This window comes from Kogia breviceps, chromosome 6 (genome assembly GCF_026419965.1).
Source record: "Kogia breviceps isolate mKogBre1 chromosome 6, mKogBre1 haplotype 1, whole genome shotgun sequence".
NCBI classification, from domain to species: domain Eukaryota; kingdom Metazoa; phylum Chordata; class Mammalia; order Artiodactyla; family Physeteridae; genus Kogia; species Kogia breviceps.
In genome coordinates, this window is record NC_081315.1 from 112,171,651 (window position 1) to 112,748,366 (window position 576,716).

The window sequence follows — 576,716 nt, forward strand, 5'->3', positions numbered from 1 at the left end:
AGGCCGCTCCAAGGGAGCTTGGTTTTAAAATAAGATGTATTTCTGTCTTATTTAAAACACAGTAAATTTTAAACGTTTACTGTATAAAAATATAATAATTATAATAATTTTTTAAAATACCATTAGATTCTGCCATGCTAATCAAAAATGAATTGTTTATGTTTTTCCTTGTTTCTCTCTCATCTTCATTCTGTACCTGGCCAGGTGTTTATAAACTGAAGTCAGAGGTATCCGGTTCTTCCTCTTGGTGTATAGTAAGGGATTTTCGGACCTCTATTGAAATTGAGCAGCTGAAGTCAAGCACTGATCCTCCAGCGGGCAGCATGGAGACCTCTTAGGATAAATCTCTTCAGCCTCAGAAGGCGCTTCTGACCCTTGAGTTGATGCTTCTGCAATAAGGCTGAGGCCTTTTCTGAGAGAGATGCTTTGTAAAATGATGCTGTTTTTTTCTCCATCAGGAACAGGTACACTAGGACGTGAATTTGAGCGCGAGGGCCTTGACTTCTCAGCAATGGACGTAAGTATTCGCTGGGGAGGCAGGGGGATGTGGTGTGAAAATAATCACCCTCATTTGGTGTGGGCGGCTGAGAAATGGTCCCTCCCAAAGGATATCTGGGTCCTAATCCTTGGGGCCTGTGAATGCTACGTTATATGGCAAAAAACGGGTCGGTCTTTGAAGTTGTGATCTAAGTTAAGATCTTGAGGGAGGGGAATTATGCAGTCACAAGTGTCCCTACAGGAGGGAGGGAGAGGGACACTTGACACAGAAGAGGAGGAAGCCATGTGACCACTGGCAGAGATTGGAGTGATGCGGCCACAAGCTAAGGAAGCCATCAGCCACCAGAAGAGGCTGGAAAAGGCAAGAACAGATTCTCCCCAGAACCTCCAGATGTAACTAAGCCCTGCCCACACCTTAATGTGGGTCTAGTAAGGCTGATTTCAGACTTCTGGCCTCTGGAACTATGAGAGAATAAACTTCTGTTGTTTTAAGCCGTCTAGTTAGTGGTAGTTGGTTATGGCAGCCCCGGGAAACCACAGCATCCGGGCACAGGATTTCATGCATTGCTGGAGTGTGGCTCACACATCAGTCCCTTATGGAGGCCTTCCTTTGTGTGTTCCTTGGACAAGTATGTACTGAGCCCAGCTCGGTGGGAGGTGAGAGACCAGGCTGAGGATGCAGAGGTTGATGAAGCACAGCCTCACGGCTCCTGTTCAGGGGAAACTGGCAAGTGTGCAACACTCCGCACCAGGATCTGCTGCGATGGAGACACGTGCACGGTGAGAGCGGCCCCTGACTCTGCGCGAGTCAGTCTCAGGGCCGGTGATTCCGAGATGATGCTCGTGGAGAAGAAATGGGAAATTCCTAGAGGAAATGCTGGCCGGGTGGAAATGAAGCACAGAAACAAGAATTGCAAAGGCCTGGGGACGGGAAGCAGCCCAGTGTTGGGGGGGCTCTGAGCAGTTCAGGATGCCTGGAGCAGACAGTATGCATATGGGGACGAGGACAGGGCAGTGGGGGCCCGGGTGGTCAGGTGGGCTGAGCAAAGGTGTAATTTGTAGGTGTTTCCCCTTTGAATTTAATTGATGATGAAATGTATATATTTAACAAATGAAGAACAATTGAAAGTGGCTCTTAAGGGGCAGATATGTTTACATTGAAACGTTCTGGAAGGCTACACAAGAAGCTCTTGTAGTACAGTGAGTAGGAATGGGAGTTGGGTACCTTTTACTTTTCACTCTACATCCCTCCCTTTTCTGTTACTTTCAACATGCATTTATAATAGCTTTAAATATTGTTTGAAGTACACCACCTTTTTTTTTTTTTTTTTTTTTTCCCGGTATGCGGGCCTCTCACTGTTGTGGCCTCTCCCGTTGCAGAGCACAGGCTCCGGATGCGCAGGCTCAGCGGCCATGGCTCACGGGCCCAGCCGCTCCGCGGCATGTGGGATCCTCCCGGACCGGGGCACGAACCCGTGTCCCCTGCATCGGCAGGCGGACTCTAAACCACTGTGCCACCAGGGAAGCCCCACCACCTTTTATCATTAGAAAATGATTTGAGACAGAGGGCAACGGACTTCCTGAGTCCATTGTCCACATGAAAGGTCAGCCCTCTGTGGCCCAGGCTGGAGGTGCTATGGAAGGAGCCGCATGAGTGAGGTTCCTGCCGGCAGCCCTTCCCCCTGAAGGGGTCTGCTCTGCGCAGCCAGCGACTCTCCCACCAACCCAGCCATCCTCTCCCTGGAGCCTGCGCTGGCTCCCCATTGCCGTCCATGACTTGGCGTCCATCTCCCTACCCACCGTGTCCCCCACCCACCATGGAGGGGTGCCAGCAGGCACCATGCTTTTTTAGATCCTTGACTTTCTTCCTCACCCATTCTGTGACCTTAGCCAAGCACCTTTAAGTCTGAGGCTGGCCTTCGTCATAACAAAATATAGCTCAGAACGTGACTGTGAACAATGTAAGAGCCGACAGTCATGCAGGTCCATGCCTGGCTTGAAAATATCAGTCACTGTTACTGTTTCATGTCTCATATCTCTGTCCACCAGTGTAGGTGGGACCGTGTGTCACACTCTTTATGGGGCTGCCCTGTTAATACCTGGTAATGCAGGGGCACGAAGTCAAGAGGCCACGGGCCAGTAGCTCAGTGCCTGGTACCCAATGAAAGTGCAGCGGCTCTAGTTGAATTTGAAGGGAAACATGCACTGATTCTCATAGATGAAGACCTCACACATTTATGGAGAAATAGTCAGGATAAATGGTTCCTGGCTATTGTTTTTCTTGGACACTTTTTCTTGGGTGCCTTGTGATTCATTTTCTCTTGACAGTGGTTCCTAGTCTTGGCTTCAGGTTGTGAAAGGATTCGTACTAGGGATTACCTGAATGAGTTTTGGGTCCCTCCCATAATTGTTCCAAAGGTCACCAGACCTAAAAGGCTCAGCCCCACCACCCTGGGCTGTGTGCGATTAATTTTACAATAATGACATATTTCTATAAGCAAAAGTGAGAGGATGGAATTTTTTGTTGAGGTGTACGTGCAGCTTGGATGTTCGCTCTGATGTCTTGGCACCGGCCTTGATGAGCATTTGGGGCCCTTTCTCGGCAGTGGCCTCTCTCTCCTCCGTGAAGTTCCCTCCTGACGGGTCCCCCTCCCTCTGGCAGCCCTCCTCGTCTTCCTGCTGTGGGGCTCCCTGGGGCCCCCTTGCTCCCGGCCTCTCTTAGCTGGCCGGCTCATTTAGTGAGAGGCGGAGGCCAGCCTCACAGAGGGTGTGGAAGAGACCTACAGACACTCTTCCAGTTGGGGGGAACACCTCTGGGCTGGAGGAGCGCCCCTCTGGTGCGGGAGAGGATTCCTGAGAAGCAGGGTGAGTGGCAGGGTGTCCTGAGCATACGGTCAGTTCCCCGCCAGCTCTCGGGCCGGCAGGGGACACTGCAAGTCTGTGACGGGAACCATCTCTGTCAGCGCTTGGGGAGTTTTTACGTCTCTGAATGAAATGTAAGCAAATACGTACAGCTCTGTGTTTTTTTTTTTTTTTTTTTTAATTAACTGTTTTTCTTTTAAAAATAATATAAGTGCATGGTAAAAAAAAAAAAAAAAATGCAAGCAGTGCACAAAGGTTTACAATGAGAGGTGGGTTCTGTGCCCAGAGCCCCGGTCCCTCACTCCCCCACCCCATCCCTGCATCCCAAGGCATCCACTATGACCAGTTTCTAGTGCATCTTCCAGACTAGTCCATGGATATATGAGCACCTACAGGTTAGTACATATGTATTTTGATAAAAGGACACATCTTTGTCATTTAGTCACAGAGTTCATTTTGTTCATGTTCTCAGAGCAAACTCTTTGAAAATATGAAAAACTCAGAATTGGTTGTGGACTCAGACAACACCACCAGTTGTCAAAACCTCCCTGTTGTACCCTCTTTGCCACATTCCTAACACCCTCTCTCACTCGGTGACAGAGGCCTTGGGATGAGTTGAAATTCTCAGCTGTGCTCAGAAAAGCCTCAACCCAGCAAGTGATCTCACAGGTGAAAAAAGGACTATAGCAAGACCCAGCCTGGCCCACCTGAAGCCCATCTGCCATTTTAAGCTCATGTTATGTTCAGAGAAGGCGGGATCCTGCCTCCTCCCTGCTCACCAGAAACTGTCTCGGTCCCCAGGGGGATGAGAATGATGGCCTGCACTGTCGGACCTGCAGGCAGTTCTTCAGTTCCCTACATAACAAGCTCCTGCTGGAGACGCGGCGCCTGCAGAGCCTCACAGGTAACCGGCCTCTGGTCAGCGCAGCCCCTTCTCAGCACCTTGCTTGCTGAGTGGTCTGGGGCCAGTTACTTAACCTCTCTGTGCTTCCACTACCTCATCTGTAAAGTAAGGTTGAAATCGCCCGCCTCCCAGGGCTCCTCTGAAGATGGATATCAGAGCCGTGTGCAGGCCGGGTTCAGCTGAGATGTCACCTCCCCCAGGAAGTCTTTCTTGGTTTCAGACATGGGGTGGGGGGCTCCTGAGGGTGTGACATGTACCCTTTGCTTAGTAACTATCATCCCCTGCTACTGTCACCATCACCCTGCAACGTGTGTGTGCACATACATGCAGAGACACAAGACACACACACACACACACACACACACACACACACACACACACACACACACACACACACACACACACACACACACACACACACACACACACACACACACACACACACACACACACACACACACCCTCTGCCCTCCTGGAAGGAAGGAGCCATGTGGTTGCCCGTGGTAGAGTCTCAATAAACATTTGATGAGGGAATGCACAAATGTACAGGAGGCTCACCTTTGTCTGGGGTTTGTAAGGAAATAAACTGTCTTCATTAATGTCTTGTTGAAGGTGAATAATGGCAATGAAAGCAAAAATGAATCTCATTACCTGAAATTGAGTATAATTGTGCTCTCCATGTGCCTAGCGTTATACCGTGTAAATTACCCGCTGGAGAAGATTACGGCTCGTTTCAAAATCTATAAAATCATGTACTAGGGGACCATGAGGCTGTAGATACATGTGGCTCTGATTCCATGTAACTCTGTGAGGGCCTTTGCAGTTATTTAAAGGGAAACAGACAGGGGCACACCTTGCTTCATCGTCTGCCTAAACCGCCTACCAGTTTTATGTTAACAGGCTCTCAAGAGCGTTTCCATGTCTGCTTTAATTGCTGTGATATTGTTGGAAAGCAGGGCTTTGAGCAGCTGCGGTATCTGAGTCTCTGGGTCTCTGAGTCTCGGTCCTGATGGGAGGGGGCGTTAGCCACTCATCCTTTCAGAGCAGGATCTCATGTGGCTTTCGTTGCCTGGGATCCCCCCCAACCCCTCGAGATGACAGTGAGCCCAGGGACCGCCTGCTTCTGCTGTCACCGCCCCAGAAGAACCTGGGCGGTCCCCTCCCCAGCTCCGCACTCCCTCTCAGCAAAACCAGGGTGGGGAGCAGGTATGGGGCAAGGTCCCAGAGCTCTTTGTTTTTACGGTGTTATTGGGATCTAATTCACACACCATAAAACTCGCCCATGGAAAGTAGTTTTCAGTATATCCACAGATACGTGCAACCACCACTGCAATTAAGTTTAGAACATTTTCATCACCGCAACAGAACCCAGCCCCGTGAGCAGTCGCTCCCCATTCCTGGGCAGCCACTAGGGTGCTTTCTGCCTCCATAGGAGGCTCTGGCAGTTTAATACTTGATGTCCCCTTTCTGTGGTGACAGCAGTCATCCCCGCCTTGGTGACATCTTAGGTGGGCAGCACCCTGTCACCACTAAGGACCTGAGTTTGAATCCCTGATCTGCCACTTACTGCCTTTATCACCTTGGCTGAACTCTCTGCCCACTGCCTTCATTTTTTCAAGTGCAAAATTGGGAATAATGATAATAAAACTGACCTCACAGGGCTGTCGTAAGGAAATGAGTTATTCCTGTGATGCCTGGCACACTCTGGGTATCCACTGTGTTATTATTATGAGCTTGGGGGGGCTGTAGTGGATAAGCAACTCCCTACCTCCCCCCTTACTTTCCAGGAATCTCAAACTGATAATGGTTCCCTGTAGCTCCCTGCTCTGCAATTTCTTTTCATCTCTCCTCAAGCTGCCCTTCTCCAGGAATGGCCTTCCCACCACTGTGTACTGGGTCTCACTCCTATTCATCCTTCAAAACCCTATTAAAAAGGTGAATAATAGCAAGTGCTGGGGAGGATGTGGAAGAATCACATCCTGATTCACTGCTGGTGGGAATGTCAAATGGGGCAGCCACTTTGGAAAACAGTCTGGCAGTTCCTCAAAAATTTAAAGTTACTATATGACCCAGCAATTCCACTCCTAGGTATGTACCCAAGAGAACGAAATATATATGTTCACACAATATTATGAATGTACATGACAACGTTATTCATAGTAGCCCCAAAGTGGAAACAACCCAAACATCTATCAACTGATAAATAGATAAACAAAATATGGTCCATTCGTGCAGTGGAATATTATTCAGCCTGAAGAGGAGTGAGGTACTGACATGTACTATAATGTAGATGAACCTTGAAAACAAACATGTTAAGTTAAAAGTCCAGTCACAAAGGACCACAGATTGTATGATTTCCTGTATATGAAATGTCCAGAATAGGGAAATCTGTAGAGACAGAAAGCAGGTTAGTGGTTGCCTAAGGCTGAGGGAGGGTGGGGGACGGGGGGTGATGGCTAAACGGAACCAGGGTTTTCTTGGGGAGGTGATGAATATGTTCTAAAAATGATTGTGGTAGTGACTGCACATATCTGAATATACTAAAAACCATTTAATTATATACTTTTTATGGGTAAATTGTATGATATGTGATTTAGATCTCAGTGAAGTGGTTTGGAAAAAAGATACCCATCTCAGTCAAGGACCCCCTCTTCCAGGAAGCCTCCCTTGCTGCCCTCCATCTGGCACTGGTCCAAGTACATTCTTCTTGTACATCTGGGGACCTGGCGCAGGGACTGGGGTTCGGAAGGGACGGGCTTGCCCATATCTGGACAGAGGGCCAGACCCAGAGGAGCCGCTCATCTTATGCTCAAGGGGCTGAACTTTGACACGGGATTTCTTTGCTTTTTAGGGGAATTTGAAAAAGATTCTGCTGAGTGCTTGAAGCATCTGGAGCCTCTGGAGGGAGAGGTAGGTCAGAATGTGAACAAAGGGGACTCAGAGGAGGAAGCTGAGTGCCCTGATCCACTTCCACTCAGAGGCCTGATTCCAGAGATGAGTTTTGCTTCACTTATGTTTCTTGCAAGAGTTCATCTTTAAACTTCTGAAAAGTGAGTAGACAAGTTCTACAACTCCCTAGTAACTTTGGTGACCGAGGGTTTTATAATCCTAGTAAGAGCAACCTACATAACAGGTTATAATATTAAGTGGAACAACAACAACAAAAAAGGTTGCAACTATGAGAATAACAATAAGTAAAGATAATAATCAGATGGGAAATAACCGAGGGCTTCCGGTAAGCCAGGCACAGGTCTAAGAAGTTTATACAAATTACCTTTTAATTGTGAGGTCGGTTGTAGTATCACCTCCTTTTAAAGGTGAGAAAAGTGCAGCATGGAGAGGTTAAGTAACTTGCCCATGGTTGTATAGATAGTGAGCTGAGATGGGATGGGTTCCAAGACCCATGTTCTTCATAACTTCCCTACGATCTCAACTATATTTATAAAATTATGCATATGTGAATCTGTGCAAATGTTAACAGTGGTTACCTCGGGCAGGCAAGAGGAAGGTGCTGTTTTTCTTTATTCCTTTCTTATTTCCCCCAATGGATAGGTGTCCTTTGTATTATCAGAGAATGAAATAGGCAATATTAAAAAGGGTTTTGAGGACGCCCTGTACATGTCAGGGTCCCAGCTGTTGCCTATGTGAGGTGCAGTTCAAAGAGAAGGGGAGGTTTTTGATGGGAAGAACAGATAAAGACAGCCTTCTCTCCCCTTTCCTCCCAGTCAAAGAATTTGAGCTCAGAGAGCTGAGGAAGACTTTAGAAAGAGCTCAAGTAGAGCAGGAGGCCCTGCAGGGGCAGCTGCTGGAGTTCCAGGTGAGGCTCTCTGGAGGGAAGCGCCCAGTCCCATCTCTGTAGCCCGATTGCTCAGCTCAGGGCCCTACCTGGTGGGGTCAGGAAGCAGGGGCAGAAGACCGTGTGGTCCGATTGAAATAACGCATCACAAACCAAGGTGCCACTCGCCTCCCCACCATTCCTGCTAGAGCATACTTGTTATATAGTCTTGTAAAATACAGAGTGTTTGTGTTTTCGACGTAGAGAAATTGTGCTGCGAGCCTTCTTGTGCTGCGTGCTTGCTTCACTCAAGGCTCTGTGTTCATCCACGCTGCCCCGTGGCATTTGGCCTGTTACTTCTGCACCCACTTCACGTCCGTGGCCCACTTCCCCCGTCGGGGGCCCCGGTTTGCACAAGCTTCTGTGACCACAGCTTAGGGTGTGCCGAGCGTCCTTGCTCGCATCCTGTTCCATGAGAGGTGGTCTGGACCACATACCACAAGGAGGGTTGCCTGGTGTGGATTGTGAACAATTTTCAGTTGGCAAGTGTGTGCCCATTTATGCATTGATGGGTGATACCTGTTTTGATGAAAGCAAAGAGAAGATGAGGTGAAACCGTGCAAAAAGTCACAATTTTTAAATGTGTTATTTTATTCTGATTACAAAATTAAGTTATATTCCTTGAAGAAAATTTTGAAATTTCAGAAGAAATTTTGAAATTTTTCAGAAAAACGAAATCCAATCATTAGAGAATCATCACTAACATTTGTGTAGCATCTTCTAGTCTTGTTTTCCACAAATATCTAAATCTGTTTACAAGATAAATGTATATTATCTATATATTTATGTATCTCTGTATTTATCTAAATAGGTAGAGATAGGTAGGTAGGTCGGAGGAGAGACAGAGACAAAGGAAAAATTGGAATAAAAACCACACAGTTTGATTCCTACCGTTGCCATTTCATTCCATGGTAAGTAAGCATTTTCACATCTCCTCTGATGTCCTTGTATGAATTGCCTCTCATGGCTGCAAAATATGTCATTATGTGGATGAACCATAATGGATTCCGGTTTCCCAGTTGGTGGGCATTTTGGCTACATCCAGTCATTATATTATAATCACACTGTGAACACTCTTGTCAGTCTTTACACTCATCCTTGAGCTCCCTTGGGAGGGATTCCTAGAAGTCTGATGCTTACTTAACAAACACAAGCCTTGAAGAGGTCCAGAAAGGACGTGACATCTGCTGTGGCTCCGAGCACAGGCTCTCGGGGTTGGAATCCAGACTCTGCCCCCAGCTGTGTGCTTTGGGCTCCCCTCTTCATTTCTTCACCTCCCCGGTTGTCAGTCTCTCCATGCACCACTGAGGGGAACAGTAGGTCTGCCCCGTGGGGTGGTTGTGAGCGATTAAATGAGCTGATCCACCTGGCAGGGTACCAGTGGGCATCACGGCACTGCCCTCGGGGGCTGTGCCCTCCAATGCCTGCAGCAGACTTCATCCCACACTTCTGTGCACCCCAAAGTTCCACTGCAATTCCTGTTTCCTTTGAGTGTAGTTTTGTTAAAGAACTTTGAAGAACAGTGAAAGTTAAAAAAAAAAAAAAAAAAAAAAGGCAATACCCCAGTTATCTGAAGCCATCGTGCAATGACCCCCCCACCCCGACATAGGTCCCTGGAAATCAGCCCTGCCAGGGCTCCTCGCTTAGCAGCCTGGGCGGCAGGGAGAGTGTGTGCCGGGGTGGGGAGGGGTGTCCCTTACTGTCCGGGACCTTCTTAGCAAGGCATCTCACTGAACTCCCAGCCCACATCTTGGAGGAGGACAACCATGCCTGCCTCCCAGGGATGCTGGGAGGGGCCGAGGGCGAGGCACACAGTCAAGCCTTCTCCAGGGTGGGAGCCCACCCACTGCACACACAGCCCTTGCCCTGGGGCTGCCCCATGTCATCCTGGCCCCCAGGGCCCTGCAGATGGCAGCATGAGAAGGTCTGGCTCAGAAATCAGGCCCAGCTATGGGTCTGGGCTCCCCTCCGTGGTCATGGGACTGGGGCAGGCCACTGACACCCCGGAACCTCGCTTCCCAGGGGGGGACACATCCTCAGCAGGAAGGTGAGTGAGATACTGAGCGACATAAAGGGTCCAGCATGAAGTAATAGGATTTTTAACAAGTCGGGGCTGTCAGCGGGGTCGCTGTTTTACTTATTGGAGGTGGGGAGGGGAGATTGACTATGTTCATGGATTCTGTGTGTGCCCTACAAGAACAGCCGCAAGACCCTCTTCGTTTAGTTGTTTATTTATTTGATTACTTATCTACTTGGGGCCTATTTACTTATATACTTATTTACTTTAAATTATTTATTTACTTGTTCATTTACTTATTTACTTATATACATATTTATATACTGATTTATTCACTTGTCTGTTTGTTCATTCATTCACTCATTCCGTTGGAAAGTCTTGGAGCTAGCTGCCTGAACACTTTGGTGTTCTTTTAGAACCGGCAGCAGAGGCTGGAGGTGGAGCTGGCCGGCCTGAAGACCTACAGGATCGTCCTGGAGAAGGAGTTTGAGAACCTGAACATGGTCCTGATGCTGTCCCACCTCGGCCTGTGAGTAATAGACACGAGTGAGCCTGCCGTCCGGGGCGGTCCCTTTCCCCCTCTCCCCAGGCCACACGCATGCTCCCTCCAGGTCCTCGCTGGTCTATAAAACCGAGGCCCAGAGGTTCCTGTCCATTCACTTATTCATGCCTGTGTCCCTCACTTCTTTACTCAGCATGCTTCCCGCATGGCCAGTGTGTCCAGGTTTGGTGCTGGGGAATGTACGGAGATGAACGATGATACTGTGATCCTAAATCCAGCACCCACTGGGTGCCAGGCCCTGAGCTGGGCACTGCCAGGGGATGAAGAGGTGGAGAAGCCCCTGGCCTCAAGCTCTAATCAGGTGGACAGATCCTCAGTCACTAGACTGTCGGGGTGCAGTGTCTCAGCGGAGAGCTGCCTTCCATGGACAAGATGCTGTGGGCACTCAGGTGGGAGGCAGTCCTCTTTCTATGGGAGGTGGGCTTCTAGAAGGACTTGACAGAGGAAGGACCCAAGAGGACAGTCCCAAACTCCTGAGGCAAAGAAGGGGCCAGGGGCACAGCAGGCAGGGAGCCCCGCATGTGCCAAGGAGGTGAGAGAGGGCATAGAGCACATACGTGGCTGTGTCCTGTGCAGGCCTGGTGCAAACACTCTTCTCTTTGAAGAAAAAGCCATGAATACCATTTCGTTGTAAAATATTTAAACGTGACCTTTTGGAGAAACATAAAATGTGAACATTCCCCTTCACTCCCCACTCCCCTGCCGGATCCCTTCCCTGCCTTCCCTAGAAGCTTTTACTGTTCTCATCTTCCTGCATCTCCTTCCTTCCAGCCGTTTTCTATCTGTTTATGAATGGGGTAGTGTCAAAACTCACTAACAACAGGAATTTCTTGAGACATGGCTGGCCATGAGCTGAGAGCAGGGTCCCTGGGGCCCCTGCTGGACCAGGCCTTAACCCCCTTGGTTGCTGGATTGGGCAGCTCCTGGGCAATTAGGGGCCCTTGGGCAGTGGCTGTTTACCAATCAGTCTGGCAGATGTCAGTACTTTCAGACCTGGTATAGCCTCAGTGGTGCATTACTGGCTGGCCACCAGCACTGTGCAGGCGAGAATCAGACGGATTTGTTCACTGACAGCTCGTCTGTTTGCCACGAATGGGACAGCACCCCAGTCCCCTGCTGATTCACGCCGGGTGGGACACCTGGGGTTTCACATCACGGTGAAGCAGTGACTCCAGAACACATCACATCTGGGCACAGGGTGGAGCATCCCTGCTCTATAAATAGCGAAGCCTCAAGGCCAAGGGCCCTGGCAGTGAGACGGATGGAGCAGGTCCTGCTGCTTTGGGAATTTGGAGGCTTGTCCTCTTTCCTTCCCATGCCCTCTCCTCACCATGAGAGCATTTGCCCTGACCAGGTTCCATGTGAATTTTTATCCCTACCTAGTGTAAGTGAGGCTAGGGAGAGGTGGCCAGGCTTGAGCGCTCCTAAGAAAGGAGGATTACACAGGCTCAGCTTGCTACTGGGTGTGGGAAGCAGGTAGGAGGTGTGTTGCGCAGTGTTGATAAGCCCATGGGCCCCAGCTCTCTCTCCCTCCCTGCGGCCTTTTTCTTTTCTTGTGAATTGGATCCATTTACTGCAGTCATGACACCGGCAGCTCTGGGGAGGAGACGAAGGATGCTATGGCAGTTGGTTAATGTCCACGTGTTTTCACGTGGGTGTCCTTCCCAGGGAAGGCGTGATGGAAGGCATTGGATGTGGTGCCTGGGCAGTATAATGTGCAGGAAACCCGGCTTTTAGGAAACATTTACTGATCACTGGCTCCAAATTTATCAGTGCATCTGGTGTCAAGTAATGTCTAGAAAGTGGTTTTGCGGGTTCAGCTCCTTCTCTGCTCCCACCACCCTCTATTTCCTGTGGTTCCCCTCAGCCCACTCACTTGGTTCACTCCATCCAGAGACATCCTCTGAGCCCTGGGCTCGGTGCTGGGAAGTCAGAAATCCCAGGAGGCATTTTATGCCCTCGCAGAGCTCCAAGTCTCAGACGGCGGCACTGGGGAATAAATTGGGGCTGATGATGTGACCCAGCCGTCCTGCCTAAGCCTGAGTTGTGTGCAGTGGAGCACCAGGTGGGCCCTCCTCTCAGACCCCCTGCTCCAGGACCCTGGCCGAGTTCTCTGTCCGGGATCAGCGCACAGTTGTCTCTGCAGGAGTGTCTGAGATGAGCAGAGCAAGCATGGATCATGCTTCATCTGAAGGAGCCCTTGGGCTCCATAGCTCTTTCCTGGCAATAAACTGTCTGCTCTCCCTTTCCAACTCTGCAGCATAAAGCAGTGCCCACCCCTGCACCGACGGAACCCCAGGACGCGTTCTGGACACACGGGGGTCAGCTTCCAAAGATGCATTTCCCTCAGTGGAGGAAGAGAGGAAGATCCTGGGGTCCTGCGGATGGGACAGCCAGGACGGCTCTACTGACCCAGGAAAAAGTAAATTGTGAGTGTGTGTTTGCACAACACACTCCATCTGTCTTTTGTCTGGGGCTTGGCAGTGTCTCCCCTGTAAGTATTCCTTCTACGGACTCAAAGTTGGGCGGCCTTAATCTGGGAAAATTTTGGTGGAGTGTGTCTGCCTCTGCAAGCACAGAGAGCGAGCGCAGCGCATACCTGCTCGCAGAGCAGAGCGGCACAGCAGAGCTGAAACATAATGATCTGAGCTGGACTTGCATTCAAGGAGGCACAGAAAGAAATAGAATTGATGTGTGACCCAGCACACACAAATAGAGTTAAAACCGAACCCATGCAAAACAGTAGTCACGCTACTTCAGGGGTACACTCTGACCCTTTGTCTTCTCTTTTCTATTTCATATTTTTAAACTGTTGGGGCACAGCCCACCACATTGATTTCAGGACTTGCTAATAGGTCATGGCTACAGTTAAATAAATCTTTCTTGGGCATCCTCACTGCAGGCCCCTTAGGTATGATTACTGGAATCTATGACTGACTGGGTTGGAGTTCTGGCCTGAACTCTGCTCTGTTCACTCTGGGAGGCAAGAAACCTGGGCTGGGCATCTTAGCTCTGCCTGCCTGCAGGGATGGGCAGTGGTGGGTGAGACACTGAGGACTCTGAGAGTAGAGGTGGTTGATAATCCTCCTGCTGCAGAATGAAGTAGAATGTACAGCTGAGCTGTTAGGAGCACTGGCTCTGGAGCCAGACTGGGTGTGCAGACACTGCCACTTGCTAGCTCTGTGACCCTGGGTAAGTCACTTTCCCTTCAGGATGCTCGGTTTTCCCATCTGTAAAATGGGGATGATAGCAGGACCTCATCGGATCGTTGTGAGGATTACATGGGTTCCTACACCAGGTCTGGCACGTGGGGAGTTCAGTAAATATTAGCCAGGATGGTCGTCATGGCTGGCTTCACAGACGTGCAACCGCTCAAGTCTCAGAGTCCCACTCTCAGAAGGACTTTGTTTAATGCTTTGCTGTCGCCATCTTGAAAGTCAGTAATTTTTTCTCTGAACTTGTGCTTTGTAATTGACGTCTGACAGGACAACAGAGTGTGCACATGGGATGTGCCAGGTTGCAGTCCACACAGGTGCAGTGGGCAGCGCTCCAAGCACTTAGCTTGGTTGCTGGGCTACACACATACACATATGCCTGGGGTGGCCTGGGGCATTGTGGAGTCCTGGATAGGGGGTGGCCGGGGCTGGGACCTAGGCCTGGGTTGCTGGTGGTGATGGTGGCAGCAGTGAGAGACACTGGGAGAGATGGGGAACTCTATCCCTGGAGCCTGTCCTGCGGGGACCTACATAAGACTGTGGGCTGCCGGGCACAGCGCGCTCCACGGCACAGCGCGCTCCGCGAGCAGGTATGCGCTGCGCTCGCTCTCTGTGCTTGCAGAGGCAGACACACTCCACCAACATCTTCCCAGATTAAGGCTGCTCAACTTTTAGTCTGTAGAAGGCATACTTACAGGGCAGACACTGCCAAGCCCCAGACAAAAGACAGATTGAGTCTGTTGTGCAGCGTACATTGTCCTTATGATACTGTGTGCATAATAAAATAGTCTAAAGGGAAACGCTTTATATTTAATTGTTTTAACTGCACTTTTTCCATGTTTTTGAAACAAGGGGCCCCACATTTTTATTGTCCATTGGGCCCCACAAATTATGTAGCCAAGTGATGGGAATGCAGGTGAAAAGCACTGTATAAACTGTAGTAAAACCAGAATTTAAAATGCATTTAGTTGACCCACTTAAATTTGGTGTTTTATTCTTGTCATTTTTTTTTTCTTTCTTCTGGTAATCTTTTTAACTGAATTACTAACCTGATGGAGAGTTCTGCTCCTATTTAGAGACTTATACTATCTTATCTTTCTGTCATTAGGTTCCTTTAATTTTTTATTATGCTTAGTTTGTATTATGACAGTAAATCCAACCTGATGGAGTTCTCTGGACTTTCCTAGGGTATTTATAAATTTACTTTGTCCTTGAAATACATAAATACTAACAAGGCATTCTGTTTTATATTATTTTTATTAAATTAACTTTGGAATAAAAAGTCATAGGAAACATCTGTAGTGAAATCATATATTTATTAACTCCTTGGTTCTGTGTAGTCTCCACATATTTGTACCTTTTAATTTTTCTCTCATGTAAGAGAAGTCATTAAGAGAAGCAGGCAGGTGATGGCAAATCAACTTTTTAATGAAGTTCTAATCCTTTTGTTTGGATCATGGCGAGTAAGTACTTTAGGTCCCAGAATGCCAATAATTAGAGCTCCATTTGGAGCTGTGATCAAGATGGCTAGAAAAGCTATTGTCATCACATCCTTCGAATATGGTTCCAAATGGGGTGCACTGATTCTTGCTCTTTCTAGAGCCAGAGGACCTAAAACAGCCTACATTTAGAGGAGAAAAAGATGAGGCATAAAGAAAAATGTTAAATGGAGTTAACATATAATAAAAGTAAATAGCCCTGTTAAAACAAATAACACCTAGCACTAGACTACTAGAAAAGAGACAAGACAAAGTGTTGAAGAATTTTTATAAATTACTCATCAATCCTATGTTCTTCCTATCAAATATATCTGGAAGGAGAGTGAAAAAGTGACAAACCAGTGTGCAGACATTTGGGGGCTGTGTTTGTTTTCTTGTCATCTCAGCTTTCCCCTGTTTAAATATATTTTTGGAGTGCTCACATTATTTTCAGAACCTTAGGAGTTCACCTAAAATCAGAGCTTTGCATATTTGCCTTTACCATGTACCACTAGGTTCCTGGCTACAACGAGACAACACAAAATGCTAAGGTTTCTTATGGTTCTTTAGGATTTTGTTGTCTGTCTTCTTGTTCTTACTACTGGGAGGCAGTGTGATACAGTAAAACTGACAAGAGGTTCGGAATCTATACATTGGGCACTGAGAGGTTACAAAGTAACTTGCCTAAGGTTATAGGCAAGTAACATGGTATTCAAAATAGGCAGCCTGGTCCCAAGGAGCTGCTTTTCTAACCATATGACATATAGAGAGTTTTGTTGCATGGAAACTCACAAGCTTCTGCTTTGGAATAACAATGGAGAAAATCTCAGGAAATCAAGACGTTATGTTGCCAGGTTAAACAGTCTGACAATAAGTAGCGATACCTTATCACTGAATCAGAGAGCAAAGCTACAAGGTCTCACTTTTCTCTCTTTCATTCATTCATCATTCATTCTTGTAGGCATGCAATGCTTATTTATTGTGTACCTCCTGCATGTTAGGCACTGTGTTAAGTGCTAGGGAAAAAGAATAACAGAAAAAACAAGCACTGTTCCTATCCTTCCTATATAATCTAGTGGGGAGATTCAGTCATCAATCAAATAATCATACGAATTAAATATATAATTAAAAATAATATATGTGCATTCATGTATGGTAGAGTGGGTGGCAGGCATAGGAAAGATATATTTTAAAAAGAATCAACGTGTCTCTAGTTTAAAATCATAACACTTAGTTCTACAATATTCAGCAAAATGTAAAAATTCCAATATTCAGATATACTCTTTTTCTTATAATCAAAAAAAGGTGGTTTCTTTTTTTAAGATTTAAAAGATTTTTAAGATTTTAAGATTTTTTAAAATATAATGCAAATCTGCCACCTCACACTCTGATACCTAAAGGAAAAGCGCTCCTCAGAGCATCCTGCAGCCCCACAACCAGCCCCTCCCTCCCCATGCACAAAGTTGCTGCTCCCTCTCCCCCACCCCCAAGTTCATTCACTTTCAGGGGCTTCTCATGTGATTTTGGACTCACAAATAAGTTGTAATACAAAGTAATACAAAGACTTTCTATATACCCTTCATCCAGATTTCCCAAATGTTAACTCTTGTATGACCACAGTACAATAACCAAAAATCAGAAAATTAACACTGATATATATTACATGTATATATACACACACACACACACACACACACACACACACACACACACACACATACACTAATCTAGAGACTTCATTCAAATTTCAACAACTGTCCAACTAATGTCCTTATTTTGGACCAGGAGCCAATGCCTGAACTAAATCCACTGCATTTAGTAAGTGTTTCCTTGGTCTCCTTTTATGGGAGACAGATCCTTAGTCTGTCTTTGTCTTACATGACCTTGACACTTTTGAAGAGTACTGGTCAATTATTTTGCACACTGTCTCTCACTTTGCTTTTGTCTAATGTTTTCTCATGGTAAGACTGACGTTATGTGTATTTGGCAGGAACACCCAGAAGTAATGATGTGCCCTTTTCAGTGCATTCAGATATACTCTTATTTTATATATTGGGAAAACAGAAAAATGTTTTTGTAAGTTTAGGAAGTATTTGTCATTAAAAGTACAGTTTTCAATTTCAGAAAAATTGCTCTTAAAGCTGAGTTTCTTAAAGATTACATTAATTTTAATGAGTAGTTACGATCAATCAAACATTTTAAAAGTAAGATTAATGGCCCATATTTTGTGACTGGATGTTTTTTTCATTTAGAATTTTTTTAAAAAATCAACATTAAAATAATTAGAATGACTTAATATGTTCTTACTTGGACTGTAGCTTTGGGCATCCACGATAAAGCAATAAATATTTTCTCCTTAAAATTAAAACCAGCAAAAGACATCAATACAAATGTAAAAGAAATTCGAACCAATAATGCCAAACTCAGTGTAGCAACACAAATGCCTACAACAGATAAAAACAAACATAAATAACACAATATTTGGGAGGTAGTGGTTCTTTATGCCTAGAGATATGATTTGTAAATGGGTTGAAAGCATTTTAGGGCTAGTGTCTCTGTATATCTTTATTTTTTTAAGTGAAAACAATAATCATAAAAATACAAATATGATGGAGGCGTCTATGTAAAGTGCAAGAGATAATATGATGGTGGAGGTATGATGAAAAATAAGATAAATTACATTTATTTAATTCTGAGCTAACAGACGTTGAACTTTTACTATAAATGAAAGTATTCAAAAGGTGCTAATGGTATCCAATATTTCCCCTCAGGAAAATTTCTAATCTCCATTTCCTCAGATCACTCAGGGAAGATATTCAGGGTTGTCTTTGGTTACAGAGAGCGTACAGGATAAAGGAAGAACAAATGTATGTTACAACATGTGCTTCTGAAGAAGGTCCTTGTAGCATTCAAAGACATGTTGTAAATAAAAATAAAAATTATTCAAAGTTTTCTTAAATATTTTCAAATCTTATATTTTTGTGCCTCTAATCATTCTTACCAATAGCATCTGATTTAAGAGATGTGACAGATACTTCTGCTCCAACCAAACCAAAAAGAAGAGGTTGAAAAATATTCCATGCAGTTCCAATAATTTTTTGGACTCTAATCTGTAGAAAAGGGTAATAAATTTTCAGTTACTCCGACACATATAAGTATTTGCATTTCAGAAGTTTAAAGTCCCTCTTAACATTTAATAAACTTAAGATATTTTATTTGTAGAAGAAATGTTAAAACAATAAAAATTAAATGAGTAGGTTAATTCTTTTATACAAACGCTTAGGTAGAATTTGATTAAAAGAAATCTACAAAGCAATAAAATAAAAATATTTGGTAATTCTGTCATGGAACTAGTAAGGTCTTTGAAGTTCCACACATGTTCTGATGGTACAGTAAGAGTTCTACCTTTTGTTTGTAAGGCAACTGAACTGAGATAGAACTACATCATGCCTGATGAGAACATACTCAAGGATCATTCAGACATTTCAGCTCTCAAAAATGAGTTGTGAAGAACTCCACTAAAAATTATCCTGGGACCAAATCCCATGAAAGTGAATCCTGATAGGTCCTAAACAACTAGGAAAGAAATTCTGGTAATCTGTTAGGCCTGTTTCCAAAAGAGCCATATTGAAAACATCAAAGTTATTTTCTCCTTAAAACCAAACCAAAACATTTAATAGATTCTAACTTGATTGCCTGCCTGGCTTCCCTTTCTGGGAATGAAGCCCCCACAGTGCTGCGTCCACAATTACATGGTTATAGGAAATGCCCCTAGTGACATCACAGTACTCTGGCTCTTTTCCAGGAATTTGGATGAATAGATTTTAGTCTCAGTCTGGGTTTATCTTTTTTTTTACAGGTGGAGATACATAAAACTATAATATCCTTTGTTTGAGGCATAGACTATCTTCATAACTACTCCCCTTATGACTAGGTTTTCTGGTTGCTGTTTATAAAAGTAAGTTTAATAAAGGAAGTAACAAAGGAAAACCAATATTACTCTTTCTTCTTTGTAGCACATTATCCTAGTTGTTACTTTTAATCTTTAAAATCTATTTATTTGCTTTTTGATTTCCTTTATAATGTAAAAAAAACTAGTTTTCATTTATTTGTAATTTATTATTAGTGATTTAATTTCTCTTATAATTATGAATTTATCAGAATACTAAACAAAATGCCCACATGATTTTTGGATAGGGAAGTTCTCAAGCTGATTCTAAAATTTATCTAAGAAAGAATATGGGCAGGAACAGCCAAGAAATAATTTTAAAATAGGTATAATAAGAGGGAATCTTCTGTACAGATTTTGAGACATAAAACTACCGTGATTTAAAATAGAGTGGTACCGGCATAGAAATAGATAAGTTTAAATAGATTCCAGAAGTAAATTTATATATATATATATATATATATATATATAAGTTTAGCACATGTTAAAAGAGACACTTTAAAAGTCATTGAATAATTAATGGATTAATCAATACTTTGGCAAAAACAGACTATACAATTCATATGCATATATATATTATATGTATGTATATATATGTATGTCTATGAATACATATATATAAACACACACATGTACATCCTTACCTCACATCATTCACAAAAATAGATTCCAGATGGATTAAAGAACTAAATGCAAAACAAAACAAACTACCAAATATTAGATGATAATATGTAAGATGTTATAATGTTTATAATCTCATAATCTTGGGTGAAAAAAATCTTTCTTAAACAAGATGCACAACCCAAAACCAAAAAGGAAAAACTGACAGATTTGACTATACGAAATTTTACTGCCATACAAAAGACATCATAAAAAAAGTTGAAGATAAGCAAAAATTACATGCAACATGTAGATAACAAAGAATTAGTAGCCCTAACATATAAATAAACTATAAATTAGGAACAAAAAGGCTAATAAACCAATTAAAAAATGGGCAAAGAATATGAATTAGTAGTTATAAAAGAATATATGAATAGAAGCTTACTCCACTACTAATCAGAGAAATATAAATAAAGAATAACAATGTAATATAGTTTCTTACCCATCAGATTGTTAAAAAAAAAAAGAACAATTGATAATACCCAAGATGGTTGATGGGTTTAGGTATTAGAGACTCTCCTACACCGCTGGTAGTAAACAGTGTAAATAAAATCCTTTTAAGGGATAACTTGGCAGTACCCATCAAAATAGAAATGTACAATTTCTAAATCCAGCCATTCCACTTCCAGAAATCTATTCCTTCAGAAGTACTCATACATTTGCAAAACCGCACATGAATAGGATTGTTCATGGAAGTACTGTTTGTAATAACAAAACATGGAAGTGATCTAAATGTCTACAGATAGAGGAGTGATTAGAGGAAATGATCTGGGAAGGGGATTTGATATTTGGCAACGGCGGGGGAAAGGGAGTCTTTTACATTGTATTCCATATGTGGGCCTTCTTACTGTTTTATTTATTATTATTATTTTTAAAATAAATTTATTTATATTTGGCTGCATTGGGTCTTCCTGGCTGTGCGTGGGCTTTCTTTTAGTTGAGGTGAGCGGGGGCTACTCTTCGTTGCGGTGTGCGGGCTTCTCATTGCGGTGGCTTCTGTTGCAGAGCACAGGCTCTAGGTGCGTGGGCTTCAGTAGTTGTGGCGCATGGGCTTTGTTGCTCTGCAGCATGTGGGATCTTCCCAGACCAGGGCTCGAATCCATGTCCCCTGCATTAGCAGATGGATTCTTAACCACTGTGCCACCAGGGAAGTCCCCTTCTTACTGTTTTAATATTTTATGAGCATATTTGCATGTATTAATTGTGTAACTAAAATTTTAATAAATAAAATAATTAAATCAATAAGAGTTATATAATCATATTGCATTAAACTTGGGAAAAAGAGAGAGGCCTGATGTGATAACTCAACTTCTGATTGCGTTTTAGTCCTTCTTCTAAATATTTTATTTCCTTGACTGATTCATTCACTTCCTTGAAGATACAAACTTATGGAACATCTTCCAACTAGAGTGCGATTTCCTAAAATGTCCATTATAGATGTAAAAACAATGCAGTTATTTTATCTTTTAAAAAATGGTGTATTAAAAATATTCACCTTTTCTTTGGACCAACTTGTCCCTGCAATGAAACTCAAAACTAGTGTGCATAATCCTCCGGCTGCATGCAAACCAATGCGATGGCTGCCTAAGTCCGCAGAAACACACATACTCAAAATAAGAAATGCTCTCTTCACTGCAAGTTTTCCCTAGAATTTGATAGATATTTGGAAATTAATTTATGTTAAATATATAATACAATTATCATATTATCTATCATTTATTATTGACCCTTTGATACCATGTCTTCATATGTTGTATCAAATAATGTCTAAAATTTTGACTTTCTCACCACATATTTTAGCAAACTTGGTATCAAGTGACAAAATTTGCAATTACTGAGTTTCATCTTCTGCCATATCTCTGATACTAACGTCAGTAAAATGGTTATAATACTTTAACTGTAAGAGAATAAGGAAAGAAAAGAGACCCATATAACCTGTAGTTCCATATAACATATCCAAAGAATTCTTAAAAATAAATGTCTGAATATCTTTTTAGCTAAGACAATAATTGCAGGGAAATTAAGATGGAAGTTACAGACATCTATGAGTAATGGCATATCCTTTAGGGCAGGAAAGGGTTGAGTTTGATAGTGTTTCCTGGGTCAAAGGGAGAGGGAATGAATTTAAGTCAGAAAATATGCAGAGATAAATGGGAATATATTTCTCCAAAAATGTTCAATGTAAAGTTTGAGGGAAAAAGATTTTTTTTTAAATGTCAGGAGTCAACAGGCAATTTAATGAAGAAAGGAGTGGGATGGAATGGAGAAGGTACTCTGAATTAAGTACATTTTTCTGATATTCCTTATTTGCCTAATCAGGAAGCAGGGACTTCAGTTAGGGCCACTGACCTGGATCAATCACAACTGTGCTCAGTTTTAAGCAGAGTAGGCACTGGAGGCCTCTTTTGGAGAAAGACAACTAAATATTAAATTTATTATTTTATGGATCTTCTAAAAGTTCAAATTTTTGAAAGAAATATCTTTTGAAAGAAATACTGTACTTCCAAACAATAGATTATTTTTTATTTACCTGATCTCTACTTGGGAAATATCGAGTAAACATTCCCAAAACAATTCCTACCAGCACACCAACAAGTACATCCCGAAAAGCAGACAGGAAGTTGCTAAGTACACCACCTGTAAGGGCACACAATAAGAAAAACATTTCATAGAGAAGTATTTTCACATACCCAACACATTGGAAAATCAAATGTAGGTGATTCATAAAGAAAGGTATGTATCATAGAATAAATATACAAAAATGGACCTTTAATGTTCAAACACATGAAAACATGCACATCTACCTGATAAATTTAATATGTACTCTCCAATGATTTAATATATATACACAACCCAGAAATGTTCATTGAATAAATAGGCCAGAAAACAAAGCAGTAATAAGCCACAATGTGCTCCCCTCCCCTTACACACCCAACCTAAAAGACCAGGTGAGGTAGAAGAATGCACAGAGACTGGCAAAGGAGAACCTCTGGCACCTAGCACATGGTCGGTAATGTTTTCCTCTGATATTCCATTATGATAAACAAATGATTTAAACATAAAAAGGACAATTTAATAACAACAACAACATAAAAAAAAAGATTTAACCAGGGTCAATCCTAGGAATATTCAAGGATCAACTGATTTTTCAATATAAGGTCTCATGAACACATGTAGTTTATTGTAATATGTTTTAAAAAATATCCAGAGTCACACAAAAATGTTCAGCTATGCTCTGTGTATTCAACTCAATAAGGTATGTAAATATACATATTTTAGAACTATTTTCCCATTAAAAATAATAGAAGTGGAGGGTGACAACAGTAAGAAGGTAGAATGGGAACCCCAGAACCTTGATCCCCTACAAAGACACACATTTAACAATAATATACAGTCCAAAAGGCTTCTCTGCTCATGTAAAAAAGTACAGCAAGAGAAAAGCAACACATCATATATAAGAGAGCACCCATAAAATTATCAGAGGCTGACACAGCAGGAACCTTCTAAGAAGGTAGGATGATATATTCAAAATGTTGAAAGAAAAAAAATGGCACCCAAGAAGACGATCCCACAAAACTGTCCTTCAAAGTGAAGGCAAAATTAAGACTTCCTCAGATATACAAAGGCTGATGGAGTTCATCACCACTAGACCTGCCTAACAAGAAATGTTAAAGGGAATTCTTAAAGTGGAAATAAAAGGATGTTAGACAGCAACACAAAAGCATTAAATATAAACCTCCAGTAAAGGTAAATAGATGAATTCAGAATCCTGTAATACCTTAATGGTGGTAAGGAAATCACTTTAAATTGTTTTGGAATTTAAGATAAAAGCACAAAAGGTAACTATAAAACTATGTTAATCGATACATAACATAAAAAATGTAATTTGTGACACTGATAACATAAAGTGAGGAGGCTGAGAGGTAAAGGAATAGAGGAGTAGAGCTTTTGTATGCAACTGAAGTTGTTATCATTTCAAAACAGACTGCTGTAAACTTTAAGGACGGAAAAAGATATTCCATCCAAATGGTACCCCAAAGAGAGCAGGGGTGGTCATACTTATATGACCTAAATAGACTTTAGGTCAAATACTGTCACAAGAGGTAAAGAAGGACATTACATAATGGTAAAAGGGCTAATTGACCTGGAAGGTAAGGTTAGATCTCAATATCTACTATATTCCAAAATATAGATGCTTTGAACATCTAATGTGTAAAATAAAACTTTAAAAGTCCTTAAAATTTTAAGAGACAGTTTACATAGTTATGTGGTGGAAGAGGACTTTTAAGCATGTACCTGCTTGGTTTCCACTTTTTTGGTCCTTCTCAAATTAGGTTTGGTCTCCCGTAGCATGTTCCCCTAGCATCTTATGCTATGTAATATTTATTACATCTGTAATTATTTGTTTAATATAAACCCCTTGAGACCATTGGCCACATGGTCTTCTCTGTCTGCTGTGTCGGGAGGCAGGATAGAATAGTTGTTAAAAGTGTGGGTCTGGGGTCAGACTGCTAGGTTTGCATCTTGGTTCCCCTACTTATTAGGATTTGTGACTTTGAGCACATTACTTAACCTCTGTTCCTTAGTTTCCTTATCTGCAAAATAAGCATAGCACTATTGTGACTATTGAGTCAAAATATCTACAGAACTTACAGCAAGTACAAAGCAATTACTCAATAAAAACTAATATTGTTGTTCACTGTTGATCTTCAGTGTTTGATACAGTAGCTGGTACAATGGAAGAGGAGCACAAAAAATATTTTTTGAACGAATGACTGATACCAGTCATGACGGAAAAGATGGCCAGATCTGACAATAAAAAATTTAGGACTTCTGAATGGCAGAAAAGAGATAAATTTAAAAGTCAAATTACAAAAAGCATAGGATATAAAACAAATGATTATCATTCTTAATTTTGTGCAGAATCTTAACAAATCAAAAGAATAAATGATGAACACACCTATAGGATATAGGCAAAATATTTCAAGAAAAGCAATCTATTAAACATTACAAAACGCTAATGGCCAATAAACACGAACATTTGCTTAACATCACTAGTATTCAAGGTACTTCATTTAAAGAGACCTCCCTCTTCACCTGTCAAATTAGCTAAGCTAAAAAGGACTAGTAAATACCTAATTTTGAAGAAGGTGAAGAGAAAGTGGCACACTTGTGCACCCTGGTAGAACAAGATATTGTGGCAATATATTTCAAAAATCTTAGAATGTTATATACTTTTTAACTCAATAATTTCTCTTTTAAGATTAAGAAAATATTGGGACTTCCCTGGTGGCACAGTGGTTAAGAATCTGCCTGCCAATGCAGGGGACACGCGTTCAGTCCCTGGTCCGGGAAGATCCCACATGCCGTGGAGCAACTAAGCCCGTGTGCCACAACTACTGAGCCTGAGAGCCACAACTACTGAAGCCCGGGTGCCTAGAGCCCATGCTCTGCAACAAGAGAAGGCACCTCAATGAGAAGCCCATGCACCGTAATGAAGAGTAGCCCCTGCTCACCACAACTAGAGAAAAGCTTGCGTGCAAAGATGACCCAATGCAACAAAAAATAAAAAAATTTTTCAAGTATTTAAAAAGATTAAGAAAATATTAAGATTACATACAACTATTTAGCTGTAAGACATTCAACTAAGCATTATTTTAATAGTAAATATTGGTGTCAACTTCAATTTTCAACATGTTAAGTAATCATCATGCAGCCAATAGAATACTATGCAACCATTACAAATGTCATAGAAATATTTACTGAAAAGGACCATGTTTGCAATACACAGGTAAATGAAAAACAGCTCAGGTTATAAGAAAGTATGGTTAATATTCAATAATTTTATAAGAATAATGGGAGGGAGAGAAAGAGCTAGAGATAGATGGGGATGGGGGAGAAAAGGAGAAGTCTGGGTGAATTTACATCAAAAGATTCACAATTATTACTCCTGGGGGTATAACTATTACAGACTTTATTTTTATCTTTTCCCCTTTTTTCCTTCTTATTCATTTATATCTTATGATTTTAAGAGAAACTATATATACAACTTTTCAACTTTAAAATGTTTTGGTGCTTTAATAATACAGAATATTGAACTTTGAACACTGGCAGATAATTAATGCATTATTAAATGTGGAATGTTTACTTTCACAAAATCTGCCAAGTGACATTCAAGACCAAATATCACCTTGGGATTTAGAATTGTTGCAGGATCTTGTCCCATCGCTACCAAAAAGACACACACTTGTCCACACTTTATATATTTAAGTTGGCTTAGTAACAGAGCAATCAGTTATTTATAATGATGGCCAGAAGTACATCTCCAAAATATCTATTTGATATATTAGTAGTACTAATAATATTGCTGCCTAAAGTTTTGTATTGAAAACTGTGATAAAATTCCAAAGCAACAAGAGTAGATAAATGGTAATAATATGGGTTATCAAATTAATTGGAATATTTAGTTATTAAAAGGAAATCATTTATGTTAAGTAGTGGTATCTTAACCCATTGAAATTCCTTCTCTGGTCTAGAATGAGCTATGAAGAATAAAAAGATGTTACATAGAAAAGTCTACATTAATAAATGCAGAGGCAAAGCCACAAACCTTGTTTAAAGAACAAAAAAAGCAATGAATTATATGTTAGCTGTTGTATTTTTTTGTTTACCTGAGAAGATTATGCTCAAGCATGTATTGAATCCAGTGATAGCCACGATGTCATCCAAACTGCTGGAAGCTATTAATAAGGTTGGAATGCCTTTCTCAAAACCATATCCCTTTTCTTGCAAACGTAGCATAGAAGGGACAACAACAGCAGGAGAGACTGCACCGACTACAAAACTGAGAGAAAAATCTTTGAAAACCAACTTAAAAACATCCTTTTAACAAAAGTGTTTTATAGTAAATTGTACAACAAATATATTAACCTTTACAATGACTTTTTTATTGGAGTATAATTGCTTTACAATGTTGTGTTAGTTTCTGCTGTACAGAGAAGTGAATCAGCTATATGTATACGTATATCCCCTCCCTCTCTGACCTCCCTCACCCCCCTTCCCACCCATCTAGGTCATCACAGAGCACCGAGCTGAGCTCCCTGTGCTACACAGCAGGTTCCCACTAGCTAGCTATTTTATACACAGTTGTGTATATATGTCATTCCTAATCTCCCAATTTGTCTCACCCTCCCTTTCCCCCTCTGTGTCCACATGTCTGTTCTCTAACATCTGTGTCTCTATTCCTATCCTGGAAATAGGTTCATCTGTACCATTTTTCTAGATCCCACATATATGTGTTAATATACGATATTTGTTTTTCTCTTTGTGACTTACTTCACTCTGTATGACAGACTCTAGGTCCAACCACATCTCTACAAATGATCCAATTTCATTCCTTTTTATGGCTGAGTAATATTCCATTATATATATGTACCACATCTTCTCTTTACAATGACTTTGAATGTAAAAATTCTGCTTTCGAGTGAATGTCATTTAATGGTGGTAAACATGTTCACAAATTCTTTAGTGCTGTTAAAACTCTATAGAAATTTCATTCAAGGTGTTGGCTCAAGCACAAATTGCAGCCTTTACCTCCATCTCAAAACCATTTGAAATGAAGACATGAAAACAATAGGAGAGGGTGGAACCAAGATGGCGGAGTAGAAGGACATGCTCTCACTCCCTCTTGTGAGAACATCAAAATCACAACTAGCTGCTAGACAATCATCGACAGGAAGACACTGGAACTCACCAAAAAAGGTACCCCACATCCAAAGACAAAGGAGAAGCCACAATGAGACAGTAGGAGGGGCAGGGGCGCAATCACAGTAAAATCAAATCCCATAACTGTTGGGTGGGTGACTCACAGACTGGAGAACACTTACACCACAGAAGTCCACCCACTGGAGTGAAGGTTCTGAGCCCCATGTCAGGCTTCCCAACCTGGGGGTCTGGCAACGGGAGGAGGAATTCCTAGAGAATCAGACTTTGAAGCCTAGTGGGATTTGACTGTAGGACTTTGACAGGACTGGGGGAAACAGAAACTCCTCTCTTGGAGGGCACACACAAAGTAGTGTATGCATCGGGACCCAGGGGAAGGAACAGTGACCCCAGGGGAGACTGAACCAGACCTATCTGCTAGTGTTGGAGGGTCTCCTGCAGAGGTGGGCAGTGGCTGTGGCTCACCATGGGGACAAGGACACTGGCAGCAGAGGTTCTGGGAAGTACTCCTTGGTGTGAGCCCTCCCAGAGTCTGTCATTTGCCCCACCAAAGAGCCCAGGTAGGCTCCAGTGTTGGGTTGCCTCAGGCCAAAAAACCAACAGGGAGGGAACCCAGCCCCACCCATCAGCAGTCAAGTGGATTAAAGTTTTACTGAGCTCTGCCCACCAGAGTAACAGTCAGCTCTACCTACCACCAGTCCCTCCCATCAGGAAACTTGCACAGGCCTCTTAGATAGCCTCATCCGCCAGAGGGCAGACAGTAGAAGCAAGAAGAACTACAATTCTGCAGCCTGTGGAACAAAAACCACATTCACAGAAAGATAGACAAGATGAAAAGGCAGAGGGCTATGTACCAGATGAAGGAATAAGATAAAACCCCAGAAAAACAACTAAATGAAGTGGAGATAGGCAAATTTCCAGAAAAAGAATTCAGAATAATGATAGTGAAGATGATCCAGGACCTCGGAAAAAGAATGGAGGCACAGATCGAGAAGACGCAAGAAATGTTTAACAAAGACCTAGAAGAATTAAAGAACAAACAGAGATGAACAATACAATAACTGAAATGAAAACTACATTAGAAGGAATCAATAGCAGAATAACTGAGGCAGAAGAACGGATAAGTGACCTGGAAGACAGAATGGTGGAATTCACTGCTGTGGAACAGAATAAAGAAAAAAGAATGAAAAGAAATGAGGACAGCCTAAGAGACCTCTGAGACAACATTAAACGCAACAACATTCGCATTATAGGGGTCCCAGAAGGAGAAGAGAGAGAGAAAGGACCCGAGAAAATATTTGAAGAGATTATAGTAGAAAACTTCCCTAACATGGGAAAGGAAATAGCCACCCAAGTCCAGGAAGCACAGTGAGTCCCATACAGAATAAACCCAAGGAAAAACACACCGAGACACATAGTAATCAAATTGGCAAAAATTAAAGACAAAGAAAAAATACTGAAAGCAGCAGGGAAAAATGACAAATAATATAGAAGGGAACTCCCATAAGGTTAACAGCTGATTTCTCAGCAGAAACTCTACAAGCCAGAAGGGAGTGGCATGATATACTTAAAGTGATGAAAGGGAAGAACCTACAACCAAGATTATTCTACCTGGCAAGGATCTCATTCAGATTCGATGGAGAAATCAAAAGCTTTACAGACAAGCAAAAGCTTAGAGAATTCAGCACGACCAAACCAGCTCTACAACAAATGATAGGAACTTCTCTAAGTGGGAAACACAAGAAAAGAAAAGGACCTACAAAAACAATCCCAAAACAATTAAGCAAATGGTCAAAGGAACATACATATCAATAATTACCTTAAACGTGAATGGATTAAATGCTCCAACCAAAAGACACAGGCTTTCTGAATGGATACAAAAACAAAACTCATATATATGCTGTCTACAAGACACCCACTTCAGACCTAGGGACACATATAGACTGAAAGTGAGGGGATGGAAAAAGATATTCCATGCAAATGGCAATCAAAAGAAAGCTGGAGTAGCAATACTCATATCAGATAAAATAGACTTTAAAATAAAGAATGTTACAAGAGACAAGGAAGGACACTACATAGTGATCAAGGGATCAATCCAAGAAGAAGGCATAACAATTATAAATATATATGCACCCAACATAGGAGCACCTCAATACATAAGGCAACTGCTAACAGCTATAAAAGAGGAAATCGACAGTAACACAATAATAGTGGGGGACATTAACACTTCACTTACACCAATGGACAGATGATCCAAAATGAAAATAAATAAGGAAACTGAAGCTTTAAATGACACAATAGACCAGATAGATTTAGTTGATATTTATAGGACATTCCATCCAAAACCAGCAGATTACACTTTCTTCTCAAGTGCGCATGAAACAGTCTCCAGGAGAGATCACATCTTGGGTCACAAATCAAACCTCAGTAAATTTAAGAAAACTGAAATCATATCAAGCATCTTTTCTGACCACAACACTATGAGATTATAAATGAATTACAGGGAAAAAAATGTAAAAAAACACAAACACATGGAGGCTAAACAATATGTTACTAAATAATCAAGAGATCACTGAAGAAATCAAAGGGGAAAGCAAAAAATACCTAGAGACAAATGACAATGAAAACATGACGATCCAAAACCTATGGGATGCAGCAAAGGCAGTTCTAAGAGGGAAGTTTAGAGCTATACAAGCCTACCCAAGAAACAAGAACTATCTCAAATAAACAATCTAACCTTACACCTAAAGGAACTAGAGAAAGAAGAACAAACAAAACCCAAAGTTAGCAGAAGGAAAGAAATCATAAAGATCAGAGCAGAAATAAATGAAATAGAAACAAAGAAAACAATAGTAAAGATCAATAAAACTAAAAGCTGGTTCTTTGAGAAGATAAACATAATTGATAAATCATTAGCCAGACTCATCAAGAAAAAGAGGGAGAGGACCCATATCAGTAAAATTAGAAATGAAAAAGGAGAAGTTACAACAGACACCGCAGAAATACAAAGCATCCTAAGAGACTACTACAAGCAACTCTATGCCAATAAAATGGACAACCTGGAAGAAATGGACAATTTCTTAGAAAGGTATAACCTTCTAAGACTGAACCAGGAAGAAATAGAAAATGTGAACAGACCAATCACAAATAATGAAATTGATACTGTGATTAAAAATCTTCCAACAAACAGAAGTCCAGGACCAGATGGCTTCAAAGGTGAATTCTATCAAACATATAGAGAAGAGCTAACACCCATCCTTCTCAAACTCTTCCAAAAAATTGCAGAGGAAGGAACACTCCCAAACTCATTCTATGAGGCCACCATCACCCTGATACCAAAACCAGACAAAGATACTACAAAAAAAGAAAATTACAGACCTACATCACTGATGAATATAGATTCAGAAATCCTCAACAGAATACTAGCAAACAGAATCCAACAACATATTAAAAGGATCATACATCATGAACAAGTGGGATTTATCCCAGGGATGCAAGGATTCTTCAATATACACAAATCAATCAGTGTGATACACCATATTAACAAATTGAAGAATAAAAACCATATGATCACCTCAATAGATGCAGAAAAAGCTTTTGAAAAAATTCAACACCCATTTATGATAAAACCTCTCCAGAAAGTGGGCATAGAGGGAACCTACCTCAACATAATAAAGGCCATATACGACAAACCCACAGCAAACAACATTCTCAATGGTGAAAAACTGAAAGCATTTCCTCTAAGATCAGGAACAAGACAAGGATGTCCACTCTCACCACTATTATTCAGCATAGTTTTGGAAGTCCTAGCCATGGCAATCAGAGAAGAAAAAGAAATAAAAGGAATACAAATTGGAAAAGAAGAAGTAAAACTGTCACTGTTTGCAGATGACACGATACTATACATAGAGAATCCTAAAGATGCCACCAGAAAACTACTAGAGCTAACCAATGAATTTGATAAAGTTGCAGGATACAAATAAATGCACAGAAATCTCTTGCATTCCTAAACACTAATGATGAAAAATCTGAAAGAGAAATTATGGAAACACTTCCATTTACCATTGCAACAGAAAGAATAAAATACCTAGGAATAAACCTACCTAGGCAGACAAAAAACCTGTATGCAGAAAACTATAAGACACCGATGAAAGAAATTAAAGATGATACCAACAGATGGAGAGATATACCATGTTCTTGGATTGGAAGAATCAATATTGTGAAAATGACTATACTACCCAAAGCAATCTACAGATTCAGTGCAATCCCTATCAAATTACCAATGGCAGTTTTTATGGAACTAGAACAAAAAATCTTAAAATTTTTATGGAGACACAAAAGACCCTGAATAGCCAAAGCAGTCTTGAGGGAAAAAAACGGAGCTGGAGGAATCAGATTCCCTGACTTCAGACTATACTACAAAGCTACAGTAATCAAGACAATATGGTACTGGCACAAAAACAGAAACAGAGATCAATGGAACAAGATAGAAAGCCCAGAGATAAAACCACACACCTGTGGTCAACTAATCTATGACAAAGGAGGCAAGGATATACAATGGAGAAAAGACAGTCTCTTCAATAAGTGGTGCTGGGAAAACTGGACAGCTACATGTAAAAGGCTGAAATTAGAACACTCCCTAACACCATACACAAAAATAAAGTCAAAATGGATTAGAGACCTAAATGTAAGACCAGACACTATAAAACTCTCAGAGGAAAACATAGGAAGAAAACTCTTTGACATAAATCACAGCAAGATCTTTTTTGATCCACCTCTTAGAGTAATGGAAATAAAAACAAAAATAAACAAATGGGACCTAATGAAACTTAAAAGCTTTTGAACAGCTAAGGAAACTACAAACAAGATGAAAAGACAACCCTCAGAATGGGAGAAAATATTTGCAAATGAATCAGTGGACAAAGGATTAATCTCCAAAATATATAAACAGCTCATGTAGCTCAATGTTAAAGAAACAAACAACCCAATCCAAAAATGGGCAGAAGACCTAAATAGACATTTCTCCAAAGAAGACATACAGATAGTCAAGAAGCACATGAAAAGCTGCTCAACATCACTAATTATTAGAGAAATGCAAATCAAAACTACAATGAGGTATCACCTCACACCAGTCAGAATGGGCATCATCAGAAAATCTACAAACAATAAATGCTGGAGAGGGTGTGGAGAAAAGGGAACCCTCTTGCTCTGTTGGTGGGAATGTAAATTGATACAGCCACTATGGAAAACAGTACAGAGGTTCCTTAAAAAACTAAAAATAGAATTACCATATGATCCAGCAATCCCACTACTGGGCATATACCCAGAGAAAACCATAATTCAAAAAGACACATGCAGGGCTTCCCTGGTGGCGCAGTGGTTGAGAATCCGCCTGCCAATGCAGGAGACACGGGTTCGTGCCCTGGTCCGGGAAGATCCCACATGCCACGGAGCAACTAAGCCCGTGAGCCATGGCCGCTGAGCCTGTGCGTCCGGAGCCTGTGCTCCGCGACGGGAGAGGCCACAACAGTGAGAGGCCCGCATACTGCAAAAAAAAAAAAAAAAAAGACACACGCACCCCAATGTTCACTGCAGCACTATTTACAATAGCCAGGTCATGGAAGCAACCTAAATGTCCATCGACAGATGAATGGATAAAGAAGATGTGGTACATACATATAATGGAATATTACTCAGCCATAAAAAGGAACGAAATTGGGTCATTTGTTGAGACGTGGATGGATCTAGAGACTGTCATACAGAGTGAAGTAAGTCACAAAGAGAAAAACAAATATTGTATACTAACGTATGTATGTGGAACCTAGAACAATGGTATAGATGAACTGGTTTGCAGGGCAGAAGTTGAGACACAGATGTAGAAAACAAACATATGGACACCAAGGGGGGAAAGCCACAGGGGGGGTGGGAAAAAAAATTCAAACTACCTCCTCATCCTCCTCTAAGTAAACGTGGACTACTATTTAAGATTCAAAATTATTTCCTGTTTAATTTTGTCATTTTTAATCTTTAATTATTAGAACTGTGATGATATTTAATACAATTTTGAAATTCAAAGAAACCCAGCATGTATGATATGACCCTAATTTTATTAAATATACATGATAAAAAAAGAAAAGAAAAGAATGGGAAAATCCATAACCTAGCTAGAAGACAAAAGGGGAATCCTCAATGGACAAGAAACTAAGTATATATAGGAAGATTAGAAACAGTTTAGGATTGAGAAAGGAGACCAAAAGCGGAAAAGCATATAAGATTGCTACAGAAGATATGGTGTACTTCTAAAAATGTCCCAAGCCCAGAAATGGCAGATGCTGGGAGTAGGAGGCACCTCTGAGGAAATCAAATGGTAATTACTTAGGGTACCGCCATAAGAATGGCCAGTCAGATGTAGTCTCCACACCATTCCTACCTCTTGAACAAGTCAGTAAGGAAGACACCTGCCCAAAAGGAACAATGAGTGTGGGCACCTAAGTCACAAAGGCAAATGAGAAAATTTCTGGGGTGGTTGATAACACCCCTGAGGAATGGGGAAATTCCTGCTCAGAATACCTTCTGTTTGTATATCCCATCCAGAACCTTGCCTTGTCTCTTCCACATTCACCTTCTAAATGCTGCAGTAGTGCTGCGCGTGGTCCCCACCAGAGCCCATTTGCCAGGCCAGTGTACATGTGCCCCAGCTGCTTCTTGTTGCCTGCTAACCACTGACAACTGCAGCTTTCTGGGAGCCTTTCCCTGATAACAAGAGCTTACCTGTGGATGCTAAGGAGGTTCACCACTTCCCCCTTCCAGACAGCTCCTGCCAATGACTGACTGATGTGAGGTCTAACAGTTTAGCTTCTTTGCCTCTGGCTGTACAACCTCTCTGGTGCAGTTTATAATCAAGATTTCCCTAGGGACTCAAGAAGAACCTAGAACTCTCTGAAAACACGTATTTGCCCAGTTCAGTGGTTCCTGAACTTTACTGCACATTGGAACCACCTATTTATCTGTTGCTGCTTAACAAATCATGCCCAAACTTAGAAGCTTGTCAGGAGTCTGGGTATGGCTTAGTTGTATGCCTCTTCCTACCCAACGTCTCTCATGAGGTGGATGGGAGAAGAACTGCTTTCAAGTTTACTCACATGGCCGTTGATAGGTTCAGTCTCTTGCCATGAGGGCTTCTCTGCAAGGCTGCTTGCAACATGGCAGCTGTCTTCCCCCAAGACAAGCAATTAAAGAGAGTGTAAGGGAGAACAAGGAAGACAGAAGCCATTGTCTTCTTATGACCTAATCTTCTTAGAAGAAATATCCTATCACTTCTGCGGTATTGTGTCCATTAGAAGCAAGTCAGTAAGTCCAGCCAACATTTAAACAAAAGTTTAAATATCAAAAAGCAGGGATCACTGACAGTGATCTTACCATGTACTTGGGATTTTTAAAAAATACTGATGCCTGGATTCACATTCCAAGACATTCTGATCTGATCTAGGATGAAGTTTGACCTGAATACTGGGATATTGTAAAGTTTTTTAATTGTTGTAAAAATGCATAATATAAAATTAACTTTATTTTTAAGCGTACAGTTCAGTAGTGCTAATGATATTCACATTGTTGTATAACATATACTTAGAACTTTTTCATCTTGCAAAACCGAAACTCTATACTCATTGAACAACATACTTTTCCCCCTCACCCAAGCCCCTGACAACCACCATTCTACTTTCTGTTAACATGATTTTGACTACTCTAGATATATCAGTGGAATCATACAGTATTTGTCCTGGCTTATTTCACTCAACATAATGTCCTCATGGTTTATCCATGCTGTAGAATGAGACAGGATTTCCTTCTTTTTTACAGATGAATAATAATCCTCTGTGTGTGTGTGTGTGTGTGTGTGTGTGTGTGTGTGTGTGTGTATCCATCCAACATTTTCTTTATCCATTCATCTGCCCATGGATATTTGGGCTGCCTCTACCTCTTGGCTATTGTGAATTATATTGCAATGAACATGGGTGTGCAAATATCTCTTTGAGATCCTACTTTCAGTTGTTTTGGATATATACCCAGAAGTGGCATTATTGGATTAAATGGTAATTTTACTTTCAGTTTTTTGAGGAAACTCCAAACTATTTTCCATAGCAGTTGCCCATTTTACATTCCCAAAAGCAGTGTATGAATGTTCCAATTTCTTCATGTCTGTGTCAACAGTTGTTATTTTCTAGCTTTTTTAAAAATAGTAACCATCCTAATGGGTATGAGGTATTATCTCATTGTGGTTTTGATTTGCATTTTTCTAATGATTATAAATGTTGAGTACTTTCAGATGCTTGTTGGCCATTTGTATATGTCCTTTATAGAAATGTCTATTCAAATTTTTTGTCCATTATTTTTAAAAAATTGTTGAGTTGTAGGAGTTCTTTATATACTCTGAATATTGATCTCTTTTCATATATATGGTTTGCAATTATTTTCTCCCATTCTGTGTGTTGCCTTTTCACTTTGTTAATTGTTTCCTCTGCTGTGCAGAAGTTTTTAAGTTTTATGCAGTCCCACCTATTTTTGCTTTTGTTGCCTGTGCTTTTAGTGTCATATCCAAGAAATCATTGTCAAATTCAATGTCATGAAGTTTTTACATGTGGTTTGCTAGATATAGTATTCTTGGTTGGCCATTTTGTTTCTTTTCAGCATTTTGGATGTATCATCCCATTCCCTTCTGGCCTACAAGGTTTCCACTGAGAAATCCAACTATTATCTTATGGGAGCTCTTGCTTTTCTCTTGTTGATTTTAAGATTCTCACTTTCTGTGACTTTTGACAGCTTGAGTACAATGTGTTTCAGTGTAGGTTTCTTTGGTTTTATCTTAATGGGAGTTTTTTGATCATCTTGAATTTGTATGTCCATTTCCTTCCTCAAATTTGGAGGTTTTGGCCCATTATTTCTTCAAATAGTCTTTCTGACCATTTATTTCTCTCTTCTCTTTCTGAAACTCCCATAATGCATAGATTGGCCCATTAAATGGCATCCCACAAATCCCTTAGGATCTCTTCACTTTCCTTGTTTTTCTTTTTGCTCCACTGATTCTATAATTTCAAATAACCTGTCTTCAAGTTCACTGATTCTTTTTTCATCTGATCCAGTCTGCTACTGATCCCCTCTAGTCAATTTTTCAATTTATCATATTCTACAGCTCCAGAATTTATTTTTGGTTCTTTTTTTCATAGTTTCCATATCCTTGTTGGTATTCTCACTTTGTTCATGCATCATTTTCCTGGTTTCTTTTAGATGTCTGCAACATCTTTGAGCTCACTGAGCATTTTTATGATGCTTATTTCGAATTCTTTGTTGAGTAATACATTTCCATTTGTTTAGGGTTGGTTTCTGGAATTGTATTTTGTTCCTCTGATTGAGCCCTGAGTCCTTGTTTCTTTGTATGCCTTGTTATCTTTTGTTGGGAATTGGATATTTGAAAAAACAGCCACCTCTCCTGGTCTTTATGAAATTCTTCACTAGGGAAAGACCTTCACCAATCATCCCAGCTAAAGATTCTGGGAGTCTCTCAAACCTTTCTGGAATGTGCCTTCTCCAGGCTTTGGTGCATTATCTCCAGCTGGACTATGACTTTTTCCTACTCCAGAGTAACCCCAAGTATCTATCAGCAGTACTGTAATCAATATCTCTGGAGTATAGCAATGCACAAGACTCACCTTTGTTCTCAGTGGACCTTGGGCAACGAAAATGTGTCACTTTCTTAAAATGTGCCACTCTCTTTTCAGTCAATGTTCCAAGTCAGATGAGACAGAAACCGGTGCCTTGGGCAGCCTCTTTAAAAGCCAGAATATAAGACACATGTTCCAGCTTTTTCTTTTCCTCCTGAGGGAGAACTCAAAAGTTGGGAGTTTCCTCCTGAGTGCCCTTGTTCTGTAGGAGGGACGTGGGGTATGGTGGGTAAGTGCAATGGAATGTTCTAATTGCTCCATTGTGCCTCTTCTTGGCATTGTGCTTGCATGGAATGCTATAACCTCTCAAGTGCTTTCTGGAGTTACCATACAGGTAAGCTGGTCCTCATATTGTTAGGAGAGTGTCTCCATGTGGGAAAGTGAGCCTGGAGTTTCCTATTCTGCCATCCTGCTGACATCACTCCTCTAATTTCTGGAATTTTCAAAAACTCCCCAGGTGATTTTAATGGGTAGCAAAGTTTTGGAACCACTGACTTTTCCCACACTCCTATCTGGCTTTCTTCACTCAGAGGTTTCTACTGAGAGCTCCCTTAATAAATCATTTGCATAAGAATCTTAGGGAATTCCCTGGGAGTCCAGTGGTTAGGACTTGGCACTTTCACTGCTGTGGCCCAGGTTCAATCTCTGGGTGGAAAACTAAGATCCCACAAGCCACAAGGTGTGGCCAAAGAAAAATCTTAATCTCAGCCTGAGCTTCTAAGGAAACTTGCTTGGTAGCATGATTGGCCTATTTCCTACAAGAAGGCAATAGCAAACAGGTAAAACAAAACATAGGTTAATAGGAAGTTTCAATTTAAAAAAATGAGTACCCATTAAAGTATCACCAAATATTTAGGGAAAGCCAACACTTTGAATTGAGGCACCATGTTCATTAAATGGAATAATTTACACCCAAGGAAAGAGATATACTAAAAAGAGAACAACAAGAACATGACTTCAGAATAACTAAATATCCTCAGACTCATGAAAGTATACTGTATCTGTTCATAACATTTAACTATTGTTCTTAGAAATTAACAATTAATTGCCAGAGTTAAATAACTAAATAGGTGATATGGACATAACTGTAGAGTGAGTTAATAAGCTAGAGAACTGACCAGAGAAAATTTTCCAGTGTGTACTGCAAAGGCAAGCAGATGAGAACTATAAAGAAAAACTTATTATGGAGGAGGGGGTTACAAAAGGACATAATAAAAGAGAACTGAGGAGAGATAAAAGATATATTCAAGACCTGGACAAAAAATGTATACACAATCCTTTGATTCAAAGATTCCACCAAATATTGAGTAGATCAAAATTTTTTTTTTAATCACCTAAGGATAATAAGAAATTGTTGTTAATTTAGTTAGAAAATGCCCTTATCTTTTAGAAATGCACATAGCATCCACTGGAATGGATAAGTGGAGGCAAAAGTTAAATGGATTGAAAAATGAAAAGAAGCTCAGTATATAGAGATAATGATTATAGACTATTATTCTGAGGAATTTGGACATGAAGGGAACTGGATGGTGGATAATAATAGATGGGACATTGGATCTAGGAAAATAGTGTTTGCTGTTTTTTGTTATAATATCTATATCTATACAAAATATCTTTCATATATAATACATATATTACATATAATAGATACAGATTTTATATCTATGTACATACAGTATATAAGGAAGAAGTCATTAGATAGGTTAAAAATAGAGATAGATTACAGTATAGGAGGAAAAAATAAATTGATGATGTGAATTATCTTGGCATTAAGCATTTAGAGACTATGAATATTTGTTAAGGATATAGTAGATTTAGGACATGGCTGTTTCTGACCAACTGATTTCCAAGATTTTCTACCATTGTGAAAATAATTTTAATGATAAGCTTGTCTATACAATATTCTGAATATTTCAACAATTTAAAACCAAGAATTTTAACTGAATATTTTCATAGAGAAAAATAAGAAAAAGTTACCCTAATAGAAATCCCCAGTGCCAGGGAAAATTCATAAGGAAGTGGGAAACAACAGCAGTTGAACATGCCTCTATGAGGCATGGACCCATAGACAATCTTAAACAAACTCCTTTCAAATGCTTCAAAGCCTGAAATATAAACATAGTCACATTTAGACAAACCTATACTAGCCAATAAGAAAATTATTTTAAGCAAATATTGAAATACATTCCAGATGTCCCATTGGGCTTCAAATGCTAATGCAGCTCATTTTATATGTCATCATATATTGGATTATAAACTATTACATAGTTTATAAAACACTTGTATTTTAATTATTAAAAAAGACCCATTTCTCTGTGATTAAATAACTATTTCTACCTCCCTTAATCTTCCTAGTAAATAGTATAATGAAAGTATCCTGTAGGTTTATCTCCATCAGTTAACTTGTAGGGATGAACTGTTTGATTAGCGGTAATAATTATGCCAAAAGAGAAAATCACTTAAAAACTGTGTAATTAACTGAAAGGGAAAACTTTTTAAATTTTCTTATTGGTTCAAGTTTTCTACTGGATAATACAATAAATTATCACTGTCTATAATTATTTATGCTCTTAAGATACTTCCACCAGTCTTATATATTTGCCACATTTGTTATATCCTGAATAGCTGGTATATTCATGAATATCCATCTTTAAAAACCCAAATAGATTTATGATCCCTAGACAGTAATATTTTAAGAAATATTTGAAAAGATTAGCTTTTACAAAAATGTAAAGATAATCAAGAACAAGTTCTGTGGGAAAAATTCATGAAACAATAATATTATTGAAATTCTTAATCATTCTGAGAAAACAAAACAAAAGCAATAATCTTTTACAGGATGACCTTATCCTTTGTTAACAGAAAAGTAAATAGTTCTCCACAGAAGAGCCACAACTCTCAAATGATACAAATGTTGCATAAGGGACATTTATCTCTATGTAAATAATTAAAGATTATCTCCAATAGAGATCTTATATCACAGAGATTTCTTTTCATATCAGTAATATAACCAGAAGTAGAAATAAAGGTGTCAATGTTTCTGCAAAATCTTTGTTCTTTGTCTTAGTTTTGCTCTACCTGGAACAGCTGTAAGAAAAATTCTGCCTCTTTTTCTTTTCCACCAGCCTCTAATTTTGAAAATAACTATACTCAAGGTATAACTGGAAATCTACCTGTGGATCGAGTCCAAGCCCAGCTTGCACTAGAATAATGGTAAGAGCAGTGTTTCTTAAAGTTGAAGACATTGTGTTACTAATATAGACGTGATCACTGAGGAATGGAACATTCCTAATGGTAAAACCAGCCAGTAACATCCCTTAGAAGAAAGAAAATAAACCATGTCTGATTCAGTCCATTTTCCCAAGAGAGAAAACATAAATGTTTAATTTCCCTTCTTCAAACACACTATGTCTCTCACTACTTTGGTGAAGGGCAGGTTACATGCAAGTAGAGGAAACAGCATAAATGAAGGAATATTTATAAGAAATGATATATGTCAATGGGGTGCAACAAGCAATTCAGTATTGCTGGAACATAAAGGGCTAGGATGAGAGTGGAGAATGGGTTGGAGGGGCCAGATCACGGAAAGCTACCCCTACCCCCTACCCTCCCCTGTTCTGGCAGAGTAAGGCACCATGGGAAAGTTTTAGGTGGGAAGTGAGATAATGAGTCTTGTATTTTCTATGTGATGGTCTTGGCAAATTAGATAGACAGAAAACTGAAGGAGAGACCAGACAGAAGGCTCTGCCATAGTCCTCAGAATGGTTAGAAACAAAGAGGCTGAGCTAAGACAAAAGCAGAAGTTTTGGAGAGGAGGAAAAAAGATTCAGTAAATACTTGGGAGGTGCTGAATGGGTGTTATGAACACAGAAAGTGTGTTAGAGATAAGTGAGAGTGATTATCTCTATTGACAGTAACTAAATATTTGAATGTATTGAATACTTAGAAGATATAATACACCTCTGATAGAAGTTCTTCCACTAATTTTCCTCTACCTGGAGAATTATAATAATGGTGATGAAGAAATAGGGGGTACCATTGTTTAGGCAGATGATGCATCGATGAATATACATAGTGGAGATGCTCAAACAGCTCACCCCAAAACTATAAAACCTTTTGGTGCCCTAGCCACTATAACATTTGAATCTTGTAATTGTATTTGAATTAGGTTATCTACAGAAAAATTGAATTTATTTCAAATTTTTCCTTTTCTACAATATATGTAAAGTTAAGTAAAAAATGTCCTATTAAATGATAAAGCAACAAGAATCATATACTGAGTATATTTAAAGTATTTAAAAATATATTTCAGGAAAAATCTGTGTGTGTATAGAGAAAAAATACTTCTATAAACAAGCTATATATACACATATATAATAGGTACACATATAAAAAAGCTATAGAGATCATATTACATTGAAATAGTTCTAAATTATATCTACTCTGACTAGAATATAGTCATAGTTTACATGTGGTCAATGACAAAAAAATGAGAGCTAATTATTCACTTACCAAGAAGAGGGGGAAGTTGAGGCACTGAAGGTATTCTAATGATTTCCAAAAGTTTCCCACCAATAACAGCACCATAAAAGATAATTAACAGTCCAAATAAACTTCCATCAGGAAGAACTTCAGGGCCTGAGAATGACCAGGCTACACACCATATCATAAAAAGTATAGCTCCTGAAATATAAAAAAGTGCACGTCTATATATCTACCTAGACATAGATATATACATGAGAGGAATTTGATTTCATCAAATATATTAATAGCCAATCCTATATAATGATACATAATGTACACTTATGTTGCTTGCTAGTGTGGTTAAAGAAATGTCTGTTTAACATATATTCCAAAGTCCCTGTCAGTCTAAAAAAAAGTATTTTTATTAAAAAATAGTTTTAAACTATATGTGAATCCTTTAAAGTGCTAAGCTTTCGCATAATATATGGCATTTTTTAAATGTCATGGCAATATGAAGAGATTTACTTCATTTTATATTTTAAAGTAGATTTTTCACCAGGAATAAGATGATTTGTTGTGATAAGAGTTCTCAAACTTATTGAAGATCAGAGTGGCAGTGTGCCACATTTTTTTTTAACATCTTTATTGGAGTATAATTGCCTTACAATGGTGTGTTAGTTTCTGCTTTAGAACAAAGTGAATCAGTTATACATATACATATGTCCCCATATCTCTTCCCTCTTGCATCTGCCTCCCTCCCACCCTCCCTATCCCACACCTCTAGGTGGTCACAAACAGAGTGCCACATTTTTTAATGGCAGCAGACTAAGTATTTGTATTGAAAGGAAAACTCAGTTGATGTTTGGGTATAAATTATTAAAGGGGACAAAGGCTGAGAAAAAAGTAAACCTGGTCTTTGGGAGAATGTAAAGTATCTTAGATTATGTATAGGAAGTAGAGGTGGACAGGATGAGTAATGATAAGGTAGTAGACATATTATTTCTGTCAACTAGGTACTAAGGAAAGTCCCTACTCACAGAGGGAATTCATAGATTTCTGTAAAGGACAGAAGGTGATACTGCAAACTGCCATCTGCAAGTTAAATAGCTACCTTCATTTATTATGAATCATAATTTCTAATGTTTTTTTTTCAGGTCCTTAAAACAGCTTAAGTGTATTCTTTAGTTGTGACTCCTTTTTGGTGGCACCAATCTGCCAAGCGTAAAAGAGGAGAATTTTGACAAACTTAAGGCAGGAAGTTAGAAATAAGATTCTTGTCCCCTCCTCTCTGACTATAACCACTCCACAAAATTGGAATACTTAAAGGACTGAACACTTACTAAAAGAATGAACCAGCAATTATCATTCTACTGACAAAGGGAGAAGACAAGGTTGATTGTTTGTCTTAGCTGGTCTCTGGGTGGCAAAACCACTTCTGAGAATTCATACAGCCCTCAACTAACTTACGTTTTGGGCTCAAATTTACATGATTTGTATGGTTTAGGAACCCCCAAACCCTGAATTTGGCATAAAATGTATCTTCCCATGGAAGTATCCCTAGGGCACTTGGTAGATGTTAGTTCAAAATATCCCTAATAGACACTCCTGATTCCAGACTGCATAAAGTCTCAAAGACAAAACCCCACTGAATCTGAATTTATAATAAAAACTTACAAAATAAGAAGTAATCCCCATGAACAAAAGTTGATAGATACAACAAAGAATGGGCTTAGATATCCAAAAACTTCAGCTAACAGAACCAGTAGATAGACAATATAAAATATGTATTTTCAAAGAAACTCAATACAATTAAAAAAATATTTAAGACATAAGAAAAGAAGTACCTGAAAGCATTGTAAAAGACTCAGATACAACATTTAGAAAGAAACCATAAATAATTACTGAAATTTAAAAAATCACTAAATACATTAAACAGCAGGCTAGATACAGCTGAAAATAGAAATATGGTAAACTGGTAGATATGAGGAAATTACCTAGAGGGTAGCATAACAAGAAAAATGAGATGGAAAATATGAGATATTTAGATTTTGGAAAAGATGTAAAATATATCTAATAGTAATTTCAGAAACAGAATAGAAAAAGTGAAAAGAGACAATATTTGAGAAGAAAATTGGCTTAACAAATTTATAGAATTGATTAAAACCATAATCAATTCTGTATTGATTTGGACACAGGAAGTAAAATAAATTCTCACCAGGATTAAATAAAAATAAATAGATACTTAGACACAATGTTGAGAAACTACAGATCACCAAAACCAAAAATAATGTCTTAAAGAATCTAGAGGGAAAAACAGATTAGTCATAAAGAAATAAACATTAGAGTAGATTCTCAATTCTCAACAGTAACAACAGAAGCTGGAAGATAATGAAATAAGGTCTTCAAAGTACAGAGATAAAATATCCAATGTTGAATTCTGCAGCAAGTTAAACTATCATTCAAGAAAAGGACAAATGAAAAGATATTGTCAAGCAAATATATCTAAGAATATATTCCATTTTTACTGGCAGAAAAACTATTAGGAGATATGCTTTAGGAATAAGGACATAGGACTATAAAGGAAGGAAAAATGAACAAAAAATATTGTAAACATGTAGGTTGGTCTAAACAAGTGTTTGATTGTATAACAAATACCCGATCAAAATTGCTAAATCAGGGGATATAAAAATAAGTTGGATATGGGATTTCCAACAATGATAACATGAAGAAGTTGACAGTTTACTTCAATAAAAATATCTACATATAAAACTGTATAAAATAATAAAAGCAACCATTTCAGGACCTTGAAAACTGACCAAAGGCAGTTATCAAATTGAGAAGCATTTATTCTTGAAAAAAATGCTAGAGTTTTGGGTAGGATCACTGAGAGACTGAGGCCTTCCTGCCTGGGATTGCTAACATTCCTCTCATCCTTCTCCCCCACTTCAGCTCAGTTGGGAAAAACTAGTTATACCAGCATGGAGTTGGAAGTAAAAACCAGCAGCTTTCCTGCCAGAGTAGGTGGAGTGTATTTGATACGGAGTGGAGGAAGAAAACCCATGACCTTGCTGGCTAAAAGTGGTAGAATGGTTTGGGAATGGAGAGAGAAAACATGCAGTTTTGCTAGTTTGAGGTTGCAGTCCAAGTTAAGGCAAGTGGCAGACCAGCCAAAAATGTGACTGGGAGATACTGGATATGAAAGAGGTATGGAATGGTTGAAATAAGTTCTCTACATATCCATGGCTAGTTGGGCAAGTATGCAAATGCAGGGAAGACTCAAGGAGTATGGCAAAAAGTGAAAAAACGATGTGAGATCTGAGTACTAGCAGCAACTATAAATGCATTCTTCAACCCACCTACAGATCACCTGGCAGAGGGTGGAAGACTTACTGGCCTGAACACAATGTCTCTCCCAAATCATTAGGTGACTACTAAGCTATGCAGACAAAAGGGAAACCACTAGGAAGATAGGCTAACAACAACAACAAAAAACAAACAAAAAACTGATAAGAACCATTGGCTGCTGAAAACCATGGGGCAGGTTAAAATCCACAGTTTAAGTACATGTGAATTACCAAAACAACAATAATAATAATAACAAAAACCCTAAAAAAAAACTGAATTCAAAGTTGCAATAATGTGTAATTAAAATGTTTAATTTTTAACCAAATTTACTAGATATGCAAAGAAACATGAAAGTATGATACATACTCAGGAAAAAAGCAATCAAGAGACACTGAGTGAGTCCAGGTGTTGGATTTACAAAGTGTTCAACACAACTATTATAAATATGTATAAACAATTAAAATATGATAAAAATGTGCCATTTAATAGAGAAAATAAATAAAGAGATGAAATTTACTTTAAAATGAAAATGGGCATGGGAGTAATGGGTGAACTGTTTTTGTTTTTAGTTTAAATAAATTGAATTTTAAAAATTATAAGAGAGGGCTTCCCTGGTGGCGCAGTGGTTGAGAATCCGCCTGCCGATGCAGGAGACACGGGTTCGTGCCCTGGTCCGGGAAGATCCCACATGCCGCGGAGCAACTAAGCCCGTGAGCCATGGCCGCTAGGCCTGCGCGTCCGGAGCCTGTGCTCCGCAACGGGAGAGGCCACACAGTGAGAGGCCCGCATACCGAAAAAAAAAAAAAAAAAAAAAAAAAAAAAAAAAAAAATTATAAGAGATTATCTAATGCAGATCCATAACTTTAGGCAGGCCAACTTCTATTTTTTTAATAAAAGAAAAACTAAAATTGAAACATACAACAACTGAAATGAAAAATTCACTGGAGAGGTTCAACAGCATATTTGAGCTTGTGAAAAAAAATATCAACAAACTTGAAAATAGATCAATAGAGATTAATCAATCTGAAGAACAACAAGAAAAAAGGAATGAAGAAAAACATAAACAGAGCCTCAGACAGCAATGGAATACAGTCAAGAGTATTAACATATGCATAAGGGGAGTCCCAGGAGGAGAAGAGAGAGAGATAAAGGGGGAGAAAATATTTGAAAATATAATGTCCAAATTTCCAAATTTAATGAAATCAAAGACAGCCAAAGACAAAGCAAAAATCTCGGGAGTGACAAGAGAAATGACTCATTACATATGGGGACAATGATACAATTAATAGCAACATTTTCATCAGAAAAAACGGAGGCCAGAAGGCAGTGAAGTGACATTTCAGAAGTACAGAAGAAAAAAAAAACTGTCAGTCAAGAATCCTATACCCAGTAAAACCATCCTTCAAAATGAAGCTTAAATAAAGACATTCTCAGACAAATAAATAAATAAATACATAAGAGAATTCATCTTTGCTGAAGAAATACTAAAGAAAATCTTTAAGTTGAAAGGAAATGACACAAGGTAATTTGAACCAATAAGAAAGAATAAAGAGCACTGAAAATGATAAATAAATGTCTAAGTATAAAAGATTGTGTATATATGTTTTTCTCATTTCATCTCAATTTTTTTAAAAAAAGCTTAAGATTTTTAAAAGCAATAAGAATAACAAAATATTGTTGAATTTATAGTATATAGAGGTATATTGGCTCAAAGCTATATAATACCAAATTATGTCAATATTAAACTGAAGTAGACTGTAAAAAGTTGAAGGTGATTATGGTAATTCCTAAAGCCTCTAAAAAAGCCTCACTAAAGCCTCTAAAATACAGCTAAAATATTAACAAAGAAATTGAAATAATACAATAAAAATACTTGGTTAAAACAAAAGAAGCAGTAGAGTAAGAACAGAAAATAAAAAGATATGACAAATAAGAAATAATGCAATGGTAGACATAAGTCTAACCATATCAGTAATTATGTTATATGTGAATGGACTAAAATCAAAAGGCAGAGATTGTCACAGTGGATTAAAAAAATATCCAACTATATGGTGTCTATAAGAAACACACTTCAGGTGAAATGAACAGGTTAAAAATAAAAGGATAAAAAATATATATCATGAAAATGGTAATCATGAATCAAAGAGGTAAACACAAGGGGATTACAACATGTCTTAAAGTGAATAAAAATGAAAACAATATATCAATGTTAAAGGAATGCGATGTGTGTAGAGGGAAATTTATAGGTTTAAAAATATATTAGAAGGAAATAAATAATCTAAAATTGACAATCACAACATCTATCTTAAAAAGTTAGAAAAAGGGCTTCCCTGGTGGCACAGTGGTTGAGAATCTGCCTGCCAATGCAGGGGACACGGGTTTGAGCCCTGGTCTGGGAAGATCCCACATGCTGTGGAGCAATTAGGCCCCTGAGCCACAACTACTGAGCCTGTGCGTCTGGAGCCTGTGCTCCACAACAAGAGAGGCCGCGATAGTGAGAGGCCCGTGCACCATGATGAAGAGTGGCCCCCGCTTGCCACAACTAGAGAAAGCCCTCGCACAGAAACGAAGACCCAACACAGCAAAAATAAATTAATTAATTAATAAACTCCTACCCCCAATATCTAAAAAAAAAAAAAAAGTTAGAAAAAGATAAGTAAGCCAAATCAAAAGTAAGTAGGATGTATGAAATTAAAAAGATTGGAGTAGAAAATAGTAAAACACTAAAGAAAATCAATGAAACAATAAAAAGGTCAGCAAAATGGATAAATTTTTAGCTAGAGTGACCAAGAAAAATGAGAGAAGACACAAACCACCAAAATCAGAAATGAAAGAGGAAACATCACTATAGATCCTACAGAAATTAAAAGAACATTAAGGAAATATTATAAACAACTTCAAGCTAAAAAATTAGACAATTTAGATTAAATAAACAAACTCCTAGAAAGACATAAATTACTAAAACTGATTCAAGAAGAAAGGAAAAATCCAAATAGACCAATATCAAATGTTTGCTATTTAAAAAGTAAGAGTACTGTATACAGAACAAGTTTAGTTACTGTGTTACTGGGAAGAGGGAGTAAAATAAGATGGAATTCAGTTGATTTAAGATCCAAAGATTCTTTGATTTTATGGTGTCCACCCAGATTATATCTGAGGTGATAGAGAAATTTGGGCTCTAAGGTTACTCATGAAATTGCAGCTCAATTCCTGAAAGAGGAAATAAAGGGGGTATAGTACAGGAATGATCTTCTAGGAGATGGATCAAAATTTTTTTTCAGTAAAGGACCAGACAGTAAATATTTTTGGCATTGTGAGTCATATGGTCTCTGTCACAAATACCCAACTTTGTCATTTTAGCACAATAGAACTTTATAAAACAAATAGGGGACTGGATTTGGTCTATGGGCTTTAGTTTCCCAGCTCCCATTTTAACAACTGAAATTAAAAATTATACCTGGATGTAAGTGAAGAGGAGACTGCTTCAGGCAGAAAGTTACTGTAATGGACCTATGATGATTTCTTGGGTTCTATTCTTCCTAACATCTTTCTTCCAGCAAGGCTACAAAATTTTTCTCTGCCTCATATATTTTTTCCTAAAGTTAGTAATATTTCATGAAATTTTACTAACCAGATATTTACTAGCATAAATAAGCACATTGTTTGAAATTAAACTTTTTGCTGTCTTGCCCAACACCAACCTGAGAGCTGATAAACTAAATGAATGAGAGTTTTGATTAAGTGAAGGAAGAAAAGGACATAAGAACAAAACCAAGCTAGTTCAAGATGGCAGACAGGGCACATAAAGCTTAACTGAAATAAAAGTATAGAAATATAAAAAGGAAAAAACATATCACCATGAAGAGAATTGGGGGAGAAGAGATAGTTGTTGTCACACACTTCTGGGAGGTGAAAGCAGATAGGACCAGGTTGAAGGATGGAAACAGGTAGAGAAAGCTGCAGCCTTAAATATGTGAGGTGCCTACAAAAGAAATCCATTTGACAGTAGAAACTGGAGGAAAATCTGAGCTTAGAAATAGTATACAGCTAAAGGAAGGAGTGAGGAAAGGGGCCTAAAAAAGGGAAATTAATGAAGCATTTGTACATGGTACAACAGCATCAGTCAGCAGCTCTACTCCTCTCTCCATTCCTGTGCTTAGAAACTGCTAACATTTATCATACTTTTAGTCATTGAATGGATTACCTAAGGGAGAGCTAAAGCTTTAAGAGTGATTGTTGGAGTTCCAGAGTGAAAACAACTCATTCTGGTATGTGGAAAGCCCACAACTTCATAGTCAGCTCTATGTCCATTCACCACAAACTAAAGCCCATCAGTCAATAAAGCTTTGTCCTGCCCTGTCCCAAGCAGAAGATGGTCTCAGAGCAGGGACCTGACAAGAAAACAGTCCTACCTTCACAACAGCATAGTATATCTGTATAAGCTATTGAGACCTTCCTTCTTTAAGTATCAGACAACTGAGGATCATTAACATAAAAGAAAACCCAGCGGCAAGAAAAGGAAAAGTCAAGCAAAACAAACTGAAAAACTGTCCTCAGAAGAAACCGATAATTCAGGGACCAGAATGAAATAAAACAAAAATTTTAAATTATATTCTCAGAGATTTGAGAATGTACATAAAATAAGAATAGAATACCATATGAAAGGAACAATTAGAGAACAAAAAGGGTTCTTGGAGATAAAATAAATATGATTGCTGAAATGAAAACTGGAAAAATGGAAGACTGAAAATGAAGTAAAGGAAATCTCCTAGAACAGAAAGCAACATAAAGTGGTGGTAAATATGAGATAAAAACCAATCCAGGTTGTCCAATATCTGACCAGACAAGAGAATAAAGAAAAAAAAAAGGAGGGGAGGGGGGAAATTATCAAGGAAATAATATGCAACTTTCTTAGTGTTCAGGTTGAAAAGGTCAACTAAATGCTCAATACGAAGCATGAAAAAAGATTCATACCTACACTTATCACTGTAAAATGTTGCGAAAGCAAAGATATAGAGAAGATGCTAAAATCTTCTAGATACCTTGAAAGAAGCCATTTCCAAATGAATCATAAACAGATTTATATACTATTTCTTAGCAGCAACTCTAGATACTAGAATACAGCAGATAAACCCTTCCAAAATTCTATGAAAAATTACTTCTAATCTAGAATTATATACCCAACTAATCAGATGTGAGAGCAGAATAAAAATGTTTTCATATATGTGAGGTCTCTGAAAGTTTAGCTGTCATGTATCCTTTTTTTTTGGCACCTACTTGAGGATGTATGCTAGCAAAACCAGGAGGAAACCAGGAAAGATGAAGGATTTTAATCTTGGAAACAGTGGATCCAAACCAAGAGGGCATTGAAAGGAAGCTCTAGGATGACAGTCTTCCACAGACCTAGAAAATAGCCACATAGGTGGAAGCAGAAAAGGAGGTCTCTGGGAGGAAAGTCTCCAGGAATAAAGAGGACTTCTTAAAGTTTATAAAACTATGAAGACAATAAAAAAAAAAAATCAGTGATTGCCAGGGGATTCTAGGAAGAGGGAGGAATGAACAGCTAGAGCACAGGATGTTTTTAGGGCACTGAAACTATTCTGTATGATACTGTAATGGTGGATGCATATCATTATAAATATGTCAAAACCCACAGAACACAAAGAGTGAGCCCTAATGTAATTTATGGACTTTAATAATAATGTATAATATTGGTTTATCAATTGTAACAAATATACCACACTAATGTAAGGTGTTAATGATAGGGGAGACTGTGTGTGTGTATGAGGGGGTAAAGTGTTAAACGGAAACTCTCTGTACTTACCACTCATATTTTAGGTAAATCTTAAAAAATTGCTTTAAAATGCTATTAATTTAAAAAGAAAAAACCTAGGAAACAATATGAAATGGTGTCACATATGTATAACTGAAGTCCCAGAAGGAGAGGAGAAAGAGAATGGAGTAGAATAAATATTTGAAGAGAAGATGACTTTCCAAAATTGATGAACAACAATACACAGGTCCAAAAAGTCTAGTGAAGCCCAAGCAGGATAAATACAAGGAATAGTATGCCTAGTCACACTATAATTAAACTGTAGAAATCAAAGATGAAAAGAAAAAGTTTAAATCATCCAGAAAATATAGTCAAATTACATTTAGAGGGACAACAATAAGAATTATGCTGGCTTGTCATTAGAAATAAAGGAAGCCAAAAGACAATAAAAGAACAGCTTTAAAGGGCTTAAAGGAAACAGGGCCTGTGAACTTGAAGTCTATACCCAACAAAAATATACTTCAAAAATAAAGGTCAGGGGCTTCCCTGGTGGCGCAGTGGTTGGGGGCCCGCCTGCCGATGCAGGGGACGCGGGTTCGTGCCCCGGTCCGGGAGGATCCCATGTGCCGCGGAGCGGCTGGGCCCGTGAGCCGTGGCCGCTGGGCCTGTGCGTCCGGAGCCTGTGCTCCGCAGCGGGAGAGGCCGCGGCAGTGAGAGGCCCGCGTACCGCAAAAAAAAAAAAAAAAAAAAAAAAAAAAAAAAAAATAAAGGTCAGAAAGAAGAACAAAGGAGGTATCACGCTCACTGATTTCAAACTATATTACAAAGTTATTGTAATCAAATAGTATAGTATTAGCATAAAAACAGACACATAGATCACTGGGTCATTTGTTATTCTGGAGCCCAGAAATAAACTGATATATGGTCAACTAATTTATGACAAAGGAGCCAAGAATATACAATGGGGAAAGGACAATCTTTTCAATAAATGGTATTTGGAAAATTGAACAGTCACATGCAAAAGAAGGAAGCTGGACCTCTATCTACACTATACACAAAAATTAACTCAAAATGGATTAAAGACTTGAACATAAGACCTGAAATCATAAAACTTTTAGAAGAAAACATAGGTATTAAGTGTTGGTATTGGTGAATTTTTGGATTTGACACCAAAAGCAAAGGCAGTGAAAATAAAAAAAAATAAAAAGGGCGGGGGGAGTGGACTACATCAAACTAAAAAGCTTCTGCACACCAAAGGAAACCATCAACAAAGTGAAAAGGCAACCTACCAAATGGAAAATATTTGCATATCATATATATGATAAGTGGTTAGTGTTCATAATATACAATGAACTCATACAACTCAACAGCAAAAAAACACAAACAATTTGATTAAAAATTGGGCAGAGGATCCGAACAGGCATTTTTCCAAAGAAGACATACAGATGGCAAACAGGTACAGGGAAAGATGCTCAGCATCACTAATCATCAGGCAAATGCAAATCAAAACCCCAATGAGATAACACCTCACACCTGTTAGAAAGGCTATAGTCAAAAAGACCACAAGTAATAAATGTTGGCAAGGATGTGGAGAAAAAGGAACCCTCATGCACTGTCAGTGGGAATGTATACTGATGTAGACACTATGGAAAACAGAATGGAGGTTCCTTAAAAAATTAAAACTAGAACTACCATATGATCCAGTAATTCTACTTCTGGGTATTTTTCCAAAGAAAACACTAATTCAAAAAGATGTAAGCATCCCCATGTTCACAGCAACATTATTTACAACAGCCAAGATATGGAAACACCTTAAATGTTCATCAATGAATAAATGGATTAAAAATGGTAGATACGTATATATAGTACTATATATAGTATATATATTTATATATAATGAAATATTATTCAGCCACTAAAAAGGAGGAAAATCTTGACATTTGCTACAACATAGATGGACTGACCTTGAGGGCACTATGCTAAGAGAAATAAGTCAGACAGAGAAAGACAAATACCATATAATCTCTCTTATATGTGGAATTAAAAAAAAAAAATCAAGTTCATGGATGTAGAGAACAGATTGACGGCTGCCAGAGGCAGAGGGTAGGAGGGTGTGTAAATAGGTGAAGGGGGTCAAAAGGTTCAAACTTCCAGTTACAAAATAAGTCATGAGGAGGTAATGTACAGCATGGTGACTATAGTTAGGAACACTGTATTGCATATTTGAAAGTTGCTAAGAGTAGATCTTAAAAGCTCTCATCACAAGCAAAATATTTTTAACCATGAATGATAGACTTATTGTGGCGATCATTTTGCATTATTTACAAATATCAAATCATTATGTTATACACCTGAAACTGTTATATGTCAAATGTACTTCAATTTTTTAAAAGGCCAAATTAGACATTTTCAGACAAATAAAAGCTGAGAGAATTAATTACTAGCACAATTACACAACAAGAAACATAAAAGGAAGTTTTTTAGGCTGAAGGGAAAGAATCCCACATGGAAGCCCAGATTGCCAGAAAGAAATGTAGAGAACTAGAGAATGTAAACATGTGACCAAATATAAGGGAATTTTTTTAAAACTTAAAACAAAGACTTTTGGTTTTTTAAAGCAAAAATAATAAGAATGTAGAAGTAAAATATATGATAAATCTAGCACAAGGGCAGAAGAGGGATAAATAAAGTCATACAGTTGCAAGACTTTTCTATGTTATCTTGATGTGAGCAATGGTTTTCGACAAATGTATACATTTGTCTACATTCATTGAGCTGTGTACATTTAAGATCTGTGCACTTTGTGGTATGTTGACTATAATTCAATAAAGTACCATTAACAACAAAAATTTTAGGAGATGATGGAGAGTTTGGAAAAAAAACAGGAGTATGATACAACAAACAGTGTAAGCACCCCCCGCCCCCAAATTTTGGCAGTTACGGACAAAGCTGATATAAACACTTGTGTGCAGGTTTTTGTGGGCATAAGTTTTTAGCCCATTTGTGTAAATAATACCAAAGAGAGTGACTACTGAATCATATGGTTAGAGTACATTTAGTTTTGTAAGAAACTGCCAAACTGTCTTCCAAATTGGCTGTACTATTTTGTATTCTTAGCAGCAATGAATGAGAGTTTCTGTTGCTCCATATCCTCACCAGCATCTGGTGTCAGTGTTCGGGACTTCTGGCCATTCTAATGGATATATGCAGTGGTACTTTGTTGTTTTAATTTGCAATTCCCTAATGACATATGATGTTGAGAACATTTTTATATGCTTATTTGTCATCTGTATATTTTCTTCAGTGAGGTTCCTTTTAAGGTCTTTTACCCATTTTTAATCAGGTTGTCTGTTTTCTAATTGTTGAGTTTTAAAAGTTCTTGGTATATTTTGGATAGTCCTTTATCAGTTGTGTGTTTTGTAAATAGTTTCTCCCAGTTTGTGGCTTGTGTGCTCATTCTCTTGACATTGTCTTTCATAGAGTGGAAGTTTTTAATGTTAAATAAGTTCAGCTAATCAATTATCTTTCATGGATTGTGCCTTTCCTGTTTTGTTTTGTTTTGAAGTAATCACCATAACTAAGGTCATCTAGATTTTCTCCTGTGTTAACTTCTATGAGTTTCACAGTTTTGCATTTTACACTTAGGTCTATGTCCCACTTTGAGTTAATTTTTATGAAGGGCATGAGGTCTGATCTAGATTAATTTGTTTTGCATGTGTATATCCAGTAGATCTAGCACCAGACTACCTTTCTTCCATTGGGTTGCCTTTGCTCCTTTGTCAAAGGTCAGCTGACTATGTTTATGTGTATCTATTTCTGAGCTCTATTCTGTTCCATTAATATATTTGCATCCTGTTCATCAAATTATACTCTCTTGATTATTGCAGGTTTATAGTAAGTCTTGTAGGGGAGTAGTGTCAGTTCTTCAATTTTGAATTTTTCTCCTTCAATATTGTGTTAGTTTTTCTTGGTCTTTTGCAATATCTATATAAACTTTAGAATGAATTTGTCAACACCATGAAACAACATGTGGGGATTTTAATTGGAGTTGCATTGAATCCATAGATCGAGTTGAGATGAACTAATTTCTTGACAATATTGAGTCTTCCATGAACGTGTAAAATCTATACATTTATTTAGTTTTTAAATTTCTTTCTTCAGAATTTTGCAGTTTTCCTCATGTAGATATTGCACATATTTTGTTAGATTTATATGAAGGTATTTCATTTTGGGAGTACTAGTGTAAATGGTGATACATTTTTCATTTCAAATTCCATTTGTTCATTGTTGGTAAATAGGAAAAAAAACCTGACTTTTGTATACTAACCTTGTATCCTGCAACCTTATTATACTCACTTTTTAGTTGTTGCAGGAGATTTTTTTCCCCTAGACTCTTTGGATTTTCTACATAAACAATCATGTCATCTGTGAACAAAGGCAGTTTTATTTCTTCTTTCCCAGTCTGTATGCCTTTTATACCCTTTTCTTGTCTTACTGTATTAGCTAGGACTTCCAGTACAATATTGAAAAGGAGTGGTGAGAGAGGGTATCATTTTCTTGTTCCTGATCTTACTGGGAAAGCTATTTCCTCACAATTAAGTATGATGGCGGCTATAGATTTTTAATTGAAGTTCTTTGTCAAGCTGACAAAGAACTTGTAATTTGCTGAAGTTTTTATCATGAATGAGTATTGGATTTTGTCAAATGCTTTTCCTGCATCTATTGATATAATCATGTGATTTTTCTTCTTTAGCTTGTTGATGTGATGGATTACATTAATTCATTTTCAAATGTGAACCAACCTTGCATACCAAGGATAAATCCCACAAAGTTGTAAAGTATACTTCTTTTTATATGTTGTTGAGTTCTATTTGCTAATATAGAGAATTACAACAAATTGAGAATTTCTGCATCTATGTTCATCAGAGATATTGGTTTTTATTCCCCTTCTAATGTCTTTAGTTTTGGTATGAAAGTAATACTATACTCATAAAATGAGTTGGCAAGCTTCCCTCTGCTTCTATCTTCTGGAAGAGATTGTAGAAAATTGGTATAATTTCTTTCTTAAATAGTTAGTAGAATTCACAAGTGAAATCATCTGAGTCTGATACTTTCTGTTTTGAGAGGTTATTAGTGGTTGATTCAATTTCTTTTACTGGTATAGACTTATTCAGGTTATCTATTTCTTCTTGTGTGCATTTTGGTAGATTGGGTCTTTCAAGGAATTGGTCCACTTCTTCTAAATTATCAGATTTGTGGACATAGAGTTGTTTATGATGTTCCTTAATTATCATTTTAATGCCCATGGAATCTGTAGTGATGTTCCCTCTCTCATTTCTGATATTAGTGATTTATGTTTTCTTTTTTTCTTAGTTAGCCTAGCTGAGGCAATCAATTTTACTGATCTTTTCAAAGAACAAGCTTTTGGTTTCATTGATTTTCTCTATTTCTTGTTTTCAATTTTATTGATATCTGCTCTAATTTTTATTATTTCTTTTCCTTTGCTTACTTTGAATTTATTTTGCTTCTTTTTCTAGTTTCCTAAGGTGGAAGCTTAGAAAACTGATTTTATACCTTTCTTCTTTTCTAATATATGCATTCAATGCTATAATTTTCCCTCTAAGTGCTGCTTTCAGTGCATCTCACAAAATTTGATAGCTTGTATTTTCATTTTCATTTGATCCAAAATGTTTAAAAATGTCTCTTAAGGTTTCTTTTTTGACCCATGTGTTATTTACAAGTATATTGTTTAATCTCCAAGTATTTTGGGATTTTCTAGCTGCCTTTCTGTTAATAAATTATACTTTTAAGTCCATTGTGGTCTGAAAGTTTATGTTGACAAATCCCCAGCTCAGATTCTTTCCTCAGCTATGCATAGTCTCCTAATGAACCCATTGAAGGCATTCATTTGTTACAGTGTTTTTGATTTCTAGCATTTCCATCTCTCTGTTTACATTACCCATCTGTTCTTACATGTTGTCTACCTTTCCATTGGAGTCTTTAGTATATTAGTCAGAGCTGTTTTAAATTCATGGTCTGATAATTCCAACTCCCTTGCCATATCTGGGTCTGGTTCTGATGCTTTCTCTGTCTCTTCAAAATGTGTTTTGTGCTTTTTAATATATTTTATATATTTTTGTTTAAAGGGGAACATGATGTTCTGGTAAAAGAACCTTTGGTAATGTGACGGTAAGTTGTAGGGGGAGAAGAAGAGTTCTATAGTCCTATGATTAGGCCTCAGTCTTTTAGTGAGCCTGTGTGCCCTGGGCTGTAAATTTCACAAGTTCTTTCCAGGATTTTTTTTTTCTTTTTTCTTTTTTCACCCCCTTAGGTTGTATGGGATGGCTAAAGAGGACTGGAGTTGGGTATTTCTCTTCTCCTTAGTTGGTTAGGCTAATAAAGTCCCCACAGGTTATACTCTGATAAAACAGTTTCTCTTGAGGGCAGGTTTTATTAAGAACAGGATGCTCTGGTGTATTTCACAGTGGTTACCGTTTCTCTCCCCCTGACAGATGGCTGTTGGAGGTACAACTCACAAAAGGATATCCCCCAGCACCATGACTGGGCTCCTCCTATAGTTTTTAACTCTCAGACTTGCCCACGCTGAGCTTCCAGCTAATTGACAAATTTCCTACCCTCGCTACTGGTTCCCGCAGAGGTTTCTGCTCTAACTTATGATTCTCAGTATCAACCTGTCACTAATTTGGGGGCAGTAATTTGCCCTGTGACCTCACTTCTTTGATGGAACTAAGAAGAGCTGGTGATTTTTCAGTTTGTTCAGCTCTTTATTTGTTGTAAGCATGGAGTGATGATGCTGGACCAGAAACTGGAATTGTCTGGGATATTATTTTTGAGCTCTAAACTTCCAAGACTGCTTACTTTATGAAACTAGTGGTAAAATTTTAATGGAGAAATTTGGTTCCAAGATTATTTGAAAATCATAGTTGGATGTATAATAAAGCTTCCCTTTCATTTATTTAAAGGAAAAATAAACTAATTGCCCTAGAGTATCCATTTCTTTGCGATTAGGGAAGCCAACCTCCAAGTAAGATATAAACAGTGTGATTAAAAGTGATGAGACTGGATTTCCCTGGTGGCGCAGTGGTTGAGAGTCCGCCTGCCGATGCAGGGGACACGGGTTCGTGCCCCGGTCCGGGAGGATCCCACATGCCGCGGAGTGGCTGGGCCCGTGAGCCGTGGCCGCTGAGCCTGCGCGTCCGGAGCCTGTGCTCCGCAACCGGAGAGGCCACAGCAGTGAGAGGCCCGCGTACCGCAAAAAAAAAAAGTGATGAGACTGATTTCTACATGTGGTTGAAAGTTTAGTTTTCTTATTTAATTTAAGCTGTGTACACTGCAGGATTGCTGAATTAAACATGACTTGTTGACAAACCACAACTCTCTTTCTATTATCCAGAGTATACACTCTTTTAAGAGTTTGTTTAGTTTGAAAATAGGGTGAGAGGGAGAGAAACAGATTGAAAAAGAGAGTACAAGAATCCAGACCCCCAAGATGGAAACATGAAGCTCCTTTTCCTATGAATTTCTCTAAATTTGCAAAATCAAAAATGAAGGAAAACACAGGGGGAAACCAGTTATAAATATCAAAGTTTGTTGTTATAAAACTCCTCAACTAGTTCCTGAGCAAACCACAGTCCTCAATTTCAATGGATAATCTTTGGTGATCAATACATTTCCCTCTCTTCCACATGCACCGGCCCTACTTCTAACAACTGCTGTATAGAAACTGCCCCCTAAATAAGGTCATGGGGATGTGTATGTGAGACCTATGTGCAGAAGTTATATTTACAAAGGAGTCCAGTCACTGACATTGGGAGATGTTCAAGTTTACTTTAGATTCAGGGCCTTAAAAATACTGATTTTAATTAAAAAGCAACTTTTGCTAAATGAAGTTACTACATCAATTAATAAAATTTTCAGTTTAAAGTTATCAAGCAGCAAAGAAAAACAATGTAAACTTCAAATACTAATCCTTCATCATAGTTTAATCTAATTTTTGTTCTCTGTGAGATCTGTACTTCTAGGGGTCAAACACTCTCTCTCGTTTAATCATATAGAAATCTAGGGGAAAAAAAAACCTATAAATATTTGGTGACGATGAGATGCTTTAAAATTTTAGTGGGAAAGCAAGTTCAACACAACTCTTTAAGACAGCATAAAATTTGGGGCTTGATTTAAATAAGAACCTTCATACTGGCAGAAGTATAATGTTCCTTCTAGCTACATGTCAAAAGTAGGTTTTTTTTTTTTTTTTTTTTTTTTTTTTTTTTTGCGTTATGCGGGCCTCTCACTGTCGTGGCCTCTCACGTTGCGGAGCACAAGCTCCGGACGCGCAGGCTCAGCGGCCACGGCTCACGGGCACAGCCGCTCCGCGGCACGCGGGATCTTCCTGGATCGGGGCACGAACCCACGTCCCCTGCGTCGGCAGGCGGACCCTCAACCACTGCGCCACCAGGGAAGCCCAAAAGTAGGTTTTAAATAAAAATCTTTCTATCACTTCTGTTTCTAATTTCCAAAATTTAACATAAAAAGTCATTAAAAACATTAAAATGTAGATCTGTTAAGCAATTATTATTTTTGACAGATTTAAGGAACTATTTCCTCTTTGTCCACATATTGCTTGTAAATACGGCTGCTCATCTGATCTGGAGTGTATAGATTAAGCAGTGTCTTTGTTGGCTTGTATTTTAATATTTATCAAATATATTTCTCATGTTCTATTCATTTACATATCTTATTTCACATACCATTTGTAATAGTTTTATTCAGCGTTCCTTGTGGAGGACAAAAACGCTTCTTTTCCATTTGTGGTTTTGTTTCCTCTGTTTTTGACAAGACAGTTTCCTTAGTTTCTTCATGTTCATTAGTATCACTAGCTTTGACGATCTGAAGTAAAAACAAGAAGGTCTTTTAAGAAATATACTTGTACAATTTTATGAATGTAAGAGACAACCAAATCTCATAATTAAATTCATATTATTACTGTGAACATGGAGAATTATACATACAAAATAATATTCATGCTCTATATCATCTGGGGAGGTAACAACAGTGTATTTTGTAGGGCACCTTGATTTAGCCTTTTGTAGACCTGCCTCCCTGCCATATTCATCTGTGATTTATGTATACTGAATAAGTGTGCCTATAGTGCAGGCAGAATAATTAAAACTGTCCCTACTTAGTCTAACTCCCAAAGATCATTCAACAAAACTTTTGTAGAATTAAAATGCAACTAAATTGGAAAGGAGGTGAAATATAATTTAACTTGGATTCATTTCATTTGAAAAATTATATAACAAAGAAAAATAAGAAAAAACAGATCAAGCTTTCAGAAATTCAAGGTTCATGCTTTTTCCACTACTACTTATAGATAACATATTTAGATGGTTTATGGGTATACCTCAATCTTCCAGTATTTAATGGTAGTTAGTCTAATAATGAAACTGCTGATTTAGGGGGAAAAAAGACACCTTTAGTTTGTGAGAATATTGAAAGGCTTCTCCCAAGGTAAAAACCAAACCAAAACAAAAGATTAAAAAGAAACAGAACAGAATAGTTAACCATGGAACAGTGATATTCAAACATCCTTGCTGTTATCATGATGCATGTGTGTGTGCGTATGCATGTACGTGTGTGGACATGCAGGCCAATGCTTTGAGTGTATTGATAATATTTTTGAGTGCAGTGGAGAGACAACATCACATTGTCACAAGAAATAGTAACAAAGGTTAGAGAGCTTGGACAGATAAAGGAAAGGAAGAGGAAGCATTTAATGACTAGGGAGACAGAGGCACCACAGCAGCTGGTGTAAATGAATTATGTAGCTCTTTAAAATCAAAGTTCTTTAAACTGGATCATGATTAATCTGTTGGATTTCTGATAGAGAGACCATTTCTGGAAAGTCTGTCACTATACAAAAGGTCCAGGGTAAAGACACAAAGGTGAGTAGGGTGCGTGAATGGTCATATACAATAAAACCATATTATTTTAAGTTTTATTATTTCAGAATTTACAATAAATTTACATAGAGTAAGATGAAGTCTTTACAGATAAAGTAATTAGAATCAATGGTGAATATTTTAAACATTTTTTAAAAAGGACTTTTTTGGCCCTTAAGAACTGTAGAAACCTCTATTTAAAAAATAAACAATTTATAATTCTAATTAGGAGCAATTAATATTTAGTAAAACTAGGTCAACAAAAAGTCTAATGACTTACTCTACATACTTGCAAAAATTAAAAAATGGGGCTTCCCTGGTGGCGCAGTGGTTGAGAGTCCGCCTGCCGATGCAGGGGACATGGGTTCGTGCCCCGGTCCGGGAAGATCCCACATGCCGCGGAGCGGCTGGGCCCGTGAGCCACGGCCGCTGAGCCTGCACGTCCGGAGCCTGTGCTCCGCAACGGGAGAGGCCCGCATACCGCAAAAAAAATAAAATAAAATAATAAAATAAAATAAAATAAAATAAAATAAAAACCTGGGTCTCCGTCGAATGTACAGCACAACATTTAAATTAATTTCGATTTTTCTTTACCTCTTGTACTCTAAACTATTAACTTTATTCTGGACATGGCAAGAAATAGTAAGCCAAATTTTCATTATTCCTAAAATCTGCCTTTTCAGTTCCAAAATGATCTATAGTCACCCCTTCCATGTTTTCATTCCTTTTGCCCATTTCTTGGGACATATTAAAACTAGCTATTTTTAAATGACCACTTCCTTTTTTTTTTAGCATGAATCATTTATTTTTTAAATACCCAGATAACACATGATCATGTTAGAAAAACAAAAACTATAGATAAGCAGAAAAAAATAAAGTCATTCCAAATCCCACTATTCAGAGTTAACCATTGTTAACATATTGATATATATTTATCTAGAAATGTGTGCATGTATATAAAAGAGAGAGGGAGACTGAGAAAGAGAATGTGTGTTATTTATTAATAAGAATGTAAATATGCTAGTGTTCCATAACCTGCTATTTTACTTAACAATATGTCATGGATATCTTTCACATTCAGTAAGTATAGGGCTATGAATTCATTTTCTATGTTTTCATAGTATAAAATGACCACTTCTCACTTTTAAAGCAAACATATAAAAAAACCTATTAAGTAAACTTTAAAATAAATTTTAGCATCAGATTGTTTTCATGTCATGTTACAATATAGTTTTAATTTTTTACCTGAAGAGTTGTAGATGATTGGATGTTTTTATCCTCCAAATGTTCATTTTTTGGATCTGTGGTATACATGCTAATGTTTAAAAGTAATTTGAGAGAAAGAAAAAAAAAGGACTATAAGTCCATCTGAAAACAAAGACGGTTAAGTGGGATTAATTTTTAAATAATTTTTTAGCATAAAGTTTCACCACAGTCAAGTCGGATATCTTTATAGTAAAAACAGTCCAAATATTCATTTTAAAGTTATTAACCAAAGTCATGTGCATAAATTTAAAAAATCATTATCACAAAACAATTTAATACTTCTCAGTAGTTCATAATCCTGGGCCATATCTTAAAAGCATATATCAGAAAACTTAGTTCTTTATTTCGTGCACTGAAATAATATGTTTGAGCTAATTTCCATCATTGATTTACTCTACTCAGTCAACTCCTGCATAAGAGACTCAAAAAAAATTTTAAATGAAATGTCATCAACTACGTTAAAACCTACATCTATAAGCATGCTGTCTTTATACATGGTCCATTAGAAAGGTCTGTGGGTTCAACACTTAAGTAAAATAAAATAGGTTTTATTTTGATTAACAATAAACTAGGAAAAAACAGTGAACTAGAAACGTATCAAGAGGAGAATTAGTTCTGGAAACATTTACTTTAAAATATCTGTTGTTTCTACCTTCTCTGTGATCTTTGCTGCCTTTGAGTAGAGGGAGAGTATCTTTGCCTTAAAAATATCTTTCAACTCTTGAGTTACTGTTGAGGACAAAATTAAAGATTTCAAGTTTTAATTTTTAAGTACTTGATAATAATGTGTTTCAAGTATCTATATTTTTTAAAAGGCAAGCGATTTTAATAATGAAAGTTTTTAATGAAAAGGAACATTAACATCTGAGTACCTACCATATGCTGGGTGCTTACATATATTGTCTCACTTTATGAAGTAAAATATTAGTGTGTAAAATCCTATAAGGAATCATAACTGAATTTATGTATTGAAACAGAAAGTAACATTTATTTTCTTTAATTTGATGAAAAAATTAGATCTCTAAGTCCTTTTAAAGTAAAACTCCATTTTAGTTAAACGGAATATCAGAATTATTAGAATGACTACCTGTTAGCTGTTAGACCAGAAGCTAAGGGTTAGTAAGCCCTATGAACAAGGAATGTGGGTGAATCACATAAGCTGTGTCAGGTTCTGAAGGGACAGGCTGAGGGTTAGCACCATTAAAAAAATCTGAACTCCAGTACACAAGAGTCAGGGCACAAAGTTCACCCACTCAGTAAGTTCTGAATGCCTACTCTTCTGGACTCTGAAGATAAAAGCAGCAAAACAAAATGGGAATATAGGTTTCTACTCTCATGGAGCTTATATTCTTGTAGGGGGGAAGGGAAAGACAATAAACAATATTTTCAGACTGCAATTAAACACTGAAGAAAATAAACCAGCATGATGTCACAGTGGTCAAGGGGACATTTCAACTGCGACTTGAATGAGGACAAATTGTGAGTCATAACTAGGCAGATGTACTAGGAACATGCAAACATAATACCAAGAATCATACAAGGAGAGATATCAGGAAACCAGGCAGCATATTTTAAGATCTGCAACTATGTCATGATTAGGATGGCAGGACTTGGGATCCAGGGGAGCAAACAGTGCATTAGAGCTTGAAAACCTAGATAAGGGGTCTGAATAATAAATTTAATAGGTTAGGAGCTATAAGAGAAGCTTGATACTGTGTCAAGCAATATTTGTGCCTGGCAATTACTCAAAACTCTCTTTACATATTTGCCAAAAGTGGAATTGGTAGGTGGTATGCATAGTAACTAAAAGCAAGAACTTTGAAGCTGAGATAGAAGTGATTTATTTCCCTTGGCCTCAATTTCCTTATCTGTAAAATAACGATATAATATTGCTTAATTTATTGGTTATTCTGAGGATTAAATGATATAATAACAGCTGATACAACTTCGACTGCTAAACACTTAACATGAATTATCTCATTCGATTCTCACAACTCTATGAATTATTTACTATTATTATCCTTATTTTACAGATGTTGAAACTGAGACCCAGGAATTTTAAGTAATTTTCCCAAAGTCACACAGCTGGCAAGTAGCATAGCTGGAATTTGAACCAAATACTCTTTAGTATTATTCAAATCCTTATTAACCTTGGTATCATCTGTCTTTTTCCTTTTCGTTATTCTGGTGATACTGAATTATGGATTTAAGTTGCATTTTCTTGATGACTAATATATTTCATATATTTATTGGCCATTTAAATATCTTTTTTAGTAAAGTATGTGTTTAACTCTTTTGCCCATTAGAAAACTGTATTGGCTGAATTTTTCTAATTGATTTGTTGGGAGTTCTTTATCTATTCTAGAATGGATCTTTCTTGAATATATAAATAGCCAATATCATTTCCTACTCTGTGGCTTGCATTTTTACTCTCATGATGGCTTTGAATGAACAGAAGATTTTATTTTAATTTAGTCCAATTTGTTCTCTTCTTCCTTTATGGCTGGAGTTTTTATTGTTTTAGAAATCTTTGCCAACCCTGAGATCATAAAGATATCTCTTTACATATTCTTCTGGAAGCATTAGTGTTTTGCCTTTTACATTTAAGTCTATGATCCTTCTGGAATTGACTATTATATATAGTGTGAGAAAAAGATAAAAATTGATTTTTTTCCCATACGATATCTAATTGACTCAGCACCATTAATTTTAAAAGACCATCCTTTACCCATTGCACTTCAGGGTCACCTTTGTTGTAAATAAGGTGACCACATATATGTGAATTTATTTTTGGATTCTGTTCTGGTCCACTGGCCTACTTTTCCATCCTTATGCCAACACTACATTAGTGCTTACATAGTAGGTGTTGATAGAGTTGGACTGACTCTTTGGCTTTTTGTATTTCCATATGAATTTTAGAATCAAGTTGTCAATTCACAAATACACACACACACACACACACACACACACACACCAAAACCTGCTGGAATTTTGTCTGAAATTGTACTGAATCCACAGATCAATTTGGGGAGAACTTGATATCTTAATAGTATGTCAATCCTTGAACATTGTATATCCTTCCACTTATTTAGACTTTCTTTATTTTAATAACGTTTTGTAGGCCTTTAAACTGAATTTAGAGGTCTTGCACATCTTTCATTAGGCTTATTTCTAGGTAGGCTTATTTCTAGGCATTGATGCTTTCTTGGATGTTACCAAAATAGTATCATTTTAAAAATTCATTATTTGTTTTTGCTGATACACAGAAATACAAGTAATTTTTGTTTATTTATGTTATATGCAGGCCTTAATAAGTTCACTTTATTCTAATAGTCTGTAGATTATATTGGATTTTCTAAGTATACAAGTAAGTATACAAGTTTTATTTATGCATTTAATCTCCTTTTCTTTCTTTACTGCACTGGTTGTAACCTGTCTTTATAGTTGCTCAATATCCTTGATGACCTTTGTATTATCTGTTTTCAGTATTTCTTTTACTATAGATCTGTTGACAATAAACCCTTTCTTTCTTTATTTGTCTGAAATGTGCTAATTTCACCTTCACTTTTGAAGGGTATTCTCACTGGATACAGAATTCTAGGCTAGAAGTTATTTTCTGTAAGCATTTAAAAATGTTCCATTGCATTCTGGGTCTCATAATTTCTGTTAAGAATTTAATTATCAATCTTACCATGACTCCTTTGAAGATAATATATTTTCCCTCTCTTTGACTGATATTATTATAGTTACTTAAAAAATTTTTATTTTGATAAAATATACATGACATAAAATTCACCACTTTAAAGTGTGCATTTCAGTGGTATTAATAAGTGCATTCACATTGTTAAGCTACCATCACCACTGTCCATCTCCAGAACTTCTTCATCATCCCAAACTGAAACTCTGTATCCATTAAACAATAACTCCCTATTCTCTCCTCCTGAAACCCCCTGGTAACCACCATTCTACCTTCTGTCTCTATGATTTGACTACCCCAGGTACCTCATATAAATGGAATCATACAATATTTGTCCTTTTGCATCTGGCTTATTTCACTTAGTATAACGTCTGCAAAATTCATCCATGTTGTAACATGTATCAGAATTTCCTTCCTTTTTAAGGCTGAATACTATTCCATTGTATGTATATACCATATTTTGTTTACCCCTTGTCTTTTTTTTTAGTGGTTCACTATTAATAATTTAATGATTGAGATAATCCAAATAAAATATTCAGCATAGTCCCAAGCATATGGTAAGTACTCCATAATGGTAACATACTCAGAAAGGAAAGCAGAGTTGCTTAGCTTGTTAAAGGTAGAGAAGTCAGGAGGTCTAACCCCTGAATGAGTGGCTTCCTTATGATTTAGATTCCCATTCAATATGTGGCATGGAGAATTCAAATGGAGAAAAACGGTCAGTTGCAGGAAAGAATGCTGATTCTTTAATTTTTTATTTTGCTTAGAACAAGTTAGAGATTGTAAGATTATAAGCTGGTAACATACTATAGTGTTCATTTACAACTTACTTTATATTCATAACACATCTTGTTATTTATGTTTTTCAGATAGTTGTTGAAATCCAACAATGCTATGGAGTAATCTGCATGGTAAACATTTCTTTTAGGATTATCGCCTTTTTCTGCGCGCCCTTTTCCTCTTTTGCTTGTAACTTGTGCATTGTCCACTAGATGGCAATACACAACAACATAAAATGCAAAGGAAACAGCCATACTGTAGCAGCTTGTTTACTCGATTTAGTGGGAGATGATCATTTTCCTGGAAAATTAGCCTGCAAGTAGTACGTTAGGACTACATCCATGCTTCCTATTGTGGAATTAATTAAAACCAGTGCTGATGAATGAACAGATGCTGAATGAATAAGTACGATCATATATTTAGTGCTTACCATGTACCAGACCCCGAGATAGGTACTACACACATGATATGTGTCTGCTTTTCTCATATCATCCTCCTCCTCCCCCCATTGAACAGATGAGGACTCTGAGGACTGGAGAGTCAGTAGCTTTCCCAGGGTCATACAACTAGAGAGAGATGAAGGCAGGACTGCTCAGTGGCAGGGGAAGATGATGAGTTTGAAGCAAGTGGTCACATCCAAGTACCAGAATGCAATGGAAACATGGAATTCTACCTTAGGACCGGGCAAAAGCTATGAATTTAATCCCTTCATTTGTTGATGGACATTTGGGTTGTTTTCACCTTTTGGGCTATTGTGAATAATGCTGCTATAAACATGGATGTACAAATAACTGTTCAAAGTCTGCTTTCAATTCTCATGCCTATGTACAAAGGAGAACTGCTAGATCATATGGTAATTCTACGTTTAATTTTTTGAGGAACTGCCATACTGTTTTCCACAGTGACTATACCATTTTATATTCACACCAGCGATGCGCAAGGGTTCCAATTTCCCCACACACTTGTTGACACCTCTTATTTTGTTGTTTTGTTAATAGCCATCGTAATGGGTATGAAATGGTATCTCAATGTGGTTTTGATTTGCATTTCCCTAATGATTAGTGATGCTGAGAATCTTTTCATGTGTTTATTGGCCATTCATGTATCTCCTTTGGAGAGATGCCTATTCAAGTCCTTTGCCCATTTTAAAACTAGATTGTTTTTTGTTGGTGAGTTGTAGGGGTTCTTTAAATACTATGGCTATTAATCACTTATCTGGTATCTGGCTTGCAAATACTTTCTTTCATTCTGTGGGTTGCCTTTCCACTCTGTTGAAAGTGTCCTTCAATGTGCAAAAGTTTTTAATTTTGATGTTGTCCAATTCATTTATTTCTTCTTTTTGCCTGTACTTTGGGTGTAACATTCAAGAAATCATTGCCAAATCCAAAGTCATGAAGCTTTCCCCCTATTTTTTCTTCAAAGACTTTTATAATTTTAGTTCTTAAAATCATAGTCATCTTAACATCTTTGTTAAGATGTTAACATCTAACTCAAAAATCTGGGTCATCTTTGAACATATTTCTATTTTCAATTTTCTGTCTTCGTTTGTGGTCATAAAGTATTGTCTAAAAGCTAGATGGCTAATAATTTTAATTGAAAACTTCACATATATAAGAAATGATACAGTCTCCAAATGTTTTCTTCTTCCAGAAGAAATGTGTGGTGGGGGGGAGTGCTAATCACTTTAAGGAAATCAGAGACTGAGCTCAGATGAGATAGATTTGTAACACTCAGTTTTACCTCAATTTGTTCCTAGGGAATAGTTCTCTAGGAATTTTGCTTTAGATGATGCCCCTGTCAAATTACGATAACTTCACTTGTTTTTCCCAGGTCAGAGATACATTATTTCCCCTTGGTTCACTCCTACTGTCTATGCTTTCCTGTCCTGTAAAAACTGGGTAACTTTTCCAAGGTCACAAAGGTACAAATAAAGGGGCTGGGGCCAAAATCAGGCAGTTTGGCTCCAGAGCCCACACTCTTAAAACTAAAGGGCTTATAATATGTCAGACACTGTGTCAGACATAGACAAAGCTCTCACAGGGTTTAGATGCTAACGTTTAGAAAATGGCCATTATAACTTAAATCTGTTTTAAAAAAAGAAAAGAAAATCTATCAAGTATCTATCTAACTTTTTGGTTTGTCCATTTTAGAAAAGAAAGTATTAAAAATAAGGGCCTTAGGAAAAATTTGAAAATAGGCATGTAAATAATGAATAAGTCAGAGAAGGCTAAGATTATTTAAAAATAGCTCAAAAACTAAAAAAATAAAAAAGAAACCTAGGGGCTTCCCTGGTGGCGCAGTGGTTGAGAGTTCGCCTGCCGATGCAGGGGACATGGGTTCGTGCCCCGGTCCGGGAAGATCCCACATGCCGCAGAGCGGCTGGGCCCGTGAGCCATGGCCGCTGAGCCTGCAAAGGGAGAGGCCACAACAGTGAGAGGCCCACGTACAGCAAAAACAACAACAACAACAACAAAAAACCAAAGAAACAGCTCATTGGAAATCAAGTATAAAGGTGTTAAGATCCCTCTACATGCCTCTTACCCTCCAAACCCTTTCACTGAGCACTCTGGAACTTCTGCTAGAATCATCAAACTCTCAACCTCTTATATTCTCAACCTCTTCAGAGCATTCTCTCAAATTCTGTGTCCTATCTGAAACCAAGCCCTTCCCTTAAGCATACTACTTCCCCTATAGTCCTCTTTCATAATAGCTGTTTATTTGCTTACTTCCTTCTGACAACTGCTATTTATATACATTACTTTTAGAAAACCTTGTGCCTCTTTGAAGCTTGTAGAGTCTGACAATACTGCTGTCTCTCTTCCAGTCACTGTTATTTACCGACCTTATCTTGGACCCTTTCCATTTCTCACCACAGACATAACAGCTGATTCCCAAATCTGTAATCCTTCTGAGTCCTAAACATACACCCAGGTAATTCATATACTACCGTGGCTCCACATTTAACCCCTCATTCTCAGTAGATAACCTTACCTCCAACTTCCATTACAAATCTTTCTCTCCTTCTTACATGAAAGGAAGCGTCCTTCCTCCTAAGGCAATCAGAGCGCTTGTATTTCGGCTTATATTCCTTCTTGTATTCTCAAGAATTTTATATCCTCAATGATCCTTCTCTGCCTGTATCAACTCTTCCTCCTCTCCCACTTCCTTTCAGCTACATCCTTCCCAATGACATTTGAATGGGCTCATCTTAATAAAAGTTCCCTAGAAACCCACATCCCCATTCAGCTGCTCCTTCCTTTTACCAGTCAACTTTTTGCAGAGTGGGTGGTTCTCACCAGTCTTCTTTTCCTCACAAACCACTCACTCACCAATGTTTGCCACTTGAGGTTCTACTCCTTTCACGCCACCAAATAATTCTACTTAAGGTCATAAATAATCCACAAGTGAACATATGACATGAGGAAACATTCTTCTTTTCACTCTTATTAAACCACTCTCTTACCCCACCCCCCATCTTTCTTCTTATTCCTTTCCTGTCTTCTTTGCAGACTCATTTTCTCTCATCAACTGCCAAAAGCTGGGGGTCATGAAGGTTCTGCCCTCAATCCTCACGTCAGTTCACTGGTTGAGTGCCCCAATACTCCTTACTGGCTTTAGGATAAAGACAAAAATATTTACCATGGCTGTGTTCAAACTACTACAACAAAGTACCAAATACTGGGTGGCTTATAAACAACAGAAATTTATTCCTCACAGTTCTGGAAACTGGATGTCCAAGATCAGCATCCCAGCACGGTTGGTGAAGGCCCTCTTTTGGGTTGCAGACTGCTGACTTCTCGTTGTATCCTCATATGACAAAGAGATAGCTAGAGAGCTCTCTGGAGTCCCTTTTATAAGGGTACTAATCCCTTTTATAAGGACTCTACCATCATGACCTAATTTTCTTCCAAAGGTCCCACCTCCTACTACCATCATTTGGGGGATTAAGATATCAACATATCCAGTTAATTGCAATGATAATCCTACAGGATTCTGCACAGTGTAGTCCATGGGTCCCTCTCAAGTCTAATTTCATACAATTCCCCATTCATTTTTTTCATTCCTAGCCGCTCTGGGGTTCTTACAGTTCCTTGAAATTGCTGCATTCCTTCTGCAGAGCCTTAATACTTGCTTTTCCCTCCAACTGAAGTACTCTCTACCAACCTCCCCTTCATTTGGCTAACTCTTTTTTAATCCCTCAGCTCAAGGACCTCAGAGAAATATTTATGACATCACCGCTGCCCATAGACTAAGTAAGGTCCAGCTTTTTATGTTCTTATAGAATGTTGATCATTTTTTTCAGAGCAGTTATCTCAGTTTGTAGTCATGTATTGATTAGAGTGACGGTGTACTGTGTTTGTCTCATTAGGCTGTAGACTCCATAAAAGTGCCCCACAGGTCCTTGAGGCTCTGTGCATTTTAGGTTTCAGTCTTTTTTTCACTCTGTTTTTCAGTGAGAATGATTTCTATTTATCTATCATCTAGTTCATTGATTCTTTCCTAGTTCATTTCCATTCTGCTATTGAGTCCATCCAGTGAATGTTTTATTTCAGATACTGTATTTTTTAGTTCAAAAATTTTATTTTTTTTTCACTGTTTCTATTTTTCTGCTGTGAATGAGTATCTTTCCATTTATTATGACTATGCTTATCTTTACCACATGAAACACAGCTGCTTCAACATCTTTGTCTGATAATTCCAGCACCTGTGTCATTTTTGACTGGCATCTGTTGATTTTATTTTCCCTTAAGACAATCATTTCCTGGTTTTTTATATGTCAAGTACTTCCAGAGTATATCATGGATATTTTGTTGCATAGACTCTGAGTCCTACTAAAATCCTCTGAGGAATATTTATTTTTTGTTTGTTTTAGCAGGCAATCAACTTGAGTTGGTGTAGATCATAAGCTCTCACTTTATGTGGCCATTGATTCCAATCTCAGTTGTTTCCAAAGCCTTTGCTATGCTGCCTTTGGTTTGTCCCATGAAGCCACTCAGGGGTTAGTGACTTGGGCAGTGTTTTGTTTTGTTTTGTTTCTTAAGATTACTTCAGTTTTTAAAGCCATTGTGATGCTGCTTTGGACCTGTCTCATGCATGCATAGCTGGAGGTGACCCAAGACACTTGGTTGGGTTCATGCACAGAAATAAGGAAACCCATTCTTCAGCTTTCTCCTTTCCTGAATCCACACCTCCTCCCAACTCTATTTCTCTCAAGGTTTCTTTCTGTGGTTTCTCTAGTCAGAAGATGGGGCTTTTCTCTGAGCTTTAGCTGTCCATAATTCCATAAACAGTGCCAGCCCTTGGGGAAAAGCCGCAAAAGGAAAACAACAGCAATAACAATGATTCCTCACATTCACTTTGGACTATAGGGTCCATTTCCCCAGATCTTCAGGCCAGAAAAATAGGTTTTCTATTGTAGTTTTTGGCCTCCTGTGTGGGCCTTGCATGGCTGAATGACTGGGGCCTACCTTCAGGTTAAAGCCACAAGAGCAAGAAAAACTCACCCTCATAGTTTTGAATCTCCTTCACAATCTACCTGCTTTTGTTTACTTTTCTGAGTCCTCAGGTAGTTGCTGTTTGCAACTATCCAGAGTTTTGGGTTGTGAGCAGTGAAAAAGATGTTGTAGTGGGTTTATTCTAACTTGGATGGAACTGGAAGCCTGTGTACTTCAGGATAGCAGGGACTATATGTGGTTTTTTTGTTTTTTGTTTTTTTACCCTTGATCTACACAGTACCTCATAAATGGCAGGCACTCAATAAATATTTGTGGAATAAACTGAGAATAAAAAAATGCCAGATACTCAAAATGACAACAAAAACAAAAACATTCTGCATGGTTAACAAGAAGGGCATCTTTGATAGAAAAGTAAGAGATTCTAACATCTAGCATAAGCATTTCAACTATGTTAAGAAAAAGGAAACAAATTATAAAATGAGTAAGATCCTTAATGATTATGCTGTAAAGACAGATAAAAAATTAACAGGATAACTTAGGAAACAGTTCTGCTCCTATAGAACAAAAACTTAAAGAGTGGAAGTTTTGAAGAACTAGGACTCTGACTAGGATAGATTTGGGGCATAACTTTAATGGGGGAAGTTGAAGAGGAAAAACCAAATACTTGAGTAACGTAGGGATTAGAAGCAGACTAGGCAGAATACATGGGCCTTAGCTCTCTCCTTACTGCCCCTTTCCCCCCTTTTTAATATTGTGCCTGTCTGCTTTCTTCTTTGCTCTAGATATCTCCTTATCTTTATTTTCCTTTGGACTTCTCGCTCTCCCTGGACACCTCTTTCTCTCCTATCTGACTAATTTTTAAAATGCCTATTTCCTTAACATAATATAAATTTTGTAATTTAAAATGTAGATTAAATAAAACTAACAAATTTTATCTTTCTCTTAAGAATTGGTTTTTTGGGGATTCAATTTCTTGATAGAAAAACATCTTGTTAACAGCTGTATACAATTACTTGAAATATACTTGATATAAGCAAAAGCCTTCCTGTGTAATTCAGGAGTAACTGTGGTAATCCAAGTGTCTAATTAGGAGTGAAACCAAGCAGGACCCTGCAGGGCCTTCCCAGGGGCAGACCACCCCCTACTTCTTGTTTGTAGAAAAGCTTTAGCCTCCTAGGCCTTTCCAAATTCCAAAGAGCATATTTAATCAGAGAAGTGAGAAAATGCAGAAACAGAGGAAAACAGACAAGCAAGACAAAATAATCATAGTTTAACCATAAAACAAAGTCTAGGACCCTTAGTTCCTCATCAAATGCTATAGATAATATTCTAGCCATATCCTTGAGTTGTTTTGCAGATACTAAAGGCCCCACCAGGTGGAAGAAGTTAATGGCATGCTGCCCACAAGCTCATAGACCCCAGACTGGTTGGAACCAGAAGGTTGATGATGCTGACTCCCAAAATACCACCCTGTTACCTCACCACCAACCGATCAGAAGGACGTACATGAGCTGACTATGCACCCATTGACCCTTCCCTCACCTTGCCTTTAAAAACCCTTCTCTGAAAGCCATCAAGGAATTTGAGTCTCTTGAGCATTAGCTGCCTGTTCTCCTTGCTTGGTGCCTTGCAGTAAACTTTGTACTTTCTTTCACCACAGCACTGTGTCAACAGATTGGCTTTACTACATGTCAGGTGAGAAGACCCAAGTTTGGTTTCATAACAGGAGTCCTCTCATTATATGTCTAGATAGCTGGCATAATGGAAGGAATGAGGGCTTTGAAATCAGAAATATACTACTTGTATGATCTTGGGTAAATTACAGTCTCCTCTCATCTTTTAATGGGTATAGTTCTATCTACTTTTCTTACTTTGTGCTCACAGCTGGAGAAAGCAGAATAGTTATCCAAATTTGAGTTTACTGGACATCACACTTTCTGTATACTAACAAAAAGAAGGCTTCATTGTGATTTTTATTCCAGTATCTTACATTTATGATCACCTTAGTATTTAAATAAAATTTTATGCTCTATTTATTGAAATAAGCTTCTTAAAATCCTTTTTGGAATGAGGCAGAGTATAAATACATATATACTACATATCTTGCTATTAGGGGGATCAAGTGAGATGTTTGTGCAGTTCATAGCAAAAGCTGTAGTATTCAATTGATAATTTTTATTACAAGTATGTACTATCACCATATTGCTAAGCTTTGCTTTTAAAGTCGTGGAAAATTTTGATTGATTTAGAGGTTCTGTTTTCACCTGTTTTTATTAGAATGTCTCTTTGATTGTACATATAAATAATGGACACAGTCTGTATTATAGAAGAGCTGGGCAATCTAAGATCTATGCTTTTAATCTGCTACACAATATTGAGTAAATTTCTCGTCACTTCACCTGCCAGTACCTCAATTCCAAACCTATAAAACAGGGTAGGGAGGAAGGATGTTAGATGATCTAATGCCTTTATCAGTTTTAAGGCTCTGCTTCTATTCCCTTACGGACCCACTGTAAAACAAACAGGGTGACAGAATACCAATACACACTGCTTGGGAATTTCACATTTTTCATAAATATTATGTATGTATATATCACTTAATAGAAACAACTTCTTGTCTTTCCCCAGGTGTGTGTTCTTGTAGTGTATACTGTACTTTGGATTTACTCTTTTGCAGCAATGTTCAACAATAGTGACATCTAGTGACTACATGCTACAAATCATTCAGCAAAAGTTTATGACCAATTCTTAGTCTTCTAAATGTGGACAATTCACTTTGTGACTTAGCTAATACCTGAAATCCTTCCTCATCTCGCCTCCCTATAGATTTAAGAAATAAGAATAAATTTGACAGTTGCATTAACAATTGGACACATAATAGCTGAAAATGTCTCCAAAAAATCATAATGCATATAAGATTTAAATATGAACTATTCTAAGGGAGATTGCAACTCTTTTCCTTCCATTGAAAGTGGCAGAACTTGCAGTTGAGTTCGGGTGTGTTTCAATATGTATTCCATGCCCTTAGCCACTATACATCACTGACACATAATAGCCATTTAACATATATTTGTTAAATGAGAGTTAGGTAAAGCGTGTGTGTCAATGTCTGGGTTTGTGAGTATGAATTCCTTTAGAATCATTGGAACTATTGCTGCCTTTCAGACAGAAGTCTTTCTGAGTTTACATCAAAGATCATCAAGTAACAACAACAGTATAATTCTTTCTGAACAAATGAATTTGAGAGTTACATCCACTGAGAATACTCTTTATAAAGAGCATTGAATCTAGATCATTTTTTTTTTTAAGACAATGACTAGCCGACATTACTATTTAATTAGGACAATACAAATCTGGACACTACTACTCCAATTCAAATGGACTCTGCCGCTATTAAAATTACTATAGTATTTAGTGTTTGTTCTCATTAATCAGATATTATCTTGAATTTTTATTCTTTTCAGGTGCCTAGATTTTGTTTCCACAATAAAATGGTAAGGTATTCCATGATTCGGAGCATGTTTTACATTCTTGTCTTTTTCTTAGTACCAAACACAATGGCTTTTCTCACCCATAGAATAAAGTTACTGACAACTTGTCCAGAACCCAAGGTTTTCTACCACATGGCATCAGACCATCTTGTCAGCTTCCTCTGTAGCTCTCTTGACCCTGTATTTCAGTCAAATTAAACTGTTAACTGCTCTCCTATGCATTATCTGTTTTCTCTTTAACATAGTTACCATATGACCCAGCAATTCTACTCGTAGGTATATTCTCAAGAAAACGTATGTCCACACAGAAATTTGTACACAAATATTTATAGTAGCATTATTCATAATAGCCAAAACGTGGAAACAACCCAAATATTCATCAACGGATGAATGGATAAGCAAAATGTGGTATATCCATACAATGGAACATTATTCAGCCATAAAAAGAATGAAGTACTGATACATGCTATGATAAACCTTGAAAACATAATGCTAAGTGAAAAAAGTCAATCACAAAAGATCACACACTATATACTTCCATTTATGTGAAAGTACAGTATAGGGAAATCTGTAGAGACAGAAAGTAGATTAGTGGTTGCTTAGGGTAAGGGGTGGGAAGGGCATAAGGGTGTTAAGCTCCAAGGTATGGGGTTTCTTTTTGAGGTGATGAAAGTATTCTAAAACTGTAATGATGGTTATATATCTCTGTGAATACGCCGAAAGCACTGAACTGTATACTTTAAAGAGGTGAATTTGGTATGTATGGTATGGTATGTGAATTATATCTCAAAAAATCTGAGTTAAAACAAACAAACACACACACACACACACACACACACAGAGAAACAGCCAAAATATTTAACAACTGAATATTAAAGGGACAAGAGAGTTAGAAACACCAGCCTATGAAAGTCTAGAATTTAGATGTATTGGCCAAAAACCATCAGGCCACAATTTTCAAAAAACTGTTAACTGGAAGGGTAGGTGGCACAAAAGAGTAATAATCTGAATGATTTCTCAGTAAATAGTAACCTGTTGAGCTGGAAAGTCAGGGTATCTGGGTTCAAGGACTAGTTTAGCTACTAACTTAACCACTAATACCCAGGTAGTCTACCCACCCACCACTTTGGTTTTTCAGTTCCTTGATCTCCTTCGCTCGTATGATCTTTTTTCCACCCTATCTCAGCCACTCACTCACAAGGCCACAAATATGAAATGGCCACTCAACTCTGCCCAGCTATGCTACTATGTTTCTCTGGTGTTGCTACAGACTAAATATTTGTATCTCCTCAAATTCCATATGTGGAAATCTTAACCCCCAATGTAATATTAGAAGGTGGGCCTTTGGTAGGTGATTAGTTCATGAGAACAGAGCACTCACGAATGGGATTAGTGCCCTTCTATGAGACCCAGAGAGCTCTCTTGCCTCTTTTGGGTATCTATAAACCAAAAACTGGGCCCTCACCAGAAACTGAATCTGCTGGCACCTTGATATTGGACTTCCCAGCCTCTAGAACTGTGAGAAAAAAATCTGTTTATAAGACACCCAGACTATGTTTTTTTATTGGTTATAGCAGCCTGAACAGACTAAGACAAGTATGACTGCCTTCTATCTTCGAAATGACTATTTTATGTCTTTCTTCACCCCTTAAACCTCTTACCCAAACATTCTACCTCTCTTCTACTGATCCTGCCTCATACTTTCTTTATGCTCATTGAGAAAAAGAGAATTAACTTCAGGCAGAAACTCTCTCATCTTCTGATCACTGAATCTACTCATGTATCTGCATCTCTACCTATACTCTCTTTCTTCCCATTACCATAAATTTTATGTTCATGTTCCTAAGCCAACATTTCTACATATCCCCTGGATCCCATCCCCTCTCAGTTTCTCAAAGACTCCACTCCTAAGATATACATTTTCTCTCTTATACTATATTTTTCCCCCTCTATACTGGGTCATTCCCATTAGGCTAAAAACATACTTAAGTATCCCCATCTTTAAGAATCCTACTTCGACCCCATATATTCTTCTATAACCTCCATTTCTCAGTTCTTCTTCATAGTAAAATATCTTGAGATGTCTAGTGTTATGTCCATTTCTTCACATCATAGTTACTCTTCATTATGCTTGTCAAAATTCAAGTCAGATTTCTTTATTTCACCTCACCTCTCATCACATTTCAGTACCATTGGCCATACTTTGTAGTCTTGGCTTTTTAAGTCACCACACACTTCAGACTTCTTCCTACTTCACTGGCTCCTCTTTCTCCATCTCCTCTGCTTGCTTCTTTTCCTCTGCTTTACTTCTAATCATTGGAATGCTCTCTATGAACACACTATCCCTAGGTAGTTTTATCTACATCCTGATGTCTCTCAACTTTATATCTTTGGTCCCATACACAGAACTCAAGACTCAGAACTTACTTTAGATTTTTAATAAGCAGACCAAACATAAGGTGAGCAAAATAAAAACAGTCCCCCCTCTACACATTTTCTTCTCTAGTCTTTTCCATTTAGTAAATGGCAAAACCATCCACTAGGAGCTTCTTTCTTTTTCTCACCCCTATATTTAAAACATCACCAAGTCTGTAGGCTCTGCCACCAAATATATCTCACATCCATCCATGTTTATACCACTTTAGCCCAAACTATGGTCATTCCTTCCTGGATTACCACAAGGGTCTTCTGCTCCTAATATTGCTTCCCATCCCCTATGACCCACTCACCATGTAACCTGTGGAACAAACCTTTATACAATAAATCAGATTATATTACTCCCTTCCAAAAAAATCCCCTACTGGTTTCTTATCATACTTTAAATAAATTCCTAACTTGTCCCATGGGTAGAGCCCCATGGCTGATTCAAAGCCCTTTGGCCCCTACCTATGCTTTGGCTCCTACCTATCTCTCCAAGCTCATCTTGTCCCACTTTCTCTACATCCCAGCTACTTATGATGTTCTCTGAAAGAGTCAAGTTCTTTCCTACCTTGGGCTTCTGCGGTTGAAGTTTCCTTTACCTGCATTGCTCTGGTCCCCAATATTTCCATGGCTGGCTATTTTATTTCACTGAGGTCTCAGCACAAATGTCAGCTCTTCAGGGAGGCCTTCCCTAACCAATCAATCTCAAGTAACCCCTCCCTAAGGTCCTCTCACCTCACACTGTTTTACTTCTTCACTGCACTCACCATTATCCAAAATTTCTATGTTCACATACTGTTTACCTGTTCATTTTCTATCTTCATTACAATTTAAGCTCCATGAGAAGAGGAATCTTGCCAGTCTTTTTAACCATTGTATTCACAATGTCTGGCAAAATAGTAGATTCCCTAAAAATATGTGATGAATTCCTGTCCCTGAGAGAGTCACTCGACCTCTCTAACTCACATTTGTGGGCTTACTGTTGCTAGACTTACCTCTGGGTCTGGAGAATACAAAAGTGAATAAGACATGGCTTCTTGAAAATCTCATCCGTTTATCCCTTTTTTAATATTTACTGAATGTATATACTGTACTATGTTCCACGTACTGCTCAATCTCAGTGTTTAGTTCCTTCTTCAGTAAAATGGAGTTTTGTTAACCAACTCCATCTCATAGGCTATATAAACAGGATGAGTATGAAAATAATATACAAAATGAGAAGGCTGTAAAAATATTACTTTATATATTGCTATTGTTGCACCTACCTCTTTCCTTTTGTCTGGTACTGGCCAGGAGTTTATGACAACAGAGAGTCAACTGACAAAACCAGTAGTATAAATTATAGTACTCACAGAAGGTAATAAATATGAATATCCATTTCATAGGCAGATAGTGCCTAAAATGTCTGGTGCATGAATTCTTAAATGTGATAGTAATCACACTGATAGTGTCAATTTCTCACACTTCTGTTGCAGTAACAGAATAACAATAACAAATAACAATACTATTTACCCCTATGAAAAATTAGAGAGTGAGGTGTGACCTCTCTCGGTGCCACCCAAGCCAATCTTCCCTCTCCATCACCCCATCTGATCTTTCATAGACTACAGGACACACACAGGGGGGCATCAGTGACCAGTTATGGGCCTGCAGAGCTCTTATAAGGACTCCTACATGATATGCCTGACACATGGTACCTGTGCAACAACTGTCCTCAATCCTTCAAAAGCACCGATCTAAAGGGGTTGTCCACTGTGATAGAACAGGCGGAGGGAGGGGCGTGGGAGGAGGGAGGTGAGCCTTCCCAGGATCAGCAACCAATCCTGGAACACATCTCCAATCACAGGTGATTACGAACGTTCATTTGCAGATATGCACCATTTGTACAGTAGTCTGCGCTTAATAAAATTAATTTTTGTCAGTTCTGACTGCCCGACATTTTCTTACTTGCGAGTACCTGTAAAATGAAAGAAACGCAGGAGGAAGGGGGAGAATAAAGAAGAGAGATGTGGGGTGAGGGAGTTAAGAAACGAATCAGGGAGAGGAGAGAAAGAGGTCTGTGACTGTTTCCCCAGCGCCGGGCAAAGAAGCCCCCTAGAACTACGCTCCCTAGAACTGAAGGGGACGGAAGGGCGTTCCTGGGGGCTACCAGAGAGGAAAGACCGCGGGAGACAGGGGACTAGTGCCAAAGGGGAGAGTAAAGACAAATAGGCCGTACATACAATTCCTTTAGCATCCCCCGCTGCCCCGGGAGCGGCCCTGGCGCCCAGCAACCGCCGCAAAGCCCACGCGCAGGTCTGGGGTACACGTGGCGGAACCTCGGAGACCGCAGGGAGCTGCGGGCAGCGGCATCTGGGCGGGTCTGACGGCGGCGGGGCGGGGCTAATGGCAACCAGTGGGGGCTGGCGGCGGCGGGGCGGGCCTGGCGGCGGCGGGGCGGGCCTGGCGGCGGCGGGGCGGGCCTGGCGGCGGCGGGGTGGGTCTGGCGGCGGCCGGGCGGGGTTGATGCGTTTAAGTGGCGTCCTGGTCTCCCCAGGCCCCGGAGCCGGAGGGTTCTGGGGTTCTCCGCGACCGCCCGGTATGTTTTCAGTCTATTCAACCCTTTCCTTTCCATGTCACAGAACACTGACCTATTGTGTTGTAAAAGTCAAGGGACGGAGTTGACTTCGGAGGGGCATTAGCCAAAAAGCAGCGCCAGGGGCTGCGCGTGCCAGAAGTAACTTGTCAAAACTCAGATCATATTTCCTCTTACGTCAACTTAAATATAGTGCAGTCTTAAAAGAACATAGTCTCTGGGGTCAGGACTGCGCTCAGATTTCAGCTTTGTAGCTTTGGGACCACAGGCAAATACATAATCTCCCTGAGTTTTGGGTTTTCTTATCTGTAAAGGATGTGGTGGTGGTGTGCGACTAAATGAATTGATGCACGGTAAGTGTCTGCAACAGGGCTTGATACAAAGTAAACAGACGATATTCTGTTATCAGTGTAAAACCTTTGTTTTGTTTTGTCCTCGGCACCATGAAATCTTATGTGGAAATCTTCATATGAAACGAATGAAAGCAGAACTGCTCTGGTTTAAGGTGGGCCCAGAAGCTTTGGGTTCTCAGTGCCAAAGGTGGACTTCAAGTTTCCTCTATGGAATCCCCAAGCTTCCTACAATATACACGAAAACAACTGTTATTGGAGAAAGTCTAAACTTCTTAGAAGGACAAACAGACCTTTCCTATTTTTTTTCTCCTGATACTCCAAACAACTTTTTCTCCTGCACATGCTGTATTCCTTTTTGACCCCATGTTTTTTCTAAAGTCATTCCGTCTATGCGGAGTGTTCCCTCTCTCCTTTTCTTATGTATCATTTAAGATCTCATTCAAATTACAACTCTTCCTGGGGCGACTGAGTAAAAATTCTCTTTTTATTGTAACCCCTTCCCACTTTCAGCATGGTGTAGACAGCTCAGCAAGGATTTAAAGTCATTTTCTTCCTTGTTTTAGGAGAGTAGATGAGGTCTTTGGTGATTATAGGTTAAGGAAATGCTTTGTTCTCATGGTAGGGAAGGAAAAAGCAAGGAGATCCCCAAGGTTACCGGAATGAAGAACAAATGGTAGAGCTGGGAAGAGGACCTTTGAGAGGAATCTGCTGGCCTCCAGGACACTGCTCTGTGCCCCAGATGCAATGGACTGCTGGAGGTCAAATGCTTTAGGGTCTATTTAAGGAAGACGGAGGGCACATCAACAAACAGAGTTTCGGAATTCTCACCAGGTCAGAGGGCTCAGGCCATATTTAATTTGAGTTAGTCAACTAAAGCATGTGATATCACTTGCTCCCAAAATGGCATGAAGCAATTCCCATCTGTTACAGAGAACTAAATTATTCATATAGAAATATAATGTTCTGAAATATTTCAAAAATAATGTCCTTCATTTATTTAAAGACAATATAATACAAATTTAATAATAATCACTTAAGCAGCTAAAGAAACATCTGAAGCTTTTTTGGTAAAAAAAATCAGTTAAGTTAATAGTAATTAAATTGGTTATATTTGCAACAATGCCATTAAAAGCAAAAAAAAAAACCTTTGAGGAACAAAGAGAACCTTGTTCATTACAGCAGTTTTTACTAAATTTGATATGAAAGTAGTTTCAAAAATATCTTCTGTATAAATGGTTCTGTACTTCTGAAAGCACTTCAATAAAAATAGAAATTTGGCCAATGATCTATTTGCTAAGATTTAAGTGCCAATTTTCTTTTCCAGTCTTACCTCTCACTAATTCCCTTTATCAACCTTAAGTGTCGGCCATTTACCCCAGGCTTTACTGTTTTCACACTTGGCTGATATGCCAGCCCTGTACCTAGCTGTTCCCTTCTTCGCTTTACTCCCTAATATCAACTCATCAATCCAAATCATATCCTTTCTTCAAGGTCCGGTTCAAGTATCACCTCCTTTAAGAAGTTCTCCTCACTGAGAACAGTTTTGAATCATTCATTTGGATTACAGCTATTTGTACACATCTTGCTTCCTTGTGTAAGTTTCTTTTTTTTTTTTTTCCTTGTAAGGTTCTTGAAGGCAAGTATCTTATTCATATTTGTATTCCCCTCAGAGTCAATCTCCCACTAGAGTTCAAGTTCCATTAAACAGAACCCTTGAATATCTTCTTCATCACTGTACTCCCCAGAACCTAGCAAAACTGGCACATAGTAGCCAAGTTAAAAGTGTATTCTGCGTGAGTGAATGGATTTTAGAACATAACTCCATAAAGGCAGGGATTTATCTGTTTTATTCATTGCAAAGTGAATATTTGAATATTACCAGGTGAATAAATTATTTTTTGGAAGGCTTAGGATTCATTATATACAACAAAAATTCTTCAATCTATATGCCTTCACCGAGGTCAAATGTATTTAATGTTGCCTTTCACCCAACTAATTTGGTGGATGATATATTGTTCTGAAAACAAGACATCCCCCAGAACTGCAAGAGTAAAATTTAAAAGAATCAAAATAAAATAGGTGTTTACATAAGAGTAAAAATTAAAAGAATCAAAATAAAATGTGTTTACATTAGTTTCAGTTTTCTTTATTGTGCTTTTCTGTGTTCTAAATTTTCTGCAATGAAAATGTATTATTTTGTAATCAGACAAAAATAATCAGTGCCATTTTTAAAGAATGTAATGGATGAGGTCACTTGCAAACATAAGACTGAGGACATTTTGAGAACATTGAAGTCCAATCAGTGTTATGGAATTATTTACAGAGAGAAAAACACTGGACTGTGAAAATAACTTGAAAAGCTGAAGCCTAATCAGTCTGCCTAAAGACAAACAGACAATAAACAAACACTTCTCAAAGGGGAGATTGACGGCACCAACCCTAGGAAAAACAGGCGTCTTGAAGAACATGAATTTATAGTGTTTGTTTAGCACTGTGCTTGGAAGTATGACACCCTTGCTGTGCACTGAATTGTGTCCCCCTGCCAGATTCATAAGTTGAAGCCATAACCCCCCAATGTGATGGCATTTGGAGATGGGGACTTTGAGAGGTAATTAGGTTGGATAAGATCATGAGGGTAGAGCCCTCATGGTGGGATTAGTGACTTTATAAGGAGACACCAGAGAGCCTGCACAATCTCTTCCATCCTCATCTTTTCACCCCACCAAGTGAGGACCCAGCGAGAAGGAGGTTATTAGCATGCTACGAAGAGAGCCCTCATTAGAGCCTGATCATGCTGGCAACTTTCACGTTTGACGTCCAGCCTCCAGAACTGTGAGCAAATAAATATCTGTTGTTTAAGCCACTCAGTCTATGGCATTTTGTTGTAGTAGCCCAAGCAGACTAAGATAGACTAAGCAGACCCACCCCTCAGGGGTTAATTTAATAGGAGACAAACACATAAACAAACGGAAAAAAAGACTATAAGTACTATGACAGAAGTATGTATAGGGTACATACACCATTCTTTCAGGCACCCAGAGGTTAGAGTAATAATGGTTTCTATCTGTGGTTGGGTGGGTGGAGTAAGTTTGGTTGGCTTGAGTCAACATTCTATATCAAATTAACTCTGAGTTCACCAGCCAAGTCAAGAGCTGTGACTTACAATATGGTGACAAACCTGAGACTTCATGGTGAGCCCTGCAGAGACCAACACTGGACAGAGAGCCATAGAGATTTGGGTGTAGAGTAGAGGTAGGAAGTAGCTGCATGCTCTGAAAATGGCATAGGCTACGGCAGCGGCTTACTGTGCTCTTCAACTATTTCTACATTCTGTAAATTTCCACTTCTAATTCTTCTTTGGGGCCTTGAATATTTATAACAACATTCTCATTTACTTATACTAACTGTATTTTGTATTAGTTAAAAAGTATTGGGCTTCCCTGGTGGCGCAGTGGTTGAGAGTCCGCCTGCCGATGCAGGAGACACGGGTTCGTGCCCCGGTCTGGGAGGATCCCACATGCCGCGGAGCAACTAAGCCCATGAGCCATGGCCGCTGAGCCTGCGCGTCCGGAGCCTGTGCTCCGCAACGGGAGAGGCCACAACAGTGAGAGGCCCGCGTACCGCAAAAAAAAAAAAAAAAAAAAAAAAAAAAGTATTCAAAGCCTGTTACATGGAAAAGAGCTACTGGTGAACATGGGAACCAGCACTAACTGCAGCACCCTTGGGCCTCACGTGCCTTTTGCTAAGTCCTAATCATCCCCCATGTCCTAACCCTAGTCCTACTTTCTCTGGAGGCTGTGTCTAAACTGCACCTCCCCCTGGATTGATAAGGTGCTCCTGCTATGAGCTCCCTGGTGCCCCTCTACTTCCTGCATCATGGCACGTATCATACTGTTTTGCGATCTCTTGTTTAATGGTTGCTCTCCTCTATCAGACTGTCAGATCCTTAAAGATGGAAACAATATTAGTCTTCATGATGTGCCTGGGTCACCAAAGGCTTTCAGTAAGTATCTGTTGGACGAATCTAGTTTCAGAGCTTGTGAAAGTAGAGGACCAGGTGAGCATTAAGTTTATGGTGGTACCACCAAGGTGCACCTGGCCAAGGAAGTTCATCCATCAGAACTTCGGTATACATTAATCCAGTCCAAATTGAGAACATAAACACTAAGGGAATACAGTCCCAGAAAGTGACCAGAGTCAGGCTGACATAAAAATGAAGATTCTATGGCTTCGTAGTACGTTAGCGTAATAAAAATTAAACTAGTTTTGAACAGAGGTGAACGTCATGGTGGAAGGGGCTGGAACAGTAGTCTAATGATAAGATTATTTCAATATGAGATGTTAGTCTAACAACTAAATGAAGGGTGTATGTACCCTATTCGCACTTCTGTCAGAGCACTTATATCCCTTGTTACAGTTTGTTCACATGTTTGTCTGCTATTAAATCAGACCCTTAGGTAGTCTAATGACATGTTTATTTAAACATGATTATTCTAACAACTAGGCAGGAGTTGACCTAGAGTAGAAACTTAATGGGTGACACACAAAAGCAGAGACGTTCTGTTGATGAACTGGGATAAAATGTGACTTTTGCAGATAAGCCTTTCTTCTTATCTTCTCTACCAGCATGTTGCAATCCCTGAAATTCCTGCCACAGAAGTCACTCTTCTGGTTAAAGTTACTAACTTTAGATAGTCCTTGTTAACCTGCAAGAATGTGCTATTAGGTTATGGCAACACCCAACACAGTGGTACTTCTGGCTCTCCAATCTGATCTTTCCATCTCCCAGGAATGTGAATGCTTAGTGAGAGACACTTTCTCAGCCTCCTCACAGAGGGGTGTGGTCTTCACTGACATTATGTAAGAGGAGACATGTGTACAACTCCACATCACTTCCTTAAAAATAAATTGCTTGCCTTGCACTTTCTTTTTTCCTTCTTCCTGAGGATTAGTAAGGGTACAGACATCTTTAACCTTTGTCCTAAGCTAGGGCATGGCAGAGCCTTAAGACAGAAGGACATGGGTCTCTGAGTAGACCGCATGAGCACAGTAAACCTGTCAGCTGGCTTCATAAGAGGGAAATACATTTCTCTATTTAAGTATTTCATTTTTCGTTTCTTCATTATAGCAGCTTACCTCACCCTGATTAACTGGATATTCATGAGGCTGGTGTAGAGATTGATAGAAATTGATGAGGGGTTGTATTATGGTATTTTAAAAAAAGAAAAGAGGAGCCCAAAACAATTCAAGGCATGAGAGGCTAGGTGACCATGAATCGTGAAACTGTGATGGTAATAGTAAGTCAGAGCAAGCTGTTGGCTAGCAGAACAGGACACTGAAATTAAATTGTGGTAGTACATTCAAGTGTATATGTCCCCATAAAAATTAAGATAGAATGATGAGTAAGTGTGTGAAAAAAAAAGAAGGTAGAGATCAGGTTGGAGATGTAGAACATTATCCCCATCCCCCCCATATGGAAAGGGTAATGGCTAAAAATGCTGTTTAAAGAAATAGCCACACTTGGTTCTAGTACATTTTAAGCTGGAACATTACATATGTCAATATCGATATGGAAAAAGTAGCCTCTGCTAGTTGATAAAAGTAGCCTCCAAGAGCAGTTTTCTGATGACTATATTCAGCATTCTCTCTTTTCACCTCTAAACCTGTATAGAAGTCTCTCCTTGATCTTCTTCATCTTTATTTTGATGTTCAGCTTTCTGGAGAAGTCTGGGGCCTAGCAAACCAATAAGTAGACTTCCAATTGGGGCTGTGATGAGGATGGCCAAAAATGCCACTGTCAACACATCCATTCCATAGCCTTCTAACTGTTTCTCTCCATGTGATCTTGCTGTGTCCAAAGCCACAGATCCTATTGCAGCCTATAAAAGTTTAAAGGTAAAGTTGGAAGCATGATAAGACAAGCACACAGAAAAAAAGGTTATTTTATCATTTGCAAAAACAAATTTCTTGTTCTTTTGCTCAACTGACAAAGTTCTATTAGTCTTCTTTCAAAGTGTACTACAGTTGATTTTAATGATCTAAAAGCTCTCCCTGCCCTTGCATAGGGAAAGAATGATGATTCATATATACCTATTTGCATAAGGTAAACTTACAAAAATATCAGGCAAACATATTTCAGAACACAAGGCAAGGTCTTCCTTGGTGGCGCAGTGGTTGAGAGTCCGCCTGCCGATGCAGAGGACGCGGGTTCGTGCCCCGGTCCGGGAAGATCCCACATGCCGCGGAGCGGCTGGGCCCCTGAGCCATGGCCACTGAGCCTGCGCGTCTGCAGCCTGTGCTCCGCAACGGGAGAGGCCAGAGCAGTGAGAGGCCCGCGTACCGCAAAAAACAAAAAACAAAAACAAAAAAAAGAACACAAGGCAAATACAGACTTAGGATATTAATTAACTATAACAAGATTCTATATACTAAATTCCTCCTGAGTAAAGTTGAAAGTTACTGAATGGTCATCTCATTCTTTTGTCTTTAGGAATTTGGAATTAAGAAAGGACAAGATGAAAAAATGCAGTGATACTTACTGGAAGATGGTGAAATTTTACATGAAAAAACATAAGAATATTGCTGTAGAGCCTAAGCTAATTGTTAAACATCAAGAAACTTGAAAGTGGTAGGTACCTTTGAAACTTGAAGTTAACCTTATTAGGAATTTGATTCACTCTTTGCCTTAGGAGTTGGTGAAATGTTTTGTTTAAAATTTATCTACTGGGAAGTATTATGAAAACTCTTAGAGACAAAATGCAATATTATCAGTGCACATGGGGAAAATACATTAATCAATCCGGTTATCCTCTTATTGGCACAGAACGCAGCAATGAAACAGAAGAAAAACTATCAGTGTGGATGGGACACAATGGCAGAGATTACTAATTGCCCACAAATATCTGAATGCCTCTTTCCCCTTCTATAATAGAACTCCTGAGTTTAGCTGGTCACATTGCTGTCCAAATACAGACTTTTTTCCCAGTCTTCTTTGCAACTAGTTGAAGCTATGTATCTAAGTTCTGGCCATTAAGAGGTGAGCAGAAGGGATAAATCTTCTTGTAACTGTTCCCTGAAAAGAAATGGACACTTGTACCTTATTCTTTCCCCCTTCCCACTGGATGACAAACAGTGAAAGCTGGACTCATGGATGAAAGGCATACGCTGAGGACAGCGGTTACCCTGCCAGCTCTGGAATTCCCATGCTGCACTGCTGGTCAGAGAGAAATAAAAATCTACCTCATTTAGTCCTCGTGTTTGAGGGCTCTTTGCTATTTCAGATCACCTTATGCCATAACTAATTCAACATTTCATGAATTCTCAGTAAGAACTGCACACACTATGATGTATATTTCTCTTTCAGCTCTCTGTCATTGTGTATATGTGTGTACGTTTGGCAGTTTGTATGTTTGCTAAGTTGTCATTTAAAATATATTTCTGGGACTTCCCTGGTGGTCTAGTGGTTAAGAATCCGTCTTGCAACTCAGGGGATGCCAGTTTGATCTCTGGTCGGGGAACTAAGATCCTACATGCCACGGGGCAACTAAACCCGCGACCACAACTAGAGAGAAGCCTGCGAGCCACAACTAGAGAGAAGCCTGCACACGGCAACAAGGAGCCCGCATGCCTCAATGAAAGATCTCATGTGCCACAACTAAGACCTGACACAGCCAAAAAAAATAAAAAATAAATATTTAAAAAAATATATATATATATTTCTTATAGTAGGTCATAGACAAAAAAGTTTAAAGAACACTAATATGGAAAAAATATATAAGAAAGTCTTGTCTCTTGTGCAGTGGCAAAAGAAGAAAAAAAATTGTATACAATACTTGCTTTGAGAACATGCATCATTCAAGACATCCTAGATAATTTCTCCTTATTTTAAAATTTGTTTTCATAGCAGGTAAGTGCCGTCTTTCAAATTTTGATGTTAGAAACAAATCTTTCATACTAAAGCTACTAGAGCGATTATTTTTTGTTTGTTTGTTTTGTTTTGTTTTGCGGTACGCGGGCCTCTCACCGTTGTGGCCCCTCCCGTTGTGGAGCACAGACTCCGGACACACAGGCTCAGCGGCCATGGCTCACGGGCCCAGCCGCTCCGTGGCACGTGGGATCCCCCCGGACCGGGGCACAAACCCGCGTCCCCTGCATCGGCAGACAGACTGTCAACCACTGCGCCACCAGGGAAGCCCTAGAGCGATTATTTTGATATTTACCTACTAAAGTTACTGAAAAGTAGTGTGGAGGCTGGAGATACTGTGAGGGAGAAACTGTTCTACTTACTGTGCTCTATTAACCTCACAGCATTCTCAGCCACTATGTCTCAGATACCTTTGAAAGTCCGATGGGAAGAAAAACTTCTCTGGAATAATGCCCCAATCCCATAGCCAAACAAAATCTGGCATATAGTTACAGAGCAGGACACTGCACGCCTCAAAGCTTCCTAAATTAAGAACACCTAATTTTCATTTCATGAAACAGAAATTTACCCATTTAAATAATTGCAAAATAATCAAGGATGAAACAGTTCAATCTCATTTGTTGTAATTAGTTGGGGAATACACAATACAATCAGGGATATATTACATTTGCAACAAATGATGATCGATACAGTTCTAATTTAGTGGGCAATTATAGGTATGCTACCAAATACCTGGTCAACCCTTTCGAGTACCTATTGGTTACTGCTTTGTTTATTAGAGTGCACAAATTTTGGGTCATGTGATTGAGACATTTGTCAGGAGGTTCAGGTGGTGTGAAAATTTAATATCAACTAATAGTCTAGGAAATAAAGCATTTTCTGAGTTATTTCTCAATAAATCTTTCTCTATTAAAGACTGGTCAAGCATAACTGATCATCAATCATATAGATGTTGAAGTATCTCCAAATACTAAGACGGGCTATGCTATTTCTGTTTCACTCTCTTCTTAGAAGATATTGAAATAAATAGAGTTAATAACTGTCTCTTTGGGTTATTTTAGAGAGCTCTGACTGACAAAAATTCCAACTCTTCCCTCCTGCTACTTACTACTGCTTTCTAGTAGTGTAGGGATTTATTGGATTTTGAGTTGCACCCTGGTGATCTAAGGAAATTTAATGAGCTGTCATGTTTAATGAATCAATATACCCAAAATAAAACTTTTAAAGAGTAAATTAGTATAAAATCTTATCATAAATCAAACTTCAATTACTTATTCTCACCAAATTTGAACAAGCCCTCTTATTAAAAATTTCAAGGTATCATATAGAAATAGGAATTAAAATCCATCATTACCTGGACTGTGGCCTTTGGAAGCCATGCAAAAGAAATAAATATCTTTTCCTTAAAGTTAAAACCAGCAAAACACACCATCAGATATGTAGCCAAAATTCGTATCAATACTGCAGTGCCCAGGGTGGCAACACAAAGGCCTGTAAGAAATACTCAGTTTTTAGACATAATGAAATACTGGGGGAAAAACTGAATCACATGGTTACTGATTCAGAACTCTTTCAACAGAAGTCTAAAAACATTCACAAAATTAAAAAGACAAAAATGGCTAGGCATAATTTATCAAAACATCAATATTAAGGATCAATCAGATCTCTTGTTTAAAAGAAGGTATTTCTCCTTGATTTTTTTTTAGTAAAATGCGAAAGATTTATTTGCTCTGAAGAGAAACCAGAATATTCCCTTAAACTGAAAACAGAAATTAAACATTTAAATTTCTACAAAGGAGATTTTAATGTTCTTTTAAGCTTTATACAAGAAACACACTTTCTTCCATGCATTTATTCAATAACTATGCATGGCAGGATCTGGACTAGGTACTCGTATCCAAAAATGTATAATGTTCAGACTCTGCTTCTATGAACTTCAAAGAGGAAGACAGAAACATAAAAAACTAATTAATATACTACTAGGTAAGTACAGTATAAACATACTGGTAAGAGGGCATAGAAGAGGAAAAAATTATTATTTTCATCAACGTGGTTGAGAATTCTTTACAGAGAGTATAAGGCCAGAGGCAATATTCAAAATATTTATGAGCCATTATGGAGGCAATCAGCCAATCAGAACAGAGCTCACTGGGCAGTGACCAATCAGAACAGACAGTGGCAGTCTACAGCTGTTTCATCATACTGGTGTGTACACTGACAGCCCATTAGCCCTGGTTTTCATATACAGCTACTGCATTCAGTCAGCATTTAGAATCCTTTGCTGGTAAAGGTAAGTTCATCCTGAAGTGCAAAATAAAGGATTGTGACTTGGCCTCTGCAGGCTACTGGAATCTGAGAAAGGCACAGCTAAAGTGACTGCTAAGTTATAGGGTGATTTTTTTAAAGTAACATTTGTTGAGTATTTACTCTGTGCCAGGTTCTGTACTAAGCTTTAAGTGCATTACTTTACTTAGCCCTTACAACCTGTGGGGTAATTCCTGTCATTTTACAGTTGAAAAAAGTGAAGTTCAAAAAGGATAAACAACTTTGTCAAGTTCAAAAGGCTGGGTAAAAGGGATAGACACTGCAGGAGGCTCTACTGTAAATCTGCAATTTTTTTTTTTTTTTACCGAAAAGTTTTGTGGCTTTTTGTTGGAGGATATTTCTCCCAGGTTGGTAGATTTTTAAAAATATTTGTTGCTGAAGTACAAGATACAAAAGAGATGATCCCATTCCCAGGAGGGAACATTGAAGGTTTGGGGAGAAGATGAAGAGGAAGTTTTAGACACACTGAGTTTTAAGTTTTGTGGGGTTTACAAGTGGTGATGTCTAATCAGCCACTGGATTTACAGATTTAGAGATAAGGATTTTGGAATTACATAGTTTATAATCAAAGTCACTGAGTGTAGATGAGCTCAAGGAAGTGATAAAAAAGTGAGAAGCATAGAAGGTTTTGGAAAGAACTTTGAGGAGAAGCAGCACTTAAGCCCTACAGACTGTAAAGATTCAAAAGGCACTGGAAAATATGAAATTTCCGACTTCAATGTGAAAGTGTTTTAAAGAGGTCAGTAGTATCAAATGCTGCTGAGAGATCAAGTACAATAAAGACTGGTAAGGGGCTTCCCTGGTGGCGCAGTGGTTGAGAGTCCGCCTGCCGATGCAGGGGACATGGGTTCGTGTCCCAGTTCGGGAGGATCCCACATGCCGCGGAGCGGCTGGGCCCGTGAGCCATGGCCACTGAGCCTGTGCGTCCGGAGCCTGTGCTCCGCAACGGGAGAGGCCACGGCAGTTGAGAGGCCCGCGTACCGCAAAAAAAAAAAAAAAAGACTGGTAAGTATTCAGTGGATTTAATAATATAACCTTGGTAAGAGCAGGGTTGGTTGTGTGATGGGGCAGAAGCTAAACTGCAATGTACTGAGGAAGGGAATGAGAACTGAAATGGAGAAGGGGAATATAGACACCCTTTTGGAAAAGTTTGAAAAGAGCAATAGAGAGAGAGAGTGGTAGGTGAGGGGGGAAGTGAAATGGGGGAAGGATATATATGTATATTTTTCATAAATATATGTGTGTGTATTTATTTAAATTTTGATTGTGATAAAATACACATAACAAAAATTACCATCTTAAACATTTTAAAATGTGCAGTTCAGTAAGCATTAAGTTAAACATTTACATTTTTGTGCAAAAAATATCCAGAACGTTTTCATCTTGTAAAATCGAAACTCTGTACCTATTAGACAACAAATCCCTATCTCCCGTTTCCCAAAACCACTGGCAACCATCATTCTACTCTCTATTTCTATTAATTTGACTCATATAAGTAGCATCATACAGTAGCTGTCTTTTTTCTTTTGGACCTTGTTAATTTTCTCTGTTGTTTTCTACTTTGTTGATTTCTTTTTTTTTTTTTTTTTTTGAAGTAGAGCTGATTTACAATGCTGTGCTTGGCTATACAGCAAAGTGACTCAGTTATACACATACAGACATTCTTTTTTTAATATTCTTTTCCATTATGGTTTATCACAGGATAATGAACATAGTTCCCTGTGCTATACAGTAGGACCTTGCTGTTTATCTATTCTATTTGCAATAGTTTGCATCTGCCAACCCCAAAGTCCCAGTCCCTCTGTCCCCCTTGGCAACCCCAAGTCTGTTCTCTATGTATATGAGTCTATTTTTGTTCTGTAGATAGGTTCATTTGCGCCATATTTTAGATTCCACCTAGTAGCTGTCTTTCTATGATTGGCTTATTTCACTTAGTGTAATGTCTTCCAGGTTCATCCATGTTATAGCATGTATCAGAATGGAAGGATATTATTTTAAGATAGAGATTAAAGTCTGTTTAACTTATGAAGAGAAAAACACTGTGACAGGATATTTGAGGATGTATAAGAAAAAGGGAAGAATCTATGTGTAAGATCCAGAAAGAGGTGGCAGGGGATGGGATCCTTAGTATGGACGGAAGAATATTGTGATGCAAGGAAAGGAGGAAATAATGAGTATATGTGTGTAAATTAATTTTTAAGTGAAGTGCTATGAATTAAGAGAGTTTTAACACAATGGCTTTCAAATGTGTGAATGAATAAAAGAATGAATGAACAAACATTTTTATTCTATGGGTACATATTATAGAACTCACTAGTTATCTTTAAAATTCTGGCCCTTGATCAGGGTAAGGCTAGATGAACATTTTTATCCTTGGAAAAACACTTTAAGGCCTGCATTTTATTTTATTTATTTTTTTTAAATTTTTTAATTTTTAAAATTAAAAAAAATTTTTTTAAGGCCTGCATTTTATTGATGGCAGTCAGCAGTGTCACTTTTCTTTACAAGGAACAATATTTAAAGGTATAAAATTTACTGTCTTAGATTGACAAACATTATTTTCTAACGAACTACTCTAAAATACTTAGCTCGTTACATTTTTATATAATTGTGACAATGGGAACCACTGAACACATACCTACTAAAGATATTTCAACTGAATATAAAAAGAGTTGATGTTAGCAAAATTCTTACCTACAGTTTCTGGTCTGAGAGCTGTAATGGATACCTCTGCTCCAATCAGTCCAAAGAGAAGGGGCTGAAAGATGAACCAGGCAACTGCTATAACCTTTTCAACATCTGCCTAAAAGGAACACACACACACCCAAACACAGACTTTCATTATATGAATTTAGAAGTTCTAAGAATTTTACTAATTTGAAATTTGAGTCAGTTTGACCTGAGATAGCCTTTACCTCTGTAGCGTCTATAAATAAGAAGTTAGTCAGAAGAGAGCAAAAAATTCCGCAAATATATTTCTATCACAATTAAGATATATGAAGTACTTTAGTGTTGATTTACAAGTAAATGTTAATTATAAAGAGTCTTACAAAGTAATCTTAGGACTTCTGCTTCTGAATACACAATCTGTGTGTGTGTATTATAATGAATATTATATTAATTATATTATTATTACATTATTGCACAGTTTAAAATTTTGTTAATTTTCATTCAACAATATGATTTAAAGACCTTATATCAGTGCATATATCTAGATATTCACCTCTTAATTGCTGCATAGTAATCTGTGGTATGGAAGTACCATAGTTTATTCAATCATTTCTTTATCGATAGGCCTTTAAGTTGCTTCCAATTTTTTCTTTATAAAAATATACTGTTTGTGGATATCTCAAATCATGCACAAAGATAAAATCCAGGTATAACAAAGTTCTGTGCCAGTTATTAATTTATTGCCCTTTGGCTCCAAATCTGCCTTTCCTTGTTTCTCTGCAGGAAATGGAGCTGGGCCCTTTAAACATTTCACCTTTGCCAGCTGGTCCCATATTAAATATTGTCAGTAGAAGGTGCTGAAATATACTGCAAGAGAAGGAACTCTTCCTGGTTTCTGTGGCTCTTCCCAGCAAGATCTTCCAGCACAAGGCTCCTGCAGTCCAGGTGGCTTCTCCAGTGCCAGGCTCTTGCAGTGCATGGTGCCAGCAGCTTTCCCCAGCCTACACCTGGGGTGGTTTCATAGCCACCTCCCTTGGGCCATATACCTCCCCATGCACCCTAGAGGGTGGATTTCCCATAAGTCTGGAGAGTAGATTTCTAGTAAATTTTGTAGGTAGGGCACCATGGTGATTTCTGTGTCACCCAGTGAACCACAGCTCTAACAAGGTCTGGATTCTCAGCGCTGGGGGAGAGAGTAGTGAGGTGAGGAGGAGAGGTGGAAGGGTGTGCTTTATCTCAGCCCTAGGAGTTTATAGCTGCTACTCCTATATTATTTAGGGGTCTCTTTACCTCTTACAAGCCAATCCTTTGTTAACTGATCCCCAGGATGGTTAATAATAAACTTCCCTATTCCAGTTACTACGTGATTTCTCTTTCCTTAGAAGACCCTATTTGATATAAGCATAACTTTAAAACACATAATGCAAACATCCTAGGAAAAGACTGACACAATTGACCACGCAAAACTAAAATGTCTTTGGCAAAATAAACCATAAAAAAGACAGTGACAAACCAGGAGATATTAACTGTACTATGTGTAACAGAATAAGGAACAATGTCCAATCAATAAGAAAAAGATAGAGACCCTAGTAGAATAATGGGCAATGCATATGCACAGTAATTGTACAAGAAGAAACACAAATGGCCAAAAACCCTGAGACACTAAAACTCAGTAATCAGAGAAACACAAATTAAAATGATATACCATATTTTTTGGGGAGGGGGTAATCACATTGAAAAACACACTAAAAAAGTTTTAACAATGTAAAGTATTTGTAAGATTGTAAGCAAACTGAATAATTGGTAGGAGAGCAAACTGACAATGTTTTTTTGGAGGGCAATTTAGCAGTACCCAGTACAGTACCTAAGAATTTACATTTAACAGATTTTTTCAATCAACATTAAGAATCTTTATTTTGGGGGACTTCCCTGCTGGCACAGTGGTTATGAATCCACCTGCCAATGCAGGGGACATGGGTTCGAGCTCTGGTCCGGGAAGATCCCACATGCCGCAGAGCAACTAAGCCCGTGTGCCACTACTGAGCCCGTGAGCCACAACTACTGAGCCCGTGTGCCACAACTACTGAAGCCTGCATGGCTAGAGCCCATGCTCCACGACAAAGAGTAGCCACCACAGTGAGAAGCCTGCACACTGCAACGAAGAGTAGCCCCAGCTCGCTGCAACTAGAGAATAGCCCGCGCACAGAGACAAAGACCCAACGCAGCCAATAAATAAATTTTTAAAAATCTATATTTTTGGACCACATTTTTACCCTTACTATTACATGTTCTTAAGGATATGCACTTCCGTATATGTATGGAATTGTGACAAAGGAGGATTACATTGTTTCTCTATTTTCTTCAGTTATTATTTCTGATATGTTTATTAGGGTGAAGATTCTATTTCCTCTTAGCTTATAAAGACAGCATCTGTGACGGGATTCGTTGATTTTATTTATATAATTCTATTCCTCTATCATGAAAAAAGTTTTGTTTCTACATCATAAGGAATCAGATGATGAATGAGGTTCAAATTCTGCCACCCACTAACTGCAAGCCACTTGCCCTTAGCACCTCATTTTTCTCATCTGTAAAATGAGTGGTTTATATTAGAAAACATCCAAGATCCTTTATCATTTAATGACAATGACTAGTTCTGCCCCAACAGGTCCAGTTGCCACCCTTCCACATATCTTTAAATTTTACTTTTGAATTTAATTTTTAGAGTATATCATAGCTAAAACTAGGACTTTAATTGATAACCCACAGTTGTAAAGAACAAAATTCAACTAAATTAACTTTAGGTTATTTAGCCTTTTGTTGCCAGGACTAATTGTTTAAGGAAGGTCCTCCAAAATATTTCACGTATTCAGAACTCCAATGAGAGCATAAGTCCTAAAGAGTTTTCTCTATCAAATTATTTTTACTTCTAAACTGTAGACTAAAGCCATGACTTGTATTTTGATTATAACATTTTAGACTAATTGAACATCAGATATAGGCTTACATATTATATAATTTAAGAAAGGGAGAAGAGTCACAATGTATCTTCTTGTGGCATTTTCATAACTTCAAAAACAAAATGAATGTTTTTAAAGAAAATGGAGCCATAGAATAAGCTAAGTATAAAAGAAGATGAGCCAAGGGGAACGAAGACTGTGTCGTCCATTGAAAAGTTAAGGCCACTTTATACATCTCTATACATCAATGGTAAGAATCTTCAAAAATATAAATCACTTTCAAGGATGGACAAAAGGAGAAAGTTAAGAGAAATGAAGGTTTCATCATGGGTTAAATATCTATGTAAGTGGACACTTCTCTTCTGAGATAGAAGAACAATTCAAGATTCAGAAGATCCAAAATATAACAGAAAACAAAATCCCATAAGTATAAAGGTCATCTAGAATCACTGAATTTGAAAATAGATGAAAAAATAGATGACAGGCTTAAAAAAGGTGAGTGCATTTGAATAAAATAAAACAAATGGCAAGATTAATGATTATATGGAAAACCAAGCAGAAAAGTAAGAAATAACATCAGAAACGACTGGCACAAATGAATTTTATAAAATATTTTAGCTTTTCAAAGTATAACTCAACAACAGTATTATTATAGTACTATTGATTTTACAAGTGCTTCATTTCCATTTCCCAAATAGCCACAATTCTTTAGATGTTATTATTAGTCTCTTCATATTACAGTTGGGAAAACTGAGTATTAGAGAAGGTAGGTGACTTTTTTGGGATTATACAGCTTGAAGCAGGACTGGAATCCCAGTCCCCATAACTTAAATTTTACGTTCTTTTTATAACGTTGTGCTGCTCTGGAGAGTACCTGCCACATAATTGATTCAATGAAGATTCTTTTGCTTTCCTTTCTTTAGGGAACCAGTTTGATGTATTCAAATTGTGTGTTCTCATCCTGACTCTGCCACTTACTGGCTTTGCGACTTCAGGCAGTCTATCTAGTATCTCTAAGCCTTGGTGTCCTCATTTGTAAAACGGTCTGATATCTACCTTTCAAGGTTCTTGTAGAGAATACATGAGATGACTTATGTAAAACTTTATGAAAAAGACATCTTTAAGGAAAAAAAAAAACTATTGAGGAAAGGTCTTAATAAGAGATTCATAGATCTGATCACATGAAAGTATATTATATTTGAGTGTAAAAAATGAACAATATAAAAAGGCACAAAAATCTAACTTCATATGTACAGATGTGTGTACATGTGTATGTATGTATCTTATAGATCAGTAATCAATGCATTAAACTTTAGAAAATAATGCACAAAAGACCTATCAAAGAAAAATAAAAAATACAAGTGGCTAAGTATATGAAAAAATGTTCAATTAATTATTAATCAAAGCATGAAAGTAAACAAGATACCACTTATTACCTATCAGTATGGCTAAAGGTTAAAAACAATAATCTTCTAAGCCAGTGGTTCACAAAGTGTGGTCCCAGATTAGCACCATGAGTATCACCTGGGAACTTGTTAGAAGTGCAAATTCTAAAGCCCCACTGTAGTCTAAGTAAGTCAGAAATTTGGGGGCAGGGCCCAGAAATCTAATTTAATAAGAGTTCCAGGTGGTTCTGATGCATTCTCAAGTTTGAGAAACACTATTCTAAGCTGATGAGGGTGTAATGAGATAGGTACTTCATATATTACAGTGGAAAAGTAAATGGATACAACTCTAGAAAGCTGTTTGGTAATGCGTGTCAAAAACCTCAAAATGTTCATATTATTTGAAGCCCAAAATTTCACTGTTAGAAATTTGGCCTAAGGAACTGATCAGAAATTGAATTTCAGCATAATTAAAAATAGCAGAGACTGGAAATCACCTAAATATTTAACTATAAGGAAATGGTTTAAGAAAATTATGGGGCATCCCTATGTGTGTGTGTATGTGTGAGTATGTATGTTGTGTTTTGTGTATGTGTAGATAAAGAGATATACACAGGAGAGTATCCAGAGGTAAATATGAAAACAAGGTACCTAGTTCTTTCTCTGGGTTGTGGATTACATTGACTTTCTACGTAATCAACCAGGCTGCAGGTAATTCAGGCAAAGTTATGACAAATGCATTCAAACAGATGCTTTGTTTTGGCTTTAACAATATTTTCTATATAACCCACACTATATTCTGCAGAATAGCATAACTGAAACTCATCAAAGTTTCCCTTTCCCTCTTTGTCTTTCTATGCCCACAGCTAGTGACCACTTGTAGTAGGGATCAGTCTCCCCTTTGATTTCCCTGTTGCTAAAACTATTGCCCTATTCCAAATGACATGACTCTTTTTTGTTGTTTTTTAAAATTCTATCATTTATGAACTTAATTTAAAATTGCAAAGTGTAGAAGTATAACGTTTTTAATATATGTAATATGTGTTATTCAAATAGATGTCAAAATATAAAAATGTGCCCTGTGTAATAATGCTACAGTTGTATTATAAAGGTAGTACCAGTTGCTTTGGAGTCAAACCAGAGCTTAAATCCAAGTGCCACTTTTTAATTTTGTGACCTAATTTTGTGACATGTTTTTTTAAGTTCTTCTGATTTACAGTCTCTAAAATGGAAATGGTAATACTTTTTCAAAGTTTCTTTTGTGAAAATAAGTGAGAATACTCACTTAGTGCCTAGTATAAGGCCTTACAGAGTAGCAATAACATTTATTAGTTCCTTTCCCTCCTTTTACCCATGACAGGATATGAGTTCGTTGTTAATTTTTGAAAATTTGTAAGAGGTGACAACAGATAGCATTTTCCAGTAAAATTCAATTTGAAGAAACTTACTATAAGTGTATTTGAAATTTTTCCTGTTGAATAAATGAATGGAAATAAGCCAAAATATTTAAATAGTTTACAGAGCAGTTGGCTTTAGGTTGAGGAATTGTAAATGATTTTTTCTTTCCTTTGCTTTCTGACTATTTTTATTTCCCAGTATTTTAAGATGAGCGTATAGTACTTTCATACTCAGAAACAAAACTAATTTTATTTTAAAATTATTCTCTTTAGTAATTTATTTCTTTTAATACTGACAAAAGTTTACAATTAAGAAGTTAAGGGACAGATTCCAGTCTCAGTCACTGTTTGGCTCCAACCTAATGAGCAACTCCAAGTAAGAATCACCCAGCTGAGCCAAGTCTATCCACAGAAATGCAAGACAAATTAAAACGAAACAAAATTGTTGTTTTAAGTCATTAAATGTTGAGATAATTTGTAACCCAGCAACTGACAACTGAAATAAAAAATATTTACAACAGCAAAAAAGAAACCAAACAATATACAAAAAAAAGAAGTTAAGGGACAGTTTGTAGAATGCTGATGGCTGGCAAACTTCCCAGGTGTTGGATAAGGGGTCACAATGCAACTTTAGCTGCATCCCTTTACTGAGTGAAAACTGTGTTCTTGGTCCTGGGGCAAAGGAGTAGATCAGAGTGCTTCAGGGAGCAGGTGTATTAGTCCGCAGCCCAGACTGGGGCAGAAGACAGACAGTGGTGAGTCCTCAGAGAGAAGCAAGGGAGGCAGCACAGCCCTTTGTCCCGAGCTGAGACTGGACAGGAGACTGCCCACGATACGGGACAACCTTGCCTCAGCCCTCAAGAAAAGGGAAGCCATGGAAAAACAAATGTTTGATAAGAGCAAATGCTTATGAGAGATGAGGGATGACAGGAGTACCCGATTTATACGAGGAATTTTGTTTACTTTTTAGCTTTGTTCTTGTTCGATGTTACATGCAATCAGAAAGTAGAACTGAATAATACAGGTGCTGCTGCAAAGAAAAAAAGTAGACCACCTGAAAGCCTTACAGCCAAGCCTCCTGACAGGGCAACAAACCTAGATGCCCATCTAAGGTCTAGAGCAGGGTTTCAAAGGGACTCTCTCCTTTCTCTCAAAGTCCAATCCATCTCAGCACACTTTTCTGTGGCCTCAGTACCCTTGTTCACACAAGGCTCCAGGAGCCCCTTCCAATCCTTCCTTCCTCTAAAGCAAGATGATTCACACTTACACTTGTCCTAACTTTATAATCACACTGTTAGAGAATGGAAGCCTCCTATCTGAATGCTATTTACCCACAAGGAAATTCTATCTCTAGTATATCTCTGCAGAGATTCCCAGAATTGAATATGATTATTTATCTAATCTCAAGCTATAATTATAACCTTCACATGTTTCCATATGGCATTATATTAAGCTTAATTATTTTGAGCAGTTGTCTTTAGGTTTTCCAAAAGGATATATCTGCATTTAGTTTAGGTCACATACGTCTAATTTCTTTATGAAACAGAATAGCACAGGATCCTGTCAAGTTCAGATCTACAAAAGTATATTTTAAAATTAAAATAAATAAATGGCAATCAGCTAATTTCCATAATACATATTAAGAAAACAGATAATCTTAATGATCTTGAAACTTGGTAAGAAAAACCAAAACAACCTTATAAAAAAATAGGCACAAGCTTTTGAATACACTGGCAAGTAAACATATGAAAAGATGATGAGTTTCACTCAGAAAGAAATGCCAACAGATCAGCAATGAGATACATTTTTCACCCATCAGATTAGCAAAATATCTGAAGACAGAAAATAGATGAGAGAAGCAGATTCTCGCACATACTGTTGGTGAGAATGTACATTGGTACAGTCTTTTAAAAGGGCAAATTGATATTATCAAAAGTATCAGTGTGCACAGTCTTTCAAAGAGAAATCCTATTTCTAGAAATGTATCCTATAGATAAATTCAATAATATGCTATAATTTATTAAATTTTTTCTCATTTTAATATTTCTGAAATTAGGATATAAGTTTAATTGGCAGCATTCTTTTTCTTTTTTGATAGCATGTAAAATAATAATAAGACTGGATAGTGCCTTAGAGTTTACTGAATATAGTATATGTAAAGGCATTTTATTGAAGCGCTTTTTGTCTTAGCAAACTAGAAACAATCTAATGTCTGTTAGTAGGAGACTGATTAAATAGAGTATAGCACAGCTATACAATGCAGTACTCTGCAGCCCTTACAAAGGATAAGGAAGGCAGCATGGAAAATAGAACCATGGTATGTTTTAAGTAAGTAAACATGTTTTAAGTAAAGACCTTAAGTTCTAGATTCATTTGTAAGGGGAAAAGCATGTGCGTGTGTGAACTTGGACATACATTTACAAATGTATAGAAAATAGCTTTTATGATTAAATAATTTCATTAATTTGATGTTAAGAAAGTATCTGGAAAGAAAAAATTAATCCGATCAGAAAGTGATCATGATCAGAAGAACTTAAAATGAATTCACCTTTGCGCTGGCCCATCCCTTGCCTGCAAGGAAAGCCAGGACCAGCGTGCACAGTCCTCCTGACCCAGGGAAACCAAAATACATGCTGCTGAACACAGCCAGCACAGACAGCCCCAAGACCAGGAATGCTCTCTTCCACACGAGCTTGTCCTAGAGGAGGAAAGAGGGTGGTTAGCTCAATTATTTCATATAACTGATGTCTAACTATTGGTTTTTCCATATTCAGGACTTAGTAGAAAATAAAAACGTCTGTGTCTGAGAATATAAATGCATGACATAACATTTACTTTCTTTTCCTTAGTAAAAGTAGAGTTAGCACATGTACAAATGTTAGGTTCCTCTCCCAGGAATACCAGTTATCCTTCTCTGCAGTTATCAAAGCAGAATTTCACAGGGCTAAATGCAACAGCAGAAAAAAGCACATAGGCTTTGGGGACAGAGAGACTGGGGATAAAATTTCAGCTTTTACACCACTGACATACGTAGTTGGCCATATTACTTAAACTCTTCAAGTCTCCTTTCCTCGTTCCCAAAAGCAGTTACATCACAGGGATTCTGTGAAGCCCAAAGATATGATATCCCTATTATTTTTAGGTTCTCTGTTCACTCTTTAATTTGATACTCTCCTGGTTTTTCATTCTAAATCCTTGAATACCAAGAAGCTTAAAGAGGCTGTAGACAGAGTAGTTTTTCGTTGTTGATTTTGTTTCAACGTTTTATTTTATACTGGAGTATAGCTGATTAACAACGTTGTGATAGTTTCAGGTGCACAGCAAAGCGACTCAGCCATACATAGACATGTATCCATTCTCCCCCAGACTCCCTTCCCATCCAGGCTGCCACGTAACACTGAGCAGAGTTCCCTGTGCTACACAGTTGGTCCTTGTTGTTGATTTTTAAAGTCTCAGAAACGTGCACCTCTTTCCTTTCACTTTTCCCTGTGTGGCCTTTTAAGCTTCCTGATTGCTTTAGAAGGCAGGCAGGCTTTTTAGAAGTGCTTGGCTTGGAGGCGTGCAGGCTCTGGCGGTGGGTTACCTGAGTTCATTTCCAGCTCCACTGCTTTCTAGCTATGTGACTTTGTTTAAATCATTTCTCCCTAAGCCTCAATTTCCTCATCAGTAAAAAGCTCATATTAACAGTACTCTTTCCATGAGTTATTGTGTGGAGTGCACTAGATCAGCACTTTCCAACAGAACGTTCAGTGACGACAGAAATTTCTGTATCTGCATTGTCTACGGTAGTGTTCTATATCTGTGATGGCCACATGTAGCTAGTGGCTGCTATATTGAACTAGTGGCACTTTATTGTACATACCACATCATTTTATACACGGTAAACAACAAAATGTAAGCTATCATTTTTCTCTTTACTTTGCTGTTTAATTAGAAAATCCTATAACTTTCTATTATGTATTCATAAAATCTACAATTGAAGCTTTTTGCGCACAGTAAAAATTCAAACCAACATACATTCAAGTAATGTTAATATTAATGTTCTTACGTACAGTTCTACTTTAGTTAAGTTTCTAATTCCATTCAAAATGCTCTGAAATCTCAAAATAATGCCAGTTCTTCTAGGAAAAAAAAAGACTTTCATATGTTTATCTAAGAGACAAGGGGGGTAAAGGAAAACAAACAAAACCTTTGTTTATTAAGAAATCACTGTGTGGGCTTCCCTGGTGGCGCAGTGATTGAGAATCCGCCTGCTGATGCAGGGGACACGGGTTCGTGCCCCGGTCTGGGAAGATCCCACATGCCGCGGAGCGGCTGGGCCCGTGAGCCATGGCCGCTGAGCCTGCGCGTCCGGAGCCTACGCTCCGCAACGGGAGAGGCCACAACAGTGAGAGGCCCGCGTACCACAAAAAAAAAAAGAAATCACTGTGTACAGTAAAGGACTTTGATATCTTTGGTGAGAAATGTTGAACTATATGATATGAGATGATAAGGTCCGGTCTATTTGATAGTATTAGAATCTAAGGTGTTTTGGACTTCCCCGGAGGTCCAGTGGTTAAGACTTCGCCTACCAATGTAGGGGAAGTCGGTTCAATCCCTGGTCGGGCAGCTAAGATCCCACATGCCTCGTGGCCAAAAAACATAAAACAGAAGCAATATTGTAACAAATTCAATAAAGACTTAAAAAAAATGGTCCACATCAAAAAAAAAAAATCTTAAAAGAAAAGGAAAAAAGAATCTAAGGTATTTTGATACTAAAAAAAGAGGGGGGCTACCCTGGTAGTGCAGTGGTTGAGAGTCCGCCTGCCGATGCAGGGGACACGGGTTCGTGCCCCAATCCGGGAAGTTCCCACGTGCCATGGAGCGGCTGGGCCCGTGAGCCATGGCCGCTGAGCCTGCGCGTCTGCAGCCTGTGCTCCGCAACAGGAGAGGCCACAACAGTGAGGACTGCGTACCGCTTTAAAAAAAAAAAAAAAGAGGCCCCCCAAAGCCATTTTATATCTTGATTTAGTTGAGTATTATGAGTAAGAATAAAATTAAAATAAAAATATTAAAATTAAGATAAATAAGAAGACATATTGTATTATTTTAGAATTGATGTTATTTGTTTTACAGTGAAATTTGAAGTATACAGAATATAAATTAGAGAAAAAAATTCCAGGACTACATTAAAAATCTTATACATCCAGCCCTCTTCATAAATCTCATGGACAACACTAATATTGCAATGAGCAGTTTTAAAATGAGGGGCCATTTTCTAAATCACATAATTCACATCAGCTTTCAAGGGAGTGTTCTAGAATGCTCCTCCAATGACATGTTATAGCATGACTTACCCACAGATTATTTCTTTTACCTGGTCACTGCTTGGAAAATACTGAATAAAAAATCCAAGAAGCAATCCAGTTGCCATACCAATTACCACCTCCAAAACTCCTTTGAGGACATTAAAAACTGTGGAGCCTTAAAAAAAACAAAAAAAAGAAAAACTTGAGACAGCATTCTAAATCCATAAATGCACAGACGTTAATCAGTAACATAAAGAGTCTAATTATATAGAAGCAAAAATGTACAGATCTTTCCTGCTTTCCATATTCTTAAAATGTCTAATAAAATGGGCCTACATTAAGAAAGGTATGCATATTATTGGAGATAAATTTTAAAATAGGCATAAGCTATGATTTGTGTACTTTTTTCTATGTTTACTTCAGTATAAATTTACATAATTTATTATTTACTAAAAAAATATGAAAGATAAAATTCATAAATCAGGTCTAATTTCTTCTACTGTATTATGCATAGGCTGGGTGAGCAGACAGATCTAGTATTCAAACTGCCATTTAAGAGCCTGATTTTTATTTTTATTTTTATTTTTATTTTTTGCGGTATGCGGGCCTCTCACTGTTGTGGCCTCTCCCGTTGCGGAGCACAGGCTCCGGACGCGCAGGCTCAGCGGCCATGGCTCACGGGCTTAGTTGCTCCGCGGCATGTGGGATCTTCCCGGACCAGGGCACGAACCCGTGTCTCCTGCATCGGCAGGCGGATTCTCAACCACTGCGCCACCAGGGAAGCCCGAGCCTGATTTTTTAATAATAAATGCATATTGATTTTAGTAGCTCTAATATATACAGAATACAGTAACTTAAGAATTTGGCAATAAAAGTAAAATCTTTTCTTACTACAATGAATGTAGGGGACTTACTCCTTCTCAAATGTTATTTCTAAGATGAAATCTGAAAATAAATTATTTTTGAAATTGCTCTTGGAAGAGTCTTTATTTGTTGCTTAGCTTCTTTGAAATATCACAAGATAGAGGTAAGTAAACTATATTTTCCCCCATAGCAAACAGAATTTAGGAAACTTTAATTTAAAAACATCTTTGCTAGCACATTGTGCAGAAAATTATATTAAAATTGCTCAATATATAAAGCCTTCCTCACAAACTGTTCTAAGAAAATATGTACTAACCAGTTATGTGGTTTCTTGTTATTATAATTTCGGGTACAGCATATGCCACCCCCAAGGTATTGCCACTGTGGCATAAGGATTATTTTGAGCTGAAGGCAATTGAGAAGAAACATATACAATATAAGCTCTCTGCCATCTCCCTATTTGCTTTTAAAATTAGGACATAAATTTGTAAAGCTGTCCCTCTCCCCTCTCCATCAGGAATGACAGAAGTTAACCACTGAGGCAACATGGAACCCTAATCAGCCCAGGAACAGCACCAGAGGAATCTACATAACAAAGTGCTGAAACCAGCCCTTATCTAACAACGGTTTGCTCATATATTTGCCTTTCCACAATTTGTTGCCTCTAAAAGCTCAAAGTCCTTTTCCTTTGTCTTGCACTTCTCTACAAAATTGTTCCTGCTCAGATGCTTTATAAGCCCCAATTCTAACCACCCCTTGAGTTACTCACCACTGTGTACTCCAGTGTGTAAGCACAACGCACGCACATGCTAATAAACCTTTTCTCCTGTCAAGCTGTCTTTGGTCAGTCTGATTTACAGGGTCCCAGCCAATGAACCTAAGGTGGGTAGAGGGGAAATAGCTTTTCCTCCCCTACGGTTTCCATCATCTCTCTTATTTAAAAGAATAATTACCTCTGTAGTAATTTTACTTAGCTAGGATAGCTCTCTGTTAGGTAATGGTGTGACTGTCAAAAGCATCTAGTTGTGGTAGTAGCCTATGTCTTGAGCTAATATGGTAAATAATTTACTATAGATGTGTAGAAAGGAGCCAATTAGTTTCAGTCTCTGATATAGTAAGGTTGCTTTAAAAAAAAAGAAAAAAAAGACTTCTTGGGCCCTACCTCTGAAAATTCTGATTCAGTAAATCTGGCAGGGCTTGGGATCCACATTTCTCTCACTGTTGTGGCCTCTCCCGTCGCGGAGCACAGGCTCCGGACACGCAGGCTCAGCAACCATGTTTCACGGGCCCGGCTGCTCCACGGCATGTGGGATCTTCCTGGACCGGGGCACGAACCTGTGTCCCCTGCATCGGCAGGCGGACTCTCAACCACTGTGCCACCAGGGAACCAAGATTAAACTTTCCCAGAGGCTCCATGTAGAAGCTGTTTTAGTCCTTCTCTAAATCTTCTTTAAGTCCTTCTTTGAATCTCCCCTACTGCACTTACCAAACTGCTTGAGCAGTCTATGTCTAGAGGGTGAAGCTACTGGTCCCTTCCTAGTATGGAACTAAATCTTGGGAGGTGACTTTTTCTATTTTAATTCGCCTTAATTAATTATCAAGCAACTATGCCATGCTTGTAACGCCATAATCTATGTTTCTAGAGTGCAAGAGAACAGCACATTGTGAACGGATCCCTGTACCTGTGGAAAAGGCCATGCCCAGGCAGGTGTTGAAGCCAGTGATGGCCAGAATATCATCGAAGCTGCCAGCAGCCATGAGTAAGGTCGGGACGCCTTTTTCAACACCATAGCCTCCTTCCTGCAAAAGGAGCATCGAAGGCACCACGACAGCTGGAGATACAGCACCTAAAACAAAACTAAGCAGGCAGTGCTTTAGGCATTTATGACAGTATCTTACTCATTATTATTATTATTGTTGTTGAAAGTACAATAACCTCTACTCTTTTAAAGGTTACACTTTGGACAACTAAAGTCTTTCAGATGGGAGCAAAGCACCAACCCAGAAACACATACATATATGCAAGTTCTATAGAATACTTTTTTCAAAGTATGGCCACGGATAATCTGTGGTAGAACTACTTAGGCTGCCTAAAAAGTTATATTTATGGGTGGTATAGAAGACCTAACGGGGTTAGGCCCCAGGAATCTGCCTTTTTTTAAAAAACAAAACATTCATGGTATGAGGTTTGAAAAACATGGCCATAGACTTTTGGGATTGGAACCCAGTGACGTTAGGCCTTTTACCAGGATTGAGTATGTAAAATAAGACAACAGATTAGAAGGAAAAGGCCACAATGACATTGACAGTGACACTCATAATGGCAGCAGTAGTAACACCAGAAAGCATTTTATAGTGCTTACTACGTGCCAAACACCATTTTAAGCACTTTACATATATTTAATCCTCACAATAACGCCATGAAAAAGTTACAATCATTATCTTTGTTTTGCAAATGAGTAAACTGAGGCACAGAGAGATTAAATAACTGGCCAAAGATTGCATAACGCAAAGTCAGAGACCTGGGATTTGAATCCAAGCAGTATAGCTCCAGGGTCCTAACCCTGAGAAATAAGAACTTCTTACTTGTTGCATACTCACTAGTACTAAATTCTAAGTACTTTCATATTTATTTAATTCTCATGGCTTTTAACCATTAGAAATAAGAACTGACAGTGGAAGGAAGAGACAGCAGAGCCATCTAATCAAACAGTCTGGTGACAAAAGAAGGAGGAAAACCCATCTGGGTATTGATGACTGTTGATATATTTATTATCCTTTATACCAGATTCTGAGGTGAGATCTGACATCTCTCTCACCAGTCTGGAATCACGTATAGGTAAAAGATCATTACTTCTTCAACAGTTTACATTATTATAATTACTGCAAAAGCTAGACATGCACTATACACATATACTATAATTTGAAGTTATAATATTTAGATTATGCTGATATCGATGTTGCATTTTTTGATGTCCTTAAGAAAATGCTATTACGTGTTCTCTTGTAAGGAATCAGTGAAAGCCCTAAATGTCTGTGCATATTTTCATACAATAAAGAAAAACCATTACCCCAGCATAAATCCCCATTGCCATGGTAAACCCATGAGGAAGTGGGCAAGAAGAGCAGATGTACACGCCTCCACAAGACAAGGACCCAAGGATAATCTTACACAAACACCCTTCAACTTCTTCAGGGCCTGCAATAGAAAACTAGACATACTAAAATAATTCTCTAAAGCCATGCAGAGATTATGACATTAAATGCTCTTCCTTCAATATTCAGCCCACATCTGGATCATCCCAAATCTTCCAGGAAGGTTCCACTTAGAACATCTAGTGTTCTAAGTGTTCAGAGCTAGCTTATTTATTCCTCATAGCAGCCCTATGATATAGGTAATATCATGCCCATTTGGTAGATGTCCTCATCTAAAAAGGCTCAAGTTAAAGTGATTTGTCTATGATCATGACACTGGTGAGTTGTGGAGCTAGGTTTGCACCCAGGCAGGCTGTTCCCAGAGTCTGTGCTTATAATCCCCACGCTAGCTGATTTAACCCTCTCAGTGTTAGCTTTATTTATAATTTATGGTCCCCAAATGAGGCTTGGGTGAAAACCTCCATCCCCCCCAAACATGCATTTCTAAATCAAAACATTCCAAAAATTCATTCCTAATGAAAAAAAGCATTGAAAAAAACTCATACTTGAGACTCATTCTATATAGGAGGCAGTTTCCTGAGCCAGTAGTTAGCCCTAAACTCTTAAATAGGCCTTCACATGCCAAAAATATGATGTCTTCTCTCTCATGACCATAATTTATAACTATGGCCCATATCTCTGTCAGAGAAAAGGGGGTGCCTTTATTCTTGGTGCTGTCCCCACATAGTAACTCCACCTTTCGCCAAGAAAGAGTATGGGAACATCTTCTGGGGAGAGTTCTGCATTGAAACAGATTCTCTTCTCTTCTTGAGAATGTCATGCACAATGCCACTTCCATTCCCAAAGCTCAGTGATTCTAAACACTGGCAGTGGTGAAGGAACAAAATTCCTAGTCAATAATTAGAAATTTGTACTTCATACGTTTGAATCAAGCCCAAGGCCAGCGCGAACCAATATGACAGCCAGGGCTATGCTTCTCAAAGCAGAAGACCACTTGTGCTTGATCTGTACGTTATCACTGATGACAGGGATATTTCTGATGAGAAACCCAGCAAGCAGCATGCCTAGAATGGAAAAGTCAAACAACTCTTTAGTCAGTTTTCAAATACGGGCAATAGGTTTTGGCACTTTAGCTGTGAAACAAGACTACCCTATAATCCTAGGAAATACTTCCTTTTTTGCTTATTCATTAGGTGAAATTAGGTTAAGCTTTTAATTAAAATAATATAATACATTAGAGGAGCTAAGACAAGGCTTTAATATGAAGATAAAAACAACAGATTAGAATAATTAATAAATTCCTAAATAACTGAACCTGAAAGGGAGAAACAGGATGCAGTATTTGGATAGAAAATGTGATCAAATTCTAAATGTAAAATGTTTTAATACAATGTCCAGTTTCCTCCAAGGTATGAAAAAGAAGTGTGACATTCTAGGAACTGCAAGTAGCTGAGTGTGACTGAGGAAACTGAGTAGTTTGTGAGGGAATCCTGCCCTCAATGATAATACCACATGTCCATGCAAAGGGAAAAACTTCTCCGGTAGATACTGTGAGGCTTCTACCCTCTGTTCTCCAGCACCACCCTCTTCTCACCACGTCCTTATAGGCACCACCCGTTATATGAGTGGACAAATTTACTACTGTTGGGATGTTCTGAATGTAAGCTATGAGAATAGAAAAGAATTACCAGTGTGGCTTTTTGTGACTTGCTCCAGACACCGTTAGGTAAAGGAGCATCACTCCCAGGTTATCTTTCATCACTGCCATTTAATCTGGAAGAAGGTCTCTACGTTCTGAATTCTGCAGTCATGGTCTTTCTAGAATTTGTGAAAATATCAACTAGCCTACAATAACTATTTTTAAAAGACTAATGAGAATAATAATATATGCTTATGGTAAAATTAGAAATTACTGACAAGTATAAAGTGACAAGTATATGCCCAACCCCAAAGGCAACTTGACCTTCATTCCCCAAAGGTTTTCATTGTTAAGGATTATTTGTGCCCTTCCAAAAAGTTTCTATACCTATTTAAGCATGCCTGTGTGTGTGTGTGCTTTTGTGTTTGTGTGTGTGTGTGTGTGTGTGTGTGTGTGTGTGTGCTGGACACAAATGAAAGCATGTTTATATACCATTGTATAATATTTCCCCATTTAACAATATATCCTGGATATATTCCCATTGATATCTATATCTGCCTTATTTTATAATAGTTGCAATAGTATCTCATTGTTTGGAAGTACCATAACTTTGGAACCAATTAATGGACTTTAAGATTTTTCATTACAAACAGTGCTGAAATGAGCACAGTTCATACATCAAGTATTTATTTAGTGCCTACTACATGCCAGACCCTTATGATACCCTGCTAATACATATATCAGCTAGGCCAACATGGTCCTTTTCCATATGGGGCTTACATGTTTGTAGGTTTGTGTAAGTATATCCATAGGATAATCCCTAGCAGTGGAAATGTTAAGCCCTAGGGTACAGGCATATTTCATTTTTATAGATATTGACAAATTACCAAGCCCAAAATGCTGCACTAACCTTATAGTTCATTAATACATCAACAGTTCCTTACTGAAACTTAAAATGTGGATCTAAACCAGTCCTAAATTAATTATAGTATATAATTACCTGGAATCAAAAAGAATAAAAATCTAACAAGAATTCAAAAATATGTTAAGAGGGCTTTTTTTGGAGTTTTATGGGGGAAGGGAACATTTTTTTGTTCCCCAAATGAATGTGAAAATTTCCCCGGGAACCAGTTTCCTTTGCCAGTGGTCTGGGTTGCTCTGGCCACCTGATATGGACTTGGCGGGCATCTTCTTGCCTCTGAGCCCACGTTGGCCTCTCCCTCTCACGTAGGTTGTGGAGGAAAGAACACCTCCTTTGATAGAGGACTATTCTTTTTTTCTTAATTTGTATTATGGAAATTTTTTTCAATTATAATTGGCTTCAAAAAAACTTGGGAGTAGATGAAATAAGATTGGCCATGTATTTATAACTTTTGCATATTTAAAAAGATTTCCATAATACAGATTTAAGAGAAAAAAGAATAATACCCCTCTATTAGGAAAGGCGTTCTTCTCCCCACAACGAAAGGAGAAGCCCATGTGGGCTCGGGGGCAAGAAGAGAACATCCAAATCAAAATCAGGAGGCCACATCAGCCCAGACCATGGACAAAGGAAAGTGTTCCAGGGCAAGTGTTTTCACGTTCATTTTGGGAATAAAAAAATTCTCCTTCATCCTCTATCTCTAGCAATTATTTCAATGAGCTTATGAAAATATAGAACAGGCAATCATCACACATATTCTGTCTTAACAAGTCTTTATGGATTCAGATAATGGTTCAGCTTTAGTTACTGGCCCTACTACAATAAAAAGTGGTAAACTTTTTTCTATCACAAGTGTAACACTTCAAAAAGGGATGCTAAGATATATAACGTATGTGATCTTTCAGAATAATTTCAGTTACCCCAGGAGATTTCATGAGATCTCAAAGCCCAAGTCTGTAATACTTGGCAATGTGGTATACTTAGTTTGTTTAATAATAGGCATAGAATGGAAAAAAAAGGATGAGGTATAAAGGGTATTTTCATGGAGTCTAGGACAGCAGTCTCAACTTAGGTTGCATATTAGAATCACTTGGGGAACTTTAAAAAATTCTGATGGGCATATGCCACATCAATTAATTCAGAATCTCTGGGCATCAGCTGTTAAAAGACTTCATGAGGTGATTCCTATGCACAACCATGTTTGAAAACTTATGATTAGCTTATTAAAAATGCAGAATCTCAGGCCCTACCCCAGATCTGTTTAATTAGAATCTGCATTTTAACAAGGTCCCAAGGTCATTTTTCTGCATGATAAAGTTTGAGAAGCACTGATTTAGATGCATGAGTCAGCAAACATTTTCTGTCAAGGGTCAGATAAGAGATATTTTAGGCTTTGTGGGCCACAAGGTCTCTTTCACAACTTATCAACTCTGCCATTGTAGTGTGGAAGCAGCCACAGGCAATATGTGAATGAATGAGCATGGGTGTGTTCCAATAATATCTTATTTACAAAAGAGGTGGATTGCCAACCCTTTATCACAGCATACAGGCATATTTAGAAACAACTCATTTTAACAATAATTCAATTAATAACTTTAGAGAACAAAAAGCACTCATGATAAATAATATGAATTAGGCAAAATAACTTTATTTTTACCTAAAATTGAAAAGTATATTGAGAAATAGTGCATGGTCAAATGTAAATAACTCTACTTCTTTTTATATTTAGCTTCAACTGCTGACCACAAATTCAAAAGCAGGTAATTTTGATCTTTGTTAGCCAATATTGATTATCCTCACTAACATAAAATAACAGGAAAAATTTTTACTCAGGAAATGTGTGCAAATATATATGTGTAAAAGATATGTGATTTTAAAATAAAACTTAGTGATTTATAAATCTGTTAGAAATGGACACAAAATGCCTTTTGCGGTATAATGAAAGTGGTAAATTAAAATTTTGTAATATGGAATTCTTTGAAGAAACATTAAAGATATAATGTCCAGTGTTAAGATTAATTTTCATGTGTTTCATGTTTGGACAGTTCTCATGGCCTCTGGAAGAATATTTTTGGCTAAATTATTTTAATAAGCATGATAATACAATACACCCAATGGTGTGCTGGTAAATGCTTAATGAGTAGCTGTCCAAAAAAGTGTGTATTTATATTTATAGATTTACATATTTATTATAAATTTTACTGATATAAAGGATATGCAGAATAGTTTATAAATATGCAACAATCATCTCTGTAAATTCCATATAGCCAATGGATTCTCATAGAATGCTTTCATTGTTTTTCATTGTTGAACTCCATATCCATAACCAACTATGGTTGCAGTTCAACAATGAATTGACAAAATCAGATTACAATAAATGCTTGACTACTATGTGGCTTAGCAAAGAAGTCATTCACATTATGACGAGCGAGTATAGTGTCACCATGAATATGGGCTGATAATTTTGTTTATGTTAATGAGTAAGATGAAAATGAACCAATGAAAATGCATGTTGGAACTTCACTTGTTTGTCAGTGATGTGAATGACTAACAACATAGTAAGCCCTGATTTGTAGCACTTGCTGATTTTTGTCTTAAAGATACTTCCACCATGGCTGATGTTAAGCTACCAACATGGTGTCAAAGAATGCGGATTTAGGAAGACAGCATGAGAGGCATACCATTATATATTATTTCCATAATATGACTTAAATATGACTTACTCTGAAGAAAACAGGATGTGTTTAGCACTTACCCAGAAGGGGAGGCAGTGGAGGTAATGTAGGTAACTTAATGAGCCCCAAAAGTTTACCTCCAATGATGGCACAATAGAATAGGATTATAATTCCAAACAGGTTTCCTCCAGGAAGACATTCAGGGCCGGTAATTGACCAAATTACAGCCCACAGAAGAACCACCATGGTAACTGAAATAAACGAGGAAAACTAGTTTCTACCAACGAGTGGTCATCTGCAAGTTTTAATATAATCTAAACATTAAAAAAAATGAATACAGATACAAATATTTATAATCATGTGTAAGTTTTAAAGAACATCAGTAATATAAAAAACTGGGTAATTTCCAACCACCTTAAAAAGTAGGATATTACCAGTGCCTTTGAATCCTCCTGTGTGTTCTTCCTAACCCTATCGCCCATCTCCTTTCACACTGCCAGAAGAAACTACTATCTTGGATCTGTTTTTTTAACTATTCCTTTATTTTTCCTTATAATTTTACCATACATATTCATTAGTTAATAAAAAGAGAAAGAGTCACTATCTATGTCCTCTTTGCAGAAACATGAGAACACTTTAACAATCACACTCCAGTATTTTAGTTCTGCCTTGAATTAAGCATTACTGTTTAATTTATTGTTTAACTATTGCTTCTTTTCTATTGTTGATGTTTGTTTAGAATTACCCACATACTTACCTTTTTTTTGGATCATCATTCATTATGGTATCTCAAACCTTTCATCTCGACAATTATTTTGTTGCCTGAAGTATTTCCTTTAGGAGAGGCATGTCTGTTAGAATGTGAAATATGTTTCCCTGTTTGAAAACCTTGTGTTCTACAAAATTGTACATTGACAATAGAAAGGCACATGGAAAAAAGAGAGCTGGGCAGACAACTCACAACTCAAAACTTGTGACCAAAGCACTAACAGAAACAACAACCATCCTAATAAAAGTACCAGCACAGTTAAATCTCCACTAATATTTGTATCTCCCATAGTCAACCTCTTCTTTGCAGACTTCAACACTGGAACCACACTTACTATTTCAAGATGCAGAATCTTGAGAGCATTTGCTCTAAACAGAGAGTAGTTCCATCAAATCCTATCCGGACTGTAGCCTTCTCCATCAATCAAATGGTTTGTTGTTGTTAATGTTTTGTTTTGTTTTTTAACTGAGGTAGTGTTGACAGCTTCTTCATCACATGTGGCTTCATTAGACAGCTTAATGTCGTGGAAAGTTTAAGTCTTTGACGTCCCTAAGAGAACAACTAACCGCCTCAAAAGAAGGTACTTACACAGGATGCTCAGCTTTTTAAAAGGCTTTATCTTTAAAGTTAGTGAGTCTTTATCTTTAGCTGTAATAAAGTATATACCTGATCTTTTTTGGGGGGAGGGTTCAATTCACTTTGTACTTATCTGCTATTGCTCGATGATGTTAAATATTAATATGCCAGGAAAAATTATGTACAAAAATGCAAACTCCATATTTCACTGACACAGTTCCTTATTTACCATCGCATATAAACTAATTCATGGTACGGAAACACTCTGTAGCAGAGCATGCTATATTTCTCATGAAGATCTGCTGGTAGCAAAGTTTTAGTTTTATTTATCTGGAATCATCTTTATTCTCATTCTTAAAAGATAGCTTATCTATGTATACAATTCTAAGTTGAGAGTTACTTTCAGTTCCTTGAAAATATTATTCCTTGGTTTTCTGTCTTTTGTTACTGTTTTGTAAGTCTAATTTCAGCTCTTTTAGGGAATTCTTTTTCTTTGGTTGGTTTTAAGATCTTTCTTTTCCTTTGGCTTTCTGCAAATTCAGTATATGTTTAGGAATGGCTTCCTTTTGGTTTGCTTAGGATTTATGCTTTTAAAAATTCTGTATTTCTTCAAATATTTTACCTCCCCAATTCTTCCTATTCTTTCTTTTCTGGAACTATGATTAAACACTCACACTCTCCTCTCCGTGTTGCTAACCCTAGTTTCATATTTCCCATCTTTGTGTATTGCATTGTACATTATCTCTTCAGATCTATTTGCTAGTTTACCAATTTTCTTTCCACTTACTCTGTTGTCTATCCACTCTTTTAAATTTCAATTACTGTACTTTATTTTTCATCTCTAGAACTTCAGTTTGGTTCTTATTAAAATCTGTTCATTTTTATAGACTTGTTTTGTACTCATACTTGCTATTTCCTCTTTAGGTTCTTTACAGATATCAAAAATATTTTATATTCTATTTTCTGATAATGGAAATGTTGAAATGTTTCCTTGTGCATTTATTTGTGATTTTTTGTTTGTTTTCTTGCAACAGTGAGCTCTTCCTTGCAACTGTATCTCTGAGAATTGCTGGAGCCTTAGGTTGAGTCTGAGTTTTTCCAGATAGGATCTGAATTTGCTTCTACCATGTGTTTAGATGCTTACAAACTAGGACCACTTTTAGATATATTTTCAGTTTGAGTTATTTTTCTGTGAATTTGGAGCACAAATCAGAATGAAGTTACCCATTTTTAGTGGAGACTCTCCCCTCCTCCAGCCAGCACCACCGTTTAGACAGACAGGTTTAGTTACTGGGCCCCTCTGCAGGGCAGGTTTACCTCAAATCCACCATCACACTGGGTTCCAACTTTGTGCGGGTGAGGGAGAATTATTTCTCCTATGATACTTCTCCCAACCTGGGCAGCTCTAGCAAAGCCTCCTATACTCTCATGGTTCTCAGAATAAATCTCAAGTTCATTGGTGTTTTGTAGAAGCCTCTGGAGAGAAGGCCAGCTTGAGTGTTTATTTATCTCTCCTACTTATACTTTGTTTTTGGTGTCCTATGACTTCCTGTTTTCTTGACAGATAAAAGGTATATTTAAAAAGCATTAAACTATTTTCACTGGCATAAGTGAAAGGATTATTCATTGAGTCTCCTCTACATATTGCTAGAGATCACGTCCAACGTTCCATTTTTTAAACCCTTACAGAATTGTTCCAGATTTTCTAGACTTATGATGCTATTACAACAAAATAACAAAGGGGCTTTCAGTATTTCCCAGTTGGCTATAGGGGCTGAAAGTTCTAACATGGGCTGAAATATAATGGGAAATTGGGAATTGCCAGCTACTAACTTGTATCTTATCACAGCATAAACCTAGTATTATACTAATTCAGAAAGGTAGAATTAAGGGTTTTCTACTTCAACATTACTTTTTTTTTTGAATTTTATTTAATTTATTTTTTTTTATACAGCAGGTGTCCATTTTATACGTATTAGTGTATATATGTCAATCCCAATCTCCCAGTTCATCCCACCACCACCCCACCCCTGCCACTTTCCCCCTCTTGGTGCCCATACATTTATACTACTTTTTTAAAAAAACCTCTAACTTTCCTTTTCCCTCCTCATACTCAAAATGAAATTCTGAATACATAGTGCGTGTACATATATAAGGTTTCTCTAAATCATGTTTAATTCAGTTAATAATATATTTCTTATCTACAATTTTTGAAAAATAATATTTTCACATGTAAGATTTACTTCTTAAGAAGAATACTTTGCATGATGAATGGTCACAGGAAGGAGTACAGGGAAAAAAAGCAGTCTTGTAAGCCTCGGAAACGGAAGTATAAGAAAACAAGTGAGAGGTGTTTATGTATCGTGAGCCCATTTCTCAGGTAGCGTTAAGGACAATGATTATAGAATTTTATAAAACTAGTCTCCAAATCACATCATTCTTTTATACCTCTTTCCTTAATGCAATCCATATCCATTGTAGTGTACATGTTTTAACTAGAAGTGTGCCATAACTTGAACAGTGAAAGTTTAAAAAAAATAAAAAGAACAGAAAAGATATTAAATTATTTGTTGCCTTCTCAACTAGTGTATATACTGGAACTTGGTTTTCTCTACATGTTTTAAGTAAAGTTTGAGATTTTTTTCCTCATGCTAGTTTAGAAACTTACCTAATTTCATTAAAAACATATCTAGAGGGCTTTCCTGGTGGTGCAGTGGTTGAGGGTCCACCTGTCGATGCAGGGGACGTGGGTTTGTGCCCCGGTCCGGGAGGATCCCACATGCCGTGGAGCGGCTGGGCTTGTGAGCCATGGCCGTTGAGCCTGCGCGTCCGGAGCCTGTGCTCCGCAACGGGAGAGGCCGCAGCGGTGAGAGGCCCGCGTACCGCAAAAAAAACCCCACAAAAAACCAAAAAAACATATCTAGAGCCTGAAGTATAATATAATGTATCATACTTGGCTTCCATTGTCCCAGTGGCGAATGATAAAAATGTTTTTCAGAGCTCACAAATGAAGTATATGTATAAAGAAGTGAGCCTGATTTTTCAGTAAATATAACTTCTAGATCAAACATGTTACATTCTTCAACATATTTACTGGGGGAGGCCATATATTTAATGATGCTGTCATTCCTCTACACAAGTTTTGAAACTGTCTTTAAATTTGCCTTTATAGAGAAGTTTCAACCCCATTCTCCTTTTTCTTACTATATTACACATCCTCCAATATACATGCAGTATACATGCACACACACACTTCCTTTTTGAACAAAAACATTACTGAAATTGAACGTCCATTTATTCATCAAATTGACATCAGAATAATGTTGGAATGCCTCCAAAGACCAAATCTATTCCTAAAAGACAAATATATCCCAACCCTAACACATCAAAATAGTGCAGAGATAAATTCCCCCTCCTTAACCCCCCAATTTTAAGTAATAGCAGCAAAAAGTTGAACTGGAAACCAGGATCTTTACATACAAAATGATGGATTTGTTTGGAAGTATAAATTGAGCTGTGTTTGCTCAAACATTAGTGGCATGACTTAACAGTAATAATAACCAACATTTATTTGGTGCTTTTCTGTTTATAAGTAATTTCTCAGTCATTTTTCTCACTGGAGGCCTAACATAATCCTGTGAAATTACTCAGATACAGAAAAGGAAAATGCCCTTGACCTCTGCTCTCTCCCTCTTCCTGCTAGTGGGAATGGTGGTGACCACACTGCTCTTGGTAGCCCTGTGTTGAAAATGGTGGAGCCCTGTCAGCCTGGGACCCTGAATGACTATGGAGCAGAGCTACATACCATTACGAATTGTTCACCTTGTAGTTTTTATGTGGGAGAGAAGTAAATGTCTTTTGGTCCTTTTAGCCATATTACTTTGGAATCTCTCATTATAACAACTTCATCTTTTACCCTCTTGTTCTGAATTCATCCTTATCATTTACATACCATTTGTTATTACTCTATCCAGTAAACCGCGTGGAGGGCAAGCAAATGTTTGTCTTAGTCTTTGCAAATGTTTTGGTTCAGCTGGTGTTTCTTGCATTTTTTCATTGCTATTCAGTAGGTTACTTCCTTCTGTTGGTTCACTTCCATCTATACCTCTGGGGTTCATAACTGTTTCCTCCTGTGTTTAAAGCAATTAAAAAATCCTTAAAACTATATATTTGCTGTACATTTTTATAGTTACTGAGCCATCACATCACAAACCAAATTTCTGTTGCTAGAATCAAGGCTAACACTTTACAGAGGAAAAGCACAGCTTTATTACTAGCTAATTGGAGAATGTTCAGAATAAGAACGAACTATGTGAGGAGTATTTACCATTGAGTCACTATTTGTAGCATTATACATGCTTGAGTCACATAAAATTTCATTATGATTTTCAATACTGGGTTTAAAAATTAGCCTATTTAGGGCTTCCCTGGTGGCGCAGTGGTTGAGAGTCTGCCTGCCGATGCAGGGGACACGGGTTCGTGGCACGGTCCGGGAAGATCCCACATGCCGCGAAGCGGCTGGGCCCGTGAGCCATGGCCGCTGAGCCTGCGCGTCCGGAGCCTGTGCTCCTCAACGGGAGAGGCCACAACAGTGAGAGGCCTGCGTATCTCAAAAAAAAAAAAAAACAAAAAAACAAAAAAATTAGCCTATTTAAAATATGATTCAAGGCCATAGTTGGTAAATAAGTCAGAGTGATTCAGAAAGAGATAATCATCTGTGGTGAAAACAAATTCACATTCATTCATTTACTTTAATTTAAGCAATAAAGAAGGAAGAAACCAGAATAATTCTAGGGCTTAGGCTGGGAACACAAAGCACTTCACAGGCTCTCCATGTAGGGCCAGCTGCTAATGACTATCTAGGAAAACTGGCAGTCACACTTACTATACCAGTTTGGGGATTTAAGAATGGGGAGAATTGTTAATTGAGTGATAGAGAATGAAGAGAACACAATTCTGTCATAGATTTGGAAATGTAGTCCCCTCCTTAAGGAAATGGTTGGGATGTTCTACATTTGATCATACCTGTTTTTCTTGACACCTGGAGGCTGTGTGATTGACCTCTGTGGATGGTTCTGAAGCTTCATGCTTAATTGTTTTATCTTGATTCTCCATGATTTATAATTAAGAATATGATAGAGGGAAGAAGAACAGGATCTGTTTTAAAGGAGAAAGAGTATAGATATAGAACAGCAATTTGAGATTTAAATGAATGAATTGTACTTATTTTTCCCCTTAGTGGCTAAAATATTTTAAATTAGACTGTTCTTAACTTTCAATTGCTAATCTTTTCTTTGATTACAGTATATAATCCTAATTCTTACCTGCCTTTTTTACCTTTCTTGAAAAAGCCCTTGTTTACCATATTTTATATGATTTCCTTCCCACTCTGTTTTCTGAGTTATACTGCAAATAATCCCAGCAATATTACTGTTAAATTGTCCTCTCTAATGGGCCAACTTAAAGCAGGAAAGTCCCAGGTAATTTTCCAATGTTGATATGAGGAAATGAGTCACCAAAGAGAAATCTACAGATTCCATCATATTCAGAGAAACCAGAGTCACTAATTCCTGCCTAGTTCTTATTTCAAAATTGAAGTTAAAAAATACAACAATGATGGAGCAGCCACAATGTCTTAGAGACTGTGATAAGTGCTGTGACAGACTCTTGGTAGTCACTGTGGGTAATTCAAAGATGACCAAAGCACATCCTTTGTTCTCTACAGACTTACAGTACACCAAGAAAAATAAATCTGTATGAAGTAACTAAAAAACCTGTAGGGCAGACCTGTAGGTTGCCTTCATAAATACCCACTTCAATCTCTTCTCCCTTGGCTTCCCATGCTATATGGGTTGAAAAGCCAAATATTCCAATTCCTAGCTACTTCTGCAGCTAGAGGTGGCCATGTGTCATAGTTCTATGTAATGAGATATAAGTGGGAGTCACTGGGGAGGGCATTCATTCCCAGACAATAAGGCAAGACCGCTCAAGGATCATACTGTTTACTCTTTGCCCTCTTACATTTCTTTCTCCTTCCTAGACTGTAGATATACCTCCTGGAGGGCCAACAGTCATCTTTGGCCCTCTAACCATGAAAATAAAAATCCCTATACAAGGACAGTACACAAGCAAGAAGGAGGAGCTGGTTCCTTGATGACATCATGAGTTGCTGCATCAGTCTTGGACTGTCAAGCTTTGGAGTAACTGTATAAACCACTATTAGCTAAGTTTTCTTTTTATTAGTAACCAAACTTATTCCTCATGCAAGAAGTACGATGAGTATTATAATAGAGGTACAAACTATAAGTGTTGGCAGAACCAAAGAGAAAATTATGTGGGAGAAGGGAAATTCAATACACATTTGAGTGTCTCATATGCACCAGGCACTATGCTAGACCATAAAGACAGGGATACATTAGATAGGACCCCGGCCTCAAGGCATCATTTTCTGTTTAACAAAATGCCAAGATATTTGCATTTAAAATTTCAATGAAAATAATATCCTTTCCATCACCACCATCATCATTTTTCTTCCTTGCCAGAATACAATCTTGGCCAGAGTGGCATCTCAAAAAGCCTTCAGTTTGATTTTTATTATATATTACATAAAATAAATACAAGTATATAGAATGATACATTACATATGTTTATGTATATGTATATATAGTTTTAAAAATTTAAATACTTCAAACTTTAGACTCATGAGCAAGAACGGCATTTTGACAGGAAAATGCTGGGTTCAGAGAACCCTCGTCTTAAAGGCATCGAGGCATGAAAGCCAGTGTGGTGCAAGGCAAAACTCTGTTAGAGCCTGTGGTGGGAGGCTATGGATAATGAGAGACAAGGCTGGAGAGTTAGGACATTGTATCCCAAACCATGGCACTTGGCTTTCACCCTCTGTAGAGACTGACCCCCTAATATAGTAGGTGACAAAGTCTATTGGCTCTGGATTTGGACAAACCTGGGTCTAAAGTCCAGCTCCATCATATACCAAATTTCTTAGGCTGTTTGTAAGTAATTCTCCATCTGTACAATGGCAACAAGAGTAGGTCCAACCATGGGGCTTCCCTGGTGGCGCAGTGGTTGAGAGTCTGCCTGCCGATGCAGGGGACACGGGTTCATGCCCTGGTCTGGGAAGATCCCACATGCCGTGGAGCGGCTGGGCCTGTGAGCCATGACCGCTGAGGCTGCGCGTTCGGAGCCTGTGCCCCGCAACTGATAGGCCCGTGTACCGCAAAAAAAAAAAAAGAGTAGGTCCAACCATGGATATGGTAGGCATTCACTAGTGTTGGTTATTAGCCACTCATACTCCTCCTCCTTAATTATCATAAATCTCTGAGATTCTTTTTGCTTTTCCTCTTAAAGCAGGATAAGGTCTCCCCAGTTTTGAAGAATTTACTACAGAATTCCATTCATTTTCTTTGATCATGATTTTAACCTCCTTCTTTCAAGGCAAACTTCTTGATTAGGGGATGTAACACTACTGGTTAAAATGAATTTGAGAATTCATTTTATTAATGTTATTCTAGTCCTTTTAAACATAAAAAATCAAAATTGGGCATGTTGCACAATATATGCTATTTTCGAGAATTCATATAGTTTTGTGTTTAAAAAAATGTCCCTATTCTCCCATAGTCTCCACCATGGATACCAAAGTACTGTTTGAGATCAGAAAGGTATTGCAGAGAGAAAAGGTAAAATAAAATATCAGTATTTTTTTTTTTTTTTTTTTTTTTGTGATATGCGGGCCTCTCACTGCTGTGGCCTCTCCCGTTGCAGAGCGCAGGCTCCGGACGCGCAGGCTCAGCGGCCATGGCTCACGGGCCCAGCCGCTCTGCGGCACGTGGGATCTTCCCGGACCGGGGCATGAACCTGTGTTCCCTGCATCGGCAGGCGGATTCTCAACCACTGCGCCACCAGGGAAGCCCTAAATATCAGTATTTTAATAAGTCCAGTAAAACAACTTACAACTGGTCAGCTCTATTTGTTTATACTCTGCTATGTTTCCATTTCCAAAAGAATACTTAAACCACCGGTCTCATTTTAAAACCCAACTTAAATTTAGAAAAATCACAAAAATGTAACTTAAAGCAACCATGTTCATGGCATTTATTGTTCATAGTTGCTGGGTCTTGAAATTTACAATATTTACAAATTTACAATAGTATATCCCCCATTAAGAAGGCAGAAGAAGGTAAAGAAATCAGAAAATATGGAAAAATGAGCTTTTTAAGGACCGTAAGAAATATCATGAAGTCCATTAAAAAGTAGAAAGTTTATACTCCTTACTCATAGAGAGGCTCTCAAGTTCTCAGAGTGCATTAACTTTTATTTTGAAAACAATTCTATGATTTTGCTCACCTGACTTCCAAACCCTCTTATGATGTTATACATTAAAATGTAGGAAGAGGTTGTGATAGAGACAAATTGAGAGCAGCGTGAGTGACAGCTGACAATGAAAGAGATGGAAAAGATTGCAATCTAATGCTACAAAATGTGGGAATAAATGTCTTTTTCATAGGGGATATTTATAGTTTTGGCCAGCCAAGCATCATTCTCCTCCTTTTTTTTTGGTTGATAGAACACTAATTTTCTTTTGTGGAATCCATGCCTCCTCTATTCCCCATACATATGGTTCATGTGAGACTCTTATCCTTCCCTCTCTAATCCCCATGCTCCACCAATGCTCCAGAGATGAGGACACGCTTGGCCAGCGAGAGAACTCCTTCCCTGGTCACCTGACCAGCTCAGGCATGAGCATGTGACCCACAGCTGGCCAATGAGAGTCAGGTTTAGGGTGTTTACTGGAACCATTAAGAAAGAGTTTTCTTTCTGTCCGGGTTGCTAAGCCCAGACTTGCTGTTGACAGTTGTAACATACAAGAAAACCCTTCTAAAGAATGAAGTAACTAACCACAGAACAAAGCAGAGTCTTAATATGGAAAGACAGAAAGAGAAGGCTCTAAATTAATAATCACATTGCTGGTACCCCTGAAAGCAGCTCCTTTTCAGTTAGGTGAGCCAATAAATTTCCTACCAGTTTGGCTGGGTTTCTGTCACTTGCCACCAAATAAATCTTTAGTAAGAATTTTCATACCTGAATTGGCCCTGAAGGAGCCCCTGTATAATAACAGATGTTTAGAAAGGTGATTCTACATCTTTAAGAAAATGAAAAGAAAAGAATTAGGTAGAAATATTTTGTTTTAAAAGGCATCAAAATATACAGTACAGTTTAGAGCTTTTCTTTTTTTTTCTCTAGAATTTATTTATATATGCATCAAAATGTGAACTCAAAGACTATACTCCTTAACAAGATCACTTTAATTCTTTTCAAGTTGCCTGGATGGTTCATAAATATTCAAACCTAGCATTCTGTGTTGGCAAATTTGTAGAGCTTTTCTTTAAAGCGAATGTTAAACAAAAATGTTGCATTCAGTAAAATAGGTGTCAGTTACCAATAAAATTAATTTAAATGAAATGCTTTGTTTTTCAACAATGCTAGTTAAATGATATACTGTAGTTAACGGACCCTAATTAATTCTTTTATTGTGTTCATGGAAGTCTTTAAAAGTCTTTGGGTCCAGTAAAGGTTCAACAGAGTTAAGAATCTATGTGAGATGCTAGGTGTCTGAGATGGAAAAGTTAAAAAGTGAGGAAATATGGAGAAACTAGATGGCTTCTAAGCAGCTAAAAATCACTCATAGTTTAATGGAATAATAAAAGTTGGAAAGGCCTTTAGAAATTACCTTGTCCAATCTCTTTCATATTTAAATAAGAAAACTAAAACTCAGAGAAGCTAAATAACTTTTCTCAGTGAACACAGCCAATATCAGCCAAGCCCCATAGTAAAACTAGAAAAATTTGTGAAATGAGGTAGTTCTTTAATCTATCTTTGACTTCATGTCCTTTCTAGCAAATCACTGCATTATAATTTTACATTTTTGTTATATTTTCTTTAAAATTCTACTTGTATATACCCATAGTTAATTATAAGTTTGAAAACACATTCCACAAGCAAATATAAATATTAAATTTTTCTATCTTTTGTTCAGCTCTACTTTTTTCCATTGTTATCAATGTTATAGAGTTTATTACAAACAAAAAATTTTTACTAATCCATTTAAGTTGTGCAACATTGGTAGCAAAATGAATGAAATAAGAACTTTTATTCTATTCTCTTGACAAATATTGTTTACATATTCTGAATTATCAGTTAACTGGCTAGGTGACAACTTGCCACTTAAACATGACTTAAGATTCTAAGAATTAAGAAGCTTTTCATTTAAAAAAATCCAGTTAAACTTAGATGGTTTGAGAGATTTTTGTATATCAGAAAATTATACTGAGAACTAGGAAGGCAAGGTACATTGTAAATAAACAGTAAAAGGGCCTATACACAGAACCAAGTTTTTTTTCCTGCCTCTCAATCAGGATATTGCTTTATTCAGACTGATACACAATCTGTAAACCATATTAGAAAAAAATGTATGTTTTTCAAATGGTGAAATTTTATAGACTTCATAAATTCAGTAAATAATGTGAGCTTAATAAAAGTTCTCTGACTCAAATACAGATTTCAAGAGAAGAATGAGGCTTGACATAAGCCCAGGGACATGACTGTTGTGACTGCCCACTTGCTTAGTTTGTAGGTCGAGCATTTTCTAAAAACAAATGGAAAGGCTATTGGCCAATCATGCCTCTCTTTAGCATTCCCAGTATACGGAATTTCCTACAGTACTGATAAACATACTTAGAAACTATCTTGATTTAATTTGAGCTTTATTTTCCAGTGTTAGGCACATATGCCACCAAAATCATAGAGCTGTGGACTTCAAAGGAACAGTCTCCTTTGTCTTTCCTCCAAACTTGAGAGAAAACTGCAGATCAAGAATAATAGATCAAAAACATGAGCAGTTCTGGTATGTATACATACGTAAATAAATAGGAGAAAGTCTGTTAACATTAGTTGCCTTTGGGGAGGGAAATGGAGTTGTTGGAATTTCATTTTTATTCTCTATGTTTCTTTATTGCTAGTATTTTTACAATAAGAAGATTTTTCAGGGGCTTCCCTGGTGGCGCAGTGGTTAAGAATCCGCCTGCCAATGCAGGGGACACGGGTTCGAGCCCTGGTCCGGGAAGATCCCACATGCCGCGGACCAACTAAGCTCATTCGCCACAACTACTGAGCCTGTGTTCTAGAGCCCGCGAGTCACTGCTACTGAGCCTGCATGCCACAACTACTGAAGCCCGCGTGCCTAGAGCCCGTGCTCTGCAACAAGAGAAGCCACTGCAATGAGAAGCCCTCACACCGCAAAAAAGAGTAACTCACCGCCAACTACAGAAAGCCTGTGTGCAACAAAGAAGACCCAACGCAGCCAAAAATACATAAATTAAAAAAGAAGATTTTTAAATGCAATTTAAAATACGTTTAAAAAGAATTTACGCAATTCTTAGAGCTTTAGAGAAAAGAAAATGACACAGCTTTCCTTGATAATAATATTTTTCATAGATAGACTCTGGTAATTTGATTTTAGGCAACTTAATTCTACCTGCCACAATTTAAGTCATTTTTTTGTTTTTGTGGTTTTCAAAGAAGATGGGGGAACTGGCTAGAAGTTTCTACAGCAATTTTCAAATATTTTTTTAGGCCAGAGATCTTGTGTTAAATGAAACCTTATCCTGAAATCCAACAAATGGGACAGATAAAGGTGGAGCTGCAGAAGCCCTGTCCACTCACCCCTGTTCCTCCTGGCAAGTGAAGCACACTTTGAAAACCACTTCCATAAATATGCTTTCATATACAGAAAAAGGTTTGTTAAATCAGCCTTCTATTTTTCAGGTTATCTTATTAATCTAAGTGTTTAGTGCTTTCTGGGGCTTCCCTGGTGGCGCAGTGGTTGAGAGTCCGCCTGCCAATGCAGGGGATGCAGGTTCGTGCCCCGGTCTGGGAAGATCCCACATGCCGCGCGGAGCGGCTGGGCCCGCGAGCCATGGCCGCTGAGTGCGCGTCCGGAGCCTGTGCTCCGCAACGGGAGAAGCCACAAAAGTGCTTTCTGTAATATTCCAGAGGAAATGAAAGAATTATCAACTTGCAGATGTCCACAGGCTCTTGGGCAAGTAAAATACACTGATTGCTATCAACTGAATTACTGCTGAAAGATCATTACATGGATAAAGACAGGTTGTTCTTGTTATTTTCTGTCTTTGGTAGGACAGGCTGACATTTAATGGGGTGACTGTACTGAGAATTTACATATATTGCTGGAGTACTCTATGCACTGTATTCATGCATTTGAAAAAGCATCTCCATGATTGTTCATTAAGTACTCTATAACAATTATAATAAAAAATCTCCTATCTTTGGTGTTCATCCATTTATGTGTTAAAAGTGTAGGGTTTCCATACCATACAGTATTTCTATGTAGAACATATTGAAACTTTCCAATTTCTGGATTCTGCTAATCAACTCTGATCTAATGCTCATTTCCCAAAAGAAGCCCTATTCCATCAGTGAGGAATTCAGATTAAGTGAAGAGTAGGGCTTAAAATTTCCTTCACAATTCATTACTGAAATGACTAAGCATGTCTCCTTGAATGAGCTACCTTATCGGAAAGTATTAAGTGTTCCAGCTGCATGCAATCAAGTTATCAAAAGAAAACAACCACTATTCTATTTGGTTAATTAATATAGTGATTTGATTGAATCATCATGAAGTAAAACACTATGCAATGAGATAGGAATAAAAGGAAATTATCCCCAGGTAAGAAGGGACCCAATACTTGCTTCTCTTTTTAAAAAATCTCTCCCCCCACCCAAAGGCAAATATGTTTAATTGAAAGTTTAAAATACTACTTGTAGGCTTACTAAAATCAGAATCTCCAGAGACTGAATCTCCCCAAGTGTGGCAATGTGACTTATTACCTACCTAAGAGCCACTGCTCAGGTATGCCAGTGGGTCCCTTCACCAGCCCTAGGCATAAATCATGACTGGTCTAAGTCAATCTCTGTAACATCAATCCTCTGCCAGCTGTTGGTTTAAGGATGAGCATGATTCATTTCTTGCCAATGAAATTTGCGGGCAAAGCTATTGCGGACCACTGGGTAAGATTTTCCTTCCTAATATAAAGACAGAGAGGCAAGAGGAGAACCCTCTTCTGTGTGTGTGTGTGTGTGTGTGTGTGTGTGTGTGTGTGTGTGTGTTAGCAGGGGAGGATGAAGCTGTGGATGGGGACTGTGTTTCTTGGAATTCTAGCAGCCATCATTTATCCATGAAGAAAAAGTCAAGATTAGCTAATGGAAAGCAACCTGGACCTTGATATCAACGTGCCACTGAGCAAACCTTGGATCTACTTACCTTAGATATTTTGTCTTATGAAAAAAGAAGCTTGTATTTTTGAAGGCAATTTTGGCTGAATATCCTGTTACTTATAGCCCAAAGCATCCTAACCAATACAACAGGTGACTCTGATGCAGAGCCGTCTCTGAGAACTCTGATAAGGAGCAGTGATGAGGAACCTTTGGTTTACACGTCTCACTAGCTTCTTGACATGGTGCAAAACCTTCACAGAGGATGAACAAATACTGATAGAACACTGCCTTCGTATCGAAATGTCTCAAAAATGTCCAGAAAATAACATTTCAGTAGCTAAAAATCAGTGCCAAGGTTTTTAGCACCATCCTTTTCGTCTTTAGAGATTGCATAGCTTGTAAGGTTATATATTTTTTCTGCCCTATCCCTGAAGTTTAGTTATAATATTTGAATATTGAATTTTTAAAAGTTGGGCTTATAAACATACGATTGTTTTGTTACTTTCTACTCATGAAACAAAACAACAAGAACAACAAAACACAACTACCATCACTGCCTGGGGTTTCATGTTTTACTTCTCTACTTGGTAAAGTTCTACGAGTCTTTCAAGATCTAACCCAAATGTCACCATCTCAGTATTTCCTAACTCCATGTAGACTAACTCTGTCCCTCTTTTTTCTCTCTAAGGACTCATTCATTCAACAAACCTCTGTTAAGTTCTTACCATGTTCTAGCCCTTGTGTTAGGGATTTGAATGTGAACAGTCTGACACAGTTCCTATGGTCAAAGGTTGCAACCTAGTCAGAGTATGACAGATCATTCCCTAGGTAGCCATAATGGAGTGTGGTTAAGTTTCAATTTAAGGCACATGAGATAAGCAACCCCATCTTTTCACAATCATTGAAGTTCATCAGCCTTTTACTGGGCTTCTATGGTGTGTAAACACAAGAGACAGAAAGATGAATGAGATGCAGTCTCTGCTCTTTAAGAAAGGGACAGAGATTGCTATGTGTTAACCAACCCAGTCTCCTCTGCTGCCTAGACACACAGATAGTTGACATTTCCCAGCCTCCCTTGCAGGTCAGTGTGGCAAGTCCCTGAGTCTGGCAAAGGGATGTCGGCATAAATGATGTGTTGTACTTCCACTGCTGTAAGAAAGAGCCCATGTTTTTTTAATTTTTTGCGGTACGCGGGCCTCTCACTGCTGTGGCCTCTCCCGTTGCGGAGCGCAGGCTACGGACGCGCAGGCTCAGCGGCCATGGCTCACGGGCCCAGCCGCTCCGCGGCATGTGGGATCCTCCCGGACCGGGGCACGAACCCGCGTTCCCTGCATCGGCAGGCGGACTCTCAACCACTGCGCCACCAGGGAAGCCCGAGCCCATGTTTTACATTATGCTTTCTCTTTTCCTGTCCATTGCCTGGAAACTAAGGACTCCAAGGTCTTAGGGGATGGCAAAGCCATAATATAAAAAGAGTTAGCGTTCCTGAATCACTGAGGAGAAGGCCACCAGCTGAACACCTGGTTGGACTTTATATGAATGAGAAATAAGCTTCTATTGTGTTAAGTTACTGAGGTTTTGGAGATTATCTGTTACAGCAGCTAGTGCCACTTTAAGGTAATTTAATTATAATGTGAGAAGTGCAGGCATAGAGTTAAACAGGAGAGAGGAGATAATGCCCTTTGTGGCTGATACTCGAATCAAGCCTTGAAAGGTGACTCAGTCTCGAAAAGAAAATAAAGACCATTACAGGCAGAGGAACCACATGATTAAAGGGTAAGGGGTAAAAAGGAAAGTGCAGGTAGGGAATTTTGTGCACATCCATGTCCATGAGATCGTAATGAGCATCATATGCAAGCTACGTCGAGCGGTCAGAGGAAAAAGGACATGAAAACCCTGAGTGTAAATCCTTCTTCTGTCATTGCCTCCTAATTGGGCTGTTTGGGGCAAGTTACTTAGCCAGTCTGGACAATTTTCTTCAACCGCAAAATGGTGATAATGCCTATGTCACAGAAAACCTTAAACTAGTACTAAGTACATAAAGGAGTCCCCAAAAAGTCCCCCCAGTGCTTTATCTTCCTTTCACGAGATTCTCCTTGAGAAAGAAGCATACATGTACTGTACTGAAGAGCACAGATAAGGGACACTGGTAAACTCAAACCTTTCATTCCTCCTTATGAACCACAGAAACATAAATAATAGATTCCTTGAAAAAAACACATAAAGAGCTTTTACTGTATTGGCAAGGTATACTTAATAACTTTATAAGGCTGTTCAAAACTCTTTCAAACTTAGCATCATTGCACTTTCCTTAACATGGATGACCCAAGACTACACAGAATGCTTCCCTCATTACACAAGTGCATATACAGGGAGCTCCATCTCCCCACATACTAGTTTCCTAGGCTTTGAGTGAAAAAGATGTAAATTCCTTTTCCCCAGAGGAAACATCTGTTCTATCATTAGGGTCTGTGTGCCAACCAAGAGTCAGTGGCCTCCCAATTATCCACAGGACTCGTGAACAGTTAGTCATGAACCAGATTGTCAACAATCTCTTATGATATACTCTGAAAATGTTTTAAATGAAGAAATGTTTTACATTATACTTGTAGAGCAAGAGACTTCAGAGATAATCTAGTGTATGGGTAACAAACTCAAATACCTTCAGGGGCCAACTCAAATGTAGGAGTCTGTAGCAACTAGAGAGGGCAGAGCCCAAATGAAGGCATTCAAATCACTGCCAGGCCCTGGATCTAATCTCATGGTTTCATTTCCCATCTAAAGAAACTGAAGAGATTAGCTTTAGGTGACTTTTAGAGGCTATACAGCAAACATATAACTCAGAGTCAATGCAGAAAACAGACACCATTCCAAATATTTTAAGCAGAAAGAGATTTTATACAGAGAATTAAGTGAATTGTTGAAAGGCTAGAGATTGTTGAAAGGGCTTCAGGTGCAGGGTCTTGGCTGGGCCTCTGGGAATGACTTCCAGAACACTACTAGATGAGCCACCAGGGAATATACTATATTTGCCACAATCAGGAGGCCTACAGGAACCAAGGAGTTCAAGAACATACTGTACCTGTGATCCTGAGAAGCTGGGATCTGGAAGCTGTCTGGACAGGGAACTCAGAGTACATTCACTACCTCCCTCAGCTGCCACTTGACAGCCAGAGAGCTGGTGATTCAACATGGCATGCTGAGTCTAGTTGCTGTAAGTCCCTCCCAACACCCACAGTTCTAGAGCCTGGACACAGGCACCTTGTGTGCCTTCCGTGCTAACAGAAAACAGCCAAAAACATCAGGGAGGAGCAGGGAGGCTTCTGCCTTATCTCTGCCTTTGAAATCTCAGGCAAGTCATCCAGAACTCTAATTTACACCCAGAACTCTAACTGGAAGGGAGTCTGGGAAATGTTTTTAGCTTTCCTGTTTCTCCTGTACAAGAAGGCACACTAGCCACAGGTAGGAATGAGTGTGAGTGCCAAACTTCCATATCCAGCACAGCAACTTTCTGTGTAGGCCCCAGGATTCAGACTTACATCACTGATTTTCCCTACTTATTCTATCATGCCTTCTGTGGAAACTCTAAAAAGTAAAAATCTAGTCAATAGGACTGTAATTCTAAAGACCTTAATATGCTAGAAGATATGTGAACCGGTCATTTTGCTCACATCATTAGTATAGGGTAAATCACACTACCTAATTAATCGTTAGGTATATTCTGATGCATTGGATTTTGAGCTCCTGAACTGTATTCCATTCTTATTTGTATCTCCTGTCCCCAGGCCTGCTTGGCCCACAGAAGATGCACAGGTATTTGCTGAATTGAAATGTTTCATTCTTGACTTAGAGAGAAACAAACAGTAAACCAGAATTTCACGAGATACTGTATAGCAGCAATAATATCAGGTGGAGGGCCCATTATAGACGAATGGGGAAAGGGGGTTTTAGCCTTTCAGAGAAAACAGAGGTAGATCTGGCAAAGTAAAGCACCTGCTCTGTCTCCAGCCACTGGTGTACTGGATTTCTCGATGCAAGGCTAAAGTTTAGTGGTGTCTCCCTGCTATTGATCTTTTGGGCAACAAAACACACCAGAATTCAGGGTGAGATAACAAGCCTGACATAACAAGCTGATGCCTGGTAAGTAAAATAAAGCCACAGACTCAGCGTGCGCTTTGAGCAGGGGCTTATTTATATTCCCCAATCAGAAGGAATTGATGAGTCTTTGCACATGAGGGGTGCTCATCCAGGCCACAGTAGCAGCAACGTATAGTGGATTTGAGAACTAAAACAAAACGAACAAGAAAAACCTACTCCAATAACAACTAACGACAGGAGACACACACACACCCACACCCACACCCACCCACCACTCTGCGTACAACCAGAAGGCGCTGGGCGCTAGCTCCAGCCTCTGGCCCGGCACTAGAGGATTGCCGCCACGGCCGCCGGTTTAATTTACGCTCAGTGCTCTCCAGGGGCTACTCACCTAACGCTCTCCGGCGCAGGCAGCCGGCTCAGCCCCATGGATGCGAAAAGGGGCTCAAAGGCCTGCGGTGGAGCCCGGCAGAGCCGGTTTCCGGGTGGCGCATCGCCCCAGGCGGCGGCGGAGGCTGCAATTATTGCAGATAGCGGGGCGCTGGGCGCGCCGCCGGGTGTCCGCGGCCCCGCCTTCCCCTCGGCGTGGGCGGTTCCGGGAAGGCGGCCGGGCGCGGGCTGTGTGGACCGTTCAGGGAGCCCGAGCGGGTAGGGACCCTGTAGCTGCCACCCCACGCGCTCTCCGCGGGTTTGGGGCCTCAGGGGGCGGGCGCGCGGCTTTACTGGGGGCCCGGAGAACCGCAGGTCCACTTCCTGGGACCTCCGGGCGGCGCCGCGTAGTGGGTGGCCTCGCCGGCCCCTGAGGACCGGACGAGCGTGTCTCCCCGGGAAGCTACAGGGATGGTTGCCCAGCGCGCGCCGACCCTGGCGCCGTCTCGGCCGGCGATGACGAGCTCCTGGGCGAGGACGCGCAGCACTGCCTCTTGCGGAGCCAGGAGTGCGGCCCGGGCAGCGAATTGCTGGCTTTTTCGTTCCCTTCTACATTCTGGATTTTCACTCCACCTTTTTAGTTGTGCTTTTTAGAAGTGTCTTCTCAGGTGGGGCGGGAAGACCTCTCTTCAGGTGACCAGTTAAGGGGGATACATAACTTGTTCTCCCTTTTATCGCTTAACACTTGCCCCTCTTGCGCTTCTGACTTTAACTTCTCCATCAGCATTCATTTAATTCTGCCTTCCATTTCCGTGTCTTCCTTTCCTCTATATTTCCCTCCCCCTCCCCTTTCAACTAAGTGTGTGTATATGTGCGTGTGCCCCTTTCGGGGTAATTTTCATTTCCTACAGAAATAAAAATTTTCTTACCTGTTTTTCACTCCTTTAAACAAGTGCCAATTTTAATCGCTGTTTTTTGCAGGCAAGAGGTACAATGTCACGTAAATGTCTCCACCAGGCAGAAACCACTCATTCTTCTCTCTTAGGTCCTCCCTTATGGAGAGAATGGATGAACCTAGGTTCCGTCTATTAAGCTTCTTCAGAGCATCTAAAATGATTATTTTCCTAAACGGAACTCTTCCTCTCCTAAAGTTCGCAAAAAGTTTCTAGTGACATCCAGCTTCCTCTTATAACAGGAATCAAATATATTTTTCCATTTATTTCAGTCATATGATTGATACATCACATGATTTGATCAACACGACTTTGGAGAACATTGAACTTTTTGGCTAGTTTTTACTTTTTTATTGTTTATAATGTTTTATAGTTATCTCTGAGAGAACTAACTCTGAGGGAGCATTTGTTAATATTTAGAGTCCATTTTGCAGTATTCATCATGTGTTTATTTATTTACTTGGCTGCACCAGGTGTTGGGTGCTGCATGAGAGATCTTCCATCATACTTGTGACATGTGGGATCTTTAGTTGCGGCACGCAGGATCTAGTTCCCTGACCAGGAATCAAACCCGGGCCCACTGCATTGGGAACACCCAGTCTCAGCCACTGGACCACCAGGGAAGTCCCATCATGGGTTTATTTACAATTCATTTTTTCATAGCTTACATATACATGTATAATGGGCTCAGAGCATGAAGTACTTCATAAAAGCTTAAAAGCTTCAGTGTTCCATTACTTCACTTGATAAGAAGTTACAGCATTTTGATAATGATACATCAAAAGAAACCCAAGTCATTTGGCCCAACTCCCTAATTTTACAAAGCAAAAAACTAAAATGGAAGAGAAATTGGATGACTTAGGTTCTAGGTAACCAAGCTACATGTGGTCCAGTAGTGGAATACCTGGTCCAGAACCCTAAAGCAAATCTTAAAATCAATGGACTCTTCAGGAATGTTAGTCAAAATATCCTTTGCTGTCAGATTTTATTTTTTGCTGTCGGTTTTAACTTACCTTCATCAACTGCATGTTCTTCCTCATACATAAAATTTTAAACTTTCATTGTCCATTTCAAAATTTTCCTTTTTAATATTACAATTCTGAGATGAAAGATTAACTGCTCATTTACTGAGTATCTATATGTGCATCCTACCATTTGGTCTTTTGAGGTAACAACAAATAAAACACAAACATAAAACCCTGAAACTAAAAGAACAGGAAAAAACTTCTCCCTAGTAATCTGTTATGGAATTATTCTCCATGAATTTAAATTTCTTATTGAAACTTTTATTTTCTTTAATTTTATTTGTTTCCTGTTACATGATTTATTTCTGTGTCTTCATCCAGAGACTATTTCTAAGTTTCATGTTCTCTTGTCTGTTATCTCAGAGTTTGTGAGGAAGTCTATACTTAATCTAAAACATATTCTTCAAACTGACAATACTGTAAGGTAGTTAACTGTATGTTTCTTATGTCCATGTCAAATACTGCTTATTTTAATAAAGACTTTCTAGTTAGACTAAAAAAAAGTATTTACTTATAAGTGATGACATCCATTAAGTATAAACATCTGATGATTATTTTTCTTTTCCATAACAGATCAACAATATATAGTCCTGAACCTAAACTCCTTTAAGTGTTAGTTACTGAAGCCAAACTCCTTTATACCTTTGGTGTTCATTTATAACTGTGTAAAATTTTTAAATTAGTACCCACATACAGACCAATGCAGAATCGTACAAAAATATTTGAATACTGCAAAACAGAAGTAAAATAGAAATGAATAGCTTTTTTCTTAAAAAAAACACTTCCTTTTTTCTTCATATTCACATTTTAATTTTATATACTTAGAAACTGAGGTTTATTCTTAAAATGTTCTTTTTGCAGTGAGTTCATTATCTCACCTATCTACAATGATTTCAGAAGAGATTAGAAAGAGATAAATATATTTAAAGAATCAGACTCTTGTGAACAATGACATCATCAAAAAGGTCTTGTTTTCATTAATATGCCATTAATAGGAAAGAGTGGATGGGTGAGTTTTCTTCATAAGCAGGTTCACTGTAGACAGGAACGGCCTGCCTTCCCAGCAAAGAGATCCTGAAATCACAAGCTCCAGCCTCCATCAATGATAATAGGATTACCTGTTACATAGGCAGACTGCAGTGATAAACACAAGGAGATAGAACAATTAACCAGGTTGTGTTTCTTCAATTTTCCTGACTGAGACAGCTAAACAGTTTATCCTCATAGTACCAGGAAACCACACTTTTAACAAATAGAATTTAGGAAAATCTGAATTAAATTTCAGATGATTTAAAACTGCTGAGTGTTCTTGTGATCTGGATCTGACTGGCCCCTGGCTGGTGTCTGAGCACATGTCACATCATTCTAAGAGTGTATAGACTCAGAATCAGAAAATTAAGAAATTTTGTGATATAGAGCCATTACCCGAATTAGGATATAGTATAGGCTAAAACAGTACATTTTCGTTTTGAAACTCAGAAGTATTCTAACTAGCTGAGTTTTATGCCACTAATAAACCTTTGAACATAATCAAGTGTGTCAGTAACAAAGTAGTAATGTCAATTACCAAACAGAATTTTTTTTAAAAGATGTATATTTAGTTAATCAATATACATGGGTAATTCCAGGAACTGAAGCACACTAAATGTCTTTTTAAAATTTATATGAGTAATAATTATTGTAATCTATTAACCAAAAAAAAAATTCTATACTAGTTTCAGACATCCAAATCTGTATAAAACTAAAGGAATTTAAAAATTACTGATTTTTTTCCCTATAGAATTTTCCACTTTCCAAAGAATTAAAGCTGAAGTGATTCTTGTGGTAGAGGTTTAAAAATGTTTTAACTTAAACATGGATAATAGACTCAAATTTGTGTTCCTAGTTTTAAATTCGCCTAAAGCCTGAGACAATGGAAGAGGCTGGAAGGAAAGACATCATAACAGGAGTACAGAGTGTTTCAAAGTTCTATATATATTGCATAGCACAGGGAACTCTACTCAATACTCTGTAATGGCCTATATGGGAAAAGAATCTAAAAAAGAGTGGATATATGTATACGTATAACTGATTCACTTTGCTGTACACCTGAAACTAACACAACATTGTAAATCAACTATACTCCAATAAAAATTAAAAAAAAATAAAATTCAATATATGAAGACTGATCATATAAAGTAGATAAACTAGGGGGTTATTAGACACTCTACCAAGAAACAAGCCCAATTTCTCCAAGTTTTTTTTAAAAGGCAAGCTTTCTGTTTTACGTATGGACTCTTCTGGATCTTTCTAAAAGGACAAAGGTCCTTTTGTTGCACATTTCAAGCCAGAACATTCCCAAATATTTGGTAACCTAAGCTCTGGCTAAACCAGGGTAATTTAGCTTATCAACAGTACCCACAAATCAAATGAGCTCTTGTGAAGATACAGATTCAAAGAAATCAGAAAGGTTAATGTACTCAGTCATTCATAATCTGCCTAGTCATTTCCTCTGCTATGAACAACTGTTGTTAATAGTTCTGAGAAGTAGTAACTGCTCTGTCAATAGTTCTGAGAAGTAGTAACTGCTCTGTCACTGAAACATTTCAACCTCTGTATCTGTCACATTCACCACCACCTGGTGTGCACCAAGTTACATTGAAGAGGGGCTAACTGATCAGTAACACACCTCCTCACTCCTGCCTACTCCCCTTTCCTTCTCTCTTAGAGTTAGTTCCCTGGTCATGTACTATTCACAGGCATAAAACAGAGGGGATATCCTTGTGCTTTATGCCTTATAAGAAATATTTCTTTTGAAAGAGTTTCTGCTTTCACAGCTGTTTGCCATTAAAAAATATACAGTAGCCATTAAGGAAAAAACTGATTACTAAATAGGTGCAAAGTGGAAAGAGACAGAATTAGGAATTTCCATACGTGATGATAAATAGGTAAAAATTCATAGGGAAAAAAAAGAGGTACTGGTATTGTTCTAAACAAGTCACCAGTAAAACTGAAAACACCAGATGCTAATTCTGTGTCTCCTGGACGCAAATCTGGTTAACCCTTTCCCCATTTCACCTGAAGCTCTCATAATTTTGGAGGGTCACTGGTTTCATTTACAAATCAAATTTACAAATGGTTTCCCAAATTGTAATTTTTGAAAGTAATTATAAAATTGAGCAATTTAATTTTTTTCAATCCTCCACCACTTCATTTGCTATCAGATTCAGTGACATGTAAAGTTGAATGAGGAAGAGTTGGTGGCTCAGATCAAAGTGGCCTTTCTATGAGCAAATTAAATCAGAACTTATTCCTATCTTATAAAAGCAGCATCTTAGCACCTACATGCCATCACTCCTTAAATAATACTATTTTGATGAGCAAATTGTGGCCAAATGTGATTGAGGATAATGAACCCCCTGGGAAGAACAGTGCTTACTTCATCAGAGGCCAAGTACACGCAGAGCAGGGCTATTTCTTCTGCAGTTGCAAATCTTCCTGTTTTTTGTCTCTTTAGGAAATCGCACAGTGCCTGTAACCAGAAACCATACCGGACATCAGTGATGTGAGCTGAAGTAACTCACCTGCAACACCTTCAGGTCAAAGGCAAGAGGAATCTACAAAGGTACCACTGGCTTGTTGCCTTGATTAATTATACATAATATAAGATACAGGAGAATATCATTAATATCATTAATTGTGGACCAAACAGGATTATGGTGACTCCCAATCTACTCAAACTATTTGTTTTATACTAAAACCTACAGAGGCTGTGACAGATCAGGAAGATAATATTAAAGAAGAGGGCATTTTCATATTTTTTGAAAACATGGTAAAATGCACATAATACAAAATTTACCATCTTAACCAATTTGAAGTGTACAGTTCAGTAGTGTTAAGTCCATTCATATTATTGTGCAACAAATCTCCACAATTCTTTTCATCTTGAAAAACTGAAACTCTGTACCCATTAAACAATTACTCCTCACTCCCTCTCCCCCAGCCCCTGGCAACCCACCCTTCTACTTTCTGTCTCTATGGATCTGTCTAGTCTAGGTAAGGAAGGGGCATTTTTTTTTTTTTTCAACCAGAGGATTTAAACACATCTAAAATAGCAGATATACCTCTTCAGGCTTTCGTCTGGCTTGTATTCTTTCCTGCAGAGATGGGGTATCAACCGTTCCTAAATCAAAGGAGGACATTCAGCTTGGTTACTTACTTACACTGAAAAAGAAATTGATGATTAAATTTTAAACTTCCTTTCCATATGATACAACGATCAGTGAAAGCCTTCTCCATGACTTGGAGTGACAATTGCACCTCTACCTGCCTGCTTTTTATTTAATAGACTTAAAAATTCTTTAATAAATTTCTATGATTTTTAAAAACACAGACTATACTTCTTTGTGAAGTATATTAGGCAAAAAATGACACCCAACATTCCCAGGACATACTTTAGTCACATCACATTGATATGATACTTTATGGATTTTAAGCACTGTTATAGGTATTATCTCAGTTAATCCTTGCAATGACCCTGAGATGTATCATAGATAAAATCATACAAGCACTATATCAGTATAAGGACCCAGACTACCTAACGATCTCAAAAACATTCTCTGCTGTCAGGTTCACTCTGGGGGGATTCTCAGGGACAACTCCACGCCCATCACAGTCCTCGATAACTTAGGTGCCTCTTAATTTTCCTCATTATCTTGCCTATTTTCATGGGTTTTAAATTCCTGTTTTAACCACTGTTTCATATTTCTCATTGAAAAAATATAACTTTATTTTACTTAGAAACAAGAAAAATAATAATGACACTAAAAATTTTTAAATCCCACTTAGTTCACATTCCTTACAGAGCAAGTTCCCATACATTTCTGTTAACTTCTGTGATCTGCAAATTCTCTGCAGAGGGCTTTCTTCTGCTGACCATACTCCCGGAGATCACATGATCTTTCTAGGGTCATAGCAAGTGATTTCACAGTCATACGCTCAGCTCCATCCCTAGGCCATGATCCTGGGTGTGCCATAGATTTGATGTTTGCTTGGAAATCATTTCTTTCTTTTTAAAAAAAAAATTTTTATTGGGGTAAAGTTGATTTACAGTGTTGTGTTAGTTTCAGGTGTACAGCAAAGTAAGTCGTTATACATATACATATGTCCACTCTTTTTTAGATTCTTTTCCCATATACGCCATTACACAGTATTGAGTAGAGTTCCCTGTGCTATACAGTAGGTCCTTATTAGTTATCTATTTTATATATAGTAGTGTGTATATGTCAGTCCCAATCTCCCAATTTATTATCCTCCCCGCCGCGGAAACCATTTCTTAATTTTATTATCATTTGCCATTTCTCTGGAGAGACTGGGAATCTTCGAAATCTGCAAATCCTGGCTCCTTTTTGTTTAACAGCCCTGTCCTTAGCTTGTCTCTGTGCTCTCACATTTCACTGTAAGCAGGCGGCACTTTCAATAGGCTGGGTGGGAGTCGCCTTGGCTACATCACTTGGTTCATCAGGAACATTTTCTACCCTCCACAGTTACCGCAGGCAATAGTGTTGATGAAATTTCTTAAACTGCAAAGCAAAAATCTCTTTGTATCCAATTTCTGGTGATATTTTCCTCACCTGCCTCATCAATAAATAGCCTCCTTAAGTCCACAGTTCTACCAACAGTGTGTTCAAGGCACCTGAAGCATTCACTTAACGCCCTCCTCAAACTCCTTAAATAACAGCTTCCTCCCGCTGAGGCAAATGCTCACCGAATCTTACATATGGCCGGTGTTAATGACTATTACATGAAAACTCTGTAGCAAGCCTATGCCTCGCACTTAATTCCACCGTCACCTGACTCTGCTGTGTCCTTGCCACAGACTGACACACCGTGCCACTGTCCACACCAGTCTGGTGTTGAAGTGTTGTGACTGTATCATCAGCACCAACCCAGACACACTCATTCCTTGTCACATTTCCTTTGTGACTGGCTCAGTGAGTCACAGCTAGTTCCTCGTTCCAGACAGTGGGAGAATATATTTTCCAATCTTCTGAAAAGTCCAGCTTCAAAACAACCACGTTTTCCAAATCATTTTGCCATTTATTCCACTGGGAAAATGGCACCACGAATAGCTAGACTCAAGTATCACCAATGTGTATGTTAAAACCCAGTGAAACTCTCTCTCCTGTAACCTCCTCTTTCTTGGTGTTAACCTATGTTTACCGTTCTAGTCTAAGAAAAATCAAACAGAACACCTCAATCATGGAAGTTCTGTCCCTTGAAGGTTATTTAGTAGTTTCCCCCTTTAATAAGTCAGTGGTTTTCAACCTGAGGGGAGACCATGATGAATTACATCAGAATTTCCAGTGGCATTTTCCAAACTACACAGTGTTCCCCATCAACTCCTTCTCCAAATGCTGGCATGCCCCTCAGGTTTTTTTTTTTTTTTTTTTTAAATTAATTAATTAATTAATTAATTAATTAATTTTTGGCTGTGCTGGGTCTTCTTTTCTGTGCAAGGGCTTTCTCTAGTTGTGGCAAGTGGGGGCCACTCTTCGTCGCGGTGCGTGGGCCTCTCACTGTCGCGGCCTCTCTTATTGCGGAGCACAGGCTCCAGATGCGCAGGTTCAGTAGTTGTGGCTCATGGGCCTAGCTGCTCCACGGCATGTGGGATCTTCCCAGACCAGGGCTCGAACCCGTGTCCCCCGCATTGGCAGGCAGACTCTCAACCACTGTGCCACCAGGGAAGCCCACCCCCTCAGGTTTTGAAAGGTCCCACAGGTAACTGTGAATTGCTTCTCCTCCCCAAACCCACAATACCAGTTGTGAACTACTAAGAGAAACCTTGATTCTGGACATGCAGTATTGAATTTCTTTTCAGAGAGGAAGTTGATAATTCTTCTTAGGCAGACCTCATTTTACTCTACTTTGCCTTGCTGAGCTTCACAGATACTACATTTTTTTACAAATTTCAGGGTTGTGCAATGCTTCTTTGAGCAAGTCTATAGGCACCATTTTTCCAACAGCATTTATTTGCTCACTTCATGTCTCTGTGTCACATTTGGTAATTCTTGCAATATTTCAAACTTTTTCATTATTATTATATTTGTTATGGGGATCTGTGATCAGTGATCTTTGATGGTACTACTGCAAAAGGATTATGACTCACTGAAGGCTCAGATGATGGTTAGCGTATTTTAGCAATAAAATGTTTTTGAATTAAGGTATGTACATTGTTTTTTTAGACACAATGCTATTGCACACTTGATAGACTACAGTATAGTGTAAACATAAATGTCCTTTCTACTCATAATAAGTTCTGCTTTTCTCCTTTCCTTTATATGAGGGGCCAGCATATTTTTTGGTCAAAAGCCAGACAGGAAATATTTTTAGCTTTGAGAACCATTTGGTCTGTTATAACTACTCAACTCTGACTGCAGCATGAAAGCAAACTTAACCAATATAAAAGCAAACTGGGTGTGGATGTACTCCAATAAAACTGTGTTTACAAAACAGGTGGTAGGCGGATCTGGCCTGCAGGCCATAGTTTGCTGACCGGCTCTTTACAGCATAAAGGAAGGTATTAATCCCTCCTTTTTGTTTATGGGCCACCCCAGGTGACGGACATGACTCAGTGGCTCTCTGTGTCTGGGAGGCTCCTCTTTCTTCCTGTTGTCCTGTGAGCATGGTCTACGTTTCAACTTTCCCCTGACGAGGCCATCCTGCGCTTGCTTCCAAAACACCAAGCCCTGGTCAGTTATGTCTCTCAACCACAGGGTTTGGAATTGTCCCCATCCACACAAGTAGCATTGAAACCTTTTGCATCTGTTAAATCAAAATGGCATCACTTGTGCTAAAGCCCATGATACAAAACCTACATTTAATGCCTAACCTAATTGCAGTTTCAACCTTTACCAGAAATGTAATCTTAATCAACCAGTCTGGAATTTTCTGGTTAGCACCAATGAGGTAATTGGGCCCCCGGGGGCCCTCTCTATCCCCCTAGAGGAAGAAGAGGCAACCTGTAGTATAAAACCTGTGCCATCCCCTCCCCCTTAAAAAAGAAGTCCCAGCCCAGAATAACCTTTTCTTTTCTTTTGCCAATGACCTCCTTGCCCCACCCTTCTTTCTATGAAAACCTTCCATTTTTGTATATGACTCCCTGGTGCATCCTTCTGGTTGCTAGATGGGATGCCACTTGATTCATGAATCGTTGATTAAAGCCAATAGGATCTTCAAATTACTTGGCTGAATTTTTTCTTTTTTTTTTTTCTTTTTTTTTTAACACCCCCCCGCACCCTCCCCACCTAGTGGGCCCAGGGGGGCTGAATTTTGTCTTTTAACACATCTGTGGGTTATTCCTAATGACTTAGGATCTCGTTCCCAACTTACCATTGATTGGACTGTTATCTTAATAAGCCTGGACTCTTTACTTTGGAGCTTTTCCCAATGACAATACAACATGTGGTAAACAAGCTTCCATAGATACTTTTCACAGTGGCAGCCGGGAGGTCAGAAAGGACAAGTTCATAGTTCCAAAGTGCCCAACTCACCTGGACACACACAGTTGCACCGGATACCCTGCTGGATGAAATCCGCAGCAACAGACTTTGTGAGACCAATCACAGCCGCCTTGGTTGTGCTGTACACACACCTGTTCACAACTCCTGAGAAGGAAGGGAAGTTCAACCATTGAAGGAATAAAAAAAAAACACAGTCAACTTTAGGAAGCAGGAGACCATTGTCACGCTCCTCACACTCCACCATTTTTAAGATTTTTTTTTTTGATGTGGACCATTTTTAAAAGTCTTTATTGAATTTGTTACAATAATGCTTCTGTTTTGTGTTTTGGCTGTTTGGCCTCGAGGCATGTGGGATCTGAGCTCCCCCACCAGGGATTGAACCCACACCCCCTGCACTGGAAGGCGAAGTCTTAACCATTGGACCACCAGGGAAGTCCCTGCACCCTTTCTAAAAATCGATATCAGATTTTCTCCTTGCATAGAGCTAGTTTCTGAATCTGGGAAAATAATATCACTACTGGCACAATTCAGTTGAGACTCTGGTGTTGAGATGCCGCACCTAAGTGACAGCAGTGGCTTTAGTTTTTCATCATCAGTTGGTAGAACAAAGAAATTTAGGGTAAAGCAAAGCAAAACAAAACAAAACACAACTCAAACAAACCCAGAGGCTTAGGCATTTCTTTGCATTCCTCTCCTGTGCAGGCTTACTGTGTACATCCTTGCTAAGAGAAGGAATGTTATCTCAGCAGTAACTACGTCATTTTCGACTCGAAATCCATGTGTGCCAGACTGTGACACTGTCCATCATCTCCATTTTTGCACTGCAATCTGGCCCTTCAACTTGACTTCTCATTTAGGGCTGGATCAAATGTCTTTGTGAAGCACTCCCCTGATCCACAGGCAGAGTTATGTCCCTGCTATTGTAACAGCACTTTGTACAAAGCTCTGTTCTAATCCTATCACGTTGTGGAAGACGTGCATTTGCCTGACTCTCTCTCCCACTTTTAGACTGTGAATTCTTTGGGGTCAGGGACATCTAGTGGGTGTTTAATACATCTTTTTTGATTAATTAAATGTATAAATGTTTCCTTCTCCCAGTTTGATCTTCATTTCCATATCCATTAGAAGGAATAAAAGGTAGAGCAAAGCAAACCAACTTATATTTAACTTTATGACTGGTTCACATCTAAGGCAAAAGGACTGGTACTTAAGAGACTTTAGAGCAATTTTTAAAAAAGCAGTTATGAAGTTATATGTGGGTTCTATGATCTCTGCTATGCTTGTTCCCCAAACCCTTAGCTCTTGAAGGTGTGTGAGTACGTGTGCCATGATGCCCAGAGGAAGACACACCTACCTTTGATGCTCGATGCCACAGAGGACATGTTGATAATGTTGCCAGATTTCTGAGCAAGCATCTGGCAAAACAAAACAAAGACCAAAAAAAGATGCTATTCTGCAGGCTAAAAATACTACCTCTTTAAAAGATGTGCATTTACTTATGGTTTGCAGGACCATCTTATTAGCTATTAACATTAAGCATGTTAAGCGGTCTTTTTTTTTTTTTCTTTAACGGATTTTATTTTATTTTTTATATTTTTGGCCATGCTACGCAGCTTGTGAGATCTTAGTTCCTTGACCAGGGATCGAACCCGGGCCCTTGGCAGTAAAATCACGGAGTCCCAACCACTGGACCACCAGGGAATTCCCTGTTAAGCAGTCTTAATGGTCTCACTCAGTCATGGCTGGGAATTGATGGCTTGTGTACACATTGGCAGGAACATTTCCCAGAGGTTTACTGCCTTCCGGTGGCACAAAAGTATCAGCAAGACCAAGAAGGAACTCAGAGCTAAATGAAAGGCTAAAGAACGTTAATGTTACTGTATGTTCCTGATGGAAAACTCTTTCTCCATTCATCACATATTCAACATATAGTTGACTACCTACTGTGGTCAGGTACAGTAAGTGGTAGGTCGAGGAGATTCAAAGAGAAATGACTCAGTCCCTGCCTGCCTATAGAGCTGTCAGTCTGATTGAAGTGGCTGATATAACCTGCATCCAGCAAGAGGAAAGACTGTCACTGGGGAGGGGGCGGACGTGGAAAGAAGGGACCAGGCTGCAGGGCATTCAGAGGAGGGCTGATTTTTTGAAAGCTGGAGCGTTAATCAGAAAAATAAAAGAGAAGGGTATTTTCTTCCCACGGAAGTGGGAAGAAGGGATGGGTCTGGCTGGAAGACGGAATGTGGGAGGAATAAAGCTGCAGAGGCCAGGGGGGGCTAAATTTAGGAATTTTGGCTTTACCCTGAAGGCAATGAGGTGGAGACAATGAGGGGTTTAATGCAGAGGGAGAGTGGCACGTTCTGATTTGAAGATTACAAAGATTACTCTGGCATCTTGTAGAGGAGAGCACTGGAAGCTGATGCAGGGATTTAGGAAAGGAGTAATGAAAGTAGAGAGCAGAAATGTCTGTGGGTAACAGAGGTGGAGACAGCTGAGGTACATGACATGGTACATGGTTACATGCAGTGAGGACTGCTCCCCATCTAGGGCAGTGTTTCCTAAGAATACGTCCTTCAGAATCCCACAAGGAAAGTGTGGAAGTCTTAAGAGGAGGGTCTGTGGCTGTTCTGTCCTCCTAGACAGGGTACACAGCAGCCAGTCAATACATTTCAGTGAATCAAAATCTCTTGAGGTGCTAGGTTAAAGTGCAGCTTGCTGAGCTCTGCCCCAGACCTAAACAAATATATCACCGAAAAAAGCTGCTATGAATTAAAAAATGTTTTCAGATGAACTTATATTTAATTAAAAGATGTATGTATGTTTTCAAGATGATATAGGTATATGCAAGGGCATGGGTATCCACCCATCAATGTTTTGGGGGAAGAAGCAAGAGTTGGAGAGAATTCCTGCCTCGTGGGCACTAATTTACTGAAATCAGAGGCTGCAGGGAGGACCCTACAGAACAAGGAGGAGGTGGTGAAGAGTTAAAATAAGTGCTGGGGGAGATGGAGAACAGAGGAAGGAGAACCAGGATATGCTCTGTCATGAAAATCAGGTAAAGAAAGAGCTTCTAAGAGGGAGGAGTCTCAGCAAGCAGTGTAAAGGGTCAAAAAAAAAGTCACTTCTGCTGGGGTGAGTTTATCCAGCAGCTTTCAAGGAGGTGTAGGAATGGAGAAGGTAAATAACTGGATGATCCAGGGGTGAGTTTGCCAGGATTCTATTTTTCCTTAATGTATTCTTACTTTCTGTTTTGATACTTAGCTACTAATCCTACCTAAGAGCAGAAAGTCTAAAACAACCTTAAGGTATTACGTTGAATGGATTAAAAGGATAAAAGGAGAGGCTGAGGTGACCCAGTGAAATCCAGAAGATGGCAGGGAAAGAAAATATTGAACCCAAGTTGTTTGTCTATATAATAAAGAGGATCATAATGAAATGGGGTCCTTATAAAAAAAGACCAGGAAAATTAGTAAAATATAACAGTGTTGAAAACTAAGCCTTAACATTATTCTTTCTTATCCAGTTTAGCAAATAACATAACCCATTGAAATTAATTTCTTTTCCCAGTTTCACTGAGGTATAATTGATAATATGTACAATTCATTTTAAATACATATGGAATACATGTAGCCCAATTTAATATATAAGGATGGGCTATTAAATAAGTTCAGTCGCCGATCTTCTAAAATGCAACAAAATCCTCAGGCAGAATTTTAGAAAACAGTCACCTGGGAGATGCTAGTGCTGGCCCCTAACACTTGGACTGTCCATTCAGCCCAGGTCTAGCCGCTGATTCTAGAGCCCACAGTCCTTGCGTCCTTCTGTGCTGCCTTCTCAACACCAGGTCAGCACCTGCTGTCCTGGTGTGAATGCTCTTCTTGGCTCTGCATGCAACAGCCCTCTCTGGCAGGTACAACAATAAAGAGAACTGCCTGGATGTAGTAATGCTGTCTAGGATTGATCTCCCAGAAGCTCAGGCGGATGCTACAAAGAGCTCCGAAGGGGCTTCCCTGGTGGTGCAGTGGTTGAGAGTCCGCCTGCCGATGCAGGGGACACGGGTTTGTGCCCGGGTCCGGGAGGATCCCACATGCCGCAGAGCGGCTGGGCCCGTGAGCCGTGGCCGCTGAGCCTGCGCGTCCGGAGCCTGTGCTCCGCAATGGGAGAGGCCACAGCAGTGAGAGGCCTGCATACCACAAAAAATAAAATTTAAAAAAAAAAAAAAAAGAGCTCTGAAGGTTCCCTCTAGCTGCATCTAGGTGGTCCCACTGTGACGCGGTTCTCCTGCCCCCACGGACGAGAGCCCAGCTCCTAAACTTGGCAGACCTTGGCTTCTTGGGTCTTCGGTGATTCCATGCCTGACCTCCACCTGGACTGACAACCTAGATTCATTTCTTCATCCAGCAAATGTTTGCTAAGCAGCTCTATGTGCGGGAGACTATTCTAAGATACGGCAAAGGAGGAGAACACCCAAACATCCAAGACCTCCCCGAACCCTTGTTGTAATGGATCCTCTCTTCTGGTGAACCTTGGATTCTACACTGACCTCTTTTCACAGTATTTTCAATTTGTTCTCTGCCTTCTGACTGCTCTTCCAGTCTTGGAATGGTTTTCTGTATGCTTATCCATGAACAAAAATTTCCTACAAGTGTTCCTATGTTTTGACCATCTGACCTTTCAAACCTGCCTAGACTCTAAATCCTGGCTTCCCCTGGAAAGTTCTATCTGGTATATGTGCGTCATGGTTAATGAACATAATTAGGGCTGGAAAGGACTGTGTAATCTATCACCCTCATTTTAAATAGAAGAAATAGACACCGAGAGAGCACAGGTGCCATCTCCCAGGTCCTGTGGCGAACTTAGGGGAGAGCTCAGGCTGTTTCTAAGGTCTTCCAATGCCAGATTCCAAAGTCCCAGGTGAGGTCGGTTAGGGTCACTTTGACAAATGGCACCAACTCATTCTGCCTCCCCATCCCGGTCATTAATAACTCTTAGGATTTCTTAAAGATGGGTTTCATTGGCTCATATGGATAATTGTTAAGATGCTTTAAATCATAGACAAACTCACTAATTTGCAAGTTAATGTTTGATATTTAAAAAGTGAACACTTAACAAGTTTAAATTTCAGCTCCACTGTGTCTCACACCTATGTCCTTCTCTGATATTTGTTAAGCATTCAGTACTACAAATGAGTCTCATATATGTGTAAGTCTTATTCATTTGACCTGAGCTTTCCTCTTTTACCACAGCCTCTGCTTTTCCTCATATCCTATGCTAAGGATTAGTCTTCAAAAAATACATTTAAGTTCCAAATAACAGATTCTCATGAACTCCAAATAAGCAAAAAAAAGGCAATTTATATTTAAAAAAAATTTTCTAGTTCAACATTCCACGAGCCAACCCGAAGATTCCTTCTAGGGGCTAAACAAGTAGATTAAAAAAAATTTAGTTTTTTTTAGTTACTAAGTCAATTTCTCTAATTTTCCTTTTAGTATTCATCTGTATCCTTCTTGACATTAGGCTGAATGTCCAGAGCAAAGTATCTGCCCTGCCTTGCCATCAGAAAACTCTTCTCCTGCCCTGGGTTGGGCAGCATTCAGTATGTCAGTCATCTAATCCAGCTGGAATGGAAGAGAAGCATGGCTCTTCTGCATTTCACTAGGGTTCAACTTACAACCTTGAACTGAGCTGGTTCTGTACAAAGTCAACCTCGTTCATTGTCTGAGCCTGTGTTGTCTGCTACTACTGGCTTATAAGCTCATTTGAAGTCAATGTTTTTCATATTTATACCCCCCCCTTCCCCAGAGAACCTAGTGTGGTGCTTTCCATCAAAAGGCACTTAATGCTTGTTTGTAAAATAAAATGAAAAACAGTCAGGAGTTGTGTGAAGGCTGGCAAATTTGAGGTTAGCAGACCCAGGAGGAATACTGTCTCCTCAGCACACGCTGTCTCTCACCTCTCTGGTACCTCTGTGGCTCAGCTAAAAGCGGGAGTGCAAGGAGAATACTCGGGGTACAGAAAAGCAATGGGGTACATCCACCTTGAGATGGGGGGGCCTAGATGCTGACATTCAAGAAGGGGCCCAACTTCAAGGGTTCAAGTCCTGGCTCTAACCACTTGCTAGTTATATGACCCTGGGCGAGTTATCTAACCTCCCAGTTTCATCCTTCTGCACAGTGGCTGTGATTGTACCTACCTCATCAGACTGCTTTGGTCCCACATGCCCCCTTGCTGTTCCAATCCCTGGAACCCTCTTCCCAGATACCTGAACGGTCAGCTTGCTCACTTCATCAGGACCTCTATGAAAATTTTACTTTATTAATGAGGCCCTCCCACTAGACCTCACTGATAGCCTAGCTTCTTTTTTTTTTTTTTGGCCATGCTGCGTGGCTTGTGAGATCTTAGTTTCCCAACCAGGGATTGAACCTGGGCCACTGCAGTGAAAGCGCTAAGTCCTAACCACTGGACTGCCAGGGAATTCCCTAACCTAGCTTCTTTTAAGTTCACTGTACTTATAACCACCACACACGTTAGAGTTTGATTACACATGATCGTATCTCGTCCCTCCCTTATAGAAAGGACTTTGTTTAGTTCTCTGATGTGCCTTCCGCACCTGGAAAGCAGCCTGGCACACGGTGCTTAATATTCCTTGAATGAATGAAGTGGAAAGTTAAGTGAGTTAATTTCTAGCAAATGCTTTGATATAAATGTTCAATACAGGTTAGTTGTTATGTTAGCTACTATCACCCTTCAGAGTGGGGACCCTCTCTGGATGTCCAGTACGGAGACCTACTTATCCCGTGGTACTTATCCTAGCGGTAGTGGTCACCTTACTTTAGGAAGAAATGCCTTGATCATCAGGTACATGCTGCGGATGTTGAGATTCACTGAGAAGTCCCAGTCTTTCTCCTCGCAGTCCAGGATGGTTCCATGATGGACGAAACTGGAAGTGTGATTAAACAATGGGGAAAAAGGTGATCATTAAAAAAAAACTGCTATTCAATTTCCTTATCCTTTTTATTGTCATTTATTGGCTGAGACCATTGTCCTTTCCCTTAGCAAGATTAACAGTTCAAACATAGTATCAGTACATTAGGCCAGGAAGTATCCCAACAACATAAGCTAAAAAAATTTATTTGAAGACAAAATCCTTCTTTTAAAAGAAGGCAGGAGTTAGAAGCCACCAAACATAAGAAACACTACACCTACCGCGCGCAGGAAACATCACTGCCGTTAAAAAAAAAACAAATGAGAACAGGGCGCTTGTCTTAACTCCTATTACAAGAGCAAGAGTGCCCTCAGGTGGCACAGATTTAACATGCTTGAGGGAAATCAAAACTGCAAGGAAAACAAGTGTCTCAACATCTCAGGGCAGCAAAGTAATACCCCTACTGTACAGTTCTAACATACTGAGTAAACAACGTAGAACAAGACAAAACCTTTAAAATAACCTTCATTCTTTTTGAAGTCACACTTCCTCAAGGAAGCTTTCTAAACACTGGAGTCCTAACTGATTTCACTGTCCCCTATACCAAAATTATGTAATTAATTATAAAATATCGTCGGTTGTGATCCTTATGCACCACTGTATTTCTAGTTCAGCTGAATGACAGCAAGAACCACATCCTCTATTTCTGTATCCCTTACATTGCTGAAAATTTAACAGATGCTCAGAAACTAACTTTGCTAGTTGTTTTTTTTTTCATGGCTCTGGGTATATTCTCATAGGAGGAATGAGCAGGTCATTTACAAACTAGATCATCACAATCATTACTTTAATTTCCAAACATTGGAACATATGATAAAACTATGGATAAACTGAGATTTTGCTTTTTTACTCTGAATCATGATTGGGAAGAACCACAGAAATATTTTAGAAGGCTCTAGAATTTTTCTACCAATGCAGCAGTACAAATGTAACACTACACAAGAAAAGTGGGATATCAGAGGTATCTACTGAGTTCCTGGCTCCTCACATCTACTGTCATGCCTGAGAAGGGACAGTGGGTACCAGCACTCGCTGTATCTACATGTAGCTGCTCCAGGTCCAGCTTTTTGTAATTCATGCATGGTTCAGCAAGCTTGGTACCACCCTAATAAGTTTAATTAAGCCATTCTCTTTGTGCCGTGTATAAAGGTACAGCATGAACCTTCTTTTGCTGGGATTGATTCTCCCAGTAAGAAACACCGAGCTTGGGAGGTATAAAAGACTTACTAGAATATGCCAAAACATTGGCAACATCTTCATTTCAATAAACTGAGTACTTGGCTTCTGGTGTATATATACTTCCTTTTAAAGGCACTCTACTGGAAAACAGTTTTTCTTCTTATTTTATAAGTCCTGGTAGAGCATCAGCAACAAGTCCATTGGCATGAGCCTGTTACCAGCCCCGAGGAGAGCAACAGCGTTGGTACTGGTTGCCTTGCGTGACGGCCCCAAGCCCATGTCAATGTCTATGGCTGTCTTACTTGTGATAAAAATTCTGTCCAAAATCTAGCCATATTCCCCAAGGAATATATTACGGTTCACAGTGAATAATTTTGCCATATTATCAAAATTCTTTTAGTGACAGTTGCAGAAAGCTTTCTGTCAGGAGAGTGAAATTTAAAAGTTATGAATTACCCAGCAACATTAAAGAGAACATCAAGTCTCTCGACGTCGTTGGCGAACTGATCAATCTGTTTCTTCTTTGTGACATCAAGGACCCGAGTCTGAATACCTGAAAAATAAAACAAAGGACACTATTTGCCTATACTCGTAAAGAATGGTTAGCCTTGGAGAGTTAGCTGTTTCGAAGTGTGAAGACGGCAACATCTGTCCAGTTGGGCTTTGCAGGATTGCTGATCATTTATAGGGTCTTCACAGTCTGAATACTCTCAGTAAAGATCTTGAAGTCCTCCCCACTTTGCCTACCCAGTAACATGTCTCTTTCTCCCTCTCTCTCTCTATTCTCTGAAACGAACGATACAGGTCTTTTCTGAGTAAAGGCTTCACAGTGAAGTATGAATGATCTACAGCAGATGCTTCTCAGTAAGCCAGCAGCAATAGCTGAGAGTTGGCTCATTTTAGCCCATTCTTTCCCCCAGAGGTCGAGTCAGCGCTACAGTAGTGCTGAATTCTGTCTGTGTGAAGGGGAAGGGCAGGGGCGGTGGATAAGGGATTGTTTCTGCTTGCGTACTTTACCTTTATGTTAATTCAATTATTTTTTAGAAATGACTCTGTTGGCCAAGGGTACCATCACTTACTTCTGGACAAAATTATAAGTAGAAGAAATGAGAGGCCAGAAGAGGGGATGAAATACTTGAAAGCCAGACATGAGAGATCCGGCATGGGGTCTGAGAGATACATACTGCACTACCTACAGAAAACCCCTGAACAGTCTCTAATGAAAGCAGCAGTCATTATTTTTATGCTTTAAAAAATATATACATATATAGTTTATTATTCTCTTTCGGGTATAGAAAGAAAAGGTTATAAACAAAGAAAGACAAGACTGAAATTGAGTTTCAGAAGGACTTCTTTTCTTCTGTGCTTTTCTATTCCAACAGTTTGACTTTGACTTATAGGAATTATGATTCAGTGTAAGTCTAATGCAGTTAACTAGGTCAGTGAACTGATTCGTGTTCGATCATGGAACCTGTTCTATTTTGTTGGAATAGTCGACTTCCAGGTAAGTTCTCTGTTCTGCTTTCTTGCAGAGTAACTCAAACTGAAGCCCTCTGGTGTTGGAGTTAGGTTCAGTGTGGTGCTGTAAGGGGTAATATACACCTAAATAATCTGGGTAATGTCTTAGGGTTTCTGGTCATGATATTGAAACCAATATTCTTTTTTTTTTTTTTTTTTCGGTATGCGGGCCTCTCACTGTTGTGGCCTCTCCCGTTGCGGAGCACAGGCTCCGGACGCACAGGCCCAGCGGCCATGGCTCACGGGCTTAGTCGCTCCGCGGCATGTGGGATCCTCCCGGACCAGGGCACGAACCCGTGTCTCCTGCATCGGCAGGCGGACTCCCAACCACTGCGCCACCAGGGAAGCCCGAAACCAATATTCTTAAACTTAATTTTCGCCTGTTTTTTCTTTTAACATTTTATTTATTTATTTATGGCTGTGTTGGGTCTTCGTTTATGAAGAGGGCTTTCTCCAGTTGCGGCAAGTGGGGGCCACTCACTATCGCGGCCTCTCTTGTTGCGGAGCACAGGCTCCAGATGTGCAGGCTCAGTAATTGTGGCTCACGGGCCCAGTTGCTCCGCGGCATGTGGGATCTTCCCGGACCAGGGGTCGAACCTGTGTCCCCTGCATCGGCAGGTAGACTCTCAACCACTGCGCCACCAGGGAAGCCCCTTCTTTGAACATTTTAAATGTCAAGTTTAAATGTAAATTTGACTAGATAATTTAAAATTATGCATATGGCTCACGTCATGTTTCTCTTGGACAGCGCAGCCCTCACACGAGGGGGCACAGTTCTCATCAAAAGTTAACATAACGACTGTTAAATGTTCACGTATGATTTTGTAATTAGCTACTGAATCCTTCGACATGTTGGATAAATTAAAAATTTTAAGTATACAGCTTAAATACTTTGTTTACATTTAAGTGTACAGATTTTTGGCTCTAGGCTCACAGAATACAAATTTGATATCACAGAATCAGTTTCTAAAAAGAAGGCCAGTGGAGCTGAACAGCTAAGGAATTTTCTTTCAACATGTAAGTAATAATGCTTTATAATCCCTTGTAGACTGAATCCCAGATTCAAGCTGCGGAGTTGCTTACCTGGGTACTTTTCCAGTTCCTGAAGTTTGGACTCATTGATATCTGTGGCTATGACTTTGGCACCTTCTCTTGCAAAAGCCTGGTAGACACAATGCACAAATACATCCTTTGTTTACATGGCTAAACTGCTCTCATGAACTGAAAGTCATTTAGCCTTTCTCTTTTCTCTTATTTTCACTGTTGTTTTCCCTATAAAATGGGTGGAATTTCAAACTATCTAGTCTCACCTCATCCTTTCCATTGTTACTATTTTTATCATTAATTAGAACAACGTGACATACATAGTGCTTGTCAGCTGACTTTGTCCCTTTAATACCAAATAAAACGTTTTTTTAAAAAAAACTAGGATTCTGTTATTAAACACCTCTCAAAATACTATTATTTTTTGATTTGATAGCATGCATTCTATTTCTGAGCAGGTGAGTAAACTCCAAATAGTAAGAGAAAAATGGGTTATATCAACACTTTTCCTCCTAATAACAGTGCATTATTAGCTCTGGTGGGGGGTTTCATGTGTCAGAAGTTGATATAAATTAGAAGGCAAAGGTAACTTGATAGTCTTATAACTCTGGAGTCCTATATCTGGACTGACATAATTTCAGAAAGCCATGCACTTCTGTAGGGTCCCTGCAGTAAATTTATTATGGTGCAGAGGAACTGAGGCAGAGAGAGAAGTTTCTCAGGTCAAAGGTTATCAGTGATGTCACATAATAAACATGTGAGGTATTCATTCCTTTATCTGCCTGGAGTTAGGAGTAGCCACTTTTCTTTTTGTAACTTAAGACAACAGAAGCACTAAAGAAAAAAATAAAAACGAGCAGAATTAAATACCCATGGAACCCATCCACATAATTCAATACCTCAAAAGTTAGTAAGCAAACAACAAAAGATAATAACTTACTAAGGTAGCTGCCCGGCCAATCCCTTGAGCAGCTGCTGTCAGGACGATGACCTTCCCATCAAGTCGACCCATGATGGAACCTGTGGTTTAATCTAAAGACATGTGTATTTAATGGCTTACACTGTAGCACATGGCCTTGTGCAGTAATGTCTAGAAGGAACGGTTCAATGCACTCCTTTAAGAACCTGACAACAGCACCTCTGTACAAAAACTCCTACCACTTGAGAATATTCCCATCATTCTCCAAGAATGATTACTCTAAATACCTAGCTTTGCATATGAAAAGCATTTAGCAAAAACCACTGAAGTGATAACTGGTGACAGACAGACATCGGACTTTAACCCATCTTCAGGTTTTTTCAGTACCTGGAGAAGTCAGCCTCTGATGCTGATACAGCAGCATTCCCTCACTACCACCCACCCTCCCCGCTGGCCCTCCCTGCACACACTGCTAAGGCACTGGGTGGGTCCTTAATACTTGGGGCTGCTTCTTGCTTCCTGTCTTGTAAACTTTTCTTGGGGTCTGCACTATTAATCATCTGTGTTTTTTCCATGTCCCTTGGGAAGATTTCACAGTTGGCCTCAGAGAGTCACTGAAAAAAAAGTGTTGGAAAATCAGATCATGTCCAATACCCCCATTGTACAGATGAGGGAACTGATTTGACCTGCTCAAGGTCATAGAACTGGTCAATGGCGGAGCCAGAACCAAACTCAGGTCTCCTGACTCTTTTGCTATGTGAACATTCTACCCCACAATGCTGCTGATCCTGTTTTAAAGTTTAAGCATTCAGCAGTAACACTTTAACAGACACAATCAGTAATTTTTAAAAGGGAGGACTGAGAAATTCTGACATTGGGGAAATATCATGTGCAGAACATATTTGGTCAGTGCTTGGATTGTAGATCTCAGGGTGAGAGGAATGGCTAGTGATGAGGTTGGGGGTAGTGAAGAGTCAAAGGATGATTAAATGAGGCTGTCTGCAAGGAACCCAGTCCCTTCTCTTACCCTGCTGTTCTTACTGTGTACCTCTGACCAGACACCAACCACAAAATGGCTGCTTTCTCCCAAGACATCGTATCTGCATTCCAGGCAGAAAGAAGGAAAGGAGCAAAAGCCTAAAGTCTTTCAGAGGCCTCACCTTTCTATTCAACAAGTAAGCCTTCCTCAGAAATTCCAGCCTGTGTTTTATTGGCCAGCTCTAGCAGTGGAGGCTAAGAATCTGAGTTTGTTTTCCAGGCTTTACAAAGTAAAAAGGTGGGGGTGAGGGCATGAGTTGGGTGGACGTTGAGTGAACTAACTGAAACAGCACATGCACAAAATAGCATCCACAATCAGTCTGCTCAATTACCTGCCTGATAAAGACTACAGGTAGCTAGCTAGTCTTGCCTGGAAGGCTCACATGATCCAGTCATTGCTTTTTGAACTTATCTCCGTTCTCTTCAGCCAAACTTGGGTTTCTGCTGTACCCAATGTGCACTCACCTGATTTCAAGCCTCCACCCTTTGTGCAAGCTGTCCTTTCTAAGGGCTAGTTACTCCTGTGGGCAATGGGCAATGAAGTTTTTAAGAGCATGACATGATTAGATGTGTATTCTAGAAAGCTCACAGTGAACAGACCTGGGGAGGCAGTGAGCAGGCGAGAGCAGGGGGTTTCCTTCGGAGGTGGCGGCAGTGGTGCAGAGACGGTGGAAAAACAGCAGAGACGGAGAACAGGGGTGGATGAGGGAAGTGTTTAAGAGTTGACATAGGGCCTGGTCACCAGTGCACAGACTTCAAAGAGATTACGTGGCTTGCCCAGTGTTTCACGGCTATGAATTCAAACCCAGGCCTCCTGATTGCGGGTCCAGGAGAAGACCTTGTGGTTCTAAATCCCCACGCGGCGCCAGGGGCCTGCGGCTCTGCAGAACAGGTGCCCGGTAACTGACCACGAGGCCGGCGCTGTGCTCTGAAACCCATCGGTGAGTTTGTGCAGAGGCCACCTCCCCTTGCCCTTTCCCAGCCGGTGCCTGAGAGCGGCACGAACGCTAAGGCAGGCCCATTTCTGGGACACATCGAGCTCCTCCCGCGCCGCGAAGGATGCGCCCACACCGCCCAGCCCAGCGTCCCTCGCTCCCTCCCTTGCAGGCAGACTTCCGTCGTGGTCAGCTGGCTCTCCCAGCCTTACCTAGTTCCCTACTCATTTTCTCTCGCACCAGCATTTCCCCTAATAAATCCCGTGCGTGTTTAACTCTCGGAGTCAGCTTCTCGGAGGGCCAGACTAACAGCGCGTTTTTACAAGAGCTGACTCCAGGGACTGGCTTACGACTTCACTGATGGTCTCTGACTGACGGAGAGCTGGGCTTTTACAATGCCTGACCTACTCTGATGCAATGAATTTTCGGCTTTTTTTTTCTTCTTACATGAGTGATATGTTTTTACTTAAAACATGGTTAAGAGTCGAAACTCCAATCATCTTTACCCTCCCCCAATCTTGAGCATGATGTATTAAAAAGCTGCTATTTTACACTATTGCCATTAGTGACTTTTGGCTCATGGCACTGTGAAGGCACAAATGTTTCCCTAGGAGGCTTTGACACCCAGAGAAGCACTTACTAAACAACTGCTGAAGCACAGGGCAGCCGTTTTGCTCACTATGAAAATCTCCCCCAAGCTGTCCTCCCTATTTTCTGGGACCAGATTTTCGAACCAAAGCCTTACTACTAGATATAACTGCACTATTATATTAAAACGGAGTTGTTTGCAAAAATGAGTGCAAACATGGGCTGAAATGCTGAAATGAAGCAACTTTCAATAAATCCAACGTGAAAACCAGACATGATGGATTTCTTACTCTAAATATTGGAATCAAAGTGTTAATTTTTTTTTGCCACGCCGTAGGCCTTATGTGCTCTTATTTCCCCCGCCAGGGATTGAACTCCGGGTCCCAGCAGTGAAAGCACCAAGTCCTAACCACTGGACCACCAGGGAATTCCCTCAAAGTGTTAATTTTTGATTAGCAGAGACACAGAGCATTTTCAGGAACTCTTTCTTCATGAGCCAGGAAAACAATGTCCACATTGACACTGTAAAATCCTCTCCTTTGGCTATTCTGAAAAACCTACCGGAGTTTCAAACTTGTTAAAAACCCATCCTTATCCTGAACTAACTCCTAAGTTTAATCCTGAAAAAAGGTAATGTGCAAAACTAACATCTGAAAAGAAAACCTCTCCTTCTCCCTGGACAAAGTTTCATTTAAAATACACTGGGAGGGCTTCCCTGGTGGCGTAGTGGTTAAGAATCCGCCTGCCAATGCAGGGGACACGGGTTCGAGCCCTGGTTCAGGAAGATCTCACATGCCGCAGAGCAACTAAGCCCGTGCGCCACAGCTACCGACCCTGCGCTCTAGAGCCCACGCGCCACCGCTATTGAAAGCCCGCGCGCCTAGAGTCCGTGCTCCGCAACGAGAGGCCACCGCAATGAGAAGCCCGCGCACCGCAACGAAGAGCAGCCCCCGCTGGTTGCAACTAGAGAAAGCCCGCGGGCAGCAACGAAGACCCCACGCAGCCAAAAATAAATAAATACATATATTAAAAAAAATAAAATATATTGGGAAATCTTACTTTACAGCAGCAAGTTGATGGCGTCCTCCAGATAACTGCGCGGGCAACAAACTTAAGACTTTTGTGCAAAAGCAGGTCAGGTGCCTAATGCATGTTGGGATTTGTAGTTCAGGTTCCCCCAGTTTTTAGAAAATGATTCGCGCATTCACATACTTTATATGTAATGTGCTGCCATCTAGTGGAGCTCAGGTAGAACTGTTAACTCCAATTACGTAGAAGGTGAAAAGTAGAAAAGCATCTTACTTAGAATGTTGAAATCATTTCCTTCATTAATTTAACCTAAGTCCTTTCTTTTATTAGCACCTACTATGTGCTGCTCTGGGAGCACTCAAAGATTGAATGAGCCAGGAATTGCATGTGGAAGTTAGCAACAAAATAGAAGGAACCCAGGTCATTGAAGATACTGGAGCCTTCCTTCCTGGACCCTGACCTAGATAGTTCAGAGGGAGGGAAATACAAATTCTCTTGTGCTTTTTAAGGTATAGGTACAGTTATTTTGGCACACGCAGTCTATTCTAACACTAATATATACTTAGTGGCAGAATGTAGGCATCCTGAGTACACTGAGGGGGTTGAGTCTGGGGAACTTCAAAGTGCATTGTTGGGTAAGAGCAAAAAAATCAGGTTTGGCTGAAGAAAACAGAAATATCAGATCAAAAAGAATGAACTAGATCCCGTGAGCCCTCTCTAGAGGCTTAGTAACTCATCACGTTATCAGGTGTGTAACTGAGCCGAGACTGTTTAGGCTATTTTGTGCATGTGCTATTTAAGTAGGGCTCACTCAACACCCACCCAACTGACTTCCCCTGCCTTTTACTTTGTAAAGGCTGGAAAACAACTATCAAATTCCTAGCCTTCTTTGCTACTAGAGCTGGCCAATGAAACATAGGCTGCAATCTCTGAGGGCTTCCTTCTTGGATAAAAAGACGATGCCTCTCTGAAAGGCTTTTGACTTTTGCTCCTTCCCTTCTTTTCTCCTGGAATGCATCTATGATGCATAGGGACGTGGCAGCCATGTTGTGACTTGGTGTGAGGTCAGACGCATAAAGACAGCAGGGTGAGAGAAGGGACCTGGTTCCTTGAAGACAGCCTCAAGACAACAGCCCTAGACTAACTCCTCTGGATTTCTTATGTGAGAAAAATAAACTTCTTTAGATCACTTTTTTGCTCTTGGAGCTAAGTGTATTTATAATAGTCACAGTGGCTCAGAACAAAGACTGTGAAGTCAGAAGGAAAAAGGTAAGTCCCACATCGTTCCCTCACTAGCTAAGTCACTTAACTATAAATCTGTTTTCTCATCTTTAAAATAGTCATAGCACTTACCTCAGGGATGTTGTGAGGAAGAACTTGGCATGTAAAACCATCATCAGTACAGTATGTTACATTTGTACTTAATGATTATTACAAATTCAATTATAGTGGATAGCAAATATTGCCCTTTAAAAATTACAAAAACACCCCAAAACCCTGACCTAGTTTCTGCATGTCTTTGGTAACTGAACCTCATTGCCCTACTCTAGCTTCTAAGGTTGGGTCTAATGATCTGTAACCACATCCAGCTGTGCTCCTTGCTTTAATAACAATCCCTTTCCTTTGACTTTTGAGGATTTTGGAGTACACATTTTATGAACATGAAAGTTCTCTAATCAAGGCCAACTCTGATACTTTCAGAGTTGCATCTTTCTTGGTGCAACTTTCTTCAGCCTCCCTTCTTCACCCACTGATGTTCTACAGTAATGGTTACTTTCCGACAGCCTGTCACATGGTAATGCAAATATTTGCTTAACCATCTGTATTGTCAGTGGACTAAATTCCTTCAAGGCTAGGGACTGTATCCTTTTCACCCTTACATTGTGATCAGCTCATATTAAAAGTATATGAGGGCTTTCCTGGTGGCGCAGTGGTTGAGAGTCCGCTTGCCGATGCAGGGGACATGGGTTCGTGCCCCGGTCCGGGAAGATCTCACGTGCCGCGGAGCGGCTGGGCCCGTGAGCCATGGCCGCTGAGCCTGCGCGTCCGGAGCCTGTGCTCCGCAGCGGAAGAGGCCACAACAGTGAGAGGCCCACGTAACGGGAAAAAAAAAAAAAAAACAAGTATATGAGTTATTTGTTTGCCAAATACAATATGAGTTCCACAAAGGCAGTACCTTTTGGTGCCTAGACCAATGATAAGTTCATAGTAGATGGTCTTTTAATATTTGCTGAATATGAATGGTAGGCTCTCAGTAATAATTCTGCCAGGCTCAAGAACATGTTTCTTATGAACAATAAATATATTTTGTCTTCTCTGGTCCTAATTTTGCTTTTCAGATCCTTTTAGTATTGTCTGACCATATTACTGCTTTTTAACCTTCTTGCAAGTTTCCATTGCTGATTTTCACTACCATTCCTTCACAAACACTCATCACAATATTGAAACTCAGATCATTAGAGGTTAGCAACGTTCCAACATTGATGGAGGAACAGAAGTGCCAGCTCTTTCCCCGACAGACACCGACTTAACAATATATGGACCGAAATACTTTTGTGAGAACTTCAGAAGCCCGTTAAGAAATTGCAGTACCCTGGGTGAGGGTAAAGCTGAGGACAGCCACACTGAAGCGGGTGAGAGGAGCTGTTTTTTACCTGCTACTACCCCTCTCCCAGGCTAGCACAGCTTAGCCCCTGGCTCAGTCCCCATCATGGGGACTAGGGGGAAAGAGGAGAGTGGAAGATTCATCCGAAGCTCCAGCTTTCTGAGGGCTGCTTGAGGGACTGGTCACGCTCCCCTACTTGGAGTGCTGATGGAACTGGCATGGTTTGGCACCAGAGAGCCTGCCGTGCCATCAGAGGCTGGTTTGGCTCTGCACAATCAGGACAAGGTGCCCAGCTCGAAGCTTCATCCTTGAGAGGGAGGAAGAAGATTAGAGTGTGTGTCTGGTGTTCCAGCTTTTTGGATGGCTGCACAAGTGACTGGTCTGTGTTTCGCCTGACTTGGGGTGCTGATGTACTTTGGCTGCCTGGGGGCCAATGAGAAAAATGGGCAATGGGGTGGCTTCCTGCTGTAGCAACAAAGAACCTGCAGTATTGTACACAGACACCAGAAGGAGGAAGAGGCTATGAGCTCCTGAAAAAGGAACCGGCAACCCTTTCGAGTCAGCAAATCACACACACAAGCCCAGAGAAGTTGCAAATCAATCCCACCAAAAGGTTTCAGAGGACCCCAGCATCTATAAATGAGCTCATTGATGGTGCTCCCCTGTACGAAGCTAGAAGAGGTGGCTGTTTTTTCAAATGCATAAAAACCAGCAAAAAGTCAGAAGGCACACAAAGAAATATGGCCCATTCAAAGGAACAAAATAAATCTCCAGAAACCAACTCCAAAGAAATGGCAATCTAAGAATTACCTATCAAGGTATTAAAAATCATAGTTTTAAACAAGCTTAATGATCTACAAGAGAATGCAGACAACTAAATGAAATCAGGAAAATGATGCACGAGCAAAATGAAAATATTAACAAATAAATATAAACTATAAAAAAGAACCAAACAAATTCTGGCACCGAGGAATATAATAACCAAATTGAAAAATTCACTAGAGGGGTTCAACAGCAGACTTGATCAAGCAGAAGAATCAACAAAGTGGAAGACAGGTCATTTGAAATTATCCAGTCAGAGAAGCAAAAAGAAAGAAAAAAGTGAAGAGAGCCTAAGGTACTTATGGGACACTAGCAAGTAGACCAGAAGAAGAGAGATGGGGACAAAGAGCTGATTTGAAGAAATCAATAATGGCCGCAAATTTCCCAAATCCAAGGAAGGAAAATGGACATCCAAATTCAGAGAGTTAAGCAACATTCTGCTAGACTGGAAACCTGATGACTGATTATAAATGGACTTTAAACTCATTTTATCATTCAGGTAAACGTACCTACTAGACGTCGTAAAGAATCAAACCTGCAGTGCTGTTATAGTGTTCTGTTTGGGTAAGGGTGAAGAGGAGAAACAGGCCCAGGGGAGAAGATTATAGGAGGGGACACTTTCCCCTCACCCCTGGTGAATCCCTGTGACAGTATGTTAAGATAAGGGAAAATATCCAATCCAGACTTTAGAATGATGGCTATGATGCAATTCATAATCTCTTCCTTTGAATAAATATTCTTACCAAAGAGCCAAGAATGCCTTGAAATCACTAACTCTGTTCTGAACCTTAAGCATCTTGCTGTTCTATGTTGTTTTTCAAAGTTATATGCTATAAAATATCAAATACTCTCTAAAACGTAGTTCATAACCTCTTGTAGCGTCAGAGACCCCTCTGGGAGTATGAGAAAAGCAAGTATGGACCTTAGTACCCTAGAAAAATGAATCCACACACAAAAGTTAACATTAAATTTCAGAGGTTTTACAGCCTACATGAAGTCCACCTTAGAACGCCTTACGTATCTGTGGGGACCCCAGGTTTAGAAAACTTTGATGGAAACTCTGGTTGCTGTTTCCCCATGTCTAAAGTGAAAGGGTAGAATAAATCTATGTGGTTCTTCCAGTTGGGAATAAATGTGCAATTGAGTACTAAGTCTAATAACAAACCAACCAGTGTAGAGTGCTTGCATAGGGAGTGGGGTGGTTGGTAAAACACTGAAAAGTGAGAAACAACTTTTGTAGCTTATCACAGCAAAAGGAAGATTAAAACTAGAAAATGAAGAGGTCGTATCACTTGCTATTCCTTAACAACCTAAGTGTGGAATGCATGTGTGTATTTTTACGGCAAAATTCTGAAAGTCAACAAACAAGAAGAGCCCCCTGAGTACCCCACCGAGAAACCATCAGTTAATATTACATGGTGCTGTCATTCAGAACTAAGCAAACGTTTATTGAATGTTCAAGGTACTAAAGAGGGAGTCTGTAATTCTGTTAATTAAATGAAGTTTCATATTAATTTATGAATCATGCTTTGGAATTCTCTAAGTCACATGTAGATAACTTTACATTAATGAAAAAGTATACATTTTATGTATACATGGAAAGATTGGAAATTTCCTTCAATAACTTTATTCTTTACAAAACATATAAATAAATAAAACTATTCAACTTCTAAAGGATTACCGCATTCAAGAAGAAGGTATTGCTATCACCATTCTTAATAACGGGAATGAATCCTGTTCCTTCACCTTCCAATTCTACCAGCAAAGTGAAGACTGAACTGAAATTAAGTTGGACCGTGACATCATTGCCAGGGATAAACACAGGCATTTCCAAACATGGAACGCTGGGCCCCCAGAAAAGTGACAGAGAGGAATCTACTGAGTCTTGCACTCGGGCACATCTTTTCCAGAGGAGGCACGCCAAGGACCTGGCTGGGGATCCATAGTCTCTGCTCCAGCAATTTGCTCTTCTGAGAGGAAAAAAAAAAAGAAAAAAAGAAAAAAAAAAATCAACAACAAAAGTAATCTTAGTTAAAAACATACACAAATCCCAAATACAACTAAAGTAAAAAGGATGTTTGGAGTAGAGATACAAGAAGAGATGTAAGAAGAATGAAACACAGCACTTAAACATGGTTCATTATTTTGCTTGTTAAAAAACTATATTTCACTTCAGCAGAGGTGAAGAAGTTTTTTTTTTAATAGATCTTTATTCGAGTATGATTGCTTCACAATAGTGTTAGTTTCACAGTTGAAGAAGTTTATTCCCCATTTTCTCATAAGATGAATTGTTAGAAAAACCATATTGTACATAAAACCAAGAAGTAATAAAGTCTTATTTGGAATTCATCAGTTTGAGATTCAAAGTGAACCAAACACAGATTAACTCAGATTTTCTTTTGTCCTATTTTTAGGGGAAAAAAAAAATGGTGAGCTGTACAAATACTATGTATTTTAGAGACTATTTAGCCATCTTTAAAAAGTTTTCTTTGAGCCTTTAAAAAGCACTTCAACTGCATCTATTTGTTTATAAACAATATTTATTTTCAAATTATTATATTCATGAAAGTAAAGCTAGAATAACTGGTCTTGGAAATAATCTTAGGTGTTGAGATAATATACATTTCCTTCTTTTTTTTTCTTTGCGTTACGCGGGCCTCTCACTGCTGGGGCCCCTCCCGCAGTGGAGCACAGGCTTTGGACGCACAGGCCCAGTGGCCATGGCTCACGGGCCCAGGCACCCCGCAGCACGTGGAATCCTCCCGGACCGGGGCACGAACCTGTGTCCCCTGCATCGGCAGGTGTACTCCCAACCACTGCGCCACCAGGGAAGCCCTAAATTTCCTTTTATAATTAAAAATTTTTTTAGACTGATATTTTACTAATTCAAGCTGAGACTATGTCTTTTAATTCTGAATTGGTCAGTTTTTGATTTATATATCCCTCCAGACTACTCTTGTATTTTACTTAAAAGTTGTACCAGAGAGATCCATGTATTGATAAAAACACAAGCATTTTTATTTGAGGTTGGATTACTTCATATTTTGCATGTGCCTTTGGCACTGTCAGATAAAAATCAAAAGGTGATTATAAAACTTTATCAGTGTTTGAATAGACCCTTCTAAAATGGTGTGTGTGTGTGTGTGTGTGTGTGTGTGTGTGTGTGTATACAGCAAAAGTTCCGCAGAAGTGTTAGCTAATGGAAGGTCCTCAAATGTTTGTTACACACTGTTGAATGAAGTGAATAGTTCAAAATTTTTTCCAAATTGTGTTGTTCCTTCCTATGTCTCTAACAGCACTGTCAGAGTGCTGACGTGATCCAATTTTGACGTGTAGTTGATGAGAACGGACTGATTCCTTCTTTGTCACAAAGTAGAGTTCTCATGAACCCTGGTAACCTTTGTTCAGAGCTTTAAATGATCTCTGGCAGCTGCCTCTCTTAATGTACAGTTTTGTTGCTTTAGGTTTCTACAAGTGCATAAAAGGGTGTTTCTGAGAGGCAGATACACTGTCACAAAGGGCTGTGGCCATACACACGTGGGCACATGATAAATGCTATGTGGTGAGAAAGACTGAGAAACTCCATGTTACAGAGCTTCTCCTGACATGTTCCCCACCTCTGTGTATAGCACCTCTGCAGAGCTGGCGGCGATCCCCGTCTCCACCCCAGTCCATCCGATCAGGCACCTAGCACTGCTCATTTTGCCCCCAAATCTCTCCCATCTGTCCACATCTCTCCATCTCCATTGCACCTGCCCAGGTTCATGCTGTCACCCTTGCCCAGGCAACTGTCAAACTCTTGCTCCTATGCTTTGTTGGTTACCTAACAGCTGAGGTAATGTTTTCAAAATTTACAAGTCATCACGTTCCCCTGCTATTGTTTAAAGTCTTCCAAGGGCTTCCTCTATATGCCTACAGGATCAAGTTTAAATTCCTTTACACTATCTGCAAAGTCCTGCATGTCTGGCTCTGAGCTCTCTCTTTGACTTTGCTGACTACATCCACAGAAGCCTGTGTCCCTTGTGCTCTGGCCACAGCATATTTCTTTCAATCCTTCCCCTGACTGTGGTCCCTCCTACCCCGACGGCGGCTGTTACTGTTCCATTTGCCCGAAACGCTTTTCCCTCCCCTCTTTGTTAAGCTAACTCACATTAACCTCTTAGATCTCAGTTCCCTTTTTCAAGGAAGACTTCTGTAATATTTATAAAACAACAACCTATTGGGGCTTCCCTGGTGGTGCAGTGGTTGCGAGTCCGCCTGCCGATGCAGGGGACGCGGGTTCGTGCCCCGGTCTGGGAAGATCCCACATGCCGCGGCGCGGCTGGGCCCGTGAGCCGTGGCCGCTGACCCTGAGCGTCTGGAGCCTGTGCTCCGCAACCGGAGAGGCCACAACAGTGAGAGGCCCGCGTACCGCAAGTACAAAACAAAACAAAACAACAACAACGTTTTATAAGTCTCATAGCCTTTTGTACTCTAGAATTTTACTTTTTTTGGTCACTTGATTACTGTCTATACCTGTTAGACTGTAAGCTCTAAGAGGGCAGGGATCATATCTGGTTTTGCTTATTAATGTACCATCAGGGTCTAATATGTGACACAGAGTTGAAATACAAACATTCTGTTGATTAAATGAATAAGTAAATGATACAAGTCTATGATCTGGCTTGTGTAAAATGAATATAATCTTATTGGAAATACTGGCCCATTGAATTGATAAGAAAGTCTTTTTCAGTAAAACTGGTTTTGTTTATAAGGTAGTATCCTTATGGCCTTGGGAGAGTTGCTTGTCCATTCCAGGGAAAAGGTGAGGGTTTAAGAGGCAAACTCCACTTGGGGTTGTTTTCTTGCATTTCTAAAGAAATAATATCTTATTTGCAGATTTGATTTGCTAAGCAATGACTCACAAGTAGAATTTTTACATACCAAAGGAAAGAAAAAAAAAAGGCTTCACTTGGGGTAAAAAGTGACTACTGCACTTCAGAGCTGTGCTTTGGAGAAACTTTCTCCCACAGAAACAGCAATGAAGTCTGTGCACTGTGAGCCTGATCAACGCCATCCTCTCTTGTCTACACTTGCCCTGTGGGGACCACATATTAAAGAGAGGTTCCAACCGTTATCGGCACCCCATCCCCGCCCCATTTCCAAGCAACCAGTATATTCACCTACCTGGGCAAAGGCCTAAACTTGAGTTATCAAAATAGTGAACTGGAGGAGGTACTGGCAAAGACTTTGATCGGCTATCAAAAAACCAAGATTTTGGCGATTCCTTTGGCACAGGATCTTGTAAATTCCGTTCCTTGCATGGAGATGACATATGTTGTCTCTTTTTAGAGGCTGTTCCAGTCACTTTAGGAGACTTTGGAGAATTCTCACAAGTTACTTCTTTGTAAGCCTCTCTTTGAAGGGTTCTCTCCTTCCACGTTTTGACCTCATTGCAAAGATGATGATTATTGCTTAAATGTGAGGGGTCAGGGCAGGGCGGGGGGTGGGGGGTGGAGGTGGAGAAAAAAGGAGACCATAAGACTGCAATTCCTGCAACATACTCACGTTTAAGTTAAAAAAAAATTGCTTTAAATTGTGGTAAAATATACATAACCTATAATTTACCATTTTATCATATTTATAGTTAAGTTTCAACCTAATGCTTCCTGTTTGGACTGTTTCCACAGTTCAGAAAATGAAATGAGGTCAGGATAATTTAAGTAATTGTAATAAACCTCTGTAATCATGGAGTTTTGAAAAGAAAGCTCAGAGCATGACACATCAGGTTTTTAAACAAATCAGTGATATCGTCCAGAGGTTTATCTGTTGATAATTTGTGGCCATAATTTGGTAAATCAGTCTGGGTAGATGATTCTAACGTACCTTTGTTATTTTAAAAGAAATAATTCACGGTGCTCTTCTGGGTTAGTTACGCTCTTGCTTCTCACAGGAAATGCCACCAGCATTTATCCAGTTTCTCCAGAGAGAACCCTGGGCAGCCATCCTGGGGGCCCTTCTCTCCTGTACGTGAGCCAAGTCTGCTGATACAACCTCATACTCGCTTCTCAAATTCGTTTCCTTATTTTCATCTGCATGGGCACCATTCTAGTCCATGACAAAATTATCTTTTGCTTGGACAACAATACACAGATTCCTAAATTGGGGCCTCCTATACTGTGATGCTACCTGATCTCAGCAGGCCTTGGCTTAAAATCCTCCAGTGGAGTTAATCCTTCCATTACACTTAGGATACAACCCAAATGCCCTCCCAATGACCTTTGGGGCCTGTGTAACCTGGACCAGTTACCTCTGGCATCTCATCTTTTTTTTTTTTTTTTTGCGGTATGCGGGCCTCTCACTGTTGTGGCCTCTCCCGTTGCAGAGCACAGGCTCCGGACGCACAGGCTCAGCGGCCATGGCTCATGGGCTCAGTTGCTCCGCGGCATGTGGGATCTTCCCGGACCAGGGCACGAACCCGTGTCTCCTGCATCGGCAGGCGGATTCTCAACCACTGCGCCACCAGGGAAGCCCTGGCATCTCATCTTGCACCTCACTGTCTCAGTCTCTATGCCCTGGCCACAGTGGATGTCTTTCAGTTCCACCAGCTGGTCACTCTTCCTGACTCAAAGCCTGTGCACATGCTGTTCCCTCAGCCTAGAAGGCTTACCCACCTCTCCTTTCACCTGGCCTAATTTCTACTCATTTTTCACATCCAGTCTTAAAGACAAGTCTCTTGATCACCACCCCTCCCCATACCTAGATAAGGTTTGGTCCCCTCTGTGATATACCCTTTCATGATGTCCTATTTTTTGTTGTTGCTGTTTGCTTGACAGCACTCATTACAAAGGATTAGTTATTTGTGGAATTATTTGTTTAATGCCTATTTTTTCCCTCGTCTCATTGGTAGAGGTTAGTACAAGATTCTAGTCTTTGGTAGAAGCCAAATAATTAAATTTGTCAGAACTGTTTTTTTTTTTTTTTTAAAATATGGAACGCTTCACGAATTTGCGTGTCATCCTTGCACAGGGGCCATGCTAATCTTCTCTGTATCGTTCCAATTTTAGTATATGTGCTGCCGAAGCGAGCACAGAACTGTTTTTTAAAGTAAAACTAAGTAGGCTACGATAATGGACCTAAGGGGTTCCTCCTTGAGTAAGAGCCTCATTGACTTGGGTATATGGACTTGTGGTATATTTAAGCTGTTCCCTCAAACATCTTTCTTTACTTCCTAGTTCTTGGCTTAGTTAACAATAGGTCAATTGACAGATAGCCAACATCTGGAATGGTGCTACCATATTCTTATGCCTTTTAAAAAAGACATATTTTATGAAACTTAAAAATTACTTTCTCCGTATGTGTGCAGGATTGCCAACTGCAAAAACTATTTATGTATGTGTCTATATCAGCCTCCCCGACGTGTAAGACGTAAGTATAATTTCTATATCGTGTGAGCAGATCTTACCTTAACAGCTCATTTTTTTGCTTTATTAGCTGTTCATTTTGCTGCTTTAACTTGGAAACTTCCTTTTCCAGCCGTATATACTCACTCTTCAGGATAAGAGCTTTCGTGCTTTGTACAATGCCACTGCCACCTCCACAGGTGAAGGGTTTATTTGAAGGCTGAGTATCAGCATGTTCTGATACCACTGTGTGAGGACAAAATACAGACAGGTGATAATTTTAGTAGTTCCAAATAAAGAGATAAAGAAAACACTATGAAAGGTAGTAAGTCACTATAAAAACCAATACACCACCATCTCCCTGGAAGTCATCCTTGCCCACCTCCTTCTCCCTTAACCTCACACGGCTATTTGGTCATAAATTCTAAACAGCTCTCGAATCCTCCTGCTTCTCTCCACCCACCAATGCCACTCTCATAATCCCGCTGAGATCGTTCACCATCACTGTAGTAGTAACAATCCTCCCCAGAGCTGTCCTCCATTGATCTATCTTCTATAGCAGTAGAATCACCTGGCGGGCTTCTTCCTACAGTGTATGTGGGGTCCACCCCCGTCATTCAGTGCATCACAAGTATTCAACACTTACCTGTTCACTAGATAAACCTCAGAATGATATTAGAGCATATATTATTAAGTATTCTACACTGTGTGTGTAAAAGTAATGTAAGGAACTGTTCTGTAAATTTTAGATAAAACTGCATACAAATGTGAGGTGCTTATGAAATAGAATGATCCACTGGGTCACTGACGATTTATAAAAGGGGGGTAGGTGTGTGGGGGGAATATACTCAATGTCTATTTCCTTTTGAATTATTCTGAATTCAGGGACAATACGTACCTGAATGTCACTTACAAATCAACAGTAATTATCCTGACCCTCTATAACAACAAGGAATCCTCAGTTCTATTTTTATCCCTTGAAGTTTTCCAGATAGGAGCTGTGATCATCTGTAACACCATCTCTAATTCTTTTTTTTTAAATGAGTGGACAATAACACACACAAATATCATCTTACATTTGCTCGACCTTTAGAATTTTCAGTGTGCTTATTGCACACACAACTTTCAGTTTGATCCTTATTATACACATTGTCTTCAGGACTTCACACAGCCCTTAAGTGAGGGCAATCAGTTCAGAGACCTGCCCCTGACTGCTAGTTCAATGCTTGTCTTTCTATACAAAGCTGCCCCAAGTACTGTTCAGCATTTTCTCTTTTCAAATGAAATATAAGAGATAGAAATACAGAAAAAGGTATAGTTTGAGAGATATATATGCAGAAATTTGAGCATTAAACTTGAAGACTGTTCCTAAGATAAATGTCAAAAAGTTTGCAAGTATGCATCAACTCTATATTTTCAGTATTAAGAACAAGTAGGATAATATTTAGTTATTTTTACTGTGAACTGATAATATTTTTACTGTGCACATGGTTACAATCTATTAAGACATGTGCTTGTATTTTTATTGGGAAGTGTACTTCTACCCTGATAGTTAAGTCATGCTTTTACAGTGCTGAAGATATCTTCACTAATAGGTGAAGATCTGATTATGCAAAAGTAAAATTTGTATTTTCTAAAAATCTATAATGGATAGACAGTTAAGATTACAGTAAACTAAGGAGATGTCACAGGATAAATATGAGCCCAATGAATTCATTTCAAAACTAGTTTATTCTTGGGGCTTCCCTGGTGGCACAGTGGTTAAGAAGCCACCTGCCAATGCAGGGGACACGGGTTCGAGACCTGGTCTGGGAAGATCGCACATGCTACGGAGCAACTAAGCCTGTGCACCACAACTACTGAGCCTGCGCTCTAGAGCCCACGAGCCACAACTACTGAGCCCACGTGCCACAACTAGAAGCCTGCGCACCTAGAGTCTGTGCTCCACAACAAGAGAAACCAATGCAATGAGTAGCCCACACACTGCAACCAGAGAAAAACCTGCATGCAGCAACAAAGACCAAACGCAGCCAAAAAAATAAAAAGTTCTTTCTAAATCAGTGGTTAACTTAGCTTTATTTTTGACTATCATACCTGTAATAGCAGTCTTCAAAATATGTAAGTGTATTGAAGTAAAATGGAAAGATCGGGAAATATCAGCATTTTCTACTTACTTGAGGTATCTTGGGCCTGTTGATTTCTTCTAAGATTTTCTCTCAATAGCCTTATGACTTCTTTTTGATATTCCACAGTTGCTTTTGTTGAAGTGATTCTATTAAGAACAATAGAAATATGTAAAAGCCCAGAAACTAATTTTTAATGAAGGAATAAACACAAATGCTGTCAAGAACTTTCTAATAAGACACATCATATAAACACAATGTCCTGGTAGCAGTAGATGAGCCCTCATGATACCCTCCTGGTATCATGCACCTCACAGTTATTAACACCACCAAATTGGAAGTATTCTGTTTAGTTGCATAAGCAATTTTTTTTAACATTGAGAAATCAATTCTTTTTAAATTTCTGGAAGCCCAATAGCTATTAATCAGATATTGTGTAAAATTATATCTGGGGGCACCATAAAATAAATAATGGGTCTGTTACCATGAGGTCCTAGAAAAACCTTGAAGGTACAACAATTACCAGAGCATGAAAGCAAAAAGCAGCTTCCTTTCTACATTGTCAGGAAAGCAAACCCTGGCTGCAGCTCTGGTCTAAGGTGATACAGTCAAAGGTCAAATTCTACTCATTGTTCCCTGGTAGAGACATTTTGTGAACTGTTTGCTTAAGCATTAACCAGCAATGATAAATCAGCAATGATATTCTGCTTTTCTTTAGAGGCTGACAGTATCTGCTGATTCGATTCTATAAGTAAAATTGCTTTTTATAATGAAGATCTTAATAGACCTAAGTTTCACTTCTTATCACCGGAAGCCTAGTTAGAATGAATGAAGATTCAGAGTGTTACATTTTAGGCAAAATTAGATATCATAATTAAATATTTATTAGAGATTTATAGGAATAGGAAGAATTAAAAGTGTTAGGAGCCAGAAGGGATCTTAAGAAATCCTTTAATATAAACCTATCCTTTTATTGATTATGAATGTGAAGCCCAGAGAGATTAAACAGCTTGTGTACGGTGATATATTCATTAGAGGCAACATATTTCTAATTTAGTTTCCCTGACACTGGCTAATGTTCCTTTCATTATGCTATACCACAAAGAACTTGAGGCATGCTTTTACATATATAGTACTATATATAAATAAATCAATAAAAAGAGGATATGCTCTTGGGCATTAGGTATTATAATTTAAAAGGAAATACAGCTTCTTCATAAAAACACAATGGGAAGAACAAATAAAATTAAGAGAACCAACAGAGACCTTAGTCAAACTGCTAAATACACCACAGGTTCTTAATATTTACTTTCAAGCATAAAAAGGATATTTTAAAGCTATTTAAATATGATTGAGCAAGAAGCATCCAAAGACATAATGTGTTAGTAGTCAGACTTGTGCTTATTTTAAAAACTTTCCATATGTAATGAGAATTTAATAGATTTAAAATCTGTGAATGTTTGTATTTATTTTTTAAAAAAGAAATAACAATATTTTCATATATTTCAAAAAGTTAACTAATGCAAAGAAATTTATATAGTTTTGAAAGGAAATTTAAGCTTTTAAAGTCATGTTCAATTAAGGCAAAGACATACTCCTTTTCAAAATCTTTGGCATTTTTCATCTTCTCTAGGTCCATTTTCACCAGCTTCATTTTGAGCTCTTCAATTTCTTCTTTATAGGGCTTAGCTCCTAAAGCAATTTTGTTCTAAATTTTTTAGAGAAAAGAAAAATAAAATAATTTTAGAGCAGTTCTGAAGAGTTGTCAACTGCCTTGATCTAGTAGAAACATTTTAAAACAGCAATCTTCAAATATATAAAAAGCAGGGAAGGCACAAATTTTAACACTGAAATGAATAACAAATAGATATATGATGTGAAGTATAATTTGAAGCACTTGGAAGCTAATCCGTACTTAGAGAACATATGACTTTTGTTTCTTAGAACAATTTTTTTCCCAATTTAAAAACAATCTACCTAAACAAATGAAACAAAGGTTGAAAACAATGAAATGGGCAGATGAAGGTTAATCAGGAAAATGAAAGAAAAAGATGTCAGAACAGCAATATAAATATCAAACTAGAACTGAATTTAAGGCACAAAGTATTATGTAGCATTGTTAAGGATATTTTGTAGTCAAAGATGGTTTAATGCAGTGATATATCTACTTTCTACTCAGAGGAAAAAAAATCCATATATAAATCTTTTTTTTTTAATGAATAGATTTCATTTTCAAAGTAATTTTAGGCTTATGGAAAAATTGAGCAGAGAGTACAGAGTTCCCATAAACTGTGCCCTCCCCCTGCCCCAACTCTCCTGTTATAACATAACATATTAATGTGGTATATTTGTTACAAATGATGAGCCAATATTGATACATTTCTATTAACTAAAGTTCATAGTTTACATTAGGGTTTATTGTTTGTATTATATATTCTATGGGTTTTAACACTTGTATAATGACATGGGTTCATCATTACTCTACCATACAGAATAGTTTCACTGCCCTAAAAACCCCCTGCACTCCACCTATCCATCCTTCCCTCCCTCCCCTTAAACTGTTGGCAATTACTGATCTTTTTACTATTTCCCTAGTTTTGCCTTTTCCAGAATGTCATATGGCTGGAATCATCCAGTACGTAGCCTTTTCGGATTGGTTTATTTTAATTAATGATACACATTTAAGATTCCTCCATGTCTTTCTGTGGCTTGAGAGCTCACTTCTTATTACAGCTGAATAAATTGCTCTTTTTATTGCTGTACCACAGCCACACAGTGGAATACTATTAGATATTGAATCCAAAAATAAACCCATCTAAATAGGAACCCAGAGAGCTCTGTATTCCTCTAGGCTTTCCCACCCCAACCCCCATAAAAACATCTGTATACAACACAATGACTAGCAAAGACTAAAAAGATGCAAAGCTTCTAAAAATGACAGACTCTCAGCTTAAGGAGGTTGAGGACTGGGTCAGATGGACCCACTGTCTGCTCAGTCAGAGCACCAGTTCAATACCCAGGACTTCTGGCCCGGACACTGATGGGACTCCCTGGGCGTGTCTGGCTGGAGTGGTGTCAGTTTCCTAAGAAACTGCCAAACTTTCCCCCAAAGTAGCTGTACTGTTTGCATTCTGCCATGATGACTGAGCGTTCCTGTTGCTCCACATCCTCCCCAGCATTAAGTGTTGTCAGTGTTTTGAATTTGGGCTGTTACGGTATTTTGAGATACCATAGGTGTGGAGTGTTATTCGTGTCATTTTGATTTTCAATCCTGTAATGACATGATGTTGAGCATCTTTTCTTATGTTTATTTGCCATGTGTCTGTCTTCTTTGGTGGGGTGTCTATTCAGATTTGTGGCCTGTTTTTTAATCGGGTTGTTTGTTCTCTTATTATATTTAGTTTTAAGAGTTCTTTGTATATTCTGGATAACAGTCCTTTATCAGATATGTTTTGCAAACATTTTTCTCCCAATCTATGGTTTGCCTTTCACAGGGAAAATGTTTTTAATTTAAATGAAGTCCAACTTATCAATTTTTTCTTTCACGGATCGTGTTCTTGGTGTGTCTAAAAAAGTCATCGTGGGGCTTCCTTGGTGGCGCAGTGGTTGAGAGTCCGCCTGCCGATGCAGGGGACACGGGTTTGTGCCCCGGTCAGGGAAGATCCCACATGCCGCGGAGCGGCTGGGCCCGTGAGCCATGGCCGCTGAGCCTGCGCGTCTGGAGCCTGTGCTCAGCAACGGGAGAGGCCACAACAGTGAGAGCCCCGCGTACCGCAAAAAAAAAAAAAAAAAAAGTCATTGCCAAACCCAAGGTCAGCTATTTTTTTCTCCTATCTCATCTTCTAGGAGTTTCCTAGTTCTGTATTTTATATTTAGGTTTATGATCAGTTGAGTTAATTTTTGTGAAAAGTGTAAAGTCTGTGTCAAGCCTTGTTTTTTTGCTTGTGAATGTACAACTGGTCCAGCACCATTAGTTGATAAGATTATCCTTTTCCACTGAACCACTGAATTGCCTTTGCTCTTTTGTCAAAGATCAGTTGACTACATTTGTGTGGGTCTATTTCTGTGCCCTCTATTCTACTGCATTGATCTATTTGTCTACATACTGTTTTAAAAATTCAAAGAACTCCAAAACCAATTATCCATTTATGATATCAAAAAATTTTAAAATATATTCTATAAGTACAGAAGTTACAGTAACTTTTTACCACAATATAATGAAATAAATTAGTCATATATAACATTGTTTAAAATAATTCTTACTTAAATAAAAATCAAAATTGGAAATACTGCCTTAGAAATGAAAGACAATAAGAATTCCATATTTCAAACATTTGGCATGTGATGAAAGCTGAACTCAAGACATACAGATCACCTTAAATAGTTTTTCTAATAAACTGAAAATACAATTTTTAGTTAACATGATCTATTTCTCAACTATATTTTAGATGGATTCTGTTAAGAAACTTTCCTTGTTCTACCAGAAAAAGAATTCCTTTGAGAGTATGAATTAAATTACACCAAATTTAGAAATTAATTTGGGAAAAACTGATGGATGTACAGTATTTAGGTTCCAAAACAGGAAATGGCAAGTTTCAAATCTTAAACCACACGTTCTCCTATATTACTCTTTGAAGTTCTGTTGTTTCTTTCATATATGTTTTCCTCATCTTTTGTTTAGTCTTCAAACATTTTATTTTAGATTCTGTGGCCATCATAAGATTTTTTTTCTCTATTGTGTAGGATGTCCATAAAGTTCTAGTGCAGTTTAAATTTTTAACAAATTCACTGCTATTTGACATAAACAATTTGTAAAGATACAACAGAGGAAAAATATAAAGATTTAAATGAAATTGTTAATGATTCATTGGTTCAAACTACTTTCTTCCATATTCCATTAATTAAACCCTACATTATATTGGATAGGTATTTTCAAATAGTGATAAATAGCTTTTTATTTTTTTATTATGCCAACTCTTGAGTTACATGCAAAAGACTGCATTTTATAGAATATTTATATAATACACAGAAACAAATTTTTCAAAAATTCAAACTGTACAAAGATTTTTATGGATACCCTGTATTTTGCTTTCTTTTCCCAAGGGTGCTGCTGTACAAGACCCCCCAGACCCTGCTATATTATCTAAATGGTTGCTTCTGGTATGCAGGAAAGATACTTGTCTCTCCATAATATAGGTATCAATCTATACTGAATGTGAAGTTTGCTGCTCACTCCCTCTTTTTTTTTTTTTTTTTTTTGCGTTACTCGGGCCTCTCACCGCTGTGGCCTCTCCCGTTGTGGAGCACAGGCTCCGGACGCGCAGGCTCAGCGGCCATGGCTCACGGATCCAGCCGCTCCACGGCATGTGGTCCGTGTTCCCGGACCGGGACACGAACCCACGTCCCCCGCATCGGCAGGCGGACTCTCAACCACCGCGCCACCAGGGAAGCCCCACTCCCTCTTTCTTTACGCCCTTTCTTCACTTATATGAGGAAATTAGAACCACTCTCTCTTGCCCCCACCTGCCCCTCTTTCTCTTTTACTCACGCCTGCTCCATCTCAGTATCTTTTAGTTACTCCACATCTCTTCTCCATATGTTCATGCTCCCATCTAGTCTCATGACTTTTATATGCTGACAATTGCCCAAACTTACACCTCAAGTTTAGATCTCTCTCTCTCTCTCTCTCTCTTTCTCTCTCTCAGACTCAGATATCCAACTGCCTAAGACACATCTCAGCTTGGGTGTCCCCAATAGGCATTTCAAATTCAACATGCTCAAAACTGAACCCTGAGTCTGCTCCCATGTTTTCAAACTTGCTCTTCTGGCAGTCTTTTCTATCTCCATAAATGGCAAGTCCTTTTTCCAGTTGCTCAGGCCAAAAACTAGGGAAATCATCTCTGACTCCAAGAAATATGAGAGGAAGAAGATGTGTGTCACTTCTGGGCCAGAGCCTTTGAGAGCAGAGATTTTAAGATATTTTAGCTTCTCCATCTTGTCCCTTTCCTGTGAGCCCAAGCATGCACAGCTTACAACCTGGCTTTAACCACTCAGATGAAAACAGCACCCAAGGGTGTGGCAGAGAAACCAGACGGGAGAAATGTGGGCTTCAGATTGATCATGTGGAATGAAGCCATCCCCCAACCTGGAATTCAGGCTTTTATATGAGTTAGAGAAATAACCTTCCATCTTATTTGAGCCATTGCATTTTTGGCTCCCTTTGCTGTAGCAGCTAGCATGTCATACTAATGCACCCTTCTGTATTCTATCTTCAAAGGGCAATTTTAAAATAATGAAGTAAGACCATAATATCCTTTAGCCAAAAATCCTCTGATGATTTCCCATCTCACCCAGAATAAAAAGGAAAGTAGTCTGCAAGACGCTTTAGGAGTTGATTCTCTGCTACTTCTCACTTTATTTCCCACCTCTCTTCTCTTACTCACTCTGCTCAGGAGATGACGGCTTTCTTGTGGTTTCTTAAACATGTCTAGACTGATTCTGTGTTGAAGCCTTTGTGTTTGCTATTTCCTTTGCCTAGAAGGCCCTTTCCCTACCACATCACTCACCCCATCACTTCATGTCACCTTAAAGGTGTGGCTCTCCTCAACGCCCTTTTATAAAGTCACATCTCTTTCCCTTATACCCCAACTCTCACTCAGTATCCATGTACCCTTGTCTGGCTTAATTTTCTTCCATTGCCCTTTTCACCATTTGACACACATATATACTTCATTATTTTCTGTCTTCCTGAACGAGAACATAAACTCCTTGAAGGAAGGGAGAAACTTCTATTTTTTTTTTTTTTCCCATTGCTGTATACATGGCATCTAGAACAATGACCAACACACAGCGGGTACCCAAAAATATCTGTTGAAAGAATAAAAATGTGCTCACTTAATTATTTGAAATATTAAAAAATTACTATCAAAAATTCTAAAGCCTCACAGTTGATTTCCTTGGTTTTTAGCTATACCAACAATTGTTGAGAAACAAAACTGAGATTATTTCCTCTTGCCTCTCTGTTTCATGTCTCACTGAATGAATCAGAATTTTTAGAACAATGTTAAATAATGGAAAGAACAGACATCCTTGACTTATTCCTAACTTTAACTGCAATGAAGAGACACTGGAGCAGGAATAGCACAAATACTTATTAGGGCTGAACTCAAGTAGCAGAAGTGGGAGAGTGGCTGGGCTAAAACCAAAGGGAGTGGCAAGGGTATGATGAATGAGGGTGCAAACTGTGTAATGGCATTCATGGTCAAAAAGATTTATACTGCTGCTCTTCATAAAGAAAATAGGTCAGAGTCAGCCGAAAGGCTGGGACTCAATAACAAGGGATTTAGCAGAAGAAAAGAGAATTTTTAAATGTACTTATCTAATAAAGAATGTTAAATATTTAGACAGGAAGCCTTTTTTTGAAAAATAAAACAATATACATTTTAAACTATAAAGAATAATATTTATATCTCTTAAAAAGAATTTTTCTAGGAAGATAAAAATCATTATCTTGAATGAAAATATACTCCTGCATTTCATTTCTAAGCTGTCACTTGCTTTTTAAAAGTTTGAGTACTGAACTTCAGATATTCATAGATAATAGGAAGTTGAAGTAAAAGTTGAGTCCTAGATTATCTGCCAAATTCAACAGTAAAAGAAAAAAAAAAAAACCAAACAAACCCTTTTATTTATAAAATGAGTTTGTTAAATTACCTGAAGCACTTGGATCATTTCTTTTGTTTTTTCAAGGCAATCATTTGATTCATTAACTTGCCCTTGAAGTTTTACTATTATGTCATTAGTCATCTCAAGTTCTTTCTGCATCTTTATAATCTTGCCTTCCTTATGCATTGCACTTTCTTTAGCTTCATGGAGTGACATTTCCAGCTCTTGAGTTTTCTATTAGAAAAAGTACACATGTTTAAGGTCTGCCATATAGACAGAGTCATAGTATATAAGTTTAAGACAAAAATAATGATACATAGGAATTAATTTTCACAGATTCACTAACAAAGGATAGAAAAGAAGAGAAGCCAATGTCACTCAATTTACATATGTATTCTTTTAATTTATAAGCTGATGTCTTTTGGATTAAAAAATGCCCACATTTTACATTATAAGGTTTAGCGTTTATTTACTAGTTAGCATAGTGCCAAACATATTAAATAGGTACTCACATTTTAAATTAACACCATTTAGAGAAAGTACATTTGACAATTAGCTCTTTAAAGTAATACATGTCTTTTCCTTTATTTTTATTACCTACTTTTTAACTTGAAAAATACAAGCAGATGGAAAAATTCAGAGGCATTTGATGAAGAGTAAGTTTCCCCACCTCAGAACCCTAGCTGACCCTGAATGAAGCAATGACTAAACTCTTTCAGGTGTATCCTTCCAGAAGTTTTCTATGTGTATCTAAGCGTAAGTGAATATTCAGTTCATAAAAACAGTCATACACACAGTAGGAAATAAATATATAGTTACTAAATATATAGTATACTAAATATATAGTTCTGCATTTAAAAAAGAATCTAATAATATATTTTGCAGATCTTTCCATTATCGATGCACATAGATCTCTCATATTTGTTTTCATGGATACATACATCCTGTTTCATGGAGATCATCCACTAATGAACACTTAGGTTATTTCCAGTTTTTTCCAAGTACAAAAATACTGGAATTTAAATACCTGAATTTGTTCCTATTTATAAGATTATTCACATACATATACATGCAGGTTTTCCTCGAAAATGTGTTTTTTGGCCTACTCAGAATTTATTTTTGTTTCATGAGTGGGATAGAGATCCAGACTTTTTTTCTAGAAAGCTAGGTGGTTGCTCTGAATCAAACATTAAGTAAATCGTCTTTTCCCCACCGACCTGACTGTTACCATTATCATATACTAAATTCTCATACTTATCTGAGTATGCTGCTGAACTCTGTTCTGTTCCAATGCTCTGTTTACCTATTTCTGCATCATTACCAAACTACTCTAGTTATCTATTCCTGTAGCATTACCAAACTACTCTAATTTGGCATAATTGCCAAACTAATGGCATATTATTTCTTATCTGATAAGGCACTTCCTGGGTCACTAAAGACGTAATCTCCCTCTGCTTCTTTATCTTATTGCTTTGGTAGATGAGTTTCAAATTTCTGCTATTTTATCTCTGCCAGCTGACTGAGGTAGTGTAGCGCAGCAAATCAATCAATTGTATACTAGTGACCTTCTAGTTTCCACTAGTAATGATTAAACTAGTGGTTGATGTTTTATTATAAGTATTTATTTTGGTAAAAATGATAAGTTATAAGTTATATAGGTGCATAAGTTATATACATTCTTGGGTGCCCTACTAAGTCACTTTGTGTGCTAACAAAATAAAATAGCATGTTCGCTTTACAGAGTCCCACGTAAGGGTAGTTAATAAAGTAATTGAATTATTCAAATAACATACTGATTCTTGGATACAGGTTAATCTGCTTAAGAAATCTGTTATATTTTTGGCCTGTTCCATTTTGATCCTGATTATAACATTAACCAGTATGAAGGACACTGATGATAATTAGAGAAAAACTAAATTGCTCTTTCCCCCTCAACTAGTTCTGTATACAGACACAGATTATATTTTAATAGAAAGTCACATGATTTAGGAAACTTACACTGTATGGTAATAATACTTTAAGTGTCTGTATCTAGTAATCAAATTAGGCTATGAGTTACTTCTGTTTTATAATCCAAAGGGAAGTTCTTATATAATGTCTAGCTTCATAATTAGTTGAGTGATAGCCACGATAGAACTATATTTAAAAAACAAGCCCATCACACGGACACAAAGATGGTCCACGTTCCTTAACACATTCAATACTATAATTTTGCTCTGAAATGTTATATAAGACATGTTATATATAAATGTTATGTAAGCTGTTAAATTCATTTTTAAGTCTTTGATGAAGCTGCAAATTGAAAAACATAAGAAAGTACATACCTCTGTGGCTTGTTGTGTAGTTCTTGATGTAACATGAAGATTCTTATTGTCTTGTGTAGTAGGATTAACAAGGGCACCAGAGGTCAGGGAGAGCTTCAAAGTTTGGTAGTTTTTAAACAGTTTTTCATTGTTCTCTTTAATTGATTTCAGATCATGTTCCCATTCTTTGGCTATGGTGGCATTTCTTTCTTCGAATTCTGTTGATTCATTCATTATAGCCTATTGGATAGTAAAAATACCATTATAGTTCTAAGATGAATTACATTAAAAAAAAACCCACTATGAAAATAATAGATTTCTAGGACAAGGCATATGGTGAAATTATTCAGAATATTCCAGAATAGCACTTTAGAAGAATGTGAACATTCTTTGTGGTTTGCATCAGTTCCTGAAATTTCTAACAATGTTGGATGTTGGTGATGAGAATAAAAGAATAAAGGCTGGAGAGCATTCGTATTGATTTGCAAGATGATAATCTTACCTTATTAGATCAGTACTAATGTATGAAGAAGAATCTGAAGAATTGTGCAGGTTAAAGTTATTATGTATGTTATGACACATATCATGTCATATATAAACATTAACTGACATCTAATAGCAGAGCATAACCAATAAACTTCACAACAAGCGATTTTCATTCCAAACCTCAGTGGTTCCAGGGAAAATCATTCACTGACTTTTGGTAATTAATCTGAAAACCTTGTATTTCTGTGCAGGGAATAATGATCAACCAAAGTCTTCTTTTACATCAAAGCCTAACTAACTCTGAAATTACTCATATTATCTTTTTACTTCCTAATTCCTAAGGGATGTACTTTTTTGCTCTCATCATGGATGCCTTATTGGTCTTACCTATAAATTTCTTTGTGGTTTTATGGCAATTCTGTCAGACTTGGATCCTAAATTAGTTGTGTTCTTGCTGGCATCCTGGACCCTCCACAGCTCTAGACTGTGGACCTCCCACCATACAGAATTACCAGTTCCTTATTTCAGGGTGCTGGAAGAAGCCACATATCCATGCTGATCCATGCTCAGCCCCACAGCAGGAATCCCTACTTTCTTTTCTTTTCCTTTTTATTGAAGTATAATTGATTTACAATGTTGTGTTAGTTTCAGGTGTACAGCAAAGTGATTCACTTATACATACATATGTATCTTTTTTTTCATATTCTTTTCCCTTATAGGTTATTACAAAATATTGAGTATAGTTCCCTGTGCTAAACAGTAGGACCTTGTTGAAGGAATCTCTACTTCCTAATCACAATTGGGCCCTCAACATTACAGAACAACACGGAATTATATGGAAATTAACTTATCCAAACATCAGTTGTGCTTTTCTCCATTGACTGTGGACTTTCTTTTTTTCTTTTTTTTAAACAGCTCATTTACTATTTTGCTTGGGGTATTCAACAAATGGATGAACAATCCAGCCACAGGAAAACATTTTTTAAAAAACATTATATTTCAATGTGATTTTAGTTTCCAGATGAAGTTAAAATTTTTGTCTGGAAATAACTACCCAAACATAGGAATATAAAACCAATATTAAGAGCTGTAGGGCTTCCCTGGTGGCGCAGTGGTTGAGAATCCGCCTGCCAATGCAGAGAACACGGGTTTGTGCCCCGGTCCGGGAGGAACCCACGTGCCGCGGAGCGGCTGGGCCCGTAAGCCGTGGCCGCTGGGCCTGCGCGTCCGGAGCCCGTGCTCCGCAACGGGAGAGGACACAGCAGTGAGAGGCCCATGTAACACCAAAAAAAAAAAAAAAAAAAAAAATCTGTAATATTAATCCAGGTCCCTTTGTTCCAATTACATATAATAACAAGCAACTTTCTGATTACTGCGTATTTTACTAGGTATATGAGATAGGGATTACTTCAGAAAGTAGAATGAATATTCTGAGCAGTGGAAAGTAAAACAAATTAATAAACTGGTCATAAGCAATGTTGGTTCTTATGAATCTGTCTGGCTGATCCCCTTGGGAACAATGATGACAAACCACATTTCTGAACATCAAAGTTAAAGGATCAGGGCACGTGACAGTGACACCGCTGAGACAAAAAGCATGTGAGGCCTGATTAATGAAGCGGCTGGCTAGGCTCGTCCAGGGCTTTCCTACAGTCGCTGCCTGTAGCCCTGAAACAGGCTCACGTCTCACCTTGTCTGAGACTACCTGGGGAAAAGGCTCAATTCCTACAGAAGCAGTGAGAGGTGAGAAAAGAGGAGAATCGCAAGAGGATTCCAGATTCCACAGGTTCCAAATCTGCGTGTAACAAACTGATTACTACACACCAAGATTTTGTTATGTTCTTTACACGTATAAATATATATTTAATTATCCTAAGGAAGCATAATACATTAGAGGCAGAAGATGTTTTACACAGTCAATTTTTTTCCACCAAGCATATACAAATACATTTTAAGAAAATACTTAAAATTAAGTTGCTCTAAGTCTTTTTACAAATGAGGTATAAAAATTAAAGCAGAGAATGACAAAAAGAATGACGTAGCACAAGAAAATTACTACTTACAATTATTTTGTTATTATAGAAGTTATTCACTTGAAAAATACTATCAGTTTCTTTCTGGATGCCATTTTTAAGCTTTTCTATATCAAAATGAGCATTCAACCACTCTTCCAAAAACTGGGTCATTTCTTTTCTGTTACTTAGTACTTGCTGAAATTCAGTCTCTATGCTATGGCAATCACTTTCTGAAAAATCCTTGAGAATTTCCTGAGAAAAATAAGCATTGAATCACATGAACATTAGAAAAGTTTTAATCTAAGTATCATAAAAAGGGGAAAACACCTTATTGAACTCTTATTCTTAATATTTTAAAGTACTGTAAATATAATTCTAATTTAAAACTTTAGTTATTTGATAATAAAATTTTGGTGTATAGGCTATAATGGAGGCACATCTACAAATCTGCATGTTAGAATTAAAATCCCTCCAAACTATAAAACTGTGACTAATAATCACAAAATATGAATTGTTTCTGGTTGTAGTTTTCTGTGCATAAAACAGGCTGTACATGGTTTTGGGAATTGACTGCCAGCCTCATACTGCTGAGAGGGAGCAGGACACTTCATGCAGAGTTGTTGTAATAAAAATGTTTCTGACTCCCAGTCACAGATCTAGGAAGTTTTAGAAGGCATTCGGAAACTTATTCTGGGGTTCCATGAATTCCCACTTGATGATATTACATCTATTTTCTGTATCTTTGGGGTTCTGAAAGGAGGCTAGACTATTATTTGGCACTCTTTACATCTGGCCAGCTGTCATTCTGCAACTGATTTTTAATTTTTGGTAAATAAAAATGACTGTAAACATATGAAAAGGTACTCTTCTACTTGATAAAAAGGCTTGAAATCTAATTAAACCCCTTTTAAACAAATTGTACCTCAATATGCAGATCCATACTCTGGCTCAATTTGAGGTCCCTTAATTCTTTGGGTGGTACATCATAATCTCGTTGAAGGTGCTGTATTTTAATTAGCAGTTCATTTTGCTTTTCCACTTCATCAATAAAAGCCACTTCAAGTTTATTGATAGATTCATGTTGTTCTTCCTTTATCTTTGTAACATGGCTTAACACATACTTGCAGAAAAACATTAAACAAATTGGGAAATGAAACTTGTACCACATTTAGATGAAGTTTTAAACCCCTGAGACTATGAGGCAGGATGGCATCTCTTATTATCTATATCCTTTGGTAAGTGAGGGAGAAGGAAAGAGCCTCTCTCTATCCCCAATTTTCTCTTGGCTTTAAGGTGACAATAATTTGAATGCCATTTGCTTCACGGATCTCCTCAATACGTTCTGGATATCTGATTGCCAGGGTTTGTGGAAGAATATCAGGGCGTAAGGGGCAATTTAACCTAGGAAGGGCAGATACCAGCTCCCTACTTCCTTAACATCCACCATTCCTTAACTCTTATAATTTGGCGTTTTCCTTAACTACTCAACTAAAACTGCTCTGAGTGAGCTCTATTATCAACAAATTGAGGAGATCTCTTCAGTCCACATTCTAGGTGACCGAAGCATCTGCCACTCTTGACTACTTCATCTTTGATGTACTCTCCTCCACTGACTTAAGTAATAGCACTGTTGCTTGGTTCTTTTCTGTCACTTTGACTTTTCTAACCTTGAACCCATGAGTTGCTCTTTTCTGCTACTGTCTCTTGGAGAACTATCTTTTCTGGAGTTTGGATCTTATCTGAACTTATCTCCAAACTCTTATCCCTCTATTACGTTTCCTGGGCTACCTTACACATGTTGTGTAATCTACCACCTATATGAATCCCAAATCTTTATCTTTAGTCCTGACTTTTCTCCTGACAAGCCTCAGACTCTCGACTAAATGCCTGCTTGGTCTCCCTTCTTAGACGTTCTGTCTTGGGTATCTGTCTCTACCTCAAAACATCTCAAACTAAACACCTAATCTCTTTTTCCTCTCTATCTCAGTTAATGGTACCACTCTCCCCAAACCTGGCTAAGCCCAAATCCTGGGACTCAAATCTAAACGTCTCTCCCATACCTCCACCACCAATCACACGAACTACTATGTTAAGCTGCCAGATGTTTCTTTAATCTCGTCTGTCCTCTCCATTCCTATGAATCCTTCCCTAGCAGTAGAGTCGCTCACAATAGCTCATCTGGACCACTGTAACTGTCTCTTATCTCTTCTCTCTGCCACTAGACTTATCCTCCACAAACTCATTTCTTCTTTGTCTGCAGTGAAGTATCGAAAATGATAATCTGATCATGCTATAGCCACCACCTTAAAATAACTGTCCAATGGCTCTGCCTCATTTACAAAATGAACTCTAAGCTTTATCGTTTGAGTCTGTCTTCTACTACAGTCTTATCTTCTTTAACTTTTTATCTGGTATGTCATATAATCTAAACGTACTTCTATCACTACACTTATTACCTGTTTATATGTCTGCCTAACTCCCTATGAGATCCTTGAGATGTTATTCATACTTGTCTCCTGAACACCTGGACAGTGTCTAGGCCCATAGGCAAAGCTCAGGTTTTGTTGAATAAACAGGTCCTAGGTGCATTGAGGATCTTGCACGCACTGTTCTTAGACCCACATGATCTTTAATTCAGTAGTAAATACACTAAATAACAAATATGTCAACTCTCAAAGCAGGACTTAAACACTAAAGTTTGTAATGGAAATTTATAGTGATATTTACAGAGATATTACTAAAAAAGATGGTACCTGAAGTTTCTTCATGACTCTATGAAATTCCATGGAACACCTTTGGTTTGCAGTGAGAAGTTTTTGAATTTGCTTGCTTTGTGGACATGGAAGTGAGAGGTTTGCTTTTACTCTAATTGAAAGCTCTTTTTGTGTTTCGATTTCCTTCTTCAAGTCATGAGACAATCTATTTAAGCACTCATAATGATTATCCATCTCTGAGTATCTCTTAAGAAGCTCCTAAAGAACATTAGAATTTATTCAATTTACCAATTCATTCTAATTTAACAAGAAATAGTCTCAGCCCTAGAATTGCAACAAAACTTAATCCTTTAATACGTTTTGTAGGAGAAAAATAAATTACGACCTTTGTGTTTATAAACAAAAGTGAACTCTTATTGTTGATTTTGGATTATAGAGATTATTGTGGAAATGTAAAAGAATTTAAACAAATATAACAAAGAAAACCAGAAGCAACCATTGTTATCATTTTGCTGCATTTTCTTTTGGTCTTTTGAAAATCCATGATTTGAAGGAGCATTTATTTACAAAGTCTGAAGAGAAATGTGAGTGAGTTCAATCTAGTATGTATTGTAGCTCAAGGCTGAATGCTGGCTTCTATCTACAGAAGGCAGTGTAAGTGAGCAGATAGGTGACTAAGAATCAAACTAGTTATATGTCAACTTGGTGGAGCCTCTTCACACGTTTCAATTATCTGCCTAGAATCCAAGTTTTCTAACCTTTTATCAGAGTTTGAGTTCAGATTCTAGCTCTGCCACTTGCTGATTGGGGAAACATTGAGTCGTTTTCACCACTACAAAATAAGACCACAGTAATTGCCACAAAGTTTTCTAGGGGATCAGATATTAAATAATATCTATATCTATGCAATCTACAAAATATATAGACATTATAGTTTAAAGGAAATAAAATTATATTTGTAAAAATGTTTCTATGCCCAAGTTTTACTTTGTCAGACCTGGTTTCAAACCCTGATTCTACTAATTTACTACCTATGTGACCTTGGGTAACCACTAAACTTCCTACCTGAGCCTCAGTTTGTTTGTTTATAAATGGAACAATAAAACCCATCTTATGAGGTAAAGCACCCAGTACAGTGCCTGCATGTGCAAGACACTCAATGAGCCTAGGCCCATCAACACAAATGATGAGAGGCTAGGCAAGTTACCCCTTGGTCAGAGTACAGGTGGAAGAACACATTAAGTGCAAGTTGCTACAGTCATGTAATAAATAACATGTTTACTTCAGGGTGTTAAATTATAGAAGGGGCTTCTGACAACAACGAGCTCTCTTTTTTATAATTTAAGGAAAAGCTAGACAGATGTTCATTAATGTGGGATGTTGGAGCGGGGATTCTTCTCTTAGTCTTAGAATGAATCACATTATGGTATGGAGCAGCACTGTATAGTCATTCACTTGTACTTTTAAGAAATACATACTGAATGCTGATTTCTGTCAGGAATTTTTCTAAGTCATATAGCCATAACCAACACAAAAAAGTTTTTAGGGACTTTGCGTTCTAATAGGGGTGAGAGTAAATCCTGTTTGCTTTACCCTCAGTATGTATTCAGAATCCGAACACTTCTCACCAGTTCCGCTGCTACCTCTTTGGGCTGAGCCACCATCACCTTTGGCTGGATTTCTGAAGTTAGTCTTTCAAATGGTCCTCCTGCTTCCACTCATGTTCAATAACATTTCTTTAAAATGTAACTCAGATCATGTCTCTCTGTACTCAAAATTGTCCAAGGGATTCTCCATCTTACAGTAAAACCCAAGGTCCGCTTAGGGCCCCACAGCCTGCCTCTTCCCCATTAACTCCTGACCTCACTTCTCACTGGCTATCCTCCTTCTTGACGTTCCTGGGACCCACCAGGCAGGCTTCTGTCTCAGAAGCTTTCTACTTGCTGTTCCCTCTGCTTATACTGCTGTTTCCCTGTATATGTGTGTGGCTTGATCCTTTACCTTTTTCAGGTATTTGCTCAAACATCACCTTTCCAGTGAGGCCTTAAAATCACAAACTCCTCTGTTTTCTGTGTGTGGTGTATGCACGTATATATGTACACATATACATACTTGTACTAGATGATAAAGTTTAGAAAACTATTGAGCATTATCTATTCATTCCACATTAGGTCTTTGGAAGGGTATTACAAATCATCATTTGTAATATTAACAGGATAGCACTCACTTTTATCCTGAAGCACTTTTCTCTCAGGCTTTCTATAAGGTGTTGGTTTCCATCACACAGTAATTTTTTTTCATATTTTACTACCTCTTCGTGGTTCTGTTGATTCTGCTTTGATACAAAGAAATAAGCAAGGCTTCAGCTGTAACTATATTAACATATAATGTCTAATCATATACTTCGATTACATTTTTATATCTTTTCAATAATGGAATTAAATATCACACACGTAACTCAAAAGCAATGTTAAAAATGCTCAGAAAATGAATAACAGTAACACTAAGTCTTATGCTGAGTGACCTCAACTCATTGGAAAAGGTGGGAAAACCACATATTTTTTGAAGATAGGATTTGTTGCTTTACTGTCTATAGTTGCAAATTGGATTTTAGATATATCTCTGGTTCCTACTCTTCCAAATCTCTGTCTTAGAATCACTGCTGCCAACTCATATATGCTAGCAAAACCAAGTATACTACCTATGGTGTTCCAAGCCCTGTTCATATATTCTTTCCAGCACCTTGGAACAGAAAACTCATATCCTGTTTATATTTTATATTTCTGATTAAAAGTACAAAATAAAACATTGTTCAATAAATATTTGTTGAATGAATTAAGTCTATAAATTTAGTTAGAGCCCATATAAAGATGATTTCCAACTGTCTGAAATTTCTACTGAGATTACAAATGGTATTGTTTTCCATTTTATTATTTCTTTACTATGAGATAATGATGAACATGAGAATGAAATATGAAAATAAGATTTTTATAGATTTCATACAATTTCTTATTTGTCTGAATTCTATAGAGGGATTCAGTTCAGTTAAGATATGTGATTCTGAATATCTATAAATAGACATATTAGTAGAACTTCCTTTTTTATACTCATCTTGCTTTTCTTCCTTCTAACTTCACTAACAAGAGCCTATGTTTAAAACTCTATCGTGTAGAGGTCGAGAAATGGAATATTTAATCTTTTACAAATACTTCTCCACTGAGAATAAGGTTATTTCCTGGTTTAAAAACGCTTTTAAAAATTACACTGAAGGGGCTTCCCTGGTGGCACAGTGGTTGAGAATCCGCCTGCCAATACAGGGGACACGGGTTCAATCCCTGGTCCGGGAGGATCCCACATGCCGCAGAGCAACTAAGCCCGCTGCGCCACAGCTACTGAGCCTGCGCTCTAGAGCCCGTGAGCCACAACTGCTGAGGCCCGCGCACCTAGAGCCTGTGCTCTGGAATGAGAAGCCACCGCGATGAGAAGACCACGCATGCAACAAAGAGTAGTCTCCACTCGCCACAACTAGAGAGGGCCCGTGTGCAGCAATGAAGACCCAATGCAGCCAAAAATAAATAAACTAAAAAAAAAAATTACACTGAAGAAAATAGTCTGCTTTATTTAACAATTTTTTTCTTAAAACTAAAGAACTGGGAGGGGAGTTTGGGGGAGAATGGATACATGCACACGTATGGCTGAGTCCCTTTGCTGTGCACCTGAAAGCATCACAACATTGTTAATCGGCTATACTCCAATAGAAAATAAAAAGTTAAAAAAAAAAAGGTATTTTCTGAAGAACAAAAACATTAATTCGAAAAGATACATGCACCCTAATGTTTATAGCAGCATTATTTACAATTGCCCAGATATTGAAGCAACCCGTGTCCATCAACAGAAGAACAGATAAAGATATGGTATATATACATATATATATATATATATATATATATATATATATATATATATATATATATACACACACACATACACATACACAATGGAATACTACTCAGCCATAGAAAAGAATGAAAATTTATCATTTGCAACAACATGGATGGACTTCTAGGGTAATATGCTAAGTGAAATAAGTCAGACAGAGAAAGACAAATACTGTATGATATCACTTACATGTGGAATCTAAAATATATAACAAAGTAATGAATATAACAAAAAAGAAGCAGACTCACAGATATAGAGGACAAGCCAGTGGTTACCAGTGGGGAGAGGGAAGGGGGAAGGGACAATATAGGGGTAGGGGATTAAGAAGTACAAACTATTATGTATGAAATAAGCTACCGGATATATTACACAACATGGAGAATAGACAATATTTTATAATAACTATAAATGGAGTATAACCTTTAAAAATTGTGGATCACTATATTGTATACCTGTAACATATAATATTGTACATCAACTAAACTTCAATTAAAAAAATTGTTCTTACCAAAAAAAAAAAATAACATCATTTTGGCTTCTTTTAAAACTGTATTTTCTATCTGTGTGAAAAATTATAATTAATAGTTTCTCTCATTAACCTTTACTGTTTGTAGACGTTTCCAGGAAATTTAAAACAAAACACTGTTACCCTTTCCAAGAAAGCTTGATTCTTATAAGTAGTTACTAGATAGGGGAAGATTCTGAACTCACTCTAGCTATCATTTCTCTCTATGTTTCTCTGAATTGGTCTCTTTCCATTTTGAGAGACTCTTTTATTCTCTTTAGCTCATCTCTTTCCTTAGCTACAATTCTTATTTCTTCAAGGCTTTCATACAGTTTCTTGGTCAAGTGTAAGTTATCCACTGCCACATTTTGCACAGATACATTTTGGGCCTCAAATTGCTTCTTCAATTGTTCCATTTCATTCACTTTTTTATGAGTTTTATTGACATCTTCTTCCATTCTAAGAAGTTGAAGCTCTTTTCTCTGAAGTTCTGGTATCTTGACATAATTATAAGACAAGTTAGAATGCAAACAGAATTCCTTAAAGAAAGGAAAATAGTGTCTATGTATATGTACATATAGTATAGTACATGTACATATATATCTATATTGACATATCTGTATCTATGTTCTTTCTCATTCCGTAAGTAATTTTGGGCACAGTTATTCCCCCAAAGAACAGAACAACACATACCTTTCTTGGTAATTCGTCTTTTGATTTATTTAAATCCGTCTGAATATATGAAATCTGAGATCTCTTTTCTGAAACTCTCTCTCTGAATTTATCAATAGTTTCTTGGTGTTCTTTCAAATGCATATGGGCAATTTTTAGTTGCTCTTGTGTTTCCAGATCCTTTGTTATTAGAAGAAATTGAGAAATATGATATAAAGGCACATTACCTTTTCTTAACAATGAACTAGTTAGACAAAATCTTAAAAAACACATGTTCATAGTTAAAAACAACCTCCATGCCACCCCCAAATTAGAACAGTACAGAAGGATATAAAGTCCAAATCCCTGTCCCTAGCCTCACCCATCACAGTCCTGTCACATGCTGAACTCTGCCACTTATTTTTCAAATTTCATACCATTTGGACATCTTTCTAAATCAGTATCACACAAAGAGTGTCCCATTCTTATGCTTAGTTTTCCACTATACAGATGAACACCACTTAGCCAGTGCCTTACTGGTAAACACTTGGATTGTTTCTGATTTTGTTCATCACAAACAATGTTGTAGTGAATGCTGCTGTATTTCTGTCCAGATATGTGAATATATTGGTAGGATGAATTTCTACAAAACTGCTGTAGCGGGCTTCCCTGGTGGCGCAGTGGTTGAGAATCCGCCTGCCGATGCAGGAGACACGGGTTCGTGCCCTGGTCCGGGAAGATCCCACATGCCGCGGAGCAACTAAGCCCGTGAGCCATGGCCGCTGGGCCTGCGCGTCCGGAGCCTGTGCTCCGCAACGGGAGAGGCCACAACAGCGAGAGGCCCGCATTCCGCAAAAAAAAAAAAAAAAAAAAACAAAAAAAAAAAAAAACAAAAAAAAAAAAAACAAAAAAAAAAAAAAAAAAACTGCTGTAGCAAATGTATATGTTGATTTTTAAAATGCTATTGTCAAACTGCTTCCCTAAAAGGTTTCAAATTTTCACCAACAGTATCACTTACTTTCAAACTTCTTGCAGTAAAAACATGTTTACTTGACAGGAAGAAAGAGCACAACTCACTCTAGCTATGGCTTCTTGCAGGTCTGCCTTGAGTAGGTCTCTCTCCAGTTTCAGAGTCTCTTCTACTCTCCTTAGGTTATCTCTTTCTTTCATTACAGATTTCGTTTCTTCAAGGTTTTCATGAAGTTTCTGAGCCAAATTTAAGTTCTCCATTTCTATTTTATCCAGAGTTAAACTTTGGGCCTTGAATTCTTTCTTCAGTCGCTCTATGCCACACATTTTTTTCTGTGTCTCACTAACCTCTTCTTTTAACTTAAAAAGTTGACGTTCATTTGCTTTAAGTTCTTGGACCTTAAGATAATCGTAACGTTAGGATTAGATGGTTTCTTAGGGAAGGATAAAGAATAGTTTCTAAGCTGACTAAGACAGTTTTCCCATGTCACTCATTAATATTCTGTGTAATTCCATACAGGATTTTTTTGGGGGGTATAATTTATATAACTACACACTAATCTTATGTGTATATGGCTCAACTATTCTTGACATATGTATACAGTTATGTAACTAAAACTCAGATTAAAATATGACTCAGAATTAATACAGAACATTTACTTACCTTACCATAAGGTTCCTATGTGCCCCTTCCTAGAACAAACCACTATTCTGACCTCTTTCATCCCAGATCAGTTTGCCTGCTTTTAAACTTATAAATCACAATGTATTTATCCAGTCTCCTGTTGATAGGCATTTGGGTTGTTTTCAGTTTTTTGCAATTATGACTGAAGTTGCTGTGAACACTCTTGCATGTCTTTAAGTGGAAGTGTGAACCTTCTTCTCTTAGGTACATAGCCAAGGAGTGGAAATGCTGGGCCACAGGCAGGTATATAGTTCAGTGCTAGTAAAAGCTACCAAGCTGTTTTCTAATGTGGCTAAAGCATTTTACATCCCTCAGGGATTTTAGGCATTACTGGTTTTTTTTTTTTTTGAGGTATGCGGGCCTCTCACTGCTGTGGCCTCTCCCATTGTGGAGCACAGGCTCCGGACGCGCAGGCTCAGCGGCCATGGCTCACGGGCCTAGCTGCTCCATGGCATGTGGGATCTTCCCAGACCGGGGCACGAACCCGTGTCCCCTGCATCAGCAGGCGTACTCTCAACCACTGCGCCACCAGGGAAGCCCAGGCATTACTTTTTATTCTAGGAATAAATCAGGTATCCAAACATATATGCGCCATGACCCCCTCAATACCTTTTCTTGTAATTTAGCATTTGAATTTCCTAAATCCATTTGCATATTTGATATTTCTTCTGTCTTCTCACAAACAATCCTTCTGAGTTTATCAATAATTTCCTGGTGCTCTTTCAGATGCACGTGAGCAATTCTTAGTTCTTCTTGTTTTCCAAGGTCCTTTATTATTAGAAAAAATTAAAAAACAATGACACAGCTTAATGTTAACCAGTATTTTCTTTTTAATGAAAGTGATACATTTTCTTAGTAAAAATAATACATTTCTTATTTCTTACTCTACACCTTTGATGTTGTTAGAAAGTTATCGGCTTCCCTTTCCCCTGTCCTCACCTCCCCACAATGTACTCATATTTTTCAGAGGTAAACATGCTATACACATACTGTTCTACAACTTGCTTTTCCCCCAAGAGTTATTTTGAGCTTCCAAATTAGAACATTCAAATCTATTTCTTTTTTTTCTTTTCTTTTTTTTTGTGGTACGCTGGCCTCTCACTGCTGTGGCCTCTCCCGTTGCAGAGCACAGGCTCCGGACGCACAGGCTCAGTGGCCATGGCTCACGGGCCCAGCCGCTCCGCGGCATGTGGGATCTTCCTGGACCGGGGCACGAACCCGTGTCCCCTGCATTGGCAGGCGGACTCTCAACCTCTGCGCCACCAGGGAAGCCCTATTTCATTTTTTTAAGGGTTGCACGTATCCTGACATATTGCTTATATCTACCCAGTTTCCTTGTGATAGACATTTAGGTTATTTCCTATTTTTTATCACAAATTGCTATAATGAACAACCTTATGGTATGTGTGTGTGTGTGTGTGTGTGTGTTATGAATATATACACACATATATATTTTTCTTTACCTTAAAAATTCAGTAAGTGTACATGTAGGGTAAAGTCCATGAAGAAAATGCTGGTTACAGAATTTAAAATTTTCAAAAATAATACCAAATTACCTGCCTAAAAGGTTGTATCCTGTTACTTCTCACCAAAAGTACCACTCATTTCAAAGAAGGGTTCATTGATGTAGGGAAAACATCACATTAACTCACTGGGAAGAGGAACGAGTGTAACTTACTTTAGCTTTTGTTTCTCTGAGGATTTCACTGAGCTGGTCTTGCTCCATTTTGAGGGTTCCCTCCATTCTTCTTAGGTCATCTCTTTCCTTAGTAACAGATTTTATTTCTTCAAGGTTTTCTTGAAGTTTCTGAGTCAACCTTAACTTCTCTGCTTCTATGCTTTCCAGGGTTGATTTCTGGGCCTCTAATTGCTTCTTCAACTGCTCTGTTTGATATGTATTTTCCCTGAGATCATTTTTTACCTTAAGAAGTTGATGTTCCTTCTCCTGAAGTTCTTGGATCTTGAGATAATCATACAATAAGTTAGGATATAGATAGATATAGAGAAAAAGCTAATAGTTTCTAAATTGAATAGGTAAGTCTTTATGTATATTAGGCTAACTGATATCCTGTTTCATAACACAAAAGACTTGATTCAAACTCTCAGTTACTTAGATATCAGTAGAAATACCTGTGCTTTTAAGGCAGTATTTGTGTTTTCTAAAGCCTTTTGAATATTTGATATTTCATCTGTCTTCTCTGAAACAATTCCTCTGAGTTTATCGATAGTTTCTTGGTGCTCTTTCAGATTCACTTGGGCAATTCTTAGTTCCTCTTGTTTTTCCAAGTCCTTTATTATCGGAGAAAGAAAAATAATACGTTCAGAATAATACAATTCAACCGTGTGTAGAAAGGTACAGGGTAAGAAGTAAAAATTCCCCTCTCTCCTTAGGCCTCCCAGTTTTCATTCTCTAAATGACTTTTAGATGTCAATATATTCTAGATACACTACTCTGTAACGTAAACCTTTTCTCTATTAGGATAATTCCAAATCAGCTTTATCTTGTTCTTTACCTGTGGGTTGGTATTCCATGGCCTGAATGTGCTGTATTGATTCAACCAGTCTCTACTAATGGACAGTTAGAATTTTTCCTGTTTTGGGGTTTGCTTTATTTTGTTATTGCAACTTGTACAAATATCTTTGCACAGTTGTGCTAACGTGTGCAGGATAAACAGCAATAACTGGACTTTTTGGGTCAATGCATACACTTATTGAAAACGTTGGAAGATATTATCATATATCCATCCCTCCAGCCTTCCCCAAGATTGGACCAATTTTACAACCTCACCAACTCTATCAACCATGGCTCTTTTAGGACATGATGTCATATTTACTAGTTGGGGGAAAGATGGTAACTCACTCTAATTGTGGTTTCTCTTAGGTTTTCCTGGAGTTGATCTATCTCTACTTTGAGAGTCTCCTCCACACTCCTAAGGTAATCTCTTTCTTTTGTAACAGATCTTATTTCTTCAAGATTTTCATGGAGTCTCTGAGTTAACCTTATGTTCTCCAATTCTGTATTTTCCAGGGTTGACTTTTGGGCCTCAAGTTGCTTCTTCAAGTTTCCCATTTCATATATTTTTTCCTGCATCTCACTGACATCTTTCATCTTAAGAAGTTGATGTTCTTCTTCTTGAAGTTCTTGAATCTGAGAAAATCATAAAACAAGTTATGACATAGACAGAAAATTTTAGGAAAAAGAACTGTCTGTAAAATTAAGGTAATCATCTTTACGTTTTAGTCTAATGTATGTATTATTTTCTTCCTTAAGGGATATGATGAACACAATAATCAGATGTCATTTTCCAACTTAACAAGACCTACCTTTGCCTGTAATTCAGCATCTGAAATTTCTAAGTCTCTCTGAATATTTGCTCCTTGATCTGTCTTCTCTGAACTATTCCTTGTATTAATGGTTCCTTGGCACCCCTTCAGAAGAATGTAAGTAGCTTTTAGTTCCTCTTTGATTTTCTGTCCCTTTATGATTGGAGGAAAATTAATCAAACTTAGTAGTGAACATCATCATTATCACTTTAACACTATTTTTAAATCCAAAAACATTATAAGAGGGAAACTTACTTCAGCTACAATTTCTTTAATGTTTTCTTTGAGCTGGTCTCTTTCCTTTTGAAGGACTTCCTGCACCCTTTCCAGATCATCTCTTTCTTTAATTATGGTTTTAATTTCTTCTTGGCTTGCCTGAAGTTTCTCAGTCAACTGGAGCCTCTCATTTTCTATTCTTTGTAGTGATGAATCTTTGGCTTTGAGATGTTCCTTTAACTGTTCCAGTTCACTCATTTTTTCCCGAGTTTCACTGATTTCTTTTATGGTAATAAATTGTTTCTGTTTCTCATGAAACTCTTGGGTCTTAAAAATAATAATAAAATAAGATAATAGCCAAAAATATACTTATGTGTGCACACATATGTATATATATATGTATATATATATATATATATATATATATATACATATATATATATGTGTATGTATATTTTTTAAGGAAAAAAATCCAGTATGATTTCTAAAACAATTTAGGAGGTAAACAGTAGTCTTTGTAATCCAGTTAGCTACCTCCCTTAAGTTTTCTCCCACTGTTTCTTTACTCCCAATTTACCTTTTTCTGTAATTCATCATTTGTTGTTTCCAATTCCTGTTGAATGCTTGATATTTCAGTTTCCCTCTCTGAAAGATCCACTCTCAATTTACCAATAGTTTCCTCCTGTTCTTTTAGGTGACAATGAGCAACTTCAAGTTCCTCTTTGGTTTCTAGGTGCTTCATTATTAAAGGAAATTGCAAGAAATTTATGAAAACGTTATAACCATTACACTGTAACTAATTCCTTTCCCCAAAGGTTTAGTTTTTACCAAGATATTTGCTCACAGAATACTAAGCACACACACACGAAAAAGGATGAAACCTACTTTAGCTACCATTTCTCTTATGTTTTCTTGGAGTTGGTTCCTTTCAGACTTAAGAACTTCTTGTAGCCTCTGTAGGTCATCTCTCTCCTTAGCTATAGATTTCACTTCATCATGGCTTTCTTGAAGTCGCTCAGACCACTCAAGCTTTTCCATTTCTAGTCTTAGCAGTGCTGAATCTTTGATTTTGAATTGCTCCTTCAATTGCTCCATCTCACTCATTATTTTCTTAGTCTCATCGTCTTTTTCTTTCCTATTGAAGGACTGTTCCTGTTTGTCTTGAGATGCTTGAATCTTAAGAGGATCATAAAACAATACAGTTGGTATCCAGAAATACTTAATTTTATTTTTAGGGGAAAAGAAACAAGGATACTTTCTAAAACAATTAAGTCAGGGATTCAACAGCTCATTTACAGAACACTATTTCCACTCACTCACTCTTCCATTATTCAGATATTTAACACATTTATTGAGTACTCATTGTGTTGTCAGTACCCTATTAGAGATTGGAGATGAAATGGGAAATGACACTTTACATGATCTGCCTTTTTGAGACTCACACACTTTAGAAGGAAAGATACATATTATACCAGATCTTACCAAACAGAGGTGCTGGGTTCTTTCAGGCTACCAGTGGCAAACCTAACCTATTGTGAGTGCTTAGGAAGGGCTTCCTAGGGGATGGAAAGCTTCAGTGGAGATCTAAAAGATGAGAGCACCTGTTAGGCAAAGAGGACTATGGAAATACTACAGGAAGGGAGACCAGAACATCTGAAAGCCATGAGATGCAGAAGAGCAACAGGCTAGAGTTGCTGGAGCACAATGAGCAGGAGGAAGAGTGAGATGAAACAGGGCTAGAAACCAGCAAGGTCTGGGATCGCGGGTCTCAAAGGTCATGGGAAGAAGCACGCTGGTATGTCTTTCAAGAGCCATGAGAAGTTATTAAAAGGTTTTAAGAAGAAAAGATCACTTGGGCTCAGAAAGGGGAATGAATTAGAGAAGTATGATATGAATGGGGAGACCAGGTAGGCCGCTATTGCACAAGGCCAGAGAGAAATAATTGTGATCTTGGATGAGGGTAGCAGCAATGTGGAGAGAAGAGTGGGAGGATTTCACACACAGGCACACACCTTAAAATCAACAAGGTTTGGTTCTTGGATTATAGAGTGAGTGGGGAGGAAGGAACAGTAGTAGGAATGATTCCCAGATTTCTGACTGGATCAGTGAGGAAGATGGTAACGCGTTATGGGATGCTGCGGAAATAGGTTTAAACAAGGGAAGAAAACAGTGTTTTTGACTTTATCCTTTCCTGTAATTTAACACTGCTTTTTCTAAATCATTTTGAATATTTAAGAAAACAACTCATTTTCCATAGTTTCTTAGTATGTATGAGCAATTTTTAGTTGTTCTGTTTCCAATCACTTCATAATTAAGAGATATTTAAAGAAAACTGGTAGGAACATTATAAATGCCCCCTTTCCCAAAGACTTATTTATAAAACACTTATTAAAATTGGAGGAAAGGATGAAACTTACTTTAGTCAAAGTTTCTCTGATTTCTTCTTTCAGTTGGTCACATTCAACCTGAAGTGCTTCTTTCGTCATTTTAAGATCGTCTCTTTCCTTAGTGAGAGATTTTATTTCTTCGTGACTTTCTTGAAGTTTTTCAGTCAACCTGAGACTTTCCATTTCTACACTTGCCAGTGTTTTTGAATCCTTGGTTTTGGATTGTTCTTTCAATAGCTCTGGTTCATCCACTGTTTCCTGAATATCACTGACTTCTTTCACATTAGGAAGTAGATCCTGTTCCTCATGAAGCACTGGGATCTTGTGATATTCATAAAATACCAAGGTTACTATCTAGAGAGTGTTATCATAATTTCTTAAAGGGAAAAGATGAGGCTACTTTCCATAGCAATGAAAGTGATTTTGAACCTTCATGGCCTACCACAGACCACAAACTCCTACTTATTCATTTTCTCTTGATTCCTACTCAAGCTATTGTTCATGACTTTTCTGCTAGTAATAGTCTGTCATAATTATTTTTTTCTCCAGATTACATCCAAAGTACACTTTACCAACAAATTATCAATCCAGTCAGTTGCATGCTTCATTTCTATACCAGTTCCCAAATGCAACAGGAGAAAAATCAGAATTGAGCAGATTATATCTCAATAAATGAATGGCCCCCATTCTCAGATGAATTCTAATGCTACTTCACAAATTTGTTATGTGTACAGATTGATTCCCCCTTTCTATGATCACTAGTGGTACCATGTAGCTTTGCATAGTGTATTTCTGCATTTATCATACTGGAACTGAGAGATTTTTTTTTATATGCCTATATTGGGGAAAAAGAACAATGTCTTATTCATATCCACAGTCTTAATGCTTGGCACATAGTAGGCTTTTAACATAGGTTGGTCCAGTTACCCCAATGTTTCATTTTCTCCATAGCATTTGCTATTATCTAAAATTATCCTGTCCATTGGATTGCTTATTTATTGAGAACCTCTTTCCACTACAAAGTAAGTTCTATGATCACAGAGATTTTGTCCACCTTGTTCCCATTTTATTTCTATAATCCAGGACTGTACCTGCTACATTAGACACTCAACAAATACTACCCAATAAATGAATGAACCATTAACTCAGTCACTACCTATTGCTTATTTTTCTTTCAGAGAAACAAAGGAAGAGGGGACAAGGAGCAAAGGAAGAAAAGACAAACCTTTTCTTGCAATTCAGTATTGGCTTTTTCTAAGTTCTTCTGAATATTTATTATTTGAGCTGTCTTCTCACAAATGTTTCTTCTTAGTTCTTCAACAGTTTCTTGGTGCTCTTTTAGAAGCATGTGGGCCACTTTTAGTTCTTCTTTTGTTTCTAGACCCTTTATTAGCAAGTTAAATTTAAAGAATAATTGTAATAACATCATCCCAACATTGCCTCCCCCTTTCTAACTGACTCAGTTTTTAAAGAAACATTTAATAGATGAAAGAAAAGGGTATGACTTACCGTGGCTTCAATTTCTCTTATGTGTCCTTTAAGCTTATTTCTTTCTATTTCAAATGACTCCTGTAATTCCTTTAGATCATTTCTTTCTTTGCTTATGAATTTCATTTCCTCATAATTTTCATGAAGTTTCTGAACCAACTCTAGTCTCTCAATTTTTATACGTTCCAATGTTAATTCTTGGTTCTTTAGTTCATTCTTTAAATTTTCCATTTCATTCATCTTTTTCTGAATCTCGGTCATCTCTTCTTGTACACTAAGAAGTTGTTGCTGTTTTTCTTGGAGTTGTTGGCTCTTAAGAAATATAGTTTTTATAATTACCATTTTGTCTATATCCTCTTAAAATTCTTATGTAAAATGTACTTTGCCAAACTGAAATAATCATTATCATAGCCCTGCCTACTACTCCAGTATAAACAGACAAGTAACACTAAAAGTAAAGTAACCTTTTAGATAGTGCCTACAGTGGGTCAAATAGTGTCACACCCCAAATTCAAGTCTGCCCATACTCTGAGAATGTGATCTTCTTTGAAAATAGGGTTTTTGCAGATGTAACTACTTAAGGACCGAGAAGAAATATTCCTGGGTTAAGGTGGGCCCTAAATCCAAGGAGAGGGTCCTTATAAGAGACCTTATAAGAAAAGGACACACAGAGACACAGAGAAGGTCATAGGTAGATGGAGGCAGAGACTGGAGATGCAGCTATAAGCCAAGGGGAAAGGACAGCTGGGAGTCAAGGACAGGAAGAGGCAAGAAAGGATTCTTCCTTAGAGCCTTCAGAGGGAGCTTGGTCACCAGCATCTTGATTTTGAACTTCTAAGAGCCAGAATTGTGAAAAAATAAATTTCTGTTGTTTAAAGCCATCAAGTTTATGGTAATTTGATACAGAAGCCCTAGGAAACTAATAGAGTGCCACTAGGTTAATCAAAGAAGTAAAGTGAAAATGAGAAAAATTTAAAAAGAGACTAAATATGGAGATGTAACTGCCAAATAACTATAATTCCACTTCTCTTAAAAACTTGGATAATTTACTTTCATTCCCAAAAAGGTTCATATGGGGTGGCCCAAACAATGAAGCATTAACTTTTACATAAACTTACTGATTTCTCTTATTTAGGAGGAATATGAAATAGATGTAAGGTTTTAATATATTCAGTTAAGTTATAGTAAAAAGGATGAGAATTAAGAGAACCCATATTAGGAAAAAAAATACAGAAGCACAATGGAAATCACAATATATTATCCATAATGCATGTGGCACTACTCCTAGAATATACAGAAAGATCTTGGTGGGTGCATTTTAGAATTACTTGGGGAGTACAATTGTTACAAGGGTCTTAGCTCTTCTATAAATTTTAAATAGCACCTTATTGTAAATATCTAAGAGATGGTAATACAGTCATCCCCTGGTATCCATGGATCCCTGTGGATACCAAAATCGGTGGATGTTCAAGTCCCTTATATAAAATGACATAGTATTTGCATTTAACCTAAGCACACCCTCCAGTATACTTTAACTCATCTCTAGATTACTTATAATACTGAATACAATATAAATGCTACATAAATAGTTGTAAATACTATGTAAATAGTTGCCTGTGTGACAAAATTCAAGTTTCACTTTTTGGAATTTTCTGGAATTTTTTTCTCCTGAATATTTTTGATCAGTGGTTGGTTGAATCCATGGATGCAGAATGTGCAGATATGGAGGGCCGACTGCAGAGATAAATTTTACATTTTAGAGAATAACTAATACATCTCTATAAGGGCAGAATCTTTGTTTTGTTGACTAATGTATCTCAAGAGCCCAGAACAGTGCTTGGCCCATGGTGGTACTCTATGAATGTACAGTACTTGATGAATGAATATATCAAATGATTTGTTTAGATGAATGAAGGCCCCCTCTCTCATTTAAAGACTAAAAAAATATAATCCTCACAAAGGATGTTAGTTAACATCTCAGTAGGAGTTGAAATTGTCCAAAATTTAGCATTAAGATCTGTTCATTGGCAAGGTATGTATTATTTCTGGAATTTAGGTCTGCTGGAATCAAATTTATTACAAAAAAAAAAAAAAAAAAGAAAAAAGAAAAAGTTTAGTCAGAAAAAATGACCAGGAAGATAACTTTAAAAAGTCACCTTTTCCTTCAGCTTTTCTTCAACTTCTGCCAGTTTTTCACAGGTCCTAGAAAGCTCTTCTTCTTTCTTTATGGTATGGCTCTTTTCTTGTGCAACTATCTCTTGTTGCTTTTTAAGTTCATTTCCAAGCATTCTTAATTCTTCCTGGTTTTCAATGGTCTAGAATTTTTTAAAAAGCTGAGATTAAAATACTAGCTTACATTTATGAAATCAGGTAAAAATCAGCATTTACCTTAGCCTGAAAATGAAGAAATCATGGCAAACTACATTGGAAAAGACTAATTAAAAAAAGAGAGTCTTAATCATATAAAGGTCAAGAATCTGCTTTTTTATTACTATTTCTTTATTGCTCATCTTACATTCTTATCATGAGAATTAGAACTGGATTTTGTATTCTGTCATGAGAGGTTTGCTCATTTTCTACCCCTAAGCCAAAAGAGACTTTCTAAGCTTTTGTTGATATGTGAGACACACACACACACACACACATATATATATATGTGTATATATATATATATATATATATATATATATATATATATAGTTATAGGCTTTTCATATGCTGGAATGACTTTGGTTTTATACATTGCTTAATAGCAAGCTCAAAATGGCAGCATCCTTTGCTAGCATAAAGTGGGTTAATCCTAGTTATTAAGCTTAAACAGTGACTTTCTCAAGTATCAATATCATAAAAACATCACAAGCCAGAGACTGAGAAACAAATATGACTTTTGTCTGTATTCTTATTTACATTCAGCAACTTCAACCAAACAGACAATCCCAAGAAACATGGAAAACTACACAAAAGGTCAGGTTCTACTGTGATCTATAGCAAACTTCTCAAAATGTTAATTTCAATCTAGACACACTATATTGCCCCTAAATTTAGAAACAAAAAACAAAGTAGGTTTGAAAATATTTGTAAACATTAACAACAAATAATTAAAAGTGAAATAAAAAAATTACAACAGCGTAAATAGAAGAGAAACATTTAGGAACAACTTTTACAAGATATGGAAAAGATCTGTACCCTGAAATCTACAACACATCACTGAGACAACAGATAATTTATAGAAAGATACACAATGGCCAATAATCCATTTCATGCTAATAAGCATGAAAAGATGCTCAGTATTTTTAGTCATTAAGGAAAGGCAAGTGAAAACAATGACGTACACACCCAATAGAATGGCCAAAATTAAAAACACCGATACTATGAAGTGTTGGTGAGGATATGGAGCCCTCAGTATTCTCTTAATTTGCTGATGGGAATATAAAATGGTACCAACTACTTTGGAAATCAGTCTAGGAAATTTTCATCAAGTTATATATATATCTACCTATGAGCCAGCTATTCCATTTAGATAGTTACCCTAGAGTAATAAAAAAAAATATGTTCATAAAAAGATCTGTATATGAATGTTTATAGCATCTTTATTCAAAATAGCCAAATAGCGGAGATAACTTAAATTTCTACCAATAGGATAGAGTCTAAACAAATTGTGGCCTGTTCATACAATGGAACACTACCCAGCAATAAGCAGGAGAGTAGAAAGAAGACACAGAAGAGTGTATGCTGTGTGATTCTATTTGTATAACGTTCTAGAAGGGAAAGGCAAGTGAAAACAATGTGATTAAGGTAAAAAAAAAAATAAGGACAGTGACTATATGGGGCAGAGGGTAAGATTAGGATCAAACAGATCAGAACTCAAGGGAACGTTTTGGGGTGATGGAAATATTCCACATCTTGACTGAGGTGGAGGGTATACAAGTAGAGACATCTGTCAAAAGTCATCAGACTGTACTCTTGCATCAGATACATTTATTGCATGTAAATTATACCTCAATAAAGTTGGAAAAATCTAAAATGTACAAAGACAAAACTGTATTGCTAAGTATACAGTGCTAAATCCTACCATTTCAATGCTTTCCCTTAGGTCAGTCTTCAGTTGTTCCTTTTCTGCTGTAATACTCTCTAACATTTGTTGCAGTTCATTTTTCTCCTGTATTAAAGAAAATATCTTTCTCTGTTGCTCAATTAGCTCATTATCCTCAACATCTGCAATCAGTGCTTGGGTTTTTTTGGCTTCCAAATTTTGTTTTCTATCTATGCCAACCATCTAAAATATAAACACATTAAAGAAGAATTTCTTAGTTAATAATAATTTTAATAATAATAAAAATAGCCAACATATATTACTTATTATGTACTAGGCACTATTTTCATATATTGACACGTTTAATCATCACTATAACCTTATGAGGTAGGTACTAGTATTATCTCCGTTTGACAGATGAGGAAACAATACCAGGGAGGATAGGTCACTTGCCCAAGGTCACCCAGGGAAGAATAACTAGGTTTTGAATCCAATGGTCTGGCTCCAGAGTGTGTGCTCTTATGCCTGTTCACTGGTAAGAACTACCTGGACAGCTATAGATAATTAACAATTATCTTCATGTATGATGGGTTAACCTGACTTTATGAAAAGGTAAGCCGCCTTGAACTCTATCACTTTATTTTTTTCCTTAAAAGCTGGAAATCATTCCCTACCCCCATTCCCAACTAATCTTTATTTTCAGAGGTAGTCATAGTCACCAAAGCTGGAGTTTTATTACATGAAGAGGGCAAAATAATTTTGGTAGAAATATATCTCACATTATAATAGCATAATTCATCTTTTCTTAATATACAATTTTCATTTACTGCTTAAGAAAAGCATGTTATATAAATTCATTTATCCATAAATAAGTCTTAACCAAAGGTAACTTAAAATGTGAACTCCTTGGTAAAAGGAGATAAAGACTGACATTACAATTGTTGGCATGAAATTAGAGTGTCACTATATAACCTTATAGTAGCCCAATAAATACATTCAGTTCCATACTGGCCACATATGTTTTAAAAAGTTTTTATAGTAATCTATAAGTAACATTAGAAAAAAATTTGAAAAATAAAGAGAAAAATGTCATCCAGTGTCACCAACACAACCATTATTAGTGTTCTAAAATATTTCATTGCAGTTTTTTCCATTAACTTTTTAAAAAACATAGCCATCATAATTAATTTACATATATAGGATTCATTTTAGCTTTTCTTTTTCACTTAGATCATATGCATTTTCCCATACTGCTACGTAATCTTCAAATTAGTATTTTAGGTAGTTGCTCTATTCTCTAAAGTGGATATGGACAAACCATACTTTGTTTAGTTAACCTCTTAGTGTTGGCAATATTCACGAGCTTCTGACAATGGTGCGCAGAGAGCTAACTACTGGGGTGGCCAAAAAGTTCATTTGGTAAATGAATATGTTGTTCAAGACATTTCTTGGTGAAAATGAAAAATGTGTCTTTTATTTTTACTTAAAATCAAACAAACTTTTTGGCCAATCCAATACACGAGGTGGGGAACATATATATAGTCTTTGACAGCAGTTTGTCAGATATTATAATTCAGAAGCCTGCATCTTTACTCCTAAACAAAGGAATATACACAAAGACAAAGCAGACGGAGAGGAAGTATTCTATAATGATACCCAAGGTACATTTCAGAACTGAACTCAGCCTAGGAAGTATTTCAGCTATCATGGTCATGAGTAAAATCTAATTTCTGTTGAGACACACTAGAGAAATTGCATTTCCAAAGAGACACATCAAGCAGGACAAAATGAACCATTTTACCTAGAATGAATTATTAAGGCAAGATTTAAGCACCTAATAGTAAAATTACGGTCCAAACCCTAAAAATAGACACAAATATGATACATACATTGATTCTATAGCAAACTCTAAACAAATATAGTATACAAAATTCAACATAAAACAAATATTTTAGCCATAATTAATGATAAGCACTGAATTTTTCTTACATTCTTAGAATTTAGAGGGGCTTTTAAAGATGTGTAAATTACAAAAGGCCTTAGAAAAATATCAGCTCAAAGTCCAAACTAGTATTTTTTTGTCTTTTCCTTTTCAAATTGATTGTAAGCAGTTATATTTGAAGTTATTTCAAAGACATTAGACTTAAGTGTGTAAATTATTCTGAGTTATTACCACTGTGAATAATAAATAAGATTGAGATTACTGTTCTGCACTTAAGTGTTGGAGGTTAAGGAGAAAGCTCATATACAAGCATATAAAAACTTTGAACAGAAACACCCCTTACCTTCTCCTGAAGTTCATCCTTAATTTCTCCTAAGTTTTCCTCTATATGCAAATTCTTGGAAGTTTCCTCAGAAATTTTCAATTTTAGTGTGTTAATCGTTTCTTGGTGTTGTTTCAAAGACTCAAGAGCATTTCGTAGTTGTTCCTGGGTGTCTATATTCTTTGTCAGAGAAATAGAAAATAATTTCCTTTAGAATGTGAAACAATGAAAATAATTTTATAGCTATTGCTTGATCATAAATAATAAATGATGGCTCTTATAATGTTTTTAAAGAGGCTCTGAGATTTCAAAGTTTAATCAGTCAAAACCTAACCATGTTTATCGTATCCTGAATGTCATTTTTGAGTTGGTCCCTCTCAATTTGCAGGCTCTCTTGGAGTTGTTTTTGATCATCCTTTTCTTGGGTTAAGGTTTTTACTTCTACTAAGGTTTGTTGAAGTTTCTCGGTAAGCAGTGTTTTCTCCTTTTCTACAGTGTGCAGCCTACTTTCTAATTGTTCCTTCAGCTCTTCCACTTCTTTTAACCTTTTTTGATTCTCAGTTGTCTTCTGCTGAAGTTCCTGGGTTTTGTGAGAGAGCTTTGAGATAAGAAAAAGTAAATGTGAAAAGCAGAGCATTCTGTGACGTACACATGGAAGCCAAACCCCATTAAGACTAAATGGATTAAAGACCTAAATGTAAGGCCAGACACTATCAAACTTTTAGAGGAAAACATAGGCAGAACACTCTATGACATGTCACAGCAAGATCCTTTTTGACCCACCTCCTAAAGAAATGGAAATAAAAACAAAAATAAACAAATGGGACCTAATGAAACTTAAAAGCTTTTGCACAGCAAAGGAAACCATAAACAAGACCAAAAGACAGCCCTCAGAATGGGAGAAAATATTTGCAAATGCAGCAACTGACAAAGGATTAATCTCCAAAATTTACAAGCAGCTCATGCAGCTCAATATCAAAAAACAAACAACCCAATCCTAAAATGGGCAGAAGACCTAAATAGACATTTCTCCAAAGAAGATATACAGATTGCCAACACACACATGAAAACATGCTCAACATCATTAATCATTAGAGAAATGCAAATCAAAACTACAATGAGATATCATGTCACACCGGTCAGAATGGCCATCATCAAAAAATTTAGAAACAATAAATTCTGGAGAGGGTGTGGAGAAAAGGGAAAACTCTTGCACTGCTGGTGTGAATGTAAATTGATACAGCCACTATGGAGAACGGTATGGAGGTTCCTTAAAAAACTACAAATAGAACTACCATATGACCCAGCAATCCCACTAACTGGGCATATACCCTGAGAAAACCATAATTCAAAAAGAGACATGTACCAAAATGTTCATTGAAGCTCTATTTACAGTAGCCAGGACATGGAAGCAACCTATGTGTCCATCATCAGATGAATGGATAAAGAAGATGTGGCACATATATACAATGGAATATTACTCAGCCATAAAAAGAAACGAAACTGAGTTATTTGTAGTGAGATGGATGGACCTAGAGTCTGTCATACAGAGTGAAGTAAGTCAGAAAGAGAAAAACAAATACCGTATGCTAACACATATATATGGAATCTAAGGAAAAAAAAAAAAGGTCATGAAGAACCTAGGGGTAAGATGGGAATGGAGACGCAGACCTACTAGAGAATGGACTTCAGGATGTGGGGAGGGGGAAGGGTGGGCTGTGACGGGGTTGGGGGGTGGCATGGACATGTATACACTACCAGGTGTGGAGTGGATAGCTGGTGGGAGGCAGCTGTGTGGCACGGGGGGATCGGCTCAGTGCTTTGTGACCACCTAGAGGGGTGGGATGGGGAGGGTGGGAGGGAGGAGATGTGGGAGCATGTGTACGTGTATGGCTGATTCACTTTGTTGTAGAGCGGAAACTGACACACCATTGTGGAGCAATTGTACTCCAATAAAGATGTTGTTAAAAAAAAAAAATACACAATATGGGATATTTGCTGTACAGTGGGATGAAACTACTGTGGTTTTATACATGTATCAGTTCATGGTGTTTGCTAAATTTTGTTTTAATGTTGAAAAGATAAGGAATTGAGTTATTTGGAAACTATTAAAGGAAAGGTGTAGCAGAGAAGAAAGAAAAAAAAAAAGACTAAAGATCATTTCCCTAGAGGGTGTCTTGTACCAACCTCTGTCTTCAAAGCATCCAGATTTAAACCAAGTTCTTGAGCTTCTTTAGAGAGATTTCCTATTTCCTGTTTCAATTTTGCATTCTCTTCAAGGACCATCTTATACTTTTGCTCAAATTCAATATGATGAATTTTAACATCTTGGAATTCTTGATCAGTGCTTTCAAAATTCAGCTGGGAAGTTGCTAGGTCATTTTTAGTTTTCCCAATTTCTTCAAGTAAATCTTGAATTCTACTTTCCTTATGAGCTACTTCAGAAAACAATTTATCTTTTTCTGATGTTATTATACAGAGAGCTTCAGATTTATCATGTATCTATGTAAAAGAAAGCAAACTTAGCTATGTTAGCAATATATGATCTACTTAAGCAATTTTCAGGAAAAAAGCTTTCTCTGCCTCACCTCAATTTCAAGACAGTGAAATTAAGCAAAGGTTTGACTGAGGAAAGGCAATATTTTTATTGTGAAATCTCTAACAATACATTATCCTGTTTAACTTTACCTTCAAAGTTTTGATTTCTAATCTCTGGTTCTAGTAAGGATTGCATGGAGAAGGACACTCAGTAGAAACACAATCAGCATGTGCCTTTAATTCCTCATCTATCATTTTTAAGTGTTTTCTAACTTTCTGGTGTAGCAGGCATTTCATGGTTTTTCTTAGAATTTGACTTATATTTCTATTGCTAACAAACTGAGTCAGGCATTTACAGTCTCTTGGCTGGTACTTTAAAATAAAATATGGCAAAATATTTAAGGCACTATCACAAAGGTTTTTATTCCAAGGTAAGAGTTGTTTGCTTAAAAAAGTGTTTACCTCCTTCCTTAGCGTTTCTACTTCTGAAGGTAAAGATTTCAATTCTGAGAGCAAATTAACTTCTTTGCGCAAAGCTTCATTTTCTTTGACTTCCTTATTCAGTTCTTTCTGAAGATGGGTAATTTTCCTTTCCAATTCCATATTAGAGAGCAAATCTAGGAAATTTTTAGTAAGTTAAATAAAACAGCTTGCAGTTGTTGGGTGAATCTAAATTACAGACATAGTTAGATTATTTAACCAGATAATATAAAACTCATTAAAGAAAGAGCCAGTGTTGGTAAACAACTCATCCAATTGTTAATCACCTTGTCCAAGATTGGGTTCAATTTATTTGAAAAATAACTTTTCAACCCTTATGGTTTGAGGGCCAAGGAAACATTTATAAATACGGATACCAAATGACATTAAAACTTCACATTAAGCTATTAAAAACACCAGAGAATAATGGATTTTTAATTACCACAATATAGTTGCAAACTCTTTTAGGTACTTTTCTGTGTAAAGTCAGATTTGAAAAGAGATAAGTCTGAAATGATAAAATACCTTTTGGAACTTTGCCATCTATAAGGGAGGTGAGTTTTGTTATTTCATTAAAAGAAGATTGTAATTCTTTCTCCAGATCAACTTGCATTTTCTTTTTCGCCTCCAACTGGCCTTGATATAACTCAGTATCATTTTCCATTTGCTTGCATGTACTTGCAAGTTCTTTCTATTGAGAGAAACACTGCAGATTCACAGAAATGTACTGATCATTGCAACTGTTTTACAAATATTACAAAAATAACTTACCAGTTTTTCTTTCAGCTTTAGATTTTCACTTCTAAGAAAGGCTGATTCTCTCTTGGCATCAAGAGCTACAGTTTCAGCATCAAGCAGAGTCTGTTTCATTTGTTTTAAGTCTTCAGTGTTTTCCTATACACATGACAAAAAGGACTGTGAAATCTAACTTTGTTAAGAGTTGGAAAAGACTTAACAGGTACATGTATGTTATTTCTAACAAATCAAAAATGGTTAAAATATGTGAATTGCCAAATGTATTTTTAGAATAGATTTAAAAAATTAACATTTCAAATAGTAAAAATATTTTAGGGAATTCCCTGCATTCTAGTGGTTAGGACTCGGTGCTTTCACTGCTGGGGCCTGTGTTCAATCCCTGGTCAGGGAACTAAGATCCTGCAAGTGGCACAGCGTGGCCAAAAAAAAATATTTTAAAAATTCTGGCTATATTTTTCAAAAGGATGAAAGCATTGTATAGAAGTACTATAATAGTTCTGTTATTGTTTAAAAAGGTTAACACAATTGTTGCTCAGCTAGCCTGTTAAAGTTTCCTATGAATTTTTATTTTAAGTTACTCTGCAAAACATGACAGGTTACTAGCTAATAGTTAAAATTAAGGATGTTAAATCACAAATTAAAAAGAAAAAGATAAATAATCCAATAGAAAAATAGAGAAAAGATAGGAACAGGCAACTCACAGAGGAGAAAATGCAAATGACTGATAAATACATGAAAAAAAATCCAGTCTCATTTTTATTTTTATATTTTTTTTGCAGTTTGCGGGCCTCTCACTGTTGTGGCCTCTCCCATTGTGGAGCATAGGCTCCGGATGCATAGGCTCAGAGGCCATGGCTCACGGGCCTAGCTGCTCCGCGGCATGTGGGGTCTTCCCAGACCGGGGCATGAACCCGTGTCCCCTGCATCGGCAGGCGGACTCTCAACCACTGCGCCACCAGGGAAGCCCCAGTCTCATTTTTAGAAAGAAGTGGCATTTCAGTATGACTTGCACTTATATGAATTCAACCATATGTACTTGGCAAAATATTAATGCAAACATGCATGTGTGAATGAATAAATAAATTAGATGAATAAAGAGAAAGAAATAAAAAACAATTTTAAAAAATGGGCAATTCTATTTGCCATTCTATCAACAGATACTCCAGGATGATATGGAAGTGCCTTTCTTCCCAGGGCCTCAGAACAATGAGAACACTTCTAAAAAGAATCACTTGTCATTAATAGAAGGTAGCAAAAGAGTACTAATAGAAGGTAACAAAAAGTACTCTGAAAAACTCAAATGAAAACAAAAGAAGAACAATAGAAACTAATATCCTAAACTTTCCAGCTAGTAACTGTTGCCTTTTTAAAAAAGTGTTAAAAACTAGATCCAATTGATAGTTTCTTGAAGTAATCAGGTGGATTGAAAGCAAACAGAAAAAAAAAAAAGTTAATTTCACCATGAGATTCAATACTATTTAATGCCATGATCTTATACCAACTAAAATCACCTACAGCTATACTCTGAAAAATATCAAACTGTTAAAATAGTTACATAATTATAATGAGAATGCATTAATATCTATTAATGAAATTTATGAAATCATGCTCCATTACATGTTTTACAGTTCTAGTTACTAATCAATGTTAAGTGCTTACCTGAAGATATTGACTATACACTTCTGCACTTGTATAAAACAATTGAAAAGCATTAAAATTTTTTGAATTACTGATTTTTAATGGAAACTCATCTCTAACTTACTTACAGTCAATCAAAGTATAATATCCTTAACTCTCTATGATTCTTTATCCATAAAATGGCAATGATACTAATAGTGCCTCTCTCATAGGGTTACTGACAGGATTAAATAAAATACTATATTTAGAACAATTAGAACAATGCTTGGCACACAGTAGGCTCAATATAAACATTTGCAATGATGATGATGACAGTATACTAGAAATGCCAAAATGACGACACAATAAAATAAACCTGATTTTTACCGATGAGTATGACAAGTCCATTTCCATACTTTCTGACTTCTGAGAGTCTATGTATTTCCGTAGCTTCTTAATCTGGTCTTCCTTTTCTCTAAGCAGCTCTACTTTTGAACTTAGTTCATCCTAAAACAATTAAAGGAGAATGAAACAATTTAATTGGGTTTGAATTCTAAGGAATTAAAAAGAAATTACATTTAATAGTTTAAATTGGTAGATAGTAAAATTCAAAAAGTTGATATTTAAAGAATATAATTCCTTCTATTTTCTGAAATCATTCTCAATTACATATGATGCATGTTTTATAGTTTTTGTTCCTTATCAATAGAAATACCAACATAAATGCTCACCTCAAGATCTTGATTATACACTTCTGCATGCTTAACTAAACTCTTTAAGTTGGAAATTTCATGAATTAGTTGCATCTGTAAGAGCATGTGAACAGGCAACAGAGCAAACCAATAGTTAATAAAGCAAAAAAAAAAAAATAGATAGCATTCATTCACCGCTTTAGAATCACCCAACACAATAAGAAAGACTGGGAGATCAGTCTAGTTCAACTACCAGAGATCAACTGTTCAAGCTACTGCAATGAAGCACCTCGTTATTTAAAAATAAATAAATAAATAAATAAAACCCAAACTCAACCAACCAAACAAAAAAAATCCCCAAACCCCACAAAACAAGCAAATAAGAAAAAGCCTAAGCATGACCCCCAAAACAGTTATGTCATGTTAATAAAGCTACAATAACGTCAAAAGCAAATAAGTACCCACCACTGTATAAGATAGAGTAGTAATCAAATGTTTATAAAAAACATACTTTAAATAGATTTTTGTTTTGGGTAAGTTAAGTGCAGAAATGTATTTATTCTATACGATTTTTTTCTCTTCCCATAAATTATCCACCTACCTTTATACTGGTATACTTTTTAATGAGTTGTGACTGGAATTTAGGTTTGGATTATGACAGTTTCATGTGGTACCTTTATAATATTATTACTGTTCACCAAAGCTAAAGAGATATGTATGGCATTATCAAATATTACCTTGCTGGTTTATCCTACAGGAAATATTGGAAAGATGATGCTATTGCTTTATATTGTTCAACTGTCTAAAAGCAGAAAGAATACTTAAAGATACAAGTATTTCTACTGAAGTTTCCTTTTTATTGAAATATCTGTAGCATTAAATATTTGAGTACCAGAAACTTCTGTGTTCAAACGAAGTAAACTACAGTTTAACAAAGATAAACATAATTTCCCTGAGAATTACTTAATCATAATCAGATGAGTCCTTAAAGAGTAAAAGCAAATTCTAGTCAAATGTAAGGAACCTACAAAAATAGCACCTTGTTTAAATAATATTTTCTGGATGTCTAATTCAGTCCTGACTAGTTTTAGATTTTAGACTAGTGCTGGTTTGACATTCGTATTTTAGGTCAGCATGAGTCAACAGAAATATAATGTGAGCCAAAGTTATAATTAAAATTTTTCTAGTAGCCACCTTTAAAAAAGTAAAAAGAAGCAGGCAGAATTAATTTTAATATAATTTATCTAACCTAATATATGCAAAATATTATTTCTTCATCAGTATGAAAAAATTAATGTAATATTATATATTCTTTTTTTCATACTTAAAAGTCATTTGAGACTGGCCCCATTCCAAGTGCTCAACTGCCATATGTGATGAGTGGTTACCATTGTTCAGCAGTTTTAGACATCTGTATTGATTATAATTTAAGTTGGCTCTATCTTTTTTACCTTTTCTTCTGTCTCTAACTTTTGTGCAAGAAAACCACATTTGTCAGAAATGAAGCACTATATAATCAACCTTAATCTTTGAAAACATCTAGAAAGGAAAGTTCTCCCACTTCTCATTTGCAATCACTCTTCAAGTACTGGTTCACATAAACAGAAAAAGATTAAGTAACTTTTGAAAAGAGCTGAGTACACTCTCCCAATGATGTATTGTTTAAGATGCAGAGCATAGAGAAAGTACACGATATGATTAAGTTAATCCCTGTTACAAAGAAAATATTGCATATTTCAACTGTAATTTTCAGCAGGTGAAATGAAATAATTAAGTTCGTAAACATCTCCAAGTTGTGAAAATTATAAAATTAAATCAAGTTAAAATAGGTAGAGAGATGAAATTTCTCTTGTTCCCTGATCATGATAATACTTGACCTTGTTTATTCCTTTCTCTAAAATTACTATTTAAACATCTTGTATTACTGTATCCCCACTTGAAAATTATCCACAGCTTTAGTGATTTTTGACAAAACCCTTAGGAAACTAGGGCAATGGCCACATGTCCTAAGGCTGTAACTTGACCTTTACTCCATTTTGGTTAAACTTTTCCCAAAATGTAGGTTTCAGAACATATTTTGTTGTATACACCTACACTTGTATTTGTAGTTTAACATGAAATGGATATTGTAAAACTGTCTTTGAACAGAGTAAGTTTATATTACTTAAACTTTTAGGTTACCTCACAGAACCTAGAATTTCAATGTGTGTCCAAGTGAAAGTAAAGAGAGTAGGATTATTTTCCCCCTTAACTGTAAAAAGGAAAAAAAAATCGAGATGTGAGATTCAAGGCATATATTCTGTGTCATTTTGTAATCTTTTCATGTGTGAGTCAATTCAGTGAGCTTTGCTTTTAATAATTAATTGAATGTATAAGTGATGTAAGAAAAATTAGAGAAATCACTGTTACACATATGCCCAAAGGTAATTTTATACCGTATTATTTATAAGATACACACAAAAAATTAGGTGAGATTTTGGAGTTAGAAGGGGACTTGGCAAGCTCCCGATCTAACTTCAAGGAGGAAGATACACAAAAAAGTAAGCCCTGAGAGATGTGATGACTTGCTCAAAGCCTTGCCAATAACTCGTGACAGGCTCAAATCTGTGGTGAGCTAATAAACAGCAGAACTAGGGCTTCATTCCTGGTAGTTTGCTCCAGAGACCGTGCTCTTAACCACAACACTAGACCACCCCCTTCTCAATAAAACCGTTTATGAAGTCTACTGTTCTTTTCATGAAGTTTTACATTCTGTGAATTCACAAATTTTAAAACAAATTAAATGAAAGTCTGTAGAGAAGTTACAGACTTTTGCCTCTCAGGATATAATACCTATGAAATGTAGGAGTAAATGTAATTTGTAGGCAGAACAGAAATAATAGCTTTGGCACAGCATTTTTTTTTTCTTTTTAAAAAAGAAAAGTAGGTGAGAAACTATGATACTGAGGAAAAGGAACTGTGTCCCTTTGGGCTCTCCATACAGAAATAAGTAGCTGCAAATTAACTCATGTTTTACCTACATCAAAATACCAGCTCTTATTTATGAGGGGATTCGTGGATCACGTCACAAGTCTGATAACAGCTATGGATTTTCATTCCACAAAACTCAATATGCACTCCAAAATTCTATAGAATAATTTCATAGGGTCTATGAACTCTAGGTTAAAGACTCTCCACACTAAGAAATTGCTTGAATCTTCTGGACAGTTACCAAGTCCCCAAAGCCTGATGGTTTATGGATTATGTTCTCTTAACATGTAGCCTAATACTACACACTTGAAAAATTTGAGTCATCCATTTCATTTCTAAAAATTCCATTAAAACTATTTAGTATTAATTATACTAATTTTCACAGTAACTTTCTTACATGGAAAAATAAATGTGCAAAATTAGCTTCCCTAGCTATTCTAATGTTCTAGCTATTTAGGAAAATATTTTCTAAAGAAAACGAAATCCATTAATAGGTAGTATCCATATATAAAACATTCAGCAAGATATTAAAATTCATGTCAGTCTCAGTAGGAAATGGCTACGTTCTAGGCAGGACTTCTGATATGCTAATAAATTAAATATTTTAATATACAAATTATAAGGAAATAACTTCTTCAAGACTAATCCATCAATAGGCACATTCACCAAACCTTCCTAAAGATATTCTTAATTTCTTCTTCTTGTGCATAAGCACAAGTGAAACAAATATGATTCAACTCTTAAAAACAGAAATAAATTATTTCTCAAATTCTCTAAATTATGTATACATATGGAAAATGGTTAGATCCCCAATATCTCAACCTTAGAAATACCTTTAAGAGAATGATACTTCATTTAAACGTGTGGTTTTAGTTTAGTTTCATATTTCCGCATCCTTTACCTCTTGATCTTTCTCTGCTTTTCTTTCTAGAGCCTCAAATTCATCCAAATCATTCTTTTCTTTTAATTTCAATTCCATTTCTTCATTTTCTTTTCTTAGTTGTTCATAGTCTAACACCAGATTATCATAGTCAGCACGAAGTGAACTCAATTCACTTTCTAAGTTTTCCTATTGCAAACAAAACCAAATTTTCAAGTCAGAGAGAATTCCAATCATATATTGTTTGTTTCCTTAACAAAATTTGGATTAACCAAATAATTAATTTAACCTTGAATCATTTGGTGGTTTAGGCCATTTTCTTCTTCAATAACTTTTTAATGGTCTAGCTTGATCCAGAGTAAGATAAAGGATCTGCATTTTGGTAAACTAGCTAACTTAGAATAAAAGACGACTATTTTGAAATGGTTAAAATGAAAAAAAAAAATCATATAAACAAATGCTGTCTGTGTGTCTGACTGGAAAAGCTGAGTCAGAAGTAGCAGGTAGGGCTCATGATGGGATACAGATCCTTATGCTCCTTAGTAATAAAGCTGATAATTTAATTCTCCACCTGTCTGACTACTATCTTATTTCTCAGGTAGCTCTGAATTTAGGAAGTGAAACTGAGGGATTATTTATTGACCTTTAAAACTCTAGTGGCCTTAATTAGAACCAAAACTGTTACTGAAATTAAGTCAGAGCTAGAAATGTGTTACAACAACAACAATAAACCCCGATAACAAATGAATTTAAAAGAGTAAAAGGATAATGCTCTGTAAAGTTACCTGACTTAGTAGCTTTGTTGCTGGATTCCACTCTATCTCAGTTAATGTATCAAGAGTGTTACTGAAAATATCAGACTCTGAACAGAGAGCTATAATTAGAGGGAAAAGATATTTATCCATAAACTTGTTATTAAGTTTCTTAAAACTCAAAGATAAAAAAAAAATCTGATCAGAGGTAATAAACTCAAATTAGCTAATATGTGCTTACAGTATGATCATAGCCAAGAATACATTAACAGCAGACATGATCATTTATATTATTATGTCAACTAAGATCACTGGTTAGAATGAGTGATAACATATAGGGGTTCTTAATACAATACAGGTAAGAAGGACAAATTCTAAACTTGAGATTTGATTATTTTAAGTAGATTTAAAAATGCCTCCCCAAAATATTTATAACTATGTTGGAGACATAATTTTGAAACGGATTCCTGTGTAAACGCCATCCTTTCAAGGTTAGCAGAGTTTAAGGCTGATGTTTGTTATATGGATACTAATTTAACTGGATAATGATTAGAATAAAAACATGTGTGTTTAAACTATAATGCATTATTCTTAAGAAATCTAGAAATAGAGAACTTCATGAACGTTCACTTTCTTAAAATTACTTATTTTTATCATTATCTCCGTTGTAATTATACCTAAAGTACACACATTTTATTTAAATGTGTTAATCACATTAACTGAGTTATAAATGAAGTCTCTCTTTATAGGGATGTTTTTATAATTAAAAGTAATTGAAAAAGTACTTACATTCATCAATTTCTCCTAAAGTTACAGCAGCCTTATGTGTTTTTGTTGTTACATTCACTGGCATATTAAATTCATCTACATAGTTTGAGTCCTTCATTTTGTTAATTTTGCCAAGGCACCAAGTGACTCTTCGTTTTTTTTTAGCCTGAAGAGAACGAAATCAAAATTACCTCACATAGATCTGGGCTCAAACATCGTAAAACAAGGGAACTAGTTTCCATTTTAAAAAACGATTGGGATTTCCCTGGTGGTCCAGTGGTAAAGAAGCCATCTTCCAATGCAGGGGACGCAGGTTCGATTGCTGGTCGGGAAACTAAGATCCCACATGCCACAGGGCAACTAAGCCTGCGCCACAACTACTGAGCTCCTGCGCCTCAACTAGAGAGCTCCCACGCAAACTACAGATCCCACGTGCTCTGGAGCCCACATGCCACAACTAGACAGAGAAAACCTGTGGCCACTAGAGAGAGGCCTGCGCACCGCAACAAAGAGCCCACGCGCGGCCACAAAAGATCCTGCATGCCTCTGTGAAGGTCCTGTGTGCTGCAACTAAGACCCGATACAGCCAAAATAAATAAATAAAAACAACCCCCCCCAAAAAAAACAAACAAAAAAACCCCATTGACTTGGCAGAATTTTTACTAAGTCTACTTTAATATCTTACCAGTTTAAGGATAACCTGAGATAAAAAAACATATTCAAACTTTTCAAATCAGTATTTAACCCCATAATAAATTTGATGAAACTACTACTTAAATTACATATTTTATTAGAAGGTTTACTTATAAGCTTTTCTGGAATGTAACTGAAAGGAATCAGTTGACTCAACTCTTCAAGTAATCTGGTGTTATATGGAAGGGACAGCTGTTGCTGCTCCCTTATAGCCACCAAAAGCACTTTTGGGTACCCAGATCTCTCCCCTCAGTTATCTGTTCATCTGTCATCTTCCCTAGGCTCCTTCCTCTCAGCTGTACGAATGCTCAAGCATTCGTACAAGCCTATTTATCTGCTTTGGATTTTTTTTTTTTTTTTTTTTGCGGTATGCGGGCCTCTCACTGCTGTGGCCTCTCCCGTTGAGGAGCACAGGCTCCGGACGCGCAGGCTCAGCGGCCATGGCTCACGGGCCCAGCCGCTCCGCGGCACGTGGGATCCTCCCGGACCGGGGCACGAACACGCGTCCCCTGCATTGGCAGGCGGACCCTCAACCACTGCGCCACCAGGGAAGCCCTGCTTTGGATTTTTTAAAAAAACAATCCCTTGCCTCCTCACTTCTCTCTAGCTACCATTTTCTTTTAGTTTCTACATTGTCTTCTTCCTCATCCTCTATCTACATCTTCCTCATTCCTTCAGGGGCATTTCTGTCTCCGGATTCTTATGCCACCCAGCTAGCGGTGTTCATCTCTCACTCTGCTTTGCTGGTTTCTCTTCCCCTGCCCACTTCCTAAGTGTCTGTGTCTTTCCATATTTCACAGCTAGCATTCTTCTCTTGTGTCCCTACTAGCACAAGCATTATCTCATCTTATTTGATTCTCTCAACAATCCTCTATTACTACATCCATTTTATAGATGAGCTGGGTGTCCAAAAAGTTTGGAGAAGCTGAGTAGAGTCACACAGCCAACTGGAAGCTGAGCCCATGCCTGTTAACTTCAGAGCCTATCCACCAACCATTCTACTGTGTTGCCTGTCAAGATTATCTGCTGTCCCCAGAATATTCTGCATGCTTTCATGCCTCTACCACATACTACCCTTCCGCTTGAAATAGCCAGCCCTTTCCACAGCCTGCTCTGCAAAAACCTAGTTGTATATACATGTTTGACTCCAGTGACCTGCACCTCAACTCCACGTGCTCCCAAAGCCACTCCTGGACCTTGTCATTATCTCAAACTCATAAACCCAGACCTGTTCTTAGTACAGTAGCTATCCTCCACTTTCTTGATCCAGTTAATCTCATTATAGTTATTTAGCTTACGAGGTACCTTACTTTATTCCTGTTTTTCTCTTCCTATCATCTTAGATTCCATAGATCATCACTTCAACCATGTTTTTGGGTCAACAGCCTCAAATTATCTGACCCAATCTCTGTTCCCCAAACCTATCCCAACACAGTGTGCACTCAGATGAATTACACTGTCTTTTAAGACTTTATCAGCCTCCTGAACACTGCCAGGGCATACAGTCAGAAGACTAGCTGCCACCATCACCTGGGTCCTTAAGGCTTCCTGGTAAGACTCCTCCTTTCCTCCTTGTTGGCTTTCTTTTCTATTCCCTATAAAGGCTATACTATTTCATACTCTTAGCATTGTCTATGAACTTGTGTCTCCACCATCTCCTGCTATCACAGCAGAAAAATTAAACTTCCTACTTCAGAAAGACAATATAAGCCTAAACTTACAAAAGCATTACTTGTACTGATGCCTATCCTTTCCTCTGTCCTTGTTATAATGAACAGATGTTTCTCCTTCTATCTAAGGCCAGACCCATCTACTGTATTCAAGATCCCATCCCTTTGGGTCAGCTCAATCCACTGCAGGGTGGCTTTCACTACCAACACATAACTCAAAATTGCTTTTGCAAATGAGCTTCTTATTTCTAAATCCAAAGAATTTTTGTCTATGTGTATCGTATTTGACTTCTCAGCAGAATGTGACACTGCTGACCACTACCTCTCTGAAATACTCTGTTCCCTTGGTTACCACATTTAGCTGGTTTCCTTCTAAATTCTGAGCTAAACATGGGTTCCTTCAGGGATTCTTCTTTACTGCCTTTACCTAAAAAGTTGTTGTTTCTTGGGGTTTTGTGTTTGACCCTCTGTTTTTTCCATTTTCAACACGCTTCCAGAGCAAGCTCATCCATTCCCAGGACTCTAAATTGGATCTGCAGTAGTTAATGCCAAATTGATACCTCCATCTCAGACCCTTCACATTTTTGACTGCCTGACATCTTAAAATGGAGATGTCCTGAATCAAACACTGAGCAGCTCCACTGCTCTTCATTCAGTGTTCCTCAACTCAGTGAATATGCTACCAGCTACCCAGGAAGCCTAGTAATGCCAGCAAGTCATTTTGGATACCTCCTTCTCCCTTTCCCTACCGCTGTGTCTACATAATCACAAAATCCTGTTGAGTTTACCTCCCAAATAGCTCTCCAATTTATCCAATTTCTTCCATCTCCAGAGCCACAATCACTGCAGAGGCCCAATCAATCTGATGCACATAGCAGCCTCACCCTTCCAAAATGCAATTCCGATTATGTTCCATACAAGGCTTTTCCTTGTCCTTAGCATAATGCAACATTCAAATCCTTCACTGAGGTTTTAAAATGTCCCTGCCACCAGAAAGTCCAAGAAATATACTGTCCTTCCACAATTTTAAGCTTCTGTACATGGAAGTGTCTTCCTGAAACACTATTCCTTACACCTTCCACTGGGCTATTTCCTACTCATCACTCAGTCAACAAATTGATCTAGAGCATCTTCTATATACTTAGAATGGTGACCTGAACATAATGTCTATTAATAATTATCTTAATAGTATATATTTATTGAGGATTTGCTGAGCAGAAAGTATAGTGTTAAGCATGTACTGTATGTTACTTCACTTAATTCTCAACAATCCTATGAGGTGGGGATCAAGCTATATATCACAGATAAGGAAACTGCAGCAAAGTCTATTTGAGAAATTGCCCAAGGTCAGGTGTTAGGAATTGATAGAACAGGGATTCAAACCCAGGTAGTTCAAATCCAGAGGCTGTCCTCTTAAGAAAATATCAGTTGGATAAATAAATTCCTACTCTAGTAAAAACAAAAACCACAAAAACTGGAAGCCAGAATTTTGATCAGTATGTTGATCTATATTCCAGATCAATTTCCTGATATTAATATTTCTATTTCTTTAAACAGAAAATATTCCCACATACTCTAGACTTCTGTGGTTTCTAATCCCTAATTAATTTTATTTGAATTTCTTAAAAAGCATATTGCAAATAGATTCCTTGAATATACTCTAGACTCTAAACCATGAAAGACTCCAAATAGCCAAAACAATCTTGAGAAAGAAGAGCAAAACTGGAGGCATCATGCTTCCTGATTTCAAACTGTATTACAAAGCTATAGCAATCAAAACAATATGTATGATAGTGCCATAAAAACAGACACATAGACAAATGGAACAGAATAGAGAGCCCAGAAATAAGCCCTACACATATATGATCAATTCATTTACAACAAAGAAACCAGGAAGATACAATAGGGAAAGGACAGTCGGTTCAGTAAATGATGTTGGAAAAACTGGACAGCCATATGCAAAAGAATGAAACTGGGCCACTATCTTACACTATACACAAAAATCAACTCAAACTGATTAAAGACTTGAATGTTAACACCTGAAACCATAAAACTCCTAGAAGAAAACATAGGTGGTAAGCTTGAATCCTTGAATTAGGACCTCTACATTAGGGATCAGTATTTTTTAATGAACCTCTTCTCTTAGGTGTTTTGTTGCTATATAGGTAAATAGCAACACAAAAGTTCTGGGTTTCTTGAATACACTGTATCAACTGATAAGAAATGCATAACTATGTAATAAACACATAGGAATACCCGTTCTATTCTCTGTATACCAAGTTTAAGTTGTCATCTTTTAAATTTTACCTTTAATTCCTGTTGTGATGTGAGGGAAGAAGAGGTCACCAGCATCCGTGTTAAGTTTTGAATTTTCTCAATCTGCACTTTTTGAAGTAGATCTTTTTCTTCCAAAAGTTGTGCCATTTGGTCTTTTTCCATTGCCTGGGCCCGAGTCTCTAAAGAAACCTACAGAATGTAATATTGGGTTACGTTAATAACAAATGTAGCTAGATTTTAAAACCTCGAAAGTAGCTTAAAAGAACAGAATAGAAATTTGTATGTGAACTAAGAGAATTTTAATTTTATTGAAATAAAATATACCCTACCTGCAGAACATCAATACACAGTTACCATAATCAGTAATTTCTCAAACTAAATATAAAGTCAAATATACATTTCTTATATCACTATTCTATATGCCATTACAATGCTGTTAAAGCAATTCTATTAGTTGCCTAAAAATATGTAAATAGTAGGCAGAGAAGTCATTAAAGCAGAGATTTGAATACCTACAGCAAAGGAAGAAATGTTTTCATAAGACTACCATTTGACATTTTGGCTTATTCCCAAAAAGATCACTAAAATGCAAGATTTATATAAAACAGAGGACCATAATAGTTAAAACAAACAATGACAAGTGATTATGCTATCTTATTAGAGTGCTATCTCAGGGTTGGAAGAAAAATTCAAGTTAATGTGAAACTAGAGAAAGTAGTTTTAGGTAACTATACATGGTCTCTCTTTTTTAACCTAATTTCCTATGTATAATTTGTGACAATTTAAAAAAAAATTATCTCCACTTGACCCATTTGAAAATATCAAATTTTCCCCTTTGAAAATGAAAAACAAAATCTAAAATAACTTCAAGTAACCAAGTCTTTCAGTTTATAGTAAATTAAACTAAAATTTTTATGAGTTGATTTCTTCTTAGTTGAAAACTGTTTTAAATTTAGGTTGCAAAACTCAGATATTGATGACTTAAGAATCTCTGGGCAATTAGGTAGATCCCAATTCTAAATCTGTCCCTACTCTTTACTGAAATACATGGTTCACACATACCTCCTCTAATTGCTTTTTGAGATCCATTATTTCTTTTCTGTATCTTTTCAGGAGAGCTTCATCACTTGATACCTCGTTAACGTAAGGAGTATTCTTCATATATTTAGCAGTGCTGGCAAACTGCGAACAAATACAAGAGTGTTATGTGCTCCACACACAGAAATTAATTAAATTAATAATATTTGGTCTTCTTGTAATTAAGTTTTGTAAAGAAAAATCAGTACTCTTCCCAGGTAGTTTAATATTTTTGAGTACAGAGTGCATTTTATGTCCCTGTAACAATGCCTGTAATGCTCCAGTCAAAAGCCTCTCTCCTTCCTTTAAATGCTATCTTACTTACTAGCTACTTAAGTATTAATCCAAGGCAATCGTGTTGGAAGACATGTCTTATCTTCCCTATAAGACTATACATTCTGTGAAGCCAGGGCTCTATTTTCTATCTTTTTTCTCTGACAGTACCTTGACCCAGTGCTCAGTAGCTATTTAGAGCAATGTTTCTTAGAGTATGAGCATCAGAAGTTACTTTAAGTGGGTACATGAAGGTATCCATTATATATAACATTGAATCCTTCATTGGGACAGCTATTCTACTGACAATTCAATTCCCCCCTACTCGTCCCTCTACTTTTTTAAAACATAAAATGCAGGCCTTAGGCTCAGTGCAAAGGCAGGTAACAATTAGCTAGCAGGAATTTAGGAATTATTTTATTATAAGCACATACACATGTTTTTTGGGTCACCTTCTATTTGTTGCAAGTGATACTAGTTTTTCATTTACGGAACTAATATAACGTTTCCTTTCATAATCAATTAAGTAAAAAAGTGAGTTTGTAAAAGAAAAACATCAAGTCAATTTCAGTAAAATAGTGTTGGATGTGGCAAAAATTGTGGAGGTAGGATATGAATGATTGAATTTTGGGAAAATTAAGAAATGCTAGTTAGTAGACAACACACAATTTTATTTTAACAGGTAGTTATGCAAATTAAAAAACTCTACCTATTTTTAGTAGGTAATTTTTCCTTCTTAAAGATGATATCCCCTCCTATTAAGTTGAGATAGAAATCACACTCACCTGGAGAGTAGTAAGAGTTTCATCAAAAGACACCGGAGTAATTGTGCAGATAATACGTGTTTTTGCATTTCCTCCCAAGGAATTCTGGAGAATTCGTGTTAATTTGCTATCTCGATAATTTATGAAACCACTTAGTGAGAAATGAGATTGGGAAGAAAAAGAGTAAGAATTTTTATATAACAAAAGTGGTTGGTTCTTAATGTAGAACCTTAAAATAGCTACAGTTAAAAAAATTAATTATTTATAGGTTACATGAGGCAGATCAAAACTACTAACTAAAATATATTTAAAATACAGAAAGTAAATGTAGTAGGACACAATCATATGTATAAGAAGCCACGCATGATCACAGAGTCATGAAAGCTTTTGAATATATGAAATAAGAACACTTATTTGAGGGTCACTAAAATATTACCATTTTCGACCTAATGAAAACATAAGCATTAACAGGTAGAGTACAATGGGATAAACATACCCAACTTGTCCATCACTAAGTTTCTTGATTACTTGTCCCAAAATAAATAAGCTTCGATTTATATTACAGCCTTCTTTGAGTCGCAAACCTGCATTTATTAAACAAATATAAAAACTAAAATCAAGCCCTGTACTGGATGATGAACTTATCAGTAAATTATGAGAGAAAGTAGAAATTAAAGGGACAAATGTTGAAGTCTATGCTTTGGACTCGATCTGAGCCCACCTTTAATACCACTGGTGGAGGAGCTCTCTCCCTAATCCTCCCCCCATTAGGTGAATCAGAAAGGTAATCACCTGAGAGAAATGGCAAAATGAAAAAGATGACTAAGAAAAGAATAAGAGGGAGGGAAAGCCCATTGCCTAAAAGAGGTCCTCTAATTCCTCCATTCAAATCTATTTTTTCCAAACCTTCAAATATAGGCAACTATAGGCTCAAAACCAAAAAAAGTTCTCATTTTAATATTGTGAGTATGCTCACATGACTCTAACATTTAAAAAAAGTACCTGGAAAAAGCTCTAGTCCAGTTTTATGCCCCAACCAGTTCCTGTTCCCTCTACTAGTAAACCATGGTTATTATTTATTCTTCTAGATTTTTAGAAATACAAGTTCATATATATTCATTTCTCCCCTTTCTTTTTCAGACAAATAGTAGCATACTATACACACTATTTTGCACTTTGCTTTTTTCACTTGGCAGTATACTGTGCATCATATCAGTAAACACTGGTCTTTTTCATAGCATAGAATTCCATTGTATGGATGTATCAGAATTATTTACCTAGGACCCTGTTGAGGGATATGTAGGTTTTCAATCTACCATGTATACAAAAAATACTGCAACAAAAAAATCTGAATAGCTGTTATTTCACAGGTGCATTATTCAGCTATTGCTGTAATATTGCTGCTTAACAAGCCACCTTAAAACAACAAGCATTTATTTCCTGTTCATGGGTCTGGTTTGGCGGATATAGGCCACGCTCAGCTGGGTGTCTTTATGTCAGGCTGCAGGAAATGAACACAGAGAGAGGCCTGACATCTTTATGACTTTGCACCTTCCCATCTAAGTATGCTTTTCCATTTGTTTAAGTATTTGGTTATGTCCTTCAGGTCTGTTTTGAAGTTTTCTTTATTTTGGCCCTGTGCAATTTTTGTTGAGTTTCTTCCTAGGTATTATATCTTTTAAGCCATCATTGTAAATTGAGTCTTTTTGTACACTAAATATTCTAACTGGTTATTTGTATTATAGTATTATTAATGTCTGTATATTAATTTTGTGCCCCACTTCCCTTCTGAATTTTCTTACTGATATGGAAATTTAGATGGTTTTCATGGTACTCCCATGAGCTTTTCAGCTATACAATCCTATTAACTGTACAGTTCTAGTTTTTTAACTGATGCTATAGTAGCCCAAATTAGATAATTAGCCAGATACATAAGCTGCTTTTCACATGGACTTTTATCACAAAATTATTACTGTCATTATTAGTTTCTAAAATGCATGGTAGCACTTTTATTCTGTGAAAGAACAGGAAGACACTTAGACCAACATATATCATAAGTTTTCATTACCTTCAGCACCTGTTTGAGCAGCTCTTTCACTGCCAGCAAGATCAACCAAATTCTGTAAGATGATAATAAACCTTTAAGAAGCATGAGATAAAACCCAAACTACTGAAAGAACATTTAAAACACATAGTTTACTTGAACACCCCATCTGTAGCCTCATCTTTCACCCCACTGTTCAGGCCTTCCCTCGTCAAAGCGATCTGTAACCCTTGTTCCTTCTTTCTAATACATCCTCCATAATGCCACCAGAATAGGTTTTCTATTTCTTACACAAAGTTCAAAACCTTATCATATGAATGTGATTCTTTGCAATCTGGCACTTGTGTGGCCCCAGCATTGTATCTATTCATTACTTACTCCGAACTCTAGCTGAACTACTCACGACACCCTAAACGCCTCATGCACTTCTACTCCCCCAAGTGCTACCTTTTGCCATTCTCTTTGTTACTTCTAAAGTTCTAGACCGCCCCTAGTCTTTATTCAGGACCAAAGGCAAATGTTACCTGCTCAATGTAGCTTTGCTGATTTTATCCTTCCTCCTCCCGTACCTTGAATGAGTTGCTCTTTTAACTGTACCCAGAGGTCATTATAGATATGATTTATTCTTACAGCACTTATTGTGTGGAGCTAGCCATTTGTCTGACTCTACTGTAGCATCTTTAAAAGCACAGACCTCTTTCATTTCACAAATATTGTTGGAAAAAAGTGACTGTCATGCTTCAGGCAGTGTTAAGTGCTAGGGATACAGCAATGAATTTGACAAGTAGGGTCCCTTTCTTGATAGAGCTTATATTCTATATGGAGTGGTAAGAGGAGAGGAGGAAGTTGGTGAGAAGACAGAAGAAGACAGATAGGAAACATAACCTGGTAAATGTAATACAGATAATTTAAAGAGAGTCCTGGAAGAGGAAAGAAGGGACAGAGTAGGTTCTCTGGACTGAGTGGTAGGGGTAGGCTTCCCATGAAGCTAAGATCTGGAATGACAGAGGGAGGCAGCCATGTAAAACCAAGGGAAGCACAGTGCAGATTAAACGAGCAGCCAGTACACTCAGTCACAAAACAGAAGTGAGCTTGGTATGCTCAAAGAATAAAAAGGGCAACATGGCAGAGTTGGTGAAGTGGCGATGGGACTACATAGCATAAGAGAAGGAGTTAGGAGTCAGATTATGCAGAGCTTTGTAAGTAGGGGTAAGAATGCTGGATTTTCCAAGCTCAATGGGAAGCCAAGAGAGGGCTTTAATCAAGAGTGACGTATCTTGATTTAACTTTCTGAAAGATCAGCTGTGGCACCCTAGATGGAGAATGAACTGGAGAGGGGCAGAAGTGGCAGCAGTTAGACCAGTTAGGAGGTTAGTGCAGGAATCTAAGTGAGAGATGATGGTGGCTTGGGCTAGGGACGTTGTAGTGGAGACAGTAAGTAATGGAGGGATGTCCTCTTTATTTTTTAATCTGAGAGCCCAGTAAATATTATTAATGCATTAAAAGAAAGTCAGAGATTTAAGTTACTTCCCTCTTTGAGGAGTAGGCAGGTAATTATGTACTCCTGCTTTACAGTCCTGTCTCAGATACTGCTTTCTCTAAAATACTCAAAGAAGTCTAATCGTTGTTATATAGTATTTAGTAAAAGTGACCTAGATACATAATAAAGGGGAAAAATGGTGATGAAAGCATGAATTAAGGTAAAAAGATGAGAACAAGCATTAGTGTTCAAAGGCACTAAGAAGCTCAGTCTATCTATAAGAGAGGAGCTTATGTGGACCAGAAGGAAGCAAAGTAAGACTGGTTAAGCCAGATCTTGTCCAAGGAAATGCCACAACAAAAGTAGAGCTTAGTAACATTAGAAATCTGCATAATGGACCAAAGAAAGGAAGACCAGAGTCCTAGAGGCCAGGTTCAGGAGAATGATAGAGTAATTCAAGACAGGTGAGAACCTAAATGAGTATGACACCCAATGGAATGATGACAGGTAGAATCAGGAAGAAATGGTGATGACTGGAGAAAAGGGAAAGCAGGAAAAAATGAGCCAAAATTGACTTGGGTTTCCAGCCTAGGTGACCAGGATAATGCTAGTATTACTGGAAAAAGGAATATTCATTATAATAGGAAGAAATTAATTTGGTTTTAGATCCACTGAAGTTTGAGATAATAGTGGGACAATCTTTAGAAAGACATGAATTAGAACTCAGAGACTCAGTGGTGAAAAACTGAAAGCATTTCCTCTAAGATCAGGAACAAGACAAGGATGAACACTCTCACCACTATTATTCAACATAGTTTTGGAAGTCCTAGCCACGGCAATCAGAGAAGAAAAAGAAATAAAAGGAATACAAATTGGAAAAGAAGTAAAACGGTCACTGTTTGCAGATGACATGATACTATACACAGAGAATCCTAAAGGTGCCACCAGAAAACTACTAGAGCTAATCAGTGAATCTGGTAAAGATGAAGGATACAAAATTAATGCACAGAAATCTCTTGCATTCAAATACACTAATGATGAAAAATCTGAAGGAGAAATTAAGGAAACACTCCCATTTACCACTGCAACAAAAAGAATAAAATACCTAGGAATAAACCTACCTAGGAAGACAAAAGACCTGTATGCAGAAAACTATAAGAAACTGATGAAAGAAATTAAAGATGATACAAACAGATGGAGAGATATACCATGTTCTTGGATTGGAAGAATCAATATTGTGAAAATGACTATACTACCCAAAGCAATCTACAGATTCAATGCAATCCCTATCAAATTACCAATGGCATTTTTTTTTTCAGGACTAGAACAAAAAATCTTAAAATTTGTATGGAGACACAAAAGACCCCAAATAGCCAAAGCAGTCTGGAGGGAAAAAAACGGAGCTGGAGGAATCAGACTCCCTGACTTCACACTATACTACAAAGCTACAGTAATCAAGATAATATGGTACTGGCACAAAAAGAGAAATACAGATCAATGGAACAGGATAGAAAGCCCAGAGATAAACCCATGTACCTATGGTCAACTAATCTATGACAAAGGAGGCAAGGATATACAATGGAGAAAAGACAGTCTCTTCAATAAGTGGTGCTGGGAGAACTGGACAGCTACATGTAAAAAGAATGAAATCAGAACACTCCCTAACACCATACACGAAAATAAACTCAAAATGGATGGAAATGTAAATATAAAGCTCTTAGAGGAAAACATAGGCAGAACACTCTATGACATAAATCACAGCAAGATCTTTTTTGATCCACCTCCTAGAGTAATGGAAATAAAAACAAAAATAAACAAATGGGACTTAGTGAAACATAAAAGTTTTTGCACAGCAAAGGAAACTACAAACAAGACGAAAAGACAACCCTCAGAATGGGAGAAAATATTTGCAAATGAATCAACGAACACAGGATTAACCTCCAAAACATGTAAACAGCTCATGCAGCTCAATATCAAAAAAGCAAACAACCCAATCCAAAAATGGGCAGAAGAGCTAAATAGACATTTCTCCAAAGAAGACATACAGATGGCCAAGAAGCATAAGAAAAGCTGCTCAACATCACTAATTATTAGAGAAATGCAAATCAAAACTAGAATGAGGTATCACCTCACACCAGTCAGAATGGGCATCATCAGAAAATCTACAAACAACAAATGCTGGAGAGGGTGTGGAGAAAAGGGAACCCTCTTGCACTGTTGGTGGGAATGTAAATTGATACAGTCACTATGGAGAACAGGATGGAGGTTCCTTAAAAAACTAAAAATAGAATTACCATATGACCCAGCAATCCCACTACTGGGCATATACCCAGAGAAAACCATAATCCAAAAAGACACATGCACCCCGATGTTCATTGCAGCACTATTCACAATAGCCAGGACATGGAAGCAACCTAAATGCCCGTTGACAGATGAATGGATAAAGATGTGGTACATATATACAATGGAATATTACTCAGCCATAAAAAGGAATGAAATTGGGTCATTTGTAGAGACGTGGTTGGACCTAGAGTCTGTCATACAGAGTGAAGTAAGTCAGAAAGAGAAAAACAAATATCGTATATTAACGCATATTTGTGGAACCTAGAAAAACGGTACAGATGAACCAGTTTGCAGGGCAGAAATTGAGATACAGATATAGAGAACAAACGTATGGACACAAAGCGGGGAAAGTGGTGGTGGGGTGGTGATGGTGGGATGAGTTGGGAGATTGGGATTGACATGTATACACTAATATGTATAAAATGGATAACTAATAAGAAACTGCTGTATAAAAAAATAAATAAAATAGAACTCAGAGACTTTAGAAACAATAAACATTTGACCATCATCAACGTAGAAATGGTAACAAGGGCAAACAAGGGAAGAAAAGCCACAGAACACTCCTGTGCTTTGATTAGGAGTGTAGGAGGAAAGAAGCCACAAAAGGGAATAAAGGAGCAGAGCTAAGAGCACCTGGATGTTTTTATTCCAGAAATGCCAGGAGACACTCATAAAAAGACCACCTCCAAAGAGCCAGAAAAAGACTCTTTGGGGAAGACTTCTTTCCAAGAAGATACTTAGAGTAAGTGGGAAGTCTGGAGTGTTGGACCAGATGGTATCTATGGTCCCTAGATGATGAAGCATCAAATAATATAAGAAAAGACACCAAACATATCACTGAATATGTCAAGCTAAATTATAATTAAATTTAATTATAATTAAACTTAATTTATAATTAAAGCTAAACTATAAGAGAAAAGTGAAAATTGTAGTGATATATCACAGGCCAGGTTTGGAAAACAAAACAGAAGTTGCGTTTTATGTTTTTTGTTGTTGTTAAAGACTAGTCTACTAAGATAAATGATATACTTGTATAGTTAAATAACTGAGGTGAACTAGAAACTTAATTAAGACTCTGATTTTCAAAATCTGAAAAACAAACATATTATAGATTTATTACTTTTTCCCCTGAAGTTGTCAAATCAAATTGAGAAATCTTACATCATATCCCACATCAAAGTAAAGAATTTAGGCCTTGAAGACAGAGAATAAAGCAATAATGGTAAGGAATAGAAAGGAAGCACAAAAAAAGAGAAATGATACAGTGCAGCAAGGAGGAATGTGTGCATAATGCTTATATTCACTTATCAACAAACAGGTATTGAATATAAACTATGTACGATGCGTTGGAGTTACAAAGATGAAGGAGATATCACTCTTCCCTTCAAGGGATTTATAGTCTAAAACACTGTTTACAATACAAAGCTTATTTTCTTATTGTACTTAACTATGAACTTGAATAATCTGATTTATTTTTTAACTATCTCACCCAGGTTTTTGTTCATCTCATAAGTCTCAATACCATTGGCAAAGACCAAAAAAACCCTCAAAACCCCAAAACCACAAACACAAAAAAAATCACCAAATTCCAAGATTACTTTAACTCTTAAATGTGCATGGAATCAACCCTTCCTCAATTACTAGTTAGGGAAAGCCTCAACTCTTACAGTGCTTACATCTAAAGTTCAGGAAATGGCAGCTGTAAGATCACAGGAAGTAAGATTCTCTGAACTCTTCCTACATTTCTGCTAGTAATCTCATGTTAGTGATGAGACTAAACTACCAATTTATAGATGCTTTTGCCAATTAGTTAACAGTTCTCATGAAACCAAACATCCAGCAGCTAAATTAAATTTTGGTTCAGCTCATTTAGTACATTATCACGGTTCATCAGTACTCACCAAATGGGACACCTTGACAGATCCTTCAAAATTAGGTTCACCTTTCTCTCTACTCTCCAAAATCTAGAAAGAAAAGGCAACTTGTAGAAAACTTAGTGTATTTTTAATTGGAAAGACCAAATATAGAGAGAATTACCTACCATCCTAAAAATGGTATGAGAACGACTACTTCTTTGATTCATTTTTGTAATTCCATAATGCCTGTTCTCTGTAAAAGAATCATATTTCAACTGTGTATATTAAAATCCAAAGAAAAACACTAACTTATATTTAAGTTTAGAAGTGAAAAGTGTGATTTAAAGCCTAAACACATTCAATTAAATAGTTTTTACAAGTGTTTTGAAGAAATACAGTATAAAGTCTTACTTTCTCCTTTTGTGATCCACTTCAAAGCCATTTCTGATGTATAAACAACTTCTTCTGTGAGATCAGCCACATATACATTCCTCTGAAACAAGTTTAATTATGGGAAAAGTAGAGAAATATGAGTCACTTAAAATTCTGCATTTCAAAAGGAAAGTACAAACTATTATAGAATTCATTTGTGGAAGTTAAGAGTAGAAAATGGGCACTCTTATTCTGTACAAAAATAACAAATCTATGCTATTTACAATTTATTTCCTGTACCAAAATACACTGAATTCTAACCTGATACTTCCAGCTTGCTCTTTTTAGGCACTTATGCCACAATATTATAGCTGTCAATATTTAAAAACTATACATATTACTTAAGAGATAATCTCTATAAGTGTTTAAGAAAGAAAATAAAAAACAAACCATAGTAACGTAACAGGAGACACTTTAAAATATATAGAAATTAAAGGCAAATGTTCAAGAAAGATAATCCCAATGAGTAGCTCTATTTTTTGAGCCACTCTGTTAACTCTGTCACTTACATTGAAGTCTTCCCGAATTATTAAAGGCTTCATTTTTTCAGTGTCACAGAGTAAGTCTGTAATGGTTTCATTGTATATCTCCATGTAAGACACACGTAAAAGAAATTCCCTATCAGGAAACTAGAAGAAAAAGATATGTGAAAAAATATCAGAAAACACCAGAGATCATCCAATTATGAAAACCTAATAATGAACGTTCATGTGCTAATATTAAATATTAAAATATTCTTTGAGAAACTATCTTTTAAAATGTTTTATTTATTTTTTAGTTGATGTATAGTTGACTTATTGCACTATGTTAGTTCCTGGTGCACAACATAGTGATTCAATATTTCCATACATATCAAAATGATCACATGGTAAGTCTAGTTACCATCTGTCACTATACAAAGATGTTACAATATTATTGACAATATTCCCCATGCTGCACATTTCACCCCTGTGACTCATTTATTTTCTAACTGGACATTTGTACCCTTTAATCTCCCTCACCTATTTCTCTCATTCCTCCAATTTCCCTCCCCTCTGACAACCACCTGTTTGTTCTCGGTATCTATGAGTCTGTTTCTGTTTTGTTTGTTCATTTGTTTTGTTTTTTAGATTCCACATATAAGTGAAGTCATGTGGTATTTGTCTTTCAGGAAATTATCTTTGTAAAACAAACAAAAAACAAAACTTCCCCTGTACTTCTATATTGATAATAACAAGCAACAACAACAGCAAAGCATTGTTTCAGAAATAATGAAAAGTATAGTATCATAGAATTATAAGAGGAAAGTACCCAGTCCAATTCTCTAACCTCAAAATAAAACCTATATATATATTCAAGAAATTAAAAATAATTAAAATAATGATGAAAAAACTAATTTAAAACCAACTCAACTAATTAGCTTGCCTATTCTGACCTTTTGATTCCCTTGTCTTTTATCTAGTCTTCTTTTTACTGCTCCTTAATAATCACTGGTAGCTAAACAAAGGCAATGAGGACCTAATCATTGTGAGAAGATATTCCTGTTACTTAATGCCCACTTTTTGGTGGGAGTACTGTTTCATGATTCAAAGAATGAAAGAACTTTAAGCTTTGTAAGTTAGTAAGTTTGTGGGAAAAAAATGAATCTATGCTATGCCTTCATTCTTTCCTCATGGATAATCAAGAGATAACTATAAATACACTTCATCATTACAAGAGAACAGTAAGGTTGCTATCCTATTATTACCACTTTTACCTGCATGTACTAGAAATTTAGCTAAATTATTTACCTTCTTAATTTTTTGGAAAATGTCATGAATTGCCCTGGGTATTACTCCCAAATAATCTTGTGACCCTGACATAGTATATGTTTTTCCTGATGCAGTCTGCCCATAGGCAAATATAGTACCTGCAAAAACAAAACACAAACATGCACAGATTAAAAATGAATCTATAGTGTATAAAACTATCAATACTTGTTAAACAGACACCCAAGACTGAAATGTTTTTGCAGTGAATACACACCATTGTAGCCTTGTATGGCAGAATCTATGATTGGTACTGCTATTTCTTCATACACATTTTTAGTAGTTTCATTGCTATGAAAGACACGATCTAAAAAACAAAACATAAAAGTTAAATCAAACAAATTAACTGTTTTCATTCTGAATTAGTAGTTGCCCACAGAAATAAAATTGTCAGGATATGGTATGATAAAAGATTTAAGACACAATATTTCCGTCAACTTATTGGTCCTCTGAAAATAGTCTTTTCTTTAGGTAAAATGTGTTGGTCCTCACACAGAAAAAATACAAGTCTGTTACCCTATGTGCTTTCAAGAGGCAGTAGGGCATGGTGGCTGAATATGGGGGTCCAGAATCAGACTGCCTGCAAATCTTGGTTCTGCCATTTACAGTGTGATTTTGGCCAAAGTGGTTGATGTCTCCGTGCCTCAGTTCCCTAATGTGTAGAATGGATATATATTATCTTCCTCATAGAATTATTGTGAACATATGTTAATACTTAGGAAATATAGACTATTACTATTCTTTGAGAAATGTTAATGTTTTTAACATACCTAGCAAGAAGGTCTAGCTCAAACGAAACCAAAAAATGCAGATATTTGGAAGAAAAGTACTGACCAAAGCTGAAGTGCTGCTAAAGGCTGGGTTTAGAGTAGCATTTGCACTGATAAATTCACAAGTCCAGGATGTGGTTCTCTGCTTTTGTTAGCACATTAAAAATAGACCACTCTTTTAGCGGTGCCCTCACATTAAAAAGCTCACAAGAAATGGATTTGTAAATCAGGAGGGAAATGTACTGACTGACCCACAATGAGAAATTCAGTGATCACACTGCTTGCACCATGACCACACATCTGCCCTATCAGCAGAACAATATGGAAAACCAAAGTGTCATCTGAAGGCTGCTTAAGGGCATGATTTTAGAGCAAGGAGAAATGGCAGGATGATTCAAACTTTAATGTTATTTATTTCAGACAGCTGGATGAGTCCAAAACCTTCATGGGCGTATATGGCTACTGATAAACTGTGGTACTTAGGTTTTATAATCTCAGGCACATATTACCTTTCAAAAATTATGTTAACACCACCAAACATTCCTTTACCAGGAATCATTTTCTCTTCTACATATCTTTGTGGATTTCTAGTTAAACACTAATTTGACAACTTAATCACTTACTCCTGAGGTTGGTGACAGGCCATCACTGTTGCTCTATGGTGCCTAAGAGGCAGCATGGTAGTGTGGCTGGAACACAGATCTGGAGCCTGACTCTTTCATTTGCTGGCTGTGTGACTCCAGGCCTCTCTGCTTCCTCATTAAAATGGGAAGGTACCAGATATGTAGGCTTGTTAGGAGGATTACATGAGTTAATACATATGAAGTGCTTAGAACAGTGCCTGGCACATTGTCAGCACTATATATATGCTAAATCAATACATAAATCAACCTAGTTAACCGTTAGGTCCTCCAAGTCCCTTTGTCCTAGCTAGCTCTCACTCATCCTGCAGGTCCCAGTGTAAGTGGTACCATTTCAGACACCTAGACTAATTAGATCCCTGCTATAAACTCCCACAAAGCTTATGTCATCCTAAGTGTAAATACTTGTTTAAAGCCTTTCTTTCCACCAAATAAGATCCACAAAAGCAGAGGTAGGTCCTTGCTGTATTCTACCAAAGAAGGAATATCTTCACTATTTATTCTTTAAAAAGTTTTGAAAAACAACTGAAAAAAAAAAAAAAAAGGAAACAAACAATAACAAAAACAACAACAACAAAGAAACCAAACTGGAAGATCTTAAAGATGACTTGACATTAAATAACACATTTTGGGCTTACAGAGTTTTATGCCACAAGTACGTTGACGAATAAGAGGAAAAATGTTAATTTCAGTTAAAAGGCACGATGACTATAAATGTGTTTAATTTTTTTTTTTTTTTTTTTTTTTTTTTGCGGTACGCGGGCCTCTCACTGTTGTGGCCTCTCCCATTGCGGAGCGCAGGCTCCGGACGCGCAGGCTCAGCGGCCATGGCTCACGGGCCCAGCAGCTCCGCGGCACGTGGGATCTTCCCGGACCGGGGCACGAACCCGTGTCCCCTGCATCGGCAGGCGGATTCTCAACCACTGCGCCACCAGGGAAGCCCTTAATTTTTAAGTTACTTATTATTATTATTTTTATTATAGCTATGCTTTAAGTGTCAGTTTATTGTCTTACTTAGCATACATGAATGGATGAACAATTTTTCAAAGTTTCCACTGAAGCAGTTTACTGAAGGCTAAGCTTGATATTTAGTGACAAATCCAGTGTTATTCATAAGGCTTTTGTACTCATAATAGAAAAATGATACCAGGTTAACTTTTTTTTTTTTTTTTTCGGTAGGCGGGGCTCTCACCGCTGTGGCCTTTCCGGTTGCGGAGCACAGGCTCCAGACGCGCAGGCTCAGCAGCCATGGCTCACGGGCCCAGCCACCCCGCGGCATGTGGGATCTTCCCGGACCGGGGCACGAACCCATGTCCCCTGCATCGGCAGGCGGATTCTCAACCACTGCGCCACCAGGGAAGCCCCAGGTTAACTTTTGATGCTGTTATAAACTTACCAAAATGGAAGGATTTACTCCCATCGACTTGATAAACTGTATTATTGTCAGTTTTCCAGTAAACTTGAGTATCTTTTCCAAGCGCCTCTTCTCTAAAAGAATAAAAAAACTGCATTTTAGAATAACTGGTCACAGAAGTTGTGTTACATGAAAGATAACTGAAAAGACCTCATCTTCTGATGAATATTTTAAAAGATGGTAATGACGTATACCATAAATAGGATAAATGTGGAAAATCCACCTTTGATGGGTAAAGGTGGATTTTAAATGGGGCTTCGTGACCTGCATTTTCATGGGAGTTTCTTTGTGAAGCTCTTCACTTCCACCTTCCAACCCAGTACTGGTGGCTGAAAACATACGTTGAAAATGCAACTCTGGTTATGTCTCTCTTGCTTAAAGCCTTTAAAAACCATCTGAAATCCTTAATTTGGCACATGACACCTGGATCATTGTAATTTCTCTCTTCGACCCATATCTTCCTCTAAATTCCTATATACACCCTAACTCCATATAAATCAACTGCCTGAAGGTCACCCAAAATAAGATTCGACCCCTCTCCGCCTGGAATACCCTGACTTATGTTTCCATTAACTAACTTAATTGTTCTTTCATTCATGAAAATTATCAGGAGTTTCCTACACAGCCCTGTCCTTCCCCTAAACTATGTCACTGAAGGACTAAAGACTCTTCTAGCAAACATTCTCCACCTGTCTATCATAACACCTGTCATGATGTATTATAATGCTTTCTTTATGCAGCTTTCTTCTAATGCATTAATGAGCTTCTTAAAAATAGGAAATTCCTCATTTTGATATTCTCATTTATTAAACACCCAGTAATGGTTAACAAATGTTTCTCAGACAAAATGCGTCAGCATTCTGGGGCAAGGGCCCGAGACAGGCAAGCAAAGCAAACAGACTTCATTTTCATTTCTTCCCCTTCCTGCTTTTTCCTCTATAGCATTTATTATTCCAGTATCATCACTTAATACTCTATACTTTTCACTTTATTTTCTGTCTACCCCTTTAGAACGTAAGATCCACTGGGCAACGATGGTAGTGTGTTTAGTACAGTACACTGTACTAAAAAAAAAAATCAGTTTTGATGACTATCGGTCATTCAACCTTCTGAACGTGGAGTTCAGTCACTGACTGAAGCGTTGAGTGTCTACCGAATACAATGGAAGAAGACTGACTAGTTTTTGCGCTCAAGGAGTATACAGTAAAGGGGGAGAGAGAGGAGTGCCAGTAAGGATTTTTCCTATTCGACTTTCCTGGGGGAGGGATGGGGAGCGCAGATGGGGGGACGGCAGAGCAGCGCAGGGAGTAGGGTCTTTAATGTCGGCGAGCCTGAGTTATAGACTTAAGAGAATCCCACGGCTGGAAAGTATCCTTTAGATCCTCCGATCCTGGCCCGTCACTTTACACATAAGAAACCAAGGCACAAAGCGGGTCAATGGCCGAGTTTCTAGGCAGCGGAGCAGGAAGGAGCAGCGAGGACTCACTCCTCCGGCTCAGGCCCGGGCCGGAGGCCGCAACGGGAACCTGGGTAAGGTCTGGCCCACCTACCTGCTGTTGAGAGGCCGAACCCGTACGCAGACGGCAACGGCTCCTTCATCGGCCATCCTGCCGGGCTGGATCCCAGGAACTGTACAAAAACCTCCGCGCCCGGCGCTTCTGAGTGTTAAGAGCCACCCCGCCTTTAAATTTAAAATTTCCCAAACGGCTCGCTGATTGAACCGCGGCCTCGTGACGTCACAGGCCGTTCCATTTGCGTCGCGGCGCGGGGGACGCCAGGCCGGCGGCGCGTCCACGGATAAGGGGGAGCAGTTATAAGGGTCAGGAGGAAAAGGAAGCTTGGGGCTCGCAGAGAGAGGGTCCGGGAAGCCCGTGGCCAGAGGCTCTCAAGGTAATAGCCGAGGTAACTATTGTTTGCCAAACGCCGTTGAAGTGCTGGCTGCCCTTTACAAACGCAATCCTCCACCCCACCCTAAAAGAGTTTGCAGTCTGTGGAAAAACAAAGCCGAGAATTTTTTCTTCACTAACAAAAGAGAATTAGGACCTTTAGAGAATTACACTGTTTTTTGTTTTTGTTTTTTTGTAATTTAAAACAAAACAAAACAAAAAGACACCTCAAATGCCAAGAGGTGAAATTTACTGCCCAGCCCAGAAACAGTAGAATCTTGTGCTCCTTGGAAACTCTTGAGTTTAAGTTTTTCCTTTCCCTCTCTTTTTCTTTGAACTCCTTTTTTCCATTTTCTGTGAGTTCCTAAGAGGTTGACTTAGGAAAAGATTTTTTGAAGGCAGGAAAAACTCGTTTAGTAGTGAGGTGAAACTTTTTTTTAGCAGAAATGGGAAAGTGAATCTAAATACTTCTTTCCCAGAAATAGTGCTTGGTTTCCTTTGTTTTAAACATGTGTCATAGTAAAGTATTAACATTTTCTTTAAGAGTAATTTCAGTTTTAGTTGATTTAAGAAGGATCAAGAATTATTCCCTTTTCCCTCACTAAAAATATGACCTGCAGTTACTAATAATTGTTCATTATTTAGAGGATTAGAAAACTACTGATTTAGTAAAACTATTTTGGAAGGTAATCTGGCAATATCAATAAAAAACTGAATTGCTGTCCTTTATGCCAGCAATTCTGCTTTTAAGCATTTATTTATAGATATATGAAGAATCTTGCTATATAGCCATATAGCTATTACTGTAGTTGCAGCATCACATATAGTAGCAAATGACAGGAAACATGTTAAGTATCAATTAATAGGAAATGGATGACATTTTATCACTACAATGAAACATTATGTGGCTACTAAAAAGAATGATACAGCTCTTTATGTGTACTTTAGAAAGTCATCCAAGATGTTTCATTAGCTGGAAGAAACCCAAGATGCAGAATTGTGTGCACAGTATGGTGCTATTTGATATTTTCAAAGGATATTTATATGTCTGCATATGCATACATAATTTCTGGAAAGATGAACAGAATATACCTAGTTTCCTTAGAGAGGGAGGATTAAGTTAGATAAAATACCTATTTTTCATTGTATACTATTCTGTAATTATTAATATTTTAAGCATGCAAATATTAAGTAGCTTCATTCAACTGAAAGAAACTAGCTAGTAGAAAAAAAGGTAAATAAAAATGAGTTTGTTCATTTGTTTTGGTTAACCAAGAGTAACCTAACCAAAATACTACCCTTTTTTTGCAGCTGAACTGTGAAAATACTTGGCTGTATCTAATAAGATAATACAGAATTAAGAAAAGTGTGTTTTAAGTGATTTTTAAAAAGCGGTGGGCAAATATTGCACATTTTTAGCTAAAGGGAAGGAGCCTGTGAAGAGGAGGAAGGGACATATAATTAATGACAGGAAATCTCTAACAACAAAAGGGGAATTGATTCAAGAGCACAGAGGAGGATTAGCCTTTCATATTTGTGCTCATGATTGATGCCATGGCTCTTTTTGTTATCATCATAACAGCTGATGTTTATTGAAGATTTACTGTTGCCAGGGGCTCTGTTATATGCTCTACATGCATTTTTTTCATTTACTTTTTCAAATATGTCATTAAGAAATTTTCATTGAGCACCTACTATATGCCAGATGTGGTTCCAGGCTTATGAGACACAGAGTGAATAGACTAGAAAGGTACCTGCTTTCGTAGAGCTATTATTCTCTATGAAACGTCCTTGTGGGAAGAAGCAGACAATGCATAATAAATGTGTAAGTAACTTTTGAGGAGAGCATGGGCCCTGTAGATAGGGTACTCAAGAAAGGCCTAGGGGGGATGGGTGAGGCCTTGTACGATAAGAATTAGCCAGACTTGGGAGGGTGGAAGAGAGGGCTTACCAGATGGAGTGACAAGTAAGTCAAAGGACCCAAGGTTTGTATAAGTTTGTTATGTGTCTGAGGCACAGAAGGAAGGCCCCCATGGCCTGAGCATTTGGGGCAATGGAGAAAGGTCCTGTGGGATCTTGTCATGTTAAAATGTTATTCTAATGGTGAGGGGAAGCCAATAGAAGGTTTTATGCAAGAGAGTGAAAAGGGATTCACTAATTCCTTCAAACAAGATTTCCTTTTCTATTTCATTACGAAAATAGAAGCAGCCAGGAGAAACCTTGCACTGATTCCTGCCAACCTGTCTACCCACGTAACATCTGTGTGCATTTACCTCATCTTCCAGATTTTAAATAGATGAAGAACTGTCTGTCCTCTGCTCTGAAAATCTCTCCACGTGTGCACTAGATCCTACCCCTTCCGTCTTACTCTTGTCTGTCTCGCATAGTCATTTCCCCTGCTTTAATAAATGGGTCTCATCAGCAAACATATGCCTTTATTTCTCCCATCTTGGATATTTAATAAATACTACAAACTTTCTAATATCAAAACCTGCTAATATCAAAACTTTCTAATATCAAATTTTCCCGTCAAAACCTTCTTGATCCACAGTTTTCTGCAGGTTAGTTTGCAGCAAATCTACTCTTTCAGTTACCCAGGTCATAAACTATGGAATCATGATGCTTGACTTCTTTTCTCTCAGGGTTTACATTCAATGTGTCTGAATGTCTGTTGGGGCTACCTAGAGAACATTCCAGAATATGAGCATTTATCACAACTTCTGCTATCTGCCTGGTCTAAAATACCATCTCTTCCTGGTCTTCATGTTCTACGTTTGTGTTGCCCCCTGCTAACCCCCAACCCTGGTCTATTCTCAACCTAGCAAATTGAGTGATCTTTTAAAAATGTAAGTTAGGTCATGTTAATCCTCTCTCAAGACCCCCAGTGCCACCCCATCCGATTTTTTTCAGAATAAAGCCTATAGTCTCAGCTGTCTCCCAAGCCTTACGTGATCTTGCCCCTTGTTGCCCCTCTGGCCTTCCCTGCTACCACTCTCCCTTTTGCTCTCTCCTCTCTAGCCACAGCAGCCTCTTGGTAGTTTATTGGATACTGGACTGGCTCCCTCTTAAGGCCTTTGCGCTGGCTACTCTGCCTGGTGGGCTCTTATCCCAGATTTCCATGTTTTCTTCTTCCATTTCATTATGGCATCTGCTCAGATGTCACCTTCTCAGAACTCTGTATAAAGTAACAACTCTCTTGTCTACTACTTCTGTTTGTTTACTCTTCTTTTAAAATATTACTTATGTCTTTCTGATATATATGTATTAATTTATGTCTATGTTATCTGTCTTCTCCCACCAGAGTGTCATCTCTATGAGGTTAGCAACTTAGTTTTTTCTTTTTTTAAAAAAATAAATTTATTTTATTTATTTCTGTCTGCGTTGGGTCTTCATTGCTGTGCGTGGGCTTTCTCTAGTTGCGGTGAGGGGTGTGTGTGTGTGTGCTACTTTTCGTTGTGGCGCGCGGGCTTCTCATTGCAGTGGCTTCAAGCTCTAGAGCACAGGCTCAGTAGTTGTGGCACACGGGCTTAGTTGCTCCGTGGCATGTGGGATCTTCCCGCACCCGGGCTCGAACCCGTATCCTCGGCATTGGCAGCGGGATTCTTGACCACTGCGCCACCAGGGACGCCTAGCAACTTTGTTTTTATTTACTCCTTATACCCTGACCTAGAAAGATACTTGGAGTTTAGTAAACATTCAATTACAAAAATTGCTTATTCAATTACTCAAGAAATTGATATATTTATTACTCACTAATATTGCCTATAAATTAAAATATTCAATTGCTCAATAATATTGACATAATTTCTGAAAAGATACATGCAATACACTTAATTTCCTTTGGAGGGGAGGACTGAGTTAGAAAACAAACCTACCTTTCATTGTATACTATTTCATAATTATTAATATCTTAGTGAATATTGATTACTTTCTCCCAAATTTAAGAAATTAATTAGTAGATAAAAACTAAATAAAATAGTCTACTCTTTTGTAGGCTATTCAATATTGCTTTGGTTAAGCAAATGTGAGCTAGTATAGACTACTTTTCTCACAGCTAAATTGTGAAGATGCTGGGTATATCTAATAAGATAACACAGAGTTAAAGAAACTATGTTTTAATTTAAATTAAGTGGTTAGGGAGGGCAAAGAAATTTGTTAAAGATAAACAAGGGCATATTAAAAATTTTAAGAGTTTATTTGATCAAAAGCTGATTTGAGTCAGGCAGCATCCCCTCTAACAGAAAGGAGTGCCAAGGACCAGTATAAAATGAAAGACTTTTATAGGCACAAGGGGACAGGAAGTTGTACTGGGCAAAAAAGGGGTTGGTAATTGAAAAGTTACTTTTCTTTAGGGGATGGCCAGGTTCTATCAGTCAGATTATCTAACTGATTGGTCCATTGCTGATTGACTGGCTTACGATTCCATTTCTGGGTGAGCTAAAACTGTAATTAAGTTCAATCTCAGTTTGTGGATATGGGGCTTAGCATAAGTGACTCCATTTTGGGCATGTTGTTTTGTTTTTAACAGATTAAAGAGCTTGTCTGAAGTTAAGGAACTTCTGGAGAGAAAGGCTTAAAATTCGGATGCATACTGTTTCTTTAAAAGGTAATAAAAATTTTTATTGATTAATTTTTTCTTACCTGAAAGATTATTACGTGCATGTGATGAAAAATTGAAGTAGTACCAGAAGAGTCACAGTGAAAAGAAATCTTCTTCCCACGTATGATCACCAGGGTGCTAGTTTATCTCCCCAAAGGCAACTGTGCCATATTCTAGAGGATTATCCTCAAATTAATCTATAGATACACACATATATGTATCTTCTATATTGCATATCTTTTACACAAATAGTTACCTGCTATACATGCTGTAGTGCATTTTGCTTAAAATGTGATCTTTACATACTTATTTTAATTCAGTTTAAAAGTAAAGAGAATTTCTGAGGCATGTTAATTGCATACACTTCCATGTTGACATTTAAATTACTGGGTTTTGTTTGTTTGTTTTGTTTTGTTTTTGAATCAAATTCGTGCTTATTTTTGCTGAAGCTGCAGAGGGCACTGTAATCCTTCCGAAAGCATGACGTAGCCTTGGATAGCGCTTTGCAGTTATTGAACGTGGTGTAAATTTTAGGATTTGGAGAAGATCCTGCATCATTTCAAATTACTTACTTGTACTCAGCTCTTTTATGCATCTCATATAAAATTAATTGCAGTATATTTATATGATGCCATCACCATCAACAGGAGTAATTTTTATTTAATAGGTACTATGTTTAATTTCCAAAGCACAAGTCTTTCTTTAGTTTCGTGACAACTATTTGTGATGATCGCAGACATATCCTTTTCTTTTTAATCATGGTTACACAGGGTTTGTGTGGCATCTTGGAAACTGCCCTGACCTGGGTCAGTCTAATTCCACCATTTATAAACTATTGCCTCATTAGAAAATCATTTATCTCTGTGATTCACCATTTTCTCATCCACAAAGTGGGGAAATTGGTATTTCTAAGGTTCCTTTCAACTTCAATAAGTGTATAATGTCTTCATAAAAAAAGAAACTTGTTAAAATCGAGTATGGATGAGTGTCAGGTAGAATATGGATGTGTGAGGGCGTGGGAAAAGTGATCTAGGTTACAGACAAAATCTAAGGTAGTCGTAGCGCCACAGAGGCTGATGGCAGTCCATCAAAATCCATTCCCCTCTTCCTGTCCAGAAAGTGAGACTACCCTCCCAGCCTGTCTTACACCTTGTCTGCTACTTCTAGGACCAGATAATAAAAACTTCACAGGTGCTCTTTTCCTCCCTTGTCCATGGTGAATATCCCTCCTCTTTCCCTCATTGACTGTCCCAAACTTTGACCACTGTTCTCAACCCTGGGTCCCATCCTCAACCTTACTGAGAAATCACAGCTGTCAGGCAAACCATGTCTCATCTCCCAGCCCTCCCACCCCTACAGCCTGGACCTCAGCTGATCTGTATCCCCACCAATTCTTGCCACTTTTCATGCCCTTCCTGAGAATGAGGTGTCTGCCATTTCTGAGATGTATCCTTCCATTTATGTCCTCGATTCTTTCCTCTCAGTCCCAGGACTTTGCTTCAGCAATTATTCTTTATTTCAGAAAAATGCTGGAAAACAACAAAAATAAGAATCATCTGTAATTCCAGTACTCTAAAAAATTATCTAGGGCTGTCAAGTGAATATTCCTTACCACCCACCCATCAAATTTCATCTTCCCTAAAGTGACTTTTGTTAATTAAGTTCCTTTCTAATCTTTTTTTGACTAGATGCAAGAAATCTATATAGAGAAGCAGCCACATTTATACTTTCAAGAATGGAATCATTCTCTACTTATTGGTGTGCAATTTGCTTTTTACACTAACAAATCAGCATGTAGATCTTCCTTATTTTTGTCTGCCTAATATTCAATTGTATGGTTACATTGTAGTTTATTTAGCCAATCTTTTATGGAAATTTAGATTGTTGCCAATTTTTTCATTATAGTTTATAATACAAAATCCATCTATGTATTGATACATCTTTAAACTTTCATGATTTTATTTTCATAGAATAGGTCACTAGAAGTTGAAATATTGACCCAAATGATATGCTTGTTTTGAATTATAATAAGTACTACCAAATTGCTTCCTAAATAATTTGTATTACAGCCAAGAGTATGTGAGTGTTCATTTCTCCATTCCTTCACCATCACTTGATATTATCAGTATTTCTATTTTTTCAATTTTATGGGGAAAAAGGATATTTTATTGTTTTAATTTGTAGTTCCCTGAGTGCAGATAAGACTGAATGTTCTTTTATTGCTTATTAGTAATATTTATATCTTATTTTTTGAATTCTCTATTTGGATTAAATAGTCCTTTGCTTCTGTGCCCATTTTTAAAAAATATGGATTGTATATCTGTTCAGATATTTTGCTTACTTTTTAAAATTTGGCTGTTTTTTTTCTTACTTTTGAGTCTTAAGAGTTATTTATATATCCTAGATACAAGTCCTTTACCGGATGTTATTTACATATATATGCTCCCAGTTTATGATTTGTCTTAACAATGTCTTTCACACAACATATGTTTGTAACTTTTATGAAGCCCAATATATCATTTTTTTCTTTTATGTATTGCACTTTTGGTGTCATATCTAGGAACTGTTGGCCTAACCCGGGGTCACAAAGGTTTTCTCCTATGTTTAATTTTTTTTTTTCCTGGACCGGGGCACAAACCTGCTTCACCTGCATCGGCAGGCGGACTCTCAACCACTGCGCCACCAGGGAAGCCCCCTCCTATGTTTACTTTTAAAGTTTTATAGGTTTAGATTTTAAATTATGTCTATGGTCTATTTTGAGTTAATTTTTATATAAGATGTGAGGTATGGATTTAGGTTCATTTTTGGCATATGCATAGTCATTTGTGCCAGCACCATTCATTGAAAATATTCTCTATACTACACTGAATTGCCATTGTACCTTTCTAAAAAAGTCATTTGATCTTTTTGTTTGTGTCTATTCCTGGACGCTCTATTTCATTCCATTGATATATGTGTCTATATTTAATTGTTATTGTTTTAAGCTACTAAATTTTAGGGCCGTTTGTTATACAGCAATATATACCTGACAGAGTCACTGTCGAGAACGGTGAAATGTCTGAGATTTTACCCTTCTTGTAAGCTAACAAGTTAGCCTGCCACAGTTTTGTGGATGCTGGTAGAAAACCCAAGACTTCTGGATCAGGGATGAGGAAAAGTTTATTACTTATAAAAAACAAAAATTTTTTACTTATTATTGCAATAACAGTAGCCAGAATATCAGCATTTTTGTAGTTTTTTTAAAAAATTTTTATTCATCTTATTTATTTATTTTTGGCTGTGTTGGGTCTTCGTTGCTGCGCGTGGGCTTTCTCTAGTTGTGGGGAGCAGGGGCCACTCTCTGTTGCAGTGCGCGGGCTTCTCATTGCAGTGGCTTCTCTTGTTGTGGAGCACGGGCTCTAGGCACGAGGGCTTCAGTAGTTGTGGAGCACGGGCTCTAAGCACGCAGGCTTCAGTAGTTGTGGCACGTGGGCTCAGTAGTTGTGGCTCACGTGCTTAGTTGCTCTGCAGCATGTGGTATCTTCCATGGACCAGGGCTCGAACCCGTGTCCCCTGCATTGGTAGGCAGATTCTTAAGCACTGCGCCACCAGGGAAGACCCTGTACTGGTTTTTTAAACCCCAATTCCCACAAGATATCACAAAGAGGGTCAATTGACACTTGCACACACAGTGGATTTAATCACAAAAGAGGAACCCTGAGCTTAAGAAATCTATATTTTTATAATGGGTAGTAAGTTAGTACTTACTTTGTTCTGCAATGAGACATCTTCATTTTCCAAGGCTTTTTCTTATACAAATATCCTTGAAAAGATATGTTGGAATAAAAGGTACACAGTCCTTTACTTACAAGATCTACAGAAACATGAGATCTATGTAGAATTGTCTCCCTACATTCATGGTTACTTCCTTCCTGAAATATTGTATGTCCAATAGAAATAAAATGAAAGCCATGATACCTACTAGCCACTTTCAAAAGTTAAAAAGGAAATCAAGTGAAATTAACTTGAATAACATTATAGTTAACTGAATATGTCTAAAATATTATCGTTTCAAATGTAATCAATATACAAAAGCTTTAATGAAATATTTTTACACTTTGTTCTTCATACCAAAATCTTCAAAATGAGTGTATTTTATATTCACTGTATGTCAAAATTCTGATGCTAAATTTTGATCAGAACACTTAATCTTGTTGAGAGTTTATAAAATTTATCATTAAAAATAGATTCACATACTCAAGTTATTGTAAACATACTTAAAAGTTTTTTTTTTTTTTTTTTTGTGGTACGCGGGCCTCTCACTGTTGTGGCCTCTCCCATTGCGGAGCGCAGGCTCCGGACGCGCAGGCTCAGCGGCCACGGCTCACGGGCCCAGCCGCTCCGCGGCATGTGGGATCTTCCCGGACCGGGGCACGAACCCGTGTCCCCTGCATCGGCAGGCGGATTCTCAACCACTGCGCCACCAGGGAAGCCCACTTAAAAGTTTTTTAAAAACTGAATCAATTATCAGTTTTTAAATTAAATTAAACATTTAATTTCTCAGGTGCACTAGGAACATTTCAGGTCCTCAGTAGCCACGTGGGACTGGTGGATACTCTGTTGGACAGTACAGCTCTGATCCCTTCGAGTCTAACATATGTCCCTTCTCTGGTTCCCTTCTTTCTGGCCATTGCTCTTTGGTCTCCTTGGTAAGCTCCTTATCTTTGCCTTATGCTTAGATGTTATGGTTCCCTATGGCTTCATGCAAAGTCCTCTGCTGTTTTTATTCTCTGTCCCCATCATTGTTTTAATTACCATTTGTAGGCAGATAACTCCCAAATCTATATGTCTAAACCAAAATCTTTTCTAAGCTTTAGAAATGTACATCTGACTCTTTCCTGGACATTACACGAACATCTCAAAATTTCCCAAACTGGCCTCATACTTTTCATTAAATTAGCTCTGTCTCCTTTGTTGTAATTTTCAGTTGGTTTACAACAACCCAGTTAAGAGAAAAAAATTGAAAGTTCCTTTTTTTTTTTTTTTTTTTTGCGGTACGCGGGCCTATCACTGCTGTGGCCTCTCCCCTTGCGGAGCACAGGCTCCGGACGCGCAGGCTCAGCGGCCATGGCTCACGGGCGTAGCTGCTCCGCGGCATGTGGGATCCTCTCGGACCAGGGCAGGAACCCGTGTCCCCTGCATCGGCAGCTGGACTCTCAACCACTGTGCCACCAGGGAAGCCCAAAAGTTACTTTTAACTCCTACTCTTGCTCAGAGCCCGCAACTAACAAATCAACAAGTCCTATGGGTTTTTTTCTAAGTATTTTTTGAACCCTTGCCTTCTTGTGCATCACTAATACCACTGATATATTTCAGCATCCCCTTCCTTTTGTGACTAACTCCTATTTTTTTATCCAGAATCAGTTCAAACACCGTTTTCTAAGAAGCCTCTGGTTTCTTATCCTCTGTGTTCCTGTAGTACCATAGGTAGTACTTATAACTTGGAGCATCATATGACTTCCCAACAGGCAGTAAGCTCTTTGAGAGTAGGGCTCAGTCTCATTTTCCTTATATCCTAGTTTTTAAATTATTTAAATGCTTGATGTATATCTTTTTGAAGCATCAGTTGATGAGAGTTATTACGCCCTCAACATCTTCATGATATTATAAGAAGTGGAATACAGATACTTTAATACTTGTAAAAAATGATTGTCCCCAAAGAAGTTATTTCTGTACTGAGAGAAGCATGAAAATACCCATGAAGTCAGTTTCTTCCTAAAAATGTTAATTGATACACTACAACTAGAATGGACTATATAATACATAATTTTTTTAAAGATTGTTTTGATGTGGACCATTTTTAAAGGCTTTTATTGAATTTGTTACAATATTGCTTCTGTTTTATGTTTTGTTTGTTTGGCTGCGAGGCATGTGGGATCTTAGCTCCCCGACCAGGGATCGAACCTGCACCTGTTGCATTGGAAGGCAAAGTCTCAACCACTGGATCGCCAGGGAAGTCCCGTAATACATAATTTTTTAACGCTTAGAGCCATCTCTGAAATGCAATCTCTGAAATGAGTATATATCAGTAATATTGAGAACCACATCATTTTATTCCAGAATCTATGAAGGGCATTGCATATGTAATTAGCAGAACAAATTGACAAGCGGGGCACATACATTACATTTGCACGATGGGTAAGAGTGAGTGTTTTGATTATGATTTCCATGTATCTGTTTTTTTGCTTCTTTGACTTTTACAATCATTAATGTATACATCCTAGTACAAGAGGATACACTGAAGTTTTATAATAAAACACTAATTTAGCCGGGCGCAGTGGCGCGCGCCTGTAGTCCCAGCTACCCACGAGGCTGAGGCAGGAGGATCGCTTGAGCCCAGGAGCTCTGGGCTGTAGTGCGCTATGCCGATCGGGGGTCCTCACTAAGTTCGGCATCAATATGGTGACCTCCCGGGAGCGGGGGACCACCAGCTTGCCTAAGGAGGGGTGAACCGGCCCAGGTCGGAAACGGAGCAGGTCAAAACTCCCGTGCTGATCAGTAGTGGGATCGCGCCTGTGAATAGCCACTGCACTCCAGCCTGGGCAACATAGCGAGACCCCGTCTCTAAAAAGAAAAAAAAACAAAACAAAAAAACCCCACTTATTTAATTTGGTGAAGTGTAAGATCTGCTCAACAGTAAAATGCCTGGTTTCGCTTCATTGTTCATATGTTTCTCTAAGTATTTTGAGCAAACCTTTTTAGTTTGGTTTTTGAAAATTTATTTTTGAAGTTCTTTTGCAAATGTATGTGTGAGAACAGCCTGAATTTTCTTAGTGCACAGAATACTCATGTTTATTTGAAAACCTAATAGTAGTACTCATTACAGCAAAACACTGACCTCTTTGCTAGAGTGTACCCTTGATTGTTTATTTTTCAATTTCTTCTAAACAAGTTTGTAATTAGAATTTTCTGTTTGTGCGATAACCTGTCATCTTATGAGAAACTATTGGAGAGTTAACTGAAAGTGGAAGCAAATCCCAAGGAACCCCTAAAAAATAGCTCACCCCTTTACCTGGCTTCTTCAGACTGAAAAAACCCCCAATAAACCCACTGATAATAACCCCATCCTGTAGGAATTTATGCATCTGTTATTTGGAAACAGAGTTCAATGCCCACATTACCTAGGTAAGATATTTGAAAGCAGCTGCCTCAGAGGAGCAGGAGTGAGTAGTAGATAAGGAGTAGAAACTGCTGTTTCTGTTTTAAGCTTTTTCACATGATTTGATTTGTAAACTCGGTGCACACAGTATTTCAATAAAAATAGAACTTAACATAGAACAAGAAAACTTATAAAAAGAAATTATCAACCCCAAACCTGGGCATTAGTTCCTGTGTTTTCTTATATGCTAGATGTACCCCCATTGAAAGAAAGCTGGAGTGGTTATCCTTGAGTGGGGCTTCTCTCAAAGCCCCTCCTGGAGATCAGTGGCTGGGGCAGGAGTCAGTCATGAGCAACCAGCTGGGGGGAGTCATTACTTGTATCAAGGGAACCACAGGTGAGAGATTCCTCCAACACCCCCAAAGAGAAAAAGTTCTTCCCAATGTAATCCTTTCCACTCTGCTTCCAAAAGCCAGTATGATGGACTGATGTTTCCTGTCTAGAAGGGGAATGAAACCAGAAAACCACTATTTCTGGGTTTCTCAGACATGTGTATCCTTCATAAAACCCTGGTCTCTACTTTGAGAAACATTAGAGCAGAATCCGCTTGCATCATCCATGTCCTTGATCTCCTTTGCTTGATAATTGAAGAAATAGTAAAATAAAATGAAAACAACTCTAGCTGGGTCAAATTACCATTCTTACTAATCTTTGCCCCTTGACCAGATTTTGTCATTCAGCTTAGCGTGATTGATGCTGGGGACAAAGTTGCCAGAATGAATTCATGATTTATGACGAGAGCCGGGAAAAATGGAGACAAGGATAAAAGTCCCCCTCCTTTGCCTACCTTCTGGGCGTGGCATGCTATGAGCCCATTGCCTTTGGAGGCATTGAGCTCTGGGTTCTCATCAGTGAGATCCATTTGGGGAGCCAGACAACTCAGAGGAAGTCTCCAGGTAGAGTAAAAGGGAAAAGAAAGATAGAACTTTTGCTGGCTTCTCTGGATTAGGTGGGGAGCAAGCTGTTAAGACAGAAGGCAACTCATGGATCTAATGACCCTCTTTTAGAGCAGGTGCCTCTAGATGGGTTATATCACCTTTTCCAGATGATGACTGTATAGTATATAGTATACAGTCATCTATATAGTATAGATGATGACTGGATTGTATTCTCTGGAATTAGATTGTCTGAAACTATTTTATTTTCATTTTCATTCAGGATGACTTCAACCTACTAGTAAGGGAATATTGAGAAAGATCAGGTGCTAATGATTAGTTTACCTAATTGTACTTGTTATTCAGTTTTATTTCTTTAATGTTCCCAAAGTAACAGGAGCCTTGTCAACTGTATTTTTTTTAAGTGACATTATTCTGTTTTACTGTCAAAGAATATCAAGCTTTAAAAATAAATGTCAAGAAGGACTTCCCTGGTGGCGCAGTGGTTCAGAGTCCACCTGCCGATGCAGGGGACACGGGTTCGTGCCCCGGTCCGGGAAGATCCCACATGCCGCTGAGCGGCTGGGCCCGTGAGCCATGGCCGCTGAGCCTGGGCATCCGGAGCCTGTGCTCCACAATGGGAGAGGCCACAACAGTGAGAGGCCCGCAAAAAAAAAAAAAAAAAAAAAAAATGTCAAGAGCCTAATCAAATTTAATCAGAAAGTCTTTTTACCAAATGTATAAATATATATTGTACATTGTATACAATGCTCACAAGTGTACATTATATATAATGCTCACATTGACATAAGATTACCAGCTGTATCTCAATACACCATGTCAAAATGGACATTGACTAATTTTCCTCTTCATGAATAGGTACATACATAGTGATCATTATCTCGAAAGAAGTATCAGTGAATTCTATCTTTGGGCTTCCTTCAGCAAAGAGCTCACAAAGCAAGTATTAGAGCCAAGCTTCCCAAGTTTGCTACAAATTCAAACTGGTCAGAAACCATTGTCAGAAAACTCTTCCTTCCTTTTTGCCATTTTAAATGGTTCAGAGTACGTACCAGCTGATTCCTGATTGAGCTTTCCTGACACCATTGAATATCCTCACTTCCTCTTTTCATATACAAAATTGAGGGCAATGAAGGTGAGGTTCTTTTTCCAAAATGACTCTTCCTGCTCTAATATGCTCCTCCTTTGATTTCCATGGGAATATTTCATTCTCTTCCAAAATTTTTTAAAAAAATGTATTTTAATTTTTATTTTTTAATTAAAGTACAGTTGATTTACAGTGTGTTAATTACTGCTGTATAGCAAAAGTGATTCAGTTATACATATATATATTCTTTTTAAAATATTCTTTCCTGTTATGGTTTATCATAGGATATTGAATATTGTCCTCTCTGCTATACAGTAGTACCTTGTAGTTTATCTATTCTATATATAAAAGCTTACATCTGCTAACCCCAACCTTCCACTCCACCCTTCCCCCAACCCCCTACCCCTGGCAACCACCAGTCTGTTCTCTATGTCCGTGATTATGTTTCTGTTTCATAGATAGGTTCATTTGTCTCATATTTTAGATTCTACATATAAGTGATATCGCATGGTATTTGTCTTTTTCTGACTTCACTTAGTATGATAATTTCTAGTTGCATCCATGTTGCTGCAAATGGCATTATTTTGTTCTTTTTTATGGCTGAGTAGTATTCCATTGTATATGTACACCACATCTTCTTTATCCATTCATCTGTTGATGGACATTTAGATTGTTTCCATGTCTTAGAAATTGTGACTAGTGCTGCTATGAACATAGGTGTGCATGTATCTTTTTGAATTATAGTTTTGTCCAGGTGTATGCCCAGGATTGGGATTGCTGGATCATATGGTAATTCTGTTCTTAGTTTTCTGAGGAACCTCAGTTTTCCACAGTGGCTGTACCAACTTACATTCCCACCAACAGTGCAGGAGGGTTCCCTTTCCTCCACACTCTCTCCAGCATTTGTTATTTGTAGGTTTTTTAATGACGGCCATTCTGACTGGTGTGAGGTGGTACTGCATTGTAGCTTTGATTTGCATTTCTCTGATGATTAGTGATGTTGTGCATCTTTTCATGTGCTTTTTGGCCATCTGTAGGTCTTCTTTGGAGAAATGTCTATTTAGGTCTTCTGCCCATTTTTGGATTGGGTTTTTTTGGTTATTGTGTTGTATGAGCTGTTTGTGTATTTTGGAAATTAAGCCCTTGTCTGCTGCATTGTTTGCAAATATTTTCTCCCATTCTGTAGGCTGTCTTTTCGTTTTGTTTATGGTTTCCTTTGCTGTGCAAAAGCTTGTAAACTTGATTAGGTCCCATTTGTTTATTTTTGTTTTTATTTCTATTGCCTTGGGAGACTGCTTGTCAACTGTACTGATGAGGTCAAGAAACATATCAATCACGTATTCCAGACTGATCCTCAGTAATTGAGTATCTCTTTATGCCAGGAACTAAGAACTTAGAATACATCCTGATCAAAATAAATAAAAATAGATTTGAAATTCAAGAGATTTGAGATTCCAACTACATTTCCATTCCCTGTAGACCTATTTTTATTCTCCCTGCCCCCCACATGCACACACTATTTAAAATTTAAACTATTTCCTGGTAAATGTTGAAATACAAATATATTTTTAATTTGATTGTTTCCTATCACTCCTACTTTTTTTCTGGTAAAGGCCATCAAGTATATTCTTTTTGAATTTTTGTTAGGTTTGCTTATCATTTTTATTTGAGCTAAGATGTTATATTCTAGGAGATGTTCTTAGCCACTAGATAGCAAAAATTAAATGATCATTTATAAGATTTTGATTTTATGACTCTTAAGCAAGATGTTTTTTCTTTTGAAGCATTATGTACACTCCATTTTATTTCTTTGAGTTGTGATTAATAAAGATGGATTTTGTCTTATATAGTAACGAAGATAGTTCCCGTATTCTATAAGAAGTATTATCTAATAAATATAAATAGAGGGAGCAGGGATTATAAATTCATGCTTTTGGGCATTCCCTTACTTCACTCCATGGCATCCAAGCATATTATTCATGATGAATACACCATAAGAGAAAATTAAAATAAAATAAGAATTTCTATAAACCAGAAGTGACACAGCAGTATACATGAATGAAAAGGATGAAGCCAAGGCTCTGCTGGGAGTTCAGCTCTTACGAGGTAAAGGGAAGAGAGCAAAAAACCAAGCCAGGTTTGGTTGCAATCCAGGGACTAAAACAGCAGCAGAGGAGACTGAATATTTACTAGGATCCCTGCCTGAGGTTGTGACTTATGCGAAGCCTGAGTCTGAGGATGTTTCTGGATACATGTTTTTTTGTTGTTGTTTGTTTTTTTGTAATCTCATGCTAAATTGTTTATTGGCATTGTTATATACAGAATCCTGAAAGAGGTGTTGTTCACTTAAAGGGAATGTATTAAATTGGGAACTCTGCAATCATGGTTTCTATGAAGGAGTCGAGTAAATTTGGAGGCTCCAATATTGTATTCTTTAGGGTTCGCATGATTTGATTTAAAGGCTATTGTTTCTAAAAATCTTTTCTGATAGAAAAAACTAAGAGACTAATAAATACGAGTGAATTTAGTTTCACTCCCTCTAGTGAAACTGTTACTAAAATAACTTAATCAAATTCTGAATTGTTTTGTTATTTGCACCAGGCATATGAGTGGCACAGTTAGCTATCTTCCTTCTGTGATGTTTATTAAGGTCTGGAGCCAAGCTTCCCTCTTATGCAGCAAATTGATTTTCAGTATGCCCAATATTATTGGGTGGCAGGAGCTCTGAGCAGCCAGTATGCTCTTTGGTTCTGGACAGCCAAACTATTGGGCAAAAGAGAGGTGAGCAGAGAAAACAGAGAGTCAACAAGAACCTCCAACTAGAGAAAAATCTCCAAAATCCAAATTCCAAAACATGTGGAAAATTAATTTTAGGAAACACATCTGTCAAAGTCAATAAGTAGAAGATGAATTCATCCTAGATGCATGAAAATAAAAGAATAATCCAAAAAGTCATTCAAAATAAGTATGTTTATGATCCTCAAAGATACGAATAAAGGAATAATACAGAACAAGAAAAAAGAAAAAAAACTACAGGAAGAAATGAAGTAAGAACATGTGGATATGAAAAAAATAGAAATTTTGGAAATGGAAAACACAGTAATTGAATTTAAAAAAATTTAGTCTTGGGAAAAAGGAAAAGAACTATAGGAACTGGTGGAAGACCTATATGGTGGAAGTATAGTGGAAATGGGGGTAGGCTGGTGATGTAGAAGGAGGAAAGGATTATGTTCAATCCTATGTATGTCAAGTTATATGAGTATATGAAAAAAATCAAAATAAATGAAATAAAACCCTTATGAACACATAGGATAAAACCTAGACAGGTCAAAGTCAAAGAGAGAATCATTGAACTGCAAGATCATACTCAGGAATTTTCTCAGAATTCAGTCTAGATAGATAAAGTAATTTTAAAAATATGATTAATTAAAGGAAGTGGAGGAAATGGAGCTAAAGAGGCTCCAACATTCATACTGATTTCTAACAGGAATTCCAGAAGAAGTGAGTAGAGGAAATAAGAAATATTCAAAGAGGCAATGGCTGAGGAATTTTCAAAAATTGAGAAGGGTGGAATTCATTAGATTGAAAATATACCCCATACGGTGAGGGGTAGGGATAAATTGGAAGATTGGGATTGATATATACACACTACTATATATAAAATAACTAATTAGGACCTACTGTATAGCCAGGGAACTCTACTCAATACTCTGTAATGGCCTATATGGGAAAAGAATCTAAAAAAGAGTGGGTATATGTATATATATAACAGATTCACTTTGCTGTACACCTGAAACTAATACAACGTTGTAAATCAACTATACTCCAATAAAAATTAAAAAAACAAAAAAGAAAATATACCCCAAAGGGCAAGTAAAGTAATTACAAGTAACTCTGTACCTAGCCATAAATTGTGAAATGGGGGAATATCATGAATAAAGAGAAAAATCTTAGAATCTTCCAGAAAGGAAAAAGAGGATTAACAATTAGACCAAGAACAGACTTCTCACTAGGAATAGTATATGACAGAAGATAATAGAGTATCCTCAAAATGCTGGGGTAAAATAGCTACCATGTAGAATTTCATACCTAGTTAATCTATGACAAGATTAAGGGTAAAAATATAGATATCTGCAGATATAGAGATAATAAGAGAATTTATATACCTACAGACATTCACTGAGAAAACTACTAGAGCACGTGTTCTAGAGGGAAGAAGTGGAATGGAAGAAATGACAAGTGCGTGAAGGGGCAAATAGTAAAATATTGTTCTGTTCTTCTGAATGAGAAAATATATATCAGGCATATGCTTTACATACAGGAAGTGCTGAATTAGCATTAGCCGTTAGCACTTTATGTAAAGAAGCATGTGCTTAATATACATTTTCTCACTTAAAACAATATTTTGTATATGCGTGGTTTCTAATTCAAGGGACAAAACATTTTCTGTTATTTAGGTTATAAAGACTGTTCTATCATTGTTAATGTTTTAGCTATCAGAGGTAATGAGTGGTAGTTTTAAAAAAAACTATGTGCCTCAAAAACATACATACATTTACCAGAATGGCTGAAGTTAAAAATAATGATACCACCAAATGTTGGTGAGGATCAAAGAAATTGAATCACTCATACATGGCTGGTGGGAATGTAAAATGGTTCAAGCACTCTGGAAAATAGTTTGGCAGTTTCTTAAAAAAATTAAATTTGTACTTAACATATGCCCCAGGGTGCTAATCAAACTCTTTTTCAAGTGTTTTTCAAACACTTTTGAGCATTTATCACCGGGAGGTGAAAACAAGTTCACACAAACTCCTGTACATGAATGTTCTTAGCAGCTTTATTCGTAATAGCCAAAAGCTGGGAATAACTCAAAGGCCCTTCAACAGGTAAATGAATAAACAAATTGTGATACAGTCCTACCCTTCAGTACTACTCAGCAATAAAAAGGAACCAGTGATACATGCAATCACTTGGATGGATCTCAGAGTAATTATGCTGAGTTAAAAAAAGCCAGTCTCAAAAGGTTACATACCTTATGATTTCATTTATGTATAATTCTATTTATAGTGGAATACAATTTTAGAGACAAAAAACAGATTGGTGGTTGCCAGGTGTTAGGAATGGGAGGTGGGAGTAGAGTGGGTGTGCTATATACAGAGGTGAGGGGGAGCCTTGTGGTGATGGAACAGTTCTGCATCTTGATGGTGGTGACCACAGAAATCTACACACATGATAAAATTGCATGGAACTCCATCCATGTATGAGTACATATAAACTAGTGAAATCTGAATGAGCTCTTTAGATTGTACCAATGTAATTTTCCTGGTTTTGGTACTGTACTATAAGTTATGAAAGATGTTATCATTGGGAGAAACTGGATAAAGGGTACAGTACAAGGTAGCTCCCTTTACATTTTTTTTTTTTTTTTGCAATTTCAGGTGAATCTACAATTATTTCAAAATTAAAAGTTAAAAAAGCAACTTACTCAATGTTTAGCAGTTTCATAATGATTATCCTAACCTTTGTGCTAAAAATTTTAAAAGCATCCCTGAATCAATATTTAACAAGATAAGTTTTTATAAATGTAGACGATGAGCTCTTCGTGCTCTAGGTAACACAGTCATAAATGATTTTCTTAAAAAAAGTTTTTTTTTTTGCTTGTTTAAATAAAGCCACATTGCTGTAGGAAAAATAATTTATTTAATTTTTAAAGATTGCCAGTTATATAGAACTTCAAGGTGGGACTGTGTCGTATTCATCTTTGTTTGCTTCCACAGGCAGTAACAAACAAAACACATTAATCATTTCAGATAATCAACATATTTGCTGATTTCTTAATTTTGCTGCCCTATTCTGCACTGTATTACTCCAGATGTGTAACAACTCCCTTCTTCCTTGATGTTCATGAAAAAAACAATTTGACCAATTTACTATCAAAGGTGTTTGTGTGGGCAACTAATTTTTTAGGTGGGAATAAATGTAGATGGTTTACATGACATATGCAACTTAATATTGAATATTTAAAATTTCTCTTTTTAAAAGTTCTTTGGTGACTTCTCTCATAGGCCAGTTATTTTTATAGTCTTTAGCCTTCTGCCATGTTGTCTTATCCCTTTCTCTCCATACTCTTTACTCTTCTCTCTTTTATATTCTTTCTTGCCCATAAATTTCTGCATTAAAAAAATGCAGAGCCATTTCTTGGTTTCATTGTCTTTCTCCAACTTATACTTCCACAGTTTCACCTTTCATTTCTAACAAAGCTGATTCCTCCATCAGTGGAGCTTGAGTGCCGCCTATTACAATACTTCCAGCCTGACTACTGGAATTTTAAAAACTGCCTATAATACTTTTGGAAACAGTTTGGGGTACAAATAAATAAATAAGACAAAGTTATGTATATACCACACAGAAATGTGTACATGTGTGCATCAAAAGAGACATATAAGAATGTTCATAGCAGAATTATTTTCAGTGGCCAAAAAAGTAGAAACAACCAAATGCTTACCACTAGTAGAATGAATAAATAAATTATGGTATTTTCATATAATGAAATACCTAATGAAAATGAATGAGGTACTGCTACCTACAGTGAGCTGGGTAAAACAAATTCGATGATGAACACAAAAAGCTGGACACAAAAGAATACACACTGTTTGATCTATTTTAAATAAAATTCAGAAATAGGTAAAATAAATCATTAGTGTTAGAAATCAGGACAGTTTTTTTATTTTGGGGAAGCGGAGCATTATAATTGGAAGGGGGCTTGATGGGGACGTCCAGGGTGCTGGTAATATTCTTTTTCTTGATATTTGTGGAGATTGCAAAATCTCAATGTACATTAACTCTGTGAATGTGCACTGAGCTGACCCTTGGTAGTTTGTATATTATGTATATTACACTTCAGTTACATAGTTTATTTTTTAAAAGGTGAGTTAAATATTCTCATTTGTTTCACAGTTGACCAAGCTAAACTTAAAAGATTGTGTTATTTGCCATTGAATCAGAAGTGGAATGCAGGTCCAGTGCTTCTGTACCACTAGTACCGTTTTACACTTTTTTTTTGACACTCTTTACCCTTTACTTTTTCTCTAAAAGACCATGGCCATATAATTTAGGTTTTGTGGGCCATTTGGCCTGTGTTGCAATTACTCAACTCTGCCATCAGTGTGAAAGCAGTTATAGACAATTTGTAAATGAATAGGTGTGGTGGTATTCTAATAAAACTTTATTTATAGACAATGAAACAAATTCATTTAATTTTTATGTATCATAAAATGTTATTCCTATTTTGTTTTTTGTTTTTAACCATTCAAAATGTAAAAACAATTCTTAGTTCCTGGGCCATACAAAAATGGGTGGCAGGCTGGATTTGGCCTGTGGGCCTCAGTTTGACAGCCCCTGTTGAAGGAGGTCTGTTTGCAGTGTTGATATGAATTGCAATTTATATCCATAATTTATGTATTTCTTTAGATACATGGGCATGCTACACTGTGAGGCTCTTTAAATTGTAAAATTTCCAGTTTATTTAGCACAGTCACTAATTTCATGGCTCATAGGTTAAGCTAGAAAGGTTTCTAAAGAACAGTTTTGTCCAAGGTCTCTCTCTTGTGTTTTCTTTCATTTCTTCCTTTTGCATTTAATGTGAATAAACAAAATGTTCTAGGATAAGAACAAAAGGATTTATCAAATGTCAACAGCTGTTGAGCCATCTGTTATTGAAAAAGAGTTTGATTAGCACCCTGGGGCAATCAAGCCATTTTAGCTCTGGATGTACTGGAAGAAGGAGGAAATAGAAGGTATAGCTAACCAATGATAAGTATCACTATTGACAGCATCTTATTTGGAAAAAATATTTAGATAACAAAAGAAGTAGTAATTTGAAAACTTCTGATAAATTATCATTCTTAAGAATTTTAAAATTCATTTTGGTAAAATGAAAGGAAGTCATGGCATATGAAAAGAAAGAGCTGAGAAAATTACTTATAAATTTGTAAAAAAAAATTTGGTGGTCTATATGCCATTGATTCTCAGTTGGTTTTCTGGGGCATACATGCTATAAATCTCCTACAAACATGGTCCCAGATTTTGTTCATTGAATTTTGGTTACAACTGAGAATAGAAACTATTTTATCAAATGTCTGGCAGATGGAACCCGCAGCTGTATCATAAGATGTGGTGAGGAGTGGGGTACAACTTGCCGCAAGGAACATATGAGAGGTGGTGTATATTACCAAGTTGACACAAAGGAAATGCTCGTGTTTATTGGAACAAGTGAGGATTTGGCCTGGTGAGGTTATAGGATGGAAGTCAAGGCAGTAAATACTTCAACTCAAACAGTAAGATAGTGCTGAAGGTCATTTAAGGGCATTCTGTAGTAATAGGTGGATACAGTTGCATTCCTTTGAATATACAGTGAAATATTCTAGTATCCAAAGTGTGCTGTGAACACAGTCATTGTTTAAACATATTTCTCAACATGGGCACTATTGGGACTTTGGGCAGAATAATTTTTTGCTGTAAGAATAACCTCACATGCTTTGCAGGATGTTTATCTTCCCTGCCCCACCCAATGAATGACAGCAGGATCCCCAGTTATTGGGACAACCAAAACACCTTTGCATTCTTCCAAACGTGGTGTGGTATCACCACTCCTGGCCCTGAACCATTGGTTTGAAGACTACAGTTCCTGTGTCACCAACTTTACTCACAATGGACCTTTGCCAGACTGTTGGTTAGATGGCTTATATACCAGAGTTTGCAACAATAGACAACTTGACAATAACACATAAAGACAGGAAATGTTTTTCTCACCCTTCAGATGAACAAAGCGAAAAAAGACACATTAAATAAAAGATCTGCTATCCCTAAAATTAAAGTACATTGTTCTTTATTCTTTGTATACAAGGCTGGTACAGTAGAAGGTTATATATGGCTATTTCTAATAAGCACAGCTTTTCACTAATTTCAGAACATTGATCCTACTCTTCCTTTGTGGATGATACATTTTTTGGTCCTCTTTTGTCTTTCTTTCACATGTCAGCGCTTCAGACATGTGAAATATTTAATTATGGCTTCCACAGGTAAATCACTTTTAGTTATTTCGTTCGCATGAACTAATACCTTATGTAAAGTAGTTTCCATACATTTCATTGTCCTTGTCACTGTTATTTGTCAATATCCTTCCTAAAGTCAGAATTAAACCAATCAATGTGGCTGTTCATTGTTAGGTTACAGTGAGTATTGAGTACTGTGACCCTCTTTGATCTGGATGTTAACTTCCTGTCAACGCAAATGATGAATTGTGTTTTAGATATCATGAGTTATTATTTCCTAATGTTATAGTTTTGGTAATTTAAAACTTTTTTGGTTGTTTTTATGGGAATTACTGTTACTCTTTTTTATCTTGTACCTGAGTTATTAAGGTTTTATTCTTATGTTTCAGACTTTATGTTTTCCTTTCACATTTTTTCATGTTGATTTTTAGCTTACTTAAATTTATGAGGAATAGTTTGAATCCTCATTATGTCACCCATTATGTTAACAATCTCTCTTATAGTCATGTCAAACACAGTTTTGAGAAGCATACTTTTATGTCTTTATTCAAATTATCGATAAAAATGTTGGACAGGGTAGAGCCAATAATAGAGTTCTCCAGCAAATCAATAGACAACACTCTCCAAGTTGACACTAATCAGCAAACTAGTTATTATTCTCAATTAGCAAAGTGTTAACAGTGATTTCCTCTGAAGAGTAGGGTTTGGGAGGAGGTGGAAAATTGTAACTGTCTATAATTGTTGGTTTGATGTTTTTCAGTGGCTGTTTATTTATTTAGAATAAAAAAATAAGAAATTAGAAAAGAACCTAGATAGGGAGGGTGGGAGGGAGGGAGACGCAAGAGGGAAGAGATATGGGAACATATGTACATGTATAACTGATTCACTTTGTTGTAAAGCAGAAACTAACACACCATTGTAAAACAGTTATACTCCAATAAAGATGTTAAAAAAGAAAAGAAAAGAAAAGAACCTAGACACTCTTTTTTTAACAGGTTATGAGGTAAAATTTATATGCAGTGACATGCAAAAATATTAAGTTCCGAATTCCATGAATCTTGACAAATGTATGTCACTTGCATAAACACAAATCTACCAAGACAGAGCATTTCCATCACTTCAGAAAATTGGCTCCCCTAGGTATGCTTTTACTATCTCCTTTTCTGATAGGGCTTCAATTCTTTCTTTCTTTTTTTTTAGTGGGTTCAATTCTTTCTTTTTTTTTAAAAAAAAAATTTATTTATTTATTTATTTATTTTTGCTGTGTTGGGTCTTCGTTTCTGTGTGAGGGCTTTCTCCAGTTGCGGCGAGTGGGGGCTACTCTTCATCGGGGTGCGTGGGCCTCTCGCTGTCGCGGCCTCTCCCGTTGCGGAGCACAGGCTCCACACGTGCAGGCTCAGTAGTTGTGGCTCACGGGCTTAGTTGCTCCGCGGCATGTGAGATCTTCCCAGACCAGGGCTTGAGCCTGTGTCCCTTTCATTGGCAGGCAGATTCCCAACCACTGTGCCACCAGGGAAGCCCCAATTCTTTCTTGATGGTGTTTGTTTTACTCGTCTGATTCACAGTAATCTATGTTTCCCTAGTCTGCATCAATCTAAGCTAAAAATAGGAATTCTCAAACATAATAAAGAAGTGTTCCAACCATTATAAGGGAAAGCTACACCAACTCAAATTCATCTGATATTTAGTAAAATAGTAGGTTATATAATCAACAGGCAAAATCAATAGCATTCATATTTACACATAATAACCTATTAGAGGACAAAATAGGAAAGGAAGAAGATCCTGCTTATGATGAAAAATGGAATGAATTTAAATAGAATATCTAGGCATGAACTTAACAGGAAATATTCAGACCTGTATGAGGAAAACTATGAGACATCTCCAAAATGCACAAAATTAGATTTGAACAAATGGAAAGACACCATATTCTTGTCTAGAAAGACTGAATATCATATTTATGACACTTTTCCCTAAGTTAATTTATAAATTTAATGTGATCCAGATGAAAATTGGAGCTATACTAGTTGATTAAAATTTTTATTTGGAAGATCACTAAGCATAAATAGCCAGGAAAACCCTAAGAAAGAAGAGAAATGACTGGAAAGCTAGCCCCAGCAGATACTATTGCTGCATGAATTCAACAGACTAATGTAATAGACAAACTAATGTAATTAGACTAATAGAATAGAATAAAAAAAATCCAGAAATAGTCCCAAATGCATACAGAAATTGATACAGGATAAAGATAATATATCTAAAGCAGTGCTGAAAGGTGGATATTTTAATAAATGATATTCGCATAGCTGAATAGCTATATGGAAAATGATAAAATTTGATCCTTCCTTAAAGCATACACCAGGTTGAATTCCAAATGTATCAGAGAAATCACACTACTAATATGGGAGAATTCCTTTATAATTCATAAATGGGAAGACTTTCTTCGTTAAGATTTTAAAAATCTAGAAGAAATAGGGTAATGACAGATAAGTTTGACTGCACCAAAATAAAAAAGAATTCTTGCACGAAAAAAGCTATAAGAAAATAAAAAACAAACTGGGCAAAGTATTTATGAATTCTATTACAGATGAAGGGTTGCTATCTCTAATATAAAAAGAGCTTCTAAACATACAGTAGAAGACCAGTAACCCTAAGAAAAATTGGCAGAAGTTAACTAATAAAAATAATAATAAATGCTAATGGTCCTAAATAAAATTAAAAGATATTCAACCTCACCTATAATGAGAAATGCAAATTAAAATTACACTGACATACAATTTCTCAACCATCAGAAAAACAATAGTAAAAATTTTGGCAATATACTCTATTGGCTGGTAGAAATGCAGAAAGATACAAACTCTATGGAGGGGAATTGGCAATATGTAGCAAAGTTGTATTTGCATTTTTTCTTTGACCCAGCAACTCCAGTTCTCGGAATTCATCTCAAATATATGGACATTGCAAAAGTATAAAAGAACACACACACAGAGCTTTTCATTGTAGAATTATTTTCAATAGAAAAAGATTCAAACAAGTCAAGTATCCATGAATGAGAAATAGTTGAATAAACTATTATGCATCCACATAATAAAGTACTATGCTCCTGTAAAGAAGAATAAAGAATATATTTATACACTGCTTTGAAATGAGCTCCAGGGTAGATAATTAAGTCAAAAAATCAAGGAGAAAACTGTGTATATTATGCTTACTGTATCTGAGGAAGTAAATTTTTTTTTTTTGGCTTGTATTAGAAAAATGAAAGAGCAACCGAAAACTAAAAGGAAAAAGTGTTATATAGAGTAGGATTTCTCAATGGCAACACTATTGAAACTTTGGACTTAATAATTCTTTGTTGTAATATTGTCTGGTGCATTGTAGGATGGTCAGCAGTATCCTTGGCCTCTACCTGCTGATGCCAGCAGCTCCTACCTAGTTGTGACAGTCAGGCATTGCCAAATGTTCCCTAAGGGGCACTATTTTCTCACTTGAGAACTTCACTGATTGTGGAAGAGACAAAGTGGAAGGGTAGAAATGGAAGCTGGACTTCTCAGAATATATCCTTCTTTTTTAAAAGATTTGACTTTGGAACCATGTAAGTGTTTTATAATAACTATACAGTAAATTAGTCCAAAATAAAAAGCAGTTCCTAAAAATTGGGAGCAAAATGAAACAAATTGAGTTGCTAGGTTAACCACACAGAGAGTAGATATTTCAAGTGACTTTAAAACATACTAATTTTACTGTACAACTCTAATGAATGTACTGTAAAGAGAAAAAGAACTGCAAAGAAACATTAATTTTTCTTTTTTTTGTAATCAGTGTTAGCCATAATATTGATACTGTTGTTCAAAACTAATTAATAAATAATTATGTTAATGCTGTTAGGAACCAGATATTTTTAGCAAAAGAGAAGAGACATATAAAAGTACAAACAAAAAATTAAGTAAAAACACCTTATCCTAAATTTAGGTTGGAGATATTAAGATGAGCTCATGATATATTTTCTCTTAAAACAAGTGTTTCCTAGCCATGTCTACTGAAAAAGTCCTGAGACATTACTTTATGGTACCCAAGCTGTGGTCTTGAAATAATTCTTTCCTCATAAAAAGGAACCAGAGTTGCTTGCAGAAATGCGTATTTCCAGGTACAGGGCAGAAAAATGTACAGAGTCTGAAAGATTTTGCATACCAGAAACCGAGGAAGCACCAAATCCTACTATGAACAATGATAAAAATGACAGAAAAGCCAAATTAAAGAGGCTTCACTAGACAAGGAATAATAACTGTGTTAGATTAAAGCACAACAGATATGTTAAACTTCAAGACTTCATAATGATGCTCAAATTAAAAGCTTCATTGGTTACTTTTGGAGAATGTTACAGAGCCAACTCATTATTCTGAAACTTGGTAAATAAAGGGAAAAGGTTCAAACATGCATCTGTCTTTGCTGTATGAAGAACCTCAGAGTATTAGCCATATAGTTAATACGGGAATGTTTTTCTTTATTGAAGCATTCTAAATAATAAATTTAAAAAATCAAATAATTAGAATATTCTCATTTTCTGATCTCTAATGAGAAATAGATCTAGGCAAAGACCAACAGTAGATGCAAAAAATATTTTAATGAAAGAATCAGGCCAGCAACACCAAAACTCACAAAAAGAGGGACAAGCAAATATTATATACTTCCTAGTAGACGTGCATAACAACAACTATGATGTTTTCTTGAAAACATATCGACCTGAATGTGAACAGACTTCTATATCTGACTACCCATTTACAGGAAATATAGGAGACAGAATGGCATACTACTAACTGACACCATGGGGGTACAGTCAGCAAAATCTAGAATGTGGAAAACTCTATAGGAGTAGCAGTCTTGTTTCTTCAAAAAAAAAAAAAAAAATTGCAAGGAATAAATGAGGGAGAAAGAATGTATGAATTAAAGAGATTTAAGAAAGTCAACCAAGGGCTTCCCTGGTGGCGCAGTGGTTGAGAATCCGCCTGCCGATGCAGGAGACACGGGTTCGTGCCCTGGTCCGGGAAAATCCCACATGCCGCGGAGCAACTAAGCCCGTGAGCCATGGCCGCTGAGCCTGTGCGTCCGGAGCCTGTGCTCCGCAACGGGAGAGGCCACAACAGTGAGAGGCCCGCATACCGCAAAAAAAAAAAAAAAGAAAGTCAACCAAATGCAACATTGAACCTAGCTTGGTTCTTGAGACAAATCAACTCTAAATAAAACACTAATGAAGCAATTGGAGACATTTTAACATTGACTAGACATTTGATAATATTAAAATATTATTGTTAGTTGTTTTGGAGCGGGCACCTGGATTATTGTTGTTAATTTTAAAGAGAGTTATAATGGTATTTAAAAAAATATTTTTTAATTAATTAATTTTAAAAATTTATTTATTTTTGGCTGCATTGGGTCTTCATTGCTGCCTGCAGGCTTTCTCTAGTTATGGGGAGTGGGGGCTACTCTTCGTTGTGGTGCACAGGCTTCTCATTGCAGTGGCTTCTCCTGTTGCGGAACACAGGGTCTAGGCATGCGGGTTCAGTAGTTGTGGCTCGCGGGCTCTAGAGCACAGGCTCAGTAGTTGTGGCACATGGGCTTAGTTGCTCTGCGGCATGTGGGATCTTCTCGGACCAGGGATCAAACCCGTGTCCCCGGCATTGGCAGGCAGATTCTTAACCACTGCGCCACCAGGTAAATCCCAGTGGTATTTTTTAATAAAAAATAATCCTTTTTTTGTAGACACATATATTAAAATATTTATGGGTGAAATGAAATATCTGATATTTGCTCTCCATTAGAAAGGACTACTTAGTCCTGTCTTTTTGAGCCCCCCCCCGAATTTGTTTAGAATTTGTAGTTGGTATCTGAACAGCTCAGGCAAGTTGGGGTAACATTCATAAAGATTGTACTCCTTGGAGAAGATAAAAATGGAACCATTTAATGGATCTTTCTACCTTTCCTTTATTATCCATTAACATTCTATTATCTATCTCCAGCAGGGAAATAGACATTCCTTATTTATTGCTCCCCTGGAATTAGGTAAAAACATCCCACTTGTTTTCATGTTTCCCAAAATTTCAGGACATTTTGGGCTTAAACCTTTCTGGAGCTATTTAAAGGTTTTATGTCACTTCTGTAATGTTTGTGTGTAAAACTCTGAGATCCTTTCATTTCTCAATAGATTTTAAAACCTGCAGTTTGACTGTATTTGACTATGTCCAGTATGTCCAGGATTTCCTTCCTTTTCTATTATTTATTCCAAAATGAAGAGGTCATTTCCTACCTAAATTTCTATCTTATATATATCACAAACTAGTTTAAAATAGAATGTTAATAGCAGTTTAGCATATGTTTTCAGTTTTGTGCATGAGGATATTATCAGAAAGGCAAGAAATGGGAGAGAGAAAGAGAGAGAGAGAGAGAATTTCTGATGCAGAGTATTTTTTTTAAAGAAGGATTTGATGTTAGCAGATATCCAGATTATTGAAACACCCTATCACTGCTGTCTTTTGCCTTTGTGCTGGTTTTGTGACCTGTGTTAGGGACGTGTCACTCCCTTCTTCCATGTGAGAATCTGTAATGACATTATTTCTTTTTCTCCCTCATCTAAATGCCCTCAACTAGACTGGCATAGTAGGGCTTATGAATTAGCAAACCCTATTCTTGTACAACATCTGGGTAGCTGCTGTTCAGTTTTCATTTCCAGAATCATGATCTTCAATAGAAGCAGGAGGAGCAGCAGCACCTGTGCCCCAAACCCTCCATTTTCTAAGTAGAGTTTCAAGGTTGCTCAAGCTGAATTCCACTACCTTCTGACCATGTTGTTTTTCACAGTGAATCAGCAGAAATGAGTCTACATCCAACATGGGTTTTATATTTTGCCTTACTTTAGAACTATTTCTTCTCTATTAGATTAAAAAAATAATTATTATATCTCTATCATGAATATTATTCTGTAATAGTTTAATGATCTAACTAATGGAGGCCCTTTAATTCCTTGTGTCAAAAGTTTGAATTGATTTAAAAATTTTAATAGCCTTTATTCCATATACGATTATGGAGAGGCAGCACATTTTAATAGAAAGAACACCAAAAAGAAAAAATAAAAGGAAAGAACACCAAAATGCATGTCAAAAATAAACGCTGACATTCTGGCTTCAGAATTTACCAGCAGTGTGACTTGCTAGTACGCCATTAAGCATCTCTAACACTGTAAAGTAGGAATGATGATATTTGAGATTTTTATTATATCAAATAAAAAAATAAATGCAGAAGTAATTTGCAGACATTTTATGTACATATGCGACTATAAGTTGGTGTTATTACTATTGACATATCAGTCCTTGAGGCCATGGTTAATTTTTCGTTGTTCTTTTATTGTTTCCTTCCTGCTCACGATTAAGCACCATCTCCATCAGGACCTTTCATTATTGGTCAGACTTCTGCCTTGGAGGCAGGGTGCTGAGACAGTCTCCTAAAGTTGGGTTTTCATTTTGTTCTATAATTTACTGATTATTTCCTCATTTGTCAGGTTCTCCTGGGGTGTCATGAAGGTTAATAGAAAGGTGATAAAGCAATCTAGATTTTTTTGTATTGGAATCTCTCCTGAACCCATGTATTGACTCTCTATGTCCATGGGCTCCATGTCCACAGATTTAACCAACTGTGGATGGAAAATATTTAAAAAAATTCCAGAAAGTTCCAAAAAGCAAAACTTGAATTTGCCACACATTGACAACTATTTACATAGTATTTACATTGTATTTACAACTATTTACATGGCATTTACTTTGTATTAGGTATTATAAGTAATCTAGAGATGACTTAAAGTATATGGGAGGATGTATGTAGGTTTATGCAAATACTACACCATTTTACATAAGGGACTGGAGCATCCTCAAATTTTGGTATCCTTGAGGGACCTGGGGATGACTGTAGTCCCTCTTTGGTTTTCAGTATTTCCTCTAACTCAAGTTCTTTAAAATTGAAGGCATTTTCTTACATATATGTCCCACTGTGTTCTCTGTCTTTATGAATAACATGTGATGCACCAACTAGCCCAAGCCCCAAATCTAAGATTCATCTGTATATTTCATCAATGATTAAATCTTATTAGGTTGATTTCCTTAAATTTTTTTAAAGCTTGTGAATCTCTATTCCTCTTATCACTGCCTTGGTTCAGGCACTTTCCCTTTTATTCTTGAATTATTGCAACAGCCTTTTAGCTCTTTTTTTGTCCTATAGAATCCTTTGTCTTTTTTTTTTTTTTTTTTTTTTTTTTTTTTTTTTTTTGCGGTATGCGGGCCTCTCACTGTTGTGGCCTCTCCCGTTGCGGAGCACAGGCTCCGGACGCGCAGGCTCAGCGGCCATGGCTCACGGGCCCAGTTGCTCCGCGGCATGTGGGATCCTCCCGGACCAGGGCACGAACCCGCGTCCCCTGCATCGGCAGGCGGACTCTCAACCACTGCGCCACCAGGGAAGCCCTAGAATCCTTTGTCTTGCCACCAATTCATTCTCCTCATTGGTGCCTGTAGGTGCTTTTTGGAATGCAGATCTGATCATCTAACTCCCTTGAAATGTTAAATAGTAATGATGATGAGCAAGTGACCTTATTCCTGACTTGTGCAGAAATTCATCTAATGTTCTCCCATTAAGAATCAGGACAGATGAAAGAAGCATCCAATGAATCCTGTTTTTATTTTTCTTTGCTGTGCCATGCTGCACACGGGATCTTAGTTCCCTGACCAGGGATTGAGCCCCTGCGCCTTGCAGTGGATGCACGGGGTCCTAACCACTGGACGGCCAGGGAAGTCCCGAGTCCTGTTTTATTAACGATTTTGCTAAATGCTTTTTCAGCACCTATGGAGATATTTGTAAGATTTTTCTCTCCTCTGAGCTATTAGTGGATTTCCTAATACTGAACGATTTTTGCATTCCAGGAATAAAACTTACTTGGTCATCCTGTGTTTTCCTTTTAGTGCACTAATAGATTCCATTAACTAATACATTATTAAAAAATTTTTACATTGATAATCATAAATGGGATTAGTCTGTAGTTTTTTTTTCCTGTATAAACTTTGTAAATTTAGGTATCAATATTATCCCTAATTTTTAAATTAAACTTTAGTTTTTCTCTCTTTTATATGCTTTGAAACAGTTTAAATAGCATTGGAATTGTATGATCTTAAACTATATAGTAGAATTCTCCTCAGAAACATTTGGGTCGGGTGCTCTTTATTGGGGTAGCTCTTTTATATTTTTTTCTTATTTCTGATGGAAATTGACTTATTTAGTTTTACATTTCTTCTTTCTTTCGTCAGTTGTGTTAAATTGTAATTTGCTAGAAAATTTTGCATTTAAATTTTAAGTTTTAAAGTTTATTGTTCAAAGTAGTTTTTTAAGATTTTAAAACATATATGTATTTATTTATATATTATCATTTATTTTGGGTATTTATGCTTTTCCTTTTATATTAAGCTATTTAGTATTTTTAAAAAATACTTAAACTTTTTTTGTCCAAGTATCAGCTTTTTATTTATACAGTGCCTCTACTGCTTTTTTTTGTGTGTGTGGTATGTGGGCCTCTCACTGCTGTGGCCTCTCCCGTTGCAGAGCACAGGCTCCGGATGTGCAGGCTCAGCAGCCATGGCTCACGGGCCCAGCCGCTCCGCGGCATGGGGGATCTTCCGAGACCGGGGCACGAACCCGTGTCCCCTACATCGGCAGGCGGACTCTCAACCACTGCGCCACCAGGGAAGCCCTCTACTGCTTTTTGTTTTGGTTTGTTTTTTTGCTTCCTATCTCATCAATTTTGAATTGATACTTACAAGTGCACATGCTGGATGACTATAGATGCACAAGTTTGGCTATAATATTCATGACATAACGCATTAAAAGGTATATATTCACTAAATACTTATTGAATGGAATTTTGATCTTTGGTATATTGGAGAATATTTAAATATATTGTATCCTTAGAAAATACACTTAATTTTTCTAGTATATCATCAGGTTTGCCTTTTCTGTTGAGTGGTTAATCTGTCCTTATTTTCATTTAAATATTTCAGATATAATTTTGGGGGGTTAATATTTCTGGACTAGAAGGTGGTAGCTTCAGTGAAAAGTGTTCCAAATTTGCAGCCATACATATTTGAAAGAAAGAAACTGGTATTAAAGGCTACTTACAAAAAAATAAAGATAATAATAGGACATATTTCCAGATGATATGATTAAAGTTTAATGGTATTGGTGGTTTCTCCATAGATATTTTATTTTTATAAATTTATTTATTTATTTTGGCTGCATTGGGTCTTCGTTGCTGCACACGGGCTTCTCATTGTGGTGGCTTCTCTTGTTGAGGAGCATGGGCTCTAGGTGCCCAGGCTTCAGTAGTTGTGGCTCGCTGGCTTCAGTAGTTGTGGCTCATGGGTTCTTGAGCGCAGGCTCAGTAGTTGTGATGCACTGGGCTTAGTTGCTCTGCGGCATGTGGGATGTTCCTGGACCAGGGCTCGAACCTGTGTCCCCTGCATTGGCAGGTGGATTCTTAACCACTGTGCCACCAAGGAAGCCCTCCATAGATATTTTAAATCTTTTGGTTTAATATAGGAAGAATCACTATGAAGTAATTGATCAAGTAATGTTTTATGTGGCTTATAGCAAATGTGCTACTGTACTCAAATGATTCTAAGAATAAAGAATCCATGATGAGAGTACACCAGGAGGTATACAGAGAAGCATTGTAGCTAATAAAAAAGAGAATTGGAATAAGGGCAACAGGAGTTGCGTATAAGCACTGACTCTGCTAACTGCTGCCTGTGTGAATGTGCACTAATCACTTGGCATCTTTTACCTGTAAAATCAATTGATTGGCCTAGTTGATCCCTAAGACTCTGTTTTATGTATTATGATTTTAGGTTTTAAATAATTTTCATGACTAATAAAAATATTGAAATGATAATCATTCAAATAGCTAGCTAATCAGCTCAGAATGATTGATGTCTGAGAGATTTAGTGTAGATAAAGGTTGTGTGTGAGAGAGAGAGAGAAAGGGAGGGAGAAGGAAACTTGAAAAGGATGACTATTTCTGTAAAATGCAAAATGGAAGTAAAATTATGCCATAATCTAATTTGAATTTTATAATTGAGTTACTTTGCAAGTTTTACTGAAATTGAAAAATATTTGGATCAAATCTAAAATAATATGAGCATCTCCAAATTCTTTTTACATACATATATATATATATATATATATATATATATATATATATATATACACATTCTTTTTAATATTTTCCATTATGGTTTATCCCAGGACATTGAATATAATTCCCTGTGCTATACAGTAGGACCTTGTTGTCCATCCAGTCTATATGTGTTTGCATCTACTACTAGTAGAACTAATAGTAGTACTATCTACTACTATTTGCATCAAATACTTTTTTATTAGGTTAACTTTTATTGGGTTAAAATTCAGGTGGAATGAGATGGGAAAAGGAGAGTGTGGAAATAAACACTGAAGAAAGCTGAAGCTAGAGGACTTAGAAGCACCATTTAATTTGTTAATTCATCTCTCTTGCCCAGTATCTGTCACAATGCCTGGCTCATGACGGGTGCTCAGTAAATTTCTGTTGGATTAAATTGTGTTGATAAATGTAAGTAAAAATAAAATACAGAATATGTCAGCCACTGTTTTAATGTGATATCTATTCTCAGATATTTATGTTTCTGTAGTACATGTAGTTAAATTTTGCTTTGCAGTACTAACATTTAAAGTTTTTAAGGTTTTTCTAAAATGAAGCATGTTGTTTTAAGCTGGTGGTTGGTACTTTAGTCTAATTCATTCAGCATTTTACATAAAATGCAGATTAATTTTTCTTTTTATCTAAAAATGTAGAACACCATGGTACATAGCAAAATTAAATAGTAAGGGAAATATTTTTTACAGTGTTTTTAACAGGATAAACACAAACTTCTATAATATTTGGCACTCTCCTCCCTAATTCTTATTGTTATTCACTGATTCCAACTACAATTTCATCCACAGACTCTAATTGGCATGCATTTAGTAATACATTTGAAATACTTGGAGTGGCAAGCCCCTCTTGGATGTCTGCAGTCCTCTGGACTGTCAGTCACTCTGGGTAGATGCTTCTGTACCTCTTCCTGGCTACCACCTGCGGGTAGTAATCCAATCAGTCCTCTGACTCTATTTCTATCTTCTCTTGAAGTAATTCCTCACAGATTTCTACTTCTCTCTCTTTCAGAATTCTTTCAGCCTTTGTGCATCATAAACCAAAATTCTGTACTTTTCAAGAAGAGTGGAAGCTAGTAATCTGTTTTGTTCATTGACCTTTGCTTAGAGTCATTAACCCAATATTTACATTTAGTATAATTGCATACCCATATTGCTCACTCATTTTTTATGTTTTTAAAAATTTATCTAAAATTCAAAATTGTTGAGTAGAGAGGTTATGTGTCGCATGAAGTTTTTGTATTCTCAACAGCATTTATTGAGATTTACTCAATTTATAACTGATATTTGTTGATTTACAAGTGAGGATGGTTTCAGGTTTTCCTTACTTTTCTTTTGCGAACCTATTCAGCAGCCTGTAATGGATATTTATTAATGGCTTTCAATACTGCTGATTTGACAGATTTAGAGATAGTACATAATCCCTCATCCAGTTTCTCTTTGACTGCAGAATGGATGAACAAAGCAAATTCTTTATTGTGCTTGGGTGACTCATTAAAATATTTTATAAACATAATACCAGAAATAATAAAATCATAAAAATATAAGCCTGGCTATTCTTTTGAAGAGCTTAACATTTTTTTTTCTATGCTTGGCTATGTCAGAATGTCATTCCAGAGAGAAAACTTCTATTTCTTTCTTCATAGTTTATAGAGGATGAGTCTTGTCTACAATAAAAATGTTATTTTCTTTTCTTGTTAAAACTCTATTACTGGCAGAGAGTATCTGGTGTCAGTTATACATATAGAAAAAACTAATCTTTTAGAAAATTTATATTTTACCCAACCTGATTTCTACTTAATTTTCTGTGTACCACATAGTTTACCCAAATATAGTCACTGGTTTCTCTGAAATGTTTGAAAGGCTCAATATTGTATGTGGTTTGTGGTGTATATTCGTTAAGAAGCTTGCAAGTATAAGACAGTATATCATACTTATTAATTATATATCCTCTTTACTTGCTCCAGTTTTGCTATGGAAGACATGGAATGTTGAGAGTCATTGGAATACTAATATAACATATTTTCATAATTTTTGCATATCCATTACAACTTAAGTAATTTTCAGTTGACATTGCCCACAATTCTCCCATTATGGATTGTATTTATCCATAATCATGCATACAAATGACAACTGTTGGACACCGTTGCTCTCCGTATTAGGTGCTAGATCCTTAAAATCTCATGGCCTGCCAAATTTTGAGATATAGCTGGGAATCTAATTTGAGGATGTCTGATGAGAAAGTTATGCTGAGGATGATGATGATTATTACTATTTTTATTATTGCCGGGATAAACTATGCTGTGGCTGAACCTCAGGTGATTTTTGCTGCCTCTCAGCTTTTTTTTAAAGATGTGTTTTTTTTCCAGCTTTATTGAGATATAGTTGACAAATAACATTAAGTGTTCCATGTGATGATTTGAAACGTGTACATTGAGAAATGATTACCACAATAAGGTTAGTTAACACCTCCATCACCTCAGCAACTTTCAAGTATATAATAGTATTGTAAACTATAGTCACCATGCTGTATATGACATCCCTAGGAAGTATTCATTTGGTAACTGGAAGTTTGTACTGTTTGATCAACATCTCCCTGTTTCCCCCACTCTCCTAGCCCCTGGTAACCTCTAGATTGGGTTTAGTTTCTGCCCTGCTACTTATCAACTCTATGTGACCTTGAGCAAATTACTTAAGCCGCGCTAGTTCTTTGTGTTTTTTCACTTACGGAACTCTGGAGTGGATATTAAGAGAATTTTGGGAAAGTCCTTGCTATACAACAGACATTGACTAAATGTTATTTGTTTCCTTCCTAGTCTATACTACTTCTTGTAGTCAAACTATTTTTGTTCCTTGGATGATACTGCAAATTAATAATTCATCTCAAACACAGTGTGTATATGACACTGTGTTAGTGCTGAATGTCTGATGTGAAAATGAAGCCCTTTCTTAGAATCATGGTGGGTTGTTTTCAGGTATCTTAGGTTCTTTGTTTTACCTATTGACTACTGGACAATTAGGATCATTTACAATTCAGCCTTGAACAAGTTCAAAAGTCACTGAACTTAAGTTGAAAGACTAATGAGCTTAATGAGTCTGTTAAGGATTTGTGAAGTTAGAACATTTTATCCTGTAGAAATGTTATATCCCAATTATTGGGGTTATAATAGAGCCAACATATTAACTTGGATTGGAAAATGAATTGTTTTCAGCCATTTTGAGGACATTGAATTCTAAAGATGTATCAGATTCTTCAGAACACTTACGTTAATAATAAATTAATGATTGAGAGGGAGTTAAGGGAGGAGGTTCACCAAAGAGTAGAAATCTTTTTCAGTTCTACTCCTCCCCTTACCTAGTTCCTTCCCACCTCGCCTCTCAGCCTACTGTCTTTTATGGACATATATTCTTTTGTTCAGTGAGACATATCTCAACAGATGTTACCAGGAGCAGAGAAATCACTATAGGGGATAGTACCACTACCAAACAGATACTTACATCCAGATGATTTTCTAATTATTCAGGGTAGGTATTTTTGAGTAAAGAGCTCTTTAGTATTTTTAGTCATCTCCAGATTACAATCTCCACATTGTAATAGTCCAGTAGACCACGTAGTTTTCATTCAGTTCCCCAAAGTGAAGGCATATACCACTTGTAAAAGAGATAATTTTAGATAGTATACCTGAGGGACATGGCATTAAGAAAACATCAAAATCACAGATTTTTGAACTTTAACAATTCCTCTAATTAGTGAAGAAAGAACCTCAGTTTGATGGCAGCATATATTTAATAACTAGTACTACATAATGTAACTTTTAGGCTCCAGACGCGCAGGCTCAGGGGCCATGGCTCACGGGCCCAGCCGCTCCGCAGCATGTGGGATCCTTCCGGACCGGGGCACAAACCCATGTCGCCTGCGGTGGCAGGCGGACTCCCAACCACCGCTCCACCAGGGAAGCCCCCATAATGTAACCTTTTATAAAGGAAGAGCAGGTCTCAAACTCTGGGCTTTGGCAGCTAAAATTTAACAACACAGTTTACTTTTCATTACTTTTTTAATGGTTACTTTTTGGTTTGGCGAAGTGATGCTGTATTTCCTTTTATGGCAGTGATATAAAGTTTCTGTTTAAAATACATTTAAGTTAAATGGTGATTTAGTTGATTTAATCATAAATGTTAAAAAAATAATTGTATACATCATTTAAAGAACAAACGGTGAAGATACTGTTGACAGCACTTTAGCTTTAACCTGTATTAGTGCTTTCCTCTACAATTAATGTATCATGTCACCTGATACCCAGAAATGGACACAATGCTTCCTGAGTGAAGACTGTGATGCCACTGTTAGCAACTCGGTTCTGCGAAATATACTTCTATTAATACCATCTAAGATTGCATTAGCTCTTTTTCAAAGCTCGTTACGCTTTTGTCTCATATGAGCTTGAAGTCAACTAAAATCTTTAGGTACTCTTCATAAGAACTGCTGCCAAGCTGCGTTTTCTCCTCAAGATACCAATACAATTGATTTTTTGAAGTCTAGGATACAAAATATCTCAATTACGGTTAAATTTCTTCTTGATTGCTACATACCAATGATTCAGCCTATTCAGATCCTTTTGGATCTTATTTCCCTTTTTGATTTATCAGCTATTATCCCAGTACTGTCCTTCTGAAAATTTGTTAAGAACGCTTTCTTTGTTTTCATCCAAGTAATTGCTTTTTTTGTTGTTGTTTTCTTTTCTTTTTATTGAAGTTTAGTTGCTTTACTAAGTTGTGTTAGTTTCTACTGTACAGCAAAGTGAATCAGCTATATGTATGCATATATCCCCTCTTTTATGGATTTCCTTCCCATTTAGGTAACCGCAGAGCACTGAGTAGAGTTCCCTGTGCTATACAGTAGGTAGGTTCTCATTAGTTATCATTTTATACATATTATCAATAGTATATATATATCAATCCCCATCTCCATCTCGCAATTCATCTCACCCACCCCTTCCTCCTTGGTATCCATATGTTTGTTCTCTCCGTCTGTGTCTCTATTTCTGCTTTGCAAATAAGATCATCTACATCATTTTTTTAGATTCCACATATATGTGTTAATATATGATATATGTTTTTCTCTTTCTGACTTATTGATTTTAAAAAGTTAAGCAGGAAAGAGCCAAGGGTTGAAAACTACTGTATTTCATTAGAGACTCCCTTTAGGTTGATGCCAAACTTTTGATCATGGGAAAATTCCTTTAAATTTATAGATGAATAAACTAACAATTCAGTGCCTCTATCTTTAGTTGTATAGGTTGTGCAGTGCACAAATCTGGGTGTGTATTCACATAGATTCAAATGCACCATTGTGTACAGCAGTCCAGCTTTGGATGACAGTTTTCAATTACTGCAAATTCACCTGTGTAGTTGTTTCACTTAGGTCACATTTTGCTACTTTAGTCATAAAAATAATATTAAATATTTTGTCAAAAGTCTTGTTAAAAATCCAAAATGTAGAAAATCAGTAAGATTCTCCTCTTTCCCACTTCAGAAGGAAACTTACCAATGGAAAAAAATAGGTTAGTTTGGCAGTATTTGTTCTTGACAAAGACTGGTTATCTCTTTGTAATTACTTTTTACTTTTCAAGTCATCTATTGTGTGATAGATAATTTAGTTTTGAATTTTATTGGGAATTGACATTAAGCTTTCACACTTTTCTGAAGCAAATTATTTCAAATAAAAATAATGTCCAACAGAGTTTAAAAACGTCCACAGAGAATACAGAAATTATACACAGAATTAGTTAAAAATCTAGAATTTCTACCTTGTTTAGTAGTTTCGGTAAACTTTTTGTTTTTCCTGCCCCGAAAAAAATAAGGATTATAAGGATAATATGTAGTTGTAGTCTACCTCCTACAAATTATTTGTGTTCATTTCTGATTTTTGAGTTAGAAAGAGATATACATATGACATAAATAAATAGGTAATAAAAATTCATATGAAGTTTGAAATTGTGAAAATTTTTTCTAAGTTTATGTTTTCAGAGCATTAATAAATAACATCTGTTGAAAGTTTATTCTCTTCCAGGCACTGTTCTGGGCAGTTTGCATATATTGCTTCATTTAATCTTCTCAAGGATATTTTGTGAGTTAGCTCTATTTCACAAAGAAGAAACAAGTAGAGTCAGTGTTCACACTTAGCTATGGTGACTGTAGAATTCATTTTCTTACCTTCTGTGATATAGTGAAGTGCATTATCTAAAAACAACTTGCTACCAGCTTTTGCCAATAGTCTTTTGAGATGGAATTTTCTCCCATTTTGTTAGAAAAGGGTCAGGAAAAAAACTTTAAAATGTACCTCACTTTAGTATTACTTTATGGAGAGTGACAAATGAAAGCCAGTAATATTTAACACAATAGAAGTTTATAGCAAAAGACCACCTCTTAGAGCTTGTTTTGATGAAGTTATCACCACAGTAATAAAAGAGACCCTTCCTGAGTACCTGCTGTGTGCCAGAGAGTTCATATACATTGCTTTTAATCATTATAACACCCATGCAAATTTCATATCTTGAGTTTACAAATGAGGAAACCAAAGATTGGAGAGGTTTACTGGCTTGTCCAGTACCTCACATGTGATGAGAGCTGGGATTCAGACACAGTTGTGTCTGATTCTGAAACCTGTGCTTTTTTCAGTACATCATTCTGACTGAAAGCCCACACCAAAGTGAAGCAAAGTCTGTGATATCTATTTCTATTCCCAGAATTGTACCATGGTGAGAAGTTACAGATTTCAGGAAAAAAATCTGTCTCATTCTCTACGAGGTGTGTCTTTTCTGTTGAATAAAATAAAGGAAAAGGAGAGAAAAGGCAATGAGCTAGAAATTTTATATCATGAATTTCCTAAGTGTCTCTTTCCTGGAATATAAAATCAAGGTGGTATGTGTCTGGAACACTGGGTTAGAAATTGTAGTTGCTGCTGTTAGATTAGTTGTGTTTTGTTGTTTTATCTTTCTATCTGAAATAGTTTTTGACTTTATGGGTCTTGATAAGGCCAAGAATCCTGACATTTCTTTTTGTCATATTTTGCTTTGTCTTAAATAATTTCTAGTGACTCAGGCTGTTTGAAAATCTTTATAGAAAAACACTTTGGATTATTTAACTGTAGTAAAAATTGGGCTTTGGAATCTCAAAAATGTCTTTATTCATTCAGTAAATATTTCTTGAGTGTATAGTATGTGGTAGGCTCTATTCTAGGTGTTACGATTATAGTAATAAAAAAATTAGAGAAAAAAATTAGAAGAAAAATCCCTGCCCTCATGGAACATATATTCTAGTAGGTAGATAATGATAGCAAACAAATAAGTAAAATATATTGTATATCAGATGGAAATAAGTACTGTGATGAAGAACAGACAAGGACAATAAAGAGTGCCAGGATATCCTGGGAGTAAGTAGTATTTATAATTTTAAATTGAGTCCTCAATAAATGTCTAACTACAAGAGGATTCTTGACAAGGACTTGAAAAAGGAAAGGTAGACATATGGGTAAAAAGCTTCCCAGACAGAACAACCACACCTTTGAACTTCTTATAATGAAATTTAATTTCCATGTTAGTAAGAGCTATCTCTAGTATGTACCAGGTGGTTTATATACATTACCTTTAATTCTTACAACATCCAACAAAGGTGAATATTATTTTAATTTTATAGAACAGAAAGACATAGTTAGTGCATAGCCCCAGAGATAGAAAAATATTTGATATATTAAAGAACATCAAAGAGATCTTTATGGGTAGAGCAAAAGTGAGCAAGAAATAGAGGAGAAAGAGATTAGATTAGAAAGGTGTGAGAAAAGCAGATCCTTTTGGTCTAATAGGTGACTCTAAAGAATCAAATGTACTCTGTCATAGTTGAATTTTGAGCAGAAGCATGGCATGATGAGATTTTCATTTTAACTGGTCACCCTGGCTGCTCTGTAGAGAATCCTCTGTGGAAGCAGGGAGACCAGCAGGGGGTTCCAGCAGTAATCCAGATGAGAGATTAGGGTGGCTTGGGCCATAGCGGTGTCAGAGGAGGTAGTTAGATGTGGTTGGGTTCTTGATAAAATTCGAAGGTTGAACATAAAATTTCCTGACAGGTTGATTGTAAGGTATGAGAGAAAGAGAGGAGTCAAGGAATGGCTTTAAAGTTTTTGGTCTGAGCAACTGGAACGATGAATTTGTCCCTGACTGAACTGGAGAAGAATATGGAAGAAGCAAGTTGTGGAAGAAAGTCCAAGATATCTGTTTTGAATATGTTAAGTTTGAGATGTGATTAGGTATCAGGAGAAAGTTCTGGGCAGGAGACATACATTTGGGTATCATCAACATATATTTAATATTGAATACAATACTGAATTATATTACTAAACAATAAGTATAGATTAAAAAGGGAAGGATCCTGAGGAATAAAACCTGGAGAATTCCAATGTAGAAAGATGGAGAGATGAAGAGTAATTACCAAAGGAAATGGATTCTGAGTGTCCAGTGAAGTAGGAGAAATACCAGGAGAGTATAATGTGTTAGAAGTTGCATTAGTCTGCTTAGGCTGCCATGATAGACTACCACAAACTGGGTGGCATTAACAACGGAAACTTGTTTTCTTACAGCTCTAGAGGCTAGAAATCCATGCTGAAGGTGCTGGAAAAATTGGTTTCTGGTGAGGGTTCTCTTCCTGGCTTATAGATGGCTGCTTTCTTGCTAGTCTTCCCATGGCCTTTCCTCTGTGTATATACAGAGGAAACAAATTGAAGAATAAAAATCACATGATCATCTCAAATGATGCAGAAAAAGCTTGTGACAAAATTCAACATCCATTTATGATAAAAACTCTCCACACAGTGAGTACAGAGGAAACATACCTCAACATAAAAAAGGCCATAAATGAGAAGCCCATAGCTAACATCATACTCAATGATGAAAAGCTGAAAACATTTCCTCTAAGATCAGGAACAAGACAAGGATGCCCACTCTCCCACTTTTATTCAACATAGTATTAGAAGTCCTAGTCACAGAAAAATAAATTAACATAGTATTGGAAGTCTTAGCCACAGAAGGAGAAATAAAGAAAACTATTTTATTTATAATTGCATCAAAAAGAATAAAATACCCAGGAATACCTCTAACTAAGGAGGTAAAAGACCTGTACTTGGAAAGCTATAAGATACTAATTAAAAAAAAATTAAAGATGACACAAACAAATGGCAAGATATACTGTTTTCATGGATTGAAAGAATTACTATTGTTAAAATGACCATCCTATCCAAGGGAATCTATGGATTCAGTTCAATCCCTATCAAAATATTAAGGGCATTTTTTCACAGAACTAGAACAAGGAATTTTAAAATTTGCATGGAAACACAAAACACCCTGAATAGCCAATGCAATCTTGAGAAAGAAGAACAGAGCTGGAGTTATTATGCTCCCTGATTTCAAACTATACTACAAAGCTAGAGTAATCAAAATAATTTGGTAGTGGCGTAAAAACAGACACATAGATTAATGGAACAGAATAGAGACCCAGAAATGAATCCATACTTATATGGGAAATTAATCTATGATATAGGAGGCAAGAAAAACAATGGGGAAAAGGCAGCCTCTTCAGTAAATGTTGTTGGGAAACTGGACAGCTACATTCAAAAGAATCAAACTGGACTACTTTCTCACACCATGTACAAAAATAAACTCAAAATGGATTAAAGACTTAAATTTAAGACCTGAAACCATAAAACTTCTAGAGGAAAACATAGGGATTATGTACTTTGACATCAGTCTTAGTAGTGCTTTTTTAGGATATGTCTCCTCGGCTAAGGGAAACAGAATAGAAAATAAACAAATGGGACTACATCAAACTAAAAGCTCTTGCACAGTAAAGGAAATTATCAACAAAATGAAAAGGTTGCCTACTGAATGAGAGAAGATATTTGCAAACAATATATCCAATAAGGGGTTAATATCCAAAATATACAAAGAACTCATACAACTCAACATCAAAAACCAAAAAATCTGCTTAAAAATTGGGCAGAGGACCTGAATTGATATTTTCTACAGAAGACATACAGAGGGCAAACAGGCACATAAAAAGATGCTCGACATCACAAATCATCAGGGAAATGCAAATCAAAGCACAATTGACATATCACCTCACACCTGTTAGAATGACTATTATCAAAAATACAAAAAATAAGTGTTGGCAAAAATGTGGAGACAAGGGAACACTTGTGCATTGTTGGTGGGACTGTAAATTGGTCCAGCCACTATGGAATTACAGTATGGAGAATTCCTCAAAAAATTAAAAATAGAACTACCATATGGTTCAGCAATTCTACTCTTGGGTAGTTATTCAAAGAAAATGAAACACTCATTACAAAAGATATATGCACACCTATGTTTACATTATTTACAATAATTACAATAAGGTGTTATGTACGGTAGCCAAGATATGGAAGCAACCTAAGTATTCGTGGATAGATAAATGGAGAAAGAAGATGTGAGATACCTAGATGAAGGGAATTAAGGCATACAAACCTTCAGTTATAAACTAAATAAACCACAAGGCTGTAATATAAAGCAAATGGAATATAATCAGTAATATTGTAAAGGTTTTGTTGGGGATGATGGTTACTAGATTTATAGTGGTGATCATTTCATAATGTATATACCAATGTCAAATTACTATTCAGGACTTTTAAAACTAACATAATTTGTACATCAACTATATTTCAATTAAAAACCCCCAAACCTAGATATGCTTGGAACCACTGAGTAATAGAAAGTCTGGGCAAAAAGTTGAAATTCTCAGCAAAGAACTAGAAGATATAAAGAAGAACTAAATGGAAATTTAGAACTGAAAAGACCAATAAGCACAATAAAAAAACTCAAGAAGTAGGTTCAATAGAAGAATGGAGAAGACAAAGGAAAAAAAAGTCAGTGAACTTGAACATAGAACAATAGAAATTATCCTGTCTGAAGAACAAATAGAAGAATAGATGAAAAAATAAATAGAGCCTCAGGTACATATGGGACTACAACAATTCAAGTCACTGTAGTTCCAGAGAGAGATAGGAGAGGGTATCTGTTGTTATTATACAGAAATACAATTGATTTTTTAATGTTAATCTTGTATCCTGCCACCTTGCTTAACTTGCTTATTAGTTTTAGGAGGGTTTTTTTAAATTAATAGATTCCTTGGAATTTTCTATGTAGACCATCATGTCATCTGCAAATAAGGACAATTTTATTTTTTCTTTTCTGATCTGTTTGTCTCGTTTCCCTTTCTTGCTTGTTGCACTGGCTTATGCAAAAATTAAGCTGGAATGCGTCATAAATTTTGGTGTGGAATATAAAATATACAACTTTTAGAAGATAGCATAGGTGTAAACTCTTTGGGATCTAGGGCTTAGTGAAAAGTTCTTGGACATGACACAGAAATTACAATCCATAAAAGATAAAAATCAATAAATTAGATGTCGTCAAAATTAAAGACTCTTTCTTCTGTGAAAGATCTTGTTAAGAGGATGAAATGATTAGCTACAAACTGGGAGAAAAGATTTGCAAATCACATATCTGACAAAGGACTCATTTTTAGAATATATAAAGAACTCTGAAAACTCATATTAAAAACCAACAATGTGTATAGAAAATAGACAAAAGACCTGAAGTGATATTTCACTTAAGAGGATATATGGATGGCAGATAAGCTCATGAAAAGATGTTCAGCATCACTAGCCATTAGGGAAATGTAAATCAAAACCACAGTGAGGCATCACTACATACCTATAAGATATATACATTTGAAAATATGACAATACCAAATACTAGCAGGGATGCTGAGAAACAGGATCTCTCATACATTGCTGGTGGGCATGTAAAATGATACAGCCAATTTAGAAAATAGTTTTTCAGTTTCTTAAAACATTTAAACATACACTTACCCTATGACACAGAAATTGTACTCCAGGGCTCTGAGCCCAGAGAAATGAAGACTATGTCTACACAAGCAGCATTATTTACAATAGCAAAGATATGGAAGCAACCTAAATGTCCATCAACAGATGAATGGATAAAGAAGATGTGAAATTATATATATATATTAGCCATAAATATACAATGGAATATTAGTCATAAAAGGAATGGAATTCTGCCATTTGCAACAATGTGGATTGACCTAGAGGTTATTGTGCTTAGTGAAATAAGTCAGACAGAGAAAGACAAATACTGTATGTTATGACTTATATGTGAAATCTAAAAAATAAAACAAACTAGTGAATATAACCAAGAAGAAACAGACTCACAGATATAGAGAACAAACTAGTGGTTACCAATGGGAAGAGGGAAAGGGGGAGGGACAAGGTACAAACTACTATGTATGAAGTAAATAAGCAACAAGGATGTATTGTATAGCACAGGAAAATATAGCCATTAGTTTGTAAAAGCTTTAAATGGAATATAAAGCTGTAAAATTAGTGAATCACTATGTTGTACACCTGAAACTAATATACCATTATAAATCAACTATACTTCAATAAAAACAAACTAAAAAAAACCCCTACGTCTGCACAAAAATTTGTATGTGATCGCTTATAACCGTTTTATTTATAGTAGCCAAAACTAGAAACAATTCAAATATCCTTCAGTAGATGAGTGGTTAAGCCAACTCAGGTACATCCATATCATGGAATGTTACCCAACAAAGACCCAAAACTGAAATAACAACAACAATAACAGAAATGAATGAACTATAGATACATGTAATAATTTGGATGAGCATTACACTGAGTGATAAAAAAGTCAGTCTCAAAAGGTTACATATTGTATGGTCGCATTTATATAACATCCTTGAAATGTCAAAATTATAAAGATTAAAAAAAATTAGTGGTTGCTAGGGGATTAGAGGTGTTGGGGTGGGGGGAAAGAAGTGGGTGTGACTGAAGGAGGAGCATATGGGGGAGATCTCTGTGGGTGGAATAGTTCTGTATCTTGATTGTGTTGGTAGTTACATAGGTCTACATAGACCATAAGATGACACAGAACTACACCTCATATATTGTATCAATGCCAAATTCCTAGTTCTAATATGGGACTATAACTATGTAAGATGCAACCATTGGAGGAAGTTTAGTGAAAGGTAAAGATTTCTCTGCACTATCTTTGCAAATATGTGTTGTGAATCTATAACTATTCCAAAATAAGATGTTAAAAATTTAATTGTCAGAGGGAAGCCATATATTCATGCAGTTTCTATGCTGGTGGGAGAGATGGAAAACAAGTAAGTAAGTAAATACGTACGTATGTAAACATATAAATATATATACTCTCGTCTTTTCCTTGGAATGGATAACCAAGGTTGTATATGATTCATAAAGCAGTGCTTTTCTCCTAAAATATCTTTTTAAATTAAAGTACTTAAAAAATCTTCTTTATAATAAAGTGACATGCATTAGACATATTAGGTTTTATAGAAATACAACCACCTATGTATAAACGCAAATCTTTGTCCTTAAACTATTCCCTATCACTTTTAATCCTGTTTTTTTTAAAATAGGAATATTTTCTTTAGTAGATGTCGGATATTTCTCAGAGTATTGTATCATTCTAGCTTATTTTTCATATGGCTCCATTGGTAAGAAGGCAAATATTTTGAGTGTAAGTCTTCTGCTCTGATGACCTCTTTCTAATATGGTGGTGTTTACTCAGAGAACAAGGCAATCATCACTCAATACTAAACAAGTCATGGGTGACATATTACCGTGGCAATAATTCCCTTAATTGAAGTAATTTTTCTTTAAGTTCTGAAATCCTACTTTAAGTCCTTTGTTTCAGGTTTGTTTTTTCTTAAAAATTTTCTTTCTGAACATATAAAGGCACAACTGAACAAGATTCACAGTATAAATGTTACAAGTAGACAAATTTTGGTTCAGCATAAACAAAAATTCACTGATAATCAGACATATTCAAAGATGGAGTATACTGTTTTGGGAAGAAGCAGTTCAACTAGAGAAACTTTCAAGTCCCTTACAACTTCAAGGTGCTATAAATAAAGAAAAGCTAAAATTTATACAGTGATTTCCTCAAGAGAGGAATTTTTTAAATGGCAAGAATTCCTTTTCAAAGAGAAATTATACTGGCTGAAATCACATAGAGAAGATGCCATAAATGATTAAAATTATACCTGTTATTAATGAATCCATTTATACATTAATTCAACAGGTAGTTTTTGAGATGCTACTATGTTCTAGGCATGATTCTAGGTTCAAGTTTAGAGGATTTAGGATAAAGCAAGTATCTACTTTTATGGGGTTAATATTATAATGGAGGGAGGGAGACATATACATACAAATAATAAGGCATGTGGTAATTAGTGCATAGAGAAGCAAAAATCAGGATAAAGGGAATAAGAAATACTGGGGGGTGGGGCGACTTGCCATTATTTAAAGGATGTTTATAAAGGCAGCTCTTTGATTAGTTGATGTTTTAATTGAGACTTAAAGGAAGTGAAGATGAGTGAGTCATGACAGTATCTGGGGAAATTAAAATTGTAGTAGGGACAGCAACTGCTGCAAATGCTCTTGGGTAGCATGATGGTTAATTTTATGTGTCAACTTGTCTGGGCTAACAAATGCCCAGATAGTTGGTAAAACATTATTTCTGGGTGTGTCTGTGAGGGTATTTTTGGAAGAGATTAGTATTTGAATCAACAGACTGAGTAAAGATGTTTGCCCTCACCAATGCCAGTGGGCATCATCCAATCTACTGAGGGCCTGAATAGGACAGAAAGACAGAGGGAAGGGCAAATTTGTTCTCTTTGCTTGAGGTTGGGTGCCCATCTTCACCTGGCCTTGGACATCAGTGTTCCTGGTTAGCAGACCTTCATACTCTGATAGAGATTTACATCATTGACTCCCCTTCTCAGGCCTTTGGACTCAGACTGAATTACATCACTGACTTCCCTGGTTCTTCAGTCTGCAGACAGCAGATCATGAGACTTCATGACCTCCATAATCACATGAGCCAATTACTATAATAAATCTCTTTTATATAGCTGTATATATCCTATTGGTTCTATTATCTGGAGAATCCTGACTAATACAGGTGGAAAGCAGTTTGATATATTGGGGAAATAGCAAGGAGGCCAGTGTGGCTGGATGGCGTAGGAGAGTAGTATAAGAGGTTGGAGAAGTGTGGTAGAGCAGAGGGTAGAATTATGTAGGAGACTGTGGATCACGGTAAGTCTTGTGGCTGTTACTATGAATGGGATGGGAAGCTGTTAAAGTTATGAACAGAAACGGATATAATCTTTCCTATGCTTAAAAGGATTGTTCTGGGGCTTCCCTGGTGGCGCAGTGGTTGAGAGTCCGCCTGTCGATGCAGGGGACATGGGTTCGTGCCCCGGTCCGGGAGGATCCCGCATGCCGCGGAGAGCTGGGCCCGTGAGCCATGGCCGCTGAGCCTGGGCGTTCGGAGCCTGTGCTCCGCAACGGGAGAGGCCACAGCAGTGAGAGGCCCGCGTACCGCAAAAAAAAAAAAAAAAAAAAAAAAAAAAAAAAGAGAATTGTTCTGATTGCTGGGTTGAGAACAGATTATAGGGTATAAGAGTAGAAGCAGAGAGAGAGTATTTAGGAAAGAGGTTCTTGCAATAATCTAGGATGGTGCAGGTAAGAAGTGGATTCAGCATGTAATTTGAAAATGGAGACCGGAGGTTTTATTGGTGAATTGGATGTGGAGTCTGAGAAAAAGAGATAAATCAAAGATAGAAGTCTCAAATTTTGGGGCTGAGCAATTGGAAGATCATAACACTATTTGATGAAATACATGGCTGAAAGGTTCACAGGTGTTGAAGAGTATGTCTTTGTGTTCAGTGAGCTTCAACATATGGCTGTTGCTGCTCTTTGGCTCAGATTTGTAGACTTGATGAATATAATTACCTTTTCCTTCTTGCCAGTTGCCACCATATATGTGCCTGGGTTTCCCCGTAATTTATGGAGAGTGAATATTAGCCACAGCTTGCATAAGTCATACCAGTGACATGAATTTAAATATTATGAGTGCAATCAAAAGCACTCAGGCAGGATAATTTAGAACACCTGTCATTTTGTAATTGGGTTTTATATCATTGTGTGAAAAATCTTATATGACTGATTAACTTGGCCCATTATTCTTTTTGTTCCCCTTGTCTCTCTGACTGTCACATTCCTGCCTACCTCTACCTCCAAGGCTAGGTTATCAAAGATTTTCTTTCCTTAAAATACACCTTCCAAACCAACAGAAAAAGGCTGGGGGCTTCCTTCTAGCAAAGCTAGCATATGTCGTCTTTCAACGTGTCCAATAAAACGTTATTGTCTAGGGTAAATGACAGTATCCAGTTTTTACACAGAAGAACTTTAGCTGTTTTCTCTGAATGATGTTTCTGGGTTTCTCTAGGTCAAATTCTGAGTATTCTGGATATTTTAATTTTAATTTGCACGAGAGTTTAACAGTTTTTTGCATGCTTGTTTATATGGGTTAGTTCTACTAGAAAATCTGTGTAGGAAAAACACTTGTTCCTAATCTGATAAGAATTGGAGTATAGTATTGGACTTTAGGATACAGTGAGAAAGAATATGAGTATGGGTCCAGAGGAACAAGAGAAAAAAAGAATCCAGAAATAATTAGAAGGAATCAAGTTAAACATACAGTTATATATCAAGACCATAATAATCTATAATGCAGTGTTGAAGTAGATTTTTAGATTGGTCCTCAAGACCATTAGGAATAGGGTTGAAAGCAGAACTCCAACATAGAAACGTATGTAAAGGTTTCAATGAATGAATGAAATAAGATCAAAATATTGGGTTGGGTCCATGCTAATGACCTCATATTAATTAATTACCTCTCTAAAGACTCCATCTCCAAGTACAGTCACTTTCTGAGACATTGGGCATTAGGACTTCAACACATAAATTGTTTGGAGGAGGGAGGACGCAATTCAGCCCATAGCAGAGCACTAGTTTGAAAATTAAAAATGAATAAGTGAAAACTGCATTCAATTTGTTCTAAAACAAATTTTCCCTAGACATAATCTACTTGCACAGTTCCTATTAGCCTGCAACTGGACAAAATTTCTTTTTCAAACTGATGGCTTCTGTGTGAGCTCTCTGGACCACTGGAGCCTGAATCAGTCAGTCAGCAATATTTATTTAGTACCCACTGTGTGCAGAAAGCTGTACCAAGAGTTATAAAGTCTGCAGTATTGATTGTGCCTGCCAGCCATGGTCAGTTTATATTGTGAAATAACTCTAGCATTTGCTTTGTGCTGTGAAAGGCAGCAGAAATATGGAGGTATGAATTGGGCATTTTAAGCCCTGAAATTTAAAGGTCCTTATTGCAGGAAGGAAGTCTCCAAAGACGTCTTTCATCCATCCGTTCTTTAAACCTATGGTTTAGACACTGATGGTGTCTGTAAGCAAAAAGGGATTAGAAGTTCTTTGTGAAATATGCACATTAAAATCCATTCCATTTACAAAGCATGTTCACAGTGTAGTAAAGAGAAAACACTGTATATATTACTTTCTAAGCTAATTCAGAGTGTTTATCTCAAGGAGAGACCTGTCTTTATTTGGGGACCTACATTAGTGGATATGTTTGATTACCAAGATGAAGCCTTCTGGAGTGCAGTAAAACAGAGATTGATAAACTGCTCTGGCTAAGAAAGAAAAGAAACTTGGGGGTTCCGGAGCAGAAGGGTCCAGGGAGAAGAGAGGAGGAGAGAAAAGGTGGGAGGAAGGTGGAGAATCTGTAGAATGATTGGGAGACTGGAGCCTGGGAAGACGCAAGTATTGAAAATGCCTCTGAGGTGGAAGTGGCAGAAGGGAGGTCTAATCCTTAATTGTAAATTGTTGGCAGTGCTGTATGATGCTATGAGACTGATCTGCTCTTTCCAGATCCCTGTGGAGTCTCCTGCAGGCACAGCTTTGAGTCTTTGGTTGCCGAAAGATAAAGGGTGAGGCCAGATGGAGTGAGAAAAAGGAAAAAAATATAGCAAGCAAATAAACACATGAATCTACCTAAACTAAGGGATAGTATTACCAACAATGTTGAGGCTGCCTTTGCTACATTTTACTAAAGCAAGCAGCAAATTTCCCCAAATTGAGAAGCCTGCTTTATTTTGTTTTTATTATCTGAAGCCTAAACTGTTGTTTGGTCTTTGGAAGCATCCTGTGGGAAAGTGGGCAACAGGGAGCCAGCAGGGTATGTGGTCGGGGCAGCTGCAGTGGTTGTGGGGTTATGTTTCTTAGGCCTGGGTGAGCGAAGATTCCTAATTTGTCTTTGGCTTGGCTTAAGAGTGCAAAGTGAGGGGCTGTTTATCTTACTGAGGAAGTCATTTTCATCCGTCTTTCTGACTATGAGCGTGCGCACGCGAGGTAAATAATGATGTGGGAAAGGGCAGGTCCTTGTGCCTGCTTCTGCCGATTCTCTTTCCTAAGAGTCCTTATGCAGTGAGGCTGGGGTCTTGAATCGCTCATTTTCCATAGGCAAAGGCTTGTACTTCAAGGCTTGATAAGAGTCTTCAGCTTAGCGCTATGAATATGACACCCCAAAGGGGACTGTATGTGCCAGGGTCTTGCCAGGAAAGAGATGGCACGCTCAAACTGGGTAACTGACCAGAGTTGAATAAAAGAACAATTTATAAAGGTGTGGGAAGGGCTTAATGAAGACCGGAGAGGGTAGTGCAGCTCCTCTGGGAGCTACACCATACTACACTAGAGTATTTGCCGGGGAGCCTTTGCCCTCCTAGGCTGAGAGGGGCAAGGGAAGAGGGTGAACCCTGAACCTGGTGAGAGAGCTGTGTGGAGATGGTCCCATGACAGGAGCTGGCTGTTGCGAGACAGACACAGATAATCTGGGTGGCCAGCAGGGAGGAAGCTGGAGCACCAAAGACTCTGACCTCCTTCTCCTCCTGCCTTCAGCGGTCCTGCTGGTGCCTCAGGTTGACTGAACCCAACTGGAAGCTTGCTGCAGTCGGCACAGGCCAGTCTCCCAGGGAAGAGACCAGGGTGGAGAGGGTGGAAGAGGATCTGGAGAGAAAATCAGAAGAGATCAACCTATGGCCACATTATTTTTCTGTGTTTTGAGGGTTCAAGTAGTAGGCTGTCTCATATCCAAGGAAAGCCTGGGTGACTAACTTTAGCCCTGCTAAGTGCCATTTCCTCCAAGAAGGCTTCTTCCTAAGCCCAGGCAGAGAGAGCCTTGCTGTCTTTTGAACATCTCTAGTACTGTGTTTGTCCTAGTCGTTAAACACGGCAGATACTGCTTTGGATTCAATGTGAATGAAAACCTCTCAGTTAAATTTTTAGCTCCTAAGGCAGAGTTGGTATCTTGCTCATATTTGTTTCCTCCAAAATGCCTCGCACTATGCCTTGTTTCAACTTTTTTCATTAAAAGTTTTTTGTTTTTGTTTTTGAAGAGGCCAACCTGACAGCAGCAGGAAGAAAAATTATGCCATTTCAAATATGACCAGTGTTTGCCTCCTGTTTTCACTGTCACTGAGATGGTCCAGTCTCTACTTGGATGGAAATAACAGCATTTTTTTTTAAACATCTTTATTGTAGTCTAATTGCTTCACAATGGTGTGTTAATTTCTGCTTTACAACAAAGTGAATCAGCTATACATATACATATATCCCCATATCTCCTCCCTCTTGCATCTCCCTCCCACCCTCCCTATCCCACCCCTCTAGATGGTCACAAAGCACCGAGCTGATCTCCCTGTGCTATGTGGAATCTAAAAAAAAAAAAAAAAAAGTTATGAAGAACTTAGGGGCAGGAAGGGTATAAAGACATAAAAATGCAGACATAGAGAATGGACTTGAGGACACGGGGAGCGGGAGGGGGAAGGGTAAGCTAGGATGAAGTGAGAGAGTGGCATGGATGTACATACAACGCAATGACAGCATTTTTAACATGATTCGTGCCACCATCGTTCCATGCAGTGTCTAAAACATACAGCAGCAAGAGGAATCATAAACTTGGAACGGTATTCAGATGATTATCTCCCTAAATGGTATTGATATGATTGTTTCCCTTGTTGTGAAGTCTCTTGCTGTTTACCTGCTTCCTGCCTTAACAGTTACTCCCAGATTATTCTCATCAGTTCTTTCCTCCAGCCAAATTCCTCTTTCCTCATTTCTCATTACCTCAGGCTTTTTGCTCCAGCAAAAAAAAAAAAACTTTGCTTCAGCAAAGTTGCTTGCTGGCTCCTCAGCATGAAGAGCGTAATTTGCTCTGGTCCTTCACATGCATCTTGTTAAACGTCTAGCGCACTCTCTTTTTACCTCCCTGGGTAAAAAGGAAGTTGGTGTTGCCCTGAGGAGGTGGGCAAGAATCTCAGCAGAATTGTAAGAAACGACTTAGTTTCCCTAATTTTGCACTTATGTTTTTGAATTTTGGAATCTATAGGTAGTATTTTAGATTTTTCCTTAAAAATTTAAAAAATCTTCCTAATAGGTTTATTAGTATAGGCTGTTGCATATTTTGGATCTTGACTGTGCTCTCAAACATATTACCTCTCCAATTCTGTTTATTTGTAAATTTTATAAACAGATAGTTAAATTTTCCATCCAAATGTTGGTGAAAGCATCAAAATAGACAATTTATTATAGATTGAATTTGATCAATTAACCAACACTCAGTTATCATTATTCATCTAGCTTCTAAAGTCACTCACTTGTAATATTATTCATATCACATTTCTCCATGGAATTAGTAAGTACATAATTAAAAGTTTCAAAGGTCTAGCTGCAACTCCAGTATAACATTTTATGCTGGCCTGGTAATTAGGAAAGGATATTAGGTTAACTTGCGTGGGTTTTTCTTCCTAAGGCCCAGCTGGCTCCTAGTCATTAACACTTACAAATTTCACACACTCTATTAATGATTTGTTCAAGTCTGTTTATTTTTTGCCAGTGGTTGAAATAAACTTTCTAAGTCTGTAGCTTCCAGAAAATATATTTCGAAAACAGAACATTGGCTTGATAATCTTCAGTCTTTTGCCATTCTCTTTTATTGACTACGGTGTCTCAAATGCTGATGTTTATCTTGCATTGCACTTGCAAATTCTTTTAGTATTCAGGGATAAATAATCCTGGTTAGATCCACCTGAAGTGAAAGCAAGCAAGCTCTCCCCACCCCCCCGCCACACACACACACACACACACACACACACAAACACAACTAAATAACTAACCTGATGGAAGCTCTTCAACCCTCATGTCACCAATTTTTGATTTCAATTCTTTTTTTTTTTAATCATGTAAACATTGAACTTACTCTCTGTTAGACTCGACAGTAGTCTGTCTGTAAGTTAAGATGAAAAATTGGGTGCTATCTAACATCCACTGTGAGGGAAGAGTAGCTATCAAATTCAGGCAGTATGTTTAAGTCTAGCTCTGAATTTGAAATTTGAATTATTTAAAGACCCTTTTACAAGGATACTGAAAACACAGAAATGAATTTGTTTTTAACAGAGTCTCCTTATTAAAACCCATACTTCTATAAAATGATGTCTTAGATTTGTTGAAGAGGTAAAGGAGCTTCATGGTCTTCATGGTGATGTATTCCTACTCTCATCTTAGACCTGAGAAAACAATGAGTGAAGGGGAGTGCCAGTCTAAACCCCACCTGACGGGGCTTCCCTGGTGGCGCAGTGGTTGGGAGTCCGCCTGCCGATGCAGGGGACACGGGTTCGTGCCCCAGTCCGGGAGGATCCCACATGCCGCGGAGCGGCTGGGCCCGTGAGCCATGGCCGCTGAGCCTGTGTGTCCGGAGCCTGCGCTCCGCAATGGGAGAGGCCACAACAGTGAGAGGCCCGCGTACCACAAAAAAAATAATAATAATAAATAAATAAATAAATAAACCCCACCTGACACCAGCTCACTCTCTTTGACACCAGCTCACTCTCTTTGCTACAGTGTGCTTGTGACCTATGTGAGGAATTAATAAGTGGACAGAAATAATAGCAAGCTAGTTATCACATATCTATTATATTCCTCAAACAGATTTGAAATAAACTTTGGAACTCTTGCATTTTTTATTATTTAAAAAATTATTTACTTATTTATCTTACCTTTTGACCCCTTTCATCCATTTCTCTCACCCCATTCCCCCCACTTCAGGCACCCACCAATCTGTTCTCTCCATCTATGAGGTTTTTTTAAAAATGATTTTACATATGAGAGATTGTACCATATTTGTCTTTCTCAGTCTGACTTATTTCACTTACCATAATGCCCTTGAGGTCTCCCCATATTGTCACAAATGACAAGATTTCATTCTTTTTTTATGGCTGAATAATATTTCATATATATATATATATATATATATATATATATATATACACACACATACATACACACATACACCATATCATCTTTATTCATGTGTTGATGGACACATAGGTTACTTCCATATCTTGGCTATTGTAAATAATGCTGCAATGAACATAAAGATGTGTATATCTTTTCCAGTTAGTGTTTTCAGATAAATACCCAGAAGTGGAATTGCTGGATTGTATGGAAGCGCTATTTTTAATTTTCTGAGGACACTCCATACTGCTTTCCACAGTGGCTGTACCAATTTACATTACCAGCAAAATCAAACCAAAAGTGTTCCCTCTTCTCCATATCTCGCCAACTCTTGTTATTTCTTGTCTTTTTGATAATTCTAACAGGTGTGAAATGATATCTCATTGTGTTTTGATTTGCATTTCCCTGATGACTAATGATGTTGAGAGCCTTTTCATGTACCTGTTAGCCATCTGTATGTCTTCTTTGGAGAAATATCTGTTCAGGTCCTCTGACCATTTTTTAATTGGATTTTTTTGTTGTTGTTGTTTTGTTTTTTGCTGTTGAGTTGTGTGAGTTCTTTATGTATTTTGGATGTTAACCCCTTTTCAGATATATGATTTTCAAATGTTTCCTCCTACTCAGTAAGTTGCCTTTTCACTTTTTTGGTTGTTTCCTTTGGTGTGCAGAAGCTTTTTAGTTTGAAGTAGTCCCACTTGTTTATTTTTGCTTTTATTGTCTTTACTTTTGGTGTCAGATCCAAAAAATCATCACCAAGACCTATATCAAGGAGGTTACCACCTATATTTTCTTCTAGGGGTTTTATTGGTGTCAGGTGTTACACTGAAGTCTTTAATCCATTTTGGGTTAATTTTTGTTACTGGTGTAAGGTAGTGGTCCAGTTTCATTCTTTTGCATGTGGCTGTCCAGTTTTCCCAACACCATTTATTAAAAAGATTGTCCTTTCCCTATTGTATATTCTTGATCCTTTGTTGTAAATTAATTGATCATATTTGTGTGGGTTTATTTCTGGGCTCTCTATTCTATTCCATTGATCTATGTGTCTGTTTTTATGCCAATACCATACTGTTTTAATTACTATAGCTTTGTAATAGAGTTTAAAATCAGGGAGTATGATGCTTCCAGCTTTCTTTCTCAAAATTCCTTTTTCTATTTTGGGGCCTTTGTGGGTTTTTAAAAAGTTTATCCTATCCACTTTTGTTTAAAGATTATTCTTCTTAAAGCAAAGATGAAAGCAGAACGAGAGACCTAGTCCTCTTTATTCTGTTATTTGTTAGTAATGTATTCTAGTGTAATAAATGGTTCCAGGTAGTGAGCGTCTTGCTTTTTTGCTTTGTTGTGTCTATATTGTTTATAATTTCCTCACCCCTCAAACAATGACAACAAACCAAAAATTCCTACAGTAAACCAAGACAAAATAAAAATTAATAATAATAATTTTAAAAAGTAAAAACAATCTTCTTCAACTGGAAGGTTTGGTTCTGGGTAGTGAAGGCCCAGAGAGCAGGGCTTCTTCTAACTTGACTCTGGAGTTTACATGACATTCAGCTATTTTTGTAGTGTTTATTCTGCTTTTTAAATACACCTTTAAAATGTATTTAGATGACTTTTAAGTATACTAATAATATTCTTCTTTTCTGGGTTAAGAATAAAACTGTAGTTGTCCCAAGAGCCCAGACCTGTAGTAATAATAGCAAGCATTAGCAGAGAGGTGTTCTCTTAACTCTACCCAATATCAGTTTGATTTGATAATATCACCATAGCATCATTTACAGGTATTAGTTACTTCCTTTTTTTTTTTTTTTTTTTTTTTTTTGTGGTACGCGGGCCTCTCACTGTTGTGGCCTCTCCCGTTGCGGGGCACAGGCTCCGGATGAGCAGGCTCAGCGGCCATGGCTCACGGGCCCAGCCGCTCCGCGGCATGTGGGATCTTCCCGGACCGGGGCATGAACCCGTATCCCCTGCATCGGCAGGCGGACTCTCAACCACTGCGCCACCAGGGAAGCCCCTAGTTACTTCCTTTTTAATTTTACCTCTCAAAATTTGACTCTTTTGCTTTTCTCTCAGTTCAAGACAATACAATTCCAAGTCCTATTTTAAAAGAGTCTTTCAACTATGACATCTAAGGAATTTAGCATAAAGAAAAAAGTATGTGCACAGAAAGGTTATATTATGCTATGCTCCTTCATTTGTGTTATGTTTATTGGTGTGTGTGTTCTAAGTTTGTATCTTTGATCCAATTTGTTGATTTTTGTAAACAATGACCTTGATATGGTAAACCAGTAGAGTTGTGCATTCATTAAAGATACTAAAACATAGCTGCTGAATAGGAGTACTTGGTCTTCTCAATGATTCTACCTCCTGATACACAATTACTGGAAACTACATTTTTTCTTATCAAACTGAACACTGAGGAACAATTTAATGTTTTCAACTGTAAGAAAATCTTCTCAGCAGAGTGTGGTGTTTGTTTATTGTCCATTTACTGCTGAAGAAAGACAAAATAATTGATGCTGAATTACACTTGAAGGACTGAAATATAGTTTAAGGAATAAACCTAAACAATGAGTGTAATTCAGTATTAGAAGGATTTTAGAAGGAAATTCTATCTGCTTTTGGGGAAGTCAGGTGAGGAGAGAGAAGGTAGAAGTGGGGTCATTGAGAGATAGTTATTTGGGGTGAGAAATTATATCCTATAATTCTCAGAGGGGCTTTCCCAATAGGCTATATTGAAAGAAGTTTAAACTCTCTCTGGGAATTCAAGGAGGATATTGGAGAGAGACTGGATAACAGCATTTTAAGATCTTGGTTAATATTACAATTTTATGATTAATCCTTTTAATAATTCAGTTGCCAGTCTATTTTACAGAAATCACATTTTCTGTTAAACCAAAGCATCACTTAGATGTTGAACACTGTTATGCAGAAGCCTCTTTTGGGTTATGTAAAAGGCTCTTTGGGGTTCATATATTGCTAAATTCAGGCACTGGTGTTTAACAAGTGAAACTGGTTTGAATATGATTTTCCAAGGTTGAAGGTGATTCAACTTTTTCTTTTGTTTTTCATATTTAGTGTTTCTGTCCTGTTTGTTAATTCCATAGATGGCTAGTGGTAAAGATGACTACTTTCAATACTCAGGGTGGGTTTACTTGTGGAACTTCTTCCACTCCACCCAAACTCCCAACTTCCTGTCTTATTTTGTAGAAGTTTAAGATTACTACATGGGGGCTAGTCTCCATGTATAGTGTTTAAGGCAGTCTCACACACAGCAACTATTCTATGTTGATCATGCACTATCTGAAATCCTCCAGGCTATATAGTAATATCTAGTACCACCCTTAAACTCAGACAAGAGAGACCCCTTCTTTGGGTTTTGTTATGGGCTGAATTGTGTCTCCCCAACTCCCAAATTCATATGTTGAAGTCCTGATCCCCAGTACCTTGGAATGTGACTGTATTTGGAGATAGGGCCTTTAAAGAGGTAATTAAGGTAAAATAGGGTTAGGGCAGGCCTGAATCTAATATGACTGGTGTTCTTATAAGAAGAGATTAGGACACAGAGAACATAGATAGAGGTACAGTGAAAATGTGTTCATCTGCAAGCTAAGGAGAGAGAACTCAGAAGAAAACAACCTGTGACACCTTGATTTTGGACTTGTAGCTACTAGAATTGTGAAAAAATAGATTTTTGCTGTTTAAGCCACACAGTTTGTGACATTTTGTAATGAGAGCCCTAGCAGAATAATATCAATATTATGATTCAGAGTGCTTCCTTCTGGCTCTTCTCCTGCCATTTATCTTTGTAAGGGACTAGAGGTCTGCAGGACCGAGGGGACATGCCCACTTCAGAGATGGGACCATCTGGTACCTATGCCTGCCTTCTAAACTATGTATGTGGACCTAGACCCTGAAATTCTATAAATAAATGGCCTGGGTCCCCTTTCAGGGCTTGAGTGGGCCTCTTACCCTTGTCAGTTCTCATGAAGGCAGATCTGTCCACTAGAAGTTGTAACCTTAGACCCCGGCTATAGCCATGTAAGAGGATTCTGGGGGAGCTTGAACAAGTGGGCTGGGGTATCCACACACAGATGTGCAACATCCTTTATTCCAAATGTACAGGAATGGGCTAGGGATGGAAAAAGAAGGGGTGGGGGAAATCCCTGGATGGGATGGAGGCAGAGAAAAGGGAACAGTTCTCTTAGTGTCTATGTGTTCTGATGTGGAACTTTGAGGACTGTGAGAATTAGAAATTTGAACCTATCTTTCCAGGTTTTGGTAAAGGTATATTTTTCAAGTAGCAGGATATATTTTATTTAGAGGTTTGTAAGTTTCATGTATAATTTTAAATATTTAATTGTATGTTTTGTGGATCTCCATTTGTACTCTTGTGCAGCCTCCACAATATGTTAGGCATGGGTCTGGTATCACCAATTCTTCAATTGTAATTTTCTTCTCTCCATGTTAGAAACAATGTAAGGAAACTGGATTTGTGGTTGATATGAACAGTATAATCAAGTAATATATTTGAACTTAGTTTATGCCAAGTTTGAGGAGAGATGTGAAGACTTTAGTCACTGAAGTCAGGGATATGAGCAGAAGGAATCTGGAGTGTTAGCACTGGAGAAGGGAGGCACTGTTTATATGTACAGATTTCTGGGTTCAGATTACCTTTGATGACTTTTAACTTCAGTATTTTTGGACCGTGATTGTGTCGGCTCAGGTCCTCTAGGAAACATATGTTAAGATGAAGTTAGAAGTGTCAGAATTTTATTGGAGAAATAGCCTGGGGAAGAACAGGGGCAGAGTAAGCAGGTGCATGTGGGGAAACACTTCAGAAAATGCTATTGCTCTGAGACTGTGAAGGGAGAACGGGAGGAAAGAGAAGAGGGTAAAAAGAGCTTCAAGTTATAGAGCAGTTCTGAGAAACCTCAGCCAGCCCTTTGGGGAGCTCCAATGCACAGGACCCATAAAGGAGTTCTGATTTGGGAAGAAAGAGACAAGCCCTAGTACCCCAACCAGGCCCAGTCATTGGCTGGGAACTGCTGAGGAGGGCATTGCTTCAGCTCAGATAGTGTAACGATTCCTGAAGGTGTTATGGCTGTTATCAGCAGAATACACTCCTCACGACAGATTCTTACTTGGAACAAGACCTGAGGGGTACACTACATGGCTGTTACATTTATCATTTTTTTCTGATTGCAAGTATAATTTCATATTTATCATGAAAACTTTCTAAAACTAAAATAAAAACCAAAAAGTTTCAGAGAAAGTAAAAATGATCTATGACCCCATCCTGCATGGATAACCATGAACATTTTGGTAAATGTATTAGTCAGGGTTTGCCAGAGGAACCGAGAAAACAGGTTATATATATGTATGTGTGTGTGTGTGTGTGTGCACGTGTGTGTGTGTGTGCACGTGTGCTTTATGTATGTTTATCATAAGGAACTGGTTCATGTGGTTGTGTAGGCTGAGGAGTCCCACGGACTACCATACACAAGGGAATGAAGGAGAGCTGGCGGTACAGCTCCAGTCCAAGTTGGAATGCCTGGGAACCAGGGGAGCCAATGGTGTCATCCCAGTCTGAAATCTGAGTACAGAAGAATAATGTTGCAGCTCAAGCATTCAGGAAGAGAGAGAATTCCCTCTTTCTCCATCTTTTTGTTCTATTCGGGACCTCAACAGATTGGATGATGTCCACCCCCATTGGGGAGGGCAATCTACCTTACTCAGTCCACTGATTAAAATGCTAATCTCATCCAGAAACACCACCATTATTGTAAAGAAATAATGTTTAATCTGGGCATCTCATGTCTCACTCAAGTTGACACATAAAATTAATCATCATGGTAAGTATCTTTAATTATAAAGATGCTTAAAAATTAAATTCATATTGTATTCACATTGTATATATTATTTGGCGAACAAGAATTTTCATTTAGGCATTCTATATTTTCCATGTTTCCACATGTCATTAAATATTCTTCTCCAGCACAATTTACTGATTACATAGTAAAGCATTTTATGACTATGCCAGAATTTATTAACCAATTTATTTCTTATTTTTGAACATTTAGTTTTCTAGTTTTTCCCTATTACTATTAAAAATAACATGATGTGGGCTTCGCTGGTGGCGCAGTGGTTGAGAGTCCGCCTGCCGATGCAGGGGACACGGGTTCGTGCCCCCGTCCGGGAAGATCCAACATGCTGCGGAGCGGCTGGGCCCGTGAGCCATGGCCGCTGGGCTTGTGCGTCCAGAGCCTGTGCTCCGCAACGGGAGAGGCCACAGCAGTGAGAGGCCCGCGTACCGCAAACAAACAAACAAACAAAAAACAAACATGATGAGTATCCTAGTCTACAGTGATCTTAAAATAACTTACAAAGATGGAATTTTTTGGTCAAAGGAAATGTCATGTTTAAGGACTTTTGTTGGGTGTTGTCTGAATGCCTTCCGGAAAGGTTGCAGCCATTTATGCTTCTTTCTGAGTCATGTGAGAGCTACCTGTTGCCACTCATCCTAGCTCACCTGTGCTATTTTTTTTTTTTTTTACATTGTATTTTAACCCAGAAAAATTTAAAACTCCATTTGCATATTCAACTGAAACCTCTTTCTGTGCTTCTCGACACTCTCTATGCCCTTTATACTATTAACCCATTTGCAGTCTGAGAGGATAGTCATGTTAGTGACTGCTCAATCCCAAACAACTGAGTATTGGACTGAGAACAGAAGAGTAGACTGGGGCCCACCGCAATGAAGTGATTTGCTCAAGATCACTGAGCTTGTTGGTGACAGCTTGGGTATCAGAACCCAGGTTTCTCAACTCTTGTCAGTGTGTTTTCTCTGTACTGGAAACTAATGGATAAACTTTAAGGAAAACTTGGAACTTGAACAAGTTTTATTTATTGAACACAGTTTTTTTTTTTTTTGCGGTACGCGGGCCTCTCACTGTTGTGGGCTCTCCCGTTGCGGAGCACAGGCTCCGGATGCGCAGGCTCAGCAGGCGTGGCTCACGGGCCCAGCCGCTCCGCGGCACGTGGGATCTTCCCAGACCGGGGCACGAACCCGAGTCCCCTGTATTGGCAGGCGGATTCTCAACCACTGCGCCACCAGGGAAGCCCTGAACACAGTTTTATATAGTATTTCTTATGTGCCAGACACCACTCTAAGTGCCTTAGAAATATTTGACTCATTCAGTCCTTATAACAACCCTATGAGGTGTAGTATTAAGAATTCTACTTTGTATATGAGAAAACAGGCACAGAGAGGTTCAGTAATTGCTCAAGATCACACAAGGTAAATGGTAGAGAATTTGAACCCAGGCAGTATGGCTTCAGAGATTATTCTCTATTCTTTAAATTACAGGATATAGAAAAGAGAACTAACTTACTAGCATGTTTTATATTTTATCTGAAAATGTATGTTTTTGCTTTTTTTTTTTTGTGGTATGCGGGCCCCTCACTGCTGTGGCCTCTCCCATTGCAGAGCACAGGCTCCGGACGCGCAGGCTCAGCGGCCATGGCTCACGGGCCCAGCCGCTCCACGGCATGTGGGATCTTCCCGGACTGGGGCACGAACCCATGTCCCCTGCATCGGCAGGCGGACTCCCAACCACTGCGCCACCAGGGAAGCCCTGAAAATGTATGTTTTAAGAATGTCCCATGTGCAATGTTGTTACAGAAAGCAATTTCTATTAGTTTTGTTGAGGGGACTAATGGTGTTTATGTTCTACTCAGACATTACCTAGTATTTCTTTGTTTATTGTGGATCTGTCCCATCATTCATCAGTAAGGGAACTAGTCTGTCTTGTTCACTGCTGAACCTCAGGTACCTGGCCCTCAATACCTGGAACAGGACATAACAGGTGCCCCAAAGCATTATGTGATTTAATGTTCAGGGAAATCTCTCTGATGAAGCTTTGATTGAGACCTAAATGCACAAAGGAACCAGACATACAACTATGTCAGGATAGAGTTAGCTGGAAGAAGGAAGATCAAGTATAAATACCCTGAGCAGGAACATGCTTGGTGGACATAAAGAAGTTTCTGTGGCTGCAGCACAGGAAGTGGTGGGAGATGAGTTCAGAGCAGTGGGTGGGGTCCAGTTCTTGTTGTGCCTCATAGGCCGACACAGTTAGGAGTTTAGGTATGTGTTACAAGTGGAATGGGTAAATTTTGCGTGGTTCTGAGCAGGAGGACAGTACCATCTGAGGTGGGTTATCAAGTGATTTCACTGGCTCTGGTGCAGTGAAAGGATTTCCTTCAAGGGTAGCAGTAGGGACATTTCTAATCCAGTCTACTTCATTAATGTTAATTAAAAATCTGCCATGAAATCATGTTATGATGTTTTACTTACATAAAATCGAGTTCAGAATGATTTCTAAACTTATTTTGAAAGCACAAAATAAAGTGTCCCTAAGAAATTAACTCCCAGTCCCTCCATCTCCTTAGAAATGCAATTGTTTATCAAAGCTTTACTGAGATTAGCAAATGATCTTAAAATTCGATTTCACTGAGGAACCTAGGTGCAGGACAGGAATAAAAAGACGCAGATGTAGAGAATGGACTTGAGGACACGGAGAGGGGGAAGGGTAAGCTGGGACGAAGTGAGATAGTAGCATGGACTTATATACACTACCTAATGTAAAATAGATAGCTAGTGGGAAGCAGCTGCATCAAGCGGGGAGATCAATTTGGTGCTTTGTGACCACCTAGAGGGGTGGGATAGGGAGGATGAGAGGGAGATGCAAGAGGGAGGGGATATGGGGATATATGTATACATATAACGGATTCACTTTGTTATACAGCAGAAACTAACACAACATTGTAAAGCAATTATATTCCAATAAAGATGTTTAAAAAAATTCGATTTCAGTCTTTATTTTTCCAAGTATACTAGAATCAACAGTTTTATTTGCCCCCCAATACTCTTTTTAATGTTATTTTATTGGAAATATTAGCATTAGTTACTGTGTTTTTATTAATATATAAAGTATAGTGTGTAGCTCTCCTTTAATTTTCTCTAGGTGGTGTATCTATTTAAAATATATTGGAAAATTTATTAATACAGTTGAATAATTCTGAATTGAATATATCAAATATGAATACATTTAATAAACAGATTCATTGCCTTAAGTATAAAGATATTGTATGCTAAGGCTTTTTTCATTTTGGAAAAGATGTTTACTTAATAAAGAAATATGTGTTCATAATCATCACCTCTCAGAATTTAGTGTTCTCGGTAAAAGTAAGATAAACTTATTTAGTCTGGTTGTGCTTCTTTTTTGTCATGTTATTTTACTTTTTCTATTTTTTCTCGTTGGTTATATAGACAAGTATTATATAAATCATATTTTACTTACATTTTCCCAAGCAGCACTTTGGTATAAAGCGCCAATAATACTTCTATTTAGCAAGGTGTTTCCATGTAATTATAGTGTTAATTATGTGATCAAGAACACAATGACCTATGGTATTACACACACACACACACACACACACACACACACACACACACACACACACTTCTTATGCTTTACTTTAAATGGATAATTCTCGTTTGTGGTGTTGAACTTACTTTTGAAGGTCAGTTCAAGAAATTGTTTCTCAGACTTCTCTGAGTTAGGGGTATTTAGGGATATTTTTGACATTTTGGCAACAATACTTTTATAGAGATGGTAATATAAAAATCAAGATGAAATAATACCAGTCATAAACAAAAATATGTGGAAGTTGTGGCCTTGAGACATCTATTTGGGGACTGGAACGTGCTTTGAAAACAAAACAGGCTACCATACATTTAGATGTTATAAGGGAGAGAAATAGAAAAAACAGTCTGAATCGTTGGGTGTCAAATTGATATGCTGTGTCTAATTGTTTTCTAATTGATTATAAAAGTATTTTTTTTCAGAAAGAAATACTGTACAGATTTTTCAAAAGTAAGTCTGAGAAAGATTCTCTTTTGTTTTTATTTTTGCTGTGAGTTTAGAATAGCTGGAGGCGGCAAAGTGACCAAAGGGTGCCTTAGGATTTACACAAAATTTAATAGCTGTTTGACTCATAAGTGCATGGTGCGGTAAACCTGTGCTTAGCTCATAATATAACAGTATCTAAGCAAACTTTCTAGTGTATATTATACAGAATTTTTTCTTGTCTTTTGCTCTCCCTAGGTGGGAGAAAAAACACAGTAAGAATTATGATTTCCACTTTTCCAGTGTGGGGGAATTGAGGCTGAGAGAGGTTGATGTAATTTGCTAGGGATCACAAATACCATATGCAGTTATGCCTGGTATATTACCCACCTTCTCATGAATGTTTCTAACTGTATTGGGTATGAAAATGTCTTGTTCAAAACAAATCACCGTAAAAATATTACATGATGTAAAACGTCAACCTATATATTAATGTACAGTGTATCATTAATTTAGTTAGCAAATATTTGTTGAGTGCCTCCTATATTTCAGGCACTGTTCTGATTCTGTATATTAATCAGTGAACACAGCCAGCAAAAATTCCTATCTTTGGAAAGCTTACATTGTAATTGGAGGAGATAGATGATAAACCATAAAATAGTAAATAAATCAATTATATAAGATGTTTGGATGGATAAATGTTTTGGAAAAAAATAGAAGAAACTAAGGGGAATTGGGAATCAGATGCAGGTTGGTCCAATGTTACTCCATTGATGAAGTGTCATGTGAGCCAAGACTTAAAAGAGATATGAGGATAACTCATGTGTCTATCAGGGAGAAGAGCAGAGATAATGGCTAGGGCCAAGCGTATGAGGAGGCAGATACTGGTGGGAAGTGCAAGAGGAGCGAATGAGAAGAGAGAACGGCAGATAAAGTAGAGGAGTGGAAGTGACAGCAGGAATGAGAGAGGAAGGTGGTGGATAGCCTTGGGGGTCCTTACAGTGACCAAGACCTTTTATTCTGAGAGAAGCATGGAGCCGTTGGAGGGTTTGAGCAGGTATGTGCTGTGCTCTGACTTAAGTATTGAAAGGAGTCCTCTGGCTGCTTGCGTTGAGAGCAGAGGGTAGGGAGCATGGGCGGAGGCAGATGGGGTGGTTAGAATATTACTGCTAAAATCCAGGTGAGGGCTGCTAGTGGCCAGAACCAGTGTGGTAACAGTGAGGGCAGTGAGAAGTGTCTGGATTTGGAATAGTCCAGTGTTTTGAAGAGACGACCAATAGGATTTCTGGATAGGTTAGATGAGAGATGTGAGAGAAAGTGAGGTGTCAAACATGACTCTAACATTTTTGGCAGAAGTACAGAGCCGCCATTAACTGCAGTGGGGAAGATGCAAGTCCAACTGGTTTTAGGGGAAAGATCAGGAATTTCAGCTTGAGATGCTCATTAGCTATCCAGATGGATATAGTGAGTATTGTTTAAATCTAGGAGTCTAAGCCTGGAGATATAAAATTGGCATTGTATTCAAAGCCATGACACTGGCTAAGATGATCTAGGGAGTAAGTGTAGACTGAGAAGAGAATAGGACCAAGGACTGAGCCCTGAGCATTCCAAGCTTTGGAAAGGGATTCAAGAGGTTGATGAGGAGGAAGGAGCAAAGGAGACTGAGAAGGAGTTGGCTAGTGAGGGAGAAGGAAAATCTAGGGTGATGTCTTGAAAGTCAAGTGAAAAAAGTGTTTCTAGGAGGAGAGAATGGCCTAAGACAAATGCTGCTGACAGGTCAGGTCGCGTGAGGACTGAACATTGACCTCTGGATTTAGTAATGTGGAGGTCATTTGTAACTTAACAAAAACAGTTTTAATGGAGTGCTATGGGCAATACCCTGATTGCAGTGTATTTAATAGAGCATAGGAAGAGATTCATTGGAAACAGTAACTATGGTCAACTTCAAGGAGATTTGCTATAAAGGAACATAGGGAAATTCATAGTTGCTGAAGGAAAAAGAGGGCACACAAGAGTTTTTTTTTTTTAATGTTTGTTTTAAGATAGGAGAAATAACAGCATTTTGTATGTTGATAAGAAGGATCCAGGGCTTCCCTGGTGGCGCAGTAGTTGAGAATCCGCCTGCCGATGCAGTGGACACGGGTTCGTGCCCCGGTCTGGGAAGATCCCACATGCCACGGAGTGGCTAGGCCTGTGAGCCATGGCCACTGAGCCTGTGCATCCGGAGCCTGTGCTCCACAAAGGGAGAGGCCACAACAGTGAGAGGCCCACATACCGCAAAAAAAAAAGAAGGATCCAAAATAGACAGAAAAATTAGTGATATAGGAGAAAGAAGGGAAATTTTATGTGTTTTAACAAGTGAAAGGGGATGGTGTCTGGTGCACAAGTAGGAGGGTTGCTGATGGAAGGAGCACAGATGTTTCATCTACATTCAGGAAGAAAGGCAGACATAAGGATGCAGGTGCTTGTAGGATGCAGTGGTAAAAGGAAAAGCCCTCAGATACCAACTCTCCAAAACCCTACTCCCATAACCTATTTGGTATGTATTCTTGAAGATACTTCTGGGAGGGGATTGATATTTTCACACCAGAACTCAGCTGTGCGAAGAAATTGAAAAGCATTTATTTTATTTTACTTTTATTTTTTGGCCATGCCAGGTACCTTGCAGGATCTCAGTTCCTCGACCAGGGATTGAACCGGGCCATGGCAGTAAAAGCCCAGAATCCTAACCACTAAGCCCAACCAGGGAACTCCCGAAAAGTATTTATTTTAGAATGAATCTTCATGAGCCTCTGTCAGACTGGAAGTGGGGGACATGACTCAAGCACAGCCTCTATCTGTGGTTCCATGTTCCTGTGGTCTATACTATGTGGTCTTTTTGTGTAAATCACAAGTGGCTCTTTTGTGCCCCTACTGCTATCATGTTCTCAGTACCACTGCATCCCAACAGTGTTATATGGGAACTTCTGGTTCCCCATATGTTCTCAGTACAGACTACTGGGTTTCTTGAGCTTGGACTCAGGCAAAATCTAGTGCCCTGATAAGCTTGTGTCGTACGGTTAGAATGAGCTGCTGAACTGACCGCAGGATTTTTCCTAACAGGGTGGTTGTGAATATCGAGTAGAATTTGCATAATGTAAAGTCAATGTCAGAAGATACTGGGCAGATGCTAGGAGGTAGGCCAGGGCATCAGTATCTTAAAAATCTCTTTAGGCATTTCTAAAGTACCACCAGAATTGAGAATCACTGTCTTCAAGACCTGCAGGATTGCTAAGGCTGAGCCAGGGACGACTTCTTAACTCCTGCTGTTTATAAGGTCATCCACATCTACATATTTCTGTGCTTCCTACTCCAAGGTGTGGCCCTGAGGGTGAGTATAAACAAGGGCCCAAGCAACTGACCTTTTATTTCAACCCTTCATCTCCTGGGCTAGGAGGGATGGGATTTCCATGTACTCTTCTACGGAGGGGATCCCTTTTAGGTCATATTTGCAATCTGGGGGCACAAAGCTTCACAGTTCATCTATAATGACAGAAGGAGTAACCCTGAAACACTGAGGATCTAAGTGTCCTCTGTGTACACATGTAGACACACATATACAGGCCCAGACTTTCCAGTTTCAAATACTGACTCCATCACCACTAGTTGTGTAATCTTGGTCAAATTAACTTAACTTTTGTACTTTATTGGGATAAACTCAGGGTTGTTTTGAAGGTTAATATGAAAATACAATAAAACTCTTAAAATAATGCTTTGGAACACTAGAATTAGTCCCTGAAATATAGTAGACATTGACTAAATGTAGCAATTATTTTAATATTTGCCTATAAATATCTATGTAGATATCTAAGGAAGGTAGATTCTAAGAACAGAATCATTTTTTCGCTAAGTGGGAGTTAAGTGAATGAGGTTCTAGGAGTGAAATACAATGTTGGAGACCTGCTTAAGGAAAAGGAAATACATAGAGAGATTGGGAAAGACACAGAAAAATAGGAAAAGCTGAAACTAGACAGAAAAGAGGGCTTCTGTGGGGGGATGTTTGAAAGAATGATGAGGTGAATGGTATACAAAGAGTAGTTGTTATTAGTTAGGAATTTTATTCAACTATTGATAAAAAATTCAGGGCTTCCCTGGTGGCGCAGTGGTTGAGAGTCCGCCTGACGATGCGGGGGACACGTGTTCGTGCCCCGGTCCGGGAAGATCCCACATGCTGCGGAGCGGCTGGGCCCGTGAGCCATGGCCGCTGGGCCTGCGCGTCTGGAGCCTGTGCTCTGCAATGGGAGAGGCCACAGCAGTGAGAGGCCCGCGTACCACAAAAAAAAAAAGAAAAAAAAAAAATTCAAGAATGGGGACCTATGCAAGACAAGCATTTTATTTTTTTTATTATATAACAAAGAGTCCAGGTATAGGTAGTTGTTGGAAGTGGTCGTGGGGTTCAAAGTGTCAAGGATGAAGTCTATGACTTTCTTGGCTTTCTTTGGTTGCCCTGAGATTGCAAGATGGTTGATCAACTCAGAGCATTGCAGACTTATAGGCGTCCTCTTGGTCTGCCTGTCCTTTAAGGCGTCTGTCACAAAGACCTCTCCTACAACTTCTGCTTATATATCATCACCCAGAATAGTGCCACGTAGTCTCTAGATGCAACGGTGGTTGCATAATTTAACTTTTAAAAATCTGGGTTTGGGGCTTCCCTGGTGGTGCAGTGGTTGAGAGTCCCCCTGACGATGCAGGGGACGCGGGTTCGTGCCCCGGTCCGGGAAGATCCCACATGCCGCGGAGCGGCTGGGCCCGTGAGCCATGGCCACTGAGCCTGCGCGTCCGGAGCCTGTGCTCCGCAATGGGAGAGGCCACAACAGTGAGAGGCCCCCATACCGCAAAAAAAAAAAAAAAAAATCTGGGTTTGCTAATAATGGAAATGTTGAGAATTGACATCAGACAGTCTAGACTCCTTCAGCTGCTTAATATTCATGCATGCACACTCTTCCTGCCATCTATGGAACACTCAACCTTCTTAAGGGAAACAACTCCATGATCTTGTTCAGCCCCTGCCTCCAGCTTAAAGTTCATAGTCCTCTCCATTGGATCCCAAAGTGGCTTTAACATTTAAGGGATGTTCACTGTTCTATAAACCAAAGGGCAAGTTATCTGGCCCCAGTACCCTCATATTATATTGGTGAGAAATAACAAAACCACATAAAATCACTCGTAAAAGGGGAGAATGGGAAATACATAGTAGTCATTGCCTGTAACAGTGACCAAATGACATTGGGCAGGAATATCAAGGACTTCCTGCCTTAGCTGAGGGTTAAGATCCTTGGTTAGGTCCTCTGGCAGACCCCAGTTCAGAAAGCTGGGAGAACTTCTCCAGTCCACTATCCTTCCTTACCTTCTAATGGATTTTAACCATTTTCTTGACTCATATTATTACAAAGAATATTAAGTGAACATTCATGTTTACTAGTTCAAGTGTACATATCTGAAGAATAAGTTCCTAGAAGTGAAAAATCTGAAAGTTAATGCATTTAAAGTTTAATAGATATTTCTAAATTTTCCTATAAAATAATTTATATTCAATGTCAGAGACCTCCTGTTTTGAAGGATCTCTTCATAGTATAAAGAATTTCATGGCCCCATATATGACATGATTATACTTACAGTTTTTGTTGCTTGTCATGTAGCGATATCACTGCATTTAAAAAGTTTGAATTTTCGTTCTCAAAATAGCAGCATCCCATATTTGAAAAAAACATGTTTGTGCGTATATGTACAAGATGACTTAGTTGTCTCATTATGAGTTAGTTGATTAATTATTAGTTGGCAGATATGAGTTAGTTGACTGCTAAAGCTTGGTTTATGTACCTCAGTGGTCTGCTGCTCATAGTTTGGGAATCATGACACTAGACCATGAGCTTATCTAGCTTCAGGCTTACGCTTTGGCCTCCTGTAGTAGTTGGCACTAAATTTTGCACATGGTTGATCTGCTGGAAATATTAGTTGATTTGTGTACTTTTCATGTTCACTATTAGTTGTTTCAAATTAAGATTTTTCTCTTTTCAAACTCACCACGGGGGGAGAAAAGCAGATTCTCACAGCTTTCCTCTTACATCCCTTCCTTAAAATGAGACTTTTTGAAGTTTTCTAAGGATTATTTTTGTTCCTTTTGTTTTGGTGTCAACCATTGGGAAATAAAATAGGGAAAAATCCTCCCACTTTCTGGTTGCCTCCAGTTAATTGACATCGGGATTGGGAGTAGCAGTGAGTCTAAAAGGGCTAGGACAAGAAGTGTTGGAGACTGGAGTGAATTGCATGCCAATTGTCATGTGAAAATGTAAACCTGTTTTTTGCCATATTTTGCAGTTATTTATGAGTAGCCAGAAATCTGGATTTTATGTTCCATTATTTGAAAACTAAGTAAAAATAAAATATGTCATGAACCAAACAAAGCAAGTCTATGGGCTGTATTTGGTGTGTAGCTTACAGGTTTATAACTTCTGTGCAAGGAGATCTTTAGGCTCAGGCTTATATTTAATGCCATTTGACTTCTCTTTATTGTAAATAGCAATCCAAATCTCACTACCACTCTTTAATAATATCATGTCATACACATGAAGGCTTATTTCTGACAGCTATATTCTATATTCTATTAGGGAAGAGACTGAGACCACTTGGCTTATTACTGTGTCTGGTCCTATTATAGTCAGTACTCAATATTTGTTGACTATATTACTGTCAGACAGAAAATTGGATTTCCAAATTTATTGGGTAAATACTGAGATGGGTGGCAATCATAATGTCTAGTAGCAGGTGACATACAAAATATAAAATCTTCCCCCAAAGTTGATATTATTTCTTCATTTTGTGCATTATTTGAATTCCTTCATTTCTGTTTTTCCTTTGTATTTTATTTTGTGTGTGTTTCTTTATTTCTTTTAGTTTTTATAGGAGAGAAAAATATTGGATATAGGTTGCTTAGGGCCTATTTTATCTTCCAGGAGTTTTCATTTTGCATTTTACATTTAAGTCTGTGATCCATTTTGATTTAATTTTTGTGAAGGGTGTAATGTCTGTGTTTAGATTTATTTTTTTAATATATTATTTTTAATTGAAGTATGGTTGATTTACAATGTTGAGTTATCAAAATGATTCAGTTATATATGTATGTTTATATATGTATATATATATTTCTTTTTCAGATTCTTTTCCATCATAGTTATTACAAGATATTGAATATAGTTCTCTGTGCTATACAGTAGGTCCTTGTTGGTTATCTATTTTATGTATAATAGTGTGTATCTGTTAATCCCAAACCCCTAATTTATCCCTCCCCCCCACTTTCCCCTTTGGTAACCATAAATTTGTTTTCTACGTCTGTGAGTCTATTTCTGTTTTTTAAGTAAGTTCATTTTGTATCATTTTTTAATTTTTTATTTTATTAACTTATTTGGTTGTACCGGGTCTTAGTTGCAGTTATGGCATGCATGTGGGATATAGTTCTCAGACCAGGGATTGAACCAGGGACCCCCTGCATTGGGAGAGCAGAGTCCTATCCACTGTGCTACCAGGGAAGTCTCTCTGTATCATTTTTTTAGATTCCACATATAAGTGATATAATGTATTTGTCTTTCTCTGTCTGACTTACTTCACTTAGTATGATAATCTCTAGGTCAACCCATGTTGCTGCAAATGGCATTATTTCATTCTTTTTAATGACTAATATTCCATTGTATATATACATCACATCTTCTTTATCCATTCATCTGTCCATGGGCATTTAGGTTGCTTCCACGTGTTGGTTGTTGTAAATAGTGCTCTATGAACACTGGGATGCATGTATCTTTTTGAATTAAAGTCTTCGCCTTTTCTGGATATATGCCCGGGAGTGGGATTTCAGGATCATATGGTAACTCTATTTTTATTTTTTTAAGGAACCTCTACACTGTTCCTGCATCAATTTACATTCCCACCAACAGTGGAGGAGAGTTCACTTTTCTCCACACTTTCCCCAGCATTTATTATTTGTATAGATTTATTGTTTTGCATGTGGATGTTCAGTTGTTCCAGGACCATTTGTTGAAAAGACTATCTTTGCTCCATTGCATTGCCTTTGCTTCTTTATTGAAGATTGGTTAGCTATATTTATTTGGGTCTATTTCTGGGCTGCCTATTCTGTTCCATTGATCTTTTGGTCTGTTCTTTTGTCGATACCACGCTGTCTTGGTTACTGTAGTTTTATAGAAATTCTTGAAGTTGAGTAGCCTAAGTCCTCCAACTTTGTTCTTCTCCTTCAATAACGTATTGACTACTCTGGGACTTTTGCCTATTGATATAAACTTTAGAATCAGTTTGTCAATATCCACAAAATAATTTGCTGGGATTTTGATTGGGATTGCATTGAATCCATAGATCAAGCTGAGAAAATTGTCTGACATCTTGACAATATTGAGTCTTCCTATCCATGAATATGAAATATCTCACCATTTGTTTAGTTCTTTGATTTTGTTCATCAGAATTTTATCTTTCTTCTCATATAGATCTTATGCACATTTTGTTAGATTTGTATCTAAGATTTTGTATTTTTGAGTGCTAATGTAAATAGTATTGTGTTTTTAACTTCAAATTCCACTTGTTTATTGCTGGTATGTAGACAGGTGATTAACTTTTGCATATTAATCTTATATCCTCAAACTTTGTTATAATTGCTATTAGTTCCAGGAGTTTTTTGTCAATTACTTCAGATTTTCTACATAGACAATCATGTCTTCTCTGAACAAAGATAGTTTTATTACTTCCTTCCCAATCTGTATACCTTTTATTTCCTTTTCTTGCCTTATTGCATTAGCAAGGGCTAAGAAGTAGTGAGAGGGGACATCCTTGTCTTGTACCTGATCTTAGTGAGAAAACTTAGTGGAAATGTTTTTCACCATTAAGTATGTTGTTACCTGTAGGATTTTTGTGAATAGTTTTTATCAAGTTGAAAAAGTTCTTTATTCCTAATTTACTGAGAGTTTTTATCATAAATGCGTGCTGGATTTTGTCAGATGCTTTTTCTGCATCTACTGATATGGTCGTGTGATTTTTCTTTTTTAGTCTGTTGATGTGATAGATTACAATTAATTGATGATTAATAGATGAACCAGTCTTGCATACTTAGGATAAATTTCACTTTGTCATGGTGCATAATTCTTTTTATACCTTGTTGGATTTGATTTGGTAATTTTGTTGTTGTTGTTGATGAATTTTACATCTATGTTCACGGGAGATATTGGTCTGTCATTTTCCTCTCTTGCAGTGTTTTTCTCTGGTTTTGGTATTAGGGTAGTAGTGGCCTTATAGAATGAATTAGGAAGTACTCCCTCCACTTCTGTCTTCTGAAAGAGATTGTAGAGAATTGGTACCTCATATTTTCAACCTTCATTTTTCTTCTTTTCTTGTTTTTAATTTCCATGGTATCAAAGAAGTAAATACATGCTAGTTAATGAATGTTGATAATTAAAAGTGTGCTGTATGTCTATCCCTTCCCAGATAATTTGTACAGATTACAAAAGTCTTTTGTTTATAATGCTGACATAAAAAAGGGAATTTCATTCCAGGTTTGGGGTTAAGAGGGATCAGAGAGAGAGGAGGGAGAACTATGGCAGCCAGCAGAAGAAGTTTTGGTGCAAGATTTCTTTTGTGATACCCACATTCTGTCCCAGCATGTTACCTGACTCTTATTCTGCTGGCTTGGAGCCTGCTTTATGGACACCTCTGAAGCCTTTTGCATTTGTTATGTTCTGAATGTACTTCTTAATCTTTGTTTCAAAGATATTTACTTATATTTTTTTCTTTCTTTACAAACTTCATTAAAAACATCCTCTTTAGCTGTCTTAGCCTGTAATCAAGCCTTACAGTGGGAGAGATTGAAAAACTCTGTCAACCCAAAAGCCATAATTTCCATTTGTAGAAACAGAGCCAGTTATTTGAAGGTATGTAATTCCTATGTGGAAGGAAACAGGCTTGTTTCCTCTCTTTTTGGTATTTAAAAATATTATTTGTATATTTATTATTTTTTGCAGGATCAATTATATAACCATTCAGATAATTTAGATCTTTTCAAACTTGACTTCTGAATATGCTAGTTGATTGAGATAAAGACTTCCCCCATCAGTTTATCTAAACAACAGCTTTAGTTCTATTTTATATGATACATATTTCTCACATGGAGCAAGTATTCAATAAACATTTGCTGAATTGATGAATGACTACCTGTTCTTGCCAAATGTTTACAGGGTAGAAATGATAAGTGAACATGAATGTTGTTACTTTCATTGAATGAAATCTCTCCGCAGATCCTGTGGTTCAGTGTTTTCTTTGAGTTAGGAGAGAAATTAACGAATGACATTTTAAAAGTCACTGGATTAGAGCGCTACCAGTGCAAGATTTGGAAGGTCAGCTTCATATGTATCTTACTTCTTACAGGGCAGCTCTGTTCTGTGAGGTGGCCCAGGGATGTTAAGTACCCCTATCTTGTTGCTTCACCATCCCTTAAAGCAGTGCTTCTTAAACTTCGCGTGTATATACACCACATAAAAATCTTATTTAAATGCAAATTATGTCATTTATTAACGAACTGTAGGCCTGATATTCATTGTTTTGTCAGGTACTTTATGCTTTGTCTTAATGCAGAATGAAAGCCTGCTGAAGCTTGTTATTTCAATTTATTTTCTTAAAATATGAATAATCAATAGCATAAATAGCTACATTTATTTCTCCCAGAGGCACAGTTCAATCTTTGGGTTGATTGTGAAGCACTAAATCTTCTCATTTTGATACTGTGGGAATAACTGAATGCCATTAATGATCAGTGAATCTAGTCTGTGTGCTGTCCTTTAGGGCCTGTTAGAATAGGCTTGTATATTAGTTCAAATCTCCCTTTGTGATTTATTTATTAAACTGAACTGTATTCTTCCATAGTTCAAGGCCTTGGTATTTTGTGGATATCTTTGCCTCCATAATAATCTTCTTCCATACTCTAACTGCTGCATTCGTTATTTCATTTCCGCTGACTTTAAATTGTTGATGTCTGCCAAATTTTATAACTTCCCAGAGAAGGAAGGGAAATTAAACATGAACCATAGTGATTTGAACAAAATACATGCTACTGTTAGAGGATGAGTGAATAAATATACACTGAGAAGTCTCTAGGTATGGTCTCTTATTAAAAGTCTTTGGTTTGTTTGATTCCACATATTCTTATTTTAACATATCAGATTCTTTGGAAAGGTGGAATTTTTTACTATCACAGGCATTTTTACCCAGATGAGTATTTTATAGTAGAAAAGTGACCACTTGCACAGAGAGTTTAGCAGTTGGCCATGTAGATAATAGGATGACAATTGCTTCTAGTTAAACAATTGACTATAATACAGTAGACTTACTTGTGAAGGTAAACTTGTAATTGGCCTCAATCGTGGAGAACTCAATTACTACATTTAGGGAGGTGTTCTTTAGTCGTCTGTTACATTTCTTCCTCTGTGAAACGGACTCCATGAGAGTTTATTACTGGAATCTCCGACACTAGAACTGAAGTGAGACCATTCTGGGAATATGATGAAATCCATAGCACTTTTTCAAGAAAAGTGTGCACATATAGATACATTCAAATTTCTAAATATAATTTTAGGGAATTTGTAGAACTCAAAAGTAAGATTAAAATTAACTGAAGCTAGGAAGAGAAAGGGGTGTAAAAATCAGGTTGAGTTAAAAGAGGAAGGTATCCCTGGTGAGATAAAAGAAAACGAGGAAAGAAAAAGAAATGATAAATAAGTTTAATGTACAGACTGTGTTCTTCAGATTATTAGCTTCTAGCCGTGCATGCTCTACAGATTAACAGTTCTCTGACACTTCTAAGAAATTACTTACCTCTTAAAGATCAGTGGCAAAGATGAGAAAATGAAGGGAAATGGCTAATATATGCCAAGATAAATGTCAATATACAAATGCAGCAGTTATATGTTAAAAATTTATCTCAAAGTACTAAAAAGGGGTGGGGGAAAATATGTATGTATATGAATATTAGTTTTAGTGTTAAAACAGCAAAAATGCAAGCATCCTGTGTTCAACGATAGAGCACAGATCAATTAAATATGGAATGTTTTTGTCAGTACACTACTATGCAACCATGAAAAATAATGTTGTAGACCAAAGCCTCTCAAATTTTTATGTACATGTGAATCAGTGTTGTGCTGGTAAATGCTTAACAACTGACTTTCTGATACAAATATTGGCTTGAGGTGTTTGATGATTTCCCTGATACAAATATTCCACCAAGGCTGATTTCAAGTTACCAAAGTGATGCCACTGAATGTAGAGTTGGAAGAAATGTGCACAATTGGCTCTCTTAAGATGCAAGCCACCTCCAGCATACCACTGAATTATGAATCACTTGTGGTCTAATTTTAATGCAGATTCTGCTTCACTAGGTCTAGGATAAAGCCTGGGAATTTTCATATCTAAGAATTTCTTAGGTCATGCTGTAGCTGCTGTTCTGGGGACAGTTGGAGCAGCGAGGTTGTTGAATAATATCTGTTGACGAGGGAAAAAAATGTTCCCAATATATTCCTATATGAAATTAAAACAGGAGACAAAATTGTGTACATTGTTATACTATATTCTAAAGATATATATATATATATATAAAAACATATTGTGTCACATAATATATTCACATATGTCTATATAATATGTATATGCCCAATAAGTTGATAAAAGCATAACTTGCAGGAATGGAATCAAAATGAAATTTTATTTTTGTCTCCTTCAGCCCCTTTAAAATTAATTTAGTGGAGAAAGTTTCTCTCCCTGAATGTTAACTTAAAAATGGACTGTCTAAATTACAAAACACAGTATGGATTTAGAAAATAGGATGTGAAGTTTTAACAATCAAAACTCCAAACTTCAAGATCAAATCTTCTCTCCTCTTTCAGCCAGCACAGTGTTCAGGTGGGCTACCTGCATTTGGGAAGGGTGTATGGATAGCTTCTCCTCCTCCTCCTCCTGTCTTGATCTGAAGTTTCCACACTTGATGTCAGGCCCTTTCGTGACTGGTGCACATGGGAGAAAGGAAAGAAAGGGAGATAAGAAAGTTCTCAGTGGAACGCTTAGTGTTGTAAGCTGCATTTGGCTCTCTGGACAGGCAGATGGTTGACGTGTGACTCTTCCATGGAGCACTTTGGTGGATTCCTCAGATCCTCGTATCTGGAACTTCTTGATGCCATGCCTCAGCATGCAAATTGCTATTCTGTGTGATCTTACAAGATGTTTTCTGTAATCCCTAGTAATTCTGAGTCCACCTCCAATTTTTCATTGCTCAATTTTTCATTGAGTCTCTTCACCCTTCTAGAGACCCAAGGCAATTCTAATCCCTGCACTTTTTCACATGGGAAATTTTCACTTATCTTTAAACCTGAGCAACTCAGAAAAGTCAAGGCCAAGTCTCATGCAGCAGTGGCTCACCCGGCTCCTTCATCAGAGCAGTCAGCCTTTTCACCCTCTTGATTTTCCCAGGGGAATGTCAGACTCCAGCCCACCACACCCCCACTTTGGGGTCACGTATTAAACTCTCCCATTCATTCTATTGAAGCCGGGGTTCCCTCCTTCATCACTGAGCTTTAGGCATGGGACAGGCATTCCCAGTGCTTCCCCCTTGGGTATCAGTAGGATGCTCAGCATTTCAGTATCTCTCTCCCCAGATCTTCTCTTGAAAGTCTTCCTCTCTCCTGTTTGGGTTTCATTTTGCATCCCTGATTTGGTGAAAAATTCTAAAAGGCTTGAAAGAATCCTCTCCCTTCGACTTTTTAAAAATTAATAAACTCTACATTTGAGTCTGGCCCTTCTCTCTGGTATGCAAGATCAATCATGTTTTGGTCTTGATTGAAACTCAGCTTTAGTAAACATAACACAAAACAGAAGGATGTGCCTCAAAATACTAACATTGGCTATGAAGAGGTGGTGAGGTTATGGGTGTTTTCTTTTGAACTTGTATTTACTTTCCCATTTTTTGTGACTATATCACTTTTATAACTTAAAATATATTATTGAAAAGCAACGCATTTTTTACTTTTTGGCTTTTTAAATATAGCAGTACATTAGTTGTTTTTATAACTAGTTTGGTTCTTATTTCTTAGTTCATTCTCTAAATGCTGCCCTAATTTATGCCACTGTTAGGAATATATGTATAAATGTCATGTTTTTAAAGAGCCAGTTTAATATCCAAAAGAGACAGTGAAAAGCTTAGAATTTTATATTATGCATGTATAAAAATGACTTTTCTTGTTGAAGGCAAACATTGCCCAATTTAATGAAAGTTCTAAAAGCTCTGTGTAACCCTAGGCTTGTCTCTGTCTACCATTGCCTGGTCTTTTTGTGTACCACCTTCTCTAATTTATAAAAAATGTGAACGAAATAATACTTTTCCTCCTAGTTAGTAGCAACACACCAAATTTCCCCATGGTTAGGGGAGATGATGGAGAACAGGGCCAGAGCAGAGTATATACAGAATGAATGAATGAATGATGTTATATTAGCTGACAGGTGGAGCATAGCTTGGAAATCTGGAAGCAAGTGACACTTGGAAATACAGGCAAGGAGACATTGGTGTCAAAACTCATTTGGTACCATGTATTCTCTAACCTCTGGACTAGAGGTTAGGATCAGAACTCTAGTTCATAGGGCCTTGGAAAGAATATAGTATTCAAGGCCTGGTTTTGGAAATGTTATTGTTCTGGGCATTTTATAGAATCAAGATTCTAATTCACTTAATACATAGACCTTTGAACAAGGGGAGTCTTCTCAGTATTTAGTACCAGTGAAACGACTGGTATGAAGCAGTTACGAGGACCAAAAAGGGAGTAAGAGAATACTCTCGTTATTTGACTTCAGATACAAGATCAGAGTTGGACCAGAAGTGAGGTTAATAGATGCTGAATCCTGAGAGTTAGAATCCTTAGATTCTACCTGCAGGAGGTTAGATTTAGCTTGGAATGAGGATGGTGGTGAGAGGTTTGAGCTTACAGAAAGGAGGAAATGTGAAGATAGATGTTGGGGCTTAAAGTCAATTAGGTTTGTGTTTCTCAGAATGATCCTGAAATTACTGACATTTGAACCATTTTGAAGCCTTTCTGAATGTGGATTTTCAGACTCTCTGAACTCTCTCTCTGAGTGTATGTCTATGCTGCATGGCTGTGAAGCATCTCAAGTGTGATTCTTATGTGCTCTGGAGTCCAAGAACCATTAAAACAAGGCATGCCAGTCACCTCACGATGAGCCTTTGGCTTGGACTGTCTTTTGCTTTCAGCTCTGCTGATACTCCCCGCCTTTAATATTCAGCTCAAATATTATCTTTGGTAAAGCTATTCTTAATTTTTCTACATGAAATGAATTACATACAAAGCCTAATGATTTTATGGCACTTTCCCTTCTTGTGTTTTGGGGTAATATCTTATAGTTTAGTTTGTTGTATGTATGGTTCTACCTCTCTTCGGGAAGGGCAGTATGCATTGTGGTCAAGAGTCAATCAGCCTGGATTTAACACTCAACTCCACCTCTCACCAGCTGTGTAATTTTAATCAGTTGCTTACTATTTAAAGCTTTACTTTCCTTCTCTGTAAGATGGTTGTGAGAATTGGATGAGTGAATGTAAGTATAGCACTTAATAGTGTGTGGCATACCCTGTATGCTCCAGGAACTTTTGCCATTATTATTTTCTGGGGTCAGATAGCATGTCGTATTAATCTCTGTCAGGCACCCAGTGCAGAAGTAGGCACTCAAGAAAACTGATGAAATTTAATTGAATTCATTTCACAAAGCAGTTATAAGGTTATACAGGACAATATCCAAGTGGGAAAGACTCACTTGGTTCTCTGAAAAAAATGCCTGAAAACATGCAATGCAATATTTATGCTTTTGGATTTGAGAGCATGAAGGGATTTAATTAAAGATACCAGAAGGAAAGCAGGCCAAAAGAATTGTCAGAGTTTTCAAAACTAACTCTAAAGTGTGTTCAATATGCTTGTAGTGTATGTCTTGTAGACTGCACCTGCTACCTGCTAAATGATCTATGCCCTTCCTGATTTTTCAGAAGGAGAATACTAACTTAGAAGTATACCACATAAGTGAATTTGTAACTACTAAGCAATGCCCTATTTCCCATTTGACTTCTAGGATACTTGTGTATGAGACCTCAGTTTTCAAGTAACAGACATTCAGTGAAAAATAATGAAAATACATACAAAAATGTATAAGGTGTGTGGGCTATGCCTGATAATCAGATTTAAGAGTAAACAAATACCAAAAGTTTAAAATTTTATCTTCTATTCGTTTACTTACTTATATTCTTTATTTTTTCTACAAAGGATTTGCGGTCACTAAATAGATATTTTGATAAAAGGTAGTCTTTTTCCAAAGTCCGAAAATTCATCTTCAAAAAAACATTCTTATAAATGAATCCATTTATATTTTCCACAATCTAGTTAGTCAAAGCTTAGTATGCAAAATTCTTTGCTTTTTAGGTTTATGTTTGTTGTGACTTCTCAAAAAACTGAATATAAAATAAATCTCATGTAATTATATGCATAATTATATAAAATATATAAATATATTATTAAATAAAAGACCAAGGCTATTATTTTCAACAATAAAAACACTTATGGCTTTTTCAATCAAGAATAATTGAGTGATCAGTTTCAAGAGATCAGTGGATAATTTTGTTTGTTGATAAGTGATTCAGTTGGCAGTAACTGTTCCTTTCAAAATTTGTAAGAGATTTTATATTATTTAAAATATTCTCTTTGTGTCATGGATTATATACATTGTTTGACAAGCATTGTGAGTGAAATTCACAATGCTTGAACTCTTACAATAAAATGTTCTTTTCAGATTAAATTTTAAGATTTCAGGACACAAATCTAGTAAAGTGTACTAATGAAACTATATTAATGTTTTAGCCTGTGTTGCAGTATACAGGTCTAGGTGGTTCTGGCTTGTAGCAGAGGATTTGCCTTCTCAAGATTTTTCTTTTTCCCCATAACAATCCTGAAAGATCATTGATTCTCTCCAGAGAAATATCAAAACCATGTCTCAGTGTAAAATACCAGTATTCCCACTTCTAGCTTCCAGTCATAATTCCAGGGATTTACTCTCCTGCCTCTAACAATTTTAAACATGGACAAAACATACAGAACAATTCAAAGTGGCCAATAGTCAGCAATCTTTGAAGGAAGGAAAAAAATTAGATAAACCTTTGATTCCTCGTATTATTGCCTAGAGAGAGCTTACAGTCTATGGAGCAGTAAAGGTTAACCCACACAGAACCTGGAGACATCTCTGAGTTGAGGAAACAATGTTGAGAAATTGCAGAATATCAGCTCAGCTAGAATTCACATGATGGAATACCAGGAAAGAGAGAGTAGCTTAGTTACATATTCTAAAGATTTATTCTTTAGAGGATTTATTCTCCTTGAGTGTTCAGCTGAGTATTGAGTATTACATATGTGTGAGGAAATTACCAACCACTGGAAAGGAGCTAGTACAGCAATCCTTGGAGGTCCCAGAGAGATGGGATAGTTTGTGTTTCCACCTGCCAGAGTAGAAAAATACATAGTTAGAGTACTCAAAAGGGTAATGCATAAATAGTGGGGCACAATTAGTCTTGGACTAAAGGCTGTATTATTCTTACCTAATAAAGCCTAAAATCAAGCCTCAAAGGGATAAACTTTTCCAAATAACGTTTCTTAGAATAAAACTTAAGAATATTCAGTACTCAACAAGGTAAAATTCATAATGTCTGGCCTGCAAAAGAAGCAGAAAAATAGGACACACAATGAAGAGAAAAATAAATCAATAGAAACAGACCCAGGTTACCATATGATCCTGTAATTCTACTCCTGGGCATATATCCAGAGAAAACTCTAATTCAAAAAGATACATGTACCCCAGTGTTCATAGCAGCACTATTTACAATAGCCAAGGCCTAAATGTCCATCAAGAGATGAATGGATAAAGAAAATGTGGTGTGTGTATACACACACACACACACACACACACACACACAATGGAATATGACTCAGCCAGGAAAAAAAATTAAATAATGCCATTTGCAGCAACATGGATGAACCTAGAGATTATCATATTAAGTGAAGTAAGTCAGACAGAGAAAGACAAATATCATATGATATCACTTACATGTGGAATCTAAAATATGACACAAATGAACTTATCTGTGAAACAGAAATAGACACACAGACATAGAAAACAAACATGGTTACCAAGGGGATGGTGGGGCAGGGGTTGGGGGGAAGAGATAAATTAGGATTTGAGGATTAACAGATACACACTACTATATATAAAATAGGTAAACAACAAGGACCTACTGTATAGCACAGGGAACTATACTCAATATCTTGTAATAACCTATAGTGGAAAAGAATCTGAAAAATAATATATATATGTGTAACTGAATCACTTTGCTGTACACTTGAAACTAACACAACATTGTAAATTAACTATACTTCAATTTAAAAGATTAAATTAAAAAGACACCCAGAAATGACTCAGAGATGAAATTAATAAACAAAATCATTAAAACCATATTAAAGCTCTGTTCTATATGTTCAAGAAAGTAGGAAAGTGGGAAAAAATGAGCATGTTAAGAAAATAAACATAATATGTAAAAGAGGCCCCAATAACACTTTCTAGAGATGAAAAATACATGGTTTAAGATGTATACATTGGATGGGATTAACAGTAGATTAGACACTACAGAAGAAAAGATGAATGAACTTGAAGATGTTGCAATAGAAACTATTCAATATTAAATACAGAGAGAAATAAGTCTGAAAGAAAGTGGATAGAGTATCAGTGAGCTGCAGAACAACTTTAGGTGGCCTAATACATGGGAAATTAGAATCCCAAAAAGAAAGGAGGTTGAGAGGCCAGGACAGCAAAAAAATATTTGTAGGAATAATTGCTGAAAGGTTTATCAAATTTGATAAACACTACAGATCCAAGAATTTTAACAAGCCCCAAGCACAAGAAACAAAGAAAATTACCCTCCAGGCCATATAATCAGAATGTTTAAAAGCAGTGATAACATAAAAATCTGCAAAGCAGCCAGAGAGGGTGAGAGAAAACACACTATGTACAGAGAAATGAAGTAAAGAATGATAGTGACTTTTCATCAGAAATAATTCAAGGTAGAAGACAGTGGAGTGACATCTTCAAAGTACTGAAAAAAAAAAAATCTGTCAACCTAGATTTATATACTCAGCAAAAATATCTTTTAAAAAAAGGCAAACTAAAGACATCTTCAGGCATAAAAATTAAATGAATTTAACATTATCAGAATTTCATTATAAAGAAATGTTAAAGTGTTGTGCTTCACAGACAGAAGAAAAAGATACCAGAGGGAACTCTGAATCTACACAAAGACATGACAAGTATATTCAAAAGGGACTCTCAAATACTGTTGTTAGAAGTATAAAATGTTTTATTAACTAGTTTGTTGTATTTTTTAGATTCCACATATAAGTGACATCATACAGTATTTGTCTTTCTCTGTCCGACTTATTTCACTTACATAATGCCTTCTAAATCCATCCATGTTGCTGCGAATGGCAAAATTTCATTCTTTCTATGGCTGAGTAATATTCCATTATATATATATATACCACATCTTCTTTACCTGTTCCTCTGTCAATGGAAACTTAGGTTGTTCTCATACCTTGGCTGTTGTAAATAATGCTGCTATGAACATTGGGGTGCATGTATCTTTTTGAATTAGTGTTGTGTTTTTTTTTCGGATATAAACCCAGGAGTGAAAAAGAAACAGATTCACAGATATAGAGAACAAATTAGTGTCTAACAAATTAGGGGGAGAGGGAAGGATAGAAGGGCAATGTAAGGATAGGGGGAGAAAAGGGTTATTATGGGATTATATAAAATCATGTCTGAAACACTTGAAAATTGTAAAGCACTATAGAATTTAAAGAATCTTTCATTCAATAAGCCCCAAAATTTTTTTAAAAAGAAGTATAAAATGATACAATAACTTCGGTAAACAGTTTGACAGTTCTTTTTTTAAAATTACATATCACTTATGGTCTGAACCAGTCATTCTATTCCTCTGTGTTTATTCAAGAGAAAATAAAGTATCATAGCATTTTTATTAGAAATAAATGAAACCTGGAAACAGCCCATATATCTATCATCAGGTGAAGGAATAAACAAATAGTGATGTATCCATATGATAAATTTCAATAATAGTGAAATATAAGTATCAATAAATATCAAATAGTACTATAGTAATAAAAAGGAATTATTGATAAATGTAAAAAATGGATGGATTTCAAAATTCATTTTTGCCTATCATAGCCTAGAGTACATATTTTATGATTCTATTTATATAAAATTCTGTAAAAGGCCAATTAACCTATAATGAAATAAGATGGGTTGTTGCCTAGGGATTGGGAGTGGAGAGAAAGGACTGAATTATAATGGGACAAGAGGAACTTTTAGAATTTGTATATGTTTGTGTTTCTTGATCATGGTGATGGTTTACCAGGTGTATGAACATATCAAAATTATGTGGTAATGGAGGGTTGGTTGATTTTGTAATAGGAAGATGAGGAAATTCTCTTATGATTACTTCTGTTTTCTCAGGGAATTATAATGCATTACAATCTGCTAAAATTTGAGAGGAAGAGGAGGTTATGGAGGTTTGGTAAGAGAGGAAAAGGTGTAAAAATAGTCATTTTGAGATAGTGAGAGCTCTTTTGAAATTAGTTGTCATCAATGGTGAATAGCGTGGGGATAGTGGGAGCTGTCTTCTCTGAGTGCAGGCAATAAGGAATGAATTTTCTGTAGAAAATTTTTAAAATAATAAAAAAATTTAAGTTTAAAATTTTAACTAATAAACTTTAGTTATAAATTTAAATACAAATTTTAAAATTTAAATTAAAATTGGTTTAAAAACCAATTCAAAGTTGGTCTGCTTGTTATTATCACCTTGTGTAGGCAGTTCTAAAAAATGTCAGTGATAAAGTACTCCTCCCTGGAAAAAAATGTTCTATTGGTCTAAGTTTTAATCTAAACAATTGCTGTGATTACTCTTGAGTTTTAATACTTCAATTTCGCACATGAAAATGTGTTGGATTGCTAATGACTTTATTCTTTAATGCATATCCTATTCTACGTGGAAGTTATTTTGGAGAACTCCTATTTAAAAATTACCCCCTGAGCTCCAACACAGAGACTCTACTTCACCTCCTTTAGTAACTTAAAACAGGTTCAAAATCATTTGAGCTTGCTTCAGTCAAGTTTGCTAACATTCTATATATAACGGAGTTGGGAGAAATGAGCAAATAAAATCTAAGTTACTACTGTTAAGTTTGGTTTTGCTTGCACCCATAGGCTAGTCAAGACTGGAAAACTTGGGTTATACTTATTTGTGTTATAACATCTTTATGAGAAGTAAATAGAGGCAGACATTTATCCTATTCATCTTTGAGGCATACAAAGGGGTAGGTAAAACACTTAAATATATACAGTTAGTAAAACTGATAAATAGGATTTTAATTCAGGCTTTATTATATTTCTTTTTTAGTGGCTCATATATTAAAATAAGTCAAAGTACATGATACGTAGGAACTATAAGATAAACTTTTTTTTACTGAACTCAGTATTGAGAGGCTCAGTAAACTAATACATCTACTTCTGTTTTTTCACAGCTAGTGACATGTAGAAGTCTATTCTGGAGCCTCTAGGGGAGAATCCCTTTGCTGGACTTTTCCAGTTTCTAGAGGCTGCCTTTGGCTCATGTCTCGCAGCTAGCAATCACATCATTTTAAAATCTGCTTACACCTGAAACTAACACATTATAAATGAACTATACTCCAAAAAAAAAAAAAAAAAAGTTAAGGAAAAAAAATCTACTTCTATCCTCACATCTCTTTCTGACTCTGCCTCCTGTCTCCTGTCTTCCTCTTTTACTTATAAAGACCCTTGTGATTACATTGGGATCACCTGGACAATCCAGAATCTCCCTATCCCAAAATCCTTAATGTAATCACATCTGCAAAATCCCTTTTGCATGTAAAGTAACATGTTCACAGGTAGCAAGGATCAGGATGTGAGCATATTTGAGTGGCCATTATTCTGCATATAACACAGCTCAAGATCTCTGACTTATCTGGGGCTCAGGCTTCTGGAAGCCAAAAACCAGAAAGAATCAGGGTTTTTCTATTTTCTTGTAACTTTCCTGCTTGAATGAAAGGAAAGCAAAATACTGAGAGAAAAAACCCAACAGTCACAAGTCAGTTTGGAAAAGAAAAAATTTTTTTATCATAGAAATGTGTATTAAAAGAACTTGATTAGCTAAATGGAAATGTTTAGTGAAGTATAAATATTTATTATCAAATATCCTGTTATTATTTAAAAGGGCACATTCACTGTTCTTCTCCACTGAAGAAAATATTGAGGATATGAGCCTCATACAAATGGATTACATGTTAAGTAAGTGGAATAAGATAGATCCTATAGTTTCCTTCCCTGAATGTAGGAAAAGATCCATTTGGATATTCAAGCATGATTCTCATATGGTAGGGGATTAAACATTTTTTTTGTGACTTATATAGTATTTTGTTGTTAAAAATCATGCATGATAGGAATTTCAGTTTAAAAAAGTGGCTTTAAATATCCTTTAGCTTGTCTCCCTCATCCCCTGGAAACCTCTAATCTGCTCTTTGTCTCTGTGGATTCTGGATATTTCATATAAATGGAATCATATGATATGTGACCTTTTGTGTCTAGCTTCTCTCTTTTAATGTTTTCAAGGTTCATCCAATTGTAACATTGTGCCTTTTCATGGCTGAATAATATTGCACTTCATGGATATACCACAATTTATCTATTCATCAGTTGATGGACATTGGGTTGTTTCTACCCTTTCAGCCATTATGAATAATGCTGATATAAGCATTGTTGTATAAGTTTCTGTGTGAACATATGTTTTCATTTCTCTTGGGTATATGCCTAGGAGTGGAATTGCTTGGTTATATGATAATTGTTTTTAACTTTTGAGGGAACTGCACAATTGTTTTCTACTGCAATTGCTCCATTTTATATTCCCACCAGTGATGTACAGGGGTCCCTATCTCTCCACATCCTCTCAGTACTTGTTATCTTCCATTGTTTTGATTATTGCCATTGTAGTGGGTGTGAGGTGGTATTTCACTGTTGTTTTGATTTGCATTTTCTTAGTGATTAATGATGTTGAACATCTCTGCATGAGCTTGTCCATCATTTGTGTGTCTTTATAGCAGTTTCTCTATGGTAGTCTAAAAGTTAGTATGTCATCTATTTGTGTTTTAACATGATTTATATGGGAAAATGAACAAAATATTGTTTTGTAAAGAATGTGATATCTTTGACATGTCATTTCAGTATAAACAAATATTTAACTCTTTATTTCCTATACTGTCACGCGGGTGCCCTGGATGATACATTAGTTACAAATAAATGAAAGCAAGATTGAATTCATATAATACTGTTTTGTATGTTCGTTTATCCTTAAATTCTTGATTTTGTTAATCATTTTGTTAGGAAGGTTTTAAAAGGCTACATGATCAGTCTCTTATTTATATAGATATTGCTATGTAACAAGTGTGAATATGTAAAATTACTTTCACCAATAAATCATAAATTTAAAAAATTAAAAAAGCAGCTTTAGCTTGTCATAATAAGCTAAACCACTGAAAATATTGGCATTGTTTTGAGTCTATGTTTTCACCTCTGAGTGAATTAGAAAATTTCAACAATGTTAAGATCGTTTAGGAATCTAAACTATGTTATGATAATTTATCAACTGTACATTTACCTGAATCAGTCAAAACATTAGAAGTAAAACATTTTCCAGATCTTTTATGAATATGACATTATTTCCAACTAAAACTGCACTGTGTTTTGTGTGATTCTTGGGATATATAAGGTTCTTAAATGCCCTAGAACAGGGCTTCCCTGGTGGCGCAGTGAATGAGAGTCCGCCTGCCAATGTAGGGGACACGGGTTCGTGTCCCGGTCCGGGAAGATCCTACGTGCTGCAGAGCAGCTGGGCTCGTGAGCCATGGCCGCTGAGCCTGTGTGTCCGGAGCCTGCGCTCCGCAACGGGAGAGGCCACAACAGTGAGAGGCCCGCGTACCGCAAAAAAAAAAAAAAAAAAAAAAAATGCCCTAGAACAGTGGTCCTAATCAGTTGTTTACCAGCTAACAGTAAATGAAAGGATCTTCAAGTTTATTGCCTCTGCCATGGTTTGTTTTCTTTTCCCTAACATTTGGTTTATCTAGATTCATTAAATTTAGGCAATGACATTCTTTCACAGTTGGACATTTAAGATTTAAAGCTGTGAAAGGGAAAGTTGATTTGCTCAAAAAAAATCAGTTTGTAGCTTTACCTTATACTAATCACCAGAATAAATTTTAGATGTATTGCAGAGTTAAGTACAAAAAAATTATAAAAAATGCTAGAGAAAATATGTGTGAAAATTTATCTCAAGATAAGAAGGATTTTCTAAGATAAAATATGTGAAAGGAATAATAAAGTGATAATTCATAGACTTAATGCTGGTTACAGATTTGCACACAAGTTTTGAACATTAAAAGACTATAAATTAATTAAATGAAAATTATAGATTTGGAAAATATATTTGCAGTAAATGTGGTATTTTATGCTAGGGTTTAGTAATATTTTCAATTTTTTCAAAGAACCAACATCTGCCTTTGATAAATTTTTGATTTTTTTTTTTTTTTTTTACTGATTTCTGCTCTTATCTTTATTATTTCCTTCTACTTTGTTTCATTTGCTCACCTTTTTGTTTTGTTTTGTTTTTTTCCCCTGGTACGCGGGCCTCTCACTGTTGTGGCCTCTCCCGTTGTGGAGCACAGGCTCCGGATGCACAGGCTCAGTGGCCATGGCTCACGGGCCCAGCCGCTCCGCGGCATGTGGGATCTTCCCGGACTGGTGCACGAACCCGTGTCCCCTGCATTGGCAGGCGGATTCTCAACCACTGCGCCACCAGGGAAGCCCTGCTCACCTTTTAAAAATAATCTTCTTATGGAGGATATTTATTTTTTATTGGGGTGTTATTGACATCTAACCTTATATTAGTTGTAGGTGTACAACATAATGATTTGATATTTGTATATACAGCCATGTACTGCATGACATTTTCCAGGGAGCATTGCCTCAAATTCATAGATTCTTGATTTGTTTATCACAAGCAATCATAAACCAGGGATATCCTGCTATTCATTCTACAGATTATAGATAAACCGTAAGTCTTTTATCAACATGGTTACAAGGAGATAAGACTAGGTCATCTCCCTATTTCTTTCTTTCCTGTTAATGAGAGATAAATCTATTACAGGCCAGTTACTAAACTCATTCCTTCCCAGATATAAACTAAATTAGAAATTGTTAGTCCATCTCCTTGCAAGAAATAAACCTACCAACTAGAATAGGATGAAGTATCAAAATACGCTGTTCAAAAATTGTTTCAATTAATTTTTCCTATCCCGCAACTCTTTAGTGTGGTTATGTTAATCATTTAAAATACAGATAGATTCATTTGTTTCTGTTTATATTTGTTTCTGTTTGTAATCCATTTCCCCCTGATCCTTGGTGATGTTTTTCTACCTACCTACCTATCTATCTATCTATCTATCTATCTATCTATCTGTCTATCTCTTGATTTACTTATTGTTGGCAGATAATATCCTTTATTATTACAAAATTCTACTCTTAATCTCATTCCTCCCTCTCCCTTCACCTTTCCTTTGGATTTTTCTTGATAGGTAAATCTTTGTCCATTCTTTTCATGGACAATCTTTTCAAGTCTTTTTGCTTTAGATATTTCTTATATTTAGAACATGTAGTTTTGTTTTCTTTTTTGATCTAACTCTAAAGGGTCTTTGTATTTAATACATAAATTTATCTGATTTACATTTATTAATATGACAGCTAGGTTCAGTCCTAAATATGCCATTTTTTCCTTTTGGGAGGATGGTTACTACATTCTTTCTTGATAATTCCTTTTATTTCTGATTTTTTAAATTTCTGTGTTGAATTTGTAGATCAATTTGGGGCATATTATCATCTTAATATTAAGCCTTCCAAGCCATGAACAGCAAATTACTTTTAATTCATTTAAATCTTGATTCCAAATAACATTTTAAAAAATGTCCATTTTTTTTTCAATTGTATCCTTAAGAGAATTTCCCTAATACACACAAGAAACTGGTAATAGTTGTGGTATGAGGGAGAGACCTAGGTGGTGTGAGACAGAAAGGGAAGAGGACTTATATTTCACTTTATACCCTTTTGCATCTTTTGAATTACATATTCTATATATGTAGAAGTTAATTAATATTAAATCTACTGAAAATTTGCTCCCAGTTTCTTGAGGTGCAATAAGATGTACAAATATGGAATAAGGTATTGGAAGGGTCAGGTTTGTGTAATTAGTTTCTGTTCTGCTTTAGACTCACCTGAACATTGTCTTACCTCTGGCTATTCTATTTCTATTTCTAAACACCTTTCAATTTCATCTTCTTTATCCTGACACACATTCTATTCTATTTTGTGGCTCTTATTCTTCCTGATATTTTAGTAAGTTATTGGCTAGTTTGCTTTCTGCTGGCTTCAGTCAGGTACTTATAACAGGTATAGACATTGTTTGCTCCCTTTTCCATTCCCACCTCTACCCTGCTCCCCACTTCTCCCTAATACTCTAAGATACTTGCAATTTTATCTTACTTTTGTAGAGTGATGCCCTGTCCTAGAAAGACTGTATTTCAGGTACTTTTTTACTCCTTTTGAGTCTTTAATTTGAATTTCCTGATTCTTTCCTTCTATGACTTGAATATTGCAATTTTTTTAAAAAAACAAATGAGTGTTTTTTAGTAGGTAGTCAGACCACACATACTCTCTCTGTAAAGTGGATTTTATTTTAAAACATATGCATATTAGAATACCAAGTAAAATGACTCATTTATTTAGTTTTTCATATATTTTTATACAGTTTTAAAGGTTACTTTCCATTTGCAGTTATTAAAAATTATTGGCTATATTCCCCATGTTGTACAGCACAACCTTGAGCCTGTCTTACACCCAATAGTTTGTACCTCCCACTCCTCCACCCCTATATTGCCTCTCCCTACCTTCCCCACTGGTAACCACTAGTTTTGTTCTCTGTATCTGTGAGTCCACTTCTTTTTCGTTATATTCACTAGTTTATTGTATTTTTTAGATTCCACATATGTGATATCATACAATATTTGAAATGATTTATTAAGTAACTATTTATTGATAAGAAAAATGATTGTGAGATTAAAATACAGTACCTAATAGAGTAAAACACTTAAATGTAACGAAAATACAAACAATATTCTAAGCAATGTATGAGCTAGATTTAAACAAATATTTAAAGAAGTTCTGTGACTCTATTCTTCTTTGTAATAAAATTAGTTTTATTATAAAGTAATTTATATTTGTTATAAACAAGTCTGAACATTACAAGTATAAAGAATATCAGTCCTCCTATTATTCTAGTCTCTAAAGGTAGCTTTATTAATGGATTTTTTTCCTACATAAGTACTAAATGTATCAGTAGAGAAAGCTTTCTGCTGAAATTGAATACCAGACCTTCTGTGACTTAATCATTTGTGATGTTGAGTTATTTCATATAATCAAGGAGCCTGTAGAGAAGTGATTCTAGGGTTCGTGGGACCGCTCAGGGACGTAGGCATCTACCCTCCTTCCCCTTGCTTTTCTCTACCTGATAGCTTTTCCCCCAAAGCCTTTTTATTTCATGATTATAAGGTGACTGCCACAACCTCAAGTGTTACATCTTCATTCAAGGGCATTACTGGCAGGAGGAAAAGGCTGAGTGAAGAAAGGGGTCTTACTTTCATCAGGGAGAGAAATAATTCCATAAATCTCCCATACTCTCTTGGTCAGAACTAGATATTTGGCTCATTTGCTATAAAGAAGGCTGAGAAAATGATTATCTGGCAGAGGGTCATGGAACTGAATGGATATTTTCATCCACTTATGATTTTTCTTGTGTCTAGGAAAGTTATTTCTACAATAGAATTATAATTTTTTTTTAAAGAAACAAGAAGAGAAAGTCTACTGAATAGGTCACTAGCAGTAGCTCTATACATATTGTATCAATATGTTTATATAGGATTGGTTTGCGTGTAAGTAATACAGACCCCAGATAACTCTGGTTTAAACAAGAGGGAAATTTACTTTTCTCCTGTAAAAGTACAGAGCAGGTAGTACAAGGAATGAGATTCCTTTCAGACTTTACTTTGCCATCTGTAGAGGATGGGCCTCATTCCCATGGTTTGAAACATTAATTGTATTTCAAGCAGTTGCATGAAAAAAGGATAAAGTCAAAAGGAGCCAAAAGGGCATGCACTGGCCGTCATTAAGGTTAGGTTCCTTGAAGCTGCTCTGAAGCTTTTGACTTCTATTGCATTGTCTTATTCTTAGTCATCAGACCACACCCAGCTATTAGGGGAGGCTGAGAAATTCACCTTTTATGATGGGTGGCTATGTCCGTAGGTAAAACTTAGTGCCTATTAAAAGAGAAGACTTAAAAAAAGAGTGGAATGAGTATAAGAGATTGTTGGTAGCCTCTGCCATGTTCAGGCATAAAGGAATATTCAATATTATCATTGTTGTAAAAATGGCATCATTCTGAACATATTTATTAGTGTTTTCTGTTTATTTAAAGGAATTGTTTTAAGATAAGGCATGTGTAAGCTGTGCAAAGTCATACCTTTAATTTGTTTTATTTATGCCTAAGTTTTTTCCAATTTAGTATTATATTTTGATTGAGACTAAAGAAAACATTTCAGAAAGACACCGAGTTTTCCTAGTGCAGACATTTAAAGAAAATTTTTGGAGCTTATATTTTGGCCATGGCTTGAAATATTAATCATTTCCAAAAAGGATATGGAGAGAAGGACTGAAAGATTTCTCAAAGGTCTTAACACTCTTCAGGTCTTTTAAATTTATGAAAGCTGTGTGTGTAATCCTGTCACCACAGTGTAAACTGTTGGACAGAGAAAGTCTTCCTTTTTCATTCTTTCTTTATTCTTTCTGAATGATTACACTCCATATATTAAGATTTTATTGAACAGTTTTGTGTGTGAAAAGAAAAGCCATGGTAATCTCTTTTATATGTATTTTTTTTTGAAATTGCTTCTGCATAGATTAAATTTTATATCTAAGCTTAGAGGTTAAAAGCAAGATAGTAAAGTAATTGTCCTTTGTCTAGCCTGGTCACAGCCTACTGCAAAAAGCTCATTCAAATATGGATATTTCAACATTTCTGTCAGAAAATAAAATCGTGTTCACATAAATAATGCCATGCCAGTGAATCTTTATTAATCCTGGCTTTGTGAAATGAAGCTTTAAAATCTACTAAGTATCCTCTAATTCAAAGAATTGCTTTAGAAGAAAGAGATAACTGTTTTATTACTCAAAGACCATGTGTTTATATACAATGTCTTTTCGATCTCTCTGTCATTGCTTCCTTGGTGGAATGTTTGCTTTCAAAAATAAATGCGTTCACTTTTATAACTTGTCCACCAGACATTCCTCTGAATGATGTTGGTGACCAGCTGTCCAGCTGTCTGAGAATCTTACTGAGGGTTGGCTTCTGCATGGCACATGACGTCTTCTTCCTAGTACTGTGTGAATCTACAATATTCTTTATGGAGTCCCTTAATCACTTCATTATTCCATGTTGCTAAGCAGTCAGCACCTGCTGGGCTGCTTAAAGGAGAATTTGCTTCACATATTGGCACTACAGTTTACTAGGCTTAGATTTTTATAATATCACAGATGTTGTGGAATAAATAAGAAGGTCGCATAGACTGTGGTAAAATTTGGACTCTGCTTTCAAATGGGATTTTTGAAGCACCGCTCAGTGGCATTGTTTGATATGAATTTATTTGCTATTTTTTCCTGAAAGTCGGTTACTATATTAAAATATTAATCATTTACATTCTACTGTATGCAGTACATTGTTCTGGGCACTTTGAGAGGTACCATTGAACAATAAGATAGAATTTTGTCCCCATTCATTCATGCTAACTCATGAAATAATTGTGTGGGATATAGTAAACATTTCTCTTTTTTGCCCCAAAGCCACCTCCAGTAGTTGAAGCCTCTTCTACCTCATGAGATTGTATGTGTCTCCTACTGGAGAACCTCCCTTCCCAGCCTCCCTTACATCTGGCCCAGCTCTGACAAGCAGACACACTTCCCCAGATGTAAGATGGACCACTCATTTTGGTGAGGTGAGGCAGTGGCCGCCACTGCATCCTCTCTCCAGAAGCAACTGACAACAGTGTTGGAGGGATAGTAGGAGTACCTAATGGCTAGCACTGCTGGGGTTGGTGGAATAACCTAAGATGTCTGCATCCATGGGTAGTAGCTGTGATGTCTTTATGAAAACAGTTTTATGATATTAGTTTGGGCATTTTCTTTGTTAAGAAATCTCCATGACTAGTTGCTGGACTCTTTCAGATTCTGTGAGTTACTCAAAATATTTAATATAGTGAGAATCACTTTCTATTGCTTGTAATTCAGGACATTGATTGATATAAGAGGCTAAAAACTATCTACCTTTAATGAATAGCAAAAGAGTAAAATGCCAGATTTTGGGTTGACATATTAATTTAATATGATGGATACGGAGAGAGCTGAAAAAAATAGGAAAGATTCACAGAAAAGGTAGATGTTGAGTTTTGGGGTCTTAATCCACTCAACAAATATCAATATGGTACTAAGTGCTTGGGATAATAAAGTGAGCAAGAGTGACACAGTTCCTGCCTTCATGAAGCTTACGGTCCAATACAAAAAAATCAGTCGTCATTACAACAGCTCTGGCAACAGCTCCATTGGGAGAATAAGAGGATACAACATGAACTTTTATCAGGAACAGTCAGGTGAGGCTTCCCAAAGGAAAGATAAACAAGCTGAATGATGTGCAAATTAAAATGAACTGTTGGAGGAAGGTTTTTGGGTAATCAGTGTCCTGTTAAAGACATTAGCATTTGTAGAAAGATTTACAGTGAGACACAATATAGAACATTTGAAAAATTGAAACATTTTCTGTGTGGTTGAAATATAGAATACGGAAATGAAAGCAGCTGAGATAATCTGGAGGAGAACCAAATATTTTTCTTCTATATTTAACTGTGATCGTTAGAGTTTACTGATGTTAGTGCTTACGAAAGATAAGATCAAGCCTGAGAATAATATGCAATGTTACGGTGTTAGTATTATTCTTCATAAATAAAGATGATTGCTGATTCTTCAATACACCCTATTAAGTCCTGATATTCTACATAAACTTGAAATACAGCTTTATATGGGTTTATGCCTGGATAAAAATTGATATGATTATCTGAAGACGATGAATCATTCTAAACAACTTTGAATCAAGCTATTACAGAGTTGTGCAATCAAGAGATTCTTAACACTTGCTTTTAAAATAGATGCAGAACTGACTAGCAAAGTTTTGGAAGGTAGATTTTCTTATCTTAAAATAGCTGGGTATATGTGCAATTTGTGTGATGGTGTACTGGACCAGAATCCAGTATACTGCTTCCAGGCCAGTAGCAGTGTTCAAATGGATGAAGAGAAACAGACATATTTAAAACATATTTAGGAGGATTTGGTCGTTGATTAAAAAGATAAGCGAAGAAGGGGATGCTATCAAGATGTGGCTCCTTCAGGGAGGAATTAAGATTCTGTTATTTTAAGTGCTTATACTACCTATGAAGTGATATACTGTTGTTTAAAAGTTAATTTGGATTACTTGTAAATGTGTATTGAAAACCCTAGGGCAACCACTTAAAGAAGTAAAAAGAAAAGTATAACTAATATCCTAAGAAAGGAAAAAATGTGTCAGTGTATGTTCATCAATTGTAACAAAGGTACCACTCTGATGGGTGATGTTGATAATCGGGGAGGCTATGCATGTGTAGGTTTAGGGGGGTTTATGGGAAATGTGTGTACCTTCCTCTCAATTTTGCTGTGAACCTAAAACTGATCTAAAAAATAAAGTCTAAAAAAAAAAAAAAAAGATGTGGCTTCTTCATTTGAAAGGCACAGACTTCTGGTTCCTAAATGATCTTTCTGTTCAGCTGTGATTGATTACCCAGATAGTATTAAATAAACCTCATAATGTTTATATTTAAACATATTTCAGTTTAATTTTAAAAGTTCAACTATCTTTGAAAACATAATAGTAATATGTCTGAATCTGTTCTTCTTCTCTGTGTCTAGGAAAACTTTAGGAAAAGACCCAGGAAGTATTTATTTTACTCTAGTGTCTGTGGCAAAATTTGACATTTGCTTTAGATAATACTGGATTTGAATAACATTTAGGCATGTATTTGAAGAGTTGTATGTGATTTATTCATGGCATATAACTATGAAAAATATTCAGTAATAATTTACACTGATATAGCACTTTGTATTTCTTTTCAAAGATTTTCTTCGTTCATTATTTAACTTTATGCTCACCAAAACGCTGTGAAAGGCAAAATTATCCCCAATATGCAGATGAGAACACACTGGCTTTTAAAGATTTAATAACTAAGTTCATCCAGGCTACAGGCAGCAGACTTAGAATCTTGGCTTTTCAGGTCCTCATTCAGGGAAAAGGAGAAGTGTTAAGCATTATTTTTACATAGTGATAGCTTTCAGAAGGCCAGGGATACATGCTACATAAATGAAGATTCCAGGATTTAGAAAGGAGAGAAGACATATGAACTGCTATCTAGATATCAAATCACTTGTTGTAATTTGGTAGGTCAATTCTTTAATGTATGTACAAGCTTTATCTAGTCAAGCAAAGTGAGATAGGTGGTTGATCAATTGTCTTCCGAATGTTATTAAGTAAGGGACAATTAAGGTCATCCGGGCAATATTCCTTGTCTTATTCCTTAGGGTTATTTTTTGCTCTGTTTTTCATTTGAACCCACATTGCTCCCTTAGGCTAGGCTAGAGTTATTCTTTGTGCTTGAAGGTGAAGACATTATTTCTACTATTTTGCATTTGCCTGAAGAGCTTGTACAATACCTAGTTGACTGCACTCAAAACTATGAGGAGCCCAGGAGCTCAAAGATGTAAATGCATAACAAATGCCTTTCAAATTCCAGCTAAGCTTTAAAAGGTAACTTGCTGGGAAAATGCTTATAGCAATGGAATGACATTTTTCAACTCTGTGAGGTGCTCACTGAAAAGCTACAATGTCATTGCTTGAGAGACTGTGTTTTTTAATAGATGGACAATTACAAGGAGGGCTAAAATTTTGTGAAAATATCCACTTATGTAGGTTTCCTGGTTGGCCTACTTGTGTATGTACCAACAGGTTTGCTTGGCATACAGGCCAGAAGACTGGTGATAAAGTTGTGACAGTTAGACAAGATATATGATTACTTATGACCACAGTTGGCTTTTGTCAGGTTTAATCAGTTTGAAAAATAAATTAGAGGAGACCTTCAAGATAGTGGAGGAGTAAGATGTGCAGATAACCTTCTTCCCCACAACTACATCAGAAATAAAACTACATGTGGAACAACTCCTACAGAACACCTACTGTGTTAAGAACACCTCAGACTTCCCAAAAGCTGTGTGACTGACAGGGTCTTGGGTGTTCTGGCCGGGTGTCAGGCCTGTGCCACTGAGGTGAGAGAGCCGAGTTCAGGACATTGGACTGCCAAAGACCTCCCGGCCCCATGTAATATCAATCAGCAAAAGATCTCCCAGAGATCTCTGTTTCAATGCTTAGACCCAACTCCACTCAACAACAAGCAAGCTACAATGCTGGACACCCTATGCCAAACAACTAGCAAGACAGGAACACAACACCACCCATCAGCAGAGAGGCTGCCTAAAATCATACCAAGTTCACAGACACCCCAAAACACACCACCAGACGTAGTCCTGCCCACCACAAAGACAAGATCCAGCCTCATCCACCAGAACACAGGCATGAGTCCCCTCCACCAGGAAGCCTACACAACCCACTGAACCAACCTCACCCACTGGGGGCAGACACCAAAACAATGGGAACTATGAACGTGCAGCCTGTGAAAACGAGACCCCAAACACAGCAAATTAAGCAAAATGAGAAGACAGAGAAACACAGCAGATGAAGGAGCAGGGTAAAACCCACCAGACCAAACAAATGAAGAGGAAATAGGCAGTCCACCTGAAAAAGAATTCAAGGTAATGATAGTAAATGTGATCAAAAATCTGGGAAATAGAGTGGAGAAAATATAAGAAACATTTAACGAGGACCTAGAGGAACTAAAGAGCAATGAAACAATGATGAACAACAAAATAAATAAATTAAAAATTCTCTAGAAGGAATCAATAGCAGAATAACTGAGGCAGAAGAATGGATAAGTGACCTAGAAGATAAAAAAGTGGAAATAATTACTGCAGAGCAGAATAAAGAAAAAAGAATGAAAATAATTGAAGACAGTCTCAGAGACCTCTGGGACAACATTAAATGCACAAACATTCGAATTATAGGGGTCCCAGAAGAAGAGAAAAACAAAGGACAGAGAAAATATTTGAAGAGATTATAGTTGAAAACTTCCGTAATATGGGAAAGGAAATAGTCAATCAAGTCCAGGAAGCACACAGTCCCATACAGGATAAATCCAAGGAGAAACACGACAAGACACATATTAATCAAACTATCAAAAATTAAATGCAAATAATAAATATTAAAAGCAGCAAGGGAAAAACAACAAATAACATACAAGGGAATCCCCATAAGGTTAACAGCTGATCTTTCAGCAGAAACTCTGGAAGCCAGAAGGGAGTGGCAGGACATATTTAAAGTGATGAAAGGGAAAAACTTACAACCAAGATTACTCTACCCAGCAAGGATCTCATTCAGATTTGATGGAGAAATTAAAAACTTTACAGACAAGCAAAAGCTAAGAGAATCCAGCACCCCAATCCAGCTTTACAACAAACGCTAAAGGAACTTTTCTAGGCAGGAAATACAAGAGAAGGAAAAGACCTACAATAACAAACCCAAAATAATTAAGAAAATGGTTATAGGAATATACCTTAAATGTAAATGGATTAAATGCTCCAACCAGAAGACATAGACTGGCGGAATGGATACAAAAACAAGACCCATATATATGCTGTCTACAGGAGACCCACTTCAGACCTAGGGACACATACAGACTGAAATTGAGGGGATGGAAAAAGATATTCCATGCAAATGGAAATCAAAAGAAAACAGGAGTAGCAGTTCTCATATCAGACAAAATAGACTTTAAAATAAAGACTATTACAAGGGACAAAGAAGGACACTACATAATGATCAAGGGCTCAATCCAAGAAGAAGATACAACAATTGTAAATATTTATGCACCCAACACGGGAGCAGCTCAATACATAAGGCAAATGCTAACCGCGATAAAAGGGGAAATTGACAGTAACACAATCATAGTAGGGGACTTTAACACCCCTTTCACCAATGGACAGATCATCCAAAATGAAAATAAATAAGGAAACACGAGCTTTAAATGACACATTAAAAAAGATGGACTTAATTGATATTTATAGGGCATTCCATCCAAAAACAACAGAATACACTTTCTTCTCAAGTGCTCATGGAACATTCTCCAGGATAGAACATATCTTGGGTCACAAATCGAGCCTTGGTAAATTTAAGAAAATTGAAATTGTATCAAGTATCTTTTCAGACCACAACGCTATGAGACTAGATATCAATTACAGGAAAAAACTCTGTAAAAAATACAAACACGTGGAGGCTAAACAATACACTACTTATTAACCAAGAGATCACTGAAGAAATCTAAGAGGAAATAAAAAAAATACCTAGAAACAAATCAAAATGAAAACATGATGACCCAAAACCTATGGGATGCAGCAAAGCAGTTCTAGGAGGGAAGTTTTTAGCAATACAGTCCTACTTCAAGAAATAAGAAACATCTCAAATAAACAACCTAACCTTACATGTAAAGCAATTAGAGAAAGAAGAACAAAAAACCCCCCAAAGTTAGCAGAAGGAAAGAAGTCATAAAGATCAGATCAGAAATAAATGAAGGAAACGATAGCAAAGATCAATAAAATGAAAAGCTGGTGCTTTGAGAAGATAAACAAAATTGATAAGCCATTAGCCAGACTCATCAAGAAAAAAAGGGAGAAGATTCAAATCAATAGAATTAGAAATGAAAAAGGAGAAGTAACAGCTGGCACTGCAGAAATACAAGGATCATGAGAGATTACTACAAGCACCTATGTGCCAATAAAATGGACCACCTGGAAGAAATGGACAAATTCTTAGAAAAGCACAACCTTCCAAGACTGAACCAGGAAGAAATGGAAAATATAAACAGGCCAATCACAAACACTGACACTGAGACTGTGATTAAAAATCTTCCAACAAACAAAAGCCCAGGACCATATGGCTTCACAGGCGAATTCTATCAAACATTTAGAGAAAAGATAACACCAATCCTTCTCAAACTCTTCCAAAAGATAGCAGAGGGAGGAACACTCCCAAACTCATTCTGTGAGGCCACCATCACCCTGATACCAAAATGAGACAAAGATGTCACAATGAAAGAAAACTACAGGCCAATATCACTGATGAACATAGATGCAAAAATCCTCAACAAAATAGTAGCAAACAGAATCCAACAGCACATTAACTGGATCATAAACCATGATCAAGCGAGGTTTATCCCAGGAATGGAAGAATTCTTCAATATACACAAATCAGTCAATGTGATAAACCATATTAATAGAAGGAGAAAAACCATATGATCATCTCAATAGATACAGAAAAAGCTTTCCAAAAAATTCAACACCAATTTATGATAAAAACCCTCCAGAAAGTAGGCATAGAGGGAACTTACTTCAACATAGTAAAGACCATACTTGAGAAACCCACAGCCAACATTGTTCTCAATGGTGAAAAACTGAAACCATTTCCACTAAGATCAGGAACAAGACAAGGCTGTCCATGCTCACCACCATTATTCAACATAGTTTTGGAAGTTTTAGCCACAGCAATCAGGGAAGAAAAAGAAATAAAAGGAATCCAAATCAGAAAAGAAGATGTAAAGCTATCACTGTTTGCAGATGACATGATACTACGTAAAGAATCCTAAAGATGCTACTGGAAAACTACTAGAGCTAATCAATGATTTTGGTAAAATAGAAGGATACAGAATTAATGCCCAGAAATCTCTTGCATTTGTATACACTAATGATGAAAAATCTGAAAGAGAAATTAAGGAAGCACTCCCAGTTACCATTGCAACAAAAAGAATAAAATACCTAGGAATAAACCTACCTAAGGAGACAAAAGACCTGTATGAAGAGAACTGTAAAACACTGAAAAAGGAAACATATACCATGTTCTTGGATTGGAAGAATCATTTTCACATTGTGAAAATGACTATACTACAAAAAGCAATCTACAGATTCAGTGCAATCCCTATCAAACTACCAATGACATTTTTCATAAAAATAGAAGAAAAAATTTCACAATTTGTATGGAAACACAAAAGACCCCGAGTAGCCAAAACAATCTTTTTTTTTTTTTTTTTTTTTTTTGCGGTACGCGGGCCTCTCACTGTTGTGGCCTCTCCCGTTGCAGAGCACAGCCTCCGGATGCGCAGGCTCAGTGACCATGGCTCACAGGCCCAGCCACTCTGCGGCATGTGGGATCTTCCCGGACCGGGGCACGAACCCGTGTCCCCTGCATTGGCAGGTGGATTCTCAACCACTGCGCCACCAGGGAAGCCCCCAAAGCAATCTTGAGAAAGAAAAATGGAGCCAGAGGAATCAGGCTCCCGGACTTCAGACTACACTACAAAGCTACAGTATTCAAGACAGTATGGTACTGGCACAAAAACAGAAATATAGATCAATGGAACAAGAAAGAAAGCCCAGAGATAAACCCATGCACATATGGTCACCTTATCTTTGATAAAGGAGGCTAGGATATACAATGGAGAAAAGACAGCCTCTTCAATAAATGTTGCTGGGAAAACTGGACAGCTACATGTAAAAGAATGAAATTAGAACACTCCCTAACACCATACTCAAAAATAAACTCAAAATGGATTAAAGACCTAAATGTAAGTCCAGATACTATAAAACTCTTAGAGGAAAACATAGGCAGAACACTCTATGGCATAAATCAGAGTAAGTTCCTTTTTCACCCACCTCCTAGAGTAATGGAAATAAAAACAAAAATAAACAAATGGGACCTAGTGAAACTTAAAAGCTTTTGCACAGCAAAGGAAACCATAAACAAGATGAAAAGACAGCCCTCAGAATGGGAGAAAATATTTGCAAAGGAAGCAACTGACAAGGAATTAACCTCCAAAATTTACAAAGCTGCTCATGCAACTCAATACCAAAAAACCACAAACAACCCAATCCAAAAATGGGCAGAAGACCTAAATAGACATTTCTCCAAAGAAGATATACAGATTGCCAACAAACACATGAAAGAATGCTCAACATTACTAATCATTAGAGAAATGCAAATCAAAACTACAATGAGGTAACACCTCATACCATTCAAAATGGCCATTATCAAAAAATCTACAAACAATAATTGCTGGAGAGGGTGTGGAGAAAAGGGAACCCTCTTGCACTGCTGGTGAGAATGTAAATTGATACAGCCACTGTGGAGAACAGTATGAAGGTTCCTTAAAAAACTACAAATAGAACTACCATACGACCCAGCAATCCCACTACTGGGCATATACCCTGAGAAAACCATAATTCAAAAAGAGTCATGTACTACAATATTCTTTGCAGCTCTATTTACAATACCCAGGTAATGGAAGCAACCTAAGTGTCCATCGACAGTTGAATGGATGAAGAAGATGTGGCACATATATACAATGGAATATTACTCAGCCATAAAAAGAAATGAAACTTAGTTATTTATAGTGAGGTGGATGGACCTAGAGTCTGTCATACAGAGTTAAGTAAGTCAGAAAGAGAAAAACAAATATCATATGCTAACACATATGTATGGAATGTAAAAAAAAGAAACCGTTCTGAAGAACCTAGGGGTAGGACAGCAATAAAGACACAGATGTAGAGAATGGACTTGAGGACATGGGAAGGGGGAAGGGTAAGCCGGGACAAAGTGAGAGAGTGGCATGGACATATATACACTACCAAATGTAATATAGATAGCTAGTGGGAAGCAGCCGCATAGCACAGAGAGATCAGCTCAGTGCTTTGTGACCCCTAGAGGGGTAGGATAGGGAGAGTGGGAGGGAGACACAAGAGGGAGGAGATATGGGGATATATGTATATGTATAGCTGATTTACTTTGTTATAAAGCAGAAACTAACACACCATTGTAAAGCAATTATACTCCAATAAGTATGTTAAAAAAGAAAAAGAAATTAGAGGTGCTTTGAAAATCTTATGACATATAATTTCTTGTATAGAAGCCAATTAATTTTTATCGTTTAAAGAACAGAATTAAATGATAGCCAATCAAATACAGAATTTAAATATCATTATATGTTAAAAAACACAACCATACACATATACACAAACAGATAGCATCCATGTGTATAAGTTTATTATGTGGTATTTAAATGATCTCTAGGAAGCCAAAGGCTGTTCTACATATGTCAGCAAGATGAGAACCCTAACTTGACCAGTAGTCTATTTGTAAATTTGAAAAATGGGTTTAGAAGGATGTGATGGTGGTAAGAAAAATGAAGTGCCTGACCTTAGTGTGTAAGAACATCTTGCTATATTATTTAATTAGATTAGAGATGTTGAAGACTTTAAGACAGAATTACTTAGGAGAAGCAAGTCTTGTTTTCCTGAATAGGAAATTTTAGAGACAGCATGTGTTATGACTGTGTTAATAAAAGTGTCATATTAAGTACTGTAGGCTTTCTTGCATCACTGAGATTCAAGGAAAAATTCCATAACTAGTGAGTCAGAAAGCTTGGCTTTTACTGAAAAATGATTAAATAAGAGGGAGAAGACTGCCAGCTAATTAGTTGGCTGGACTTATATGGACATTATCTTGAAAGGCCATGATAGGAAACCTGAACTGCATGGTCAGACCTTAGAACTGTTTTGATCTAAAACTAATTTCCTAGAGTGAATAGTAAGAAATTGCTTTCTTGTAACAATTTCAAAAGGAATGAAGTAAAGAAGTGGGTTCATCAAATGAAGGGCAAATGGTCTGATTAAAAAAAAAAAAAGCCACACACACACAAGGCATTAGTTCCTCCATAGAGGTTAGGAGAGGTTAAGGGAAGAGAATAAGAAAGAAAAACATTAGTGATCTTCATTTTTGCTTTTCAATATTTATTTTTGAATTACCCCAGAAAAATTGTTATCTTTATTCATCTTTAAATGGAGTAAATTGATATGTAGTGGTATATGAGCTACTTTAAAAACATTATAGAATAATCACCAATGAAGACATAGTTTAGAGACTTTCGTTTATTCTTGAGGCATTTTCTTCCTAGTAAAAAATGTTCGTGCTTCTTTGGTCCATTCAAGAAGCTCTGACATGATTGCACCATCCAACCTAAGATTTAAAAAATGCCTTTTAACTGCGTATCTATTGAACAACATAAGGTAACCTAAAGGAGTTAGAATGTCAAGACTTATTTGCAGTGATAACCATCATTATTATTTATTAAAATTTTTTTTTTTGATGTTGGACCATTTTTAAAGTCTTTATCGAATTTGTTACAATATTGTTTCTGTTTTAAGTTTTGTTTTTTTGGCAGCCAGGCATGTGGGATCTTAGCTCCCCAACCAGGGATTGAACCCACACCCCCTGCATTGGAAGGCAAGTCTTAACCACTGGACCGCCAGGGAAGTCCCCTGTCATTACTATTTAGAGCCTTTGTTGAGAAGATGAAGCTGCCATCCTTTTTTTGAGAGAAAATGGACTTAGTTTAAGTGCCCTCTGAATATTCTGTAGAGCCTCCTGTTTCTGTCCTATTTCCTTACTCTGTTCCCTGCAGTGGTGACAGTTGTATTGAAATTCATTGCCCAGGATTTCAATTGCTGTATCCAGATTCTTGAACAGTCTCTTAATTGCCTACTCTGCTTGAGTACTTTGCCAAGATACAGGAGGGCAGCATCAGTCTGAGAGAGGATGTTTTTCTATGGATTTGGCTTTAGCTTGTCCAGGCTCATGAGCTCTTAGGCTTGTTTCTTTTGTGACTGCTTTCCCCAGGAGGCCTCCATGCAACACAGTCATGAAAGTATCAAGAAGTACCAGAGTAAAGATAAGATTTCCTCATAAGAATGACTTTTTTTCTGAAAATAGGTTAGTCTGTGTGAGATATTATTTAAGAATCTTATTAAAAGTAAGAGGTTGTAAGGTTGTATAAACCTACTTCCTTTTTTTTTTTGTGTGTGTGGTATGCGGGCCTCTCACTGTTGTGGCCTCTCCTGGGGCATGAACCCGTGTCTCCTGCATAGGCAGGCGGGCTCTCAACCACTGTGCCACCAGGGAAGCCCCCCACTTCCTTTTAATAGGTGGTACCTTTCTACTAAATCTGAAATTAAAATTTATAGCTCAAAATATTCTAAATTTGAAAGATAAATATGAAAGATACTAGGTATAGAAGATACTTTTATTATTCTTCCCTTGGACAAAATTTCTCACCTTTAAAAGACATTTTAAGGCTTCCCTTGTGGCACAGTGGTTGAGAATCCGCCTGCCGATGCAGGGGACACGGGTTCGTGCCCCGGTCCGGGAAGATCCCACATGCCGCGGAGCGGCTGGGCCCGTGAGCCATGGCTGCTGAGCCTGCACATCCGGAGCCTGTGCTCCGCAACGGGAGAGGCCACAGCAGTGAGAGGCCCGCGTACCACACACACACACACACACACACACACACACACACACACACACACAAAAATTAAATTACATAGTTTAAAATATTAATGAAGTAATGTATGAAGACATATTAAATCATCTTTCTAATATGTGAGTTTGAATGATGAGGAGGAAACAAGATGATGTCCATATGCTAAGGAGCTCTAGCTGCTAAGTATTTACTGTTAGCAAAACTGGGGTATATGGTAATTGTTACTGTGGGTGTTAGAGACTTAGTCAAAAGACCTACTATAAGAATGCTGATTCTGGTCTCAGGCTGCAAGGAAGCAGAGGGCTTGGAGAACTTGACTTTCATCTGGCCTGCATTCCATGCTGAGGTAGATGGTTCCTTCTTCAGATAGATTTGGAAATCTTTTAGCCTGAAGAAAACAGTTTCTACTTCCATTCAGGCCAGACACTCTAGTCAGCATCTAACAAAAAGATCCTCATTTTGTGAGCATCTGACAAAAGCCTCTATTAGTATAATTCATCTGGCGCTGGCTGATACTTCTAAATTTGCTTTAAACACATTTCATTCAATCTAAGACTCCAGTGGTTCTAAGATCATGCATTATTTAATGTATATAATAGAAAAAAAGATGACAATGCTAAGACCCAAGGGTCCTAAGACCCTAAAATGCATCTCTATTTCAGAGATGTGCATCTTAGAATAGAAAAAACTCAGTATTGCTGCCCTCCTCCTCTGCACCTGAATCCAAATCTTTCTGAGTTGGGGAGGCCTAAACCTCAGTGAAGCCTCCGTGAGTTAAAAACTTGTTATGAATGAAGCCATTCTGGAAAGGTAGAATTTCTAGAATGTTTAACAGAAAAAAAGTTTCAGGCAGCATAGTGGGTTCTGAGTAGCATATGTGTATGTAGATTTAAGGGAGAAATATTTCATTGCTTGAATTTTTCAAACTAAATGTATTGTCTTGTGCTTTACACTAGACATTTTAGAGATCTTAATCTCTCTCCCCATGTTAGCCGGTAGGAATTAGGTAACACAGGAGGTTGTGATGTAATGCGAAACTCAGCTTCCCATGTGGGGCAGATTGTGACAATGTTTTCCCCCTTAGATACTTTGTTTGATAATAAAACTTGTCCTTTTTGGTAAGATATAATTGATGTTACCAATTCTTTCCTTAGCCCCTCTCTAAGAGTTCTTCATGGGAGAGAGTACCTAGTTTCCTAGGTTTCTGACTTGGCATCTACACTAGGTTGCAGTCTTCCTTGATGACGTCTTTTGCATCTGAACAGTTGATATAAAGCTGCTTCCTCCCTCCTGACCAATATCATTCATTCATTTAACAATTATGTTTGGGGTGCCTTCTATGTTCTAGGCACTGTTATATTATGGAACATAACACATAGAACGTTACTACTGTGAGTAACAGGAATTGAGTGTATTTGAGCAAGGACATGAAGGAACTGTCAGAGTGAGCCATGTGGGTATCTGATGGAAGAACGTCCCTAGGAGGGAATAGCAAAGGCATAGGCCTTGCAGCAGGAACATGCATGGCATGCTTGAGGAACAAACCAGTGAGGAATAGCTGGTGTGGCTGGAGTAGAGTGAACAGGAGGAGACTGGTAGGAGATAATAGCAGAGAGCTTGAGAAGAGGGTAGGCCGGTATAAAAGACTTTGGTATTTACTCTTAGTGAGATGGAAAGGCACTGAAGGAATTTGTACAAAAGAGTAACATACTCTGACCTTATTTTAAAGGGATCTCTTAATCCTATGTGGAGAAAAATACCTGTAGCATGGAAGCGTAGAAGCAATGAGACCAGTCAGAAGTCTAGTGCAATTATCAAAGAGAGAGGACCTTGGTGGCTTGTGCTAGGGTTCTGGTGGTAGAGGTGGTAAGAGGTGGCCTGGTCCAGGACATATTTTTGTAGGGAAAGCTGCCAGGTTTAGATTGACTAAGGGACAGAGAATGGAGAAGGATGACTCAAAGATTTTTGGCCTGAGCAGCCTGAATAATGAAGTTGCCATTGACTGAGAGTGGGAAGCAGTGTAGGGAGAGCAGTTTGAGGGGGTAATTAGTTCAGTTTTGGACATGTTAAATTTGAGATGCTTATTAGATATTCAAGTGAAGCTTTCTGCTGTATAATGCTGTATGAAAATCTTGCAGAATGGCTAACATAGAAAGTGAGGTTTATTGCTTTAATTAGGCTTCCATATGTCATATTCCACATGTTTAGGAGTGAAGGAGGGTTAAATTGACACTAGATACTTCCCACTGTGTAAACAAGATATAAGAGATTAACCTCTGGTGATGGCTTTGTGAACTGGAATAGGTCATGAACACGGATTATACAAATCTTTTATTTCATTCTGTTGGCCATGGTATCAGTTTCCATGAAACACACCCAAATAATAATTATATATTACTTCCAATTAGTAGTAGTTGCTTATATGTCTAATCTTGTTAGCACTCTTTTCTAGTATTGTCACTCTTTTCTTTATCGATTATTCTAAATTATGACGAGTTGTTATTTAATCCTTTTTAGGTATTTGGTGTCTTTAAATCTTGTTCTACATTTAAATATGTGAAAGCATGTTAACGATTTGTTAATCTTTTTAAAGTTTCTTGAATTGCTCTATTAAAAAATAGATTGTTTGGATCATATGCTGTGATCTGACCCTCCATTATCCAGACCCAAAGAAAGTCTTGGACCATTCAGCTGTTTCCCCACAACGAACTTAGTGACACAATCCAACTTGTAGATATAGTACCAAGGGGACAATAGGTGACTAGTAAAGGCCTTTTAGGAAAAGCAAATATTCTGCAGCAGACATAAAAATAATGAAACATTACCTTTATAATCAGATAAAAATTTGGGCAAAAATGTTAGACCTCATTCACATTTATGACTGTTCAATACAAGGATGAGCAAGGAGAAATTTTATCAGTGACACAGAAATTTTTAAAGCCCTAATTTTGTATTCGGTAGAAGTTCCAGCTTGGGCTCAAGCTGTGTCCACCAATGAGCCTGAATATGTCTGGAAAACAGAGAGTAGATCCACCGTGCACCTGGGGAACGAAGGCTGACATGCCTGACTCAGTAACAAGCTTTGTGGTATGAGAAGTGTGATTCTAAGAATGAAAGGTGAGTTTCCTCCAGATATATTATTTTTCTCAGACCCCTTTCAGTTTATACTTGGGTTCGATGACAAAGGCCCCTTTCAGTTTATACTTGCGGGGGCAGCTGCAAGTAAAAGTCAAGAGTGCATCAGAAAAATCTTGTAAATCAATAGTGTGCAAGTTCATCTAATCCTTGCAGCAATCTTGTGAAGTAGGTACTATTACTACCCCCCATTTTACAGAGTTTTTAAAAGTTCCAAAGGTATAAAACTTCTCCTACAATGCTATTTCAATATCAGGGTAGATCCTTGAGGCTATGGCAGCCATTATCAAGATCACATTTTTTTTTACTTAGTTTTAGAGTCTTAAATTTCATAGAATAGCTATTGCCAGATATTGGGAACTGGTAGGTCTATTTGTATATATTTATTTATTTTTGAGTCTATCCTTATTTTCCACAAAGAACTGAATTAAACCTTGCTTTTGATATTTATAAACTGGGAAACTCAAGGTTATTAAGAGTCAAGGAAGAGATCACAAGAATGGTATGACAGATACAATATTTCTTCAGAATACCTCTGGAATATAGTTTGCAGAGAGAGAGTGAAATCAAACATTTCAGGCTTTGGAACTTCCATCCCATCAGGGGAAGATGGCAAATGTGGAGGAGTAATTGTGGAAGAGAATAGGTCCTAGCCTGCTCTGATGGCTTCTACTGAGTCCTGAAGTGGAATTTTTGGAGTCGGTTAGAACTCCTGAACCCAGCATAGGGGTTTGGGTATGGGAAAGAATACTCTATGGAGCTGAGTGTGTTAAATACACGTCAAAGGTTGTTTGTTTGTTTTTTTTTTTTTTAATTGCAGTTTGCTCTGTATACCTTCACCGAACATAAGAGATAATAGAAGCTACTGTGTTCATCTCTACTTTAAGTCTGATGCTCTTGTATTCATTTGTTCTGTATTGGATCTGTAGATTTACTCAGTTCTTTTACTCTCTTGCCCTTTTGCTTTTGCAGCTGCAATAGCAGCATCTGCATCTCTTGTACTAAAGCCTCACCGACTACACTGTGGAGGCTCTGGCTCCTTACACACCCAGGCTCAGATGAAGCACTGAATCAAGGGCCTGAGATCTGGCTTCTCCAGCATCTGACTGGAGGCACTGGGCAAGGATCAACATTCTGGGATGAGTTTTGACCAGTGAGATACAAGGGGTGGAAAACTGGCAGATAAATTTCTTTCCCTTCCTCTATCTGAAGGACTTTTCAAAGGCACAGTGATTCTGTGGAGGCTATCTGGACAAGTCCTTCATGATAAGAAACCGACCTTTATTTTCTTTAAAGCTATGGCCAACTCAGTAATTCATCCCTTGCATTTGTTTTGCTGTCTCACTTCCTTTTCTTCCACATATTCTGGATTGAATGACCCCATAAAATATTAGTAGATAAGCTTTAACTCACGGTTTGTTTTCTGGGAAACTCAGGTTAAGTTTCATTCATTCATTCAGCAAATATTTATTGAATGAACATTTTCTTAGGTGAATATTGTCACTAGGTGTCTACTATGTGCCAGGCGGTATTTAGCGTGCTTAGGATGCACCCGTGAAAAAAGTAGACAAAAATCCTTGCCTTTGCAGAGTTGCTTTCTACTGGAGAGAAGAAATCAATAGTAAACATAGTAAGCATATAGATTTTAGCATATGATAGAAAGTGATAAGAAAGAACTAGCTTCACTTTCCAGTTTTTCTTCTCTCAATCTTTTCCTCTTCCCTTCATTCCATCTTCTACACTGCTGCCAATAATGTTTCCAAAATATAAACTTGAAGTCTTCTCTCTCACCATTTCCTTTCTTTTCCTTTACACTCCAGCAATGTTGAATTACCTGTAGTTCCCTCTTCCACTGAGGCATCCCTCATTACTGTTTTTCATGTCTGTGCCTTTGTTTTGTCTGCAGCTTGGACTGGAATGCCCTCCACATTTTCTTTATCGACATACCTGATCTGAGCTTCAGCTTAGCATCATCTTTTCAGGAAATCTTACCTGACCTCTTCCCTCTGTTTTGTCCAAGCTATTTAGGGATCATTCTGAGCTTCCGTTATTCCTTTCTAAATACCTCGGTCATTACACACCCATATTATTTTCAAAGTGTAATTATTTCTGTGTGTCTTCCTTTACTCTGAGAGTTCATTGAGGACAGAGACTGTGCCATGCTTACTGCTGTGCTTCTGACACTTAGCACAGTGCTCAGTAATTTTGTTGTAAATTAGTAAACTAAAATACATAGAAATCAGGTTCAAGGATTGTGAGGCATAGAAATCTCACAATTAAGGTCCCACTGGAAGGGCTAGAGAAGCAGGATATTTGGAGACATGAAGTAAGTAACGTCAAAGAGAAGTAGGAGTAGGTGTGGGGTTGCTTCAGTGAATAGTTGGCTTTAATTTCTAGGCTCTGAACAAGACCTTGTGTAGATTAATTGCCAAAAAGGGCCCCAATTCTCTACCCCATTATCCTGTTACAATGCTTGCATCTCTTCCGTTCAATGAGTGGTGTCTTTTTCCTCACCTCTTGAATCAGGGCTGTACTTTTGACTTGCTTTGGCTAAAAGAATTCAGTGGAAGTGACTGTTTTGAGCCCAAACCACAAGAGGCTTTGCCTCTTTTAGACTTTTTCTTCTGTCACGAGAGCAAACCTGGGATGGCTTGTGGCAGGGGAGGTGGGGCCAGGTCATCCCAGCTCTGACCAGTCCCCCGCTGACCCACCAGCTGATTAAAGAAGCACGAGCAAGCCCAGTCCAGATCAGCTGGACCTGTTCAGACTAGCAGAAGTACCCACCTGACCCATTGACTCATGGAGGAATAATAAATGGCTCCTATTTAAAGCTACCAGACAGTATAATCAAGACAGTATGGTACTGGCACAAAAACAGAAACATAGATCAATGCGACAGGATAGAAAGTCCAGAGATACACCCACGCACCTTTGGTCACCTAATCTATGACAAAGGAGGCAAGGATATACAATGGAGAAAAGAGAGCCTCTTCAATAAGTGGTGCTGGGAAAACTGGACAGCTACATGTAAAAGAATGAAACTAGAACACTCCCCAACACCCTACACAAAAATAAACTCAAAATGGTTTAAAAACCTACATGTAAGACCAGACACTGTAAAACTCTTAGAAGAAAACATAGGAAGAACACTCTTTGACATAAATCACAGCAAGATCTTTTTTGACCCACCTCCTAGAGTAATGAAAATTAAAAAAAATAAATAAAAACAAATGGGACCTAATGAAACTTAAAAGCTTTTGCACAGCAAAGGAAACCATAAACAAGATGAAAAGACAACCCTCAGAATGAGAGAAAATATTCGCAAACAAAGCAACGGACAAAGGATTAATCTCCAAAATAGACAAACAGCTCATGCAGCTCAATATCAAAAAAGCAAACAACCGAATCCAAAAATGGACAGAAGACTTAAATAGACATTTCTCCAAAGAAGACATACAGACGGCCAAGAGGCACATGAAAAGATGCTCAACATCACTGATTATCAGAGAAATGCAAATCAAAACTAGAATGGGTATCACCTCCCACCAGTCAGAATGGCCATCATCAAAAAAATCTACAAACAGTAAGTGTTGGAGAGGGTGTGAGAAAAGTGAACCCGCTTGCACTGTTGGTGGGAACGTAAAGTGATACAGCCACTGTGGAGAACAATATGGAGGTTCCTTAAAAAACTAAAAGTAGAACTACCATATGACCCAGCAATCCCACTACTGGGCATATACCCTGAGAAAACCATAATTCAGAAAGAGTCATGTACCCCAATGTTCACTGCAGCACTATTTACAATATGACATGGAAGCAACCTAAATGTCCATTGACAGATGAATGGATAAAGAAGATGTGGTACATATATATAATGGAATATTAGCCATAAAAAGGAATGAAATTGAGTTATTTGTAATGAGGTGGATGGACCAAGAGTCTGTCATACAGAGTGAAGTAAGTCAGAAAGAGATAAACAAATATCGTATATTAACGCATATATGTGGAATCTAGAAAAATGGTACAGATGAACCTACTTGCAGGGCAGGAATAGAGACTCAGACGTAGAGAATGGACATGGCGGGAAGTGGAGGGCAGGATGAATCGGGAGATTAGGTTTGACATAAATACACTACCATGTGTAAAATAAATAGCTAGTGGGAACCTGCTGTATGCACAGGGAGCTCAGCTCGGTGCTCTGTGGTGACCTAGATGTGTGGGAAGGGGGCTGTGGGAGGGAGGTCCAAGAGGGAGGGGATAGATGTATACATATAGCTGATTCACTTCATTGTACAGTAGAAACTAACGCAATATTGTAAAGCAATTAAACTCTAATAAAAATACTATATAGCAGTAATAAACGAGTGTTTATTAAGGAAAAAAAGAGCTACCAGATTTGAGGGTAACAATAACTAAGCCATATAGAATGTGAAGTGGCAGAGTTGCTTCAGGACACTCATTGTGGTACAATGTATTTTCTGATTTTTTAGAGTGTGACTTTATGTTTTTGTAAAAATGACACATATGCTCCTTATAAAAAACATCAAACAGTACTGAACAATACAAAAACAAGTATAAAAATCATACGACCCACAGTTACATATCTGTTTATGTTTACTTTGTTGTTATACATACATATTTAAAACCATATGTTATATAAAATATGATTTGTAATGTAAACATTGCCTCTTCACACTTTAAGAATTAATTTTATTCAGAGTCTTCAGTTGTGTATTTGATATCAATAATTTGTTTTCATTGTTAGAGCCACTTTCTGGGGTGCCTAACAGTTGTCCAGAGAACAACATGTTGATTGTAAGTTTGTCTGAGACAGAACTCTGTGTAGCCCACCCAGTGCTGTCACTAGAGACTTTTTCAAAAGTCTCAGTATATATTTCCATATTATTTGGGCAGTTGTTTATTCATTTACCTTGTATATATTTGTGATCTCAAAAATGTTAGTGCTAACTATATTGATTTTAAGTTTTTTAAGGTAAATATTAATTGAATAGTAAATGATTTTTATAATATGTGTGAATATATTTTTAAAAATGATAACAAAGACTACCTAATTTAAGGCATGAACATTACCTTTGTCTTTGAACGGTATGTCTGATCTTCCTCCCCAATCTCATACCCCTTTCTTCATTCTCAGAGATAACTACCATATTGAATTTGTTTTTTTTCCCCACATTTATTCTTCAACTTGTTTGCTTATTTAGTTACTAATTTTAGTCTCAGTAATCGTACTCCTGGGATTTGCCCTTGATATAGTGTGTACCTATAATTCATTAATTCATTCATTTACACTACTGTTTCGTATTCCATTACATAAGTACAACATGATCTATTTATCCGTTTATATTAGTCAAGGAAGTAGTGCTAATTCCTGTTGCAACCTCAACATCACAGTTGCTAAATATGATACAAGGTTATTGATTTCTCATCTCACAATCTGATGTGAATCAGTTTGTGCGTGTGGTGGGAGGAGGGGCGTGAGAAAGGTCTGCTCCACGTTGTCGTTCAGAGACCTATCACGCATTATCATGAAGCCGAATGAATGGCTTCAGAGTTACAGCGGCATCACCCAGGCAGCAGAGAGAGAAAAGCAGGAGCGTAGAGAAGGGATACTTGCTTTTGACTGCTCGAAACATAGAACTCTGCTCACTCTCTTTGTTGAGAAATAAAGGTCCCATTTTGATGCAAGGAGACTTGAAAATATGTTTTACATGTGTGTGCTCAAAAGGAGAATAAAATTGTTTAATGAACACACAGCATTGTTTCTTCTGCCTTCTCTTCTAGTCACGAAATATATGTTTTATTCTTACTGTTATTCTCACCTTCTTTCTCACAGAGGCTATCTAAAGTCCTGTCAAAGCTAAAAATGCACTTCCTTATTCTGTCTTCTTCACAAGGCTGTGTCTTAAAGGGCTTTGGTCCTTCAACAACCTTCTCTATGTAATGTCTTACTATTTGGTTTCTGGAAGTGATCAGATTTTCCAATTTTTCAAGGCTCCAAATTGTTAACTCTATTTCTATGCAAGTCAGCAAATTCTCTCCTAGGCTTATCTATTTCTTGTAATAGTTAGCTGCCCTCATATAATTGTAGCCAACACACTGCTTCTTTATTCTCTCTAACTACTTTCCATTATGCATAAGGCTCATTGTTTTTAACCCCTGATACCAGTGGCCTCACCACTCAACATCTAACTGCTCAGCTAATGACGTATATTTAAGGATTTGTCAAGGCAACGTCTCATTTCAAAGTACCAATTACTGTGTTAGTCAGAGTAAGCTAATTGTTGCCAAATAAATCAATGTAAAAATCTCAGTAGTTTAACGCGCTTATTTTTAACTCACATATCAGTCTGATTGGATGTTTGGTGGTAACCTTCCTTGTGGTAATGGAAGAGCTCAGCTTCTTACTTGTGGCATGTGTAGAATGGGAAAAGAATATGGAAGATTGCATGTGGCCAATGGATCATTTTTATCCACAATGCCTCTATATTATAAAAGGTCTAAAATGATAAATATTGAGTGTTTCTCTCTGGGGGGTGGCTTTATGAGTATTTAAAATTTTCTTTCTTTTTTGCTTCTTTAATTGTTCCAAGATTCTTGGAGGAAAGATTATGTCCCTTTTGTATCAAGGAAAAATTATAATTGGGTAACTTGCTTCAGAAATAAAGGAGTTGGGCTTCCCTGGTGGTGCAGTGGTTGAGAGTACGCCTGCCGATGCGGGGGACGTGGGTTTGTGCCCGGTGCGGGAGGATCCCACATGCCACGGAGCGGCTGGGCCCGTGAGCCATGGCTGCTGAACCTGCGCGTCCGGAGCGAGAGGCCCCGCGTACAGCAAAAAAAAAAAAAAAAAAAGAGAAACTTGCCCCTTCAGTAAAAGAATTACTTAATGCCCATTGTAAGCTTATTACAGTGAGGGTTAAAGTAGAAACTTAGGATGTGTGTCTTCTCCTGAAGTCCCCCACAAAATGAATGCTGTTTGTTATATGTGGGGTGTGAAGAAGGAAAGCACCAAGTGTGAAAATTATAATGGGAAAATTAGCATTTAAATGGAAAGTTACAGGTGTGGAAGAATTCTTCTGTTTTAGGATTTTAAAACACGTGTCCTTGATTCCCCTTTTTCACTTGGCCTTACATCTTTCAAAAATTTTATTTTTGCAGTCTACGTGCAAAAATGTGTAACCACATTCAGTGACATCGTGAGTTAGTTTACACTTTGGCAGGTATCAAGCAAATTTTGTTGTTCTTGGTATTGATCAGGGTGGACATTGTCCTTTGTGACTTGTTTCTTATCACAGAGTGTAGCAGAAGCAGGAAATGATCTGAGGTATTTATTATGTTTTGTGTAGTAATGTGGGAGGATGCGAGAGACCTTGAAAGTATGATTGGAGTTGCCCCCAATTTCTTGTTTCATTTCTTCTGAGGGAGCTAGCTGTGCTTGTCCTGTTATCTGGAGGGGACCAGAGGACCCAGATCTAAACTCAGAAAAGAAAAACCAGCTACAAGAAATGGGAGGAAGTCTGAAAGGAAAAAATCTCCAGGATGGTGGACATATTATACTTAATAAATATTTTTTGTTTCAAATACTTATTAAAAGTGCTTAGTAGGGGATTTTGCATATATGGATTTCAAGTAGAGATGGATGCATACTCTTTATAATGTCAATAATATCTGAATACAAATAAGGATGAGACTATTAAGATAAAGTAACAAATATGGGAAAAAATCATGAGTAGTTCCGTAGTAAGGTATCTGGCTGTAAAATTAATTTAGCTATTTGCTGGTTGAATCAAGCCTCTTGTATTTGCAGTTACATGTAGTATAAATTTCTCACCATGAGACTGGAAACATTTGACAGGTAATTCGTCCTGACAGCAGTTTTACAGTGGGATGCCCATCTATTAAGAAAATAATGCTACAGAGTATGACTTGAACATTGTTTCAGCTAGCTGCACAGATATCTATTTCATAGCTTTATAGCTTTTTTCTTGAGCAATAAAAAAATGCTTTCAATGTATATATTATATGTTTCTCTTTGATTTGTATTACTGAAGCCTATGAATCAGTAGTTCTAAACTTGTTTTTAGATCAAGAACGCTTTTGAGAATCTAATGAAAGTTATGCAGTTCCTCTCTAGGAATATATGTAAATGTTTATAGCAAATTTCTTATAGACTATTCCCAGGAGCCCCTTTCAGACTTCAAATTAGGAAACTCTACTCTCAATCCATGATTTTTCATGCTGGTTTTGAAAGGTCTGGGGAAAACTACAGCCTTCAGTGTTGCCCCTCCTTACCCATGGCATTCCTTGTTCCTCTCTTAGTGCTGTCTACAGCAAACAATGTGGAGGTGGAAGGGAAGTATTTAATTTGAGGCTGCATTTCTCTCTGGAATAAGGATAGAAAATCATTTACTTATTTATCCATCTGTTAAACAAACATTTAGTGGATAGTTATTATACAAAAAATACTTTTGTTGGCACTGGGGGACATGTGATATATAAGATAAGCAAACCACAAGAAGAAGCCCAGAAGTATTATCCATACTATTAGTTTATTTAAAAACCAGAGATTCCTAGTGTTATAAAGGTGGAATTATATTAGGTACATTTACTTATACTGATGGCATGTTGTATGCAGAAATGCTTCGTAACTTTTAAAATGTCCTTCAGATATTTTAATTGTTATCTTGATGCTGGGAAACTGAAGCCAATGAAGATCATAGTGAGTAAAGGAGCTGAGAGAATTTCATATACAAAATAGGATTTACAAACTCACAGGGACCCCAAAACAAACCTGAGCTAAGGCAGAAAAATAAATTGATTATGGAATTGTTAACTACAAGACTTAAAAAATACCTTCTGAATGATAGTATGAATTAATATTTAGCAGACATCTTGTTCAAATATAAAGCTTAAGAAAGCCAGTTATAGAAATATAGTTGAAATGCAGTTTAGCTGCAGAATATAGGTGGGTCTATACTCTTTTATTTCATAAAAATAATCATCCAGGGAAAAATAGGTCAAAACTCCCAGAAAATTTCACACATGGCAAAATGTGTTATGGTAGATTTTCTTAGTGTTAAAACCCTAATTTGAGAGCCACCAGGAAACCAACAGAAAGAACGCTCAAATTAATTTTAGGAAATATGCATTACTATATGATGCTTCCTTGGGCTGCCATAACAAATTACCATAAACTTGTTGATTTAAAACAACAGAAATTCATTCTTTCACAGTTCTGGAAACTAGAAATCCAAAATCAAGATGTTGGCAAAGCCATGCTCCCTCCAAGGGCTCTGGGGACGAACTCTTACTTGCCTCTTCCTTGCTTTTGGTGGCTCCTAGCAATTGTTGGTGGTCCTAGTCTTCTAGCTGCATCACTTCAGTCTTTGCCTCCATCTTCACATGGACTTCTTCTTTGTGTCTCTCTGTGTCTTCTCCTTTTCTGTTCTTTTATAAGAGGCCCGCAATAATCTGGGATGATTTCATCTTAAGATCCTACTTTAACTGTACCTGCAAAGATCCTTATTCCAAATAAGGTCACATTCTGAGGTTCCATGTGGACATAACTTTTGGGGAGCACTATTCAACTCATTATACTATACCACTGATAAACAAACAAAAACATTTTTATACTGATTGTCTGACTTCTGGAAAGAGAGGACAAATATTTTATTATTTTAAAACTCAGAAGTTATTCCTACAATTGGCCCACCTGAGGCGTATGTGAAGGTGAAATGTCACACGTTTCTATCTTGCAAAAGTTTCAAAATCTTGTCATATAAATTCATGCATATAATTCATGCACAAAGGCAAGGGCTATCTGGATAGATTTGGCACTGATAAAATGTGTGCTTATGATTACTGCAATGGAACTTTCCAGTTGAACACTACTGTGCTGTAAATAAAGAGCTTATCTAAATCCATTTATGTTACTAAGAACATCATGTGGCAATAGTGATTGAATCTTCAAAGCAATATTTAAGACTTGCTTTACTATAAAATATGAATCCTTTTTTGTTTAGGTGGGCTAAATAGTATGATCAAGATATTATTATATTGCAGTGACAGAAACCCAAATAAACTAGTTTTAACATGAGATTTTATTGAATCATGCATGTAACCAAGAATTCCAAGAGGGTAATATTGTCTTTAAGAACACTGTGGATTCACAGAATGATATTTTTTCTTGGTCTGTCTCTCTGGCCCATCTCTTCTCCATTACTTGGTTCTGTTTCTCTTGGTGTGTTGGCTTCCTACAATAGACTGGCTTTCTCCGTGTGGTGAGGGAAATGATGGCATAGCCACAGAGAGCTTCAGAATTATGTCATTCCAATTTAGTGACCCATGACTGAGAAAAGAGATGGCGCCCATTTATACAATTTCACAGAATAATTCTGATTGGCCTGGGTTATGTCACCTTCTAATTTTCAGGTCAGTTATGTGGTCAAGAGAGCCTAGCCTACTTTTGTTAGACTAGGCTTACAACATCTATTACTATGGATGAGGGTCGTCTTAGTCAGTTTGGGCTGCTATAACAAAGTACCATAGACCGGTGGCTTATAAACAACAGAAACTTATTTCTCACAGTTCTGGATCCTGCAAGTCAACGATCAGGGTGCCAGCATGGACAAGTTCTGGTGAGGGCCCTCTTCTGAGTTGCAGATTGCTAACTTCTCTATTTTCACATGGTAGAGAGCAGAGAGTGGAAGCAAGCTCTCTGTTGACTCTCATAAAACCATTAATCCCATTCATGGGGGCTCCACCCTCATGGTCATATCTAATCCTAACTAGCACCCAAGGGCCCCACCTTCTAATACCATCACATTGAAGGATAGGACTTTAACATATGAGTTTTGGTGGGATACAAACATTTGCTCCATAAGAAGGGTTTAGTGAAATGTCATGGCTGGAAATATGTAGTCATAGAATAGAGTAAAACTAAGTCAGCCATATAGAGATTCAACGTATGAAAGTGTCAGCTTCTCACTAATACCATTAAACATTTTCTATGTTGAACTTTGTGAAGATTCTCAACTACTGATAATGAACTTTCCAAATGCATGTCTAAATAGCTCGGCTATTTTTTTTTTTTTTTTTTTTGAGAGACCCTGAGCTAAAGTCACTGTGCTTCCTCTAGCTTAGACATGACTTTTGGAAGTCTTTATTTGAAAACATTTAAAAATATAACTGTTAAGAGTGGATTAACTATGACATTTGGAAATGTCAGGGGTAATTTTGGCTCTGGCAGTACTGGCCAAAGCATCTCACCTGTACAAAGTATAATTTTGAGGGCCTGGGTGCTCACAACATTGCTAGACATCTTCTCTTTGTCTGTCCTGTTTCAGCAAATAGGTTTTAGCACTGAAGCAGTCACTCCTTACAAAGCAATTATCATTAGAAAATGTCACTGCATAAATTGTAGGATAGAAGAGGCAAAGAGATCTGATTAGTGGCTGACTCAGAAGAGGAGAGCTCATCCTAGTAAAGCAGAGTGCCAGGAATCAAGAACTCATATCCTGTTTTCCATTTCTGTTGAACTAACCTCGCTAGAGGGACAGATTTGAACAATGGAATGATTGGTAGGATTTTCCAAAATTCTCTTCCTACTCAATAGGAAGAGAAACACTTTTAAAATTTGTTTAAAAATAATTATAACTGGTATGTTTTGTTTTATGCAATTGATGCATTCTGAAACATAGATATGGATTGAATGAACTAGTAACTAACATTTATTGACTACTTCTAAAGACCAGGTTCTGTGCCAAGTCCTTTATAAATCTATTATTATTAAATCCTCATAAAATGATTATATGTAATGATTTATATATATATGTGTGTGTATATATATAGAATTCTCATTGTACAGATGTGGAACTCTGAGGCAAGTTTTGTAAGTTTTCCAAACTGACTCTGCTAAAGTGGAAATGAGATTCATACCCAGGTTTATTTGACTCTGTTATATATTAGGCAAGCTTGCTAAATTTTACATATCTGTGTATTGGATTCTTTTGTAAAGCAGTCATGTCATTATTCATGTGCAGGTTTGATACTCAAAATTAAATTGCATTTAAACCAATTGTTGATGTAGATCATACTTGTAAATTTTGCCTCTAAATATAATCTAAGAGATGCAGTGATAGCTGGTTGTTGGCCTCTTCCTCTTTTTTTCAAGGTCAGCAGTTCTTTGGCCCAAGCCTGCACACTTAAATAAGATGGAAAATGAGTTTTGAATGCTGCTCTAGGGAGGTATTAAAATTCCACTGGAGGTAGGGTGAGCAGATCTAGCAAATAAAAATACAATTACATTTGAACTGTTGTTTATCTGAAATTCAAATTTAGTTATATACCTTTTAGCTGGCAACACTAGTTTAAGCTCCTCCAACTTGAATATCTTTGCATGTGTTCTGCTTGAATTCCTCTTTTTTTTTTTTAAATGTACACTTGACTCTTTTATTTATTATTTATTTTTGGTTGCATTGGGTCTTCTTTGCTGTGTGCGGGCTTTCTCTAGTTTCATCGAGTGGGGGCTACTCTTCATTGCGGTGCGTGGGCTTATCATTGTGGTGGCTTCTATTGTTGCGGAGCATGGGCTCTAGAGTACAGGCTCAGTAGTTGTGGCACACAGGCTTAGTTGCTCCGCGGCATGTGGGATCTTCCCAGACCAGGGATCGAACCCACATCCCCTGCATTGTCAGGCGGATTCTTAACCACTGCACCACCAGGGGAGTCCCTTGAATTCCTCTTTGAGATTTTAATCCTCAGTAGTTTAAATTCATCATCAGTCAGCATCTACCAACCTAATTTCTTACTTCAAACTTTATTTTCTGGCTTGGACTCTGAATCAAAAATTCCCATGTAAGGCATGTAGTGTTTTATTGCACTTTGGCTATTATCCACTGAAATCTAAAGCAAAAGAAGGAAGGTAAAACAGGAAAGAATAAGGCACATTGAAAGGAGTAAAGTCAAGAGCTTCTTACTAGAGTAAGTAGCTTGTTGGAGAAAATGGGATTAGGTACTAGGACTAGCAGATGAAGATCGGGTGGTTGAGAAGCCTGGCTGCTCTTGAAAAACTGAGAGGTAGATGATACAGAAGATGAGCTGGTCATGTACAATAGCAGAGTGACTCTCCTGGGCCAGAGGTTTGGATAATCAGAAATAGTTGGTGAGAGGTCAGGACTTTCAGGAGCTGCTTTATCCAGGAATGGCCCTCTTAGTTTTAAAGGTACAACAATCCCTAGGAAGATGCAGGGTTCTGCTAGGATACTGTACCAACAATTTAGAGAAAAGCTCTTCACTCCCATCCACATTCCAATAAAAATGGCTCTTGCTAAAGAAGAGTCTGTTGACTTATTTGGAGAAATAAATATTCATTGAAGATACTTAGACCAGAATTTAGTTTGATAGATGCCCACCTGCAAGCCCATCCAAGGAAAAAAGAGGCTTCAGAGGAAACTTAGTGTAACATGATCTCACCTGTAAAAGCTAGCGTGGCACAGACCCCGTGAGCAGCAACATAGGGAGAATATAGTGCTTATCTTACCTTTATGTCTTTGTGTGAGTTACACACAGACACGGACATAAATGCACTCAGTTTTCATCCAAAAACATCAATATTAAATAGAAATGTGAATTGTTTTAGATTCTTCTCATTCACTGCTAGTCAACGTCCACATTCATCCAGTTTCCACGTTGGCACGGACTCTTGATCCTTCTCTCATTTGCATCCTCATTCTGCTTTTTTGGACAGATGTATGCATTTGGTCTCTCTGACTCTAGACTTTCATTTCTTCTCAAGAGATTTCAAACCCTCAGTAGTCATGAATTAAGTTGTGGTAGGTAACTTGGGGATATTATACGTAACTAAAAAGACCATAAAATTAGAGTTTTTAAGTCAGATTGCAGAGAGTCACCTATAATATATCACTGCATGGGAATTCTGAGAATAACAATAAAGAGTTATTTTTAGAAAATCATCAAATCATCAATATCCTACCTTCTCACCAAACACATTGCTGGTTAAATAATCTTTGTTACTAGGTCTTAATTTTTTTTACATGAGCATTCTGCAAATTGCTTTAAGAATAAGTAAACAGTGCACAATGCACTTTGAAAGTCAACCTGTAGAAAGTTAAATAGAACTTAGCATAGCTTATTCACTGTGACAGAATTTAAGACATTTCTGTGTGTGAATCATAAGGAGATTTTTATAGGGGGATGATGTTGGAGTACAAGTACTCATGGTCCTGTTATCTGCAGTTAGAGCAGGTAGAATAGCAAGTGTCAAGCCAAGATCCCCAGTGCTATGGAAAATATTGTAAATCGTGACTCCTCCATATAAAACACTAAATTGCTTTTAGGGTAAAGTCCAAAATACCTAACCTGAGTTTTTTTTTTTTTTTTTGGTGGTACGCGGGCCTCTCACTGCCGTGGCCTCTCCCGTTGCGGAGCACAGGCTCCGGACGCGCGGGCTCAGCGGCCATGGCTCACGGGCCCAACTGCTCCGCGGCATGTGGGATCTTCCCGGACCGGGGCACGAACCCGTGTCCCCTGCATCCGCAGGCGGACTCTCAACCACTGCGCCACCAGGCAAGCCCCTAACCTGAATTTTAATGTCCGTCATAATATGGTCCCTGCTTATCTCTGTATCTATATCTTTCTTCACTTCCTACTTCTACTTTGTATCGCAGTCACACCCATCTATTTCAAATCTACTTGCTGCTTCTCAAATTTGAAGTATTCTTCTTCCATCTTGGCCTTACTGTAATGTATCTTTCTGACAGAACACCATGTCCCATCCCACTCAACACCTCTTTAACTTTCAGGAGTCAGCCCGTTTTGTGCCCCCTCTGTTCTTATCCCTGCATTAATTTATTCTATATTTCTATATTAATATCTTATAATAATTATGCTATTATTATAAGAATGTCTTCTATATTAATCTTTGAGTGCTTTTTGAAAGTAAGTACCTCTTAGTCTTCATTGTGTATCTAGGGCTTATGAAGTCTCCCAGGCCACAGCAGGAACTCCAAAACATATTTGTTGAATTAATGGGGCAAGCAAAGATGGACAGACCCAGCTGCAGCTTTGTGGAGGATATACAGTTTGTAGAAAGACCATGATATTCCAAGGATACACTAATGTAATTCAGGTATAACAGTGCCAATGGACAGCCTCTGATTTTACTCTACAATCTGAAAACAAGACTAAGTACTTTGTCATATTTTATACACACACAAACAATACACCCACACCCTCCCACCAACCCTCCCACATACATCCTTTTGTCTCCTACAAGTGTTTGGGGAGGGGAGATCATATGACTGTGTGAAATAGAAGGTGTGAATGAGAAATTCAGATTTCTAACTACTCCTCTACAGTTATAGTTAAGTTCTATTTTTCCATTCTGCTAATAAAACAGTTGGCTTTCCTGTCTCTACTTCCAAGCTTCTAAAATTTGAGTTACATATATTTTTTGTGTGTGGTATCCTGTCCTCTCCCATTCTCTTTGTCCTTGTGTATTTTAATTTTTTTTATTTTTCATGGGCATTTTAGTTGGTCTTGGGGACAGATAGAAAAAACATGTGTATTAATTCCATCATGCTTAAACAGATATTTTCTGCTTTAGTATCTTACCTAATTTTTACTTGACAAACATCTTCCTAATATTTAGGTGGTTTTGAAATATGTATTGACATTAATAAACTCTGAATCTTGTTGCCAGGGATGAGGATATCATGTGTGGTGTAGGGAAGTCAGCTTACAAGAGCTGATTATTAATTAAATGGTTAATTTTCATGAATTTTGTAAACCAGTTATATGCACAGCCATTTATTAAAGTTATATAACCTTATTGTTAAATAAAATATATTAAAGCAAAGTTAATAAAAACTCAAATTTCATCACTTCTTCATAACTTTACTATATTTTCCTATTATCTGTGTTCTTGAAGTTATTTATATCCATTTTATTTGTAAGGTAGAAATGCCGCACAATGGTGTACTACTGTGTATCTCTTGCACAGTGACATCACATTGGTAGCTTGAAATGGGTTATGGTGGGAGTATCTCTGCCATAGGAATCTGCAGATGCTAAAAATAAAGCTGTTATTTCCCCTCCAGAAACCTGATTGTTAAATATTTACCAGCAAGTCACTGTTACATATCTTTCAAAGTCAAGGAGGCAAAATACTCCTCACTTGCACCTATCACCTTTTGTTTAGAACTTCCCCACTTCCTTTCCTTTTCTCTTTACTTCTTTTTTCCTGCCTTTTTTCTCAGTGCTACTTTCCTTCTATCTTGCTCTTCCTCCTTTCCTTCCTTCCTTTTTTCAGAAGCAGAACTCTTTATAATCAAGTTAACCATCCATTAGCTAAGATATGGCTAGAAATGTCCAGGTTGCCTGGAACCCGAGCATCACAAGGCCTTTCTCTACTGCTGCTTCCACGTGCTTAGAATCAAGGAAGATCACCATGACCTTTGCACACTCTCGCCTGGATATTCTGGTTTTGTTCTCAAAGGTCACGCAATATGTTTGTATTAGGTTTCATATCCTTCCTCTGCATTTCACCCCTCCTCACTGGCTTATGTTTTGGGGTCTGAACCTTCTCCCATCAGGACACAGAAAAATGAATAAGCATTTCATGCATTTTAAGACAAACCTTGCTTCAATCACAGGTCTGAAAGGAAATAATGCTATATGTCTTTGAAAAGAGCCTTTCTCTGCTAAGATGCAAATGATTAATTTGTAATTTTCATTTTATAAAATACACACCTGGATCATTGTTCTGGGTGATTTACCCCCAAACCTGATTTGTTATTGATATCATTAATAATAATTTCATTTTGTCTTGGTAAAAGAATTTTTCTTGGAAAAGGCACAATGCTATAGGTGGATTGTAGACTAGTCTTTAAATTTACATGAAGAGAAATTGAAACTAGTAAAATGAAACAAGGCAGATATTTTCAGGTTATATATGTATGTGTGTGTTCTTGTGAAATGAGTATTGAAAAAACCTTTTCTTGAAAAGATCTATTACTTTCTTTTTCTCAAGTATCAATTATGCATTAGAGTTGAGAGTAGTATAATTCTAAAGTATTTTCTTTCTCTTTAAGATGCAAAGCAATTCAGTAAAATATACAGACTCTTATTAATTCATAAGTTAAATAATATGGATATCCATGAGATTAATAGAAACATAAACCCTGGGAGTTGGAAGGAGCCATAGTTATTAACTAGTTGTAGTAGATGTTTTTGATCGTTTATCACTAGTTCTTTTCCCCACTCCCCACTTCCAAATAGGACACTGAATTTCTCGGTCAAGATTTGCTGTAAATAACCATCTGCAAGTTGTTGGGCTGTAAGCTGTCTAAACCAGACACCTTAACGCTTTCTTCCCTGCTGAGTGCTTGACTTGTTAATAACTAAGTTAATGGTTGGGAAAAGACAAGCTCACCTATCCTCTGGAAGTTGAGATATTCAGATGTGGTGCCCGGAATTCTTGAAACCATTTTCTACCGTGAAGGGTGAAGGGGCCAACCTGAATATACAGCTGACACAGAGAAGAAAGAAGTGACAAGTGGAGCCAGGGTTCTGATCAGTTATTCCTGAGGACTGCCTCACATTTGGGATTTGCAGTCATGGGAGTCAGTGCATTCCTAGGTTGTAAATTTTAATCCATTTTATTTCAGTTCTGTGTTACCTACAGGTTGAAAAAAAAATCCTAAATAATACTGGCTCCGAATGCTCTCTTTACCTAAATGAAAAATGTTTGATTCAGAACAATTTAGTATCTATTGCTAAAGGTTTGGATCCATGATTTTAACATTCTTTTGTTGTGTTCCTACTATGTGCCAGATGTTGTGGCTGGTTTCATTTTTATAAAGATGCATAAGACATGCTCTTGCTCTTGAGGAACTTAGGTCCCATTGGGAGAATATACATGCATTGATTATGTTACAAGCTAAAAAGTACTTATGGTAGAGTGATGTGGATGCCTCAAGGAAGACAACAACTGTTCTGCTTGGGGTGGTGGGAGGAGTAGGAATGTCTCAGATGAGAAGAAGGGATAGGACCTTCCAGAAAGAGAAAACTTTCTTGACAAATTGAAAAGCTATAAAAATGTACAGTGTATGTGAAGATACCTTAATATATGGCCTGAGTGTACATTGGATGTATGGTGGAGGAAGGAATAGGGAATGAGTTGAACATATTACATGCTGTATGCTAAGAAATGCAGGAGATTTTAGCAAAGTTCAAGTTGTATTTTTGTCAAAAGTCTTCAAGGTAGATGTTTATATAGATCAAAATACATCTACTCCAAGGGAGCTAGCGGTTCTCCATGTATATGAAGAATCAATGCCATATTCTCTCTTTTCAACAACAAATTAAGGGTAATTTTGAAGAAAAGAATAAAAAGAAGATGTTTCCATTTTAGCTTGGCATTTGGTACTACTGCAAATAAGTTAACAGTATCAGTAAAGTAAGTTAGTGATATAATGAAGCAAGCACTGAATGAGGAACTGTGAGTTCACTCTTTCGGTCTGCTTTAATTTAACATTCAAAAGGCATTTATCTTCTCTGGATATTGGTTCCTTCATCTATAGAAAGAAGGAGGTTGTTCTTTATTTTTGAGATACCATTTCTACTTCTGAAAATGTATCATTTTATGTATTATAACCTCATGCTTTTTTTTAACCTCAAATGTGGTTCCTGTTGGCTCTTTGAATAATTTTTCTACTTGTTTGATTATGAATTCTTATGTAAGTGTTCAGGTGGAAGATGTATAGAGTGAAAGAAGATGCCTAAAGCATTGCTAGACCCTCAGTTTATTGTTCTTATTAATATTCGCTCTTATGTCTTATATAAGAAAGATGCCACTAATCCCCCCAATGCAGAACATATACTTTGACAAATTTTAGGGATTTATTTAAGCTGAGTGCTCACTGGGCCCTATCGAGTTTCTTTTACATGGCAATCAGTGACCATGGGACAGAATGAAACCAACTTACTGCTTTGCTTAGAATTACTGTGGAAGGACTTCTCGGGTGGGGACAAACTTAATATCCATTCTTCTCTTCCTATTAACAGATCTCTAACTTTATTTGAAGCTGCAGTGAATCCAGTTAAAACTCAACATTTCCCAGGTTGTTTGCAGATAGATGTGGCCACATGATTAAGTTTTAGCTAGTGAAATATAAGTAGAAATATTATATGAGATTTCTCAGAAGTCCTAACAGGAGGTTGCAAACTTTTCTTTCCTCTCACCCTCCTGCCTGCTACTTGGAATGTGGTCAGAGCTTGAGTCACCATCTTGAGTGAAGAATAACCAGCTAAGAATATTAAAGGAGCAGTAGAAGAAACCTGGATCCCTGTATTACTTACCTGTAGATTTAATTTATATGAAATAGAAACAATTGGGAGGTTGGGATTAACATGTACTAAGGGCTATATTTAAAACAGGTAACTAACAAGGACCTACTGTATAGCACAGGGATATCTGCTCAGATCTGCTCAATATCTGCTCAGTATTCTGTAATAACCTAAATGGGAAAAGAATTTGAAAAAGAATAGATACTTGTATATGTATAACTGAATCACTTTGCTGTAACCTGAAACTAACAACAGTATTAGTCAACCATACTCCAATATAAAATTAAAATTAAAAAAATACTTTATTGCTAAAAAAAAAAATGAAATAGAAACAAATGTCTATATTGTTCAAGCCATTTTGGGTTTTCTGCCAAATGTACCTGAATCTAAATCTTAACCAATACTGTGCAAAATTCAGCACCAAACTCTATCATGTTTTCTTTTTATATTTCTTAACTCTGTTCTTTTTTCTCTCTTCTCTAATTTCATATTCCTCACCACCACCACTGCCAGCACCATCCTTAGCCTGCCACCTTTGCTGATCACCTAGATTGTTGCAGTGGTTTCCTAAATAGTCTACACGATCCAATCTACACCTCTCCCATCTGTTTTCCACATTGTGGTCTAATCAGTATTTTCGGAAAATAAATTAGGTCAGATTATTTCTCCTTTTCTAGGCTGAAATTCTTCAGAGGTACTATGGTCTAAATAGTTTGTCTTCCCACAAATTTCATATGCTGAAATTCTGATCCCCAAGGTGAAGGTATTAGGAGGTGGGGGCCTTTGGGCGATGATTAGGTTATGAGGGCAGAGCCCTGTAGGTCTGTTTTAGTTCCACATTCAAAAGACGTTTATCTTCCTTGGATAAAAATGAGGGTAGAGCTCTCAAGATTGGAATTAGTGCCCTTGTAAAAGAGACCACAGGGAGCTAGCTCCTCCCTTCTGCCATGTGAGGTTACACTGAGAAGATGGCTGTCTAGGAAATAGGCTCTCACCAGACACTGACTCTGGTGGTGCCATGATCTTGAACTTCCCAGTCTCCAGAGCTGTGAGAAATAAATGTTTGTTGTTTACAAAACACCCAGTTTGTGGTAGTTTTGTTATAGCAGCATGAATGGACTAAGGTAAGAGGTTTTCCAATTACAGTTAGGCTAGAGGCCAAAATCCTTAACATGGTTGTATTAGTTTTCTGAGGCTGCCACAACAAAGCAGCACAAACTAGGTGGCTTAAATAACAGAAATATATTTTCTCACAACTCTGGAGGCTAGAATTTTGAGATTAAAGTGTTAGTGTAGTTAATTTCTTCTAAGGCCTCTCTACTTGGCTTGTAGATGGCTGTCTTCTCCCTGTCTTCACATGGTCTTCCTAGTGTACACGTTTTTATTCTAATCTTTTCTTATAAAGACACCAATCACATTGGATTAGGGCCCACCCCAATTACATAATTTTAATTTAATTACCTCTCTAAAGACCCTGTCTCCAAATATAGTTACATCCTGAGGTACTAGGGGGTTAGGACTTCACCATATGAATTTTGGAAGATACAATTCAGCCCATAACAATGCCCTGTAATGCCTGAATCCTGTTGCTATGTGCTTGTACGCCTTTGAAGCTCCCACGCAAAGAACACCAGGAAAACTTACTTATTATACAAACTTTCTGGGCAAGGGAGCCTCAGTAGTGTCTTAAAAGGGAAAAGTTTGAAGAGTGCTTATAAAGGTGGTCTGGTAGGAGTTGGTTAATAAATTTGTAAACTAGGCAAATAGCTGGAACAACCAATATTTCTTTTTTTATAACACAGGAGTCCATTATGGGTTGGTATTAAAAGTGTTAAAGTATTTGAGCTTAAAAGTATTGTTATGTTGCAGATGGTTAGGTACAATTTAAATGTTTTCATAGTCATAATAAAGTTTTACTATGTTCGGTTTCCGTGTTTTTCTATTTTATTTCTCAGTGTCCCTCTCCACTCTGGTCATTCTTTAGCCTAAGCTGAAGAAAAAGTCATTGCTTTCTGGACATGTGATTGATACAGATCTGTATTGCTATTCAACGAGTTGTGAGTCATTTTGATATCTTCTCGTGTCAGAGTTTCTTGCCCTGTTTGGTATCATGATCATCTGGCATGACAGTGGTGGCAGTTGCTCGGTGCAACACAAACAAACACCAAGACAAAGATTCCTATTAGAGTTTGTGAGGCACTATGAAGCTATGAATATAGACTTACCGATACAGGTCATGAAAATATTCCCCATAATTTATTTGGATCTTCCTTATATAAGCCAGTAGCTTTCCCCTTTCATTTGGATGTTGATTTTTCAGCTTTGCCAGTGTCTGAAGATTTAGTCCCTAATCTGGTGTTTGTCAAGAATAAGGATCTTGGCAGTAGCATGGCTAAAGAATGGAGGTGTTTACTGGTAATTCAGAACCTTGAAATAACAGAGAGGGAAGAATGTAGCAAAGATGATAGGTCTAACTTTATCATTCACATGGGTACAAACTGGGCAAGTCACCGAGCTTCTCTTATGGAGGAATATCATCTTCTTTCCAAAAATGAGATTTGCAGGAATCTGAAAAATGTTTTCTAAAAATGCACTCCATCTCTAAAGCCACTATGATAGTTTAAGTTAACATTTCTACTCATGCCCAAAGTGAGAATAAGAAGCACATTCTGATAAAAGCCGCTCTCAAGTCACTAAAAATCGGCACCAGGTACCATCTCCCTGAGATTTATCAGGGACAAGGCCTAACTAGAGTCAATCACCCTGCACGCATCCTCCATTCAGCCCCCAAAACATTTAAGGAAAAGTCTGTGTAGGAGAAAGGGAGGATGCCAGAATACGCACTTCAGTAGGGAGTGTAGTACTTGTGGCGAGAGGTTGTTCCCTTCCATTTTGGAAGCAAAGAGCATGGGCTGAGGGTCCAAGAGAAATCACTGATTGTGCCTGGAGATGCCTGCATGAAAAAGAATTTGGTAGATCATCTTCTGGCTATGGCTCATCTGCTTAGGGAATGGCCTTGTTGATCTGTACTTGTATCTGTCTGATCAGAAAAGAAGAGTGTTGAAAAGAGAAGAGAAGGGTCAGAACTGGATTGGCAAAATGTGTGCGTTTCTTATAAATATAATGGATTGTGCAGATAATAGTCAGGCTCAAGACCTCATACCAGAAGTGCACCAAAGAGGGCAGAGGTGAATAGCTGGGTGCAGGACTGAGAGCGGATGGAGGAAGGTGATCCAGAACCAGGTCTTATTTTAGGGAATTCTGCAGTGGGGAGTCCCTGCAGAGCTCTTTTGAAGTATTCATGTGCAGCCCATGTGAAGGTCAGAGTATGGACACTTGTAATACAGGGAGGAGAAATAACAGCTGTCAGTGCCAGCCTACAGCATCAGTGACCTGTAGGCAGAGTTATATGATCTCATCCAGGTAAGTACACAACATATGTAATTTCCCAGAATTCTTCTACCTGTCCCAATAATGACTTCATTCAGACTTCAGGTTGAAGAGGAGGGTAAGGAGTGTTAAGACTAGACCACCCCCTCCTTTCCATATAGCTCATAAGGCCCAGACCTATTCTTATTGGAGGAAAGGGAAAACTTGTAATTGGATATGATTTTGGAGTTTTTAAAGTGGACTAGACTAAGTCTGGATAACCAAAAGTGCCTGGAGAAAAATGAAATACTTAAAATATTGTTAATGAACAAGAAAGAGGGATTCGTCAATGGATTTTTTTAGATCAGAAATTGGAAAAAACTTTTATTTTTATACCTCCAAGAGTTGAATCAACGTACTAGTTGCATAATGCCCTTCTTGCCTTGGTTTGTAGAAGTCAACACATCCTTCCTTATCTCAGAACCCTGTACTACAGACCCTCCTCACAGTAAAAGTTGACATGGGAGTTATGTTTCTTTTTGCACTTCATGGTCCCAAGTGGTGGTACAGTTTTTAGCTGAACAATTTCTGATTGAGTTTAGGAATAATTTTCTAGCTCTACTCTACCTGACTTCTTTTCAGAAACCCATCTCAACAGTATCTCTCCCAGAGGAGTAATGAGAAAAGGTTGCAGATGTATTTTATCTAACAACTGTGAATGATTTGTCATTATATTCTACATTCCCCTATATGCTTTGTCTTGCAGCCACAATAAATCCGTAAGCAAACGATTTCTTCTCAGTCACACATGAGGTATGTTATATGCTAAGATAAGAAGAGAAAGATTTCATGATATTGTCTCAAAGTCCTGAAATGTAATTTGCCTAACCAGAAGCCTGACACTTATTTTAGGGAGCTAAATGCTGTCTTGCATTTTTTTCCTTGGGCTTTCTTTGATTTCTGTATACTGGCAGGTTTTATATCTTCAGTTCTGTAATCTTTATTATTGACAGAGAAAATAGGATAAAGTGTTGCTTTCCCATTACCAACCATCGGGACACTATTTGTCCTCAAAGCAGATCTTTTCTCCCCCTTGTTCTTTTCCTGTTTCTGAGCATGTTAAAAAACCTTGTTTTTGCGACCTCAAGCTGTCTTCCCAATCAGCTCATTATGGCTTTAGCCTTTCTGTGACAATTTTTACAGAATGATACCATACTTTAATATTTATCCTTTGATGTGTACCTTGTTTATTTGTATTCTTTGGTATTCTGAAGATGTTGGATTGCTTCTAGTGAACTACTACCTCTAAACTACATTGTTTTTGCTTTTCTCATATGCCTAATGAGCCATTTTATAGTTAAGATTTCTCATTTAGGTGCCTAATCCCCTTAGGCTGTATTGATTTTTTCAGTCTCAGATACTGAGCAAATTTGCCTCCATCATGAACCTGAAGATGCTGCCATTACTTTCTGGCAAATTAAGATTGCTTTATTGAAACAGGCTGATTAAGAGTATGAATTTTAACAAATAAGCATACAGTTCTGCAAAAATAGTTGGAATTTGCTAGATTTGTAAAAAATGTGTCACTGCCTCCTGCTCTCAAGTCTCTGGTCTTCATCTCATACTCTGCTTCTTTTGGCTTAGAAGGCACCCATGCATACCTCTCTGGATAGCATGGTTGATACAAGCAAATCTATGCAGGAGACAAAGAAATCTGTTAAAATTCAGGGATAGAGAATGGATAACAGATACATAAGCAGGAAAATTATATTGTAAAAGTGATTTTGGAGCAAGTTTATATCAACAGTTTGGAACATAATGAACTTTGGTTGGGAACTGGAAAGGCAGTGGAGGCAGAGAAAGCAGACACTTGGGAGAGGCCGTGACATTCAGAAGTGTGTGAGGTGAAGGAGCCTCTGATGGAGAGGGGGACTGAGGAGAAGGAAAGAGAGGCCAACCCCAGGCAGCAATAGAGCAGCAGAGAGGGGGCAATTGAATGTTGGAGACGCAGAGGAAGAAAAGGAAATTAATTCCAAAGTCTGGAGAGAGAGTTCAGAGAGGTGAGGAAAATTGGGAGGGCATGTTAGTTTAAAGTAGATGAAGAGATAAATAGAAATATTTAGCTTCACAGGCCAATAAGACATGTTTCGGATATATTTGTTAGTATATATTTCACTCAAAGTCAGTAATTTTTATTCCAATCCCTCCTTTTTATTTATCCTGCTTTTGACATTCAGTAACACTGTATGTTAGAACACTTCAACCATTATCATATCACGTGGATAAAAGTTTACTTCAGCATTTTTTCTATGATGTAAAGTGCTTTGCAATCATAAATAAATAATTTACGTTAGACTCAATGATAGAGCACATCATACCACATAAAAGAAATGAAAAAGGACAAGAGAAATTGAATAAAGGAAACAAACAAACAAAAATTATTCCCCAAAATTCTACCTTTTGTAAGAGGATCAAAGAGGGTTGAAGAAGATTATGATCCACTGCTGTTATGTTAATTCTAATTTTTAGGCAAATGTGAAGTTTGAATCACAAACTTTTCTGTGAAGTAATCCATATGTCAATAAATGCTGAAGAGACATTAATAAAATTATGACTTTAATTGAATGATTACAATTAAAGATTTTGCTTTAATAATTAATGATTACAATGGAAATTTTGCTTTTAATAAAGTCAATTTAAGATAACTAACCTTACAAACAGATATCAACAAGTACCATAAATACCAATAAATATAAAAGAACATGTTGTGAAATTTCTAATTTCTGTCAGAACTTGTATTATTGTTGACATCTTTGACTCATAGCAGAGTATGATCATATAAACTCTGTGAAAACATCCTTACAGCAAAGATGAATGTAAAACCACTTTACACTTTTTATTTTATATACTTTCATTTATTCAGAACTATGTATAAAAATCCTATATCCACTTTCATCAGCAAGTCCCATATTAAGTGATTAAGAACCCTCCTGGACAAAGAGAACCGAAAAGATTTCAGGACAGTTGTTAGAGTCTGACTTCATCACAGTTTCCTGGAATGCTTATTAAATAAGCAGATGACTGGATGCTACCCAGATCCATTGAATTAAAATTTGGATTTTTAAGTCTAAGAATCTGCATCTTTAATAACTGCTTTAGATAGTTCTTATGCACCCTTATGTTTGAGAACCTTTGTTCCAGAAATCACAATATCTAATGTGAGCAATGATTAACATATTTGAACAGGACATAAAATAGTCAGTAAAATCATTTTTAGACAATAACTCTTTTAAATTACATTCATGGCTTAGCCCATGAGTGAATTCATAGTAGATGCTTAATATTTGTGCGATATCAGTTAGAGTGTTTATGTGTTAGAGTACTTAATCACCATGGCGACCTGAGTACTTGCAGTTTTTAAAGAAATATCTTGAATTATTTTTGAATACAAAGAAAGGAACTGTTCTTTACTTTTTAGTTTTGCAATGTGACATAAACAAGTTTGTTTTTCATGATTTTAAAGCAATGAAAATCTTTGAAAGGTCTTGTGGGAGAATAAATACATATAGGTCCTAAAATACGCTTAAAGACTGACTTTTAAAAAAATGAAGACAATCCATAATCTACCCCAAGTTCCTTCTGTGTTCCCTGTCATTATCTTTAATCTCACAAAGTGCTCAACCCACTGGAAGAGGGAGGGCAGCAGCCGTAATAAACATTTCACTAGTCATTTAGTTGAAACTCCTAAAATCCAACGGAGGCTGATTCTACTCTGACAAAATGAAATAAAGATTGATGCAATTTGTTAAGGTCTTAAGCCTGTTAGGAATGAATTCAGCTATATTAATCAGATAGGGTTTATTTTTCTTACATGACAAATCTCTAGGTGGGTAAGGGGTGGTGTTGGGTCAGCTGCTCCACAGTGTCCCTATCTTTTCTATCTGTCTGTTCCACCATTTCAGCATTCTCTTTTTGACTTCAGCACTTAAGGTGTCGGCTGCAATTCCTGGCTTTATGCCAATAGCCAAGGCAGAAAGAAGGGAGGAAAGGATGGTACTATTTATTGCTTAAAAAAAAAAAAAAAAGTTAGCAAATGAAATCTTTTCCAAAAACTTCCTACTAGATTTCCCTTTTTGACTGATGGCTTTTTGACCAGAACTCTGTCACATGCAACCTATTGTGAGCCTGAGGAAATGAGTATCTAGTTTTTGGATTCTCTAATAGACAGCGATGGAAAAGAGGGTTGGGAAATGACTTGAGTTGGCCAAAGAACAGCATCTGCCACAATGTCTTCTCATTCCTGGTGTCCCTGGGGCTGGACACTTTGAGAACAAGATTGCTGGCAGCTTTAATATTGAAAAAGCATCTTAACTACCATGTAGGGCTTCCTGAAGTTCTTTCAGAACCTTGCTTCTGTATCACTTGCTGTTTATTTTGGCCCTGCACATGATGTTTCCTAAACTATTTCTTATTTCGTCTCTTTTCTGACCGTATGGTTTAGTAGTGGGGAGTATAGGATCTGAGGGTGGATGGCTCAGGTTTGAATCCCAGCTGGACTACTTTCTACCTGTTGTGATGTTGAGCTGGTTATTTAACCTCTGTGGGGCTTCCGATCTTCATTTGTCAAGTGTGAATAATAATGGAACCTATCCCATAGAGTTGCTGTAAAAATTAAATGAGATAACCCCATACTCAGCATATGCTAAATGCTTGATAAATGTTAGTTGTTAATTGGTTATTATTTTGATTTCTCTCTACATCTTACCAATATATGTAATTACAATACTTGACATATAGAAGGAGCTCAGCTAAGAATTCCCTTACAGTTTCTTTGTTCATAAATGACATACTTTAATGTAACTGTGTGTGTGTATTATGTTTGTGTGATTTGTGGAGGTGGAGTGCAGCTAGAATCTTTTCAGGGAAATGTCCTGGGCCCCAGGATTTCTGCCTCTTTGAAAAAAATTACTTAAGTGAACTATATTTGAGAAGACGAATTTCTAAAAAAAACCCAAATTTGCAAAAACAAATTTCTAACATCTTTGTGTTGTCTTTCATCAAAATATCTGCTTCAGCAGAAAATGATGAAACATCTACATCAAGAGGTAGTAGGATGTAGCACAAGGAGATCAGCTCCGTGGTTTGTGACCACCTAGAGGTGTGGGATAGGGAGGGTGGGAGGGAGGGAGATGCAAGAGGGAAGAGATATGAGAACATATGTATATGTATAACTGATTCACTTTGTTATAAAGCAGAAACTAATGCACCATTGTAAACCAATTATACTCCAATAAAGATGTTTAAAAAAATCCATTAAAAAAAAAAAAAGAGGTAGTAGGAGAGGCAAATAAAGGAAGAGAAGTACACACCTCTGCCTCAGCCCCCGGGGAAGGAGGAACCTAGGCCCTAAGCAGAGCCGCTGCTGATAGCTGCAAGCTGATCTTCATGTTCTCTCTTCTCCCCTGGAAAGAGAAGAAGGTTTTACTTTGAAACCTTTTTGTGAAAGTTTCTAAAAATAAAGAATTGCTCCATCCTAAAAAAAAAAAATTACCTGGCATTATTTCTCCTGACATATAACCTTAAGGAACATTGGGATTGAGAGGAGGTAGTGGCAGATACTGTTCTCTGGCCAACTCAAAACTCATCTCCCAACTGTCCTTTCCATTGCTGTCTGTTAGAGAATCAAAAAACTGGATACTCATGTTCCCAGGCTCACATTATTTCTCCTGACATATAACATAATACTCTCCATCATTTTGTTAGTGCTTTCCCAATTGTTTATTTTTATGGAGTAGGTATTGATAGAAGATAAAATTGTACCCCCAGAATATTTTTTTTCAAGAACAAAATACACGGTTTAGGGGGAAGAATAATCCAGTGGAAGAACGGTTGGTAGGAAGGTGAATGTGCCTCAGTGGAGAGGAGGATGCTGATTAGAAATGTGGAGGCAACTCTGAGGCAAACTGTTAACTTTACAATTTTACTCCTGTTCAGCTCTGGTTTCATCTTTTGATTAAGAGGTACTCACTTTATGATTTGCAGAACACTCTTTCTGGTCTTTGGTATTTAAGTAATTGAAGTTAATCTCTTTGAAGAAGATCTTAGTTGAATTAATGTAAGATTGAAAAAAATCATTAAGAGAAAATTGATAAGAGAAAACACTTTAGGCGGAGTAACACAGATATTACAGTCTTAGCACCTGTAATCTGACCCAATAGACAGAAAATTTCTAGAAAAGTAGGGAGTAGGAGCCAAATGTTCAGCTTCTCTCATTAAAAAACAGGAATATGCAACAGTATAGATTTTGCAAGCCTTTCGTTTTAAGAAGGAATTAAGCAGAATTTGTTTATCTGCCTTATCATCATACCACAAATTCAGCCTGGAGGACTCAGCTCCTAGATGTCTCCTGAAATGTGGAAGAAATATCCATGCTCCTTATAAATGCTTAGCCAGAGATTGGAGTCTGAAAGGTGGAGAGGAGAAAAGAAAGAAAAGAGACGGAATGACTCGGGGAGGAAAGTAAAGCCATAGGGCTTTTGCATCCTGATTTCCTGTCTCTAGTTTTTGGTTTCCAAGGGGATGATACAAGGCACAGAGAAAGAGCAGGACCTTTTTACCTGCCCCCCCATTTGTAGAGTGACAATCCAATTTATCATCCAGAGTGCAACACTTTTTAGAGTGAAAGAAATCGCACTGAGACAATTGGCAAAATTGATGATTTTTTCGGACAACTAGTATATATGGTTAACCTACTCTGTAAGAAGATGTGCATAACCAACCTACTTTAGAGGATATGGTGCCTCCTGATAGAGTGAGTGCCCAGATGGCCCTCTTGTGTGTCTCTCTTCTGTGTGGTTTTATTTTTTTAACTTTTTAAAAATTGAGGTATAGTTAATGTACAATGTTGTGTTAGTTTTAAGCAATTCAGTTATATGTGTGTATATATATATATATATATATATATATATATATACACACATATATATGTCTGTTTCTGTTTCATAAATAAATTCATTTGTGTTATATTTTAGATTCCACATATTAGTGATATATTTGTCTTTCTCTTACTTCACTTAATATAATCTCTATGATAATGCCATGTTGCTGCAAATGGCATTCTTTCTTTCTTTTTTATGGCTGAATAATATTCCATTGTGTATATATACCACATCTTCTTTATCCATTCATTTATCGATGGGCATTTAGGTTGCTTCCATGTCTTGGCTATTGTAAGTAGTGCTGCTATGAACACTGGGGTGCATGTATCTTTTTGAATTATAGTTTTCACTGGATATATGCCCAGGAGTGGGGTTGCAGGATTGTATGGTAACTCTAGTTTTAGTTTTTTAAGGAACCTCCATACTGTTTTCCATAGTGGCTGCACCAATTTATATTCCCACAAACAGTATAGGAAGGTTCCTTTTTCTCCACACCCTCTCCAGCATTTGTTGTTTGTAAACTTTTAAATGAGGGCCATTCTGACTGGTGTGAGGTGATACTTCACTGTAGTTTTGGGTTGCATTTCTCTAATAATTAGCGATGTTCAGCATCTTTTCATGTGCCTATTGGCCATCTGTATGTCTTCTTTGGAAAAATGTCTAGGTCTTCTGCCCATTTTTTGATTGGGTTTTATTTTTGATATTAAGCTGTATGAACTGTTTGTATATTTTGGAAATTAATTATTTGTTGATTGCATCATTTGCAAATATTTTCTCCCATTCCATAGGTTGTCATTTTGTTTGGTCTGCAAAAGATTTTAAGTTTGATTAGGCCCCATTTGTTAATTTTTGTTTTTATTTCCATTACCCTAGATGGATCCAAAAAGATATTGCTGCAATTTATGTCAAAGAGTGTTCTGCCTGTTTTCCTCTAGGAGTTTTATAGTATCCGATCTTACATTTAGGTCTTTAATCCATTTTGAGTTTATTTTTATATATGGTGTTTGAGAATATTCTAATTTCATTCTTTTACATGTAGCTGTCCAGTTTTACCAGCGACTGTCTTTTCTCCATTGTATATTCCTGCCTCCTTTGTTATAGATTAATTGACCATAGGTGGATGGGTTTATTTCTGGGCTTTCTATCCCATTTTATTTATCTATATATGTGTTTTTTGTGCCAGAGCATACTGCTTTGATTACTGTTGCTTTGTAGTATAGTCTGAAGTCAGGGTGTGTAATTCCTGTAGCTCTGTTCTTTTCTCAAGATTGTTTTGGCTCTTGGGATCTCTCTATTCGGGGTTTCCAGACAAATATAAAATTGTTTTGTTTTAGTTCTGTGAAAAATGGCATTGGTTCTTCTGTGTGGTTTTAAACAATGATTTAAATTTGATTAATTACTCAACTTTTCACAGTCTAATAATACATTTTCTTAGCAAGATTTAGAATTATTTAGTGTTTTCTAATTGATTGTCTCATGTCTGTGTTTCTCGCCTCACTGTCATCTTTAGAATTACCCATTCATTTAATAAGTTCTTATTAAGCACCTACTATATTTCAGGAACTGTTTTAAGTTTGGGCCATCTGAATAAATAAAACTGATAATGATCCTTATCCCCTTGGGACTCTATTCTGTTGATGGAGATCAAAAATAAACAAAATGAGGGAGGAAATTGTAAGATAGGATAGAAGATGATAATTGAAATGCATAAAAATATAAACCTGGCTACATGGAGTTGACAGTGGGCATGGTTTGCTGTTTTAGGGAAGATGATAAGAATAGGTCCATTGAGAAAATTCCATCTGAGAAAAGCCTGAGGAAGTGACCTTGCACATGTCCAGAGGAAGAGTGGTTCATGTGGAAGGAAATTAGCAGTGCAGGGCCCTGCGGTTTACGTGGCCAGAGAAGAATAAGTAAGATAATGACAGAGAACAGTTGGGGTTGTTGTATGAACATATCTTATAGGAACTTGAAAAGTCATTGTAAGACATTTGACAAGATTGCAATAAGACTTCTAAATAATTTCATATTCCTTGTTAACATCCAATAGGGCTATAAGCACACACTTCTCTTTAATGCAAGATGATGACTTTACTCTTTAAAGTTCTTTACTGGCAGATGGTGACATCTAGACACATTATGTTTATATTTTTGTTGATGAACCATAATCTCCCATAGATCCCTCTATTAGGCAATTAGTAGTTTGCCCAGAAAGTGATTTTTAGGACTACTAAAAGTCACAGAGTTCCTTCCCCTTACTAACTTTGACTAATTGGTTTGCATCAACTTTTTTTTAAACCTCCATAAACCTCAAGATCAGGTAACACCATGGATGATAAGATTTCAAGGGTGTTGTTGTCGTCGTTATTTTTTTCTTTCTTTCTTCCCACTCTTAAAATTTTGCTTGGTGACTGGGAGGAAGGAATTAAAGTCAGCTTTAATCTCTTTATCAACTGGACCCCAGAGTAAAAAAGAGTAAAAATTATATTTGGTAGGAAGAAAAGCCTTATCTTGGCAATGCTGTCAGCATGATGTCCAGGCTTAGCAAATAAAACTAGGATTAGGAACTTGGAACCCTGGAAAATGTCTCCTAAACTGTGGAACCCTCTGGGGTAAAACATGAAGATGTTTTATGATTGAATGCTCCTACTGTGTGAGGACGCTGTGAACCTCTCTTAGAGACCTCATCCATTCTTGCTCAGAAGGGTAGACTGTCCTAGCAAGGAAGGACCTGGGGAGCCACTCTTGATGCCCGAGATAGTTCTCTGTTTGTCCAATCCTTTCAATTGAAATTATTTACTAGAATATAATACTGGTTGAAATCTCTGATTCATATTAGTCTGACCTAACTGTCTAATCCTGTGTTAGCTCAGTGATGTAAAATGAATATTCAAAAATTATTACTTATAAGAAAGGACCAAATTTATCACAGTTTCATAGACTGTTCTTTGTAAATCCAGAGGAGCAAGCATCTTCTCAATAAAATTATTTTGGAGAAATTGGGTTCTAAATATTTTGATTGGAATCTGAAGATGAGTGACATGTTACTAAGAGACAAGAAAACAAATATTTAGCAAACATAGAGGAAAAAACATGAATATTCTTTCAAATTTGATAGTTGGCGACTAATAGCTTATTCAAGAAATTCTACCATTTTTTTGAAACTTCTGAAATACCTTTTTTAAGAATTGTTTTGGGAAATCTATCTTTAAAAAATATCTTTGTGGTATATCTTTATTCTTTGGTCGCATGTTTCATTTTTAGAAAAAACTTAGAAGCTATTTATACACGAGTGCTCCGAATATGGTAGATATTTGAGAATTTTTTAAAAATGTATAAATATGTAGTAATGTGACTTGTTTTCTTGAATCGTTTATAAACTGAATGTTTAGATAATTCCCCAAATAAAATACAAAACTATCTGGTCAAAATAGCTTCATTGGAATAAATTATACTTTCCCAAGGTGACTGCTTTGTAGGACAGTACTCATTTGGCTGTTTTTCTCCTGATCACCTACACTGATCATCCTATTTAAGATGCTTACTTTTATCACTTTATTTAAAATAGGTATTTTTAATCAAGATCTTTGTTCAGGAGATTTTTTTCGCCTATGCTGTTGCTAACAATTACTATTTATGGAGAACAGAACTGTCTTAATATTATATATTTTAGTTTTCTCCTAATAACAGTGGGGATGGCTCAGAGCAAAAGAGTGTAATTTTCCCGGTATGCATCCATGGGAATAAATTTTTTTTTATTAGCCTAATGAAAACCTATTGCATTGTATTTATACACAAAAACACCACATTTTACAAATAACTAATGATTGCAAAAAATAACACTCCACAGACTTTCTCCTGTGTAAAGCAAGGATTTTGCTTACTATGTTCTCTTTATATCCGAACACTATGATTTAGTTTCTGTTGAAGTGACATGATTTCTTTCCTAACAAAACTAATAAATTTGGGAGTTAACTCACATAAAAGTTGAGATGAACTAAACAGTCCTAAAAACTAAAAAGTACTTGTTCTGCTTCATGCTGTGCATGAAGTTATCATATGTGCATATGTCTGTGTATCTGCATGTATACATGGATATTATGCACACATTTTTTTAACTCAAATATTATAAGATAAAATAAAAATTATTGGGTGTGTGTGGGGGTATATATGTGTACACTATTATGGTCAAATTAGAGTAGACACAAGAAAATCCTCTATCATTTAGAGTCTACTGTTTTGTAAGATATTCTGATGTTACAACTCATATAAACAGGTTTAAAAATCTTGCCTGTCTTTCCTTGGAAAAACTACATGTTGTTACCTTATTTGGGGCCAATTTAAAGATATTTACTTTACTTAAATGTCCCATCCTCCTGATGGCAACAGTTCTTACTTTCAGGACTGGGTAGACTTGAACACCATGAGAGACCCGGGAATGGGCATCCTGGAATCAAATGCCACATCACAGAGTAAGTACGGTCATGCCCACCACACTCATTTGCCTTTGCATATTTGGGGTAGAAGAAGAAGGGAAAATGAGGGAGACTTAGCAGTGGGTTCTATGGAATAGATAGTTTATCTTTGTTCAGAGGTAGGAAAATAAAAAGAAAGCCTCTGAAAGAAGAACTGGATTGTGATCTTTATTTCTCTGAGCATTGACTTACCCACAACAGGTGTATCTAACATATTAAATGTAATCAGATATCATCTCTAGAAGAAATATTGGTAGCATATATTACTAAACTTTATTTTATTAATATTTAAGGTATTTTAATTTTATTAGTGTTTTATGAAAATTTTAGTATGTTAAAGAATATAGTACAAAGTATAGTATAAAGGATGGGTCAACATAACAAAAAGGCAGATGTACAGCTGGTAGAGAGTTTCACAAGTCAAAAACTATTTTTATGCTGGAGAGGGTGTGGAGAAAAGGGAACCCTCTTGCACTGTTGGTGAGAATGTAAATTGATACAGCCACTATGGAGAACAGTATGGAGGTTTCTTAAAAAACTGAAAACAGAACTACCATATGACCCAGCAATCCCACTACTGGGCATATACCCTGAGAAAACCATAATTCAAAAAGAGTCATATACCACAATGTTCATTGCAGCTCTATTTACAATAGCCAGGACATGGAAGCACCCTAAGTGTCCATCAGCAGATGAATGGATAAAGAAGATGTGGCACATATATACAATGGAATATTACTCAGCCATAAAAAGAAATGAAATTGAGTTATTTGTAGTGAGGTAGATGGACCTAGAGACTGTCATACAGAATGAAATAAGTCAGAAAGAGAAAAACAAATACCATATGCTAACACATACATATGGAATCTAAAAAAAAAAAAAAAAAAGGTTCTGAAGAACCTAGGCGCAGGACAGGAATAAAGATGCCGACGTAGAGAATGGACTTGAGGGCACGGGGAGGGGGAAGGATAAGCTGGGACAAAGTGAGAGAATGGCATGGACATACATACACTACCAAGTGTAAAATAGATAGCTAGTGGGAAGCAGCCGCATAGCACAGGGAGTTCAGCTCGGTGCTTTGTGACCACCTAGAGGGGTGGGATAGGGAGGGGGGGAGGGAGACGCAAGAGGAAGGAGATATGGGGATATATGTATACGTATAGCTGATTCACTTTGTTATGAAGCAGAAACTAACACACCATTGTAAAGCAGTTATACTCCAATAAAGATGTTAAAAAAACCTATTTTTAATTGATTTCACACACTTCTGCTAATTTTTTTTTTGTGCCTGTGGAAAAAGTGAAAACCACATGTAACACATTTTGATATAAAACACAAGAATATTTGGATTTATAGATGTTTTTCCTTCAGAAAAATATTCATCTATACTTCTGTTTTCTCATCAAAGGGATGTTGATATCATTTTATATATCATTTTTGAAATACATAGTTAATGCACAAATAGGTATTTCACATGGTCTAAAATGGTTTATGAACCTATGATGTTCAGAACACCTTCTCAATTAATCAACAGATACTTAAGACTCAGGCTTTGGAATGGCATTGTGTAGCATACACAAGACAAATATGGTATAATCTTTAACCATTATGAACAGCTAAACTACTTGGAGGTATAAAAAAATGCACAGAATACAAAGAGATACTGACACAAGGCTGTGTACATTCAAGGGCATAACTGCATAGTTTCTAACCATAGTAGCTGCTTAGAGATGGATGACTTGGTTGCGGTTGTTATAGAAAACATACGGAGAAGGTTGGATGTCAGCTGGCCATTGGAAAATAAGTAGGTTTTGAACAGACAAAGCAGAAACAACAGAAATAGCCTAGACATAATTGGAGACAGCAGGCGGCATCATTGTTTTATACAGACATTTAGATGAATGACTGATTTGGATGAATGACTCATGCTTGGAGTGAGAGGGGAAATAATGTGCAATAATTTGACTCTGGAGCTCAGGTTATGAAAGCCTTGGGGTTAGATATGGCATAAAAGGCAATAAGGAGTTATTATAATAACAAAATGTAATCAGAGTAGGTTTCAGTACTAGCCCAGGCATAACTGTTGAGGTTTTCCCTTCTATTCCACCACTTCTCTGAGGATTCAGCTCTTTGTTTTAGGAAGCTTATGGATGTTCTAGACTGCTGAAAAAGCTGAGTTCACAAGGAAGAGTTTGGATGGGACTCAGTAAATTCCTAGCTGTTGGAAGGTGTCATTTCTTCTGGTAGTCCTGTGAGAGGCATGCAGACAGACCATTGTTGATGCAAGGCTCGCACCAAGCAGCTACGAAGTGCACACTAACAGGGCTCCTTATCACAGGGATGGACAGTAGGCTGCCTTGGCTCCCTGTACCTAACCCTTTTTGCTGGTGCCAGATGATTCCTGGCAGGCTCTAGATGCAATTTCACTCCTCTCCTGGAGTCCCCAGCTATTGTCTCTGGCATCTCATTCCGTGCTCTGTAGACATCCTACAAGTTCCTATGTCATTGAATCATCCTTCCTCCTGAGTCCAATAATTCTCTAAAATTTAGTCTTGCCTGAGTAAGATAACCAGGGTCACCCTATCTATTTTTATGGCATGAACTCTGTGCTCTGCTTCTTTCTGGGCCTTCCTTTCTGATTCTTGAAAGTCTTTTCTTTAATAATCTTGGTTCCTACAAATAAAAAAACATTGTTTGCTTTGTTTTTATTTTCGATATGAGTCAAGAGCTTATTTAAAATTAAAAAACAAAAAGAACAAAAATTGAACATTGGCACTTTCTTTTAATTTTTATTCCTGCTTCACCATTCTAATCTGTGACTGGTTAGAGAATTACACATAAGGAAATAAGAGAAAAAGAGTAATATTTCTGTTTTCTCACTATATAATAATGATAGAAACATTGATTGACCACGAGTCTGTGCCAGATCCTGGGACAATACACATGGATTATCTCATCTTGATTAAATAATTAATGACTTGATTATTCAATGTAATATTAAGTGTTATACACTGTTACATATTTTAAGAGTAAAGTTAATAGAACTCTGAGGAGTTAAATACCTTGTTAAGCTTGTAGAGCTAGGAAGTCAATGGTCAAGCTAACTTTCAAACCCAGAAGTCTACTCCAGAGCCTACACTTACTTGGCTATGCTCTCAAAATATTTTCTTTATCAAGAAATTAACATAATTGCAGAAGTATTTTTGGAAGATTAGTTTGGCATATGCATAAGAGCCTAGAGAGAGGATTATTATTTTGAAGGTTATTTTATTCAGTCAGAGCTCCCAATACTTGATAGGCTCAAGCTTTTTTTCTTTTTTTTCTTTTTGCGGTACGCGGGCATCTCACTGTTGTCGCCTCTCCCTTTAAGGAGCACAGGCTCAGCGTCCATGGCTCACGGGCCCAGCGGCTCCGCAGCATGTGGGATCTTCCCAGACCGGGGCACGAACCCGCGTCCCCTACATCGGCAGGCAGACTCTCAACCACTGTGCCACCAGGGAAGCCCAGGCTCAAGCTTTTAAAGTTCAGCTTTAGAATTCAATTTCAAAGTTGGGCTTAAATAATACGTACTTGGGGTTGAAAATTCTCTTCAGGGTTTCTAATGGCCTGGAGAAATGAATTACATTTATGTAATGTTTGGCTCTGCCTTATTCAGGCAGTAGCACATTCAATCCTCACATTAGCACTTTGAAGAAATTATTATTTTCTCTTTTTTATTGATGAGTTAAATGAAGCTCAGTGCAGAGAATCACTTGCCCCAGGTCCCCCAGCTAGCAGATGGTGGGGCTTGGATTTAAACTGGAGTCTGTCAGTTGTTATAGCTCTGATGCCATGGCTCTAAGATGCTCTGCTCTATACTCAGCTACTTGACCTTTTCAGTCTATGTTCCAATTAACCTGCTCCTGCTTACTACTCAGGATATTCTTCTGCAGTTTGATACCTTTGCTCCCCATAGATGCTTTTTCTGAATCAAGGTAATTTAGGAAAACTAGACATTCTTATGAAGAAAAATAAAGGAGGAAGCACAATATAGTTTTGAGGGATGGTTAGGTGAGTGTGTTTAGACAAGGTAGGACTTTCCGTAACATATGTTTTGCTAACCAGTAGGAAAAGATTGACTGCTTTTATATTTAATATTATTTTTAATGCTTTTAAAGGAAAATAAAAAAGAAATCAAATCTGTTACATATTACCACATATACAAAGGGTAATGAATGTATTAAATCTACTCAGTATAATTATCACAACTTGAAAATACTTTATTCACTAGCTACAAACATTATATACATTTATTTCTTATGTACACGGGATTTTTGCCAAGCTATTTTACAACACACAGTTACTGAACTTGTTCAGAGCTATTGGAATTTATCCTCCATTCCTGCTTGGCCCGAAGGAAAATATTACAACCTGGCCAGTGTCACGCTTGAATTTTCTTAACTTTTGGCACATGGACAAAAATAAATGGGAACTCAAATTGTTACTGGTAAATGTGAGAAATTGTTATAATTTTCCTGCCTTTGTATTTGATGGAGTAATTTACCAGACACTAATCAGAAGTTTTCTGATGAAATTCTGCATTAACAAAAATCAAATTCAAGTTCTGAGCTGGCCAGCATTGATTTTTCACATTTATTTTGTTTTTCTGAGGTATGATACTAAGCTTCTTGGCATTCTTCTGTGTGCATTGTAAGGGTAGAGTTCACTTTAAAGTTCATAGCATCTCTGTTTATAAGAGACTGGAAGGATCTGGAAAAGAATATGCATTTGGCTGCTGGGTCAGAAATGTCATTGTCATGAAGTTGGGAGATAGAAGAATGCAGCAGCTTACTGAGCTTGCTAAAAAAAAATAAAAGATGTTTGATTGGATTGTATAGTAATCATGTTTGCTTTCATTTTTTCCCATGCAGGGAATTTCAAAAACACTTTGTCCAGATGCAAAATAATGAAAATACAATGTTTATTATTTTTGTCTTTAAAAACAGTATTTAAAATGATGCAAGATTTTTTTGAGTCTTTTAGAATTCTCTCAAAATAGTTTGTATTTTTCTGCTGTTGATCTAAGTACAAAAACACCTAGGATGTTTTGACCATCTGCCTGGTATTTCTAGCCACTGTTTGCCTACCAACAGTGAAAAAGATTCACAGTGAACTTGAACATCAGAGGGTAGAGTGAATTTTGGAGGCAAATTCTTCCAAACCCTGACAAATATGAAAATACTGGCATAGCTTTATTTAACATGACTCCTACTAACGCCGGTTTCCATGTGTATTATTCTACAGTTCTCAGTGTCAAAATTCAGACAAAAGGACTAAAATCTTATCTCTTTCATTTTTTCATATTGTATTCATTCATTTTATTATTACTACTTTTCAAATTTTTGAACCTAAAATATTCTGCTTCATAAGGTCTTGGTTTAAGAGTTATGAGTAATGAGCAAATGGTGTCAGTTTTCCCTAAAAAGTATTAAACATACTCTCTGGATCTCAGGTATTTCCATCATGCCAGAAGGATGATACTTGGCAAGCAAAGCAACAACAAAACGAATACAAACAAAACAGCTGATTGGAGCAATATTTTTCCTTAGATGTCCTGCTAAATTATACTGAGTTTCCGTAATGTGTGAAGGCAGGAGTTATGTTTTTCAGATGTATTAATGTATTTTTTAACACCTTTATTGGAGTATAATTTCTTTACAATGGTGTGTTAATTTCTGCTATATAACAAAGTGAATCGGCTATACATATACATATATCCCCATATCTCTTCCCTCTTGCGTCTCCCTCCCATCCTCCCTATCCCACCCCTCTAGGTGGTCACAAAGCACCAAGCTGATCTCCCTGTGCTGTGCGGCTGCTTCCCACTAGCTATCTATTTTACATTTGGTAGTGTATATTTGTCCATGCCACTCTCTCACTTCATCCCAGCTTACCCTTCCCCCTCCCCGTGTGCTCAAGTCCATTCTCTACATCTGCATCTTTATTCCTGTCCTAAAAGACAACCCTCAGAATGGGAGAAAATATTTGCAAATGAAGCAACTGACAAAGGATTAATCTCTAAATTTTACAAGCAGCTCATGCAGCTCAGTATCAAAAAAACAAACAACCCAATCCAAAAATGGACAGAAGACCTAAATAGACATTTCTCCAAAGAAGATATACAGATTGCCAACAAACACATGAAAGAATGCTCAACATCACTAATCATTAGAGAAATGCAAATCAAAACTACAATGAGGTTATCACCTCACACCAATCAGAATGGCCATGTCAAAAAAATCTACAAACAATAAATGCTGGAGAGGGTGTGGAGAAAAGGGAACCCTCTTGCACTGTTGGTGGGAATGTAAATTGATACAGCCACTATGGAGAACAGTATGGAGGTTCCTTAAAAAACTAAAAATAGAACTACCATGCGACCTAGTATTAATGTATTTTGGTGAGGGATGATTACATTGATTTGGGGGGGCCAGACTTCACATTCCTATTCTACAGCTGAATATGGTCCCATGTATCTAGAACATTCATTAATGCTAGTCCCACAATCATTTATAAATTTAAGAAGAAGAAATGTTTGCTTTAAAATATTAGGCTTTTTCTTGACACTTTCACATTATATGATAAGCATTTACATATTTTGGAATGAACACTTTAAAACATTATATTCAACAATTAGGTACTAAATGATAATACATTTGCTTATCTAAATCATGCATACAAGCTTCACAGGCTTTATTGAACTGTTTATGGCAACTCTGTAAATGGCCACTACTATTTCAGCATTCAATTTTGAATTTAATTCTTTGAAGTTCTTACATACATTAAACAGACTGTATGTGTCTGCACTCTTGCATGTGTGTGTATGTATGTATGTGTATCTGTTTGTTTCTTGGTGTAATCAGAAGAAATTCAGCTTAAACACATATGATGAGGGGTGTGTAGACTTTTTTAACACCTTGTAACAATTTAAATATTTCTGACTTCAGGTCCAAAACAGGGGGTAGGATTGGAAAATTTGATGTTGTAGGAGAAATAGACGGTGATATTCTCTTGAAATAATTGCTTTTATCTTGTTCTTAAAAAAAAATAGTTATTTTAGCTGGATAGCTTTAAAAATCTAACTGACTATTTTAAAGGAGAAGTCTGTACTATACAACCACATTCTCAGGAGGTTTCTGCTTTCTTTAGCAGGAGTGACAGTACCCCTAATTCAAGAAAAGATGGTTTATAAGCACTGAGGTCTGGAAGATAAATTCTACGCTTAATGGTGTACTTTGTTTTGTTATGGGTTTCAGAAATGTGTCAGTAATATTTTTGCTTGTAGTAAAACAGATGCTTCTGTAGGACCGTTAGCTTATTTCTTTCTGGAGGAATTTCTGAATTATCTAAGCAGACAAAAGGAAGGCTCTCTGTCTCTCTGGAAAGGTGTATATTATTCTCATTCGCCTGGTATTAGTTCACATTTATCCAAGTATTGTCCAGCTTTCTAGTCTAACAGTTGATTCAGCTTTCTACATCTTACTTGATTTACCTATAGGTACCATAAACTTTTTGTCCTAAGGCTCTGCATCTGAATATATTTTCTGACACTTTCCCCTAGTCCTTACTCTTTTTTCAGTGGGGGAAGGGGAGAGAATAAGGGCACTGTACAATTATTAAGTTGACATCCACCTTAAACTTTTTTCTTGGGTTATGGAGGAGAAACACTTTTCCCTTTGGAGCTAGTAGATGTTCTTGTCTGCTGTCATAACTATGAATTACTATCTTTAATTCTTGCCTAAAAATTGGTAGTCAGAGATTCTTCCCTTCTTCATTAGAAAGCATATTTAGTGTTTTGTAATCTACCTATCTTTTTAAAAATTTAAAAAATATTTGTGAAACATAAAATAGGGAGGATCATAAGGATTTGCTTTGTCATTTAAGGTCCTAGCTTTGTTTCTTAGCTTGGCACTTTAATATATGTAATGGTCAAAAAGTAAATAATTATTTTTTTTTTCTTTTGAAGCCACTTTCCCAGAAAAAAATGTAAAGAAAATAATATGTACAGATGCCTAATAATTTGATTAGATTTCTTTTGCAGTTATATTTCTTGGAGAAAATCTTTAAATCTCAAAAAAATTGTATTCCACAGGATTAGTTCTCTTTTGCAAAGATTTTCATTAATTTTTACTCCTGGAGGTTAATTTTCCATCATTCTAGTGGTAAAATTCATCATATAACTTTTTTCTGTTTTATAGCTATAGATGAAAACGTTTCATTTTATATAGGTTTTGTTTTTATTCATTCACATAATTATATTTTAAAGGTTCTTTAATCTTTTGGGAAAATCATATGTCACCTTAGTGTCACAAAGGTATATTGCAGTTTTTCAGTGAGAAAAATGGAACACTCTACAAGTATTTTTCAGTATATTTTTCTGTTACATATAATAACTCAGTTTTCAAAGAATAAATTTAAAGGCCATTTTACTTTTGAGGGGGCAAATATCTGAATAGTGTCTTTGTTACACTTACATGCTACCTTTCTCAGTTGAAACATAGTTGCCTAAAAATTGCCCTTCTATTTTCAGAGAGTATGTAGGACAGGGCTGACCAGCAATCAGGAGGGTGTGGGCCTATGGTGGCACCATGATGTCCTCACCCTACTCTTTCAGCTGAGGAAATGGATTTAGGAATATTCATCCACAGAAGTATAGGGTGAGCTTATGAAACTTGACGTGGTGGAGGCAGATTTGGAATTCCGGCGGGAGCAGCTGTTGAAGCTTGGGTCTCTTGGAGGCATTCTCTTCTTCCGACTGGATTTGGTCTTATCCACATCATTGGGGTCAAACACCACTGTCATGGACTCCATCCTGGTCACAGTATACAGGCTGCCTTGCCCATTCGGGTGGAACCTGGTGGTCTTGAGCTCCAGCTCATCATAGCTAGAAACTTTGATGAAAGGACACCAGCAGAATGCTCTCTTGAAGCCAGCTCGAAATCTGCAGAGAAGCAGGCCATAGGAAGAAAAAGTCATGTTTTCAAGTGGAAATTTCCTTCAACTGGTGCAGAAAGCCCTACTTAATTCAGTTAAGCCAACTCAGTTTTTAAATTTAATTTTCTAGTCAAACTCTTAGAATTTATGCCACAGTATTGGTACTAGTCTTCTACATTCTTCTTGTTTGAATTGAATCTTAATTTTCCATCAATGAGAAGCAAGTCATCATATAGTAAAAGCACAGTATCAGTAATCAGTATGCCTAAGAAGCAGTGTATGTTTCTTCAGTAATTTGATACATTTACATATGTGAATTAAGTTTGCTGGGTAAGGCACTTAAAAATGACATATTTCAAAATAGCTTCTTACAGATAAATACCCATTTATAAAGTCTCATTTAATATTAAAATTAATTGCTCATCTGGATGGTTTTTATCTAATCATATATGAAAGTGCAAAACCCTTGGCTTTGTAAACCATTAAATGAAGTTGATGAAAAACAGATGTACTGCTTATGGGGAGGTTTGAATTGATATATGGCTTATGCACTTACTGAAAAAAAATAAGAATTTAGTAGTTTTTAACAAACTTGAGGAACGGTGTGGTAGAGGTCCAACTGGAAAGAGAGCTTAGGATTTAGGTCATTTAGTTACTTACATGAAATTCAGTTTCTTCTTGTGCTAAACCACATTGGTTTATTAAGGAAATGATTAACCCTATGAAATTTAACCCTACTCCTCCATGTGCTGACCTTACAACTAAGGTGTTTTTTATCTGGAAACCACAGTTTACCTTTTTTTTCCAGCCTTAAATTTAACTGTGAATATTTCTACTTTTCTTTCCAACTTCACTTTAAAAAATAGCTCCCCCTCCACAAGAGGCTGCACCCTGTCTAACTCGCTGACCTCATTATGCTGGAAGGGGGATTGTCATTCTTTTCCTTAGTGTTGCTTCTGTTCTCACAACGCCTTCTATTTTGAAGTCTATTTACAAGACATCCTTTTTAATAGAGTCCACTCACATATGCCATCATCTCTCCATCTGTGCATTTCTACGAAGTGCCTTCATTTCCTCGAGGACTTGAGCACATTTTCAACTCTCCTCCTTTGATAACAGGGCATTTCTTTTTCTTTGGCAAGTATAATTGTAAAGGGTTTGGAGAGAGAATTTGGCCTATATAAAACCCACCCAGTTAGAACCCCTAAAAGCATTGTTTTGAGGAGGTAATTGTTAAGGTGAGCTATTTCATTAAATAGGGAGGAGTCTAGAAAAATATCTAGCTCTGTGCTCCACTCAGTGAATTTTTCAATTTTCCCTTCCTTTTGAATTTTAAATGTTCATCAGGGAGCTGGAACAGCAATATATGCTTTCACTGAAGTCAGAAGTGAAAAGGAACTTGCATTTGGTAATCTTGTGTTTACCTCTTATTCAGACAGCAGTAGATGATGGGGTTGTACATGGTTGAGCTCATTGCCAGCCAAAAGCTAGCCAGGTAGACCTGCTGAATATATTTCCACCTATTTAGTTGTTGATAGATCGCGGTGAGGATGAAGTAAATATGATAGGGCAGCCAGCAGATGGCAAATGTCACCACGACAATAATCATCATTTTTACAACCTGGGAAGACAGAAAGAGGTCATTTTTGGCAAATATAAAAGTCATTGTATCTATTAGTTCTAATAGCCTACTGCAAATCATATTTTTCTGCCAATACAGTTAAATACAGAGCATGCCTAAGAAATAGTCAATATATTAAAAAATGGCAAGGTAATATAAGGATAGTTACCTAAGGTAAGTTTCAAGAAAGTGTGCTTGTGTCATCTAGTGAACGGGTGGCAATCACTCAAACAGAACCAAATATATTTTAATTGGCTTGAAGAAAATATGTGTTTATAAAACATCAAAAAGCCTGGGGGAGAAAGAAGCACGAGCTAGGATTTAGCTGTGCTAGCGTGAACTGCAAAATAGTGAAGACATTATATCTAGAGAACAGACTGTTGAGTCACAGAGGAGGTATATCAGGCTGTAGTGGCTGAGCGTGTTCTTCAGTATTTATTATAGCCTGAGTATAGCTTATGACTATTTAGATTTCTTTACTCTAATACCATGCTCACTGGGAAACCGTCTGAATGTTACCTTGGTTTCTTTTCTAATCTGATATTAGTGAAGGTTTCTCTGTATAGTGATAAAGGATATTCACATTAGTTGGAGAAAATATATCACTACTTTTAAATTTGTAAGTAGGCAATTGGTTTATACAACTGGTTTATATACCAATTTCTTTGAGTTTGGTAAGCATGGGTCATTTCCTCTGTTCTACACTTTTGAACCACAATATGCTGGAAAGCTGTAGTCAAAGTAGAATGTCAATCTCTGTTTCTCCTCCACTAGTCTTTAAATTAATAAAAGACACAGAGAATGTCTTAATTATATTAACGTCCCCAGCATCTAGCACAGTCTCTAGTGTATTGCTGGAGATGGATAATTAGATATAAAATGAATGAATAATGAACGACAATGTACAATTTGTAACAGGAAGTTGAGTGGGAGGATGTTTTGTGTGTCTGTAAATAAGATAAAATCTGTTCCATTGTGTCCATAACAAAGGTGGACTCAAAGTTATTGAACACTGTGAGCAGCTTCTATGTGAAAGGAAATAATAATAACAACATCCTGGGATAACCTCATTTAGTACTTCTCATTACCAATGTGTCGAGTAAATTTGTTCATACTTCTTTTGGGAATTTGTAAAAAAGCTTAAAATAATAAATACTAAGCAAAATAATTTTGAGGCTTAACCACAGTCATATTAGAACACCAATCAGAGAAAGTCCTGATGTAAACAGCCTATGTAGCATCTTGAAACTATGAAAGTACATTATTTAAGTACTGGACTCATTATTTGATTGCAAGTTGGGATTCAGATGGAAAGTTGACAAGATTAAAAATCATGAGAGACATGATTCTAGAAACAGACAAGGCATGAAATGGATCAATGTGGAAGGCGCTAAAGCTTTCCCAAGGGCCTAATCAGGGTTAGCATGCAGGTATTTAGTATTAGCTGATGGTAATTGGCTATCAGACCTGAAAATCCAGGTCGGTAACTCACAGAATGTCATCACTGGCCCCACCATGCAGTGTTTTGATTTTTCTCAATGTTCTGTCAATTGAATTTTTTTTCTGAATAACTGTGTTCAGAATTCTGTGTTTTATCTCTCCTATTTTTTATTCATATATTTGTAGAATGCAAGTAAGGAGCCTATTTGATTATAATTTTACATTTATACAATGTTTCACACATCTAACAACTTATTAATTGCTTTTCAATTGCACTTTAGGAAGCTGAGGCAAAGACCAAAAGATCTGATGACAGTGATTCATGGAATCTAAGTTAAAAATTTTAAAACTCAGCCTCTTAAGTCTGTTTTTTCTGCTTACAATTAATAAGATTTATTGAATGTCTATTGGGTCTAAAAAACATAATAGAGAAAAATAATGAGTAGAGAACCAATTCCTTATCCTGAAGAAGATTATAATATAATGAAAAATGCAAAAATGTAAATTGAAACTGCATAAGAATGGGGATGCAAACGTAAATAAATTGAAAATATTTATGAGAACTTGCTAGTTTATTATAAGTAGGAATGAAACTTACTAGTTTATTATAAGCCGGAATGACTCAATGCATGTTACCTGTAGACTCAGGGAAGTTTAGACTGAATGACATGGATTTGGTTGATTTTTTTTCATTCTTGAGTCTGTGAACATCCTATTGTTCCTTGAACATTGTACACAAGCTCCTGTCCAAGACTATTCTCCCTGGCTTCTCCCTCTTCCCCCAGTTACTCTCACTGGCTAGCAACCTTATCTCATTCAAACCTTTGCACAGTTGTCATTTTTTCTATGAATCATTTTCTGACCAGCCTATTTAAAATTGCAATCTGTCCTTCCAGCACCCCAAACCCCTTAGCTTGCTCTTTATTTTCAGTTGGTTGTGTTTATTCTTTACTTTGTGTCTCCTTATGCTAGAACACAAAAAAAGCAAGAATGTTTTTCTAGTTTTCTTTACCTATGTATTTCAGGCATGTAGACTGGATGTCACACATAATTAGTGTTCAAAGTTTTGAAAAATAAGTAAATGAAACTGAATGCAAAAAGAAACTAAAGACATTTAGTTGGTTAAGTGATGTTCACAATTTTACTCTGTCATGAATCACTGGTATCATTTGTCCTCCAACTTTAAAATGAGCATGTGTATATTAAATGAACTATTTCCCTTTTCTAGGCAAACAAATTCAGGTAAAGCATACTAGTGCACAAACAGAATTACCGATACATTATTTTGGATGCATGAAAGCATTGCATTTCGTTCTGAATAAATGTTAAGGGTAAGAAAAATATTTATGACAACGTGAACATGGTACAAGCTACTATGTTAAATACAGAATCAACAAATGTACATAAAAGCTTATTTAATTGCTTTTATACAGACTAACCAATTTCCCTTTGCATGAAACTGTCTTTCAACAATAGCTGAAGAGCTGCAAAGGCTATCAGAGTCTTTTAATGTGACTTCCTACCATCAATGTGGAAGAAGTCTGGAATGTAGGAAAATTAAAGTGCATGTGTAGAAACAGAGTATCAGATATCTTATAATTCACATATATATGGCCTTAAGGACCCTGTTGCAAAACATTTAGAAACCTAAATGAAGATTTGAAGATTTTTAGGAAAAATCTCAAAGAACCTAAAAGAAAGGATCTTTTATCATGAAACAACAGCTATATTTTATTGATTTATTGCTCTCAAATACATTTTAACCATTACCTTGGGTCTCTACTCATAAAATCTTCTGGAATGATTTCATGTATCAAACTTTCAGCCTCCCAGGTTTGACGTAAATGCAAAAGTAGGCTCCTGGCTAGACAAAATTGCCTTGCTTTGTGAAATGCTGAAATCAAGAAATTGTAATCATCTTCCTCAGAAAAAGGCAAGGGAAAGAGCACTTTGAAGCACAAACCTTGAGCAATGATAGATGTGCAACTGCTCAGTTCCCCTGTGTGTCATGGCTGGACAATGGCACTATCTCAGACAGGCTACATATGCTAAGCAGGAAAGTTGGTGGACTTTCTGAAACTCCTGATACATTTTAGGCAAGATAAGCGACTGGGATAGAGATGACTCAAATCTCTCACCGTGCCTTAACAAATTTTATTGTAACTTGATACAAAGATTGATCGATGTTGGGTAGTTCTTGAAGCTGAAAGACATACCCAGCTTCTGAGGCAATTGGATTTACTCTCCATGGCAACATGGAGAGTTTTGGCCATCCATTGTCCTTGGCACAGGGACTTACCAGCTGAGAAAGAAGGGAGATGGGACAAGGGAGGTAGCTCTTATAGCAACATTGCCTCTTCTTAATACTTTAGAATCCACTTTACTCTCATAGGCAGGATGGAAATGCACGTCATAAGTTAGTGAGAATAAGCTTTGGGCACCTTTTCTTCAGGTATCAGGGAAAAAAAATCTTTGACTTTTTATCCTGTACAGGTTAGACTGGAATGCCTGCAGCTGTTCTTATCTATCATATTAAATTAATGCAGGATGGATGGTTTTGAGGTTTTAAGTTGTAAGAGAATAAAGAATCAGTCAAGGAAATTAATTTGCCAGTCTAGGAAATATTGCCAACCTTAAAAAAATCTAGGAATTATATTCTTCAAGGGGGAATTTATTCTTTTTAAATGTCTGAATTGGAAATGGTCAACTGTATGTGAGAAGAAACTTCTTGTTTTGATTAAAACCTCAGAGCATATTTTGAAGAACCATCCCATGGACTATATACCCTGCCACCTCTCTGTACCTTTTATCTGCACAAATGTTCTTAAATAACCATTATATCTCCTTAGGTCAAAATTACAGGCCTGCTTATTCTAACTTCATATTAGCAAATTAAAATAATATTCTCAAGGGTAAGATATGGAAAAAAATTAATGACAAGCATCAAAATCTAAAGTACTACTTCTTGGACTATTTAGGTTGGGCTTTTGCTGCTTCTGTTTAAAAGAACATGCTTAAAAATTTCAGTCCCAACGGAGAAAAAGAGAACTAAGTAGTAATACTTGTGAACAAAGTTCAGGGTAGTCCAGAAGATAAGTTGAATTTTGCCAGTAATTTCAGAATTAGATGTGATTATCGGTGTATTTTGTTAGTGTCATCCAAGAAATTTGACACTGTTGCCAAATCCAACTAGCATGACTATCCAATTAATGTTAGCTTAGAGCAGTGCCTATAAGGAATTATGTCAAGGCGAAACAAATGAGAAAACCCTATGTGTATATACATGGAATGTGGAAAATGTTTCTGTGTGTGTGTGTGTGTGTGTGTATGTGTGCGCATTATTGTGTTTGGATTCTACTTCTTTACACTTCATTGGTCATGCTTCATTTTTAATGTAATTTCACTTTTCCACTGGAAACTTAGAATTTTAAAGTATTGTAAGATTTCAGGTTTATGATTATCTGAAGCCACAAAAAGGAAGACAGGAGGACATTAGAATAAGAAGTCCATTAAGGCAAGAGGAAATAAAGTTTGAGGTTATGGGATCATGGTTAAAGATAAAAACTTATAGAGGCTTATTATGGACTCAATTATGTCCTCACCACCACATTCTTTAAAGTTTACATACCTTTTTATTTATTAGAAGTTTTTTCTAGATTTATTGAGATATAATTGGCATGTAACATTGTGCAAGTTTAAGGTGTACAAAATAATGATTTGATACATGTATCTATCGTGAGGTGATTATCCCAGGTGGGTTAGTTAACACCTTCATTACATCACATAATTACCCTGTGTGTGTGTGTGTGTGTGTGTGTGTGTGTGTTGAGAACATTTACTCTCTTAACATCTGTGAGGCATCCCCAGTGGCTTGTGAGCTGGCTTCCCGACGGAGTCCATGATGGGTTAGTAGGATCCAAGTCCCTTTGATGTGTTCAGTTTGGAGCCCTGCCTGCCGTTCTCCCAGCTGCTCACTGTCCCCTAGTTGTGCAGATCTCCACAGTCCTCTGGATGGAGGGAGACAGAGATGGGCATCTTTGGCAGGGCCGCACACATCCGAGGAACCCTGGCACTCCGCCTTCACATGCTCTTATTGCCCCCCCATGGAGAAATCACAGCCGAGAAGGCCCTCTTGGCACTGAGCTGTGTCACCTTGGGGAAGAGGTGATGTCTGTAAAGTCAGTTTGTTCCTCTTACTCTTTCCAGTGCATCCAATCTCAGACTTTTTTTGTGCTGGAACTTCTCTGCTGGACTCCTGGACTTCCACGAAGGCTCTCTGATCCGTGGGTGACTATCTAAATCACTTTTTTCAAGGGACTCCTGGTTCACAGCTAAGCAGAGGCAGAGCTGGTTCACGGGCCACTCAGGGGTTCACAGCCAGACAGAGGTCTGTATGTCTATTATCTGTCCTCCTGTGGGCGAGACTCTCCCAGCTATGGTGCTGGTGATGGAACCAAAGCCAGACGGGTCTGTAGCCAAGTCCTCAGAGGTATGGAGCTGTTTCTGGATCTGTAGCTGAGACCGTGGTAGGCGAGTCAGCCTCTGGGGTGCAGGCCATTCTTCAAAGTGACTCTCCTCATTCTTGGACTGCACTGCGGTTTCACAGTCTCCTACCTGGATCTCCCAGTTTCTACAAAGGCACTCTTGCCTGTGGATAGATGCCAAATTGTTGTTGTTGAGTGGGGCTATGATGAGGGACATCTTATTTGACCATCTTGCTGATGTCACTCCCCCAGATTAATAGATTGAAGTCCTAATCCTCAGTACCTCATCACCTCAGCATGTGACTGTATGTGGAGACAGGGTCTTTAAAGACGTAATTAAGTTAAAATAAGGTCATTAGGGTGGGACCTAAACCAATATGACTGGTGTTCTTAAAAGAAGAGGTGATTAGAATACAGTTACACAGAAGGAAGACCATGTGAAGATAGAGGGTTACAGCCATCTGCAACGTAGCGGAGTGGTCTTACAAGAACCCAACCCTTGATGACACCTTGAACTCAGACTTCTAGCTTCCAGAATTGTGAGAAAATATTTCTGTTGTTTAAACTACCAGTCTATGGAATTTTGTTATGGCAGCCTGAGTAGATTAATACAGTGTTTGAAATGCTAAGGAGAGTCTATTACATATGGCTTAATTCCAGCAAAGTAGGAGGCAAAATACTATACAAGTTCCCAGTGAAAATGGAGACTTCCAGAGAGGTTTTGATTGGCTGGAAATTGCTTTCAGGGAAGTAAAGGATAGACCAGGATCTCTATTTCCATGACTTGAGCCTCTCTTAGGTTATATACGGTCTTCCTCACAAGCACTGTCTTCCATGATAATTCCTTTGTAACAGAAATGACAAGCACAGAGAAAGCTTACTTGCTGGGCAAGGTGATAGATTCTTTGTGGTTGTTATACAAGTCAAAAATCCAACTGAATCTGTCACTTGAGCTTAGATTGAAGAGTGGTTCCTTTGATTAAGGCAAAAGGCTTCTTTGTTATCACACTTAGGTATTCACTTCTGAAGGAGCAGATCTGGCTTGTTAGTATTTAGAGGAAGATAGTTAAAATAGAAAATAGCCAGAAAAAAATTCTATGGTTTATAAAACAATAGAAACAAATTTATCTACCAGTATTTCAGTTATTCAAATAAATAAGACCGACTTCAACAAGAATTAACAAAAAACAAATTGTCACATATTATGAATATTGGGGCCAAGTCATGTTTTTGAGGCTTCTTTTATAGTAGAATAGGGAAGAATGTCAAAATATGGTTTAAGAGTGTGGTTTATTTTAAAGGTACACATCTAGCTAATAACACAAAGATGTAATAAAATTATAGTACTCAGAACATATGGACAAAATATACAAATGTATCATTCATAATGAACTACAAGGTGATAGTCTGGTAATGGGACTGGAATTTGAAATTGTTTGATCAATATCTTCTGCTCTTACTGAGATGGCCTGGGTTGTTACACTGTAACTGGACAGCAATAGAGAGCCCATTCCTGACTTTACATTTCAAATTTCTCTCTCTTAAATTCTGGAAGGTATAGCAGTGTTTTACAATTTCTCATTCTGTGCTCTACTTAAGGACTTTCTTATCTTGTCCTTCAAAACTTCTATTTCCTTATCTTTCCCTTTACTACCTTTCTGTGCTAGTTTGTGATGACACAGTTTCTGTGCTACAGAAACAATGCTCAGCCTGCTGGAGTGATACAATCAGCCAGGTAGTTCTAACAGTCATTTTGAGAATCACTAAAGGAAAGTCAAGCTGATAGTTACATTGTCGTTTGAGAGAGGTATGGCCAGTGGATACATTTGAGGGCAGAAGTGGTGTATGAGTCCCTCTTTGATTTTAGTAAAAGGCTTAGTGCTTTTTATATTCATTTTAAAGCTTTCAAATATATGAATTTATTTAAACTCCATGACAAACCTTTGACCATATAGTTTCTCCATTTTATGGATGAGAGACTTAAAACCAAGGAGGGAGATGATTTCTTAAGATCCCAAAGGCAAGTTCAGAGCTAGGATTACTGGGCCTCTTCATTCTTCATTAGCTAGGGATCATTTTGTGTACATTCTGCTTCTTAAGACCCTGAAAAACAGCCTTAGCTTTTTTCCTCACGTAGCATTCTCAGGGGATGCTTAAGTGAAGGGTAGTCAAAGATCTTGCTCCACTAAAGGACAGCTCAGATGAGATTTATGTGATATGAGATATTTTTCTAAATCTGGAAGGGGAAAGAGTGAGAAAATCAGTTGGAATGGTGGAGTGGGCCTGAGAATTTGAGGTTGGAACCTGGCTTATCTAACCCTACATGAATAAAGACAGATTCATCTGTACTAAAACAATGAAATAGGGACTCAATACTTCAAATATTTTATGTGCTCATATGGTACCACTTACTTCCACATTATTTATTTATGTCAAATACAGTTAAAGACAAATGGAAAAAAGTATAAATCTTTGACAATAACATATATTCATTATACCTAGAAACCATAAAGCAAGTCTGCTGAAAGGACTGTTTTAGTCTCAAATAAATAGTTACTGTTAGGGTTTAGGATCTTTTGACAGACAGAAGTGGGAGAGAGAGTCAAGAAGGTTTCTGTCTCAGTTACCCTTCTGGGGAAGAGGATGTAAAAGAGGAAAGAGCTGCAGTCAACTGCCAGGTCATCTCATCCTTTTCTGTTCTAGAAGTTGCAAGGAGGGATCTGGTATCTTGAGAATGTGCCTGGCCAGGTGAAGGGCTAGGCTGACATCATTTGCCAGAACAGCAGATTTTATGTCTTGATATGTGCTTATATATCTTGTCCTTTAACAACACAGTGTTGTTAATAAATTGTGGTCTGAAATGTTGAGCCAGCCAGTGTCCTTTGCAGTTGGATTTTATCTTAAAAGAGTACATACTTTGTTTTTTGAAACAGCATAAATCTAGAATATTTAAGATTACTCTTTTCTATAGAAAATAAGATCAGTCACTGAAAATTAATTTTTTCTCTACAGTGTATGACACACTAAGAAAACATGGTTTATAAATAAATGTTGTCCTTATTTGTAGTTACCTTGAAATAAATCTAAATGATTTGCACATGTTTACTGCTGGAATGCCCTAATCCAACTTCTTTCCCTGTAAAATTTTCTCTCCATCCTTTGGGAGAGTACCTCAAGTTCACCTCTTGGAGTAGTTTCCCTCATTTCTTTATGCAGGTAGGGTTAGATACTTCCTAATTAGACTTAGCATATTATACTTATAACACAGATACATGTTACAGTCGAGCATGTTTCTGTTTTCTTCTGTCTGGATATGGTGACATGCATTATTCATCTTTGTGTCTCCAAAACTTAGCATAGTTCTTGACATTCAATAAATACCTATTGACTGAGGATATTTTAATCTTACCACCCATTTTATGAACACTTTAATTGCAAAAAATATCATTTATCTTTGTCTTACCAGTTTTTTGCCCTATCATGAACATAATAGGATTTCAGAAATATTATTTCAGTGAATAAAACAAAAACACCTTTATATATTCTACACCGAAATTAAAATCATTATTATTGCCCTTGGCTTTGGTATTTAGCAGAAAAATTTTTTGTATTTAGCTATTTGGAAAGAATAGCTATATGAACCATGTGAAGGTACAGCTTTAAGAAAGAAGTTCAGTTATGTTTGCTTACTTAATCTATTATATCCTTAAATTACAATTGTTCTACAGTAATGCCACTTTTCTAAAGAAACCAAGGCCCTAGGCTCTCAAGATACAGTGCTAAATTAAAAAAGAAAAAAAAAGTTGTCTATTTTCACAGAACTTACATCCTATTAAAGACGTAGTCATTAAATAATAAATACACAAATACATATGAAATTACAAATTATGATGAATTCTATGGAGAAAAAGAATTATATCTAGGTTTATAGAATGCAATGGAAGTTCTATTTGAGGAAGTAATATTTAAGCTGGAACCTAGAGGATGTACAGAGAGAAGAATGAAGGGCACATCATTCTATGTCCTGATAATAGTGTGAGTGAAGACTGAGAAGTGGGAGAAACTTTGATGTGCTAGAGCAGCTGAGAGCAAGTGTCACTGGAACATAGTATGTGAAGAGTGAAGTTTCATAGAGTTAGATTGGCAGAGTAAGTGGTAGCAAGATTCTGCAGGATCTCATAGGTTATTTTGGGGGTTTGCAATTGCTTTGATCTATTTTCTTAACTATATTGGGGAATCACTGAAAAACTAGGCAGATTGCATGAGTTGATTTAGAATTTTAAAACATCATCTTGTACAACATGGTGACTCTGGTTAATAATACTGTACTGTATATTTAAAAGTTGCTAGGAGAGTAGATCTTAAAAGTTCCCATAATAAGAAAAAATTATAACTATGTGTGCTGATGGATGTTAACCAGACTTACTGTGGTGATCATATAGCAATATATACAAATATTAAATCAGTATGTTGTATACCTAAAACTAATATAATGTTATATTTTAAATTATATCTCAATAAAAAATCTTGGATGCTGAATGGAGAATAAATTTGAAGAGAACAGGTGTAGATCTGGGGAAATGAGTTGGAGAGGCGGTGGTAGTGGACCTAATGGCTGTTGTAATGATAGTATCTTGGAGAATTATTTCAATGGAAGTGGAGAGAAGTACAGAGATGGGAGATATTTTTAGAGAGGGACTCATTAGGATTTAGTGATGAATTAGATGATAGTGAGAGGGAAAGGGAAGTTTAAAAATGACTCTTTTCAGAATTTAATATCTGGGTGAATGGAAGTGCCAACCACTAATATTTGGATGACTGTAGAAAGAGTCTGCTTTTATGACAGACATGGAGACTTAAAGATCAGTTTTGTATATTATAATCTAAAAATACCTCAGAAATAGCCAAAACAAGGATATCAAGTATGCAGCTGATTATTGCATAAACTTAGAGCTCATAGAGGAAGTATTGCTTTGGAATATATATTTCAGAGTCAGAGATCTATAGATGATATTTAATGTCATGGAAATGCATGAATATAAGAATGAATATAGAAAGATAGGAATGAATATATTCTGTACTATTGGTTCTGTTTCACTGAAGAACCCTGACTAATACTGCTATGATATCAATTATACTGCACAGCTCCCTATTGTATACTCCATATTTTTGGCCTTCCTAGTAGTCCAATTTCTGAGCACTTTCATTTTTATATAAAAATATATTTGATCTAGGGGAGAATACTATTTTTTCTGATAATCTACTCTATTCCTCATCAGTTTAGCTAATGGCATTATGGCATTGCTTCATACATTGTTAATTCATTGATTCTGCAAATATTTATTGAGCATTTTGTATATACATGCATATATATGGTACTGGCTCAAACAATTATCGAAGCTGAGAACTTCCACAATTTGCCATCTGCAAGATGGAGACCCAGGAAGGCTGGTGGAGAAAATTGATGTCACAACTTAAGCAGTCAGGCAGAGAGCAAATTCAACCTTCTGCTTTTTTGTTGTATTTAGGCTCTCAACAGATGAGATGATGTCCACCTACATTGGGGAGGACCATCTGCTTTACTTATTCCACCAATTCAATTGCTAATCTCTTCTGGAAATATCCTCACAGACACACCCAGGCATAATATTTTTTTTTTTTTTTGCGGTACGCAGGCCTCTCACTGTTGTGGCCTCTCCCGTTGCGGAGCACAGGCTCCGGACGCGCAGGCCCAGCGGCCACGGCTCACGGGCCCAGCCGCTCCGCGGCACGTGGGATCTTCCCGGACCGGGGCACGAACCCGCGTCCCCTGCATCGGCAGGCGGACTCCCAACCACTGCGCCACCAGGGAAGCCCCCAGGCATAATATTTAACCAGCTATCTGGGTATCCGGTGGCCCAGTCAAGTTGACACATAAAATTAATCATTACAATAGCATAGGCTTCATTATGCCATTGAATTGAATTTTAGTATGTTACGAATAGAGAAAGATAGATACATGTCTGGATTGTTCATTGCATTCTATTTCAATGGTGGCTAAATAAACTATTTTCATACACAGACTTATTTTTATGATGTTTGATATTATGTCAGTGTAGATTTATTTATACCCTAAGATAAATATAAGTCAAAACACATATTTTAGAAGCTTGTGCTTTCTCCCCTAATTTCAGCAATGGTTAAAAGAAAAAATTTGCTTTTTATTGAAAGGAATAACTCAGAAAACATAACAATATGTAGGTACATTTAGTTTTATAAGAAACTAAAGAAAGAGGAAACTTAAGAAAGAGGAAAATAAATAGATAGATAAGTAAATTAATAAATAATAAATAAAATCTCAAAGAGTAAAAGTAAGGGACAAACAGTTGCCTCCTAAGACAGAAGGGAAACTAAAATTTGTTGAGGCCCTGTTATGTGCAAGGTACTGTGCTTTCATTGTATGCATTATATGCTCATTTTAATGAATGCTATTGGTATGTATTGGAGGTGCCCAGCTAACTGTGTTTTAATTAAAATGAAAGGTCTAGTAGGTAAGAATTTATTTTCTAACAGGGAGTGTTGTCAAGAAGTAGAAGAGGCTGGTTCTGGAGGTAAGGTAAATAGAACATCTCTCTGTACATTAAATTCTATTCAAGTGAATGACTCCACATTGCTAAGCGAGACCTCTCCTCTAACCTTCTGTTATTTTTTCCCTTGTGATCCTTAGGTGTTTTGCATATCTGTTTGTGTTTTGATATATTTCTTCACTTTTCAATGGTGACATCTTCTTTTTCAACAATTGGAGTTTTAAATTTAAAAACGATACGTTTAGTCTCATGATTTTCATGCCATAATTAAGAGATCTTATCTTTTGTGTTTTAGTCCATAAAGTATATATAGATTATTCTAAGTGCTCTGCTTCTCTGTCTTGTTTCTAGCAGCTGGGTTCCCTAAGGTTTGTTTTTATTTCCTTTTGCCAAGTCTAGGCCCTGTCTGTCTTTGCCTGTAAAGATAAACTGAGTGTTCTTTTCAGGACTGCAAATCTGACATGACAGAGGGAGCACAGTCTTCTCTCCTATTGGTCAGCTATGTGTCCTCGGAAGATGGAGATAGACAGTCTAGTCTGCCCCCTGTGGCCCTAGTAGGCGTATTAGCACTGTCACAGTCTCAGGAATAATGAGGTTGATGCATAAAACCCTGTGCTTTTCTCTCCTTGATTGCACCACCTTCTGGCTTCACACACCCCTCTGAGCTCTGCCCACTCTCCTATCACAGTTACTGCTTCACTCAGAAGACTTAGCATGTGGCAGATCAGAAGGTAGAACTCAGGCCACCATCTTCCCTAGATAGGTAACCTGTCTGAATATCTCAAAGACATCTCAAATTTTATGTATTAAAAAAGTTCCCTCTATTCTCCACTCCCCCTCCCCATACCCCCTTCCAAGGCTGTTCTGTCTGTGAACTTCCCTATCTCTGTAAGTGGCACCACCACCCATCCAGACATTTAGAAGTCATGCTTATTTCTTTGCATCCCCTCATTTTCACTGCCCCATTCAATACCTAGGCAAATCCTGTTGGCCAAGTCACCAAAATATGTCTAAATCTTTTTATCTTGTCATCTCTATTACTATATCTCTGAGAAAGCATCATTATCTTTTTCCTGGACTAATGCAATAACAACCTAATTGGACTTTGCTTTCAGAGCTATTATTATATTTTAATAGCTAATAATAAAATAATAATTGTCTTAATTAGCTCAGGCTGCTATAACAAAATGCCATCAACTGAGTGGCTTCAATAACACACATTGATTTTCTCACAGTTCTGGAGACTGGAAGTTTGAGTTCAGGGTACCAGCATGATTGGTTTCTGGTGAAGTTCTGCTTCCTGGTGTGTAGGTGGCCACCATGTGTATTTAAGGAGAGGGAGAGTGAGTGACCTCTCTGGTGTGTCTTCTTACAAGAACACTAATCCTATTCGATCAGGGCCCCATCCTGATGACCACCACATTTAACTGTAATTATCACTGTAGAGACCCTATCTTCAAATACAGTCATATTAGAGGTTAGAGCTTCAACATATGAATTTAGCAGGGACACAATTCAGTCTTTAGTAATACTAAATGTAAGACATTATAATATCAAGTTCTTATTTGTCAATGTGTTTAGGTCTATTATGTTCTAGAGTTTCCCTTTGAGTTGGTAATTACCTATTGATATTTTCCAGAAAGTAACATTTTTCTTTTGATATTAGTTTTAATATTTCTATTAATATACCATAATTCATTGTTTAACCTGGGAAGAATATTTCCCAAATTGGAAGAGACACATAACTTATTTAGGGAGTTGTTGAGAGAAATTCTTTCCCTGATATTTTGAAGTATAAATTTTAAACTTGTTTCTACTTAGTATTGAGGCAAATAATTTAAATGGCTTATCAAGTGGCTGATCAGTGGTGTACATTTAAGCACATAACTTTATGGAATTGTTAGAAGCGAACGTTGAAGTTCATTACACAGTAGTGTACGGCAGTGTCAAGAGCACTGGACTCAAAGACTGTGATTTAAACCTAGGCCCTGATTGTAAATAGCTATGTAACATTGGGTAAATTACTTAAATCTTTCTGAACATCAATAGTCTTATTAGTAGAGATAAGAACACTCACCATACAAGGGATTGTGAGGATTAACTGGAAATGAGAATGCCAGGCTCATAAAATACTCAGGGCATGCTGAGATATTCATTTTTACTTCATTCCCAAGATCTGACTAACTTATAAGCATATTTTAAATTATTGGTACTGGTGCCTAAGTTGGTTATGAATGTGCTTTTATAAAGACAATGGAGGGCTATGGTGGTGGGCTGGGGGACAGTGGGTAAAATGAAAATTGAGTACTGGAGAGCCAAGGTCTTCTATCAAATTTTGTGGGAGAAGGTATGCAAACAATAGGAGTTTTAAAAACAGCTCTTTTAAAATCATAATTCCTGATAATCTGAGTTTGTGTGTTTGTGTGATTGTGAATAGAAATAGAGATAGAGATAGAGAGATATGGCATCACTCCATGTTTTCCATTACAGCTTAAAACATAACAAGCCCAATCATTTTATAGTCACAATGGCTTTGTCACGTCTTCAACACAGCATATTTCTATAAAATAACAACATAACAGATGTTCCTTGAAAATCTTTCCTATAGGAAAAAAGTGAATAAGATTATTACCAGAGGAAGAAAAAGAATGATAAATGTTTTGTTCTTGATTTATATTTTAGTTTTATAACTGGAGAATTAAGAACTTGAAATGTATTTAATAAAATATTAATTGAACAATAAAAAGACCATAAATATTTTTACAAAGTTAAAAAATACCTAGACTCTAATGCCCATTTAACTGTTAATTATAATGTTTAGAGCATAAAATTAATCCAAGGCATATAATCTCAGTATCTTTTCTATCGGTATTTAAGATCTCAATTTGTTTGGAAAGTTCATCTGAGAAAAATAAAAATAACCTGTCTATACATTTACTCCTTTAGATGCATAAATAATTTCTGGGAAAGAGAAATATCCTTTACTCTAACAATTCCAGAAATATATTTTAAAACATCAAATTTAAGTCCTCCTCATGATATGTCAGGAAAATGGGTGGTGTTCCAGAAAAATAATTGTATGGGTTCAGTTAGACCAGTAATGTCAGAAATTAGTGACTTGTGCTAGAGGAAACTCCTAGAGAGGTTATTGGGAGACTACTGAATTATAAGTGAAACATTAGTATAAATTTGTGGGTCACTACAACACATGAAAGATACAACCAAAGAAAAAGGACAGGATATATTATAAGGATCTTTCTAATATCAGAAACATCAACATATTGTATAGTTTGTATATACTGTATAGAGTATATATAGAGTGTATATTGTGTATAATATATACAGAGTAACTTGAGTGTGTATATGTATATCTATCTATCATCTATCTTCTATCTATCTTTCTATCTTTCTATCTATCTATCTATCTATCTATCTATCTATCTATCTATCTATCTTTTCCCCTAAGAATAACTATAAGCTCTGGAAAAAGTAAAAATTACAATAACAACTACAAAACTGTTTTATGGCATTGGAGAGTGGTCAAAAGTATGCTGAAACTGGAGACTACATAATCTGGGTGAGATTCATACATATATAAACTTCTCCGAATTCCTTGGCTTCCCCTGCAATGCACAAGACAAGGCTACAAGCATCTTAGGAGGTGAAAAACAGCTGAAAGCCTGTAAGAGGGGAGAGATTTTAGCAGCTACTCCTAAGAGAGACAGAGTTTAGAGTTTGAGTCTCTTCAGACTAGAGTCTCAGTAGACAACTTGGGTTTTCCCACAAGGTCTAGGCCTTAAGATTAAATACTATGCCTAGGATTAAGAAATTAACCTCAAAACTAAAATAGATTCATCCTAATGAAGTACCAAACCTCTGCAAATTTGAATGATCTATCAGCAACTTAACTGCCTGCTCAGAGAAAGCACAGCATTTTTCAGATGAATGCCACCCCGAGTCTTAACATCATATCTCACAATACCCAGTATACAACTCCAAATTGTCGTACATGTAAAGAAATATAAAAATGTGACCCATAATCAAGAAAAAATGAGTCAGTTGGTTTTGTAATTAATAGGTAAGGTTTTTAAATACCTATGAAAAATATATTAAAGTATTTACAGAAACAGATGGCTTAAAATATGGAGAATTTCAGGAGATATATGAAAATTGTAAAACTGTAAAAAGTTTAGATAGAAATCTTAGAACAATATCTGAAGTAATTTAATGAAGTATTAGATGTTTCATTTCAATTCTGACTATGTAAATATTTGATAAGTACTTGATAATGCTTGATTCATTTTGTCAGTATCCCTTATACTTTCCAAGATTATACTCCTAGAATAAGACATTTCTTTTGTTTCTACTACTACTAGAAGAGAAAAATACTTTTTTAGGACCATTAAACTAGCAAAAGCATTGAAGTTCTGAGTCCACATTAATTGCTTCTGTTTCCGGCTATAGTCTATTTTTGCTAGCAACTCACAAAACATGAGAATTGGTGTACAATGCCTTATCAAAAATGAAAACCAGATTTGGAGAGCCAAAATGAGTCATGATCTTTTAATATTAATATTGTATTTGAGTCATAAATATTAGAAGACTGTGAGTCATTTGAGTCATGGTTTAAGACAAATAAGCAAACAAAGAAATAGAAAACTTTCATTCATTTTGAAATATTCTGCCTTTCACAATAAGTATAAGCTTTCATGTGTAATAATAATTATTTTTAAAGTAATGATTCACTTGAGCCCTTCAGCTTTGCAAAGTTTGTTGGAAGAGATAGTTAAGCAAATGGATGTTTCTTATCTAAAATTGTAAGTTGCATGCTAGAGTTTGCCGTGTGATGTAATGGGAGCACATGGACAAACACTGAATGCAGATTGGGAGTGGAAGTTTCAAAGAGGCTTTCTAGAGGAAGAAGCGCCTGTGATACAGCTTTGAAGACAAATAGGAAATATCCAGGTGAGAGGAGCAGAAAAGGAGTTGGGAGAGTGGGGGGAAGAGTGTCCTAGTCACATAAATAAAATATGCAAAGCTCATACCTCACTCTAGTACTACAAATAGTTTGACTGACTGGGGATGTAGCGCATAATATAAGATATGCTGATGAAGAAAGTAAGAGAGATGGATTGAAGTGAGATTAGGGAGGGCCAGAGAAGCCATTAAAGGATTTTAAGGAGAGTTAATAAATTCACATTTTAGAGAGATTACTTTGAAAGCAGTGTAGAATCGATTTTATTTGAATCAGATTTAATGGAGGCAGGAGGATCATTAGTTGATGAGTATATTAATCTAGGTAAGAAATTATGTAGTCTAAACAAAAGTAGAGCAGGAGCTTAGGAAAGAAAAAAATATATATATATATATTTGAGTGCTTTTAGAGTTAATTTGAAGGACTTTCTCATTGACTGAGTTTCAGTTGAGGAAAGAGATGTTACAGATTATTTCCAGTTTCTTTTGTCTGGTCACTCTGTGGATATTAGTAATATTCTATGAAATGGGAAGTAGACTTTCAAAGTCTCGACAAAGACAGTTATTTCATTTTGACACGCTTATTTTGAACTGTCTGTTATACATAGGGTTGGGACGAGAGATGGTTAATAGAATTTTAATCTGGAGCTCAGAGCCTGAACCTCAGAAGAGAAGTCTAGATATGGGCATAATGTTAATGTCGATTTGGGAGTAATTTTCAAAGATGTTGATGTCTTAGGAGTGGATGAAATTATCCAAATAAGACTGTGTATGAAAGCTATAAAAATATGAAGAATGGGCCTCCAGGGTAAAGAGTAGCATTGAAGTGGTATAGGAAGAAAAGCCAGAAAAGGATACTAAAGAGGAATATCCTGCAGAGAGAAAGGAGGCAAATTCCATGGAAGGAGAGGCTTCTCAGATGATGAGTGATGAAAAGGTATCTACTGTGTCAATCTGATCAAGGACTGAATATATCCAATGAATTTACAACAAAGAATGCACAGCTATCTTTGTCAAGGGTAGTTTCAGCAGAATGATACGTTGGAAGTCACAAAGCATTAACAAGAGGAGCAAAAGATTGGTAAACAAGAGGAGAAAGCAAATGTAAACAACACAAGATGGAAGAGATGTGAGTGTGCTTACATTTTGGAAGAGAATTTTAGTGAAGTGAAAGAGGTCATGGTTCAGAAGAGAGATGGTTTAATTGAGGGATGACTACTCTTGAGAAGGAGGTGCCAAGGATCTAGAACACAGGTAATGTATTGATGAAAAACATAAGAAGACAGTGATCAGAGGAAGATAGCAGTAGCTGGATGAGGTGTGCAGACAGTGAGCCTAGTCAGCAGTCTGTGGCTACTTGAACCCCCATCCCCACATTGAAGTGAATCCAAATATAATACTGAAGAAGAGCTGTGTTGTTGTGAAAACGTGCAACTCAGTTGCAAGGAACAATCAGACCTGGAAGACACCAGTATCAACGTGACTGGGGAAGGATATTCATCAGCTTTAGGGAATCACACTTACAAAACTAAAATGAAGTGCATATTAAAGTTTTAGTCAAAATGAATCATAGGGAAAAATGATCGATGGGAATGTTGTGAGGTCATTTGCTAGATCTACCTGCTCTCAAATTGGAGTATACCTACAACTTTCTTGGATAAAGGATTCAAAATGAATAGATTAATTCTCTCTGCTACTACTTGAAGTTAATATAAATAAAGCTATAAGCCTTTTCCCACTCAACTAGTATAACTTGGTACTTTAGTTGTATGAAAAAACTGATTCATTTCAGAGAAATGAGAATTTGATCTGTACTGTTAAATCACCCAAAGACAGAGATTCTGTGACTTTCCTCTAAAATTTTAGAATACCATTAATAAATTCATGTGTGGAAAATAGTCCCTTTTGCTTATAACAAAATTTTTTGGTTTGTTATCACAGAATATAACAGAGTAGCCATTGATATGCCTTATATACATTAAGAAATGAGATCATTACAACAAAATGTCCCTGAACTATGCCTCCCATCTCAGGCTATGAGACTTGAAGAAGGTATGGGTATACACCTTTACCTTTGAATCATTTGCTCAAAGTTGCCTAAATTCTCAGATATCTTATAGGAAAAAGATACGAGAGCAATAGAAATGGAATTGTAAGGCCTAGGATCTCCCATTCATTGTATTACAGATGATCCTTAAGTAAATGTAAGCTGATTTATTTATTGCCTCAAAAGACTGGAGTTTGTGCTCACTGTACTGAATACTTCCTAGTGAAAAATATATAGTCTGATAATGAAATGTTCCAGGAGATGCCTCATGAAATTTTATGCCTAGAAGTTAGATTGTAATGTTCCAGGTATTGTAATGATGGAGACCTGGCTTGTATTCTCAGTCAAGTGAAAGAAAAAGTGTCTTCTAGTTCTCCATGAAGCCTTGTCTAAAATTGAACCCTCTCTCTTGTTCAAACTGGATTAAATGTGGCATACAAACTTATTGTCACCAGTCATTAGTTTTCAATTTCCTTGAGGCACTGTGTATGAAGGGAACTGTTATCTAATACTTGATCTTCTGCTTTTTAATCAGCATGGGTAGCATTTGAAAGACCTGTTGTTTATTCCAATTATTACCGGAGTTCCTATTCCCTTGGTTTTGCAACTACTATTCTGTCCATTGTTTTCAGTTCTTTTAGGATGCTTTTTTTCCTTTACAGATTTAATATGTGAGGCGTGTATGTGTTCCTTTAAGGTGTCAGTGAAAATCATTTTTTTCATCTGGGCTTAGGTGGCCGTGGAAAAAGGCTTTAGGAATTTGTATTTCAGAGACTTTATGTAATTTTCATTTCAGATCATGTTGGAGAATGATGAAATAATTAGGCAGAAATAATCTGACGCCAATATCTGAGAGTCCAAAGGTAAGAACTATTTACAGTATATTATTTCACCGATCTAAATATTTCCAAATAAAAGCAGGTTAAAAACAGGTTTGGGAGAAATACAAATAATTTTAAAAATCCATAAGTTTGGAAATACACTGCCTGAAGCACATAGAAATACAGAGAATCATAGTCCTTCGGGGGATCTACTACTTAAGCAAAGTAGTAGAGATGAAAGTCTCTCTGAAATCTTTTCAGAAGTGAAATAAAAATGAAAACAATAGCAGAAAGACATCTGAAAAGACTGGGAGCAAGTAATTAGAATCACATGCATAAAGGGTTCATGTGCAACCTGGTGTGACAGAAACAACAATAACAACAACAACATTAGTTTTCTATTTATAATCCTCTCCTGACTTGAAGGAGAGTGAAATTGGGTCTATGAAGAATATTGTGTTTGCTGAGAAGGATAACGGATGTAGATGGGGATTGCAAGTTTGGAATTATTTGAATCATAGAATCTGTGCTACAGTTTGGATTATAGGAACTGTGCTGGATTTGTTTTGAAAAATAATTGGCTTTCTGAGACAGAGAAATAGATCAAGGAGAGGCTGCAAGAAGGAAAGGTGAAGAGGGAGAAGGAAAGGTGAAGAGGGAGAAGGCAAGGGGAAGGAGATGAAGATGGAGAGAGAGACACATACAATTGCCTGGGAGCTGACTTGTAAAGAAATGCCAAAAGAGTTCTGAGAGGCAAATTCTCCCTTTGGGCTAATGTACAAAATCCTCAGTAAAAATTTACATTTGTCATTCAGGATACATGAAAATGAAAAAAAGTGATATGTATGAAGTTATTTAAAATCTGGGTCATATGAATAATGGTAAATGAAAACAGGTTATTGGGAACTAGCTATCATACAAAATCAAGAGTCAGAATCACTTATAGAGCACTATGTGGGGGGCAGACAGGTGTCATTCTAGGCACTTTTAAGGACTGCACTGTCCGTTGTTGCAAAGATTATGTAAAGATGGAACAGCAAAATAATTTCAAAAGGAACCATCTCCTCTAAGGCAGGAATGAAGAAAGAGGAGTAAAGGAGAAAGGGGAAATAGAAGGGCTCTCAAAAGCAAACAGCCAACTGGGGATGAGATAAAGGAGTAAAATGTTCAAGCCGAACAAACAGAAAAACAGTTTCCTCAGTTTTCTTTCTGTTTAAGGTTCAGTCTGTTAGAATAAAGTGGAGAGGAGCACTATCCTCATTAAAGAGCTGTCTCACTTGCCAGGAAACGTGCATCTTTATAGCAGAGCAGAAATCCTCCTTGGTGCCAGGAAGCCCTTGACTGTATCAACCCCTGTGTCCTAGCTGTCAAAAAAGAGATTATTCATGTATTCTTTGCATTTTAGAAATGATTTTTGTTTTTCGGAAAAATATTTTTAGCTGATGTTACCAGCTGAGGGCCTGGGGTAGAATGGGAAGCTCGTGGAAATATTTGCTGGGCTAGTAAATCTGTTTTGGAGATATGCACCACTGAAGCCTAAGAGTATACCCCCTGCTATCCATCATTCTCTTAACCTCTCTATTAATTATTTTCTTGACCAGGCAGTTTATATTTGATGTTGATAAAGTTAGTTTTGCAAAACACTGAAGTGTTATTTTCTTCTATGAAAGAAAGGAGGCATTTTTTTTTCAGCATAGTTTGATGTTAAGGGAATTTGGAATTTTACAATGAGAAGTATATGCATGGAGGAGCTGTGCAACTAAGGAAGAAGAGCTGAAATCTCTCTTCATGGCTATGCAAACCGCAGAGTTACACCTCCACTGGTGACTTCCTAAATTCAGTGCCTGTGCAACATCTGAATAGACAACAAGTGTTCCTGCAGCTGAGACAGGTCTGGCTTTAGCAGCTGTGGGCTTTGTGGGCATGTACATGCAGAGGTTGTGCCAGGCCAGAGTCTGAGCTGCCTCAATAGCTCCCACAGCAGGTCCAGGTGCATGACTACTGCAGTCCTGGAACCTGACCTCAGTAGATCTGCACCGGTGGCCTGGTGAAAACAACACCTGTGAGTCACCAGGACCATCTGCTGGCATACCCAAGGTTAAGGTGGGACTGACAGCAGTGCCAACAACAGTGTACTTTATGAGCCTGCACAAAGCATGAAAGGGGACACAACAGAGCACACTCACAGGTGAACAACCCCAGAGGAGGAATACTCAGGGGATTCTCTCCCAGTGGGAGTACTTCAATCCTGCCTACCTCACATCGCAGATCAGAAACACAGCTAAGAAACATATCTGAGAGCCTCTACTTCAACAACTAGGGAGCACACCATACCCCTGACAGGGCAGTGACAACCACAGAGCAAAGGGGAGGCCCAGCTCAATATCCAGCTCACCCACCAGGGGGCAGAAACCAGAAGCAAGGGGAACTGTGATCCTGCAGACTGTGGAAAGGAGACCATAAACACAATAAGTTAGACAAAATGAGATGACAGAGAAATCAGTTGCAGATGAAGACCAAGATAAAAACCTACAGAACAATGAAATGAAGAGGAGATAGGCAATCGACCTGAAAAAGAATCCAGAATAATGATAGTAAAGATGATCCAAGATCTTGGAAAAAGAATGGAGGCATGGATTGAGAAGATGCAACAAATGTTTAATGAAGGCCTAGAAGAACTAAAGAACAAACAAACAGAGATGAACAATACAATAACTGAAATGAAAAATACTCTAGAAGGAATCAATAGCAGCATAACTGAGGCAGAAGAATGGATAAGTGAGCTGGAAGACAAAATGGTGGAAATCACTGCCATGGAACAGAATAAAGAAAAAAGAATGAAAAGAAATGAGGAGAGTCTCAGAGACCTCTGCAACAACATCAAACACAAGAACATTTGAATTACAGTGGTCCCCGAAGAAGAAGAGAAAGAGAAAGGGCCTGGGAAAATATTTGAAGAGATTAAAGTCGAAAACTTCCCTAATGTGGGAAATAGTCCAGGAAGCACAGAGAGTCCCATACAGGACAAACCCAAAAAGGAACATGCCTAGACACATATTCATCAAACTAACAAAAATTAAATGCAAAGAAAAAATATTAAAAACAACAAGGGAAAGCAACAAATCACATACTAGGGAATCCCCATAAGGTTATCAGGTGACTTTTCAGCTCAAACTCTGCAGGCCAGGAGGGAGTGTCATGATACGTTTAATGTAATGAAAGGGAAAAACATACAACCAAGAATAGTCTACACAGCAAGGCTTTCATTCAGATTCAGTGGAGAAATCAAGAGCTTTACAGACAAGCAAAAGCTAAGAGAATTCAGCACCACCAAACTATCCCTACAACAAATGCTAAAGGAAGTTCTCTAGGCAGGGAAAAAAAACCTCAAAGAGACCACAACTAGAAACAAGAAAATCACAAATGGGAAAGCTAACTGGTAAAGGCAAACATACAGTAAAGGCAGGAAATCATCCATAAAAAATATAATATTAAAATCAGCAACAGTGAGAAGAGAAGTTGGAAATGGGAATTGCATTTGAAACGAAGACACCAGCAACTTAAAACAACTTTGTACATATGTAGACTGCTTTATCAAAATCTCATGGAAAACACAAACCAAAAAAACTACAATAGATACACACACAAAAAAGAAAAAAGCAGCCCAAACACAACACTAAAGATGGTCATCAGATCACAAGTGAAGAGAACAAAAGAGGAAAGGAAGAAGAAACACCTACAAAAACGAACCCAAAACAATTAAGAAATTGGCAGTAGAACTACATATCAATAATTATCTTAAATGTAAATGGATTAAATGCTCAAACCAAAAGACTTAGACTGACTGAATGGATACAAAAACAAGGCCCTATATAGGCTGTCTACAAGAAACCCACTTCAGACCTCGGGATACATACAGACTGAAAATGAAGGGATGGAAAAAGATATTCCATGCAACTGGAAATCAAAAGAAAGCCGGAGTAGCAATATTCATATCAGACAAAATAGACTTTAAAATAAAGACTGTTACAAGAGACAAGGAAGGTCACTACGTAATGATCAAGGGATCAATCCAATAAGAAGATACAAAGTTGTAAATATTTATGTATGCAACATAGGAGTACCTCAATATATAAGGCAAATGCTAACAGCCGTAAAAGGGGAAATCAACAGTAACACAATAATAGTGGGGGACTTTAACACCCCACTTACACCAATGGAAAGATCATCCAGACAGAAAATTAATAAGGAGACACAGCCTTAAATAACACATTAGACCAAATAGACTTAATTGATATTTACAGGGTATTCCATTTGAAAGCAGCAGAATACACTTTCTTCTCAAGTGTGCATGGAACATTCTCCAGGATAGATCACATCTTGGGTCACAGATCAAGCCTTGATAAATTTAAGAAAATTGAAATCATATCAAGCACCTTGTCTGACCACAACGCTATGAGGTTAGAACTCAATTACAGGAAACAATCTATAAAAAACACAAACACATGGAGGCTAACCAATATGTTATTAAATAACCAATGGGTCACTGAGGAAATCAAAGAGGAAATCAAAAAACACCTAGAGACAAATGACAATGAAAACATCCATCCTAGATCTATGGGACACAGCAAAAACAATTCTAAGAGGGAAGTTTATAACAATACAATCTTACCTTAAGAAACAAGAAAAATCTCAAATAAACTACCTAACCTTATACCTAACGCTACTAGAAAAAGAAGAACAGACAGAACCCAAAGTTAGTAGAAGGAAAGAAATCATAAAGATCAGAGCAGAAATAAATGAAATAGAGACAAAGAAAACAGTAGCAAAGATCAATGAAACTGAAAGTTGGTTCTTTGAGAAGATAAACAAAATTCATAAATCTTTAGCCAGACTCATCAAGAAAAAAAGGGAGTGGTCTCAAATCAATAAAATTAGAAATGAAAAAGGAGAAATTACAGAGGATACCACAGAAATACAGAGATCATAAGAGACTACTACAAGCAACTATACACCGATAAATGGACAACCTAGGAGAAATGGACAAATTCCTAGAAAGGAACAACCTTCCAAGATTGAACCAGAAAGAAAGAGAAAATATGAACAGATCAGTCACAAGTACTCAAATTGAAAGTGTGATTTAAGAAGTCCAACAAACAAAAGCCCAGAACCATATGGCTCCACAGGCAAATTCTATCAAACATTTAGAGAAGAGTTAACACCTACCCTCTGTAACTCTTCCAAATATTTCAGAGGCAGGAACACTCCCAAGCTCATTCAACCAGGCCACCATCACCCTGATACCCAAAACAGAAAAAGATATCACAAAAAAAGAAAGTAACGGGCCGATATCACGGATGAACATAGATGCAAAAATCCTCAACAAAATACTAGCAAACAGAATCCAACAACACATTTAAAGGATCATACACCATGATCAAGTGGGATTTATCCCAGGGATGCAAGGATTGTTCAACATATGCAAATCAATGTGATACACCACATTAACAAACTGAAGAATAAAAACCATCTTAATAGATGCAGAAAAAGCTTTTGACAACTTTCAACACCGATTTATGATTAAAACTCTCCAGAAAGTGGGCATAGAGGGAACCTACATCAACATAATAAAGGCCATATGTGACAACCCTACAGCTAACATCATACCCAATGGTGAAAAGCTGAAAGCATTTCCTCTAAGATCAGGAAAAAGACAAGGATGTCCACTCACCACTTTTATTTTGCATAGTTTTGGAAGTCCTAGCCATGGCTATAAGGGAAGAGAAAGAAATAAAAGGAATCCAAACTGGAAAATAAGAACTAAAACTGTCACTGTTTGAAAATGACATGATACTATACATAGAAAATCTTAAAGATGCTACCAGAAAAATACTATAGCTCATCAAGGAAATTGGTAAAGTTGTAGGATACAAAATTTATACACAGAAATCTCTTGCATTACTATATACTAACAACAAAAGATCAGAAAGAGAAATTAAGGAAACAATCCCATTTACCATCACATCAATAAGAATAAAATACCTAGGAATAAACCTACCTAAGGACGCAAAAGAACTGTACTCAGAAAACAATTAGATACTGATGAAAGAAATCAAAAATGATACAAGCAGATGGAGAGATATACCATGTTCTTGGATTGGAAGAATCAATAATGTGGAAATGACTATATTACCCAAAGCAATCTACAGATTGCACACAATCTGTATCAAATTACCAATGGCAGTTTTCACAGAATTAGAACGAAAAAATTTACAATTTGTTTGGAAACACAAAAGACCCTGAATAGCCAAAGCAATCTTGAAAAAGAAGAATGGAGCTGGAGGAATCAGGCTCCCTGACTACAGACTACACTACAAAGCTACAGTAATTAAAACAGTATGATACTGGCACAAGAACAGAAATATAGATCAATGGAACAGGATAGAAAGTACAGAGATAAACCCACACACCTATGAACACCTAATCCATGACAAAGGAGGCAAGAATATACAATCGAGAAAAGAGAGTCTCTTCAATAAGTGGTGCTGGGAAAACAGGACAGCTAGGTGCAAAAGAATGAAATTAGAACACTCCCTAACACCATATGCAAAAATAAACTAAAAATGGATTAAAGACCTAAATGTAAGGCTGGATACTATAAAATGCTTAGAGGAAAACATAGCCAGAACACTCTTTAACATAAATCACAGCAAGATCTTTTTTGATCCACCTCTAGGGTAATGAAACTAAAAACAAAAATAAAACATGGGGCCTACTTAAACTTCAAATTTTTACACAACAAAGGAAACCGTAAACAAGATGCAAAGACAACCCTCAGAGTGGGAGAAAATATTTGCAAACGAAGCAACTGACAAGGGATTAATCTCCAAAATATACAAACAGCTCCTGCAGCTCAATATCATAAAAACAAACAACCCAATCAAACAATGGACAGAAAATCTAAATAGACATTTCTCCAAAGAAGACATACAGATGGTCAAAAAACATATGAAAAGATGCTCAAGATCACTCATTACTAGAGAAATACAAATCACAACTACGATGAGGTATCACCACACACTGGCCAGAATGGCCTTCATCAAAAACTCTACAAATAATGAATGATGGAGAGGGTGTGGAGAAAAGGGAAAACTCTTGCACTGTCGGTGGGAATGTAAATTGGTACTGCCACTATGGAGAATAGTATGGAGGTTCCTCAAAAAACTAAAAATAGAACTACCATATGACCCAGCAATCCCACTCCTGGGCATATACCCAGAGAAAACCATAATTCAAAAAGATACATGCACCCCAATGTTTATTGCAGCACTATTTACAATAGCCATGATATGGAACAACATAAATGTCCATCAACAGAGGAATGGATAAAGAAGATGTGGTACATATATATGATGGAATATTAGCCATAAAAATGAATGAAATAGTGCCATTTGCAGTGACATGGATTGATCTAGAGATTGTCATACAGAGTAAAGTAAATCAGAAAGAGAAAGACAAATATCGCATAATGTGGCTTATATGTGGAATCTAAAAAAATGTTACGGATGAACTTATTTGCAAAGCAGAAATAGAGTCACAGATGTAAAAATCAAACTTATGGTTACCAAGGGGGGTGAGGGAAGTGGGATGAATTGCGAGATTGGGATTGACATATGTACACTACTATATATAAAATGGACAACCTACTGTATAGCACAGGGAACTCTACTCAGTGCTCTGTGGTGACCTAAATGGGAAGGGAATCTGAAAAAGAGTGGATATATGTGTATACATAACTGATTCACTTTGCTGTACAGCAGAAACTAACACAACATTGTAAAGCAGCTATACTCCAATAAAATTTTTTTAACTTAATATAATCATTATCACCAATAATAAGCATCCATTTATTGATCACAAAATACATGTGTTAATGTCTAGCAAACTGATATAGAAAACCCTTGTAAAAACAAAAGTATATGCATGGTGTAAATTCTTTTTACTATCATGAATTTTTTGTTTACTGGAATACTATATCAATAATCTATAATGGGGAGAGTCCTATATTATTTTACTAGTGGCAGGGCTAAGAAATATATATATATATATATATATATATATATATATATTTTTTTTTTTTTTTTTTTTTTTTTTTTTTTTTTTTTTTGCGGGCCTCTCACTGTTGTGGCCTCTCCCGTTGCGGAGCACAGGCTCCAGACGTGCAGGCTCAGTGGCCAATCATCATTTTAATTTAACCTAATTTTAAAGTACCTTATTCTTTCCTCCTCTATTTTTCTGTATACTCTAACAGTACTTGAACTTATTTTTAAATGAGGTTTAATTATAAACTGAAGAATTGTAAATGGATATTAAATGATATATTGTTGTTAAGATAAGTGAAATTTCAATTATTCAAATAGCCTAGTTAAGACTATTTAAGTCTACATTAAGAACTACTTAAGCAAGGTAAAAGAGCTTGAGTTTCCTGATTTGTTAAAAATGGAAGAAAATAGTTTCCACCAGGCTTACCTCTTGGGGATATTGTGAAGATTAGTACAGTCTATGTATGAGAATACAACTTGTATAATGTAAATACTCAGACATAAAGTATCATTCTGAAACCTGGTTCTTTGAGCGAGTTCTCTAAAAGAACTCAACTCTAAAAACTTTTGTCAAGGATTCAAGTCCAAGTTCTGCCACTTATTAATTTTGTGAGTTTGAGATTCAATTTCATTTTTATGTAAAACAAGAAAAAATCACATAGATACTGTGAGAATTAAATAATATTCATGTGAAAGTTATTTAGAAACTGTGACTCACTGTAAAATGTAGGTCAATATTATGTTTAAAAAGATAAATGGCCAGTTTTATACCTCTTTACTTTTCTACCACATGATGCTTTCTTATCTTCACAGTACTGGCATATATATTCAGAGTAAAGTGCCTAAAGTAACAGTTCCATTTACTGAGAACAGTTCTATGTGCCAGGCACTTTTTGAAGTACTTAACATGTATTGCCTCATTTAATCCCTATCCAACCACATAGTATATGCATTATTATTATTTTCATTTCAGTTTATAGGGATTGTAACCTCTCTGAGGCTCAGATAGGTTATATTCCCCAAGGTATGTGCCAGAGTCAGCATTTGAACTTGGCACACTGAATAAGAGTCTCTGTTCCCAGTCATTACATTAAATTGTCTAAGAGTAACATAAAAGAATGCCATTTGTTTATCCATTCATCAACCCATTCTATATTTCTCTAAATATGTATTTTCCAATTCTCTCAAAGTTAATAAATATAATCTAATTCCATAAACAAAAAATCATTTTTAACTAAACAAAATGAGTTTATGAATTTTTATATGTAAAAATAAACAGGAATTGCTGAGAAAATTCTGGGAAAAAAAGAGTAAATAGAGGCGAAGAGTTGCCCTATCAGATAGTAAAGTACATATAAAGCTTCATTAATTTAACCAGTATGGTGATAATGCATGAACAGCCAGATAAAACAGAGTAGAAAGGTGACTGAGTCTCAAACACATTGGAGAACTTAGAATATGATAATTGTATCATTTTAAGTTAGTGTTGGAAAAGATGGGTTACTCAATAAATGGATGTAGATATAACAGGAAAACATCTAGGAAATAATACTGTAGTCTCATTTCACAACTTACATAAATAAACTTCAGCTACATCTAAATTTTACACAACAAACACATTATGAAACCACTAGAAGAGTTTGATTTAATCTAATCTATCTATATAAAGAGTGATTTTATAAAATCGACAATAATTGATACTATTCTCACACACAAGAACATGTTCTGAAGTATTGAGAATTGTAAGATAGTGGTCCAGGTTCATTCTTTTATATGTTGCTGTCCAGTTTTCCCAACACCATTTATTGAAGAGACTGTCCTTTCCCCATTGTATATTCTTGGCTCCTTTGTTGTAAATTTCTTGAGCATATATATGTGGGTTATTTTCTGGGTTCTATTCTGTTCCATTGATAAATGTGTTTGTTTTTAATGCCAATACCATACTGTTTTAATTACTATAGCTCTGTAATATAGTTAGAAATCAGGAAGCATGCTGCCTTTAGCTTGGTTTTTCTTTCTCAAGATTGGTTTGGCTATTCGGTGTTTTTGTGTGGTTCCATACAAATTTTATAATTATTTGTTCTATTTCTGTGAAAAATGCTATTAGAATTTTGATAGGAATTGCATTGACTCTATAGATTGCTTTAGGTACTATGAGCATTTTATTAATATTAATTCTTCCAATCCATGAACACAAAACATCTTTCCATTTATTTGTGTCTTTTTCAGTTTCTTTCATCACTGTCTCATTGTTTTCAGTGTACGGGTGTTTTGCCTCCTTGGTTAAGCTTATTCCTAGATATTTTATTCTTTTTGATGCAATTGTAAGTGTTATTGTTTTCTTAATTTCTCTTTCTGATAGCTTGCTATTAGTTTATAGAAACGCAACAAATTTCTCTATGTTGATGGTGTAGCACTTGTTATTGATTTCATATGCTAAACTTAATTTTCCTTTGAGAAATCCACATTGTGTAAACTTGGTTGCAATCTTCCCTGCACCTGTAATTTCAGCATGAGAAATATTAATGGGTAATCCATAGAGGAATCTTTTCAAGTGATTGCCATTCACTAAAGGGCTGCATATATTTCCTCCTGAAGTGCTCTCTTTGCTTATATTTTTCGAAAGGAATAAACACTTCTACCTCTCAAGTACTGTAGCAAACCAGAAAGGAATACACAGAAACTTTTCTAGGCTTTTCAAAATAATTCCTATCCACTTCCCCTTAGGGAGAAGATTTAATCAAAGCAAGTGACATTTGTGATCAATGCAAAGCTTAGAGGTAGGAGGTACACCTGTTTGCAGGTTGTATCCCTGGTGGGGTAGAAGTTAGAGAGAGAGAACAAACAGCTATTAGTTTTCTTTGCACTTCACTGCTTCAATTAGAAGTATTTCATGATAATATTATTCATATCTGTTATAAATTTTAGGTGTTTTTTGACTTTGTTTTGATTTTAGTTATTTTCCTCTAAGACAATGGGGTTTTGAAATACCCAGTTGGATAAATTTTCATTATATCCTGATGAATTAAACTATTTATATAATTTCAGAAGTATAAAAAGCAGATATGTTCTAATGGTGTTCTTTGATTTATCAGGCAAAATACAAACTTTTCTCAAATTATCTTAATGAAAAATACTTGGTGAAAAATTAGGAACTTCTATATAAAAGTGCTTATAATATTTATTTTTCTTTGTTGCAGAAATATTGTGTTATACATGACAGAAACTTAAAAAGATAATTTCATGGTTTTTGACTTTAATTTCCCTAGAAAATCTACTACTAAAATGTTGGTTTTATACCTGGATGATAATATACATTTTTTAAAACAAATTATTTATTTATTTATTTTTGGCTGTGTTGGGTCTTCATTGCCGTGTGCAGGCTTTCTAATGTTGTGGCGAGTGGGGGCCACTCTTCGTTGTGGTGCACGGGCTTCTCATTGTGGTGGCTTCTCTTGTTGTGGAGCACAGTCTCAAGGCACTTGGGCTTCAGTAGTTGTGGCACATGGGCTCAGTAGTTGTGGCACACGGGCTTAGTTGCTCCACGGCATGTGGGATCTTCCCGGACCAGGGATTGAACCCATGTCCCCTGCATTGGCAGGCGGATTCTTAACCACTGTGCCACCAGGGAAGTCCCAATAATATACATTTTTAAAAGAAAGTAGAATACACAAGGTATGTATTTTTAAAGTATGGATATATTTTAAAAGTGATATATGGTTTTATGATTAATAATATGACAAATTATTGGATAAAAATGCCTGGAAATAAGTGGTAATGTGTCATGGAGGTGTAGAAATGAGAGAAGGACACAGATAGGTGAGCCATACTGCATTGTATATAAGCTTGTACATCTACATAATGTATTACTATTTGAAGTATAAGTCATATGGATAATACTAAGTATTTTTTATTGCAATATAGTAAGCAAAGTACATAGAGATAAATAAATTGGTTATGGGGAAAATTAGACAGAAATATTCTAGTTTATTCTCAAGGTCAGTATTTCAACAGATTCTCAGTTACTCTGACATTTACCACTGCTAATATTGCACAGTAAGTGCTCTCTTAGAAAAATATATACATTTTATGTTACTTTATTTGCTACAGCTGGATAGTAAAGGAAGACAACGGTTAAGAAAAAAACTCAGATTAATATCATAAAATGTGATGTAAATATTAAAACACAGAAAATATGGTATCAAATTCTTGATTCACCTTTTTTAAATGGATATTCTCCAAGAGTAAGGGCTTTATAGACTAAATCTGAAAAATTTGAAAATAACTGTTTTTTTTTCCCTCCTATGGTTGAGATGTTTTAACATTAGTTAAATGTCATCACAGGAAAATTGCCATTTGTATCTCTTGTTAAATTAATACATAGAAAAAAGCAAGCAACTTTAGGTCACTTGGAAACTGATTTTATCCTTAATGTAATTTACCTTAACTATAAATCTTGATAAAATCTATGGCTGTCTTAAATAAAAATTCTTTATTAATTAAAAGAAGTAAAATGAGAGTCAGATATAAATGTCTGGAAATGAGTTCTACATTCAATTTTACACTGAATTTGATTTTAATTTAAAAATTTTAAAGAAAAGATAATATTGATTTGCAATATAAACAAAGTCCTGTTACTGGTTTGGGATATATATATATATATATATATACACATATATATATATGGCAGGTCACAAATTTCCTTCATAAGATCATAAAACAGAACTGGCCACCCTCTTGGAATATCCTCATTTACACAAATCTGATGCATTTTTTCTGTTTTTTTTTTTTTTTTTTTTTTTTAAGTAAAGAATGAGAGAGAAAGAGCACCATGTACAGGATGGAAGCTTTTTGCCAGTTTCTTGACTGTGGCAAGATTTTAATCTGCTGCCTTAAAGAACAGCAGTAAGGCAAGTGGTTCATGAAATTTTAGGTTCTGATCAGATCTACCATTCTAGAATAGGTCTTTTAAAAACTGCAAATGTATTTTATTCTTTTTTTTTTTTTTTTTTTTTTTTTTTTTTTTGCTGTATGTGGGCCTCTCACTGTTGTGGCCTCTCCCGTTGCGGAGCACAGGCTCCGGACGCGCAGGCCCAGCGGCCATGGCTCACGGGCTTAGTTGCTCCGCGGCATGTGGGATCTTCCCGGACCAGGGCACGAACCCGTGTCTCCTGCATCGGCAGGCGGATTCTCAACCACTGCGCCACCAGGGAAGCCCCTGCAAATGTATTTTAAATCAGCTTGTGAGTTGAACACTATATATTAAAATCTGACTTTTCATATGCTAACATGCGGTATATTACATAAAGAGAGAAGGTTTCAAGTTTTGCTGTATAATTATTATGACTTTAATAGATAGCTTTAATAATAATTTTCATTTATAGTATTTTAGCCAAGGTTTTAATAGGTAGCTAAAATCTGTGACTATATCTGACAATAAGTAAAATAAAATACACAAAGTTCAGTTTCTTTCTCTATGCACTAAATTATTCTCACACTGGAATGTAAGCATTAATACAATAATGCTCAGAAAAGAGGATAATGTTAGAAGAGCATTCTCTCCTAGAAATTTATAAAAATATTATAATTTTAATTTTCAATTTGAATTTTATAGCAATGTACTGAATAGTACATATTTCCTGAAGGAGAGCTTTGGCAAGAATATTAACCAATTACCACCAAAAACAACAGAATTAACCTTAGCCAAGGCTTTGGGGTTGTGTGATATTAATTGATATTTTATATTTTTCTACTGTCTGAAGATTCTGTTATTTAAAGTGCAGGGATTCTGAAGTTAAAGAGGCATTATTATTTCAATATACATATTTAAGTACACATATTTAAAGCCAGTGGGTACATAGCATACAGGATCTTAAAATTCAGAAAACTTACAGTAAGTTAAGGATACCTTTGGTCCAGTTATGAGGTATACAAAGTGCTTTGAAATTGTAAAATACATCATGTAGGAAAGAGTATATTAGTGTGCTTGCTAACTCTTTTGGAAAGACTTGTTCTACATATGGGACTTAAATGTTCGACAGTCCTACAAATTGCCTCCTAGAGTTTAATAAGCTGCTTGCAGCCATAGAATTTTAATACTGATTATCAGGTTCAACATTCCAATTTTAATGATGAGCACATATTTCTAGAGGTATTACCTTATTTCTCCAAACTAATATTTAGTCTTTTGACCTGGTACTGTCTAGAACCACTGGTATTATTTTCAAACTATTTATATACTTAGGCAGGACAAATGTAAAGTTTGAGTGGGGGCAGTTAATCTTAAATTATCTGAAAGTTTCATATTAGCTTCAATTTTAGACATGCTAGGTTCTAAATAACATAGACCTGTAATTTAGTTCTGGCTGTTCTTCAGAGAATTTAATCCATAGGGCTTGAAACTGAGCACACTTCCCGAAGATTGTGGAAAAAGAGAAATGGAAGCAATGTTGCTCAATAGTTGCAAAGATCTATTCAGTGATTTGACTAAAATGTCTTAAGCTTTTCTTTATTCTTGTTCATGTATATGTGGGGCCTCCGTCAACAATTGCTATCCTTTTATTAGTAGTATGCTGGCTCAGAGTTGTTTATGGAGTTGTTTTTCCCAACAGTCATGAGGAGTTTGCACTCTTGTAACCAATACTCTCTTAACTTTCAAGTCCAATCTGTTAATATCAAAGATGTATTCTCTAGGAGACGGCATATAATTAAATGGCCCATCCAGGGTAAGATGCTTATCTTTGACCTAAGTAGTCATACTAAAATATGAAAAGAGCATGATTACTAGAAATAACTGTATTCCAATCCATACCAGACCATATTTAAATTTTAGATTAAAAAAGAAAATAAGAGAAGAGCTGTCTTTATTGTGAAATTTTTGAGCAAAATTGGTGTTTTTTCTGAGATACTGATGGTAATATCAATAAGTGACTGTGAAAGAAATACAAGGACAAAGTGATTTATTATGAGAAGTCCATGTCATAAATGTCATTTTATACTATTTCAGCCCAGAACACAATCTGAGAAAAAGAAATATGGACAAGAACTTTTAAATGTCTTAATCTTTGAAATATTCTAGAAGACTCACAGTCTCAGTTTGAATTGATATTTATACTTTGAAATTATAGAGTAATGAAGTAAAAATGGAATACTTATGCCTTACTCTGTTATATGGGGGCAAATGCAAAAATACTCCCTCTTTCTTTTGTTCTCTCTGGGACTCAACTCAAAAATAAAAAGGAGCACTCAGATTAAATTTTCATTTCTTCCTAGAAAAATGTTACATGAATATGAAGGAAAAGGAACTATAATCTATAATGACTGGACTTATTTTAATTTTACTAAAATTAAACAGGGGAAAAATATTTTAAAAATACTTAAAGTAGTAGGAGAGAAATAAAAGACAAGAAACTAGGTGGAAAATACAAAGACAAATTATTCTGAAAAATAGTACGCAGGCCATCACATCAGTTATTTAATGTGATTATGCCTAAAACATAACTGTTAGAAAATGCTTCCCCCCCAAAGAGTATCTTGCAGCATGAGTAAGATGTTAGATAATGAGGGTCAAAATTATAAGATGATCATGTTACTGAAGTTCTGCTAGTTCTATTTTTTTTAATGTGGTAAAGACATTGTGCACTGCATTTAAAAAATATTTTATTTTATTGAAGTATAGTTGATTTACAATGTTGTGTTAATTTCTATTGTACCACAAACTGATTCAGTTATACATATGTATACATTTTTTTCATATTATTTTCCAATATAGTTTATCACAGGATATTAAATATAGTTCCCTGTGCTATACAGTAGGACCTTGTTCTTTATCCATTCTAAGTGTAATAGTTTGCATCCACGAACCCCAAACTCCCAGTCCCTCTTCTACCACCCCCCTTGGCAACCACAAGTCTGTTCTCTATGTCTGTGAGTCTGTTTCTGTTTTGTAGATAAGTTCATTTGTGTCATATTTTAGATTCCACATATAAGTGATATCATATGGTATCTGTCTTTCTCTTTCTGACTTACCTCACTTAGTATGATAATCTCTAGGTCCATCCATGTTGCTGCAAATGGCATTATTTCATTTTTTTTATGGCTGAGTAGTATTCCATTGTATATACATACCACATCTTCTTTATCCATTCATCTATCGATGGACATTTAAGTTGTTTCCATGTCTTGGCTACTGCAAATAATGCTACTATGAACATTGGGGTGAGTGTATCTTTTCGAATTACAGTTTTCTCCAGATATATGCCCAGGAGTGGGATTATGCACTTCATTTTTAATGAAATAAAATGAAATTATATATATTTTTTAGGCTGAAATGACTAAATATATGTGTTTTCAAATACGGGACATCAGATAAAATGTTAGCCCTACATAAGCTTTGTACACTTGTCAATAACAGAGGAAAAACATATTAGTGTTAAAATAGAATTCATTTTCTATACTAGATTTTTAAAACCTGATTGATTGTTGTTAAGTGAGTGTTTGTAGGTAATTGTCCATGTCATAATTGGAATAAACAGTAATTGCCATATCACTATGTCTCGCTTATCCTTGGAAAAACTTCTCTGACTTGCACTAGGTACACATCAATTGGAGAGAGGAAGATGGAATGATGACTTTAAGATTACTTTCAACTGCACAAATTTATTAAAATATCTCACTCATTGAATCACATTATTAATAGAAAAAAACTAAAGGAAAAAATCCTAGTAAAATATCACTATGATAATTTTTATAGGTTTTCTTGTTTAATGTGAATTGTTCAAAAATAGATTTTATCATGTCACTCAGTAAGTTGTACAAGGGTTTTAATGTAACTTCATCTCTTAATCAGACACCAGATGAGGGAAAGGGGAGGAACAGTGAGGAGGTGTGGAGAAGGGAAGGAGGGAGGGATAGATAAATGGATATTACAGAATTATAGCACATACTAAGAAAGATGCCATTCCTGGGATAAATGAAACTTCTGAAAGACTATACAGTACATCAGAGGCATTCTGTTCAATAAAGGACAAAGATAGCTAGAGCTGTAGAAATACAATCCACTGGGACTCCTACAGTGAAATTTCAGAAGTTTCACGTGGTGTAATTAAGAATACTCTGCAAAAGGTAATAAAAAGTCTTTCTGTAAGGAAGTAACGATATCCCAAACTGATATTGTACATGGCCAGTGGCTTATAGAAGATAAAAGGAAAGTAAAATTAAAAATTGATAAAAAGAAAAAAACAGGAAAGAAGTAGGAGTCAGGCATCAAATCATATTATATTAAAATGCCATAACTAGGTTTTTTCCCTTCTCTTTACACAAATGCTGGATAAATTATATGAAACAGTACCTTCCTTTTAGCCTTTAGCTGCTCATGATACTTGTCACAGGTGTCCCCTGGGATCTCTCCTCCCCAGAGAGTGATTCCAACAATGGTGTATGTGATACCCATGATAAGCAATGGGAAACAGTACACCAGTATAATAACAATAATATGGTAACTGTAAGAAATAAGAAAAATATATGCTGAAGAGTGTATTGGAATGAAATAGTAAGACTTTGAATTCATTCCATTTTAAGTCATAATTGAACATGCCAAAGATTATTCCCACATTTTCTCTAAGTCCTCGTTTCACAAATCCATCACAATACTATGCTATTGTCACTTAAAATCATCCAAATGCTACCAGCTGATCTTTGTCAATCTTTACTTTGTGTATGAAAACTATAGCTGAACTGTAGTGCTCATTTAAACTACGTACGTTCTCTCTTGTGTAGAATAGAAGCTCAGGATGAATTCCTTTTCTCTGCTTGGTAGTCATTGAGCTAACCTAATTAAATGTATAATCAGAGGAAAAGAGATGGGACCGATTAAACTGATCAATTGACATATTTTCTCTTATGTAAAACTATTACATATATCCTACAACATCAGTCATATTTGAAATAAATCATTCTTCATCCAAATGAAGAAAATGTGACTAGATGCTCTGAGTCACACTGGCATTTTTCCAAAGTCATGGTACATTTGATTGCATCATCAAATTTGGTAAATAATATACAGGTGTGTTAGTCACATCAAAATTATTATACTATAAATTATAACTAAATTTTGGGATTTCATAGCTTTTAATAAAAATTATAAGGATGCAATTAGGAAGGACTAGAAGGGCAACCAATAATATAATAGCCGAATTAGAATTTGTATAAACTTTTGGGTGGCTTCTACTATCTTATGAAGGCTTTAAAGTAATTAAGGAGTTTGGTATGCTAGTCTTCTCAATCCCAGTTTTTTTTTGGTTTATTTTTGGTACAGGGAATCTTAAATCTTCTTGACTTCTGTTCCCTGATAGCTTATTAAGTATTAACTTAAAGTCAATGGGGAATTAAGTCAGCAAATAATTTAATTTTATTATTTTGATTAAATTAATTTTGTTATCATACAACCTAAGAATTATTAATAGTATATAATGGATAGAATGCAGTCCTCAGTTTAATAACTGCTGCCTGCTTTTCCTTTAATAAGTAATTCTTAATGTTTTTCTTTAACAATCTGGACTCTGAGTAGAGCAGAGTTTGATAAAATGGCTCTTTAAAAGATGATCATGTATTTGCATCATTTGTTATTTTTAAAGGAAAAAATAGTTCACTAAATAAGAATTTTTTGAAATAAAATTTAAATGGTCAGCATAAAAAACAAAATGCAAACAATTGAGCAATTATGTTTTTTTCATTTGCTTTTCTTAAGGTGAGTTCAAATTATGAAATATCCAATTCTATCATATAGCATTCCTATTTCCTTTCTAACCTAGTGCTTAAGTTTCTTTAATGCTAAAACAAAGGAACACAACCAAGAACCTACTAAGACTTCCTTTCCCTTCAGCTAGGCTTCTTAAAAGAGCAATCTGCACCTTTGGGTTTCAGCTCCTCCCTTCTGGCTCCTTTCTCAGTGGATAACAACCTGGCTTTCCTTTGCACTTTCATTTCCAGTGATCTTATCAGCTCCTCCAGAAACTCTCCAGAGCTACCCCACATAGAGGTCTTCACACTTTTCCAGTTAGAAACCTTTGTAACTTATACAAACTGTTTGACTATATCATATTGTAGTATAGTATTTTTACGTGTCTCTTTCCCAAGTAATGTGTGAGCCCTTGAGGGAAATGTCTATGGCTTATCTATGTAATTGTTGCTCCCAACCTGTAGTTCATTAAGTGTTCAATACATTTAGTTGAAAATCGTAATAGAGCGTTAACTTACGTGAAATGTTGTTTGGGACCTTCTGGCCATTGCACATAGCAAAGAGTGCGGCCCGGCATGACTTTGGTTTTGGAGTAAAGACACTGAGGGAAGGCAAGTAGAAATGCTAGAATCCAAATACCTCCAATGACAATCTTGGTTGCAGTGGCAGACAGTCTGGGTTTCAAGGGATCAATAATGGCCATATACCTATATAAAAACAAACAAAACCGTTTTGTTGGCTATCTTGTTAGTGGAGTTTAAAATGAGTTTCAGAGGAGTTTCCAGGGCCAGGGTTATCTGTCTTCTGGTAAACAAACTGAAAAATATTTTGCTTGTATAAAGGCAGCATAGAATAATTATGGTATAGTCTTAGGAATCAGGCAGATCAAGGTTCAAACCCTGTCCTGTCACTTATTTAACTTTTTGAACTCCATTATTTTTAAAATAGAAATAAGAACACGCCTCTCTTAGTGGTGAAGTAACGATCAATAGAAATAATGTAAGTGAAAGGTATTGATTGTTTGCTGCTGTGCCTAACACATGATCAGAACTCATATGTCTGCTGGATGGAATTGGAAAGATGCATATTAAGTGCTTAAAAATATGAATTCTGTACCCCAAGACCACCATTTTTCTTATGTGTGTTTAACTTTTTAAAAAGAAAATTCTAGACAACTAATATAGATAATGCCTACATGATCGACAAAATTAGGAATCCCTCAGAAGGATATTGTCAGCATAGCCATTTAAAAGTATCCAGAGACAAGTTCAGGGTTTAGATAAGGATGAATAAATCAAGTTTGACTGAGGCTATGCTTTCCTATTACCTCTAAAATTGAATTCATACTGTATCATATAAGTCTCCATAGTATTTATCTATGTAACTATATATAACATAATTGTTATAGGAAAATATATTTAAGACTCTAAAATATTTACATATGACTTTTAGAGTACAACTTTTTGAGAAATTAGAAACTGTTTGAATATGGTAACAGAACTCAAGCTTTATTCATTTGGTAAAATAGTAAGAATATGTCTGGGAGAATTAAATTCCAGTTTTAAATTGGATAAAATGTCTAATTGCCAAATTATGGCTAATACTCAGAGTAGAAAATAACATACACCAAATGAATTATATTTTGGCATTTCTATCAATAAGACACATTATTTAATTGTATTATTTTTACTATTGGCCATTTTGTGTTTCTCAAATATATTTTTATTTATGAAAATTTTTCAAAGGTAATATTTTTATCAAAGAATGAGTATTACTTAAACCAGAAACATTTAATCTTATGAATGTAACTATTTCAAAATAAGGATAATTCATTAATTTGTTTACTGGTCTTTGCTTTTGTAACTATTAGGCAGAATTAGATCTTCAGTAGATATATTGGAACTTATCTACCTACTATTCATAATATTAACTTTAGTTGTAATTTACTTAAAGGAAGTACTCTTAATTTATTATGTATGACAGCTATTAGGCAAAAGTGAATGTTAGATATGAAAAAAATAATCAGAAAATGGTACCTTGGTTTAGGGAAATAAAGTGAACCATACAAAGAAAATAAAATACACATGTTTGAAACTGAAAACTGTTTAAAATTCACCTCTCATGCTTACATTGGTAAAGATAATAATAGCAACATATAGTGATTGCTAAGCCTGACTAGACAACTTATTGCACACAATATATATATATTTAGTATCCAGAAAAATTCAATAAATCAACTAATATTATCTCAATTTTACAGAAAAGAAAACGGAGGCTTAAAGATTAAGTAAATTGTTTAAAAATGTCCTCCCAAATGGTAAGAATTGGAATTCTAAACCAGTTCTGCCAATCCTCAAAGTCTACGTAGGTACAGATTATGGCTTTGAATATAACCACTCGTGCAAGGAATTGTGGAAGAGAAAGAAAAATATATAAGGTAGATGCCTTGAAGAGAATCAGAAGTCGCATCTTGTCTCTAAATTCAAAAGCATTTATGTGCAATATTAAAGACGAAAGTCAAATATATAAAGGCAATAATCGTGATTGGTCATTTCTGTTCCCATTGCTATGGACTATAAATCACCATAGCATTTCTCTCATTACATTGAACTGTTGCTTTATGGTGTTTCCAGAGTCAGACACAGTACTTATCAATAAATTTTGTTGTACTGAACAGACTATTCCTCAATCTTATCATAATCTTTGCTTTTTCGCTTGCCTGGAAATGTATGAATGCTATTTGAATATTTAGACAGCTGATTTTTTGAGACTGTAATGAGAAGTTGAGTGACATGAGCAGGTTTAGAGTCTTGTACAGCTACTACAGCATGGACAATTGAAAATAAACTACAAATATCTTATTTTTTTTGTCAATTAGTTTAATGTTAGAGAAATTATTTCCTGACAGGTAGAATATTGTTTTATTTGAATTGTATGGAAACAGTCAATTTATGTTCTCACTAACTAACACTTTAGTGAAAGTAGAAATTTTGAAATTTCAAGCTGACATTTTTGTCATTTCTGGTCTGATCTATTATTCATTCATTCAGCCAACATTTCTTGGATATCTACTGTAGTATCCCAGATACTGTAGTAATACAACAATGAGAAAAAATGACATTCACAGAACTCACAGTCTAGTGAAGTAGATAGATACTAATCAAATAATCTCACCAATAAACATAAAATTACAAATATAATAAGTGTTACAAAGGCAATGTTTATGGCTGTGTGAGTGCATTTACTGGGGAAAACATTTAGATTGTGAATCAGTCTTCCCTAAGAAAAGCATTCTGGGTTGAAACTTGAAAGGGTGACTAGGCAAGGTAGCAGAAGGGTGAGGGTTGCAAAGATTTCTGGGGGAACAAACAACATGTGAAAAACTCCTGTGTTAATGGTGGGTTTTTATGGGTTGAATTGTGTCCCCCTAGAAAAGGTACATTGAAGTCCTAACACCCAATATCACAGAAGGTGACCTTATGTGGAAATAGAGTTTTATATAGGTAATCAAGTTAAAATGAGGTCATTATGATGGGCCCTAATTCAATATAAGGTGTAAAGGAGAACTTTGGAAACAGAACCACACAGAGATTGCCACATGAAGATGGAGGATTGAGTGATGTATCTACAAGCCAAGGAAGGCCAAAGACTGCCAGCAATCAACGAGAAGTTAGGAAGGCAGAATTTCCTCATAGGTTTCAGAGGGAGCAAGGCCCTTGCCAACACCTTGTTTTCAGACTTCCAGCTTCTAGAAATGTGAGACATAAATTTCTGTTGTTACTCAGTTTGTGCTAGTTTGTTACAGTAGCCCTAGGAAACCAGTTTGATGGGTCAGGGTGGGTGCATTGTGCACTTGAGGAACTAAGGGCTAATGTAATTGAAATGCTGAAAGTGAAGGGGGAAAGTGATTTGAGACGAAGTTGTAGTTCAGGTTATAGAATTTTGTCCTCTGGAAAGTAATTGAGGTGATTCAATCAGGAGGGGAGAGTAATCAGATTTTAGTCTGGAGAATGGATTGAAGGAGGGAAAGAATGGAAGGAGGGAGATAAGTTACCTCATTATTGTTTTGGTTTGGGTGAGAGATGATTGCTGCTTGGAATAGAGTATTACCACTGGAGATTGAATTACATTAATGATTGAGGAAAATAAAGAAATGTTGAAATATTGTAGAAAGGGAGAGCCAGTTGATCAAAGAGGTAGGTAGAACTTCCAGGCACTGCTGAAGACCAATTTGAAATTGATGATTAGGAATTCACTGTGGCATCAACGTTTCCTATTCTGTGACTCTCTCCTGGAATAATAATTTGCTCAACAGTAGGCATGAAGAAAATGGATCCTTAGGGTCAAATAAGTACCCTCTGGACCTTAAGAAGAAATGTTCAAACCCAGGATACAATCTCTCTCAAATGATTGTCAGTACTTTATTCTTCCTTTAAAGAAATATATATCTTTGATATGATCACACTAGATTTTCCTAGGTGTTTGTCTGAGCTTCTCATTACCATTCTTCCCCACCAAATAGATTCTCAAATACGTTAAAGTCTCCTTAGTCTGACTGTTTCACAAAGAATAGCTAAGATTGGATTTGTTACTCTTCCAATTAGCATATTACCTAAACAAGTTTTAAAGTCACTTTTTGTTGTCTTTCATAGAGGAAGAAATTCTCAGAAATATCCATCAGAAGTTCACATTATAATGCCCTCTTTTATTAGTTTTCCTTTTCACTCTAATACAGGACCAATGTCCTTTACCATGTACTTCTTTTCCTGACATAATTGAAGGGGTCTTTTTCATCAAAAAGATGATGTCTTTTGCAAAACAGAATTTTTTGACATAACTTTACTACTCTCAGTAAGTAAGCCTTTCCATTTTGTGATTGTTCTTGGTATATGGTGTAATTTTTCCTTTTGGTAGCATTTTTATTAAGCTCTGTTTCTGGATCTTTACATGCTTATATACATTTAAAATTTTTGGTATAAAGAGAGTGCAGTCTTCAGATGTTTACTTGATTATATTAAGTAATATTCACCTGAAATAATATAGATTTTATTGTTTTCCAGTTTGCGTCTGGCCACAGTAGACATTGCTTTAGTCTGTAAATTCAGGATCCTATAATCTGAGGTGAGGAGATGAAGCCCTAGGAAGGAGCACTTAGTAAGAGATATGTATACAGCTGGAGACTTAGCCAATTTGCAGCAATCCTGAAAGGCAAGAATGGTAGATATATCCTCAAGGCACTCTCCTTCCTCCCATCCCCTCCAGAGGTCTCCCATTAGGAAAAGGCAAGAAGAGACCTAAGAGTGAGGGACCCTATTGATACAGTCAGTCTACAGAAGTAGTCAGCCTGGTGGGCAGGGGCAGAAAAAAAGAGTGGAATAGATAGTGAGTAGATATGAACTGAAAAATGGACATTATCCAGCTCAGATAATAATTTCATGTTTTTCACATGCTAGTTTCCTTGCTGAAGTGATTTTTCTTTTGCTTCGTATGTTATTCTAAAGTTCTATGCCTGGAAAACTTCTAACGATCCTTTAATTTCCACTCAGATTACAGACTGATCACTGTAGATTCTTTCCCTCTCTCTGTGCAGAGTTAGTTTTTACCTCCTCAGTGCTGTAACAGCATTATGCTCATAATGATTTTAGCTCATTGGAGATATGATTTATTCTTCTCTGTGTTCTGTAGCACCTAACAAAGCATCTATAGTAGTCAACATCATTGTTGAATAGTGACTGCAAATAGTTGTTGAATATTTGGACAGATGGATGGGTGAATAATTGTTTACAAATAAAAACTTCAGTGTGTACACAGTTTTTAAAAGGAATAGTTTTCTTAACTTTGCTAAATGGGAATAATAAACATGGCGTAGAGTATGAGTATGAGGTTAAAATGACATTACATAACACAACGTATTCAAGGAGACTTAGGTAATATCAGGCATAGTAGACACTCAACCTAAATCACTCTAAAACTATAGTGAATAAAATGAAATTAACACTTGAGAATTTTTAAAAAGTTGCTGTGGTAAGCTTGAGACAAAAATAAACAAAGATAACTTATTTAATGTGGTTCTTAGTTAGTTGTGATCAGAGTAGAAAGAAAAATAAGTTCACGCCAAAATTCTGATCTAAGGTTTAGAAAAAAACCAAAACTTCTTTTGATATTGTTATAACTTTTCAACAGAAACTGTTCCATCAGTGTAGTGCATTATAGGTTATTTCTCTTTCAAATCTCTCCTTTTAGAAGAATTTCTTGTATGGAGAGTACTAAGGTCTTCTATGTAACATCAGTCAGGGCAACTAGTGCTCAGTGGTTCAATGATTAAATAGAAATGTTCAATGTTATACTTGGAGACTCTGTAAGTTCTTTGGGTATACTAGGAATTAATTTCCTTCAATTTTGTTTAATATGGCCTATACCATATTAAACTCCTTTTTGAAGTGGCCTGTGGCCGTTCCACTCTGTTATCCTTAAACTCAGAAAGATGATGTTGTCCCAATCTTCAGGTACTTAAGTTGTGATGATGTAAATGCTTATTTAACTGTGCAAATGGAAGAAAGAAGGTACAGATAACCTCTAAACTGGGATAATAATATATTCTTGGATATATACTTAGATAATAAATATATTCATAGCATCTAGGATAATGACTATACATATTTGGCACCTGATACATATTTATTGTATGACTAAATTAATGAATGAATGGAGGTGATTTTTAAAATTGTTTTCCTGTCATTTTCTATCATTGAATAATTTGTGCTCAAATTAAGTTAATAAGATATTATGAAAATATAAAGAGAAAAATCATATGAAAAAAACAGCAAACAACAGCAACAATAACAACTACAAAAACAAGAAAGAAAAGAAATAAAAGGCATCCACATTCAACAGTAATACTGTCTTTATTACTGACAGAAGTAATACTGTTTTTATTAGCAGATGAAATGATCTTCCTAAGGAATCCACAAAACCCCAAACCCATTAGAATTAATAAGTTCAGCAAGGTCACAGAATACAAGTTCAATGAATTGTATTTCTATATATTAGTTATGCACAATCTAAAAATGAACTTCAAAAGTCTACTCAGGGGCTTCCCTGGTGGCGCAGTGGTTGGGAGTCCGCCTGCCGATGCAGGGGACACGGGTTCGTGCCCCGGTCCGGGAAGATCCCACATGCCGCGGAGCGGCTGGGCCCGTGAGCCATGGCCGCTGAGCCTGCGCGTCCGGAGCCTGTGCTCCGCAACGGGAGAGGCCACAACAGTGAGAGGCCCGCGTACCACAAAAAAAAAAAAAAAAAAAAAAAAAAAGAATTGAGACATACATTGAAAACTACAGCACATTGTTGAAACATATTAAAGAAGACCTCAATAAATGGAGAGACAGTCCATGATCATGGATTGGAAGACTCAATATTATTAAGCTGACAATGCTTTCTAAATTGACTGAAAAATTCAACAGAATCCTTATAAAACTTCCTATTTTAATTCCAGAATTTAAAAAACTGATCTTAAAAATAAGTTGGAAGTACAGACCTTCTAGAATAGTCAAAAAATTTGAATAATAAAAACAAAGTTAAAGGATTTATACTTCCCATATTTCAAAATTTATTACAGGGCTACAGTAATCGAGACAATGTAGTACTGGCATAAAAATAGACATGTAGATCAGTGAAGTAAAAATATCAAGAGTGTGGAAATAAACACTTACATTTATGTTCAAATGATTTTTGACAACTGTGCCAAGGCAATTTAATGGGGGTAAATTGTATTTTTTCAACAAACAGTGCTAGGACAATTAGATATCCACATACAAAAAGTTAAATTATACGGTTATCTCACACCACACATAAAAATAATCTCCAAATGTATCACATATAAATGTGAGATCTAAAACTATAAAACTATCAGAAAAAAAACATAGAAATGAATTTTCACAACCTTGGGATAGCTAATGATTTTTTAGAACTGCCTACAAAAGCACAAACAATAAAGAGAAAAGTGATATGCTGTACTTCATGAAAATTAAAAATTTTTGCTTTTCAAATATGCGATGAAGAAAGTAAAATGACAAACCACAGACAAGGAGGAAATATTTGAAAATAATATGTCCAGTAAAGGAATTGTGTTCAAAATACACAATAACTCTCACTATTTAATAAGAAGACATATAACCCAATTAAAAACAGAGAAAACAATTTGAAGTCTATGCAAAAGACTATATGTGATATAAAATGATTCCATTTATATCAAATTCCAGAAAAGTCAAATCTGTAGCAGGAGAAAATAGCTTAGTGGTTGTGTAGGGCTGCGTGTAGAATGGGGAGTGACTACAAGATTGGAAGTGAGGTTTCTTTTTGAGGTAATGGAAACGTTCTAAAATTAAATTGTGTTGATGGTTACATAACTAAAAGCTTACTAAAAATCATTAAATCATATACCTAAAATGAGTATATTTTATGGTATGTAAATTATAACTCAATAAAGCTGTTAAAAATAAAATCTTAATAGTAAGAAAACAAATAATCCAATTTAAAAATAGGCAAATGGCTTGAATAGGCACTTCATCAAAGAATATGCATTAATGACAAATAAGCACATGAAACTTGTCTAATATAAATATCCATTAATGAAATGTGAATTAAAAGCACATCAAGATACACATTAAAATGGCTAAAATTAAAACAAAAATACTGACAATACCAATTGCTGATGAAGATCTGGAACAAGTAGAACATTCATACACTGTTGGTATGAATACAATATGATATAGCCACTGTGGAAAACAGTTCCACAATTTCTTATAAAGTTAAATATACATTTACCAAATGACCCAGTAATCCCACTCCTACTTATTTACTCTAGAGAAATGAAAACTTGTTTTCACACAAAAATCTTTAATGGATGTTTATGATCTATGAATAGATCATAATTGTTCAAAACTAGAAACAACCCAAATATCCTGCAAAGGGTGGATGAACAAATAAACTTTGGTGCCGCCATACAAAGAATACCTTCAGCAATAAAATCGAGCAAGCTTTTGATACACTCAACAACTTAGATCTCAGAGATGTTATGGTGAGTGAAAATAGCCAGTCTCAAAGTTCACATGTTGTATGATTATATTAATATGATATTTTCCCAAAAAGACCAAACTACAGTGGAGAAAGATAGATCAGTGCTTCCCAGGTTTTAGGGCAGAGAGAGGGTATGAATACAAAGGCATAGCATGAGGGAGTTTGTAGTAATGAAATTGTTTTGTGTCCTGATGGTGGTGACTGTTGCATGAATAGAACCATGCATTAAAAATCCTAAATCTGTACATCAATTAAAGTCAATTTTAGTACATTAATTTAAAAATTAAATAAAGTTATGTAATTAAAATTTACATTTCCACACATCATGGGATCAAATTTGTGACTTCTAATCATATTAGACATTCTTGGTGTTAAAATGTTTGTGTGAAAGGGGTTACCATGTAAACACTAACCAAAGCAAAGATTGGCTAGAGACTGTCATATAGAGTGAAGTAAGTCAGAAAGAGAAAAACAAATATTGTATATTAACGCATATATGTGGAATCTAGAAAAATGGTACAGATGAACTGGTTTGCAAGGCAGAAATAGAGACACAGATGTAGAGAAGAAACATATGGACACCAAGGGGGGAAAGTGACGGGGGGTGGTGGTGTGATGAATTGAGAGATTGGGATTGACATATATACACTAGTATGTATAAAATAGATAACTAATAAGAACCTGCTGTATAAAAATAAAATAAAATTCAAAAAACATCACAAAAATTAAGCTTTAAGGCATGAGGTGTTACTAAATGTAAAGAGGGACATTTCATAATGATAAAAGGGATAAATTCATAGGAAGGCATAACAGTCCTAGATTTGTATAAATATTGCTTCAAGATATACAAAGCAAAATGGACAAAACTAAAATGAGAAATACATTCCCAATCATAGTTGGACTATCACACTTTTCTCAATAACTGATAGAAGAAGACAAAACAACAACAACTAGTAAAGATAAAAAAAGATTTGAACATAATAAATGTGATGTAATAATAGAGGAGCATTCGTTATGTCAACAATTCTTTCCATTTATTTTGAAACATCGTATATGTTGCTTGTAGTTTTTCATTTTTTTTGTTTTTACTGAATGAACCCTTTAGAATGTTCTCCCCTAAAAATTAGCAAATTAACAAATTAAACATATCCAAATAGAAGATGAATGGAAATCACTACGCAAAGGTAATGAAACTCAGGATGAGTTGTATGGAACAGGTTACAGCAAAGGCAGAACGATTGTCCAGGTTTCTACAAGTAAATTTACAACAGAATAAAGGAGTAATGAGGAAGCATACGAACATTTAGATCTTTCTACAAAGTAAAATTGTGGAAGAATAATTTTGTCCTGCTTTATAGAATGTTACATTTCCCCCTCAGATTATTAAATGCACATTTTGGAAATATAGCAGAGGCCCCTCACAATACTGTGAGTTACTTCCAGGAACTGGACCATGATCCCACTGTATATATCAGAGAAACACCCCCTCATGCTTCTAGCAGGATGAAGGGGGAAAGGACTTTTTAAACACGTCAGAGACTATTCTTCTTAACGCAGATGCTTCTCTCCCTTTAGATGGGACAGATGTCTAGAGTAGGTTAGAGTTGGCTATTTCCCTTCTCCCAAGTGGAAGGCTGATGCAGCTGGACTGGAGTATATCCTCCCCTCAGGACAGTTAGACTCCGATAATACCCCAGCAGATTAAACTCTGGCCAACTAGTTTCCTCTGAGGGCAGTCCTTGTTAAGAAGAAGTAAAAAACAAACGTATGGTTATCGGGGGGAAAGAGCAGGGGAGGGATAAATTGGGAGATTGGGATTGATATACATACACTATACTATATGTAAAACAGATAACTAATGAGGACCTACTGTATAGCACAGGGAACTCTACTCAATACTCTGTAATGACCTATATAGAAAAAGAATCTAAAAAAGAGTGGATATATGTATATGTATAACTGATTCACTTTGCTGTACAGCAGAAACTAACACAACATTGTAAATCAACTTTACTCCAATAAAAATTTAAAAAAAATAAAGGGAGGGAAAAAAATGAGAAACACTTGTGAAGTTACAGAACAGAGGCATAGGATCACCAAATGACTGAGACCTAATTATAGGACTCTAGAATGCTTCCCCTTCCTCCGTACCTCACCACCACATTACTAACAGTCTATTTAGAGCAGTTCCTTTTACCCAGAACATCATGTCCAGCTATCAAAAGACAAAAAAAAAAAACAACAAACCTGAAGAGATGAAGCAAGCATCAGAACCAGGCACATAGAAGGGATGTTGGAATTATCATACTGGGAATTTAAAACAACTGGATTAATATCCTAAGGGCTCTAACTGATAAAGCAGACTGCATGTAATAGTAGCTGGGTGATGTAAGCAGAGAGATGGAAATCCTAAGAAAGAAAGAACCAAAAGAAGTGCTAGAGTTGAAAAACACTGCAGCAGAAATGAAGAATGCCTTTGATGGGTTTATTAGTAGACTGAGCATGGCTGAAGAAAGAACCTCTGCGCTAGAGTATATATAAGTAGAATCCATAAAAACTGAAAAGCAGAGAAAACAAAGACTGAAAGAATGGAGAGAATATCCAAGGACTGTGGGACAACTACAAAGGATTTAACATATGCATAAGGTTCCCAAAAGGTTCCAAAAACCTTAACAGACACCTCACCAAAGAAGATATGCAGATAGTAAATAAGCATACGAAAAGATGCTCCACATCATATATCACCAGGTAAATGCAAATTAAAACAACAATGCGATACCACTACACACGTATAGAATGGTGAAAATCCATAACACCAGATGCTGGAAAGGATGTGAAGCAACAGAAACTCTCATACATTGCCAGTGGGAATGCAAAATGGTTCATCCACTTTGGAAGACAGTTTGGCTGCTTCTTAAAAAACTAAACATACTATTACCATATGATCCAGCAACAGTTGTGCTCCTGGGTATTTACCAAATAGAGTTGAAGATTCATGTCCACAAAACAAAACAAAACAAAACAAACAAAACAAAAATCCACAAAAAACCAAAACAACAACAAAAATCAAACAAAACCCTGCACATGGATGTTTACTGCAGCTTCATTCATAATTACCAAAAACTTGAAAGCAACCAGGATGTCCTTCATTAGATGAATGAATAAATAAACTATGGTATTGGTTTGGCCAAAAAGTTTGTTTGGTTTAAAGTAAAAATAAAAGACACATTTTTCATTTTCTTGAATAACTTTATTGAACAACGTATTCACTAACCAAATGAAACTTTTGACCAACCCAATACATCAGATGATGAAATACTATTCACTGCTAAAAAGAAATCTGGTATCCAAAAAGTTTGTTTGGTTTAAAGTAAAAATAAAGGACACATTTTTCATTTTCTTGAATAACTTTATTGAACAACGTATTCACTAACCAAATGAAACTTTTGGCCAACCCAATACATCAGATGATGAAATATTATTCACTGCTAAAAAGAAATCTGGTATCAAACCATGAAAAAACATCAACAAATCTTAAATCCATATTACTAAGTGAAAGAAGTCAATCTGAAAAGGCTACATACTGTTTGATTCTAACTATGTGATTATGGAAAAGACAAAACTATGGACACAATAAAAAGATCAGTATTTGCTAGGGGTTCAAGGGAATAGGGTTGAATAGGCAAAGCACAGAGAATTTTCAGGGGAGTGAAAATACTCTGGAGGAGACAATGATGGTTACATGTCATTACACATTTGCCTAAATGCATCGAATGTACAACACCAAGAGTGAAGCCTAATGTAAACTATGGACTTCGGGTGATTATGATGAGTCAGTTAGGTTCATCAGTGGTAAAAAATGTACCACTCTGATGGGAGATGTTGATAACAGGGAGGCTATGCAACTGTGGGGGGCAGAGGATATATAGGAGATCTCCGTACCTTCCCTCAATTTTGCTGTTAACCAAAAATTGCTCTAAAAATAAAGTCTTAGAAAAAAATATAAAGGTATCATGAGTAGTTTGAATAGTGTTTACTTTATTCTTTCATATAACATATACAGAGCCAACATGTTTTCTATACCTTGGAAGAGTGTTGTACTCCTTTGTGAGTTTGAATCAGCTTCCAACATTTTATCCTTGAACTTTGAAAGTGGTGAAGTATCTGAGAGGTTTTATTTTTTTTTTCATATGAAGATTTTTGCCAATTCTCTTCCTCTGGGACTTCTTCATCATTTGTCACTATCATTTTCCTCATTCATGTTGATAAATTCACCTTCACTAATTTCCTCTGGCTGCATATTTAGCGTCTCTTGTAAAGTAACTGTCAACATTCCCTTATTCAGCTCTTCTTCTTCATCTTCACCTATATTGGATTTGAATTTTACTTTCAGTGTTATCACTTTTTATTTCTTCCTCTTTGTTGGCAAGTCCTTCTCTTGATTAGCCATTTTTCTAAGGTGACCTTTGAGTTTATCATTGAAAGACAATGAGGCAATGCAACTATGTGCTTTGCTGTCGGTGCATGAACTGACTAAGATAATCAGTGACCAATCAGTAATAGATTTTGAAAAATAGGAATATGATTGGTCACTGATTATGAAGTGCATCTGTTATTTGTGGAGTGATTCATGAGAGCTTAAGAGCTAGCAGCTAATTTTTTACTTTATGCAAGTACTCACAGTTAATGTGACAGGTAAGAAAAACTTGAGCCATGCTGTTGAGGGGACTGGTGTTATATAAGTAAATAATCTTGGTAACTGAAATTTGTGCAAAGCAAGGATTGCGTGTATTGAATTGTGCATGCATAGAATTGGTTATGTGTGTGTGTGTTCCTTGGCATATGTGTTCTACTTTTGAGCTGCTAAAACTTATGGTGTCCTTTTGTATGTTTCTAAGGAGACCTTATTCAGTTTCATTCTTGTTCATTAAAGATAGTCTCATCAATGGTTTTGTGACTGGTCAATGGGGATTGTCAGTGATTTCTTACATAGGAAAGCATTGTAATCTATTATTTAAAAAATATTATTATGCTAGTTTGTTTGTGAAATACCACAGCCTTCAACATGAAATTTAGCTTATGTAAATCTTTGTTGAAGAGATATTGAAAATATTTTTATTTTAGGAGTAAAACATTTTAAGTTAATGAAAACATGATGTAAGTTTGAGTTTTGAATTTACTTTATACCATGTAGTTAACTTAATGGGGAAAACGGCCTTCATATATTTATTTACTTTGAAAGTATAAAAATCAATACATATGGCACTGTGATTTTTTTTTGTGTGTGTGTGGTACGTGGGCCTCTCACTGTTGTGGCCTCTCCCGTTCCGGAGCACAGGCTCCAGACGCGCAGGCTCAGCGGCCATGGCTCACGGGCCCAGCCGCCTCGCGGCATGTGGGATCTTCCCGGCCCGGGTCACGAACCCGTGTCCCCTGCATCGGCAGGCGTATTCTCAACCACTGCGCCACCAGGGAAGCCCTGTGACGTCTTTTAAATTCAGTAAGTTTATTCATCTAAGAATTCTGAATTGTGATTAATAGTACTTATTCAACATAAACACTCAATTTGTGAGTTTTTAATTTCTTCAAAATTGTTTCCTATGCTCATTTGAAAATCTCCTAATCTTTTTCTTTATAGATGATTCAGTTTAATATGATAATCACATATTAGGTTGCGTAGAATATTTTAAATGTTTTGTTTTTATTTAAATAGTAACTACTCATAGCCAGTTTACTAGGAGATATTTTCTATACGTCTATAAAATAAGGAACTTAAAAAATGCTTCTACATTTCTGTGTTTTTCTGCTCTAACACTATAAATGTGCTTTCTCCTGCTATGTGTTCCCAGTTACCATAGACTCTATCTATTCTTCATTTACTCAGTTGAGACACGGGTTTGTCCTCATGGAACTTAGAATCCAGTAGGGCAGACATACAAAAAACAATAAACATTGCAGATGAGCTAATTATATAGTATTTTAGAAGGTGATACATGTGGTAAAGAAAAATTTAAAGCAATTTCAAATAGAGTAGTCAGGGTCCAAAAGTAGTACAGGTAATGAACAATGTGTCTGGAGTAAGAGTGTTTCACACAGAGTGTAAGATCCTGAGGTGGAAACACACTTAGTATATTGATGTAACAGAGGAATCCAGTGATGGTGGAGCAGAGCGGTGTAGTGTAAGTAGGAGGAGATAAGGTTGGAGAGTAACAAAGGACCAGTTACTATAAATTCTTATAGACCATTGTAGGAACTTTGATTTCTACCCTGAGAGAACTGAGGTGCCATTGGAGGATTTGCAGAGGGTATATATGATCTGACTCATTACAGGATCTCTCTGATTGCTGCACTGAGAACAAACCAAAGGGGAACAAAAGCAGGGGTAGGGAAACCAGTTAGGTGAGAAATGATATTGACTTGGACTAGGGAGGCAACGATAGACATCTTAAGGAGTGATTAGATTCTACATATATTTTAAAAGTAAAAGTGATTAGATTTTCTGACTGATTGGACATAGAGCATGAAAGTAGAGATGAGTGAGAATACTTCCAAGAGTTCTGACCTAAGGTTCAGATTTTTGACCTCAGAAGATTGTAGGAGGAGTAAGTTTCAGAGGAAAATCAGTAACTCGGTTTGGAGCATGTAAATTCTGAGATGCATATTAAACTTTCAGATGTTGAAGTTCAGTAGATTATTGGATTTAGGACTCTGGTGGACTACAGCTGAGGGATTCAAGTGAAGATATTAATTACAGTTTCATTAGGATATGGGACATGTTTGTCTTGTTTATTCCAGTGTGCCCCATATCTATACAATGTTAATACTTAGAAGGTACTTAAGAAATAGCTATTGAGTGAATGACTACAAATACAGTGATTTGTGTGCTGGTAAATGTTTAACCACAAGCACTCTAAGGAAAAAAAAACCACAGAAACAAAACAAAACTCATGACTTCCAGCATTTGCAAATTTCTGTGGTGTAAATACTCCTACCATGATTTCAAGCTACCAAAGTAACATCACTAAATGCAGAGTTGAGAAGAAATGTGCACAATTGATTCCCTCTAACAAGTATAAATCAGCTCCAGAACACAGTTGAGCCCTTTGTTGCTTAGTGATAAAATCAGATACACATTTTCCTTACTTACAGGTATGCGTAAAAGAAAAATTTAAATAACCTTGATACTTGGGCAGATTTGAAGGTAAAAAAAAATCATAGATGATAATATAAACTCAAAATAGGGGACTTCTTAAGCAAATATTTAAAAACTTTTGTCATATACCAGACTAAATAATAGAAATACTGAGCTAATTTATCCCTGTATCTTTATGCAGTCTTCTAAATTACTCCACATAGGTGTGATATCTTTACATAATTCCCGGGAAAAAGATTTCACAGTTTACAAAATAATCCATTGTAATGTTAGGTACTCTTTTGCCAGAGATGTCTTCATGATTTCTAAATTAGCCTAGAAAGTGTGTTAAAAATGTTGCCATAAAACATCTATCACTAAAGATCTATACAAAGTTTAATCAAGTTGTTCTCTCCTTGAGTCCAAACTCTTTAGCATGTATCTCAGAGTCATTATTAGGCCTTAAACGGTATTTATTTATTTAATTAATATTTAAAACTTTTTATAGTGATAAAATATACCAAACATAAAATTTACCATTGTAATTATTTTTAAGTGTACAGTTCAGTGGTACATTCACGTTACTGTGCGACCATCACGACCATCCATCTTCAGAACTTTAATTAATTAGCAATGTATTTTGTTTCGTGTAAAAGAAGTACATTTTGTTGTAGATAATTAGAAAAGGTCTCAGCATTCAGAGAAAATCAAATCTATATCTACCTTATTGCACACATAGAATTATATCAGACTGTTAAATCCATAGTCTAAAAATTCATCGTGTGTTAGAGATCCTGCTGAGTCTAAAGTGGGATTCAGACTCTGACTGTGTCTAATGAAGTGGTGGGGCTTCAAACCCCAGTTGTATATTTTGCACCATTTATCCAACATACCAGTGAGCAAGCCTCAGTAAGAATGGTGTATTCTCAAAGCAATGAGGCATAGGGAAGTAGGGAAACAATTCCTCATCCTGGACATGTGGTTTAGAGCTGAGCCCCAGGGAGAGAAAGTTGCAAGTGGAAGATGAAGGAACACTGGTCTTTTAAGAATTTGTTAATGGAGCAAAGATTAGGGACAAGATAATTCCTCCAAATTCTACTTGGAACACAAATAGACATCACAAAAACTTCAGGCAGGGCTTCCCTGGTGGCGCAGTGGTTGAGAATCCGCCTGCCGATGCAGGTGACGCGGGTTCGTGCCCCAGTCCGGGAAGATCCCACATGCCACGGAGCGGCTGGGCCCGTGAGCCATGGCTGCTGAGCCTGTGCGTCCAGAGCCTGTGCTCCGCAACGGGAGAGGCCACAACAGTGAAAGGCCCGCATACCGCAAAACAAACAAACAAAAACTTAAGGCAGAGGGCAGTTTGTAATTTATGACTTCTGCAGATTTGGATGCAATATGCCCAGAGCAACTGGAGAAAGGCATGGCTTCTTCCAGAGACACTATTATGTTCTTTACCAAAGTGCTGACATTGCTGTTTCTTTCTTTCTCTCTCTCTCTCTCTCTCTCTCTCTCTCTCTCTCTCTCTCTCTCGCTCTCTCGCTCTCTCGCTCTCTCGCTCTCTCTCGCTCTCTCGCTCTCTCTCGCTCTCTCTCGCTCTCTCTCTGGCCAGGTGAGGAGAATGGAAGTACTAAGGAGGACTACTGATGAACTCTCATCAGACTTTCCTAGGGATTCTTTGAAATAATTGGAGACTAGCAAGAAATGGTTTATAAGCAAAGGTTATAAAAAGATTTTAAAAATTTGGATAATGTTAGCACATTTATATACGTGTGCCTAGAGACTTGAGAGAACTGATGTTATATTCAAGTGTAATTTTAAAATTTCTACATAGAATTTCATTTTTAGATGCCTCATCATTCATTTCTTTTTGTTGGGCTTTTTAGTTGTTTTCAGTTCTTCGAATTTTGATTTGAAAAATATCTTTGAACATGTTGGAAAATTGCACCCTGAAAGATTTTTGACAATATATACCCAACTGTTAGATTAAACCATATGAAATATTGACATTTTAAACTATTAAAAACTGGCAATTACATATGGTTCAATCTAAAATCATGTGTTAAAATGCCATGTTTACTACAACTTAGCAATCCCTGCTGATTTTAATGGAAAAAAGTTATATCTCATCATTTTAATTTTTATTTGATTACTTTTATGATTCTTTTTCCAGATTGTGTGCTTACCATGTGCAAAACAGTATGATAGGCATAAGGATACAATAAAGACTAAGAACAGAGGGAACTTGTCTTTATGATGTTTATAAGTTTATTAGAGGAAATTATTAATCAAGTATTCTTAAGTTAATATATAAAAATGCTATGACTAACTACAAAGTGACATTTAATTTAAATCGGGAGGCTTATGGAACATTTCCCTGTAAAATGAGATTCAAGCTGTTATCTAAATGAGGAGTACATTCAACTAATGAGGAATGGGCAGAAGGGAATTTGAGACAGAAGGAAAACTGTGTTTAAAGGCTTTATGGCCAAAAGATTGCATCGCACATTTAGGGACTTGAAAGAGGATCAGAGTGGCTAGAACAAAGATTAGGAAGTTGAGGTATAGTATGAGTTGAAGTTGGACAGGTCAAGGAACCAGGCTATACAAGGTATTATTATCTGGATTAAGAATATTCTTCTTCTCATAACAGCAATGGGAAAACATTGTAGCATTAAGTAGGAGTGCAGAAACATCTTCTTAGATATACTCAGGTGGATTAAGATTGGATGTGGGGAGACCAATTAGGAGGTGTTTTTAGTAGTCCAGGAACGATATGATAGTAGCTTGAACTAGGAAAGTGGGGGTAGAGTCAGAAAGAAGGTAATAGATTGGGAGCTAAGTGAACAACTGAATGGATGATTGTACTGTTTATTGAAATGGGGAACACTGGGAGAGGAAAAGGTTTGGAGGTAAGATAATGGGTTTGGAGGAGTTTGAGGAGCTTTTCAGACACCCAAGTGGAAACGTCAGGTATGTGAGCAGAGCTCAAAGAAGGTTTAGAGGACTTTAAGCTGGTGATCCATTTACTTTTTAAGTTTTATAACATATGTATGTATTATTTCTATCTTATATGTACTTACTGTAATTTAAACAATTAAAGTAAAAATGTTATAGAGTAAGATAAACATCTATATCTTCATAACATATAATGTCCAAGATTTATAATTTGTTCAATAAATTTTAATAACCCTGTATGGCAAATTTAAAACGACATGATAATGTGGCACTATTTTAGTAATTTAAAAATATATCTTTATTTATGCATGTACATAATGTAATATGTGAGATATATATATATCACAAAAAATGAGGGGAGAGTTGAAATGTGAACGTGAAGATCATAGATAGGCTATATTTGGGGTGTAGGACAATTACAGGTAAATTTAACTTTCTAATATTTCCATTTTTAATTTTTTTCACTGTGCATGTATGATCCTTATAGTGAATGAGGGGAAAATAAGTTTAAATAAGAGACTGGTATAGAGGAGGGATCAGGATCAGAGACTGGGGACTGGAATGAGAATGATTTGTAGAGCTTTTGCCATATGTTACAACTTTGAATTATCTGATTCTCAAGCTATATCCAAAGTTCAGGTGAAAAAAAATACTTTCGGAGGAAATACATTTTATCCGTTTTTGCAGTTTTTTCAATGCAACAAACCCGACCATCTGGAAACTGTGTTCAGATAGAGGTTTTACCCTGAGAACATCATTCACTGAGTTCTGCTTTGGCACATGTCTTTGGCTTACTCAGAGGAATGCTAAGCAAACACCTATGGGAAATCTCTTGCATTCATGACACTGTGGTTGAGGACACTTTCCTCTTAATTATCCATACAAAGAATTTCTTGAAACTCAAATACCAGAAATTCCTAAGCCCGGAAGGAATGTGTATATATTGTTTGTACGGACAGTGTAAACAAATTTACTAATTGTATTTCCTTTTTTGTGTGTTTACTAAGAGGCTCAGAGACATACTTAAGCTTAACTTTCATAAATGATTGGGACTCTTTGACCTGAATGTCCATGTTATAACTTCACTCCCATCTTGTTTCTATTTTCTCCCTTTCTATTTTTTCCAGTTTTAATTTTTCATTCATTTATACTTGTCTACTTTATTGTATGGATTGTTATGTGTCTTCTATAATTCAAAAGAAAACCAATTAGATAATAGAAAAAATGGAAACTGTTCATTCAAAAGTGAAAAATGAAGCTGTGGGTTTGAATGAGATCACCTAGAAATAGAGAATAAAGTAAGGACAAAATCAGGTCCAGGATGTGGTATTGTGGAACCTATGCATTTAATTACTACATAGAGGCAGAGAATTAGAAATAATTCTAATTATTGACAATTAATAATGCCATGGAAGAGAGGCTGAGGGGGTAGGAGGTGATCAGGACAGTTGGAAGCCAAGAGGCAATAGCCACCTGTGAGGAATACTACTAAAAGGTCAAGGAAGTCGAGGATTAAAATGCTCATTGGATTTCTCAATAAGGCTCTTTGGGTAGAGTGTTGGGAAAAGAGTTCAGATGTGAATGTCTTGAGAAGCAAATAACAGGTGAAAAATGGAGATACAGATATAAACAATCCATAATTTAATGTTTGTTAGACACTTTTATTTCTTCTTTTGTGAATTCTCTGTTTGTTACTTTTGTTCTTTTTATATTAGAGATATATATTTTTATTAGTGTGTAAGAATATGTTATATATTCAGCATTTTTTATACTGTGTCTGTTAAATATGATATAAACTCCTTTTACTCCCACTGTTGTTAATGTAACATTGATATCAACTGGAGTTCTGCTAGTTATCTAAGAGACTCCTGATTTCACCTTATTTTGTGATTTTATGTTTCATTTATTCAATTAACACACATTTATTGCTTTCATTATGTACTCAGGATTAATTTTATAAGAATTTTCACTTGAATTTGAATTTGTTTGATAGTTTTAATTGAACTTTCACAGCACACTACAGCAGTAATTTTAGTGACTGCAAATGGGATATTTTAAAATCCTTGAATAAGAACTACAACTTGTAAAGGGAGCTAAAGATTCATAAAAAATTTTCTAAAAGTAATCTTTTCCAAAGCCCAGTTTTAGTTACTATTTTGCAAAGAATGCAAATGTAAAGCAGTTGGCTAAGCTCATGCAGTTTATCATCTGGGCTAAATAATGAGTCAAGTCTTACTGTAATAACGAATATAACTGCATGGGCAGTGGCTCTCCCTAAAGTAGAGAGGAATGAGGAGATTGGCTCAGGCACTAGAATTAAAGACTGATAAAGATGTTTTTCAAAAAAATTTACCGAAGTATTTATAACCATAATATTTAAAGCAATGGTAAAATTTACCACAATACATTTAGATAATTTGTTACCACATTCAGGCCTTATGATTTTTTATGACTATATCTTTTTATCTGTCCATAATAAGCTTCAAAAGAAATAGAGGTTCTATGAATACTTTGCCATAACAGCTTTATGAGAAGCAAATTTTTAAAAGTATAGCATATAAGATAAATTTTTATCTATTTGGCTAAAAATATAACTTACTTCAGTTAGATTAAATATTTATTTTACTAATTATTTATGTCAGGTGTCTCTGGGTCTGAAGAATATAAAGTATTTTTTGCTGTGTTTGTTAATGCTTTTGAATTATTAAATAAAACATAACTTCCTTAAGGTTTCCAGGTAAAAAACAGTGACTGTCACTTAAAAAATTCTTTAAATATTTTAATCAATACTGGACCCTATGCCCTGAAATTGTCCCTTACTATATGTTAATAAACCTTCCTAGAGTTTCTAACTTAACTTCAAAAATATGCTTAGAAAGTGGAAGAAAATATTTTCTGTTTTCTAATATCCTGTATGTCAAGTGGGATATGCCACAAATTTTTTAAAAGATAATATTTCTATTATAAACTGTTCTATTAATTTTTCTAACATCTGCATTCTCAATTAAAACATAGGTAATATATATGTAAGATGTGTTATATATACATGTAAGACATATAGCATAAACAAGTGCTAAATTCTAATTTAAACCTGTAGTCACCACAACTCCTTAGGAGCTATAAGAGAGTATAGAGGTTAAGAATAGTACAGGTCCTGTAGTGGACTGAGGTGGTTTGAAGCTCTGCTGAATGATCTTGGAAAAGCTGAGCATCTTTTAGATAAATGTTATGTTTAAATGCTACATTTCAAAATGGCAAATTTGGGAAGGATGGTGGAGAGAAACAGCGACTCTTCATTGGCAAATGATTCCAGTGTGTTTGTGTGTGTGTATGTGTGTGTGTGTGTGTGTGTGTGTGGTGGGGGCGGGTATGGAGAAGTAGGCTTACAGGCAAAAAGGAACTATCTAGAACTTAAAGGTGATTTCTTGGCCTATAAAAACATAGTTTTGCAAGAATTTCTAACAAAGCAAAAGGACAGGATGTTTCAGGGTAAGATCAGAACCTATGATAGTAGAGTTATCAATATTACATAAAAAATGTGGAATTAGAAATCAAGCAATTCTCCCAGAGCAGAATGAGTGCAAAACACAAAGGAAAATAACGCCTTTACTCAACAAAATGTGTGACTGTTGGCTTGAGTTTCTCCACTTGTAAAATACAGGTGTTCATTAAGGAAGCATCTACAATCCTTTCAAGTCTAAGATTTCTGAGGTCATAGGAGGTTGCAAGCATTCTGCTGCAGCTGAAGGAAAGCCATAAGTGCCTGAGACAAAGCTGAAGTAGTTTTAAACCTCAGAAGATCTTTTTGATTTTAGGCAGGGAGACACAGTGAGTTCAGTACATTTTCCATTTAGGCTGGGAGGATACAATTCAGTTTACATTAAATGGATTAGAAAGCACTCACAATTCAATAATCAAGTGTTAGTATCACAATCTAAATGATGTATTCCTTTATCAGTTAAGACCTAATTAGGGTTTATATAACTTTATGGCTATTTCAATAAAGCATTAATTATACAGAGAAAGATAATTTCTTGAGCATACACTGTTAACTATGTTCTATACGGGGCACGGAGTCCATGCAACCATAACCAAAGGCACCATGACTCACCTGAACTTCCTGGGATGGGTCAACCTTGCCAACTTGAATCAATAAAATTACTGCAGATACCACAGGAGGAGTATTTTCAGTTCATGTTTGATAAGACACCAATGCAGAAAGATTCTGTGGACTGGTAAACTATTGAGAATTCTGTTATATCTGTATACCCTTTGATTCTAAAAATTATCTCTATTTTTATAATCCTTTTTTGTCAGTTGCTCAAAGGAAACTTTTTTTTAAAGTTTATTCTTTTTTTAAAAAATTATTTATTTATTTATTTATTTATTTTTGGCCACGTTGGATCATCATTGCTGCCCACAGGCTTTCTCTAGTTGCGGCGAGCGGGGCTACTCTTTGCTGTGGTGCAGGGACTTCTTCCTGTGGTGGCTTCTCTTGTTGCGGAGCATGGGCTTCAGGCGCATGGGCTTCAGTAGTTGTGGCTCGCAGGCTCAGCAGCTGTGGCTCGAGGGCTCTAGAGTGCAGGGTCAGTAGTTGTGGCACACGGGCTTTGTTGCTCCGTGGCATGTGGGATCTTCCCGGACCAGGGATCAAACCCATGTCCCCTGCTTTGGCAGGTGGATTCTCAACCATTGCACCATCAGGGAAGTCCCAGGAAACTAATTTTTTAATTAACAGTTTTAAAAAGTTTTTCAGTATCTGAACTGAGCATGCTTCAGATTTTGTTGCAAATTGTGTGCTCCTAAATTTTGAATAGTTTTGGTAATTGAATAATGTTTTCTAGGAAAGAAATAGTAAAGAATAAGTAGTATTCATTGATTTCAAACCAATGAGTGTGATGAAATAACATTACATTATCAATTAAAATAACTCCAAGACCATTTCAGATTTTGTATAAATATTGGCAGAAAGTGATTGGGAAAATGACCTTTTTTCCCCTCACAGACTTGAAATACCAAATTCACACACTAAATTTTCATCAAATTTCATAATGTACCATTAACATTTCAATAACATTGTGAGAATTTTATAACATGATATGCTAATGCCTCTCCTCCAGATCAGAACAAAGAAAAATAAATAAAACAAAAACAAAAAATAAAGATGCTCAAATCAGTTATTTGTAGTGGTGGATGGACCTAGAGTCTGTCATACATAGTGAAGTAAGTCATAAAGAGAAAAACAAATACTGTATGCTAACGCATATATATGGAATCTATAAAAATGGTACTGATGAACCTAGTGGTAGGCCAGGAATAAAGATGCAGATGTTGAGAACAGACTTGATGACGCAGTGGGGGAAGGGTAAGCTGGGACGAAGTGAGAGAGTAGCATGGACATATATACACTACCAAGTGTAAAATAGATGGCTAGTGGGAAGCAGCCGCATAGCACACGGAGATCAGCTTGGTGCTTTGTGACCACCTAGAGGGGTGGGATAGGGAGGGTGGGAGGGAGATGCAAGAGGGAGGAGATACGGGGATATATGTATATGTATAGCTGATTCACTTTGTTGTAAAGCAGAAACTAACACACCATTGTAAAGCAATGTTACTCCAATAAAGATGTATTTTAAAAAATGCTCAAACCAAAGAAACATTCCTTTCTATCTTGGTAGAGCAAGATTAGAGGCAATTTCACTTGTTCTCCAACTTGGGGCTAATTTTATTTCTTTTTGTACTCACCTCTGTCCCTACAAAAATGAAGGGGTGAGTTACTTGTGGAAAATCAGAGATAAAGGCGAAAGGAAGATTGGCAGTTTCAGAGGCTTTAAAACGTGGTTTTGTGCTTACTTATCCTAGTTAGTGGCAACTAACCACTGCTCCTTCAATTTAATCCCCTGGGCGTGGCATTTGAAAATTGTTTCTAAAGCTTTATGTCATCAAGACCTCTTTGCTCAGTATTTCAAAATAGTAAGCACAGAGGATGGACTTAAGGAAAAAAAAAGTAGTTTTTTTCTTATTTTTTCTCATAATGGTGGCTTAATGTAGTAAGAATTAGTATTAAACCTCGTTTTATTTTGAACAAGTTCGTTAATATAGAAGAAAAGTGTTTTTTTCTTTTCACAGATGAGAATATTGTTACTTGAAGTTAAAGTGACTTCAATCCCCTCCCCCCGCCTCCATGCATCCCCCTTGCAAGCTGCCAATCACAAAATGAAGACTAAAATCAACTGGTGTGTTTCTTTTTTAGCACAATATCGAATTAAAAGGTAGCTATCAGTAGCAGGTCGAGGTTTACCATTGTGTTAACACAGTTATGCATAGTCCATAATGTTCAATATGAGAAAGAAAATACACACAGAAATTTCATAAACTGGAACCTGAGGACAACTGTTGGAGGTCTCTCCAGCTTCTTAAAATTGCTTGAGAATCTCAGAATCCCCACTGTAGATGGGGGGACATTCTAAAAGATTATCTTCAACAGCTCTAAAGTGGTGTGCCTCATTTCTCAACCACTTAATTCTTTGGGCTTCTGAATGATTTGGATGCCATCTTCCAGATACAGGGTTTACCCATCTCATGGCCTTCACAGATTACTGGAAGTGAAATCTACCTGAAGCACTGTGGAAACTGCTAGCTGACGGCGATCATTTGGAGGGAGCTTGTTGCCTCTTGATGGACCCTCCATAACTGGGAGACCGAAACTTGGGGCATGGATGGGGAAGGGGCTGGGTGGTGATGAGGACCAGCAAACCAGAGGGAGGAGAAGGGTAACTTATCATCTATTTCTCTGACAGAATAACAACTGACAGAAGGAAGGCCAAAAAGGACATTTTGCAGATAACATAATTTTTGTGGCAATTGCTTGAAGCCGTCTGAGAAAATGTGCGAGTACTAAGCGTTTCTAGCTGAGTTTGTCCTACTTGGAATGACAGATTTTCCCCATCTCTCTCATTCACCTTCAGTCCTTCTAGATGCCCTTTAATGGGGATCAGGGGGCTTAGGGTGGGAGTGGGAAGCAGAGAAGCAGAAACCAGTTCAGCCATTAGAGGACTACAAATGGGTCAGTGACCTCCTTTCTTCAAGAACTTTTTCCTGGTCCCTTTCCTTTTATCAAACCCATTTTGTCACCATTTCCTTTGTCACCTTATCCCACCACCCAGCTCCTCTCCCCCTCCTCCTCCTCCTTCCTCCCGGTCTTCTCCTCACCTGTCCACTGCAATGGCCGTCATGGAGTAGATGCTGGCGAACACCGCTGTGATAGGAAAGAAGTTCTGGAAGCGACAGTAGTTGGCGCCGAAGTACCACTCGCTGTGAAGCGCGTAGATGAAGTTGATCAAGGTGTTGAAGGCGGCCATGGAGGCGTCGGAGAACGCCAAGTTCACGAGGAAGTAGTTGGTGACGGTCCGCATGCTCTTGTGGGCCAGGATGATCCAGATGACGATGAGATTCCCGAAGACCGCCACGGCCACCACCACGCCGTATGCTAGGGACCAGAGCGCAATGCGCCAAGACGGCTGCACAAACTGGTTGGTGAGGTTGGCCCGGAACTGCGAAGGCGCCGCGGAGGCCGCGGCCAGTCCCAGCGTGGAGGAGGAAGCGGAAAGATTGCCGGCTTGGACTAGCAGTTGCAGCCACTCAGGCTCAGCCTGTCCCGCGGCTGCCCCAGCCTCGAGCGCGGCACTCGGGTTCCCGGCGTCCGCACCCGCTGTTCCCCGGTCCGTCCAGTTCGCGGCTACGGGGAGCGAGACCATACCGATGGGTCGGCAGCCCGGCTCCCCTCACTCACCCAGTGCCCGCCCGGGCCGTCTCTCTCGAAGTTCTTCTCTGCTTCCCGGTAGCTTTGCTGCTGAGTGGACCTCAGCCCCGCCCGAAAGCGAGCTAGAAAGGTACCCACAGCCCTTGCTGGTTAAGGGGTGCTTTGAACCTGCAGGTGATGGGGAGAAGGGAGGCACTTTCCCCGAGGAGTCTGCGAATCTAGCAGGCACGAAGGATGAGACAGTCGGAAAAAGAGATGCTAAGGGCTGTCCCTCCGCGGAGAACTCCGGGGTCGCCCCTGCGCGAGTTCCCGGGCACCGGCTGGAGCGCTGAGGATCGGGGGCTGCTGCGAGCTTTATAGTTTGTTATAGTGCCCTGCTTCCGTGACGTTGTGCGGAGCTGACGAGCCCCTTCTTGGGATACGATTGCCCTCCTTTCCTCCACCCCCGCCCTTTGGGTTTCATTCATTCGCTACTCGGCGGGTTGATACACTGAAGGGAGGACTGCACTTTCTCATACGTAATTAAAATCATTACAAGATTGTTTTTCGCCTTTTAACTTCAAGATATTTTGCTGAGGTCCCTGATTTCAGACATTTACTGTGGACTATTCTTTTCTAAACCAATTAAACCATTCACCCGTAAAGCAAAGGCACGGTCCCCGGAGATTTTTCAGCTAGGGCTAGAGCATGTGTGGGTGCAGCCTGCTGCGGACTGTGGGCGCCGAGAGCCGCGCGCTTTGTTAGGTGCCACTGGTTTTTGGAATTTCACTCAACTTTCTGCTCGTGTGTTTCTATTCTCCCTTCTCAGATCCCGTTTCTTCTCGTTCCCACTTCCCAAATCCACCCATTTCCCCCCTTCCTCTAATCTCTATCACCAGAAATCCGACCCCTACTCTCCCCCAGGCAGAGAGAGACTATGGTTTTTCCTGGAGGATTCTGCTCAGGTTGGAATGCCATAAAACATTGAGGGTAAATCAGAAATGCCAAGATGTAGATTTTCTTGAAACACAAGGACAAGACTTGAATTTCTTCATTGCTCTGGGATGAAAGTATCCTGTAAGCAATCTAAATACATACACATGGCTATACGGTTTTGGACATTTGGAGCCTTCGTTTTCAGGACCTGACCATGAGGACACACTGATGAGGATGCAAGAAGAACCTTAATTTCCTGGGCAGACTGGCAGGCCTGACTTCTGAACTTTGGGTGAGAGCAGGTGAGCTGGAGTGTTCTGTGGAGTGCAAGCTGGAGCCTGTGCTTAGGTGGATCTCACAGACAATTTATCAAGATGTTCTGGGGCCAAGACTCTCTTTTGTTAGTCTCTTGAGGGGCAGGTGAGAAGAGATTTAGGGTTACACGTATTTTAGCAATCCCCCCAAAACACTTGAACTCTTTGAGCTTTGATTTCCTCACTTGAAAATGAAGATTTTTTAAAAATCTAATTTTCAGGGTAATGATGAGGATGAGTAGTTTCAACAGCCTTTCGACAATACCGGGCAGGAGGGAGACCTCAATAAATGTTAGTCCCCTTCTCTCTTGTTACAATGTGCATTTCATCTAAACATTTTCAGGTAAGATGTATTGGAGAGCAAGTTTTATTTGCTTCAAGAGAAAGTAGCTTGTGATTTCTGAACACTGTATTCTTTAGTTTCCCAGTTAAGTACCTATTCTTTAAAAACCCAGATTTTTGCATAAGTGGACTTAGGGTGATTGGTAATGAATAATATTTTCCTACTTATAGTTTTTATGACAAAAAGGTAGTATACAGAAGTAAGTTTGAGGCAACCTGATAATTCTGTGGACACAACCCTCCTTCAAAATAAATGCGTGCTGAAAATGATAATCATCAAAGGTTATTATTTGCTATTTTTTTCCCAGAAAGACCTGCAAAAACGTGATAGATCATAAATTAACAGACTCCACACTTCCTGCTTATTAATTGTAAATTAAATCGTTTTCTTTTGAAAGGCAAATTACTTCTTCCTGTTAATTCACCATCTTGGGGAATTACTTGAGTTACAAGTGAAAGCCTCCTTCTTCCCTAATGAAATCAATGGATAATTGTTTAAAAATATTCCTTTGTATGAAACACACCATTTATCAAGATTAAGAAATGGGTCATGATGTGGTTTGGTAATTATGCATATTTTGATCAAATATTTACAGTTGTAAAATTAGTTGTGTGGGAATCTATTCAGTTTACACTGCTGTTTTACTTATCCATACAGAGCATTATACGTTTTGATTTTGTCCTTATTGGACTTAAACATGAGTAGAAGATATGACAAAAATTGATTGATGATAGAATTAGAAGAAGTTACAATGAAAGGCATTTAAAGAGTTGTTTTGTTTCGGAGGAAGAGAGGGATCCAGCTCACGGCTTTCCTTTTCGATCTGCCTTACATAGAGAGACTTTCCCTGGGTCCCAGTACAGTAGTTATTTAGTTCATGCGTTGCTTCAGTCATTTCTTCAATGTGTATTGAGTGTACTTCCTTCCAAATCTGTACCAAATACTAGGGATGTAGCAATGAGACAACCAGGTACAAACCCTGTCCTCATGGAGCCTGTAGTCTAGTAGTGGTTTTGACATTAAAGCAAGTGTTAAGGGTAGTAGAATAGGAAGATGCAGAGAAAAATGGGAGTATGTAACTAAGTAGGGGGATGCGTGCCTACTGGATTCTGTTAACTTCGCTTAAAACATTTCTTTGTGAGGATAAAATGAAGTGCCGAAAAGGAAGATAGACTTAGACTAGATTTATGTTTACTTCCAGTACAATTAGTCACTTGGTCTTGAAATGAAGCTTTTAATCCTATTAACTTTTCTCTCCAGTGGATACAACTTTCTCTGGAGCTCCCTTTAAAACTACATATTCATTTTGTGCTTATCTCTAGGTGTTGGCTTTTAAAAACACTTTCAATATGAGGTAATCTTTGAAATGTCCAAAATGAGATATTAGTTTTCTTCTGAATTGGAAAAAACAGCTTCCTTTATGGGTTGAATTCTTCCCACTTTCTTTTCCAGTGAAAAAAATAATTTAAAATAGAAACTCATGAAAGATATATAATCAAGATTGTCATGAATATTGAGTTAATATACGTAATATATATACAGTATATGGTATTGTATACACACACTATTACATGTGTAATATATAACATTACATATTTGTAACACTATTGAATATACGTACGTAATATAATATATTGTATATATATTTATACTATTACATATATATGTCAACATTGTGACCTATATATTATGTATCTAATTTTATATATGATATATATCATTTATATATATACACTATTATATATGTATGCATTGTATATATATACAATATACACTGTTACATATGTGCATATTTACACAATATCATATGTATCATATATAATTGTAGTTGCTATGGTGATATATGTAATAGTGTATACACTAATATGTATACAGTGTATATTACTTATACATATATGTAATAGTATATTATTATTGATACAAAAATTCTAAAAGTATGCAATAGTTCATATATAAAAAAAAAAAAAATATATATATATAATATATTATGCAATCTTGGTTGCATACCAGTCTTATCTGTAGAACCCCAATTCAGACCTACTGAATCAACATTTCCTGGATTAAGCTCAGGTATGTATATTTTTACAAAGATCCACAGATGATTCAGGTCTATAAAGAGGAATAAGTTCATTCAGTGTGGTACCAAAGGGTATACCTTTCAGAATGACATACCTCTGGGTTCTGGGAGTGGGCTTCTGTACTTCACCAAGTAAAAGCTTCTCTAGACTTAGTGCCCTTAATTATAAAGTCAGTATGATACCTTTATAATCATAATTTATTAAGGATAAATTCACACTTCGATTTAACTAATATAAATCTTATGTGTATAGTACTATTCTATATACTTTGGATACAGTATCTTAAAACAAGCAAACAGAAATGGACAAATCTCTGCCCCAGAGGGAGAAAAATATTAAAACTCAAAAAAATTAAGGTCAAGTTATAAGATACTCAGTAAAGAAAAGGAATACAGGGTACTGTGATAGAGGCTTCTCTTTCTGAAAAGATGATGTTTAGCAAAAACCAAAGGAAGAGAGTCAATGAATCATGGAAATATTTGGAGGGAAGGCATTCCAGATTGTAGGAATTGGCAAAGGCCCTGAGGCAGGGAAATGTTTAAAGCATCTCAAGATGGCTAGTCTGACTCAAGTGGAGTAAAACGTTAAGATTAAAGTGGTAATTGATTTTGGAGATATAAGATGACAGATAACAAAGACTGTGTAGGTGTTCTTTTTCTTTTAAGACAAGTTTAAGTTATTGGACAAATTTCATCATTAAGTGATATAATCTGAACTTAATGACTTGCATTTTATCAGGATTATAGGAACCACGTGAAATAAAGGAGAACATATCTATGATGGTAGTCTATTCAAGATTGTTGGTGGCTGGGATATGGTAGTGGAAGTAGAGATACTGAGAATTCATCAGATTTCATATATATTTTAAAAAAGTGTCAGTAAGACAAAATAGATTTGAAAGCTCATTGTAATATTCTGACACAGTTTCTTTTGTGCATTTCCTTTCCACTGTTCTTTTAACATTTTTATATACTTCATAAAAAAATCATAGCTTTACTTACAAAGCCTACCCTCAAACAATTTAAGAAATAAAAAATTGTGTTCAGTATTTAATAAACTTTTCATACTTCAAGTTAAATTAAATAATAGAGCTTTAATAAAACATTTTACAATTCAGAGCATTAAACATCATTGCAACAGAAACATCAATATATTTAACAATAAATATACTACATATTTGTAGTCATTACATAAGATAAACACCAGCAATTTTTCAAGCACGAGACCATGAAATGTTAGTGATTCTAGTTTCTTATTTTCTTTATTCACCATGATGAAATCATCACTCCTGCTAAGTTGTTGACACATGAGGAAAACTTTAAACCTATTGACTTTATGATGGAGGAGAAGAGGGAAACAAAACCAACAACAGTAGTTTTACTGGAAGCAAAACAAATTACAATACATTATAAAACATATAGCTGTCAAGTTTTGTTACAAAGAGTTTCCCAGAATCTTTGTTCTGGTATAATTCTCCACTGAAGATTTATTTTTAAAATTTGTTAACATTACAAATTAAAATAATGTTTTCTTACATGTCCATATACATATACACATAAGTTTGTGTATATCTCTTCTAGCTTTGTCCCTTGCTTAGTTTTACTCTTTGTAACTTATTTAGCTAAAGTTGATTAATCGACTTGCAACTATTTAATGCTTATTTGCAGCTATTACAGATTATATTAAGATGAACATATTTGTACATAAATCTTAATCTTTTTTCTCTTTTACCTTAATTGTAATTATTTTTCACAGAATTGTGAGTCAAAGTTCTGAGCATCTCTAAGGATCTTGATAATATATATTATTAAATTGCTATCCAGAAAACTTACATGAATTTATGTATCTACCAGCCATGTGTGAAAATGTTTGCTTCACTTCATTTTTAATTATAGAATTCATTAAACATGAGTCATTATTCTATCTCCAGGACCTCATGAGACTGCTATCAGTTTACATAAAGAATAAATATTTTTATCAGCTCTAGGCGAATATGCCAGAGACATAGTAGGAAACAGTACAAATTCATGTAAGTTGCATATCGACAGTCTTATTCCCCCATACATAATAAATTTGGAGTCAGTGTTAATGAGATTGGGTAAATCAAACTTATAATGATTCTGATTTATAATGAATTAAACTGATGTTTAATGTTTAGGATGATTCCTTTAAGAATTAAGATTTAGGAGAGATCAAGATGGCAGAGTAGGATGACACTGGGCTTACCTCCCTTCACTAAAGCATCAAAACTACAACTAAATATAGAGCAACACAGTGAAATTGACTGGGAGACTAACAGAACAGCCTTTCTACAACCAAGGCTGTACAAAAAAGATCCATATGGACTCTGGCAGGAAGGGAGACGTGATCTAGTCGGGAATTGCACCCTGAGTGGGGGACACAGAAGAGGATGGGGATATCAAAGACTAGAGGATCCTCCCTGGGGAGCAAGGGGTTTGAGCCACATATTAGGCACCCCAGGCCAGGTGTCTGATACTGGGGAAACGAGCTCCCTTAGCTGGTTTGAAAACCATTTGGACTTACTGGAGAGCTGTAAGAAACCCAGACTCTGCTCTTGAAGAGTGTACATGCAGACTTGCCTACTCCCAATCACAGAGCAGAGGCAGCATATTGAAAATTGCTGGGACTCTGGCCATCTTGCCAGGACTACCCCTGTGTGCCCCCAACAATCTGCACTGGGCTCCTGCTTGAGCCCCTCCTGCTACAGTGCTGCTCCCCACTAAGGTGGAGTCTGCCATTGCCAATGAGAATGTGCATACTTGGAGGGAGTGGAGGAAGCTTGGACACCAACCTTACCTCTGACCAGGGTGGAGGTAGCCATTGCCAGCACCCCTATCCTTGCACACACTCTAAAGCGAGTGAGGCTAGCTTCAGGCTGGAGAGTGCCATCACCAGAGCTAGCAACCATGTGCACAACTGGGCGGGGGTGGGGTCAGCTCAGTGGTGTGGAACCAACCCCCCCAGCCTGACCCAGCCTCTACCTAAGGCATGCACAATAAGGAAAAATGAAACAAGCACAGAAATGCAGCCCCAAACAGGCAACGACTGACTGCCTTTACACCTGGGAGAAACCCAACTACCTCAGGACCCCCTGTTCCAGCCTTCGAGCCCCAACCCATCCATCCCCTGATAGGACAGTGATGGCCGTTGAGCATAGGAGAAACCTCAGCTTGGACCTGGCTCTGGCTCTAGCCCCTTAAACTTTAGCCCTACCTCCCAGCAAGGTAGTGGCTTCCAACATACCCTGGGAGAAGAGGTAGTCCATGCTCACTTCAGATCCAGCTCTCCCACCAAAGCCAACTCTCCCACCAAAGACTACATAGGGATGCTCTCACACAAGGACACACCTTCAAGAGTGGGATAGGTAATTTTTTCACTTAATTTCATAAGAACAGAGAAAGTTAAACAAAATGAGAAGACAGACGAATGTGTTTCAAACAAAAGAACAAAGAAAAAACTGCTGGGAAAAAACCCTAATGAAACGGAGATAATATGTTTGATAAATAGTTCAAAGCAATAGTAATAGGAATGCTAACTGAACTGAGGAAAAGAATAGATGAACACAGTGAGAAATTTTACAAAAACCTAGAAAATATTAAAAAAGAACTGGTCAGAGCTGAAGAAAAAATAACGGAAAGGAAAACACAGCAGAAGAAATTAACATCAGATTAGGCGATACGTGCATAAGTGATGTGGAAGATAGAATAATGGAAATTCTTCTGTCAGAACAGGGAAAAGAAAAACACATTTTAAAAAATGAGGATAATTTAAGGGACCTCTGAGACAATATTAAGCATCTTAAAATTTGTATTACAGGGGCCCCTGAAGGAAGTGAGAGAGAGAGAAAGGGGTAGAAAATGTATTTGATGAAATTATGGCTGAAAACTTCCCAAACCTGAAGAAGAAAACAGATATCCAGGTAGAGGAAACAAAGAGTTTCAACCAAGATGAACTCAAAGAGACCCACAGCAAGACATATCATGACTAAATAAATTGGACAACCAAGAAGAAATAGATAAATTCCTAGAAACATACGTTTCCAAGATTGAATCAGGAAGAAATAGATCATCTGAAACAGACCAATCACTTGTATGGAAATTGAATCAGTAATCAAAAACTCCCAACAAACAAAATTCCAGGACTGGATGCCCCACAGGGAAATTCTACCAAATATATAAAGGAGAGTTAACAGCTACCCTTCTTAAACTATTTCAAAAAATTGAAGAGAAGGAAACACTCCCAAATTCATTCTACAAGGCAACCGTTACTCTGATAACAAAACCAGATAAAGACACTACCAAAAAAAAAAAAAAGGAGAGAAAATTATAGGCCAATATCTTTGATGAATATAGATGCAAAAATCCTCAACAAAATATTAGCAAACCAAATTTAATAATATATAAAAAAGATCATAACAATATATAAAAAGGATGATCAAGTTGGATTTATTCCAGGGATACAAAGACCGTTAACTATCTGCAAATCAATGTGATACACTACATTAACACAATGAATAAAAATCGCATGATCATCTCAATAGATACAGAAAAAGCATTTAACAAAATTCAACACTCATTAATGGTAACTCTCAACAAATCTGGCATAAAGGGAACATATCTCAACAAAATCAATTCCATTTATGACAAACTCACAAAGAACATCATACTCAATGGTGAAAAGCTGAAAGACTTTGCTCTAAAATCAGGAACAAGACAAAGATACCCACTCTCACCACTTCTATTTAACATAGTATTGGAAGTCCAGCCACAGTAATCAGACAAGAAATAGAAATTTTAAAAGTCTGATGGGTGAATAATATTATATCCTTGTTTTAAATTTGTGTCTTCCCGATAAATACTAAAGTTGAAATTCTTATTTTTATTAGCCAGTTGTACTTCTACTATTAATTCCCTGGCTCATAACCTTTATGTATTTATCTATTGATCTTTATGCATTTATCTATTGAGGTATTTATCTTTTAGTTTATATTTGTAGGAGCTTTTTAGAGATATGAATATTAATTTATGTTGCAAATATTTTCCCACGTGTTAATTTGTCCATTAACTTTTTGCTATCTTTGTTGTAAAGAAGGTTTTAGTGTTTTGATAGTCAAATTTGACAATCTTTCCTCTGATGATATTGAATTTTGTCCTGGGAAGTTTTCTGCCTTAAGGTATTTTCCTTGAATGTTTTTATAGATTGTGTGTGTGTGTGTGTGTGTGTGTGTGTGTGTGTGTGTGTGTGTGTGTGTATTTAACATGCATTTGTAGTTTGTCTAGAATGTGATAAATGCTTTGAGATAGAAATCTAATATTTTTTTCCGAACGGACAGCCATTTTTTCCACAATCATTTGTTAAACAGTGTCAAATTTCATCTACAAAAAAAAAATGCCCTATTTCTTTTATGTTAAATTCTCCCATTAACAGAAATCAGTATCTGTATTCACCATTCTGGTCCATTGATCCCATAAGTATTCCTATACCCAAACCATATGTATATGTTTTTAATAACCTGGTAAAGTAATCTTTACTGCCCTATTATTTTTAAGTTTCTAAATTAGCTGTTCTTGAACAATTCTCTCTTTTTCAAACTAACTTTAGAATTCATTTTCAAGTTCCATGAGGAGTCCTTTGAGGTTTGTTTGGAATTCTTTTGAATTCATAGACTGTGTTTAGAGGAAATAATATATTTATAATATCAAATCTGTCCATAGAGAAACATGAGAAATCTCTACATTTATTTGTGACTTCTTTTATATCTTTAAACAAAACTTCATGGTTTTGTTTTTGGGGGGAATGTTATTTGATCTTAACACATTTAGTAAGTTTATTACTTGTATTTCTATAATTTTATTTTTATGGATTCAGAAAGACAAAAGGAAAACTTTTTGTTTTAGTTAACTAGCTTGAATCAGAAAGACTATTATATGTATGTATCTGTTTAAAAAAATGGGATAAAAATATTCACCTTCACAGGACTTTTAAATAATTGAGATGATATATGAAAACACTTTTACCTACCTGAAAGATTAAATAAGTATAAGGTGATTTAACTATGAGGGTTTGAAGGACCAGGACTAGGCTTTGGGTGTATGGAAATATTAAGCACTTGGTAGTATATATATTAATACATGCAATGTAAATTAATTTATATGATATATATCACTTTATTTTTGATTGTCCAAACTTCTCTGAAGGACAGATTCTATCTGACTATTAATTATTTCTCTCTTCATTTCCCATATTAAAGATAATAACTAGGAGTCCAAAAGTTCTAAATATCATGTTAACCCTAAAATAAATAATAAGTGTGAATTTATGCTGTTTGCTTGTCAGGAAAATCAACTTTATCGGTTATAAATATGGCCTGAACTAACAGAAAGACACAAACAATAATTCCTGTTATATTTTTCTCACATGGAAGAAATTTAGGCTTGAGTACTTGTTAATGTTGAACTCTCTACCAGATAATTCCATAAGAAGACCTAGATCATCTCCATCTTTATGCTCTGCCATTCTTATATGATGATCTCTATTCATGACAGTTAGATCTATAGACTTTTTATTCTCATTCAAGGCAAAAAAAAGTGCAACCTCCCCAGAAAAATCAAGCAAAAAGTCAAGTAGCATCTATATGCGTTTATCAGTGAAGTAACAGCTTTCTCACTGGAATCCTTCCTTGTGCAAGGCTATGTCACATAGACAACCCTAAGTTTGAAAGGAGACTAAAAAATGAGATTTAGCTTTGCCAGCCTCATGGTAGAGACAGGCAATGATAAAGAGGTTTAAAGGGTTTCATAATGTGGTTTTGATCAACCACTCTGCATTTCCAGCCAAGTAAATCTGAGAGGAAATGAGCTATAAAAATAAGATGTTCATTGACTTATGATTTATTATTACAAATGATATTTATTTTCATTATTTTAAATGTACCCTTATTCTTAGTAGGTCAAATGACTGCTCACAGAGAGCTTTATGACATTTTTCAAAGAATCACAGATAAATAAAACTTTTTTAAAAGGTAGAGGCAACATGGGCCATCACGAATCACATATTAGTACACAATTTCCATAATTTGTTCTTCTCTCAGGTATGACTCATCATTGAAGCTGGGAAATATTTTTATCTATTAGAGTAAACTGAATTATATGAAGGATGAAATAAAAAGCACACACATAAATAGATTTTAATGGATAGTTATGAGAGCATTCTAATACTGAGTAACAAGGGAAACTGGAACAAATACTCAGTGTCTACTATTTAAGAGGCAGTATCCTAGGCACAGTGGATAAACTCTTTAGCAGTAGAGACATGCTCCCTGCTTCTCTATAGCTTATTATTCAATAGAACAAATAGGTGAGTAGCTCGGTTTTAGAAATTTACACCCATGATAAATAATCAAGGCCAAATTGTAATGTAAGCATTATTAATCCCCCTCTTTTATTAAGGAACAAAAAAATGAGGCTTAGGATTAAAAGTGACTTAGACGATAACATAGAATTTGGAAAGGATCAAATATTAGTCAGATAAACCTGAACACAAATTCACTACCTTCCTCTACACTAGCAACCAGTACTGAGTTTATATTACACTAAAATTTAGTTATTTATATTTTACCCCAGTAAAGTGTTTTTGGTGTTCACTCCACCAATAACAATAGAATACATATTCTTTTAAAGTGTGTACAGAATCTTTTTTAAGATGACAGACTATATTTGAAGCCATAACACAAGTTTCAATAAATGTAAAAGAATTCAAGTCATATAGAGTTGTTCTCTGCTCAAAATGGGATTAAAATAGAAGTCAATAACTGAAAGATATCAGAAAAAAACCTAAAATATTTATAATTAAATAAGATGGTTAAATAATTCATGATTCCATAAAAGAAACAAACAAGAAATTAGAAAATATTTTCAACTAAATAGAAATGAAGATACAGCATATAAAATTATTTGGGATGCAGCTAAAAGAACACTTAGAAATTGGTATCACAAAATGTCATTACTAGAAAATAAGTTCCCAAATACATGAACTCAGCTTCCACCACAAAAAAGTTTTAGAAGAACAAGAACAAGAACCCCAAACTAAGCATAAGAAATGTTAGACTGAAAAACCAGTGAAATAAAAAGAAAAATCTAGTAGAGAAAACCAAAATAACCAAAAGCTGGCTCTTTGAGAATATCAGTAAAATTGGTAAACCTCTAGCCTAAATGATTTGGGAAAAAGTGACACAACAAAAGTTATCCGTTCATAAATCAATAAATGTAGTTAACCATATTAACCAGCTGAAGAAGAAAAACCAGATGATCATTTTAATAGATACATAAAAAGCATTTGACAACACCCTATATCCACTCCTCATATAAACATCTTAGCAACTTCCCCTATTTGACAAAGGGAATCTACAAAAAATATACAGATTACCTCATACTTAATGGTGAAAACCTGAACACTCTTCTTTTAAAATCAGAATCAAGGCACAGAGATCCACTCTTATTGCTTCTATTTGATGTTATGCTAGAGGTTCCAACACAAGGAAAAGAAATAAAAGGCATTGAAATTGGAAAGCAAAAAGACATGATGGCCTATACAGGAAATTTAGTGAAATATATTTTTTAAAAGCTACTAGAATTAAACAAGTTTTGCAAGGAAACTGTATATAAAATAAATATATAAAACAATGACATATCTATATACTTGTAATCAAAAATCAGAACTCAAGATTAAAAATGTTAAAATAACTAAAAAAAAAAAAAAAAATGTTAAAATAGAATTAAGTATAGAAACACTTCCAGAATATCAAAGTAAGGACTTCTGAAAATCCACTCTTCAAAAAAAAGCAATGATAACTGTCAAATTTGTTAGAGTCAACTTTTTTAGAGCTCTGGAAATTAATTAAAGGCTTACAAAATGCAAGGACCATTTATTCAAGAAAAATGACTGAATTTCATAAAGAACCTTTCTATCTTCTTTGGGAATGGCCGGTGGGGGAAGGGAATGTCAAGACATTCTGTTATGTTGCTAAAGACTCTGAGATTACAGAATACATAATAGGAGCATCCATAAATGAGTGAAACGGTGCCTTCAATAAGATTTTAACTTATGTGTAATAGAATGCCTTCCTAAAAGATAATTTCAGATTTTATCCTTATCTTTTATAGGGTATAACTACACAAGCTTGAATGTAGATATTATTAGTAAGGCTAAATTATATTTACATAAATGACAAAATAATTGTTTAAAATTTTAAAATTATTAACCAGATCAATTGTTTTGTTTGTATAAGCTGTGACTCATATTTGTTGATATAATAATTGTTTTAGGTAGCTAAGATACTTAAACATCAAGTTATTATTTCACTTGTATTAGCCACATAGATGCTTATTTTGTCCTCAAGCAAGATAGTTAAATATTTACTGAAAAATATTATCTTTTATAAAACAGGTAGATGTTTAATTGATATATTGCAGTTTTACCATTTAAAACTTTTTTTATTCCATGGTTAGTCTAGCTAGACACTAAAAATTAAGCCAAATTATTTGATATCATAAAAAGCAGCCTAATTTGAATAATGCTATTTGCAGCAACATGGATGGACCTAGAGATTACCATACTAAGTGAAGTAAGTCAGACAGAGAAAGACAAATATCATATGATATCACTTATATGTGGAATCTAAGAAAATGATGCAAATGAACTTGTCTGCAAAGCAGAAATAGACTCAGGGATGTAGAAAACAAACTTATGGTTACCAAAGGGGAAAGGAGGGGGGAAGGATAAATTAGGAGTTTGAGATTAACAGATACACACTACTACATATAAAAGAGGTAAACAACGACTTATAGCACAGGGAACTATATTCAGTAACATAATAACCTATAAGGGAAAAGAATCTGAAAAAGAACGTATATGTGTGTATATATATATATATATATATATATATATATATATATATATATATAAAACAGAATCACTTTGCTGTACACCTGAAACTAACAGAATGTTGTAAATCAACTACAATTTTTAAAAAAGTATACAGAACATAGTAAATGCCAAATAAATGTTAGTTATCAAAAAGAAAAAAAAAAAGCAGCCTGATTTGGAGACTCTGAACCTAACAATTATTATTACTTTTATTTTAAAATAGCTCCCTATAGGTTTGTATTTCAGATCAGTTATTTGAACTTCTGAATGACATAAGCAAAATAGAGTCTTGATTATATTTGCTCTCTGAAGTTCTTATTGCTAAAATCTAAAAAGCTGGAGAAGGATGGTCTCAATATATTGAATTTGTAACACATTACATTCTAGGAGCTATGAACTTGGAATTAAGACTCAACTTGACATTTCTAAACTTTATTAAATTTACTATCAGTTGGAACATTCTTAGAACAGAACATTTTCATTGAGTCTATGGCAAACTATTTTAGTTTGGCATTTAGGACTCAATTAGTTTGGAAGGCCATTTGCCCACAGAAGTTGACTGATTCATTCGCATTCTGTAGCCAAAGATATCAAAGCTTTTAAAAAAATGAACTCCATTCTCACTCCTATTGTTTATTAAATGCTCTTTATCATTAAACTTATATTTCTGAAAAAATAACTTCCTTTGAGATTACTTTTACTCTAGGAATATAGCAAATTCTAATGAACTTAATTAAATTAAATTAGTGATACCATAAGAACTCAATTTTAATGCCTACTAAGCCTTAGGCAGTATTCAAGCATCCTTAGTGAAATAATTACCCACTTGGTTCCATGTGCTCTCTCAATAACTTGATTAGTTATATCGTTATTTCCATGGCAAGAATTTGGACTAATAAAAGGAAGGATTGGAAAGGCCTAGAGAATGTATGGATAGGAACTGTTTTCTTCAGCTCAGATCTTTGAACAAGTTACTGCCCTTCCAAGCATTACAGTACTTTCATTTCAATTTTCTGTGAAAGCAGTCCAAAATTTTTATGATGACTCTTTTTCAAAACTAAATGACACCATCACATAAACCAAACTTTATGAAGAAATATAATTGATGTCTAAACTGAAAATTAAACCAAAATAGATATTTTCTCTTTCCTGGGATGTGCAGCCAATCTTATTTTTCATCAAACTCTCTTCTATTACTTTACCTTCCAGTTTCATCTAACATGCCACCTATTAAAATAATCTCTTATTCTTGTCACTGCCAAACAAAAATCTCTGTACTGGCTCCCTGCAAATCAGATTTACCTCTCCCCTCTAGGTGTCTACCTCCTTTATATATTTATATATAACACTTTATATTTTCACTACTCTTCACGCTGTTGCTCATGAAAGGAAAATTTTTTATGTCTTATCAAGAAAATAATCTTTTGTTACATTTACATAGTCTATATCAGATTTTTAAACTTTTCTTGTGCTATGGACCTCTGAAAGTTTGGAAAGCTTATATTCTTCCTGAAAATGTATATTTTTTTGAATTAAGAATTTATTTTTTATGAGCAGTTTTAGGTAAGCAGCAAAATTGAGGGGAAGGTATAGAGATTTCCCTATATCCCTTACCCCTACACTTGTACAGCCTCCCCCATTATCATTACCCTCCACCAGAGTGGTACATTTGTTAGAATTGATGAACCTACAGTGACACATCCTAATTACCCGAAGTCACTTGTTTACATTAGGGTTCACTCTTGGTGTTATACATTCTATGGGTTTGGACATATGTATAATGACAGGTATCCATTATTATGGTATCATACAGAGTAATTTCACTGCCCTAAAAATCCTCTGTGCTCTACCTATTCATCCCTTTCCCACACCCTACCCCCAGACCACCACAGATTTTTTTTTTTTTTTTTACTGTTTTGCCTTTTCCAAAATATCATATAGTTGGAATCAGACAGTATGTAGCCTTGTCACATTGGCTTCTTTCACTTAGTAATATGCATTTAAGGTTAGTCCATGTCTTTTCATGACTTATTAGCTCATTTCTTTTTAGCACTGAATAATATTCCATTGTCTGGATGGACCACAGTTTATTTATCCAGTCACCTACTGAAAGGCATCTTAGTGGCTTCCAGGTTTTTTGGCAGTTATGAATAAAGCTGCTATAAACATCTGAGTGCAGTGTAGACATAAGTTTTCAACTCTTTGTGGGGAAATACTAAGGAGTACAATTTCTGGAGCATACTGTAAGACTATGTTCAGTTTTGTTTGAAATAGTCAAACTTGTCTTCCAAGGTGGCTGTACTGTTTTGCATTTCCAGCAGCAACGTGTGAGACTTTCTGTTGCTCCACATCCTCACCAGCATTTGGTGCTGTCAGTGTTCCAGATTTTGACCATCCTTATAGTTATGTGGTATCTCATTGCTGTTTTAATTTGCATTTCCCTGATGACATATGATGTGGAGCATCTTTTAATATGCTTATTTGCCATTCGTATATCTTCTTTGGTAAGGTGTCTGTTAATGTCTTGGCCCATTTTTTTTTAACTCGGTTGTTTCTTATTTTTGAGTTTTAATTTTCTCTGTATATTTTGGATAACAGTTCTTTATCAGATGTGACTTTTGCAAATATTTTTTCAAAGTCTGTAGTTTGTCTTCTACTTCTCTTGATATTGTCTCTATGTATTCTGCTATTGTTTGATGAAGTAGTTTATAGATGTAAATTTTATCTAGTTGATTGATCATGTTATTGAGTTCAACTACGTCTTTACTGATTTTGTGCCTGCTGGAGCTGTCCATTTCACAGAGAGAGAGGTGTTGAAGTCTCCAGCTATGATAGTAGCTATATCTATTTCTCTTTGTATTTTTATTAGTTTTGGCCTCAGGTAGTTTGATACTCTTTTGTTAGGTGCATACACGCTAAGATTGTTATGTCTTTTGGAAGATTGATCCATTTATCATTTTTTATTATGTAACGCCCATTTTTATCCCTGATACGTTTCCCTGCATTGAAGTCTGCTCTATTTGAAATTAATACTGCTCCACCTACTTTGTTTTGATTAGAATTAGGTGTATTTTCCTCCATCCATTTACTTGAGATCTGTATGTGTCTATATATTTAAAGCGAGTTTCTTATAGTTGGTTCTTGTTTTTTTATTCAATTCTGACAATCTCCATCTTTAATTGGTTGGTGTACTTAGATCATTGACAGCTATGTTAATAATCTACTGTATTTATTTCTGTTTTCTATTTGTTGCCCTTGTTCTTTGGTTCTGTTTTTGTCTTTTCTGCTTTTTTTAGTTTTAGTTGAGCATTTTATATGATTCCATTTTCTCTCCTTACTTAGCATATCAGTTGTACTTCCTTTTTTAACCTTTCTTTTTGTGGTTGGCCTTGAATTTGCCATATATATTTACACCTAATCCAAGTCCAATTTTGAGTAACGCTATACCACTTCACAGGTAGTTTGAGTACCTTATAATAACAAAATAGTCCCAATTCCTCCCTCTTATACCTTGTATCCTTAATGTCGTCCATTTCATTTACACACACACACACACACACACACACACACACACACTATGTATACGTATGCATATATGCATACAAATTGAATAAATTGGTGGTATCATTATTTTGAACAAATTGTCTTTTAGATTAATTAAGAATAAGAAAAAATAAGAAATAAGAAAATAAGAATAAGAAAAAAGTTTTTATTTTACTTTTACTTAATCCTTCTTCAACCTCTTCCTTTCTTTATATAAATCCAAATTTCTCACCTATGTTATTTTCCTACTCTCTAAAGAACTTCTTTTAACATTTCTTTCAAGGCAGGTCTACTGGTAACAAATTTTGCATGTCTGAGAAAGTCTATTTCTTCTTCAATCTTGAAGGATAACTTTGCAGTGTACAAAATTCTAAATTGGTACATTATTCCCCCCCCTCAACACTGATATTTTTTCATTCCATTCCCTTGCTGCTTGCATAGTTTCTGAGAAGTGGGATGTAATTCTTATCTTTGTTCCTTTATAAGCAAGGAGCTTTTCCCCTCTGGCTTCTTTCAGGATTGTTTCTTTGTGTCTGCTTTTCTGTAGTTTGAAAATGATAAGCCTACGTAGTTTTTTTTTTTTTTTTTAGAGGGAAGTGTGAAGCCCTGTTCATACTTCTAAATCTATTTAAGCGTTAAACAACATTCTTATGAAGCACTTGATGCCAAAAGAGAATACTCATCTAAGTGACCTCACTTTATTTTATTTATTTATTTATTTATTTATTTATTTATTTATTTATTTATTTATATATTAGGCCACGTGGCTTGCAGTATCTTAGTTCCTCAACCCATGTCCCCTGCAGTGGAAGCATGGAGTCCTAACCACTGGACTGCCATGGAATTCCCAAGCCTAGGTGTAATTTTGACATTTATCTGCTTGATGTTCTCTGAGCTTCCTGGACCTGTGGCTTGGTGTCTGACATTAATTTGGGGAAATTCTCAGTCATTATTATCTCAAATGATTCTTCTGCCACTTTCTCTCCTCTGGTATTCACATATGTGTATATAACCCATTTGGAAGTTGTCTCGCAGCCCTTGGATAGTCCGCTATGTTTTTAAAATATTTGTTCTCTTTGCTTTTCAGCTTTTGAGGATTCTATTGATATATCCTCCAGCTCAGAGATTCTTTCCTTAGCCGTGTGCAGTTTATTAATAAGCCCATCAAAATGATTCTTCATTTCTGTTACAGTAGTTTGGATTTCTAGCATTTATTTTTTGTTCTTTTTTAAGGTTTTCCACCTCTCTGCTTACATTGCCCATCTGTTCTTGCATGCTGTCTATCCATTAGAGCCCTTAGCATATTAATCATAGTTGTTTTGAATTACCAAACTTATATTTTCAACATCCCTGCCATGTCTGCTTCTTATGCCTCTTCTATACCTTCAAATTGTATTTTTTTTAACCTTTTGGTATGCCTTGTGATTTTTCTTGATAGCCAGACATGATGTACAGGGTAAACCAAACTGCTGTAATTAGGCTGTTAGTAATGTGGTGGTGAAGTGTTGGGGAGGGGACGCTTTCTCTATTGCTGTGATTAGGTCTTAGTCCTTTATTGAGCCTATACCTCTTGACTGTGAACTTCACAAGTTTTTCCTCCCCCTTAAGAGGGACAGGAGGGCTAAAATAAGCTGGAGTTGAGAGTTTTCTTTCTCCCATGTAGAAGGCTGGAGGTGGCAAGAGTTGGGTGTTTTTCCTCTCCTAGATTAGTTGGGTTAGTTAGATTCCACACTTTTTTACATTATTTGGGCCAAAGATACAAGAGTACTTTAATTTGCTCATAGAATCAAATCAAGACTTTTTAAAACCTCCTCTCCGGGAATTTAATTCCACATGTACTTCCCCCATTCCTAGCCTGTGACTTAATCCCTTGCTTTGCCTGAGAAGACTGACTTTGCCTTACTTGAACTCTTTTTATTTGAGAAGACAGCAAAGTCTTCTCAGAAAGATGAAGCACAGTTGTAGTGTTAAGTGTGTGGGGACAGGAGATCAGTGACCTGGGTTTGGACACTTTGAATAGATTACTAACCCTCTGAATTTCAGTTTCCTTTTCTATAAAATGAGATTAAAATTGTATTTTACCTTATATGATTGATGTCAATAGTGAGATAGGCTTGTAAAGTGCTTGACAAAAACTGGGCACTAAATGTTAATAGCATGTTATGTTAACAGTAATCATAATGATGCAAGTAGTATGATAATCTTCCAATGTATTCAACACACCACTCGTAGATTAATTTTCCTTTGGTACATGTTCTGTCACCCATTCAGTGATTCACAAATGTTTTATCTCACACGCACTTCATGAGTCATTGCTCTAGATTCTGGGAACACAGAAATAAATAAGATAGAATTCTTCTGTTGAGTGGATTACAATATATCCCCCATTTTAAGAAACTTTCACTAACCCCTAATTGCCTTTGAAACCTATTCTAAAGGAGCAGTACTTGTTGGAATTAATCATTTGCTTTTCAGGAAGGAGCTCATAATAGAGGACTCCCTTCCAGTCCCACCATATACACAACATCACCTTCTTTGGATGAAGACTGGCCTTTGGTGTGGTTGGTGCTGGTTCATTTCACTTGCTCCACGTAAAGTATACTCTTCTTGATGGATGGTAAAGACCACAACTTGCCAATTAATATCCATTCTTCTTTTCTTCCTCAATAACATAATTTCTAGCTGAGTACATGACTGTCCAACTAAAGGCTAGATTTCTCAGTCTCCCTTGCTGCTAGGTGTGCTGCTATAACTGCATTCAGGCCAAAGAGGTGTGAACCAAAGTGGTGTGTATGACTTCCAGTGTAAGAGAAGGTGGGCATTGTCCCTTGTCCCTGCTCATTTTTCACTGGTTGAAATGTGGTTGTGCTGAAGCCTCCTGGGAGCATGTAGATGGCAGTGATGAAATAAAATGCATATTTTACGTCAAGACAAGAAAAATTTAAACATAAAATTTTCCTCTGCACATTTGGGTCTCCTCTCCCCAATAGTGTGCATTATGCATCTGCATTATGCATTAACCGGACCTTCCCAATTGCAGAATACCTGTGCAACCATAAAGATCAATTTTTCTTCTAACGCCAGCCATGTAACTCCTTAGAAGGTAACATTCCTTTCTCAATCCTGTAAGGGGTCACAGTGACCCACCAGTTGCCTTGTATGTGCAGATATCTTTGGTGAACTTTATGCACAATGCCAATATATCATTTCCCTTAAAGATAGTGATTGGTACAGAACAGACTGGGCCAGATGACCTGAGGATATACTGGGCCACACCTAATGGAAGTTCTTAGCTTAAATACTTACTTATAACCTTATTAATGTTACTAGCTGTATTACTTGTATTCTGCCTATTTTATAAGATTATTGTTTTTTGAATTACCGAATGTGTGACTGAGCATCCTATAAAAATAACGATGAGTAGGTGACTTGAAACAATTGACCAAATATATAGTTCTGTAATGTAAACGATTGTAATAGTGTAATTCTAGATATGGGAAGAGGAAACCAGTTTCTGGACCATAACAGACGCGTAAAACAGGCAGTCCAAAGGGTTTTGGCTACTGTTAACAGGGCCTAGTCCAGTAACAGCACTCTGGTGGCCTATCAATGAAATCCTTGCCTGATCTGGGAATGAGAATCCCTAGTACCATACGATAAATTGGTCACAAAATTCCTCCCAACCCTTGGTTGAAAATAAGACCGGAAGAGAGGGGATTATAAAATAAAGAGTGTTGCCCACCATCTGATTCTATAAGAATCAAGTCATTAGTCACTGCAGTCACTGACCTGTAATACACCCTGAAAGGAATTCAGGGCAAAGATCAGGATGCTGTGCTGTGCTCTGGGAAAACTGGCAGAACTGGCCTGTTAGATATTTTCTGGAGAAAATTTTATAAACCCAGTTTCTTGTATCTTCCCATACTTATAAAAGCACTAAAACCATTAACTAAGATATTTGTCCCTTGGGAATAGCAGAAACCTTCTACCAAGGTATGTGTTTGATTGCATGTACCCCTTTGCCAGAGTCACATACATACTTGCCTCCCCTCCTTACCTCTTCAGAACAGTCCTCAGAGCTTTCTGAAAGACTGTTTTCCAGGTTATAATCCTCAGGTTGGCTCTAATAAAATTTTCCATTTCTTCTTAGATTGACTAGTGATTCCTTTTTTTGATAGGAGCAATACCAAGGGTTAATGGGAGCAAGATAAAAAGACCCTGATCTCAGGGTCTAACTGCCTGTCTGATCTCAGGCAGTTAGCAAACCAGCTTTGACTTCTTATGCCCAGACTATTAGGTGAAAGCAAAATTAACTCCTATTTTGAAGAATTTTCTGTTGTTGTGATTGTCTGTTATAGCAGCCGAGCCTCTATCATAAATAAAATGACTCGTTAATAACCTTATCTTTAATCTTATATAGTTGCTGTATATTGTTTTGAAGAGTAGAGGTAGCTTTAGATAAATATGCCAGAATCCTAATATGGAAATTTGAGATTAAATGATTGGTGCATTTTAACTTTTATGTATTTAAAAAAAGAAAAGATTTTCAATACAGAAAGAGATCAGAACAAAAGTATAAAATATTATGGGGAAAACTTTTCTTTTAACCTTAAGTGAAAATATGTTAACATGTCCCAGATATCCAAGACAGATGTTACCGCATTTCTTAGGTTAAACCTACTTAAAGTAGAATATAGAGGTTATTATTAATAGTCAGGAAATTAAGGTCATTCTTAGTGAAAATGCTTAGGTTTTAAATCAAGTCAAATTATGTCACTTTACACATAGCAAACATTAATGTATTATGCTTACTATGAAAATGACAAGGCATTGTTGGGGAAGAGGAATTTCCCCCTCTATCCCTTTTGCATTCTTTTGGCTGGACTAATAACAAAGTTGACACAGTACAGAATAACAGAAAAAAAAAAAGAAAAAAATTTGTGTGCACAGAAGTCTCATAGAAATAGGACCCAAGAAGTGGCCAAAGCAGGCAGCTTTTATACTTTTCAGACAAAAAAACAATTTTTGAAGAATTGACAGGGCTAAAAAACTTAGGTTTGGGGTGCTCAGTTAGTGAAGAATCTAATAAGAGTTTGGGCTTGGGATAGTAAATTAAAGAAGTAACAAGGTTTGTTTATATAGGCTTCTTGGCCCCAAATTCCCTATCTCTGGCAATAAGAGTGTCCTGTCTCCAGAGGCAGGGAGTACACCTTTCACCTGAGAGATGTATTTCCTGCTTTCAGGGAGACACAGAGGTGGGTCAGAGTGTCCCTCTTGCATTGGCTGTTTCTTAAGTAACTTTAATCTAAAATAATCAATATGCCATTGAGGCATATTTTGGGGTGGTCTGCCCTGGGCCCCAACAGCAGCATAGTTTGTGGCTTTATAGTTCTATGGCTGACCATCAAATTCCTTTATGGAACATCTGTGACATCTTCCTATGATCTCCTGCAGACTGATTTATTCAAAATCTCTGAGGATGTCTCTGGGATCCTGAGTCTCACTTGTATTTTTTAAATTCCCAGGGGTTTTTGATGATGAGCAATTTGAATACTATCGCTGTGAAATAGAGTTCTAGTGCTCCAGACTAAGAGCCAAAATAAAAGTAAAAGACAGTCTTAAGGGACTTGTGATTTAATGCGAAGCGATAAGACAAAGACTAAGAAGTAATGAAAACAGTAAACCGTTCTCAATATTTACAATATTGTTCAATACAGGAATTTCATTGCTAAAATGATTCTTGTGCAGTTTTATAGACTTCTTTGGAATTGTTCTTGTTTGATTTTTCAGTGCATAATTTCTGTTTGTTTATTTTTGACTTCAATTGCTAACCTCTTTAAGCAAAAGCTTCTTTGAAATTTCAGGTTAAAAAAATGTGTGTAGCAGATGTATACTCTCAAGGCAAAAGGATACAATTATTAATTATCCTATAGCTATTCTCAACAATCAGGTATAACCCATTTATATTACTTTAATGAAAAAATGTCAGCATAGATATCACTTAATTATGTAGCTTTGTAAAAAATATGAATGATACAAAAGAAAAGCACTTATTAAACATGGTGCTGCAGGAATATTTTTACCCCTAAAACCACCAGTTTTATGGCATGATTTGTTAATTACCTAAGGAATATTTGTGGGGAAAACACAGCAATATCCTTTTGATTAAATTAGTGATGGAGTGACTCAATTGACTTACTGCCTGAAATCCTTTTTAGGAAATGGGAAATTGCAAATTAATAAAAAATGAAAGCACATAGTAGGTGTTCAATGTTTGTTTCAAATATATTTGAACTGAATAGAATCAGAGCAAATATTAAACTTCTGAAAGAAAATTATTTAACTACCAAGAGTGTTTATCCCATTAGATTTGGAAGTTTGCTAAAAACAGGGACAATAATTGTCCAGATTCCTACTACAACCCATTTTGCAATGTGATTGATCAAAGAATACACTGTAGGGAAGCAAAATCTGTGACCCCAAAATGTGTCTCTTTGACATAAGGATTAATTTAGACTGATGAATTTTAAGAAACAGAAGACTCAGGAAGATTTTCTTGTTGCCTGTCCCTTAACTGCCTAAAAGAATTTAGGCAAAGGGGCTGTTCCCAGAATAGAGATACCACCAGAGAAATCTGAAGAGAATATGGGCCGGGTGTGGTGGAGGCAACTCAGCAGGGCAGAGAGATCGGAGTCCACTCTGTTAAATCGTCTCTGCAGGGCCCAGCAAACTTCTGTGTACCAAACATTTGCTTTTCCTTCTCTATGTAAATTGCCTTCCTCCCCTTTGAAATCCCAAACCACTACCCCCAACATCCTCTTTTGTCTGAAGCTGACATTTAAGGTAAGGATTTTTTTTTAAACATCTTTATTGGAGTATAACTGTTTTACAATGGTGTGTTAGTTTCTGCTTTACAACAAAGTGAATCAGTTATACATATACATATATCCCCTCCCTCTTACGTCTCCCTCCCTCCCACCCTCCCTATCCCACCCCTCTAGGTGGTCACAAAGCACCAAGCTGATCTCCCTGTGCCATGCGGCTGCTTCCCACTAGCTATCCACCCTACGTTTGGTGGTGTATATATGTCCATGCCACTCTCTCACTTCTTCACAGCTTACCCTTCCCCCTCCCCATATCCTCAAGTCCATGCTCTAGTATGTCTGTGTTTTATTCCCGTCCTACCCCTAGTCTCTTCATGACATTTTTTTTTCTTAGATTCCATATATATGTGTTAGCATATGGTATTTGTTTTTCTCCTTCTGACTTACTTCACTCTGTATGACAGACTCCAGGTCTATCCACCTCATTACAAATAAATCAGTTTCATTTCTTTTTATGGCTGAGTAATATTCCATTGTATATATGTGCCACATCTTCTTTATCCATTCATCTGTTGATGGACACTTAGGTTGCTTCCATGTCCTGGCTATTGTAAATAGAGCTTCAATGAACATTTTGGTACATGACTCTTTTTGAGTTATGGTTTTCTCAGGGTATATGCCCAGTAGTGGGATTGCAGGGTCGTATGGTAGTTCTATTTGTAGTTTTTTAAGGAACCTCCATACTGTTCTACAAACACATGAAAAAATGCTCAACATCATTAATCATTAGAGAAATGCAAATCAAAACTACAATGAGATATCATCTCACACCGGTCAGAATGGCCATCATCAAAAAATCTAGAAACAATAAATGCTAGAGAGGGTGTGGAGAAAAGGGAACACTCTTGCACTGCTGGTGGGAATGTAAATTGATAAGGTAAGTATTTTATTCACTTTGGAGAGTTACTTAGTTTTCCTGAGTCTCTCTCAGGTATAAATGTTATTAAAGTTTTATGAGTTTCTCCTATTAATCTATGTCAATATAATTAGACCAGCCAGAAGAACCTAGAAGGATAGAGGAAAATTTCTTACTTTCCAACAACCGCAAAATAGGGTTGTTTGCCATTTTATCGCTCATAATTATAACTGCAGAAAAATTCATATGCAAGAACAAAGATAAAGACTTTGACCATTCATTCTAACTACTTAAACTCATTAACAAATTATACTTCAATATGCTTTGAAGCAATAATTAAAAACAGCTGAGCTCCCAGGTCAATGGTATTTTATTTAGATCAGTTAATTGCATACTCTGATGGAATGAAGGTTTATTTTTTCTTCAGGGCAATCCTTTGGGATGTAGGACTCCCAGTAAATCTTTTCTCTTTCTGTCAAATCCAGATGATTTATATGCAGTAGAAATGAGATTCAACTAAATACCAAAGGCCACAGAGATTTAATTAGCTATCAGCCAGAGACGTTTTTGCTCCTCCTAGGGCCACTATTAAGACCAAAATTAGATTAGCGTTACAAAAGTAAACACATTCTTCTTTATCAGCAAATTTGAGTAAAAGTTCTTTGTATTCTCCAAGTGAAATTTTGAACTCAGTACAAAGGGCTTTACAACTTCAGCATACTCTCTTACAGTACTTGCAATTTTCCTCTACTTTGGAGTAATTTGAATGACAAAATGGCTGGGAAGAAAATCCTAAAATATTGAGACTTGTGGTTTACTCAGTGATTTTCTATGGGCAAGCAAATGTATATATGACTTAAGCACATTCTATGGCCAGCCAACTACCTGGCAGCATCAATTTTAACAAATTATTTTGTACTGGAAAAGCACATTGTTAAACCAGGAGTGCACTGGGACAAACTAACATTTTTCATTTCATGTTATGGGGGAGTAACACTAATTTTCCCTTTATCCTACTAGGTTCTTAGCTGAAACATCCCCCCCCAGTAATAAAAAGACAGATTAACAGGAGAAAAACAAACATAGATTTAATAACATGTATACCTCCTGTATCAATGAGAGAGACCCAAGAAAACTGAGTAACTCCCCAAAATGGCCCAAGCCACCACCTTAAATATCATCTCTAGCTAAAGAAAAAAAAGATCTTGGTAAGGGAGGGAAGCCAGTTATGGGAAGTTATCAGGCAAAGCACAGTAAACAAGGGTAAGGTTGTTTTGCAGGTTTAAGTCAGTTGCTGTCTCCACTGATATGAATTTCTAAAGATTTAGTCATCCTCCTCTTCCTGGTACAGAGAGGAAGACACCCTTACAAATGGAGATTTCCCTTATGAAGGTAAATGTCCCTTACCAAAGGTTAACTTCTACTCAGTTTAAAGAGATTCTCCTATGTCTGACGTTTCTTAGAAATAACCAGCTCAAGATAATCCTTATGCAAAGAGGCGTATTTGGGGGTGGCAAATTCTGTTCCACTTCAGTGCCTATAGCCTCTACTCAAGGATTGTTTTTCTTCCTGCACCAATAAAGGCACAGGAGATTTTAAAAAATCCATCTCACCTTCATTTTCACTAGTCTTGCTAATGACACAGTGTCTTACTAGCAGATAGGTAGTTTTTCTTTATTAGAAGTTTTCCCTTCTTAGCGTAGTTTTCCCTTCCTAGTGTAAAAAATTAATAAACAGAAACTCTAATTAAATAGAGTCGGGAGACCAGGAAGGGGAGCTCTCATGCCCTGCTATGATAGCGGAGCCCAACAGGAAGAAGAATGACTCTTCTTTCCTGGCAAGTGCTCAGCCAATGAAAAACCATGGACTCTGTTCACTATAGCCCCTCCAACTTCCTTTTCCTCTCTATAAAGGTATTCTCCTTCCCTTGCCACTGGGAGGGACTTTCAGGTGGCTTGCCATGATTGCAGACCTTAAATTGCAATTTTCTGCTGATTCCAAATAAACTCATCTTTGCTGGAGAAATATTTAGCAGTCTGTTTCAGGTCAACGCTAGAAAGGACACAAAGACTAGGAAGGGATTGAAAAAAAAAAAATTGCTGTCTCAAATCTTCTTAGTTTATGTAGCAAGCTGTGTTATACCTACAGACTCGGGGAAATTGCTAGTAGCTTATTTAATCTTCAGAGCTGGAAATAGATCATATTTTTGACCAATTTTTTTTCAGAGCCTGGTCATTTGCAAAATGTGTTCTTTTTTTTTTTTTTTTTTCTGAAGTGGTATTCTGACCTTCAATTAGCATTTAAGTCATACATGATTATTACAACTTAAATTCATGTAAAGATCAGAAAGCACAGTCCAGCAGAGAAGGATCTATCCAATACGTTAATGTGTACCACATCTAAGGCAGGTGGAAAAAAAGAACCTATAAACAAACACTGAACTTCAACTTGAAGTGAATTATTGGGTAGAGGAGTAGGACAGATTGTCCATAAAGGCATATAAGCACGGTTGTATGCTTTGTAATATCACTTGTGCTGTTCAAGAAGAAAAGAGCTGAGAACCACACATCTGCCAACCCTATACCTGACACTGCAAGTTAGAATAGAGAAAAGTAATTAAATGTGGTTGAACCAATGCCAGGAGGAGAAGGAAAAAGCTAGAGTTGATTAACTGATATGCCATCCCAGGAGGCAGTAGTCTCATTTTCTCAAAGTTCTTTCCTCTGGTTTGTACTATTATTGTTTATCTTACTGAATGAGATATTAAAAAATGGAGCAAAGCAATTTTCTTTCCTGGTAAAAAACAAAATTCAACTGAGTAAATTTGAAGATCTAGTTGGCTTTATTCAACAATTCATGAATCAGGCAGCATCCCATCTACAGGTAGAAGGGAGCTCCCAGGAGCTGTGCAAAATGAAAGGCTTTAGGGCTTTCCTGGTGGCGCAGTGGTTAAGAATCCACCTGCCAATGCAGGGGCCACGGGTTTGAGCCCTGGTCCGGGAAGATCCCACATGCCGCGGAGCAACTAAGCCCGTGCACCACAACTACTGAGCCTGCACTGTAGAGCCCAGGAGCCACAACTACTGAGCCCGCGTGCCACAGCTACTGAAGCCTGCACATCTAGAGCCCATGCTCCTTAACAAGAGAAGCCACTGCAATGAGAAGACCACGCACCACAACAAAGAGTAGCCCCTGCTCACCGCAACTGGAGAAAGCCTGTATGCAGCAACAAAGACCCAATGCAACCAAAAATAAATAAATAAATAAATTTATTTTTAAAAAAGGCTTTATAGGTAGAAGGTTGGGACAACGAAATTAAATGTGCGAATTATTTCAGGCAAGGCTACCTTCCCTTCCGGGAAGGCAGAGGGTTTTATCAGGTAGATTACCTCACTAGTGTTGATCAGGAAATTCCAGACCAATTGGTTTAAAATTCCCCTCCTGGGAGAGGCTGAAACTGCAGTTAGGTTAGTTATTAAGTCTTGGTGGGGATTAACACAAATGACTCTACTTTGGGCTTGTTTCTTTTCAACATTCCCAAAGCTTATGAGGTTAATGGAGAGAATATATTGTAATTTATTGCTGTAAATGGACATATTTTAGAGAAATAAAATCAAGGATGGCATTATCTCATTTCTTAAAAAGACTAAAATTCATGCTAACATATTTTCAAGTAACATTTAAAAAATGTATTTTAGGACTCTGTGTTCCAAGGAATCATTGTTTTTTTTACCCCAAACTTAGGTTTTTTGTTTTTTTTAAAGGAAATCGACTGTAAGTATGAATTTATGAATTAATAAATTTAATTTTCTGACAGAGTAGTATAAAGTTGATGACATTCAACTTTTATCTGATATCATTATCAGAAAATTTCTAATATTGAAGCTGTTAAAGGGAAACCACAAGTCCAAAATGGCGTCACTTGTGCTAAATCCCAAGATACCAAACCTGGATTTAATACCTGACCTAACTGCAGTTTAAACTTTTCCAGGAATGTAACCTTAACTGGCTAGTCTGGAATTATCTGTTCAGCATCAATGAGATAATCTGTCACATAGGCCCTCTCCAGCCCCCAAAGGAAGAAGAGTCAATGTCCCCTGCCGATCCCTTCCCTTCCCTCAAAACACGATGGCCTGGCCTAGAACAATTTTTTTTTTTTTTGATAATAACTTCCTTGTCCCACCTTCCTCTTATAAAAACCCTCCATTTTGTACAACTCCTCAGAGCGTCTTTCTATTTACTAGATAGGATGCTGCCCAATTCATGAGTCATTGGATAAAGCCAATTAGATCTTTACTCAGCTGAATTTTGTTTTTTTAACGAACAAAATATTAGGTATAGAAATGGTGAAGACAAAACCTTAGATAACATATAGAAAAGAAGGGGGAAGTGATCAAGATGGTGGAGTAGGCGGAAGCTGAGCTCACGTTCCCTCAGTAGCACATCAAAAATACATCTATATGTGGAGCAACTCTCATGAAAACAAACTGGAAACTGGCAGAAAGACTCTTCTACATCCAAGCCTGTAAAGATCCACATGGAGTTGGGTAGAAAGGGCAGAGAATGAATCAGGTTGGGACCATGCCCCTAGTAGGGGACACAGTAAGGGAGGGGGATAGCATGAGCTTGGAGATCTTCCCTGGGGAATGAGGGATTCCAGCACATATTGGGCATCCCAGCCTTGGAGTCTGACACCAGGAAGATGAAAATCAGTGAGAGTTACAGGAGGACTGTAGGAAAACCAAGACTCTGCTCGTGAAACACACACACACACACACACACACACACACACACACATGCTTACTTCCTGGAATAAGATGAAAAAAACAGATTGAAATTGCCCAGGGGCCTGGTCAGTTTCCTGCAATACTCGAGCTCCTCTTGCTCTAGCACAGTTACCCACAGCTACCCATTAGTGTGCAGATTGCCAATGCCAAGGAAAGTATGCACTGAGGGGCATGGAGTTGGCTTAGAACCTGGCACTGCATCTGAACGGGGCAAGGGTGGCCAGTGCTGGCACTTGCAAAGGAGGATGATCAGGAGCTGTCTGGCATTCTGACTGGCTTGCAGTGCCCACTCTGGGCCCTCTTGCTCCAGTGATGCTCTCCTCTGGGGCAAAGGTGTTGCTGAGAGGAAGGAGAGTACACACTTAGAGAAAATGAGCCAACTCAGACCCGACCCTCATGGCTTCTGCTCCAGCACCTTGGGACCAGACCCCACCCCTGATAGGGTGGTAACAGCCACTGAGCAGAGGGGAAGCCCTAGCTCACACCTGGCTGTGGCCCCAGCCCCTCCGTCTCCAATCCCAACCCCCTTAAAGGTGATAGCTGTCAGCACCCCATGAGGAAGACATGAACCTTGCTTACTTCAGATCCAGCTCTACAGACAAAGCCACTGGGCACATGTAGATTGCATAGGGACGCTCCCAAACAAGCACACAACTTCAAGACAGGGATAGGGAGCTGTTTCACCTAATTTCATAGAGTCAGAGAAAGTTAAACAAAATGAGAAGACAGAAGAATATGTTTCAAATGAAAGAAAAAGGGAAAAACCCTGAAAAATCAACTAATGAAACAGAGATCAATAATTTACCAAATGAAGGGTTCAAAGCATTAGTAATAAGAATGCTAAGGGAACTTGGGAAAATAACAGATGAACACAGTGAGAATTTTTAAGAAAGTACTGGAAAATATAAAAAAGACCCAGATAGAGCTGAAGAATACAATAACTGAAATGAAAAACATACTCGAAGGAATTAACAGCAGACAAGGTGATATAGAAGAACACGTACATGATCTGGAAGATAAAATAATGGAAATTGCCCAATGAGAAAAACAAAAAGAAAAACAAATTCTAAAAACTGAGGACAGTTAGGTCCAGTCCCTGACGGTCTAGTGGTTAGGACTCTGCACTTTCACTGCCGAGGGCCCAGGTTCAATCCCTGGTCAGGGAAATAAGATCCTGCAAGCCATGCAGGGAAGGAAGGAAGGAAGGAAGGAAGGAAGGAAGGAAGGAAGGAAGGAAGGAAGGGAGGAAGGGAGGAAGGGAGGGAGGGGGAGGGGGGAGGGGGGAGGGGGGAGGGCGGGGGGAAGGAAGAGAAAGAAAGAAAGAAAGAAAGAAAGAAAGAAAGAAAGAAAGAAAGAAAGAAAGAAAGAAAGAAAGAAAGAAAGAAAGAAAGAAAGAAAAAGTGTCCAAAAATGAGGACATATTAGGGTACCTGTGAGACAACATCAGGCATACTACTATTCACATTATAGGAGGTCTCAGAAGGAGAAGTAAGAGAGAAAGAGTAGAAAATATATGTGATGAGATTATGTCTGAAAACTTCCCAAAGCTAAAGAAAAAAAAAACAGATTGCCAGGTACAGGAAGCAAAGATTTGGCAAACTATACTGTCTAAGCTTCAACGTTCTTATGTTGCCTACTCCATGGAGATAGTGAAGTGATTGAAAGAGAATGCATGTAAAGCTCAAAACATCATCATATTTTATACAATAAATGGTGGCTGCTGTTGTTGTTAGTGGTGATGATATTATTAATGTGTGAATTTATATTTACTCAATGTATTCATTTTTAATCTTTATAGAGCTGTGAGATAACTTCTATGTGTATTATTATTGCGCACACACAAACACATACCTTGTGTGCAGATGGTATTTGAGTATTACAGTGAATATTCTTGGGTGAGCAATACTAGATATGTTTTCTTCTCTATATACTATCTTTTTCTGCTCTTTTAGCAAGATTTATTTCTCCCTGAATGTGGTCTGTATTTAATCTATACAACGTGTATGATTCACCAAAAAATAAAAAAATTAAGAAATGGTTGACATGTTTACGTTCTTTTACCCTTGCTTTCATTTCTTTGCAACTAATCTTTTTTTAAAATTTTTTATTTATTTATTCATTTATTTTTGGTTGTGTTGGGTCTTCGTTTCTGTGCAAGGGCTTTCTCTAGTTGCGGCGAGTGGGGGCCACTCCTCATCGCAGTGCACGGGCCTCTCACTGTCGCGGCCTCCCTTGTTTTTGCAACTAATCTTAACAGCTACAGCAGTCAGATTACATTTTACTTCTTACTTCCACACACCCTTTATTTCCCCGCTATGCATTTTTACTTAGGAGAAAATAAAATTAAATTAATAAATTAATAAAAGAAAATAAAATTAACCAATAATATAGGACTTACACAGTATTGAGAAGAGACGAGCTGGAGCCAAAAAGATCATCTTCTTTCTTCTCCCAAAAAGAATTTCTATACTTCTTAAAATATTCATCAGAGAAGTTGTAATATTATCATAGTAAACTAAATCAAAAATGTTATTAAATTTTCCCCTACACTTGTCTTAAATTATAAAATAAATGATATCTTCAGATAAATGTTACAACCATCAGAAACCATCAGTCAGGATTAATGGAGGGAACAAACTGAGACAAAAGTCAAAGTCAGGTTAATAGTTATGAAAGGAATTAGGCTTTAAAATAGTTTATTGAGAGCTTTCAATGTTACTGCAACTGTTCTGTGATCTCTTGTGCATGTTCTGTCCTTCATTAGCCGACACTTTCCTCAAAAGTATGGTTACTAGGGGGGAAGGTTTGGGGAGAGGGATAGATTGAGAGTTTGGGATTGACATGTATACATTGCTATATTTAAAATAGATAACCAACAAAGACCTACTGTATAGTACAGGGGATGCTGCTCAATATTCTGTAATAACCTAAATGGGAAAAGAATTTGAAGAAGAAAGGATACATGTGTATGTATAACTGAATCACTTGGCTGTACACCTGAAACTAACACACCATAGTTAATCAACTCTACTCCCATATAAAATAAATTTTTCTTAAATTTGCCAACAACAACAACAATAACATTCATCTTTTAGGTTCAGGTGGAACTCAGACTGAAGATACAATAATGCTGTTGTCTACCAGGAAACAGCCATTTGTAAAGGCATTACTGAAGATTCTTTTGATAGTTCCGTTGTAAAGGATGAACCTGTTACCTTGAACAGGTTTTGTATGTCAGGATTCCTGAAGTTGAGGGGAGCACTAAGGGTCAGGTGGAGCTTGGTTCAAAGGTGTGAAATATTAACTTATAACTAATTCAAAAAATTTCAGAGTATTGTACAATATAAGTATGGCTGGTTTATTTATTTTTTATTAATTAATTAATTTATTTATTTTTGGTGCGTTGGGTCTTCATTGCTGCTTGCGGGCTTTCTCTAGTCGCAGTGAGCAGGCGCTACTCTTCATTGCAGTGCGCGGACTTCTCGTTGCTGTGGCTTCTCTTGTTGCGGAGCACGGGCTCTAGGTGTGCGGGCTTCAGGAGTTGTGGCACGTGGGCTCAGTAGTTGTGGCTCGCGGGCCCTAGAGTGCAGGCTCAGTAGTTGTGGCACACGGGCTTCGTTGCTCCGTGGCATGCGGGGTCTTCCCAGACCAGGGCTTGAACCCATGTCCCCTGAATTGGCAGGTGAATTCTTAACCACCGCGCCCCCAGGGAAGTCCCGGCTAGTTTAAATTTATGTCAATTTCTGACTTCCATTGGAATATGAACACTTATGTCTGTTAGATATGTCTTGAAGTTACTTAAATTAAATCTACATAATTGAAAAAATGTAATACCAGAAACATTCATACCTAGATTAAATAAAATTTAACGTTCATCGTTTAATGATTACATGGATTAAAGAATACTGATTACTTTGCAATGACTAAAATCAGTATGTACATCTTTTTTTAGCAGTTTTCCCCTTGATAGTATTTTCAAAAATCAACCAAATCAATATGTATCTTAGGTAGTTTTCAATTTATGTGATTTCCCCTCCACCATTTTTAGTATCTTCTGAACCAATTCGTCCACAATTTTTTTCAGTTTCTCTGAAAAACTAGTATAAATAAACCTAGATTTTAAGACAAAATTAAACTTTAATGGTAGATAGTAGTGATATGGAATTTTTCCAATATGCTTTCGCCCTTCAATAGGCTTTTCACAAACCATCCTATTGCTAATCTTGAGAAAGACCATTTCTTAAGCTCAGGGACAAAAGTGGACATTTCTGCCATGATGAGAAAATGTAAGAGCTTTGAAGACCCCTCATCTCTAGGATGAAAGCACTGAGGCTAAAGATCAGACAGTGGGGTTTGCATTTTCTTTCTTTATAAATATATGCAGTTTCTATATTCCCAGCATGCATTTGGACATAAATTACCTTAACTTCATAATATTTTCTTCTTTATTTATACCTGTTTATGTTATTTATATGATGTATTTACTGTCAAATGTGTTTCATACTTTGTGGCAGATTGTGGCAGGTGCACACTGTTTCTCATTCCACATGTTGTTCTTGCGTTTTTACTTCAACATTTCTTCCAAGGAGAGGTTGGGTGTTTGCCCCCTCTTCTTGAATCTTGATGGCTTTGTGACTACAGTCATGTGATACCATGTGGCTTTTGGTGTTAGGTCTTAAGAAGTGATACAACTTCTAGTAGCTTAGGATGCTTGCCCCTATGCCATTAAGATTGAGGTGGTTCGTTTCACAGGAATAGATAACTTGAACTAATCTCCAAAATTGTATACTTTCTTTAGGATGCCTTTCATCTGCTTATTCAAATATTTAAATAAAATGGTTACATTGACCCAGACCTTGTAACACAGATTGAATTCCCTCCTTTTTCACTGTCTTGGTGGGATTGTTTTTCATCAATTTTTCAAGGACTAGTCATCATGGCCGTATATACTGGAAAGAGAAATTAAAGTTTGCAAGTGACTACATAATTTGACATTGTTATAAATTTACTTTACATAACCAAAATTGGGCCCAAACTAAGTCAAATATTTTTTCTTATTTATGATATAATAATTTTGAAGGTCTAATAAGAGCATCTCAACTCTAACTGCTTAGAGTTTTATTTGTAAGCAGATAAATAGCTGCACATTTTTCTTTACACCTTGCTAGGTATGCCAATAAGAATTATTATATGTAGAATCTTCTTTACTCTGCTTACACACTCTCCCAAAGCAAGACTATGTACCACTTCACACACTTCTGGGCTCACGCACTTTTATTCATGGGCCCTGGGGTGGCCTTCATAATATCTGACTGTTTTGATAGGTAGAAACCATGATGTTTGCCTTCTGAGACAGAAGTCACCTGATATAGGTCTTCTTGTATCTGAGGCTACAAATACTACTTACCCTAATTGCTTTCATAACTATTAACTTGACCTTGACTTTTGTCTCTGTTTGTTCCCTGCATTAATCCTGAGGTATCTGACTGGTGGCTTCTTTATCCCCAACTTATGCCAATTCCAATTCCTAAGCTTCTTCAATGCCAGGAACATTATTTGTTTCCTGCTTTGCTTTGAATCTTTGGTCCTGATCTCTTACCCTACAGCACTAACATAAACCAGACAGGAAGTCCAGTTAGGAATGAAGCAAGAAAAGTAAGTACTGTCATTGTAAATATATCACCTCAGTTAATCATTTTGTAAAAGACAGGTTAAAAGATGTAGTTATTTTTTCCAGTATCACAGATTTCCAATTCATGTTATCACTTGGGCATAAGCACAAAATGAAAATAAAAGACTAATTAGGCAAATAAAATAAATCTGTGCAGCTGCTTTACACAGTCCGGCACATGAAAGTGAAATTTGCCATCATTAGAAAAACTCAGATGTCAGAATGCTAATCACTATTAGCATCCCTGCCCTAGCACCACTGTATCGTTTCTATCATGATCTTCCTGTTCTCCAGTGACTGTTTGGTCTTTCTTAAATTGAGAAGGGACAACCTTCATTATAAGAATTCAATCATACAACTCATACAGAATGCTCAGAGCAGTCCCTGGCATGTTGGTAAGTTCTCAGTAGTTTTGACTTCTGTTATTTCAGTGCAGTAAAACAAAGCACTTTGAATATGAACCATTTGATCAGAAGTGTATCAACCTCTTTTTCCCACTGTGAGCACCGTACCACAGCCAGGAAGGGCTGGGTTCTGATTAGCTGTTTTATTGGTTCCATGTATTGGGACTTAAACCCAATTCTTTCTGTTCCCTTAATGGATTGGGTCACTTCTTGTTTTTTGTCACCCGCACTGGCTCCTGAAACTACATGCTGTCTTTCTATCAGCTTTGCACCTAAGCTCCTGACTTTGGGATGTGTACCTTCTTTCTAACCAGCAACACAAAATATAACTTTTTTTCTTTAATGTGTTCATTGTAGAGAACCAGGAAAACACAGGAAAGTTCAGAATAGAAAATTTAGAGCATAGATACTATTGACATTTTGATTTTTCTCCCTCGTAGTCTCTTTTTCTCCTCACAAGTGTATATTAAAGCAATTTGCTGAAAATACTATATATACTACTATATATAATGATAGTATGTTCTTTTTTTTTGAATCCTACTTGGTTCCCTCTGTTCTTTTTTTTTTTTTTTTTTTTTTTTTAACATTTATTTATTTGGTTGCACCAAATCTTAGTTGCAGCTCCAGGGTTCCATAGTTGTGGCTTGCTGGCTCCTTAGTTGCAGCACGTGGGCTCCTTAGCTGTGGCATGCAAACTATTAGTTGCAGCACCCATGTGAGATCTAGTTCCCTGTCCAGGGATCGAACCTGGGTCCCCTGCATTGGGAACGCAGAGTCTTATCCACTGCGCCACCAGGGAAGTCCCGATGATAGTATGTTCTGATCTACTTCCTTGCCAGGATTTAGTATATACAGTTGTCCCTGACTTCCACAATACCTGGTTAGTTTGTTTCTGTTATTTCTTCTGCAGACAACACTGGCTTAACCTCAAGTAGCTTTGGGAATTTTCTGGATTCCTCTTGCTTTACTCCCAATGCACTTGATTCTTCCCACTCATTGAAAAATTATCTCATCTTTTCAGACTGAAAACATGCCTACTGTTGCTGATTTTTCTGAGACTAATACAGATGCTGTCTCTGTCACCCCAGTTCCTTATTTGACATGAAGTGGCTATTTGGAGTTTCAATTAATTATGAGCAAAAAAACCCTCCTTAAGCAGCTACCTGTTTAGCTCTTTACCTGAGACCTTGATGAACTTCAGAAGATTCCCATGTAAAAGCAGATGGAGTGTGAGAAAGAATCCCAAAGCTTTCATTAGGTTCTTTTTTTTAAATTTAATTTAATTTTTTATGACTTTATTTTTTTTAAATTTTATTTTATATTGGAGTATAGTTGATTAACAGTGTTGTGTTATTTTCAGGTGTACAGCAAAGTGATTCAGTTATACATATATATGTATATGAACTATATGTATATGAACTATATGTATATGAACTATTCTTTTTCAAATTCTTTTCCCATTTAGGTTATTACAAAATATTTAGCAGATTCTTCACTTAAAGTCCATAACTTAAGAAATTCCAAGACCCACGGGACTCAGTAATAATTATTCTCAAGTGAACAAGGTTAGAATAAGAGCTAGGAAGGATTCTGCACAGCACCAAATATCCAGTGAAACAAATGTATCATAAAAATGTATCATTAATTTGTAAAGTATAGTGGAAACTAATAAATCTGAGATTAGATGTTTATATATTTTATTATGAAGAAGTGTCTCACAATTTGAGTCAACCAAAAAATAACAACTAAGTAACAGACATAGTTACTTAGGGTGTACAGGGTAAATAAAATGAGTCAAATGTGATGTACCTTTAAATAGCTTACAGAGTAGCATAGGATATAGGCAAATATACAACTAAACATATATCCAACTAACCATTGTGGTGATATATGAGTAGCACACATGAAGTGTTATATACAACTAAACCAGACTGTGATGAATGCACTTTTAAAGACAACAGATTAAAAAAAAAAAAAGATAGATGAGTAGATTGAAGTAACCACTGAATGTAGAGAACAATAATTATAATGTCTTATATAAAGGGGTAAGCCAACATATGTTAGAACTAAAAATATGGAGTACACATTGGAGGAGAGGTAATGCAGTTAAATTATCTTTATTTTGGAAGAATAACTTTTAACTTTTGGGGTTAACTGTAAAAAATTTATGATAAGTTCTAAATAAATATAAATTGAAGGCATAATTTCCAAACTATAGAGGGAAAAATGGTGAGAAAAAATAATATAGTCAAAACAAACAAACAGAAAAGGAAATATAAGAAAACTGAGAAATAAGACTCACAAAATAAGATAGTGTAAATAAATACAAATGTATCAGTAATTTTTAAAAATTTAAATGTTCTAGCAAAAAATGCAAAGCTGGTGTGATATCATAGAGCACACATGTGCACATACACACATATGCACACATATTCACCACTCTGTTGTTTACAGAATACCTATATAAAACATGAGAACACAGAAAATTCAAAATTAAAAAAATAGAAAAAGATATAGCAAATAAATACCAATCAAAATAAAATGGGTATAGCTACGTTAATAACAGACGACATAGAATTCACTGAAAAAAATTTATGTAAATTAATGGAGATCTTTATATAAAGATAAATGTTGCAAGGCAGCAAGAAGGTATAAGATATATATATATATGTGTGTGTGTGTATGTGTATATATATATATTTGATTCAATAGCATAAAGCAAAGCCTAAATAATTACAATAAATGCCCCATCAAAATTAAAACCATAATGAGATATTTCTAATAAACCTTAGAATTGCTAAAATCAAAAAGACTGATAATACTGAGCATTGACAGGGCTATAGAGTGAGAGATACTCTAATACATTGCTGATAGTTGTGTAAACTGCAACAACCACTTTGGATAAAAACCTGCCATCTTCCATGAAAATTATAATTAAACTCAGCCTATTTCATTCCAGTTACAATCTAACACAAATATAAGCACATGCACAACAAGTGTTGTGGTCAGGAATGATCGATCATACAGCATTGCTTTCAATCACCCTAAAAGTTCGTCTCCTATAGAATGGATAAATGAGTTGTGGCATATTTACATAAAGAAATACATTTAGCAATGAAAGTGACTAAACTGCAGCCAGAACCAGTAACATGGAAAAGCTGAATTAGATAAGCAGATAAAATTAATATAAGCTGCATTATTGCATTTATCTATACTTCAAAAACAAACAAAGGAATCTATGGTGTTAGAAATAAGAATCATGATTACCCTCTGTATCTGAACCTCTGAATTCTATGTATGTACATGTATATGTATTTTCCTAGCCATCTACCTACCTATCACCTATCTTACTGTCATCTATATGTATCTGTTTATCTGTCTATCTACCTAGCTATTTATCTATACTTCATTTTTTCCTATCTTAGAGAGAAAAAAATGCATAATAGAGGGGACAAATAAATGAGGGTATTTCTACTTTAAAGCTATATTTTAAATGAATTCAGAGAAAAAAGATATTATCTACTGCTCTCAAATAAGAGAACAGAGCAAACACCTCGGAGCCATGGGTACAATGATACAGATGTTTTGGATAGGTATTTCTGTGTATGGGGAAGAAACTTATCAAATACAGGTAAAATGACAACTAAGCAACACTCAGAGCTCAGTTGAGGCTAGAATTTAAATAATTCATATCTAGCATTTATTATGGGCCAGACACAACTGTAAACACTTTGCACATATAACTTCATTTAATCCTCACAACAAACCTAGAAGACTTCTGTTCTTCAAGTAATCTACAGAAATTTGCACAGCTAATAAGTGAGGCTTCTGGGATCTGAATACAGATATGTTTATTATGTAATTACTGAGGTCATGCAGTTTTTCTCTAGAATTCAGCAGACTGAGCCTTAGAAAATAGATGCTTGATTAGGATGTGGCAATAACAGTGTCACTGAAGTTCAAGTATTCAACACAATAAAAAGGTGCTGGTAAAGTATTTTGAAACAGTTGGTCATGAAAGTGCAGTGCACACATGTATACAAACTACAGTGATAGGGTTCCTAATATAGCATCCTTCACTGAAAACTAATCTGACTATATCCACCCTTTGAAGGAAAAGATGAAATATTATCAATGCAAAGAAATTTTATTGGAAGTTTAGCTATTTTCCAGGTCCATTTCTTTAGATCAGAAATCATAATCCACATAATTCATAATTCTTTCCATTCTCTTTATTTTTCCATTAATGCCCTGGTAAGTCTTAGAAGGTAAAGAGCTGATTTCACTCATGTACAGTAAAGTACACGTAAGGACAGGAGATAATGAATGAAAATCTTTTCAAAGTCATGCTTGCCAAAATTGCCTAATACCAAAATTTAAAAAATAAATCTCATGATCAAATATTCTAAAATGTGTTATTCTAATAAAACTATAATATTATATTTTAGTGAAAGTATTATTAAATTATTGAATTTTAACACAAGGTATGTTTATAGACCAATTCTTACTCTAAGAGGCTTATATTAAAAACAGAAATATTTGGACTACGTTTCTTAAATAAAATGTCCACCCTGCAGTAGTTCAATCTCTCCACTGTTGTAACCAAATCTTTAACTGTATAAATACATTTTTATCATAGTAGCTTATCCTTATTGGTCTCTTCCTCATTCTGAAATCAATGCACAGATAAAATGTGATGAAACAGAAAAGTTAGATGAAGTTGTATAAACACTTTTTCATCTCTAGGTCAGTACTTTTAAATGTATGGATTGCTATCAGAAAGAACTTTCCCAGACAAATGAAGAGAAATATATATGGGGGTAGGAGGGTGAGGAAAGGGATGGTCACTCAGAGTTATTAAGGTGTTAAACTAAAAATCAGCTAACATTACAATATACACTTGTTTATTCTTGCAAATATTCACTATGACCCACTCAAGACCCACTGACATTCTTTGAATGCTAAATGGATTTTGCTTCATTTTGTCCTCTAAATGCATAAGCTACTCATATCCTTTTGTACCCAGACTGGTAACTGTTAGAAAGATGAATTCCTATCACATGATTCTGTGTGCTCTCCACTGGAAATATATTTTCCCTTCTCCCCTTCCTTCCCAGCATCATAATTATGATCATCACCACCATCAATACCACTATGATCATACAAAATCATATAAGAATTTTATTAATAAAATGTCAATTTTTTGTACCCTTCTCTAACTTTACTGGAATGTAGCATTGTTTCTGCAAAAATCAATTCATTGAGATGGGACTATTGTTTCATTTTGACTTTGTGTCAGCTTTTCTGTTTAAAAAGGGTATTTATTTGTCTAACATAAACCAATCAGAACCACCATCATCATAAAATATTTGCCTTACATATTTTCTGTGCTTTGTAAGATGTGTGAAATATTTTCAGCTTTGTTATTTTATTTGATTACTACAAAGTCTTGTGAGTTAATGAACTATATAATTTTCATTATTTCCTAACTGAGGAAACTGAATTTAGAAAGAAAAACTAATATGCTCAAAGTCACACAGCCAGTGTATAAACAAAATTTTCTAACTTCGGTTTAACACAGTAGTCTTAAAAAATGATGATTAGTTTTATTCTCTTCCTTATGCTCAGTACTCGGTGCTAATTTTTATTATTAATCAAAGTTTCTCAGTTTTTAAAAAAAAATTTCTGTCCAACCCTTTAATTCGTTTGTAAACTCATTGGGAATAGTACAAAATTAGTATCAGCACTGTAAATGGAATTTTTAAGTTTCTCTTGCTCAGTCCTTAAGACTATAACCTAAACATGAATTACTATATTTGCCTTATATCACACCCTCTGAAGATTGTAAAACTACATTGCAAAACCCAAATAGTCTGTTACGTATAACAATTTCATCAAAATTTCACCTGGAGATATCTCAACCCTAGGTGATATGTTGCAGCCAATTTCTTGTGTTACATTCATTGCTTCCTCAGAGCTGAGCCCAGTGTCAGGTAAATATCAAGCACTCAATAAGTACTCTGTGTGTGTGTTTGTTTTTAATAGCTTGTGTTGGATTTCTTTTGCATCATACTGATCAAAAATGCTATATTGCTCATACAGTTGTTCAAGGATTCCTGTCAAAAACTGGATTCTGATATTATGAACCAAATGTTAGTTTTTAGCATTTACCTATAGGATTATTCTTTTCAAAATGAAAATCTGAACTATTTGAGAGTGGCCTTAAAATCGATACTCAAGGGGCTTCCGCCTTGAGAGTCCTCCTGCCGATGCAGGGGACACGGGTTCGTGCCCCCGTCCGGGAAGATCCCACATGCCGCGGAGCGGCTGGACCCGTGAGCCATGGCCGCTGAGCCTGTGCGTCCGGAGCCTGTGCTCCACAACGCGAGAGGCCACAGCGGTGAGAGGACAGCGTACCGCAAAAAAAAAAAAAAAAAAGATAATGGCTATAATTCCCTGTGCTATACAGTATATCCTTGTTCTATTTTATACATAGTAGTTTGTATCTGTTAATCCCGTACCCCTAATTTGTCCCTCCTCCTTCCCCTCTCCCCTTTGGTAACTACAAATTTGTTTTCTATATCTGTGAGTCTGTTTCTATTTTTCATATACATTCATTTATATTAATTTTTAGATTCCACATACAAGTGATATTATACAGTATTTGTCTTTCTCTGTCTGACTTATTTCACTAGCGTAATATTTTCTAAGTCCATCCACGTTGCTGCAATGGCAGAATTTCATTTTTTTTATGCCATATTCTTATATTTCCTCACTTCTTCGTAAAAATGCTTGGTAGAAGGAGTGGGTCTGTGACACAAGCCATCTTAAGTCCTTCCCTGAGAATTTAAAAAAAATTTAGAACTAAACAGGTCCTTTAGTCTCTCTTGATAAGGCTGAGAAGATAAGTGGGAGTTACTAGTAGGCATGATATCAGCAGTGGTAAATGCAATTTATAGACAAGGGAAAAGAAGAGAGAGACAGAGAGACAGAGAAACAGAGAGATAACTTGGTGATAATTAACCACAAGTTCCAAAGGACCCAGAAGCTAGTTCCAACTTTATTTTTCTTGTTTCATTTTTACTAGAGTAAATAATTTACCTGCTATTTCCTAAGCTGTTTATCGTTTGGATTTCTGCCCCTTGCAACCAATAACTCTGTTACTACATCCCTACTCTCTTGTCAGCAGATAAATTTATCTATTTGCACTGTCATTTTTATTTAAATATATTTTAATTATTATCTTGGAGCCAATTTTCACTTGACACAGTTATTTTTAAAGGTCACATTTCAAAATGTAATTGATGAATCAGTGCCTTTGTGATCATGTATTTTATAGGTTAAAAATGATCAATCCATGGTAATTTACTTTTACAACCCTATAAAATTGCAAAGGTGAAATGCTTACCTGACTGCAATTAATGAAAATTTCAACCTGACAATCAGAAAATGTTCATAAACAACATAATCTAGTCCAGAATCAATGATGACATCTGAGTCTAGGAGAATGATATTAAGGATTGGAAATATGAGATCTTTTGTTTCTACCATCTGTTTAAATATAATCAGTCTTCATCTCATTACTCTTGCTCTATAAAAATCTCTGCAAATGACTGTTACAACTGCAAGAAAAACTATTACTTCACTTTCAGGCTTATATATCCAACTGTCCAAATATTTTCATTCAGATGTGCAAAATACACCCAAATCCAACCTGATGATGAGACTATGCACATTGTATTCCAGAGAAAATTTGTGTCTTCTGTGTTTCCAATGTTAGTTGATGGTGCCTCTATCTATAGTCATCCAAACCAGAAATATGCGAGTGGTCTCCCTCCCTCTCATCTACATCCAACAATATACCATTCATGGATTAATACTTTTGTATGGCCTGCCCTAATGTGACAGGTACACAGTGCTAAGTGCTAAAGGAAACTCACAGGACCCAACGTGGCAATGCTGACAAATCTCCAGCTCATTGCAGGAAAGATGTACGATATAGTCACAGCATTAAAATGAGGATATGTATCACAGCCAAAGGCTGCCTCACGGTAAAGTGTCTGGAGAGGCCAGGAGTAAGTTCCAGCTGTCCTCCCTCTCTAAGGGTCTTCCCATGACACACTTCCTTTCTTGAACCAGGAACCACCAATGTGTGAATGGAACACCTCAGAATAAGTGGACCCCAAATTTAGTTTCAGTTGGGGTTCCTTATACCCTACCAGTCATGTAGGCATATTCTGGATACATAATGCAGGGGTCTTACCAAGACTAGGGGCAATTCATAAATCTCATTGTTTAGAAGCTGGTGTAAACTTCCCTGAAACTTCAAAGACTTATGGCTACCAAGCAGCACTTATTAATCAATATGTCACATGCTGACTTGGAGTCAGTGCCAGGCCAGGTACATTTGTAATTTTTACTGAAATAAGAATAAATTCCTGCCTGCTGGAATTAATCCTCAAAGCACAGAACCCCATCTCCTATCAAATAAAGCTTAACTTTCTTACTACGTTATCAAGATCCATTGTGACTGGTATCTATCAGTCTCATAACGTTCAGTTATAATCTGTACTCTGTTAGCAATGAATTGCCTGCTGTTTGCTATGTGTGCAGTGCTTTAGTGTAAGCCCTGAGAGTTGGTTTTTCTTTTTTGTGATATAAGTGCCTGACTTAAGCTTTGAGTGTCAAGACATTCACTTCAAAGATGGCTATCTCAAGTAAACACCTTGCCCCAGCCATACAGCTAGATAAAGCACCAGGCCAGTCACTTCCCCCCTCCCTCTCCCTCTCCCCACCCACCCCCCAGGCTCCTTTGTTTTAGAGATCTTGGTGGATTTTGATAGCTGACAATTTGGGCTGCTTTTTCTTTTCCTTCTCACTCCTTAAATTCCTGCTTTTATGTTTTAAATTCACCAATGTAGAGTGAGACCAAGAAACCCCAGGTCCTGACCCTCAACCCCAATAAAAGCAGAACTCCAGGCCCATTTTCTCTCTTCCCCCACCTCACCACCTCCCCCATGACCTTGTTGTGAGGCCCCAGGTGTGCCATGGGATTTCCAGGACTTATAAGTAATAAATCTCTTTTTTTCCCCCAAAGCTTCCTGATGGTTATTGCTGAAGGCGTCTTGCGGTCATAATAAGAACCACAAGGGCCAGTCCAGCCACAACGTTGGAAATTGATAGGCTGAAATGCACTCGACAAATGCTATTTCATATATCCATGCTCAGAGTCTCTCCTGGTGTCCACCAAAATATGGAGAGGTGCATCTTAAACCATTTGTCATTTTCCTTAAGACAGGAAAAAGCAAACAAACATGGTTTTCTGTATTGCCAAGGCAATGGATACTACATTCAGGTTTGCTGCTCCAGAGCATTTACTATGTAACTAAGAGCTTCCACATATGAATTTGGCTTATGTTTTGGTATATGCTGCAAGTTCAGCAGCCTGGCTGCTTAATGTTTGGCTTTTATATAACAGCAGCATCTGTGCTACAGGATACTGCAAAGAGCCTATGGCAAGGCCTGCTTATTAGAGATAGGAGACACATTACAAATTTTTAGGTTTTGGGAACAAAACTCTAGTGCACTTTTTTTTTTTTAAACATCTTTATTGGAGTATAAGTGTTTCACAATGGTGTGTTAGTTTCTGCTTTACAACAAAGTGAATCAGTTATACATATACATATGTTCCCATATCTCTTCCCTCTTGCTTCTCCCTCCCTATCCCACCCCTCTAGGTTGTCACAAAGCACCGAGCTGATCTCCCTGTGCCATGCGGCTGCTTCCCACTAGCTATCTATTCTACATTTGGTAGTGTATATATGCCCATGCCACTCTCTTGTGCACTTTTTAATGTAGTACTTTTCCTTGGAGGAATTGCTCTTGGCAATATAATAACCTTTGAAAAAGAATGAAGCTGATCTTAAAACATCATGTAGTAACTATGCAACTCCCAATATCAAAACCACCCAATATCAACTGGATATGATTTCTTCCTCCTAGATAGAAAGTCAGGCAAAACTGACAGCACCATGTGATAAGGTACTCAGATCCAGCCTGCATAGGCCCTGGGGTCACATGTAAATTTCATAGGATGTTTGCCCACATTCCTAGCATGCCTAATCCTAGTCACTGCCACCCCTCCTTCAGCCAACATGTATGATCTTCATGGAATGATTTCTAAAGAAAACTTAACTGAGTGTGAAAAACTTACAACCTGATTTTTAGATGGTTCTGCATGACATGATGTTAGTAGAAATAGAATAGAGAAATTCTCTCAGAAAGAACACCATTCTCTTGTCCACTTTGCATGAGATAGAGGGATAGAGATAAAGATCCCCCAGATTCAGAGGTATGTTGGGAATCAACATTCGGAATCAACCCAGAGCATGAAAATAATTGTGTTCAGTGTGAATGCTTATCAACAGGATAGCATAGAAGAATGGAAAGAATAACTCTCTTGTTAAATCAGCCTCCTGTGTTGGATATTGCCCATTGTCAAGTAGAATTTCTTCTTGCCCCCTTCAATATTTTTTCCTTATCACAAGAATTAGAAGGACAAAATTTACATTTTTCATAAGGCATAAAATTTAAGATTGTGAATGAAAGTTTGGTTCTTTCAGGGAGATGCAGATCTGGGATATGTGAAAGATGGAAGTGGGGTAGAAGCCATCTTCTGATGACTATGGTAGTTGACAAGTGACTCTTCACAGACAGGCAGGTTTGTGATCGTGAAGCTCCATGTTCTACTGTTTAGTCAACAGCTTCATGAATGTGTGGCAGTTGTATTGAAGCAGCAGAGGTAGAAATAGTAGCATGTCCAGATTGCAGGCATAGTGGTTAATAACCCTGAATCTAGCAGTGCAGTTAATGACCCTGACTCCCATGCCTTTGGCTCTTTTAATGATTTGTAAGTATCTATTTTCCTGTTTAGATCCTTTTGTCCTTAAGATACCTAAAGTTGTTTCCTTTTCCTGCAGAGATTAGTTACACATGCACATTCTTTCCTGCCATCTCAGGACTTGTTCAATATTGTCCTTATGATGCAAGTAGCTAAATGTTCATGGATAGAATGTGTTCTCAACATTGCGTCTCCTTCCTTTCACCAAGGTTTCTGCAGCTCTCCCCACTATTGAGAGCCCTTTGCTCAGTGGCAGTAGCTCACCTTTAGACCCCAAACTGTTCGCTTATGCAGAGCAGTCAGCCACCTGACAGCATTATATTCTTTTCTTTATGGATGGCCAGAAGTAATCCTTACATGGGGACAAAACTAATTCTTAAACTGACTTCCTTTCCTACCCCTCATGTTTTTCCTACATCAACATGTGATTTCCCCCCTCACTTTCATCAAACACTAGAAAATCTTCAGAAATTGAATCACTCAAACTATCATAACTCTTTTGTTGGTACTTCTATTACTGTTTACTTGTTCACCTATTATTCACTACATTATTCATAGTTTCTCAATGGATGAGCTCTTCTGGGTTTGTGCATGCATGTGTGCTGTGAGTATATGTGAGACAGAGACAGAAAGTCAGATATGATGAGGATAAACCATTTAAACAGAGTGAAAAACACACAGAATATGGTCCCTTCTTTCAAATAACTTATGGTGTAATAGGAAGCAGAAAACACACACACGTGCGCACACACACGTGCACCAAAAAGCAATCATCCATTGAATGAATATTAATTATATTGTGAATAATTGGAGAAAATAAAGAATGAAATAAATACAGGAGTAAAATTTTTAATCTAATTTGGAGAATCCATTTTGGGGGGAGATTTTTTTTTTTCCCATTTGATGAAAGCAAGGGAAAATTGGCATAGATGTATATATGCAGGGACATTAACCTCTGAACTCTAAACTCTTAATATTCAAATTTCATCACACTTTTAGTGTAAAAGAGAGCCACAGATAAAACACAAATTTCAGTCAAAAATTTTGTAATCCCAATTCATTATGACTCTACTTACCTCAGTAACAACACAAATGAATGAAAAAATACAACTCATCTGCTTGAGTTAGTTGTTTTAATAAAGTATAATTATGGTAATCAAAATATAGAATGAAATTATAGTGATTTAAAATTTCTGCCAAGATAGGCATTTATATAATCTTGGCAATCTGGGAATGCGTAGCATTGTTTCTAATTACAAGAGCTATAATTAGTGCCATTTTGCAAAAAATGTGACTGATAAGGCCTGTAAAATGGCTGATGGTGCCTTTGCACACCTGCTAAGTTAATCTGTGATTCTATTCTTCAGCTTTGCTCTATAATTTTTAGTAATTTAACTCAAGTCGCTATGATGATAAAAATTAATCTTTTTAAAAAATTCTATAAAATATTTGGTAAGGAATTAAATAAACACAATTCTTTTAGAGGAAGAGAAACACTTCTGTGAAAGCTTTTTCAAGTATTGTACAATATCTCCTTCTAGGTTACGTGGCAGACAGATTGTCTTCCAGGTATAGTAATGACAATACTGCTCTCCTGAACTTTGGTGAGCCAGAGAATGGCTTGAACCATTTTAAGCAATGTCATGTCAAGAAGAGTTTTGTATTATTTTAATACAAAAAGATACATATTTAGAGGATATCTTTGGACAAATGTTTTTAAAAAATAAGGGGGAAACAAGAAAGTACATCTCATTAAATGCTCCATACACATCACATTAAAAAGCCTAGATTTCTCTTCCTTTCTGTACTAAAACTATATCCAGAATTGGACTCCAAAAACATAATTCCTTTCCTTTTGTGAAGGAGATATATTAGTATAATTTGAACAATTATTGAATTTTTATTTAGGGCATTTTAAATCTGGGGATGGTTATAATATCTAACAATTCTTTTTAAAAAGTTTTCAATAAATTTAATAAATTATTTTGTTACTACTGTTGTTGCAAGTTGACCCAAAAACTTTTTAGAGTAAAGAAATACAAGTGAATTCAACAAATAAAAAATAAATGAATATCTATGATGCACTCTAAATTGTGGTAAGTACTATAGGGCCTTGTGGAGCAATGCATTTTATTTTTTTAATTGAATAAATTTAATGTGTAACATTGTGTAAGTTTAAGGTATACAGCCTGTTACTTTGATACATTTATATATTGTAATATGATTGCTGACGTAGAGATGTTTATCACATTACATATTTTTAGTTACATAATATATATCATTGTCTATTACTATTGTACATTAGATCTCTATGGCTTATTTACTACTAATTACAAGTTTATACTCTTAAAAACCATCACTCTTCTTCCTTCTACTTCCTTTTTTACGCTCCCATTGTAAACACATCAGTAAACCCTTTTTGCGTCTCTCTTACTTCATTCTCCTATCTCACCTCTGATAATTCAAAAGTTCTTTTTCTCAGGTCTAACCCAAGTTTTCCCTCCAGAGTGGGGATTTCTCTGATAACATTAACCCACTCAATTTTCAAAATCTTAAATCTTTAGGGGTGGTTTTCCACAAATTAACCAAATTAGGCAGTCTGTTTACCACTTTTCTAATTGTTTTTATGTATTACCCTTGAATTACTAAACCATTATGAACTTCTTGAGGACACAATTCATCTTTTATTTTTTGATACATTCATCCTCACCTAGGAGCTAATATGATAAAGTTGATCACTGAATATTTATTTTTATGACACAGTGATGACTTGATCTTTACCATAAGGAAACAGTGGCCTTAAATAAAACATTAAACCAGATTGACTTAATAGATTTATGCAGAACATTTCATTCCAATGCAGCAGAATAGCCATTCTTCTCAAGTGCACATGAAACTTTCTCAAGGAGAGACCCACAAAACAAATCAATAAATTTACAAAGATTGAAATCATATCAAGTGTCTTTTCTGATCACAATGATAAGAGACTAGAACTTAGCTACAAGAAGTAAGTTGGAAAAATCACAAGTATGTGGAGACTGAACAGTATGCTACTGAACAACTGTTGGATAAATGAAGAAATCAAAGAAGAAATTAAAAATACATGAAGACAAATGAAAATAAAAATATGACATATCAAAATCTATGGAATACAGCAAAAGTGGTACTAAGAGGGAAGTTTATAGCAATGCAAGTCTACCTCAAGAAAGAAAAAAAATCTCAAATAGTCTAACCTTACACCTAAAGGAACTAGGAGAAAAAGAACAAGTGCAGGTCAAAGTCAGTAGGAAATAATAAAGATCAGAGTGGAAATAAATTAAATAGAGACTCAAAAGACAATGGAAAAGATCAATGAAACTCAGAGCTGGCTCTTTGAAAAGATAAACCAATTTGACAACCTTGAGCTAGACTCACTAAGAAAAAAGAGAGAAATAACAAGAATGGCTCAATATGCAAGGGATACCTTCATATTGAAGAAATACCTGGAGTATCAGTGAGCATTAGTACTGAGACTGAATTAATCTTTAAACAAGTTATTTTTAACATGAGATACAAAGCCAAATATATATATTTCTAAGAATAAACTACTTGAAGACCTTGTAATGTGAATAAACAAACAGAAAAGTGTCAAATAAATTTCAAATTTCAGTTGTTAAGCCTAGGGGAAAATTGTGCATTAATTGTGCTGAGAACAGTGATTTCATATTATGGAGAGGTGATATGTTTGTCAAATAAATGTAGGATGACCAGCTGTCCCAATTTTCCTGGGCCTGTCCTAGTTTTAGGCACTGAAAACCCAAAAGTCTCAGGAAAATTGGGATGGTGTTTAAGTATATTAGAGAATCTGAGAAAGAACTTGAGGTCCAAGACTAATTCAAGTTTCAAGTTTTGCAGTCAATAAAGTCATCAAGGTGCTGTACATTTTTGAAAAGGGCATCAAGTACACAGTAGTAACTAAACAAATATTATCTTGTACTTGTATAAAATGGTGATATATTTCTTTATGTTTAATTCTATAGCCAGTTCTGGTTTTATTTTTTCCACTATTATAAAGTATAAGAATGGGAGATTCAAAGAAGTAAAGTGTAGTTAATAGTTAAGTGATAAAAGTCATGTGGAATGGAGGGAATATATTTGAAGTTTATGTATCATGTTATTGGCAAGGCAGTTGGGTATATAATCTTTCAGGAGTAACAACCTCTTTGTGGCTCAATTTCTTCATATGTAAAATTGGACTACAAAAGTACCAACTCATAACATTCTTGTGAGACTAAAATGAATTAATAGGCATAGAATGCTTACAATAATACCAGTACATAAGAATATGTGATATTAGCTAGAATGCCCTATGCTATGGGACACCCAGACATTCAACAACTTTTACTGTGTTTCTGCACTATGGCAGATGGCTACACAGGCAGGCACTAGTGGTGCACAGAGACATCAGAACTATCAGAACTAATTTTTCCCTTGATGATCTCACAGCTTAATGGAGAGAAAAACCTCATAAATTCAAAAGTGTGGGACAGTGTGATAAGTGTTAATAACAGATATGTGCAAAGTGCTAAGGAAACAGTGGCAGAATCTTAGGAAGCAGGGGAAAGTTTCATAATGGCAGGGTTTTCTTAATGAATTTATTTATTTATTTATTTACTTATTTGGGGCTGCATTGGGTCTTCAATGCTGCACGCAGGCTTTCTCTAGTTGCAGCGAGTGGGGGCTACTCTTCATTGTGGTGCATGGGCTTCTCATTGCGGTGGCTTCTGTTTGTTGTGGAGCACGGGATCTAGGCGCACAGGCTTCAGTAGTTGTGGCACGCGGGCTCAAAAGTTGTGGCTTGCGGGATCTAAAGCGCAGTCTCAGTAGTTGTGGCACGCTGGCTTAGTTGCTCCACGGCATGTGGAATCTTCCTGGACCAGGGCTTGAACCCATATCCCCTGCATTGGCAGGCGGATTCTTAACCACTGTGCCAACAGGGAAGCCCAAATAATGGCAGTTTTAAATGAGCAAAATCTTGATAGATAAATGTGGAATATAAGCCTAATTCTTGAGAATTAAGAGGCAAATTGACACAACTTTGGACCAGTCAGAAGAAGCATTTCTTTTTGTAGCTGGTAGAAAATATCAATACACATTAAGAAATGATACAGGGTAAAAAATTCAGTAAGCATTGAAAAATCAAGGAATAGACTTAAACACTTAAGACAAATCGGAATATATTGTATTCTCTATATTAGTTATTTTTTGCTGCATAACAAATTATCCCCAAATTCAGAAGCTGCAATCAACAAATATTTATTATTTCACATTTTCTGTATGTTAGGAATTTGGACAAAGGTGATCTGGAAGACTTTCAATGTCTCTCATGAAGCTGCACTCAAACTGTCAGTCAACTAGGGCCACGGTTCTCATCTAAAGTTTTAACTGGGAAAATATTACATCATTGTTGGAAGGACTTAGTTTCTTGTGTGCTTTTGAACTGAAGGTCTCACTTCCTCTCTGGCTGTTAACTGGAGATTTTCCTCATTTCCTTTCTATGAGGATACTGAATAGCTCAGGTCACAACATGGTAGCTGGCTTCACTCAGAGCAAGAGAGCAAAACAACTAAGAAAGAGCACCCAATGTGTAAGTCACAATATTTTTGTACCCAGTCTCCAAAGTAATGTCCTAGGGAAGGGATTCTGGGAAGATGGCAGAATATTAAGCACCAGGAATCTGTCTCCCCAGCTAGACATCACTTTCACTGGCAAACATTATCTGATGTAAATATTTCAGAATTCTGGGATTTATTGAAGGGTTGCAACTTCCAGGGGAAGAACTGGATGGTAATTAAGGTTAATTTTGGTCAGTTTCAGCTCTTGGAACAGTAGCAGCTGCCCATCTCCCATTCCCAGTCCTGTGACAGACAGATGTGCACTTGGGAAGCTTGCACACAGCTTGTAGGAGCCAGCATGGGTATAAAAAGGATTCTGTCCTCCAAATATTGGGGATCTGTGCTTCGGTTGATGATTGCTACTTCTATTCACAGAGGTGCAGACAAAGAGATGTGTGTCCAATGTTTTTGCACTTCCTCGATTGCTGCAAGCTCCTTTTCCTCTGGCTGAAGTAAATCCAGGTGATTTAAAGGTTGGTGACCTCTCCCCCCTTTCGTTTTTCTCTTTTCCCCTTTTGGGAGCCACACATTAAAGACTAGAATATTCAAAAACAATTGCATGTATGAGGAAAATCAGGAAGTGACCATGGATGCCCAGGGCAAGGCACAAATAAGACCTGAGAAGACCTTAAGTATACACTTCAGGCTAATATGCTGCAGAGATAGCCTATGACAACCAACAAACAAACTATAAATGAAAACAATAATTAATAAAAAAAAAACTAACCCTGGGGAAAGGGGAGAATATGAGCTCCAGAGTTACCACATTAGTAATTCAGATGTCCATTTTTTCATCAAAAATCACAAGACATTTAAAAAAAAAAGGAAAATATAGCTCATTCAAAGGAAAAAAATAAATAAACAGAAACTGTTCTTGAAAAAGACCTGATGGCAGATATACTAGACAAAGATGTTAAAACAACTGTTTTAAAGGTGATCAGAGAACTAAAGGATGATGTGGAGAAAATCAAGAAAATGATGTGTGATCAAAATGAAAATATAAATAAAGGTATAGAAAACCTAAAAAGAAACCGAAAGGAAATTCTGGGATGAAAAGTACTATTACTGAAATGAAAAACTTACTAGAGGGATTAAAGGCAAATTTGAGCAGGCAGAAGAAAGAATCAATGAGCTTGAAGATAGGACAATGTAAATTATCAAGTCTGAGGAACAAAAAGAAAAAAGACTGAAGAAAAGTAAATAAAACCTGAGGGACCTGTGAGATACCATTAAACAGACAAACATATACATTGGGAGTCCCAGAAGAAGAAGAGAGAGAGAAAGGAGCAGAGAGAATATTTGAAGAAATAATGGCTGAAAACTTCCCACATTTGTTGAAAGACATGAATATATACATCCAAAAGGTCAACAAACTCCCAAGGAAAATGAACTCAAAGAGACTCACACCTAGATAGCTTATGTCAAACTTTTGAAAGGCAAAGACAAAGAAAATATCTTGAAAGCAGAAACAGAGAAGCAACTCATTACATACAAGGGATTCTCAATAAGACTAGCAGCAGATTTCTCATCAGAAACTTTGGTGGCCAGAAGGCAGTAGACAAATACATTCAAAGTTCTAAAAGCATTGTTTAACTAGTAGTGTGTATATGTCAATCCAGACCTACTATATATAGCACAGGGAACTCTACTCAATACTCTGTAATGGCCTATATGGGAAAAGAATCTAAAAAAGAGTGGACATATGTATATATATACATAACAGATTCACTTTGCTGTACACCTGAGACTAACACAGCATTGTAAATCAACTATACTCCAATAAAAATTTTTTTAAAAAGAGTCTTATATCTGGCAAAACTGTCCTTCAAAAATGAAGGAGAAATTAAGACATTTCCAGATAAACAAAATCTGATGGAGTTCATTACCACTAGACTAGCAAATGTTCAAGGAAGTCCTGCAGGGTGAAATTAAGGACACTAGAGAGTAACTTAAAGTTGTGTAAAGAAATGAATATTCAATTAAGGTAAATACACATGCAAATATGAAAGCTAATATTAATGAAGCAGGTTGTAATTATACTTTTTGTTTTCTGCATGATTTAAGAGTCTAATATATTTTAAAAGCAATTATTAGTCTAAAAACTAGTATTATAACTAGTTTGTAACTCTACATTTATTTTTCTATATAATTTCCATGTAATATAATTCTCTGTAATGCACTTAAAATAATTATGAGATTATGTTTTAGAGCACACAGTGTAGAAAGATGTAATTTGTGACATCATCAACTGAAAGGAATGGTGATGAAACTCTAAAGGATTAGAGATTTTATATGTTATTGAAGTTAAGTTGGTATAAATTCAAATTAGAATGTTATAACATTATGATGCTAAATATAACCCCCATGGTAACTACAAAGAAAATAGCTATAGAATATACAAAACAGGAAATGAGAAAAAAATTTAAATATTTCACTACAGAAAACATCCAAGTGTCCATCTACTGAAGAATAGATAAGCAAAATGTTATATATACATACAATGGAATGTCATTCAGTCTTAAAAAGGAAGGAAATTCTGACATATGCTACAACATTGATGAAGAAACACTTTCAGATCTTATGCTTCACATTGAAAGTACTTAAATATCAATTGTGTTTAAGCCTCAAATATGTTTGGGTTTATTTAAATAGTAAATTCAGTTAACTGTGTAAAACTGATTTTTATTTATGTATGGGATTAACTGAAACCTTAAAATTATTTTAAGAATTTTTTTTTGAAAAAATATACATACATTTGAAAGTTACCTCTTCTGTCATTCTCTGTTGTCAATTTACATACTTTAGGGTCATCTTAACAATTCATTAAGAAGGATTCTTTTAATTTAGGCATAGTCACATATAGTGTAAGTCCAATCAGTCCTCTAAAGCTTAGTCCATGTAGTGTAATATACTAAAACTATGCCAGGAAATATTATTGTAAATATCCCCTTTATATATTCTAGTATTATAAAGCTCACCACAGGTATTTTACCCATTAAATGTTAGTAGTTCATAATTAAGACATTGGGGACAACAGTGCTTCTGAAAAAATATATATATGTGTGACCTCTGAAGAAGTACATATTTTGGTTACATTTCTAAAATATTGAATAATATGTATTCACTCAAAGAGTATTGCTTCTAAGAGTCCATAAATGTGGTGATATAAACCAATTTAAAGAGATAATAAACATTAATATTAACCCGAAGAGTTAAGAAATGCTAAATAGTATTTTACTAATCATGTTTCTGTAAGGCAGTAGATAAGTGAAATTATTGCAGCTATTGTTTTCATAAGATTTTCTTATGACCATATACATTATAAAAAGAACAAAACTTTCCCAAATAAAGGTTGATCGATTAATAATTCTTAGTGCTAACTATTATAAAGTGTGAAAATAATACTTTCCTTTTGAATCAGTGTATTGAATAAATAGCAGGCTTTGACTTTATCATATTCAGGGATTTCAGGAGAATATTGTAAAAATCAGAAACATCCATAACATACCCTCACAGCCATTTATTTTATCTAGAACTCCAGAAACTCCATCGTAATGAAATGTACACTGAACCAAATTGTACTGTGCCTCACCATGATGCCTGCATTCTCAGAATCTAGAATTATTTTCCTGTGAGACTAAGTTAGATAAAATATTACTTTTAACCTTGGGAGAGAAAATGATTTATAAAAGATCAGTTGAATAACACATATGGGAAAAGTAACTGAGAAAACTGAGCATTATTTTAAACACTCATGGATGTGTTACTGAACTGAACTTGAGTCCCCTTGTACAAGTGCAGTAAAAGCCAATCTACTGACACTGAGTTGCGAAGGAAAGTGCAGTGTTTATTGCAGGGTGCCAGGCAAGGAGTCCAGGTAGCTAATGCTCAAAAGACTAGAACTCCCCATGGCTTTCAGGGAAAGGTTTTTAAAGACAGGGTGAGGGAGAGGGTTGTGGGGTGTGGGATCAAGCCTGTGGACATTCTTCTGATTGGTTGATGGTGAAGTGATCAAGGTAATTGGGAGTCAACATCATCAACCTTCTGATTCCAATCAGTCTGAAATCTACATGCTTGGGGGAAGCATCCAGTTAACTTCTTCCATCTTGTGGGGGTTTCAGTATCTGCAAAACAGCTCAAAGGATTTGGCTGAGAATATTATCTATAGCCCTTGAGAAGGAACTAAAAGGTCCTTTGTTTAATGGCTAAATTATAATTATTTTATCTTGTTTGACTGTTTTCCTTTGTTTCTTCATTTTCTCACTTCTCTGATTAAATTTATTCTTTGGAACTCAGGGAAGGCCTAGGAGGCTAAAGTTTTTCGACAAACAAGAGGCAAGCAGAGGACATGGGGTAGGGGTGCTCTGTCCTGGGATGGCCCCATAGGTCCTGTTCAGTTACAGATGCATACATAGAACAAATTCACAACTCCTCTATGCTTGGGGTTCTGAAAGATGAATACAATATCAGCCTCCAGAAGTTAAATGAAAATATAATTACAGAATATTTACTATCTATAAGACAAAAGATGTGTCTTTTATTTACAAAAAAATACACTAATCAAGATATTCTTTGCTGAATTTAAAACAATTTTTTGATTAATGGTGTCCTAGATTTTCTGAGTAAATGCAGTTATTTATCTTTTGTTCATATATCCACATGGCTAACCTCGATTTTCCAAGTCTTTGTTCAAATGACGTCTTCTTAATGAGGCCCATCCTCATGAGTTCATTTAAGAGTGTAACCAACCCCACACCCACCCTTCAACACACTTCATTCTTCCTTACTTTGCTATAGTTTTTCTTTTTTCCCATGATATTTATTATCACGTAGAATGCTATTCAATTTGCTTATCATTCTAACTCCTCTGTAAGAATGTAAGCTTTATGAGGGCAGAAGGTTTTTAAAATTTTATTCTGTTGTTTCTATTTTGTTCACTGATATAACCAGAACACTTAGAATAGCAATTATTAAAATTTTATTATGTAAATTTTTTAAAAAATTAACAATAAGAATGACAACAGTAATAGTAAAAGTTACAATAGTTTGGAGCTCATTACATGTAATCCCATGGCAATGCAATCATTCAGATATGGTTTGTGATCCTGGTTGGACAATAGATTTAACTTCGAAGCTTTATGAATGGCACATATTCCCATTGTGTACAAAGTTGTAGAGATAGACAACAGGCAACCTTTTTTAAAAATGCCCATGGGAAGATACTGCTTGACTGTATGATGTATGGAGAGGAATTATTGGAGAAAGTATATATGGAGAGGCAAAGATTACATCTTAGAGTTTTTGTATGCCCCAGCTAAGAAAGAGAAAAAATTTTGTTAGAATATGGGTTTTGTGTAATATTTTACTTAGTTTATTTTTTTATGAGCATATTACAGTTCTCATTTAAAAATTAGTTTTCCATTTACCATTTAATAATTCATTTTCTTAATGTAACTTTATGAATTGAAAAAAAGTATGACCAAACATTATAGATATTTGGTGCTTGCTATTATAATTTAAGATTTATTCATAGATTAATTCATATATAAATCAGGCTCTCATATGAAATGTGTGTTCCAAAAGTGTTGGCTGGTGTTATCCAATTGAACAAAATCAGATATCACACTGAACCCTGAAATAATGAGATTAGCCACTTAAGATGTTGGAAGAGTGGTAATGCAAGTGATACAACTTTTATATCTCTGTCAAAAGCTACTCAGTAACCATATACGTGGAAAACTGGTATATCTGGATCATATCAATATGGGAAAAATAGCATTTATATGTTATCTAGAATTGTTCTTGCAGGTCAAGTGGCCAATAGCATTTGGTGTCCTTTATGAGGTTCTCTTTTGTTTATTGTGTTTTGTTTTTCCTTTCATAAATATTAGTTCCCATTTGTTCTATCTTTGGCCCCATAAATTTTAGCACCCTTGCTTGCTTATACTGTTTGTTTCTTTTCATCTTTTTGCATTTTATGCCTCAACAATCTTTGATCCTGGCCCCAAACTTACTCCTGAATCCCAGATGAGTATCTTCAGTTCTCTACTTATGAATGTCTTACATGGAAGTGAAACAACATGTTCCACAATAAACCTGCTTGTTCCTAAACAAACTTCATCTTGAAGTTTCTGTTTCAGTGAATGATACGCCTGCATATACCTAGTTCACTAGATGCAATACGAGTTTCCTTGAGCTTCACGTTGAGTCAGTTACCAATTCCTGTGCTTAAACTTTCTAAATAACTTCATAGCTATGCATATCTGAATAGTTCCAGTACCCTCAATGTCATTCTTCTTGAAAGAAACTTACTTATTGCCAATATATGTCAACCTGTGGACAGAGCTTTTTTTATTATTAGAAATGGTGTGGTTCTTCTTTGAAATTCTGCAGATCAGTGTGTTTTTGTAACTTTCATACTGACTTTATGTTATTGCATGATTAACATTATTTTGAGTGGATTTCTAGATACAAATCTGAGTGGCTAAAGATATCCATGGAGATAGGAAAAACTAGAGTTGATTATACATCTTTTGAAACTAAATCTATGCTTCCTACTGCAGTTCATTCTTCATGCAGCAGGCAAAGTGATGTTCTTTAAAATGCAATATTACATCAACTTGCTGCCTGAAGATGTTCACTCTTCCCCTTGTAAATAGATTAAAATACAAACTTGTTGCTCTGGTGGGAAAGATTCCACCCTGCCTTTCTACTCTCTGACACTTTCTCAACGCATTTTATCATCATCTTATTACAGCGAAACTGGTCCACTTGTGAATTACCCAAGCTCATACCTTTTCTCCTACTTTCTTGAGGGTTAGGTAAAGTTGCCATAGCACCTTTTAATTTTCATTATAGCATCTCTAATATTAAATCATAACTTGTTTTTATTTGTATCTTTCAGAAATGTGACTCTCAATAATATTGCATTCCCTATAATTATTTGCTTAATAAATATCGTAGAAACAGACATACAGATGGCCACTTAATCTGACCCTGGAAATTCACATAATAATGTGAAGAATATGTTGTGATGTATTTGTAGAAACTCTGAAGGACACAGGTCTTATTTCTAAATAAGATTTAGCAGTCATAGACAGAAGAAAATATATGGGTATATCAAAGATGGGGGAAGATGTTTTATGTATGGTCAGTGACTTTCTGGTAGTATTTTGAGGTATACATGAGTAGAGCTCTGTATATTATGAATGGCATGCTGTAATAGAAACAGGGAACTCATTGGTTTCAGGGCATCCAACTCATATTTGAAAGTAGAGAAAATGTAGATATTTAAAGTTAGTAAAAGCTTTGTGGATAGTTTTTTATTTTATAAGTTAACTAACATTATTTGGAGTTATTTGAAGTGAAATAAATATGTATCTAAGGTTGCAAATGTCTTCTTTGGGGGTTTAAATATTTTGCTTCCAGTCAAAGAAGTGTTCTTAATGTGAATTTACTTATACATAAATACTTATTTTGTGTTCATAGTGTTGATTGGTAAACATTCAATCGTGAAAGCTTGCTCTGGGATAAATTACTGACTAATGGAGAAGATGAGACTTGACTTATTGACTAATGGAGACGAAGAAACTTGTAAACACATCAGTATTTTATGTTGTGTGAAGAGTGCCATACTAAACCATGATAAGAATGCAGCTGAGGACACAAATACTAATGGTGTCAATGAAACATGCTAGAATCATCACAAAGAGAAAATGATGCCTCCATTTCTAATATTATATGGACTCATTACAGAATTTTCCTACTATAATCATACATTTACTATGACACATTATTTCTGCTGAACCGTATGTGTTTACAAGTTTTTCTTATCCCTAGAGTGATGCTCGATTTCTATTTTGTTCCTAGTAGACTGTAGAGTATCACAGAATAGTTAAGAGATTTGTCTTTCGAATCAGGGTCCCTAAATTTATTTCTTTATTTAAAAATGTATTTATTTTATTTTATTTTTGTCTGTGTTGGGTCTTTGTTGCTGCGTGCAGGCGAGCGGGGGCTACTCTTCATGCGACGCGTGGGCTTCTCATTGCGGTGGTTTCTCTTGTTGTGGAGCACAGGCTCTAGGCACGCGGGCTTCATTAATTGTAGCTCGCGGGCTCTAGAGTGCAGGCCCAGTAGTTGTGGTGCACGGGTTTAGTTGCTCTCTGGCATGTGGGATCTTTCTGGACCAGGGCTCGAACCCGTGTTCCCTGCATTGGCAGGCAGATTCTTAACCACTGCACCGCCGGCGAAGTCCCAAGGTCCCTAAATTTAAATCTGCCACTTATTTAGCTCAATTTCATTATGCCACTGCTTCCCTTTTCCTTAAAATGGAGATAATAGTAGCCCGTAGAATAAAGACTTGGTATGAAGATTAAAGGAGTTATTGTCAGTTAAGTTACCAGGAACTTATGAAGCACTCAGTGACTGCCAATAATCTTACCATTATTGTTAGAATGAGAGTTCCTTAAAGACAGAAACAATATTATATTTGGGGGGCATCCCTTGTACATGCATTGGTGCCTATCTGCCAGTAGAATAAATATTCTAAAATGTGCCTGGTGTAGATGATCTAAATTTTTGGCTGAAATTAAAAAGTGTATGTGTGTGTGTATGTGTGTGTGTGTGTGTGTGTGTGTGTGTGTGTGTGTGTGTGTGTAAACATCTTACCCTAAATTACCCTGACACTCCCTATATTCAATGATAAAATTAAGCATCCAACAGCAGTCTATTCAAAATCAGGACTACTTTCTATTTCATAGGGTACAGCTAATAATGATGACACTAAAAGCCCATTCAACTACACACACATAACTGACTGTAAGGCATACTACTCTGTGTAGTTGTCCTTTCTCAAGGTGGATGTGGCTTATAACATATAATAGTAGTGCCAGCTGATAACATATGATGGTAGTGACACCTTCTGGTTTGTAGCTTGGATGCTTTTGGGTTCTAAGTGTCACTTGTTTATTCAAGGAGATAGCCGAAGGGTTCACTCTCAAAACAGCATCCAGGTAAACAAGATATGAATTACAGAAATCTGTTTAGCCATTTCTTACAATGACTACTCTTATTCTCTCCACATGAGTCTTAGGGTAATGTGGGGGTGAAGGGGCATTTGTCAGGATTCTATGTCATTCAAGATTGTGATAGGTAGTACACATTTGTTGTTTAGCAGCCACAAGTATCCTAGATGTTCCAATAAAACGTATTCTATCCTCAATTCTAACTGTGGAACTTATGACCTCTGCTGAGTTATTCAGTGCCATCTGCTGCTAATCATGATAGATACGTGAAGGACATGGCCCGAGTCAGCCAGTCAAGTCAGTGTGATTCAATTACAGAGCTTTCCCTTGAGGTATTGGGGAAAGAAGACTTTCCTTTACCAGATGGTGTAGACAAGAGAAAGTGTGCCAGATGGAATTGTGACAATTATTCTGTAAATCATGCAGTCCTGGGGCTTCCCTGGTGGCGCAGTGGTTGAGAGTCCGCCTGCCAATGCAGGGCACACGGGTTTGTGCCCCGGTCCGGGAAGATCCCACGTGCCGCGGAGCGGCTGGGCCCGTGAGCCATGGCCACTGAGCCTGCGCGTCCGGAGCCTGTGCTCCGCAACGGGAGAGGCCACAACAGTGAGAGGCCCGCGTATCGCAAAAAAATAAAAAAATAATGCAGTCCTGAGAATAGAGCCCACTTTAAGGATGTGGTTTAGAAAGATTAGAGATGGCATACTCGTTTTATGTTTAAATAATTTGAGATCTGTATCAATCCATAATTAAGGTTAAAACACTTTGTACTTCTCAGTTTTAAACTAGCAAACGCTCTTTTCTCTAAGTAAATTTCACCTAGGTATTTCGCTACTTGTAACAAAAAAAAATACTGATAGTTGTTGTGCTTCTGAATGTCTTAACTCCTTAATCTTGTTTTAATGAAACCAAGTTGAGTAATACTATGAATTAACGAGTCCTGCTGCCAGATTATTGCCTGCTTTTGCACTCTGTAAATATGCTAACAGTTGCTTCCCATTCCTATCTGCTAAGGTGAAATAACAAAAACATAACAAAGAAAAGTCCCATACAGTGGTTACTCATATTCATATCTTATGTCAATTCAATCTGTATCATATGAAAATAATTTCATTTCTTCTGAAACAAGAAGATAGTCTTTTTTCTCTAAAGGAAAAGTTACAACTTTCATTTTTCTTGAAAACACAATGAGTCATTGTTTCATAGTTTTACTTTTAAGATTTTCTACAGGGAGAGGGTACTTAGTAGAAAGATGTTTGAAACAGAAAAAGGGAGAATATAAACAAAATCACTATGAACACAGTGATTAGAAGCTCATTAAAGGAAGATCAAAAGTGACCTCACAATGCTGGTGTTTCTTTGTCTCTTAAATGCCATGAGATGACTACAAGATATTTTGTGGGTTTTTTTTTTTTTCCGATCAAAATAAAATGATACTCCTCTTATAGTTTCTCTTTTATAATATGCTCTTTTTTCACCATCTCTATAAACCAACAGTTACTGTGATGTTTTCCTTTATGTTGGGAAAACTGTGTGCCTTAGTGTATGTGTGTTTCTTGGGGCAGGGGAGGTTGATATGATTCTCCCTTTTATGATTTAAATTAAGTCCTAGTGTTGCCAAAGGTTGCTTAGTGTGCCATGGACTTACAACACTTGCATTGCAACAACTATGGTTACATTCTCAAATAGCTTTTACTTCAAGGATCCCAGCTCATATGTGCTACTATGAGCCCATGAAAAAACCTATTCCATATACCCTGATTTGGCTTTTGAAAGTTGCTGAAGTGTTTCCTTTTACATTCTTAAAGTCAAGCGTGGGCCCATGGCAGAAAAAGCAAAAGAAGTCAGGCCAGACATAGCTAGATCAAGAAAGCTAAGCATCCAGTACCTAATATTAAGTAAAATGCAAAGAATTCTGAGGAATTCAGCTAGGACATTGTGTCCTAAATAGTACCAGAGTAAAAAGTCATGCTGTGACTAAAGGTTTAAAAGTACCATTTTCTAGCCATCGTCAGATGTTTGCGGTTGAAGCTCTCATTGAAGATTTATATGGCTTCTCCTGTAAATGACTCAAATAATTTGCACTGATTTTTTTACTAGAGTGAGGCTAATTGTAGCACAAGGCAAATATATCCACATTAGCCATTTTTCGGAGAGAATTAGCTCTCAAACTGTTCCTTCTACCACCACGTTACACCCCCCCGCCATCAAATCTATGCTTGACCCCAGTGGCGACTAGTTTCCATGTTTATTAAGCCACATCATTAAGCAGGGTAACAGATGTCTGTACTTATTTTCATTTGGCACAAAAAGCTTGTGCTTTTAACAGAGAAACTGTACTTCTAAGTACGTCTTAGATACACCTACTTGCTGGTAATATAGTAATGCCCCTCAGTAAAGCTGTTCTGCTTTAGTAATATATAATCTTCAAGTCCTACATGTTAACTCAATTGTAAAAGCGTTTCAAATAGGAATCTGTTTTATTTTGGAACTGATGTCTCTATAAATGGTGTGCTAAAGCAGTTGTGTCAGTTTCAAACATCTGCCATCATGTGAGTTCCAAGGGGGCATGCCTATCTTTTTCACTGCCATAATTTTCAGACACAAGAATGAAGAAGATACAGTAAATATTTGTTGAGTAAAATTGAGACATCCCTCTTGGAGGAAACCATGGATACAAAGTTATATATTGTTTTGGTGCTTCAGTAGAAGGTTGTGAGGAAACCATGGTAGAAGACCTAGGGTAAGAGTAAGAGAGAAAAATGAGTACTGGAAACATGGCAACAGCACTGTTTCACCTCCTTTCATTCATAATATTTGATTTTTAAGGGGCAGTTTTTATAACAAGTATTTCTTGACTGGGATTTCCTGTCTATTGGCTTCATTGTGAGATTCATTCAAATGTTCCTCCTGGACTCAGGTTTTTAACCCATATTTCCATTACTAAACATTCTAATTCCCTCAGACAGGTGATGCTAAGCTATAGGATAGTATTTTGAAAAGGTTTTTTCGAGTTCAACAATTCTTAACAAAAAGTAAATTGGGATTAAACACTGAAGGTTTTTTCAGTTTTTTTCAGTCAAGTATCCTCTTTGTGATCTAAGAATCTGCTTTATTTATTTATTTTTTAACATATGTGACTTTCTCCATGACATTTTAAATACATAAGGTATTGAATTTCTTATCAAAGTCATAATGTAAACACTAGATTCTACTCTAATCACATATTTGCATCTCTTAAAAGTACTTTGTTCAGCAAAATTGCAACCAAAAACAGTAGTTTCATGATAAAAATAGAGTAAGGTGCAGACTGCTCTAATCCTAAGCAACTTTGTACCCAGAACACTAAAATTAGTAATTCTAATAAAAATTCTAACTTAGTTTAAAAGATCTTTCAATTTGTCAATAAGTAAATACTACAAAGATTTTCTTTTAACTTTCTAAAAAGGTAATGGAAAGTTGTGCAAGAAAGGGTTAAAGCTGCTCAATGTGGACACAAGGGCAAATGAGCAAAAGTTAAAAGAACCATGCAATTAACACTTCTAATACAGAGCCTGTGGCCAAGCAGAATGGAGAAGAAGGATATTTCATATTATACTGACATCATTTTCCTGTGTGTCAATCGCCTATGGGCTACTTCACATTACAGAAATATCCTTTACCATAAGGTCTAATAGCCATTCAAATCCACTTCACTTAGAGATGAGTTTTCATGAGCTCAGTTCTCAATATGTTGAATTTCATCATTCCTCTTTTTTTCCTTCCCTGGCTAAAACAATACAAAGTCCAGCTTAGTATCTGTATTCGGGACTATCCACTGTTACCTGCCAGTACCTCTTTTGGGCCCTAGAATGAAAAACGTGGACATGGGGGCAGGGAGTTTTACATAAATAGAAACAGAATGGTCCAGGAATGATCATTAATTGCTGGATGTAAGATGGTAGAACTTGAGGAAAAGGACAAGATTGAGATGTTAACAAAGGAAGGACAAATAGGTGCGGACAGTCTGATATACTGTAATGTAAAACTTAACTCTTACAATGTAATTCATTTTAAGTTTGTGGGTTAATTCTTAGATTAAGAAAGCTATAGTTTTTTTTAAGATTTTTTTTGATGTGGACCATTTTTAAAGTCTTTATTGAATTTGTTACTATATTGCTTCTGTTTTATGTTTCGTTTTTTTGGCCTCGAGGCATGTGGGATCTTAGCTCCCTAATCAGGGATCAAACCCACAGCCCCTGCATTGGAAGGTGAAGTCTTAACCACTGGACCACCAGGGAAGTCCCAAGAAAGCTAGTTTTGAAAATGGTTTTTAAATTAAAGGGCACACCTGTTTGTTTGTTTTTAATAGACAATTATTTAAGATAGGTTTTAGATTCACAGAAAAATTGAGGGGAAGGTACACAAATTTCCTGTAAGTGCCCTATCCCCACATATGCACAGCCTCCCCCATTATTAACATTCCCCACCAGAGTGGTACAATTGTTACAAATTATGAACCTATATAGACACATCAAAGCCCATCGTTTACATTAAGTTTCATTCCTGGTGTTGTACATACTGTGGGTTTGGATACATGTATAATGACATGTATCCATCGTTATGGTATCATACAGAGTAGTTTCACTGCCCCCCACGAAAATCTGTGTTCTGCCCGTTCATCTGTCCCCCTCCAACCGCTGGCAACTGCTGATTTTGACTATCTCCATAGTTCAGCCTTTTCCAACATGTCATATAGTTGGAATCATACAGCATGTAACCTTTTCAGATTAGCTTCCTTTATTTAGTAAAATATGTATTTAAGGTTCCCCCATGTCTTTTCATAGTTTGATAGCTCATTTCTTCTTAGTGCTGAGTAATATTCTGTTGCCTGGATGTAAGAGAGTTTATCCATTCACCTACTGCAGGACATCTTGGTTACTCCCGAGTTTTGGTAATTATGAATAAAGCTGTTATAAACATCCATGTACATATTTTTATGTGGACATAAGCTTTCCATTTATTTGGGTAAATACCAAGGAGTATAATTGATGGGTTATACAGTAGAAGCATGTTTAGCTTTTTAAGAAGCCACCAAGTAGCTATACTATTTTGCATTCCCACAAGTAGTGAATGAGAGTGTCTATTGCTCCAAGTCTTCTCCAGCATTTGGTATTCATGGTGTTCAGATTTTGGCCATTCTAATAAGTGTGTAGTTATTTCATTGTTGTTTTTATTTGCATTTCCCTGATGACATATGAAGTAGAGTGGGCTCAAGTTTAAAAATATAAATTATCAAGGAAAAACTAAATATTTTTGTATGCTCTGTTCAAATTTTCATGCAATTCTGATATCTCACTTTTAACTATCAGGGAAGGTTAATTCTAGCAATATAATACGTTATGGATTTGAACTTAAACTGTTGTATCAGAGTTCATTGATGTAAGGATATCCAAACTGAAAAGAATTCTTTATCAAAAATAAAAGACGTTGGAAAATGCCACTTTTTAGTTTAAATAGCATATACATTTCTAGAGGAAGATTTCTATTCTTGCCAATAGTATTCTCTGATGTAGTTAAAATTCTCTAAAATGATTTAACCTGAAAACTGACATTTATATATGTTTTAAACAGTATGAACCACATAAGGGTCATGAACAAATGCCATATTAAAAAAAAAAAGCAAGTCTGTTTCTTAGTATGCAATGGCTTTGTTCAAGATTTTAACTTGGTAAATGTAATAATTAAATGAGACAATTCATGCAAAGCATTGTAATAGGTTTAATATGTAGGAATTTCACTAAATACTATCTATTGATATATTGATTACATATGAACTTACTGTAGTTTTAAAGAAAGAAACCAAACTTCAGTTGAGATCAGCTTTACTATTAGTATCCTGAGTTGATTCAGCTTGAAAACTGTTACCAAGAGTAATGAATAAATAGGCTAAATACAAGGGTTGAGAGAGAAGATGGTCAAGTAATTTTCAGGGTTAAGTGCCTTCGATGGTAAATTCTATCAGATACTTGAGAGAGAAACTATGCAAACAGAGAAAAATAAGAAACACTTTCATACACGTTTTATGAGGCCAGCATTACCCAGATAAAAACCAGACAAAACATTACATGAGCGAAAAAAAGGAATGATATAGATCACCATTCCTTATAAACACAGAAGCAACAATCCATAGCAATAGGTAAGCAATTTGAATCCAATAATAAAATAATAATCATAAAATTGATAATGCATTTGATAGTGGCATTTATCCTAGGAATGAAAGGTGGGTTCAGGATTTGAAAATTAATCAGTAGAATCCACCGCACCAAAAGCCAAAACAAGAAAAAGGAAAAAAGTATGATTATTTTAGCAGATAGAGAAAAAAAAAAGCATTTGACAAAGTTCAATATACTTTATGAAAACAACTCTCAGTGGAGTCAGAATAAAACAGTCTCTCCTCAGTCTGATAAAGGACATATATGCAAACCTGCAGCTAACATGATCTTGAGACTGAATGCTTTGTTCTCCAATTTTTGATGAGACTTTAATTCCCAGAAGAAGTAGTAGAATGCAGAGCTTAAGAAAATCACTATGGAGTCAGATTACCTGGATTTGAAATCAAGCTCTCTACTTACTACTTTTTGTTAATCTTTGACAAATTATTTACACATTCTAAGTTTTAGATTATTTTTGTGTGAAATGGAAAATAATAAAATAGTACATTTACTTGTTAAGTTTTTAAATAAGATAAAACATATAAAGTACTTGGTTTGGGACCTGGCATGTCATTAGTGTTCAACATGTTACTTAGAAAGAAGAATACTTTCTACTGAATCTTATGCCGATTTGGGAAAAGTCTGTGAGAAAGGGAGTTAAAGAAATCAGTGTCTAAGGATCAAGCAAGTAGGGAGGGTGGGAGGGAGATGCAAGATGGAGGAGATATGGGGATATATGTATATGTATAGCTGATTCACTTTGTTATACAGCAGAAACTAACACACCGTTGTAAAGCAATTATACTCCAATAAGATGTTAAAAAAAAAAGAATCAAGCAAGTATTGGGCTTTTTGTTTTTGTCTCTCAAAGTTTGGTTTTACAGATTATACTCCATTAACTGTTATACCAAATAATGGCTATAATTCCCTACACTATACAATATATCTTTGGAAACATAGCATTGTAAATCAACTATACTTCAATGAAAAAGACAAGGAAGAGCATATTAGAAGAAATAAATTAAATTAAAAAAAATTTAAAGAGTTATATGAATTGTTTTACTGTCCTATTGCTTAATTGCAAAACTCAAGTTGGGATCTCTAAATGTGACAGGGTGGCCTCCTGTGGCTGAGTCAGATGTATCTAAGAAAGCAAGCTACTTACTACCCCTCATTGGTTCACACAGTGTGTAGGTCAGTTAGCCAGATGGGGAAACTCTGAGTGTGATCAGTTACAGTATAACACAGAGCGTTAATAGTCTAACATGAACGAGCTCACTTCCCCAGATGGCTGTATATCCTGTGAAATAATTTGTCATCATCCTTGAGTCGCCTCTCTCCTAAGTTATCTAACCAGTGACAGTTCAAATGAATGAAATCACTATTTTTTTAAAAAAATAGTGCATGTGCTTAAAGATAATTTTCAATAAGAATAGTTTAAATTAAAAATAATTTATCAGATGTTTAACCTCTAAGGATATGTTATTGGTTGAACTGTATTCTCCCAAATTGATATGCTGAAGTCCTAACCTCCAGTGCCTCAGAATGTGGCTGTATTTGGGGATAGGGTCTCTAAAGAGGTAGTTAAGTTAGAACGAAGTCATTAGGGTGGACCCTAATCCAATATGACTGGTTTCCCTATAAGAAGAAGAAATTTGGACATAGAAAAACACAGAGCAAAGACCAAGGGAAAACACAGGGAGAAGTTGCCACTTACAAGCTAGGGAGAGGAGCCTCAGAAGAAACCAACGGGCTAACACCTTGATCTAGAATTTATATCCTCCAGAACTGTGAGAAAAAAGTAAATTTCTCTTGTTTTGTGCCATCCAGTCTCTAGTACTTTGTTATAGCAGCCCTAGAAAACATTCAGGAAACATTTTCTTGAATTTGTTTATCGGATAATATATTACCTGTCATAGCATTTCAAATTCCGTGATGAAATTCAAGTGAGGGAGGCTAATCATTTTTTATGCCTCAAAGGCACATCTTGTGGTATTGGACATGTAGTTTATTTGTCTGCTTTAATGAAAATAAACATTGGTATTTTTTGATACTAGGTATTTAATTGAATTTTATCCAGCACTGGAAATTTACTTGCTTCAGGTAGTCTGAGGAATCAATACTGTATCTGAGTAGGAATTTCTCTAGGTCTATCTAATTCATTACCTCACCATAAAAATGGTTAAGGAAGATCAATGTCAAATTTGTTTATGCAAGGCAGGTACTATGATAATAAAATAAAGTGACAGTAAAAATAACATTTTAAAGATCATTGCAATTAATAGTGTTGCTAGCTGGCTTCTTTTTTCTTTTTCTTTTTTTTTTCACTAAAAGAAGCAAACTAGTTGAGACAATAAGAAACTGACTTTATCTTTCTAATCATTGACATCTAGGGTAAATAAATCAAAAGGAAATGGTACTCTAATGTGAAGTAAAATTGTTAGGAAAGTTGGACAAAGAAAGGCATCTGTTTATAATGAAAAGATAGAAAAGAGTTAGACTAGGTAAAAGAGAAACATAAAAAAGAAAACTTTGGGAGTCAGTACACTGTTGTTCATAGAGTGTGAATGATGTTTTGAACCCAGACCTAATCACCTGCCTTCCCTGTATGAACAAGCAACTGAAGTCTGAGGACCAGAAGTAGTCAAGCCATGTCTAAGAGGTGCTACTAGTATCACATCAATCATCATCCACAGCCATCTCAGTAGCTAATGCCCCATGACAAGGAGCATAACCTCCTGTCTTGGGACCAATAATAAGAACATTTTATGTTTATGTAAAACGTAAATTTTTTATGTATTAATTCTGTATTTTTTTCATTGAGTCTGCATATTTTTTAAAATGCTTAATAAATCTGGTCAGTACTTGAGGATGTTTTAGAAAACACTGGAATGATTTCTTTCCTTTGCTCTCAATACTTCTAGCTAATTCAGGGGCCAAATGGAACAGTATCCATTATAAATGACACTGTTTTATAAAAGGGCATTTCAAATGCCATAGACATTTAAATTAACATTTCCTTCCATTCCATAATTACTTAATGAGTATCAATTAAGAGTGTGGCATGAGCATATGGTGGCTTCCCATCTGCTCATTTCTTCCTCTCAATTTTGTTATTATCATTAATTTAGTTGATGGTGACAGTGTTTAACCAAATCAAACTAATTAATAACAATCCACTAGGTCAAGGCCTTTCTCTGCATCTCATGCTCATTCATCAGTAGCTGACTTCTATAATGTTATCAAATTTGAGTAGAATAAAATATTTTGGGGACTTAAACATTTTGATGAACACTATTTGAAGATTCCTAAGTTTAGGTCATTCCTAATTCCTGAGTAATATTACTTTATTTTGAGTATGTTTATCTCTGGACTTTCTATCCTGTTCCATTGATCAATATTTCTGTTTTTGTGCCAGTATACTATCTTGATTACTGTAACTTTGTAGTATAGTCTGAAGTCAGGAAGCCTGATTCCTCCAGGTCCGTTTTTCTTTCTCAAGATTGCTTTGGCTATTCAGGGCCTTTTGTGTTCCCATACAAATTGTGAATTTTTTTGTTCTAGTTCTGTGAAAAATGCCATTGGTTGTTTGATAGGGATTGCATTGAATCTGTAGATTGCTTTGGGTAGTATAGTCATTTTCACAATGTTGATTCTTCCAATCCAAGAACATGGTATATCTCTCCATCAGTTTGTTTCATCTTTAATTTCTTTCATCAGTGTCTTATAGTTTTCTGCATACAGGTCTTTTGTCTGCTTAGGTAGGTTTATTCCTAGGTATTTTATTCTTTTCGTGGCAATGGTAATGGGAGTGTTTCCTTAATTTCTCTTTCAGATTTTTCATCATTAGTGTATAGGAATGCAAGAGATTTCTGTGCATTAATTTTGTATCTTGCTACATTACCACATTTATTGATTAGCTCTAGTAGTTTTCTGGTAACATCTTTAAGATTCACTATGTGTAGTATCACGTCATCTCCAAAGAGTGACACTTTTACTTCTTCTTTTCTGATTTGGATTCCCTTTATTTCTTTTTCTTCTCTGATTGCTGTGGCTAAAACCTCCAAAACTATGTTGAATAATAGTGGTGAGAGTGGGCAACCTTGTCTTTTTCCTGATCTTAGGGGAAATGGTTTCAGTTTTTCACGATTGAGAATGATGTTGGCTGTGGGTTTGTCATATATAGCCTTTATTATGTTGAGATAAGTTCCCTCTATGCCTACTTTCTGGAGGGTTTTTATCGTAAATTGTTTCTGAATTTTGTCAAAAGCTTTTTCTGCATCTATTGAGCTGATCATGTGGTTTTTCTCCAATTTGTTGATATGGTTTATCACATTGATTGATTTGTGTATATTGAAGAATCTTTGCATTCCTGGGATAACCCCACTTGATCATAGTGTATGATGTGTGTTTTTTAATGTGCTGTAATGTGCTGTTGGATTTTAATGTGCTGTTGGATTCTTTTTGCTAGTATTTTGTTGAGGATTTTTGCTTCTGTGTTCATCAGTGATATTAGCCTGTACTTTTCTTTTTTGTGACATCTTTGTCGGGTTTTGGTATCAGGGTGATGGTGGCCTCGTAGAATGAGTTTGTGAGTGTTAACACCTCTGCTATATTTTGGAAGAGCTTGAGAAGGATAGGTGCTAGCTCTTCTCTAAATGTTTGATAGAATTCGCCTGTGAAGCCATCTGGTCCTGGGCTTTTGTTTGTTGGAGGATTTTTAATCACAGTTTCAATTTCAGTGCTTGTGATTGGTCTGTTTATATTTTCTATTTCTCCTGGTTCAGTCTCAGAAGTTTGTGCTTTTCTAAGAATTTGTCCATTTCTTCCAAGTTGTCCATTTTATTGGCTTATAGTTGCTTTTAGTAATCTTTCATGATCCTTTGTATTTCTTCAGTGTCAGTTGTTACTTCTCCTTTTTCATTTCTAATTCTATTGATTTGAGTCTTCTCCCTTTTTTTCTTGATGAGTCTGGCTAATGGTTTATCAATTTTGTTTATCTTCTCAAAGAACCAGCTTTTAGTTTTATTGATCTTTGCTATCATTTTCTTCATTTCTTTTTCATTTATTTCTGATCTGATCTTTATGCTTTCTTTCCCTCTGCTAAATTTGGTTTTTGTTTTTTGGTTGTTGTTGTTCTTTATCAATTGCTTTAGGTGTAAGGTTAGATTGTTTATTTGAGATATTTCTTTTTTCTTGAGGTAGGATTGTGTTGCTATAAACTTCCCTCTTAAAACTGCTTTTGCTGCATCCCATAGGTTTTGGGTCCCCATGTTTTCATTGTCATTTGTTTCTAGGTATTTTTTGATTGTCACTTTGATCTCTTCAGTGATCTCTTGATTATTTAGTAGTATATTGATTAGCCTCCATGTGTTTGTATTTTTTACTTTTATTTTCTGTAATTGATATCTAGTCTTATAGTGTTGTGGTTGGAAAAGATACTTGATATGATTTCAATATTCTTAGATTTACCAAGGCTTGAATTGTGACCCAAGATATGCTCTATCCTGGAGAATGTTCCATGTGCACTTGAGAAGAAAGTGTATTCTGTTGTTTTTGGATGGAATGTCCTATAATATCAATTAAGTCCATCTTGTTTAATGTGTCATTTAAAGCTTGTGTTTCCTTATTTATTTTCATTTTGGATGATCTGTCCATTGGTGAAAGTGGGGTGTTAAAGTCCCCTAATATGATTGTGTTACTGTAGATTTCCCCTCTTATGGCTGTTAGCTTTTGCCTTATGTATTGAGGTGCTCCTATATTGTGTGCATTATTATTTACAATTGTTATATCTTCTTGAATTGACCCCTTGATCATTATGTAATGTCCTTCTTTGTCTCTTGTAATATTTATTTTAAAGTCTATTTTGTTTGATATGAGAATTGCTATTCCAGTTTTGTTTTGATTTCCATTTGCATGGAATATCTTTTTTCATCCCCTCACTTTCAGTCTTTATGTGTCCCTAGGTCTGAAGTGGGTCTCTTGTAGACAGCATATATATGGTTCTTGTTTTCATATACATTCATCCAGTCTATGTCTTTTAGTTGGAGCATTTAATCCATTTACATTTAATGTAGTTATTGATATGTATGTTCCTATTACCATTTTCTTAACTGTTTTAGGAGGTCTTTTCCTTCTCTTGTGTTTCCTGCTTAGAGAAGTTCCTTTAGCATTTGTTGTAAAGCTGATTTGGTGGTGCTGCATTCTCTTAGTTTTTGCTTGTCTGTAAAGGTTTCAGTTTCTCTGTTGAATCTGAATGAGATCCTTCCTAGGTAGAGTAGTCTTGGTTGTATATTTTTCCCTTTCATTACTTTAAATATGTCCTGCCACTCCCTTCTGGCTTGCAGAGTTTCTGCTGAACGATCAGCTGTTAGCCTTATAGGGATTCCCTTGTATGTTATTTATTGCTTTTCCCTTGCTGCTTTCAATATTTTTCTTTGTATTTAATTTTTGATAATTTGATTAATATGTGTCTTGGCATGTTTCTCCTTGGATTTATCCTGTGTGGGACTCTCTGTGCTTCCTGGACTTTTGACTATTTCCTTTCCCATATTAGGGAAGTTTTCAACTATACTCTCTTCAAATATTTTCTCAGTCCCTTTCTTTTTCTCTTCTTCTTCTGGGACCCCTATATTTCAATTGTTGGTGCATTTAATGTTGTCTCAGTGGTCTCTGAGGCTGTCCTCAATTCTTTTCATGCTTTTTTCTTTATTCTTCTCTGCAGTAGTTATTTCCACTATTTTATCTCCCAGGTCATTATCCGTTCTTCTGCCTCAACTCTTCTGCTATTGATTCCTTCTAGAGAATTTTAAATTTCATTTATTGTGTTGTTCATCATTGTTTGTTTGCTCTTTAGTTCTTCTAGGTCCTTGTTAAACGTTTCTTATATTTTCTTCTTTCTATTTCCAAGATTTTGGATCATCTTTACTATCATTACTCTGAATTCTTTTTCAGGTAGACTATTTCCTCTTCATTTGTTTGGTCTGGTGGGTTTTTACCTTTCTCCTTCATCTGATATGTATTTCTCTTTCTTCTCATTTTGCTTAACTTACTGTGTTTAGGGTCTCATTTCCACCGGCTGCACATTCATAGTTCCCGTTGTTTTTGTTGTCTTCCCCCTATGGGTAAGGTTGGTTCAGTGGGTTGTGTAGGCTTCCTGGTGGAGGGGACTGGTGCCTCTGTTCTGATAGATGAGGCTGGATCTTGTCTTTCTGGGGGGCAGGACCAAGTCCAGTGGTGTGTTTTGGGGTGCCTGTGAATTTAGTATGATTTTAGGTAGCCTCTCTGCTAATGGGTTGTGTTGTGTTCCTGTCTTGCTAGTTGTTTGGCATGGGGTGTCCAACACTGGATCTTGCTGGTTGTTTAGTGGAGCTGGGTCTTAGTGTTGAGATGGAGATCTCTGGGAGAGCTCTCACTGATTCATATTATAAGGGACATGAGGTCTCTGATGGACCAATGTCCTGAACTCAGCTCTCCTACCTTACAGGCTCAGGCCTGACATCTCACTGGAGCACCAAGACACTGTCAGCCACACAGCATATGCTGTGTCAAAGCAGGGCCCTAATATCTTAATTACTCACAGCCTTCTCTGGAGTCTGGCTCTCAGAGAGTTTCTCATAACTTCCCCCTAGTGCAGAGTTGAAGAGGCACCTCTCCAGATGTTCTTGTCTTCGGTCTGATTGGAAGGAAGCACTCAGAGAATACATTTCTTGTAGCTACTATTATCAGTCTCCACAGCCATAATGGACGTCTTTCATCCTTCCTTGCTTTCAGATGTCTGTGAACTCCTTTCCCAGTGTCTTCAGTGGCCCGCACTGCTGAGTAGGAACCCAGCTACCTTAGGACCTTGACGGCAGTGGCCGTCCATTTGCTCTAGTGGAAAGTGGACACCGGTGGCGGACCCCTGTAGACTTTTTGATGATGGCCATTCTGAGTGGTGTGAGGTGATATCTCATTGTAGGTTTTATTTGCATTTCTCAATAATTAGTGATGTTGAGCATCTTTTCACATGCCTGTTGGCCATCTGCATTTCCTCTTTAGAAAAAAACTGTATTCAATACTTCTGTCCAGTTTTTAATTGGGTTTTGTTTTGTTTTGTTTTGTTGTTTTTTTGTTTTTGTTTTTTTTGCGGTATGCGGGCCTCTCACTGTTGTGGCCTCTCCCGTTGCAGAGCGCAGGCTCCGGACATGCAGGCTCAGCGGCCATGGCTCACGGGCCTAGCCGCTCCGCGGCATGTGGGATCTTCCCAGACCGGGGCACGAACCTGTGTCCCCTGCATCGGCAGGCGGACTCTCAACCACTGCGCCACCAGGGAGACCCTGGGTTGTTTTTTTGATGTTGAGTTGTATGAGCTGTTTATTCGTTGGATACTAACCCCTTATCAGTCATATTATTTGCAAATATCTTTTCCCTTTCAGTAAATTGTCTTTTTGTTTTATCTGTAGTTTCCTTTGCTGTGCAAAAGCTTTTAAGTTTAATTAGGCCGATTTATTTATTTTAAAATTTATTATAATGCTAAATAGAACAGTTTCTTGCCAGGTTTCCTCAAATTCTTTCCTAAAATATTATCAGAAAAATATAAAAAGTGTAAGCTTATGGAGGCCAGTTTTGAAATATTTGCACCATGACATAGTTAACAGATTAATATATTGACATATGATAATGATAATGGATGAGTTCTATCGAAGCAGATTATTATAAAAATTATCCTAGCAAACATGATCTTATAATGGCAAAGAAGTATTTCAGTCCCAATGATAATATGAATTGAAATTAGGTTCCATCACAGTCCAAATGCCAAGTCCAAAGGTAAAATCCCACTCATTCTTTCTGATTATGACTCAAAAAACATCTTAAGAAGGTTGCATCTTGAGTAGCAGATATAACTACATATTCTAATCCTTCATTAATTTTATTCCATAATCTACTTTACTATAACAACTTTCTAGTCTTAGAACCCTTTCCTAATTAGCCTTTTGTTGTACAAACTTTTCATTTCAGTTTTGTTGTAAACTTTATGTGTGTTTAATTATTCCAGTTTTCAGGCTTCTGATCCATTCATCTAAGTAACTTTATTTTACATGTTTTTGACACACACTTTATACAAAAATATTCTTTAGTTTAAAACATCTAAATTTTCTCAGAAGAAAATGTTGAGAATATTTACATCAGCACACTTTAGTAAAATGCAATTGAAATTCCATCCCAGATTTTAGCAAAGACTACTGCCATTATTTTAGGAGATGGGATCTTTGTTTACTTATAAGAAAGATATCTGACACTATAGAGATACATACTCCTTGACTTGCAAATGTTTATTTTCTTCCTGTTTATAAGATTCCAAAATTAATAAATGTTAATGTGGCTCCATCTTATTAAACAGAATATATATATATATTTTTTGTGTGTGTGGTACACGGGCCTCTCACTGTTGTGGCCTCTCCCATTGCAGAGCACAAGCTCCAGATGCGCAGGCTCAGTGGCCATGGCTCACGGGCCTAGCCGCTCCACGGCATGTGGGATCTTTCCGGACTGTGTCCCCTGCATCGGTAGGCGGACTCTCAACCACTGCGCCACCGGGGAAGCCCCAGAGTATATTTTAAAAATTAACTCTAACTCAATAAATTGGGTTAATTAAATAAAATTGTTTAATTCTCAATTTCAGATCCAAGTATTTCCACCAACATTAATTTATATAGACATATAATAATAGTGCTTCACAGCATGGTTTACTGTGGTACTTGTCATATTTGAAAATATTTTACAGAATGCATAGCTCTTTTCAAATATCATTGCATTTTCTTATTATCATTAATAATGGTAATAATAATATACTCACATATTTTATGAGAGGATACACTATTGTCCTTCACGTTGTGAATTATCTGCTTGGATTCACAGAACTGCAACCCAGTTATCCTGATCTGACTGGATGATGCTGAAAAGCCACCAAGTGACTTTGGGCTAACTGCACTTTCCCATTGAAATACAATTTGCTTATTATCTTTCAAACATAATCAGAAATTTGGATTAGATTAAGGTGGAACGAGCTTGGAAGCCATTCAAAAGCCTATAAGACTCCAGACAGAGTGAAGAAAAATGATTGAATTTGAAAATTGCCATACAAAACATATTGCTGTTTTGAAAGTATTCTTTTTTTTTAAACATCTTTATTGGAGTATAATTGCTTTACAATGGTGTGTTAGTTTCTGCTTTATAACAAAGTGAATCAGTTATATATATACATATGTTCCCATATCTCTTCCCTCTTGTGTCTCCCTCCCTTCCAGCCCTCTAGGTGGTGACAGAGCACTGAGCTGATCTCCTTGTGCTATGCAGCTGCTTCCCACTAGCTATCTATTTTACATTTGGTAGTGTATATATGTCCATGCCATTCTCTCACTTTCTTGTCTCTTACAGAAACTATCTGTGGAATACATTCTTCTCTCCCTAAAGAAATATTTCTATATGTAGTAATAAATATGAAAAATATTTTGCATGGGTACTATGTTGAAGATATAGCAAACTGATGGCTTACACAATGAATTTTAATTTAAGTGGTGCTGATTTTCTTTCTTAATGTTGTCTGGACATCTTGCCATTATATTTCCCTTTGTGGTAGTAATATAGCTAATTAAATAATTATTTGTGAATTTTATCTGGATGAACAACCATCTTTCACTGTTTTTCCATCTGCTTTATTTTGATTGTGTCATTATATGATTATATAATAATCATTCTGATTATTTTGTTTCGCAATGATTTTTTTAAATGCTACAGTCAAAGGACATTGATTATAGCCGGTGGCATTAAGACAGCTATAAAATCATTGTCCACAAATAGACATCACCCAGGTCTTTGAAAAAATCTAGTTTAAAGAAAATACAATGAACTTCAAGTTGACTTTAATTTATTTTATAGTTGTATGTGAATTGAGCTTTTTAAAAAGTTATGTACCTAATATTCAGTCTAGGAATGTGAAAATCTATTTCAAAGATCCAAAAAATTAAATAAAAGGCAATTGGGAATGCATGCTTTAGCAAAAATGAAATATTAATCAGTGATTTTATCTGACAAGAGATTCCTGGTCTTTTGAAACTGTAACGTAAAATCCAGACATTTGTAACATAACTAGCTAGGCATTTCTAATGATTGACTCCACAAACAGCAAATATTGACTTTGTTTTTCAGTAAAGCATCACTCATTTTCTTTGCTTTTTCAAGGTGAAAGTTAATGATAATCTAATGGAAAAAGATTAGATTGTTGCACATTCTTTTCCTGTGAATTAGTAATGTTGTATGATTCAATGAGCCTGACACAGTGGTACACTCCATATATTGAATTGTCATGATGTGGATCCACGCATCTATATGAATCACATATTTTGATGGTTATGCTGATACAGATTTATAAGTTTTCCCATTATTGTCTTTCCCACTCATCCCACCATTGCTCTTTATCACCAGTGAAAATGGACAAAACCATTATAAAGTGATTATAATTTGATGTAAATAAGCCTGATGGAGTTTTATTTTTCTACCACAGCATTGTTTCCAGTAGCAGGAATCTAGATGTAAATTCTGAGTTCATCATTCTGGTAATGGATAAATATTATTAAGTGGAGAGTAGTGAAGAATTAGATAAATACACAGTAAGAGGAATAGATCATTTAAAAGAATAGAAAAAAAGAGTGGAAACAGAAAGACATTACTACAAGTAAACATTTAACTTATAGTTAGTGCCACATACACTCATGATTGACCCAAAAATATATATATATATATAATTTTCCAAGGATAAATATCTAACTGAATAAATTTATTAAACCCATTATAGTAGGTGTGTATTGAGGAAAAGGAATGGTTGTTTGAATGAAGAGGAAGAAATAATAAAATAAAATTAATCAATAGCATTGTCTAGAAGTTATAATAATTGTCTGCTATGAATTAGGGAAAAAATGAAATACAATGCTGAATGTCTGAGTTAAAACAACAACATATAAAAACTAAAATGTTATGGAACTGACAATCTGAAAGCTGACTCAAGATCCTACCTTCCTTATTATAACCTGTTAGGAAGACTCAACTACTTAATAGCCTGGAGGGAATCTCAGGTGAATCTGAAGCCCGGATATGCAGAGAGAAGAGAACAGAAAAGTGACTGTAGGGCAATAGTGTTTGTAAAAGGAGGGAGAAAAAAAGAGAAAGAAAATAAAGGTTGAGTGACAGGAGGCTGCTTATTGATTATTGGTTTCTATGGAAATAACTACACATTCTTTCTTGTCATATAAGAACCGGTCAGATTAACCAAATTGAACCCTTTGGCAAAGTAAGAATGGCCTGCCTAGAATCCCTTGCTCAGTATGGTACCCAGTGGTAGTACCCATCTCTGGAGAAGAGATTGAAGTAGTGGACTGAACTGATGTCATTCAATGTGTCTAGGAAAAGATTACCTCTCTCTGCTTACATCTAGAGGAAAAATAAGCTTCTTCTACTGCCCCATAGCAGAAAGTTATTTTCCATCTCTTTTGCCACAGACCAACTGAGACATACTTTCTACCTTGTATTCTTCCAGCTAAAAGTTTAACCTACACAAGATATACCATTATCATGAATGATTTTCTGAAGAATAACATCCATTGACATGAAAAGTTAAAGAAAAAAATACAATCCATTTTGGAGGACTCAATAATTTCATAGATCTAATAGAACTAAAAATGTAGGAAGAGGCAATTTTGTTGAAACAGGTCAATTAGAAATTGTACAAAAGAAATATAATTGTGAAAGTAATGAAAAGTTTTAAGGAGAAAATATATAATACCATATACAAAAATAAACTCAAAATTGATTAAAGACCTAAATGTAAGACCAGACACTATAAAACTCTTAGAGGTAAACACAGGAAGAACACTCTTTGACATAAATCACAGAAATATCTTTCTTGACCCACCTCCTAGAGTAATGGAAATAAAAACAAAAATAAAAAAATGGGACCTAATGAAACTTAAAATCTTTTGCACAGCAAAGGAAACTATAAACAAGATGAAAAGACAACGCTTAGAATGGAGAAGATATTTGCAAATGAATCAGTGGACAAAGGATTAATCTCCAAAATATATAAACAGCTCATGCACCTCAATATTTAAAAAACAAACAACCCAATCAAAAAAGGGCAGAAGACCTAAATAGACATTTCTCCAAAGAAGACATACAGATGGCCAAGAGACACATGAAAGGATGCACGTCACTAATCATTGGAGAAATGCAAATCAAAACTACAATGAGGTATCACCTCACACCAGTTAGAATGGACATCATCAGAAAATCTACAAACAACAAATGCTGGAAAGGGTGTGGAGAAAAGGAAACCCTCTTGCACTGTTGGTGGGAATGTAAATTCATACAGCCACTATGGAGAACAGTATGGAGGTTCCTTAAATTAAAAATAGAATTACCATATGACCCAGCAATCCCACTACTAAGCATATACCCAGAGAAAACCATAATTCAAAAAGACACATGCACCCCAATGTTCTTTGCAGCACTATTTACAATAGCCAGTTCATGGAAGCAACCTAAATGCACATCAACAGATGAATGGATAAAGATGTGGTACATATATAAAGTGGAATATTAGCCATAAAAGGAATGAAATTGGGTCATTTGTAGAGACTTGGATGGATATAGAGACTGTCATACAGAGTGAAGTAAGTCAGGAAGAGAAAAACAAATATCATATATTAACACATATATGTGGAATTTAGAAGAATGTTACAGATGAACCGGTTTGCAAGACAGAAATAGAGACACAGATGTAGAGAACAAACCTATGGACACCAAGGGGGGAAAGCGGGGTCGGGGGGTGGGGGGATGAATTGGGAGATTGGGATTGACATGTATACACTAATATGTATAAAATAGATAACTGATAAGAACTCGCTGTATAAAAAAATAAAATAAAATTCAAGAAAAATTTTTGGAGTTCAAAAGCACAATTTTCAAACTACAACACACAACTGAGAAATTTTGAAATGATATGTTGCTGCTAAAAACCAAGCTAATGTTCTAATGTATGCATCTGGAAATATATAACAACACACATACGTAACAAATATAATAAATTAAACAAAATAAAACATCTGTGCAAAATATGAGCAATAGTAAGAGAAAGAAAGAGAGAAAAATAAAGATCGAGTAGGAGAAAGGAGACCTCTCTAAGCTGAGAATAATATAACTGAAAGATCTCACAGATTCTTTGCAAAAAAAGTTCCTAGTGCAATTTCTGAACCTAAATAATAGAGACAGAATGAGTAGGTTACATACTATGTTAAGAAGATCAAACTGGTTTTGAATTTGTCATCTGGAAATTTGGAAGATAGAAAATAATGAAAACAGTTTTACAGTGTTTTAAAATAAAAGGACTGTGATTCAAGGATCCAAATACCAACAAAATAGCATTATCCTAGGGAAGCATGAAGAAAAAAATAATCTTTCTTGTAGTGTTGTCATATTTAAATTGGTATCATTCAAAAAGAAAATTGGAAATTTAAATTCAGTATTGAAAGTGAGAAACAGGAAAAGACAACACAAAATTAAAAACAATTATTTAGATGGTATAAAAATAAGAATCAAAGTTGAAATCAATGATAAGGAAAGCAAATAACTGAAATGAATTACCCACTAAAGCTTATTCTTTGGAAAGATGAATAAATGATCAAAACTGATCAGTTGTTAGTAATTTAATATTCATCTTTATTAATTTTATCCTGAATGCACACACAAGGTGTTCAGGATCAGAGTCAAACTACTTGTTAGTTAGTTTATAGTAAATAACTAGAATTCAGCTTCCTTGCCTCAGACATTAGCTCTGGGGCAATACAATGAAAGCCTAATGGAAAAATCACCTACCTCCTATGAAATAGTGACCAGACACTCCATAGGTAGTGATGGGGAAAAATGGACTATCTCGGTTTATAGTCAGGAGAAAGACAGCCATCCCCCTTCCCTCCTAAAAAGAAAAAAAAAAAACTAACTTTAGCGCCTTTGAGACAGGATGAAGAGGATCCTGCCTTCTCACTATAGTATTTTGGGATGTAAATTAATCTTTCTGATGGCCTGATAAACCTGCATGTCTCTTTTTTCCAACTAGAGATGACTCCAAGTCTGAGCTTCCTACCTTTTTAAATGTAAATTCCTATGGAGATAGGCTTCAGTTCCTCCCACCTGAGGCTTAGGGACCCCATCCAGGCTGTAACTGCTTGACCCTCAGAACAGAACAATTAACTAGACAAAGGGCTACAGATATAATTCTCATGGTATGTGAAAAGGGAAATGCTTCTAGGTAAAGTGAAAGCAAACATTTCCAATCTTTGTATCATATACAGGTATACCTCACTTTATTGTGCTTCACTTTATTACACTTCACACACATTGAGTTTTTTACAAATTGAAGGTTTGTGGCAACCCTACCTGGAGCAAGTCTGTTGGAGCCATTTTTTCCAATAACATTTGCTCACTTCAGGTCTCTGTGTCACATTCTGGTAATTCTTGCAATATTTCAAACTTTTAAAAATTATTATTATATTTTTTATGGTGATTTGTGATCAGTGATCTTTGATGTTACTATTATAATTATTTTGGTGTTTCACTAACCCAGCTCATATAAGATGGTGAACTTAATCGATAAATGTGTGTGCTCTGACTGCTCTACCCACCGGCTGTTCCCCATCTCTCTCTCTCTCCTCAGACCTCCCTATTTCTTGGGACACAACAATATTGAAATTAGGCCAATTAATAACCCTACAATGGCCTCTAAGTGTTGAAGTGAAAGGAAGAGTTGCACTGTCTCTCACTTTAAATCAAAAGTTAGAAATGTTGAAGCTTAGTGAGGAAGGCATGTCCAAAAGCCAAGACAGGCTGAAAGCTCGGTGTCTTGCACCAAACAGTTAGTCAAATTGTTAATAAAGAAAAGAAGTTTGAAGTTAGCAAATATTGGTTCATGAAGTTTAAGGAAAGAAGCCATCTCCATAACATCAAAGTGCAAGATGAAGCAGCAAGTGCGTGCTGATGTAGAAGCTGCAGCAAGTTATGGAGACTCTCCAGCTAAAATAATTAATGAAGGTAGCTACACTAAACAACAGATTTTCCATGTAGATTAAACTGTCTTCTATTGGAAGAAGATGCTATCTAGGACTTTCATAGCTAGAGAGGAGAAGTCAATGCTTGGCTTCAAGCTTCAAAGTACAGGCTGACTCTCTTGTTAGGTGCTAATGCAGCTGGTGACTTTAAGTTGAAGCCAATGCTTATTTACCATTCTGAAATAATTAGGGCCTTTAACAATTATGCTAAATCTACTCTGGCTGTGCTCTATCAATGGCACAACAAAGCCTGGATGGTTTACTGAATATTTTAAGCCCACTGTTGAGACCTACTGCTCAGAAATATAAGATTCCTTTCAGAATATTACTACTTATTGACAATGCACCTGGTCACCCAAGAGCTCTGATGGAGATGTACAATGAGATTAATGTTGTTTTCATGCCTGCTAACACAACAGCCATTCTGCAGCCCATGAATCAAAGAGTAATTTTAATTTTCAAGTCTTATTATTTAAGAAATACATTTCATAAGGCTATATGTAGCTGCCATAGATAGTGATTCCTCTGATGGATCTGGGCATAGTAAATTGAAAACCTCTGGAAAGGTTTCACCATTCTAGATGCCAGTAAGAACATTCGTGATTCCTGGGAAGTGGTCAAAATATCAACACTTAACAGAAGTTTGGAAGAAATTGATTGTAGTCCTCATGGATGACATTGGTGGTGCTGTAGCAGAGGAAGGAACTGCAGATGTTATGGAAAGAACAAGAGAACAAGAACTAGAAGTGGAGCCTGGAGATGTGACTGAATTGCTGCAATCTCATGATAAAAGTGAAATGGATGAGGAGTTAGTTCTTATGGATGAGCAAAGAAAGTGGCTTCTTGAAATGTAATCTACTCCTGGTAAAGATGCTGTGATGATTGTTGAAATGACAATAAGTGATTTAGAATATTAAGTAAACTTAGTTGATAAAGCAGTGGCAGGATTTGAGAGAATTGACTCCCAATTTTGAAAGAAGTTCTACTGTGGGTAAAATGCTATCAAACAGCATTGCATGATGCAGAGAAACTTTTTCCTGAAAGGAAGAGTCAATTGATGGGGCAAACTTCATTATTGTCTTATTTTAAGAAATTACCACAGACACCCAACCTTCAGCATCCACCATCCTGATCAGTCATCAGCCATCAACATCAAGGGAAGACCCTTTCACCAGAAAAAAGATTATGAGTTGCTGAAGGCTCAGATGTTGGTTAGCATATTTTAGCAATAAAATATTTTTAAATTAAGGTACATACATTGGTTTTTTAGACATAATGCTATTGCACACTAGACTACAGTATAGTGTAAACATAACTTTTATTTGCACTGAGAAATTAAAAATTCATGTAACTGACTCTATTATGATATGCACTTTATTGTGGTGGTCTGGAACTGAACCCACAATATTTCCAGAGTATGCCTGTGCAAGTTCTATGTCTCATGAGGCTGTCTTACAGGAGTGTGAGAAAATGAGAGATTATCTTCCATCTGCTGAAAATTAAAGAAAGATAAAGAGAAAATCTTGACAGAAGCCAGAGTAAGAAAGACAACACATAGAGAGGAACAAAGACAGGAATTATAAAAGTATTAAAAAATGTTGTGAAAGTACTGAAAGCAAAATCATACTATAATTCTGTACTTGAAAAAAATAAAGGCAAAATACATTGTGGGACAAAAGAACCTGAGAGAATTCATAACTAGTATGTGTGAATCACAAGTAATGTGAAAAGAGATTCTTTAGGTAGGAGTAATATGATCAAGTCCGAAACTTTGGGAAACTGTTGAGTAATTTCTTGTAAAGTTAAAAATCTAAATATTCAAAAATCAATAACTTCTATATAAATTATGGACAGCAGTTCAAATAGCAATTCAGTGCTTATAGCTTTTGCTGTGTTGGTTTAGGTTTGTCCAAAGGATGTATAGTCAGGGATTAGATTGAAACTGTGTGGTTAGTTCAAGTCTCAGTTCAGTTCAGAGGCTTTCTTAGGCTGGTTTTTGTTTGTCCCACACAGACATGATTTAAGGATTAGGCTACAACATGCATGAATGCATACACAAGCTGACCTCGTTTTATTGCACTTTGCTTTATTGTGCTTCACAGATACTGTGTTTTTACAAATTGAAAATTTGTAGCAACCCTGCATTAAGCAAGTCTATTGGTGCCATTTTTTCCAACAGTATTTGCTCACTTCTCTGTGTTTCACTTTTGTAATTCTGACAATACTTCAAACTTTTTCATTATTATTGTATTGTTATGGTGATCTGTGGTCCGTGATTTTGGTGTTACTACTACAGACTCGCTGAAGGCTCAGATGATGGGTAGCAACTTTTAGTATAAAATATTTTAAATTAAGGTATGTGAATTTTTTTAGACGTAATGCTACTGTACACTTCAAGGACTATAGTATAGTGTCCATGTATTTTTATATGCACTGGGAAATCAAAAAACGTGTGTGCCTCACTTTATTGCGGCGATCTTGAACTGAATTGCAGTATCTTCAGGGTATGCCTGTAAAAAGAATTAGGGGATCCCCTTTTCCGGCTCTGCCCCCTCTAGTATTTCCTGCGCTCAGTCCCACTCACCTGAGACCCTTTCAATATTTTCCTCTGGTCATAAACAGAGAGGTAAGTCTATCACTGTTCTAGTTGCTGACACCACTGTGACTGGAACCCAAGACAGAAGTCAAGTCGTGAGAAGGAAAGACAAAAAACAATAAACTCACCCTTGTGAGGGCTGCTTCTTAACGTTTCCATAATTCACCTGCCTTAATTTTCAGATTCTTCAGATGGCTTGATTTTTTATTTTTATGTATGCATGTGTGTATGTATTTGCCAAATTTTAGCTGTAGTAAGGACCAGAGATGCACTCTGGAGAGCTTCAGTGTCTTAGTTAAACCAGAACTCCCTCTATATACTTAGTTTTAAATTTGGATTACTTTATACTTCTGCTAATGAGTTTTTACTTTTAGAACCCTAATTGGTTCTTTTTTAAAATCTCCATGGCACTGTCTGTAATTTCACCTTCCTTTCAGAAGTTTTCCAAGATTTTACCTTATTTTTATATGTAGTTACTATAGTTTTATATTTTCAATAACCTATGTCCATTTGGTCCAGTATCTGATGTTTTCACCTATCTGTTTCTCCTGGCTGTCATTTGTGTTTATTCTCAGGCATTGTTGTTTTCCTCTGTACCCGGTATCTTTGACCTCACATTGACCATTTCAAAATCTATTTGTATAGGGTTTGCCTAACCACGTCCACTGTGCTCCTAAAGGCCTTTGTAGTCCAGAGCTACTTTAAAACAATTTGATGGCTTGTGCTTCTTCGACCTTCCAGAACATGTGAACACAAGCTGTAAATATGCATGATGGCTGGTTTAATTCCAGCTCTTGCTTCCACTGAGGGTGTCTTACTTTGGATTACTACTTCATTTTGTGATGAGTTGAATTCCCAGCATGGGCTCTGGGTTTTGATTTATGTCCCTTTTGTTTGGGGAGGTAATCAGAACCATAATCCCAGTTTACTGGGATTTGATAATGCCTCTTAGAAAAAAGCACAGTTGTGTTCCATTTCCTCTTCAGTTTTGACCTTAGTATATTTTGACCTCAGTATGTATTTCAGACATTTTGTGCTGAGATTTAAAAAAAACTTTAGCATACTTATTTTCAGCACTAAGATGGATCTTATTAATCAAGACAACCGTTAGCAGAAATTAGGAGCCTATAGTTTTAAACTTAAAGCTTTAACTCTTCTGGGATTTACTTCTGCTGGTATTATGAAATATGTTTACAATATTTCCTAAAATGAATAGCCAGTTATCACAACATTATCTCATGTTGAGATAACAATTGTCCATTATCTTTCCATTATATGACATGTATTATTTATTATGTAAAATATGTCTATATATGAAAAGGTCTTTTTTCTGAAATTTCTATTCTCTTAAGTTGCTTTATTTTAAAATTTCTGTATCAGCTCTGTTCTCTTTAAATTACTATCACTTTATGGTAGTTTAATATATATTTAGTCAAGATCATCTCATATTCTTCTTTGTTAAAATTTGCTTCTCTGGGGCTTCCCTGGTGGCGCAGTGGTTGAGAATCCGCCTGCCGATGCAGGAGACACGGGTTCGTGCCCTGGTCCGGGAAGATCCGACATGCCGCGGAGCAACTAAGCCCGTGAGCCATGGCCGCTAGGCCTGTGCGTCCGGAGCCTGTGCTCCACAACGGGAGAGGCCACAACAGTGAGAGGCCCGCATACCGAAAAAAAAAAAAAAAAAAAAAAAAAAAAAAATTTGCTTCTCTGTACTCATGCAGTAATTCTTTCCAATAAAATTTATAAATAGCTTTTAGAATTTCATCAATATATAACTGAATTTAAATTAAGGTTTTTATATTAGAGAGAAATATTACTTCTGAAATATTCACTATTACAAAATAATTTAGTTTTATTTAGCTGGTTTTTGTATGTTTGTTGTCCCATGCTTAATATTTTAAAATAGCCTAGTTTAGCATTATTAAGAATAATACCTGCTATGGGCAATTTTGTTCATGTCTTTTGGGAAATATTTCTATGAATTTCCTTGTGGATAAATAGACATAGGCTTGCTGAATCATTTGGTATATGTAAAACTTTAGTAGATATTACCAAATTGTTTTCCAAAGTGATTAAACATATGTATACATCATTAGCATTTTATGAGCTTCAGTTGTTTTAGGTTTCACTAACAGTTGGCACTGTCTTTTTCGTGGTAGTTGTTCTGATGGGTATGCAGTGTTTTTTTTTTAACTTGCATTTCTGTGATGAAAAATAAAGTTGAGCACCTTCTTGTATGCTTACTTGTCATTTGAATATTATTTTGTGTGACGTGTCTGGTGAAGAATTTTTATCAATGGGGGAGATTTACATCTCCATGTGTAGAACTTGTTATACATTCTGAATAAAATTCTTTTGTCAGATATATATATATATCCCACTATTGGGGATTTTTTCACCATATTAATAGCATCCCTTTTATTCTCAGAAGTTATTAGTATTAATGCTTCATTTTTATCTTTATTAATAGGGCTTTTAATATAATGTTTAAGAAATTTTCACCTATCTCAATGTCGTGATTACACTTTTTTCTCTAAAAGCATTAATGATTTTACCATTAGGAATTGCATGTACAGTTAGAAATTAAATATTTTTCCATAAGAACATCCAGTTTACCCAGCACCAGTTACTAAATCGACCATGGTTTCCCACTGTCCTAAGTCAGATTAAGGTGTGTGTGTGTGTGTGTGTGTGTGTCTTTACTCTATTCTGTTCCATTGGTCTAATTGTCTAGCACTGTGCATTATTTTTTTATTGATTATTTATATTTTCTATAGATTTTAGATCAGGTTGTCTACACGCACACTGACACGCACAGGCATACACACACACACACACACACACACACACACACACACACACACATACTCATAACATTCTGTGAGAGTGTATTGAATTTACCAATTTGAGAAAATTGCCATCCTTAACAGTACTGGGTCTTTCTGCCCACAAAAGTATCACTTTAAATTTATTTAGATCTCTTTAATTTCACTAAATATTTTATAGGTTTTAGTGTAGAAATCTTGCAGATCTTTTGTTAGGTTTATCCTTAACATTTTTATGTTTAAGATAAATGCTATCTCCTTTAGAGTCTTTTTCTTTTTTGTGCTCAACTCTCTAATTACCTTACTAAATAGTTTGTAAATTCTGTTGAACTTTTCTGTGGATATAATAATTCCATCTATCAGTAATGACAATTTGTTGCTCCTTTTCAAATATTCTATCTCTTCATTTATTCATTTACTCATTCATTCTTCATGTTTGACTTTCTTGCACTAATTGGAATATCTACTATAATTGCTGCATAGAAGTGGTGATTTTAGTTTTATTTTTCTTCATCTCTGAGGGACATAATTCAATGTCACTATTAATTATGATGTTGACTAAAGATATGGCAAATGCTTTTTCTGTGTGTGTGTGTGTGTGATACGCGGGCCTCTCCTGTTGCGGAGCACAGGCTCCGGACGCACAGGCCCAGTGGCCATGGCTCACGGGCCTAGCCGCTCTGGGGCATGTGGGATCTTCCCGGACCGGGGCACGAACCCGCGTCCCCTGCATCGGCAGGCTGACTCTCAACCACTGGGCCACCAGGGAAGCCCGACAAATGCTTTTTATCAAAGTGAGGAAATATTTATCATGTAGTGTGTTATAGTTATGAGTTTTTATCATGAATGTGTGTTGAATATTAGCAAGTGCTTTTTCTCTATCTCTCAAGATAAGAACGATTTTCTTTTTTCCCCATGTATGTGATAACTGTTCAGCTTTTCCAATTTTAAAATCAACTTACATTCCTAAAATAAAAAATAATTTAAGCATGATGTATTAAATAAAGTTTGACCCAATTGTAATAAATAAATATATAAAGTGCACAAATTTATGTTTCAGCAAAAGTATCTTCCTGTGAAAGCATCAGCACAAACTAATGAACATAGCCATTAGTCCCCCAAATTCCTCATACCCTTTAGTGATTCCTTTCCCCATGCCTCCCAGACACACCCTGCCTTCAGACAACCACTAACATACTTTTCGTCACCATATATTTTCTAGAATTTCAAGTAAATGATATCATACACTAAGTGCATTTTTTGGTCTAGCTTTCACTAAGGATATTTATTTTGAGATTTATCTATGCTATTACAGTTACTGATAGTTCATTCTTCTTTATTACTAAGTACAATGAATATGCCATAAAATGATTATTGATTCATCTGTTGAAAGACCCTTGAGTTATTTCCAATTTTAGGTTATTAAGAACAGTCTACATTAAAGTGTCACATACCATGTCATATATAGCATAAGAAACTTGTAGTATTATACTTCTATTTCTTCTCTCTCTCAGCTTTCTGCTATTGTTTTTCAAACAATCTGCATAGTCTACATACATCAGACCTCATTATTTTTATTTTTGCTTAAAGGACAACATTTTGAAAAGAGACAAATAACTAGAAAAGGATAATGCATATTTACTCATATTCACTATTTCTGGTGGCCTACATTCTTTTGTGAAAATTCATATTCTCATCTAGAATCGTTTTCTTTCTCCCTGAAGAATTCCTTTGCTGTTGCTTGTAGAAAATAAATCTTTATTTCTCCTTTACTTTAAAAATATTTTTTTCACTGGTATCTAATAGTAGTTTTGTCATTGTTTGTCCTTTAGTACTTTCTTTAAAGATAATTGGCCACTCTCTTCTTGTTTGCATTGTTTCCAACAAGAAATCTTTTTTCTTATTTAGTGTATCTTAGTGTCTTTTTTTTCTTTCTGGCTTTAAAAAAAAATCTGTTTACTGCTTTTGAGAAATCTGCTTATCATGTACTTTGATGTAATTTTATTCATGTTTCTTGGGCTTAAGGTTATTAATTTATGGAAATAAAGATTTTAAGTGAGTTTAGTGAATTCATTGTTGCTTATAAATAACTGAAAATTAAATCTAATAATATTTTCCCAAGAAAAATCTTCCTTGGAAATTAGTAGCTAATATCCTAGAGCTGACCATGCAAGCTAATAGGAAGAGATAGTTCCAAATATAAGCTTTTAATGTACATTTACTGAGACTCCACTATGTCTCAAAATAGTCTACATTTGAATAACATATGGGTGTTAAAACAACTTATAAAAGGAAGAATTTGTTACATATGTATGATTTAAAGGTATAGAAAATAGTCTGAAATATTTTGGAAGCTACTGCTGTTTAAAAGGGGAGTTGTTTGGGACTTCCCTGGTGGTCTAGTGGTTAAGACTCTACATTCCCATTTCTGGGGTCCCGGGTTCAATCCCTGGTTAGGGAAATAGATCCTGCACGTGGCAATGAAGGTCCTGTGCCAAATAAATTAAAATTTTAAAAAAATCTTCAACTTTTCTGCTCAATGTTATGTGGCAGCCTGGATGGGAGGGGAATCTGGGGGAGAATGGATACACGTATGTGTATGGCTGAGCTGCTTTGCTGTGCCCCCGAAACTATCACAACATTGTTAATCGGCTCTACTCCAATACAAAATAAAAAGTTAAAAAAAGTAAAAGCAGAGTTATTTTATGTATGTATATATGTATGTATGTACATATGTACATATGTATGTGTGTTAGGAATAATCTAAGGTAGTATTTTCCAAAACAAAAAAAGCTGACTTGTGAACAAATAAAGATTATAGAAAACATAACTAATTCTTCAAGTCCCTGTAGCTTTCTTCTAAGGTCTTGTGAATGTCAATCAATTGAATTGTATTGTGCCTATGTTTCCATTAATATCACCTTCATTAGCTATTCAGCAGTCAGTGACCGCAACCACTCTGATATGAACAATATTCAGTGTTGCAAGGCAAATGCTATTAAGCATCATATTCTTCAAAACTAAAAATAAACTAAAAAAACAACTGGTTTTGAATCTGTATTTTTTCTAAGTTCTTGATTCTCTGGAAATTATTATATTGGCCCAGGGGACTAACTCTGAAGGAAATAGCCTTTCAGGAGCAATGAATCAGAGGACTAATTGATTCTAGACTTGATTGGTTTTTTTACTGTTAAATAAATCTTAAATTATTCGGACAAATCTTAGGTGGAAGTGGTACATTGTCCCTTTTATATATCATTAGATTTGATTTGATAATATGTTGTTTAGAAAATTTGTGTCTATGTTCATAGAGATACTGATGTGCAGTTTACTTATTTTCCCTTCCAGTTTTATTGTGATATAATTAACATACAGCACTGTATAAGTTTGAGGTATAAAGCATAATGATTAGACTTGCATACACCACGAAGTGATGACCACAGTAAGTTGAGTGAACATCCATCATCTCATATGGATACAAACTTAAAGAAATAGAAAAACTATTTTCCTTGTGAGGAGAACTCTTAGGATTTACTCTCTTAACAAATTCCATGTATAACATAGAGCAGAGTTCATTATATTTATCATGTTGTACATTTGCTTATTTATCTCATGACTGGAAACTTGTACCTTTTGACTGCCTTCATCCAATTCCTCCCTACCCCGACCTTCCACTTCTGGTAATTGCACATCTATTTCTTTTTCTATGAGCTTGTTTGTTTGATTGAGAAATATAATTGGCCTACAATACAATGTTAGTTCCTGTTACACAACATAGTGATTTGATATTTCTAACCATTTCAAAATGATCACCACAATAAGCACAGTTTATGTTTGTTATAATGTCTTTGGTTTTGCTTCAAGATTATGCTCATAGGGCTTCCCTGGTGGCGCAGTGGTTGAGAATCCGCCTGCCGATGCAGGGGATACGGGTTCGTGCCCCGGTCCGGGAAGATCCCACATGCCGCGGAGTGGCTGGGCCCGTGAGCCATGGCCGCTGAGGCTGCGCATCCGGAGCCTGTGCCCCGCAACGGGAGAGGCCACAACAGTGAGAGGCCCGCATACCACAAAAAAAAAAAAAAAAAAAGATTATGCTCATAGAAGGAGTTGGGAAATATTCAATTCTGTTAAATTTTCTGGAAAACTTTGTATAGAATTCGTATTATATTTTCTGAAAATATTTGGTAGAATTCTTCAGTGAAACGTTGGGTCTGGCAAGGATTTAGCTACAGTTTCAATTTCCTTAGTAGATACAGAGTTGTTCAGATTGTCGGTTTCTTCTTGCAAGGATTTTGGTAGTTTGTGTCACATAAGCAATTTGTCCATATCATATAAACTGTCAAAGTCATAGGCAAAAGTCGTTCTTAATATTTCTTCACTTTCTTTTTAATAGCTGTGGAATCTGTAGTGATACCTCTCTCAGCCTGATATCGAAAATTGTGTCTGCTCTCTTTTTTCATATTCACTTGGCTAGAGTTTTTTCAAATTTATTTATTTATTTCAAGGAATTGGTTTTTGGCTTCTTATACTTTCTCTATCATTTTGGAGATTCCTATGTCATTGATTTCCACTTTGATTTTTATCATTTCTTTTCTTCTCCTTACTTTATATTTGCTCTTCTGTTTCTGGTTTCTTAAGGTGAAAGCTAAGGTACAGTATTTGAGTCTCTCAGTGATTTCTGTTATAAACTTTTTGTGCTGTAAATTTCCCCTTAGTATTGTCTTAGTGATATTTCACATATTCTGATATATTTCCATATTCATTCAATACTACTCAGCCATAATAAAGAATGAAATTTTGCTATTTGCAGCAACATGGATGGACATGGAGGGCATCATGCTAAGTGAAATAAGTTAGAGAAAGACAAATATTGTATGATGTCACTTAAATGTGGAATCTAAAAAAATACAACAAGCTAGTGAATATAACAAAAAAGAAGCAGGCTCACAGATACAGAGAACAAACTAATGGTTACCAGTGAGGAGAAGGGGAAAGGGGTAACATAGGGGTGGGGAAGTCAGAGGTACAAACTATTAGGTGTAAGACAAGCTAAAGGATTCATTGTACAACACGGGGAATATAGCCAATATTTTGAAATAACTGTAAATGAAAAGTAACCTTTAAAAATTGTATAAAAAATTAACAAGTTTGAAAAAATAAAAAAAAGGAAACACTTTTAAATTAATGATACTTATCTCATTGTCCACAATATGATCAATCTTGGTAATGATTTATGTGCATGTGAATGCATTCTGATTTTTTGGATGGAGTGTGCTGTAAATGCCATCTAGGACAAATTGGTTGATTGCATCTTCATATCTTACTCTCAGGAAAACTGTAAGTTATTTCTAAGACCTACACAGCCCTATATAATTTTCTCTCTTACATTTCTTACCTCAACTTTTTCACTTCTATTCTTGCCCATTTAGCTCACATGCAAGCTTCTTTTACCATTATTTCAGTCACACAAGCCTCCTTGCTTGTTCTGTGAACAGGCCAAGGAAGTTCCGCTCCTAGACTTTGCATTTGTTATTTCTACATCTGAAGTGTTCTTGGCCCAGGGCGTGGCCAAATTTGGCATCTGCTTCAGGACTCTTCTCAGATAAGATATTAAAAGAAAACTTTTCCCCAGTAAATCTCTATAGAACAGTGAGCTACATCAGTGTTACCTTTCCAACTTACCTGCTTTATTACTCTACATTGTATATATATAATATAATGCTCTACATGTACCACATATATATGTATACTACATATATGTGTGTATATATATATATATATATATATATATATATATATATAGTTTGCTTCCCGCCACTGAGGTATAACTTCCACTGAAGCAGGAAGTGTGTTTTGCTCCATTTTTTATTCCCAGTGCCAAAATAGAGCCTGGTATCTCACACTTCTGAAAATATAGGTGTCCAATTATGAGTTTAAGATAATATTTGTCCTAAACAATTTGATTTTTTTTTACAAGTGTGGAGTCACACTGTTTTCCTAAACTCTGTGTAAACAGGGCTTGAGGCAGGAGGAAAAGGTGAAAGTAAAATATTGGAAGAAAACTTGCTAAGTGTTTCTAAAGCTAAGTTCTAATTACTTCCCTGCCCTGCCCCCATTTAAAAAAAAAATTTCTTCTAAAAACCTGCCTTGTTTTTGTCTGCACCCATTGAACCTAGGGTGCCTTTGTGGTTCTGTCTGAAAGTATACCTTCTTCCTACTGCTTTTTTCTCTTCTGCATTTCTAGATGTCTCTTGCTCCTCCATTCACAGGTCTCATCTCATTTATATTTTATAGAAGTAAACATGACTCTTCAGTCAATGGCATACTCCTGTTTATCTCATGGTTACGTGTTTGTTTTAGCCATAACTTGCTTCATCGTGGGAAACAAAAGAAGTTTATCTCATGATTACATGTTTGTTTTAGCCATAACTTGCTTCATCTTGGGAAACAAAAGAAAGGACCGTGCTCACTTTGGAAGCACATATACCAAAATTGGAATCATACCGAGAAGATAAGCATGTCCTCTGTGCAAGGATGATATAAATTTATGATATATTTCATATTTTTCCAATAAGCATATGAAAAGATAAATCATACATCATTAGAGAATTGCAAATTTTAAAATATGAGATTGTTTCCACTACACATGCGTTAGAATAACTGAAATCCCGAACATTGGCAACATCAAAATCTGGCAAGAATGTGGAGCAACAGAGAAAATACAGCATCATGCTGGTGGGAACGCAAAATGGTACAAGCACCTTGGAAGACTGTTTGGCAGTTTCTTATAAAAATAAACATATTCCCACCATAAGATCCAGCAGTACATTCCTTGGTATTTACCCAAATGAGTGGAAAGCCTGTGTCCACACAGAAACCTGCACATGGATATTTATAACAGTTCTATGCATAGAACTTCAGTAGGTAAATGGATAAACTGTGGTCCATCCAGACAATGGAATATTACTCAGGGAGCTATCAAGCCATGACAAGACATGGAAGAAACTTAAATGCATATTACTAAGTGAAAGAAGCCAATCTGAAAGGCTACATCCTGTATGAATCCTGGTATAAGACATTCTAGAAAAGGCAGACCTATGGAGCCAATTAAAAAAAAAGAGCAGTGGTTTCCAGGGGCTAGAGGAAAGGAAGGGAAAAGTAGGTGGAGCACAGAGGATTTTTAAGGCAGTGAAACTATTCTCTATGAAAACATGTCATTACAATTATCAAAACCCATAAAACATGTAACACCAAGATGGTACAAATGAACTTATTTACAAAACAGAAATAGAGTCACAGATGTAGAAAACAAACTTATGGTTACCAAGGGAGAAAGTGGGAGAGGGATAAATTGGGAGATTGGGATTGACATATACACACTGCTATACATAAAATAGATAACTAATAAGGACCTAGTGTATAGCACAGGGAACCTAACTCAATACTCTGTAATGACCTATACGGGAAAAGAATCTAAAAAAGAGTGGATATATGTATACGTATAACTGATTCACTTTGCTGTACACCTGAAACTAACACAGCATTGTAAATCAACTATACGCTAATAAAAATTTTTTTTAAAAAAGGAGTGAACACTAAGGTAAACTACGGGCTTTGAGTGACCGGTACTCTTCTATTCACTGAGCCTACAGTGGTGACAGAACAGAGTGGGTCCTCTTTCCATGGAGTCTGGATCCTAATGGAGGAAAAGAGTCAATAAGAAATGTAATAAAGAATTAAACGAAGTGCCTAAATTATATTTTATATTCCCTTCTTCATGCAAATGAATTTTTTCTTATTCCCTCTCTCCTTTGCACTCACATGAATGCATGCACAGAAACACACACACACACACACACACACACACACACACACACACACACACACACACACAAGCATGCATCTACTCACAGACCTGGCTGATGGACCTCAGAAAAATAATGATATCTACGATACAATCTCTGCTACTTTATGCCATGACTAATACCCTTCTAAGTGACTTATTTTTCCTTGAGATTCTTTGGAATGTAGTGATCCTTGGAAAACAAACATTTTGTAATGGATGAGAGAAAGAACAGGGGCATATGAATTGCAAAGGTGACTGGGTGGACTATTTTCTGTGATCTGTTCCAATTTTGAAAGTGTAAACCACAATTTATAAAGTCATAGAAAAGAACATTATTCCAATAAATTTTTAACATTATGACACTGTCAAAGTATGCCCTGTTCTTCAAGGAATAAGCTTTAAGCTCTTTGTCATTTGTGAAATATGAATCTGAAAGCTTACACTAACAAAATCAATAAATGTTTAATTCCTTAGCTGTGCAAACTGTTATAATGCTAAGTTCAATAATTTATGATCTTCTTTTCTTTGGGTTTTTTTAAATGAATTGATGTTTTGGAGGCCAGCAATAAGTTATGTAATGAGACATGTCAGAATTCTTGAAAAATGATTGCAAAAATCTCACAATTAGAGCAGATCTACAAGAAAACATTTTCTCCATCTATGCAGGTACTGTGTCCTTCCACGGCAGACTGGTGAGGTGTTAAGCCCCCAGCCTGAGGAGCAACCTGTGGGCAGCAATTAGGAAAGGCGGTGATGAAGGGGCCCAGAAACCCTGTTTCCTTCTCCACTGTCCTCTCCACCAAGAGATGGTACCCACCAGCTGAGAAATGTCTGCCATTTTCACTTAGGAGGGACCTAGCTGGGTTGAGCAGAATTACTATGATGTTCCCCTGGCTCTTCTACTAGAGAACCGGTCTTAAGTGCCAGGCTCAGTTTTCTTAAGGGTTACGGCCGAGGATATCCAATTGGCTGAGGATATCCAATTGGCTACTTTGTTTTCAGTAAAGATAAATTGATCTTATAAACAAACCAAAAATAAATAAATACATAAATAAGTAAATAAATAAGAATGAAAAAGCCCTCTTAATTCGTTTTATTTCCACCTTTTCCCCAAATCTCCCTTTGAGCTCCATTGCTATGGTCATCCCATTTATATTTTTAAAATATTCTTAGAATATAATGGTAATGTCCCTAAAATCCTATCATTCTTGGTAAAACAAATATTACCAAACATTTTACCCCTCCCACAAAGAGATGAGAAAATTGCATCATATAAATACTTATAGAAATAATACCAAAATATGTTTTAAATGCCAGGATTACTATTTTCACAAATGAGCTAGGTGGAAACACAAGTAGAAAATAAGCTGTAGTTAGATTGAATGCTTCCTCTTCATCAGGTTCTCAGCTGTTTGTCTCTTTTTCTGCTACCGCGGTCTTCCTAATCAACAGCAATTCCTGCTAGCTATGGTTCAGAGTTGAGGAAATCAATTTTTCTTTTTAACAAGAAGGGCACTGAATGATTTAAGAATACATTCAACTAGTTTAACCGCTTTTCTCCCAGTTAGCTGAAAAAGCAGTTGGAGAACCACTTGGCTGTTCCTCAAAGCACCATAAGTCAACATGCTCCATGGAGAACAGAAGTGAATATCCCGATTCAAACCAAACATCCAAACGTTTTCTCACCCAGTAAAAGGAGTTGAGGATTGATTGATTTTTTAGTTTCCTAGGGCTGTCTTAATACATTTCCACAAACTGGGTGACATAAAACAACAGTAATATATTCTATCAGTTCCGGGAGCTAGAAGTTTGCAATCAAGGTGCCATCAGGGTGACACTCCCTCTGCAAGTTCTAGGAAGGATTCCTTCCTTACCTCTTCCTGGCTTCTGGTGGTTGCTGACAATCCTTGGTGTTCCTTGGCTGTACCTGCACCACTTTAATTCCCACCTGTCTTTACATGGCCTTCTTCCTATGTGGCTTTGTGTATTCCTTGGCTTTCCTTATAGGGACACCAGTCATTGGATTTAGGACCTACACTAGTCTGGTATGATCTAGGTTAGGAGTAGACATGAATTGTGGAGGGACACTATTCACCCACTACCAATTCTCAAAGGAAGTCTAAAATAGGTACGTTTGGTTGCCAAGGAACTCAGAATAATAAGTGAATTTCTTGTCCTCCATGTGGGAAAAAGTGCCCACCAGTTGGGAGTAATTTGGGAGTAATTTCAACCTCAAAGGGCAATTAAGTTTCATCATAAAAGCCACAGAAAGTGTTCACTTGTGCCTCAAAACAGGATAACTTTATTCTGTTAACATTTTATAGAGGTTTAATATTAAAATATATTGAATTAAATTACTAATATAGTAAGAAATGGTTTAGTATCTACATAAAGCTTATTCCTCTCCGAAAAGTATAATAGTTTGGATCCCCATTACCTGCATATAGATTTCCTTTAATCCTTCTGTTTGCCTAACTAATTATCTTAGGCACAGCTCCATTGCTAATAAGCCTATGATCATTCCAGTCTATACAAAGGCATTCAAAGGAAAGCACACAATAAATAGAAACCCTCACTCTTTCTAGAATGTAAAAATATTCAACTTGGGATCATCAAAATTCAGAAAGGAAATCCTGGCTTTGAAAACTCTCGCCATTTTGTCAAAGTGTGACAGGCTATTTACTCCTGATACTATAAAGAAAATATGATTCTTGAAATTATGTAATTCCAAATCTTCCCTGATGCAGTACATCAGTAAGAAAAGATTTTGGGACATCTACTGGCAGATATGAATTTTACTCCATGTTTCTTGAGGATAGCTACAACTTTAACAGCAACAACAAAATACTAACTTGCTTTATTTTTCTAAAATAAATTGAAATCACATTCTTAGTTCCCGTCAATTTGGTATGTGTAGAAAATCCAGTTTCCCTCTCCTTATTTCCCTCCCCACCCAACACGTGTGCAGTGGATCTGGGATCTTCATCGATCCCAGAAGATACTTGGAATTTCTTTTGCTTGTTGGTACCACCAGTACTTGCTGACGTACTTGTGATCATTGTGCAGTCAAGAATAGTCCTTTGGAAGCTTTGCCTGGTTCTTCTCTGTTCCCTACTTATTATGTTCAGGGATCTTCTCAGAACCTCAGTCCCAGTGCTTTGTCCTGAGCTTCCCTGTGGGCCTCAGGACGCTATTCCTTTCTGAAGTCCGGTCTCCTCCAGACCAGAAGGAAGGGTGGTCTAGTCCGGAAATGTCTGTCATCTTGATAACACATCTCCTTCCTGATTTACAAGGATTCCTTTTTCTGTTCGCCAGGAACTGCCCCTTCCACAGCTTTCCTTTCAATTCTTGCCTTCGTCTTTTCCTTTGCTGAGATGTTCCTTGCTATTTTCTACATAATGTGAATTTCTCTTGCCCAAGAGAGAGGGTTCTGGTAAGAAATGCCCAGACCAGTTAGTTAAATTTTAATTTTTTATTGTTTTTTTAAGATAGATTATTTATTTATTTTTGGCTGCGTTGGGTCTTTGTGGCTGTGCGCGGTCTTTCTTTAGTTGTGGCGAGCGGGGGCTACTCTTCGTTGCGGTGCACAGGCTTCTCATTGTGGTGGCTTCTCTTGTTGCAGAGCATAGGCTCTAGGCGTGCAGGCTTCAGTAGTTGTGGCACGTGGGCTTAGTTGCTCCACCGCATGTGGGATCTTCCCAGACCAGGGCTCGAACCCGTGTCCCTTGCATTGGCAGTCGGATTCTTAACCACTGTGCCACCAGGGAAGCCCTAATTTTTTAATTTTTAATTACCCTTTTCATTTTCAGATAGAAAATAAAGATTTGTATGCAGTTGTAAGAAATAATTCAGAGAGATCCCATGTATCCCTTACCTAGTTTCACCTAATGGTAACATCTTGCAGAACTGTAGTACAGTATCACGACCGGTGTTGTGCAACATTGGTGTAGACAAGATACAGAACGTTCCATCACTACAGGTATCCTTTATGTTGACCTTTTATAGTCACATCCACTTTTGTCTCATCCACCCCCACCCCATCTCCTGGTCCCCTTGTTAACCCCTGACAACCAGTAATCTGGCCTTCATTCCCATAACTTGTTATTTCAAGAATGCTATATAGACAGAATAATACCGTATTTAATCTTTTGTGAGTGGAATTTTTTCACAGGCATCTCCTTGGAGATTCATCCAGATTGTTGCATGTATCAATATTTTGTTCCCTTTTGTTGCTAAGTCGTATGTGAGTTTGTTGAACCACTTACCTACTGAAGGCATCTGAATTGTTTCCATTTGGGGGCTATTAATAATAAAGTTTCTATAGACATTTGTGTATAGGTTCTTGTATGTATGTAAGAGTTCAATCCTCTGTGATAAATACCTAGGAGTGCAATTGCTGGGTCATATGGCAGCTGTGTGCTTAATTTAAGAAAGTACTAAACTGACTTCCAGAGTGACTGTACCATTTTGCATTCCCACCAGTAATGTATGAGAGAGCCACTCTCTCTACATCCTTGCCAGTATTTGGTGTTGTAACTATATTTTATTTTAGCCATTTAAATATGTATATAGTGATTTCCTGTTGTTTTAATTTGCACTTCTAGCTAGGACTACTTACTCTCTTCCTGTCATCAGAAAAGAGGGCTGTTTTGTGTGGACTTTTGATTTCCAGCCAGAAAGCAGCATGTCTGCGTTCAGTACAACTTCTGCCCTCAAATCAGCCCTTGTGTATATGAGACATCTGAAGTGTGTAACTGTTATTCCGTTTTATCTTGAGATAAGATTATCACAAAAAAGACAGTCTCCACAATCAGTTTCTATGTGTTATTAACACGCCTCGAGGAGTTAAGTCTTAGTCATTTTTGTACCCTCAAATCCTAGCAGTATGTTACATAGTTGATGAATGAATTAATTGATCTAGTAAGAATAAGAATATAACGATAGGACTTTACGTTTAAATATTAATAAACCTAATATCTGCCTAGCATGTCAGAGGTCACATGGGCTTCAATTTAGATGACTTAAGTTGGCATTTATAGAAAACCTGAGAGGTGTGTATTCCTAACTCTAGTGTCAGGAAGACTAGTTCTGCCACTTTATGTGCACAGTGATCTCAAATAAGCCAAAGCCTAGTACCTCACGTTCTTAACTGTCTAAATGTTTAAAAATACACCCTTAGCCCTAATTTCAGCTGTAAATTGGAAATAACTGTAGTACTTATATCATAGGATTAAGTTCAGGGTCACCTTACACTTATAGTGCTAGCCATATGGAAAACGTTTATAAATATTAGCTAAAGAGAAATAATCAAATGAAATATGAATGTTAATATTAAATGAATATTATTAATTAACAGGAATGAATTCTAACATGATAGTGCATTTTAAGAAGCAGCAAATATTATTTTATTTTCACTTTAATCCTTGTTGTTAAAAGCATCTGTAAGCATACCAATTTCCTAGGAATAAATAAACTATGAGCTTAGAAAACATGGGTTTTGTGTGAAAGAGATGGACAATAATAGGATCAAAGTGGGATTGGTGGGACAATCACAGGAGGTCCAAACTGGTTTGTAGGCAGTATAAGGGACACTGTTGCCTGGAGAAGAAGGACTGTACCTCATTCATATACATACGAGAACAGCTTAAAGTGTAGGGCTTGTGGTAGCACCCTGAGGCATTATTTCTTGATTGAACTTAACTGACTGTCAAAGGCAAGAAGTGCCAAGTCAGAAGTACAGTTTTAGAGTAGAGGAATGGGGCTGCCTAAACAAAACATACCTGCTTAGTAACCTAACAGGAGGTCTGATGGGGACCATATCTTTGGCTCACTGGATGCTATGGGCATCAAGCAAAACTCACAAAAACAAAGTAAAATTAAGGTCAGAGGTGAAGCTCAAGTGGTTTACTGACAAGATAACTGTATACTGTTAATAACTTTCCTGTCTGCAAGGAATTGTATGGGTATTTTTCTTTGCTTTTCAGTCAAACACTGCCCTCTAGTGTCAATGCTGCATTGCAAATAATAGTGAACATGGGAGATAACGGGATTTCACCTCTCACTCCATTCCCAACCCTCACAAAATCCCACACAATTTATTTTAATTTTCCCTTAGGCAGAAAATGTATGTAGATTTTGTAGATATATGTGATTTTCACATTTTATGCATTTGTATTTGACTGTCAGGCATAAGATATTTCATTCCATTTCTATAATATCTGGGAAAAACATTGAGAATGAAGTCTGACATATATTAGAAAATATAAATAAAGATTGTTACTAACTCCCTAGTATTTTAGTATAAAATATACTTTTTAGTTAAAAATATTTAATTTGGCTCATCTAAGGAGATTTATATAGCTTAATTATTCTACCTCCCAATACAGACTTAATCAAAATAAAAAAATAGATACATTACTTTTCTCATTTAATCATCATTTTAAAAATTTCACCATTTAATACCCAGAGAAGAAAAATGAGCCTTAAATTTTCCTGTGACTTTATCCAGAGTGAGAAGGAAAAAGAGACCTTTCTTTCCCTTAGCAAGGATATGAGATCCTTATGCAGTTCCCAAAACAGACCTTGAGTTGACGTAAGAGTCCAGGTTTCCTGGTGGTGGAACAAGCTCTTGAGAAAACTTAGCGCTTGCCTCACCCATGAGAGAGACTCCCAACTAGCAAGTCATCTCGAGCAGGAGAGTTTTCTAATTCTGTCGTTAGCCTCCAGGCACATATGAGAGTGTCATGGTTAACAGTATAATGATCCAATCTTATTTTTAAAATAACATTTTCATTGTTAGAGAACTGACACAGGCAAGATACCCCACGTTTCTGAGAGTTAAACTATAACATATGATGGATCAAGTTAGATATATAAAGAGAGAGAGAGAGAGAGAGAGAGAGAGAGAGAGAGAGAGAGAGAGAGAGAGGGAGAGAGAAGAGCACTAACACATAAGGAAGGATATTAACACTTTACAGAAAAGTAACTTCTCCTTTAAAAGCTCAAAGAAATTTGGCATTATTATATTATAAATTTTTATCCTAATAAGAGGCCCATTAAAGTGAAATGAATTAAAACACACACACACAAACAAAGAAACCAGGGTAGGGTAGATGAGGAGCTGGTGTGATGGTCATGGTAGTATTTTCTCAAAGTCTTTCCTAGTATTTTCCAAGAGTAAGAATACATTGAAATGCTGGTACAAATATCCAGTCTCATTATATATTTAATGATATATTTCTCCAATACATGTAGAGACATCAGACCATCAGACCTTAAGGTAACTGAGCACTAACATTACATTTGTTAGGCCAAATCTCTTAGGCCAGTTTCTGGCTTATCAAATAATCTAATTATTTGCGTTTTCATAGTTTTTCTTAAATAAGAAACTGAAAATGGCTCTTCTGATATGAATATCTGACTCACTTGACAGTTATATTTTTTCCTACTCATTCATAAATTCAGATTTTGGTAAATATATGTCTCTTTTATGTTTAACTAGGCTCATTCAGCATTCCTGAGGTGATCAAGCCAATATACCTGTCCTCCCCAAACATAGACCAAGGAAACTTTATTTATGTAATACACTCTATGAAATTAGTTCGCGGGCACTTAGCAATCTCTTTAGTGATGACAGCTGGTATTCACTGGGCACCATTTCCACCATCCCTCCTTCCCTCCCCTCCAAAAATCTGTTTAATTACTAAAAGCTTAGTGTCTACAACTTGTATTTATTTCCACTCTACAATTTAGAGCAAAATTAGATAAGTGCATTTGGTTTTAGTTAAGGGAAAGTCTACTCAGGGATTTAAAGAATTAGATACAACAAAGAGATGAATCTGAATGCTAAATAAAATAAGACCCCAAAGAAGAAATCAATGCGCTTATAAGAAATGCACTTTCTTCTCCTGCACCTCTTCCTTTGTATTTAATTGACTGGGGAGTATGCCATTCGTTATAAGGGCAACTTTGTTGTACAGAGCTATTTTGTCTTTTTACAGGAAGAGAGAACCAGTTGAAGGGGAGGTGCCCTTGGCAAATGATGTACCCAGGTCAGTAAAAAATTTTCACTGTGAACCTTAATGTTCCAAAATACTTCATAAAACCTCGCAAAGTAGCATCTAGTGAATCATTCAGTTTAGAAATTTATTAACTCTGTGGTCAAGGAAAATCTGAGTCCTTAACACTGTCAGAATGTGATGTAACTGAAGTGTTCAAGCTGAGACATTATCTATAACCTTGAAGAAAACACCAGTCTTTCCAAGAATAGAACCATCTTAGTTTCCCATATCGAATTGAGTCTAATACATCATTTTGTTGTATAAAATTCAGCACATTATATAAAGATGGTGAAAAAGATAATACAGCTTTCATAGAAAATGTGTACTTATTAGCAAGCCTTTTAAAGTCAAGATTGTAATATAATATTTTCAAACTTGAAAATTTATTTTAATGAGTATTTACAAAATTGATTTTAAAAGACATATAAAATTACATATTTTAAAATTTTCATTCTGAATTCCAGTAATGTTTGTGAATAATAATATTGTACAATAAAAAATGTTGCCCACCATCCAGTTCTACAAGAATCAAGTCATTAGCCATTGCAGTCACTGATCTACAATACACTCTGAAAGGAATTCAGGGCAAAAATCAGGATGAGGCACTTTGTGCTCTGGGAAAAGAGGCAAAACAGCCCCTTAATTAGTTAGAAATATTTCAGGAGAAGTGTTTTACAAACTTGGATTCTTGCATCTTCTTCTACTTAGAAAGCTCTAAAATCATTAACTGGTGTATCTGTTCCTCATGACCGTCAGTACCCTTCCACACAGATGTGTGCTTGCGTGCATGTACCCCTTCACCAAAATCATATATATCCTGACTTCCATCCACCTCTTGGGAGCAGTTCCTCATGGCTATCTTAGAGGTTGTCTCCAGGGCTATAGTCCTCAGTAAGTCCCCAAATAAGACTGAAACTCACAGCTCTCACCTTGTGCATTTTTATTACAGTCAACAATGTTGATTCAGGTATCTCTTTGTGTGGATCCCAGTTAAGAAAACCTGTGGTTACTTTAGTTTAATTAATATCTGAATGATGTATATGCACTATATATGAGATATACTGGAATTTTTCATGGAATTATCCCAGAGAAATGAAAATCTACTGAAAATAATGTGTTCAACTAGACTGTAAGAAACTGTGAAAGTGAAAGGGAAAAAGGTGGGGCTGACACTGGGAGAGAGACACAGAGAGACTGTCTCATCATTCACCAAGAATAGTCCAGAGAATCCAGAGAAAAAAGAGACAAAATAAAGAGTGTTGTTCTGAGATGTTTTTATTATCATAAATGGAGAATATGAAAGAAAATTGTTGAGGAAAAGAGATTAAAAATAATTAGGTTATAAAAGAATAATCGGTGTGGCTTCTTCACTGAGTGAGGATTTCAAAACCAGAAGGACAGACTCAGTTTAAGATTGGATTCGCACACTGGAAAGATTTAAAAGCTCAAAATTCTAGAATTGCACCGCAAATGGGAAAAGATACCCAGAAATGAGTGAAGATTAAGAAAAAAGATACAAATCAAATGGTAATAGGAAGGAAATGAGCCATAAAGCCTGCAAATGCCTGTCTGCAAGTACGAGGTGGAGAGAAATGAGGTTGCTGTGATGCTCGGGAGAAAATGATGGCTTAGGACAATGTTACAGAAACAAAATAGGGTAAATTACAACTTAAATTATTCAGCCAAATGTTAATATTGGTGGGTATATTTGTTATACCTGAAACAGATAAAATATATGGGCAGGTGGAACTATACATCAAAACTTTAATATAAACCGTCTAAGACATCTGCATTGCCCGAAGTATCAGTAATCATGTTTCTAAGAAGACTATTAATATAAATTCTATGGCTGCCCTTAAGTCATGGACATTCTTTTTATTTCAGATGATAGACAGATTTATAGCTCACTATTCAAAGAGCTTATCAGCACAAGCTTGATTACTATTTCTTTGACTTGTTTACCACATTCAGACAGACATAAGATATAAAATAGATAAGGGTGAAATCGAAGAGACATTTGTTTAAAGTGACAACCCTAAAAATCCTAGTGGTTAGAAACAAGAAAACATGTAAACATTCAAAAATATGTCTTTAAAATATGCAGAAATTTAATGTAGAGTAAATGCAGGTTGGAAAATTGACTTCACATTCTGTAATAGTCACCAAGAATAGTGTCCTTTTTTCTGAATCAGAGAAACAATTGCCGAGTATCTCCTGAAGCTCTTTTCTCCTCTCAATGAGCTTTACACCTAAACTTATTTTACTTTTCTGAACATGTGTGTATTAATATATGTTTCTGTATGTCTGCATGCTACTTTTATATATAACCCAAAGCTGGCTTTTATATTGAGCTTACAGAGCTAAGAGATGTGCAGAGCTTTTCTTGAGACTAGATTTGCGTAATTATTCCTCCAGCCAATGAAAATGGCAACCAAACTACCTAGGTTTTATGGACCTAGATTTTTGGTAGCAGTCAAACTACCTATATTTTTATGGTTCAAATTCATTTTGAAGTTCCTGTAAAGGAAGTTTATTAAAATACATAACAGTGAGATTTTAAAAATATATATATACATTTATAAGTTGTGTTTTCTTACTGGGATTGTAGATGATGAAACCCTGGATGGAGGCTTAATTCATTTATAAAGTCTCAGCTCTCAGATTCCTAGAAATATAAATGGTCTGTCAGAGAGGTTGATTTTACAAAATGATCCTTTAAAAGAAATAAAATATTTTGTCATTTGTTCAACATCACAGTCATTACAGACCAAAATAATGTAGATGCCCCCTTTAAAATGGTATGTTTAACATTGCTTTGCAAATCATATCAGGATCAATTGTATATACAACTGTTAGTTGTGTAATCACTCGTTCAACTAATAGTTTTTAAGTGTTATGTATGAGACAGGCCCTCTTCTACGTAATGTTGCTTCAAAGGTGAAGAAGACATCGCTTTCACTGTAGGGAGTTCATCGTCTAGCAGAGACACACGTATAAACGATCATTGCAATCCCCTCCGGTGCATGCTGCAATCAAAGGATCTGAAGGATGCTATAGAGTATATGATTGAATGTGTTCTGTGTCGCATGAGGGGTGAGAGAATATGAGAGGGTATCACAGAAAAGGAATGTGTAAACTAAATGCAGAAAGGAGCCATTGGGAGCTTATCAGAAAATGAAAGGATGGCGGGAGGACTTAAGGGACAAAATGCACAGCATATTCACTGTGGAGCTTGGCTATTGCATGAAAGGTATGAGAGACCCAGGTATATTTTGAATTACTCTTGTGTGATTCACCGATTTCAGAGGAGTGTGAGATAGCAGATTCATGTGGTAGTTAGATTACCAAGAACCTTACATACCATTTTAAAGAGTTAGGACCAGTTAGATTTTGGGATGAGAACACAGTGTTTTAGGTATGTGAGTGTTAGGAAGAGATTCAAGGGTTTTAGCACAAGCGTGACAAGTCATAGTTAAATTTTAGCAATAACGTTCCAGCAACAATTTGGAGGATTGACTAGAAGGGACGAAAGGTAGGTAAGAAGACAAATTAGGAGACAGTTATGATAGTCGAAGCAGTTTGAACAAAGGCTCTAAGAGTGGAAGTGAATATAAGAAGATAAAGTTAAGACATATTTAAGAAATAGAGTCTCTGGATCTTGGTGCTCAATTAAATTTAAAATCCTGGGCCTCGATTATTTCCATTCTCTCATTCTTCTAGTAAAAACAATTAAGAGACCCAGGAGTTTGACGTTTAGACTGAGAAGATGAAGGTGCCCCAGCCAAGACAGAGAGAAGGAACATTTGAAGGGGATATTGGATATTTTGAGGCTGAGGTCCAGTTGGCAGCTTCACTTATAATCCAGTATTTGAGGAGAAGGAGTGCAGAGCAGATTAAGGCCTGCAAAACACTGACACGTCCTGCAGCTGGCTGTGTGCAAGTGGGAGGAACACAGACCTTCCGAGTTTTATTTTCAATGTGTTTATAGCTCCCTCACATACCCTCTTCCTGTTATCTCTACCTGATACCATCTAATTTAGTCTTTTTATATTTACCTTGTAAACACTTCTCAAATTGACCCCTAATGTCTGGCCCTACTGCCACAGCCCTTATTTGGATTCTTAAAACATCTAGGTTTAACTTTTATGAAGATCTGATTACAGTAGTTTAACTGCACTAAGGTTTTATACTCCTTTTTGTTGTCCATAACTACAGCTCACATGATCTTTTATACAAAACAAGTAACAGTAGCACTTGGGACTTAGAAACCTTCCACATCACACACACCCCTCAAAGACCTCGGACCAGCCAAAAAGCCCAGTCTCAGTTTAAGTCTCTTTAGTCTTACACATCACATTTGTTTTCAGAATGCTTGGACACTTCTTACTCCTATTTCATGTTTTCATGCCTTGGCCCCCGTTGTTTGTGCTGTCTCAAAAACCTCCCACACTCTGACTGACAAACTCCATCTCACTCTTAAGGATTCGGCTCATATGTTATATCCTCCAAAGACTGACGTCTTCATGCTCCATTACGTATGGACAAAGTGCCACTGCTTTGAAGCACACCCTCCACACACTTCTATCACAGGCTCAACTGTCTGGCTTCCTTGTTGGACTTTAGCTCCTTCTTCTGTGGGCTCATGTCTTATAATACTAGAAGCGCAGTAGCAGTAAATGTTTGCCAGACTGACTTCTTATAGACAGGAATATTGATGAGACAGGCTGGGCAGCAAAGAAGTAGAGACTGACAAAGGAGACAGAAGAATAAGTGAGAAATGCTTGAATAACTAAAAACACGTCAACGTGAGAATAATAATAACTGCCCCATATACTTCATGAAAGTTAGAATTAGAAAATCGATGCATTTAACAAGTGCATAAAATACCTTGCATGAATAAGTCATTATTGTCACATTTGCTAACTGAGTGGCACTAGCTGTTAACTCTCTTGGGCTTGAAAGTTAGTTTGACTCCCTACCTTGATTCGGAAGCTTTCTTCAGTTGGGATTTCACTTAGCCAGAGGGCTAATGGCACAGGCAGGACAGGCAGGGGTTTGGAGTTCTGTCCTGGAGGAATCTGTGCCAATTCCTAGCCCCTTGGCCACTGCCCAGAGCATAAACTTAATGAGCTTTAGTCCTAGTGGAGCAAAGCCATCTTAACTGGGTTAAGTTGCACATGAAAATGCACATAAATTGTATTTTGTATGTTTGCCTATACACAAGGGCATATTTATTTAATAATATCAATGTCAGCATTTTATACTACTCTGCAGGGCAGCAAAGCCACAGGGTCATGGTCATGTAGCTGATGATTGTACTAGGTCAAAGGGACAAATGAAAATAAAACATCTTCAAATTAAAAAGGGCAAGTTGCAAATTAAGTTCATCATATTTTATTAGGTTAAAACCCTATCTTACAGTGGAAATATTGACATTTTAATCCAGATTTTTAATGATTTCCTCAGAATGGCTTTGTATTTTTGTTCATGAGGTTAAAGAGAGTTCATTCTAAAGGTTTCAATAAAGTTTAAAGTTTGAATATTTATAGTGTGATATTCTCCAAAAGCAAATTAGTAATTACCTTCCAAAACGATATTGTGATAATGAGATTGTATCTCGACATAAGAGAATTAATCCTGTCTTTGAAAGTTTGTTACATTGAAATATAAATAAAAATATGGACAAAGTAGCTTAGTAATATGTATATAAGTGTAATTATACTCATAACTTTTAAATCAACTATCCTATCTCTAATGATTTACACTGAGGAAAATGGATCCAATGCTTAAAAATATTTATTGTTGTTGATTATGTTTATTAATATTTTTATTATAGTAAAATATAGAAACAATTGAAATGTTAATCATTGGGGATAATCATTATGGTTAATTCACATAATGAAATACTGTCATTCACAATGATGAATCAGATCTATATCTATTGTGATGAAAGATGTCTATAAATCTTACTATTGTGTGTTGGTACCCAGATCTCCTTTACCTGTGGTGCACCAATCCTCACAGTGGTCACTTGAAAACATAAGGAAGATTGTAATTGCAAGACAGTCCGGGATTACCCCTCACCTCCCAACTTATTACATATTTCCAATAACATTGAGCCACATGTAGCCGATAGGAGAGCCCGCATTTATATTGGTACTTACATACATATCTTCAGATGTACATGTATCTCCAGGTCTCCAGGTAGGATAAGAATGGCTTCTGTACCTCTGCCCTTTATTTATTTATTTATTGGTAGTCATTCTAGCTAAGGTTACATAGAAATTCGGAGATGTATAGTATCTGATGAGGGTGGTGAGGGCCAACTCATCTAGTCATCATTTGCATAAGTAGATACACTAGAGAACTAGAGCTTGGAGAGGACATACCTGTATTCCGTATCTGGAATCTGTAAAAACAAAAAACCAAAATCATCGCATTTATTGTCTACCCAATTCTAGTGACTAGCACTAAGTACTGCCGAGAAAAGAGCTATGCCAGTTTTCATGATTGGAGATGGAGGCTGGGGTGGGTGTGGTAGCCTAGACTTTGAGTGACAAGTTTTCCTTCAGGATGTAGGTGACCGCATGGTACAAAGACAAGGAGGAGAGAATTCTCCCCATTTCTGTGCAATGATGAATGCCATTTCGTTTGGCACCTCACACACCTGCGACTTTGAGGACCACTTCAAAACAGCACCTGGGCAGACGAACCACACTCTCATTCAGAACGCTGGCTGAAGCAGAAGAACATGAGATGAGTAATAGTAAAATTATTGAGACACACTCAATTTTCTGAAAGCATCTGAGAAAGGTCTAGATTTGTGGCAGAACATGAAGGAATAAAACAGAGGTATCTGACATATTCCACTTTATATGACTCCACTAGCACCATAGATACCAGGGTTGGGGAACATCAGTTAATGTTTATCTGACTTCCTTATTTTATTGAAAATTATTTCATGTCTTATTTTTTTTAAGTCCCAGGACCTAGCACCATTCCAGCCTTATAATACGTGTGTCACAGATACTCACTGAATTAGATCATGATCATTGGTACATTGAAGGTCAAGATTGTTGTAACTCAGAAACTTTATGTTTGGATCTCTGTAAGGGTGGAAGATATGGAGCTCCTGAGGTGGGGAAAATTGAAGGGTCATTTTTCCTCCAAGGTTATTCATTGTCCTTTTTATTCTTTCTATTACCTTTCATTTCCTTCTTCTTCCTTCATTCTGTTCTTTTTTTTCTGGCTGTAAAATACTTCCCTTACCTAGACTTTCTACTTATTGCCTACCTTAACTTCCTTTTATTACAGAATGGAGACACATCTTTGACTAGTTTATGAGGTGTCTGGTAAAATCAAAGACCTAGGAATTCAGAGGAGAGGTTGAGGTCATGACTTCAAATGTAAAAGCAAACTTTTGGTTTGTATAATCTTTGCCGAGGTTGGGTAACCTGTGCCAGACAGGTTGGCCAGTAGGTAAAGGATGTTCTAAGACTTTCTTTCAGGACAGCAGGATTTTTTGGTAGGTGTTTCCCAAACTGCAGAAAGTCATTCCAAAGGTTAATCAATGGATGTTCTAGTGCTGTTATGGACTATCAGACCGCAAACTCCAAATTTTACTAAAATCTTCAGGAGAGAGGAAGCTGCTCGACAGTCAAAACCTTGGAGTCCCTCATACCTAATTCCTTGCTGCTTACAATGTTTAGGTTTTCTTTTTACATAGATGCAACCAAAGGATCTCTTTGAGATCCACCTTGGTGTCAGCAACTGGAGAGGGGACCAGACAAGTAGGTGAGAAAAGACTTTATGATACTTAGCACAGGAGGTGAGGGCACTCTGTAGATACAGCTGGCAAACTTCAGAAGAATATTTACAAAGGGCATTAATAGCATATATTTGACAAAGATTAAAGTGTCTATTGAATTAAACATCACAGAGCTTTTAATGTGCTGCACCTTTAACTTTATTTCTCAAATTATGAAATGTGGTTCTGTTTTATCATGGAAGGGTTGATTTCTTTATCAGTATTCAAATACATTTTATTAAATAAAGTTAAACAAACTTTTTAACTGCAGGGTCTCCTTGGGTCCTTAGTATTTTTGCTCCCTAAGAAAGGTCTAGAGTATACCAGGTTTATCAATTTTATTAAAACATTGGACACTTTTAAGAGGAACTTCTACAAATATATCCTGGGACCAATGTTTTGTAGAACATGGTTAGGGAAATGTATATTTAGGGAGACTTTAATTATAACGCTTTACAGTTGACCCTTGAACAATAGGAGTTTGAACTGGGTCAGTACATGATTTGTTGAATTCACGGATGTGGAACTGCTTATGTGGAGGGCCACCTATTTCACATGCGGATTTGCAGGTTTTCGACTGCGGGGAGGGTGGGCACCCTTAACTGGTGGGTTGTTCAAGGGTCTAATGTATTTGAACCTATGAACATAATGTAATGAACCTATGAACATAAAGAAGATGTGGCACATATATACAACGGAATATTACTCAGCCATAAAAAGAAATGAAATGGAGTTATTTACAGTGAGGTGGATGGACCTAGAGTCTGTCATACAGAGTGAAGTAGGTCAGAAAGAGAAAAAATATATACCATATGCTAATGCATATATATATATATGGAATCTAAAAAAAAAAAAAAAGGTAGTACTGATGATCCTAGTTGCAGGGCAGGAATAAAGATATAGGCATAGAGAGTGGACTTGAGGACACGGGCGGGGATGGGGAAGCTGGGGCAAAGTGAGAGTAGCATCGATATATATATACTACCAAATGCAAGATAGCTAGTGGGAAGCAGCTGCATAGCACAGGGGGTCAGCTCAGTGCTTTGTGACCACCTAGAGGGGTGGGATAGGGAGGATGGGAGGGAGACAAAAGA

At 36.8% G+C, this 576,716-nt stretch overlaps 5 protein-coding genes, 1 long non-coding RNA gene and 2 other non-coding genes across 23 annotated transcripts; 2 read left to right on the forward strand and 6 right to left on the reverse strand.

Annotated features, from left to right (window-relative positions):
* The first annotated feature begins 455 nt into the window (after positions 1–455).
* On the forward strand, positions 456–4,078 carry LOC136794445 (uncharacterized). The gene is made up of 3 exons (XR_010841208.1): positions 456–517; positions 1,129–1,278; positions 3,961–4,078. It is a non-coding gene; the product is annotated as an uncharacterized lncRNA (long non-coding RNA).
* An 11,076-nt stretch (positions 4,079–15,154) lies between these two features.
* Positions 15,155–80,434, reverse strand: SLC9B1 (solute carrier family 9 member B1). Of its 12 annotated transcripts, XM_067036413.1 has the most exons (13): positions 80,293–80,434; positions 62,878–62,954; positions 62,205–62,274; positions 59,769–59,907; positions 41,934–42,104; positions 40,595–40,737; positions 39,399–39,526; positions 26,652–26,824; positions 22,511–22,617; positions 21,476–21,625; positions 18,373–18,481; positions 17,679–17,815; positions 15,194–15,514 (listed from the first exon to the last, which is right to left on the reverse strand). In XM_067036413.1, exons 3-13 carry the CDS (start codon positions 62,271–62,273, stop codon positions 15,311–15,313), a joined length of 1,530 nt encoding a protein of 509 aa, XP_066892514.1. In that variant the 5' UTR covers position 62,274; positions 62,878–62,954; positions 80,293–80,434; the 3' UTR covers positions 15,194–15,310. The 12 variants fall into 12 exon arrangements, with proteins under 12 accessions (XP_066892519.1, XP_066892514.1, XP_066892512.1 ...); XM_067036411.1 differs by lacking the exon at positions 62,878–62,954 and having other exon boundaries at positions 80,293–80,426; XM_067036416.1 differs by lacking the exons at positions 62,878–62,954; positions 80,293–80,434 and adding an exon at positions 79,768–80,286.
* A 2,392-nt stretch (positions 80,435–82,826) lies between these two features.
* Positions 82,827–133,893, reverse strand: SLC9B2 (solute carrier family 9 member B2). Of its 5 annotated transcripts, XM_067036425.1 has the most exons (13): positions 133,346–133,486; positions 120,574–120,705; positions 119,501–119,678; positions 114,961–115,037; positions 114,284–114,454; positions 109,889–110,031; positions 108,883–109,010; positions 107,494–107,669; positions 105,016–105,122; positions 102,208–102,357; positions 93,942–94,050; positions 90,277–90,413; positions 82,827–86,877 (listed from the first exon to the last, which is right to left on the reverse strand). In XM_067036425.1, the coding sequence occupies exons 4-13, from the start codon at positions 114,977–114,979 to the stop codon at positions 86,656–86,658; spliced, it is 1,362 nt and encodes a 453-aa protein (XP_066892526.1). In that variant the 5' UTR covers positions 114,980–115,037; positions 119,501–119,678; positions 120,574–120,705; positions 133,346–133,486; the 3' UTR covers positions 82,827–86,655. The 5 variants fall into 5 exon arrangements, with proteins under 5 accessions (XP_066892526.1, XP_058923444.1, XP_058923443.1 ...); XM_059067461.2 differs by lacking the exon at positions 114,961–115,037 and having other exon boundaries at positions 93,942–94,005; positions 133,346–133,893; XM_059067460.2 differs by lacking the exon at positions 114,961–115,037 and having other exon boundaries at positions 133,346–133,893.
* A 2,194-nt stretch (positions 133,894–136,087) lies between these two features.
* BDH2 (3-hydroxybutyrate dehydrogenase 2) lies at positions 136,088–159,146 on the reverse strand. Its single transcript, XM_059067479.2, has 10 exons — positions 159,065–159,146; positions 155,466–155,557; positions 154,565–154,643; positions 152,420–152,516; positions 150,631–150,739; positions 145,157–145,217; positions 143,833–143,946; positions 139,405–139,463; positions 138,720–138,812; positions 136,088–136,435 (listed from the first exon to the last, which is right to left on the reverse strand). Exons 2-10 carry the CDS (start codon positions 155,535–155,537, stop codon positions 136,382–136,384), a joined length of 738 nt encoding a protein of 245 aa, XP_058923462.1. The 5' UTR covers positions 155,538–155,557; positions 159,065–159,146; the 3' UTR covers positions 136,088–136,381.
* A 4,738-nt stretch (positions 159,147–163,884) lies between these two features.
* Positions 163,885–240,190, reverse strand: CENPE (centromere protein E). Its single transcript, XM_067036426.1, has 47 exons — positions 240,135–240,190; positions 238,567–238,658; positions 235,977–236,066; positions 235,742–235,860; positions 234,482–234,601; positions 233,952–234,033; positions 233,726–233,793; positions 233,586–233,648; positions 227,886–227,937; positions 226,314–226,401; positions 225,839–225,968; positions 224,766–224,885; positions 223,734–223,892; positions 219,085–219,229; positions 218,329–218,417; positions 217,565–217,732; positions 213,389–213,508; positions 211,400–211,522; positions 211,154–211,319; positions 210,611–210,765; positions 209,798–210,112; positions 207,945–208,208; positions 207,632–207,790; positions 205,386–205,589; positions 203,470–203,628; positions 201,335–201,625; positions 201,051–201,209; positions 199,856–200,146; positions 198,324–198,614; positions 198,016–198,174; positions 197,478–197,765; positions 196,759–197,046; positions 196,029–196,187; positions 194,508–194,666; positions 193,322–193,612; positions 192,287–192,445; positions 189,377–189,484; positions 187,189–187,407; positions 185,358–185,555; positions 184,484–184,687; positions 181,956–182,174; positions 179,680–179,865; positions 173,562–173,674; positions 172,018–172,115; positions 169,906–170,089; positions 167,628–167,914; positions 163,885–164,431 (listed from the first exon to the last, which is right to left on the reverse strand). The coding sequence occupies exons 1-47, from the start codon at positions 240,188–240,190 to the stop codon at positions 164,337–164,339; spliced, it is 7,752 nt and encodes a 2,583-aa protein (XP_066892527.1). The 3' UTR covers positions 163,885–164,336.
* LOC131759063 (U6 spliceosomal RNA) lies at positions 169,425–169,531 on the reverse strand. Its single transcript, XR_009336392.1, has one exon. It is a non-coding gene; the product is annotated as a U6 spliceosomal RNA (small nuclear RNA).
* A 149,518-nt stretch (positions 240,191–389,708) lies between the features above and the next one.
* TACR3 (tachykinin receptor 3) lies at positions 389,709–463,246 on the reverse strand. Its single transcript, XM_059066526.2, has 5 exons — positions 462,295–463,246; positions 436,436–436,624; positions 434,529–434,679; positions 396,549–396,745; positions 389,709–395,131 (listed from the first exon to the last, which is right to left on the reverse strand). Exons 1-5 carry the CDS (start codon positions 462,837–462,839, stop codon positions 394,819–394,821), a joined length of 1,395 nt encoding a protein of 464 aa, XP_058922509.1. The 5' UTR covers positions 462,840–463,246; the 3' UTR covers positions 389,709–394,818.
* Positions 463,247–558,371: 95,125 nt separating this feature from the next.
* On the forward strand, positions 558,372–558,476 carry LOC131759087 (U6 spliceosomal RNA). The gene has a single exon (XR_009336415.1). It is a non-coding gene; the product is annotated as a U6 spliceosomal RNA (small nuclear RNA).
* The last annotated feature ends 18,240 nt before the right edge of the window (positions 558,477–576,716 follow it).

Coding starts and splice junctions, on each gene's coding strand:
- BDH2 (XM_059067479.2), bottom strand. CDS start 155,537: ATGGGTCGACTTGATGGGAAGGTCATCGTCCTGACAGCAGCTGCTCAA. Junction 154,644..155,465: donor TTGGCCGGGCAGCTACCTTA/GTAAGTTATTAT, acceptor TGTGTCTACCAG/GCTTTTGCAAGAGAAGGTGC. Junction 150,740..152,419: donor GTTCTCTTTAATGTTGCTGG/GTAATTCATAAC, acceptor TCACACTTCCAG/TTTCGTCCATCATGGAACCA.
- CENPE (XM_067036426.1), bottom strand. CDS start 240,190: ATGGCCGATGAAGGAGCCGTTGCCGTCTGCGTACGGGTTCGGCCTCTC. Junction 219,230..223,733: donor CATCACAACAGGAATTAAAG/GTAAAATTTAAA, acceptor CGTTCTCTTCAG/GCTAAAAAAAAACGAAGAGT. Junction 205,590..207,631: donor AGGATGAACTTCAGGAGAAG/GTAAGGGGTGTT, acceptor TTTATATTTTAG/ATGGTTGGCATAGATAGAAA.
- TACR3 (XM_059066526.2), bottom strand. CDS start 462,839: ATGGTCTCGCTCCCCGTAGCCGCGAACTGGACGGACCGGGGAACAGCG. Junction 396,746..434,528: donor AGCTAAAGGCTAAAAGGAAG/GTACTGTTTCAT, acceptor CTGTCTTCCCAG/GTTGTAAAAATGATGATTAT. Junction 395,132..396,548: donor TACTGCTGTCTGAATAAGAG/GTAAACACAAGA, acceptor GCTTCTCTGCAG/ATTTCGAGCTGGCTTCAAGA.
- SLC9B1 (XM_067036411.1), bottom strand. Junction 59,908..62,204: donor AATCATCTACAACTCTTCAG/GTAAAAAATTAA, acceptor TTTTTACTTCAG/ATCGTCAAAGCTAGTGATAC. Junction 17,816..18,372: donor TCTTAAATCAGATGCTATTG/GTAAGAATGATT, acceptor TATCTGTTGTAG/GCATTTGTGTTGCTACACTG.
- SLC9B2 (XM_059067460.2), bottom strand. CDS start 120,663: ATGGAGAATCAAGATAAAACAATTAAGCATGAAGCTTCAGAACCATCC. Junction 119,679..120,573: donor CCAGGTGTCAAGAAAAACAG/GTATGATCAAAT, acceptor CTTTAAACACAG/GAGGAAACAGTTATGAACCC. Junction 94,051..102,207: donor AGGGATGGGCCAGCGCAAAG/GTGAATTCATTT, acceptor TGTTCCTTTTAG/GCAGATGTTGAAAAGGTTAT.